Source organism: Lepidochelys kempii, chromosome 8 (assembly GCF_965140265.1).
Source record: "Lepidochelys kempii isolate rLepKem1 chromosome 8, rLepKem1.hap2, whole genome shotgun sequence".
Classification (NCBI taxonomy): Eukaryota; Metazoa; Chordata; order Testudines; family Cheloniidae; genus Lepidochelys; species Lepidochelys kempii.
The window spans coordinates 95945987-96355777 of record NC_133263.1 but is presented as its reverse complement, the minus strand read 5'-3'; the positions used below and the strand labels follow the sequence as shown (position 1 = coordinate 96355777).

Genomic DNA, 409791 nt, shown 5'->3' with positions numbered 1-409791 from the left:
ACAAACTCACAACTGGAAACCAGGCCGATGCACTTGTGTATATATAGATCAGAGGTTCTCAACCTTTTTCTTTCTGAGGGCCAGCCCCTGGCCCACCTGGGCCACAATAACTGGTTTTCTGCATATAAAAGCCAGGCCCGGCATTAGAGGGTTGCAAGCAGGGCAATTGCCTGGGGCCTCTACGAAGCTACACTGGTCAGGCTTCGGCTTCAGCCCCAGGTGGCAGGGAGCAGGGAGCTGGGCTTCAGACCCATGCAGTGGGGCTTCAGCTTTCTGCCCTCGGCCCTAGCAAGTCTAATGTTGGCCCTGCTTGGAGGCCCCCACTGAAACCTGCTCGAGGCTTCCTAGGGGGCCCCAGACCCCTGGTAGAGAACCACTGGTATAGATCAAAGCGGTTGTTGAAAGTGTTTGGTGCTTACACCTCATGAAAACTAATCGAATGTTGCATGCATAGTTTTCACTTATCTGTATTCTGTTAGAACATAGTAGCAAACATTTACATTGTATATACCCTATATCTAAGTTGCGCATCAAACAGAAAGAAGCCTTGTGTCATGCAAATGAAGGACTATAACAGGAAGGTGCAAATTCCTGCACATTTCAAAGCAAGTGGTCAGTGTGTGTGATGATCAAAGACTCAAAATGCATTCCCCTCTCTCCATCATCAAGAAGGAGCCGACGTGGGTAGCCAAACTGTCAACTTGTTTTTCTGTGAGAAGAAGCCATAAGTATGGACAAAAGGAAAAAAAAATCTTCATTACTGGACTATTTAGATTCTAACAGGGCAGAATAACTGAACAAGAAGACCAAGATCCCCAGAGTTACTCTGGGCAGCACTAAAAGATTTTTGGGAAATTGGCAGATTACTATATAGAATCATAGGAATGGAAGGGACCTCGAGAGGTCATCTAGTCCAGTCCCCTGCACTCATGGCAGGACTAAATATTATCTAGACCATTCCTGACAGGTGTTTGTCCAACCTGCTCTTAAAAATCTCCAATGATGGAGATTCCATAACCCCTGTAGGCAATTTATTCCAGTGCTAACCACCCTGACAGTTAGGAAGTTTTTCCTAATGTCCAACCTAAACCTCCCTTCCTGCAATTTAAGCCCATTGCTTCTTGTCCTACCCTCAGAGGTTAAGAAAAACAATTTTTCTCCCTCCTCCGGTAACAACCTTTTACGTACTTGAAAACTGTTATGTCCCCTCTCAGTGTTCTCTTTTCCAGACTAAACAAACCCAATTTTTTCAATCTTCCCTCATATGTCATGTTTTCTAGCTCTTTAATCATTTTTGTTGCTCTTCTCTGGACTCTCTCCAATTTGTCCACATCTCTCCTGAAATATGGTGCCAAGAACTGGACACATTACTCCAGTTAAGGCCTAATCAGCGCAGAGTAGAGTGGAAGAATTACTTCATGTGTCTTGCTTACAACACTCCTGCTACCTTTTGAAATTATAGCCTATGACTCAGCTGTCCATATATTTTTACCTGCTTTAATCTCTCAGTAACTCTCATTCCTTTATCTTAGCTAATACACCTTTAGTTAGTTTACTATAGAATTGGCTACCAGTGTTGTCTTTGGTGAGAGATCTAGGATAGAAATCAACCTGGGTGAGTGACTGGTCTCTTGGGACTGACCGTAACTGGAATATTTTGTGATTTTTGGTGTAAGTGACCATTTATCACGTAGTTCAGCTTGCCACAATGGCAAGATAGAAAGCGTCTTAGGGGACTGTCTGTGATTCCATTATAAGACTATCATAGTACTTTGGGAGTTCACATTTGGTACGGGGTTGGTGAAAACTAATTACAGAAAATACCACCAGTTTGGGGTGTCTGCCCTGCTTATGACCGTCTGGCCTTTGGTAGGCACTCAGGGTTGTGAGTGACTCCAGAGAGTGGGACAGTGAGTATTCTAAAGTTTGTGTCATCCTTCTGGAGGATAAGAGAAAAGTACAGTATACCTTCTACTCACGACACTATTAAAAGATTCCTTCATTTCCAAGTGATAGCTTGGATTCCATTCTTATCTGAAAAATCTCAAAGTATTAGCCCCAATGTTTGCCTTCTTTAAAAAGCCTATATGTGACCAGAATCAAGCCCACACTTTCAAAAGTGACCTCTATTATTATTTTGGGTGCCTACCTTTAAACACGGCTTGATTTTCAGAGGCACTGAAAATGCTAGGCTCCAAGGGCATTACAACTTGGGTGCATCCTCTCTAAGGTCAAACATATTCCCATGGGAAGTGGCTCAAAATTGAACTCAGAACTCCTGATTCACAGCCCTCTTCTGTACCCATAGATATAATCTTTCCTCTCTTCTGATTCAGAAGCAAGATACCTTCTTTCAGTCTAATAATAAATATCATAGTTCATTTTTGCTCACATTTAGCAGAGACACTTGAGCACATGATGATGGATTTTCTGGCTGAATTCATGCTCAAATAAATAGAGTAACAGACAGTGGATGGCTCATTTTAAGGCTGGGCTCTCCTGTCTCTGTGGCTACAAAAACTTTTTGGAAGCAACCACATTAGTTGTGTATAACATGAACATTTCTTTTTGTGGTTGTTTCGAAGGTTATATTTTGAGCTGATACTGTATCAATTACTTATGTTTTAATTGTCATTTTATAACTCATGTACATGATTCACGAGACTGCAATAGATATATTCTACAGAGTAGAAAATATACTAAACCTAGGTTGTGGATTTTTGTTTGCTTTTTGGGGTCCTCCCCACCAACAAATGGAGATAAAACATGCAGCATACAGACTACAGCATAGCAAATGATCACATTGCAATTTCTGCTAACGGTGCAATTTGTGATGTCAATAGAGGAATATGTTGAAAATGCACAGCATGTTCATCAGCCATCTGTTTGTAACAGTGTATCAATCTCTCTCTGATGCTTGTAAGGTGCCCATCACATTGTCACTCAGCTATTCTCTGTATCCCAGCTGACCTTCCTCTTCTGTCATTGCTATGGTGTTCTTTCCAACGAAAAGGCAAACAAAAGCATTGCAAATGCCCTCAGTACATCCCTGCATTCCAGGGATAAAAGGTGTGAAATATTTTACTCTGAAAAGTTTCAATGGAGGCAGGATCAGGCCTCAAATCAGCTGCCATTCACCAGTTTATATGGTTTCTTTACGTGCAAAATTTTTGCCACCTTGGGAAGATGGCCTAGATCAACACTGCAACTGGAGGGCAGGAAAATGCTAGTGGTCTTGTTTTATGCAGTAGGTTATGCAAGATGCTGGTCTTTAATTAAAAAGGTAATCTCTCTCTCTCTCTTTTCCAATATGTAGCCTCTCAAGGATTACCCATGCATGACCACACAGATAACAAATCCCATTTTATACAACTTTGACATTTGTATGCTGGTGATGTGGCAGCTCTTAAAGCATGTCTGCTGCACATTGCATACAAATGGCTCTCCCATAAAATTCTCAATGAAATCTTACATTAACACCACATGAAGATGTGCTCTTGAAGTTGTAGGATAGGTGAAAACTGCTCTCATTCTGCAGTGATAAAAGAATGAGGATATGCATGTTACAACAAGAAATAAAACAGTCTTTTTAATTTTGCATTTGAGATGAAGAACTTTCGATACAGAACTGTATCGTTTTACATAAATCTGCAGCAACAAAAGTTGATCCTTTATTTAGAGGTGTAAATTACATACTGTTGCACATCAGCATTATTATTAATTGCCATGCCCAGAATTAGGATGGTGGAGAGGCTATGAATGGCAAATAGTCTTGATTCCAAGCAGATGTGCAGACTGAAGGACGCCGATTAGATTTTGCTCTTAGATTAGATCTCCATGGCTTCTATTGTCTGCTCTATTACATCATTTAGGACGTAATAGAGCAGACTCTGTGTGTGCAGAACTTTGCGTGTGCTGACAGTTTTGTTTTATTCCCCCTCCTGCCTTAGAAATACCCAGGAGACTAAAACAGCTTGAGCTCTTGAAAGATGTTCATGAGAATATAGCAGCTGCTTTTATGATCTTTTCTATTCTGCTCCTCACGAAAGGACTCAATCATCTCTTACATCAATGGTCCCAAACTAAACAGATAAAAAAGAGGAAACTGGCTAACAGCACTGAAAATACAAAATTTTGGATGCACGAGTTAGTTATATGTGAAAAGCAAAACATGTAACTGCAGGTCCCCAGTATTTCAAAATGGGAGGGGGGGAGAGATAGTGGTTTTCAGGTTATAGCAGGAACAGGAAGTTAGAGCTTCTGGGCTCTTTTCCAAGATCTCTCACTGACCGTTTTATTATTTCATGTTGAGTGCTGACATTCTGCTTGGCCATTGTCCATTCTTGTAAAAACACCCACAATTACTGCCCCAAAGCACTTACAGTTCTGATACAGACAGACCCAAACCAGGTGAAGGTAGAAGCTCAAAACAGTGGAGGTATCTAGGAGAGATAATTACTGAAAGGCTTTATAGAAAATCATGTTTTAGGGTGGGAGTTGGAGGTGAGGGAAGTTGATGGATGAGAAAAGGGAGGAGACAAAGCACACCAGCCTGGTTTTAGAAACATGGGCAAGTGCCTTAATCAGTCTGTGCATCACTCTTTCCCTTTACAAAAAGGTGGTAAGATTTCCCTACCTCACAGGGATTTTGGGCAGAATAATTCTTTACTTATGAAATATTTGTGAAGGACACTGAAAATCCCAGATGAAAGGGACTTTAGCTGCGCAAAGAATTATTATGGGGAAGATATGCTATTTTCATTAAGGATGCTACATGAAGTCAGGGCTCATCCTTGCTCACTTTCCTCTCTTCCTCAAACAAAACACATCCAGACATGTGTGCATAAAGACAATATAATGGAAAAAGGATGTTGTGACCCTAATAGCTTCCCACTGCAAGAAGGCAAAGGGCTTATTGGTATCTAATAGTGAATTTCATCTAGACTGTCTCTAATTCATTAGTGTCAAACTGTATCTGATGTGTGTCATGTATCATTTGAAAACTAACACCACACTGATCATTAACAATCTGGCCAGGCATAGCGTATGTACAGTGATCATCCAGGGAACCATGCAAATGTGAAGGAAATGTGAAACTAACATGTATTTACCAAACAAGTCTGAGGAGCGGGTAAACAGGTTTCTCCCAGACAAAGGATGAACCGAGACCTCCAACCAGGTGTCATCAGAGTTGACTGGCAATCACAGGTCAAGTAGCCGTTCTTTAGAAACGGAAGGGGCAGGAACAGATCAATTCGCATTACAGCAAACACCAATAGGGGAAGAAACCTGCATGGAACTTCTTCACCACCAGACTTCATGGCTCCTTCCAAATATCTTGATTGAACTTTATTTTGGTGGGTAACCTTTAGAAGAATATATCTGAAAAGGTCACTGGACTATAAAAAGAAAGGGATAAAGAACCCAGCGTTATCTTTCACTTAAGAAGACAAAGGAACTGAGCACACTGGACTTTGTAGGAGATCCTGTCCAAGTGGGACGTCAGCCATCTTGGTGGAAGGAGTTGTGGTAAGAATCTTAAGAAAACTACCATCCTGGTTCAGGGTAAATCCTACTCACTAGAAAGCATTTTTTCCATTTTGATTTGCTTGTAACCATTTCAACTACTACAGCTACTAATTCTTTAAAGGAGCAAACAAACCTTATTATTCCTCTGCATAGTCCAGGAAAGCATGGACATTGCAGAACATATGGATATGGAAAAATTCAGGAGTGTGTGTGTGTGTTAGAGTCATCTTGCCCAGATGTAACCAAAGCTGGTAGAAACCAGCGAGTGACTCTGTTGCTGCAAAAGGCAAACTGCTGACATCGGAGTACTGGACAGCATACAGACACAAAGTGCATGCTTGCTGTTGACCATGAGCATCCCAGGTAGGGAGCATTTAAAGCAGTTGGGGTTACAGGGCAAGTGGTGACACCCCCCTCACTGGTCTGGATTTCACACAGAACGTGATAGTTGCCAACTACATGAAATTTCCCAGCACGTTTTAATTTTCCCCTGTAAAAAAAACAAAACAAAAACAAAAACCAAGCCACCCTGTTGTGCTTTCAAAACACAGAACTAAAATTCCATATAAATTTGAAGAGAAATATCTGCAGAATAAGGCGCAGGGAAGCGGAACAGAGTGGGGACTTTCCTCTGTCTTTTGCAACACCTTCCTGATAAAGTATTAAACTAAATCACGAACAGGTTTCTTTGTTGTCTTTGACAGGCTAGGCCCATTCTGTCCCTGCCTTGTTGAGCAACTCCTCTCTGCTACAGTGTTTCTTTCCAGTCTCGTTCTGAGCGACAGAGCATTTTGTCACAGTAGACGTCAATGACCTGGAAAACTATTATCTGTAAACATTTGTTATGATGAGGAAATATGTTTAAGGGTCCTCCTACGTGCATCTTTCACTTTATATATCACAATTTCTGCTTTATTTTATCAAAGGGTTTCTACTTAGGATTTTATGCGGTCTCTAAACGAAATCTGTTTTCAGCAGAGATGAGAGGAAGAGGATGCAATAGTACAGTAAATGTTAATAGCAGCTAATCTTTTAGCAAGCATGACAAAGAATTAGAAGCCAAAATGTTACTATACACATCTACCTACTTATTGTTTCCCCCCCTATCTGTTTTCATTTAGAGATGGTTTCAATGGGAGCCATCTGAAAATGAAAAACATATTGAGCAATTTTATAAAATATCATGCCAACAATGGGAGTCCACACTCTCACATTTTTCTGTTTTAAATTAGTTTTGGATTTTTACCACTGCACACGCAGAAAAATTCTCCAAATCAAAATCAGTCAGTGGGAGTTTTGCAGGAGTAAGGGCTACAGAATTTGATTTTCTTCTTCTCTGGAGATAGGTGAAAGGTACCGGGGCCCAGGTAGCAACAAAAGGCGAATGTAACTACTCAGTGAATTATAAATTTGCATTATGGTAGGTGCTCTAGAAGTCACTCACTCTGGTGCAGATGACCATAATTTGGCTCAACCCCCACCCAATTCCCACCAAAATAAGGCTCAAATAAAACTTAAAAGGTGCACACGCCTTGAGCTGGTCATCTGCACAGGGGTGAACTCTACCCTAGGTGAATAGAATGTTAAAAACAAACAAACAAAAAAAAAACCACCACACACACGGGATGGTGAACCAAGAGACCTTGCTGGTATTTAGATCAAAGTAGCAAGGTTTTCTGGACACAGACAGAACTTTGCTTTGTCTGAACACCAGGAAGCAAACCTGTCACCAATATCTCTGTTTGGCCAACACTTTCACTGTGACAAAGGAATAAAACCAGGTTGGTTGATCAACAGCTCAGTTTTGCTGCTTGTTGGTGTGTATTCCTTCTTCTACCTTATCCAATCAGTAGGCCCAGTTCTACATGCCCCCTTACAACCTCACTGAACTCTGAAAGCTGGGGCTGCAAGGAATGCAGGATCATGACTGCCAATTAATTCATTTATAATGATGGTGATAACAGTATACAACCACCACACAATCTGATCAAGAGCAGGAATAAGCTCAAAGGAAACTCTGAATGATGAAGCTGCTTTGCTGAATGCAAAGAGAGGGAATAAAGAATATGTTTAGTAGATGATGACACCTGTATCATAAAAATAAAGCACTAAACACTTCCAGTGCAAAGACAAATGTTTTTCCATTACAAAGTCTCTCAGTGTCTTTTTTCAAATAGTCCTGTATATGCTTATAATTCTTATTTTTATTATCTTCAAAGATGATCATCAGATAGATACACATAAGCATACTGAGTGAAATTCACCTCTCTTCAGCAGGCCAGCACAAAGTCTATGCACCAATTACATTCTTCTTAAGTCCTAAATAGGGCTTAAGTGCTACACAGATCTTATGCTGGGCTCTCTGAAGAGGGGTGAGTAAATTGTCTTCTTAAAGGATTAAAATTTCCTCTCTAACCACACAGCGAAAGTAGAATAAAATAGGAAATATATTGTCATAAAATACTGGAAAATTAGACAGCACTGAAGCCCTACAAATAGCATTAGAACCCAGCCATATTACCAGCCCACCCCACAAATGATTTGCATTTAAATTGCAAAAGTATTTTTAATTGTTGCATGTTGAGTTGTGAGAAGTTTAGGTGAAGTCTGATGCAAGTCAGAAGAAAGAACTCGTACGATGAAAAACCTGACATCACACCAAAAAAGAACTTATTTGATAATAAAGCTGTGCAATGTGTTCTTGATTGCAGAGCATAAAATCTCATTATTTAACTGATCATCAGGATGTGAAGTCTGAACAGATATACAGGGAAAATACACATCTGTTCTTTAAGGTACAGTCAGCCTGATTCAGATATCAAACTAATTTTACATCTCAACAACTCCATTGAGCTAATGGAGTTCCTCTTTTTTTTTTTTTTACACAGCTGTAACTGAGAGGACACTCAGGTCTAATACATGCACCAATAAGTGGCCAGTGAAGAAGAATCCTTTTCAAGAACATTTTGTTCAGCTTCCTGTGGGTGCTCATGTGGATAAAATGATGATGTGAAGTCAGAGAGGCACTCTACAGTATAATTGGTACTAACAGCCACTCATAAATCTGATGAAGATTTGGGATGACAGTGAAGATAAGCAAGTTAGCATTAATTGTAATCCATCCCATATGATTTATAACTACTTGTCATGTCAAGAGTCTTGATAGACAGATGTTGATCACTGATTGATTGGTCAACTACTCTTATGTGCATATGACCAGATTCCTGTGGTATCCAAAAGAGGATTCCTTTTGCTAGAACTTCATGATTGAATGTTAAAATAAGTATGAAAGGGGTGCTGGAGGTCTCAGAACACAGAATACATACTGCTCACTTAGCAATAAAGGTCTGTGGCAGCATATACATCAGCCTTAGAGCTGTGGCCAAGATTATTGAGATGACTAGTGATTTTGGATGCCTCAATATTTAATGGCCAACTTCAGCTACTATAGATGCTCAGTGCTTTGTAAAAATCAGGCCCCTTTAAGTGGTCTCAAATTGGGCTCCCAAAATCTGAAGCACCTAAATTCACTAGTTACTTTTGATAATCCTGGCCTAAACTGTTCAGAATAAGAACGGCCATACTGGGTCAGACCAATGGTCCATCTAACCTATGTAAGCTCTTGGGGCCAGAAGTGGTTTGGAAAGCCCCTAATCATAGGTGCCAACATATATATAATAAAAATAAAAACTACTGATCCCTCACATTTATGACAGACGGTGCAGAGGGAAGCTGCCTATTTCAGGTACTGGGAAAAGGGAACCAATAAAAGGGAACCAATGCAAGGCTTGATGTTCTATATCTCTTTGATAAGACTCTGTGTACATCTGAAAAGAAGTGAGGGTTAAGAAGTTCATTGGTTTAGTATAGCATTTCTATTATGTATCAAAGCATTTTTCCCCATTTAGAAAAAGCAGATATCCTCCTTTGCCATCTGATGGGTTTTCTCAATGTTAAGATTACTTTGATTTAGTTGTTTTTGTAACACCTTAGTTCAGGGTTTCCCAAACTAGGGGCGCCACTTGTTCAGGGAGAGCCCCTGGTGGGCCGAGCTGGTTTGTTTACTGGCCGCGTCCACGGGTTTGGCCGATCGCAGGTCCCGCTGGCCGCAGTTCGCCGCTGCAGGCCAATGGGAGCTGCGGGAAGCGGCTGCCGGTACCATAAACAAACCGGCCCGGCCCACAGGGGCTTTCGCTGAACAAGCGGCGTCCCAAGTTTGGGAAACACTACCTTAGCTGATGGAAGTATATGTATTTCAGGGCAGATCTGCTGGGGTATCTGGTGTGGTATCATTGATCTCAGTGAAGCTACAAGTATTGGGCCCTTTATATATAGTGAATGACAGGTAAGATGAGCTACAGTCACCTGTATGACTTACTTCAGTGTCTTGAGATCTAGTTGACTGGTGTAGCCAGGCTTTTCAGAGAATCACCAAACCAAGCAAACAGCCAGCCACAAACCTCACAGGCAGTAGCTTGAACTGAGCTCACTCAGGCTTCCCTCAGCCTGGCTCCTAAATTAACTTTATCAAACAGGATGGCTTTGATTCTTGTTTCCAACTAACATTTCACTCCTTTCTGACCCCATCCCCCAGAAAGGTGTATCTGGCTTCGTATGCCTGATATTTGGAATCTCTTTGAGCACAACAGGCTAATAGCATGCTGGGGACAACTGATATTCATCACAGCTGGCTCATCCTGCATACCCTGACAAATCCTGTGGCTGGGGGACACACCTGTGGAATTTTCCCTTCTCAGGAAGGGAGTATTGAATTTTTTCCTCCCAACCCCTGGTTGGGGTCAGTAAACCCCATCTCCCTCTGCTTCTGTATCTATATCTGGTCAGCCCAAACAATCTACCTGATAGTTTACTCCCTGTGCAGATTAAAATTCCTGTCTAAGCAGTTACTCTTATGTCCCATTTGGTTCATCTCAACTATGTCTAAAGCGTTAAAAGCTTCATTTTCATTTACAGATGCTTGCTTGAGCCCAGGCAATTACTTTTCAGACCTAAAGGATTCTGTTATTTTAATTGTGTTTTTACATCCCCTGAAAGGCAGTAGTTATCATGAAGGACTAACTGGAAGCAGACTTTAATTTTTAAAATGTCAGACAAATAGTATTTTAAAATAGGAGATTTATTTGGCTTTCACATAACTAAAGTTGGATAGATTTAGGGGTCTTCTAACTTATATTCAAAATCATCAGTTCAGTACTCGTGATCAAAATTTCATAAGTGAAGAAAACAGACCATTTTAGAAACGCGTGTGCACATTACAGAAATGCAATAGCCCTATATTTGCTTGCATCAACTGGCCTCTGCATGTTAATAAGGGGTTTTGAAGGCAACCTTGTCGCAATCACATTTGCAAATTCAGCCTTAGTTGCCAACATGATGTTAATTAAGATGACCAATATATAAACACACCCCTGGAGAGCTCAAACACCATAGATAATAGAAACCTGAAGCAGAGAATGAAATGGCCCTAGTAAAACAGGGAACTAACTTCGAGGAGTAGAGATGGATCCCTGGTAACTCTCCAGACTGCAAATCAGCCTTAATGAAAGTAGACCCTTTCTGTTATCCTGGCATCTGAATTCTAACAGATTCCAACAGTCGAGTAAGCACAGGCAAGGAGCATGTGCTTACCGTACACGTATGTATGAGGATACTTTCTGCTCTGTTAAACTTGCCCCTTATGTGAGAGATGAAAATCAGGGTTTCTGTCAAAAGAAAACCCATGTTTCTTCTTGTCTCTAATTTGTATCATAAAAGTTTTCAAAGTACCTATTATAGCTCCTGCCTTGGGATGGGATGAAGTCACACTTTCACAAAGATGCTAAAATAAGCTGGTCACTTATTATTACAGTAACATCTAGAGGCCTCAGTTGATATCAGGGCCCGCAGTGTACATACATATAGTAAGAGGCAGTCCCTAAATTGAAGAATTTAGGATCTAAATAAATGAGGCAGATAAAAGGAAGTATTAGCTCCATTTTACAGATGGGGAATGGAGGCAAAATGGAGTGAACAGGGCTACTGCTGTGTGTAAAGATTCCACATTTTGGACTGAGGTGATTTGCTCCAGGTCACACAAGAAGTCTGTAGCAGAAGTAGGAACTGGACCCAGGAGTGGCGGAAGCGCCTTGAAAGGGCGTGGGGGGGAGGAAAGCACCCAAACCATGGTCCCACCCCCATGTCGCCCCTTTCCCCTGAAGCTCCACCCCTGCGCCACCCCTTCCTTCTGAGGGCCCGCCACAGCGCCGCCCCTTCCCCCTGAGCCCCCTTCCCATCACTTGCCCTTACAGCAGGTAGAATGGAAGAGCATACCCTCCCACTTTTAAAAGTGGGGTGGGTGGGCAGGGGCCATGGCCCCCTCTGTTCTGGCGCCTTTGAACAGACCCAGCTTTCCTGAGTCCCACTCTTGTGTCGTACCCACAAGATCATCTTCCTTCCTCATCGCTCACACTTTTGATGGATTCTTTTACCCCACAAAAATACTGCTTGTTAAAAAAAAAAAAAAAGTCAGAATGTTTAATAGCTACTGCTGAAATAAAGAGCAATTACGACAGAATGTCAACAACTGTTTCAGGTCCCATTGTGCAAAATGCAACCAAATCCAGCTTCAAATGACATCATAACAGACGCATTGTAGCATATACAGCTTTGCATCTTACAGGTGTTGTTTTACTCCTCATTGATCAATTTATCAGTTCATCAGAAGATCACAGCTGGAAGGAAATCTCCAATTCTCTCTGCATCTCTCTCTCTCTCTGTGTAAAAAAATGTATACAATTAAGCTGTACAGCACCCCTGTGAAACAATTAAATAGTCTTATCTCCATTTTATAGACATGTAAACTTGAGACACAAAAGAGCTAAGAGATTTACCCAAGGTCATACAGCAGGTAAACAATAGAACCCAGGTGACCTAACTGCTGGATTTCTGTTCCAGTAAGTACTCACTTAACACTCCTATGTGGGTTTTGCTTTATTCATAATAGTACCATATCTTCAGTGAAAGAAAACTTATTCTTGGCACATAAATATACTTGGGAAAATATAATCAGGCGGTTGGGTTCTTCTGCCACAGACATTCATACTTAATTCTTTATTTAACAATAGTATAACCCAGGGGTGGCCAAACTATGGCTTGTGAGCCTCATGCGTCTCTTTTACAGTTGAAGTACAGCTGGCAAAGCCCCCCCACACTCCCCAACCCATTCTCTGCCTACCAGGCTTGGGACTCCCCTTCCCACAGGGTTGAAGCCCCAAGCCTTGGCAGGTGCACCCCAACTCTTGAACATCTGAAGACTGTCATATGCAGTTTGGAGGGTAAGTTTGGGCACCGCTGGTATAGTCTACAGGAGAAGTGTCTACCCACAGACCAGTGCATGTATCAATTTACCAGTTCGGATCACAGTAAGTAGAGATGGAATAAATACAACAGACTTCCAGTCAGTCCATCTTTTGTAAGTGCAGGATTTACGCCCCTAGCCAGAGCCGGATTAACTTTTTGTGGGCCTGGCTCCAAACATATTTATGGGCCCCCCGGGGAATGATTGTAAAAGGGGCTGAGGGCAAAAGCACAGTGGGGCAGGAGCTAGGGTTGGTCCCTGGAGCAAGGGAGGGGCCAGGGGAAAACTGCAAGTGCAGCAGGGCTGGGGAAGGGGGTAAACAGGACCCCCCCACCCCAGCCCCTGCCAACATAGAGCGGGTACCTACCTCCTCCCTGGTTCTAGCCCATTCTCTTCGTCTCTCTCTGCACTGAGCTGCCTCTCCTCCAGTGTGACAAAGTGGGAATGTTCTTAATGTTTTCTCTGAATACTGTGTGGGTGCCTCAGTTTCCCCATGCATTTCTTAAGTATCTAGGTGGTGGGATAAGGGTGTGTGATTGTTGCAGAGCCCTAGACAGGTGTGATGCTGTCTGCACAGAAAATGGTTGACACCCTGTCTCCTGGCAACCGATGGCCTGGGCCCTTCCAATGCAAGGTGCCAACTGAAGGTGTTGGAGAACAAAGATCAGGTGGCCACCTGGCCCGCGAAAGAGACAAAGGACAGAGGAGGAGCTGGAGTGGATTGCAGTTTGGAGCTGGCTGGGGAACCGGAAAGAGGTCCAGCACTGGTGTCTGGGCTCCCTACCCCACAAGACAGATCTCACTGAGGGGTCCTGTTTTCCATACCTACAAGCTCTGCTTTGACTGTGTTCCTGTCGTCTAATAAACCTTCTGTTTTACTGGCTGGCTGAGAGTCACAGTGAATCGCAGGAAGTGGGGGGTGCAGGACCCTGACTCCCCCACACTCCATGACATCCAGAAGCAGCAGGACAGGTTCTCTTCCAGCCCTCTGAGGTGGGTGTTGGGAGTGGGAGGAGTAGAGGCTAATGTGGTTACTCCTATAACCAGACTTAGTTTCCAGTCAGCACTGCTAACCAGACACCCAGGTCCCATTTTCTACTGGAGTTTCCAGTCTAAAACTGGAAACCTGGCAACAGGGATGCAAAAAAGCTGGGGGGCGGGGGGGGGGAAAGAGGGGCAAGCAATCATTTTTAGAAGTGAGAGGGCTAAGCCTTAAGCCGTGGGAAGCAAGGGGTGGGTGGGCGGGCTAGGGAGTGGAGAGGAGCTAACGGGCAGGGCCATGTCTGCTGTACTGCCCAGGTAGTTTGGAGACTGTGGGGATCAGCTGACACAGTATCCCCAGCCCAGGTGACGTGATGGCCAGTGGTGGATTTAGAGTTAGTGGGGCCCCCCGGCCCTGTGCTCAGCTTCATTTTGGGGGCCGCTCCTTGGGACCTAGCCAAGAAAAAGAACATTCTCTCTTATCTCCCCCCGCCCGCGTTTTTCATTCTTTTTTCCTTCATCCTCCTCCTCCTATAAGTAATAGCAACTAAACTAAAATAAAGTGAGGTACCTTGACAGACTACAAGAACAAACTTATTTTTCCACAGACCACTTAAAAATCGCAGAGGGTCTTGATGGACCACTTAATGATCTTTCCAAATATTTCTAAAAAACATTGGGGTGCGGGGTCTGGCCAGGAGCTACGGTGAGGGAGGGGGCTCAGGGTTGGGGCAGGAGGTTGGGGTGCGGAGCACTTACCTGGGGAAGCTCCTGTTTGGTGCAGGTGGGAATGGTGGGGGTGTGTGTGTGCGCACGCAGGAGCTCCTGTTTGGTGCTCAGGATGGGGGTAGGGATGTGGGGGGGGTGCAGGGGTCAGGGTGGGCAGGGGGTATGCCCCAATTCCAGCCCCTTCCCCAAGGCCCTGCCTCTTCTCCTCCCCCTCCCCAGAGCAGCAAGCATGCTGAGGCTCTGCTCCTCCCCCTCCCCCTCCCAGCAAACAGCTGATTGGTGGCCAGGGGGTGGGGGGAGGAGGGAACATAGCATGCTCAGGGAAGAGGTGGGGGAGGAGCTTGGCTGCTGGCTGAGCTTGCCCTGCTGCAGCAGGGGCTGGCAGCACTAAGCTTCTGCCCCCACAGAGGGTGGGGCGGAGAAGAGAGGGCTGGACCGGGGCTCCTTTGGACCATGGGCTCGGTGCCATGGTAAATCCGGTACTGCCCCTAGCTGAAAAAGGAGGTACTCAACCACTGCCACTCTGGATCTTAGCGTTCCCAATATAAAGTGTAAAAATAATAATAATAAAAAACACCCTATACACTGTAAATTTATTTATTGAAGGATCTATTTTAATTACTATTCCAGCGCTTCCACCTACTTTAATGTCATTTCACTTTACTTACTATTTTAATGCACTACCCTGTTAGACAAAGACTGCTCAAATAGGTCTTACTCTTCTCAAAAATACATTCAATCCTCTGCACAAATTTAAAATAGAACATTAATTTCTATCTCCTAATAAAGAGACCTCTTTCCCTCTCACTGTCCCCCAGAATCTGATTCTAAGCTTATCTACACAGCAAGTTACTGTGCTTCAAGATAGGATGTACAGCACACCATGTTGCCATGCACAAACGTCCCATGTTGACATAGCTACAGTACACCCCAGGGATATTCATTGTGCTGTAGCGGTGTACATATAGGATGTTACTGTGTGGCAAATTGATGCGCTGTACATCCTGGCTTTCAGTACAGTAACTTGCCATGTAGACATGCCCTTACTCTGATATAAATCAGGAGTAGCTCCACAGAAATCAATGGAGTTACATCAGTGTAAAATGGATGAGAGCAAGACAAACTTTACACCAACAAAAGCAAAAAAAATTAGAGCCAGGAGTGCCACTCATCCCATTCTGCCTAGGTATTACTGTATGATGACAGAGACTCACACACAGTTCTCAGAGCCCTGTAGTGCCTAAACAAAATAAGTTGTAAAAAGAAGCATCACTGACCTTAAATCTGAATGTTCTTGCTTTGGGCCCAATTGAAAGTCCATTGGATTCAATGGACGGACTCCCGCTGACTTCAGCAGGCTTTCGATCAAGGCCTTAGTAAAGCTCACACTGGAACACTAGTATTTATTTATATTCCCCACTACCAGTCCAGTCAGTTTTGTTTTCACTTATCCTAGTATTCCCTTGCATTTTGCACAAACCTCTCTCTTTGTTTAGCACAACTGTTCTGAATTGTGGGGAGCCTTAAACAACATCTTAGAGGAAACACAAATATTCCTGTCACATTCAGCAGAGAAACCCTGCCAGGCAATGGAGGGCTCGTTAGTACAGGTCAGCAGAAATTCAGTTATCCCCTCATAACAGCTACACCTGAAGGGATCTGGATTACCAAATACCTGTCTGTCTTCCTCAGCACGTGTGACACAGCACAGTTTAGGGTATAGGGAGGCAGCCTAAAACGTAACTGATTGTTATAGTCCAGGTTTTTTGGCATCCATTCCTCTGACGAATACATGAACTAGCTTTTGAATAAAAATAAAATTCTAATACATCTGTGTGTACAGCGGGCAACACAGCACAGGTTACCCTCACAACTTGCCCTCGGTCCTTTCATGGGAAAACTCTGCCCTGGCCCTTTGAGTCTGTTACTGAGACATGTTGACGGACTTCACACATAGAGCTTGTCCTGGTGTATGAACCCAATTGTCAGAGGCCTATGTCTGGGCAGCTGATTCCACATCTAGGTGCTTAAACTGGCACTCAGATTCTTAAAATAGATATTAGGGCAACACAATCAAGAATTGGACACCCTGATTCAGGCACCCACATTTTCCTAATTTGCATCCTTTATTCTAATGAAGCCATTCTTGACAAGTAGCTTTTCCTTTGCAATGTGAGAGGTTTCTTTGTAGCACAAGCAAGTTTATGCGCAAAATTTTGCTCTCACTTACACCAGTGCAACATCATTGATTTCAGTAGGTAAATGGCCTAACTGAAAGCAATTTGGCTCTTCGACTATTATTACAAAACATTCCTACAGTCCTCTCTGAGCTGGTTTGCAATGTCACTTCCCTCTCCTCCTTCAATTTCTTAAGATACAGATAAGAAGAACTGATTCCTGGATCACAAGATAGCCAGCATAGTTTTTCTTGAGTGTTGTAAAATAACAAATAATTATAATGTGCTGTGGGCAAATTGCTCCACTCCCATTTCCTGGCATATGCACGTGTGTGCACGCACACACACTCACTCAGAGTGGTCTCTCTGTTTTCCCAGTGATAATGTTTTATCTCTTTGGTATACCTTCCACCAATGGTTAAAGCACTGCACAGGTACATACAAGGTGGTGTTTTTGTTTTGTTTTTTTAAAACGATAACTACTGGACCGTCACAGTCAGTCACTCATCTTATTTGAGTTCTGGCCCAGTTGATACACTTTACTCTTGTGTGACACATTCTTTCTGCTGCAAAACCTCTGCTCTTGATGCACTCGATAGTGCATTATCTGCAAAACTGAAGGTCATCCATGTCCTCAGTGCCAGGGACCATGGCTCGTTCTCTTTCATCGTACACTTGTTCAGATAAGCAATCTACCATATATCAAGCAAGCTGAAAGTGGGGGTGGGGTGGAAAACAGATTTTTCTGACTCCACTTTGCACTGGAAAGTAACAAGCTCCCTTTATAGAACACCTTATGCCAAGATACCTCTGGATGCTTTAGGAGAGAGGTACAATAGTTTAATAATAGCCTGCAAAGTTGAGCTAACAATTGAAAGTAAGATAATTGGATTTGCCTTAAGGAGTTATGATAAACCAGCAGCATCCTACACATACAGAGACAAGGTGGTCACGGCTGAAACTATGTTCCTCTCTCACCCACTGTACCATGTTTAGGTACAAGACAGACAAGCAAGTCAGTATCAGATGACTGCAGCCGTGTTTCAGAGTATAAAAAAAAATAACTGGGTTGAAGGTGCAGACCAGACCAAAATTTTGACTTTCCAGGACAAAACCCCACCTACGTTAATAGGAGGGGATTCTGGGCAGCTGTTAGTGCAGGGACTTCTCTGGAGCTCCACTGCCAGGAGAACTGGGAGACAGAAGGATGGAAGGCAGGGGGCTCTGGAACTAGCATCTCCAAGGGACCCTTGGCTCTTCAGGGATCTGTGGGGTTTGGGAGCTGAACTGCTATCTTCCATTATTGCGGGATAGAAAATGGAATAATTCGTAGGAAATTTGTGAAAGGCCATCTCTCAGGGAGAGATTTTCTCCCCCAGAACCACACAGGAGAGCATAATAATATCAATTTGCTTGCACGCACACAGCATGCAGTTTATAGGCTGGATTCTCCAGTACATGGGCTACTTTGTGCTGCTCTGGTGACACACAGCAGCCATAAACTGAATTTACCTGGTTAGTTAGGCTGGTTTACCTGGTTAGTTAGGCTGGTTTAAGGCTGCTTTGCACAAAGCAGCAGAGGTGATTCTGGAACTATATATGCATGTCTGTGTGTACAATATATTTCCTGATGACTACATTTATCAGCTTGGTATAACTGATCCCACTTAGGCCAACTTAGGACTTGTACTGCTTAAAGCAAGAGCCTCTATTATTTGAGCCAAAGGACTAAGAGCCACATTTTCAAAAGGTATTTAGGCACCTAAGGAGGCAGATAAATACAGAGTGGAATTTTTAAACACACACCTAAGCAGGTTAAGCTTGCTTGATTTCAATGGGAGTTTGGCACCTACTAACCTGCTTAGGCACTTTTGAAAATTCCACTAGGGGTCTACCAGAATCTTTAGGCATCTAAACGTCCTTGAAAATCTGTCCTTGGGCCTAGAAAGTGTATAAGCAGTAGCAGATTTACAAGCTACATCTCTGAGTCAGTCAACCACTAGAGGGGGGCAAAGACCAACTATCTCCTAGCAAGGGTTGCATGCATTTCTGTGACAACCAGGGCTTGGCAATCACTGATCAGGGCACTGCAATTTTTTTTTTTTCTCTGTTCAGTACCATGAGCATTCTCTAGCATTCTTTTCTTGGAAAAGGGTAATCTGCCTTTTCCTTGAGGTTCAGTTTGCAGGTCTCACACCTGCTCCATGTGTGTGGCCATCTGCTACACAGCGCTATATGGAATGGTTGGTGCATATACAAAGTTTGTGAATCTGAAACTGCTTATATCTATGGGACTAGAGTGAATTGACAGCATGAGAAGATAAAGCTTGTGGAAGTGAGCACATTGTTGGTGTGGAAATTTGCTGCAGACTCTCCAAGGCACTTAAAGTTGCTTCTTGGGGAGGTCTGTTTTCACTTATTTCAGAATGTGTAATTATTTCATCTTCCTGTTTTTCCCCCAATGTTACCCACCATACATGAAAGTCAAGTCAACAAGAACCATGGATCTAATATCAAACTGTCTTCCACAGAAGATAAGTCATCAGAATTCATGTCAACAGGTCTCATAAGTGAGATACTCTAAAATACCTGGAAACAAAGGCGTCTCTTGACAGACAAAGGGTTTTCCTCACTCATTCTTTTTCAATCTTAAAGTATAGAGATATAGCCCAGTTGGGCTGATGGTGGAATATTTGGTTGATAATTGAGCTAATGACATGAAGATTGTTAGATTAAGACGCTGGAAAGAAAAGTCTGCTCTGGTTGAAGCAGAATGGTTTGCATGCAAGTCCCAGAGAATGAGAAAGAAAGAGGACCTAACAGAGGCTATATGGAAATCTCTAATGGATTTATACATAATGGGAATGCTGTTTCTTAAAAATAATGCAGTTTATTGTCACCTCATAGGAAGGTTGGGGCTAAACATCTATTCTGCTAGGATTATGAACCATGAGTTTTCTTTACATTATTGAGGGGAGGGAGGGATTGTATTAGTTCTTTCTCCCCCCTCCCCCTTTGCAGGGCGTGGTAGGCGTAAATCCTAACACTAGAAATGCAGGCTTTGGGATACAGATTGGCCACAAAGCTTCCTAGGAAAGATCCACTAAATCGTTAAGTGAATAGCGAGTCAGAGGAGCCTCCATTCCCATATTTAGACCTTGGGGATGGGTTATATTTCTCACCACTTCAGAGGTCTCTCATGCAAGTCCTTCTAAATAAAGTTATTGGGCCAATTCCACCTCTGGAGGAAGCCCAATGAGGACTTAGTCCACTGTGACTGACACACCACAAAATTAGACGAGGCGCCAATTTTTCCAGTATCGGATCTCCTTTACTGCCACCCAGATTTACAATTGCTGTGCTCTCGTCTTTGTAGAGCTCTATTTTAGGGAGGTCCTGTAAATCACCCAGCTGGATTCTTTAAAGAAAGAAGCAGTACATCAGCATTTTTTCCCCCTTGGGCACTGCATAAAGCATTTTTATATGGAGTATTCATTCTCTATAGCTTAGCTGCATGCAAAATGCTTACTTGGTCTTTGGTACATTTGAAGTAAAATATCACCCAGTTAGAACACAGCTTGAATGACATTTCTCTGATTATGAATGTAAGCAAATCAGCTTTTACAACCAGATTCCTACCTAGGGAGCCAATTCGGGGAGGTGTTTTTTAAATCATGGATTTTATACTACTGATTTATAGCAGCAGAGTCTGTCTGGCTTTATCCCTCTACTTGTTGTCATGACCCCAAAAGAACAAAGCTACTGACTAGCTGTTTCATAATAATTACTCCACCAAGCTAGAGCCGGACAAAAATTCTTGGAGCTGTTTCTTTTTGCTTCATGCAGGTTTTTTTTTTTTTTTTTTGCCAGAATTGTAAAATTTTACTCAGTTCTTTGCACTGTGAAATGGGATGGAGATTCATGATCGGGGCAGCAGCCTTGTACAACGTTCATAGTTATTTTGTGAATAAGGCAGATAATATGGTATCTTTTATTGAACCAATTTCAAATACACTTACAGTTAAAATGAAAAAATGAGAAAACCATCACTGTTGGCAGAGTTCCACAATCCCAGAAGAGGGCTGGCCAGACCTCCTCCCCTTTTTGACCCCTGGAGTAGTGCCTGTACTTCCTTGCCTGGCACAGGGCTGAAGGGGTTGCACTGTCAGGCCATGTCTTCAGGTGAAGTCAGTGAAGCTATGCTGATTTCCACCAGCTGAGAATCTGCCCTGCTATCTCTAAACATAAGGCATCTCTTTAGCCCAAAGAGATTTAAGGTAGATTAAATGAATGGTTTCTCTAGTAAACAAGTTTCAGAGTGGTAGCCGTGTTAGTCTGTATCAGCAAAAACAATGAGGAGTCCTTGTGGCACCTGAGAGACTAACAAATTTATTTGGACATAAGTTTTTGTGAGCTAAAACCCACATGCATTTAAAGTAACAGAGCCCATCCTGCCCCTTTTTGATGCTTTGCTCTGAAGTGGAGCATTTCCTGAAGCATTCATTGCACTGTGTATAACATTTCTTTAACAGCCCTTTACCCACACACAAAAAATCTCCAAGGACTATGGGTCTTCTCAGACCACTAACGTTTGCCTTGACATTCTGGCTAAAGCTTAGGCCAGCAAGCACTTTAAGAGAGGAAAACAGGAACTGGGAAATAACTCATAGGAAAGTGAGAAAATTAGCCTAATTCCATTGGACTCTTTCCAAACATTAGATACTGGATGATGATAGCAGGGGAACTGATCAAAGCTTCCACAACTTCCAGCCAAGGGATGCAACAGACTGAGTATTAAATGGATGGGATGATTCCTTTATACTGGGTTGGACTGATTGTTCTTTTTGCATCCTTTGCTTTCTGGTTGTGGAAGCTTTAAGTCTCTATGTGGATTCTTTGTTGTAAGACACAGAGGAAAAGATATGGGACAAACTGGAATTTTCTTCCAGAGCCAGCACAACTTTGCCCTCTAGCATCTATGCTCAATACCCCTTTTCCTCAGGTTAACCCTAAATCTGTCTACGTGTATTATTTGGGAGGTCCTCCGGCTGATACACTATCTTAATGTAATTCCTTTCTCCCCCAAAAACACTCTGGTTGCATCTATAGATGCCAAGGTTGCTTTTTGACATTGCTGCCTGGAACAGCTTGTTTAAAATTCTGAATAAAATTTGGCCTGGGAGCGGGTGCTGTAATGACAAAAATGCACATCCCAGGATTCTTTTGATACAGTCTCCCACAGAATTCTTGCCAGCAAGCTAAAAAGGTATGGATTGGATGAATAAACTATAAGGTAGATAGAAAGCTGGCTAGATTGTCAGGCTCAACGGGTAGTGATCAATGGCTCGATGTCTAGTTGGCAGCTGGTATCAAGCGGAGTGCCCCAGGGGTTGGTCCTGGGGCTGGTTTTGTTCAACATCTTTATTAATGACCTGGATGATGGGATTAATTGCACCCTCAGCAAGTTCACAGATGACACTAAACTGGGGGGAGAGGTAGATACAATGGAGGGTAGGGATAGGGTCCAGAGTGACCTAGACAAATTAGAGGATTGTGCCAAAAGAAATCTGATGAGGTTCAACAAGGACAAGTGCAGAGCTCTGCACTTAGGAAGGAAGAATCCCATGCACCGCTACAGGCTGGGGACTTACTGGCTCAGCAGCAGTTCTGCAGAAAAGGACCTGGGGATTACAGTGGACAAGAAGCTGGATATGAGTCAGCAGTGTGCCCTTGTTGCCAAGAAGACCAATGGCATATTGGGCTGTAGTAGTAGGGGCATTGCCAACAGATCAAGGGAAGTGATTATTCCCCTCTATTTGGCACTGCTGAGGCCACACCTGCAGTACTGCATCCAGTTTCGGTCCCCCCACTATAAAAGGGATGTGGACAAATTGGAGAGAGTCCAGTGGAGGGCAACGAAAATGATTAGGGGACTGGGACACGTGACTTTAAATAACCCCAGTTCCCTCAGCCACTTCTTTTGTCAGCAGAAGAGAAGAGTGAGGGGGGATTTGATAGCACCCTTCTATTACCAAAGAGGAGGGAGCTAGGGTGTTGTTCTCAGTGGTGGCAGATGACAGAACAAGAAGCAATGGTCCCAAGTTGCAGTGGGGAAGGTCTAGGTTGGATATTAGGAAACACTATTTCACTGGAATGGGTTACCTAGGGAGACGGTGGAATCTCCATCCTTAGAGGTTTTTAAGGCCCAGCTTGACAAAGCCTTGGCTGAGATGATTTAGTTGGTGTTGGTCCTGCTCTGAGGAGGGGATTGGACTAGATGACCTCCTGAGGTCTCTTCCAACCCTAATATTCTAGGATTCTCCTATGCTATTGGTTATAATAGGTATGTACTGCTCAGGTGTTTTTGCCAGGAGTAAAGGGACAAGTCACAGATGCCTGGTCAGTATATCAACTGTTTTATCCCCTTTGTTGTGAAACTTTTTGACATCACTCTCATCCAACTGTTCTATTGCAGGCAGTCAAGAGTCAACTCACAAGAATGCAAGGAAACACTTTACAGAGACAATATATATATTCCCCCCCCATCTTTCTCTCTCTCCCCCCCTCCCTCGGGTTCCAAGTAGCTGTCTCTCGGATTAACTTTCTCTGATCTTAGGGTTAATTCTGGCAGATCTGTAGATAACCTAGTACAACTGGAAATTTAATTTATTATTAATTTTTCTCTTTTGACAGAGTTTCACAGGGTTTTCCTACCAAGCATCAATAATTCCTCTGCATAAACGTAATTAGTTGTCTGTATCTATTTTTCCCCTTCTTTAACAAAAGATCAAAGGACTTGGACAGATGGAAATTCCAGCCACTAAATGTATTTCAGTTAAGTAGTTTAATTGAAAAGCCCTTATGCCTGAATTTCAGATGCTACACTTAATAACTGAGCGATAACAATCAAGACCCACAGTACTTTCTGGGGAAAATCGAAAACCAGCTGGGCCAGTAGTTGACTGAAGCGGAGGACCTATAGCTCCAGAGATAGTCATTCAGTCCCCAGTCAATGCTATGCACTGAGGTTGCTATTGCACTTTAATCTTTTTAACTGAAGAAAACCAAAATATATGTTTTGCATTATTCCTAGCAGATCCAGCACTCCTTCAGGGTACCCGAGGAGCAAGTTTTAGTGGTGATACTGTGCTGCTGTACAAGGGATTTCTGCTACAACAACAGCCAATTGCAATGCCTATTTAAGTTTCTGCTACCAGCATCAGAATTACAGGAGATCCTAGAGATTAGTTACATAGAGAAAGGCTGTTTTAAATTAAATCAAAACAATACATGGCAGTACAATTAGGAGACAGCTTGCTTTCCAGTTAATGAATTTACTTTGTAAGGAGCCTGCTCTTGCTCCCATAGATATCAATGGGAGTTTTGCCATTGACTAATGTAGCCTGCTGTAGTCTGGCAGTCCATGGATATTGGATGGGCTCAAAGCCAATGGCACCCATTGGAACTTTGTGTGCAAGTTTCTTGTACATTTAGAGGTCCACTAACTTGGCCCAGAAGCTGAAGGGAGATCAAAGCAGTAGAGACTCCCCAGGGAGATGCTGCAACCCCTGCCCATCAGCGATCATGGTGCCAAATCTCTGCAGCAAGGAGTGCAACCAATCCTCCATGCATCCAGCCTGGTCCAAGAGCCACTGAAGGCTATGGAAGGATTCCCACTATAGTTCTCCAGCAGGCATTGGATCAGATCTTTAGGGCAACATGTCCTCTCAGAGCACAGAGATCCAGATGTGCTACTCCTTCCCATCACCTGCAGTAGTGGCTGCCGACCCACTAAGTAGGAGCCTGTGTGAGGAACATTCCATCCCCACAAACCATGGCATGCTTCCTGTGAGAAAAGCCTTTTTATCTCATCTTTGTTTGTTGGATCAGAATTCAGGCCCCTAACAGCTCCTAAAGTACCATTTATAATTAACCCTGCTACCCATAAAATACTTCGCACATCCATTTACAGAGCTCACAAAGCTAGGTTACATTACCCTGATCTTATAGAAAGGCAAACTTGAGGCATAACAAGGAAGTGACTTGTTCATGGCCACACAGAGACTCAGCAGCAAAGGTGTGAATGGACCTGAGGTCACCTAAACCCCATTCCAGCATCCCAGCCATTGGGTCACACAGCCTGGCTCACCTTGTTCTCACCTTTAATAGTTTGTTAACATCTATCTGAAAGCCCATTATCCCTGTTTAAATTAAAAAAAAACAAAACCAAAGTATAAAAGAGCACCTATTTCTCAGTTCTAGTCACGTTAGTGTACACACACAATACGTGGCCAGACACTCCACTGGTCTAAGTCAGTATAGTTGCATTGACTTCATGGGTATTGCATCAGTTCAGCAGACAAGACAAAATCAGCAGCTTCTCCCCATAATAAGCCAAGATATAACCTCAAGATGAAATTGGACCTCAACAATTCCCCAGCTCTTCCACAAATTTAGCCCTTATGCCCTTTCTCCCCAAAAGTCTGGGTAAACAGATGGGCCTAGCAGCATATTAGCTACTCCTGGGGGAATTCTGCATCACTGTACAATGAAGAATTTTGCAGAAGTTAACACTGAGCATACAGAATTTTCTCCCCTCCCTCCCACCTACCCCAGAAATTGGCTGCAGAGATGTTGGCCACCACTAGGGGCCACTGGGCCTGGCAGAGCCCAGCTCACAAACAGACACTGCGGGGGGGAGGGGGAAGGAACTGGAGGGTTCCCAGAACCTGCAGCTCCCCGCATGTCCTGAAAGAAGGAGGCGGTGGCATGCAGAGAACTGTGCAAGCCTGGGACCCAGCATCGGGAAGTTTCTCCCTCTGGTTTCCTGGGTTCTAGAAGGATAGGGTCTAGAAGTATCCGGGCTTGGGGGGGAGGGGGAGCCACGCGCAGCTAGCCTCTGGGTGGAGGGTGAGAGTGTCTGGGCTGGGGTGCCCCCCATGGCTGGCCTCCTGGCTGGGCTCTGTTGGGGGGGGGGGCAGGGCAGAGAAGCAGGAACTGGGCTGTCATAGGGGTTTCTTTAACTCTACTCCTGGGGGAATATTTTGTTCATCTGTATTGTTACACACATACTTGCTGACAGGTATTTTGAAATAAAGTAACCAAAATAATTGAAACTAATGTGATCATGCAGGGTTATTTTGACAAAATTTGCAGAATTTAAAATTTTGTGCGCAGAATCTGCCCAGGAGTAGCTACTACAGAATAACCCCTTACAATTCACACAAAAGGATATTACAAACATCACGAAAAGAAAACTCATAGGGGATCCTTTTCTTATTTTGGGACTTCTAATTAGTTCTCATCTATCTGAACAGTTATTTCCAAGGTATAATTTTCCAAAACAAGTTATTATTCTTATCCCATCAGCCATTTTTATTAAAAATCACCTAGTCTTCCTTGGACATCTTGTCTCTGGCCACAGTACGCCATTATCTTCTGATATGTTAAAGAACTCTCATAAGCTTCCGTCTCTTCTTTTTGGTAGATTACATTAAGACTGCATGTGCTTTAAAGGCTAACGGTTCCAGCAGAATTCTGAAACTACTACATGAGCTTCTGGTTTTTAGGAAAATTCTTGGTGCTAATTTTGGAGTTATTTGGATTTTATTCCAACCCCTTCCCTCTATCAAACTCAGTATTCCCCTCTTCCCAAATTTTAAACAATCATTTAAAATATATTCGTGGGGATAGTTACCGAACAAGAAAAAGTGGAGGGGATGATCTGAAGAATAACAAAAAGCATCACAATGCTGGAGGGACTGAGTTATGAAGAAAGATTAAAGACCTAAATATACTGTATACCTTAGTCTGAAAAAAATGAGTAAGGGCAGGCACAATAACCTACAAATATCTGAAGAGCAGAAACAATAAGGATGGAGAGGAACCATTTATGGTGGGACAAGGATTATAACTAGGAGTAATAGTATGAAATTAAGAAAGGGAAAATTATTAGGAACAGATTTCTGATCATGAGATGTCATAAGCTGTTGAATAGCCTCTCAAAGGAATTGGTGGAAGCAACAGCACTTGGGTTATTTAAAACACTAGGAAAATGTACTCTACATACCTGCAGGGGTGGACTAGATACAAGAGACCCATCGCTAACGTTATGCCGATAGAATATAATTTTTTAAGAATAAGGTTCATAAATCCCTAGTGATTATTTAAGGATATAATTTACTCTTGTACTCTCTAAACAGCTGTATATTTAGCTGACTAGTGATTCAGGACTAGAATTATTTACCTCGGAGCCCCACCTACTGACACAAGAGTGATATAACTTGTTAGAAACAAAGAATCGCGACTTTTGTACTGTTATTCTTTGGAAAGCATTTGCCCTCTAGAATACGTCATTCTAAGTAACTCCCATTGACTTCAATGAACCTTAGATCAGGTCCATAACTGGTATCTTTCCACTAATCCCAAATATATTTTTCTGTAGGTTGCATCTCCATTACATTAATCACTTGCAACCATAAACTGAACCATAGAGTAAACCACAAACATTTGCTGAGTGTCTAGATTAGCATTTACAATTGTGCCTATTAACTTGAATTAACTGTTAGTAACTCAATTTAAAACTGGACCACAGATCTTGTGTATACATACTCTGAATGCAGACATGCTGCACTGGTATAAAAAGTAACTTGCCCCACTGTAATTTAGCTCTGTTTCAACTCATGGTATCCACATTGATGCAAGTCACTTTTTATACCTGGGCAGTACGTGGACACTAGCTTTTCGCCTGGGTACAGTAACACCAGTGTAGCTACAATGGAGCAAAAAGATAGACAAGGCCTATCTCCTGAGGTCCCTTCCAACCCTGATATTCTATGATTCTAACAGACACAACTGGTTCACACATCTAACATACCACAATGAAAATAATACGGCATGCATGCACACACACCCCAACCCCACCTCTTTAGAAACTGAATGCAGGTCTTCTTTCTGCTAAGACCCAAATCACTTTCAGCCAGATTCAAATACCTTTAATCAAACTGAATAGTAGCTTACTCCTCAGAGACTACGTGATCTCAGTGGGACTGCTTGAGGAGTAAGGTGTCACTCAGAGTAAGAAAAGGAGGACTTGTGGCACCTTAGCGATTAACAAATTTATTTGAGCGTAAGCTTTTGTGAGCTACAGCTCACTTCATCGAATGCATTCCTGATGTCCATCTGTTTGCATCTGGAAAGGAAGATGATGACAGAGTAAGGGCATCACAATTTGGCCCATTATCACCTCTATAAAAATGATTCATCCCTTTATGTTTTAGAAAGCATAGGCCACTTAAAACATCTTGACCACACAGCAGGATTTGATACCAACTCTCTTTATAGATAATAGGATCATTTTAAAAAGGTGAATGAGGAACTACTTACATAGAAGAAATTGAACTTGTATGGAAGTAGGAGAGGGAAAAGGACTGAAAGTTTGACCAGGGAATAACAAGGATGTAACAAAGCTCTTCTGACTGACTCCTTACAGACTGCTCATAGGGTTGCCAACTTTCTCATCACACAAAACAGAACAACCCTACCCAGCCCCTTCTCCAAGGCCCTGCCCATGCCCCATCCCTTTTCGGAGGCCCCGCTCCCACTTGCTCCATCCATTACTCACTCTTCCCCACCCTCACCCACTTTCACTGGGCTGGGGCCGGGCGCAGGAGAGGGCCTGGCCTGGGGTACAAGCTCTGGGGTGGGGCCTGCCCTAGCCCGAGACCCACACTGCGCCGCAAACCGGATTTTTAACAGCCCGGTCACCGGTGCCAACCGGAGCTACCGAGGTCCCTTTTTGACCAGGCATTCCTGTTGAAAACTGGATGCCTGTCAAACCTAACTGCTCAGGAAGTGCATGTTGCAGTCTGGGGCTGCATTCTCCCTGTGCCAGTGCAAGGACAAAGAAGAGACAGCTCAAACCTCCCTCCAGCCTGTGACTGCCAGGGACTAGTTCAGCAGCCATTGCTAATCAGAAGAGATTTGACAGCTGCCCTAACCTGAACCCCAACCTGAACCGCTTAGGGTTGCCAAGCGTCCGGTTTTCAACCAGAACACCTGGTCGAAAAGGGACCCTGGCAGTTCCGGTTGGCACCGCCAATGGGTCCGTTAAAAGTCCGGTTGGCGGCATAGCGGGGGCCCGGGGCTAAGGCAGGCTCCCTGCCTGCCTTAGCTCCAGGCAGCTCCTGGAAGCAGCCACCACGACTCTGTGTCCCCTAGGTGCATGGGCAGCCAGGGAGGCTCTGCATGCTGCCCCTGCCCGAGTGCCGGCTCTGCAGCTCCCATTGGCCAGGAGCCACAACCAATGGGTGCTACGGGGGCAGCGCCTGAAGGCACAAGGGCAGCACATGGAGCTTCCTGGCCATGCCTCTGCCTAGGGGCTGGCAGCCACTTCCTGGAAGCCGTGGTAAGAGCCACCAGGACCCCACACCCTCTCATGCACCCAAACTCCTTTCTGGAGCCCACACCCCACAACCCCCCCTACCCCACAGCCCCCTCTGTCCCAGCCCTGAGCCTGCTCCTGCACCCCAAACCCATCATTTCTAGCCCCACCCCAGAGCCCACACCCAGAGACCTCACCCCCTCCCACATCCCAACCCCCTGCCCCAGCTGGGTGAAAGCGAGTGAGAGTGGGGGAGAGCCAGCGACAGAGGGAGGGGAGATGGAGTGAGCAGGGGACAGGGGCCTTGATGAAGGGGCAGGGGTGTTCAGTTTTGTGCAATTAGAAAGTTGGCAACCGTAATCCCAGCTGCTATGGCCTCTATGAGCCTTGTAGCAACCAAGGCATTCAAATATCCCAGGCTTTCTCCAGTCTAGACAACTCACAGAATAATGCAGGAGATTCAGCAATCCATAGTGAGGGCTGTGTGCCACTGTAGCCCAAAACTGAAATAACAGCTGCAACACTCTACTGGTACAGCTGCAAGGATGCCTTGGGGTGCTCTGCTGAGGCTATGACTCATCAAGAAACTTGGAGGTCTATGAATGGTGCCTGTGGCTTGCAGAGATCTCCCAACTGACACTAATATTACACACAGTCCACTGGCAACACTGAGAATGTGACATACAAAGTCACAAAACACACCATTTTACATACCAGGAGTAAGAGAACCATGCAATACATAAGTGCAACTTACACATGTCAGCAAGATGACCCCATCAGATCTCTTGTCCTCGATCCTCAGATTCTGTTCAGGATGCCAGATGGGAGATGAGGCAGATGCCCTCTGGCCCATACACCTGCAGACCCATGAGGAGAGTGATAAGAATATAAAAGAGGAAAACGGTGATCCTAAAGCCCACCATAAGTCTCAGTTGTAAGAGGTGGTAAAACAGAAGTCTTTACAGACTGCTCTTCACAGGAAACTCTTTCTATCCTCCCACCAGAGGTCTTTGATGGCTATTGATTAATAGATATTTATAAAGTCCACCCCACACTCTTCTGCATTTTGAGGGCATCAGGGAAACGCAAGGTCAAATTGTAATAACCAACAACCCTTAAACCAGTCAGACAGACATTTAAAAATCATGTAAAACAATAAGAGGTCACAGTGAGATTGTGCTGTCAGACAAGTCATTAGACCAAGAACCATCTCTGATAAAGTAGTATCTTCAATAAGCTTTTACTGGCTGCATTCTTTGACATTGTGCTTTTGAGATCATGTCCCAGGTTTATTGTACATTTAATTTTTTTCCTTATTAATGCTTTTCTTTAATATGTACGATGCATTACAAAGCATTAAGAGCTGATTTTACAGTTCACTAAGAATAGAAGCATCAGTAACAGATCTATCAGTGTGGGCTCTTGTTTTTTTATTGAGTTTTGCTACGGTTCTGCCCCAAATAGGAAACAGCTACTTAATCCACAATGTTTTGCTAATTAATCTTTTCAGATATTACTGTCTACAAGAAAACTGCCACCAGGCGTTACAAGAGAAGCAAAACACAAATGCATGAGATAAAGAAATAAGACCTAAGCAGACCTAGCTAGATGTTTCAATGCCGTAAGTGCCTAGATTGATTTGAAATTCTAGAGTTAACATCACTGTTTACTGAAAAGCCCTTTCAGTTTCACGTTGCCGTAACAATAGCAAAGTTTTGTGATGCATGTTAATGGACAATGAAAGAGGTGGACTGCAGAGAAGTAGCTGTAAAATGAGTAAAACACTAGCTGCCAAACCAAACACAGCAAACAGCAATTAGTGCATAGAAGGGTGCTGTCATCTGGAACAACCACTTGGGTTGCTGTGCTGGAGAATCTGGCTGTGAACATCTGTAGGGGCTATAGTCTACAGATTAGGCAGCTTCCCATTGCTGCCTCTAGGCTGCTTGGCCTAGTTCCCCCTGCTCCTGTATTTTCAGTAGGGCTGATATGGGATCCATGACCTCAAAATCTTTAAGTCAGGCAAAAAAGCCCAAAGAAATCCCTGCCTCAGGGAAGGTTTGTAGATGGTTCAGGCTCTAGGAAGCCTGAATCCGTGCCAGTGTTCAGCCAGGGAGGGTTAGGTGTATTCAGAACAGTGCCTTTCCCCCCCCCTTTTGCTGCTACTTTTCAGACCCAGCTGCCTCTAGAAGCCAGGGAGCCACCAGACTAGAACCGAGGGAAATCAACTGGGGAAAAATAAAATAAAATAGCTAGCCTCCTTTCCATAGCCACTTCACCCAATAAGGCCTGGGATCCCTTCAGTTCTCCTGATCCCTTCTCCCACACATGACAGCTACTCCTCCATGGCATGGGAGTGGGGCAGCCCTGGAGCTGGGGTTCACTTGCTCAGGCTACAGCAGTTCTCCTGTCCCTTCACAGAACTGGACTGCTCTTCTCACTGTACAGCATTCCCTTTGCTGGGCTCTACTCTCCCACCCATGGCTGCTGCTGCTGAGACACTCTCTTTCCTCAGCTGCATTGAGCAGTCACCCCAGGGAAGAGGCAAGGCTCAGGGAGGAGACCAGCAGCTCCCTCAATCCTCCTATTCTTTGCCTGTAGAGGGGTCACTCACCAGCCAGTGCACCCCTTCTTGGCCAAGTATGGTGTAGCAGACTCTTCAGCTGTGGGGTACCCACCATCACTAATCACTTCAGTCCCTACAGCAGCCTGCCCCTTCTCACAACTCAGCCCTCCAGCCAGGTCACTTGTAGTCCCACCCCTTCCGAGGTAATACAGAGTCCAGTAAAGTAAAAGTCTAATGACTCTGTTTCAAGCCTCCGGCCCCACCCTGGGCTTGATAGTCCTTGTCCCCATTCATGTCTGGGTTGGTTTGTTAGGATAGGGTTTGTTTGGATAGGGTTCAGTAGGCCAGGGAACCCAGGCCCTCCCTCTCCTCTGGGTTCTAAGTCAGAGACCCCATATTAAGCAGCTCGGGTCTACTCCCATAGAGTCACTATGCTTTCCTGGGCCGCTTCCAACTTTCAGGCTCATACAGAGCCCCCTTAGGCTCCCTAGCAGCACACAACCCCTTGCAGGGTAGGCCTCCTCCAGCTATCTGGGAGGTCTCTCATTAAGTTCCCTTTTCTGGAAGGCTCCCTGGGTGTAGAGCTCTGTTCCTCTACACTATTCTCTTGCTCAGAGGCTTTTCTTTCTAGGAGCAGCCATGTCTCTCAGCTGTTGCTGGTCAGCCATTTCATCTCATCTGGAAAGGTAACTGTTCTGCCTATTAACTCCTTCATGGCTACTACACTATAGGGTTTAAATACCCCATCACAAAGCCCCACCCACAATTCATTTATTCCCCCTCCCCCAGTTTATCCATGATGTGCTTCCTTCCCTCAGTGAATTCAGTGTTCCCCCCAAAATTTCAGTGTCTCCCCAAACAAATCCCATCTCTTCCCCCAGCCGAAGGACCATGTCTCACTTCTGAGGCAGTGCCTGCATACCTCACAATTCCCCTTAGCAGCAGCTCTATGTGGAACGTTTCTCACAGGAGAGGTGGTCACCGATTGTCCCCTCTCCCACCCAACCTGGACAAAGTAAGGGGCAGGGAGGCACAAACCCCTGCAGAGTACTGGGAGCGAGTGGGAGGCTGGAGCTATTTCCCTTCTCACACTACACATTCACTGGAAGCAGCTGGTAGGGGAGACTCAGCCCCCTGAGTCCTATCTCCAGAGAAGGTGCAGGAAGCACCTGGTGGGTGCCTGGGTTACTAAGGATTATTTGGTGGGGGGCTCTCTCCTCAGCTTGCGGTTGCTCCCTTTTTCCTGCTTAGCAGCCTAACTGCTGCTCTATGAGGCCTGAGAGCCGGCAGCATATAGAGCAGCTGCTGAGAGGAGTAGATTGTGACTGCAGAAGTCAGAAGGGTCACCCTGCATAATGAACAGGAGTACTTGTGGCACCTTAGAGACTAACAAATTTATTAGAGCATAAGCTTTCGTGGGGTACAGCCCACTTCATCAGATGCATAGAATGGAACATATAGTAAGAAGATATATATATACATACAGAGAAGGTGGAAGTTGCCGTACTGGAACTAAGGCAGGGCCCTGGACTGTAGGGCCAGAGCAAGCTGCAGACTGTGGTTTCTGCTGTGGTTCTGTTATCTTTAAAAAAAATAATATGGATTGATCCAGGCTCTCATTGCTTTAATGTAGCGGTTCTCAAACTGTGGGTTGGGACCCTGTGTTAATGGGGTCGCCAGGGCTGGGCTTAGACTTGCTGGTGCCCGGGGCCAAAGCCCAAGCCTGAGGGCTTCAGCTCTGGGTGGCAGGGCTCAGGTTACAGGCCCCAAGCCTGGGGAGATGGGGCTTTGGCTTTGCCCCCTTGCCCCTGCGGTGGCAGAGCTTGGACAGCCTTATGCTTTGGTCCCCCCTCCTGGGGTCCTGTAGTAATTTTTGTTGTTAGAAGGGGGTTGTGGTGCAAAGACGTTTGAGAACCCCTACTTTTAATGTAAAGAACAACACAGGGAGATGGAGGCAAAAACAGCAGCCGCAGTGGCCCTAGGGGACTAGGCGGAGCCACACTTCCATCCAGTGCATTGCAATGCACACCAGGCAGGCCTAAGAGAAGGAGCAGCAGCACAGGGAAGTGACATAAAAGGTTGTTAAGAAGAGGAGTCAACTGTTCATGTAGGTTTCTTCAGAATATTTTGTCTAAAATTTTGCAACTAAACTTAGGCATCTAAAACCATACTTAGGCATCCAAGAGGCCTGGTTTTCAGAAAACAGCTACGTTTCTGGATGCTCAGCACTTTTAAAACCAGGTCATTTTGGTATCTAAATATAGAATTAGATTACTAGTTTTAGGCACCCAGGTATGAAAATGTGGCTTTTATATATACCCTGACAACTTCCATTACCTTGTCTTTTAATTTTATGGGCACTGCAGTTATGCCTCTATCAGTCATTCAGTGGAAAAATAAAAGTATGGAACATGCATATCTGTGTGCCTGATTCGCCTTTAATTTAAAATTACTCTGGTACAATTCTAGTAGGCTGGATTCTGCTGTCAGTTACACTGATGTAAATCCAGAGTAACTTCAGTAAGTTTAGTGGAACTGTTGTGGACTTACATTGGTGTAATTCATAGCAGAATCTGTCCCAATAGAATGACACACTATAAAACTGGTGTAAATAAGATCAGAATCAGGCCCTATATTTTAATTATTGACCAACTCAGTTGCTGTGGTTTACTTTTCTTCAAAGCTTGGGTGCTCTGTGAGTGGTGTGTTGCTATCAACTTCATTGCTAAGTTTTGTCTGAGGTAGTTGATCCATGCTTTCCACTTGGTTGAAGATTGCCTGTCCAGACAAAGATATATACTGGAAGCAAAGTAATGTATGTAGTATATAGCAAGGCCTTGCATATTGTATATAATTAGTAAACACAAGTATCTGGATCCCACTGTGACTGTGGGTTCTTTCATAGTTCACTTGTGTAAAGAGCAAAAGACATCCTGATTCTACACTCACATTGGTGTAAATCAGGAATAACTCCTCCAAAGTCAATAGCATTTCATCAGTGGTAGATGGTGTGAGAGTAGAATCAAGCCAGTGAATCCAACCAGTCATTTAATTTTAGTGTTTTCTGTTCAGCCATTTTCATTCCCCAAATCCAGTTATTTTTCAGTTCCAATTGTATTTCTAAACAATTCATAATCTGACAGCAGCCATGTTATTATAGCACTATTATATGCATGCATAGCACAAATATACCTTGACCTTTCACATTACAGCTCATATATAGAATTGCAAAAGTTCAAAAGCATTGCAATTTCTTATTTATTGTGGCAAAAGCTAATACATTTCATTGTTAATAAAATTGTGACTTAACAAAGGAACTTTATTATGAAAATAAATCCTGCTGGTAACTATCTTACCAGACATTTTAGACATTAATTAAAGATAAAAATATGCAGTAGAGAAATGTAACATATAATAAACTAGCCTGTTTCATTCATCTGCACAACACTCCTGTTGATTTTTAGTCATTTGTACATACTATATTAAACTGTTAAAGATCCATTCTTATTGACATACATCTAATTTTATATTTTTAGATCAAGACCTCCTAAATTAAGGGGACATATCAGGCTACAAACAATGAGTTTGATTTTAATTTCACCTGTGCCTGTATAACTCTATTAACTTCGGTAGAGTTACTCTGGAGTTGTTTGTGATTTACAGGAGCGAGAACAGAATTAGACCGCAAAATATTGTTAACAATTCAGTTTTCTATGTTACTAACAATAGTTATTAAAATGGAATAATATTTTAAAATCTAATTAACTTTTCACTATTGAGATGTTGTTTTTTTGCATTCTTGCATCTTGTATTCTGAAAATAGACTAATTCCAGATGTGTTTAGGGTCAGTTTCTAGTGAATTGTATTTTTGTGAATTATTTCAGTTGGATTTCTTTTTAATCATGGAAGCATGGTGTTTTGTAAAAGCTTGGTCTGTATTAACTTAAGTTTGCACCAAATTAGACATGATAGGCCCTGATTCTGAGTTCCACTGAACCCACACTCATCATAACAATGAAGGGAATAGGCCTACTTTGTTCCTCCTATATTCAAAGGCTGTTTGTGGCCTGTCTGGCCCCTGGTGTTAGTTAGAGCAGCATTAGGGTAGCTATGCCAGGAGCTGGGAGAGGGCTGGCTTAAAACTACTCTGGCAACTCTGTCTGATGCATTTTATTCAATACAGTAGTCCCCAGGGGCCATTTCCATTCTTTACATCATGTAAAGGGGTCACAGTAAAGCACGGAATAGGGACCAAGGAGTTCTAGCCAGGAGCCAAGAAACCAGCCCAGTAGGAAGCCAAACAGTCAAGATGGGATAGCTGTTTTGGATGGGGGGTGGGAGAGGGGAGGACTTAGTAAAGGGTAGCTGGGAAATATTTCAAAATTTGCATAGGAGGAGGAGCCCACTTCAAAGTTCACTTTTGGGCAGCCGTGTGCATTGTTATGTCATTGCTTCAGCTATATTCGATCTAAAACATGTATAATCATATATGATTAATACAAAGAACAGCTAGTATCAACTATAGAACTGCTGATTTACTGAGACAATGTTAGAATGGACATCCAAAATATAACTACAAATTCTAAAGACAGGGGTTTAGTATCAGATTTAATCTCCTAATATTTAGAGAATATTTTTGATTAATGGAAGAGGGGTTTTGTTTATATAAAATCAAGACCACTCACGAGCATAGGTATAAAACAAGAATTCTGCGGGGACAAGCACTTTTCACTTGTGTTTTAGAATGTTAATAACTGAAATTTCAGGACTAGAACACAAACATTTTGTAAAAAGCGAATGTAATATCCTGCAAATGCTCACCACTTAACTGCATTGCATTATAACATTGTAAGGGCTCCAAGAATTAGTTGCAGGCTTTTGTAAGCACATTTTTTATCATAAAAATTCAAAATCTTAGCAGAACAATTTACATGCTAAAAATACATTCACATCATAAATTGTTAGAAGGAAAGTCAGAGAAAAACATCTCCTGATTTGTTGACTTATTTTGCCAACAGCACTATAAACTGTACAAAAGCCAAAAGGAAGGACAGACTTTATTGCTATTGATTTCAATAACATAAATCGTCCAGTTTGGTTTCTCTTTGTTTTGGCAAGATAATCATTCCTTTAACTATATTTTGCTACAAAATATTACTTGTATGTACTTCATGCTATAGTTTCTTTATACTTTTCCCAAGATATTGGGTAATTTTACAAATCAGTTCTAGAGGAAATAGATTCTTTATTGTCATTGATTGTTTTGAAGTGTGGAGAAAAGAACATATAATGGGCTTCAAACAAAATCCTGCCCGTCATGCCCACATAAACAGCCTCACTCAGATCAATTGGGAACATAATATCTTCTCGCCTTTATAGTTATTCTCTAGTTGCTAATCATGTTTTATTGTGGAAGAACTGAAGATTGTACAGTGTGTATGTGGATATGCATCTTCTGTTTGGCCAGATGGCCCAGGGAGGGTGGCAATAAACCCTACTAATGAGTTACCAAAATATATGCACATGAGGGAAGAGTAATAATTTATTGTCATGGCTTCTGGCATTGAGTCTTTGTGGACTTGTCTCTATATTTCCTGGAAGCAGAAAAGTGCTAATGTAATGTAATGAACAGTAGCTCATAAACTAAAGTGAGGGTGTGATGGCAGTTAGCGTAGACATATCTGGGCTAGCATTAATCTACCTAGCTTGAGTACCAGAACTGTGAAGCCACAACAACAGAGGCTTCACTGCAGGCCATACAAACCTGCCTGGAACCCTGGATAATTACTCGGGCAGCTAGAATGTCTACACTTCAGTCACACCCTGTGACTGCAGGGTAGGCATACCTATAGCAGCTGGCAGCAGTGCAACTGGTAGGTGGTATCCAAATGCATCTAGTGCTCTGGACTGTACAGGCCCAATTCACCATTGCCTTGTACCTTGTGCAATGACATCAGTGCAAAGTGGGTGTAAATTATTAGCATTCTGATTTGCTACATTTTACATCCATTTTGCACTCAGCTTGCACTGGTGTAAATGACTACACGTGGTGCAGGATGGGGACCTGGGCTCCAAGAAGGGAAATACTCATTTCATTTTAAACTTAAAATATGTAAAATATAGTTACAATTTTTAAAAACAATTTGTATTTTGACACCCCCCCCCCAAAATCAAGAGAATGTTTGTGCTGAGTTTTTAAAAACATGGTCATCTTTCTCCAGCCTGCTAATCAAATGAGTAGGACTCTAAAACATTTACTGGTTGACCAACTTAATTCATGAGATTTGTGCAGTATCTCATTTACAAAACATTATAGACAACATATCAGGAGCCTAAAATATATAATTTGTTAGAATTACTGCTTAATTATAGATGCTTTTTCACTTAAAAGTGAATTAGTACAGAGAAGATTGAAATGGTTCGGCACTTACGTATAACTGGCTTCCAGTTTGTGTTGTGTCTCAAGGCCAGCAACAGGGTGCAAACTTGGGAATTCCCAAGTTTACTATGCTACGCAGGACCCATTGGCGACAATTCAAATGCACCTTCTTTTCCCTCTTCCACTTTAATATCATCTTTGGAAAAAGATGTATAACAGCAACAATGGTGAGAGGAACAAGATGAATGGAAAGTGATAGCTGCTTACATATTTGATGAGAGTACAGTTCTCACTACTTTTAAATGTATCAGAGGGGTAGCCGTGTTAGTCTGGATCTGTAAAAGCAGCAAAGAGTCCTGTGGCACCTTATAGACTAACAGACGTATTGGAGCATAAGCTTTTGTGGGTGAATACCCACTTTGTCGGATGCATGTAGACATGTACCTTTAAATTAATACTTCTCCCACATCTCCATGGGACTGGGATGTTAGTGCCTTGTCTATCAATTACTGTGCTCCTTAAACAATTGCTAATTTCAATATAATTGCTGGGATGTCAATGAACTTTAATTAAGCTTAGTATCATTGTAAAACTCATATGTTTTCAGCTTCAATTGCAAAACATAAATGGGAGTTAATGTACATTTCTCTGTGCTTCCAAAATTACATGTATTGAAATTAGAAGGTGTCTTTGGATTTTTTCTGACATCAAGCTAAAGAACTGATTCTTTCAGCTCTGTCATTGCTTATTCTTTACAACTGCTTACCTGAAAGATGGCATATAACAGGGGTTCTCAACCTTTTTCTTTCTGGGGGCCCCCCCAGCATGCTTCTAAAACCTCCACAGCCCACCTGTGCCACAACTGGTTTTCTGTATATAAAAGCCATGGCCAGTGTTAAGGGCAATTGACTGTGGCCCCATGCCACAGGAGCCCCGGCGAAGCTACATTGCTCAGGCTTTAGCTTCAGCCCCCACGTGGTGGGGCTCAGGGTCCAGGGCTTCAGGCCCACGTGGTGGGGCTTTGGCTTTCAGCCCTGGGCCCCAGTAAGTCTAACGGTGGCCCTACTTGGCAAACCCCCAGAAACCTCCTGGCAGCCCCCCAGAGGGCCACGGACTCCTGGTTGAGAACCACTGGCATGTAATATATATGTTCAGATTTTTAACCCTTTTTGCACATCAGTGAATTCAAGATGTAGAACAGCAGCTTGTTGTGGGCCATTTGATATTTTGTGTAATGTAGTATATACATGCAAGCATTTCAAAAGGGTAAAAGAAATGTATATTTCTGGTCATATATTTCTTGGCCATTTCTTGTGGCTATTTTAATTCTCCAGGAAACTGATCCAAAGCCCAGGGAAGTCAATCAGAATCTTTCAGCTGATTTCACTGGACTTTGGATTAGGCCCCAAGAACAGAACACTATATTTTTACATTTATTTAGAAGTGTTGCAGAATTGTCTTAGTCATTCCATTCAAACAACTGTAAATGCCCACAGCACATGACCTGTGTACTACAGTTACTTTACTGTCTTACTATAATAGCAGCAATTCCATAAAGATTCTATATTTCCACAGTGACTAAAACACTTCTATAAATAATTATTTCCGACAGGACAAAAAGCATTTTTATTTGCTTTATTAACTATTTAAATTTCCACATAACATTTCTAAACATTTAATAAATAACATTCTTGGGAAAATTATGTTCAGATGTATATTATGTCTGGCATTCTTGCATAAATGAGTGACTTGCAGGCCATATCTCATTTAAGTTACACCATGCCCATATCCCTTTTATTGAAGAAAACCCACAGCATACAGCAATTTGATCTATGTTTAAATAAAGGAGGGTGTTTGCCACATAAGAGATAGAAATGGCACCAAATTAGGGCATATTATACTTATTTTTCTATCCCAAATTATTTATTAAAAATAAGGTATGTAAATGAGAGGTAAGCAGGATTAACTCTATTTTATGCCCAGTTTTTCTAATTTCTAATTTTCTAATTACCTTTGTGTAATAAACCATTAACAAATACTCCTTCAAACATCTCAGCAGTTTTATATCAAACACACATAAATAACTGTCATTAATATTCTAACCTTTACAAAATATAACATTCCATAAACAACATTGCAAATATGCAATTCCAATAAACAACGTGGGTAAACACTTTTGTCTAGGGATACTGTAAATTATTCTATTCTGAACATATTAACTTATATTATTCATAGCCATTTTTAATGTTTTGGTTCCACTAAATATTGTATATAAGTGTAAAAGAAGCACCCACACATGTCAATTTTCTCTATAACAGGGGAATATGACTCTGTTGTGTTTCAAAGTTTTCAGAGTCACTATCCACAGCAAACAAAATAAACACAGGCATTAAGAGCCACATACTGATAGATTTAAGCCTTTGCAGAAATAGACCTTTAACAGAGCTGTCAAATGTAAATTCATGTCTAGGTGAAAGTCCAGAGATGGGAGCATCTACGATGATGGTTGGAACCTGAAATTGGCAGAATGAACTATATAGTGAAGTGACAGTGTAACTGCAAGGTCTGTGGGAAAAGGCTAACCACTCCCCTCAGTCTCTATCTGGAGAGGTAGCTTTTTGAGATGGGAGTTGGTCCAGGAGCCTGAAACAGATCCACAGAGTCGCAAATGAAACAGTACAATGCAGCAGGAACTTAACTCACAATGCAGCATCTATGGGCTGAATCTACTTAAAGAAAAACCCCTCTTTCAGTGATGCAGGCATCTCTGGTGGTGGGGGCCGAGGGAGCCTGAAATAGACCTTGACTGAATCATAAATGAACCATTGCAGGGCTGTGAGGGTGCCAATCATGAGGATGCGGGGAAAGAGGCCCTTCCACACGCCTATGAAGCCCAGCTTCCTGAGGACTTCCACAGCGCTGCTGCCCTTTTCCTTGTTGAGCACAGACACCACAGAGTCAGCTGGGTGGGAGACTATAGCACAGAAGATACCAGCTACATAGCCAGCAACAAAGGTGACGCCAAGCTGCTCAGCCTTGGAGCACTCACTGCGCGGTTTGGGCACCACATAGGCATAGAGGGCCTCCAAGGTGCGCTCAAAACAGGCAAACTTCATCATGGTGTAGGGGATCTGGCGCATCCAGAGCGGAGCCACCCCCTTGTAGAAGGCCCAGAGCCCCTCCTCAAGGTACATCTTGGGGAGAACCACCCGTAATGTGTTGCCGTAACCTGGCTGCGTCTGGATTCGCACCTTGGCTGCCTCCATGGGGGACAGAGCAATGTCAGCGAAGAACTCAGCACTGGCTGAGGCGGCCAGATAGAGGCTGGTCCGCCACAGGTAGGCTCGCTCAGGTCCCAACATGTCAGCATAGCGCAGCTTGAAGACTTCATATAAGCCAAACTTGCAGAGGCCCTGCATGGAGTAGCCCACGCAGGTGGGGGCCCATCCCTTGGCCAGGCCACGCATCCCCTCCTCTTCCACGGTGAGAGCAAAGCCCTGCAGCATGCCCCGGTAGCGACTGGGCTCTGCCTGCATGCGGCACTTCACCAGGTCCAGCGGCACCACAGCCGTGTGGGTCAGGCCGCAGCTCACCACGCCACCCAGGCCGCACAGGGCCAGATACTTCGCAGAGCCATGCTCGCAGCTGTATTCCTCCTCACCCCAGAGGGCAGGCAAGGCGGCCGCCCATAGCCGGAACTGGCGCTCACGACGAGGGGCAGTGCTGCTGTTGCTCCTCTCTGGGGCCCCTAGATGCACCTCCTCCTGGCTGCTCAGGTCACTGTGCTGAGGGAGGGCGGCACTGCTGTCACCCCTCCCCAGGCTGCAGAGTGTGGGGAAGACGGCTGCCCGCAGCCAGGCTGGATGCTGAGCAGGGGAGGCCGGGCCGCTGCCCATCTCCCAGCTGCTCTGGGGCCTGCACCCCTCTGGGTCCCCTGGGGGCTGGGCCATCTCTGGGGTGTGGAGGGGCCCTGCTGCCGTCTCCTCTGGTGTGATGTGGCGGGGGCGGGGGGGGGGGAGGGTGCTGCGCGTCTCTGGGGCTGTTGTCGTGGCCTCCTGCCTCAGGCTCCTTCCAACTGCCAGTGCCCTTCGGAGGCCTCAGGATTCTAACCATAGAGACTCTGCCTAGAGTGTAGCCCAGCCGGCCACCACAAGCATGGGTAGAGCGCCAGAACGACGGACAGGGTGACAGTGTGTCGGCAGCCACTCTAGCCATATCTCTATGGCCCTGGGTGGGTAGGGGACTCATGCTCCAGGCGGCATCAGGGAGCATAGTGTGGCAGGGGAGATGGGGAGGACAGGAGAAAACTTGAGAGCAGATGTAGGGAACTAGAGAGAAGTGGTGGACAGGGAGAGAGTTGAGTGGGGAGAGGAGAACCTGTTGGTATCACCGAAACGGCAAACGGCGGAGACCCAAATTGAGGGCTACAGGGAAAACGCAAGGGGAGGCGCAGGCAGAAATGGTTGGTGGAGTGAGGGTGGGGGATTTTTGTGGAAATAAAGTGATGAATATCACTTGCAAATATGCGAACAAGGGTTTTCCATAAAAAAAATCTCCAAATTTCTGGGACTTCAGCTGTAACACTCTTCTACAACAGTGGGACCCAGCATCAGTATGTGAGACAACTCCCAGCTGCTGTGGTCCATTTGAGATCCTAGTGTCCAGGCCCATGGAATCAGCAGGTCCCAATGTATAGCAATCCATCCTGATCTGGAGCCCCAAGTCTATAGAAATGACAGGTCCCACCAGACCATTCCTACGGGATCAGTCACAGGCTGTGGTCAATCACAGCCATTTTTTAACCATCACTTTGCCAACCATATTGCTTGGCCATAACTTATCATGCAGCATGCTGTGCCTTTTACATCCAATTGTACAACATCCATTAAATACACAAACTCATTTGGGGTTATTGTATTGATTACTTCAGAACTTCAGTAAGAGCAGAACAGCCTCACTTCACCTTGATACTCTAGTTAATATCCTGAGCTTTACAGATATAATAGAAATCCATTCAACATTTCAAGGGTTTAATTAATTTTTTCAGCTTAAAAAAGTTTTTTTGTTTTTGTTTTTTATATAAAAAGGATGAAGAAATATATACCGAAAAACTGACCAGAGCATTGTGGTCCCCTCCCAACAGGATGGGCCGAGAATGGAGGGGCCAGATCCCAGCTCTTGGCAATGCTGTTTTGGCAACTCAAAACAGTCAGAGTTCCCCTGGTGTAGAGGAACCCCCACTGTTTGTATAGGGCCACAGTACAAACTCTATGCCACCCTCTCACTACCCCAGAATGAGGGGCATGTCAGAGCTATCGAAGAGGTGAAGACTGGAACCCTGCTGCATTTGAGCAGTCCCTGGCTGTAAAACAGTCTTTTTTGCAGCCAGGTGTAATTTAGAGCAGCTCTGAAGCTGCCCTAAGTTTTACAGGGGGAAGAATTGGTCTCAAGGATCAAAGGAGCACAAAGGTGGGTAACAGTCACTTGTGCTCCCCACCTCTTTCAGCTCTGAGCTCTGATGCAGCTAACGATCTGACCTGCAGAATCAACTTTGAGTTTGCTTGCCTTTATGAGAACAATTCAGACCCTTAATATTATGTAGCAGTCGATATTTATATTTAATTTCTGTTACTGTTCTTTTTTATTATTATTTGTTTTACAGCAGGGCCAGAGGATCAAGGGCCATTGTGCTAGGTGCTATACAAACACAGAATAAGAAATACTCCCTACCAAGGAGATCTTAGAATACAATATCTTCAATGTAAGCTTCTCTGCTATGCTTTATTTATGGGCTTGAATTCCTTACACACCCAGAACTTCACTGACTTTACTGGCAGTTTGGGGATGCAAAGAGAACTGGAGAAGATTTAGTGTGCCTCATGCCTGCCCTGGAAGAACCACTCCTGGACTCAAAGAATTTACTCCTTATGACCATTGGTTTCTTGGTCTCTGTCCAGATGCAAATTAGAACTAATTGGTAAGGTTTTTGGTTGGTTGGTTGGTTTTGTAAGGTAGGCAGATGTTCACTAGAAATTGGATTGAGACCATTACACATAAATCACCAAACATCCAGCAGGAGGCAATGACTTCTGATCACTACTGACCTTGTATTTCATTTCCTGATTTTTAATATGAATATAAATAGAGAGGAAATGAAGCATGAGTATAAAAGCTTTTCACACAGATAGGTTAAATTTGTGACTTAACTCTACGAGATGTGTGAAGAGTCTGAGTACTGCTGCTAGGCAGCTTGCTACCTTTTCATTTCTTTCTGCTGCTGTATTGATGGGTGGTGGGGATGGCTTATACAGCTGCCCAAAGCACTAGTGCTTCAGAGGAGCTGGTCTTATTCATTGCCCTGAGAGACAGCTCCACTGTTGAAGGGACAAAGCTAGAGAGGGGGATTTCTGGGGGAGTCACTGCTGTGTAGGTCAAGCTCTCCAACAGCACAGCCCTGTAGCAACTGGCAACCTTTTGTGACAGTTGGGTCCCACAGCTCCTGGGGTGATTCTGACATGATTTTCAATCTTTTGTTTTTATTTTTTGGAGATGGTCAAACTAAACTTCTATGATTCAAAGTCACTTTTTGTAACAGGTTCTAAGACAATAATCCAAGACCTGATTCTGTAACCGTTACGATGCATAGCACCTTTCTCTGCAAGTAGTCCCACTGGTTACAATGGGCTAAACTGTGATTTTTCAATCATATACAGAGCTGGGGGTAGCAAGTAGATGTATCCTCCTTGGCTTCCCTTTTGCCTCCAGGGTTATGATAATTTGCTACTGGTCCATACCAGTATCTCTCACTCACTGTTGGTCTACCAGTGGCCCTAGGGGAGAGGGGGCCACATTGTCAGGTGAGTGCATTTTATGTTCAGTGCCGCAGTTATTTTTCTTTTTCAATTTCTACATCATGCTCATGGACTTTGTAGCTGCAACATCCAGTCAAGGTAGCTCATCAGCACATTTCATTGTTGCAAAGATGTTCAGGCGGGAAATGAGTCTGTGATGGGAGCAGAGCTCTGATTACCCAATACAGCACTTGGGCACTTTCTCCTGAGCTATTTTATTATTTTAAAATTTACAGACACCCCCTCCAGCAAAAAACAACACAAAAATACCCCAACAAATGCAAATAAATTGGGAAGTTTCTGCTGTAGTTGTCTAGAGCAGGCATTTTATGTTGGCAACATGAAAGGGAGAAGAAAACTCCTGGGTTGGATTCATGCAGCACAGACTAGACTTGACTGGAATCAGTTGGTGTTAAAATGTGCTTTGTATTTAAATATAGAAAATAGACATCAGAGATGGAAAATACCTCTGATCATTAATTAGTCCGTCCCCCTCTCAGATTGTTTCCTAGAGTCTTGGATGTGCTCTGTCTAGCTTATTATTTACTAAGTACCGAGAATGTGCGTGGTGCTCCACATGATCAGTTTGCTGCTATTTGGCCATTTTGTGTTTTTTAGCTGGTTTAATATAGAATATATCTGAAGTGCTCAAACTGGAGTGGGTAAGGAGCGGGAGGGAGACTTTGCTATAATTTCTCTCTCTTGCCCAAGTGTTTCTTAGGTGAAAGTCTGAGCTAGTTTCTAAATTACTTTACTTTATACTATGTAAGAAGTTTCAGATATTTTCAAAACTGATTCAGCTCTGAGATAGAGAGATAATCACATATCAATGTACATGCCATAAGTATGTTAAAAAAAGAACTATGTAAGTTCACGGAGGATAGGTCCATCAATTGCTATTAGCCAGGATGGTCAGGGATGGGAGCTGGGAGCGGATGACAGTGGATGGATCACTGGATGATTGCCTGTTCTGCCAATTCCCATGGAGGCACCCTGCATTGGCCACTGTCAGAAGACAGGATACTAGGCTAGATGGAGTGTTCGTCTGATCCAGGATGGCTGTTCTTACGTTTTTATGTGTACAAGTACTGGACGTACAACAGTTTCCCAGCTTGGAATCCTGCCCTCAGCAAATACATTTGATGTTCATAGTAGTCTTTCAGCTGCCTACCCACTGACCCATCTATAACCATTGCTGTGGGCCTGCTGACAAGGTGATATGACAGTTTCACTAGATAGGTGCTAAGCACAGATGAATCTAGATGGCCAGCCTGCTTGATGCCGCAAGTACTGTTGTTTCTGCATGAAGTGCCTTTGTGGTGTTTGGAGGTATTTAAATTTTATTTTGTGGTATTCTTGTCTAATGTAAGTTGACAAGAACTATCGCTGAGAGGAAGGAGAATGAGGACTCTGGATTAAAAGTGTGTTTATTTTTCAGGGCAGAAGATTGATTGTCAGGCAGTGTTTTGGAATCAAGGCTAAATCCTACCAAATTTCTGACACATCTAAATTAGGATGGCTTTGAGCAGATGTCATTGCTGTGTATAATCTGAAGCAAAAAGAGAGTGATGTATTCCAAAATTGCAATTTCTCTTTATGTCAATGTCTGCTAATGTTGCCTTTCTGAAGGAATTTGTATTAAAATGCCTGGGCAAGATCCTCAGCTGGTGTAAATTAGAGTAACGCCACTGAAGACAGGATCGTTTTTATCTTGTATCAGTATTTGTATATTGTAGCTATATTAAGGGATGTAGCATGAGCACTCAAGGAACCTGTAAGATTCTTTACTGGGAAGATGCTCCAAAGCACTGAGGAGCATAAATACTGTTATTATTTATTTCTATTACCATAATGCTTAGAAGACCTATCATGGACCAGGACCCCATTGTGCTAGGTGCTCCACAAAACGAAAAGATGGACCCTTCCCCAAAGAGCTTAAAATTTAAGTACAAAATGAGAGATAACTGATGGATAGAGATAGATGGAAGTACATAAGTATGGCCATTCTGGGTCAGACCAAAGGTCCATCTAGCCCAGTATCCTGTCTCCCAACAGTGACCAATTCCAGGTGCCGCAGAGGGAATGAATAGGTAATCATCAAGTGATCCATCCCCTGTCGCCCATTCCCAGCTTTTGGCAAACAGAGGCTAGGGACACCATTCCTGCCCATCCTGGTTAATAGCCATTGATGGACCTATAGTCCATGAACGTATCTAGTTCTTTTTTGAACCCTGTTATAGTCTTGGCCTTCACAACATCCTGTGGCAAAGAGTTCCACAGGTTGACTGTGCATTGTGTGAAGAAATACTTCCTTTACAAGGCAACAAGGAGACAGCATTGGTCAGCATGATAGGCAGTGATCTCAGCACACCAGCAGCCTGACTATGTCATGTTTATGTAGGCATTATGGAAAAGGAGAGTGTTAAGGAGAGATCTGAAAGATGATAATGAGGTAGCTTTATGGATGTTTACGGGGAGTGTCTCCAAATCATGACGGGCAACATGGGAGAAAGCACAAAGGTACTTGTCTGAAAATTTAACAAGTGGGCCAGGAGGCTGGCATGATTGGCCAACTGGAGGCAGCAGTTGACATCTCAATAATGACTAAGCGGTGATAAGTATGGGATAAGTTGTAAAAGACTGAAAGTGAACATAGAAGCTTATGTTTGATGTGCTAGAGAAGGGGGTGCCAGTGGATGCAAAGAGAGAGGTGACATGGTCAAAGCCACGGCTAGGAAAATGATCTTTGTAGCAGCATTCTGAATGGATATCAGTGGAGCAAGATTGCATTTGTCAAGGCCAGGGAGAAGGTTATTGCAGTAATTATGATGTGAAATGGCAAGAGCCCAGAGGAGAGGTTTCGCGGTTTGACTGGATAGGAAAGGCAGTATCTTAGAGATGTAATGCAGAAAGAATAAAGTTTTAGAGACAGCCTGGATGTGGGGACCTAGAGGCATCTGAGTCAAAGATGATGCCCAGGTTATAGGCTTGAGTGACAGGCAGGATGGTGATGTTGTCCACGGTGATCAAGAAAGGAGGTAGTGGAGAGGGTTTGGCAGAAAGATTACGAGCTCAGTTTTAGCTACGTTGAGCTTGAGCTGATGGCTAGATATCCACAAGAAGATGTCAGAGAAACAGACTGAGATATTAGTCTGCAAAAAAGATAGATCTGGAGTAGAGAGGTAGATGATTTACCCACAGAAGGAGAAATCATCCTCAATTGTAAATGTCATTATAATGTTTGCATTTATTCTGATACAATGCTATGGTGTCTGTGGCGCATTCTCTCATATTGAACTGTATCAAATGTATAATAAAAAAATGAAAAGGGAGGTTATGTATGTATGTAGCTAACAGCTGGAAAAAACATAGATCTGATTAGTCCTTAAAGAATTGTAAGAAATGATAACCACCAAAGAAAATCCACATTGAACCTGAATATCATGATTCATAAATGAATCACTGATTTAGTGAAAAATATCTATTTGATGAAACACTATTGTGCTGAGAATACCTTGCTGTTTGGCGTATTCATATTTTCCTTTCCTAAAATGTTCTGCTCCCTCACCCTATATTCCATATCACATCACTTATGAAAAGAGAATCTTCAATGCAGTCAAGTAGCAACTGACCAATCAAGTGCTTGGGAACCTAAGTCCAGGGATCCCATCAGAGATGACTCATTTTATTAACAGAGCCAAGAAGAAGGCATTACAGCTCCTATCTGTAAAGGGGAGAACCATGTAACCCAGTGATAGTGGAATGGATCTGAATAAGCCTTGCCTTCTAGTAACAGGACAGGAAGAGCAGCTCTGATGTTCCTTGCTGGTTTAGAGCATTCATTCTTTCAGCCAGGGTGTTGGTCCAGAAGGGAGGCTGAAAGACCTGTCTGCCGTCCAGTAAGGAGATCAGGAAATTAGCCCAGAAGCTTATCTACCAGCACAGGAAGCCAGCAAAGACACTAGCAATCAGTGATGGTAGGAGACCATCTACCAGCCCATCAGGGAGCCTGGGAGTCAAGGTACTTGAGTTAGGATGGATAGCAGCGAGGCGCAGGATATGGCAAGAGTGGTGGTGAGCATCTCAAAGGTGTACAGGAGGGCGAGTACACTTCAAAAATCTTTGCTTGGGCAGCCATATGTATTCTTATGTCATTACCTCAATTATACCATATCTAATAGCTGTAAACAAAGGATTAATTGACTGTAATATATGATGAATATTAAGAATAGCTAATAATAAAGCTGCTACTATAGCACCATCAATGTCTTATTGCAAGACATAGCGGAGGCATCCAACATACAAACAGAAATTTTAAAAACAGGATTTTATCTTTACCTCTTAACTTCCGCTGGAAGCCAGCTTCAATATGACTAGTAATGGTGAGAGCCTGATCGCGGCAACTTTGCCCCAGTCTGAAACCGGCCCGTTCCTTTCTCAGTATGGCTTCAAAGATAGGGATGAAATGGGCCAGTAAAACCCTCTTCATTCACCTGTAAGTTGTGGAGAGGAGTGATATCGGGCATCATTTGATGGTTTCTCACATTTGAGGAGGGAAACGAATATCACCTCACACCAGCTTTTTGGAATCTTCCCTATCAAATGTACGTTAGCGAATAGGTCTACTAGTCATGGCTTGTCCCTTTGGCCCCAAATCCTTGAGGAATTCAGGATAAATGCTGTCCTTACCAGCCGCTCTTTTGCTTTTAGTGGCCATGGGAGCCTTGTTTATTTTTTCTATAGTATATGGGGAAGATAACAATAAAGGGGTGGGGCTGTGTCAGACATTTAGAAGGAGCTCTTTCTGAATCTTCCATCTAGTCAGCTTGTCAGTTTTCGTCTTTGAATTACAGAGAAGGTATGAGGCAACAGCATTAGCCATCACTTTTGGTTGACAGTGTTTTACTGGGTTAGCAGCATCAAGCTTACAGAAACATGCCTAGACTTTGTAACTGGTATGTGTGAAGTCAGGACCCTTCACTGTCTCATTCCATCTCTTCAGGTGGGCAGAGTTCAATGACTATTAGTTCTTTCATGATATCTGGTTCACCACTCTTTTCACACTCTTTTAAGAGTGCTTCTGTTTCCAGCTGCCCGCAAGGAGTACAGGCCTTGCAATTGTTCTAAGGAATGGGGGGAGGGATAGCTCAGTGGTTTGAGCATTGGCCTGCTAAACCCAGAGTTGCGAGTTCAATCCTTGAGGGGGCCATTTAGGGATCTGGGGCAAAAATTGGGGATTGGTCCTGCTTTGAGCAGAGGGTTGGACTAGATGACCTCCTGAGGTCCCTTCCAACCTTGATATTCTATTAATGTGTTTTGTGACAGCTTGGATAAGAAGGTGAGGTAGTCAAAGTTTTCTGGACTCGGATGATACAGTGTACCTTGTCTTCAACTTCTGCATATCTTCTGATAGATTTATCCATCACCTTCAACCTGGAATGGAGACATGGGCTGTTGCTCAAGGCATCAAGGCTCATCAGATGCCGCAGCACTATGCAATTCCTAGCCACAGTGTTGAGCAACCGTAGATACCACGTCCTTTTGAACTGGCAGATCAGCAAAGCATGCACCCTCAGTGATTGTCTATCTCAAGTATCCACATTGACTCCTTCACTATTCAACATCTAGAACAGTAACTTACCTGGCAGAATTTTGCATACATTAATATATGCCAGTGACATCGCTCTTGTGGGTACAAGCAAACACCTCACCACGATCAGCGACATCCTCTCAACTGACCTCAAGATAGTGGTGGAATATTTTCAGTGCTGGAAGCTCCATCCCAGTGCTTCAAAGACTTTGGTAATAGCCTTTTACCTAAACAACAAAGCTGCCAAAGAGCCACTTAATATCACCTTTTTCAATCAATGGATCCAAAATGAGCCCTATCTGAAATACTTGTGTGTGACTTTGGGCAGACGCCTGACTCGTAAAGGTCATCTGGAAAAGACATGTAAAAAGATAAAAATAAAGACTGGCCGAATTGGAAACTCACAGGAACATGGGGTGCATATGAGCACACTCTTCGAACCTTGACTCAAACAATGGTATACTCAGCCACTGAATATTTCACAGCAGTCTAGGTAGGCAGCTCACATACCAAATCTCTGGACATGCAGCTCAATACTAGAATGAGAATTATAACTGGAACGTTATAATCAACGCCCATCCAATGATTGCCCACTCTGGCACACATACCCCCACCCAAAATCCAGAGGGACGCACACAGAAACATGAGTACAATCAAACAATGACCAACCTGGAACTTACCAATTAATTAGGATCTCTGGAACCTTCTAAAGACACATGAAATCCTGCTAGCCTTTTTTCGGATCAGACAAAAGCTCTTAAAGCATCTTAATTCAATCCTGAAGCACAATGGAATAATGCTAATGTCCCAAACAACAGGGTCGCCCTTACCCATACGCAAAGTACGCAGCTGTGTAGGGCACCAGGAAATTTGGGGCACCAAATTTTCTGGTGCCCTGCGCAGCTTTGTGCTGCTCCAGCCCCTGCTCCGGTTCTTTCCCCAGGGCCACGCTTCTGCTCCAGCTGCGCTGCCAGTGAGTGCTGGGGGGTGGTTACCCCTTGTCCCCCAAGCCAGCCCCCCGCCCCCGGCGGAGGCCTGGAGCCCTCCCGCAGAGGCCTGCCCCCCCTCATGGGGGGGCTGCATAGGACAAGAATAGCTAGGAATGGCCCTGCCAAACAAACACCTGATTGCTTATACCACAGAAAGAACTTCCAGGCTTCAACCTACCCTGGAAATAATGGTCTGCACTGCATCTTTTCAGAACATCACATCGCAGATGCTGTCATTTCTTGCACTTCTGGAAGATGAGACACAATGTGACCGTGGACACCAGTTGCAAACTGGAACACATTGTAAATCAGTGCCTGCTTTGACTGATTGCTGGTGTCATCTCAGACTTAAAACAAGACACTTCTGAAGCGACACATTGGCTCACTGAGCTGTACTTGGTTATTTGAACGTTGCTAATCACCTCTCTTGCCATACAGAAGAAGAGGAATAAGGAATCTCTTAACTATTTAAAAGGTATACTTAATTGGCCTTAATAGAAAAATGTGCTCATTTACAGCGAAACGAGTCTGCGAATGTTTTCAGTATAGAACCAAGGGTTGTGCAAGAATGAGTTGCTTTCACTTGGTTTTTTTGCATGTTAGTAATATTACCAAAACAGTTTTTAAAGAAAAAAGGCAATGTGCTACAAATGTTCATCTGCTAAATACATCTTGTTATAACATTATTATAGCTCTGAGAAGTGCTGCAGACTTCAGAAATCCCAAAGCTAAGCACAACAACTTGCATGCCAAAAATACACTTACATCATATAATATTAGCAGGAAAGTCAGAGAGGGCAAAAAACCCACTGTTTTTGCCATTTAATTTGATGATAACCAACTTCCTGATTTGTTCCTTTCTTTTGGCAAGAGCATTGTTTTTGTTCTTTGTGTTTTGCCCATAGATCTCCATACAGAATTATCTGTGTACCAAAACCATGCTTTATACTCTACACAGTACAGAAGTCAGAGGGAAATACAGACATTATTGCTATTGATTTCAATACTGTGAAACTTCTAGATTGCCTCCTCTTTATTTTTGGCAAAATAATCATTCTAGCAAACTCTATATTACTACAAAATGCTAACTGTATATACTGTGTACTATGGTTCTTATATATTTTACTCCACATATCGAAGTAAATCTAAAAGCCAGTTCTGGGGAAAACAGGATTTTTTTATTGTGCTTTACTGTTTTTCCAACAAACATATAATAGTCTTTATGCCAAATCCAGCTCACCTTTTTCACATGGATTTCTGCATTATATTCAGATTTGTGACAAATTGGGTGTCTGGTAGTTTTGTTAATTCTGTGTGATAGGGTATCTAATTAAAATGTATATATAAAATTATAGCAGATTGGGAATAGCAGGATTCCTCAAATTGTCTGCAGAAGTGAATATTCATCTCACAAGGAAAATAAAAAACTCACCCCTTTACAGAGTTTTGCCATGTTTGAAACAAATTATATGGAATGTATAATAACTCCTCTATACTTAAATGAAAAATGTTCAAAGCTTTCGAAAGTCTGGTTTTATTTATGTAGAAACTATTAATGTCCACAGCTTGTCTTGAGGGATAAGAGAAATAAATAAATATGCTTGATTAAATATCCTGAATATTAATATTATGTGACTGAGAGAACATTTATCATAGCAAATGTACATAACCCACCAATATCCTCTACTTTTTTAGTATCCCAATGAATTTGGATGTATTATGTATCTAAGGCAAGATACATACTTTTTTTTTTAACTTTACACGTAAATCTGCATATGTACACAACATACGGCAACAACACTGAGACGGATGATATGGAATCTGCCAAAAAACTGCTATAGAGTAGAATTAATGTTAAGAATAATTAAAGAAATATCCTCCATCTTTCTAAGGCCCTGATTCAGGAAAACAGTACTTCAGGACATCACTTGCGCATGTGCTTAAATCCTATTGAAGTCAAGTTAACCGTGTGCTTCAGTTCTCGCCCAAACTGGGACCTAAGGGTAAAAATTTCAAAAATGTCTAAAAGGCTATGTCAGCCCAGGGTTTGAACTCAAGCTCAAGCCTAACCCCTCTTCGGTCTAAACACAAATCGTGCTAACCCAAGACTTGGACCCAGGGTCGCAGGACCCCACAGAGATGGAGGGTCCGGGCCTGAGTCAAGCTAGAACCCAGGGTTCAAGCCCTGTCACTTTGCAGTGTAGTTGCAACCCCCCTGAAATTGTGCTCTGGGAGTCCACCAAAAGCATCCCACAGGCCAACTTTCTTTGCCCTCTAGATAGTTAACTTTGGTGAACTATTAAATTTTCCCACATAGAGTAGCCACATTTTGGGAAGGTGCTAGGAAGTCTAGGATATTGGTGGTTGGACTCGGGCCCTCATAATGCAGTGTAGGTGCTGGAGCCCCAGTTTGGGTCCTAGGGTTCAACAATCCCTAACCTGGGTTTACAAGTGAGTGTAGACACTTAAGCCCTAGGTTAACAAAATCAGGGTCTGCTAATGCAAGTTCTACTAACCCAGGGCTTATGGCTGCAGTGTAGACAAAGTGACTTTGGGTATTTCTACACTGCAATAGAACACCTATGGCTGGCCTGTATCAGCTAACACAGGCTTGTGGAGCTTGGGTTGCAGGGCTATACAATTGCAGTGTGGACATTTGGGCTCGGGCTGGAGCCTGGCTCTGAGACCTTCCCCTCTCATGAGGTCCCAGACCCTGAGCTCCAACCCAAGCCCAAATGTCTACACTGCAATTTTATAACTCTGAAGCCTGAGCCCTGTGAGCCTGTGTCAACTGACATGGGCTAGACGTGGGTATTTTATTAGGGTTGCCAACTTTCTATTTGCAGAAAACCAAACACCCTTGTCCTGCCCCTTCTCCGAGGCCACTGCCTCCTGCTCACTCCATCCCCCCTTCCTCTGTCACTCGCTCTCCCCCATCCTCGCCCACTTTTACAGGACTGGGGCAAGATGTTGGGGTGCGAGAGGAGGTGTTGCCTCTGGTGGTGGGATGCGAGCTCTAGGGTGGGGCTGGAGATGAGGGGCTTGCGGTGCAGGAAGGGCCTCTGGGCTGAGGGGTTTGGAGTGTGGCAGGGGGCTCCAGGCTGGGGCACAGGGTTGGAGTGTGGGAGAGGGTATGGGCTCTGGGCTGGGGGTGCGAACTCCAGGGTAAGGCCAGAAATTAGGAGTTCAGGATGTGGGAGGGGGCTGTGGGAGGGGGTTGGGATGTTGGAGGGGGTGCGGAGTCTGGGAGGGAGTTTGGGTGCAGGATGGGGCACAGGGTGCAGGCGGTGCTTACCTCAGGCGGCTCCAGAAGCAGTGACATCTCCCTCTGGCTCCTAGGTGGAGGCACAGCCAGGTGGCTCAGTGTTCTGTCCCTGCCTGCAGGTGGTGCCCCAGCAGCTCCCACTGGCTGGGGTTCCCGGCCAATAGGAGCTGCGCAGCTGGAGCTCGGGGCGGGGACAGCGCCCCCTTGGCCTCCCCTCTACCTAGGAGCCAGCGGGAGATGCTGACAGCTTCCTGGGAGCCACGCAGAGGCGGGCAGGCACCCTGCCTGCCCTCCTGCAGGCGGCCAACCAGACTTTTAAAGGCCCAGTCAGCAGTGCGGACCAGTTCCGACAGGGTCCCTTTTTGATCGGGCGTTCCGGTCAAAAACTGGATGCCTGACAAACCTATGTTTTATTGCAGTGTAGACATACTTTTTGAGGCCAGATTTTCAAAGCTAGTTGGGCACCTAAAAGTTTCAATAGCTGTCTTTTCAAAAGTGCCTAAGCAAGTTAGGCACCTAACTCTCAGATTTCAATGGGACTTAGGCGTCTAAGTCATTTGAGCACTCTTGAAAATTTTCCCTAAGCTAAGTCGGAAGATCCAGTGGAACTCACACATGAAAGTCATTTAGGATGACATTTTCAAAAGCTCCTAAGCGTCTGACAGGAGACTAGTTTCAAAGTCAACAGCTTTTGTTACGATTTCCACCCAGAGGGAGTGGGAGGTGCATACAAGCCCTGCAAGGAAGGATCTGTGTCACTTTGAAACATATTCTATTGCTTATTAAAACTCTCACAAAGCAGCAAGAATACATACTTCACCTTGTGACAATGCTCTTGAAGCTGATGCGTAAATGAAGGACTATTTTATGGTTAACTGTTGCTTTACTTTAAACAGTTTTTTCTTTTAATGAAGGAAATGTAGAGGCCACTGACTCACCACAAGGTCACAAGGTTAACTCTTCTCATCTGAAAAAGATTTGCTGTATTCTCCCTTCCATTGCCTGGGGTTTAGCTTTGCCCTGAAAATGGGCTACTGTATACTAGTGCTAACCCAGTGGAACAGTAACAACACGGGTAGTTTTACAAGCAATATTGAAACTAGAGCATTATTACAAAGAGAGATAGATGGCTGGAGGAATTAGACATGCTTTCTGCTCTCGTCATGATACGCTGGATTAGATGAACATTGTAAAAAACAGAATGGGAAATCAGTATTTTTTCTACTGAAGGAGTGAGACTCTCTCTCCTGTTCAAGAAAAATACATTTGAGTTTGCAAAAAGGAACTGAAATAATGATTCCAGTATAATAAGATGCATGCAAAATATGATGGTAACTGTGGGTATCAAAAAGGGAAGATTGCCTTTTAAATGAAAGGCAGAAAGGACCCAGAGTTGCCAACCCCCCAGGACTGTCCTGGAGTTTCCAGGAATTAAAGATTCATTTTTAATTAAAGATTGTGTCATGTGACGAAAACCTCCAGGAATATGTCCTACCAATACTGGCAACCCTAAAAGGACTCCAAGTAAATTCCGCTTTTATGGCCAAAAATACCCTTTTGCAACCACTGCTTTTGCATGTGTAAATCAGGTGTGTTACTCTCCAATCTGCACATGCAAATGCAAGGGATGTGCCCACAAACGGTTGCTTGTGCAGAATCAGGAGTCATGGTTTTGCAAACTTGGCCCTGTATGTCTTCTTTTCAAAACCACACTGATTCACTGTTACATCTTGGACCTGCAAGTGCATAGAAAAGGGACGAAAGTCAACATGCTGCACTCACAACCCCAGCACAGTGCTTACTTCCATCCCCAGCAGGAGATCTGCCCACTTAGCCCTGCTGGAATGGAGGGCTCTATCTCAGAGTAGCTCTGGGCCCCACAGTGCTGGGGATGCCAGCTGCCAGAAAGTGCAGAACTGTTCTTGCCCAGATCCTTGGAGCATTGCTCTTCCCTCACCTGCTGCTGTCCCAGCAGCTCTGAGATCTATGCACACTACCACTAACTGGGAGCAGAGCTCAACTGCTCCTCCTTGCAGAAAGGCCAGCAGGCTGTTGTGACATTGTAGCTAGTGGTTGTGGGCACACCAAGGCTCTGCCCCGCCCTGCCCCTGTGCTGAGCTTCTTCAAGTTCTGCTGCACATGGAGCTTTAGGCGCCTGCCTGGCTGGGGGTGCCATGCAGGCTGAGGCGGCAGCGATGGCAGAGAAGGCAGCTCTGCGCACCCCCAAGTGCTCCCGCTGCCGGAACCATGGCTTTGTGGTGCCAGTCAAGGGCCATACGGGCCACTGCCGCTGGAAGCTCTGCCCCTGCGACAAGTGTGCGCTCATCACAGAGCGCCAGAAGATCATGGCAGCTCAGAAGGCGATGCAGGGGCAGGACCCGGATGCCCCACCCAGAGAGACGTCTCCGCCTGTGGCCTGCACCCCGGTTCATGGGAAAGGTCGGAAGGTTCCTGCAGTTGGCCCCAACACCTCTGAACACAGCAGCCACGTGGCCGGGTGTGAAGGAGCCAAGACCACCCCAGCAGCAAGCAGCAGAACCAGGACCCGCAGGGCACTACCTGCTCCCAGCTCCCCACTCTTCGGGGACTTTGGTAGGGACCAGCTCAGCATTGGGGTGTCTGTTCCTTAGGCCTCCACTCAAGATGATTAACTTCTATCTCTGTGTCCATCTGTCTGTCTGTGTCCATCATTCAGTGTCTGTCCATCTATCAGTGGGTACTGTTGGGTCAGTGTCTGTCCATCCATCGTCCATGCCTGTCTAGTGCCTCAGAAATCTTTAGGTCCCAGGTGTCCTGTTCCCCAGGGCTGTTGAAGCTGCTCTCACTCTACTTCCCCGTTCCGGGGACATGTTTTCAGGCAAGTGTGTTTTGTATGCAGTGCTGCACTTATTGTTGGTTTTGCAAAGTTTCCAAGCTGTGCTCATGGACTTTGTAGCTGTAGGAACCACTGTAGGCAGCTCCTCAGCTTGTTTCCTTGTTGCAAAGATAGATTCGTGCTACTAGTCCTTGTTTAAGAGGGAAATGAGTCTGTGACAAGATCCTGATTATTCAGTAGAGCACCCTGAGCACTTTCTTCTGAGCTGTTATTATTTTTACATTTACAAACATGCCCTCCAGCAAAAGAAAAAGAAAAAAAAACACAGAAAAACAGAAAGTACAGATAAATTGGGGAGTTTCTGCTGGAGTTGTTTAGAGCAGGCATTTTATGGTGGCAACATAAAAAAAGATAAGGAAAGCTCCTGGGCTGGATTTATGTAGCACAGACTACATTTGGCTGGAATCAGTTAGTTTATTTTGTATTTAAGAACAGAAAACAGAATGTAGAGATGGAAAATTCCTATGATCATTTAGTCCATCACTTCTGACATTGTTCTATACACAGTAGAGTATGTAGTGTGTGCCTTGTCTAATCCATTATTATTATTTATTAAGACTCCCACTGACCACATTAGTCATTCGACTGGGACCCTGGAGAGCTAACAATCTAGGAGACAAGGCAAGAAAGACCAGATGCTCTGGGAGATGGGGAGGAAGGAATCGCTTCAGATAGTTCCAGCCCTGCCTCATCTACCAACGATTATTTTTTATGTGTATGGGCCTCACAGGAGAAGTGGGCTTTCAGGAGGGATTTGAATGGATGAGGCCTTGAGACCCAGATATAGTCTAGTCATAGATGATGGGGATTCCACTACTTTGGAATATCACTTTGTGAACAAGATTTTTTTTAATAGCAAAATACAGTGGTTCTTTGAAAATTAACTCTGTAGAAATGAAACCAAGTGGGTGAGGTAAATATCTTTTATTGGAGCAACTTCTGTTGGTGGAGCTTCAAGCCTCACAGCTCTGCAGGTGACCCGAGGTCAAGAAAGAGCTCTGTGAAGCTCAAAAACTTGTCTCTTCCACCTACAGAAGTTGGTCCAATAAAAGATATTACCTCACCTACCTTGTCTTTCTCATATCCTGGGACCAACTGCAAACAACTCTGTAGAAATGACAGCTATCACAGGGTACAGAGCTCTTTATTCCCTCTCATTGATTTCAGTATTAAATTTTAATACTTGATTTACAAGTCTAAAAGGTGATTATTTTCTAACTGTTGCCACAGGAAACTAGAAAGCTAGCTGTTTGTCATACCTGTTACGGCAGCAGAAGTATTAGAGATTCTGCAATCAGTAGTTTGCTGACAACTTGGTTCAGGATGCATAAGGCAGACTTTGCTCTCCCAAAGCTGTATTAACCCGTCTTCCATCACCGTTGAGCTCCCTTCTTTCCTCCCCAATCCTAATTTTCTAATTTAAAAAAAAAGAAATTGAATAAGAAGTGAATGTAAAACCTAAGGGTCAGATTCTGCCTTCCATTGCACTGGCTGAGGACAGATTTTGGCACCATGACTCTCTATTTCTATTTACCTTCAAACTGTTTGCAGTGATATTTTTGCTTGTTTTTATTTTTCCTCGCTGCTTGTTTCATAGCCCATCCTGCTTTGCCTCAAGAATGTGTTGTCAGCCCAGAATACCTGGAGAGAGAACCTCCAAAACTGTATCCTGGGTACTCTGGTATGTACTCATACCACCCATTCCCCATGGGCTTTGCCATCAATCAGCCCAGCTGCAGAGGAGCACCAGTGTCTCCGGGGATCCCCCTTCAAAGAGGTTTCAGACATGTCCCTAGCAACCATGGACCAGGGAGTGCTGCTCCTCTGTCAGTAAGTAGTGGTTTCTTTTAATTGCTGCTGAACACATTGCTCTTTGTATTGTAGGATGCTATCTTGCCATTAGAGTAGCCATGACAAGTTAGCCTGGCCACTAATTACTTCAGTGGTATCTTGATACATAAGCTGATCAAAACAGGCACAAATAATAATGTTAAAGGTCTGACCTGAACCTAGAAAAATCAAATGGGTTCAAAGTTGTGGGCCAGATTCTGCAAGCCCTCTGTGCTCACAGTTCTTGTCGACTTCGGTGGCATTTGTGTGTGCAGAAGCCTTGAAGGATAAAGATTCGGAGGGAAAATGAACCAATAAAATGTCACCAGTTTGTGTCAGCATAGCTATCACAAAACGTCTCCTGGGTTCCCCAGTGAAATCCTCTTAATATAGCAGGGACTGCCCCCCCAGGACAACTGGCTGCCTGGTGGAAGTTATGGCATAGGAAAGATCCAGAGTGGGACAGATCAGGAGCTGACCAGAATTGGGAGAGGGCAGATCCGGTACGGGAGAAGGCAGTACTACTCCGATCATAGGCACCGAGTTCCTCAGTTCCCCAGGGGAGGGGGAGTGCTCGACCCCTGCTCCGCCCCAGGCCCCACCCCCACTCCATCCCACCCCCGGGAGCACCCATGGAGTCGGCACCTATGACTGTGATTCCCATCTGCTGCAACCCCCTGGGGCTATGACAGGCAGGAGCAATTTAGGGGATCTCTATAGCTGCCCTAGCCTATGTCTTAGCCTCTAGCAACAGCAAAATAGGAGCAGCAAGAATAACTTCTCTTCTGCCACTGCATGAGACAGGGATGAATCTGACCCTAAAATTGTAGATCCGTGTTTAAATGTTTCTTGCTATCGCCATATGTATGGTATCTTAGGTCACTGTGGCAAAAACCTGACATCTGAGACACTGCCAAGCAGCCTTTTTGGTTGTTGTTTTTTTAAAATAAAAATATTTTAACAATTAACAGAAATGGGATTAGCAAATTTAAAAAAACAAAAAAAAACCCAGTTAAAGCAGTGTTTTGTTTGGATTTAAATAAACTGTGTCCCCCTGCATGTTTGCAAGCCAAATGTGCAGCAGTGTGCTACTGCGTGGGAATCAGAAAGTGGCACTGACAAGAAACATGAAAAGTGAAATGGACTAATCGACTTAGGGTCTCCCAAGTGAGAGATTTGCAAAAAAAATTTAATTCTTTTTTTAAAAAATTAACAGCATAAATGGTGAAAAGTATATGCATTTTCCCACCAATCTAAAACAGTTATGCATTGTTAATCACACAGGTAAGAATAATAGTAATAACTATTTATACCTATAGTGCTTTTCATTAGTAGAGCTCAAAGTGCTTTACAAAGGAGATCACTATTATTATCAATAGCTTTTCACAAATACCAGTATATGATAAAAAGCCTGTACTTTCATATTTTTCTGTATTAATTTTTTGTATCTTTCTTTTGGAAAGGGAGGAAATCTCTCTGGTTCCCCTTCATTTTTCTTTTATTCCTCCACCAAATCCTTCAAAGAGGGTTTAACTCGATTCCCAGCAGAGCCTATGAATCTTGCTTCTGTGTGAGACTGAGGGGTTGCTTTGAGAGCAACAGTGTGTGTGAAAACTTTGCCAACCAGTTATGGCACAGTAGAGGGAAATGTGATGCTAAATAGTGAGCTTTCTGCTCTTCCCTCTGCTGCTCTGGAAGGTGGGAGTAGAGGCCAGGTTAAAAAAAAAAATCAGCAGAAAATTTCAACAAAAATGGAAAGAAATTAGCTTTTGTCTAATTTCATAACAGACATTTGATTTTTTGGCAAAAATTCAAAAACAAATTTCAATAAAAACTGAAATATTTTGATTCAGAAATGCTGTTGTGGTGTCTCATGGGATTTGTATTTCAGGTGCTCCATATTCCCACTCTCATCTATAGGCTGGGCTCCCTGGTTGAACAACATCTCTCACAATGACTCTGGTCTCCCCTGTAGGGGGATGCACTACCTTGGTGCATCATGGGAGGTGTAGTCCCAAGGAGCACTGCCCTGAGAGGAGAATGGGGACATGGGAATTGCAGTACATTTGCTTATGAGGCGCTATAGCAGCATATGTAATTAAAATATTTCTGGTTTGGGGCATTTGGTTTGGAGCATTGGTTTCTCAACAAAAATTGAATTTTTTTGCAGAAAGGAGACACTTTACCTGAAACAATGTGTTCTACTGAAAATTAATTTTCCATCAAAAAACAGTTTCAACAGAACATTTTTGAACAGCCTACTCAGAGGTCAGCTGGAGGGGGAAGCTGGTGAGGAATGGGTCAGCGGGGAAGGGAATCTCGGGAGGCCCAGAACCCAGGCTGCAACCTGAATGTCTACACAGCAATTAAACAGCCCCATAGCCTGAGCCCGACCCCATGAACCTGAGTCAGCTGACGTGGGCCAGCCACCGGTGTTTAATTGCAACATAGACATACCTTCAGAATTGTCCTCAAAGGAAACATGCACATTACCTTCAAAAGATTAGCCTGGGAGCTTAAATTCAGAACTTTGCTAGACCCTTAAGATATGTCTACACTACAGAGCTTACAGCAGCACAACCATACCAATGCAGCTGTGCCACTGTAAGATCTCTTGTAGCCGCTCTATGCCGACAGGAGAGAGCTCTCCCATCGGCATAATTAAACCACCCGCAATGAGCGACGGTAGCTATGTGAGTAGGAATAGATCGCCCGCCGACACAGCACGAAGCACACTACCACATATGCTGGCATAATTATGTCGCACAGGGAGATGGAACAGTCACATCCCCAAGCGACACAAATTTTGCCAACATAAGTGGTACTGTAGTCAAGGCCTAAGAATCTTGGACTCCATAGAAATACTGGTTTTATGTCTCATTATAACCATCTGTAACCTACTAACCCATCTGTGTCATATTACTGCAGAGGTGTTAATAGCCTACTCCATTTTGAATGGTCCCTTGCAACATGTGTTAACCCCTCGCTTAACAATCTGCTCCGCCTTGTATTTAGCTTTGACGCTCTGATTACCTTTCCCAGCCCTGAAGAGCCTGCTGTAGCTCAAAGGCTTGTCTCTGGGCTTATCTACACTTAAAAGGCTACAATGGCACGGCTGTGCTGCTGTAGCGCTTCAGTGTAGATGCTGCCTACGCCAGGGGTTCACAACCTTTTTTTACCCAGAAACTTTTAAGCTTTTATAGACAAACCTGCGGACCAACAACCAGAGGGAACGTGTAGAGGCGTGCTCCCAAATTTCTGCCTTCCATTTGGCCCTGCTCCCTGAAGTGCTGATGTAACAGAGCAGAGAAGTGGTATGTCTCCTTGGCTAGCTGCTGCCTGTTCATGGAGTCACTGGCTGCTAGGCAGACCCGTCTGATGGCAGGGGGAGATCTCTCTTCAGCAGTGACACTGCAATTTTTGATTTGCGCCCCACCCCCAACCCAGACAGGCTGGGTGCCCTCTGAGATGAGTCGAGGGGTGGCAGTGGCACTCCCTCCCCAAGTCCAAGCCCTGGCAGGTGAAGCCCAGTCCTTGGTTGCACCCCTGAAAACTGCTGCTTGAGAATCAGTGTCTGTGTCAAAGGGCGGGGTTTTCCCTTCAGTGTAAGTAATCCATCTCTCTGACAGGTGGTAGCTAGGTTGAGAGAAGAATTTTTCATTCACCTTATGCTGTCTACCCATGGATGCAGGTTGGCTTAACGACACTGCTCAGGGGTGTGGATTTTTCACATCCCCTGACCGACATAGTGAAATTGACCTACTTTTCTAGTGTAGAGCAGGCCTGTCTCTTCCATCAACAGACGTTGGTCCAGTACAAGATACTGGACCCACTTTGTCTTTCTTGAATCCAATTATGCATGCATATAAGTACCTACTTCCATGTGTTACTGTGCCAGTCTCCAGCCATTGCTAACAGATGCTCACTTTTATGAGGACATCAAAACAAAAAACAAAACAGGAAACAACTGAACTGCGGATTAAAAGTGGCTCCTGCATGTGCACAGTAATGACTGACTTTTCATACATTTTCATACGACCCATTTGGCATTAAGGATCCCTAATACAAACCAGGAAATAAGTCACCAGCAGCTGCTGTTTTTTAGTTATGGAGCCAGGGTAGTACCTGGAAATATGGATTTTAATTCAGTGTCTCATTAATAACAAGCGTTTCCTGCATTTGTTGTGTTCTATGCTGCAGGTGTATTTGGGACAAATCATTAAGTCTTTACTCAGACACTCATATTCCATTGCTGGTGTAAAACTTATATTCGACAGGTAGGCTGCCTTCAATGAAGTTTTGCCTGAATAAGAATTCTGTGATTTCCCCTGTAGCAGGGTTTTAACAATAGAAAAACAAACAGAAAAATACTGACCAGTGAAGTAAATTATGGCCTTTCATTTTAACATATCATATGTAATGCCACTGATTTCACTGCATGTGGTCTGGAAGTGAGGGTGGTGGTTTGATAGGGTGGTTAAGGCAATATCTGGACTGAAGGAGCTTTATGTGTTCGTGCAGATGCAAGATGCAGGTGGAGATTTCCAACAAGGTTACTACCCTACCCTTCCTCAGTTTATACCTCCGGGCTTTCTGCCAGGGATTCACTACATTCCACCACCCCTTCCACTTCTGGCTGAAACACCCAAGGAACCATCTGGTAAGTAAGTGCAAGGTGAGCGATATTATGCATGAAGCATATCAGATCTCAGGGAGCTGTTTTATATGGTAAAATGTCTGATGTGTCCTGCTAATTGGTATGTAAAATACAACAAAAGCTCTCAACTATATTGTTTTCATTTTTGGTTGGTAAATTCTGGGCATTTGTACCTCCCTTACTGACTATATCATGGCCCACTAAAATCAACAGGAATTTTGTGCCTGGAAGGACAGCAGAATTTGACCTTTATTATCTGTAATAAAACCTCTCCAATGGCTCTAATTTTCATCCCAAAGTGGCATACATTCCACACAAATACAGTGGCCTCTCACCGTTGTAGTTGAAAATGATGTACATCAGTCACAATAATTTCTTCAGAAACTGAGATCACAGAAAGTTGTGCACACCAAAGGGCTATATCCCACAGCAATTTACATTTTCTGCTTGAATAATTTTTTATATTCCTCAGTTTGGGTCTTTGTCACATGTTGCATCCCACATTTGGGGCATGGCAGGTATGTCTGTAATGATTTTTTTAAATTTCGGACAAGGTTTCTATCCAAATACAGCCATTTGTGGCCACAAGAGGGAAGAACTGCTCAAAGAATAAATCACCAGTATCAATAGAATGAAGCACTTGGGTTATGTCAAGCTCTAGTTCAAAATATTTGTATGTGCACTTCTATATTTCAATGCTTGGCTTATTAGAGAAAAATGAGAATCTGATTAAATGCCGTGTTCTTGTGACAGATGATTTACAAATAATATCCCTTTCTTACACCTATTGGGAAAAGTCCAGTATCTCTTGAGTAGAGGTGAGGAGTAAACAGAAGAGTACATCATCTTCATTGCATCAAATAATAGTGATTGTGGCTAGTCATAGCATGTGGGACAGTTGAGAGTTTGTGAGGATTTTTACTGTAATCGTCAACATTATTTCATTTGAATCAATCATTAGAGACAGAGATGGACCCAGAGAGCGAGGTTTGGTTTCAAACTTTTCCTGGGTTTGGGGGTATTTGTTGGATTAGAAATTCCGGCTCAGGCCAGTTTCAGGGATAGCCTAAGCCATAAAGGTCAGCTCTTGAATCAAACTTTCCTAGAGTTCCAGTTAGAAGCCAGCCTGAATAGTCAGAAATTCTGCACTCAGCTACCTGCCTGGAGCTCACATTGAAATCAGTGGGACACCCCAACATGTACCTGACAGTAGAATTTGATTCTAAGTACAGGACTTCCTGGTATTTATCTTAAAGGGCCAGTGTCCTCATTTAGCACTTCTTTGTGGCTTTTTCTTTCAGGGTGAGGGATATAGGGAAAATTGACTCAGCCACATTGTACTTCAGCTTCAGGGGGAGTAGGACTATCAACGGTGAATCAGTGAGGGATTATTTCTGTAGGTTACAAAATAGCATTTCAGCAGAAGATACAGAATGAGAGGGGCTACAGTGAAAAGGGGCTACAGTGAAACTAAACAGTGTTTGATCCCATTTTTCAAGATGCATTTTGTTCTGGTTTCAAATCCGGTGAAAGACTAATAAATAGTGAAGAAACAAAGTGCAAAACCCTCTGAAAATCAGAGCAGACAGACCCATAGGGATCTTGTCAAGTTCAAACTTACTTTGTTAGATCATTTGTCCAAAGGGATCTGCTGGACTCAGGTCAAACTGGGGCAGTCAAGGTGACAGGGGCTCCTCCTGTAGTCTTTGGCAAAGTAATTAGGAGAAAATTGATACAGAAAAGTATGGCAGGAAAAAAATATGCCACTGAGCCTCTGGCCTGATGGAAATTCCAAGACAAAGGGAGCTACAAACATCATAGCAGAAAAGGCTTCTCCTCGGCTAACAACAGCTGCTGGAAAGTCTTGAATCATAGGCCTTCCAGCTAAATGACCACAGTCTGTATTCATTCCTAAGTCAGGTTTTATAATGGTGACTTGTAATATATACTATGTTATTATAAAATTTAATATCACAGTAATTCTTTTGACATAAGAGATACTACGCTGTAACTCTTGCTAACTTTCCCAATTTGCCCACCAATGCTCGTGCTGAGTAGTATCTGAGGGCAGAAGCCGTTAACAGGTTTTTTTTTCTTTAAAGAACAGTGCTGTGTTGGCGGAAGAGCCACTTATTGGGGATGGATTAATTAAGTTGATGGAAGTGCTCTCTCCCTTCTTCTTAGAGCAGCTACACTAGAGAGTTTACAACTGCGCTGCTATAAGCTCTCTAGTGAAGCCACAGCCGAAGAAAGAATTGTCTTATGTGGGAAAAGGAGAGAGCTTTAAATACAAACTAGCAAGTCAACATTATGAATTAAGGACTGAGGTCTCCTACTTATTTCCTTCTGTTTCATGTTCTGTTTATTCAGTCAAGGCTTTTGCACCTTCAGAATTGAAAAAGTGTATATAGTAGGCATGCGATAAGGCTCACTGTCATCAAGGCTGTAAAACAGCTCGCATTACAATCCTGTTTTCATATGCGCTTAAATTCCTAAAATACTTGCCAAGAGGGAAATTCATGCCCTTTGCCATTTTAAAACAGTCTCGCTGCACTTCTTTAGACCTGGCTGCAGCAAAATCAGCTGGTGTTTGAAATATGAACCATGACCTAGACAGTCATAGTCCTCATGATCTCAAGTGCCTTTGACTTGGTTGAGGGAAAAACTGGTTTGGATTAACTAAAGTTATTTTATATTGAGCATTCACAGCTAAAAATTTTGAGTTCTATTGGATGTAATGTCAATTTAAGTGCAATTTTAAAAAGCAATACAGTGTTATATTCTGCTTTTGTTTTAGCTGGCACCACTGATAGCCGGGATTCTGGGGTGATCTGTGAATGCAGCCAGCCATCTCCTCAGGAAGAAACCAATGGAGACCATGCCACGTATTCTAAACACTAAATGTATGTACGTGTACTAGGGAACAGCTGCGGAGCATGCAGCACTCTCTCTCAGAGAGAATATCATTAGTTAATCTTGGGCTAGATTGACACTAGCCCTAATGCAACCACACAGGGCAGAAGAGGGAAGTCCCCTACATCACTTCACAGTTGCATTAGGGCTACTATAAACACAGTTCTGGCTCCCTTGCTGCGTACAGCCCCAGGGCTGCCATTGCTCCACTGGCTCCTACCTTACCAACTGGCAAAGCTTTCCCAGGGTTACAGTAAATTACTCCCTTCTGGAGCAAGTGGAGATGAGGGGAGGAATTGTGACTTCAAGGTACAGTTCCTTCCCTGAGGCTTCTCTTGGGGCTTGTCTACACTACAGGTTATGTTGGTATAAACTTATGTTGCTCAGGGGTGTGAATAAGCCATTCCCCTGAGCAACTGTACATTATACCGATGTAAGTGCCAGCGTAGACAGGGCTGTGTCGCAGGAGAACTTCTCCTGCCGACATCACTACTGCTGCTCGCGGAGGTGGTTTTATTATGCTGATGGGAGAGCTCTCTCCCGTCAGCACAGAGCACCTTCACCAGACGCAGTGCAGGAGACTAGCCCTTAGTGACACCCCATGGTTGGGGGCTGAGCATAAAGGCTCAATCTAGCCCTTTTATGTTTAAGGCATTGTTCAAAGGGACATTGTTTGTAGATCTGTTTGCTACCACAAAAAGCTGGTTCTGAATATTGTGGAACAGTTAAGTGATGAGATTTAGTGCCTGAAAATTGGGTGATGGGGAGAGGAAGGTTTTGGCAGCTGATACATGTAGCAGAGTCAGGGCTTGATACACTGGAGTTCAGGTGGGCTTTGGAAGCGTAATAGGTTAGGGGGACTTGTCAGTGAGGCAGTGGAAATAGTTTTGGGGAGGGTCTGATCTTCTATACTGATATCCAGGGCCCCCTCATCACCTTCCAGATGAACTCGAGGCCCTGCTGCCTTTACAGGGCACATTCACTTTAAATTGTGAGCATGATGGCACATAGTAAAGTCTGGTCGCTCAACCTCCAGGATTTTGTGTGCCCGAGACACCCTGTACATCAGTTCCAGGGAAACACACTATGCTGGGAGCCCACACAGTGGAAGCTGGCCACCAGATTTGATTTAAGGGGGTGTATGGGTTGCCCAATATAAATGGATTGGAATTGCACGGTGAACTACATAAAATGTGGAGAGATCAGCTAGCCAACTAGTTATAAAGTAACTAGGGCAAAACACCAGTTTCAATAATAAATCAGCTAAACCAGAACGTATCATCATCGATGGACAATAATGTTTGAATAATAGTGAATGGAGCATTCCTCTTTCTGTACTTTCTCAAGAAAATGTGTTTTGTAGTGAGTAGATCAGTTGTTAGTGTTTGAATTGATTTTGCATAATTAAACACGATACATTAAAATGTTTTGTTCTGTACTTAAGTTTTGAACCTTGTACATTTATAAATAATTACTCTAGGCAACTTTTAAACGTTCCAAAGAACAATTCTATATAACAAACCAGCCTACAATGCTATTTAGTCTTGGAAATGTTGCTTCTGCAGTCTTTGAATGCTATTATAGAAGTGAAAAATAAGAAGGCAAGATAAACAGTCTTCCATTTCTTCTGTTTGGTATATGTGCTAACAATCTTTTGCTAAATGAGAGCTTTAAAGGAACTAAATTCAACTGCAAAATCACTTTACTTTTTAAAAATGTAGTAAAATAACAGTTCAAATGGTTTATAGCACTCATGGAAGGTGTTTGGGGAGCTACAAATGGAGACAGCATTATTTTGAATTGCCAAGAGGAAAAGGTAAAAACTTGTTTTCCTATAATGAATAACTTGCTGTACTGCACAATATTGGCCAGATTTTCAAAAGATCTGAGTACCCAGCACAACAACTGGAACTGCTGCATGCTGAGGACTTCTGAAAATCTGGACATTTCTTTTAAGAATCTACATGAGAGCTGAGTTCTTTTGAAAATCAGGCCATCTGATTAGAATTGCCAATAACACCCATAAAACAAGGTCATCTATAGTTTTTACATTAAGATTAAAGGCTATATTAAGGAGTGACAACATACAAACAGTGTAGAATACAGTTTTAAGCATTGTTACAAATATTTTTCATAATCCACCCTCCATGTTGTATTTCACTCTTTAAAACACAGAAGCAAGATAGACTGCAGCACATTTCATTCAATGACTGCAAAGCACTGTCACTGGAGATTTACAACACTGGCTCTGGTACGCTTGTCAAGGAGAAACTTTTGTCATGGCTGCCTACTCTTCTTTGCTTCATTTGGGTGGGGGAAATCACACAGAATGATTTCCCCGCCCCCACCCCCTGTGGTACTATGGAACAGGTATAATGAGGCATTAATATGAGCAAACTCTTGTCTTTCAGAAATGTAGCACCATCCTGGCTTTTGAACTCCAAGCCTGAAAAAAAACACTTAGCCCTGATCTAAATCACAATGAAGTCAGCTTGAATCATTCATTTGACTTCAGTAGACTTTGAATCAGGCCCTTAGATAAATTTCCATTAGAAAAAAAATCTAAAAAGGAACTAAGCCATTTATGTGACCAGCCAGCTTTCTGTAGACCAACAGCAAGTGTCCTGCTGACCATGATTTGGGAAGCTGTTGATTAGAGCTTCCTCCAAGTAGTCCAAGAAGAGAAGAATTTCCATTAATTTTTCCCAGTATCTGCTGTAGCTCATTCCAGGTCACAGCCATGCAGGTTGGACTGCTCAGAATGGCTCCCCACCAGACTCATAGTGATCTCATCACCAGACAGGAGGCTGGAGAAGAAAGTCAATAGAGACAGTCTCAGTTGGAGAGACAGTTAAGTGTATGGTAGATAAAAAATTTTTAAATAAAATGGGCCAAATTCTCCTGGCACTTAGTAGGGTGCTATTTCCACTGAAATCAATGGAGATTGCACCCATATACCTGCACATAAAATATGACCCAATACACATTCTGGATATGTTAGCAATCTTGCCACATGGGGCTTGAACCTGCTTCTATTGAGTCCATGGGAGTTTACACAGGTGTATCTGTGGGAGTGGTACTATGCTCTTATTTACCTTTATTTTTATTCCCTTCCATTCATTCACAGTGAGGTTATTTGTTGACAAGACTCTTTCGTTCTAAACCACTTAATTTTTGGAAAGCTTACCTCCTGGTGCTGACATTTCTCATGCTTAGTCTCATCCCAAAGGAGAACTACTTAACACACATATTTTATTTAGGAAACATTTGTACACAATCCTACCAATTGCTTTTGTGTTATCTGAGAAAACACATTTAGTTTTTCCACACTTTCAGGAAATTTATTCAGCATTTCCTTTGTGCTCACTATTATACTAAAAATCAGGGTAAATTGGTAAGAGATCCACAGTGAATGACTCTTTAGCTGACAATGGGAATTATCTGGAGATGTCATGGCATTGGTTCTGCCTTCCATTTTACCCTCACCTGACCCTCTTTTAACCAAAGAAAGAAAAGCTCATTGTAATTGGTATTTTAACACAGTAGGTTTAAAAGGTTCCTCGCCAAATCACTGCAATTCCAAATTTAATATAAACAAGTTTTCTTCTGATTTTTTTTTTAAAATTAATCCACTGCTAGGAATAATGAAACCAGTTTCAGCAGGATGGAATGGTTTGGACAAGACAAATCACTAGAAGGCCCTTCCAATCCAAATAATTCTATGATTTTTATTGGTTTATGTTGGAGCTGAAACTGCACAAATGCTGGTCAAGTTAACAGAACTTAAATTTTTTTAATCTATGGCACAGCACCTGCAATCCTTCCGCAAGCAAAGCTACCATGGACCGCAGTGGGAATTGCGGGCATGAAACACACTTTCAGGATCATTATGTTTCTATGCATTTTTAGGATCAAATCTTCCATTGTGTGCACATTTCTGTACCTGCACTTTTGAAGATGTGGCTCTTAACATTTGACATGTTTCATTCTCTGCTACAAACCACTGTCATTCTGTAATGAATGAAATGCTAATGATTGTTTACATACTGTGGGAGATAAGTTAAAATTACAGCCTTGATGCTTCAAACCTTACTCACACAAGTAGTCCCATTGCTTTCTCTGGAACAACTTGTAAGAGTATAAAGGCAATTGATATGAGTTTAAGCTATGCAAGACTGGGCTCCAAGTTTTGTACAAAGGTGTCTGTGACATTGTCCAAAAGCTCAGAATATCGTAAATTTGCTTCTGCATTTTCTGTAGGAGCTTTGGGGTAAGAAAAACAACCTAACGGTTTCCAAAAAGGGGAATAGTATTTGCATTCAGCAAACATATGTAAAAATCATTTATCACTGTTTAAGTGCCATGTATTAAGAGTAGACTGCAAGATGTTAACATTCTGCAGTGTCAGTTTTGCTTCTGGACTACGGCATGCTTTCAGATGACAGTGCCTAGAATGGGGGAACATTAACTCTTTCCAATTTAAAGAAAAAATAGACTCAGAATGTAGGTTTCTTCCTCTTCTTGGAATTAGATGCAGACTATAGAAAGCCCAGGAAGAATATACCTGTTTTTTCCACATTAATGAGTAGTTAATTTTGAACAGTAATCCAGCTAACTGAAGAACTATTTAATTGCTGACCAATGAAGTCAACAGTTTGCTGGAAAAATTTCTACCTCCCCTTTAAAAAAATAATTTAAATGACTGAACTATTTATAATGACTGAAAAATACCTACTTTGGAACACCGAAAACTTTAATTAAATCATTCTTCATAGGCAAATCTCTCTGGTTTTCCTATTTTTCAGAAAGTATTTTAACTACTGCAATGTTAGCATTAGTCACAGAGCTATGCCAGTGTTGTGTCTGCCAAAATGTTTTGAGAGGGATCCAAACTTAAGGGAAGGTCTTGTGGAATCTTTTCTTAAAATCAGAGCATCACTAAACATCTTAGTTCACCATAGTCCTTCATTAGAGCAATGATTTCATCACATAAGGCCACACGGTGGAACTCTCCCTCACCTGGCTGAGCACATGACTCACACAAGCAACTATACTGGTTTCAGTGGGACTATGGGTATGTCTACACACTGCAAACACAGGGTGTGACTGCAGTTTAGTAGACATACCCAAGCTATTTTTAATCTAGCTCGCTTGGGTACCAGAGTAGTGAAGCAGGGTTTTAAATATTTATGGGGTGTGAAGTGCAGCATGGCAGAAAGCACAAAGGTTCTTGTTTTGAAAATTTAAATGGGGGAATCATGCCACCTTCTTATCTTAGTTACCCCAGTGTAACTAAATATGCTTGGATAGTCTCCAAATTCTGGAGTTATTCTGGTTATAATTGGGTAGACTGAGAGCAGAATTTGCTTCTTAGGACATCTTGGAGTCGTTTTCCAGTGAGAATAATTTCAACTTCCTTAAACTTTCTGACTTAGATTCTTTATCACTGGTGCCATTTTGATTTAATGACAGTATTATTACCCTACTACACTACTCCTTCAGAGTAAAAAATCCTTCCTGTTCTTAGTCTTAACTTCCAGTCTGGCTCTCTCCAGGTGAGCACAGCCTTAGTGCCAAGGGCTATAAGAAAACAAATGACTGTGCCTGTCCAAAAGGGATATTATAAGTAGGGATGTGGGAGGGGGAAAATCATATATGTACATAAAGTAAATTGCAAAATATGGCACAGATGGGTCTTGACAGCAGATATGTTAGTATATGACAGCATACTGTGTAAGAAAATGAGCAACAAGGGACATTTTGTTTAACTTTGGGGAAAGTCACAAGTCATAAAAAGAAAAGGAGTACTTGTGGCACCTTAGAGACTAACCAATTTATTTGAGCATAAGCTTTCGTGAGCCACAGCTCACTTGAGCTGTGGCTCACGAAAGCTTATGCTCAAATAAATTGGTTAGTCTCTAAGGTGCCACAAGTACTCCTTTTCTTTTTGCGAATACAGACTAACACGGGTGTTACTCTGAAACCTGTCACAAGTCATAGTGCAGCATACTTTCATAAAAGTTAGAGATGGAAAAGACCTATTTACCCTACTAGTCATCCAATCCATCTGCTTACCAATGCAGGTTTGTTTCCTGTATATTGTTCAGTGTTTTGTTCTGTATAGTTTTAAAAATCCCATGTGTTGGGACTTCCAGCATATCTGTTGGAACTCAGGAGACGATATTCCCCATTACAAACTCATAGTCAGGAGCCTTTTTCTGATATACTCAAGCTCTTTTTCTTTTTCTTTTCTTAATTCTATCCCACTGCTCCTAGTTACACCAGTGCATTACATCAAATAACTCCTCTCCATCCTTTAAGAGGGGCACCTCAGAGCTCATAACCCAGGGAGTGGAGGTGGGGGGCTCTGGTAGCTTTAAAGCAGCTTTGTGCATTTCCAATCCTGAGCTGGCCTGCAGTCTCTAGTGTAATTTAGACAGCCCTGAAAGTCCATCTTGAAATTTTAGCAGATCTTTCTCGTGTAGGGTATGTGACATTATAGTACCATAAACAGAAATTGCTAAGCATCCACGTTCTGAAAATCAGACCCCCTTCAAACGGTGTTTCAAATTGGAAACCTAAAAAATTGTAAAAAGAACGGGGAGTACTTGTGGCACCTTAGAGACTAACAGATATGCTCAAACAAATTTGTTAGTCTCTAAAGTGCCACAAGTACTCCTCGTTCTTTTTGCTGATACAGACTAACACGGCTACCACTCTGAAACCTAAAAAATTGTGGCACTGAAAATTACTAGTTACTTTTTAAAACACGGGCTATTAATTCTCACAGCCCCCCATGTTAAATGTATAATCTCCATTGGCCCATAGAAAAATGGAAGCATGGGGATTAAATGATTTGCACATCACACATGGAGACACTGTCACGCCTGGAGTTAAAAACTGGACAACTGGCTCCCACTTCTGTGCTCACACCACACCTCTCTCACACACAGCAAAATGTAACGTGTAAAGATGTGTGTGCAGCTGGATCTGGCCAGCTGAAAGATGACTGAGGAATTAAAAAGATCTAAGTCTCAGATGACAAGGTGGGAGAGGCAATATCCTTTATAGAACCAATTTCTGTTGGTGAAAGAGACAAGCTTTTGATCTACACAGATCTCTTCTTCAACAATGCAAACATAGACGCACAGCTTGATCAATCTCAAAACACCGCTGAATGTACTACATTTCAGACTCTCAGCTAGGCTGACCACAAGCCAGCCTTTCATCTAGACAGATTTGTTCTGTTAGGTGGCCAGCTGAAGGAGACATTTGTTGGAGAAGGGGGGGGGGGGGGGGAAGTTGCTTAGAATGCTCCTGCTTTGCCCAAGTTTCTAACTTTATTTGGATTTTAACTAACTGTTCTGAACTTCTAGGTTCTCATCAGGGAGTTTACTATTACACTCCAATGCCTTTGTCTAAAAAACTATAAAAATAGTTGCTCATATTCTTGGAAAGAAGGAACAAATCAGCCTATTTTACTCAATCCTAATACTGCTGATTTATACTGTAACAGCAGGCAGGTGGTAATAAAAATCAAGTGTGCTGTGGCACCTACAGAGGGCAGGGAGCCTGTGTTCCAACAGGAGGGGATTCCTAGGTTTTGGAAGACAGTTAAGAACTGAGCCCTTCCTCTTTCCAAGCAGGAAAGAGCTGAATCTTGGAGCTGTCAATGTACTCTGGGGAGTTGACAAAGAAGGGAAATGTGATAAAAACACCACATCGCCTGTGGGAGAACACTTTTCACACAGCCATCACTCTGTATCAGACCAATCAGTCCTCACCTTCAAAGACAACCTGCACAACACTTTCAAGAGACGGGCCTGGGAGTTTAAAGAAACTGTGCTAGACACTACAAACCATGGACTGAATAGAAACACTGGGCTTACCTCTTATTGCAACGATCTATAAACCCACTAACAACCCCCACCCCCAGTTACCTTTTCCCCTCCCCTCTCTTCCCCCCCCCCACCACCCCATGACTAGAACCAATGGGCCCTACTTTTGCGAAACAATTTGCTCAAATCTTGTATTGCGCAGTGACCCTCTGAGGTAGTTTCCCAGACCTGAAGCAGCGCTCTGGGCAGCTGCAAAGCTGGTCTTGCTCACCCACAGAAGTTGGTCCAATACATGCGACCAGCTCACCTACCTGGCGCGGCTAAGGCAGCGGAGGGGGGGCTGCAGGTGCCTGCCAAGGGGCCGGGCTGAGGGCTCCCTGCCCCGAGGGAGGCACTGCCGCCCGCCCCCCTTGCCTCGGAGGGGGAGGCCGCTGACGTCAAGGCCTAGCGCGGGCCCGCCTGGCCCGTCATTAAAGGCTGGGCTGAGCTGGGGGCATGGCCGGAGCCGCGGGAAGCTCAAGGAGCAGGCGGCGCCAATGCCGGCCCGGCTGTAGAGGGGACGCCCCATCCCGCTGAAGTTAGTGCCTGGGCCAGCCCGGGCAGGGGACTCGCCGCCCCTGCGCTCCGCCGGCTGGGGCTGCCGCGGCGAGCCGGATGCCGCCCGGGGAGCTGGAGAAAGGGCGGCGCAGCGGCTCCCCGGCGCCGCCGCCGCCCCCCCCGCTCGCGGCCGCGGGCCGGCGCTCGTGCCGGGTGCCCAAGTGCGCGCGCTGCAGGAACCACGGCGTGGTGTCCGGCCTGAAGGGCCACAAGCGGCTGTGCCGGTGGCGGGACTGCGCCTGCGCCGCCTGCCGCCTGGTGCTGGAGCGGCAGCGCGTGACGGCCGCGCAGGTGGCTCTGCGGCGGCAGCAGCGCGCCGGCCAGGTGAGCCCGGGGCGGCCCCGCGCGCCGCCGAGGCAGGGCTGCAGTGGCGGGGGGAGGGGTAGTGTCCGGGAGGGGGGGGGTAAGTCTCCCACCTGGTGAGGTAAATGTGGTATTGAGAGTTGTTCTGTTAAAGGACTCAGGCGAGCTGGGTTCTGTTCCTGGCTTAGCCACGGGCCCGGTGTGCCTCAGTTTCCCTCTCTGTAAAATGGGGATAGATAATGGTGCTGCCCTCCTGTGTAAAGGGGTTTGAGTTCGCTGGATGAAACGCACTGGGTAAGAGTTAGCATTGCATTAGCAGTAGCTGTACCCCTGGCCCCTGCTTGGTTCGGTTTTGTACAGCCTTGCCCTGGGGGCCCTGGCGGAAGCTTTACTACATTTTAGGATGATAGAGGTTAATTAACATTTTATTGGATTTGTTAAATGTTCCTGCAAATTTGAAAACTGGATAAATGCTCAACATATAATACACTACTTCAGCTCCTACCATAAATCCGTATTTAGCTACCTGAACACGTAGCCAGGTTTTCAAGTGCCAAACACCCACCAACTCCACTGACGTCAGTGGGTGTTCAGCACTCTTGATAACGGATCCAGGTACTTAGATGCCCAAATATGGATGTCAGAACCTAAATGTATTATGAAATACTTAGTTCTTACATAGCACTTTTCATCCGTAGATCACAAAGGACTTTACAAAGTATCATTATCTTTCCCTTAGACTTTTGTTCTTAAACATCTTGGTGTAGGTATTTCTTACTATGAAATTGCTTTACTTAGGCTTCAAGAAAATGGAGCTCTGGGTTAAGCTCAAAAGCTTGTCTCTATTATCAACAGAAGTTGGTCCAATAAAAGATATTACCTCACCCACCTCGTCTCAGGGTATTCAGTATGAACTGTAGGATCAGGACCCTTTAATGCTGCTGTGTGTATATAAAAATAGTACTGTTAATGCATTATTTCTGTAGAATTAGACTGCAGCCCCAAACAATTCAGGGTTGAAGTCTCAGTTCCTCTGTAATTATCCTAATATTAAAGGACTGAGGTAAGTACCAATAGGCCAGCCTGACGAGCGTTTTCCAAAAGAACTGGCAATCCTCTAGGAAAAGGAAATGTAGATTGTGATGTTCTGAACAATCTCCTGTTGGATGAAATCATGGTGCAGTAGCAAGTCTGCTTTTTATTTGCAGAATCCTGTTGTAATTCCTTAGTGGGGTAAAGGAAGATGGAGTAATGGACAAAAGTTATTTCCCTTTCTTAAATTGGCAACAGAACGAGTGTTTATTCAGGTAGCTAGATTAAGTTTCCAAACCGATCTCTAACGAGCATTACATTTAACAAGGTTGAATGCATACTCAGTATTCACAAAATAGGATCCTAATATTTTTTTCATCATTTGGAGTGATGTTTTCCCCTGCACTTCAAAATACTTTCAGTATTCTTGCTATACTGACTTTAGTAGTATCTTAGTAATGAAAACATAAGCCCTCAATCAACACTTAAAACTTAGTTCAATATGGCTATGATGCTCAGGGGTGTGAAAAATCCACACTACAGACTGAAGTAGCTAGCCCAATCTAGCCTCTGCTGTAGGCACAGCTAGGTTGATGGAAGAATGTTTCCCTCAACCTAGCTACAATCACTAATGGTACTGTAGTTCCTACAGCCATGGAAAAACCCCTTCCATTGCTGTAGTCTGCATTAGGGGGTGTGCAGTATAGCTACAATGGCATAGCCATGTCGCTGTGGCACCCAAAGTATAGACATGGCCTAAAATGGATTGCATGGTTTATCTTATTTTCTCTTTCCATGACTCGGCACAGGTTAAGAAAGATGAAGATGAACATTCTCTGCTATCAACCAGTTGCAGATTAAACTATCAGCACTATCCCAAGAATACCAGCACCTGGGCCAAAAGCATACTGGCAGGTAAGGATCTGTCTATCTATGGCCTCAACTTGGCAAGATACTTATGCCTAACTTGAAGCATCTGAGTAGTCCCATTGAATTCCACAGGACTGCTCTTGTGTTTAAAGTTAGACATGTAGTTAAGCATGTTGCTGAATCAGGATTTTTTTTTTTTTTTTAAACAAATGCACATCAACACAAAGTCCTTTCTATATCTGTTTTATTTACACTAAATCAATATGACAGGGATATGTTGATTTTAATTTTAGCACACTTATTTAGGACTAGATTGTGATACTTACTCATGTAGAGTAGTACCCTACTTCAGAGAGGCGGCCTGTAGTGTAAGATAGATACTCAGCAATCTGGCCCTTAATGATACAACTCACAAAAATTTTAAAAAATTACATGGCTGCTGTGTCCCCAGTTAAATAATCTGTAGTTTGATATTTGATTAAATTCTGTTGTATTTCTTCACTACTCCTGCAAATGTGAAAGCCAGATGACCTACTGAACATATGAGTATAGTACACTAGTTAGGCTCCTACAGTAAATCTGTATTTAGCTACCTAAACAAGTAGCCAGGTTTTCAAGTGCTGAACACCCACCAGCCCCATTGTCATCAATGGTTGCATTACACTTCTACATTCTCCTTTTGTGACACTGTCCATCTAGGGTGACCAGACTTCCCGATAGTTGTTTGTCCCACGTCCCGACCGATGTATGGTTGGGTCGGCATTTGTCCCGATATTTTGCTTTGGCAGCACTCCGGCTTTTTTTTTTTTTTTTTTTTTTTTAAACCTTGGGGTGGCAAAAAACCTAGAGCTGGCCCTGGGAGGGGGCAGGCGGGTGTGAGCCTGTGGCTGCCCCCCCATGTGTCCCAATATTTTGTTCTTGTCATCTGGTCACCCTATAGCCATCCCAAAATAGCCTCTCTAACAGTTGGCCTTTGGAATTTCCAAGAAGGATGCTCTCTGTCTCAAGGTAGAGTACATCCCCATATTTCAGTTGAGGAACAGATTTAAGCTAAAATTAAACATGTTACTATTAAACCAAAACAAGTGCCCTGTCCAGTTTAAACGGGTGCAGATATGTGTAGACAAGGACAAAAGTGCAAAATTTTGACAGTATGGGCAATCGAACATTAGAAAAGACTAGCAAGGGGTGTCATGGATTCAGTCATTTGAAATCTTTAAATCAAGACTGAATGTATCTAAAAAGATATGCCCTAGTTCAACCACATTGTACTTGGCTTGATGAAGGAATTAATGAGGTGAAATTCTATGGCCTGTGTTATGCAGGTCAAATTAGAATATCATAATGGTCCCTTTTAGTCTTAAAGTGTGTGAATTGAATGGGGATTAGGCATAGAGCTGGCTGAAATTCTCAAAAAAATCTTTCATAGAAAAATGTGGGTTTTTTCAGGGCCCAAAACTATCAAATTGACAGTTTTGGTTGTATTATATTTAATTATTTATTTTTTTGGAACAAGTCAACATTTCATTTTGAAAAAGTAGAAATGTTTTGTTTCAACTCTGATTTGAAATAGCATTTAAAAAAGAAACCCAACAACAATACACCACGAAAAAAAGGGAAGACACCTGAAATAGTTGAATTGAAACGAAAAAACTTGGGGGGAAAAGTTTTCGTTAATTCAAAACAATCTGAGTTTTTGATTTAATGAAAAAAATTAAATTGTTTTGATTTGAATTGGATTGGATTTCTTTGGGGGATTCATTGAGCCCCTGAACTGAAAAATTCATTATTTTTTCATTTTGACTTAGGAAGAAACTTTCCCTTTTGGGTATGTTATTCTATAAGTGTCTTCTGAAGCAGATGGTCCTGGGCACTGTAAAAGACAGGATACTAGACTATACAGAGCACTGGTCTGATCTGTTACAATAATTGCTATGTTCCTAAGATATTGTCAGTGATGGACGTAATAGGGCCACAGGCAAGAAGCTATGTTACCTGCATTGACCTGAGTGAGAATGCTGAGGCCCTATGTTTGTAAAGCCCCTTGTACATTTTATAGCACTGAATAGTTATTTAAATTTTAATCGTAATGCAAAGGTGTAGTTCCACTTAAACATAAAATCCTAACCTTGCTAGTAAATGTTTTGCAAATAGAGGACAAGGATCATGACTTATGAGGAGAGGCTGAGGGAACTGGGGTTATTTAGTCTGCAGAAGAGAAGAGTGAGGGGGGATTTGATAGCAGCCTTCAACTACCTGAAGGGGGGGGTTCCAAAGAGGATGGAGCTAGGCTGTTCTCAGTGGTGGCAGATGACAGAACAAGAAGCAATGGTCTCAAATTGCAGTGGGGGAGGTCTACATTGGATATTAGGAAAAACTATTTCACTAGGACTGTGGTGAAGCACTAGAATGGGTTACCTCGGGAGGTGGTGGAATCTCCATCCTTAGAGGTTTTTAAGGCCCAGCTTGACAAAGCCCTGGTTGGGATGATTTAGTTGGGGTTGGTCCTGCTTTGAGCAGGGGGTTGTACTAGATGACCTCCTGAGGTCTCTTCCAACCCTAATTTCTATGATTCTATGACTGCTAATGATCAAAAATATGTTTCTACTTTCTAATTTTCATCTTTGATAGTCCAGACTAGTGAGAGGGTTAGACAAGTTATCTCTTACACGATCCATGTAAGAATGAAGTCAAATCTATGTGACTGTTTTTTAAATTAATAAAAACCTTTCAACAAATATTTCTAGGAGGCACTAAAACAATTAGTCCATTAAGATAAGTTCTTAGTCTATGGGACAGCATGGTGTACCAGACAGAGCACTGGACTAGGAATTAGGAACCTGGGCAAGTTACTTTCCTTCTCTGCATTTTCCCTCTCATCCTTTGTCTGACTTGTCCAGTTAGACCGTAAACTCTTCCAGGCAGGGTCCAGGGATGTCTGTTACTACATGTCTGCACAGCATCTAACACAAAGGGGCCCTGATCTTAGCTAGGACCTACAGTACACTACAGTAATGTACAAATAATTGATGATAATGATAAGAGTACTAATGGAAGCTTTTCATTTGTTCTCCTAGGGTATAAACCTCCTTCACAGGAAACCCAAGTCCTCTTTTCTAACCTGAGTGAGAGAATGCGAAAACGAAGAACATTTGCAGATAAAGAGCTGGAATGCATAATGCTGGAGAGAGAACTTAGGCAGAGAGAACTAAAGGAATTAGCTGTAGCTCAAAGTCTACAAAGACCAAATGAAGACTTTTTACCAGGCACAGAAACAAACCCATTTAGGATTGGACACAGCCAGCTTTGTGACTCAACATATTTTAACCACAATTTGATAAATGTTTGGTTTCCTTTGATACATTCAAGCACTATGCTTTATCAGACTAGAGATTTTTTCCTGCCAAATGTAACTACTTTTACATCAGGTCAAATCGAAAGTAACCTTTTACAGAAATATACCTTTTCAAAGAATGCAGAGAAATATGCACAAGTGTGTAAGGAGCTGGCTCAGGCCAATATTTTATCCAAAGAACTTGGATCCTTTCAGAGCAATTTGAGATTGAAGGCAATAAAAACACAATCAAGTTTTGAAAATGGTAAAGAACATTTTGTGACCAACCAGAAGCAGGGCATTGGCTCAGAAGGTTTTATCTTACAAAATGATCCTTCCATACCAGAAAAACAGCATGTGAGCCAACATGTGAAATATAAGTGTTCTGTGGCAAAGGAGAACCTCAAACACTTAGCTAGAATATCCCAAGAGTGTTATTCAGAAATGAAAATTAAAAATCAGAGTTTGTCATTTTCAGTGGAATCCTTGTTAAAAGTCTAAACAGGTATTCAGAGCCCAGTTCTACTTCTTTGGAATTCAATGACAAAATCTTACTGACTCAGTGTATCAACTGAGTGCCTGATTCTCTAACCCTTTCTCACATGAGTAGGCCCATTGACTTGAGTCTGATCATCATGCTCCCAATGAAGTCAATCATCCAATCTTTAGTTGGAGTCCAAATGGGACTACTTGTGAGAGTAGCAAGGTCAGGCTCAATGTTGAAGATATTATGTTTTTTCTTTACTTTACTCGCAGTCAGCACTCTGAATCTATGTAATATTCTTTTAAGAGTCTGTTATTCTAACAATGTATGTTTGTATATAAAATAGTCGTAGTTTTAATTTCTTTATTTAAAATATCAAAATATATAGAACTACTGTAGATTTTATAATTTTAAGCTAAACTTATTGGGGTAATATTTTGGCTTTTTAAAAATTACTTGTTAGTGCATGTATTTTGCAAGACAGTGTAAATGGGTGTGTTTTGTATACTGAATAAAAGTGATAAGATTTCATTTTGTGGAAATGGAAAACCAGTTTATTTGAATAAAATGGGCTTAGTTTGTAAAGGCTTAATTTGTTGATGTATTATGATACAAGGGCACAGTGTTACATCATTGTTCCAGAATTTAGGGTATCATTCAGTTGTCACAGTGGTATAAGCCAGGACTAAAGTCCATTGAAAAGAGTCCCATTGATTTTTAGTGAGCTTAAATAACCAGTGAATCAAACCCTAAAATGCATACAAAAAAAAAATTCAGCACTTGCTCTGTTTTCAGCATACCTCACAGAATATTCAAGCAAACAAAATAATGTAATCATATTTAATATGTACACTCTCTGGCTTGACTGTACAAGACAGATTCTGGGCCACATCCTCAGCTGCTATGCACACAGATGAAATCTCTAACATCCTAATAGCAGCCTAATAGATATTCACAAGCAGAATTTGGTCCCAAACTGGAGGGAGTATGCTACAGGGTGATGTGCCCTTGGGGAGAGGAAAAGGCTTGCCAATCGCTTCAGATATTCATACTCACTCCTCCCACAGGGCCACATTATGCCATTGATTAACTAGAACTTCCGCTAGCAGGTACTAGGGAGCTCTGTTTAAAAAATGACTTGTATCCAAATGGATTTTTAAGGAAGGGGATTCAAGCATTACACATGTGAGAATCTCATTCAATTAATAAGAAAATGAGCTTTTTGCAGTGTAGCTTGAGGGAGAAGCTTGCCCATGTATTGACTGGGTTATTCCTGTTCTATGCACAGTTGAGTGCATCTACACTAGAAAGATTGGTCGTCCCCCCACCCCACCCCCACCCCATCATTACTGGAGCTGCACTGCTGGTGGAAAAACAGGCATGATTTCCCTTGTGAAGACAAGGACCACAAGAGCTTTGGTTTCCAGGGCTGTGATGTTTTACATTAATTTTAAATTAACCCACAAAAATAAGTTATATGAGTGTTTAATGAGAACAACATTAGGGCCAAGTTCCTCTCCCCAGTGCCCTGCCTGAGCAGTTTGTCTTGACACCAGGGAATCTAGTGAATCCTCCCACTAAGCCACATAGTGGGAATAGAGTCAATCTGCTATTCACCCTACTAAGCAGGGCCAAAGGACTTCAGGAATAACGTAATAGCTGGTTGTCTACCCCAAAGGAAAATCTCAGATGGGGTTCCTGTGGCAGTGGCCTCTGCACACCCCTTTCATGACCTCCCCAAATTCTGCTCCCCATTTTGTGTCAAAATGGTGGATTAATTCTGTGGTAAGAACAGGGGTTCTCTCTAGGGGAACAGATCCTTCCCATATGTAATGAGAAATCTTGTATTTGAACAGTAACCAGCCCCTGAGCAAAGCAGCAAAATTCAAAGGTTTATTTTGCCAAGATCTCACTCAAAGATCAGGAAGTTATCTTTTTTTCAGCAGGATAGCTAATAGAACACAAGAACCCAACAAAAATATGAGGGCCTATATTGGATACAAATGGCCCAGTTTTACACCATCATTCAAATACATTATATTATGCCACTTACAAACACACTCAAATATGTTAACAGATTTCAGTGGTGCCCTGTCAGTCCTATCTGAAGTCCTATTGATTTCAATAGGATTTATGCACACATAGGGTTTACAGGATCAGGCTCAAAATGTTTGACTATGATGTATCTTATTAGGTGCTGATAATTTTACATTTATTGGCCCTGATTCTAACTCTGCCAAAACTCCCATGGATATGAAGAGGGAATATTTAGCTCCCGCATTAAAAGGCAGAAAAATATGGAGGTAATCATTCTTTACATGAATCCAGGAATGACAAAAGCTTTGGGCTGGAGCAAATAGCTGATAGCGTTACCATGAAAATTTTGTGGACAACTTCAATATTTGACAGCTGTCATAGAGACAGTAAACTCTGTGGGGAGGGACCATCTCTTTGATGTGTTTATACAGTGCCTAGCACAGTGGGGCCCTGAGCTATGACTGGGATTCCTGTGTGCTACCACAATATCAGTTAATAATAAGAATCTTAAAAAACAACCAACATCACCAGATGTGGATATGCAGAAAATTCTGAATACTTGCACAATACACAGTGAAACTCTAGTTGTAATCATAGCTTGGTTGGCAATGTGACCCAGAGCACCAATTGTTATCTAATGCAACCGAGAAGATAAATGCGAGTAGCAGCACCCTCTGAAATATTGTGAATCCAAGAACTCATAAATATGTGAGAAGGCCATTCCTGGGTTCAGACAAGTTACTTAGTACATCTGAAATTGAAAGCAATTCCATTTGTTTTCAAAAAGAGGAGATAAGATTTTGACTACTTGGTATTATACAGTCTGCACCTTGTACTCATTTATCATTCGTGCTCAGAGACTCCTATCAGGATGCAGGCCGCATAGTGGTGGGCAGTGTACTTGTATACTAAAGGACAGTCCCTGCTCCCAAAAGCACACCGTTTAGATTAATAATGTCTAATAATAAGTATTCTCTTAACTTCTTTCATAGTTATGCAGCTAGGTTTGTATCCTTACAAAATATTTTTTCAAAAGTGAAATATTATGTCCTGATCTTTATCATGAAAGATTCATCTAAAACATTGGAGTAAAATTAAGGATTGAAAAAATTTACCCTTTATTCTTAATCTTACAAAACTTCCATTGACAGAGCACTTTCTCTCAGTTAAGGATCACAGATTTTAGCCCACCATTCTCAAAGTCACTGTTCAATTAGGCTGGAACCTAGACAGCTTACTAAGCAGCGTAAAGAGGCACTGGTAGAGCCGTGCTTTGTGTACATGCTGTTTGATAAACATTCAGGGTTTTTTTTTTACTGAAGTGTTCATCCATTAAGTAAGTTTAAGTTGATTAAAAGTTCAGGAGTGTTTTGTCAAATTTTCCAAGCCCACTGAATGGAGTTAAAAATGTAATCAACTTAAAACAAATAGAACAAAACATAAATCTAATGTGTCAGTTTCAGGCTGACTGGAAAGAAAACACTGTTCTTGTGACCCATGACCTTGATGCTTATGTTACAATACAAAGTTCCCCATCATAGAAATGGAACACAAAACCTTTCAAAATTCAAGTAATCTGATGAAGATTAGGATCACAATTGATAAGGGCCATATGCTTTGCAGTAAATGTACACAAGGGCATGGATCTGTAGAAATCTTCTACAAGAATTAACTAAGTTAACACACATAACATGCCATCCAGGCAGGAAAGAATATTTGTGGTCTGTAGTAACTGGCAGTAGAGCTGCTAATAAACCAGGGATATCTTTCTAGGACAGCTCCATAGCCCTGCGGTAAACATGGTAGCGTATGAAACGGGGCAAAGGCATTTGTAAATATGCAGTGAGCTATTTTTTTTAAACCTTTTTCAATTTGACATGGAACTCATGCACTCCTGCCCTTTGCAGATGGCACTAATATGCTTAGAAATCACCAAGGTCTCAATCCAGCAAACCAATTAATCATGTCCTTAACTCAGAAGCCCATGAGCAGGCCCATTGACTTCAATGGGATTATTTGTATGCTAAAATGTTTTGCTTGATCAGAGTCTAAAAACCAGTAATGTTATTGTGTACAAAGATTCAGACTTCTGCTGAGGGCATGGTACTACTACTTATATCAGCAGTAACTTAGCAGCCACTTCTGCAGTAAGTTGTTGTTTTGGAACAGTAGTTTTCAACAAGTGTTCCGTGCACCCCTGGGAGTCCATAGATTATGTCTAAGATTTCCAAAGGGCTCCACACCTTCATTCAAAATTGTTTAGGGATCTGCAAATGAAGAGAGGTTGAAAACTACTGTTTTGGAATAACTGAATTGCTTTCAAGGGCATTATACAGAGTAGTTTGACTTCCTTTATACCTCCATGTTGTCACATTCCACATCCCTCTTTGTATTTTTTGCAGAGCTTTTGAAAATCTTCTGCATGAGCCCATTTAGTGTGCAAGCTGTTATGGCATCATATCAGTAGTAGGTTTTGCCTTGGGCTTTTGAAACAGTTTTAGTAGTAAGCCACTATCAGTTTCATACTCTTTTGTATGCAAATTATAGGACCATAAACAATAGCACTTAATTCTTTACATTAAAATATTACCTAAATTAGTGCTTGCAACAATCCTGTGAGATAGTAACTATTTTATTCCTAATTTTTGAGATGGGGAAACTGAGGCACAGAGCAGTTAGATGATTTGCCAGAAGCCAGAGAGCAAATCAATGGAAGAATAAAGACTACAGCCCAGATCTCAGAACTCCTAGCCCTCATCTTAATCCACTAAACAACACTGTCTTTCAAGCTGGTAACTTCTACATAAGGTTTTTTTTACACGACGCAGATAATTCAGTCTAAAAAAATACTCAGAACATACAACTTTCTTGAAATGTCCAACTGCACCTGAGCTCCTGGTGAACCCAGCATTCTCCTAGACTAACCTTCTAGTTCACAGGTTGGAAAACACAAAAAAAACCACTGAGAAATGTGTGACAAGTGGTTCAAAACCCTTGTCAGATCTCAGTCTTGGTAGCCTATCAGTCCAGTCTCCCATAGTAGTCTGACCTAGCACGATTCTTGTAGCCAACCTATAGGAACATTATTTTGTTTATAAAAGGTTTTATTGCCGTGTTTCTAAACAATTGGAGTCTACAACTAATAAACGTGTCATTCTCCCCAAAGATACTGGCATCTTCTAGCTTCTCTCCCCCCTGCCCTTGGGCTGCAGCTCCCTCCACAGTCACACAGTGTCCCGTACACCTTTCCCTCAGCCAGGGCTCTCCTAGGACTAGAGGAAGAGGTGCAGCAAGCCATGGCTGAGGTGATTCCCTCTTCTGTTATAAATTCCCAGGATGGACTCCACAAACCAATGTAGGCACTGCTACACTTAAGCCAGGTGTACGCTACAGACCCATCATCAGTTTAACTACGTTGCTCAGGGATGTGGATTTTTCACCCCCCTGAGCAATGTAGTTATACCAACGTAGCCCCCCACATAGACGAGCGCTAGGTCAACAGGAGAGCTTCTCCCATTGACATAGCTACCACCTCTCAAGGAGGTGGATTAATTATGCCAACGGGAGAAACTCTGCTGTGGGCATAGGAGTGTTTTCACTAAAGTGCTTCAGCAGCCCATCTGCCCTGGGAATGAGTTAGGCGCCTGCCTTGCTCCCTGCAAAAAACGGCCAGAGGAGGTGCTGCTGCTACTACGCCTCCCTTGTAACACGTATCCCAGGAGTTAAAGCACTCACCTGGGATGTGGGAGACCTAGGTCCAATTCCCTGTGCTCTGTGCAGAGCCTCCCACTTCCATAAGCAGGCTCTAACCACTAAGATATGGGATATTAGGATGTGGGGTTCCTTCAGTCTGTTGAGGCTCTTCACTGTAGATAAATAATGAAAGCATGATTGGGTCAGAGAGCACACGAGCGAGAATAACTCTTTAGTCCAATGGTTAGGGCACCCTTCTAGGGGGCTGGAGACCTTGGGTCAAGTCCTACTGCTCCAAACTTTCTCTCTCTCACTCCTGTGCTTGGATTATTGGGACAGGCAGGTAAATTTAGTGCCATTAAGAAATATGTAAATATTTGTGGGTATCCTGTTGGTGCTTTATTGATTTTCCTTCCAACATAACTACTTCAAGCTAAAGCTAGTGACCTTCCCTAATGCACTTTGCCTTATTGTGTGATTTCTCAGGTGCTTTGCACTTTTTATTTACACAATAAAAAAAAAAGACTAGAGGGAAAACAATGTTTCTTTATGTTAGAAGTATAGTGGCCTCACATGTCAATATTTCTTTTCTCCCTATGCACTCAGACTTTATTTATTTTTTTAAACACTTTGGCTTCTTTTAAGGAGATTTAAGTTTCAGAGCAAACCCGTTAGCAGCAACTTACTCAGCTTCATATTGCACACTGGGCTGATCACATTTGTTATGTCTACCAGCTGACAGAGTTTTCTGAAAATATTTAGCCTGTAATGCAACCCTCCTAGTCTTCTGTTTTTATTGCAAACATGCAATTAATCACCCTAATTGTTCCAATTACCCAGAAGCCCAAGTTATTATGATAAAAAATAATGAAATTAGACTATAGTCAAAGTTTGAAAGTTTAAATGTTCACTTTAGTAAAGTGAAAATGAATTCAACTATTATTTATTTGTATATAGGAGAAACCGGTGAGTTAGATCATGTAATTCTTCAAGAATGCAAATGAGAAATTTGAATAATAATGAAAGTTGCCATAATGTGCAAAATGTTATTTGTGGATCTCAAAATGCTTTACAAATTCTAACTGACTGTCACAATACAACCAATAGGTAAGTGAGTATTGTCACACTAGTTGTATAGATGAATAATCTGAAGAACAGAGAGGTTAAGTAATTTGTTTTAAGACTATACAATGAGTCAATGGCTGAGCTGTGAATGGAACTCATGCCCAGACATAGCTCTAATTACTAGACAACATTACCACTCATGTAATATTCTTGCATGAGGAAGACTTGAGGAAATTAACATACATGCACACAGAAAATAGTGGTTAGGCAGTATTACAGTTGTAAATCAAATCAAGAAGACCAAAGAAATTAAGAGAGAAACTGCTGATACCCTTTACTTCTGTTGCTATATCTACCTAGTGTTGCAATAGATTATTCTAGTTACGGAAGATAATTGTTTTCCACCCTTTGTCAATGCCCAGGCCTACTGCAATATGTCTGGTCCCAGGGGGTGGTAGGTCTGGGTAAATGCTGATTTTTTTAATCATACCCAGTGTATTTTAGTTAGGGTTATGGAACAAAATTTCAATTCAGAAAGTGAAACCAAAACAGTTTTGTTCTTATATAAATAAAAACACACAGTTAAGAAATTCCCCCAAAGAGTCTCTGTGTTAAGAGCTTGGATACTATAGGTTTCATTAATTTGGCATAAATTTTCACAGCTAGTTAGGAAATCCTTGCACAGAGGTTTTTAAATTTAAATATGGACGTAATCCTGACAACAGTGATCCTTGTGGGTAGGTCTTTAATAGTTGTGGCGTTCCAAGAAGGTTGAGAAAATACCCACAATTCCAATCAGCCTCGGAGAAAATAACTGTAGTGTTAAGTGCTTCTCTTTCAAAGGAAGTGACCTTTGTATGTACAAAAAGCAAGTCATGTGATTTCATTTTGCACCCCAGAGGCTGATCAGGATGTGTTTAGTGTTTGCTTGAAAACTGTTTTGAAACAAGAGGGCCTGATTCTCCCCTCGCATTAGTGTAACTCCATTGATTTCAATGGGTTACACTTGATCTACACAGAGGTGAGTGAGAACAGAACGTGGCCTGGAGCGTAGAGCTGAGAAGTTGTTTGGGCTCATACGATTTGTGTCTACCTCTGGTGTATGATTACCACCATACTTCCCAGGATGTCTATTTAATACTGACTAACAACTGGTAGAAGGTTAGTGTAGTCATTAGATCTAGTATGATAGATAGGAGTCCTCCGAGTCAGTGGTTCTCAACTTTTCCAGGCTACTGTACCCCTGAAGCCCGAGCCCTGCTGCAAGGGGCTGAAGCCCACTGCCCAGCATGGAAGCACGTAATTTAGCTTTATGGGGCCCCTTGTGACATGGTTGCCATCTCCTAATGCTGGTCCTGCACTTGTGACACCTCTAAACCTGTCCTGCAACCCACCCTGGGGGTTGAGAAACACTGAACTAGATGAGTTGATGTACCCCCAGGAAGACTTCTGGGTACCCCAGGAGTACGCATACCCCTTGTTGAGAACCACTGCTCTGAGTGTACCTATCAAAGGGCAAAAAAGAATATATGTATTTAGCCAATCCAGACCAAGTTCTTCTCCCAGCAATCCATGCTTTGTATTCTCATAGGAAAATGATTTGTTTGGTTTGGTTTTATTTCATTCCTTACATAACAGGTCTGACTTCAGTGGGCTTGGAATCAATGGGAAGATCCCCTCCTTTGCCTTCAATGGACTTTGGATCAAGCCCTAAGGCCCAGATTTTTAAAAGTATTTAGATGCCTAAAAATGCAGATAAATGCTTCGTGGGATTTTCAAAAGCAACAAGGTTCAGATCCTCAACTGCACTTACCTTTGAGGATCTGGGCCTATGCGCCTAAATCTCATTGAGTTCAATGAGAGTAAGGGGCTTGGGGATGAATCTAGGGCTCCTACAACTCCCCTCCCTTTATTCACGCACTTGATTGCAGCACTGTAGTGGCAAGTAATGGGTTAGAAGCCCCTGCTTTACACACCATAACCAGACATTCGCTCTAAACAGGTGGAGCAGAGGCTTACAGGGGTTTACTCCCCTGTTCAGCTGAATAAACGGTGACAATCTAGCCCTATGCCTGTACATTACCTAGCACAGGGGTGGGCAAACTATGGCCCGGGGGCCGCATCCAGCCCTTCAGATGTTTTAATCTGGCCCTCAAGCTCCTGACAGGGAGCGGGGTCTGGAGCTTGCCTTGCTCAGCACGTGCCATGGCTCCAGGCGGCTCCCAGAAGCAGCAGCATGTTCCCCCTCTGACTCCTATGCGTAGGGGCAGCCAGGGGGCGCCACACGCTGCCCTGCCCCAAATGCTGCCCCCGAAGCTCCCATTGGCTGGGAACCATGAGCATTCATGGCCCACCATACAATTTCCATACTCAGATGTGGCCCTTGGGCCAAAAACTTTGCCCACCCCGACCTAGCACAATGCAGGCTCCACTCTGTTTGGGGCTTTTTATTATATTCATGGCCTACACAAAGACAAGTTGGAGTATTTTGTGTGTTTATCTTTCTGGAAGGCTGCAATGTAATACTGCTCTATTTCTTAGAATCCAGAACTCTAATATGCAAGAGCCTAAACCAGAGTGAGACAAAGGAGGCTGCTACTTAAGGCAGAGAGGCACAACTCAACTCACCTTACCTGGTCTGCAAAGAGCCAGCCTAGACTCCTGAGGAAGCGCTGATCACATGATTCCCTACAGAATCCCCTAGCCTGGAAGCAGCACCAGGAATCCTCTTACCCTTAAAGTGATAGCTTGTCATAGTGACACTTTTCACTACACCACTGCTGCTAATGTAATGCATACAATAAATGAAAAACTAATCTTTCCTTCAGTGCTACACTTAAGTTGTAAAGTTAAAAACAAAAACAGGATTGACAAACTGGTTTAGATGAGAACACAGTCTGGAGTAACTCCATTGAAATCAAATGGAGAGAGAGATCAGAACCATGCTCAGAATAAGTTTTTGCAAGAAGTTTTGCTAATTTTGCATCTTCTCTTCAGAGTTAAATAAGGTAGTAATTAGAACCTTGAAACTCCACCTCCCCAAAGCAAATTGTAAAATGTTTTCCCAGGAAAAATCATAAATGTCTTTGAAAAATCTTTGCACTGAACAAATATAGTATTGCAAATAAGCTACAGGATTTCAATAGTTCCAGTGAGGCTGGCAGAGTTTGAAGAGTAAGGACATCATGTATTGTTAATACAGATTGATCAGTTGGTTTTGGTCATTGGCTGGACACTAAAGAAATGTAGCTTTCCATCAATTATAGTTCAAACTGGCTGTATATATCTACCCAGGAAGTTAAGAACAAAGAATTATATTTTAAAAATTAAAGTGTATTTTCATTGGGGAAATTAGTCTATTGCACTGTTAAATAAGTATTTATGAAAAGCTATACGCCACATAATAGTAAGGACAAAACAGGTGCCAGTTAAACCTGTATACTTTGGTTCAGATTTCAGCTGCAATCTGTGCCAATTAGAAAACTGAATGGAGTGACATAGTATATTAAGGAACATCTAATTTGTCATCCAATGTCAACATTGCTGGAATTTTACAGTTCTTGAAGTGTCGGTCCTGAGCCAAGACTTATTAAATGTCCCAAAATCTCATTCAGAAGACTGAAAAGTGCTTTCATTGTTAATTCTCTAACTACAGTAGAAATGTGCATTGTAGTAGGACGACTTTGACATACATAGCTTTGCTAAGCTCTTTTAAGGCCTGGATTTAACTTGTTAAGTGTATGTAGTAGTTGAAGCCAGCTCTGACAGAAAAAGCTGTCCATTTCAGTGGTCATATTGGCTGAAATAATATTTACTTGAGATAATGAGTGGATGGCTCACAATCTGTTTTGATCATCACTGAAGTTTAAAAAGAGCTTGGGCAGAAATTCAAGTTTAGGATGTATTTGGAACAAGCTAGCGTGTGAAGTGAACTGAATCCACTATGGTGGTGTAATTTTAAATGATTGCCCTTTAACTGACTGCCTGTTCCACTTCCTGGACTGATCCACTTCCACTGATCCACCTCCTGGACACTACAGTGCTAATAAACAATGGTCACATAAACACCACCCTATACCGGAAACCTACTGACCGCTATTCCTACCTACATGCCTCCAGCTTTCACCCTGACCACACCACACGATCCATCGTCTACAGCCAAGCTCTGCGATACAACCGCATTTGCTCCAACCCCTCAGACAGAGACAAACACCTACAAGATCTCTATCAAGCATTCTTACAACTACAATACCCACCTGCGGAAGTGAAGAAACAGATTGATAGAGCCAGAAGAGTTCCCAGAAGTCACCTACTAAAGGACAGTCCTAACAAAGAAAATAACAGAACGCCACTAGCCGTCACCTTCAGCCCCCAACTAAAACCCCTCCAACGCATTATTAAGGATCTACAACCTATCCTAAAGGATGACCCAACACTCTCACAAATCTTGGGAGACAGGCCAGTCCTTGCTTACAGACAGCCCCCCAGCCTGAAGCAAATACTCACCAACAACCACATACCACACAACAGAACCACTAACCCAGGAACCTATCCTTGCAACAAAGCCTGTTGCCAACTGTGCCCACATATCTATTCAGGGGACACCATCACAGGGCCTAATAACATCAGCCACACTATCAGAGGCTCATTCACCTGCACATCCACCCATGTGATATATGCCATCATGTGCCAGCAATGCCCCTCTGTCATGTACATTGGTCAAACTGGACAGTCTCTACGTAAAAGAATAAATGGACACAAATCAGATGTCAAGAATTATAACATTCATAAACCAGTCGGAGAACACTTCAATCTCTCTGGTCACGCAATTACAGACATGAAGGTCGCTATCTTAAAACAAAAAAACTTCAAATCCAGACTCCAGCGAGAAACTTCTGAATTGGAATTCATTTGCAAATTGGATACTATTAATTTAGGCTTAAATAGAGACTGGGAATGGCTAAGTCATTATGCAAGGTAGCCTATTTCCCCTTGTTTTTTCCTACCCCCCCCCCCCAGACATTCTGGTTAAACTTGGATTTATGCTGGAAATGGCCCAACTTGATTATCATACACATTGTAAGGAGAATGGTCAGTTTGGATGAGCTATTACCAGCAGGAGAGTGAGTTTGTGTGTGGGGGGGGGGGGGTGAGAAAACCTGGATTTGTGCTGGAAATGGCCCACCTTGATTTTCATACACATTGTAAGGAGAGTGGTCACTTTGGATAAGCTATTACCAGCAGGAGAGTGAGTTTGTGTGTGTGGTTTTTGGAAAAAAAGGGGGGGGGGTGAGAAAACCTGGATTTGTGCTGGAAATGGCCCACCTTGATTATCATACACATTGTAAAGAGAGTGGTCACTTTGGATGGGCTATTACCAGCAGGAGAGTGAGTTTGTGTGTGCGGGGGCGGAGGGTGAGAAAACCTGGATTTGTGCTGGAAATGGCCCCACTTGATTATCATACACATTGTAAGGAGAGTGATCACTTTAGATAAGCTATTACCAGCAGGAGGGTGGGGTGGGAGGAGGTATTGTTTCATGGTCTCTGTGTATATAATGTCTTCTGCAGTTTCCACAGTATGCATCCGATGAAGTGAGCTGTAGCTCACGAAAGCTTATGCTCAAATAAATTGGTTAGTCTCTAAGGTGCCACAAGTACTCCTTTTCTTTTTACTCATATTCATGATCACTTACCCTTATGGGCAAGGATATGGTCAATGATATGAGTAAGGATTGCACAATCTTGGCGGGGGGGTGAGGGAGGAGAAGAGTGTTTCTGACTTTCCTTCTTTAGCTCTTACCAATGGCACTAGTTGGAAACAGAACTGTTTCACCAATTTTAATGTGTTTGATTTACTTTTACAAATCAATTAAATTGTTTTGTTGAAGCTGCTCCAGATCAGTTACTGATCCAGAAACATCTGCTTTGGAAAAAGGGTAAAATCACAGATGTGGGGCCCAATCCTGTTCTTGCTCAAGTCAATGCAAACAGGTTTGGGCATGTGAGATACTGAAGTTATTATGTATTACTGTACAATGGCCAAAAGCATGGATTCCTTATGGATTTGTGCCAGGATGCTATTAGTAGTTATGAATTGAGTCCTTTGGAAGTGAGCACCCTGGTCACTTAGAACACACAGGGCACTGGATGTACTTAGAGGAGGAGTTTGGAAGAGTAGAAGGGATCACTTGCGGTGATAGGGAGCCTGATGGGCTGATTAGCTCTCCAGCTAGGTAGCTCAGAGAAGGAAGCAAGCAGGATACCAGGCTGAGCCAAGGAGCAGGAAGGGGGCTCTACATGACAACTGCTATGTGATGATGTACCTATAGTATTAATAATAGAGACACTTGATGGAGGTACTGTAGTGTAGTACTGCCAGCCAGGTTTCCAGGAGCTGAAGGGTGAACCCATTCACAATAGTGATAAAAAAAGTGTATCTGATTTCAGAGGGGGGAGTGGATGTCTCTGTGGTATGATGCTCTTTGGGTTTTGTTTTTAATAAAATAAATAGGGCTGTCGAATAATCACAGTTAACTCATGCGATTAACTAAAAAAATTAACCATGATTAATCACAGTTTTAATTGCACTGTTAAACAATAGAAATTTATTAAATATTTTGGATGTTTTTCTACATTTTCAAACATATTGCTTTCAATTACAACACAGAATACAAAATGTACAGTACTCACTTTATATTATTTGTATTACAAATATTTGCACTATAAAAATGATAAAAGAAATATTTTTCAATTCATCCCATACAAGTACTGTAGTACAATCTCTATCATGAAAGTGCAGCTTACAAAGGTAGATTTTTTTTGTTACATAACTGCACTCAAAAAACAAAACAATGTAAAACTTCAGAGCCTACAAGTCCACTCGGTTCTACTTCTTGTTCAGCCAATCGCTAAGACAAATTGTTTACATTTACGGGAGATGCTGCTGCCCATTTCTTATTTACTGTGTCACCTGAAAATGAGAACAGGCATTCGCATGGCACTTTTGTATCCGGCATTGCAAGCTATTTATGTGCCAGATGCAAAATTAATTAAATTTTGCATCTGGCACATAGACTGTGTATATTTAATCTAATCAATTCCTAGCCCAATCAGAAGATAAGCATGTATACATCAAGGGATTATTTAATATTCAAGTGTAGACTATTACTCATACAGGTGGTCCCTATTCACATTGGTAAGGAGCATTAGCAAAACAGAGTTTGCAAGATTGGATCCAAAATCATACACTGGAATTATTCTTCATTTGTACTACTGTAGCATGTACAGGCTACATTAGTGCAATGGGGCTTCACTATCAAAACACAACACAAGAAGAGTCCCTGCTCTGATGAGTTTATTGTCAAAATAAACATGACAAAGGATGGAAGAAAGGAAGCATTATCCCAGTTTTGCAGATAGAGAACGGAGGCACAGAAACATTGATGGCTTGATCCTGCAATACACTGAACATTTTGGACCCAATCCATCCCAGCACTGAGGCATGTGTTGAACTTTAAGCACTTGCATAATCCCAGCAGAGTCAATCTGAAAATAATTGCATGCAGTTAAGAAGCAGCTGACATCTCAGACAGATGCAGAAAAGCAAGGATGAAAGGCAGCAAGATGAGGAGAGGAGACTATGGAAAGGAAGCAGAGGGGAGTTATATTTTGATTAAAAACAGGTTTTAAGGCTTCCAAGTCCTATAAAGTAAAGTTACCTAATGGATGCATGTTCAGGCAGAATTAGAAGGATATCTTGAAGGCTCCATTCGACTCAGATGTGCCGCTGAAATATCATGCTCTGCAATGCAATATGCTGCTATAGATACTACAAGCTAGATCCACAAAGGGCATGAACAAAGCTACCTAAGTGCTGACAGCAATGAGCTGCTCAGCACTGAAGCCTCAGTGGGATCCTCCAAGTAGGAGTTCTGAATTGTCTGCTTAACTTGCCTGTGTGGCCTGATCTAGTGGCAGTTGTCAGCGCATGGCTAAACTGATACAAAACACAGCCAAGGAGGAGCTAGTGCTGTGGTCCCCCTCATGCCCCATAGCCCAGTGACCCAGAACCCATTCTGCCTGATTTGGAGCAGGGACCTGAGCACACGTCTCTGCCATCCCAAGTGAGTGCTCTAAGCACTGACCTGTTGGGTATGGGAAGGATGCAACCTTCTCCTCCTTGCCTGTGATTCCTGTGGGTTAGGTGTCTGAGAAACATCTACCAGATTATCTCACCTGTGGGGCCGCAACAGGGAAATGCCTCATTTGAGGATCCTGAAGGGGACTTGGCACTGAGCTGTTCACCTGTCAAATGTAGGCACCCCAGAAATTTAGGCATCTACAGATTGGGTAGCAGCTGAGTGGGAGTTTTGAGTATCTAAATTTTGGACTTAAGCATCCAAAGTAGCTATTAGGCACCTAAATCCCCTGTGGCTCTAGCGTTGGTGCCTAGGGACTGAGATTCTTAAGTCACATAGCTGCTTTTGAATATTTACCCCCAGAGACTGTTAATATGAAAAATGGCAAAACAAATAAATTTTACAGCTGCAGCATTTCCCTCAGCTGTTGTAACCACAAACGGTAGCAGACTATTTAAATGCCCTTTCCGATTTAAGGCTTATTTGTCCTCTCCCATGGAAAAAGCCACAGAAGGGGGTTCTGGAGTAGGACACAACATGAGGCGTCCCTGCCTGAGTTTCCCCTAAACTGTGTGTGGTGGGCAGGATTTGTCATCCGGCAGACCAGGCAATAGGTACACCCTCCAACCCAGTTACAAATACAAATAGATAACAGTATTAAAATAAAAGGAGTACTTGTGGCACCTTAGAGACTAACCAATTTATTAGAGCATAAGCTTTCGTGAGCTACAGCTCACTTCCTCAGATGCATATCATGGAAACTGCAGCAGGCTTAGAGTGTATATATAAAGCCTGCTGCAGTTTCCATGATATGCATCTGAGGAAGTGAGCTGTAGCTCACGAAAGCTTATGCTCTAATAAATTGGTTAGTCTCTAAGGTGCCACAAGTACTCCTTTTCTTTTTGCGAATACAGACTAACACGGCTGTTACTCTGAAACCAGTATTAAAATAGTACCTACAGGTCCCAGCCAACAGCAGGACACCATTATGGTAGGCATTGTAGGCATACACGATGAAAACAATCCCTGCCTCAAAGAGCTTACACAGTTTAAACAGACAAGACAGACGAAGGGTTGGAGGGGAAACTTAGTCACAGAGACTTGAGTAAGGTCACACAGCATGTCAGAGATAGAGCCAGCAACAGATCCGAGTTCAATTGACTCCTAGATGGTGACCTATAGATTAGACTGCCCTATGTCTCTGACTAGTGCTATCAATTCAGTGGTCCTACTTACACGATTAAAGGTTACTTGACATGAGTAAGTGCAAGATGAGGCTCCAGCTCTTTCACAATTCCCTCTCTCACACACATTTTTGACCTCTTAACTTACTGCTACAACACAATGGCATGCAGAACAAAGCCTATTCTGCCTGGTTAAACTTAATGTAATTGGATGGCTTTTTTTGCCTTAGGAAGATGAAGTTGTTATGGCTGCAGTAAAATATAAAAACAATGCTTTGCACTGGGGAGGAGAAATATATGACATGCAATCTCTTCTTAATGCGTTGTGCTTACACAACTCATTAGGAGAGCTAAGAGCCCATTTGTGTCTGTAAGCCAGGCTAGACTGTAAAGTCATCTTGTCTAATATTCTAGAAACTCCTATAAACACTAACCTGAACTAATGCCTTAAAAACGCTTTGATTGCAAAGAAAAAATGAATGACTTCAATTCTGCATATTGTGAAAAACGATCTGCAGAGACAGCAGAATTATTTTTCTTACGCTGTCATAACTCCAGCTTCCTTTCAGAAAGAGGCTTCTGATAACTAAACTAAATCTGTAGGATTGTGGATAATTTTTGGAATAAAGGTTAAAATTTTCAACTTCCATTCAGTCCCTTTCATGATTTCTTCATTGCTGCATAATTTAACAAATCTTTGTACTAAAACACCCAGCTATATGTCCTATGAAGTTTGATTTGCAAAAATATGCCTATAAATATAAAAATACAATTATAAAGATAGGATCTTGATTCTGCCATCTTTACTAAGTTAATTCACAAGTATTTCCATTGAAGCCAGTAGGACTATTTGCACAAAACAATTTTAGTAAGACACAGAACAAGAGGCCTATGGGCTAGTAAGAGTCTGTTGAGATTTCATATATGCTTCAAATGGAAACAATAAGTGGAGACTGACAAAACATTCTTATTCCATTTTGTTATATTTTTAACAAAATAATCTGCTCTTATTACAAGGGGCCAAATTCATCCCTTGTATAATTTCACAGAAGTAAGCTACACTAAGGATGAGTTTGGCCCATTGCTTTATGGAATTTTTACTGAGTTTTTCATTTAAAAAGAGAGATTACTTTATTATTTTGGGGGCTGAGAGGTAACATATCCCAATCAAAACACTGTAATTAAATATTCCCTAATGCAAACTGCCCTCCTTACACATTGAAAAAGACCATACAAGTAGGGAGACATTTAATACTAAAGTTCTAATGTTTGCTTGTTGAATGTTTCTGCCTGTCTAGCTAATATAACTAGATATTTATATTGTGTACCTCACCATCATAGCTGAGTGCCTTACAGAACTACAGAAATCCTCATGTGTGGTCTACACACATCTGAGTTCTATCTTTCCCAGAAACTGGCAGAAAAGAGAGAATATCCTAGAAATTCTCTTACCACTTCTCTCCCCATTCCAAGAATATTCAGAGCTGTGTAGTGGTGTTTTATAAGAATGCTATAGAAAAGAGGTAGGTCTTACATTTTGTCCTGAAGGCGGTCAATTTTGTGGTCATCTTATTCTGACTGTGGAACTCCTTTCCACAATCATAGCCAGTAGCCAAGAAAAAAAAAAACCCGCACCAAAAAACCAACAAAAACTCCTGTTCTCAATAGTCACCCTTGCCTTTGGCTGCTATGATCCTCAGAAACAAAGGAACCCTCATAGACATAAAGATGAAGGAGGAGGTAGTCTCTAAGATAGTGAAGGCTCAGCCCAACAAAGATCTGAATATCAAGACAAATACATGAAACTTGATTCAATATTTGACTGGTAGCCAGTGTAGTGCCTGGAACAATGGACTGATGAGGTGTTCATGAACATTCTGTATTTGGAGTTTCACTAGTGTCTCTGGCTTCATTCCAATATACAGTGCACAGCAGTCATCAAACCTGGAAATCACAGATGCAGTGATCAGGTCTGCAGCTGATAGAACAGGGCATGATCTCTTGGCCAGCCAAAGTAAATGGAATAAGTTATTTTCTTACTGCTATTCCTCACAGATCTGAGGCAAGCCTTTAAAACTCATGGTCAGTCATTGGAAATGCTGCAGAAGGACGAAGATGGATGTTAGGCAGATAGACAAAGAAGCCGCGCTCTTATTTGGATATTATATAGCCCCAGTCAGGAATGCTAGGAAAGCATGACCCAGCTTGGGCATCGACAATTGCAGCTCACCTTCCCATCTTCTGACTGTTGATAAAGGTCTGTGTTTTCAGCCTTGGACAATCAGTCTCTAGCAGCCATAACCACTCATGTCAAACGCTGAGGCATGCCAGAGCAGGACACATTTTGGAACCAATCACAGTCCCATGACTTATTGAGCAAAAAGAAAAGGAGTACTTGTGGCACCTTAGAGACTAACAAATTTATTTGAGCATAAGCTTTCGTGAATTACAGCTCACTTCATCGCGGTTGGTTGTTCCCCCCCCCCCCCCAACTGCATACATCCGATGAAGTGAGCTGTAGCTCACGAAAGCTTAAGACTAACACGGATACAGACTAACACGGCTGCTACTCTGAAACATGACTTATTGAGGTAACCCTATTGGATGGCTTGCATAAACCATTGAACTTCAACGAGACTACTCACATGCTTAAAAAGTGTATGCTTCAGGGGGTTGCTGAATCAGGGCTTTAATCCTCTAGTCTCTTACAACATACAGCATGTCATGTAAAGGGCTACATTCATTACACCATATTCACTAGCCCTAGCCACTTAGTTGTTGCTAAATTGTAATAAAAGGATCTGTCTTTAAGATATCATATGTATATCACTGTAGTTTTTCCAAGTAGTATTTAAGCTTGATCTGGAAGAATGAATTATAGTGAATGACATGTTAGGATAATATGGAACTTTGTTTACACCCATATCATACAGAAAATTTCATTTCCCATAGAAGAAACTAACAATTTTTTGAGACAGACCAGGTGCTTTTAGTCACATTCCTTAATAAGATGTTCACAGACACCTCAGATTCAGACACTTTAGAGTGCATTAGTAAAACTGATGGAGCATTTCCATCCTTTCCCTCCCTCATTCCCTGGAGCCCCACCCCAAACCCTATATCTTGAAAAGCTAACCCGTCTACTACACAATGATAAAGAATATGTATAAACTTTCACACAAGTGTTCCAGTGCAACAAGTAGTGAAGTTTGGCCCCCTTGTATATATTACGGTGGGGGGCGGGGGGATGAAGCGGGAGCCAGCAACAGGTTGAATAACCCATACAGGTAAACAGCAGGCAAAGTATTTTCCATCAATTGCCTTGTGCAGGCAGACTGGAAAACAACAAACTAGTGAGCTTTCACAAAAGGGCTTTATTTCACCACCTTCCTCAATAAGAAAAGGAGGACTTGTGGCACCTTAGAGACTCAAAAATTTATTTGAGGATGCATCCGATGAAGTGAGCTGTAGCTCACGAAAGCTTATGCTCAAATAAATTGGTTAGTCTCTAAGGTGCCACAAGTCCCCCTTTTCTTTTTGTGGATACAGACTAACGCGGCTGCTACTCTGAAGTCTTCCTCAATAGTGTCAGTACCATAGATTCAAAAAGAGTAGGCATTCTGCGGTAGAGAAGAGTGGCAATTAAAATGAAACAAATTATCTCTAGTTTGTCTACTGAGGAGGACCTACAGCTGAGAAGAAAGCTGAGGAGATATGAGAGATTGGCAGGATTGCTCCATCCTGCCAGTGGTTTGCTGCCAACTGAACCAGGTCCTTGACAGAAAATAACACATCAAACTTAATTCTTCATGCTGAGCCTGAAGTCAGATGTACAGAGGATACTCTACAGAACTGAAGTTTTTACTCGGGGTGTTGACTATAGTGTCAGATAGGAATTTTTCCATCCATTTACATTTTGCAAAGATCGCTGGTTTGCATATCCCCAAATCCCTAAACACAGATCTTTGTGTTTATTCACTTTTCTTTAGATTTCTAGTTACTGCACTATAATGTAGCTGTTTAAAAAAACCCAAACATTAAAAGAAAAGAAATAAGGAAGGGAACAGGGGCCTGACTGAGATCACGGACAGGAATCATGTAAGGTAGCCTGTATTTGAATGCTCCTTAACTTTTCAAATGTTTTCACCTTGATTTCTTAAAGGGGCTCAAGAGTGGTAGATGGTTCATAGAAATGTAATACTTGGGAGTTTGTTCCACTAACACAATCTGGCCCTAAAGCCAGTTTAATTGGTCCAGTGAGGATCATCCCAAAGTATGGGCAATCCTATGATGACTGAGACAAAAGGAGTCATGCCCAGAGGAAAGAGAGAGTTGCTGGGACTCCTTTGTGTTGTGCTGATACTTGACTGCATTTTTAGTGACTGCTGCACAGAGACTGGTTTAGAAAATGATGTCTTGATCCGACACGTCTCAGCACTTGAGATGGGTGGTTATAGCACCTAGAGATTGACTGCTCTAAACCCTGTGCCCATTGCCAAAATCTCTTGGTAACATTGCCACTGCAGCCAGCATCCACATCACAGTTTGTTAACTGCTTCAAGCACGGAATTTGTTCAGACACTTCTTCCCACTATATGTAAGGTGACCATATTTCCTTATGCTGAACACAGGACACTCCCATACACCTCTCTCACACGGGGTGGGGATGGGGTGACCAACCAACCCAACCCCCCCCTACCCAGCGCTCCCACCCTCCATGCCTGGCTGGGTCCCCAGGACTGACCTGCCTGTCCTGGTACCATGTCTTCCCAAGGCAACTCATGGGGGAAGGCATGTAGGGTAACATGCTCCCCCTCCCCAAATTTCTGCCAGGGTTCATGTCAGAATGTGGCCAGCAGCAGCCTTTCAGCACCTTGCAGGAGGGAAGGGATGGGAGCTGCTTCTAGCTAAGGCGGAGGGGGAAGGGATGACCTGGCCCATGTCTTTGAAGAGCTCATCTCCCACCCCCCCCACGTGGCGGAAGCAGCTTGTCCTTTCCTGCCTGCACAGTGTCAAAAAGTAGCTAACACCTCCAGGCTGATGCTGGCCACTGACATAACCCAGCCGCCTCCTGTCCCCCGGCTACAGCAAAGGCAAGACAGGGTTAAGCCCTCAGGATGTATTGTGCACAAGAGCCCAGGGAACCTGACTGCAGGGGCTTCAGGGCAGCCTCACATGCCCTGGGAGCATGACCCAGGGTGGGCAGGTTGGGAGGCATGGGTGAAGAGGGTGTGAAGGCCCCTGAGGGTGCTGTGGAGCCTGCAGGGTTAGGGTGTGAACAGGCTGAAAATCGCTCCCCCACCACCACCACTCCAGAGCTTAGCTGAGGGGCATAGAGGCTTCCTCATGCAGGCGCTGTGTGGGGCTTTGGCATAGGGAGGGCTTGGCTCCTCCTCACCAGCGCCCTGGGCTGGAGGGTCTTGGGCTTTCCTGGGGCACCAGGCCAGCCAGAGGCAGTGGGAGAAGGAAGGAAGGAGCCTGCCAGCCAGGCTGTTGGTGACCCGGGCACTCCAACCAGGGGCTGATTCTCCACCCAGTGCTGGGAATGGGATGCACACTGGAGGAGCAGAAGGGCTTGGCGGGGGGGAAATGAAGGGGCAAAGCCAGGAGAGGACAGCGAGAGGGGGAGAACGTAAAGGGCTAATGGGTGGGCAGCAGAGGCGACATGTAACCGGCCGCCACCTGGTTCTGCCTGCACTCACCACCTACTGCAGCTGGAACGAGGAACTGACCCCTGCTTGCCGAGAGCCAGCATGCAGCAGGGACTGCGGTGACAGACCAGCAGGGGAGCGGCCAGCCCCGCGCACTGCCTCTTCACCCCACCGCCAGCCTTGCACACCCAGCTCCATTATTGGCCACTGGACCCTCCCACTCACCCCTGGTGGGCAGGCAGCTGGCGAGCAGGGATCCTGCCAGCACCAGGAGTAGACTCGCCCGTATTGATGGGGGGAGTGGGAGGAGGCAGAGGGGAGACAAAATACGAGACAATTTGTCCATTTTTAACAAAGAGTTGGACACTTGCAGGAGGGCTTAAATATGGGACTGTCCCTTTAAAAAAAAAAGGAGGACATTGGTCACCCTAATTATGTGTTTCAAAGTAGCAGCTGTGTTAGTCTGTATCCGCAAAAAGAACAGGAGTACTTGTGGCACCTTAGAGACTAACCAATTTATTTGAGCACATATTTGAGCATAAGCTTTCGTGAGCTACAGCTCACTTCATTGGATGCATTATGTGTGTATTCTTTAAGTCTTCCCTCTGTTCCCTGAAGATTCTGCTAATTTTTTTTTGTTTTTTAAATAAGATACCTTCAGAATTGAAAACTATTCAATGTGTTTTCTCTTTTCATCCATTCGCCCCTGTGAGGTCTAATCTAGATCAGTCATCCCAAGCCTACACTGTACCAGTGAGGTCTCTGCTCTTCCTTGAAATGTCAGTCTTTTCGTCAGAACCAGCCTCTGGTTAATGAGAAATCTTACATTATAGAGTGTCTTATCTAGAAAGCACCTGACGTAGGGTCACTTCTCACTACTGTGGCACCTCCTTGTGGCCCATCTGGGGATTAGCTCATGACCAGTCTGATGCCCTTCCTTTGTTTTCTTTTCCCATGGTCTCATGTTATTTTTTTGTCAGGTTACTTCCTGTCATCGCTCAGGGCGCTCCCTCATTGTGGCATGGCCATCTGGCCAGGTCACGATAGTTCCTTACAGGACAAGTCTTACAGGACAAACTGTCTCAGGCAGCCTTCTGCTCCATTGTCCAGTCGGTCACTTTTCCAGTAGCTGGTAGGGAAACTCAGACTTGCCCAGTACTCTGGGTTCCAGGCCAGGGATCCTACATCCAGCAGAGCCAGTACTAGCCCATTGGCGGCCCTAAACAGGAATAATTTTGGGCACTCCCCCCGCCAATACTAAAACAAGCAAGTTCTTATTATAAAAAGTGAAGGGAAGGGAAGCACCACCACCCCGAGCTGCTCAGGGCGCTAAACAATTACTTCATCTGCCTATGCCCCGTGCTGGCTCTGAGGCCCAGCAACCATGGTCTGCTCAAGCTCTGACCTTGCTGCTCTTTCCCTGGGCTCCTTCCTATCTTCTGGGTTACCTTGTCTCTTGCAAACTCTCCTCCTCTCTAGGGAGAGACTACAGTGATTCTCCCTACATCCCTCTTACTCCCAACTTCTTCTCGTTATGCCTATTCTGGCTCCTCCTCTAGTTGGGGTTCATGAGCCATTAGATCTTATCAGCCCAGTCTCTCCCCCAGTTTTAGCCTGTCACAGGGTTAATTAGCCCTTTTTATCTCATCAGGCCTTGTGTGGGGTAGACACCCCCCCACCCCAAAAATCACATTTCCCAAACTATTTTACGAATGGAGGCAGATTCACGGCGGTGCTGCAGCTGCTTTGGAGTGCTCCAGTGATGCAAAGCAGCCTTCAATCCAGTTTAACTAGTTTAGTAATGCAGTTTTACCTGAGTGGCACAAACCAGTCAGAGCATACCCATGAGTCTGACCCATCACATACAGAGGGGTCACTCACCCACCAAAGCCTAACCACCTCTGGGATACAAGCCTAGTTATTTCATCACCAGTGACATACAGTACACAGCAATCTATGGGAGGATGAATGAGAAGTAACTCCTATTAAAACTATAGGGACAACTTGGAGGTAAGCAAAATGGTGTGTGTAAGTTGGCCAAGATCTCAGGATTAACATCCTTTCTCTAAAAGCACCAGGAAGTAATCTTTTAGTATTGAGTGGTCAGGAGTTTGGTTATATTTCTCACCTGCAAGATTCCCACTTCCCCTTGCACCAAAGTGGTCATCAGTGCAGTGCTGACAGAGGAAAGTGTCTCATGTATTCTGTAAATACTTCCTGGGGTTTGTATGTGTGTGTTGGGGAGTGGGGTGTCTCCCACCCAAGTACTAGCCACTCCTAATAATGCTTCGCTCATGAGCGGATTACAGAGCAAGATTGTATGGCTGACTTCCTCCTGTCCTCTCCCCTCCCCTCCTAAGTAGTAGTTCAGTACATTAGGGTCTCTTCAAATGACCATTTTTGAATAATATCTTCCTTGATGTGAATCCACACTGTGCATTTTGTTAGCATTGCTTGGTGTTGATCCAGTTAGCCTAATGAGCACAATATTCTCAGAAGACAAAGCTATCAATTCCACTTGTCTTTTCTTATTACTGCTCTTGTGGTTCCCCCATTTTCCTGGAGCAGATATAACCAGGGTTGGTTTTCAACTTTCCCTGCAGCTGTTTACAGTCTGTGAAGAGAAGATTCTTTAGTGTAGCTCTTCTCAGATTCTCCCCTCTCTTCTGGCCTTCTCCACTTTCTGCATAGGCTATTGCTCTTCCATATGGCCAGCTGCAGGATTTTTCTGGGGTTTTGCTCCCTTCCACATTAGGAATTGATCCACTGGGAACTAGATACTGAGACAGAGCTAATAGTGAATGCTGCATAGTTATCCTTTAGACATGTCTATCAACCTTTCAGGAAAAGGTTTTGTCCTCAAACTTATCAATTAGATCCCCAAGATTTGCTGATCAGAATGCCCCCTACTTCCTTAAGTCTAGTTTTAGATCTACCTGTAGTATACAGTATTTAGGACCTGACCTTGCAAGGAGCTGAGGACACTCTTAGCATGTTGCAAGATCAGGCCCCAAGGTGCAGTTGCTAATAAGAGCTAAGAACTTCCCCATGCCCTTACTTATATTATGTAGGTGATGTGTCAGAGTGATATTTGCAGCAAGCATCATCCCTGGAGGGCCATCATGTTGTGGAAGCTTGTTTAGAAAGACTGAATAAATTGAATGCTAATAGTATTGCTATTCACTAGGGATTTGGATCAATTTACACAATCAGTGGGGATACTCATCTGAAGTCATTGCAACTAGCAGTGCTAGCCAGATTTTGCAGGACTAGGTCTTATTATTCAGCTGTAGCTATTTAAACACATGTACAAGCAAAACTTGGTTAGGTACTGACGGCTTTATACATTGGTTAGTGTTCAGTAAAAATGTGACTGCAACACAACTTCAGCTAAAACCAACCAACCAGACATGAAAATTATATTTTCAGTCAAGTTTAATCCGCCAGCATATATGTAAACTCTACCTAGAAGATCTTGTCTCATATTGCTCTTTGATTTTGAAAGCCTCTATATATCCCTGTACATTTCAGTTTGACATTTCTAAGTCCCTGGTCAGACTGATGAATATTTTTGAACTGGTTTTGCTTAAGAAGCTGTTGTGAGGATAATCAAGGCTAACAGTGTAATTCCATCACCCAAACACCTTTCTCCTCATTTTTATCCCTTATCATTTATTTCATTGTTTGATGAAGCATAGTCTGACCCAGAAATGTCTAAATATTTGTATTAGTTTCTAAAAATTTTAAGGAGGCAAAATAGTGAGAAGGAAGTTAAAGTGACACCCTCAGTCTCTGAATAATATTTTTCAAGGTTACCTTTTAATTAGGGCTATCAATCAGTTAACTCACATGATTAACTCAAAAAAATTAACTGCAATTAAAAAAATGAATAGTGATTAATCTCCCTGTTAAAATAGAATATCATTGGAAATTTAATATTTTTGGATGTTTTCTACATTGTCAAAGATATGGATTTCAATTACAACACAGAATACAAAGTGTATAGTGCTCACTTTATATTTATTTTTATCACAAATATTTGCACTGTAAAAAAAGTTTTTCAATTCACCTAAGTACTGTAGTGCAATCTCTTTATCATGAAAGTTGAACTTATAAATGTTGAATTATGTACAAAAAAAAACTGCATTCAAAAATAAGACAATGTAAAACTTTAGAGCCTACAAGTCCACTCAGTCCTACTTCTTGTTCAGCCAATGGCTAAGACAAACAAGTTTGTTTACATTTATGGGAGATACTGCTGCCCGCTTCTTATTTACAATGTCACCTGAAAGTGAGAACAGGTGTTCGCGTGGCACTTTTGTTTATGTTGCTTTAAATAGTGTGTGTGTGTGTGTGGATTCATTTTCGTGTGCACAAATGGCTAATTTTAAGATAGAATACAGTAATTCTCTGATTAAAGTAATAGTATTTAAACAGTATTTTCCTGCAGAAGTTTGGATTTGTTTATTAGTATTAGTTTATTTATTGCTTAGTTTTTTCCATATTGATTTTCTGTGAATAAATGTTGTAGCAGTGAGCTGCCACAGAGGACATTTAAAACTGGTCGGTCTGTATATATTTTTAGTCTCCTTTTGAGGATAATAGACACACATTTAAGTGTGTGCATTGTTAATAAAATAAGTATGTGTGCCCACAAGATTTATAGTGCAGCCTCCCCAATTTTCTGTCTAGCCCACCTCAGCTGCCCTGACCAGGCAGAGGCTGGCACTGCTCCTGGGTGTTCTGTTAGAGCTTGTATACATCTAAAGAAATAAAATAAATGTAAAACAAAGTATCACATATAATAGAAAACTAAAGAAATATGAATGTAATCACCCCTCAGCATTCTAAAGCATCATCAAGTTTTTCCCCTTAACCATCTTTTCATGAGTGAGAAACATGAGATTTTAGAAACCACAGAATGATCAATTTTTCATTTTGGACATATGTTTTCACCCAAACAACCTGAAACTAAACCTGTTCAATTGCTCAAGCAAACTGATTAGGAAGAATTTTGCTTTAGATTCCAAAATTGGAGCTCCCTCTTGTGGGAATAGCAAAACTTTAGCACATTTTCACATCATTGTTAAATTATGTTAGAGTTACTGCTTTTCTACCGGGACAGGTAATCTAAATAGACTTTCCAGATGTTTCACTCATTCACACTAAAACAAGTGGAAAATACCATGCAAAAATAGATTGAAAATACCCCTGTTGCTTTTGGATATCAGAGCCATAGAAGTTGCATTTTTAAAATGTTTTGTTCAGTCTAGTTTTAAATGTCCAAAGTAAAGGCCCCTCCATGATTTCCTCATGAGACCAGTCCATAACTTAATGCTACCACACATCTTGTAATGAATTTTTCCCCCCCTCAACATTCATCCTCATTTTTCCCTTTCATAATTTCATCCCATTCATTTTTAGTCATTGCCTTTTGTATCACTTTAAAAGCAGTGACTTCTTGGTGTTTATAATTCCATACAGAGGCCAGATTATGATGCCCCTACTCATACTGAGAGCAGAGCATTCCAAGTGCAGTCTCACTAGACCTGTATAGCATGGGACTCAGCTGATGGAAATTGGGATAATTCTTAGACAATTTTAAATTTTGTAAGAGTTGGTGGCAGTCTGAAAATGAAAAGGAGTACTTGTGGCACCTTAGAGACTAACCAATTTATTAGAGCATAAGCTTTCGTGAGCTACAGCTCACTTCCTCAGATGCATATCGTGGAAACTGCAGCAGGCTTTATATATACACAGAGAATATGAAACAATACCTATTCCCACCCCACTGTCCTGCTGGTAATAGCTTATCTAAAGTGATCATCAGGTGGGCCATTTCCAGCACAAATCCAGGTTTTCTCACCCTCCACCCCCCCACACAAATTCACTCTCCTGCTGGTGACAGCCCATCCAAAGTGACAACTCTTTACACAATGTGCATGACAATCAAGTTGGGCTATTTCCTGCACAAATCCAGGTTTTCTCACATCCCCCCCACCCCCATACCAGCAGGACAGTGGGGTGGGAATAGGTATTGTTTCATATTCTCTGTGTATATATAAAGCCTGCTGCAGTTTCCACGATATGCATCTGAGGAAGTGAGCTGTAGCTCACGAAAGCTTATGCTCTAATAAATTGGTTAGTCTCTAAGGTGCCACAAGTACTCCTTTTCTTTTTGCGAATACAGACTAACACGGCTGTTACTCTGAAACCAGTCTGAAAATGGAAGCTGAATGGACTGCCCCCCCACACAATGGCTTCTGGTGGACTGGGCTTATGCCTTCCCCCTCCCACTGAGCAGCCCCTTGGTGTCCAGGGCTCCGTTTCACACACTCTGCCTTGCTCCTCCTGCTTGTGGAATCATAGAATCATAGAATATCAGGGTTGGAAGGGACCCCAGAAGGTCATCTAGTCCAACCCCCTGCTCAAAGCAGGACCAATTCCCAGTTAAATCATCCCAGCCAGGGCTTTGTCAAGCCTGACCTTAAAAACCTCTAAGGAAGGAGATTCTACCACCTCCCTAGGTAACGCATTCCAGTGTTTCACCACCCTCTTAGTGAAAAAGTTTTTCCTAATATCCAATCTAAACCTCCCCCACTGCAACTTGAGACCATTACTCCTCGTTCTGTCATCTGCTACCATTGAGAACAGTCTAGAGCCATCCTCTTTGGAACCCCCTTTCAGGTAGTTGAAAGCAGCTATCAAATCCCCCCTCATTCTTCTCTTCTGCAGGCTAAACAATCCCAGCTCCCTCAGCCTCTCCTCATAACTCATGTGTTCCAGTCCCCTAATCATTTTTGTTGCCCTTCGCTGGACTCTCTCCAATTTATCCACATCCTTCTTGAAGTGTGGGGCCCAAAACTGGACACAGTACTCCAGATGAGGCCTCACCAATGTCGAATAGAGGGGAACGATCACGTCCCTCGATCTGCTCGCTATGCCCCTACTTATACATCCCAAAATGCCATTGGCCTTCTTGGCAACAAGGGCACACTGCTGACTCATATCCAGCTTCTCGTCCACTGTCACCCCTAGGTCCTTTTCCGCAGAACTGCTGCCTAGCCATTCGGTCCCTAGTCTGTAGCTGTGCATTGGGTTCTTCCGTCCTAAGTGCAGGACCCTGCACTTATCCTTATTGAACCTCATCAGATTCCTTTTGGCCCAATCTTCCAATTGGTCTAGGTCCTTCTGTATCCTATCCCTCCCCTCCAGCGTATCTACCACTCCTCCCAGTTTAGTATCATCCGCAAATTTGCTGAGAGTGCAATCCACACCATCCTCCAGATCATTTATGAAGATATTGAATAAAACCGGCCCCAGGACCGACCCTTGGGGCACTCCACTTGATACCGGCTGCCAACTAGACATGGAGCCATTGATCACTACCCGTTGAGCCCGACAATTTAGCCAGCTTTCTACCCACCTTATAGTGCATTCATCCAGCCCATACTTCCTTAACTTGCTGACAAGAATACTATGGGAGACCGTGTCAAAAGCTTTGCTAAAGTCAAGAAACAATACATCCACTGCTTTCCCTTCATCCACAGAACCAGTAATCTCATCATAAAAGGCGATTAGATTAGTCAGGCATGACCTTCCCTTGGTGAATCCATGCTGGCTGTTCCTGATCACTTTCCTCTCATGCAAGTGCTTCAGGATTGATTCTTTGAGGACCTGCTCCATGATTTTTCCAGGGACTGAGGTGAGGCTGACTGGCCTGTAGTTCCCAGGATCTTCCTTCTTCCCTTTTTTAAAGATTGGCACTACATTAGCCTTTTTCCAGTCATCCGGGACTTCCCCGGTTCGCCACGAGTTTTCAAAGATAATGGCCAGTGGCTCTGCAATCACAGCCGCCAATTCCTTCAGCACTCTCGGATGCAACTCGTCCGGCCCCATGGACTTGTGCACGTCCAGCTTTTCTAAATAGTCCCTAACCGCCTCTATCTCCACAGAGGGCTGGCCATCTCTTCCGCATTTTGTGATGCCCAGCGCAGCAGTCTGGGAGCTGACCTTGTTAGTGAAAACAGAGGCAAAAAAAGCATTGAGTACATTAGCTTTTTCCACATCCTCTGTCACTAGGTTGCCTCCCTCATTCAGTAAGGGGCCCACACATTCCTTGGCTTTCTTCTTGTTGCCAACATACCTGAAGAAACCCTTCTTGTTACTCTTGACATCTCTGGCTAGCTGCAGCTCCAGGTGCGATTTGGCCCTCCTGATAACATTCCTACATGCCCGAGCAATATTTTTATACTCTTCCCTGGTCATATGTCCAACCTTCCACTTCTTGTAAACTTCTTTTTTATGTTTAAGATCCGCTAGGATTTCACCATTAAGCCAAGCTGGTCGCCTGCCATATTTACTATTCTTTCGACTCATCGGGATGGTTTGTCCCTGTAACCTCAACAGGGATTCCTTGAAATTCCCTGTGGAGGTCAGTGGCAGTTGGTGCCAGTTTCCTGCCTCCAGGGAGCCTCTGCATGGCTGGTGGTGAGAGATTCTAACCCCCGGCCTAGGGCAGCCTATGGTGCTGCTGGCACCTCCATACAGATACATAAGAACGGTCATACTGGGTCAGACCAAAGGTCCATCTAGCCCAGTATCCGGTCTTTCAACAGTGGCCAATGCCAGGTGCCCCAAAGGGAATGAACAGAACAGATAATCAAGTGATCCATCCCCTATCGCCCATTCCCAGCTTCTGGCAAACAGGCTAGGGACACCATCCCTGCCCATTCTGACTAATAGCCTTTGATGGACCTATCCTCCATGAATTTCTCTAGTTCTTTTTTGAATCCGGTTATAGTCTTGACCTTCACAACATCCTTTGGCAAGGTTGACTGTGTGGCGTGAGTCACAAAGGCCTCTGCTTTCTAGAGAGGTGCTCCTGCCTCAAATGCTCAGCTTTGCCCAAACAATAGTTACCTGTCTGCAGTGCACATACTTCATAGCCTTTTCCTCACCTCCCTGTCCCTGGAATTGACTTTTACCACAGACACCCTCCTCCTTCACATTGGGCTTCATTTATTCTTACCCGTCCCGTGGCTATGATTTTATTCCTGAATACTTATTTTGCTTTGGAGTGCACAAATTATTCCAAAATAAGTCAGTTTATTCCAGAATAGTGTTCCCATGGGGAGCTACTGTGGAATTCCAGTCAATTTCCCCTGCATAGGGAAGTCCTTAACTATTTCAAAACATATGAATTTCAGCCTTTGGAATTTACATTACATTTTAATTGCCTGCAAAATTTGCACTAAAGTGTTTTCATTATTTCCAGCGAGAACCAAAAAGTTGGTAAACATTCTGCTATATGAATATTCTTCTGAAAAGTAAAAATAAAAAGCTGGTAACACTGAAAAAACGGGGGTGAGGAACTTTACTTTGAGGATGAGACTTATGATCGCTCAGAAAAAAATCCTAATTTTTAAACTAGAAATTGAAAAAAGCTTTATATTGATCAAATGTTTACTATAAATTCAGATAAAAATGATTTCAGTATGTGTGTTTTTACTGTATTTTCCACCACAATAGTAATACCTGTAAAACAATAAATGCTACATTATAGCATAGCAACACTAGTAGATACTCAGTGGATAAAAGTTATTTACAAAATGCCATTATGGTTTCTTTTGGAGAAGTAATGCAACATTTATTTTTAAAATATCCCTCATGGATGACCTATAGAATGTTGTGATGGCAAACAGATCTAGGAGCATTAAAGATGGAATGTGTACATTGAATTACCTACCCTCACAAAACCATTCTGGGCCAAAATTTGCTTTCATACCCACCTGTAATGGTGTATTCAAACCCCATACTGTGTAGTACTGCATAACTCACTAACCTGAGTTCATGTGGGCTCAGGTGACTCTGCCCCCCTGTGAAAGATGCAGGCTTTGAGGGAGGAGCTTAAGAACACAGCTCAGTGGGTGACCGACTAGGGAGGAGAACAGGTTTTCACTCCTCAGCTTTTGAAGAGAGGGCTGACTGAAAGCAGGAGCGCCCCAGGTGCCTGCTGCCCAATGGCCCCTTCCCTGAAGGAAGTGAGGGCCAAATGCTGACTCATCTGAGAGAGGACCATTCCCCTATATTACCTGGGAACTCAGTTTAATGCTATAGCATGAGGACTGCCCTCTGAAGGAAGAGAGCTTTAGCCCAACTTTGGAGTCATTCACTTGCGTTAATTCACCTTGTTTCCCGTTTGCTGACTATCCTGGAAGTGGACAGTCTTTAAAATGACCCAGTTGGAGGGCCAAGGAGAGGCAGACTGCTGTAGTGACTGTTGGCCAGAGGTACCTGAAGGGGGAGAACTGTTATGCTATGCCTGGTCACCAGGAGGTGCTATTAGTGAGTCAGCCCCTGTATACCACTCCAGAGCTCTCTGAAATATAAACTAACTTATTAAACATTTACTATGACGACAGCAGCCCTACCCTGTGTTACACATTTGCAGTGATATTCAAAAGGAACTAAAGGAGGGGCACAGTGTTCAGAGTACATCATGTCACCTCCATTCTGAAAAAACCCTGAATGGACCAGAGAGGTTTCTGCAGTTTAGTGAGTTTGTTCTCTACGAGAGTTCTTCCAGCCTATAAACAATGCTGAGCTTCAGTTCCATATATTTATTACCATTTTAGTGGGGAAGGTTTTAGTGGCTATTTTAGCAAAAAGCATAATTTAGATATGCTATTATCTGAACTAGGTCATAGATCTTGAGCCAGTTTGGTGAATGTAAGTGACAGTTGACAATGGAAATATTAATTCATGCTCTTGACCCTCCTCAGATACATTGCAGGTAAGGAATGGTCTAATTCTGCCTCTTACTCCATCTTTCAGTGAACTTGGATTTAAAAAAAACAAAAAACCATCCTAAAACTTAAGTATAGAGATGACATTTCCTAGAGGATAGTTCTAGAAAAAAAGTTCTGTAAACAACTGAATGCCTGAGATCATTACTGTGCATGTGTGTTTTAGAGCTCACGTAGGAAGCATATTTTGACCATCTTAATATTGGAATTAGAAGGTTTCATGTCAGACAATGAGAACTGTGTCAGTAATTTGCAGGTGATAGCACCCCCGCTGTGCCAATAAATATTTGGCCTGTTTCTATTATTCTCTGAGTGTTCTAATGCCTTTAACTTGTCTCTGGAAAAATCAAGCAGCAGAGATGAGCCACAACTTAAAAAAAGTCAAGTCTGTCAGACTTTTTAAAGCAGCACCTCTAGGCCCTAATTACGGATCAGGCCCCCATTGTGCTAGGTGCTATATGAAAATATTACAAAAAAAGATGCCCCCTCTCCCTCCCCACAGAGATTTTTGAGGTGTGCTTCACTTCGCTGTAGTGCAATGAACTTGTTGAAATTTGCATCAGCTGACATACTTGTTTATAAGCAGAGGGTTGCCTCTTTTGCTTAAATTGTTTGCAACTGTTGTAGCAGGGTTGGTTGGTTAGTTCCAGGATATGAGATACAAGTCTTGAAAGCTTGTCTCTCTTACCAACAGAAGTTGGCCCAACAAAAGATGTTTCCTCACCCACATTGTCCCCCCCACACTTTTTTTTTTTTAAACTTAAGAGTCAAATGAGTTCTGTCATTAACAGCATATCTAGGAGGGGAACCCCACAACTGTTACAGTAGCCCAGTTTATGAAATTTCGCACAGTGGAGAACCTTCACAAAACCCTCTGTGCCACACACCCCCTGCGCCACACGCCCCCTGCAGAGGTCCCGAACCTCCACACGAACTATCTGCATACCAGAGATGGGCTCTATTTGCTTCCAAATAAGCTAACAAGAGGGTCACATACAGCTGAAGAAATGATAAATCTGAATTTTCTTTGGTACATAGAAATACACTTTACAGTTTAAATACATTTTACTAATTCAGATTTCACAAGAAGTCAATGACAGTAATATGTCTTTATACAGTTTTGTTATGTGTTTGTTCCACGCCTCGCACAATAGGGCTAGATTTTCTAGATGCTATGGCAATACCAGTAGTAATAAATACAAACTGTTCCACCCTGGCATAATGCTAGCTGAGAATGTGATGTTTAAGATTACTGAATGACAAAATGTTTCACGTAGGGTGACCAGATGTCCCCATTTTATAGGGACAGTCCCAATTTTGGGGTCTTTTTTTATATAGGCTCCTATTACCCCCACCCCATCCCCTGTCCCAATTTTTCACATTTGCTGTCTGATCACCCTAGTTTCACATCTATGGATACTGTTATACAGCTGATATTTTCTTTGAATTAAAATATAAGGCCTGCAATTTAGGCGTGTGGTTTACTGTGACAGGGTGCTCTACTCACCTGGTGGTTCTAGGGATTGGTGCCACCTCCTGGTGGTTCTGGGGATTAGCTCTGCCAGGCCAACGCTATCTGTTTCTCACTATGCTGCCCCTCTGTCACTCCATATTCCTCTTTGTGACTCAGCCCACCAGCCAGGTCACTGAGCAGGTTCCCCTTCCAGGGGAGGGGAGAAAGAGAGGGATTTTCAAAGTCTCTTTTCACAAGCAGCGTCAGGCAGTCCTCATGCCCGCTGCCCTCATTATGTCACTCCAACTGTAACTCAGACAAGTCTTCGTATCCACTGCCCTTAGCAATACCCCTTTTCAGGGGTTGCTAGGGTAACCTAGGCCTACCCACTACACTGGGTTCCAGTCCAGAGCCCCGTAGTGAACGCTCAAGGTCTGCATCTACACTACCTTACTGCTCTCACCCTGGACGCCTTCCTACCATACTCCTCCTCCCTTACCTCAGGGATGAGAATTACTGGCTTCCCTTTGTTGCCAGCCTCCTCGCTTTATAGAAACCCCACCAGTTCCCTCACAGGTGAGCTTCCTTCTAATCAGGTCCCTCCACACAGCCCAAATCTTCCCCATTTGCAGCCTAATTGGCTGATTGGGCCCACTTGGCCTAATTCAGCTCTTGCAGGGCCAGAGTGTGGAGTACACCCCATTATATTTACACAATAGGTATGTAAGCCACACTGACATATTTATTATAAGTTTATTATATTTTAAACATAAAAATTAGTGGAAATTTTTGTAGTGTTCCAGCAAACCAGTAACTGTGGAGCTTGCTGGTCGTCATGGTGGAGATTTCATGGAGACTGAAGATCTTGTGTACGTAGCCTTAGAAATGGGACAGTAATAATTGCAGAAACTTTCTCTAGGAGGTTATGTAGAAAGATTAGTGATATGAAGAGAAACTACTGTTTTTGGTTATTGGAGGCTAAAAAATATTGGAAACTAACTAGATTAAACTAACTAGCTGAATTTAATTCAGGTAGCTGATTCATTACATGTGATCAGCCAGCTCATCTTTTCCCCAAACTTTTTAATGCAGGGAGTGGGGGGGAATGACTCAATATGAGTCTCAGAACTTTAATTGAAATTTTTTGCCAAGTGAACATTGCCCTTTGTTTTTATGATTTTTCTCTAATCAAAAGAACCACTTTGGCAAAACGTTCCCCATTTTACAGTTCTTATTTAGATTGTGATATGTGGTTTCTATATTCTTAATTAAATTGAGCAAGATGACGAATGCACTCTCTTGGATTTTTTTCAAACACAAATTGTAACAATTGGAATCTGTTAGATGTTGAATATGAATCTTAGGAAGGAAATAAGTGAGTAATTTTGTTGGAGAAAAATGAAAAAGTTACTTTGGCAGATCTTTAAAGCCAACACCGCTGACATAACATAACATATTGAAGCACATTTATGTTAACTATGGTATTTGATAGTTTGTAATATAAACATTTCTGAGATATTCATGAATTACAAACTTACGGCTGCACTAGTTTTTAGCACAGTCATTTAAAAGTGTGGTTTTCTTAACACACACAATTGTGCATTAGTAAATAAAATTATTTTGGAAATAATAAAATAAAGTTAGTAGAAACTGTAGAAGTTATATCAGCTAATGAACAGAAAGATTTTATATATTGCTAATGTTTCCAAAAATGTTTAAAATTTAATATAATCTCTGTAGTTGGCTGAGCAATACCCATTTTAAAACAACCAGTCTTTCAGCACTCTCTAGGAGAAGCATAGATCCCAGTACATATTCCCCACATGGCTGATGGATGTCTCAGAGAAAACACTTTTGAGCTGAGCACTGAGATATCATGGTAATAACAGCACTTAAATAGTGCTTGTTATCCATAGCTAGAAAAGTGCTTCACACAAGTAGCCAGCATTATTATTCTCATTTTACAATTGGGGAAACTCAGGCACACAGCTGGTAACCTTCCCTGAGGTCCTAAGCTTCAGGAAAACTGTGTACCATTCTGCTTCCCTTCTGGAATGTTTCATCCACTCTGTTTAACATGTGGTCCCCAATAAGTATGGTCTTCTGCTTTTGAATGGTAGGAGATCTTCCCTTGGGCATGCTTGAGGCCCTTGAAGATGGCTGTTCAGCTCTCATCTCAGGTATTTTTCTAGCAGTTCCCTTCATCTAGCTGATTCCTTATAGACATTCTCTCTCTGGCTGCCAAGCTGAGTGCTTCATCTGATTTTTCTAGTCATTCAAGAAGCATCCTGGTTCTCTTTCCTCTGGAGATCATAAACTGCCAGCCATTTTCTATTCTCTCCTGTTGTTCCTGACTGATTCCTCTTGTGAATTGGTGATGGGGATGCCTACAGTTGGTTGTCTGACTTTAGTCTCTCCGCCATACAGTAGTGCTCTATTTGCATATATGTGAACGGTCAAGATGGCAGTAAATGGCATTCAAGAGCATGTAGTATAGTTCCTGGGTTTTGTAGGACCAACAACATTTGTTGTCATGCACTGAACTGGCTTCCTCTCACAGCTTCTCACCTCAGTTCCTAGCACTCTGATGCTACCAAAGGTTAATTGTTCTTCAGGCCCAAAAACCTTTTCTTCTAGCATGGCCACCAACTTACGTCTTACACAAAAAGTGTCTTCTTTGTTCAGGTTCAAGTAGTAACATGGCACAACCATTGCAGATTACAATAACTGTTCCCTCATCACTGACGGTGAATTATGCACCGAGAAAGAAAGCATCCTCACTCCCACCGATTTCCCACCCAATGTTTTCTGTTAGCAGTTCCTGTTTGCTGCTCAGAAGTTATGCTTTGCAACTGACCTTTATATCTTGTCTAACTGGTTAGTGCTATGCGCACAGGTTGGCCCTAAATCCTCAATTATTGCCTACATGGGGCAATCAAAGGCCTTTGCATTACACCAGTTTGAATCATCACAAAAAGTCCAAAGCAGGAGTCATGTAGACAGAGCATCTTTTGATCCATTTTCTGAGTCACTGTGACTGAATCTTTCCAGTAAGGCCTCGAATATTTTAACTTCCATGACTACAGATGCTGTTCTGACAGTTCATCTAAAACATTTAAAGACCTGACGATTTTTGTAGCCCATAGTCCCATGAGACTATTGCAAGATTTAAATGTGATTCCATTAGAGAAGGCTTAAGTAAGGAAGGAGTGTAATGATTACTTTCTTTGGCATCTTTTTGGACGTCTTCATGTCAGCAAAACATTAATCACTTATATTTGTCATTGTCCTTTTTCTCACTGGTCAAATTTTCTGATCTTTTCCTTTTCTCTTGACTCATCAGATTTAATTGGTTCGTTTTTTTCTTGAGAACAAACGTTTGACATTTATGACTGTCACTAGAACGGTTATAAACAGCAAACCTACTCTGCAAACATCTGGGAAAGGTTATGACAAAACCAAGTTTTTTGATAATCAACAAGTCAGTCAAGTCTTTGATACGGGATTGCTGGGTTAAGAATTCATCTCTTTGTTGTTGTAGATAACAAACCAAAGCATACATAACTAATAGGTTTGTACCGAGTACACCTGTAAAACTGTTGCAAATATTGATAGAAAGACGGGTGCTCAGATAACTTGCTCAGGAAGAACTTTTATTATTATTCCAGAACCAGAGCTCCCTCTTGTGGAAAAAGTGAAGCTTAAAAAATTATTCTAGTATCAATCGAAACCTGTGGTGTGGGGTCAGGTGTTTAAATTAGGAAGGTGAATATCTCATATTCACACACATCACTGAAAAGAAAAGACAAAATGTGTGGATACGTTCTTGCAAAAATTAAATAGTCAGTGAAGTATTGGTATATACACCAAGCTCACAGTACATGCTTGATATGTGATGATATTTTATAAGAAGAATAAAAGTTTATGCATGCAAACACTTTTTTCTCTCTGACAGCTGTCTAGATCACAAAGGCTAGAATCACCTTTGCTAATGAGGATGAAAGGCAGACAATAAATCTGTAAGTGATCAATACTGTTGACATTTTAGGGTCTGTTACATTGATAATCAGCAATGATAAATCTGCAAGTTTCCTGCTATCCTCTATCACAGCTTAATAACTTAAGATATATCTACGTAGCACTTTTGTTGGCATAACTTATGTTGTTCAGTGGTTGTGAAAAAAACACAGAAGCACTGGTGTGGACAACACTGACATACCTACCACCATTTGTTCGAGATGGTTTAGTTATGTCAATGAGAGTGCTCTCTCCCATCGGCATAGAGCAGCTACATGGGAGATCTTACAGCAACTCAGCTGTAGTGGTATAGCTATGCTGCTGTAAGCTGTCTAGCGTAGACATGGCCTGAGTTCTGTAGCATGTTAGAGAGACAAGGTGAGTGAGGTAATATCTTTTATTGGACCAACTTCTTTTGGTGACAGACAAGCTTTTGAGCCACCCAGAGCTCTTCTTCAGGTCTGGGAAAAGAACCCCCAGTGTCACAAGGTGGCACAGGTGCCGACTTCCTCTCTACCTAGAGGATGCTTGTCTCCCCCTTCTGCCCCAGGCCTGCTCCCACTCATAGATATTTAGGTCAGAAGGGACCATTATGATCATCTAGTCTGACCTCCTGCACAACGCAGGCCACAGAATTTCACCCACCCACTCCTGCGAAAAACCTCTCACCTATGTCTGAGCTATTGAAGTCCTGAAATCGTGGTTTAAAGACTTCAAGGAGCAGAGAATCCTCCAGCAAGTGACCCGTGCCCCATGCTACAGAGGACAGCGAAAAACCTCCAGGGACTCTTCCAATCTGCCCTGGAGGAAAATTCCTTCCCGACACCAAATATGGTGATCAGCTAATCCCTGAGCAAATAGGCAAGATTCACCAGCCAGATACCCAGGAAAGAATTCTCTGTAGTAACTCAGATCCCACCCCATCTAACATCCCATCACAGGCCATTGGGACTATTTACCATGAATATTTAAAGATCAATTAATTGTCAAAATCATGTTATCCCATCATACCATCTCCTCCATAAACTTATCGAGTTTAATCTTAAAGCCAGATAGGTCTTTTGCCCCCACTGCTTCCCTTGGAAGGCTATTCCAAAACTTCACTCCTCTGATGGTTAGAAACTTTCGTCTAATTTCAAGTCTGAACTTCCCAATGACCAGTTTATATCCATTTGTTCTTGTGTCCACATTGGTACTGAGCTTAAATAATTCTTCTCCCTCTCCGGTATTTATCCCTGTGATATATTTATAGAGAGCAATCATATCTCCCCTCAACCTTCTTTTAGTTAGGCTAAACAAGCCAAGCTCCTTGAGTCTCCTTTCATAAGACAGGTTTTCCATTCCTCGGATCATCCTAGTAGCCCTTCTCTATACCTGTTCATTTGAATTCATCCTTCTTAAACATGGGAGACCAGAACTGCTCACAGTATTTCAGGTGAGGTCTCACCAGTGCCTTGTATAATGGTACTAAAACCTCCTTATCTCTACTGGAAATACCTCGCCTGATGCATATGAAGACCACATTAGCTTTCCAGAGATGGTGTCCCTAGCCTGTTTGCCAGATGCTGGGAATGGGCGAGAGGGGATGGATCACTTGATGATTACCTGTTCTGTTCATTCCCTCTGGGGCAGCTGGCATTGGCCACTGTCGGAAGACGGGATACTGGGCTAGATGGACATTTGGTCTGACCCGGTATGGCCATTCTTATGTTCTTCCACTGAAATTATATACTAAAAAAAACCCAATCTTGTCTAATTACAAAGAACACTTTCATCAAACCAGCAGTGAAAAAACAACAACAACAAAATGTAACAGAGCCGTGCAGGGCACAATGCAAGTGAGGTGTTGGGCTTAAAGTCACAGGCAAGTATACATCTTGGCTTTTTCTCTTCTGTTTCACTCCACCCCTTCCTCCAAGCCCCCACTCCTGCCCCTTCCCGCCCCCACTCTGCCCCCAGCCCTGCTCCCACTCCACCCCTTCTCCACCTCTTCCTGACCCCGCTCCTCCCCCTCCCTGCCTCTTCCTGACCCCTCTCCCAAGCGCACCCCATCCCTGCTCTTCCCCCTCCCTCCCAGGACCTTCTGCACACTCCTGAACAGCTGTTCTGCGGTATGCAGGAGGCGTTGGGGAGAGGGAGGAAGCTTGGCTGCTGGTGGGTGCTAAGCACCCATTAATTTTTCCGTAGGTGCTCCCAGGTAGTCAGCGCCTTTGCAAGATGGAATAGATTGGTTAGCATAAATAGTTAGCAGATATTGTAAGGGACTTTTCAAAGTAGAGTGGCCTGTTAACACCTCTGCAGTCACAGGACAAAAAGAGGGTGTTAGTGGTTAAAGATTGTTGTAATAAACCATAAATCCCGGGTCACTGTTCAGTCCATGATTTTTGCTCTCTAGCAGAGTAATGAATTTAAGATCGCAGGCTCATCTTTGGAAGTGTTGTGCAGGTTTCCTTTGAGGAGGAGGACTGATAGGTCAGATATGAAGTAATTGCTTTGTGAAAAGTGTTTGCGACAGGTGATAGGGTGGAGCATGTTGTAAGTTTAGATGTTGCAAAGTTAGTTCTACTTGAAGAGTTATCTTCTAATGAACTGAGCTACTGGGGGCATAATAACATACATACATAAAATATGCATGTGTGTGAAGACATTGTGGATGACAATACATGTATCTAACCTTGGGAACACTTCTTGCAAGTTCACACTTAAAACGCTGCATCGGTGCAGCTGCGCTGATGTATACACTTAAAACGCTGCATCGGTGCAGCTGCGCTGATGTAGCACTTTAATGAGGATGCGCTAAGCCAATGGGAGAGAGCTCTGCCATTGGCGAAGTTAATCCATCTCCCCGAGAGTTGGTAGCTATGTTGGTGGGAAAAACTCTCCTGCCGACATAGCAGCATCTGCAAGAGGGTGGGGGTGGGAGCGGTGGTGTTAGGTCAGTATAACTTCGTCGCTCATGGGTATGGATTTTTCACACCCCTGAGCAACCTAATTATACTGATATAGGCCTGTAGAGTAGACCAGACATTTGGTAAAATACTTGGCATTTAGTAACATCTGGTGCACTTCTGAAGCACCCTTTTCCTCTCTGAAGGATTTTTTGAGCCCCAGGGATAAATTCTGTCTGGCAGGTATGATTTAGCAATAGGCAAAAAATGGGTAAGTATCACAGGCCCAGCAACCTCTACAAATTGCCCTTGAGTTTTGTGGCAGAATCTAGCTCAGTGCTGGGGGTGGTCCAGCTACCAACAAAGAATTGCCCCTTAAAAAGAGAAAGCAGATGTTTGAGTAGCCTTATACGTGGATTGTTTTGTCCTGTTGTGTCTAGTAATTTTGACATGTATCCTTTGCTCAGATGTACAGGCTTACATCAATATACCCTGTATTTCACTGTAAAGACATATACATGGCATGTGGGAATCAGCTGCATGAAATATTCCTTTTTCCTACATATACATAAATGCAAGATATCACTTAAGTAGGTATATGTTTTCAGTGCATACATGACAATTCCTTTGACTGGACTGTTGATTAGATAATGCTACATAAATGTTATTTGCCAACTGTATGTATGATAACATCAAACTTTTTGGCATTCCAGTGTCAGAGTCAAAATAACTTTTGGTATCTTATTTTACAGATTAAAATGTAACCACAGATTACAATCTAATGCTACACAGGGCATCTTTAAAGCTTCCCACCAGAGATTTTTCAAACTTCTCTAGTGAACTTGTATTTTTCATACTAACTCTTTTTAGCAGGATTGTTCTGAAGCTGAGTTATGATAGTCAGACAATTACTTTCCAAATACTTAATGCAGGATATTGAAAAGTCTTACCTACTGAATGCTTGCACAAGCTGTAAGGAAACAGACAGATACACTAAGTTGACAGCATCTTACCCTGAGCTGCACTAGTGAATGGAAGACCCACGGTGCTGGAGTGGCTCCTGGTGCCTGCTTCCCTGTTGCAGTGGCATTGTTATTTTGCTGAGTTTTTTTAGGGGCCCTGTTGCCCCGACCACATGCAATCCCAGCTGATGGAGGTGGGAGCAGTCTGGACACTGTTTTCTCTGGCTGCCCTGACAATTACTACATAGGTCTCTTAGGGAGCGCTGTCACCCCCAAGGTAGACCTGGATGGTGGAGTGGGTCTCTCCTTCCCCTGCTGCAGTGACAGTTGGTCCCTTAGCGGCCTGTCACCCAGGAAGCAGTCTGAGGTGGTGGGTTGCAGCCCTAGTGTTGGGGTGTGTTAGATCTGTTATATCTGGAATTACATCACATACATTAGAGGGTTGCACTCTCTCTGTTTCCTCTGCTGCAAAAACCTATCTGGAAAAGTTCCAAAAGATAGTTCCAAAAGTTCCTATTCCAAAAGTTCCTAAAGTTTATTAGTTTCATGGAAGAAACAGAGGGCCCAGCTGAATATATGAAGCTGCTAGATTTCCAAAAGACCATAAAGCTGGGCATTAGCACCAGACAGCTAGTGAGTTCGATCTAATTCTTACTATACAGATTTAAAATCTCTCTTAAAACCTATGTTGGAAATGGCAAGAGGAAAAAGGCTCTTTAATTTAATTAATTAAGATTGTAAACTCTCTGGGGCAGGGCCTGTCTTTTCATTAAAAGGGCACAAAGGATCCCCGGTAGGTATCTCTAGAAGCTACTGCAATACAAATAATTCATATGATTTGGGAATGCCCTAAAGTATGCCCATCTGGGATGATATTATCACTTGATTTAACTGGATAGTTCACCTAGATTTGAGGCAGTCATTTGACAATGGAAAACTTAACGCATATGAATAGCAGTGCTTTCAGTGAGAGCACCAGTGATTGCCAAATATGAATCCTAACTCTTTGGAAAAGACATTTCTCACTATAAATCACTGGTGCAATTTAGTATTTAAATACATCACACTCAAAAATGCCTTATACCCTTGGACACATAAGTAACCACATTCAACAACTCTTAACAGAAAATACATAGCAGCAAAATTCACACACTGGGCCAGACTTTCCAGTGCAGTGAATCTGCTTTGAACCACATTGCTGGTGCGATCTGGGTCCAACACCATTTTAAGTGGTCCAGGGAAGATCATTCCTGTGTTACCGCGATCCTCTGGCTCTATGCCACCAGCATATCCCAATTCCCCCTTGCTGCTATTGGCACAGAATGGAGAAGGGGGGTGTGGCTGCAGGAAAAGGGGAGTGATTGAAACTCCCTGCATCTCTGGCTGTATTTTCAGCTCCTTGGGGCTGTTTGCATCTGATGTAAGTTAGAGCAGCCTATGGCATGGACTAGCCAGGCACAGAGCAGCAAGATCAGAGTGGTGCAAACGAAAGTTTTGAAGCACGTTTGTGCACACACCCTGACCTGCACCCTGTGCAGATCAGTGATGCTGCAGCTTCTGGGCCACTATTTTTGGTCTTGAAAATAATTCTCAAAAATAAAACCATATTTTCAAGGGACTCAAAGAATTAGCAATGTCTTAAGGCGTACCCTGTTTCCTTTACATCTTAAAGAAACCTTTCCCCACATCCATCTTTTTTCTTCATTGTATCTTTTATGTCAGACCACATAATCTATGTGGTATGACCAATCCGTGGGGGAAAGGGAGTGAAGTGTTTTCAATAAGTGATAATTTCATGAGAGTTTTGCCAACTCTCAGGATTTTATCAGGAGGAACATTATTTTGGCCACTGCTTCAGGCAGTCTTATAATGTCATGTGACAAGCTCTAGCCTTTATATGATTTTGGTGAACAAGAGGGGGACTGGACTAGATGACCTCTCAAGGTCCCTTCCAGGCCTATGATTCTAAGAGGAGAGGGAGGAAGTGCCCTATAGCCTAAGGGCAGCTGTATTAAACTGCAAGGGAGAGAGCATGATTCATAGTCCTCATACTGCCTTTGGTGGGGGGTTACTATCATTCACTCATTTTCACAGATAGGTAACTGAGAACATTTAAAAAAACAAAAGTCCCTGCCATGAAGAACGTCCAAAGTATTTGTACAGTGCCTCATGCATTGGGACACCAACCTGCAAAGGGTCTCCTGAAGCAGGACCTTGTATCACTCATGATAAATCTGTGACGGCTGGCAATGCCAACTGTGCAATAACCCCACCATTGGGGAAGGTAATTGCAAATCAGAAGATGGACTAAATATCTGATTTAATCTTTTAAAAATCTTATGATTTTCCACCAATAGCCTCTGACTTTTTTGAAGGATGATTCATTAAAAAAAAAAAAAACTTTTGGAGCTGGCAAGACTAGTTTTCATTAACCTCAGGCTCCTGTATAAACTTGATTTGAGAAGTGTTCTTGTGCTCCGTAAACATTCAAAAATATCCATTGTTTCTGAGAGCAAACAGACTTGCAGCTCATGTCACACTGCCACTGCCTTCAAAGCAAGTACAGGAACACAGCACTGCATATCGCTGTGTCCTTTCCAGACAGAACATGTCATCAGTGGCATTGCAGCTCCCAGCAACAAACTCCCAACAAGGAATGAGACCTCCCATTAACCCCTAGCTCAGTAATGGTCCCCTGCAGTAATTTCTGCCCCATTCTGTACAGGCTTCCTAGGAAACATCGGGGTGAATATGGCAGAGTGCCCAACATGAGAACTGGTGGCTGTGGAGTTAGTTAAATTCAGAGTTCTTGGCCCTCTAGTTTCTAGAGGGAATCATAGTGTGTTGAAAGGAGTGAAGACTTCTGGCTTGGAGGTCTTTCTCCAGCTTTCTAGTGAAATCCATGCTGTCAGTTTCTGTTCTCTCTGCTTCCACAAGACAGGCAAGCAGCTGGTCCGACTGCTCACTGTAGCAGGAATCAGAGGGAGAAAATTACCAGCTTCACAGTTCAGTTCAAGATGAGGGAATTGAAATTTAAAAGTGATTATCAGGCCAATTTGTTTCTACAAAAATTAAGAGAAAAAACTATAGTGAGTGTGCAACTTGCCTCCACATGCTGAACAGAGGAAACCTGTAATATAAGGGCAGGAGTCTTTTATTTATTTTAGTGTGCTGCTGTCTTTACCTGCTGGAAGGGAGAATCAGAGCCCCTTCTTTGGAGTGGTACAGGACAATGCCGGGGAATATTATCAGCATGGCTGTAATTTACTAAATTAATTACTTTGCCCTCCATAAATTGTGCTAGCATAAGAATGTTATTCCATGGGGTTATTGAACATTTTATCAAAAACTTTTACAATGGAGAACATAGCCAGTAATTGTTATGGGGATATTACTGAAATGTGTATGTTTTCAATTTAGAAAAGCAGAAGATTTATATTTCCTTAAGCTTCTAATCATTTATACATATGACCTCCATTCATACACCCGAAATGGCTCTTCCAGAATTCTAAAATTTACTTCAGATGTTTCATTTGGGTGTTTTGCTTTACCTAGTAGCTGCCAAGTTTGGGATTACTTAGCAGTAAAATTAGAAATGTGGATTTGAGTATGTACCAAAATCCTGACAGGTGTTAACGTAACTCATGCTGAATATTTTATTCTTTAAATAGTAAAATGTAAACCTGCATTTGTTTAGTTTTGCACCCCTGCCAACTATATCGGGTATCGAGTGAGTGACTAGAATCACTGTTTTCTATACATGCACTTCTTGGCAGTTTCCAATGTCTGTTCCCAACTAGTGTTAGGTTTATAATTTTAACAGATTTGTGTTCTATAGAGAATTTCTAGCAAGATGTGTGGCACATCTCCTAAAGAGCTAGGAAAGGAAGATCATTATGCAATAAGGGCCAGATTTTGAAAAGAATTTAGGACGTAAATATTCAGATAGACTCCTCTGGGATTTTCAAAGGTGTCCAGGCACCTTGCTCCTATTGAAACCAATGGGAGTTAGACACCTAGGCACTTCAGAAAATTCTGCTAGGTCCCTATTTGCATCTTTAGGTACCTACATGCCTTTCAAATCTGGCCCTAACATCTTCAGAATTTGAAGATGTCACCTTGGATTCTATTTAATTTAAACTAAGGTTCATGAGGAATCTATCTTGGTACCAGTAGAATCTAATCTTGCTTCAGCAATAGGGTTGCCAACTTTCTAGTTGCACAAAACCGAACACCCTAGCCCCACCCCTTTCTGAGGCCATGCCCCTGCCCTGCCTCTTTGCTGAGGCCATGCCCCCACTCACTACATTCCCCCTCCCTCAGTGACTCGCTCTACTCCACCCTTACTTCCATTGGGCTGGGGCAGGGGGTTCAGGTGTGGGAGGGGGTGCAGGCTCTGGGGTGGGGCCAGAAATGAGGGGTTCAGGGTGTAGGAGGGGGCTGTGGGTTGGGGCAGGGACTTGAGATGCAGGAGGGAAGAGGGATCTGGCTGGGGGTGCGGGCTCTGGGGTAGGGCTGGGGATGAGGGGTTTGAGGTGTAGGAGGGGGCTCCAGGCTGGGGGGTGGAGCTGAGGGATTCAGAGTTCAGGATGGGGCTGAAGGCTGAGGCAGGGGTTGGGGTGCAGGAGGGGGTGAGGGCTTTGGGCTGGGGCTGAGGATGAGGGGTTCAGGGTGCGGGAGGGAGGTCTGGGGCAGGGGAGGGGCTCAGGGCTGGAGCAGGGGGTTGGGGCTGGAGGTTGGGGCGCTGGCTTACCTCTGGCAGCTCCTGGTCAGCGGCACAGTGGGCAGGGGTGCTGGGGCAGGCTGCTTCTGGGGCACAGCGCAGAAGGTGTGCACACCCCATAAGCAGCCAGCAGCAGGTCCAACTCCTAGGCGGGGGGCCAGGCACTGGTAGGTTCCCAGCCAATGGGAATGCGGAGCCAGTGCTCAGTGTGGGGGCAGTGTGCAGAGCCCCGTGGCCCGGCCCGCCCTGCCTAGGAGCCGGACCTGCTGGCTGCTTCTGGGGCACAGCACCGTGCCAGCCAGGAGAGGTAGGGACTCACCTGCCTTAGCGCTGCAGCACCGCTGACCAGACTTTTAATGGCCCGGTCGGCCGTGCTGACTGGAGCCGCCAGGATCCCCTTTCTACTGGGTGTTCTGGTCGGAAACTGGACACCTGGTCACCCTATTCAGCAACTACGTACTGGACAAATCCTTAGTCCTGTGCCTTGGCTGAGTAGCAAGCCCATGCACAGGATAAATGCAGTGGTGAATGAGGAGAAGAAATCCTCCTTCCAGGCAATGGGAGCTGCTCCCCTGAGGCTGCTCAGGCCTAATGGTTGCAGGAACCTCTGCGGCCTCTTACAGTCCCTCCTGGCAGTGGAAAGACTGTGGGAGCTTTGCAATGATAGACGCTGAAGCTTAACTCTCTCACTGTTTCATCAGCCAGCCCATACCCTGTTTCTTCCCATCTCTTGTGAACTGTTGCTCAGTCAGTACAAATTGCCTGCACAAGCCCCCTTATATCCAGATACACAACCCTCTGTGCTAGACAACTATACTAGTTCCACTGCCAATGGACCTTCTAGAAAAGGGACTGGGTTTGCCTGGTACTGGGAGCAAGGAAGTTGTTGTTCTAAAGAGGTCTCCACTTGTGCAGTCACACATACATGCAGATGGCCAGAAATAGATTAGTGCCACTCCTGGGATGTGAAGAGGTACTGAGTATGCGCCAGGGATCTAGGGGGGTGTTTTATAGATGTGGGCTCTTCTAGGTGCTTTGCCCTCATTCTGTTTGCCAGTTAACTCTGAGCCTGAAACTTGCAAACGTTTGGAAAATTAAGAACCATTTTCTAGTAAATGAGGAAGGAATTTCTAAGTTGCAGAAGGCCAGAAGTGCTGTTATTTTTTAAATATTGATCAGCTTGGGTGGGTTGGGTGTGGGTAGGGTGAGTTGTTGAATGAGAGCTGTTGGCTACAGCCAAAACTCCATGATGGCACAGAAGAATTACTTTAATTTTTTTCCTAGCTTGTCATCCACTATAAAAATACTTCTACCATGGGTATGGATTAACTCTGTTAATCTCAAAGCAAAGCAGCTAGAAACCTCAGTTGCATCAGGACTCCAGCTACCGCAATGCTTTCTACTTTTTAGCTACATGTTTGAAGAAAAATGTCTATCATGGTTTGACTAATTTTGCAGCCTTGAGGAGTTGGACAGACCGTAAAGCAAAGTTGTGCTACCATCTAAGGCTCCCATCTAAGGGGAAGCCTTCAGGTCTCTTCTGCAAACGAGAGCCCTTTGACTTCAGAATGATTCTACAATACTTGCACCCTGCTCTAATATCTTTAATCTAGCCCTGTGTGTTTAAATTTTAATCTGCGGTATAATTCCACTGACTTCTGTAGAGTTTACACTAGTATTGAATTTGGCCCATAGCGTTTTACCAACATTGAAATTAAATGGAATACAGCTGTCAGCTCTCTGGGTGTTCTTCTATTGCTCTAATTCTTTTAATTATTAATAACAATGTTATAATTTTATAACTGATTTTTACTTGTATGGATTTTATTAAAATGGTAACAGTGACATTTTATATTGTTCCTTATACAATCTAGATTAAAAGAATTTTACAACAGCTAATTATTTCCATGTTGTTAGTCATCATTTTAAGAATAACTTAGTCATAGTTCTTTTTTTCCCTGATGTTGCTTGCAGAGCTGCCATCATTCATTATTAATATCTAGAAAACATGTAAGTTCTCGTTAACCCCCTCTGTAGTTCCTTGTTATTTATGGTAGTTACCTTAAAAGTTGTTATACAGAATTCAAAGTTTATCTTCGGAAACTGGGTTAGTTATTCTCCATTCCTGAGAAGATATAAAGCAGGGGCATGTTTCCAGAGTTAGGCGGGGTAGGAGCTCAGAGGATGTCTCCAGAAAGCCTGGTTGACAAGGAGCTAAAACTGAGAAAGGGATTAGAGCAGAATCCCAGGAGACCTGTGACAGTAAATGGGAAAGGTAGGACCTTCAAGAGGAATATGAAGGAAGCTAGACACAGAGGTGGGGGTTGGACCCATGTTGAACCTCCCAGTGGTTTCTCCAATGTCTCCCTCACATGTGCAGCTGTAGGTCCCTTCTTTGCACATTCTTGGACTGCAACTCTCTTCTGGGTTGCTCTAATGCCATAAGGAGTGTCCCCTTTATGCTCTCTTCCTTAAAACTGCACATCATTTTGAATATGCATTCTGCAGTTGATTGTATCTGGGAGAGTTTGGGTGGAAAATGTTGATTGTTGGACCAACTGGGCAGCAGGAAGTTGAATCTAATATAGCTGAAATGGTTACAAGGACTCAGAGAAACAATATCCTATTCCATTGGCAACAGCTAAATCTTTCCCCTAAACTAAAAGTTATTTATTAAATTTATATTTTTAGGGCATGATATCTGGTAACTTTTGTGCCATACGTCTTTAGATATACCTTTTAGGTGAGACCTGATTGACTGATCTTCTGAACTACTGTGTAATGTTGCATCATTACAATGATGACAAACAGTTGTTGTTCTGGCATTCTATGATGTACCCATACATTTGTAAAGTTTCACATTTATCCTATTTTGCAAGTGCATTGCCATAATTCATTAAGAAGAGGACCATTTTTGTATCCTGTGATGTACTACAGTTAACAAATGAGGGGGGAATTGGCTCTGCACAATAAAAATCTGGATCAGATAAAAAATATTGGAATGGACCTACTTAATGGATCTAGTTTGGATGCAGCCCAAGAGTGTAGAAATTTCACAAGAACTGCAGGTTTCCTAAGATTTGTACCATTCAAGATTGTTAAGCTTCAAACCTGAATATCATTTCCTATACTCAACGTAATCTGGAGGTGAATGACATCTCTTGGGCCCATTCCTAATGTGTATTGTACAGACACATATATAAAGATCATGACGGAGGGTTTAATTTCAGAGGGAAAACCATTGCTCCTTCATATATTTATTTATTATTTAAATTGTATTGCTTGGGTTGAAAACATGATAGTCAATAAAACCACAAGTCACACGTTCATTCCATAGAGCAATAGTGTTCTATTATAAAGCCTAATTCCAATCATTATGTACTTGCAGTTACTGGTTACAGCACCACCAAGAGAAAGCTGCCAAGTAGTAAGGTTTCAGAGTAACAGCCGTGTTAGTCTGTATTCGCAAAAAGAAAAGGAGTACTTGTAGCACCTTAGAGACTAACCAATTTATTAGAGCATAAGCTTTTGTGAGCTACAGCTCACTTCCTCAGATGCATATCGTGGAAACTGCAGCAGGCTTTATATATACACAGAGAATATGAACCAATACCTCCTCCCACCCCACTGTCCTGCTGGTAATAGCTTATCTAAAGTGATCATCAGGTGGGCCATTTCCAGCACAAATCCAGGTTTTCTCACCCTCCACCCCCCCACACAAATTCACTCTCCTGCTGGTGATAGCCCATCCAAAGTGACAACTCTTTACACAATGTGCATGACAATCAAGTTGGGCTATTTCCTGCACAAATCCAGGTTTTCTCACATCCCCCCCACCCCCATACACACACAAACTCACTCTCCTGCTGGTAATAGCTCATCCAAACTGACCACTCTTCAAGTTAAAATCCAAGTTAAACCAGAACATCTGGGGGGGGGGGGTAGGAAAAAACAAGAGGAAACAGGCTACCTTGCATAATGACTTAGCCACTCCAAGTCTCTATTTAAGCCTAAATTAATAGTATCCAATTTGCAAATGAATTCCAATTCAGCAGTTTCTCGCTGGAGTCTGGATTTGAAGTTTTTTTGTTTTAAGATAGCGACCTTCATGTCTGTGATTGCGTGACCAGAGAGATTGAAGTGTTCTCCGACTGGTTTATGAATGTTATAATTCTTGACATCTGATTTGTGTCCATTTATTCTTTTACGTAGAGACTGTCCAGTTTGACCAATGTACATGGCAGAGGGGCATTGCTGGCACATGATGGCATATATCACATTGGTGGATGTGCAGGTGAACGAGCCTCTGATAGTGTGGCTGATGTTATTAGGCCCTGTGATGGTGTCCCCTGAATAGATATGTGGGCACAATTGGCAACGGGCTTTGTTGCAAGGATAAGTTCCTGGGTTAGTGGTTCTGTTGTGTGGTATGTGGTTGTTGGTGAGTATTTGCTTCAGGTTGCGGGGCTGTCTGTAGGCAAGGACTGGCCTGTCTCCCAAGATTTGTGAGAGTGTTGGGTCATCCTTTAGGATAGGTTGTAGATCCTTAATAATGCGTTGGAGGGGTTTTAGTTGGGGGCTGAAGGTGACGGCTAGTGGCGTTCTGTTATTTTCTTTGTTAGGCCTGTCCTGTAGTAGGTAACTTCTGGGAACTCTTCTGGCTCTATCAATCTGTTTCTTGAACGCAATGCCATCCACAGCCTCAGAAACAACTCTGACATCATAATCAAAAAGGCTGACAAAGGAGGTGCTGTTGTCATCATGAATAGGTCGGAATATGAACAAGAGGCTGCTCGGCAGCTCTCCAACACGAGTTTCTACAAGCCATTACCCTCTGATCCCACTGAGAGTTACCAAAAGCAACTCTTGTTTTTTCCTACCCCCCCCCCCCAGATGTTCTGGTTTAACTTGGATTTTAACTTGAAGAGTGGTCAGTTTGGATGAGCTATTACCAGCAGGAGAGTGAGTTTGTGTGTGTATGGGGGTGGGGGGGATGTGAGAAAACCTGGATTTGTGCAGGAAATAGCCCAACTTGATTGTCATGCACATTGTGTAAAGAGTTGTCACTTTGGATGGGCTATCACCAGCAGGAGAGTGAATTTGTGTGGGGGGGTGGAGGGTGAGAAAACCTGGATTTGTGCTGGAAATGGCCCACCTGATGATCACTTTAGATAAGCTATTACCAGCAGGACAGTGGGGTGGGAGGAGGTATTGGTTCATATTCTCTGTGTATATATAAAGTCTGCTGCAGTTTCCACGATATGCATCTGATGAAGTGAGCTGTAGCTCACGAAAGCTTATGCTCTAATAAATTGGTTAGTCTCTAAGGTGCCACAAGTACTCCTTTTCTTTTTGCCAAGTAGTAAGCGTCTCAAGGAGAAACATATATTAGACACTTCACTGTTTAAATATAATAAAGGAGAATAATTAAGTACACAAGTAACTATCTTGTTTTATTGTCTAGTTTATCTCTTATGGATAACCTCCCAAACCACACCATCACAAATTAAGAAGTTGAGGTATTTCTTTGAACCTATTCTTTTAGTTTACAGGAAACCTGAATCACACAGATTCTTAAATGAAGTAATCACTACAGCTGCTATTCTTAAATACTCCAGACCTATATGAATCATTGTGTGGTTTCGCCTAAGCTGATTGTCATGATGTACTTCTTAAATAATTGATAAAATATGTTTGGTGAGTTGTATTTTTGACAGCTATCCTTTTAAAAAGGAATCTTTTTTCCAAAAATTAAAAGCAAACTGCCCTTTATAAGCCACCATTCAAAAACTGGCAATGCATTTCCCTTCAATATCTCTGTCATTTTAATAATATCTTGCTAATACAAGTTGTCTTGTTCTTTGTCTCTGACAGTATTAAAGCTTTGTTGGACTTTGGATATGGTACTCTTAGATCCTCCTGTGTTCTTATTTCAAAAGCTGTAGAACTTGTGAGCATTTTACCTCACGCAGGAGGTTGAGTTTACACACTTGCTTTATTATGATGTAACAATATAGCAAAAGAAAACCCAGATGCTTCAGCATACTGAGACATTGACTGGTTATCTGCTCTCTTGCCATTAATTCTGTCAGAGGTGGTAGAACAATGGTTTGTCTCTATTGATTTTGACTTAAAGCCATTGCCCTGGTTTCCTTTTGAGAGCATCTTTCTGTGTGTCTGCTGACCCCACACCTCTTGCAGCTTGGTTGACGGCTGGTATTTAAACTATTGGTTGCTCCGTTTCCTCTTCCTTCCATTATGCCAGCAGGTAGGCATTAACGACTGTCCCAGATCTACCTGCATTAATCATTCTGGAAAGAATGCTCCAGATCCACTTTCAAATTATGTCTCTCATAAGTGACATTCCAGCAAAAAAGCTGGTTCCCTCTGCTTTGAACTAGATTGCAAAACATTGGCTAAGACAGACAACCACTCTTTTGTCCCTTGCATTTTGTCTCCTCAATTTCTGATCCAAGATCTAGTTGTGATTCCCTTGATAAACTTCTATGTATTATTATGTTTCTTACCCAAACCATTTATTTACAAATGGGAAGCTCCTTCTTCTAAATCAAGGAGGAGATATCCCAGTGGCTTTTGCCCTATAATGCCTCAGAGGCAGCTTTCCTGAGTGGGGCTTACAGGGAGTCCTGGCTGCATATTAAAGCTTCTTAACCCTTTTGTAGGAGCTGTGGGTAAAGAGGGTGGTGGTGCAAGCACTCCATATGATCCCCTGGTTGTACGTACTTTGGGGGTGGGTGATGGAATCCCTGTGCTTAGAGGGTCTGACTCAACTCCTTTATAACTTAAGGCCAAGATCTTAAAAAAGTGACTATTAATTGTAGGTGCCAACTGGTCACCTTAAAGAGATCTGATTTTAATGAAGTGCCGACCATTCGCCCTCTGAAGATCCAGTCCCTTTAAGGGATCTCAATTTGGATACACAAAATCACCTAGGGCAAAGGTACTTAAGTGCCTAAAGATGCAGACAGGTGCATTGATTCCAATGAGAGTTAGGTGCTTAACTTGCTTGTGCACCTAGGAGACTTTCACAAGTGCCTTCCTACGTTTGAAAATCTGCTCCTAAGCATTTTTGAAAATTTTGGCCTAAAGTGTTACTGCAAACTATTTATACTAGTTAGCCAATGGATATTGTTTTGTACTGGATGGACTACATCTGAATAATGAAACTGAGAACAGAGCTTCACTTGTATGTATGTTTACAACTAAGATGATTCCAAGACCAGCACCTCAGATGTAATTAGGTGCCTAAATCCCATTGAAATCAATGGGAGTTACATGCCTAAATACCTTTGTGGATTTGGGTCCAAATACCTGGATAGCTTCCATTAACAGGAGGAACATAAGAAAGTGTCTGGTTGACTTTTACCTTGGGTATAGCTATCTTATTAGAAGATAATAATGTTAATTGGTTCATTTTATGTTAGAGCAAACAGAATAGACCCTGATCCTTGACCTTACTCCTAACACTTATCTAGGCATGAAAAGATAATAACACAATTATATCCATACATATGGTTTGCAGGTTCATACAAAAGGTGAACAGAGAACAGCTGGTCTAAAGACTCTCAACCAGCACCATGATAGGATTAAGAAGATTGTACAGCATTTAGTTACAGTGCAATTGTGTTTTCCAGAGGATGAACTCTGGTGACAGCATGCAAGTATCCACTGCTGATCTTTTTCAGAGCTAGGACTAAAGATGTAGGGACTTGGCTATTAGTTGCATCTTTGGTCCTGTCACAGGATGCGCTACTCACCCCTGGAGCACACATCTGGGGATTAGCTTTGCCAGGCTGATGCCCCATCCTGCGGTTACACTCTGTCTTGCGCTCTCAGTACTTGCCTGCTCTCATTTTGTGGCTTGGCCCTATGGCCAGATCACTGTGGTTTTCCCATTCCAGGGAAATCACACACATCAAAGTCTCTCAGGACCCACTGCCCCTTAATAGTGGCTCTTCTCTAGTGTCTATTAGGGAAAGCCAGACCCACCCTCTACACCGGGTTCTAGCCCAGATGACCTACAACTAGCAGTCAAAGTCTGCACTCCTATTCTGTAGTCTGTCCTACCTATAGCCCCCTTCTAGTCTCAGCTACTGGGCTTTATATAGCCCCTCCTGTTCCTGTCCAGCTGAACTTCAGCTCTCATTAGTCCTTGTTCCCTGGCTCCTCTTCCAGGTGCAGCCTAGGCAGTTAATTGGCCCACCCAGCCACTTCAACCCCTTCCTGTCTTCTGTGGGGGACACCCCATCACAGAAACAATTCTCACTGAATTTAATGGAATTTTTACTTGTACTAGTGCTGGGTAAAAGAGCTCAGTTTGGCACCTAAAATACTGTTATTCTAATTGTGCTAAACCATGAGATTATTGTTTTAGAGGACGAGAATAGTGGACGAAGAATATCGCAATCTTATTTAAAAGCTAGCACCTCCCTCTCTGAGCTCCTACTTTAGGAAATTGCTTTTATGTTGGCATATGTAGAGTTGGTCTCAGGTGGCAGGATTTTGCTATTGGTTTGAATTTACTCCAATTTGTCACACTTTTAAATGCCCAGGGAGAGCTAAGCACTGTGTTTATATTTTTTTTGCCCCTGAATGTTTTTAATATCTGATACAATATTGGTATTTTTTCAAAGATTACTTATGCTATTTACAGCTAAGAGGATGCACACGATCATTACATGGTACATGTGCCCTTGAAAATGTTCTGTTTGTAAAAGGTATAATGAGGAACAAGTTTTAGTACAAAACATTCGCTTGTGTGCTAGAACCATGCAAGTTTTCACAACAGATCATCAGAACCCAAGCAAACTACCAGCTATTTTTCCTTTCATGTTGTATTGGAAGCTCATGGTTGGGAGCCAGAGGTATTCATGATTGTGGCCTAGAAGGCAGCAAAGGGAACTTAGTCACAGGCATCAGACCAGTAAAGATTATAAACATACAAGAAGTTCTGCAAACTGCCCGGTTTGGCTACAGAGACGTTATTACATCTGAAATAGTGGGACAGAGTTTAGCCTGCTATATAGTCTGCTGATTTTCTATTTCTAAACTCATGGAGTTGCCCCATGATCAGTATGTTCCAGATCATCTTAGATCATTCACAGCTTAAGGAACTGCAGTGAACTTCCATTTGCTGGCTGAAAATATTGTATTCTGCCATCATACCTATCCAGATCTGCTCTGTGATTCACTAGGCAGCTGCAGGGAAATATACCAATAAGAAATATAATAGGGGAGAGTGGAAAAAATTTCAGTGATTTTGGAGCGACCTCCCAGAAGGCCATACTGTAGGATAAGCCAAGCACTTTTTTTGTGCAGTGGTGTTACCCTTCCTGGGGGCGGATCAGAAAGCTTGATTAACTAGTACGCTATCAATGGAGGGTAGTGTACAGGGGAGATAGTGTTTTAATATGGTTCTGTGCAATGAGGTGCAGACTGAGCATTTCTTTTAGCAAACACCAGCCTGAAAGCTTGCTTCCATAAGAGTAGAATTTGAATCCTTTCCTCCATTCACATAAATAATATAAAGCCTTATTATCACTTAGCTATTAAATATTCAGGACATAAAAATGTGACTTTTTTCAGCATAGCAGCCGTGTTAGTCTGTATCCGCAAAAAGAAAAGGAGTACTTGTGGCACCTTAGAGACTAACCAATTTATTTGAGCATAAGCTTTTGTGAGCTACAGGATGAATGGCCACTGTGATGAATGCAAGTTCAAGTTCACTGTGGTCTGCAAGCAAGGTAATGAATCTGTACATACTGTAATACAGAAACAGGCTTCTAGAGGGCATCAAGGGATCACAGCTGCATTGACATTAATGTCAAGCATCAGATACCTTTGATTCTTGCAGTGTGCCACTGTATAGTGATCTGTAAGCAGCATGGCCTGCAAAGTGGCACTATGAATGTTTACAGTGCACTTTACTGCCCAGAATGCACACAGAACAAACTAATAGTGTAGGCCTATAGGAATAGCGACTAGCTGTATAAACCCTTAGCGCTGCCTCTCAATATTCTAGAGGCGGTCACAATGTTGGCAGTACAGTTTCAGCACCTGGCTATTATTAGGCAGTATTAGCTTTTAAAAAATAATACAGTGCAGACATACCAGGACATGGAGTTGAGTAGGCTTTATGCCACAGGACTATGGTACAGCCTCAGTTATTAGGCCCTCAGTTAGCTCCTGCTTATCCAAAACCAGGTCGCGTTCTCCAGTCAGATAATCAAGGCGCTTTTCAATGAAGTATTTGATGTTCTTCATGATATAATACAAACTTGATTATCTTTATGTCAGTTTACAAAAGGGTGGAATATGTGTATGTAGCTAAATACGATAGCGCAAATAACTAATGTGATGTATATACAACTACCTTGTGAATGGGCTCACAAAGTTGATTCAGTTTTCCCAAGATCACAAAGACATGAAACTATTACGCAAACGTTAGCCCCGAGGCCATTATAAGAACTGGCGTAAGGCAGCTTCTAGCCTGTGTGGCACGGATTGTGGCTCCTGCAGCTTGCTAAGGCTTGCGGTAGCAGGCTGTGTAGCTCTTCAGGCCTGGTACGTAAGTTAGGCGTGCAGCTCCTATGGTCTTTTGTGCTAGGTTTCCTGCTTTTTTTGACACCTGTATGACATCACATTCAGCAGCTCTTGGTAGGCTACTATGCGCCCTTTCAGGAGCACAGTTATTCTTGGCCTTTGTTGCGCTTCATTCACCAGCCACCTTTCACCAGTTCTCTCCCTCTTCTGTCTCATAGAATCATAGAACTGGAAGGGACCTCGAGAGGTCGTCTAGTCCAGTCCCCTGCACTCAAGGCAGGACTAAGTATTATCTAGACCATCCCTGACAGGCGTTTGTCTAACCTGCTCTTAAAAATCCCCAATGATGGAGATGCCACAGCCTTCCTAGGCAATTTATTCCAGTGCGTAACCACCCTGGCAGTTAGGAAGTTTCCTTACTCTGTAGTTCTTTCTCTGTGGCAACTTCCAATTCTGTCCTCTATGGGGAACACCCCCCCTCCCTTCTCTACCCCAGCTGTTAAACTGATCAGCAATGAAACAGTTAATGCTGCCGTTTTTAAAGTCTCAGCACTGGGCTTTCGTGATGTTACGCTGAGCTCAACATGGTGGTAAGGAACTTGGACGCATACTTCCCTGAGAGCGATTGTTAGGCTAGTTGCAGACTTGGGACGCCATTACTTTGCATGCAAAACATACTGGGAACATTGTCACCACCACCAGCAAGGTCAGAAACTTTTTTTGTGTGCAGTGTGTACATTCTGGAGCATCCGAACATGACATATGGGTCATACACATACATCAAGTGGCTAGGGTGACTGAAACCTCTGGGTTTAGCAGTACCCTCCTACTTCTTGAGGGACTTTGTTGCTAATATATATTCCAAGCTAATGTGGCTGCAGAATTCACTCCTTGCCACAGGCCTGTGCTTTGTTTTCATTAAAAAAAAAGTGTATGCATGATGATTATTTAACCTGATGACTGTGGAGGAAACCTCAGCCGTGTGAACAGCATATAAACCAGTATAGGGATGCCTGCCTATGAATTGCCCCATTCATCTCAATGGTTTGTGGATGTCAATTATGCAGCTCCAGAATATGGTATTTTTTCCAAAATGCCACCAAATTGAGCATTTTTTTTTTGCTGTCAAATTTGCTGATTTTCTGCAGTCAGGTGCCCGACATTTTGCTTTCTGTCGCCCAGATCTGTGGGGACCAACCTGAAGCTTCCTCTTGTTCATCAGCTTTTTCCACATCTGGGACTTAGTTAGATGACAGTGCATGGTCCCTCCCTCCATTGTTCCAGGCAGCTGGGGCCTGGAGGCTCAGTTTGCAGCCAGGGAGCAGGGGAAGCCAGAAATACTGGCTGATGAGCTGGATGGCCTACAGAGATGAACTGCTGGCGCTGGCTGCAAGGTCCCCTCTGGCACACATGTGAGCAAGGAGGTTCCGAGCCAGCCCGCCTCGACCATATCGCAGGAGCCAAAGGAGCGGAGCCAAACCCACATGAAGAACATAGCCTGGGAGGGGGGAAACCCAGCCTCAGAAATAGCCATTGGCCAGTTTTACATCGGTGAATATTTTCGGCTATGAGCTACAGTTGTGTGGGGGAGGTGGGTTGGAAATGAGTGGCACTTAGTGGTTCATTGTCTGGCATGCCCATGTGCCAGCTCACTCAAGGACCTGGTGGCCCTGACCCCCTCTCTGTTCCCTCACAGTGCCTGTGGGAGCAAGGGGGAAACCAGCAGCATCCAACTACTACCCCCTATTGCCCTTTTAACGAGTATATGTTGGAACCGTTTGTTGAGTGAATATTGTAAAACTAACAAGTAAAGGGACATTTTCTACCCTCTTGGCTTCCCCTTGTGTCTTTAAATTCTTTCCTTCTATTTATCATTCAGTGCCGTTGCCTCTCATGCAGTGATACTCAGACCGAGGCACACAAGCGGCTCTTTAATGTGTATCGTGCAGCTCTTTGCAGCACGATATTAAATCACTCTGTGATTTAATTATTAACCAATCTAAGTTATTAACCAATCAAGATGCTTTTACTATGTTATTAATCAACTGTAGTTGATAAAATAATAATACTTGGTCAGACATTTTGCTGTGAGAATTATATATATATTAGGGCTGTCAAGCAATTAAAAATTAATTACGATTAATCGCACTTAAACGGTAACAGAATACCATTTATTTAAATATTTTTGGGTGTTTTCTACATTTTCAAATATACTGATTTAAATTACAACACGGAATACAGCGTGTACACTGCTCACTTTATTTTTGATTACAAATATTTGCACTGTAAAAAGGCCAAACAAAAGAAATAGTACTTTTCAGTTCATCTCAGACAAGTACTGTCGTGCAATCACTATTGTGAAAGTGTAACTTACAACTTTGTGTTCTGTGTTGGAATAGAAATCAATACATTTGAAAATGTAGGAAAACATCCAAAAATATTTAATACATTTCTCTTGGTATTCTATCGTTTAACGGTGCAAGTAGGTGGAGGCTCCCATTGGCTGTGGTTCCTGGCCAATTGGAGCTGCATGGGTGGTGCCTGCGGATGAGGCAGCGTGCAGAGCCACTTGGCTGCGCCTCAGTGCCGGAGGGGGGACATGCTTCCGAGAGCTGCTTGTGGTAAGCATCGTCCAGAGCCTGCACCTCTGAGCCCGTCCCGCACCCCAATCCCCTGTCACAGCCCTGATCCACCTCCCATCCTCCGAACCCCTTGGACCCAGCATGGAGCCTCCTCCTGCACTCCAAACCCTTCATCCCCAGCCCCTCCCCAGAGCCCTCAGCCCCCACACCCCCCCGCACCAGAGCCCCCTCCCACACCCTGAACTCCTCATTTCTGGCTCCACCCCGGAGCCCTCACCCCCTCCCACACTCCTACCCCCAATTTCGTGAGCATTCATGGCCCATCATTCAATTCCCATACCCTGATGTGGCCCTCAGGCCAAAAAGTTTGCTCACCCCGGCCTAGATCGTACAGCGATCTCAGAAGTAAATATCTCTATTAGGTTAAATAACTGAGCGGGTTTCTTGAATAGATCAGGGTTTATCAGACTGAAGGTAAGAAACAACAGTATACTTGTATCCAGTTTTTAATGCTTTCTTGTAAAACTGAAAATATAAAACCAGCTGAGCAAATGAAGGCTTTATATACATGAGGTCTGTGATTAAAAAAGTCCGTTTAGTCAAGAAAATGTCCAATGAATGAAACTAAAACGATTAAAGGGAGCAACAGTCTCAAATTGAAAACATACATTTCAGAAAAAAATCTTTACAAGTTACATAACTTACATTTACATTCTTAGTAAGAAATTATAAAACAAGTTGTTTCAAATGCTCCTCATTCCCTTAAAGCATGAAATTCAAAGTGCCACAGCAAAGGAACAGGTTCCAATAATTTTTCTTATACAGTATATTCATTTATAAAATGGATTGGTAAATGTGAGGTGTTTATTTAAATGAGCACATAGAGATACAGACTACATAAAAGTACTGGGAGAGCATTTTTGTTACTACGTATACAGTTATAGTAATAATAAAGGAAACAAAGGATAAAGCTGTTCTTAGGTATCTGTATAGATGGAAGGAATGTGATTCAAACAATGATCAAAAGCACCATTTTGGAAAAATTCATTTTCGTCAGTTCCATTGGTGACTGCTTCTTCAGACCCACATTGTGCTTCAGAAATTACATCGTAGCCTGAAAGCAGGAAAAGCATATGAGCATGATTTAGCACCATAATACATCTGAGGGCTGCAGCAGGAAGCACAAGTCTGAGTCCCAGAGATATGTAGTGAAGCCTCACATTAATCAGACAGCAGACTTCACTGCCAACGCCTCACTTAGGCAATATGAAAACTAACCTCATAATTTGTGTCATTGTGCATGAGTTTCCATTCACTGCTTTGTACAGGTACCATTGTGGTAGTGAAGTTTATTTACAATGAGGCTTAGGGTGACCAGATGTCCCAATTTTATAGGGACAGTCCCAATTTTTGGGTCTTTTTCTTATATAGGTTCCTATTACCCCCCATCCCCTGTCCAGATTTTTCACATTTGCTGTCTGGTCACCCTAATGAGGCTTCTTTATAATCTGGCTACTGATGTGGGTGCGTATGCCTCCCTGGAGGAATTACTGTTACTAGGACATGATGTCAAAGCAATGGATGGACAAAGATCCTAGATGGCATTCTGGAAGTGCTGCAGACAGATTGTGTTGTATATTTTTCTCTTTTAAAGGGACTTTGTGGGTATGGAAATGTTTCATGTGTGCCCCATACATTCTTGAGATCCTGGAGGAATCTGGCTAATGCACCGGCTGGCTCCCCAGGGTGTGGCCTGCATTCTACAATTTGGGGGGTTGTCAGGCTCCTGGAGCCCCTGTGTGCACCCTGGAGTCAGCATCAGGGGCACAGGGTGTTCCTTTGGTAAGGAGCGCTGTGAAGCATGGTGCCCTCTGGCTGCCGATGCTGGCAGAATCTCCAATGGACCTTCCATTCTGCTGGTACTGCTCTTCTCCTGCCCTACTCTTAGCATGTCTTTGAGTGAAGGCAGGATTTTGTCCCCAATTCTTAATCAGGCCAAACTCTCATTGACATGATACACATCGCTCCATACTACTTGTTTGAAAAGGAACAGTATATGCACTTTGTGCCTGATGCTGACTGCAGCAAGAATAGTTATGAACACACATAGTAAGTGGATTTTAGTTTAGTCCAACATACCTGAATAGTTTCCCTAATAGTGTAAAATGGTTTCTTTAAATCCCATTCCCAGAAACAGTTTGAAGTGATATTTGACTAAGATCTCCTCTTCAAATCTTGCCATGTCTCTGATACCTGCTCTTCTTTCTGTGCCCAAGCTTCCCTCTTCATTGACCCCTTTGTTTTCTTTATCCACTCCAAAGCCCAGTGTTCTTCTGTGGGGCCTTGAGTAGCTCGCTAAGCTTCCTCCTTCCAAATACGTCTCAAACCCCACCTATTGCATGAAGCACTGATGCTGTGTTATGCTCACACCGCACTCCGCACATTCTGTCTCATCTCAGACAGCATTGTCTATGTTTGGTTATATCTTTATAAAGGATTGTATGTTCTTCAGAACAAGGACATACCAGTATTTCTTCAGTACAGATTACCAAATATTATGCATATGAAGGAAAGCTGTATTTCAGTTATTGAGGCACTTGTGGCTGACTGGATGACATGGAAAACATGTTAATATTTACAGCAAATCACATCCATATCCATTGCACACGTATGTGAGGAAGGATGCTCTTGCGGTTAATACACTGGACTGGGACTCTGGGGATTTGGGTTCAGTTTTCTGTTTTGCCACTGTCTCCCTGGGTGAGGTTTGGCAAATTACTTAATCTCTCTGTGCTTCAGTTTCCCATTGACAAAATGAGAATGATATTTAATTTCTCCTGCTTTGTTTCCCTGGTTTATTTAGATTGCATGTTCATCGGGGTAGGGACTGTCTCTTACTATGTATTTTTATAGGAGTGAGCACAATGGGACCCCAATCTTGGTTGCGGCCTTTAGGTTCTACATAATATAATTAATAATGGCCCCTGATCCTGTAGCCCTATGTAGGCAGGTCCCGCATTGATATCAAAGAGATTTGCCTTAAGTAGGACTGTAGGATCAGGTCCTTACAAGTGAATTAATTAGGTGGGTGTTTGTTTTTTAATAGATCAGAGATTAGATTCTGCACTCACTTATACTTATGCAACCCCTTGTGATTTATATTAGTTTACTGTATTAGTTAACCAAGGGTTGACTGATCTATGGATCAAATCCTGCTCTCTGATACACAGAGTAAATCTGAAGTAAATGAGAGTAGAAAATAACCCAGTTTGTTTGTCTAGTCAGCACTGTGTATATAACCTAACTGCAGAGCACAGTATTCTATTAACTTATGTAAGGGTGCATATTATGTTAATTTTTTATCTGACAGGGCCCACATACAAAGGGGTACACAACCATAAATGGACAAAAACCAAGATAAACACACACCCCAGAAATCACTGTTAGATTCCAGATAGTGTAAACCATCCAAAAGCCCTGAACACAAAATAAAAAATTTATTGACTGTTAATGTGATTCATGGAACAGCTGTTTGCCAGTCACATTCGGCATTCCTGTGAGATGAGATCTCCATTAATATTAATGGTGCTATAAAACCCTGAAAAAATTAAAGCACAGGCTTGATGAATCTTGCAAACCCGAATGGTTCTATTTTACACAGAAAGATGAGATAAGATTTATATATTCCATATATTTGTTTGTTTCAGATGCTAAGTATTTGTATACCTCAGTAACCATTCTAAAAATAAACTGATTGCAGAGAAACCATAATAGGTTAGCCCCAGACAAAAAATAGCAAATGTTGTCCTAGTTGGTGTTTTGCCACATGATTTTTTTTTTTTTTTTTGCTCTAACAATTTCTTTTGGAAAGTTTATTTGGTCTGTTCTCTAAATGTCTAAACCGAACATCAAATTTCAACATTTTACAACTGTTTTATTAACATCAAACTTATGAATAACACACACACAAAAAATCAAAGTTAAGGCTGAAACGGCATCGTTAACTCTTCCCTTTTGCTAGTGATTGCTGCACGTACTTTTTAGTATGTAACACGACACACACACTGAACTGCGATTCCCCACAATGGGGCAGGAATGTCAGCTCTTATTTTGCAGTCCTAACTCGGACGCCAGGCCAGGAAAGCACTTAAGCAAATGTTTTCAGGAATGTCCTGAGCAGAGATGCTTTCCTGAATCAGGACCTCCAGCAAAACCATCTTTGGAATCAGTGAGTTTTGCCTAACTGAAGAGTGAGGAATTGGTACTATTTAACTACTATGGCATTGCTTAAAATATGTTGGGTTTTGTTACTTCCCTGGTTTTTCACTGTGGTTTTTAAAAATAGAAAAAAATCCCTCAGAAACATGAGCAGTTCTATCTGGGAGCTCATCCACTAGACTGTAATGATTCTCGTACATCTCTAGGCCCTTTGCCATTATGCAAATATATGGCTGGGAAAAAAGGTATGCATGTGCACTAGCCACTTTTCCAAACAAAATTCCCATAGTCACTAGTTCCCAATTGGTACATCTCAGTATAAAAAAAATACATCCCACTTTTTATTCTTAAGTGAACTAGAAGTCCCCGAAGCCAGTAACGTTTAACAGAATTTCATGGGAATACAAAAATCCAGTTTCGAGACTTAGACCCTGACGATGAACTGCAGCCTGAAATGACTTATACACACCTGAAGGTAGGGCTTGTAGTGTAAATGTTGACACAATCTTTACAATAAATATCAAGGGAACAGGGCAAAATTGCCTTTTTTAGTGCGCTGTCCAAAAGCTCACTAAAGTCACTGTGTCTACCCACACAAGTAAGAGGAAAATTTGGCTGTCGGTGAAATACTGGAGGATAAAAGAAAACAAATCTACTTTCCTAAAGAACTGTTTAACTGTTTAAAGAAGAGTTTAATGAAATGTTGCATTTTAAGTAATAAGACAAAGTGTTTTTTCTATTTCTAAAAAAAATCATAAGGATAACTCTTCATAATCAGAATAAATTACCTGTTGAAGCTAAAGGTGCATTGAGTATGTGACACCCATTCTGTCTCAAAGTATTAAAGCAATGGGATTCCCCTGTTAGCACATCACTGTTGACAGACTGTTCCACTGTTCTGTAGCAGTCTCCGTAATGGAAACAGTTTTGTATTGAGTGAAAGCTGCCTTGGTAACCTGAAAACAGATATTGCATACACAGTTTAACACTGCTGTGATGATATTAGCTTCATTTATGTCATAGCATTTCATTACTACTGTGGGTTTTTAAGATCCTTAGGGTTTTAACTATGGAAAAATGATCAAGCCACAGCCTTTATTCTACTTACATATTTATACACACTGTGTGTAATAATATAATATAATATAAAACCTATATTGGTCTTGATTCTGCAAGGTGCTGAGCACTGTGGCCCTATCCAGCAAAGCACATAAGGACATGCTTATCTTTGAGCAACTGAATGAGTTGCCCCACTGAAGTTAATGGGCTACTCATTAGTTAAAGTTAAGCATGTTCTTAAATGCTTTGCTGGATCAGGGCCAGGATGCTCAGCACACTGTGGGATTGAGCCTATAATGAATTACTGTTAACTTTACCTGAGTTAAATAATGTAGTATTTTACTGATATAGACTATTGGATTTGTAACTGAATAAAGGCCTTTTACCATCCAGCATGAATTATTTATTGCAGGAGATAACTGTATTTACAAATACCTTTTAGAATGCTTCAACCCTCTCCTTTTTCAAAGTGCTATCTTGTTTCAAATGAGAAAATTTCACTAGTCACAGTGGGCCATATCTGACAAGAAGAGTTTGGCCCAGAGGTGCTACCCTGCATTCTGATGGACTTTTATGCCAGGGGAGGATCTCTTTAGCTTGCAGCTGGCGCCCCTTGGCAATCCCACCAATGGAAGCTGCTGAGGGGATGTTTTGAAAAGGCCCATTCCCTCCACAGCCAGCAAAATTCATTTTGGGGCCACTAGTGTCTCCTCCTTCCCTAGAATCTCTTGCCTCACATGCTTTCTACCACCAGGGGTCCTGTGCTGTCTTGCACCAGCAGAAACCTGCAAAAATTAGGGGTAAATCCTGCCTCATGCAGAAAGTCACTTAGAAGTAAAGAGCACGCTAAGTACTTGTAAATGGAGAGTGGAGTTTTACTCCTTACAGGTTTGTGCCAGTGTCCTGAAAGAACAAGGTGATGACTCAGCCTCATCAATGTGAGCTCGGAGCAGTCGGCAAAGCTGTGCACTAAGGGGTTCTCAGGACATCCCTCACACTAATGAAACTGTTAATGTTAACTATTTTCTAATCTGAATCCTTACTTCTCCTAGCAGCCAGTGTAAATGGATCCCTATTCTCTCTCTCTCCATTTAGCAGTAAGTGTCATAGGAATTTCTCCGTTTCCCCCGAACAGGGCAATGGCACTTTTTCTTCTATTTTTTTTTCTCCTGCCCACACTCAGGCAGAATGAAACTTTTCTTCCAGGAAAGTCACATGACTTCTCTCCAATTTTATCAAAGGAAGATGTCAGGCCAGATCTGCAGCTGCTATAAATCTGCACCGCTCCACTGACCAGCTGAAGAACTAGCCTGTTGTTTCAACCATGGGGTTAATTTCGTATGTTTAAAAAGTAACAGTGGTGCTTATCACCAAAGCACCTGGATGCCTTACACTGCTCAAATACACCAATTGCCAATCCACAGGCTGTAACAAACTCCTTCCTGTTCACAAAACTCGGCGGCACGGATTCTGACAGTTACCGCAGACTGTTATACGTCAGGCTAACTGGTTCAATTCTTTAATAACGATGCAGCACATCTAGTTGGGGTGAAACCTAGGTTTTGTATGGAAGTTTCACTATTTTACATGGTTTTTGGTTGACCCTGCAAGCATCAGGTGTCCTACTTCTGGAGAACTATGGTCCCTCGTCACAATTTGATATTTCATGACTGAAGTACTAAGGGATGACTGTTCCAGAGGAAGATACCAAGCACATTTTACCAACGGTACAAGTATTTTCTGCAGTAGGCAAGAAGGCCTAGAAATTTGGAATGTTGAATATTAAACGATGTGTGTCCTTCCCTGGCATGAGTAAACAGCCACCTCTATTTAATGCTAGGAGAGACTGGCTCAAAGAATCAAAGAGCTCTTATGAGAGGCTGCTAAACTATCTTGTGATGAAGCTTCAGGTACAGTAGCTTATTGACTGATGTTAATAGTTATCCTGATTTTTACATTTACAAAATGTTAAATCCTCTCTGCACACCTTCTAAAATCACTATATAACTTTAGGGATGAGCAATGAAACCATTAGACACTTGGCTTCAAATGAGGCATTACTGGCTCAAATGAGCACTTTATGAGCTTGGAGCAATCAGACTTTCCAGGCTGCCTACTAGACAAATCACTTCTAGGGAAGGCACAATGTGTATATTCTATGTCCCTATAATCATGGTCTCTCTCATCTTGCTCAGCCAGCATGCTTTATTAAACCAATTAAATATCTTTTTAGACCCTAAGACTAAGACACTGTAATTTAGAAAATCAGCCAATAGAACAACATGACACAACTGAATTAAACTCACTTTGGACAAGCTTTTACATTGGCAGCTGGATCCATCACTGCTCTTCAAGATCTATGGATAAGGTTTCTTTTGAACTGCTTGAGGTTGTACTCTATAATTGGTCATTAAGAAATAGGGGGCGGGGGAAGAGAGAGAGAGAGCACTCTCAGTAAAATGAAGAGTGCTGAAAATAGCTACCAAAAGCAGCTACCAATGTTTTGTACTGGCTGGGTGTATAGCAGTGCCTCAGACAGGCAGCCTGATGTGCACTGGTGAAGTGTCTGTAGCTTGACAATTCTAGGGCGAGGCAGTGTCATGAAAAAATCTTAATATTCGATTATTGGATTTTACAGTGTTTGTTAAATGCTTCACAGTACAAATGCAAGGAAAAAGACCTGGCCCCTTCTCTATAGAGCTTGTATATGTGATGTGACTGGTGGGTGTAGAAAACTGCAGAAAGGAGATGGAATAAGGAAGGACAAAAGTTACAGCAATATGATCATGCAGTTACTCAGTTTAGGAATATGCAAATATTGGTGGCAGTAGTAGGGGTTTTAATCCTTTTCAAATGAGTAGAGTTGTCAGAAATGTTTGCTCACTTGAGGGCACTGTGGAAGAAACAAGTGTTAAAGAGGGACTTGAATAAGGAAAGTGATAGGACCAGACGGGAAGGTATTCCAGGCATAGGAAGCAACATGGTAAAAGGCACAGAAATGGTTGTGGGAGAAATGGACAAACAGGGCATCAAGACTAGACATCTGATTCCTTAAGGCTGAAAATTAGAAGGGGCAAGGCAGCTTCTAGAGTGTGTCTAAGCTGGCAGAGTCCCAATAACTTTTTCAACTAGAGAAGCTGAGACAGAGATTTTTAATTACCAAAAAGGACACTCAAGACAGCTTTGCTCTCCAGAAAGACAGCTGATCAGGCAACACCTTCTATGCCCCTCATGCACTGATTTTTTCTGTACAACGTGTCATTCTTCAGTTGAGAGGTACAGCTAACAAGCAGTAATTTTATTACTTATAGGTATGTTTATAAGATGAATCATCATCTTTGGAATAACATCACAAATGACTCATTTTGTGGCATTTTTACTGGGAATGACAAAATGAGCTGATATTCATTCAAAGGGACTTCATCCTAGCCTGTGGAATTGTAAGCAACTACAGTTGTAGCTAATGCACTTGATTTGCACATACACAATTTAATTTACGAGAAAGTCAGATTTTCCTGACACTTAAACATGGATATGATAAATGCTAAATGATGCAGGACAGCAAAGTCAATTTTATGTCTAGACATGAGTGCGATTTTGACAGGCTTTTTCTATACTCTAGATCAGTGTTTCTCAAAATGTGTGATTGGTCTCACTGAGAAGGGTCTCTGAGCAGTGTAGGGGAGATGTGAGAAAAAGAAGGGTTAAATTACTATCAGTATAATAATCCTTCTCACTCTTCATCAGCTCAGGCAAACCACCTGCAGTAACATCCATAGGATGTGTGGCCCCAAGCGGGTAGACAGAGTCTCCTGGGAATTAGAAGATACGGAAGGCAGGAAGCTCATTGACATCCATTCATCTCTGCCCTGAGGCAGGTGGTTTTTTTTTTTTAAAGATTTCAGAAGCCCCCACCTGCACCCATGATGACTGAAATAACGGTTTCATATTTCTTCACTTCATTCAGCATCACCACTACCCCTCTGAGGGCCCTTTCTCAGATGAGAACTCCCCTATGCCCCCTGGTGACAGGTTTTGCAACATGGTAGGGCCACTTCCTGCCAGGTAGTTGTGCAATTCTCTGATAAAGAGAGATACCTTCTTTTGGTAGCAAGATGGGTTGGCTTTTGCAACAAACTATCCTTTCCTCTGAGTGGCCAGATCAGCAACCTGGAACGGCTCAGAAGGCCAGCAAATATTTTTAGGGGCTCAAATCCCTTGGTGATCTTTCATACTGATAATAAAGGGAAGTTAATCACCAGGTTGGGTGAATGTCAAGTGTTGCTAAAAAGCAGTCATTAGACCACAGAGGAAAGCGAAACTGGTTTGAAAGTAAATCTGCTAGTCCAGGAGTTGGTTTCAGTAGCACGACAACTGGGACAATATGAGCGCTTAGTTTACCTTTGCATCTGTACTAGTGGCAAAGGAACCTCCGTAACAGTGTGTGCGGTAGCCAAATAAGACACGTCATAAATGAATGAGATTTTGAATAAGGCTATTTTAGGCAACCTCAGGAAATGAAACTTACTGTTTATGGGCACTGTACTTTAATTGCTTTGGAAATACTAAGACAGGGTCTTCATGTAATATATAATTTTTAAATTTTTTTTCTAAGAAAGGTTCTTTTCGTTCATTCCATTTTAGTTTGATTCCTATAAGTTCTATGAAAAGCTTTAATTCTACATGGAACTGTCTCTCAATACAATACAGAGTAGTATTTAGGAGCTAAGATGAGGCTTAAATCCTATAATTATGGTTCAATTAACAACCATATATGGCTCAACACAAATTAAACATGGAACATTTTTAAAGATTCTTAAAAAAAAAATCTCTTAAGCAGCTAAAATAAGAAGCATGCAAGAATTATTTTTTCGTAGAAATTTTCCTGTTCTAAGCGTGCAGAGGGGTAGTACCCATTTGGCAACGGGAGCTCTGCTGATATTTTTTCAAATGGTTTTCCTTCTATTTATCTAATTTAAATCAAATTTTCTGAGGTTAAGTTCCAATTGAAGAATTTACCAAATGCCTGTCAGTTTAAATGATTGCTGTTAAATGTTTTATGTACAGTAAATGTAGAAGTATAACAGTTAATAAAGGAATAAACTGCGTTCCAAATATAACATTTAGCTCCAATTTTGCTTTGAAATCATTTGTGACAAAATAGCTGTAGTTAACCACATCAGAAAACACATTGCTTGCCTCTATTTCCCCAAGCCATAACCTAAAAAACCCGAAGCGCTTTTTAAATGAATGATGTAATGAGCAAATGACTGGAATATGTCTATTAAACTACAACTCATATACATCATGTTATTTAAATGTATGTGCAAATAAATCCAAGCTCTTCAAATTCCATAAAATCTCTGACAAGAAATCATGTCAGATATAAATAAATGCAGTATGCTGTTTGCTTGCCAAATTCTTTCAGTGTATAATAATTTCCATGTGACTTTACTGTAACTAGCTAAAGACACAAATACGGTGGTTTATCATTCTTCTCATTATCGACAACCCATAGCGACAACCCATAGCAATTCTCAACATTAACGTGCTTCTATAAAGACTGACTGGTTTTACAGATTATGATATTTAGAATTTCCTTTTTTACAGTAAAAATATAACAAACTTGACTAAAAGATTCCCATTTAAAAAGCTGCCATTAAAGAACTGAAACAAAGACATCAAGTAAATTTAAGCCCAAGTATGGATTACAGATTAATTGGTTTCAAAGGCTATTACTCAGAATTGATTTTAGAACTTTTTCATAATGAAATTATAATAATAATTCAAAATTTGGTTAAAGTGGAAAATTATTGCCTTTTTCAAAACCACACAACACAGCAGTCAGAAAGAAATGGTTTGCTGAAATGGGAAATGTGGTTTTCTCTAAGGAATAAAGTCAATTTATTTACGTGGTTCAAAACTTGTTCTGTCTATGCATTTGTTTCTGTCATTATAATGAGCTGCTAATCTGTCCTCTTGTGGTTTGTAGTTATTTAGCTCATTATAATAACAATCATATATGATTATATGCTATCATAAATCTATCACTTTTCCCCTCTCAGAGTTAGTCATTTTAAAATTGAATAATCTGTTGAGCATCAGGTTTAGTGAGTTTTTTTCTTTGACACAAATCATTTAATATAACATGCTTTTGCTTTTCAGACAAAGTCCAAACAGCAAAAACTAATCAAGCAATTTTAGAGTATTTATGGTACTTGACCCAGACTAGAGGTTAAAATACTACCTGGAGACCAAGAGGGAAAGGGAGGTAAATATCTATGTATTAGAGATGTACCCTGCCATTGGGCTTATATCAGAATCTTGTTTTTTCAAACGTTATAAAAACTTGGCCTTAAAACATTCAAAGAATAGCAGGCAAGTCATTTTGTCCACTTGCTACATTTATCGTACATGAAACTGTGCGTTTCTGAAAAATGCCTTATTCAAACAATGGTACAATTGTGAACAGAGTTGAGAATCTGGTTATCTGCCTGGGTATACTTATATGCTTGGTTATACTTGCAACCAGACAGTTGTCCTGCACATCTGTAATATGATGAATATTTACCATACGTAAGCAATATAGTATATGGATTATATAACATGTTATCTAAATATCCAAGCTTCCATTACCACAGTAATCTGTGATAATATTAAGTGTCAATGTATACCTTCAAAACATTGTAGACACACCAATCCCCCACAAGACAACTTTGGGGTAGGAAAATAAGCATCATCCCCATTTTAAAGACTGGGAAATTCAAATGCAGAGGATAAATAATTTGCCTAAACTACACAAGATCGTGACAGAATTAGGATTAGAACTCAAGACCTCCTGTCTCTGTAGTACTCGAACCATACTAAATGGGTACAATGCCAGAAAGTGCCATTATAGTCTATTGTATAAACGATGCATTTTAAAGCTTCCTAAATACTACGTAGACTGATAGACTAAACAGTTACAGCTTCAAAGGTGATCCAGAGTTAAATCTTTTAAAGTGTCTTTAAATCAGAGGTATTTTGGGATGTAATTAATGTGTGCTTGCAAAATACTTTGAGATCCTCTCATGAAAGGTGCTATATGAATGCACAGCTTTATTACGGATTATAATTTGTCCCCATTATAAGTAGGTAATGCATGTACTGATCTGACTGATGAAAACTCCAGCCCCATGGGACTCAAAAAAAATAGGAAAGGAGTACTTGTGGCACCTTAGAGACTAACCAATTTATTTAAGCATAAGCTTTCGTGAGCTACAGCTCACTTCATCGGATGCATCCGATGAAGTGAGCTGTAGCTCACGAAAGCTTATGCTCAAATAAATTGGTTAGCCTCTAAGGTGCCACAAGTACTCCTTTTTGCGAACAACAGACTAACACGGCTGCTACTCTGAAAAAAAAACAGGAGCTTCCATGGAAATGTTGTCAGCCAGTGTTGCCAAATACTGCAATAATTAAAACACGAATACAGCAGCTGGGAAAACTCAAAATATAGTTACCTTGCAGTCCCTCTTGTACAGATTGGTTTTGATACTGAACATATGGTTTATTTGGTATTCCTGAAAACTGTTGCCCATTTGGAGACTGGCTGTGTGGAGATGATGAACCATGTTTCTGCAATAGGGAAGGTGGAACTAGTGTTTTCAGAGGACTGACAAGAGGTGAAAGAATATTTGGAGCAAGCCTAGAACAAGAAAAGAGAAGAAGCTTATATTACAATATGAGAAAATAAAACACTTGAAAGTCCCTAGGCAGCATTTCCATAGTGATTTAATATAGAGAACTTTATTTACAATTTGTGTTGACATAAATGATATTTTAAAAAAACAAACAATAAAATGTTTCTTTCAGTTTTATGCCAGAAGTAAAGCAAATTAGAAACTAATTTACAATCTTTTACACTGGCTTCCCATGCTGTTCACACTGCTGGGGTCACAAGTGACACCATTAGTCAAGCTGTCTGACTTCAGAATTAAGCAAAGTCAGTTTTAATTAAAAACTTTATTAACCGACAAATGGATCTGAAAATACAGGCAGAGACTAATTTAATGCTAATAGGTATTCCTTGATTAAATTCTCACGTATTACAACGAAAAGGTATCTCTTAGGATCTAATTCTGAATTCCATTACACCACGGATGCAAATAGATCTATCTGGGAGTAAAATAATAGCAGAATTTTGCACTTCATGATTATGTCTAATTAATAGATAACCTCATTAATATCTTTAGTGCCTCCCCCTTGTTCTATTTGTACAAAAAATAAAAGCAAGAGGAAACTTTCTTTAAACATGTAATTCCTTATTGTGTCTCAGAACCCTTGCAAATCATTGTACTACTGTACAAAATATAAAATTATTGCCCTTCTCAACCATCAGCAGTCTTGTATACTATAAAAGCAGTGCTTAGAAAACCATCCAACATTAACTATAATGTTAGTGCTTAGAAGTTTCAGGTTTCAATTTGTTTCTATCAAGGAGGCTTCACCCCTGCTCTCTCTTAATTTTGATATTAAATTTATCTCTTTCTAAAATACGAGGAAACTCAAGCTCTAATGGTGAGCTCCTTTCATCCCAGGAGGTTCCCTCCTGAGTCAGAATTGTCTAAATGCACTACTAGTCAAAACGGGGCGAAACATCTATACCCAAAAGTTCAGCCAAGTCAAGGATGCATACTTGTTTTCAATGGTTTCTCATCTAACAGCATAGTTTTAAACAGAGCGGTCTAGATTGTCCTTCAAAAGCACAGCCCTGGGTAAACATGTGTATGCTACTGCAGTGCCCCGGAGGAAGGCAGGGAAGTGATTATACCTCAGATGTAAAACCTCTTCCCCGTGATGTGCTTGGCACAGGAGGTTAGTCAGACAATTGGTTGCGGCTCCCTAATCATGCATTGCCACCCCAGCCTAGGAGCTGCTTTACCTTACACCACTGGCATAAGGTACCTAAGGAACTTTACACCAATAGGTAGAGCATAGTGGAGCTTCAGCATGCTTCCCCTCTCCACCAGCATGTCCTCTCCATTGTGGGCAGAGGTGGTGGCCAGCACGGGAATTGGCTTTATCCCCTCTGTCAGCGGAACGATCTGCTGGCCACTTATGGCCAGAGACCTGCTGCTTTGCAGAGAGCAGAATCAAGAATCTGGTCCTCCTGTGCAAACCCCATTAGAATTATATTATCATTCTACAAATTAACAATAATTATCTAAATGTTTTGTTGGGGCATTTAGACCTCTGGTTTTTTTGAGCTTTCATTGCAGCAGTAGAAATAATGACCAGTTGGTTCTAGATTGGTAGCCTCAAATGTTGATCTTTTGAATGCAGATACTGTCTAGAGTTTATTGTACTGTGTAGATGCTGTATTTTCTTTGCCCTCCAACCTCATATGTCTTGGGCTGAAATGAAAACAAAGGACAGATTAAGTCATAGAGGTGGGAGGAGCCGCATTACATCTAATAGATTCCATAGAATGTAATGAAACAAAACTTCTGTATGGAAAGAACCACTCAGTAGAATCTGTATGGCTAGCCCAAGGCATAAGTATAGAAATATACTAGTAGATTACCTGTTGACACCTGACCAGGAAAAGGATATTGATTGCACATTGTTGCAGGAAATCGAAGATGCTACCAACTCTAATAAAACTGTAAAAATGGGTGACGTCAACTACCCACATACACTGTTCAAATGTCACAATGATACATGGCTTAGAAAAGCAATTTCTCAACACCATAAAAATTGCTCCTTTGAGTAGCACACAAGAGGTAAGACTATTTTTGACTTAGTCCTAAATAACACGTAAGAGCTGGTTCAAGAAGTAAATATAGTTAACCTATGAAATAATAGTGATCAGAATATAACTACATTCAACAACCCAGTAACAGTAAAGGTGCCAAAAGGTACCATTGTGACAAAACTTATGAAAGGGAATTAAAAAAAACAACAGCTAGGCAAAAAGACACTAAAGTAAAAAACAAGGAAATTAAGTGCATAACAGGGTCACCGAAACCATGCATGTCCCTAAGCAAAAAGGGAAGGCAAGAAATAAAGCAGTTATTAAAATGGCCTGGGTCAAGATGCTTTTCAAGCCAAATGTTCAGTCTTAAAGGGACACAGAAAATCTTGAAGTACACAGTTGTTCTAACCTCTTTTGTTTTCTATAGCTTGTTCACATATTTAATGTGTGGGAGGAATGTAATTATATTTTTAAACAAATGCTTAACTTTTCCCCCGTTTTCTATAAGTGACTGTAATGGTTGTGATACTGAATGTTAGAGACTGAAATCCTCTGCTTACTAAAAGGGGGGTGGGGAGGCGTTGTCCAAGTGGTGACTTAACACCACTTCACCCCTGCATACAGGCCTCTTGGGGGGAGAGGCTGTTGAGCAGCCAGGCAGAGCTGTCTGCACACTATAGCCCATGGTTGGTTCCACAGGGAAGGGGGTGGGAGGGGAGGAACAGAACATCTGTATATGCCAGTAGTTTTCAACCTTTTTTCATTTGTGGACCCCTACAAAATTTCAAATGGAGGTGCGGCCTCCTTTGGAAATCTTAGACATAGTCTGCTGACCCCCAGGGGTTCATGGACCCTAGGTTGAAAGCCACTGTTCTATGGTAATGACAATCTTTCACAGACCCCTTAGACCCAGTCTGAGGATCCCCCGGGGTTTGCAGCCCACAGGTTGAAAACCACTCGTGTATGCAATCCAGTGGCCCTAGTATAGTAATCTATATAACTGGAGCCTGAGGTGAATCCCATTCAAGTCCTGAGTTGTGGGCTGGGGTTTAATTTCCCAGGCTGGTCTGCAATCACCTCTCTAAACTTGTGTTACATGTGGGTGAAGTGGATTTCACCCTGTCTGAACAGCTTTAGCAGAATACCAAATACTTGGCACAATGCTGCAATCTTTCCCCATTATTGTAAGACAGCAAATAAGGGTATTAATTGGTGTTCATTCTGATATGGGCATCTAGCTGAATGAAGATCCCCTGCATCCTTCTAGCTCGTTTTCCTTAGGCCAAGGAATAACTTTCTGTCACTAAGACTAGGTTTAAATTTGAACAAGTGACCCATAGGTGAATTTTTCTTCTTAACAAAATATTAATTGCAGTGTCCCAGAATTCAAGATCAACCCTAAAACACAATCCTGTGTATGTCTGTGTGATAGAGTATTTTTTTCATGGACCTAGCTTTCAGTTTCAAGCTTCTGGTGTCCTTTTCTAATTCTCTCTAGAGTGTTTGTCTTCTAACCATGTTGCCTTGGCACAACTGCTATGGGTGTGCAGGTGAAATCATTCCAGATACAGATTAGATAAACTATGCATTAGCTACAGGAAACAGTTTTAAAAGAGATGGCTTCTCTATAGAAGAAGAAACACTAAACTACTTAAAGAAGGACCTCAGTATGGACAGCTGTTTGCATCAGAAACTCCCAGGCAGTAGCTCAGGCATATCGGCTTCAAGATCTAATAGTTTGGACACTTCCTGTTAACACTGTACTATAGTCACAATTTGTTTTGGGTTGGATTTTAATAATAAATATGTATATACCACATTTTTTAGTTTGCCTTTTGCTTGTATAGTTCTGCAAATTTGGCATCTTGTGGCTTTTTACTATATACTTTTAATGTAGATATTAAATAAAACCCAGATCCTTCCTAATTCACTAAAATTGGGTCCCATGACTACATTGAATATTTATATTCAGAGAAGGTAAAATCTTTTGCCCACTCCACCTCTTCTCATGGGCAAAGATATAAGTGTCCAAGAACCACCACAGATCTGTTACCCTATTATGGTAAGCTGAGAAGACATGTGAAAGGACTGTGCACCCCATGTTCTCTTCTGTAGCATTAAGAGTGGCTTTGAGGATGGGCAAAGGACAGGTCAGCAAATCCAGGGCTACATAGATCACCTGCCCTCATTCCCACAGACTCAATCCCATGTCGGGCACAGGAGCCCAGAACTGTATAACAACTTATGGACTGTGGGAGCAGCCACAGAGCAATTGAACAGCCACTCACAACCTCCTCCTGCATCTGGAGGCAGAGGGTGCCTTCTTCCCAGTCCCTAATGGATCCATTATGCTTTTTAAAACGCTGCTTACTCTGGCTCACATAGCGGGGCTGTATTTCAGGACAGAGGTGAGTGAAATCAGACATTGCAGATATAATCAACAAATTCACCAGATTTTAATATATGGTAAAAATGCACTAATCTGCCCTCCCCCCTTTCTCTACATCTCTGCTCTCATGTCTTACTACTCATGTTCTGTCCAAGTCTTCCACCTAACTACTCCCTTTTTATCCATTTCCCACTCTTGTGTTCGTGCCTTCATCCATACTGATGTCTGAATTTCCGTAATCCCTGGTGCACCAATCCACCACCCTCTCTCCATTCAAATTCTTCCTTAAAACCCCATCCTCTGAGCCTATAGATTCTATTTGATATTGGTGCTTATACTTACGCATCACTATAGTATCTGAGCACTTATGGTAACCCACCTAAATCAGAAATTCTGATACACACCATTAAATAAAAAATAAGCCAGAACAACAAACCCTGAAACACATTATGATAACCTCCTTCTGGTCATCCTGTAACTCTTTGGTCTATATTGTCTCTCCACTAAAACCATAAGTTTCATGGAACTGGAACTGTATCTTCAGTGCTTTACTATTTTCTTGTAGTATTTGTTATCTGCCTATTCCATTTAATACCTTTACTAGTGATTGAGAGGAAGAAGTGAATAATTAGTTTCATGATCACACCTAAGTTGCTCTGCTCAGTCAAAACCCATAGTGGATTCCGAGACACTGAATGCATTTGAGTATGCTGGGAGATTGGACAACATGATGACAAACTAAATTAAACTTGGATAAGTGTAAGCTGTTTAGCAAAAATATTTTGAATTTCTTACAGATGCTGCTAGCTTCTAAACTTGTATGATCTTTTTGAGGGACTGAGACAAGGTGGTGGTGGTAAGAGGTTTTGTAATTATTGTTAATGGCTCATTGAAGTGGCAAATGGAAAAGAAAATTGTATGCTTGGATGCATAAAGTATCCAGGGCACATAAGGATGTTATATCAAAGTATGGTAAAATTGGAAGTATTTTATTCAGGTTTGGTTGCCTCAACATAAAAAGAGAGCGGAGAGTGAAAACATCTGGAGAAGAGCCACAGAGCAGCATAACAGGGATTTCTTATAAGAGAGGCTACAAAAACTAGGATTATGTACCCTTCAAAGGAGAAGAAGACTTACTTGTAGTATTTAAGATTATTAATGGTACAATAAAGAATCTAGTCCCTTCTTTCCACACAGTCCCATAAAATGAGAACAAGCCACTTAGCAAAGTAAATGGCAGGTAAATTTAAAACAAAATGAACTATTTCTTCACACAGCATGTAGTCAGTCTGTGGAATTCATAACTACAAGAGGACATAGAATCAAATACTGCAGGTAGATTTAAAGAGGGGTTAAATAATTTTATGTCCAAAGATTACATTTACTCCTATACATGCTAAATAATGGGTAGTAAACTCTTGTGCTTCAGGATGCAAACTGATCACCTCAAGAGGTCATGGAAGAATTCCACCCCCTTTCAGGATATTGCACAATTGACCAGGTAATATGATCTGCCCCCCCCCCCCCAACACTCCCTCTGAAGCATCAAGTATTAGCTAAAGGTGGAGACACAATACTAGATTTGATGGACCAGAGATTTGATCTGATATTGCACATCCAATGTGTTCCTCATCTAAAGATTCATCAACAGGCAATCAACAATTTAGGGATGCAATTATAAGAATCTTACATTTTAACGTAGCACCTTTCATTCCATATTTACAGATTTGAACTAACATGATTGTACACATTATGGATAAAATCCTTTGGCCCCCTCTGGTGCCATGAAAGGGCCAAAATGCATCGGAAACACAACAGTTCCACTGCATGTGATGAGGGTGGGCAAGGCATGGAAGCCAAGTCTGTGCCTGGAGGGTAGGTCTGCAGGCTGTAGAGCTGAGAAGGATCATAGAGTGGTTTGTGAGCAGGCGACACACGTAACAGTGAACTATGAAAGACTCTATTTCCACAGCAGAGTGCCATGACCCAAACAATAAACCCAGCATTGTCTTCTTTAATTCCATCACAGTCAAAATCCAAAGGATAAACATGCAGCTAGTCAATCATCCACAATGAAGCTCAGGGCAATCAGGAGCAGGAGGTCTTTGAAGAAGACAACCAGGAACAGGTTTAATTATAGAGATTCAGCCCGTAGACAAGACCAAAACTGTGGAAATGAACTAACTGAACCACTGGAAACATGAGTTAAGGATGAGAGAACTAAGAGAAGAGAGTCTGAATCAGGGAAATTGAGGAGGCTGAAATTTGGTGAAAGAGAACTAGGGCAGAGATGAGAACTGGAGCCCAGGCTAAGGGAGAATAAGACCATTTCTAGTCTCCTATTTTTAACAACCCAGAGGCAGATGAAGTGCCAACAGAACATATTTTTAGAACAGGAACCCCCCCGCCCTCCAAAGTTTAATTCACAGCCTAAAACTGAGGACTGTGATGACAAAGTCACTGCGAGGGTGGGAGCACTTTTCTTGCTATATGCATTTTGTGTAAAATACCTAATTTTCTCCCTTTCCATGTGGGTGTTCTCTCCAGATATGTCAGTCTTCTCTTATGGAGCAGGTAAGCTAAAAAACACATTTCTATCAGTTTGCTGGACTGTGTGTGTATTTAGTTAGCTGTACAGCAAAGCTGTATCTTGGAGATTTTAAGGGAGAAACAAGCTCAGAACCGCTGGCAGTGTCTCAAAGAAACAATATTTAAGGAACAACAGCAAACTATCCCAGTGAAAGAAAGACAGGAAGACTAGTAAGAGGCAACTATGGTTTCAACCAGAGCTCTTTAATGACCTGAAAATCAAAAAGGAATCCTTCAGAAAGTGAAAACGTGGACAATTTGCTAAGGAGTACAACAGAATAGCACAAATGTAGGGACAAAATCAGAAAGCCAAACTCACAAAATGAGTTACACCTACCAAGGGACATGAAAGGCAATAAGAGGTTCTAGAAATACATTAGGAGCAAGAGAAAGACAAAGGAAAGTGTAGGTCCTTTACTTAGCAGGGAGGGAGAGCTAATAACGGATGACAGCAAGAAGGCCAAGGTGTTCATTGCCTATTTTGCTCCAGTATAAATGTGACCAGATGCTCCACACAATTAACAAGAGGGAAGGAGCACAAGCCAGACCAGGGAAAGAACAGGATAAAGATTACTTAGATAAGTTAGATATATTCATTCATGAAGGTATGATGAAATTCACAACAGGATACTTAAGAACTAGCTGAAGCAATCTCAAAACCATTAGTGATTATCTTTGAGAACTCATGAAGGACAAGTGAGGTCCCAGGAGACTGGAGAAGGGCAAACATAGTACTTATCTTTAAAAAGAGGAACAAAGAGGACACAGGAAATTATAGACCAGTCTGCCTAACTATGATACCCAAGAAAGATACTAGAACAAATAATTAGACAATCAATTTGTAAGTACCTAGAGGATTAAGTAACAGCCACCATAGATATGTCAAGAAGAAATCATGCCAAACCAACCTAATTTCCTTCTTTCACTGGGTTACCGGCCTAGTGGATGGGGGGAAGCTGTAGACATGACATATCTTGATTTTGTAAGACTTTTTTCACAGTCCCACATGACCGTCTCATAAGCAAATTAGGGAAATACAGTATAGGTTAAATTACTGTAAAGTGCATACACAACTGGTCGAAAGACTGTGTTCAAAGAGTCATTATCAAGAGTTTGCCATCAAATTGGGAGGACGTAGGATGCCCTGGGGGTCTGTCCTGGGTCCAGTAGTCATCAATATTTTCCTTAATGCCTTGGATAATGGAGTGGAGAGTATGCTTATAAAATCTGCAGATGATACCAAGATGGGAGGGATTGCAAGCACTTTACGGGAAAGAATTAGAATTCAAGATGACCTTGAGAAATTGGAGAATTAGTCTGAAATCAACAAGATGAAATTCAATAAAGATAAGTGCGAAGTACTACACGTCGGAAGAAAAAAGCAAATGCAGAAATAAAAATGAGGAATAACTGGCTAGGTGGCAGCTGCGCATAGCAATGACTAATCAGCTTTAAAAATCTGGACCTAACTCCTTTAGTTCTGAGTAAAAGTAGCAGACCCATCTCAGGGTACGATCATGGGGACTTAGCCAATGCATTATATAAGGACCACATACTCAGACAACACATCTAGTGTAGTTCATGAAGAGATATTCTGTATCACCTGTAAATTCAGGTCTGCTTAAAAGGAAAATTAACAAATTAATTCCTTTCCATGAGCTTGAAATTACATAAGGTATCTTGTGTCTTAAGATCCCTTCTAGTTTTAGGCAACATGATAGCTCTCTCGTTTTGTAAAGTTAAATGCATCTATGAATATCTCACAGAAAAAGAAATCCTCATTAAAAATGCTGCAGAACTTTCAATTAAATTTGTTTCCACAGAATATACTTTTGATTGTTGTGATATACGGTTCAGGTTGAACTATGAGATACACTTTAGTGAAGTGTGTAGGTAAAGCCCTGCAGCAGGACTGGGGTCCTGCAGGTCTCACTGCCTATAGTGGTTCCGACTCACCGCTGCGGTGACTCCTGCTGGCTGTGCTGGGAATTAGCTCTCTTTGACCACCAGGGTGCCTTTTACTAGCAGTGATTCACTTGCTGTTACTTCCACTTCCTCCACCATTTGGATCCGCATTGCTTCCAGACTGCGGCGTCCTCTTTGGGACATGGCCCTCCAGCTGTGCCCCAGCCCGCTGTCTTCCCACTTTTGGTGGGACAGGTGGTCCTTAGTCCTTCCACTTGCCTCAGTGGCCAACTACAGTCTCTCGTCTAGCCCCTGGCTTCAGGGGCAAACTGCAGTCTGGATTTAGGCCACTCTCCTCATTGGCAAGTAGGGGTAAAGGTGGGGGGATCCAGGCCAGCCTGCTACTCTGGGTTCCGGCCCAGGAAATCTATAGCTGGCAGCCAGTTATTGCCCCTCCTCCTATTCCCACTGCCTACATTCCCTGGGCCACTTCCCCCGTAGCCTTAGCACCTTCCCTGTCCTTGCTTCAGGGTCTCAGTCGGGCCATGGTCAGCCAAGAGCTCACCTATTGCTCCGCTACCCGGCCCAGCCCTGAAGTATCTCTGGTACTCCTCGGCAGACAGTCCTTCCCCTTTGCCCTCCAGGAAGAGACTGCCCCTTGCTCTGCTGAGCAGCCCTTTATATATGGGCTACTCCAGCAAGCCTTCTCCTGCTTGGCTCTCCCAATAAACCCTTTCTTGACTGGCTGGGTTCTGGACAGCCTCTCCAAGGCTAGCCTTAACCCTGCCTGTGTGGGGCAGTCGCACCACCACATTGCCATAATAGCAGAAGCGGGATAAAAATTCAACAAACAATGCGGGAGCAGGATTAAAAAAATATCCCTGCACAGGGCTCTGTCTCTAGGTGTCTCATGAGTTCACAGACATCCCTTTGTTAGACACTTCATATGCATCAAATATAGCTATGGTATTTGGTATGTTTGCATTATTTGTCCTGTCCTATCCCCATTTGGGTAGCTGGGGGTGCATATACAACTTTGTATTATTCCCACAATTTACACTAAACCTCTTTGTCTCAATGTTATTACTACATAAGAGTTTATCTAGAACCTATTCAACTGTACAGAACCAAGAATAAATATACAGCCAAATATACAGCCAAATAGATTTTTCAAAACCTTCTGAGAGGACAGGGATATATACCCCCCCGAATTTAACCATATTGCGGTAGCCTGAATAAGAAATGGCCTTTATATTTTGCTTTAGCCACACTGTGTTCAAAAACTCTTCATGGACAAATTCTACAGAACAGCAAATAATAAAGCTATATTTTTAGCCATTTTAAGGCAACCTTCTTCATGGTCCATTACTTGGATAATCTTTCTAATCTGTTCCTGAATACTGAAAATACAGCACAATATGCTTAATAGGAAACTACTTGCAGGGAACTGAAAAACAATGAAATTCACTTCAACCTAGGATACTTTTTGAATCATAATAATTGAGGATGAAATCTAACCACAGCATAGAAATATTGAAGGCATGGATGTTTTCAATATGAACAGTGGCTCACTGTTGGGTTTTTTAATAGAAAATCTTGACTGGCAGATTCCTCTGCTAGACAATAGGCCCCAATCCTTTTCCCATTGAGCTCAGTGGGAACCATATCAGATCCAGAGTGAAATGTCTGTACTTTATCTCAAATAAATTCTTGTGTATATTGTGCAATTAGACTAGACTTCAAAGCTGCTTCTCAAGTCCAGTCTAATACCACACTGCAAAATATTGACTTTGATAATTGTATCTACCACATACTAGTCTGAAGGAAAGATTCTGTATAGTGCTCTGGTTAGAGGCACAATGTTATATTTAGTTTCAAAAGCTGATAGATTTCAGTGAAACCAGGTGCTACCATAGAATTCCTCATTCCAACTCTTTCATTCATAAAACCTTGCCTGCTCAACAATTTTGTTACTTATATTATGAGAATGTGCAATTCAGTTCCAGAATCAGGAGATATATTTTTTTTGGGGGGGAAGGGGGGAGTTAACACTGGTTTTCATCTCTTCCGATGTATTAAAAATGATGTGTAAAGCTCTGCTAATCTGGTCTTTGGATAGCACCCAATCTCTTGCCACATGTTTCTGTTCTGGGTCTTGCCCTATGGGAATTTCTGTCAGCACATGCTCAGGAAACAGTTATACCATTTAAAAAAAAAAAAAACAACAACAACAGACTATCTGAAGTTTGGTGAACCTTGCACTAATCACTGCCAGGTGTCTTTGGCTAGTTCTCTGAAATGCATGGAATCCTTTTCCACCCCTATAATAAATCCCTCATTGTAGCTCACCTTGCTGGGCATCATTGCATTTTATTATCCTTTCCCACAAATGATGAGCAAACAAATTACTGGGTTGTAACATGTTGCACATTTTACATAGACTGAGGCTCTACTCTGGGATTGCAAGTTATTCCAGCGTGTTTCCATTTTCTTGTTGTTGGGACACTGGTTGTATTGAGAGTGGGAAACTGGAAGTCAGAGGCTCTGGTTTGTCACGAACATGCAGTGTGAACTTGCAAGTAAATTAACCTCCATGACATATCTTTAAAAAGAGGCTAAGGAATACCAACCATTGTGGGCTCTTGAAAACCCTACTAGGCACCTGAATATCTTTAAAAATCTGGCCCTTAGTTGCTCAGCATAGAGGGCCGGATTGGATAACCTCTCAAGGTCCCTTCCAGCCCTGCAATCACATGATTGTATGATTTTTAACTTCAGGACAAGCTGTCATGCAATCTCTTTGTATGGCTTACTACTAAACCACTGAATTTGCTAAAAAGCTACAAGAATATCAGGTTTACAGAGACTAAATATTCTGTTCCTCTGACTATCACAGAAAACATTAACTAATGGTTACAGCACATGACTGGAAGTCAAAAAACTTGGGTTCTAATCACCGCTCAGTCAAAGGCTTCCTGAGTAACTCATGTAACCTCTCTTTTCTCCCTGTAGCATTATTATTTCTTAATTTGAGACTGTATCACTTACACCACATCTCTGCGGCCGGTATCTTTATTTGTTAGTGCTTGCTTTTAGACACTCAGACGGAAGACACTATCGAAGTGACATCATAAATGTCAATCCACCTATTTTAGAAAAATGTAATATTAAATAAATGTTCACCTACATCTCGGTACAGTCAGGAAAACGTCAGTGCTCTATCAGCAATCAGATGCTACATTTTTCTTAGCCAAATATTGCAGAAGTGAGGCCACTTTAATGCTAATTTTGCTAAAACCAGGATAAGCCTATCTGGATATGATTATAAATGAACTCTGTTCACATTTTCTACAATGAGATAAATGACTTGGGATTCGAATCCAGATGCTTTTAATTACTGTTTTTCTTTGTTACATAAACCTCAGTCCCGCACCTGTACATTGTTCTTTCTTTGGACAGATGTACTGATGCCCCTTTTGCGTGCTCAGATCCATAACACTGAGATAAATTATGATGGGTTCTTGGCTACCTCCACTGAAAATGTTTTCTGCTTTCAGAGATATCTGTTTCTTGTTATTGGGTTTTAGTGCTTTTAAAGGAGAATAAAACACTGACTTGTGTATTCTATTATAAATGAGGAGTAGTCCCAGTGGAATCCACAAACAATGAAGGATACATTTTTCTGGTCCCAGGAACTATTATAAAAAAGGTGTTGGTATTTAGTTCCATCCTCTAAATAGTAGAGGCTTGTTTGTTTCCCACAACTATTCTAATAATGGGCCAAATCTTACTTGCTTTACTCATGTGATCTCACTGCCTTCGACAGGGGTTGACCCTTTAACATGCAAGAAAGAAAGAACTATTAAAATAAAAATGATCTGCAATAGTTTTTTAAAGAATTATCCTTTTCTGTTTTGTTTTTGGAACCAATTTGCTAAATTCTATCATACACTACAATCACACTCCAGAAAACCAACTACTTGTAAAGTGAAACCCTTAAAGCCGCTGCATGTGTCTGATCCCACCTCACAGGATACAACCCTTCTAAACTCCTTCATTCACAAAACCATCCCTGTTCTCCTCTCACCTCCTTGCCACAGAGCCAGGATAAAACAAAAAATTCCACACAGGAGAGCCCTATCTAGCCACCCCACTCCCTCTCCTGCAAGGCTTTCACCCCTACAGACATTAACTTTACTTTCCTGCTATCCACTAATACAATTCTTCTTCCCCAGTCCTCAAGCTACCACCACAACCTCAAAGTGGGGGAAAGAAACGGGGACATTTTACAAGGCTCACATCTCAGGAGGGTAGTCTGAGCTGGTGGAGGGTAGACTGAGTGTTTCCACTGCTGGTTTTGTGGGGAGGAAACCCTTTAGTCCTCATTCTTGTTTGCAATATGCCCACTTCATGCCACTCCGGCAATGTAAAGAGGCGCTAAGGTAGGAAGATCCTTTACACTGCGAGAGTGGTGTAAAGTGGTCATAGCAATGTATTTTCTCCTGCACATTTTTACCTTAAAAATATCAGGAATATCAAGTCTGGTCTTCCCTGGTTAAACAGCTGTTAGCAAGCACAAATAAATTAGCATTTTAAATGATCTAACTAAAAATATTCCCTATCATTTGCTCAGCTTTAAGACTTTTGTGATGTCATCATCTCATTAATTCTTCAGTAGCCATAGATTTTACATGGCAGATATGACCTAAATTGCTACAGAAGTGTGAACAATTAGTGTCTCAATCCTTCTTAAGGGATAAATCATCCTTATTGGTAGAATTGTCATTATTTGTCAGTAGCCCTTGACTTCCTCCAGGAATGTAAATGCTATTTGCTATATGCAATGCATGTGACCGAGGTCACATAGCCATATGCAAAATGATTGAGTTCAAAGACTTTAATGGAACCTTGCTCCAACTCCATATACTGAAGGGAAATTCAGTTTTGCCTATCCATGGGCAAAAAATGTAATGGACCTGAGCAAGAGTGCCTAAACCTCATGACCTTCTGTTAGCAAGGCTTACAATTACACGATAATTGGTGCTGTTAGACTGTTAATGTATGCAGAATTATAAGATTATCTACTTTTCTTTTTAAAACCATGTCATAATGCTGTGGAGATTACACTATACTGTGTGGTGTTTATTATCTCCAGGGTGAATAAGATCTTGCAATAGTTGTACCAATTTATACCAATGGCTCATAAAGTCTGAATGACTACTACTCTACAATAGTTTAGTGATCTGAAAATAAAAGTATAGAGAACTGTATTTCATAAACCACCCTATTCTCTATTATTTCATAAACAGGACCCTTCTTTATATATTTCTGTGCATATTCTACAAAAGAGGGGGATATCTCTCTCTCTCTATATATATATATACAGATATAGCAAAACAGATACCTTGTTTATATTAGAAAAGTGCACCAGTTTAATTAAATCAATACACACACTGGTATAAACTGGTATAAACTCCTGATGGAACCCACTCAGACTAGTTTAGCTAAATTAATATAAGCAAAGGTTAAAGTTGGTAACTTATCAGTGCAAGCTAAATTAGTAGGCTAAACCAGTTCAAGTGGGTCTACACTGGGGTGTCCACAAATTTAACTAGATGGATTTTTTAAACTGGTTTAGTTATATTCATGCAAATTTTGTAGTATAGACCAGACCAGGCATAACATCAATATAGGAAAGCCAAAGGTTAATACTAGGAGTTGTTTTTCTATCTTCAGGGTGCTACAAATTAAAATGTACTATCTTTGCAACTGCTGAAGTTAAACAGTTTTGACATTACTTATAGCATTTGCCATAAATAATATTAAAGTAACTCTTCATTACCTGAAATTAAAAAACAAACAAAAACAACCTGGATCATTACAAGCCCTTACATTCTATGTGCCAAAATATTCCTAAATCAGACACTTCTACTTCAATTAATATTAGTATAAATTAATGTAAAATTACTTGATCCAGCAAGCTGTGCACTTCATACCAGAATTTAAAATAATTCCATACATATCATATAAAGCCAGTGTAAATATATTTGGTAATGAAGTCAGATTCTGTTAGAACATTTTCAAGTGAATTAGATAATTTTGTCAAACTATTTAAATGTCTTCGCAAACCATTTGGGAAAACTAAGTGCTACACTTGGTATTGACTTTGGCAAAGGATGGTATAACCTAGTGTTTTGTTTTGGTTTTTTTAAAAGCCTTTAAATCAAATTCTGAATCTTCTGTCAACCTTGAGTAGACTATTTGTACTCTGCCCCGTGTAGCTTTTGGCATCTCACATATTTGATGACTCAATAATTACAGTTTTTGATAGTAATCATTCTGGTCCACTCCAAAGACTCTGGAATCCAATCTTGTCATCACATTGATTCACAGTATAGAAATTCTTTAAATGTACCTAAACATGGATGCAGAGATGGGTGATGAATGAGGCAAAATGCTATATGTATGTCTAAACTGAAAAGCAGTTCATATAGAGTTTTAAATGTTTATTTCTCTCCATGCAGTGTACGTTTTTATCTGAATAAAGATACAGAACTATTAACTGACAAAGACAGACCCAATAATTCCGCAGCTCCAAGCATTAGATTATAAAGTGGTTTAGTTGATTAAATTGATGAATACTTTCATTTAGTATGGTTTTGTGTAAAGTATGAGATTTTGATTAGTTCAGACTATATTTTCTATCTTAAGTAAATGCTATTAAAATATTGTCTTTATTTCAGTATGTAATGAAAGTGAAAACAATTAAAATATAGCAAATGTATTTTATGGACTAGCTAATACAATGACCAAAATAACAGGTTACTTTGAATATAGTAAATGCTATTTTAAATGCTGAAACATCCCCAGTCACTGTGTAACGAACAAAATGCCTTGTTTTGAAATAGACATTCAAAGAATATGTTCCATTCTTAGTTTCCTGATGGCTGGTTCATAGTTAGAACCCTGTTATTGTCTCAACCTTATATTACGTCATAGGAAATTAACTATAGTGTTTCTGTAACCACTTTGCATTTCTTAAGTACATAAGCATTGGGAGATAATAAATCAGCACACAATTCTCACACAAGAACAAACGCTTATTCAGCAAAAATGGAAAACCATTCCAATGTGAAACTCAAATTGTGACCAAAGCAAATGAATAGTTATCCGCTCCTGGCACTCACTAAGCAATCAAAACTTGTGGAGAAGGTTCCAATTAAAAACTTGACTCTCAGCTTTTTTTTTTTTAACTCAAAGGGAACTGATTTTCTTAGAATGAAGACAACAGAGAAGCATCAGTAAGAGTGAATCTATGCAGTCCAGAGCGCTCAGCTATAGAGTCTGAAATGCTGCTATATTATGCTCTCACGTTAGCCATGTCTTTGGTTTTATTATTGTTATGGAGGTGAGCAAATATGTTTCAAACGTTAAAATGTCTTAAAAACAAACTCAGAACTCACCTGTGCAGCTGGCATGTGAAATACTTCCTTAGTTTGGTTATATTGTTTTCCGTTGGGATTTTTGGTGCTAATTTCACATAAGGTGCACTTCCAGAACCACCACCCACACTCAGTCACTGGACGGCGCCCTGAGGATTTACATAGGGGTGAGTGGGAGGAAGAGATCCTTCTCCTCTTCTAGGTTGATGTGTCCCCCTCCCACAGGAGGAAAAAAATGGCCCTTGGATCTGCTTCATCGTGGATTTTTCTCACCCCATTCCTACTGTCCACTCACTTCCACCTGTGGGTATGGCGAACCCTCGTGAAACTGCTCCACAACTAGTAGGGGATCTGTGACCCCTGAATGGAGACCCCTGCCTCGAGGCCTATGCTGTAGAATCATGCTGGGTCTGCTCCTGGGCAAGAGAGAGGTGAGAATTTGCTTCCCAGTGCATAGCTTAGAACCAGATCCATCCATCTTTTTAAACCAGCATGGAAACTGTTACAGTGAAAATAAATGAGTGGAGCAAAATAAAAGTTTGACTCCTGTTTTTTGGGGGGTTAGAGAGGATGGTCTTGTGGTTAAAACACAGGACAGGGAGGCAGGAGAGCTGGGCTCTCCCATAGGCATCCTACATGACACTGGGTATGTCTTTTAGAGACAGATGGGGTCTGGTCCTCTGTTGGTGCAAAAGGGTGTGGGGGCATGTGTGTGCTCAAGGACCCTTCCCACTCCCATGTGCCCCTGCACTGGGGCCAGCTGTAATGTGGCTGCGACGTACAGGCTCTATGTGAGGTGAGTACTGCCACTCTCTGCCTAAAAGGGGAGGACAAATGTACTTTCTCCATCCTTTGCACTGGCCAGAAGAGTGGGCTGGATGCAGGGGAGGAGAAGTTTAGGTTTACTGCAGTGTGCACTACCCAAATGATCCAGGAGGAATTCCTCCTTGGGAGCCTGCTCCCTTGCCACATGCCACTACTGTAGGACTACACCTTAAGGGTACAATTAAATTTGTAATCTCTCTGGGTTTCAGTTTCCCCAGCTACATATTGGGGTTGAGGAGGGATGGTAATTACACTGGAATGGGACTGAAGAAATCTACATTAAATGCTGGGCACTGCTAAAGATCTTGGGCAAGTCTGTGTGTCTGAGTTCCCCATCAGTAAAATGGGGAGAGTGCTCTTGTCCATGATGGGGGCGCATTGGAATTAAAATTCATTACTCTGTGAGCTGTTCAGATATGATCAATAAGAGCACTAGCTAGGAATCTAGCCAGAGAGGCAGATCCCCTACTTCAGAGGGGAGTTGTGAGGCTTACAGTAATTCCTTCCTGTTTGTAAAGTGCTTTGAGAGCCTTGTATAGAAGGGGTAAGATACTGTAAGAAGACATCATCTATTAATACAACATACAATGAATGGCTTCATGTAGATTTCACTTAGTGGGTCCCACTCTCAGCACTTCAACACAGCAGTTATGTACCAGAGAGAGACAGTCTGCAATCCTTAAACAAATAGTTCTCACTCAGGCAGCCACTGCCTTATGATTCTACAGGCTGTACTCTGGCTGCTGAGATAGGAGTGGGTATCCCAGTGAAGTCAATAGGAGCCCTGTGCACATAGCCAAAGCTATAACATGCCACCAAGGAAGAATATTTAAAAATAAAATGATTATAAAATCTCAATGCAACGACACAGTATGAAGAACAATCTAAAATTGTTTTCAAAACAAGGAAATGAAGTTGTTCAATCTAGACCCTTTCTGAGTATTCATACCATACTCAGTAACCTTCTCAATGCATTGAACAGAGTTTAACATAAACCCAACGACACGGGATTAAGTACATCTTTGTAGAGTGATGCATGCTTGCTTAAAGTACATACCCTTCCCTGGTACTCTCCAAAGGTAACAGATGATGGTGTGGACTGGCAAGGGTTGATTCCAGTGGATGGTGTCTTGAGGGTATGTCGTGAATAGGTGGCAGGAGACCTGGTGATGGTCCATTATGGTTAGCACTGGAACCAGTGTACATGCCTGTGAGGCAAACAAATGTAATTTTGCAAACTAAAATGAGCATCCTGAAGAAGGAAGGTTTGTTTCATATCCTATTAGATTAGATGCCTACCACTGAAAATAACCTCTTTTTATTAAAAAAAAAAGAAAGAAAGAAAAGGAGGACTTGTGGCACCTTAGAGACTAACAAATTTATTTGAGCGTAAGCTTTCGTGATGCAACTCACTTCAGCTCACTTCATCAGGTGCAACTGTAGCTGTAGCAGACGAAAGCTTATGCTCAAATAAATTGGTTAGTCTCTAAGGTGCCACAAGTACTCCTTTTCTTTTTGCAAATACAGACTAACACGGCTGCTACTCTGAAACCTAAAAAAAAAAAAAAGTTTATCAACTTCTAAAGCACCTCTCAGTATGGAAGTGACCTTTATCTTAATTGAGAACAACAAAAAGCCCTTGATTAATTAATTAATTAATACAGCACCTTCATTATTCTTCTAAATTGGAATCTAATCAGTGGTATTTCCTATGACCACTCATTTTAGACTCTGTGTGTCTAATTTTCCTTTAGCTAGCATCATTGTACATTCAAAGTAACTCTACTGATGCCCATGGTGTAAACCTGATGAGATCACTCTGTCCTAAGTCTCATGTGGAGGCTGGTAGCCAAATCACTGATCTACAGTTTGCTTGGGTTTTTCTTTTCTTTTTTTTTTTTGGAGGCCGGGGGGGAGAGGACAGGGCAGGGGAGCTTTTGGATGAAGAAATCACCCAGAGATTTCCTGGCAGAGATTCCCCTGCATCCTGCCATTATCAGAGGTGGGACCAGGGTTTGACTCTCCTTGGTAAAGGCTCAGGGCCTGCCACTAAATCTGGCAGAGCCCTTGGGATCTGTGTGAGGCAAATGCCATCTGTGCGAGGCAAATGCCATCTGTGCAGAGACCATGTACACATACTTCAACTCTGGCACCCCAGCAGTGCCCTCCTGGCTCTCTGCCAATGAAGTCAGGCTACCACTGATGCCCTCAGACTGTGGCTTCCTTAGGGTCTCTCATGGGAAGGTGCCTGTGGGAAAGTTCAGACTTCTGGGATCTGTTTAACTTTTTCATATTTTCATGTAAGTGACATGGAGCGGGATGCAAGGTCAGCAGGGGGAAGATGCATATTTCCCTGGCCTGCCCTGACTCCAGCCCTTTCCCCACAGACTCTGGACTGTGGAAAGCTGGCTCCACAGGGCTGGGGCTAGTTCTGGTGCTGCAGAGACACACAAGCCTCTTCGTTGTCTACAGAGGGGGAAATCTGCATGTGGTGGACCCCATCAGGTGGAGTGAGCTGGCCCAAGGCCATTTCCCAATCCGGGTGCCTGAGCCTTCAGCCTCTTACTCACATGACTAGTACTCCTCTAGCAAACAGTTCAATTGATGGAAATGGGACTACTCTCCTGGGGAAAAAGTGGCAGGACTGGCGAGCAGGTGCTGATTGAAATATGTAATTCCTTGATAATGCTACATCACTCCACATAGTGAGAGTCCCAGAACCCAAAGCTTTTTCTCTGCTCCGCGGAAAACGTCGGAGTTTTAGTATTTCATTTAGAAATCACTTTAATTTGGAAATAAATCAACTAACTTTCTAGTAAAGCAGGGTAGACATACTGAAGCAATTTTAAAATAACACAGCTTGAAGTAAATGGAATCTCAATGAATTAAACTAAAAAATGGAATGAGGATAGCGTTTAGGAAAATCATACCCTCAAAAATGAGGAAATTACATATCAGGGCTGTCAGCCTGTGTTACACGATGAGGCATACCAATAATAAAAATTGTATGACGACTTGCAAGTTGCCACGGAGACAAAGTGATGTTTTCTTTAAAGTTATGATGAGTTTACGTGGCACATCAGGCGGTCCCACATGGTCTACGGAATGGATTGCGGCAATATTTAATATTTAATGGATTTGCTGCCTGCCTTTTACAAAGATAGGCCCAGATCCTCTGAACACATACATACGAGTCCTTGACCAAAGTTCATTGAAGTCAATGGCAGCTCTTCCTTTGATTTTGGATCAGGCCTATGAGTAGCACCACTGAGCTGAAGGGGACTACACATGTTTGTAAGAAGAGGACTCGTTTGCAAAGCCATTTGACTAATAGCATGTATGTTATTATGTGACAGAGACCTTAGGAATACATGACAGCATATTTCCACTCGTGGAGAAAATAGCTTTATATCAACTCTCATTTATTCTTTGCTTAAACAGAATGCATCAGCATCTTCCACAACAGATAACTCTACCTCTGTTTCTATTGCTCTGTCAGATGTTTGCAGGTTCAATAGTGCACTCTGTTAGTTAAAGTTTTTTTATCAAGTTATGTCATCAACATACAGATGATCTGCCTATATTTAACCACAGACAATTTTATTACAACATATATTTATGATCTTCTCCTTGCTGGTGACTAGTTTCACACTATAATGGTATATAGACTTTGTATGACTCTTATCAATTGGCTCATTTTATTGAAGATTGAAAGTAAAATTTTTCGCAAACTCAAGCCCCATATCCTGTAAAGACTCACAAACATGGTAATGGAATGACTCACATGTTTACAGTTCAGCAAGTGTAGGTTTGGGGCCATTTGTGATGCTGATTCTAATGATTTGGAAAATGATTTGAGGAATGAGTTGAAATTTTAAATATGAAGGGAAATAAATAATTTACTGGGTTTGTTTCTGTTTAATTACAGTGACCTTATCCATATGTACTTTTTAGTTTTAAACTGATATTGGATTACCTGTGGCTGTTTTAACTATAGAGTTGTATATATTTCTTCTTTTACATACAATTTGGAGAACCACATTCATGTATGCATCTCTGGGGTTGCTAGAAAGATTAACTTTCTAATATGAATAAACTGATGTAAATTTCTCTTTTTGAAAGATCAATATAATAATTATAATACTGTACAAACTTTCTGTTTGAAAAAAACAAAAGCTGTTTGAAGTGTTATACAGGACCTTGAATGCTTTAAAAATATCCAGGCCAAAATTAGACTTGAAAGAATTACATTTAAAAAAAATAGCAGCAGAGATATTGAGACTTGAAAAGTAGCTATTACATATACATGATAATTACATTCATAGCCAATTAACTTTTTTCTTTTGCTACCATGACTCCATAATACACAAGATTCTGATGCTGTGCCCACTGACTTCAATGGGAGCTTTGCCGTCAAATGGGACAAATCATCTCGTCTAGGGTTATGATTTTTGGCTTAATTGCTCCCGTTAAAGTCAGTGGTAAAGCTCCTATTGACTTGAATGGGAGCAGTTAGGTCAATGCTGAGTACATCTGAAAATCCCCCCCAATAAATGTACACTGAAAGATATATGCTTTTGTATATTATTTCTCACAGCACCCACAAGTGTGCTAAATCCCCCACAGACACACACAGAGACATGATCCCTGCCCTGAAGGGCTGACAAACTAAAAACAGACATGAGGGAAGAAGGAGGGAATAACCAGACAGTAGGGAGGACTGGATCCTTCCTTAGGGTCTCTCCTCCCCACCAAGCGCACATTCCAGTCAATCAGGCTGAGTACGCTGGGAAATGGAGAGCTGAGTGTCATTTGTGTATTGATGGTATCAACATCCAAACCTCTCCCATGGGCATTACACAGATGTCAAATTGGTAAGCAAGAAGTCAGATCCACATGGAATTTGTGAGCGAGCTCTCTGACGAGCAACTGCTCATCATCATCGTCTGTTTGTTTCTCTTAGATTAAAGCGTAGAACCATAAAGCAAGATTCCATCCACCTTTGCCAGGGTCTGCAGATGAGTTAAAAGCCCTGACACCCCCATGAACAACAGTGTCAAAAACAGACCTAAATGAATCTTGGGCACATGATCTTTGCCCACTGCTAGGGGGAAATGATCAACTAGGCCAATGAAATCAGCTCTGTCTCAGCATCCAAAGCCAGACTGAAAAGGTCTGGAAAGTTCAGATGCTTCCAGATGATGCTGGAACTGATTTGTTGTCGCCTTCTCAGCAATCTTATTTCAATACAGAAGGTTAAAGGCAGGAATTTGGTCACTGTCCTAGAGGGGGTTTCAAATCCCCTCCCCTTACAACATACTGATTTTCACATTGCAAAAGTCTTCCTACCAGTTTACACATTTGTTGGCAGTCTGAAGCTATGTCAAATGATCATTAGATGTAGACTTTGAGTCAGAAGATCACATCTAGATGTGCTTCTTACACAGATTGAACTCAGATAAATTGGAGGGACAGTGTAGAGCAAAATACAGTACCTGTTCCAGGAATAAAGATAGACATTTTCTCTCCACAGCTGTTAGATTGGCACCTTTCACCATCAATAATTCACTTAAAAATTAAACATGAAGTGAATGATAGCTTTATCTGTGCAGCAGCTCGTGAACATGCATGAATATTCTACATTCTTGGATGGAGCTTGGAGTCTCTAAGGTTTAATGGCTTTCTCATGGACTGTCTTATTGTCTCAACTATTGACTATAATTTCAGTTCTTTATTGGGTCTGGTTCAAGGACGGATAACTTTCTTCCTTATTGGCTGGGTGCTAATAGAAGACCTGAGCCTAAAAAGTGTGGTCTGACCTCAGATCACATTCAATGAAATAGATAAAAGCCAGAGTGTTTGGAGGATGCGCAGCACCTCCCAAGACTGGGGCCAGAGTAATTAAGAACAAATCATAAACTTTGATGTGCCCCCACAGAGAAGCAGAGGGACATAACACACATAACACCCTCGCTGCCCTGGGTGGTCTAGGGAACTGAACATGCTCCATGGAGCTGCTCTTCCCCCTTAATGCATGTGGGTGAGAAGTATGCAGAGATGGGCAAGAAATGGGCGGAGTTTTGATTCTGTGCCCTCCCAACATGCCAGTCAGTATAGCTGGGATGTCCCATATGGGTAACTAATCTCTCATTGGTATGAACCAGTACAGATGACTTCCCACTAGAGCAATGTGGGAGGGGCCAGGGAAGGCACTGTGACTCTGAGTCACCATTTTACCCCTGGGTTGCTCCTGGGGCAGTGCACCCATGTGTCCATCCTTCTCAGTATGCAAAGTCACTATCTAGTCTCCAGTAAAACAAGGATGCAAAGATTAAATGTGTTTTAAGATTGTAGGGTATCCCTGGGCCTGTGCACATTCACTGAACTTGTAGAGTAGGAAAGAGAAATATGGCTTGATTTCTTGAACTATGTAGAGTTGTGAAGACCAAGAAAGCTGAAATACAGAGAAATAATTGACACTACTCATGAAGTGAGCTGTAGCTCACGAAAGCTCATGCTCAAATAAATTGGTTAGTCTCTAAGGTGCCACAAGTACTCCTTTTCAATTGACACTACTGTTCACTTTGCTAGCATGGGGTTTTTGCCTATAATTAGGAGTACATTTAGGCCCATGTGGCACACACAAAGGGATAGACGACTTACTAGTAGATTCCATGTTAGGCTGCAACACGAAATCAGCCATTTCTGTTGAGTCATTGTGAACCAATCTTCTATTTATTTAAAGTGAATACATTTTTATTTATTTTATTACTGCAAAGAAAGGCCACTTAGAAAATACATTAACTTCATTTCCTTCACAGTGTTAGGTCTTATTCTGAAATATCAGCATTGCTCAATGGAATTCATTTTTAACCATTGAGTGCTTTGAACTGCATATTTTCACTTCAGTTTCAAGAAACGCTGCAAGTTTAGATTTGTTCTAATTTTGATATCGTGATTGCTTCCTCAGGCAGACCGCCCATTGGAAGCTCTGCCTGCATGAGGACCGAAAGAGCAAGTCCTGCATTCTTTGGAGTACACATAGCATTTTAGGTGTCACACTGGCAGGGAAGAATGCATATGTACAGTATTGCACAGAGTAGCACCAGGTATCTGCTTGCAAAGTAGGGTATGGCCAGAGGGGCAAAAGGGAGGGGAACTCTGGCACCTCTTGTGCACTGAGAATGGAGGCTCCATAAAGCCTGAAAATACAGACTCTGTATTTACATTGCAAAAAATGGTGCATGGGGCAGCAGCTGCTATTCCAGCTCTGGCTATGCCAATGGGAATAGCGCAGCCTGAACAGGTTGGAGGTATGAATTCCATCCTCCAGCCATGGTAGAGTCCTCCAGGTGAAGCTGGTTTTCTATGCAGGAAGGGAAGAAAGTGAGCTCTTTAGGGTAGGGACTATGTCTTCCAATATGCGTGGCTAGCACCCAGTAAATTGATGATAATCTGACAATGGCCCAATCCTGCTCCCTCTGAGGTCAATTTTTCGCTTAATGGAAGCGGACTCAGATCCACATTCTGCAAAATTTCATTGTCTCTCCTAGAAAATCTATATGTACGAAAAACTCTCTGTGACCATGGCAAATCTCCCAAAAGGCTGCAATTTCGTCTTTTCTCAATGTTTGTAAAATTTTTCTTCCAGGTTTTTTTTTTTAAATGGAGAACTATCTCCTAGCTGCAGAAAGTTGCATGAAAGCCTTATAAATTACGGACACAGTTTGGGACTGTGCATCTCAGGCCTCTTAACACATTAGCTACTTCAGTTTATAAATACATGTCATCAATCAAAATTTTAAATGGTTTAACCTTTAGCCTTAACATCTGTTCCCAAACCAGTGCTCTGAGCATCTGTGATTAGTGCCTTTTCATGACGTGTGCCAAGTAAGAGCAAAAATCAATAATTAAAATGCAAGCCCAGATAGGACTTGAATGAAGATAGAAGCAGCATGTAAAGCTTCCCTTGCCGTAGACGATGCTCAGTCTCTGACCATAGTGCTCTTCCTCCAACGATTTCTGTGGCATATTTGAGGTTTAAATTAGGCAACAGTGAAGCAATCTAGCAATGGAAATAAAAAGGAACGAGGTCTGAGCAGCTGCGTACTGTGGATTCCTCTTCATGCCACAGAGCATTCTTTCCCTGTAATATTTGCCACTGGCCTAAGCACAAGCCTGCTTTGAAGTTGGACACAGGGGATGGGAACTTTTTAAACATTTCATTTCTGCATTGTTGGCTTTCATCTCTGACATACTTAAAATATGCTGCAGCTTTAACTTGGAAAAAAAAAAAAGTCCACAGTAATTCAAGTAATCCCAGAGGCCCAAGGCTCTGCACATTAATATTGTGGTTTCTTTGAAAAAATACATGAGCATTTTCAAGTGGAATGAAAAGGACATTATATATTTGTCCATGTGGTATACTATATACCATGCTGAAGCCTGACTTGTCCTGAAATATTGCTGTTGCTTATTTGAAAGAGTGAACATATCATTACAAACTATAGGCGACTGTGTGAATATCCTTTCACTTTGATTCTGTAATGTTCAGCGCTATATTATATATGCTCTAAAATGATGATGGATCATTTTTGCCACTGTAATAGTGGGGCAGGTAATATGAGGTAACTTCTGTTTCACTGTAAAACAGTCTCTCCACCTTGATTTATTTCCTCTGTCTCTTTCTCATATGGAGTAATGTGACCTGGTGGAAGTATAGGAAGAGATTTACTAAAACTAGATCTTAAAAATACCCCAGTGACAGATTAGATACAGTCAGCCAAGAAATCATATTGGGAACGGATTGGTATTATTGAGAAACACAGGATATTCATGAACTAGAGCAATTTTACCTCTAATACTATAACTCAGAGATGCTTAAAGCCAGGTTTCCAAAAGAGCTGAGCTTTCATTTATACACCAAAAAACAGCACAGCCTGACAGTGTGAGGGGAGAGCCTGCAGCAGCCTTCTGGAGGATCAAACACCAGGGCTAACTTGAAATGTCTGTGTCAGGGAGAAAGGGATGAGGCTTTCACAGCTTGGAGAAATATGAGCATCCTATTCTCTGATCTTTCTTCTGTAATGTCAGAGGGTGGAGCAAGCTGGGCAAGGTTGTGGTGGGAGGAGTGTCTCAGGCTTTAGGCTCAGAAGCTAGGTATGGTCTCTGAACCTTTTATCTGTGAGCTCAATTTTCTCCCTATTTTCTAATACATTTTGTTTTACTGAGGACTTTTGGGATCTTAGACTGGTCATGGGACTATTCACTGTAGTCCATCCTGTGGAGATATACATGATCCTTCAGTTTCTTCATAGAAGAGTTGAAGCGGCTGGGGAAATCCACACAGGGCTCTCAGCTAATGGGACCGACCAAGGAGCCAATCCTGGAGGTGCTGCTGGTGCCCTCATGAGTTTGAACAGCCCAGGTGATAAAGTTAAAATGATTCCTCCACATTCCTATAGTTCCTACATCTTCCTGCCACACTGAATGAAGGAATATAACAATACTGTAGAGCATTCTGTATGTCATCACAGAATCTCAATAACATCCTGAGCATTAAGGGTCACTATCCTTTCCCATTGCATCTTATTCTCAAGGAGTTATAATTCCACTATTTTAATTTACAATAGGCTGAAAGTGGTTATAGAAGGTGTCAATCAGGATACAATCATTTTTTGAAGACCTGGACTGGTAAAAAGCTGAAGATCTTTTGTAGATTCAGATGCTTCTCTGAGTTGCTCTAACAAAGCGCACAAAGGACACTAGGACCCCTTGTGATGTGTGAGGGACTCAGCGCCAGGAATTCTTGTATTGTAACCCCAGTTCACCATGGACTCCATGTCTGTCTGTGAACAAAGGCATTTAGGGTTTAACTACATTAGAAAATTTGCACCAATATAACTAGATCAGTTTAAAATCGATCAATGACACCAGTGCAAACATCTTACACAGATGCAATTAAACTGGTTTAAATTTCACTTGAATCAGTTTAAGTCATGCTTAAAGTGACTTAAGTTAATGCTATATTAATTTAAATTGGTTTAAATATGTTTGTGTTAAGGGTTTGCACCTATGTAACTAGATTGATTTTAACACCAGGGCAAGTTTTCTAATATAGACCAAGCCTTAGACTCACATTTTCAGAAGTGACCTCCTCTACTTTTGAGTGGCTCACTTTTAGGAACCCAACTTGAGAAACCCACGATGCTCCCCACTACATAGACTGGAAATTGGCCTCAGCTCTTATGCCTGGAGTCCATGGTCCCCCATCCCTCTGTGCACACCTACAAGGACCATGGACAGTCTATCCATAACTGGTATTTATGTGGATAGCTATTTAAGCAAATACAGAATGAAAACAGCAAATTAATGTTTATTACATCCTCTCTCTGGAGACTCTGTCACTTTGGATGGGCTAGCACCAGCAGGAGAGTGAATTTGTGTGGGGGGGTGGAGGGTGAGAAAACCTGGATTTGTGCTGGAAATGGCCCACCTGTTGATCACTTTAGATAAGCTATTACCAGCAGGACAGTGGGGTGGGAGGAGGTATTGTTTCATGATTTCTGTGTGTATATAAAGTCTGCTGCAGTTTCCACGGTAAACATCTGATGAAGTGAGCTGTAGCTCACGAAAGCTCATGCTCAAATAAATTGGTTAGTCTCTAAGGTGCCACAAGTACTCCTTTTCTTTTTGCGAATACAGACTAACACGGCTGTTCCTCTGAAATCTATCCAGACCATTCAAGGTGATGGATGCAAAATGAGGCAATACATCTCTTCCATTTCTAATGTGCATCTGTGGTAAAAAAAGCAAACAAGATGCTAGGATGCATAAGGAACAAGATGGAAAATAATACGGAAAATATTATAATGCCATTATATAAATCAATGGACTGGCCTCATCTGGAATGCTCTGTGAAGTACTGGTCACCCCATTTCAAAAAGGATATATAGGGGATTCAGAGCCTGGTGACAAGAGTGATTAGGGGCCTGGAAAAACTCTTGTGAAGAAAGATCAAAAAGATTGGGACTGTTTACCTGAGAAAAGAGGCAAATACAAGGGGACCTGTTAACAGTATATAAAGTGAATGGTCTAGAGAAGGAAGATGCTTTTGTTCCCACGCTCTTGTAACAGGAAAAAAGTGGCATTTACTGAAATTGAACGTTGGCAAATTCAAAATTGATAAAAAGAAATATTTTCACAAAACATGTAGACTGTGGAACTCACTGCCACAGGATGTTGCTGAGGCCAAGAACTTAAGATTCAAAGCAAGACTGGACATTCACATGGACAAGAAGAACATCCAGAGTTATAATATAATAAAGTTAACAAAAAAGTGATATAAAACCTCATGTTTCAAGTTTAAGTCAATCTCTAATTATTAGGGATTATTATTATTTGTATTGAAGCAGGAGCCTCTGGACCAGGCCCCTATTGTGCTAGATGCTGTACAACACAGAACAAAGAGACTGTTCTGGTCCTGAGGAACTTACAATCTAAGTAGGATGGGGGAAGATTATTCAACATTTGCCTATTGCAGGGTGTCTTGCATGTTCCTCTGACGCATCTGGTGATGGCCATTTACAGGGACAGAATACTGGACTAGATGGACCATAGGTCTGATCCAATCTGGCAAGTCCTATGCTACTAACTGCCACAGTATTTGGTGGCAGTATCAAAAGAAGAATGGTATCAGTTCCATAGATAATGTATCATAGCAGTAGTCATTATCACCTTCATACTTAATAGTGACATAAGAATCCAATATGAGATCAGTGAAAATCAGAGGCCAGGGGCCCACTGTGATCTGCTGGGAAGGGGAATGTGTAAGTGTCAGGGCTAAACTGTTTTCATCATTTAAAAACAAAGAGTAAGCACTAGATCAAGGTGACGAACTTCCACTTTAGGGGGCTAAATCCAAAATGTAGATTTTCCCAAAACTTCTGCTCAGACCAGCCCTGTAGGTACCTAAGTTTCCATTGGTAAAATTTCCCCTGTTGGGCATGCACAAAGCCATACCCTCATCCCTCTGGCAGCTCACCCATGAAGAGGCAGCAGGGATATTTTTGTAATGGAAGCAACTCCTGCATTCCAGATAACACGTACATCTCCACTGCCAAAAAAGAGATATATTTACTGTGGGATATCTGTTTGTGAGCAGAACAGTAAGTTTATCTGTGAATTTCTGTTTTTGTTAGGACTCCTTCTGCGTTTTAACATAGCTTGTGCATTGTGTACTGCTGAGACCAGCACAAACGTAAAGACATTGAGCATGATTTTCAAAGATGCTGAAGACCCAGAACTTCAGATAAAATTAAAGAGAGTGATGGTGCTTGGCATCTTTGAAAAATTTATCATTGGTAACCTGTGAAATAATGCACTATACATTTTTCACCTAATTTATAACCTACATTCTGGTTTTTACAATCTTAAACATAATGGGCTGATTTTCCATAATGGCCCAAGATCTTTAATAATCCTTACTTAAAATGACACATATAACACCATATTTATTGGAATTATTCTTACCTGCTATTAGGTCATGGTGACCTATAGATCTACCACACTTCCCATCCAAAATGTGTTGTGAAGATGTGTGGAGCTGCTGTATAGCTAAGCATTCACTTAGTACATCTTGTTCAATATCAGTACATGAATGTAGCTGGAAGAGGAGGATAAAACAAAGAGATCTTATTTCAAAGTACACCAAACTGTAGCTAATTGAATTCATATGTCTGTTTGGTTATAGTCTACGAATAGAAGGAAGGAACAGAATGTCATTCTTAGGAACTTAGTGTAATTGAGGATATACCCGGTATTAAGTATTTCTAATTAGAGGTCATTGGGTTTTCTTAAGCACACAAGTTAAATGCTAATCTTACATCAACAGCATTTTGGTTCAGAAACATAAAGTACCCTATGTTTCTTCAATTTTATGGCATAATTTCACTATGTATTTCTAGCTCTCTGTAGTGTTTTAGGTTCTTTGGCAAAAGGTTTGCATCGTTTTTGTAACCGTGACACTTGGAAAGACTTTTGATAGGGAAAGAAAAGAGTTTGTCCTTATCAGATTAAAACTGGTGAAATAAGGCACTGTCAGTAATGTCAGGTTTCAGAGTAGCAGCCGTGTTAGTCTGTATTCGCAAAAAGAAAAGGAGTACTTGTGGCACCTTAGAGACTAACCAATTTATTTGAGCATAAGCTTTCGTGAGCTACAGCTCACTTCATCGGACAGTCTCTAAGGTGCCACAAGTACTCCTTTTCTTTTTGTCAGTAATGTGTAAGAGGTATCAGCAATATGTCAGCTGGTCTCCATGTAAATTAATGCTCTGGCAAAAGTGTCTGAAGCATGCTCTGAAAACCACAATGTCGATCATATTAAAAACAGCAGGAGAGGTGAATTAAGAAAGAAAAGCATTTCTAATTCTCCTTCAAACATGCTTATGTTGCCAAGTGTTTGTCATAATATAGTACTCAAATTACACAAACAGCCATCGTATTCTGTGGCCATTAATAGTTATTGTTTTGAAGTTTACAGTTTTGCATACTAATCTCCCCTGGGATTAACTATTCTAAATGCAAGGCCCAGGCAAACCTATTTAGGGTTCTGTTACCCAGGCATTCGTTTTTTTTAAGATAAATATCTAGCATTTTGGATAACAATCTGCAGCTGAAGCCAATAAAACTTTAACTACCACTAAATTAACCACTAGCGTCCTGGATTTTGTTCTCCTAAAAAAAAGAAAAAATTGAGAAAGATCTAACAAACCTCCTCTAAGGTATGGACCACATATTCAGGGCTCCTCTGATGTAAATCTCTGCTCAGAGCATTTTTCAAAAAATCAAAGATTGTGCTTATTGGTTGGATGCCTCAGACATGTGGGCAGAGCAGCCTGTTAATTTTTCTTTCTTGGCTAAGTCACTTCTACTTAGAAATCAGCAAACACAGATAACAATGGACTTTGCTGAGTCATAAACTGCAAATCATGAAGCAAGTAAAAACAGCCCTTTGCTCATTTTTCCTGTTTCAGATTGGAGATGGGAAGAGACTGGAGTCAGTTTTAGAAACACTGAACTATATTTTCAGTTGCACATTTCCCCCCTCCAATATGTTTAAGTGAAATATTTATTTTGCTTATTAGTTCTTTATGGATGATACCTGCCTTACTTCATTTTCATAGAAGCCTGATCAAAATACATTATAAATCTGCTGCTATCTTTAGAAGTCTTCTTAATAAAAATTCTGAATGGCTCCAAGATCTGTATAAACATAGATCCCAATCCTATAAACACCTACCTATATACTTGGAGTCAAAGGGACTGCGCTCATACCTAGAGTTAAGGATGCACAGAAGTGTTTGCAGGGTGGGGCCCTATGGCCCAATCATGAAGTTCTGACTACTAGTGAAATCACCTCCTTCATGGGGAAAATCCAAAGAGGAGATTGGAAACTCCTGGGCTCTTAAACCTTTTCATACTTCGAATTTGGAGATAATAGGTCCCATGTGATCTGGCTGCCAGGGTAAATCAGCAGAAATAACTGCCTCTCTTTGCAGGGTCCTCACATCAGCGTGAGTCAGTAGAAGAGCTCTGTATCTCTATTCAGGGTCTCAGAACTTGCTGCGCTCTTACAGGCCACTATAAAAAATGGTGCGCATAAAGCACTCTAAAGGAGCTAGAGGCAAAACCACAGAATTCCAGGGGAAGAGGAAAGACTACACATGAGAGTCATGCCACTCGGACACAATCTGTGATCAGAACCCCTCCAGCAGTCAGCTTCAGCTACTCCCACAGGAGAGACAGGTATGGAGCAAGAGGGTGTTTCCATACAATATAGTGCTGACAGGGCTATTTTGCACTGCAAATGCCCAAGAGGGTCATGGGGGATGATGCCACAGAAAGCCATCTTCCTCCTGGCTCCACTGCCTTCTTTCTTCATCACCTCTTACACCAGAACCCTTGGAACTGTAGATCTGAAACCCCATGTAGGGAGCTATTGGTGGTATCATGGGCTGCTGCTGTTATTTCATCTCCTGTCCCTACTGCCTTTACTTCTTGTTGTTACTGGTCTGTTCCCAGCCGCTCCACAAGAAGAGGGAGACCAGAGCATTTGGGTATCACTCCTTGTCAAGGAAAAACCCACGCTGAATTCAGAACTTCACTGGGAGTTCTACCAGATAAGGACACCCTATCACTGTGGCCTGTAACCTGCGAGTCATCCCTGACTCTGGCCTCTCCTACACATGTACACCTAGGCCATTTCCAAAGCTTTTGCCTCTTCCTCCTCCATGCCAAGACCAATTCTGGCCCTTTCTCTGTCCAAATCATGAACATTTATCTAGTCCCTTATCATCTCCAGTCCTGAGTACTGCAACCACTTTCTCTCTGGTCTTCTTGACACCCATCTTGCTCCTCCATGGTCCCTTCAAATTCTGCTGTCAAAATAACCTCCATTGTGATACTGTCGCCTCTCTCTTTGAGTCCCTCCACTGGCTCCTGCACTCCACTCCATTAAGTACAAGCTTCTGGTCCTCACCTTTGAGGCTCTTCACTACTATCTGCTTCCTACCTGTATCCACTCTTGAGTCTTGTCACCTCTCTTCCGTTCCATCATCCTTAAACCTCACCTTGCTATGATGCCTACAAAATTCTGAACAATGACTAGGCTGCTGGTGTGCTGTGACTGCTGCTTATTATGCTAATCACAATTGCCTCATTGTTATCTTGTAATCCCCCACATCCCCTCATCTATTGTATCCACATGTTATCTCCTCTCATATACTTAGACTGTAAGCTATTTGGGGCAGCTGCCATCCTTTCATTAACTAGAGAACAATGCCTTACTTTAATAGGGCCCTGATCTTTGCCTGGAACCTTCAGGTGCTATCCCAATAATAACAAAAATAACAATGAATTCAGGATTGAACCCATAGAAACCCATGGGTTTTTTAATAAAATATTTGGCTGGATGGAATACTAGTAAATACATAATGAGCAGTGTGGGTTTGAAATGATCTATAAACGTGTTTAAAACAAAGGCCTTATGATCTATAGGGGGTGTTTTTTCTAACCTACTAAAATACCACATCTTTCCTGACATTTATAAATTATTCAGGTGTGGGATTCATCCATATTTTAAATGAGCTGCTAAACTAAGCGACCCATTTGATTTGGGTGTGAATGAGAGCAGAATTTGGAGTCATAGGTCAGAAGGATGAACAGGAGGTAATTTGAAAGAAGGGCCTGATTTAATAGTGCAGAGCAAACGGCTCTGCAAGGGGAGAAAAATAGCATTAAAAATCACTGCAACAAGAAAATGGTAGTCTGACTGGCACCAGTGAAAAACCATCAGGAAACTGAACTGAAGTTCAATTTTCACCTAGTAACAACACAGTGAAATCCTGATTTGAAAAAACATAAATCACAGACCAATTAAATACAAACATACTGATGAAATTTCAGTAAGTGTTCATTTGAGCATGCCACAGTTTTGATCGATGGCCTTACCTTCTTACGCACCTGTTGTTCTTTGGCAGAATGAGCTTTCACATGCTTGCGCAGGGAACTTGGATCCGTGTAGCGTTTGGAGCACCCGGGAATTTGACAGGCATATGGTTTCTGTAAATGCATGGAAAAGAGAAAGAAAGGGAAGGATTTCAGCTTTTATAGGCACCTACCTTTATGATATGAAGCCTGAGTTCAACAATTAGAATACAAAATAGCTAGAGACTATAATTTATGTGAAAACTTATTGTAAAACCCCAAGCTGTTTGCTCAGCTTGCAACCTCTAGTTTTGCAAATACTTCTGTGTATAACAAGTCTGGCTGCGGGCCAGCTGTGGCGCACACAGAACAGCAATGACAGCTCATATTCTGAAGTCAGTCCAAATCCTGAGAGCACTTAACACATCTGTACTCTTACACTTTTGGGGATTGATTACTGGACAGAATTAAATCATAATGAGAAATAAACTGTTGGGTTTTGAGAACATTATAGTATTTCCACTTTTTGCAAGTACAAAAATAGTACCTTTTTGCCTCTTTGGAGAGGTATTTACTTTGTATGCAATCCACTCAGTATGTAACACAGTATTGCAAAGATCTTTAAGTATAATTACAAAAAAAAGAAAAAACTTGGTTCCTTATTTTGACTTCCTACTGGTTTTACACAGACAGTGTCACATATGTTGCAAAGCAAAAGCTAAAGGCATTAACACCAGAGTGCTTTCATACATTATTCCCATTCCTGTTTTAAATAACACAAATGCTTTATTTACACAATTTATACTCATACAAACAACACTAAACACAAACATTACAGCAAATCAACAAATACAGAAAAACCCAGCATTGTTGACCTTGTCAGGGAAAGCCCTTTCCAACTGTGAATAGTATCTGCCAGAGGTTACCTCTCCTAGATGGCAGAACATGAAGATCTTCCAGCGGCAAGAACAGCCTAGTTTAGCTGATGAGTTCCAATGGATTCCTTTCACGTGGTAGAAAGATACTTCTCCTACCTGTAGGAAGAACACTTCTCTCTATCTGGAGGGTATCAAAGCTCCTTCCTATTAGAACAGAACAGCTGCAGGGCCCTCATGGTAAGCTTCCAGCTAATGCAAGCCTGACCAAATGTTTTATTTGGCTGTGCCACCTCTGGGCCTTGACAACAAAAGGCAACCTTTAAACTGTTAGGGAAATCCTAAATGAATTTGTTATTCCCAAGGTACTTGCTCACAATCAGGTGGTAACAAATGATTGCCTCATGCCAAGCCTCACAAAGCCTCTAACCAGAGGCTAATTTTGCTTTTTTTTTCCTGTGGCTTTTTGCAGCTTGCTTGCCTGCTCACCCATCATGACAATGTACTATACCAGAGGGGCCTCAGTACATGTGCCAGTAAGTTCTTTTAGTGCCCTCCCAGAAAGTTTGGTTGGCCTCTCACCTTTATGATTTGATCACCTTCAAGGGCTGACATCACACATTTGAACCTCTTCTCTTTTCATAGAAAGCATTCCGACATGGTCACTTTCACCTGCAGTGCAAAGTGCACACAAGCCCAATTGCACCACTAAAGTCTTATGTAAAGGCAGCAAGGGAGAAGTGGGATTGGGGCTCCCAGCAGAATGGCAATATAGGGTGCCATTTGCACCGTTGGTTTGCACAGAAGGGGTCATCCGCAGAGGAAAGTGATGGAATCATGATTCTGCAGTCTGTAGTCTGGAGCTGCATTCCCATGCTATGGTTCTGCTTAGATAAAACCCTACACTTCATTTGGATAAAGCCCAGTAGCTATGGCTTAGTACAGATAAAATGAATTTCAGCAGCACTGGAAGAGTGATGACACCCCTTCCTAATTGCAGCACAGATAACTTCCCTAATTCTGCTTTCACCGTGGGAAATGTGACCTAGTAATTTCAGTTATTTAATCAAACCAACCCAAACTAACAGGTCACTGTAATTATTTACATATTCTCCTTTCTGAGAAGATAAATGATGGATTGACCTACATGCAGAGTTTTAAATCAATACCAAATGCACTCCATATGAAATAAGCATCCATGTAAATCCTTTTTCTTTCTAGGTGCCTCCTGGTATAAGGAACAGAGTTATTTATCCTCTGGAGGAAATTTCCAAAGGAATAATAGGATCATTCACCAACTCAAAGCCTTAAAGGCTAACACAATATCTACTCAGAAACTTACATAGGAAAGTTGATTTATTGAGAGTCTTTAGAATACACAGAGAACAGACATGTGAGGAAGGACTATGGAAACCTTTAATAAATTCCTTAATAGAAGAACCAGCAGAATATTTTTCTAGCCATGGTACCGTGATTAGCGATGGGGAAACTAGATCAGAAAAATGCCCATCTTTAATAGCCTAATCTTTTTTGCTTGGACATTCACACAGTCCTTCGATATGTAGTCAGTTTTTAAAGGGGTCCCTGGGTCCTTTGGGCTCCAGTTTTTACAGTAAAACAATACATGCATCATTAATTGTTTACGCTGACATTCTAAAACAGGCAACACACTAAATAAAAACCACAGGTCTTAAATGAAGCAGGCAAATGAACGTTAGTTTCATCAGAATATGAATATAATGAAAATTTCAAAGAACCTATAGCAGGGAAATGTGAACAACAGTTCCAGACACTTTGGAAAGTTAGTCAAAAATGATTACTGTACCTTTGTGCTGATGTATGAGCATTTCAGAGGTTAAAGAAACAGAGAGAAAAGGAGAAGAAAAGAGAGAGCTAAGTTTAGAGATTTCTTTGCAATATCACATAGATGAACAGACACAAGAGCTCTGGGTTATTTTGTTCAGTGTACTATAGAATTGTACAAAAGCTCTACTAAATGATATTCCATTTGTGAGTCAAGCTTATATATATGTTTTTATATTAACTTCAAGCAGTTAAACTTCAAAAATGTGTATCCCATACAGTATATTCAGTTTCAAAAGACACATTTTAGAACTAATTACAAATTCAAATATTTCAGGTTGACTTTCAAATAAATAAAACATTGTTATTGTAAGTGTGCTTGGGTTTGGAAAATGTGACTGACTCGCTTCTCTTGCTTGTTTGTTTTTGCAAGGCATAATGTACATTACGCATTCCTTAATGCTGCACTGTCTGAAATGTGTAGCTGCTTAAAGAGTAAATATCAATTAAACTCAAAAGTTCTGCCCTATAAACACTCGGCCAAATGTTAAATCATACATTCACCTCTTTGAAAAAGACAAAGGAAAGACTCTTGCTGTTATTCTTCACAAGCTCTAGGCTGGGGACTTAATTGGCCTATGATGTCTGTTTGCTTCCTTTGCCGTAAAATTGGCGAGTTAATTGTATCAGGATTTAGGGCAGCTTCAGCACAAATTAAAATTTTTAGAATGGCTACTTAAAAAAAAAAACCCTGATGAATGGATCGTATGTCAGAAACCCCAAACATCCTCGACAGGGGCCAGCTAACATGGCCTTTTTATTATGGATCAAGGAGAAAGGCACATTGTGTGTCTTCTTCCACAGGTTCACCCACTGCAGATACACTTCGGTAAAACTCCTCTTCTGAGAATCACACAGAAGATATTCTGCCCTCCTTGCATGCTCTCCAAGGACCTGATCCAAAGCCCATCACAGAAGTCAAGAGAAAGACTCCCACGAACATCAGTAGGGTTTGGAGCAGGTCCCATGTGCTGTGCATGCATTAAGAGCAGAACATTAGAGTTGAGGTCTACCATGTCTACATGCGAGAAGAACTTGGTACTTATGGTTCATTTTCAGTGCAGTTAGTTAATCATTAGCATTATTAACACATCACACATGGTTGATGTATTCTTGCCTTTTGGGGCGGGTTTTTTTTTTTACAAAATTGAGTCCATTAATTTATTTTCTCTTAAGGTGTTTGCCATGTTCCTGTGGTCATTTAGATCAGACTTTGTCAAAATAAGCAAGAAAACTATTGAATTTCTTACAGCAACAATTTTTCAAGCCTTGATTCTACCCCCTTTACTCACACAGAGCAGTATCTTACTCTACAAGCAGTTCCTCAAGGTGAGCAACACCTTACTCCAGGAGTATTCCCACAGTAAGGTATTCCTCGGTTTGAGTAAGGGTAATAGAATTTTGCCCTCAATGGTTAAATGAAAATCCTCCATTATTTAAATCAATACATGCAGCTAAAAATCAAAGCACCTCTTCCTTCACTTCTTATTATTTAGACATTTTCATGAAATGGAAGCTGCCATATGCCAGTTTCAATGCAGATCCTGTACAAAGCCTGTTTAAACTCTCTGTGCAAGCCATAATATGAAATAAGGTAATGCTTACAGTATCCAGGTGTGTGCGCTGGTGCTTTGCCCGATCACTGGAGTTACTGAAAGCTTTCTGGCAGCCAGGGTGCTGACATAGGTAAGGTTTCTCTCCAGTATGACTCCGCAGGTGAATCTTAAGGTTTTCAAGCCTAGAGAATGCCTTGTTGCACCCTTCAAACTGTAATAAAGCCACAAAACATCTCTGTAAAGCATTATTAAATAAACCATGGACAGCCACGAGTACAGTTAAAACCCAAGCTAGACATGTAATAAATCAACCAAAACTCAAACATCTGCTGAAATTTATGGGTGAAACACATCATTTTGTGCTGTTAATTTCATCTATCATGAAAGGCATGGTGTGTGGATAGATAATACTATATTATTATAAATATCTCACACTTTCAGTGTGCAGTGCTGAACCTTAAAGATATGGTCTTGGTAAGGAAGTTTAAAGAAAGAACAAGCATTCAGCTTTTGAAGTGTTCTCTTAACAGTGTTTTTAACATTACTCTGGGGGGAATTCTGCACCACTGCACAATGCAGAATTTTGCAGAAATTAACATTGTGCGCGCAGAATTTCTTTTCCTCCACAGAAATGGGCTGCAGTGCTGCTGGTCACCACTAGAGGCCACTGGACTCTGCAGAGCCCAGCTTGCACATAGAAGACACTGCTGGTGGGAGGGAGAGGGAGCTAGAGGGTTTCTGGCAGCTGCAGTTCCCAGCATGCCCCGAGGGAAGGAGAAGGCGGCACACAGGAAACTCCGTTCAAGCCTGGGAGCCAGCATCAGGCTGTCTCTCCCTCCGGATCCCTGGGCTCTGGGGAGGGGAGAGGGGCGGGTGTCTGGGCTAGGGGGGCCCTGTGGCTGGGCTCTGGGAGGGAGGGGGTGCAGGTATCTGGGCTGGGGGGGCACTGCGGCTGCACTCTGAGGGGGAGGGGGTGCAGGTGTATTGGCTGAGGGGGTCCCGAAGGTGGGCTCTTGGTGGGAAAGGTTGTGGGTGTCTGCCCTCCCCCCGCTAGGCTCTAGAAGGATAGGGGGCAGAGAAACAGGAACTGCGTTGTCATAGGCATTTCTTTAACTTTCTACTCCTGGGGGAATTTTTGTGTGTGTCGTGTATTGTTACAGACATACTTGCTGACAGGTATTTTGAAATAAATTACCAAAGTAATTAAAAGTGGCATGATTGCATAGCATTATTTTGACAAATAAAATTTGCAGAATTTCAAAATATTGTGTGCAGAATTTTTAATTTTTTGGCATGGTATTTTTAATTTTTTGGGACAGAATGCCCCCAGGAGTATAAAATGAGTTGGCACAAGAAACTTTGTGGGGTATAACAATCCGCTGCCACACACAGGACGGAGAGAATCTGTGTGGCACAGAAGAACCTGTTTTCAGAGAACTGAAATCCTGCACAGTGCATAGTATAAAACAGACTACAGAAGATGATTTGATCCACCTCCTGATCCATTCAAATGAACTCTCCTGTTGCTAACTCTAGCCTGCCTGCACCTGGCACCCCAACTGCTTGCTCTATTCTCCACATTGATATAGCTGGTTACCTGAGCAACACTGGCTTTTACTGTTCTGGTTTCATTAAGAAAGCTTAAAGTGGTAGTTTATAGTGCTGTGTAGCATCTATTACAAATCCTATAGGTCAAGAGCCAATACAGATGTGGACAAGCAGTATTAAGAGCTATAGCTAGCAATTGCAGATGTAAAAGTACTAGTGTTCATGAGGATATGTCACTCTTACAAAATTATCATAAAAACTCACCAGCTCAGACACTCTCCACACTGGATAGTGGGTGAGTAGAATTTCGCAAGTGCATGTGTGAATTAGTATCTGCGTATATACAGAGAAACAGATACTGATTCAGATTCTATAGACACATGCATAATAAGAATGATCATTATTACACTCAGAGTTCTATTATTATAAAAATGTTAAGATCTGAAAGAGAAAAAGAATTTGATTGTACAAATAATATGGGTGAGTTTAACTGATTTTGCACAGTACAAAGTGTTTTTTTAGTAGTTGCTGGGTGCCTTCAACTCCCATGGACAAAGTAGAGGGCCTGATCCAAAGCCAACAGAAGTAAATTGAAAGGGTTGTTAGATCTTTGAAGGAACATACCACCTAACTGCAAGTGACATTACCAAAATATGAGACCTTTTCCTGTTTAGCTTTGTTTCTATTATACTACAGGATTCCAAGGTCCATTTCTAAAATTTATGTTATTAACATGAACTGGTATATTTGTGATCCTATATATAATTTCTTTTCCCTTGAAATATCAGCCCCTCTCTTGGACTGAAATACAGATGGTTTGGTGTGAAAGAAGTACGGAGTCTAGTTAAAGATTAAACATAAGCATCATAGCTTCTGTTCTGGTACTGTTTCGCTGCACTACAAAACTAATTTAGAATGGTTTCTTTTATCAGTTTCCAGTATGGATGCTAATCTGTAGTTTGAAGTATGCAATGATAGAATTTGTTGGTATATGATACATAACAGGAAGGGGTGAATTAACCAGGTGGTCTTATTGCATTTCCTAACTGGTCATCAGCTTGCTTCTTACGCACACACACACACACTTGGTATTACTGAATAAAACATGTTGAACCTAATATGCATCTTTTTGTCACAATGCAAAAAATTAGAGAGACAGACTCAGATGCTCTCCCAACACATGTGGTTAGAATCAATCAAATGTACCCTGGTACCTTGTATTTTTTGCAGCATTACCCATTGCTCTCTTAGAAGTATATAATCACACTTTTGAAATACGTTTCTCTGTTTCACTTTGCTTCAAGACTGCAGCTGTTTTTTAAAAGCCTGTTACATTTCATATTTCCAGATGTTTTGCCTGGTCCCTATTTTACACAACAAAAAACAGAAGGAAACTCCCCTCCTTGTAGTAAATAAAACTGGATGCCAAATATCTGATTTGGCATGGCAAATTCTATGGGCCAGAATCTCAGATGGTGTAAAGTGGTATAAACTCCATAAACTTCAAAGGAGCCACACAGATTTACCCCAGCTGAGGATCTGGTTCATGTTCCTGTAATGTAAGTGATATTTCCAAGAAGTAAACTGAGACTACCAAGGATACATTAGACCCGCTCGTTGCATTTTGCAAAAATTTAAGCTCATCCAAGATTGTATTAACTGGAGCTGTACTTTCTCCTCAAATACTGCATGTCATACATTTATTGTATGCCTTTCCAGCTAGTAACTACTGTAACACTAGTAGAAGCCTGCTCTTGTGAAATGCTAATGGAAGTTAAAGATACTTACACCTTACAGGATCAGGCCTTACAAATACATCCGCGAATGTAATTTCAGATCATCACATGTGCTAATAAGATCGAATTGTCAGAACCTTAAAATCCTGACATAAATAAATCATTATGCACTGCTCTTTTGTTTACCAGGGTTGGCTGAAAATCGTCTCTTGAATTTTTTTTTCAAAGAAAATTGAGTTTTCAACAAATGGCAATTTTTTGCAAAGAGCATCTGCTTTCTGTGGAAAATTTGGACTTTTCATCGAAAAACTGAACACCCCCAAAACTGAAAACTTTTGTTCAAAAAATAAAAATGTTGATGCAGTGCCCCATTCCTCTATTCTCTTCTGTGGGCCAGGTTTTTACATCATACCGCTCCCATGATGCACTGCAGACAGGGAATTCCATGTTACACTGCAGTGGCTCAGCAAGAGGAGTGGCTATGCTGCATCATGGGATATATAGTCTGGAAGCCTGGCCCACAAAGGAGGATGAGTGCATGAGGCACCAGAATTGACATTCGTACGAAGCACCATGGCAGCAGTTCTGAATGGAAATGTTTTCAGGCCAACTTTTTCAGCCAACATTTTTCAGTTCTTGGCTGAAATTTTTCAATTTTTCATTCTTTTGCCAAAAAGTTAAAATTTGCTGTGGGGAATTTTTTTTTCAACCATCTCTACTGTTTTCCTAGGGATAGGTGTTGTGTATTGCACTCGGGTGAGTTCCACTCCCTGCCCAGCTTACTCTCCATTGCAGTTTTACTGCATTGCTCATTTTCCATCATCCTTGCATACAGGGCCAGTTCTACGGGGGCAAGTGAGCATGGTAGTTGCCCTAGGTGCAAGCTTCCAAAGAGCAGCAAACTGCTCTGCCATTCTCCCCCCGACTCGCCTGCCTTGCTCTGATTGGGAGGCTGGGAGGTTTGGGTTTTTTTTGTTTTTTGTTTTGACTCAGCTGCAGGAGTGTGGGTGGGGGGTAAGGGTGTGGAACACATTTTCCATCTGGCTAGGGGTGCTCCTGCTTGCACTGAGAGGACGTTGCCCCTCAACCATTTGGGATCTCAAATAGTTTATTTGAGAAACAAAGTCTGTTAGCCTTGAACTCAGCTGCATGGAGGAGTTTTTAAAAGTGAGGTGTATTTTAAAATGATCATTTACAGAAACTAAGTTTCTGGTGTGATGTTAGTTTACTAGAGACTTGCATGAAAGACATCAAAGACAGGAGAGAGGGTGAATTCCTCACTCTACTGAAGTCTATGGAAGGATTGTCATTATCTTCAGGTGGATCAGGATTTCACCAAGAGAGTTTCCGTTAGTTATCCAAGTGCAACCGACCAAACTCCAGCACATTCTTTGTTTCTCTCACACATACACATGGATTGTGTTGCAGGCTTCCAACGAGTGACTAACTAACAGAAAGGCAAGGCCTGATCCTAATTCAAGTCAATAGCAAAGCTCCCACTGACTTCAGTGGAAGCAGGGATAGGTTGATAATCATTGCTGCCGGGGTGTGAAATAAATCCCAGATTTCCCTTGTTCATTGTCAGAATGGGTCTGAAAGTGATTCCCAACTACAAAATGATCACAACTTGTACTAGAAACTAGCCAGATATGCAGATGTTCCAGCACCTGCTTGGCTAAGTAATTTAAATACTATTGTGTCACATATGAAATGATTACATAAAATATTGCTTTGAACTGCCGACCCAGCAGCTGCTTTCAGCATCCCCAGGGAGCTGGATCACTTGTGTTCTAGAAAGTACTGTAAATTGGAGGCAAAAAGAAAGAAAACAGTGGCCCGAGCTCAGGTAGTTGGCTGGCTCAGGGGATTGGTAATGGGATATGGGGCTTTTCACCTCTAGGTCATCCCCCAGAGTCCAGCTCAATGTAGCTGAGATCAGCAGTGACCTGAAGTCATTACAATCTGATGGTGGTCTCAGCCTAGTGCCTAGGAACAAAATTCTACATGAGTGGGTACCGCTCATGGATCAGTATGATTTGGTACAGGTGGTGAAAGGATTGGTCTAGCATCATTGTCCTGGCATATTAATTGGAGTATGTGACAAGGAAGACACCCTTCTTTCTATTACTGTTGGAACTTGGTAAAGCACAGTCTTCATTTGTGATGTTTGATTCCACAGTTCTGTAGAATAAAGGAAAACACTGGATTTCAGGATCAATGAATGAACTGGACAGGAGGAGCAGACTAATTATACAGCAGAGAGAAAGCTTCTATTTACACACAAATATCTCGGTAATCAGCAATGACAGGAAAGCAAATAGAGAAAAAAAGTACACAACAGTTTAATGAAGCCTGGGTAAAATATTAGGGGGAAAATTCAGGGCTGGCAGAAACCAGTGACTCGACTGAAGCCAAATGGATTTGTGCCTACTGATGCCAGCTCTGAATCTAGCCCTACATTTTTTCCAAAATCAGCCAAGGGTAACAGTGGCCTCCCAGTTCCTTAAAATGACAGCTCTAGCTATTGACAGAGAAAGGGTCATGCCATCAGACACAGACTGATGACAGCTGATCCTTTAAATACAGTGGACAAAGTGATCTGCATTCCCAGAATGGCTTTTATTTTGTGGACGATATTTTGTTCTTGGATGCACAAGCAGCGCTGCATATGACAAATTAACACAAACACACACACAAGCCCAGGGCCTGCTGCAAGGGTTTTTCTGTTCTAGGCAAACTGTAAAGCTTCTGCCTCTCCCAGTCACTCATACATTAAATGGTCTCTTAAGCTTTTGCTACCCTTAATACTATGCTGCCCTAGGCAGTTGCTTATTGTGTCTATATGGCAGACCTGGCCCTACACAGACTCTCAGACTGAGATCAGAAGTTATATATCAACATTGCCAACTTTCTCCCCACCAGCAATCATGAATGCTCCTCAAAACTAGCTGGAAACAAGTGACCTATGACTTCAGAAATTCTATTTGGTCAGGGATCCTCTAGGAACATTTGATGTTGTTTGGAGAGGTGGGAGGAGCCTTGACAGATTCCATTCAGCCACGGCAAAATAAATAAAATAAATTAAAATAAATAAATAAAAGGAAAAAACGCTACAAATACTGCAAAAGTTCAGAAAACAGCTTCAGAAATAAGCAACTTGAGACTTGCAAATTTTTCAAAGCTACAAGTCAACAAATATGCTGAAATTCATTGAAAAATAAAGCAATAGTGGCAAATCTGGCATTCCCAAAACACCCTCCTTAAAGGCAACATTTTGAAAATGCAGCTCATGTCTACAAACCCTGCACTGCAGTCCCCAGGACTGTACCCCTCCATTCTCCCCTCAGACCAGGTCTGCACAGGAACATTCAGGAAAGTTACGGCAAATCAACTACAAGTATGTAGTCAAAGCACATAAGTTAAAGCATGTTAAGCCTCCATATGTATAAACTAAAGCCACTTTACTCTTGAATGAAATAGAGAGCATCAATCAGTGTAGGATCTTGACCTACAATGTGATTTCTAGGGCATTGTTAATTAGCTCCAATATCTATGGTCAAATGCAAAGTACAAAATATTCTGAATAATGCAAACTAGTTAAGGGTCCCATTCTGCAACTACTGATGTTGGTGGCAAAACTTCCACTGGCCAATGTCCCAGTCCAGCAAAATCCTTAAGCACCTGCATAACTTGAAACGTATGAGAAGTCCCACTGACTTCTGTGGGACTATCCACATACTGTACTTGTAGTTACATAGAAACATACTTTGATGAATCCAGGCCCTAGGAGGAGTAGGAGCACACCCTACGTGGTCTAAGCTACTGTAGCAGCACAAACACCCAAACAAATATGGATTCATTTCTCTCTTAGTTTGACCAAAAACCTCTATTTTAGGTTCCCACTGACACATACTTATAAGAAACAGTATCATCAGCAGCGAGACTTCCACTTCACTGCCCCTATCTGTGTCCCATTAGTTTTATCTACTGATATTGCATTATCTTAAATTTAGCAAGGATATTTATTTACTTGTACCTTTCCTGCCACCAGGCAACACCTTAGCCCGAATCCTCTGCCATACAGTGTACCCTCTACTGGAGAAAACTGGGCACCCTTGCCTCACTCCAGATATCTGCCACTAAGAGCAATCAGTCATGCTTGATAGATTCTAAGATCCAACTACAAGGAATTAATGTATAGTTCCCAAAGAACACTGGGATCATATGAACTACTTGATCAACTGAGCAGGCTGCTTATTGTATCTCCCAGACATCTGGTATCAATCTGTCAGTACTTAATCCTACTACCTTATGCTTTTTTTTTTACTGAGATCTGATGCCAGGGATAATTGTAACAAATGCTCCACAATCCTTTGTTTCGGTAAAAGCCACCTAAGCCTTTAAACAGGTTTACAAATAAAAATAATAATTATACTTCTGGAACCTACTTTTGGTTTAGATCATTAATGTATGCTTTAGAAACCAGAATCCTATATAAATACAAACATGAATAGAAAATGATGCCATTGAGGTACAAGGAATAAAATGGTGTAACTAATTGGTTTTTAATACTGTACATGAATGTGAAACTTTCCCCAGAAGCAAATAAGTTGTACTATTTTTAGGTCATCAGATTTGTTCATCAACTGTCATTTCCCCCAACACAAATACTAAATAGTTTATTTAATGCTACAACTCACACAACAGTGCAATTGCTGGAATGTAATCAATTTAAAATGCGTATTTATGAAAATACCAAATTATGTGATAGTGCTCTAAGCATATCACAATTTTCCTTACAAAAATAATTTAATATAATAACAATAATTGATTAAAATGTTTTTCTTTGCTTCCATATTAAATCTTAAATGCACCTGAAAACGTCCCCATGCAGAATAACAGTGCATTCCCAGTAGGGTTTATATTATCAAATTTTTGCCGTTTCCATAAGCATATTTAATCACAGCCATGTCTAGAATGTCTGTCAGTGGTATAGATCAGAAGAAACAAACTATAAACTAAATAGCTCAAACCATGAGGTGGAGCAATAACTGACATTTTAATCGGAAATGAGTTATGACTGAAAAAGAGAAGCCTTCACAGTTGTAGTGCTAAATAGGTCCAGTGTGCTATTAGAAAAAGCTCATTAATATACACCTCTGCTCTCTGCTGCAAGATCAGTTAAACAAGCTGCCTTTTATTTATAGACCTAAAAGGGAAAGAGCAGGTCATATTGGCTGCTGACATCTCAGACAGCCTACGGGTGGAAAACCCAAAACATTTCATTCCAAAGCATTTAATAGTATCAATAGGAAATCTTATGTCTGGTCAAAATATCTAAGGTCCTTCTCAATATCATGAAATGTTCTTTCTTCCCAATTGATTACCAAGTATCAAAACATTATGAATATTTATTGAAATATGTTATGGGAAAATAATCCTTTAAATCTGTGTATTCCATCCAGACGGAGGAAAAACATTTATGTGAGTCTTTAAAAGCATGTTTCAGAGTAACAGCCGTGTTAGTCTGTATTCGCAAAAAGAAAAGGAGTACTTGTGGCACCTTAGAGACTAACCAATTTATTTGAGCATAAGCTTTCGTGAGCTACAGCTCACTTCATCGGATGCATACCGTGGAAACTGCAGCAGACTTTATATATACACAGAGAATATGAAACAATACCTCCTCCCACCCCACTGTCCTGCTGGTAATAGCTTATCTAAAGTGATCATCAGGTGGGCCATTTCCAGCACAAATCCAGGTTTTCTCACCCTCCACCCCCCCACACAAATTCACTCTCCTGCTGAATTTGTGTGCTAGAGCAGGAGAGTGAATTTGTGTGGGGGGGTGGAGGGTGAGAAAACCTGGATTTGTGCTGGAAATGGCCCACCTGATGATCACTTTAGATAAGCTATTACCAGCAGGACAGTGGGGTGGGAGGAGGTATTGTTTCATATTCTCTGTGTATATATAAAGTCTGCTGCAGTTTCCACGGTATGCATCCGATGAAGTGAGCTGTAGCTCACGAAAGCTTATGCTCAAATAAATTGGTTAGTCTCTAAGGTGCCACAAGTACTCCTTTTCTTTTTAAAAGCATGAAAGTTTTAAATAACTTTGAGCTTAATGTCATATATAAAGCCCAATCCTGCAAACACTTATGCATGTAAACTTTATGCATGTGAATTGTCCTATTGAAGTCAGTGGGGTTTCTCATGTGCCTGTTTGCAGATTTAGGGCCAAGTCTGTAACAAAGTATTCCAGATAGTCTCCTTTTAAAACGGTTTTTGCTAACTCGTGATGAGAATAACTTTAAATTCTCTACAGTAGCTACACTGTAAGAACCTAATCCTGAAAATACACAAATGACTTTACTCATGCAAGGAATCTAATTATCAATCTCAACAGAGCGACTCACATGCATCAAGTGTCTGCAGAATTGGGCCCTCAACTTCCCCTAAGAAGCTCATTTCAGACAACTAGTTTATGATTTTAAATTGGCAGGGTTTTTTTTTCTTTACAGCAGCACAATGGTGGAAGATATTTGTTATAAATGAAGGGGCTGCCAATTTTTATTTTTTTTCTGTGAAGCTTTGAACAATTTACACTTGCAAAATGAACCCTCTACATGATATTTCATTTGTGCCTTGAGAAGCCTTACTTGTTCTCATTTTATTATGTGTAAAAAGTTTGTAAAAACAGCATTGGGGTTCTTGCCAACTGTTATTGTACCATTGTTTGTGCCCACGAGAAGAAAATGTGAAAGGGTCCAGCAGGGGAAGATTGAAATTCCCTTGTAACTAACACTGAGGCAGCCTTAAATTAAAACATAAACTATAAAAATAAAATGGTGGGTAGATGCAATTTGATCTTTAATTTTGTCTAGTTTTAGAGTAACTGCAGCTATTCATTTGCTTTGCGTATTTTGCTCTGCTTTACACGGTTAGGCAGTTTAGATATGTTACATTTAATATTGGATGGGTCTCATTTTGAAAAAACATAATACACTGTAGGTCTTGGAAACGTGTTTAGTGAACATATTTCATTTAGTTAAAAACAAGGATTTGTTTTCTGCCCCTTGTATTTCATCTTTGTAACTTTTACAAGCTCCAGCCATGCATTTTTAGAAGCCCCACTGACATTGCTGAGAGTTCTGGGTGCAGAAAGAACATAGAACTAGCCCAGCAGAGACATTTAAAGTCATGGAGTTGCTCACAGTATAAGGTCCTGACCCTGCAAACACTTACGTACATGAGTTACTTTACAAACATGATTAGATTCCATTGACTTCAAAGTTCAGCAGCTCATCTACTAAGAACCACACATCACCCCACAGCTCCATTCTCTGCTCATTGTCCCCACTGACTGCAAAATCTAATTTGAGGTCACTGTCCTGATGTTCATATCCCTCCATGGGACTAACCCTAACTTCCTAGAGGGCTGTGTCTTCTCCTTGGGCAACTATGACCTCCCTGACAACTATACTGCACTGGAACTATGACAATGACAATCAAGAGACTAAGACTCTTCAGCACAAAAGATAAAACTTCCACAGAAGCCAGATCAAGAGTGTGGAACTCATTCCCAAGGTAAGTATGATCACAGACCAAGCCACTTGCAGAAGCAAATGCAAACCTTACTTCTTCAGCTTACCCTTCCCGACACTACAATGAGAGGTACTTAATCAGTACCCTAGATATGCAGATAGATTCTGCTCTTGCTGTGGTTAATGGGAGAAGGAGCGGGCTGAAAACTCTTCTGGGCTTCATGAAACTTTTGTTCCAACCAATTTATAAAGTATCACAAAATAACCAATTTATAAAATATCTAAATTTAGGCACTGAAATATATATGCACAACAACTGATCAGCACATCTGTAGTCCATGTAGACACAAATCCAGCTGTTGTACAAACTTCTAAACGAGTTTTAAAAGGATAACCAATGTCAACGAGTTTTAAAAGGATAACCAATGTCAAGTTGAAGATGACTCTTGGTCACATACTTCTTTTTTAAAGGAATTTTTTTTATCACGGACATACGTGCCTTATTAGATAATCATATAATCTTATTATTGTGATTCTCGTCCTTCTTCTTGCCATTTTTGTTGGTTTATGACCCTCACTTGTGTCATGTTGATTTAGGACTACAAGCTCTTCAGGACAGCATTACATCTTTACCTGTTTTTGTGCAGCATTAAGCACATTTTTGAGTTCTCAAAAAAATTTAATGATAATTAACATAAAACGTATCATTTTAAAAATTGTATTTACTGAACTTTAAATTTTCCCCTGTCAGGAAAAGGAAAGAGAAACTTGTTCTGCCAAAGGAATGCACACTGAACTATTTATAGGCTTAATTCCTCCTGTACTACTAGATCACCAGGAACTGAATGTTTAATTATCCCAGGGTCTTTTTTCATCTTGTTTATGATACATTTTCCAGCAAAATACAAATTGTCTCAAAAAATACTGAAGCAAGCTTCTGATTTTCATAGCAGATGTAGCTTCCATTGATGTAGCTACCGTCATTTGGGGAGGTGGAGTTTGGATGGAAAAATCCCTTCTGTTAGTGTAAGCCATCTCTGCTATCTCTGAAATCCTTGTAGGTGACTCTTCCTAGTATATGCTACGGGATAAACATTTGTTGAAAAGAGGTGCCATGGTGTAATACTTGCTGAAATGTATGAAGATGATATAAACATCTTGAAGATGACTTACGGTCAATTGCATGACCGCCACCCATTTTGCCAAAAGATTTTGTCTGCAACTAAAGAATTTTCTGAAACTTCATTACAGTTGGTTTGGATGCAGTATTTTGGCTTGCTGGTAAAAAAATAACACTGCATAAAGCAGTGGTTCTCAACCAGGGCTCTGGGGCCCCCAAGCAGGTTTCAGGGGTTTCAGGCCTCCAAGCAGGGCCAGCATTAGACTTGCTGGGGCCCAGGGCAGAAAGCCGAAGCCCCACCGCATGAGGCTGAAGCTCAGGGCCCTGACCTCTGCCACCTGGGGCTGAAGCTGAAGCTTCAATGAGGGCCCCTGTAGCATGGGGCCCCAGGCAATTGCCCTGCTTGCTACCCCCTGGCCCTGGCTTTTATATGCAGAAAACCAGCTATTGTGGCACAGGTGGGCTGTGGAGTTTTAAGAGCATGTTGGGGGGGCCCTCAGAAAGAAAAAAGTTGAGAAACCCTGGCATAGAGCATGTTTTTTGAAAAGTGCTGGATGAAAAATTCAGATAACCATGCCATGAGCAAACAAGAAGACAACAATCTTCTTTTCTCTAGCAAAAGTATATTGGAAAGGTATTATGGGTTTGTGAAAAGCTTGCAAGCTATCTGCCATTAAAGGACAACACAGAATCCAAGGGTTTTGTTTGTTTGTTTTTCTGTTCCAATTTTTAAAGACAGATTTGCTCATTTTGGGAAGGAAAATATGATTAACAAGTTTGATTAAAAAATCCAAACCTGAGTCAACAATTACTAAGTTTAAAAGTACACAAAATGTCATTCTTCAGCTCACTTTAGATTTTTTTCTTTAAACAAAAAAGTATAACATAGTTAATGCCTGCACTTCAGAAGTCTGTTCATCTATATGAGCAAGTCACTGTTTTAATTAATCTTAAAGGAAAATAAAGTATTTCCATTCAAGTTTGCACTTAACATCCAACATATTTACATCCATCTATACTGAGACTTCATTTAAGTTCTGTTAGTTTAGTTGCCTAAACTTTGTTCATCTGGCACAGCATTTTAATCTTATTTTTAAACAAACAAACAAAACAAACCATGCTTTTCATCTTTAAGGGCCCTGATCCTGCAAACAATTATGCACATGAAGTACTTTACTCATATGAGTTGTCTCATTGACTCGAATAATTTACTTACAAGTGTGTTTGCAAGATTGGGTCTAAAAAATAATTTTGCCAGTATAATGAATGCTACAGCAGGATGAGAGAAACCTAAATCAAATACTCTGTATATGGTTTACCATATCTCAAAATAAAGACATTTCAACAGAAGACAATATACAGAAGATAAAATGGTAAAAAAAAACCCTCGAAAAACAAACCCCAACAACCATGGCTGATTAGCATAGCATAGCATCCTAAAAGGCCAAAATACCACATGTGTGGCATGTTACAAAAGAAGATTAAAATAAAGGAAAAAATATCCAGAGAACCATGAAATCTTAAAACATCTGGAGTTTTATAGTAACAAGCGGGAAATAATCAAAAACATAACTGAAAAAAGTCCACTGCAATACATTATAGTACAGCAAAGCTTAATGGAATAGAAGGGAGGAGAGATGAAAGACAAAAATAAAGGGAAAGGAATAAAAGAGACAAGAAAAAGGCATTTATATTTTGAAGATGCCACCGAAAATTTATTTCAAATTTTAATCTTGGTTCATTAAAAACTACACACCCTGATTTAGTGACCTATTTATGTAACATGTTGAACACTCCCTTCCAAGCTATGATATCCACAGGAGCTTTTGCAATTAATTAATCCCTTCTATGTAGCACAGAACTGGGGCACTTTTAGCTGATAACATTCCAATGTGGGTAGGAGAAGAGGATGTAGGAGAAATTGCCTTTCCTAGTTTAAAATGTGAAAGGAGGTTGGGGCAGGGGTTGGGAGGAAGAGTGAATGCCTAAACTTGAAGTGTTTGCCAATAACTGACTCTGGTTGTGTGCAGCCTTTAGATAAACACATTTTTAGGTTGAGTAAAATATATTAAATTATTATAGTTTGGCACTGGATCCTCAGCTCAGTTTTTATTTAAATAATTTGAATTTATTTTATAACTAATATTTTTATGGCAGAGTCCACCACAATGTTCCCCCTCTTTTTTCATAACTTTTTTCCTTTGAATGAACTAATATGGAGAGATCTGCATACAGTCCAGTCTGCCTTTTGAACAGGCCATCATCAACTATTCTGTATACAATAAGACTGTATTAGGAACATGCCAATAGTCCATAAGAATTCACTTACTGGATCAGGCTTGTGGTGTATGTCGTCCAGTCTCCTGTCTCTAACAATGGCTCACACCAGATGCTTCAGAGGAGGGTGCAAAAAACCCTGCACTCGGCAAATGTATGATAATCTGTCTCCCACAAAGGTCTTACTTTAACCCCTAGGAGTCAGAGACTGGCTTAAACTTTGAAGTGTGAAGTTTTAAATTCTTTCCAAATCTCCTCTTCTTAGCATTAACTATTATAGCTCTTGCTACCCTGCCCCCAGGTCTGATTTCTGCAAGTAACTCTATATTGATCCTTAGCAATTACGTGCCGCACAAGAGAGTCCTTCACACATCTCTTCAAGTTCAGCAGGAATTGGCTACTTATCACACTGGCAATAGGTTAATACCTTTTCCCTTCTGAAAACCTATGTTCAAATGCTGCTCAGGCCAGAAAAGAAAATGAGTTTGGTGAGCTCAATTCAAAACCTTTGTTACATTTGATCACGATCACACACATTTGATGCAATTAGTAATCTCTGCCCACGGGGGGACTAGTAATAGAGCTGCAGGTCAAGATCGTGATGTATGGGCTGAAGTATGGGAGAAAGCTTATACAATGGCTGCTATATCATCTCCGGCCATAGATGCTGGAACTAGGGGGTTGGGGGTGCTGCTGCACTCCCTCATTTGAAATGGTTTCCATCATATACAAAGCTTACAGTTTGGTTCAATGGCTCTCAGCACCCTTACTATACAAATTGCTCCAGAACCCCTGTCTCTGGCTGTTGCCAGTTCTATTAGTCCCTTAATTTGTCATCACTAAATTTCCTGTAGGAAAATATGAAGTTCAGCAGCAAAATAATGCTCTACCTGTCTACAGTGCTCTTTCATGAATCTGCATTTTTACATATGGTACGACACAGTTCAATGGTTCCCTTCAAAACAGAATCTGTTTCACAAAAGTGGATAGATTTACATTCCTGTATTTAAAAGGCACTGTCCCTACCATACACTGTTCTAATTCATTTCTCTCTGCAAATAAGGGGGCTCTGTTCTCAGTCTGTGATTTCTAACATCATAAAATAAGAATAAAGTTCAATGTTTCCCCTCAAACAATCTGCAACATTTGTATATCTAAATCGGGGTGGGCAAACTTTTTGACCCAAGGGTCACACCTGGGTATGGAAATTGTATGGCGGGCCATGAATGCTCACGAAATTGGGGGTTGGGGTGCGGCGGGGTGAGGGTTCTGGCTGGGGGTGTAGGCTCTGGGGTGGGGCTAGGGATGAGGGGTTGGGGGTGCAGGAGGGTGCTCCGGGCTGGGACTGAGGGGTTCGGAGGGCGCAAGGGGGATCAGGTCTGGGGCAGGGGCACAGAAGGGGGGCAGGGGTGCAGGCTCTGGGGGGCACTTACCTCAAGCAACTCCCACAAGCAGTGGCATTTCCCCCCAGCTCTTACGTGGAGGCGCGGCCAGGAAGCTCTGCGACCTGCCCCATCTGCAGGCGCCACCTCTGTAACTCCCATTGGCTGTGGTTCCCAGCCAATGGGAGCTGGAGAGGTGGCGGTTGGGACGGAGGCAGTGTGCAGAGCCCCCTGGCTACCCCTATGAGTAGGAGGCGGAGGGGGAGACATGCTGCTACTTTTGGGAGCCACGGGGAGCGGGGCAGGCCCCTAACTCTGCTCCCCAGCTGGAGCTTGAGGGCTGGATTGAAATGTCTGGAAGGCCAGATGTGGCCCCCAGGCCGTAGTGTGCCCACCCCGATCTAAATGAACTTTCAAATACTGGCTGAATTCCTGTGAGGAACAGCAGGTAGGAATTGCATGGCTAACTCTCAACATAAGATTGGGCCACTTTCAGTTCTTTACGGTTCCTCCCTACACATTAATAACTGATTTAGGGGACAGCTACAGCTCCTAGGGCTATCTGCTTATTATTACAACAAGGTCGGGGCTAGTCTGAACATATGCAAATGAAGCTGGGGTTCCTCCCCTTTAGCCAAGGGATCTTGGGGGATCTGCTCAGATGCCCTGATTTCTGCTCTGCCATTTGGCCCCACTGCGTCTTGGACAGCAGAGCTTCTGCAAGAGCCCTACCATGGCTGTCCCTGGAGTCACCCCTAAAGGTGGGGCAGCAAGGGATTCAGTATGATTTGCCTCAGGCTGTATTAACTTGCTCTGCCTTCCCCATATAGTTTGTGGAGAAAAATCCAGAGAAACCCAGATGCTTCCCTCCATCACTGTTCCACTCCAGCTTCACCCCTCCTGCAGATAGTTTTCTGTGGGGGTCAGGCTAAAGTGGGAGAAACATATACCAGAGGAGTACTTCATCCTCCTGTGGGTGGGCGCAGACTCTCTTCCACAGGCAGGAACTTTCCCTCCTTCCACTCTTAGATATTAATTTTAGCCTTGCTATTTTGGACTGTATTCTCCTCAGATCCCGTAAGCTAAGCCACATGGGCCACATTCATTATTTGGACAAGAGATCTGCAGAATGAACCCGGAAAAATTGCAGGAAGGGCTGTTGGTGAATCAGTAGGTTGCACTCTTCTCACTGAGCCAAAACCTGACCAAAACCCTAGCCTAGTGTGAGGGATACTGTGCTATTGGAAGTGCCATTTGCAGATGAGACATAAAATTCAGATCCTGCCAACTTACACTCACCAAAGTCACTCTGGTATTTTTCACAAGAGGCAGAGTACTAAACACCTTTAATTACATTTTGCCTATCTAAATTCCTTTTCAATTTCAAGTGGAGAAGTTGTTTTCTACAAACTGTGGTGTAGAGTAGCTCTGTGCAGAACAGCTGTCATGTTCCACTACAGAGGTGACTGCATTTCAGTGGTGAGTGAGTGATCCCTACATTCTCTGTTGCACTGTGGGATCCTTTTGGATGAAAGGCTCTACAGAAATGTTCTTCTTGAATAGCACTTAATGTTTTCCCACAGACTATTGTTTAGAGGGTGTTTAGCAAGTCACTTCACTAATTCGAAATAGATTGCAGCCCACATGGATGGGTAACAATAAAACATACTGATGAATCATATGGCTTTCAAACGGTATGTATAAAAAATAAGTGCTACACATATTGCCTGAAATGTTATTGTGTGAAACCACAGCACTTAGCTCCCTACCAGCTGTGTCAACAATTCAACATTATAAATAAATACAAATGTGAAATATCAGGGAGGATTTTGGGAAAAACTAAAAGCTACAATTTTTTACAAATAAAACAATCATATGTAAATGAATACAAATAAGTGGAAGAAAGTTATTCAGGTGGGAATATTAGACCTGCAAAAGAAATAGCCCCAGGAAATTCATATACCATGGTCATAGACTACATAAAAGCCTGAGTGAGAAAGGGATTAGATCGCTGAAAGGATTTTTAAAAGGAAAAAAGGCTACCTCTTGATTTCTTAGAAAAATAGTGTACTATGCTTAGAACATACATCTATGCACTGCACAAGGATAATTCTAGCTTTCTGTAGTGAGCTTTCACTATGGTCAGGTTTAGCTCTGTTTTTTTTTTTTTTTTTTTTAAGAACAAGGGAATCTCTCCAGGACTTTGTTTCTCAGGTTCCGATCAGCACCACATGTCCATGCGAACTCCCTATTCTGAACTGCACTGCATGTATGACGCAGTTCCAGAGAACACTGCCAGATGCCATTCTTCACATACTTCAGCAACAGCAGTCTCCACACAGGAACAACTATATGTGCTGAGCTCCCATGTCAAAGGTTTCACGCTGAAGCGCCTCATACTTTATATACCTCTCTTAAAAAAAAATTAAAAAGAAGCTTTCCAAGACAATATTTAAGGAAAACTGGAAATGGAACTCAACAGAAATCAGTTTTAAACTGAAATGTTGAACTGTAGCCCAGAAATGACAAGAAAATTAAATCTTTTTTTTCCTGAACCCCAATAAAAAATGTCTTAAACATTCACCACAGACCACATTTCTAAAAGAAATAAAATTATGTTATTGTCATGCCTGATTATCCAACTTTTAGAAAGGATCTACAAGGTTTTCCTGATACTTATACCTCCATCCCCTAACCTACCAGGAAACCACAATCACTTCTGTACCTTACATGAAGCACTTTGAAATGCAAGTGCTTCAAACTTGAGTACAAGCAGCTTTCAACATGTGCATTTAATCTGCTTAGGTTAAGAAACACCCTGTGGCCACCACACTAAAGAACTGAAAACGTAAATTGAAAAAATTATATCCATATGATTAAGTAAGATTGTTAAAGAGAAACATGTTGTTAAGTACTTCATTCAGAATAAAATGAAATGCAGTAAAATAGAAGCTTTTTGGAATAAATCACTGATGCACATGCTTTCTATGCAAAATTGCAGCGTTCAGCTCTGAGTGGACATCTGGAGCAAATTAGCATTATGTTGAGAATAATATAAAATTAAAACATTTAGTTTCAGCTTCTAAAATTAAATATAAAAATCAGAGAGTGATGTGCTGAACAGCTCAGCTTATGACTAGGATAACAACGATTTGAGTGTGTTTTTTTAAGTTGTTTATGCCTACTATTGTACTTGTTGGAACACTGACATTGCCAGATATTATCTATGCAACAGCACCAGGCGGCACATTGTGTCTTGAAATGTGCCGCTCAGTTTTTTGTTAAAGGTGCAAATTGAGGAGGTCCAGGCCAAGGATGAGCCAAACCAGCTTGGGTCAAATAAGAAGTGACCCGAAAACAGAACTTTTCCATGGACTTTTATACATTCTCGGTAACAAAAATCATTATTTTTCACTTTTGCTTGTTGACGCTGCACTTTCTGGCTCTGCTAGGATCAGATTCAGAAGTGCTGTGGTACCCTGATATAGCTGGTTCTTGGATTATTTCCTGTGGATGAAGCCCCTCGTACAAGATACTTAGCTCCTCCTGGGAGATGACGCTAAACACCTTCAGTTCCCTTTAGGCCTATCTTGCAAGTTGAGTGCCCTTCATTCTCACTGCACTCAATGAGAGCTGAGGGAGTTCTGCACCTTGTTGGATCTGGTCTACAGATGTCAATGGGGGTTGAGGACATTCTGCACTCAGCAAGACTAAATCTGGGTCCTCATTTAGGCTCTTTGTTTCTTGTAAGCTCTTTGTGCCTGGGACTGTCTTTGTTTTGTGCCATAGACAGTGTTGAGCGCATTGCCAGCAATAACCAAATCATAAATGATGATAATGCTGAGATTCACCCATCATTAGTTGTGGCTGCCTTGTGATTTCCATCCTCTGTGAAGGCCTGTGCTCAGCCCCCTCTTCCCTGCCCACCTAATCTAGGTGTCTAGATGAAATGCAAGGGTGTGGGCTGCTCTTTCTTTTAGCTTGGGACAGTTATAGAACCGGCCAGCATCTTTCCTCCAAGGAAACCCTCTTTCTAACAAAAGCATTTCTGCACTACTGTGAGGCACCGTTCACAGAGGTAGATCAGGAGGTGAGCATCTGGGGAGAACCTTTCTCCCAAGCATGTTTATCATTTTGAATGTTTGGTTTTAGGGTCTTGATCCACAGAGCCTTCTGAAACAGGATGGTTTGGAAACTAACCCATGTCTCTGCCTAGAACAGATTTCCATAGCCAGAGCAAATGACATTTCTTGAAACACCTGCCACATAAAGGCCATTAGTGTCTCCAGTGTTCCTTTCAAATAGACGTAAATCCATATGAACATGCATCAAATGCACCACGGTTTCCAGACTGTGCCATAGCCAGCACCCCTACTCTCCTCTCTCGGCTGATGCCTGGATGGAACTCTGTTCACTCTACATGAGAACACCACTTTCCAGTCAGCACACTGGAGATGGGAGCTAAGATACCTGGATGTGTGGAAGCAGCCAGATCTGAAAATGAACCAAGTGAGAGGCAGTGTGGTCTAGTGGGCAGGGCACCGGATTAGGGAACAAATATTTAATAGTGGGCTGCTCAGTCTAGCTGAGAAAGGTGTAACATGATCAAATGGCTGGATGTTGAAGCTAGACAAATTCAGACTGGAAATAAGGCATAAATTGATAACCGGGAGAATAATTAACCATTGGAATAACTTACCAAGGGTCGTGATGGATTCTCTATCACTAGCAATTTTTAAATTAAGATTAGATGTTTTCCTAACAGATCTGCTCTAGGACTTACTTTGGGGAAGTTTGCTGGCCTGTGTCATACAGGAGGTCAGGCTAGATGATCACAGTGGTCCCTTCTGGCCTTAGAATCTATGAATCTGAAACCTATGTTCTGTCCCCTCTCTGACACTAACCTGCTGTGTGACCTTGGGAAAGTCACTTCACCTCTTTGTTTTCTCTTCCCACCCTTCTTCTGTCTTTTGTCTATTTAGACTGTAAACTCTTTTGGGCAGACTATCTCTTCCTATATGTTTGTACAGTGTCCAGCATGATGGGATCCCACTCTTGCTTGGGACTGCCAGGCACTATGGTAATACAACTAAATAATAATACTAATTAATAAATAGTTACCTCCTCCTACCCTTATCACACTGCACTGAAAAGAGAACCATAGCCCTTTGGAATTTGCCAGGTGTAGTGTATGCACCAGGAATACTGGCAAGGGATGGTGCCTCGCTGTATTGCTCCAGGGTGCTCTAGATTTGCTGCATGCTCTACTCAGAATTGTGCCTATCTGGTACAATGTATCCTTTAATTTGGAAAAGGCAATTTAATGCTGCTTGAAAGGGTGGCATCCCCTCACTTTATTCTGGTGAGATAATGCTTTTCATCTGGACTTGATCTGGGGGAACATGCTGCCACTTGTTGTCCTGGTAGCATTCTGCAGAGGCTCAGAGAAATTTCTCTCCGTCCTGTTCAGGTCAGTTTAGCACTTACTGAATTCAAGTTATCTTTTTTCTAGCTCACCTCCAAACTCACTGGGCCGGAGTCTCCGTTGCCCTGCACCTTGCGTCATTAATTAAATCTGTGCACAGCGAGTACAAAGTGGGTGTAAAAGCACTTCCGGTTTCTGAAGGGTATTACACGCACTCTGCACTGGTGTAAATGACTGCACAAAGTGCAAGGCAATGGAGAATCAGGACCCGACTCGCTACAGCACCAAACATAACAGAAGAGTCTTCTTTAACCAAACTGCAGTTTTACTGAAAGCAATTTTGCAGGAGTACTAGAGCAGCGACAAATTGCAAATATTGGCCATATCACAATGTATGTATGCCAGAAACTTAATCTCCAGATAGCTGATAAGTGTGATGTTCCCATCAAACCCTCTAAATGGTAGATACAACCACATAACACAAACAATGAGGAGTCCTTGTTGCACCTTAGAGACTAACAAATTTATTTATTTTATAATGACCCAACCACTCCCAGTCTCTATTCAGGCCAAATCTGATGGTATCCAGTTTGCAGTGGTTGGGTCATTACAAAACCTAAACTTAATTTCCCCAATACTAATTTCTCCCTACTGTTACTCACACCTTCCTGTCGGTAATGGGCCAATCTCTTACCACTTCAAAAGTTATTCTTCCTCCCTTGGTATCCTGCTGTTAATTAATTTAACTCATTAGACTGACCTAACACTTGGTAAAGCAACCCCCCACCCTTTCATGGATTTATACCTGCTCCTGTATTTTCACTCCATGCATCCGATGAAGTGGGTTCTAGCCCACGAAAGCTTATGCCCAGATAAATTTGTTAGTCTCTCAGGTGCCACAAGGACTCCTCGTTGTTTTTGCTGATACAGACTAACACGGCTACCCCTCTGAAATATAACACAAACAAACATTGAATCAGTGTTGTATCCACACATCATGAAAACAGGTTCCTTACAATATGGTACATCTCCTTTAAGCTATCTTGGGGAAAATGCCAAGCGGCCCACCTGCTCCTGTATTTCCTTTAAAGTAACTCAGTCCTTCACCTAAACTGGACGTGCATTCACATGCTCCAGCGCTTTGCGGGTATAAACACCTGCTCACACGTTTTATATAGCCTCACACCTATACAGGCAAAATTTCAGACTCCTGTGAGCCTGTTTGAAGTGATCCCAATGGGTCTTCGGGTGCAAAAACTACATGCATGGGTGCAGGAATTAGACTATTTGAAGTTCACATGCAAGGTACAGGCACCAGTCTGGGTATGCACAACTTTGTATTTGTGAATTTTAATTAAGCCCTTAAATATTTAAGCACAGATTTTTAAAGCTGTTTAGGCATTGCTGCCCTCGGCAATAGAATTTAGACTCCCAAGTGCCTAAATCCATTTAGTAAATGAGATTTAGGTTCCTAGATCAGTTAGGCAATGTGATATAGTGCAGCAACAACTAAATAGCTTTAAAAGTCTGAGCCTTAAACTTTAACATACTTGTGCCTCAGTTCACCCTCTGTAAAATGGGGACATTAATACCGCTCTACCTCTCAGGGCTGTTGTTAGGTTTCAGTCATTAATGGGTATAGCATAATCTGAGATGTTTGGATGAAAAGTGCTATAGAAAAGCAAAGATATACTCACAATCATACTTCTCATACATCAAGATGAGAATAAAATGTATACATTCGTCATTAATCTCTGGCTATGTCACTCTGTGGCCAATGTCCAGATCTCCCTCTTAATTTTAAATACATTCAAAAGATTTTTTTTCAATCCAATTCCCCCAGTAGCTTCATTTCAGATTCTCCCATTAGTTTAAGCTTGCTTTTGCACAAACACTGTGCCCAATTCTGCAACCTCTCATCATGCTGAGAGGTACTTATTCACTCCCATTTACTTCAAAGATACTTCTCGGGCAAGTGATACTCAATGGGAGTAAGAGTCACAGAATCAGGCCTGTAGGTTGGATTTGTTTGTGTGTGACCTCATTGAACAAAATGCTTTCAAGAAAAGCAATACGACCAGTTTGTTTTACTTTTTCAGAGATGAGTTCAGGGGCTCAGCTTGCTTTGTTTTAATGCTAATTTACATGACCACAGTGAGTTCTTCTAAACAAAAAACAAACCTTCACACTCAGTAAATAATCAGGACATTTCCCATCTGCTATTATCAATCTTTTTCAAAACATTTATACCCCTTTCTCCCTTAGCAGAAATCCCCGCCCCCCCGAAACAACTCACACCTTCCAGGTACAAATGAATAGACAAATACAGAGAGGTCACTCTGTTCACTCTTCCTATGTAAGAATCCCCCCAGTCACACAAATGTGGAAGCAAGGAAAGGGTCATCATGTGGTATGAGAGCCTTCACTATGTGATGTCTTGGCAGATGGTACTTGGGAAGCACTTAGTGCTAGATCCAATGCCCAGTGAAGTCAACGGGCATCTCCATTAACTAAAATGGGCTTTGGATCAGTGCCTTAAAGCTAGCCTGATTTTCAGAGATACTGAGGACCCTCCACTCCTATTGAAGTCAATGGAGCAGTACCTCTGAAAATCAACTGCTTGACTTCAGTGGGGGTCCACGTGGATGCAGAAGTCCGTCTGTGCTTTGTAAATTAGAGGAGCAGGGCCTTAGACCCAGTAGCAATGGGCCCTATAGAAAACTCTAGGATAAATGGCTGGATGGTATGAAAGAGAAGAAGGACTAAAGCAGAATGGGACAAATGCAAACTGGTACTGAGTACTTTAGTTCCTGGATCTCGGATCCTGACTTGTTCTGGCCAGCCACAGGAGTTTAATTCTTGAGTACAAGGCATACGAGGAAGACTGAGAGCAGTTGTTTGGAAATGAAGAGGCTGATGAGAGTGAGTAGTCCAGGAGGGATTAATGAGGTTACCTGTAGGTAGGACAGGTTCAGCTCTTAAGACAACATTTGGACATGAGTAAGTCTGAGTAAATTATGCGAGCTGTGAGTTGGCAGGTAAATGGGAGTATGGGGTGGATGAAAAGCTGAACCTGTTTTACTAAGTTTTAATGGAGCATTCCCCGTAAGCTCCAAAACAAGCCCATTAGGCTAATCAACAGCAACAACGTGGACGGGATGTGGTCACCAGACTGTGTGGCAAGGATTATGAGACAGACAATCTGGTTTGGAAAAATAAACATTCTGAATTGAAGATAAACTTTTCTGAAGGCTCAGTTTATTCAGACAAGCCATCTTCCCCTCCCCCATATCTCTTCTGCCACCAACAATTCCCCCTCTACTTTGCTGATAGCTTGCCGGATCTTTGACAGCGGATGCTCTTTTGGGTTTACCAGGTATGAGATGTCACAGACAATGCCAGACCAGAGGAGATGGCACTATGGATTTGGTGGAATCTCCCAGTTAAGGACTTGTTGGTGATATCTCAGACTCTGGGTTCAGTCATGGGGCAGAAAGAAGTTTTTGAAAGATAGAGAAGAGAATAGCAACCAGTGGGCATAGATCAGAGGTTAGCCAGAGAGCTGACTGTACCAATGTAGGAAGAGGACTGTGATCAGAGGATCAGACTAGGAGAGATTAGATAGAGAGAATGAAGAGGAAAAGAGATGAAGTTGGTTAGACAGGGTGGAGATGGGAAAAAGACATGGTGTGGAGAGGGAGAAGACCTCAAAAGTTTTAGATAATCATCTGAACAGTGGGGTCTGAAGGAAGCTCCCCTAAGGCTTGCCCACTCTCTTTGTATGCCACCATGAGGAAATCACGACAGCACAGAACGGCATGGGAAAAGGGGCAAATACAGAGGACCCAGTGGGGCATATAGTGCCCACTAAATATGAAGTTCTTTGTACACTGAGGTCTAAGCCTTTAAGGTGCCCCCAAAATGCTTTTTAGAAAAATGTATGTATTAGTTTTAACATACAAAGCGACGTCTGGTTAGTACAAAACACATTCCCATACCTGAGTACCCACTGTCTGTTAGTACAAAACGTACCCCAGCTTTTCATGATTTCATTAGGTTCTCTATAACATTTGACATTTTTACCATGACTAATCCATGATTTTCTGTCAAAATGTACCATGTCAAAATCTCAGCCCTTAAACATAAGAGTACAGCTCACAGGCCCTCTGGGTTAAAGCAAGCCCTGGCAAACAACAGCACTGAGGACAAACTCAACCACAAAGGATTGCACTAGCAGATTAAAACAGACATGTTGTGCACTCACACCACAAAGCCACAGGCACCAAACTTTAGTGAACAACAGAGTGTGTGAAATGCCCTTTCATACAGGCAGAAGTGAGGAGCACCTCTAACTGTGTTGGGTAAAAAAAAACAAACAACCCCAAACCCCCAAAGGTAACATCATCTCTTTTCTCCCTATTGTCCATTCATTTTTGAAAATCAGTTAAGACTCTGCATTGTAACCTGTATGAACCAGATCATCTGATCAAGCATCATGGGCTGCAGGGTCTTGTGTCTCTGGGGGAAAAATGAGAACTATTTGTATGTATAACAGTGGCTGGGAGGATGCTCTTACATAGCAGCGTGCATGAGTAATTCTGTCATCTCTGGTTGCTTAGGAGACTATCTCATCCAAGCAGATGTTGACCTGGCTTCAGTTATTCATGCTTTCATCACCTCTTGGCTGGACTATAGCAATGTGATATACCCAGGCATGAAGCCTTCAGTGCCTAGGAAATGCCAGCTGGTACAAAACACTGCAGTGCGTTTCCTGACTGACACAGGCTACTCTGAGCACATCATACCTGTCCTCTGCTCTCTACACTGGCTTCCCAAAGAACTTTAAATCAACTTCAAGTTCTCTGTCTTTGTTTTCAAGGTGCTCCATGGCCTGGACCCAGAGTATCTACAAGACAGCCTAAAGCTCCGGGATGAAGAGCCAGGTTGACAACTGGCCCAATGGAACTCTCTGCAGCAAGGGTAAAGCTTGTCTATGTTAAGGACGGAATTTTCTCTAGGGCCAGTGCAAGACTGTGGAATGGACTCCCCCAGAAACGGAGGGCCACCACAAACCTCACTACCATCTGCCTCAAGTGTACGGCATATTTTTCTGACCTTGCTTTCTCTAACATAAATACATAGCAACATCCTACAAAAACAAGACCTTTCATTCCACATGCTTCTCTCCGTGGGGAGAGGATGAGAGAACAAACTACATGTGACAGATATTAGTCGCGTTGCTTCATGCACTACTGGAAGGCACTCAATTGCTACCGTGATGAGCGTGGTATAAGAACCTATATAGAACAGAATAGAATAGGAAAACATTTTCTGAAGGATTAGTACAGGGAATCATTCAGCTCCTGGATTCCACCAAGAAGGTTATGTCAGATGAGCCTCAGAACAGGCCAGACCCAAGGAGCTCACACTTTTTTCTGAATGATGCCATAACATGTGGCTCCACTCTGAAAAATAACTATGTAAAAATGGCATCTTATTGCCCAACAGAACTGCTCCCTGTGTATATTCAGTCCCAGTCACTTGCTGCAGTGACTACAATAAGCTTGTGCTGCTTTTTACTCCTCTTTGATATGTAGAGCGCATGAGCTATGAGAGAGGGGGCTGGATTGCATTCCATCTTGGGCATCATTAAGAGAATGAGGTTTTAGTTTCACAATTTATCAAGAATTAGTTGCAGGGCCAATCACTTACTCCTGAAGAACTCTACTGGAGCCCACAGAGATGTATCAGTGTCAATGCATCATAATTTGAAGTTAATGGGGTTGCACAGGTGAAACTGAACCCCTAGTTTAGCCTGCAGAACCTTCATTACAGGTGATGAGGAAGAAAGAAACTGGGTTGGCTCTCAGAGCTTCCAATGAGTTTATTGCAGGGCATGCAGCTAGAAAAAACATCCTTTTGCTTATATACCAAGAGCATTCAATGGAGAATCATTGAGAGAGCATAAACATGGAGCCTCACAATGTCAGTTTTACACAGTCACTTTTCATAGTGGAACCATAAAAGTTACATGAATTCTGTTTGGTTCAATCAGATGAGTTATCATGCCTCTGGCCATGGATATGACAAGGGTGAATGGGTAACCATCAAAACTGCTCTCCTATCCTTTTTGTACATAAATCCAGCTACAAATAGCTTGCGACTGACAGAATACCACAACATGCTCAAAATCCACACATTCTGAACAGAGTTACAACGGCACCCGTCTCTTACTCCCATTACATTTGCTCTTTCCCCCCTTAACTAGTGTGATTGCTTTTTTAAGTATACCGTCGACACAGCTGTCCCAGATGCAAGCCCACTGGCATTCCATCTGATATCTTAAAATGACAACAAACAAACATTTGAGTGATTTCCATGCCAAACATAACAAGTCAGCTCCAAATATATGCTAATATTTGGGAAGGCGAATTTGGACGTGGGGAGGAGAAGCCGAACAGCACAATAGGTCAAAAAGCATTTTTTATGCCAGCTGGGGAGTTATGAAAAATTGTTAAGTGCTGAACCCTGTGCATAATGGCAGCCAATTTTTGTGCCCTTACAAAACTATGGAAATGACCTATGAGCAAAATGGCAATATAATAATAGAGATAATAAACAAGATAATGAAAACACGTAATTCAGCACAATAAAGAAATGTCATTATGACCTGCTTTTTGCTGTTGGCCACCATTCAATAACTGGTAATTTAGCCATGAAGGAACTTATTGCTATGTATCTGTGATCTGTCAGAAACAGTTCTCAACTGAAACATAAAGTTACTGCTGTTCTTTGATCTACTGTTGTGCGTGGGACTTTATATTCTGTTTGTGCACAGAGTACTCGTAACTGGAAAAGTTTGTACTTTTTAGCACATGCACCTTAAAGTCTCTGTGTTTTAGAGCACTGGATCATTTATAATATCAATCAACTCCTTTTTATACTTTTATCCTTTAAGTGGACCTGCAATGCAGAAATTATGTAAATTTTATGTGATATCTAAAAAAATGAAGCAATATTAAGTGCTTTCTACTGCGTCACTCAGGTGAGAGAATCGAGTCAACCTGGAAAATCTTGTTAGCTTTTGGCTCAAGGTCTGGAAAATTATTTTTGTAAATATAAAAATTACAGGATGCATTTTTATGTTTTTAAAAGTGCATCTTTCTTGCAGTGTTTTGAAGTATTTCCCCTTCTGTCAGTCACAGGATGTTCTGTTTATGGTTGAAATTGAAAATCCCATCTGACACCATACAACATAGTTAATTGGTCTATCAAATCACCTTCCAGGTCTATCTAGAAGCCGATGGTATTTATGCTTTAGAGGCTTAGGAACGCTCAGATCTTTCTTTCTGGTTCAAATTTTCAAGGTTATCTTTGCCACCATGAGAGGTAGAAACATTTTTTTTTAAAATGAAAATTTAGATTCTGGCGCTCTGTTCTGTGACAAAGGATCTGGGATAAGGATTTGGCCCATTACATGCATGCAGCTTGAGTGCCTCTCTAGTTGGCTGATCTCACTTCCTTCTGACCTAATAACTTCTACATAAATATTTAGTGGATTTATGTGTAAAAGACAGAAAAAGAGATGCACATATTTATGACTGTAGCCCACTATGAAGCAATCATTTTGAATTACCATGTCTGTAGATGAATACAATAAGCCATTGTTTTTCATTTACCATTTGTTTTATTCCATGCAAGAGGAATTAAAGAGATAAAGGAAATGCAAAGACTGGTCCCAGATGCAGCTGTAAAGCAAGACTTGTCAATTGGTGTGTTAAAAGTATCAGGCTGGCCACCATTCCTAAGGCTTTGCATTCCAGCTTTTTAATTGTTATCGAATTTTCTGCTTTTAATTAAATACTGAACATATGACTTTGTTATTTGGGAAGTGATCAAAAACATATAGCTACTACTCATCGCTACTCTATGGTTGCCAGATTCAGCTGAATGCATTTACTTATTTGGACAACCAGGACATATGGAACAAGAAAGCAAGTTGAATAAGAGCTTGTTTCTATTTTACTTTTACGCAATGGAGGAATAATAGCAGAACAGGTATAAATTATGGACCATTTTCAAGTAAGGCAGATTAGCTTTAGAAAAGTATGATGCATACATAAATGCAAGTTAGGGAGATCCAGATTAGTTGTGGTCATTAAATCCAGTCCATCTCAGTGGGAGTTTTCTCGGAGTAAGGACAGCTGGATTTGCTCCATGAAAGGAACCACAGCACTTTTCAGCTAGCGCCAGTGTCCTGCCCAAATTCTGGTTTGTGCAATTAAATTTTGCCTACATACATATACATAATATTTGTCACTTCTCTGAAACTGATAATCTGCCATGCAGTACTAAAAGATGCCTATATTCCAGTGAAGGCCAAATTGATTCCTGATTTAATGTTTGTAAAGCACTTTGGGATCCAGTGAGATAAAAGGTTTTTATTACAAATAATAATGTATTTGTTTATTATTATTATAGATCATTATTATTCTAATTCATATGGATTTCAGAAGATGGCATTTTCATGAGTACATGTGTATTTGTCATATTGTCATGAGAAAACAAGCACCTTCATAACAGCTTTGTAAGAAGAGAAGAAAAGGATTCTAGAATTCAAATTTTAAGTCATAATGTGCATTGTATACTTACATGTATAGTAATATGGACTAAGGCTTTTCTAATCCAGACAGTGAGATTTACTGCATGTTCTTTCCTAAATTCCATGCAAATTCATTTCATGCATGACTTGCAAAGCAAAACTTGCATCATATTCCTGGAGTACCCAACATTTGTGACATGGAGGGCCACAGTGATGACCTAGTAGGAGAGGCACATCATTTGGATGTAAAGTTACATACATTTTCAAATAAACACATTATTTTCTTGTAATTGAATTTTATATGGTAGATGAATAGAAATTGCATATTGCTGAGCTAAATAAAAACTGCTGCTAAAGTTTCTCCACTTTGTTCACACCCTGCAGTTACAGGGAGAGTGCATCCAGATACCACATCACAAGATTGTGCTTCGCCCTCGGCCGGGATTATGTATTCCTCTAATACTCACTGACAAAAAACGTCATTGAGCAGCTAAGGTTTCCAGGGGCATCTCATGCCCTTCCAGACTGTCAAGTTTAGCAAAACTCAAACCTCTGAAAACCAGGAAAAAAAGAGTTAAGATATACATCCAATGCAGCCTTAACTCTGCCCCCCCCTAGATCTGGCACATCCACCCCCAGGCACTTCAGCTATATTCACTGTGTTAGGCATAGCTGTATTGAATGGTGGAGAAACCTGGCAGAGCTGTGATTGTCATATGAGGCAATTTGGGGGCAGGCCTTGCCCCTGGTAAAGGGAGGGAGAGTCTAAGTGCTTCTGCCTGCCCCTCACCTTGTGTATGTGATGAAAGGAAACAGATGCATGTGTACCTGAGGGATGAGTTTGCGTCATAGCAACACTGAGCTGCGTAGCATGCATCAGTAGCAGTGCCCTGGCATTTTTTTCTCTTGTGGATTGTCAGCAGTGAGGTGGGATATGAAAGTGGTGTGGGGGTGTTATGATGGGTAACATTAACCTAGCTGACTTTCAACTTCCCTCTGCTTCATCAATGCTAACTTCTGAATCCATGCTGCTGCTCTGCTACAGTAACCCCCCAAGGTGGAAAAGTAGCAACATGCCCAGCAGCCATCTCAGATATCTCTGTAGAGCACGTGTAATTTATTATCTTCCAGAAAATAGTCAGATACCCTTCCAAACTAGCTGTACAAATTAGCATGGCACAATTCCCAAAAGTAAAATAACCAACCATTAATAGAGGTGGCTGGTAGCTAGGTGTCTACCAATTATTTTCAGACTTCTTCCAAAGGTAGGGTTTGAATTTACTGTGTATAGTTGTAGCTCAAGTTCAATGACAGCAGGTCCCTTTGATCCACCAAGCTACTGTGTCTTCAAGCCCTCTTGCTCAAACTTGCTGCACATGCGGATTTCAATCTTTGTGTCATGTGAATGTCTGGCACACAACATTCTGGACAGCCAAACTCTTCCTTCAATAACATTTCAATATTGCCTGCCCAAAGGGGCAGTGGGTACCATGCACTAGCTGAGATAAATTTCAAGTGACTATGATCAATTTGAGGACAATCAGAGCCACAGTACAGCTCCAGGTGTGCAGGGGGAAAAAAGTGATAAGAACCTTATGATTTTGTAAATTCAAGACAATCTGAGTAGGCATGTGGATTTTAGAGCACTTAGGAGTGCTGTCCCTGAAACAGAAAGTACCTCTCAATCTTAACTATAGAAGAGCTGGTGCTCTGCCTTAATACTTAAGTATTTGTGAAAATTCACATGCAGGATTCAAGTCTGAAAACAACAGACTAACTTGTCACAAGGAGTTACCTTGTGAGTATGAGCCAAATGTTTGCATTACAGAAGGTAAAGGTGTAACCAGGCTTTCAACAGTGTGTGTTGGTTTCAAATGTCTAATAAATCCACCTGCAAGGCCCTAACAGTGAAACAACGAATTAAATGCCAATCTTTCTTTTTGCTATTTCAAATTACAGTAGTATGGATGCCAGGTATTATAAAATCTGAAGAACAGTTTTGTGTAAACTCTAAATCTTGTCTCTTTCCCCAACAGAAGCTGGTTCAATAAAAGATATTCCCTCATCCACTTTGTTTATCTAATATCCTGGGACCAACACAGCTACATATCCTGCCAAAAGATATTAAAAAAGCATTCTGAATGCTGTTTCAAAAATGCATTTTTTCACATATACTATTACTTTTACATTGGCTTAGATTGTGAAAAAACACTTGCTATATTTCAGAGCCAAACGAAATGCAGAGACATACTGGGAAAGCCAGGTGCTTTCTCACATCTAATAGCAAACACCATTTCTCACAAACTTGGACACACTTAACTCTATATATTAATCCGATGAAGTGAGCTGTAGCTCATGAAAGCTTATGCTCAAATAAATCTGTTAGTCTCTAAGTGCCACAAGTCCTCCTTTTCTTTTTAAGGATACAGACTAACATGGCAACTACTCTGAAACCTATATTAATTAGTGTTATTATTTACTTTATTTTCTGTTACAATGCCTAAAAATGGCTAGATACTTTATAGAATATAAAAGACAAGGTCCCTGCTCCAAAGACCTTACAATCTAAGTTGTAGGTGCAACATAACAAGTGAATGCAACAAACAAAAAGGGGAGCATTTTCAGCAGAATTTTCAGTTTTGGTTTTGAAAATTGAAATTTTTTATAGGAAAGCAAATATTTTACTGAAAATTTTTTGGTTTCAGGTTTTTTGTCAAGACCCCCCAGAAAATTTCAAGCAAAATGAAATTTTTCCATGAAAATATTTATTTTAGCCAAAAAGCCAATTTTAGTTAAAAAAACATTTTGATGAAAAAAAATTAGACCAGCTGTAGCATAAAGCATACAAGAGGGCTGAATATGAGCAACCTTAATTCTGGCATTTCCTGACTTTTGTGTGTTTGACTTTGCAACCTTAATATTATTTTAATGTATTTTCCTGTGGTTTTTATTTTAAAACTGAAAACCAGAAATTCCATCATGGGGATTCATATTGCTTTCCATAGTTCATAACTAGAACTAGAACCTTTAGCTCCACGGCACAGACTTCAGCTACTTGACCTAAAGGAGTAAGCAATAGGAGTAGCACGGTGTCATCCTCTGGGTGCATCAAACACTTGTGGGAGATGAGATGCACACTTTGCCAGTAGATTGCACAGATATTTGCTTACAGCAGAAAAATGCTAAGACTTGGGAATCTAGGTTCTCTATTGTAGGTTCGGAGGGGAGAATACTATGGTGGACACAGAGTCTTTTGCCCTTGTCCCCTGCAGCCTGATAGCTTTTGCCCTTGGCTCTTCCAGCATGTCTTCATCCCAGTCTGCCCCCTATCTGCCCTCGGGTTCATGTCCCAGTCCCTCTCCCCTCCAGTTCATCAGCCCAGTTCCCCTATTCCTTTGACTCCTTGTCCCAGTCTCCCCCACAACTCTTTGTTTCAATCTCCTATTCACCTTTCCAACCATGCGCTCTTCTCTGGGCTCAATTCCTGCACAGTGGCCCTTGGTTGGCGGGAGAAACAATTGCACAGAAAGTCCTATTCAGCTCTGCATCCCTGGAATGGAGCAGTACACACATAATCTTCAGATAATTTAGCTGCCAAATTCTAACAGGTCTCTACTGGGCATGTACAAACTGAGAATTTCACATGTTCTTATCTGGGCCAAATTAGGGCAAGTTTTCATGGGGAAGGCAAAAGGCACATCCCTGACTCTAGGGTGGCCCCCATGCCAAATTCCAAATCCCTGCTCCAAACCATGGAGGCACAACAGCAATGGTGGGCAACCTGCAGCGCACATGCAGCCCATCAGGGTACTCCGCTGGTGGGCCGCGAGACAGTGTTTACATTGACTGTCCATAGGCTCAGCCGCCCGCAGCTCCCAGTGGCCACCATTCCCAGCCAGTGGGAGCGGTGGGAAGCTGCAGGTTGCCCACCACTGCACTAGAGGTTCTCAAGAAAACAGTCATGTGGGCAAACCAACACATTTTCCCCTAACCTCAGTCTGAGAGATAGCTGAATCATTTTTGCTGAAGGGAGGGTGGGGGGAGAGGATAACCAGCCTGAGGCAAATGTAGCATGGAAGATTTCAGCCTGAAGGGTTAAACTTATGAAAGTTGTACACAACTGAAAACAGGTTTTTATAATGGAAAGTGTTAGGCAACCTTACCTATAGATGTTGCTAGCTGCGTTGCCTATGATAAGAGCGTAACATGGTTCCAAGATCCCTGAAGAACCTGTGTACAACAGCATGAGCTAAGCACAGCCCAGAAAGGCTTGCCACAGAATTTTCTTTATGTACAAACACCAGAGCAAAACTTACTTTACAATGCTATTTTCCATTTTTGTTCTTAAAAAAGTAAACATGAAAATTTGTCTTTGAGAGCATGTGAAATCTCTGATAAAACTGAAACTGTATCAGGTAATAGGGTTAGTTTGGAAGAAATACCACCTTTAAGCAGACCATCTATAATTTCATCAGATTTCACAAACTAAGGAGCAGCCAACATGGTTTCAGGAAGACATTTACATACCATGGTGACAGCAGGAGTGTTAGAAATGCCTAGATATCAAAGGTTTCAGAGTAGCAGCCGTGTTAGTTTGTATTCGCAAAAAGAACAGGAGTACTTGTGGCACCTTAGAGACTAACCAATTTATTTGAGCATAAGCTTTCGTGAGCTACAGTTCACTTCATCGGATTCATAAAGTGGAAAATACAGTGAGGAGATTTATACACACACAGACCATGAAAAAATGGGTGTTTATCATACACATTGTAAGGAGAGTGACCACTTAAGATGAACTATTACCAGCAGGAGAGTGGGGTGAGGGGAGAGAAAACCTTTTGAAATGATAATCAAGGTGGGCCATTTCCAGCACATTTCCAGGAGTTAACAAGAACGTCTGAGGAACAGTAGGGGGTGGGTGGGAGGAATAAACATGGGGAACTAGTTTTACTTTGTATAATGACTCAACCACTCCCAGTCTCTATTCAAGCCTAAGTTAATTGTATCCAATTTGCAAATTAATTCCAGTTCAGCAGTCTCTGGTTGGAGTCTGTTTTCAAAGTTTTTTTGTTGAAGAATAGTCACTTTTAGATCAGAAATCGAGTGACCAGAGAGACTGAAGTGTTCTCCAACTGGTTTATGAATGTTATAATTCTTGACATCTGATTTGTGTCCATTTATTCTTTTACGTAGAGACTGTCCAGTTTGACCAATGTACATGGCAGAGGGGCATTGCTGGCACATGATGGCATATATCACTTTGGTGGACGTGCAGGTGAACGAGCCTCTGATATTCTGGCGGATGTGATTAGGCCCTATGATGGTGTCCCCTGAATAGATATGTGGGCACAGCTGGCAACGGGCTTTGTTGCAAGGATAGGTTCCTGGGTTAGTGGTTCTGTTGTGTGGTATGTGGTTGCCAAAGCGAGGTGTGGCAGGGATTAGTGCTAGCACTTCAATAGCTGGTGCCCTTCCCTCTGAGTCAGTACTGAACCAAGACTTTACTATCGTGTTAAGGGTCCCTGTGATGCTAGAGGTTCTGTCATTCAGATGAGCTACAAAACCAAAATCCCAATCGCTTGCACTTAGAAATGGCCAAATTCTAAGCCCAGCCTTCACCTGATCTCCACTTTTCTGTGCACAATACTGTGCCTGCAATTTAGGCTAATGAGATGTCCAAGTCTGAGCTCGCAAATGGGACACATTAACACCAGTGACTTAAATTTTGCTCCCACCAATAGGGAGAGCAGTGGCTGAAAATATGGCTCTGGACCTCCTAGGGCAACTTTTGCAAGAATAAAGGTGCTAACCTGAATGAGCTAGCCTAATTCAATTCAGTCCCAATATACAGTACTGTATGCTACTAGTTGAGCAGCTGCTTTGTTCCACTTCAGCAATGTCTCCCTTTCCGTTGTGAGCAAATAGATTTCTCTATGTATGAAGTTGCTTTGGGGTCATTTGGGATGAAAGTCGCTAAATGTAGGTTATTAACTATGCAGAGCAGCCACTGTTCAAACATGAATTTCTTAACTAGTTTTAATATTGTGACACACTCAAAGGCACTAGTACATGTTTAAAGCAGTTTGGGGGTTATAGGAGTATAAAAAAAGCAACTGAAACAACTGGATTTCTATCTTATTTTTTACTTCCTATAACCTGAAAACAGACACATTAATAAAAAAATTTAGTTTAAATAAGAGAAGGAATTTGCTCCCAGGCTAAAAGCTTGTGTGGCAAATTACAGCCTGCAATAATTTTTTATAGGCAAGTTATAAACCCCCTGAAAAATGGGGCTTAGAACAGAAACAGTGGAAGACCCATAACTACAGTGACACCAGCAAATGCTGCAGGAGAGTGGTTAGTTCGCTGTATGGTAGAACTTGGCCCCATCTAACAGAAGTGGCTGAACTACTTGGTAAAAAAAATTCATTTTTGAATAAAAATAACCTTTTTTCCAAAACCAAAACTTCTCTTGGGATTTTAAAAAAAGAATTCGAATTGTCTATTTTTTCAACAAAAAACCCAAATCCGTTTTTTAAAATTGTTGTTGGATCCAAAAGCTGAACTGTTTTTTGGTTTCAAGTTTTCAAATTTTGCTTCTCCCCTTTTTTCCACCCTTTCCCCTCATTTTGCCCACTGAAAAAAAGGGAGAACAAGGAAAAAAAAGGGAGCGTGTGTGACAAAAATGAAAAACTGACACGCTCAATTTCCATGTTTATATTTTGGGGTTATTGCGGGGGGATAAGAAAAAACTGAATTATTTCATTTAAAAATTTTTACAAATGAATTTTTTCCCGTGAAACATACTTTTTTGACCAGCTCTATTTATGAACTTTTGTGGGACTCTTACAAAACCAGAGAGGATTTCCACCAGATTGCCCTTTTCACCTTAGTTTCAGTAGCAATAGATTCACGGGAGTCTCCTTGAGGATGGTTTTACTTTCTTCCCTTCCTCCACCAAAGTAAGCTGTTTTTATTCTTTTTATTACATTGCATACTTAATATAAGCGAAAACCAAACACTGCTAATGGATTAATACCAAGTGCCAAGATTCGTCTCTCAAACCTGTTTGACAAAGATCTAGTCATCATCGTGAAAAATACCTTCTATTCGAAGTTTCTGCTGTCTCTCTGCCAACAAACACAATGACAATTGTACACACCAGAGTCTTCATGAGTATTCCCCGTTTTCTCATCATCTCAGTACATCATCCTTTATTTAATTACAAGTCTTGGCTCTGCTTTGATTTTCAGTATATACTAATGATGTTTGATTGGCAGTAACTTAAGTAAAATCACAAACTTATGTTAAATTACCAGATTATTTATGTACTTTTTGCTGTACTGTTCACAATGACTTCAGTGGAACATATGGAACAAATAATGGGATATTTAGAAATCAGGAGTTTATAAGAAACTGGAAACAACTTGATATAAACCATTTAAAAACTATATTGTGCTTCATTAAAAAAGATATATATTTACCTAGTCTGTCTGATTTTACAGGAAACAAATGAGAGAGAGGTACTCACAATTGTAATTGGAGTGACAACAGATTTCATGGTAGCTGCAGATTTTTGCTGTCTTAAAGACGGGATTCGCTTTAAGGCTGCTCTACCTACTCACATTGCTGTTCCGTTTCAAAACACACCTAACATAATAGGGATTGGGGCTATGTTCGTCCCGCCAGAATGGTACTTTACACAGTTGAGAAACAGCTGATTTTAATTCTCCTTGTGCTAAATTGTACCCTTCAGCCACAGCTGCACGGCTGGAGGGCCCAATCCCTCCCTGAACTTCGCAGTGGGCCAGGGGACTGTGCAGTCTTCAGCATGCTTTAGGTGGGAGCTGCCTTGCTTCTCAGATGATGGCACTGATACAAAAGCGCACAAATTTGGTATTGCCTACGGCTCGTCATCAGTCTACAAATTAGAATAGAAACTGCCAGTAAAGGTGACACTATGATATGTCAAGAAGTTACAGAAAGCACAAAAAGGAATCTCCTTATCTGTATAGCGCCTTTCATCCAAGCGTCTCAGTGTTTTACAAACATCAGTTAACTAAGCCTCTTGATACCACTGAGATAACGAAGTAAACACTATCCCCATTTTACATATGAGTAAAGAGAGGAATAGAGTGGTTAAATGATTTGTCCAAGGCTACATAGCAAGTCAGTGGCAGAGCTGGTATTATAACCTAGGTATCACAATTGGTAACGCCCTTTGCTAACCACTAGACAATAATCTGTCCCCATCTCCTTAATGCAACAACATTTATTGCAACAAAGATTGACTTCCATCTTTAACTGTTTGCTATTAATCTTACCTAAATATACTGTAGAAGGCCTTCTTTGCATGTATTCATCTGAGGATCCAGGATAAACCCTGTCTCATGAATAGATAAGGTATGTCTCAAATCTTTCCAGAATTAATATGAGAGACACAAGGTGAGTGAGGAAATATCTTTTATTGGACCAGAATCTGCTGTTGAGAAATACAAGCCTTCAAGCCACACAGAACTCTGGTTTAGGCAGACCTGAAGAGCTCTGGGTGACTCTCACCCCAACACAATTGTCCAATAACAGATATTACCTCACTCAACTTGTCTCTCTAATATCCTCGGACTGACACGGCTACAAAATTACACTGCATACACAATTAAATGTGACATGTACTTTTGAATAAAAAGAGTATGGTTAGGCCACAAGCCCACAGGTGTCTGGAGGGATTCAACAACATGCCAAGCTGGCTGCATCCCTGGTTCACTGGAGTTAGATCAGGAAAGAATTTGGCCCTCCAACTTTAACTCATGCTCCTCTGTCTCTTTGGTGTGAGTGAGGGGATGATTAGAAGATACCTGTCTTTTGTCACTTTTGATTACAGCCTAATAACTATGTAAAGTAGTGATGGGCCAGAGTTATTTGGAATTTTCAGGAACCTTTGGAATAAAAGGGTGTTTTTATGGTCTAAAGTAAATAATTCCCCGATAAATAATAACAAGAAACCCTATACTTCTAATTAACAGTGCTCATATTCTTCAGGATTGGCCCAGGCTTCACCGTTATTCTGTATTATCAGTCCCGTGTTTCACTTGACTGCTTTCCTGCCAGCAGAATGGAGTTTCATGCTGCAGCCAATACTCCTTAGTGAACTTTGAGGACGAATAAATAGTAATAAATACTTTTCAAAGCCCCTGTCCCAAAAGGCTAGAGCTCAGCAGCAAAGTCTACTTAGTCATCTTATTAAGTGTTACTAACACTTCTGAAGTACTGAACGGCCCTTAGTCCATAAAAGGCACCGTTTTGGGTACAAGAATCTGTCTGCAAAACGGTTGGAGTGTTATGCCCAGAAGGGAGTTATTAGGAGCTGAGTATGGAGCAGCTCTGTGGTCCATCACACCAGATGGACAGCAATGAAAGGTGGACCTACCTTTCTATGGAAGATTTTTAAATTTCCACTCTCAGAATTATAGGCCCAATCCTGGTCCCAGTGAAGAGGACAGGAGTTTAGCCATTGACATTAAGGAGAGCAGCAGGAGGCCTTAGAGGCAAGTCTTTGTATAGTATTGAGCCTCATTTATAGCTAGTGGTGCATTATACTGAACAGCTTTATACAGAGTATTACTTAAAAAAATAATGTTTTTGCAAAACAAAGTGAAGATCGTAAGAATAAATGACAAATTCAAATAAACTCAAACAGTAACCAATTTGTTTAAACTTTGGTTTAAATTTACAAGGTTTATTGAAGAGAAGTTTCTAAACTGAGTATAGAATTAGATAAGTTACTTTAAGTCACTTGATAATTTTTTATCTAACCAGAAGTGCCCCCAAGTACAGTCAAGTAACAGCAAACCATAATGATCGAAAGCACATAAATACGCTGTGACATACTTTTTTCAATAATCTTATACATACTTTTTAACAAGCCTCTATAACACAGAGAACATATGAACCCTGGTAGTATACTGTATGGCAAGGTAGTTAAGAATATATTGCATTTATAAACTATGCACAACTTTATGAGTCTCTAGCTATAATTTCATCATAGCACGGTAATTGGAAAGTCTGCATAATTTTGGAATGATACGTGTTTTAGTTAAAAGAACACTATTATTGCTAATTGGATACCAAGCTTACATTGTAAATCAGACCAAAATATGGGCTCCTAATTACAAACTTTTTTGAAACAAGCACTGTATGTCTTTACATTATTTTTGGCTAACAAGTTACTTAAATAATTGTAGGGTTACAAAGTCCATAAATCTTTTCTTTAGCTGTGACTGATGAAATGTTACAGGATAAGAACTTATGGTCCCAAGGTAAATATCTGGCTTGGCAGCCTCATCCCCTCAAGTGAATCAGGTTAGAGGGCTATGTAAGTGGCTGGCAGTGGCATAGCACCACACAGAACAGGTAAAAAGCAGGCGGCTGGTATTAGCATGTGTAGCATGCTGCAGCTTACCACATTTTAAACAGCCTGGGCTAGCTTTTTGGCACCTGGAGCTGAAATCTTACAGCTATGTTTTTGTGTGGAATGAACTTGTGTATTAGGGTTTTACAACACCACTAACAAGCTATTATGAAGTTGTTAAGGTTCTGAATCCAGAAGCGTTGTGCAAGGTGATTTAAAAAACTATTTCTCAACAATTGTTCAAATAGCTTTTCCTCTCCCCTCCATCCACAGCTCTGGCTGGGGGTAGCGGATAGGGGCAACAGCTCATTGCCAGGTGGGGAATCAAGGTGACGAACACCAACAGGAGTAGAAGCTCGCAAATTGTCCTGGGCCTGATCCTATGTGGCTCTGAATGCCTGTTGAGAGGTGCCAAATGTCTTAAATTCCCATTGTAGTCTTTAGGAGTGGAAGGAGCTCAAGAGATGCTAAGGATCTTGTAGAATCAGGCCCTCTGAAACCAAACCAGTCAGGCTATGCAACCACAACAGCCAGGCGGTGCACCTCAATACTGCAGCACAGGAAATCTGACTCATTCCTCCTGGCAAGGATGTTAATATTTAAGGAAGAGATTCAGCATCTTTTTCATAAAGAAAAACTTCCAGTCAAAACTATAGGCAGAGGGAAAACCCACATGTGTTAAAAGGCATGAAAAGGAGGAAGAAAGACAGTGCCTCCTATTGCACATAATGCAGCCCAGGTCGACCATATATGCCAAGCACCGCGTCTGTCTTTTATTCTCTAGTCACTGAAAGGAAATTCAAACCTCTTTTAAAAATCTGTTGTGTAGACAACAGCGTATTACAAATCTTTGAAAACCCCTTTGATTTTTCTCAATATTTTCTAGCAGCAAGAATGACTGTAGGGCTTTAAAAAACACTCAGCAGTGGTGATGCTGTTTAAATGTCAACCTGGAGAGCATCAAGGCACAGGCCATGTGTCCCAGATTTAAAAGCTGTATTCACTTTTTGATATACCGTTCAGCAAGAACTCATTGTCAGGCAAACTTAATAATCTGTTCAACATGTTTCCTTCCACCTCCTCTTCAGAGAACAGCTGGCCTAAGTCTGATCAAGCTATCTAGTAATTTTAGTGTCTCAACAGCCAGTTTGAGTAGAGGGAACCTACCCCTCATTCCTATATTACATGGATTCTATCCAGTCCAAATGAGTCTCCAAGCTGCTGGACCTCAGAAACTCTGTAAATTCCGAGGGTCTCCTTTAACCAGGATAGTGGCCTGGGGCTCCCTCCTTCCAGGTCATTGAGCTTGACCCAGGCGGAGGGTTGTTTCTGGGCAGCAAACTGTGTGTCAGTCAGTCAGTCAGTCAAGGAATAAATCTGAAGGGGCTGGAGCCCACAGTAAGCTTAAAACAGAGCTGTCAGCCATGGAGATGAAGAGCGGTGCTGGAGCCCACAGATCAGGGACCAATTTATAAAATAGGCTAACACGAAGGAGGGAAAAAAGAGCCCTGACAAAATGGCTACTTCTGTGTTCATACGCTCCTCAGTCTGCAGTACTGAGAGTGCTGTCTAAGGCATTGTTAGAGCTCATTTAGGGCTGCTCCAGCAGGAACGTGCTTGTGGGGAGACATCATAGGGGCCCACCACCTCCAGCACACCCAAAATAGGAGGTGGGGCTGCAGATACTACCGTGATGGGAGCCGTACAAACAGAAAAGATTTCTGTAGTCACTGAGGTATGCTTTGTCAGGGGTCAGCTCCCTAGAGCGCTGTGTTATACAGGGGTAACAACTGCCCCTGCCCAGGGAGCACCTCCAGTTGGGTGACACACTCCCTGCCCTTCCCCAGAGTGGCATAGCTGAGTTTTCATATGCAGGACTATGAAAAATACCTTAGGCCCACCTACTAGCATATCTGCTTTCAGCAGCCGTTTGAAGCGTGGTAGGCACAGAAAGTGGACACATGTGTAGGCTCAATAGCGACTAGGCTGAGACCACCACATTGCTGCTTTCAGCTAGTCAGAGGGCCTTCTCTGGTGTCAGATGTTAGGTTAAACTCAGATGATACGCATGGCAATTCATGTAATAAATCCTATGTGGATGGAAGTTGAAACAAAGTGACTGGCCTCCTGTACAACTACAGATGAGTCTCATTTTATGGCCTAGTAATCACTAAAAGGAGGAAGATTCCTTTCCCATCCCTTCAATAGATAAGTCAGAACTGCAAACACTAGGCAATAAGGCCTTGTCCACCTGGGAGCAGAATCATGCCAGCTACAACCCAGTTTATACCTGTCTGTTGCTAGCAGTGTCCTAGAATGTGACAAGTGTGGCCAGGGATTTTGTCCTGAGCACTGTGTTAACCACACTGTGTTAGAGATAGGGCTGTCGATTAATTGCAGTTAAGTCACGCAAATAACTCAAAAAAATTAATTGCTATTAATTGCTGTTATAATCACACTGTTAAACAATAGAATACCAACTGAAATTTATTAAATAGTTTAGGATGTTTGTCTACATTTTCAAATATTTTTGTTTCAATTACAACACAGTATACAAAGTAGAGAGTGCTTATTTTATATTATTATTTTTTATTACAAATATTTGCACTGTAAATGACAAACAAAAGAAACAGTATTTTTCAATTCACTTCATACAAGTACTGAAGTGCAATCTCTTTATGGTGAAAGTGCAACTTATAAATGCGGATTTTTTTTGTTACATAACTGCACTCACAAACAAAACAATGTAAAACTTTAGAGCCTGTAAGTTCACTCAGTCCTACTTCCTGTTCAGCCAATCACTAAGAAAAACAAGTTTGTTTACATTTATGGGAGTGTGACAAAGTTCCTCCTCTACTTTGGTGGGTCTTGCGCTTTTTGGCGGATTTCCTTGCCTCGGAGATTCACGATAGTGCTCAGTTTGGCCGTTTTCGTAAACCCATAGTCCAGGTCAACTCCTCCTGTGTCTGATCAGGAGTTGGGAGGTTTGGGGGGAACCCGGGTCTGCCCCCTACTCCGGATTCCAGCCCAGTGCCCTGTGGCATGCAGCTGTCTAGAGTGCCTCCTGGAACAGCTGACAGCTACAATTCCCTGAGCTACTTCCCCATGCCCTCCTCCCAACACCTTCTTTATCCTCGCTATAGGACCTTCCTCCTGGTGTCTAATAATGCTTGTACTCCTCAGTTCTCCAGCAGTATGCCTTCTCACTCTGAGCTCCTAGTGCCTCTTGTTCCCAGCTCCTCAAACACACGCCACAAACTGAAGTGAGGTCCTTTTTAAACCCAGGTGCCCTGATTAGCCTGCCTTAATTGATTCTAGCAGCTTCTTGATTGGCTGCAGGTGTTCTGATCAGCCTGTCTGCCTTAATTGTTTCCAGAAAGTTCCTGATTGTTCTGGAACCTTCCCTGTTACCTTATCTAGGGAAAAGGGACCTACTTAACCTGGGGCAAATATATCTGCCTTCTATCACTCTCCTGTAGCCATCTGGCCCGACCCTGTCATAGGAGATAATACTGCCCCTTTCTTATTTACAATGTCACCTGAAAGTGAGAACAGGCATTCACATGGCACTATAGTAGCCAGCATTGCAAGGCATTTACCTGCCAGTTTCGCTAAACATTCATATGCCCCTTCATTCTTCGGCCACCATTCCAGAGGACATACTTCCATGCTGATGACGCTCGTTAAAAAAACGCATTAACTAAATTTGTGACTAAATTCTCTTTCCTTGGGGGGGAGAATTGAATTTCCCCTACTCTGTTTTACGTACATTCTGACATATATTTCATGTTATAGCAGTCTCGGATGATGGTCCAGCACATTTCTTTTAAGAACACTTTCAGTGCAGATTTGACAAAACGCAAAGAAGGTACCAATGTGAGATTTCTAAAGATAGCTACATCACTGGACCCATGGTTTAAGAATCTGAAGTGCCTTCCAAAATCTGAGAGGGACGAGGTATAGCGCATGCTTTCAGAAGTCTTAAAAAAGCAACACTCTGATGTGGAAACTACAGAACCCGAACCAACAAAAAAGAAAATCAACCTTCTGCTGGTGGCATCTGACTCAGATAATGAAAATGAACATGCATTGGTATGCACTGCTTTGGATGGTTACTGAGCAGAACCCATTATCAGCATGGAACCATGCCCCCTGGAATGGTGGTTGAAGCATGAAGGGACGTGAATCTTTAATGCATCTGGCACAGAAATATCTTGTGATGCTGGCTACAACAGCCCCATTTAAACACCTGTTCTCACTTTCAGGTGATATTGTAAACAAGAAACGGACAGCATTATCTCGTGCAAATGTAAACAAGCTTGTTTGTCTGAGCGATTGGCTGAACAAGAAGTAGGAGCGAGTGGACTTGTAGGCTCTGAAGTTTTACAGTGTTTTATTTCTGAATGCAGTTATTTTTTGTACCTAATTCTACATTTGTAAGTTAAACTTTCATGATAAAGACACAGCACTACAGTACTTGTATTAGGTATATTGAAAAATACTATTACTTTTGTTTTTTAAAGTGCAAATATTTGTAATAAAAATAAAGTGAGCACTATACACTTTGTATTCTGCGTTGCAATTGAAATCAATATATTTGAAAATGTAGAAAATATCCAAAATTATTTAAATAAATGGTATTCTATTATTGTTTAACAGAGCGATTAATTGTGATTAATTTTTTTAAACATTTGACAGCCCTAGTTAGAGACAATCATTCCGGCCGCCAGGCAGTCTATGCTCTCATCTACACTATGAAAATTGCCAGGTGGGGGAGACATGGGGCTCCTGTTAAAACTCAGCCCACCAGCATGATTAAAACAATGTTCAGCCTTGCAGTGACGACAGGACCAATCGATGTTCCGAAACTGCTGGAATTTGCAGGGGCCAGACTATAGAACGATGATTCAGCAGCAGGATCGAATCACAGTGCGCTGTCTACAATGGCCAGGGAAACCCTCCTTGGACTATCCTAGCTACAGCCGTATGTAGTAAAGTTGTGTTTCCAGGGTTGAGAGGGAAATAAAGATGGAAAAGAGTAAACTGCCTTGCTAAGCAGATAAGGTGCTGAGGAATTTCTCTGTATTGAGTCTATTCACCCATTCCCCTGGAACCTCCTATTCTCTTTTTTATGACAAAGGTGTCATAGCAAACCAGTGACTCTTTCTTTTAGGTTTCTCTTGAGTAACTGAGATACTATGATATGGCAGTGCCTGCCTCGAAATGGCTTCCTGAAGTACTAGATGTGGGCAAAGCTCTTTCCTCCCTCAGGCTGACACGCAGTGTCTCACAGTGACCAACAGAAGGAGCAACTTCTGAGCAAAGAACAATTCATTCAGCATTGTGAGTCAAAGGCAAACCAACCAGAGGCCTCTGGAAAGGTGGGTACGAAAAAGGCAATTAATATTAATGAAAATATTCATAAGCAATTTAAAAGGAGAGAGAGAATGAAATGGGATACAATAAAGGAGGACGAATAAGGACATGAAGAATAAATAGGAGAGGGATCATATCCTTCTCTTTTGTATAATCCTGTCTCTTGATTATAGCCTATGCCTGAAGGACCGAGTGCAGGTGTCGGCAACCTATGGCACGCGTGCCAAAGACGGCACGCGAGCCGATTTTTAATGGCACGCTGCTGCCTGCTGGGGCCCAGCCGCCGGCCCCACTCAGCCCGCTGCCGAACCCAGGCTGGGGCCCCGGCAGGAAGCAGCGTGCCATTCAAAATCCTGCCCGCCCCTGCCCGCTCTTCTCTGCGCTGCCCCACCCCACCCCTGTGGAGGCAGGGTGAAGAAGCTTGGTCCTTCTGGCTGCTGCTCAAAGGCAGGCAAGCTCCCCCCTCCCCCGCCTCTTCCCCCAGCGTGCTGGGTTCCTGCCCCTCCTCCTCTCCCACCCCGATGCCCATCAGCTGATGGCCCTTGCGAGGAGGGGGAGAAGCGGAGCCGTGCTGCTCTGGGGAGGAGGCGGAGACGAGGTGGGGACAGAGCCTTGGGGAAGGGGGTTGGAATCAGGGCATGTCCCCTTCAGCCCCCTGCCATGAGCTGCTCTGGGCAGGGGGCTGGGAGGACCCCCAGGACTCTAGCCCACACCCCCAGCCCTCTGCCCTGACCCCTACACCCCCCCACACCTCAGCCCCCTGCCCTGACCCCTGCACCCCCCTCACACACCCCCAGCCCTCTGCCCTGACCCCTGCACCCCCCTCACACACCCCGAGCCCTCTGCCCTGACCCTGGCACCCCCCACACATACCCAGCCCCCCCCCACACCCCATGCCCTGACTCTTGCACCCCCTCATTCTCACCCACACCCTGAGCACCAAATGGGAGCTCCTGCACCCCTCACATTCCTATCTGCACCCTTGCACCAAATGGGGGCTGCCCAGGTAAGCACTCCACATCCAAACCTCCTGCCCCAACCCTGAGCCTCCTCCCCTATTCTAGCTCCTGGCCAGACCCTACACCCCAACCCCCAGCCTGCTCCTTCACTCCCAGCCCTGTGCTCAGTGCACTCCCACCCTCACCTCAGTGCAGAGAGAGAGGAAGAGAATGGGCTAGAACCAGGGAGAAGGTAGGTATCCACTCTATGTGGGCAGGGCTGGGATCCCAGACTGGAAGTGGGCCGAGCAGGGCTGGCAGCCAGGACCCTGGCTGCCAGGAGCTGGCGGACGGAACCCCAGACCGGCAGCAGGCTGAGTGGCAGCGGGCTGAGCCGCTCAGCCCACTGCCAGTCTGAGGTCCCAGCCGCCAGCTCCGCTCAGCCCGCTGCTGGTCTGGGGTTCTGGCTGCCAGCCCCTTGCCAGCCAGGGTCCCAGCCGCAGGCCCCACTCAGCCTGCTGCCGGCCTAGGTGAACGGAACCCCAGGCTGGCAGCGGGCTGGCAGCGTAAAATCAGCATTTTAATTTAATTTTAAATGAAGCTTCTTAAACAGTTTGAAAACCTTGTTTAGTTTACATACAACAATAGTTTAGTTATATAATATATAGACTTATAGAGAGAGACTTTCTAAAAAATGTTAAAAATGTATTACTGGCACGCGAAACCTTAAATTAAAGTGAATAAATGAAGAACTCGGCACACCACTTAGAATCACAGAATATCAGGGTTGGAAGGGAACTCAGGAGGCCATCTAGTCCAACCCCCTGCTCAAAGCAGGACCAATCCCCAACTAAATCATCCCAGCCAGGGCTTTGTCAAGCCTGACCTTAAAAACTTCTAAGGAAGGAGATTCCATCACCTCCCCAGGTAACGCATTCCAGTGCTTCACCACCCTCCTAGTGAAATTTTTTTTCCTAATATCCAACTGAAACCTCCCCCACTGCAACTTGAGACCATTACTCCTCGTTCTATCATCTGTTACCACTGAGACCAGTCTAGATCCATCCTCTTTGGAACCCCCTTTCAGGTAGCTGAAAGCAGCTATTAAATTCCCCCTCATTCTTCTCTTCTTCAGACTAAACAATCCCAGTTCCCTCAGCCTCTCCTCATAAGTCATGTGTTCCAGTCCCCTAATCATTTTTGTTGCCCTTCGCTGGACTCTTTCCAATTTTTCCACATCCTTCTTGTAGTGTGGGGCCCAAAACTGGACACAGTACTCCAGATGAGGCCTCACCGATGTTGAATAGAGGGGAACGATCACGTCCCTCGATCTGCTGGCAATGCCCCTACTTATACATCCCAAAATGCCATTGGCTTTCTTGGCAACAATGGCACACTGTTGACTCATATCCAGCTTCTCATCCACTGTAACCCCTAGGTCCTTTTCTGCAGAACTGCTGCCGAGCAATTAGGTCCCTAGTCTGTAGCGGTGCATGGGGTTCTTCCATCCTAAGTGCAGGACTCTGCACTTGTCCTTGTTGAACCTCATCAGATTTCTTTTGGCCCAATCCTCTAATTTGTCTAGGGCCCTCTGTATCCTATCCCTACCCTCCAGCGTATCTACCTCTCCTCCCAGTATAGTGTCATCTGCAAACCTGCAGAGGGTGCAGTCCACACCATCCTCCAGATCATTTATGAAGATATTGAACAAAACCCGCCCGAGAACTGACCCTTGGGGCACTCCACTTGATACCGGCTGCCAACTAGACATGGAGCCATTGATCACTGCCCGTTGAGCCCGACAATCTGGCCAGTTTTCTATCCACCTTATAGTCCATTCATCCAGCCCATACTTCTTTAACTTGCTGACAAGAATACTGTGGGAGACCGTGTCAAAAGCTTTGCTAAAGTCAAGGAACAACACGTCCACTGCTTTCCCCTCATCCACAGACCCAGTTATCTTGTCATAGAAGGCAATTAGATTAATCAGGCATGACATGCCCTTGGTGAATCCATGCTGACTGTTCCCGATCACTTTCCTCTCCTCTAAGTGCTTCAGAATTGATTCCTTGAGGACCTGCTCCATGATTTTTCCAGGGACTGAGGTGAGGCTGACTGGCCTCTAGTTCCCAGGAGCCTCCTTCTTCCTTTTTTTAAAGATGGGCACTACATTAGCCTTTTTCCACTCGTCCGGGACCTCCCCCGATCGCCATGAGTTTTCAAAGATAATGGCCAATGGCTCTGCAACCACATCTGCCAACTCCTTTAGCACTCTCAGATGCAGCGCATCCGGCCCCATGGACTTGTGCTTGTCCAGCTTTTCTAAATAGTCCCGAACCACTTCTTTCTCCACAGAGGGCTGGTCACCTCCTTCCCATGCTGTGCTGACCAGTGCAGTAGTCTGGGAGCTGACCTTGTTCGTGAAGACAGAGGCAAAAAAAGCATTGAGTACATTAGCTTTTTCCACATCCTCTGTCACTAGGTTGCCTCCCTCATTCAGTAAGGGGCCCACAATTTCCTTGACTTTCTTCTTGTTGCTAACATACCTGAAGAAACCCTTCTTGTTACTCTTAACATCTCTTGCTCTTAACTTCTGAAAGGTTGCCGACCCCTGACCTAGTGATATCACTGATCTCTAGAAATAATTCATCTCACTGAAGCCAAATGTGCAGCATGTGCTTTCCATACCCTCTAGAAATTGTCAGTATAGAACTGGCAAACAGAAAACTGGAGGAAGATGTATATTGTTCAAATTTAATCAGATGCAAATTTGTAGCTGCCTAACTCCAGTAAGGCGGTCAGGGCTCTGTGTGAGATGCTCTCATCTCAGCAGCAGAGGAAAGAATTATTGTACCTGGCAAACAGTCTTTCCATAGAAAGTAGAATTTGGAAAGAAGGATTGTATTTAGAAATGTGCTCAACCACCCACAAACCGCACATCTGAACTTGAGCTGAAATTCAAGTTATGTTTTTTTAACTGACACATAACTGCATTCTCTGTTTTTGTTTTCGTCCAGCAATTCTGTTTGCATTGACGCTTCTCATATGGCATGCAGTAGATCTTTAATTACAACCAAATCCAGGCCAACTTGTTCACCTAAGTCCATATTTAGCTACCTAAAGAATTGGCCTGGTTTTTAAAGGTGCTGAGGCGATGAGTGCTTGGTACCTCAGAAAAAATCCAGGTGCCTTTCTTTTGGTACCCAGGTGTTAAAATTTTGATCCTAGTGTCCTGTAGGGTGGGATTTTTATTGCATGGCAGGCAACCAAATGCACCATTTTTAACTCAAATATGGACAAAGTTGGGAAGAGGGGACTCTTATTTCTCTCTTCCCCCAATCCCCCTGGCTATGCATCTTTTATACATGCTTCTGTACAGTGTTCCCCAGGTACAGCGGTTAGAGCAATTCCCCAGCCAGTGAGTACAATCATACTCATTCTCTTTTTGGCTGCCTGGGCCAATAAAGCTGTCAAAAGATCATCTTCAATACTGGATCAGGTGAAGTCAATAAGCAACCCCTGTCCGCCAAACAGCAGATAAACAGCAGCAGGCTTCATAATGATCAGTTTCCTTAAGAACAGGGGCTCGTTGGTGCTGGATTTCCCCGGGGGGAATGATAATTAGCACTGATTCCATAACAAAGTGGAACAGTTTGTTCAGAGTTTTTTTAAATAAACTATTAGATTCTCATTCACATGGTTGTTTTTGGTGATCTCAAGGTGAGATATTACAGTCCCACCAGCGGGCACTCACTTTCATGTCAGAGTAAAATAGAATCTTTAAAACAGTTTTATGTTTGTTAGTTGTAGCTGTTACCTCTAGCTTTTACAGAATGATTTACTATGTTGGCTTTTGTTTTCTCTCCCTTGGATGGATGCACAAGTTTCTCTGATGAAACTCCTAGATATTTTTAATTTGAAAAACACCTCTTTTTCTCAGAGAAACTTCCAATGCTTATGGAATCAAATTATAGAATAGAAACAGACTTCAGGTTCCCTACCTTACTATTCCTATTGAAGGAACCTGAGTGTCTTTCTAAGGTGATGATGACTTAGCAAGAAATACTCCTTTCCATGCAGATTTAATGACTTTGGGGTAAAGTGAAACTGACTAGTATATACAATATATTTCTGTGTTCTTAAAATTTGGAAAATAACAACTCCTCCGCCCAAGGCAGATGGTTTCCTGCAAAACAAACCTACAACCAGCCAACGTACGAAAACAGAAACCAAGCATATTCACAGCTTTCTTTACAGCTTGTTGCTTTGGTGTTAGAGCTACCCAGAAGCTTAGCCATTGACTCATAATGCTTTTTCTTGTTCTAAAATGACAGGCAGTCTTCATTCACGAGCTTCATTCTTTAAATGGTCATCCACTTAAGGAAAATGAGCCTCTGCTGAATACTGTAACTGCTAACCCTATTAATCAAAGCAATAAATATCACCATTCCATACCCTCCTATTTTGCTCATGGGTTATTATCCTGCAACATCCTGGCTATGGGCCTATTTAATCTCAGTAACAATAATCAAGACCAGAATGCACAGTTCTCAGTAACCTGGCTAGGTCTACCATCCAACTGTACATAGTACAGCAAATTACTTTAGAAAAAAAGGAGGTCTGCCAACAACTGTCACATGTGATTGGAACTTTTACATTTCTCAGAAATTAATATTATCATCATGTGTTTATGTCCCATTGGACTTAAAATTGTAACTAATAAATTTAGTCGTTTTCAGAATTGTTAAAGGATTCTGGCAAGCGGATAGGCATTTTCTTTTTTTGAGTTTGGATCAAGAATGATGACTCTAGAAACCATTAGAGAGCAAAAGGAAGAGGGTGTTTCTCCCATAATGCACCACAACGAGCTAGGTTTTATTCCTCCCTCTGAAAAATTAAGAATGGACACTGCCAAAGCCAGGTTACCATACTGGATGGATCACTGGCCATATTCAGCATGGGAAATGTATAGGCCAAACCTAATGTCTGCCTCCTTTATTTTTGCCACAACATCCATGCATATTATAAATATAGATGTCAGCGTTATTGTCCACACTGAGGTACCTATTCAGCTCTCACTTAAGTCAATGACAAAACTCCTACTGATGTCAATTGTGCAGGCTGTACATGATATATTTAAATTTCAGACTGTAAATAACAAGCGTCCTCCTGTCTATGTACATGCCCACATTCACTGGTTTAAGAAGCAGGCATGTAGCGTGAACTCATTCTCTTGAATCTGCATGACTGAACACGACCACTCATTTGCCAGAGCTCTGAAACTGTCACGCAAGTATAGCGGTATAATTTCACTGGTGGTAGAACAAAGGATTTACTTACATTCCATCAGTATACTATTGTCCCAATTTTTATGATGTGTGCTAAATCCTACCCTCCCAAGCCCATGTACAACCCATCAATTTAGGTGAATACTCATTAGGAAAGCCAGAAATTGATCCATGTCTCTTGTTAGAACAGTGTTTAGATTTTTACTAGAAATATGTTGGAATAATACCACTGCACGAGCACATAATCGCTGCTTTACTATTGCCCCCAAAATCTGCATGTAAAATACCATGTTGTTACCTCTGGCAGGTACACAGCATAGAGGTAACAACTGACTTTCCACCTGCTGCCATTGCTTCATGTTTGAATGCTTAATTATGCCTGAAATACATGTCCAGAAGAGTCCAAATATAAACACAATCTGCTATATATACCCTTGCATTGGTGCCCATATGACATCTTGTGCTTTTTTGTCTTGAATATTTTTTAAATGGCCACAACAACCACAAAAAGGTGCAAAAACTTATTCTGGGTGATAGTCACTGCTGTTCACATGGCTGTGCACCACATAAATGCTGATCCTCAGCCCAAGGCGAATTTTGCCCTTTGCTCTCCAATAGGTCCTTTTTTCTTCACTTTTCTCCAATGTCAGTACATAAAAGAAATGGGCCCACAGGTTTGAATATGTCTCTGTAAGTACTTTTAAAATAGTGCTTTGCAAACCCATAGGCTCCAAGTTGTTGTCAGATTCTGTTTTATGCAGGTACTGCTGATTTGCACCAGTGAGAGACTAGAATCAGGCCCTGTTACAGAATGTGAGCACCAATGTCAAACTTGCAGTCTGTGCTGCATACAGCTTGAATTAACCACACTGATACCTTAGATCTGTCTGATTTATGGAGACTGAATAATGTGATTCAATATTTATTATTCTTATCAACAGGTTAACTTTAAAATATGAACTTTGTCATTAAATTCAGGCTGTGCAGAAACATTCACAAGTATTCTCCCATCGGGGTTACTCTACATCAGAAATGTTTGTGTGTTTATCCAGTTGTGGCCACTGCAGTCAGAGTTGAATTTTTTTTTGAAATAGCAATAATGTGTTGAAGAATTTTGAACATATTCTAATGAGAAAGGTTTGAAATTTACCTACTGAGTCAGACATGGGTTAAGGCCAGAGCTCCAGTGTGTATGGTCCCTTTAAAGCTGGTTGGGGATTGGGAAGCACATGAAGGAACCACAGAAGAAAACGTCCAGCTGAAATACAGAGCTCAGAGGCTATGGAGGAGACACACAGCCAAGCAAGGCTCCTCGGCCCAGTAGTCTGAACCCAGGCAGGCATGTGCTCATAGGATGAAATGCACCCCAAGGAAAGAGTCTCATACAAGGTTCTATATGCCATTAAATTCCCTCTTGACAGGATTACATTGGGCATAGGGCCTTATATGGGCCTTCTGCAATGGGGTGAATTTCACCCAGGGAGTCTAACCTTCCTGAATTAGCTATTAAAGAGTACAGTCAACTCAAATGGTGATTGGAGGGTGTTCAGCCACCCTTTGATCTCAGACACTGTTTCATCAATTTAATCCCTTCTTTCGATTAGCATGTTACAGCTGCATTGCAGCACCTGGGCCAAGAGCTCAGAGGGCTAATGGTTACTTATAAGACAAAACAACTCTCTCAGGCCCCAGTTCAGGGAAGCATTTAAGCATGTGCTTAAGTCTATCCCTATTTTGGAAAGCATTTAAAGACATACTGAATTTTGACCATAAACTTAAATCCAATTGACTTCAATGTGATTTGAGATTGGGTTTAAGTGGTTTGCAGAATCGGAACCTATGTGCCTACAAGCTATTTACATAAAACGGTCTCTGGTGAAGAGGCAGTTCATTCTTAAATATTTATAAATGCAGGGCATCTGAAGTTTGAAAATAATTTATTTTACACTGGAGGTTTTGGATAACTTACAGACAGCACAAATGTCATGTTGTGAATCTGGAAAGTGATCTTTAATATGATTGCATGTTTTTTGCAAGAGATATGTAGAAAGCTATGAACATGGAATATCCCAAAACAGATGCAAGGTTTCCCAGATGCATTACATTCATATCACAGAATATTGCATTTGGTGTCACATCCCATGCAAACACTAAACAAACCCGGGGGAAAGGAGTTGCTCTAGCCTAAGAAATATCTTACTAGAGCAGAACAGTGGAGAACTATGAGGGGTGGGAAACGAACGGCAGTGTGGAGAAATACCAGACTCTGCAAAGGTTTTGATGCAAGAAAAGAAGCAACATATTGCAACTTTTAATACAGAGTTCCCACCTTGCAGGAATTTCTGCTTCTCAGGTGTCTCCGCTGTCTGAGTTAATAACATGCAAGCAGAATTCACAAAGGTCCTGGATTCAAACCTCACCTAAAAGCTGGTATTTACAAGAAATAGTAGATCTGATGCAGCAGCCATAAAAGAGTATTGTTAGCCTGAAGTATCCTTAGCATCAAAGACTAGCTAGTTGTGATAGCAAGAGCAAACCCTCTAAGATAAAGCCCACAGAACACGAACAACAGAAAGAAATGAGGATGCCCCCACTCATTTTGAGAGGTGTCCCCTGCAACAAACATCTTTTGTACCTCAGAGTGTTGCATTTCTGTGGTAACTGGAAATGACACAGTTCATCCCCCTGCAATTGTACGCACATTTGTGGCCGGGTCCTGCACCCACTGACTTCAGTGGGAACAAGACTGGACCGCTGGGGTGAAATTCTTGTTTAGTCAAAGTCAATAGCAAAACTGCCACGAACAGCATGAGGCCAGGATTTCATCCTTGGTGAATGTGCAGGTTGCCTTCAATACTGGTTCTGGAATTTGTTTAAAGGTTGTTTATTTAAATTAATCAAAATGGATCCACACTTCAAAATATTGACTGTACTTATGGCATGAGATTCCTATTCTCCCTAAATTTGACATCAGCTCCTTTTGTCCAGTGCAGAGAACGGCGGGGGTTGGGGGAAGTTGCCTGTGCTCATGGGTTAAAAGGGATATAATGAATCACAGAAAATAATAGCTTACACAGTAAAAGCATTCCCTCGTGGCTCTCCACATAAATTATGTGAATATATCATCAAAACATGATGATTTTTAGTTTAATAAATAAGGCCATATGTCGGTTAAAACAGAAAATCTGCACTCAACTATGATGTGGGTTATATGACACGTTTTAATTGGATGTTACTTTAATGGAAACAACTTTCCATAAAACTCATCCTAAAAGGGACCCTTTTAAATTGTCAAATATTAGTTGCTAAAACAACTTAATGCCGTATGTGTCTTTTGCTCCATATAATCAATTGCAGAATGTAGGACTGGCATAATGGGCCACATTCTGCTCTCAGTAGCAGCAATGCAACTGCAGTGACTTCCATAGGCTCACATCATTGGAACCAAGAATGGAATTTGGCTCACAGGGACAAAATTTCAAAGGAGCTTCAATTTGGCCTCTGCTCTTCTGTTTGAATGGACATTTTTTATTCTAAATTTGTGCGTGTCAAAGAACTCAGATTTGTTCTTGCAAATATCATTTGTACATCTGGAAGTCTAGCGAGTTCAACCCATTTTCTGCTCTCATGTCAAGTTTGCATGCACAAATCTCATTTTTTAACACAGGTAAACTCTTAGCCCTGAAAAAAAGCAGACAGATCTCCAGGTGAAAGACTAGAGGTCACTTTTCTAAATCTGGTACAGAGCACTCTAGCAATGATTTTTAAAGAATTCATTTTAAGATTTACATTACACTATTTAAGTTTGTTTATATCTAGTGTGGTAACTGTGGGCAGATATCAACTTTAATACATTAGCCTCTCAATATACATTTGACTCTAGTTAACATTAATGGAAGTTGTATACAAGACTGGAATTGATGGAATATGTACAGGATATAGATCTAGGCCGGGGTGGGCTGGGGTTGGGGGGTGGGTAGAGGCTCAGGGGGTGCAGGCTCCAAGCGGCGCTTACTTCAAGCGGCTCCCGGAAGCAGTGGCATGTCCCTTCTCCAGCTCCTATGCGGAGGTGCGGCCAGGTGGCTCTGCACGCTGCTCCATCCGCAGTCACTGCCCCTGCAGCTCCCATTGGAGTGCGTAGGAGCCAGAGTGGGGCCATGCCATGGCTTCTGGTGCAGCCCCCGACCCTGCGCCCTGGCCAGAGCCCTGGAGTGGGGCCGAGCCGCCTGGTGCGGCCCCCAACCCAGCTGGAGTGGGGCCGAGCCATGTGGTGCGGCCCCCGACCCAGCGCCCTGGCTGGAGTGGGACCAAGCCGTGTGGTGCATCTCGCAGGCCGGCTTAAAACGGCTTGCAGGCCAGATTCGGCCCATGGGCTGTAGTTTGCCCACCCCTGATCTAGGCAGCAAATTAGTTTAATAAATATGGTGTGTGAGGATGAAAATTAAGTAGGATACACTTGTTATTCGGGAGGTGAACTGATTATTCTAAAATTTAAAAAATTAATCAGTTTCTTGTTAATGTTAATCAAACAGTAGCCACTTATACCGGGCAGCGTTAGAAAGTTGATATCTGCCAACAGATACCACAGTTACCACAGTTGTTTTCTATATTTAAGTAAAGGGAAAACTGTCAAACCTCACCTACCTCTATGTGGTAACTGCTGGCAAATGCTGACTCTTTAATGTCAACCACTGTGATTTCACATCAAAGGAATACCCAGAATGAGCTCTCGAATGACACTGACCAAGAGTTCCGTTTCCAAGTGGTTGCCAATTAATTGCATTGGAATATCATCATAATTTTTGAATGGTAGAAGTCAAGTTGGATGGCACTAGCTAGCTCTTTTTTTGAACTAGGAAGAGAATGGGCTAGAACCAGGGAGAAGGTAGGTACCCACTCTATGTGGGCAGGGCCAGAACCCCAGACCAGCAGCGGGCTGAGCAGGGCTGGCACCCGGGACCCCAGACCAGTAGTGGGCTGAGCGACTCAGCCCGCTGCCACTCAGCCGGCTCTAGTATTACCCATCTGCACGGGCATATATTGCTGCATATACTCTCCCCTATCGTAAATGTTATCCCTATGCCTATAGCACTTTGTAGTTCACATTTCTTGCCCCAAATACTGACAAACTATCCCTTCATAGTCCAGGGTCTCCTTTGTTTGAAAAATAACAGCTACTGTTTCTAATCCATTTCCTTTTGAGAACAAACACCACACACGTAACTGATAAGGAAGAAGATCACCTGATATCAGCCTATCCTCTTATAATAAAAGAGTTAGTACCCTCTTCTCTGAGAATCATCTAATACATTTAAGAATTAGGATTGGACCACCAACAAAGCCCTGAGTGAAAAGGGGCAGAGGCATTGTATTACAAAGCTTTTCCTTACAATGCCTGTTACTAGTTATTGTGGATCATTATGACTTTTATAATGATACAGCATAAATTAGCAGGCTGAGCCTGAATAGAATGTTGTATCCTCCTCTACCAATACAAACTCTTGTCCAAAGCTGGGATGCAATAATAAAAAACATTAGAAAAGGAATCAATCTTTTTCTCAGGTTTATTTTGGTTTGATTTCTACAGAATGCACCCTGCATAATGCAGAAAGAAAAAATTCATAATGCCTAGAAAACCACAAAATCCCCTTAAAAGCTAAATTAGATTTATGTTTAAGTTTGAAATGGTATAAACGACATTTAAAACATGCTTCTGTTCCAATCAGAGCACTAAAACTTGTTACAAATTATAAGGCTATTAAAATTAAAGAGTTCTGTTTCGGCAGACTGATTAACTTGTACTAATTGAAGTATTTAGTGTTCAAGTGTAAACAGTGTTGATCCCTCATACCTTGTCTGTAGCTCAAGTTTGCCACAGCAGAGATAGATGCATAAAGGGCTAACTGCATACATATGTTACTTCATTTTCAAATGTTAAGAAAGATGAAAGAGACCCTTACTTGAAAAGTGACACAGAGGGGAATGGCTATCAGGAAAGTATCACAACAAGGATGTGACTTTCACATTGGCCAGTCGTTGGGGAATTATTAGTGCCAAAAACAACACAGAGGAAATTTATTGCTTTAAATCATTATTTTGCATTCGAATGCTTACTAAATTGGAAATTATATGTATATAAAACCAGAGCTGGTGTTATGTCGGATCTTTGTTTGAGAACTTTTTTCTGATCATACTGGAATTGACATGATCCAATCATTTAGTTTGCAATATACAAATAAAAAGGAAAACAAGTTTTCATCATAAAAAAGATGGAGTTGCAAATAAATACATAAAAATACTTGACACAAAATGATAATATCTAAGCTCTTATGACTTGTGCCTTTGAAACAAGAAGGGAGAGCCATACTAGTGCTTGCTGGGATTAAAAAGTGTAGACAGGCACAAGAGGCATGAAGGACATATTGTATCACAGAAGCCACTTTTAAGAAAGGAAAGCTTCTTATTCGTGTTGGTCAAAAGTCCTGATATTCACAGGGCGTGTGATCAGTATTTTCTGAAAATCTAGGCCCCCGTATGGTGTCTCAAGATGGACACCCAAAAATTGAGGCACCTAAAAGCACTAATTATTTTTCCAAAATGTGGCTTCCATGGGTACATATTATGTGATAAAACTGGCTGCATGTGGATCCTAGATCTGATATTTTGAGTCTGACCAAACCCAGCATTATACAGGGGAATAAACAAAAGTTTTGCCTTCCTCCTTCATATAAATTACGTTTGCTTTAGATTTGATATTTAGTCAACAACGTGATTGTCACCCATGTATCTGAGTGGGATGGCAGAAGATACAGAATTGTGACAGGTGCATACAACATTTGCCTACATGTCAGCTTTCCTGTGTGTTATTTTGTCAGTCATCTGCATGGCATGCTGGTATTTCTTACATCAAAGGTAATTCTCATTAGTCAGTTGGAATGTTTAAAAAAAATATATTTATGAATGCAGAAAATAAACTCCATGTTCAAAAACTCAGTAGGGTTAGGTGCTCAATTGTTCCTTTAAGGCACAGATCTTTGTTGGGGCAGGAGCATAGACACACTGCCTCAGGGAAACCGTCAGGAGACATTTGCCTGGAAGAGAGACAAATCACTCCAGAGTGTCACAGAGGAAAGGCACTTTCTGCCCATCCTGTTTCCTTTGTAAGGCCAGTGCCAACAGTAGCACTATCCTTGCATAATCCTGGTGCGCCTTCAGTGGAAAGGCTGCCATTATGTCTCTCCCCCACTGGCACAACCATGGAATTGCTGAACACAGTCTTGAAGACAGATTTTTAAACGAATTAAGGCACCTAACCAGTGTTTAACTTGTAATGAAAGAGGTGCTGGGGCTCAAGCAATTTTTTTATTTTCATAACTGATGCAGCAAGCCCAGAGATGTTGGAGCTATGAACTGCCAAGCCTGGAGGTGCCGAGCAGTCAGCCCTGGCACAAATTAAGCACTACATCTAACTCCCACTGAAATCTGGCCCGTGGCCTTATTTTATTTACCTTTAGGCCAGACAAGTGAGACCTGCTGAAAGTGTGCCCCTTAGACTACGTCTACACTGCCCCGGGGTTCGGACTATAGGGGTGTGAATAGCAGTACACACCAAAGTGCTGTACTGTAACTCCCTCGTGTGGATGCTGCAGGCGCAAACTAAGTTTCCTAGTTTGCATTAACGGAGTCCTGTTTGAAGAGGACTACACTAAAGTGAACTAGGAACCCTTTAGTTCGTGTCTGCATGCAGCATCTACACAGGGAGTTATGGCACAGCACTCTGGTGCTCATTACTGCTGGTGCCGCAGCAGTCCAAACCATGGGCAGCGCAGACTTAACCTTAGACGAGGGCCCAGTTCTGCAACAGCTCAGCATGTGGATTGCCCATGAATGTTTATGAAAGTTCTGCACGTTCAGCTGCTGCAGAATCAGAGTCTGTAAGTGAACTTGCAAGTTCAGGAGAAGCTTTAAAAACATACATAAATTTTTGCCAAGTGTTGCTACCCAGTTATGGCAAGTCTCTCCGATGCAACATATAAAAGAAAACTAATAGTCTCAAACGCCAATGTGTCTAACAGCCAGCAAATGCCAGCTTTTAATAGTGGTCTGGTATGATGCTTGCCAGTGGTGGTGGAAGTGGGGAGTTTGCGTGTGGAACATTATCAAGTATTTCCTTGATCTGCAAAAAGGATTTTAAATATGCTCAAAACAAAATACAATTGCCTACGGAAATCAGTAAATCTATGCCTCCATCATAACTATGCTGCTCTTTCACATATAATTCTGTAAACATTTCAATCCAAGTATAAGAAACATAGCTGAGGTATCAATAACAGTAACATATTATGAAGCCTTTACCCGCCTCCCCCTCTGACCCCAATAATAACTGTCAGGCAATCCTGGCAATGTCACAAGCATAGCAATGATTCAGTTGGCAGATTTCAGTGGATTATTGTGGCCAATTTGGAAAAACACTCTAATAAGCATTACTTTCCAAAAACCAATATAAATCTGGAAGAGGGGATTATTAAACCCAGAGAAAGTATAACAAAAGACATTAATTGCATTTTTGGAAGGACCTTTTGTATTAAATTATTACCTACTAGTTTGTAAGGCAAATATATAGATTAAAAACCACTACCGTGACAAAGAATTTATTTATATTGGCTATGTATACTATAGGAAACTTACTTATATATGTAAATCATCCACACACAAACACTATGCCCATTTATGGCACTATATTACAAATACATTTTATTATCTATCTATATATGTCTATCTATAGATACAATTATGGTTAGAATAGTTAATATTATATGTAATTATATTATAACTTAGTCCTGCCATGAGTGCAGGGGACTAGACCAGATGACCTCTCAACGTCCCTTCCAGTCCTACAATTCTATGATTCTGTGTATACACATTTACACACAACTTCGGCAAAGCATCAGACTTCAGCAGGACACACGTAATGAGCATAACAGGTTGAAAGATGTGACATATATACACTAAAGGGTCACACACTTCGTTGCATACGTAGGCTGAGGCTGTAAACCCAGCCAGGCGCCTCACCCTAATACGGCCAGCACAACATGCCCTTCCCTCCCCTGCTTTCCCCCCCAAGGTTCCTAGATAGTTTTACAACAATGTTTCTTAAACTGAATCTACAGGATTGGAAAGATTTTCCAAACTTTGTAACCAGTGGTTTACATACACATTTTTCTTTAATTGAATACATACAAGTTTGAAAATAGAGGGGTCTACTCCCAAGCCTGTTGAAATCAATGAGAATGTTTCCCTGGTCTTTGGTAGGTTTTGGATCAGGCCTTTTATGCAAAAAATAAATTACTGTCATTAATTATTGTACCATTTGGGATTGTGTGAAAAGAACGATGGAACAACCACAAGGCTTTTTTTGGATGTTCAAATGCTGGATGACTCAAGGACTCACCACTGTTGTTGAGCAGCACTTTCAAAGACCAAACAATGGATTCTTAAATAATATAATGTAACTGCTGATATCCCCTCCGTTTCCCCCCCCGTTTTCAGGCTATTTGGTGTTTGTTTTTTTACATTATTTCTGCATGCACCTTTTATTTATTTTTCTAAAACTTTGATGGGATTTTTGAACTTAAAAAAAAAAATCTTTCCTCACAATCTGAACTCTGTTCCTCACTGGAACTGGTACTCTAACAACAAGCAGAGATGAATAGTGATATCAGTGAAAATCTAAACAACATTTAAGAAAATAGTGGCCTCCCATATGACCAAAGCCAGGGGAGAAGGCTTTAGGCTCTACATTTACTTTGTTAACAAATACGTAAAGTCCTTTGGACTCAAAATTACTATTAAGAAATAAATCCAGAACGCAGGAAGCCCATTGCCAAAATAACCACCACCACCTTGGAGACAGCTCTGCAATTCAAACCAACGAAGCCAACCAAGAAGGTAGCAAGATCAGAAATATCCAAATAAAACACATAGGCAGGATTGCAGCTGGGTCACAGGCCTCCTACACAGCTGCTGTCTCCCTTCTTAGAGAAGAAATAGAGCCTGCTTCCTGAAACATGAACTTACTCTTCTCTCTTGTACTGAATACTTCATGTATGTTGTTTCCAAGTACAAACCCCATCACCACAGTGGTTAAGCGCCTCCTGAACACTTAAAAATAGAAATCCTCTTTCCTGCACTAGGGTCCTACTGTACTTAGTGTTCTACTGCAACATGCTGAAGTCCTCAGCTCCCTCAAGATATTGGACACTGCAAAGGAGGAGTAAAAACAGGATTTTCAACCTTTTACTGATTTCAGCAACCAACAAAAATCCATTGGTAAATGGGTGAACCCATCTGCAGACTTGCATTGCCTGCCAGTGCTATGACTTGGGTTGCCAGGCGTCCGGTTTTCGATTGGAACGCCCAGTCGAAAAGGGACTCTGGAGGCTCCAGTCAGCACTCCTGACTGGGCCGTTAAAAGTCCGGTCGGTGGCGCAGCGGGGCTGAGGCAGGCTCTGGCTCTGCGCAGCTCCTCAGAAGTGGATGGCATGTAAGGTTCCTAGGTGCAGGGGCCATCAGGGAAGCTTCATGTGCTGCCCCCACCCCCACTGCCAGCTCTGCAGCTCCTATTGGCTGGGAACCGAGGCCAATGGGAGCTGAGGGGATGGTGCCTGCAGGTGTAGGCAGCATGCATCACACAGAGCTGCCTGGTCGCATGCCTCCACCTAGGGGCCAGACATGCTGCCTGCCTCTGGAAGGAGCAAGGAGCCAGGGCAAGCAGGAAACCTGCCTTAGCCCTGCTGCACCACTGACCAGGAGCTGCCTGAGGTAAGCGCTGCCTGACAGGAGCCTGCACTCCAATCCTCCTGCCCCAGGTCAGAACTCCCTCCTGCACCCAAACTCCATCCCAGAGACTGAACCCCCTCCCGCACCCAACGCCCTCCCAGAGACTGCACCCCGCACCCCCTCCCACACCCCAAACCCCTGCCTCAGCCCTGAGCCCCCTCCTGCACTACAAACCACTCAGCCATAGCCTGCAGCCCCCTCCTGCACCCCAAACCCCTCATCCTCTGCCCCATCCCAGAGCCTACATCCCCAGCCAGAGCCTGCACCCTGTCCTGCACCTCAATCCCCTGCCCCAGCCCAGAGCCCCCTCCTGCACCCCAACCCCCTGCCCCAGCCCTGAGCCTGCTCTTGCATTCCAAACCCTTTGGCCTCAGCCTGGAGCCCCCCCCGAACCCCAAACCCCTCATCCCCAGCGCCACTCCAGAGCCCACACCCCCTCCCATACCCCAACCCTTTGCCCCAGCCCAGTGAAAGTAAGTGAGGGTGGGGGAGAGTGAGCGATAGAGGGAAGGGCTCAGAGAAGGGGCAGGGCCTCAGGGTGGGGTAGGGGAGGGCAGGAGGTGGGGCAAGGGTGTTCAGTTTTCTGCAATTAGAAAGTTGGCAACCCTAGCTGCAACCTCTCTCTTTAGTCCTGACTTTGATACCCTCAGGAGCACCCTGGCATGCAACTGAATCTTCTAGCATAGCCCAAAGTAGCGGCAGCAGCTGCTGCTGTCACCACCCATGATTTTACTCCTAAATTGATGTCGCTTATGAATTTAGGTCGGACTGTCCTTTTCCCTGTGGTTTCCCTCCTGTTTTGGCTTTCTGCACATTCTCTTGAAGTAACCACTAAGGGTACATCTAGACAGCAAATAAAATAAAACCCATGGCAGAGAGTCCCAGAACCCGGGTCAACTGACTCGGGATCGTGGGCTTGTGCTGTGGAGCTAAAAATAGCAGTGCAGATGTTCTGGCTTGGGCTGTAGCCCTGGCTCCAAGACCCTTCCTGCTCACCAAGTTTCAGAGCCTGGGCTCCAGCTTGAGCACGAATATCTACACTGCTAATTTTAGCCCAGCAGAGCAAGCCCAAGCCAGTTGACCAAGGCTCTGAGACTCACTGTCACGGGTCCTTTTTTTGGCTGTGTAGACATACCCTAGGGCACAAAACATGGTCCATATTGGGGAATACAAATACAGTGTTAGGCAAAAAAGCCATGCGTGAGTTTTCTGCTTAGATTAAAGGAAAACTGGCCTCAGTGGGAAATAACTGCCTATAACACAGGGCTCTGTGTGATGCTAATGTTTCGTGCTGTATATAACTTAATATGCAATCACCAGGGAATTCACCAAGAAAGCAAAGCTAGCAGACGATGCAATCAGATGCATGTTACATATCTACCAAACCTGCCCTTCAAAGCCTCCTAAACTGTCTCACCCCACCTTAGAACATGTTCTGAATTTCAATTACTGGAATTTTTCAAGGTTTTGACATGTTGTCCCAGCTTGAGATGGGAAAAAAATTCAAAATGTTGAAAATTCTCATGGGATGGGAGAAATATTTCCCACCCAGCTCTAATAACCACACGCTGATTAACTGGGATTTGGTTAGTCAAAGTTGTACTGTAGTTAGTCTTCAGAGTAGCAGCCATGTTAGTCTGTACCTGCAAAAAGAAAAGGAGTACTTGTGGCACCTTAGAGACTAACAAATTTATTTGAGCATAATAAATTTGTTAGTCTCTAAGGTGCCACAAGTACTCCTTTTCTTTTTGTAGTTAGTCTGTTGTTCCAGTTCTCCTACCCTAGAGGTCAAGGGGAGTTTTGCAGGGGGATTTCAATGCAGTGAGGAATTGGCTCTAGGAGTTTGCAGAGAGTTAAAGCTAGATTCTGGATGGAGCAAGACCCTCCTTGTGCAGACAAGGGCCAGCCAGAATGCCATTGGGGAGTACGGTCCCTTCTTCTTCAGAGCACTCGCATAGGCACTAATTATCCAAGAGAGGATGAGGGGTAGGGACATAGCACCAGTCTTGCAGAGCAGGGAGCAGGCTGCACCTTCTCCCAGGCTGCCTGAATTAGCCAGAATTCCTCCTTGGGATTCCAGCTGCTTTGCTACCCCCTGCATCCACTCCTCCATGCCTGAGGACAGAAATCTACCCTTATTTTAGAAAATATTTCTATACATTTATCGAGATAATCACCATGTCACCCCCCAAAAACAAAATAAAAACAAAAAAGCCTGCAACAATTTGAAAGGTAAATGCTGTGTCTGCTTCTATGACATTACAAAACATTTATCAAAATTTATCAGACCCTGACTCAGGCCATGAATAAAGCTATTATACATGCACAAATGTGGGAACAAACTGGAAATCAGGATTAAGGGCTCTCTGTGTTCTTCATCTTTCACAGGTTTAATTAAAATTGGCTACAATCAGTCCTGGTAATTAGACAGTCCCACTGCAGTTGTTTACTAGTAACTGCACTTAAGCTAAATTCACCAGTATGCTATATTTACTATTTTCTTAAATAAACAACAGTGCCTTTGAATGCATGAAGAGACAGAGTTAAAACAATTACAACATTTTCAGTGCAACATTGCCATCAAAAGCATACAATTTAATATACTGGTTTAATAGTCTGTTATGTCTAAGGTGGCTATTTTGCACAGTGGATTTCTGTACTTTAAGTAATTCCTAGGCACAATACCATAGATTTGGAGTAATACAGTGCCATGTTTTTATGAAAAAATATGGTTTTGTTTAAGTTGCATTTAGATGCTTTTACAATTTGTCTCTGGAAAACTGAGCCTGAAAACTCCAAAGTAAATTAGTTTAGTGTGAACTTAAATAACATTCATCCCAATAATGAAAACATACATAGAGACACAAACTTTTGCAACTAAGGAACATTCATGATGAAATGCTAAGACACAGAAGACTGGTCACACTAATAAAATAGGATTGCCATGTACTTACGGATACACAAGCATTCAAGTCTAAGAGCCATTTACTGTTTTAGAGCCATATATGGAAATCTAATTAATATCAATGACACTAATGCAAATTCCACCTCTGTGTAGATAATCAACAGTATATGGTCTTTGTCTTTAAGGACTCTCTTTACAATTACTGCAAATATTTTGGTCCCTTTGACTTTATAAACTGAGATATATTTTCGTCTTCATAAAAGGAAAATTTCCCAGGTTACCATAGACTCATATGCTAAGATCTGGATGGATTTTGTTTTTGACCTAACCCCTCCAAACTGGCATGCTCTAATTTGTACACATCTGTTAAATGTGAAGTCACAAAGTGTACCACTGAGGGAAAGACATGCAATGAACTGGCTAGAGTTTTATGTCTACCACTGCCTTCCATTGGATGCACTTAGAAAAATTCAGCAGTTTTACTAAGCATAATATAGAAACAGCCAGGCTTCATTTTGACTTTTGTTCTCCCAAAGCAGAAAAGAGAGGACAACTGTCACAGATTCCCACAAACCCACTCTCAAATGTTTTCTTTACCCTACACCTTTTACTACCAGCAAAAATAGGGCCAAATGCCAGCTGGTGTAAGCTGGCAAAACTCCACTGGCCCATACTTCATTAGCATTGAAAACAGAGCAGCTAAAAAAGTTCAACACATAACATTAGGTTCTTCAGGGTTGTTATAAATAATTGGAATGAAAGTCTGTAGGAGGACTGCTACACCCATTTCTCTCCTAGAACAGTGTACGCCATTCAGAAATTCATAGGATGTATTTCTTTACGAATAACTTGTATGTATCGAAGCCCACATCCTATGGGAGAGAATGTTCAAAGTGGGACTCCACCTATAGTTCTGTGTGCAAAAAACTCCACGTTGCACACGCAAATCCATCATATAGATACCTAATAAGATTGCCCGCATCTACAAAAAAAAAGAAACTGCTCATTCAGAACTGCTGGTGCAAATATTAAGGTCATTTTTACAGCTACTAAGATGAACTAGAAAGCTGCAAGTTTCATGAACACCAGAAAATTCCACAGAATCTCAAACATGCCAAAGTAAAATATAAAGTCAACTATCTTACACTTTTGTTCATTAATTTTCTTGCCTTGTCTCTTCATCAGCACAGATATTGGTGTTTAAGTGAGGAGCTGCTCCTTCCTAACTAGAGATGGGTCAACCCACCCCCCAAAAAATCAGACCCAAATGCCCCAGATTTTTGGGAAGATTCAGCTCACTCTGAATCTTTGATTGCCTCAATGCCTGCATTTGAACACCCCTGAATTCTGAGGGAGTTTGGACCAGGCCTTTACAGTTCAGGTCTTTATACCCAGCCTACATTCTCTACATCCTTGACTCTGCAGTAGAGTCAAAATTGTCCATTTGTCACATCACATTCCTTTCTGTGGCAATGGCTGGCAAGGTCAAAAGCATAGAACAGATGCTGCATTAGCATCCAGCAGAAGGAAAAGCTGTGAAGGAGAAAAATCTTATCCCAATATAAGCTGAATCTGATAATAAAAAAGGAAACATAGAAAGCGGCTACCCTAGTAAACCGATTTTTCTATCCCACAGTTGCTACTTTTCATACTTGCTCTATTCTGAAAGTGCCCTTCTAAACACTGGAAAATTAAAAAACATTTGTAAAATGCTCTGGGATCCTTGGATGGACACGATTATATGGGCCCCATCCTACACAATGCTGGGTGCTTCCTGAGTGGTGCTTATCACCAGTCATCTTCAATTCCCATTGACATCAAAGGAATATGAGAGGATTAAATAAACTAATGCTGCCCTTGGAGCACAGATGCTCACCGGTTCTTGATTTTCAAGCTGTGTTTCTATGGGTATGTCTACACTGCAAAAAAAAAAAAAAAAGTCTGTGGCAGAGAGTCTCAGATCCTTCTACACACTCTGCCTCACGCTACAGTAGAGGTTCCGCCCCAACTGCAGCTCAGGCTCTAAAACCCACCTCACTTGCCAGATTTCAGAGCCTGAGCGGGAATATCTACGCTGCTATTTTTAGCACTGTAGTGCGAGCCCTGTGACCTGGGCTCTGAAACGCGAAGCCATGGATTTTTTTTTTTTGCATTGTAGATTATTCATGCACATCTTTATCATGTGCCTCATTATTCAGACACTGATTTTCATAGAACAGTGTAAGTCAGAAATGGAAGATAGCTATTAAGTCATGTAGCCCAGTTAAAGTTCAAGATGGTTTGCTACAATATATTTCTCAATGCTTTGTCCAGTCCAGTTTTAAGTGATTCAAATGATGGGGCTTCTACTAATTTCACTAGGAAATTATTCCACACTCTAGTAGATCCAGTTAGGAAATATTTACTGAAGGTCAACTTCAAATTTCCCATTGGTCAGCTTCTTCCTATTACTCTTACTTATATCCGCTGCACCCTCCTAAACAATTCCTCCCCTTCCTTGTTTTCCCCCTTAGTCCTTGTTTGAGTAAGCTAGACATACTTAATCATTCCTAAAAAGCCTCTCTCTCCATCTGCTCAACCATTTTTAAATTTCCCATCCTTTAGATGAGTGTCAAAGATACTAACCTAGGAGATGGATATTTGCCATGAAGAAATAGACCTCCTGTAATTCCAAGCAGTTTAAAACATGAGAGCCTGAAGGCTGCTATTCGATCACTGGATAGGCTTTTTACAGTATTAAAAAGAAATATCAATCCAAATATGCGTGTTTTAAAAGAGGCAACAGAATAGCTGTTTTTCATAAAGATCTATCATATTACAATCCTAGTACTAGCAATATAGGAATTCCCATAGCAGATCTGACCAGTGGTCCATTCAGTTCACACCATTACAGAGACCCATCTACTGAAGGTGGCCAGTACCAGCAGCATCAGCGCAGATGCAAGAAACCTCTGGTGGATATTATAGCATAGCCTACCCTTGGGGGAAATTTCTTGACCTATGTTTGGCTCTTGACCTGAAGCACGAAGGTTTGTAGCCCTGAACGTGGTCAATACACATAGATTTAAATCTTTAAATCCTACCAATCTCTTGCAATCATAGATACTCTATGGCACCATCTGTAAAATGACTGTAAAAAAGGTTTTTTACATTTTCTGACATCCTGCTTTATTTTAAAGGCCCTGTGTCTTGGCTGGTGAGAGAACTGATTGCAGAGAGGCAAGCAGGCAACTTTTCAAACATCAGAAGTGGCACTGTCAAGGATACACAATACTGAGACAGGTCTGCTGCCAGCTTCCTATAAATGCAAACTTTTGTGATGCAGACTCATTGGTAGCACCTATGAGTATAAGTATTATGACTTGTGTCATTCAAGAAGGCCCTTGTTTTCTACGGAAAAAGCATGTTTAGCTGTTAGAGCAATCTGGGGATTTGGGTTCTATTCATTATTTTGTCACTGGCTTGCTTTGTGATCTTGTGTGAAGTCATTTAACCTCTCTGAGTCACAGCTTTCCCATCTTGTTCAATGGGGAGAAAAATCCATGCATCTTCCTCACTTGCAAGGTGCCATTTAAGAGCGAAGTGTTTCATATTTGCATTCAGCTGCACCATTTAATGAATCACGTCTAGACACTGGTATGTGACTGTGTTCCTTTGGCATTATTTGAACAACCCACCCATCTTTCATACTGCATGAAAAATGTAATCTTAGTACATCAGAATAGAGCTCTACAACAAAAATAATGATTACTAGTACCAAACATTTGGATAATGCTTCCCATTACAAACACTAATTAATCAGTCCTCTCAACGCCCCAATAAGGCATGTAAATACTGTTATCCCCATTCTGCAGATGAGAAAACTGAGTCAGAAGAGAAGTGAACTGCTCAAAACCACACAACATGTCAATGTAAGAACCAGGACTGGATCTCAGGCTCCTGTCTTCCAAGACATTGGTAAGGACATCAACAATTCTTCCTCCGTCTCTTATACATACAAATACCATATTTTATACATAAGTATAGATAGGTATTGTATATTTCTAGTGTGTGTGAATGTATATATGTATGTGTGTGAAAGAGAGTGTGTGTGTGTGTATATATATATATACACACACGCTTTCTCTTTCACACAAACACACACACACCCAGAAATGATATCAATACAATATGGATATAGCAGATTAGTTTTACAAGGTTCCCACCAGTCTGACATTCATCAGCCTTATAATCTAACAGTAACAAAATACCCTTTACAAATACATGTTGAAGCAACATGCTCTCACTCCCAGTCCAGGGGCTGCTGGTTAAATTGATACCCAAGACTGATGTTCTACCAGTCACTGATTGACTAACTTTGATTTTGACATTCCCAGGAAATGTTTTTGCTTGCCTGACCTCATTGCAGGGGTTAAAGGAAAGTTGTAAGCATTGGTTCTGAAACACTTGGAAGAATGTCCCTGAATCAAAAGTGCTTCGTAAAAGACTCTCAGCCAGGCAATAAAATATTTTTGATGGACTCCTATTTTATCATTACCCATTTAAGAAAAATGTATTGCAAGAATACCAACACAATTCAGGGAAGTAATCATTTGCAGATTTGGTAGGCATTCTCAATTGGCAAAAATGAAAGATTTATTGTTGGGATGATGAAACAAAGAGCAGTTGTGCAAACTTTACTGAGCAGGATTATGAGAACATGCTTTTTCCATTTCCCACTTTTGAATGCCTTGGATGCAGTTTCAAACGAAAGATCAGGATCAATTATTTAACATTGCAGTTATGCTGTACCTGACTGTAGGATCTCTTCACACATATGTTATCTATGCACAACAATAAAAAAATGAGAGCCAGAGGGCATACTGCTGTAGACAGCCAGTCCAGTCTCAGAAATAAAACTCACATTGTTCTTTGTTTCAGTGACTAGCAGAGAGATGTGAATAGAAAAGGCAGGCAATGACAGACGTCTGTGATGTAAATGTATAGCTATTTACCATGTATCTCAGCAAAAAACCTGCCCTCGACACCTTGAGAGTTACCTTTCTACACAAAAAACACAGGTGTCCTGAAGACATTATACAGAGTCAGATCAGTTATTAGCTACAGTATTGTCTTCAAAAGCCAAACCAAAGCTTGATCCTGCAAACCTTACTTATATGAGTAATGCTACAGAAGTGGATGTGGTTCCTTGTGTGAATAAGGGTTTACAGGATCAGTTCCCAAAGCAGGCTTGAGAAATAGGTGGAACAGAAAACAATTAAAGAGAAACTAGTTCTTTCTCTTCCCATTTCTGTCAAGGGCTCAGTGTGACTCTGAGCAAACTGTAGGTGAAGCTCTTTGGGCCACATTCTGATCTCATTTGAACAGGTGTAAATTCAGAGTAATTCTGGATTCATACTTGTGTAAATGGGAGCAGAATTTAGCCCAGAATCTGTGCCTGGGTTTATCTACCTGTGAAGTGGTCACAATTATCACCATTGTGAGGATTAATTATGGTTTGTAAAGCTCTTTGAGATCCTTAAATGAAAGGAGCTATTGAGGCATAAAGTGTTATTATTGATCTATTATTATTATTAGGCCCATTAATGCAATGCATGAAATAATAAAAATACTTTGCATTCATTAGTCCTCACAACACCCCTGTGCCATTTTACATTGGGGGAATCTCAGGGACAGAAAGGCTAATACCAAAATTTCCAGAAGTGTCCACTGAGTTTCAGTGACTCAATTACTGGATGCATCTAGACATGCATTGAGACATCTAGAACCTGAATTTCACTGGTGCTTAGCATCCAGGTGCACTATCAATCTGAGCCCTCCTCCAAAAAGAGCTATCCAAAATTGATGGATGCTTTTGGTAACTTTGGAATAGGTGTTTTGCCAAAAGTCACAGAGGGTCAGATTCTGACACATTTACTCATGCTGAATAGCACCTTGAATTCAAAGACATAGTTAGGCACCTAAATACCTTTGTGAATCCCATGCTTACCTGACAAGTGGCCCCACTGAAATCTACAAGACTACTTGTCCAATAAAGTACTCCTCATTATAAGAGTATTGAAATTGGCCCCACAGCGAGCTGTACACAGATACAAAGATCATGCTCTGACAACCATTGCTTTTTATTTCTCATAAGATTGTTAAAAGGCCAGCTATTGCTGGCTTTTCCTGAAATAACAATATCTCTTTTTAGAGTGGAGATCCAACTGTATACATTACTGTATAAAGTTTCTGATGTGCACTAAATTCCTCCTTCTCCCTTGAGACTCCACTATAAGGCCTTTGTGCTGACTGCAAATGCAGATTAGCATAATTATTAAAAGACATATTTCATAATACACAGCATTAAAATGTACTGACCTAATAAGAGATGTTAATGAGTATATTGTTGTCAATTTTTTTAACAATATTTAATTTTACTGTTTTTTAATTTGACCAAACCCTCAGTCGGGTGATCCAAACTACTTTTTTCCCTTTGAGGTTAATTGGTTTTTAAAAAGGCTAAATCACTGAAATTTCAGAAGAATCTCATGCCATTTTTAATAATTCCCATCGAGCACATGCTTTGAAATCAAATAAAGCAAAGCACGTAACCTCAGGAATAGATTCCCTAATGCTTTATTTTAGAGCTTAGAATTTTAAAGCCTACCAAACCTCTGTATTATAAAATTAATAATATTCAGATGCAAGACTAAACGAGTATGTGAAATTATTTTTGATAATACGAGTATCCTCACATTGCTTCCAGATTGAAGGTTATTGCACTCTGCTCAACAACTGCAGTTCAGCCCACTATGAACAGCCTTCTTAACTGGACCTCCTGGAGAAAATCTGCCTTATTGAAATGGTGTGGAGACTCAGCTAAATTACACTTTTGGCACTCACTTTTGGGACATATCTTTTAGGTATTTTTGTAATATTAAGCCTTTCCTACAGAGAACAGAAAACTCACAATTATATTTACTGCTTTGCAATACTTATCACTAGATGGAGAATAAAACTGATTAGTTTAGGTTGTATCACTGGATCTTTACCACTGGGCAGATTCAATATAGTGAAACTGATGGGCAATTCAATCCCAGATGAGATGCAGAGAGAGAGAGAGAAATCTTGTCACACTTTTGCAACATGGGAAATAGTGAGCTAGGCTAAAATCTTTAGAAGTTATTTCAAACCAGCTGCTTGGAATTGGGAAGGACTTTCAACTTTTGCATCCTCAGATGCGACTATTTGGTCCAATCCATTGATCTGGGTTGCAAAGAAACTGATATTGAGATATTGCAGCTGGAATGATTTGGGAGTTGGAGGCTGGTTCCAGGATATCTTCAAAAGGAGACTCCCCTCAAGATGTCTGTGGATCTGTGCTAAGAATGGGCTTCAAATTAATTTTTGTTTGGAATATCACCCAGAGTCTGGCCATAGCAGAGCTGCAAATAATTCCGAGTGTCTTACAATGAGAAAGCATCACTGTTCCCTGAGTTGTGTGTGACAAGTGGATAATGATAGTGAGATGTTATTTTTGCATGCCAGTTGGGTAAAGGGAGGTAGAGAGAGCCTAGGAGAAATTTTCCAAGGAGGATTGAGAGCATTGCCTGGAATTTTGGTCTTTGGCAGCCAGAGATGGCAGGCTGCAGCTAATATATTTTAAGATTTGATTCTGGGCATAGTTTACCCTATATTATCAGAAAATGAGCTTGAATGAATCTGGTCAATGTTGGAGGAGAGTTCTGGAGTGACTAGTTCACTTTTGCATATGACATGGGAGTGACAAATGACACAGTAACTGGGGAGAACATTAAAATCCCTCTTCATTAAAATCCTCACACTGGACCAGGCCATTGGTTAGGCTTCTTCAGCATCCTGAAGTATTTAGTTTTCTGACTAAGACCTGCTGCTTTGGAGGAAAGTGACCTCCCCCTACCTCATATATACCTTGCCAATTGTGCAATGTGGTACAGAGAGGTAAAAATTCCAACCTTGAACCTAGCAGGTGATCAGGTTACCTCCTACACAACTGTACTTCATTACTCCTGTTTTCTTAGATTACATAACTACAAACTTTATCAGTGGTAAGGAAGTTACGCAGCCCTTTAAAAACCCAGGTACAATATCTGATTTGACTATGTCTTATGACAATGAGTTTCACAGTTTGAGTACACACTGTATTAGAGTGGTATTTCCTTTTAGTGATTCTAAACCCACTGAATTTATTTTCATAGATGTTTTCCGGTTCTCTCATGAAGAGTCAATAGTATTGCCTACATGCCATGGTGATTGGTTCTGCATAAACATCGCAGCCCGACCGACATATAGATAGCAAATGAATGGAGTGACTTATGTGTTAACTATGCCCTCCCAGAATAATTTGATCAAGTCAATTGAAATAAAGACCCATGCAAATAGAGTCTTCTTCCTTATGAAAGGAATAATTCTTATGAAAGTCCCATGCTGTACCTCTAACCTTCCTTATTACCCTTCTCTTGATCTCTTCAATCTTCTATGTCACTTTCTGAAGGTAGCATGACCAAAGTTGAACAGAGTCCTTTAAAAGAGGGCATTAAACAGTGGCAGTAAGAACTGATTTTTTTAGATTTACGTAGATTTATGCAAATGTAAAGAGAGGGGCACCTATCCAAAACCCTAGGTGTCCCGACACAAATTAGAGGAACACAGATAACAATTAGCAGCCAACCTCATAACAGCCACCAAAACTCAATGTCTTGTAGAGGTCCCATAAATCCCATCCCACACACATCGAACCCTCATCAAACCACTCCCTCTGCATCAGCCTGATCAAACAGATGCATGCATGCCCTGAAGGTCAACAAATTAGGATTATTTTGGCCCAAAGAGGGAAGCTGGTTCCAAAGCTGAGGACCTTCATAGAAGCCTAGAGGAATCCAGCACAAGAATCTCTGCTGACTGTACCTATGGCAGTTCAGCTTGAGGACAGAGGTGGTCCTTCAAGTAGGTAGGTCCCAAGCCTTTTAGGATAAAAATATTGTCTGTGCTATCTTCTTCTCTCTCTTTAATGCACCAAAGAATTTCATTTTCTTTTTAATTGCCTCTGATCACTGAATAATCACCCTCATTGAGCCAACTACACACAATCACTTCTAAACCATTTGCTTCACAGAATTCTGCAAATTCAGAGCTCAAACACCTATAGCATATAAAAAGTTCAGACTTGCTTACGTGCAAAGTTAAATTCCATGTGCCATCCTGCTGACCAGTTTTTCAGTGCATTCAAGACTATCTGTAACGTCAGACAATCTGCAGTGGTTTAAATAAACAAATATGCGTAGTATCATCACCAAACCACTTACTTGCTGTCCTCCTCCTCACCACACAAAGCTCTTAACCCTCCAGTTCCTAGACAGCATCAGGAAGTGCTGTATGGGAGATGTGTATGTCAGATTCAATTAAAAAAAAGGACCTCTGGGAACGTGGTTATACTTTTGGGTAGAATGAGTGTTTTTTTACCATTACTTTAATAGCAGCAAAGTTAGGCCAACACTGGCATTTCTGAAAATACTATCGCTGGCATCTGTGCATTATTGTTCTGTGCTCCCACAACACCCTCCATTCAGAGATCTGGAAACGCATTACAAACATGAATAAAATAGTCCTTACAACACTTCTTTAAAGGTAGGTCAGCATTAGCTTCATTTTACAGATGAAGGAACTGAATTACAGAAAGGAGGTGGATCTGAGTTTCCTTAAACTACACACACAGCAATGCACATATAGTTGTGTAAATCAGGTAATTGCATGCACAAGTAGAGAATTTCCCTGCTGATGAAGGATCGTCCCCTATACTATACGTGACTGGAGCCACAGCCTATAGAGAGGCTACAGTACCCAACACACCTTGCTGCATTTTGATCCAAATAGATTGCTCATTGGCTGCTGTTGGCAACTACTCACTAGCTACTGAGATCATAGATTTCCCATTGGCTGCTAGCAGCATGAATCTGCTTAGAATGCCCCACTCAGCATAGGTATAGTAATCAAGCTAAAACCCCTGATTAGTTACCAAATGTATCAGGCCCTATTGATGCTTAAAGATTTAAAAGGCCTGTGGAATTCTAAACCACCCACACAACATACAGAGAGAAAGCATAGTAGTACAGTTACTTATTTATATAGCTCTTTGTACAGAGAACCAGAACACGGGTAGCAATTTTAAAGAGGTAGATGGTTAGCTAACGTGATGTACTGGCCTGAGCACAAGATCTGCGGTCAGGAACTCTTGAGTTCTAATGCTGCCCCGATGCATATTCTTTAGGTACACTTAGGCAAATCACTTAACTTCGTTGTGCCTCAGTTTCCTTATTTGTAATGAGGCCATTATAATACCTACCCATGTGAACTGATTAACAAGTTACTATGTTTAGATTAAAAGGGCTATTTATTAACAACATAAGTAGTTGTGGGGTTTTTTTGGTACAATAGTTGCAACCAAAGGCCCCAGCCAGGCCCAAGGGCGTGCTCAGGAATTTAAAATTTCGCTAGTTTTGGTGGGGCATGTTGTGCATCCCCACTATAGCCACTGGGCCAGAGAAGCTCGCTCTCCCTGCTGTGGCCCCGCGGAAGGAAGAATTCTGTGTCCCTGCCAAATATTGGGGGTGAGGGTCATGCCCCTGCTTGTCCCCCCCTTGTACACTGCATACAGTACATACATAAAATAAAACAGAGTGTCTACTCCAAAGAGCTTGCAATCAAAGAAGGAACAAGATGTGACAAGTAGGTGTAGGACACCACAGGGTTGGACAAGAGAAAGGAAGAGTGAAAACAAGGCTACATAGTTCGCTTCTCTAAGATAAGTGAACTAGAGATATTAATGATTGAGAGACAGGCCACCTATCACTGGTGGTTTACAGGAGCACAGCGATTCATGATGCCTAGTTTCTATAAACATAAATAAATTGCATAAGTAGAAAAGAGATTTTCTTATTTCTCTTCACTCTTAGTTGCCCAAGTTTGAAAATTGGGTTCCTTGAAAACACACACACACACACACACACAGAGCGATGGCAACCTTGTTGTCTATTTTTTATGAAGTTGCCACCATGCAGGAGGGACTGAAAGAGATTACCCAGTAGTGGTTTTATCCAAATCAAACAATCTTAGGCCTAAAAAGACTAAACGAGCAGCCATATATTTACATTCTCAAACAGGGATTTATGGTTAGTCTACAGTATTTAGGGATCACTATTATTCCATACACCAAAATGCTAGTAGAACTGAAAGACTACAAAAGATGCAGCTATGAGAATTTTTTTTTAAATGAAAACCATTTAAGCTTGCTAATTTTTGCTGTCTCAGACAATCAAAATTCCAATTGTCTGGGACATCAAATCTAAAAAAGCATGAAATTAATCTTCAAAAGTTAAAGTCTTAAGTACATTGCATCATTATTTTTGTTGGATATATTTTTGATTATAATGCAGATGAACCCCAAATTTAATAAAACTAAAACAACATGAGTTAAGTATGAAACATAACAGGATATTGCAGAGAGATTAGGTAGTTTCCTTTAGACTACTTGCAGAGCCCAAGGAAAAATCAAACACAAGGAACATAGTGAAGAGAAGACACAGCTTAATTAGAATATTTAACTGAATAGGAAAGCAGAATACTCAGAGTACAGGTTTTGGCAACAAAATACAGAAAGCACAAGAAGTACCCAAAATCTCAGTAGTTCCTCTACGGCAGATGTCGTTTTGCCTTTCAACCATTGGTAGTAGAGAAAGAAGCATGCTAGCTAAATTTAAACCAGCTGTAATGATGAGAGTGTTACAGTTGGACTGGAGGAAGCTTACCTCATGAAAATATTGTGGAAACTGCTGTTGGAAAGATAATAAAAGGATTAACTGCAGTTTTAGTGGACCATTTACTTTTCAATCAAAATGTCTCATGTATTTCCTGTTCTCAAGTGGCTTGAATTCCAAAATTCCTTTGTCTATTACAGTGCATAGTAGCAAAGCCTGTCATAAGAAATTAATAATTTTACATGGAAGAAAACTTTTTATTTATATGGATTGAGCGCTATTTGTGCTAACTGCCCCAAACAGTCTCAAAACCTACTTGGCCAGCAATCTTAACGGGCAAAAGAAAGAAGAAAATCAGCACCCTCAAAAACAAAGTAAAATTGTATACAATGGGTAATTGTAAGCAATGAAAGAAAATCCCCACTACAAATACCAAGAGATGCAAAGTTACTGAACAGGGCAATCCACTAAACATAACAAAACAAAACTTAAGAACTCAATTGATGCAAAATGAATTGCCTTATTAATTTCCAGGGGTAACTGCACAACTATTACCCCATCAAAAGATAACCAATAATGTAAAATGGCATAACATCATAGCACAAAGAAAATACAAAGAAATCTTTTTTAAAAAATGGAATGTAATTCAGCAGGCAAATGATCCCCATTTGAGGATAATAATTTTAAGGAGATGAGTCTGTGCCTTAAGATCTCGCATTGCTAGATCAAGTAATTTCAACAGCAGGAAGCTAGACTTGCAGAAAAGATGCATTTTTAATGTGCCTCAAAGGTCCGGTTTTACTATAGCATACGACTCGAGGTCTCAATTATTATTACCTGCTGATAGTCACTATTTTTGTTCTGGTTATGGAAGGAGTTAACTGCTCGTGTGATGTTATGCTCTTAATTCTCTCTGGGACACACAGAGTACTGGAGTGATTACACTGTCAGCTGTAATGAAACAGAGCTTTATATATTTACATGCCAAGAGTACATACATATTTCCAGCATGTCCAATATGCAGGTTTTCGTCGGGCCTTTCACAACACTAAATTCTTGAGATGTTGTCAATAGCCTATTATTTAATGCAGACTAACAAAGTGACTGAAAGGGGAAAATTTTTAGTGTTACATGAACTAACTTCTGTGGTATACACAGAGTCCTATACAAACACTGACTGGAATGTAACATTAGAAAGCTGCTATACAATAGCTGTCAAATATGCATCTTAGCAAAAATGAAGAAGGGTCTCCATCGCCTGCCTGAGTAAATCTAGCACTCTCTACTGCGTCTTTCATCATCATAGAAAAGCTAACCAAGTTTCCCCATTTTATCATTTTCTTTAAAAAAGCCTGAAAGAAATCAAGAGAAGAGATTGTTTTCATTTCTTTGTAAGTGATTAAAAAGCCAGTTCCACTGAGAAATCCAGATGGTTTAGCAGTTTCATTACATTTTTATTTATAAGAAAGGGGTTTTCATTGCTCTTTTAACATTTACGGCAATAAAAATAACTGTAAAGAGTTTAAATTCCTCAGTGCTTTTACAAGAGATGTTGATGCTACTTATGAAACTGAGGCCAAAGGTAATTATTTGTATAGGTACTCCTGCTTGATAAATTAGACACATACAGTTGTCACTCTTAAAATGTGCCATTTTACCTCAAGCAACTAAATAATGATGCCTCACTATTTCCATTATTTCCACTGTTATTCCATATACATGGTTTCGGGAATACTAATTGAATTGAATACTAATATTAAGATAACATTATTAAGATATCTAAGGCAAATGAAAAGTTGTTAAGGTGATAATAGCATTATTCTGTGGCAACGCAAAAAATGTTGCGTATTACTTTTCCTCTCCTCCAACCAATCGTTAATACTTGACACAAGGCCTTGAGAGATTTCTAGCACCAAATTACATATATAGATATATAAACACACACAAGCCATAATGGACTTCATCCTGTCCTCACGTTCTTATGAGTATTTCTCACAATAAGATTTTGCTACCAATACAATAATGGGGGGGAATTTTGTAAATTGAGTAACATCACCTGCTGGTGCAATTATTCCTTTGATTTTTTTTTTTTTACAGCAGTACACAAAGAAAGCTTTGAAAATCTCATGACTCAGTTTGGAAGCTCATGTCAAACTTGCTTAGTTTTATCTAGTCTATTCAAGGTCTTATATTATCGCTGCTCCCTGCATATGGAAAGCTCCATGGAAGCCATTAACTTCTATTTTAATTTGGCCACATTATCGTCATAGGATGCAGATGAGCAGACAGTGCTGTTCTCAAGACCTCCTTTTTGGAATGTTGATGTTGTTTACTATAGCTTGATCAGAGGAGAACAAAGGGGTTTATTTTTTCAGAACACTCTATTTTGCCTAGTTCAAAAAACAAAACAACCCCCCTAAATCCAACCCCTAACAACCTTAGAAAATCTCAAGATATGCAGATTTTTTAACCATTTTAAATCCTTAATATGATTCTTTTTCTTTTCTGAACTACCATCTCAAACTGTTGCACTATTAACTCCATGGGTTATTGTTGAGAAGGAGGAATGAAAAGAATTTAATTAGATGTGTTTTATGTTTCTTTATTTAAAATGTCACCTGAGGCTCAGTGACCCTTATTTTACGTTAAATGACTGCTGCTGGCTTTGATCATCATTTTATTAATGCTTTAATGAATATTAAAAAAATAAACCATTGTATTAAAAGTTAAGCTTTCATATAAAGGGGACTGAATCTCTTTTCCAAGAGCTACAATATTTATTACTCAAACATTTCCTTTAAAATTAAGTTCCTTCCCCAAATCTCCTTAGAACAAACCAAGTTACAGGAAAGTATGATAATTATATTTGAATAATATTGAAGAGAGAGAGCCAGTGAGTGAGCAGAGTAGCATGTTTCTGTTCAAACAACAGATTCCAGACTTACCATACACTTGTTTGGTTTTTCTCCAGAATGAACCCTCATATGAATCAGCAATTTGTAACGAGCATTGAAAGGCTTATACCGACGGACACAGCCTGCCCAGAAGCAAGTAAAGTCCTCTCCCTTCCTTTGGTCAATGTGTGTTTTTTCTAGGTGTCTGACCAGTCCATCTTGTTGGTCATAAGTGGCATTGCAGTCAATCCACCGACAGACCTGTGTACCATTGCTGACCTCTTGTTCATCTCCTTCACTGGGCTGAAGGGACTTTGGAGACATGGAGACGTGCAAATGAGGCAACGTCCCTTGAGTCTGGCTTAGCTGCTGGTGTAAATGATAAGGCGGCGGCGGCAGCCCCTGACGATGCCGAAAGAGATCTGTGTTAGAGGAATAATCATCGACCGGTTCTTGTTTTAAGAAACTCACCTTCTGGCTGCTGTGTGAGGCATCTTGCTGAGGCATACTAGTACCATTCATCATAAGGTTAAGACTTGCATTTTCCTCTATTTGCTGCATTTGTAGCGGATCACAGTCATCTCTGTCACAATCAGTGGAAAGAGGTACAAGGCATGCTGAAGGAGAGGGAAGACTGCAAGGGTTCCCAGGCTGAGAGCAAGACTGAGGACAAGAAGATTTCTGAGCACTGTGGTGACTGACCTCCAAAGGATGAGAGGAAATGCCAGCCGAATTAGTCCGCAGACCATTCACGCAGGTGACCAGTGATGTTTGCGACGTGCGGATAATAGCTGTAATATCGATTCCTTCAGCTGAAGATGGCATAACAGAGATGCATCTTTTCTTCAGGTTGCTTGATTGTAGCCTGGCTGAATGTTGAGGGCTGCCAAATGACAATGAACCCAGGGAGGAGCTATGTTCATTATTAAACAAGTATGATGAAAGTGAATTTGTAAAGCTATTATTCATTAGGTCTATTTCAGGATGCAGACTACCAGAGGCTCGCAGCTCCATTCCCTCTGTAGTCCTTCTATGTGCAGAAACCTCCGAAAGAACCTTATAATCACCTGGGCACTCTTGCTTAATGTGCTGAGCTGGGTGACTTCCATTCATGCACAAAGTGGAAGAATCGATGGAGTCCTGAAACCTGGGAGACCTGTAATACAGTTTCATTAAACATCACCAACTGTGGGAGAATTTATGATTTTTGTACAAGATGCAACATTTATTACACCCTGGAGAATGAAACCACTTATTCTCTACTGCACGTTGTCTGTGTCTTCCAACAATTAACTTTTAAAAACCTGCAATGTTTCCTCTGTGGCCTTGTAAAGGTAGCATCATTTTACATGGGATTAATTTTACACTGTGGGTTACACATTGCACAAACTCCTTCCCATCCCTACTACTGACATCTCATCAATCATAATCTATAGGGTCAATGTACAGACTGGACAAAACCATAGCAAAAAGTGTGATAGCTTTAGCCATTTTTTAGTTTTTTGAACACAAGCATTTTCGTTAGAGCACATAGGGAAAGTGTTTTGGAGTTCTCACATAGCTCACAGTGGTGGCATTAATTTTGTTCACACTCTCTAGAGACATTCACCATTACAAAATTCACAACATTTCAACTCACAAGGCATTTGTTTGAGGAAAAAATTTGATCAGCTGAAAAAAGGGGGATGTAAAGAAATAACTGGAACTGCTGGGCACTATTACAATCTACAATAATCATTAATTTAAAAAACCTGCTAGTTGCCTCAGATCAGTGATTCTCAATCTTTTCCCTAGCAGAGCACCCCATTTTTATCTAGCTGGGATCTAGCCAGGCCCCCTCTGCCATTTGGTAATGTGAGGCTAGGTTAGCACTGACTCCCTGGCATTTGTTCAAGATCCTACTGAGAGTCACAACCCCCAAGGTAGGAACCCATGCCTTAGGTAACTAAATAGGGTTAGGAACATAAGAATGGCCATATCAGATCAGATCCATGATCCATTTAGTTCTGTTCTAACACTGGGCAATACAAATTGGCTCATGCAAAGGAGTCCATAACAGACAATTTTTAAATAACCTGCCTATAGGAGAAGTTTTTTCCTAATATTTTCTTCCAGGCAATCAGTGATTGGCTTATGTCCTAAAGCACAAAGTTTTATCTCTCTTATAAATATTTATCATAGCTGATATAACTGTGTCTGTATTATTTCTCACTATTAGCAGCTGTTCCCTAGATATTCCTACAGCTTATGTAATATATAGGGCTTGTGCTGGCCCTCTTCGCATGGGTGAATTTCACACTACAGAGGATTGTGGGTAATATTGCAAACACTGAGGCAACTATGGTTATTCAGCAAGTTTTTAAGGAAACCACATTTAAAACAAAATTGGAAAAATTGTAGAGTGAGCAATGCCTGTATATGCAGCATGTATAGCCAGATAGCTACTGATGAGTCAAACATGCAGCTACTGTACACGTATGTAATGGAAATATTTATGGGGTAAATCACAGAACCATGGAATAGATTTCATTTATCTTACAACTTGACTATTTCAACTGCATTCTGCTCCCTAATCCATTCTTGCTGGGGCTATTCTAACATTCCAACTATGGACAGCTTTCCAACTGCTATGAATTTAAAAAAAAAAACCACACCCACAAAAACGTTTCTTACCCACAACGAGGAGAGATTTGTCAGAAAGATTACAGTGCATTGAGATTCAGTACTGGCAATATTCGCAGGGGTGGGTGGGTGAGATTCTGTGGCCTGAGTTGTGCAGGAGGTCAGACTAGACTATCATAACGGTCCCTTCTAACCTCAATATCTATGAATCTATGAATTACTTCTGGTGTCTTGTTTACAACACACCGGCTAATATGTCCCAGAATGATGTTTGCTTTTTTGAAACAGTGTTATATTGTTGACTCCTGTTTAGTCTGTGATCCATTATTACCCCAGATCCTTTTCTGTAGTACTCCTTTCTAGGCAGTCATTTACCATTTTGTATTTGTACAATGGATTATTCTTAAGTGTAGTGCTTTGCATTTGTCCTTATTGAATTTCATCCTGTTTATTTCAGACCATTTCTCCAGTTTGTCAAGATTATTTTGAATTCTAAACCTGTCCTCCAAAGCACTTGCAACCTCTCCCAGCTTGGTATCATTCACAAACTTAAGTATACTCTCTATGCCATTAGCCAAATCATTATAAAAGATATTGAATAGAATTGGATCCAGGTCAGATCCCCATGGCACCCCACTGAATATGCCCTTTCCAGCTTCATTTTGAACCACTGATAACTACTCTCTGAGTATGGTTTCCAATCAGTTGTACACCCACCTTATAGTAGGCTATCTTTTCTTAGGTTGCTTAGGAGAAGATAATGTGAGACAGTATCAATAGCCTTAGTAAAAAGTTGAGATATATCACATCTACTGCTTCCCCCCATCCACAAGGCTTATCACCTTATCAAAGAAGGATGTTGGGTTGGTTTGACAAGATTTGTCCATGACAAATCCATGTTGATTGTCACCTTCTTATCTTCTCGGTACTTACGAATTGATTGTTTGATTATTTGCGTCATTATCTTTCCAAAGTCAAGCTGACTGGTTTTTAATTTCCTGGGCTGTCCTTATTCCTCTTTTTATAGATATGTACCATATTTGCAGTTTTCCAGTCCTCTGGGATCTCTCCCTTCCTCTATGAGTCCTCAAAGATAATGGCTAATAGTTCAGATATCTCTGCAGCCAGTTCCTTAAGTATTCTAGGATGTATTTTATCAGCCCCTATCAACTTGAAGACATCTAACTTGTCTGAATAATTCTTACCTTGTTCTTTCCCTATTGCAGCCTCAGATCCTATCCCATTTATACTGATGTTCACTACATTAGTCCTCCATTCTAACCTTTTTAGTGAAAACTGAAACAAAAAATACATTTAATGCTTTGGCCATTGCTGCGTTTTCTGTTACTGTCTTTCTCTCCTGTCCTTACTCTTCACTTTGCTTCTAATGTATCTGTAAAATGTTTCCTTGTTACCCGTTATCTCCATAGCTAGTTCAATCTTGTTTTGTGCCTTGGCCTTGCTAATTTTGTCCCTATATGCTTGTGTTTTGTTTTGTTTTTTTTAATATTCATCCTTTATAATTTGACCTAGTTTCCACTTTATGTAGGACTCCTTTTTGAGTTTCAGTTTGTTCAAGATCTGGTTAAGCCAGAGTGGTCTTTTACCATGCTTTCTATCTTTCCTATGCATTGGGATAATTTCCTTTTGTGACCTAAATAATGGTGATTGGTCCTGCAGCACAGAGGTACTGATCCCAAGAAGCACTATGCTCCCAAACCTTCCAGTGAAATCAATGGGAGTTTCCAGGACTCAACCTTACTCAAAATCTGGACTGTAGTTTCTGTGATGAAGACAATTGTATCACACGGAGTATGAAATGTATAAAGAGTAAAAAAGAGTGTGATTTCTAAAAAGAAACAAAAGGAAGTATTGGGGTGAATGATTTCAATCAAGAAAGAATGAATTCACATTTCTCATCCACACAGCTTTGTGTTACAGAGGTTCTGCTTATGTAAATATAAATATTGGCTACTAATGCAGATTTGCATACCAGAATTCTTCATAAGAATTATAGCTTTCTAGATATATGCACCATGTTATACACATTATGCCCCCGTTAGTCAGTTAACATTGCTGTAGGAAGTTGCATTATTTTCATTTCCCAACTTTTGGGTGTAGACATTTTCAACCTTAAAGTTGCATTAGTGCAAATTTTCTGCGTTTACTATAGAATTTTATCATCACCCTTCTAGGGCAAACTCTGGGCCCCTGCCGCCGCAGCCATTGTGGGGCCCAAACTGGAGCAGAACTGGTGCAGTTCTACTGACCAGGCACGGGAGGGACAGGATTCCTGGAGACCAGCTTTTTAGGTAGCTCCTTCGATGTTATTATTTATCATTTGTACTGAGATAGCCTTGAGATGGCTCAGTCAGGGATTAGAGCTCCATTATGCTAGGCATTGTGCTAACAGATAAAAAGACAGTCCTTGCCCCAGAGATCTCACAGTCCAGGGCAGTGGTTCTCAACCTGCAGCCCAATCACCACGCAGCTGCAGCCCATGTGACATTCTCAGGGCCATACAGGCAGTATATTTGTGTTATGTGGCCCACATAACACAGAGAGCTGCATATGTGGCCCACAATGGTAAACAGATTGAGAACCACTGGTCCAGGAACTATAACTTGCTGCAAACATGGATGTAACAAATAAATGAAGGTGGGATGATGAAGGGACAGTAAAATGAACACAGTACGGTTGTGCCAACATGCAGGGGATAGGGGCGGGGCAGAGTGGGTGGCTTTGATACAGGGGATATACAATAGGAATTGAGGGCGATGGTGAATTTTGGAGGTGGAGGAATTCCTATTGACCTCCCCCGCAGAATACATATAGGTTTGGAGACATCTTTAAAATGTTCACTCTAAGCAACAATCCAATTGCACAGGATGTTACAGCACGCTGTACAAAGAAGTAAGGTCTTTGTACAGTATGTTACAGTCCTGTGGTGGCAAGTGAAGTCGTACTTCTAAAGAGACTTCCATACACCGTAATTGGAGCCAGAGAACAAGGACAGTAGCACTTTGCCAGAAGTGTTTTAGTTTAAAAACAGCCTCAGAGTAAAATAGCCCCATAGTAAATAATTTGAAGATTTTGGCTAAACAAATGTACGTGCCTTTAATTTCCCTTGCAAGCAAGTCTTTTCTGATTACTGACAGTTTTAAGAAGCTAGAGGATATTGTTCTGCTACACAATTACGGGGCCCTTGCATGATTTGCTTTTTGTCTGCTCCGCTGCCTTTACACAGAAAAACAAGAACACAATGTGGGAAGAGTTTTCCATGCCTGATAATGGATTATCTGACAAATGGCCAACATTAGCTGTACATGGAGGCCAACTGTGGTGAAGAAGGTATTAGGACTTTTCCAGTATAACACACACATCTCATTTACAAATATTATGTAGTGGAAATTATGTTGCATAACTTAAAAGCTATTAACTGAGCTTGGGATGGAAGAGAAGGGGGTATTATCTGTGGATTAATGCAGTCATCACTGGAATACAGTTCCTGAGGGAAAAAAAACCATGGGGGGAGCTGATGGGGATAATGAATTTCAGTGTGATGGGAAAAACAGCAGAAGCCAGTCGTAACACTGAATTCCTAGCGGCATTTTGAGCTCGTGGTGGAGGTGTCGTCGTTTGTTTGGGTTTTCTTTGTGGTTGTACACATTAGTCGTTCAAAGATTAACCCAGAACCCTTGTCAGAATTTGCATTTCCCCTTATTTATGCATTGGACATCAGAGCTGGTCAGAACAACCACTGCAAAGTACAGTCAGTGCTGTCCAGAGTACGTTTTGTTACATCCATTCCCACCCTCTTTTGTCCAGGCATTGTCCAAGAAAGGGCTCAGTCCTGAAAGGCACTGAGCACCCTCAACTCCCACTGACTTCACTGAAAGCCAGAGCACTCGGCACGATGCATATTGGGCTCTTGTATTTTTAACTCTTCAGGGTAAGGACATTGTCTTCTTGTATTTGTCTGTAAAGAACCACAACTATGTCACTGCGGCAAAGAGTCCTGTGGCACCTTATAGACTAACAGACATATTGGACCTTAAGCTTTCGTGGGTGAATACCCACTTCGTCGGATGCGACTAACAGACATATTGGACCTTAAGCTTTCGTGGGTGAATACCCACTTCGTCGGATGCGACTAACAGACATATTGGACCTTAAGCTTTCGTGGGTGAATACCCACTTCGTCGGATGCGACTAACAGACATATTGGACCTTAAGCTTTCGTGGGTGAATACCCACTTCGTCGGATGCACTATGTTACTGTATAAATAATGAATAGTAATAATAATAAATGCTGTCTGTTTTCGCTTTCATACCAAGAAGTAGCTTTGACTCCATATAATGTGTCTGTTAGGAAAGACAGGTGCATTCACTGTGCTAGGATTAGTTACTGTATGTCTGTCATGCTCACAGAGCCAAGCAGGGCACGAACACTACACTGAAAATCCTGTACAAATCAAAACTGTGGAAACAGGGTGGACATACAAACCGAGAGCAAACAGCCCATGAAGGAATGGAAAGCAACCACAATGTACCTCAAGATGCTCTCCAAACAGTTACTCAGGAAATGCTGAAACCTGACGATTTTAGAACATGTTGTAAAACAAACACAAGAGAATTACCTCAATCACCTGCTGCTTTATCGTAATAGCAGCCCTCTCATATTCTGTTGCATACAATCCTCTATGTTGTGCTGGGAATCTTCCCTCAGACAGAGATGGAAGGAGTTCATATTTCTGAGTGTAGTACTGTGATCCCCAGTATACACTTATCTGTCATTTCCCTATTATGGATTTTAGAAAAAGCTTCAAAAAGATCTAAGCAGGGTCCTCTCCTTCTCTTTTTGTTTTCTTCTGCCCAAATTATCTTTGTTTCATAATTATCCTCAACGACAGAATAAAAACAGCCTGATAATTGCAAGAACAGCACTGAGACATAAAATGGTTGGGACGGAGCTGAGTTAAATGCAGCAGAAGCATAAAAGTTTTAATACCAGCAGCAGAATATGTTTGCTATTTGGCATGAAAATGATCTGCTTTTTTTCATTAAAGTTCTCTCCACTTGATTGTCACATTGATGTGCCTTTTATTCCTGAAAATTCAGATATCCTTGTCCCATTAGTAAAAGAAAAAGGGAAAACAATGCATAAATGTGTATAATAAAATCAAAAACAGCCAGATTTCCATGACTAAGTTACACAGTCAAAATTTCCTCTTGCTGGATCTATGGAAATTTGGGTTTGATGGTTCCAGGCAGAAAGCATCAATTATTCCAAATATTTAAGATAAAGCCTGCAACTTTATTGAGTTTTTTTTATTTCTGCATCTCTTCAAAAAGGTCAAGATCATTTCTTATCATAAGCTTTTCCAGAAACCATTGTAATTAAAATAGATGGACATATTTTAATTCAGAGCAGGCTTCTATTCACAATGCATGTCTGTTTCGGGTATTTGTTTAAAATCTGGTAATGTTAAATTTGTAACAACAACACAAAAAATAATAGAGTTCTACATTTTCGTATAATTAATTTATAGCAAATGTTTAAGTAGGGCTCTGCCATGAACAGAATCTAAGAACTGTGCATATATCAAAACCAGAGCCCAGATTTTTACATTGTAGCCTTAAAAGCAAATACCAAGGATATGGTGCTCTGTGGGAACATTTAGCTCCGTTTGTTAAAGGAAACACTGTAGAAAGAGAGTGGCACCCGCTTCCTGGAGGTTTAATGGTGGCATGCCAGACTGCCATATGGAAGACTCCAGTTTGGGAGTGACTCTACCATCCTTTTTTCCTTGGTTGGAACTTAGAAGCATCGTGGGTGGTGAGAAGGGAGGGGAGGCAGTTTTCTTTCCAATTAAGGCACTGGCAAATTATCATTCATTTCAGTGGATGCTGGGATCGTACTCACAGAGGAGACATACTTAAACCCCAAAAGTGAAGGGTGTCACTGCCTTTAGAGTGATCACCTAGTGGTAGGCTCATGGAGCAGTATGAGTGCATCTGCACAGAAAGGCCATGCCTCAGGCCCAGCAGTAAGGTACCATCAATGACAGCCGCTAATGAGTAATGGAATTAGTTGATTGGAAGGGGAGATTAAATGGCTGCCCCAGAAGAAATGAGAAGATGAGGCAAAAGCCAAAGAGATCATCCAACCCTGGCATTCACTTCAGGCCACTCAAGCACGCCCAATGAGGGCAGAACCCATGTCCAGATCCTGAAAGGTTGCTACTGGGAAAAAAAGATTATAGCAATGAAGGGCTTCAAAAGGGAAAGGTATATAAAGCTACAAAAACAGGAACAATACCTGGTATCTGAGTGTGTTAAATTCAGGTGACCGACATGTAGCAATCTCTCACGAGATAATGGGTAGTCTCGGGTAAGTGGATTTCCTGTGTGGATGAGCAGACTCTGTCTACAGACAGGTACTGAGCTATTTGTCATTTCCATGTCCATCATGTTCTTCTTCTCGGAGATCAAATTACAATGGCTGTATCCACCATTCACTGTTAAATAAATTAAAAAAGAGAGAAAGTGAGTGAGAGAAAATAACCATAAGCTTCTACCCACGGATGCTGCTATATCAGTTATCATTCTCAGTTGTTCCCACTTTTGGCTCCTCTCATGAAAGCATTATAATTGCAACAGCAAAGAATGTTAAGGGTTTCACAATGAACCAAGAACTAATTCCAAAGGAATTAGTGTCCAGAATTTATTGCTCTTGTTCCTTTTTTTAAAGATGAGGCTGTTTTTCACTTCATATGTTAGCTTTAAAAAAAATGTAATAGTTTCCTTTTCTTCTACGTTTTTGGGGGGCAGCAAGAGGTAGTGTTTCCTACATTTTTTAGTTGGTTAGTTTTGTTTTGGGGTTTATTCATTTATTTTGGTGGGATTGGTTGTTGGATTTTTTTCTATTAGTAAAATTAATGAGGACAATATTAATGCAAGGGTCTTCTGCAGTCTAAGTGAAGTCTTCATTTTTTGTATTTTTGGTCTACACAGGAAAGTTATACTGGTATAAGATGTGAAAACTAAGGTATGATTTAAAACTGATAGCGTAACAGCAGCATAACTTCCCCATGTAGATACACTTAACATGACCTGAGTGCCTTTCTTTAGAAATTTTGGTTTAGCTTATGTCACTTTTAAGCTAAACCAAAAAAAAAAAAAAAAGCTACTTTAATAAGAGAATAAGAGTGTCCACATAGTGAGTTATATCAGTCTAACTGTACTGTTTGAACTGTAGCAGTATAATTATACTGTCAAAACTTTCCTGTACTAGCACGCCCTTAGAATATACAGGATCAGGGCATTAGTGAGGAGATTCTAGTTTATTTCCTGATGACAAATGGGAAAAAAATAAATATTTGTCATGTGTTTAAGTTTATTCGTATTTTCAAAATAATCGATTATTTTTCTATATTCTTATTCTGCTCTGGCTAGATCTGGACATGTTTAATTTCACTCTTACACCAAAAGATGAGGGAAATGGACCAAAGATACAGCAATTATTTTAAGAAAAAGAATTCTGGACACATTTTCAAATCTATCCATGGACATTAGATGCATAGATCCAAAAATGACAGATGTGTTTAAAAGCAGATGGCAAGATATAGCCTAGGACTTAGATCCTGAGCCTGAAAACACCAACACACACGCTTAAATTTAAGTATGTGAGTAATTCCACTGACTTTAATGGGACTACTCATGAGCTAAAAGTTAAGCATGTGGGAAAACATCTGCAGAATAGGAGGGGCCTTAAACTGCGAGGTACAAAAAAAAATCACTATAGATATTTACCATGATATGCTTATTGCACATGGGCCATGCCTTTAAAATACTAGATCATAAGTATGGCCATACTTGGTCAGATCAATGGTCCACCTAGCCCAGTATCTCGTCTTCTGACAGTGGCCGGTGCCAGATACTTCAGAGGGAATGAGCAGAACAGGGCAATTACAGAGTGATCCATCCCCTGTCATCCGGTCCCAGCTTCTGGCAGTCAAAGGTTTAGGGATACCCAGAGCACAGGGTTGCAGCCATTTTTGTTGCTCTTCTTTATACTTTTCCCAATTGTAATATATCTTTTCTGAGATGGGACAACCAGAACTGCACACAGTATTCAAGGTGTGGGAGTACCATAATTTATATAGTGGCATTGATATTTTCTGTTTTATTATCTGTCCCTTTCCTAATGGTTCCTAATATTCTATTAGCTTTTTTGACTGCCACTGCACACTGAGCAGATGTTTTCACAGAACTATCCACAGCGACTCCAAGATCTCTTTCTTGCATGGTAACAGCCAATTTAGACCCCATCATTTTGGATGTATAGTTGGGATTATGTTTTCCAATTTGCATTACTTTGCATTTATAAACATTGAATTTCATTTGCCATTTTCTTGCCCAGTCACTCAGTTTTATGAAGTCCCTTTGTAACGCTTCACAGTCAGCTTTGGACTTAGCTATCTTGAATAATTTAGTGTCATCTGCAAACTTTGCCACCTCACTGTTTACCCCCTTTTCCAGATTATTTATGAATATGTTGAACAACACTGGTTCCAATACAGATCTTTGTGGAACCCACTATTTTCCTCTGTCCACTGTGAAAACTGACCATTTATTCCTACCCTTTGTTTCCTGTCTTTAACCAGTTACTGATCTATGAGAGGATCCCTCTTATCCCATGACTGCTTACTTTGCTTAAAAGTCTTGGGTTAGGGACCTTGCCAAAGGCTTTCTGAAAGTCCAAGTATGCTATAGCCCCTGGATCACCCTTGTCCACATGCTTGTTGACCCTCTCAAAGAATTCTAATAGATTGGGGAGGCATGATTTCCCTTTACAAAACCCAACGTATTGTGTTCATCTATATGTCTGAAAAAATCTGTCCTTTTACTATAGTTTCATCCAGTTTGCCTGGTACTGAAGTTAGACTTACTGGCCTGTGATTGCCAGGATTGCCTCTGAAGCCTTTATAAAAAATTGATGTTACATTAGCTATCCACCAATCACCTGGTACAAAGACTGATTTAAGTGGTAGGTTACATACCACAGTCAGTAGTTCTGCAATTTCTCATCTGAGTACTTTCAGAACTCTTGGGTGAATATCATCTGATCCTGGCGACTTATTACTGTTTAATTTATAAATTTGTTTCAAAACCTCCTCCACAGACACCTCAATCTGGGACAGTTCCTCAGATTTGTCATCTAAAAAGAATGGCTCATGTGTGGGAATCTCCCATATGAACCACATATATAATCAAGGAGAAAGGAATTAAAATCACACATACAAAAATCAGTTTAGAAGAGCAACGGTGATAACTGACTTTTTTTTTTTTTTAACTTCAGAGAGGAGAATTGTATTTATTTACCTACTTCAAAAGTGTGTTGTGAGGGTTTTTTTTAATGAATGTTTGAAACATGTCTTGAGATCTTCAGATCAAAGGAACTAGAGGCAGGTAAAGTACTTGTACTAGTTCTGGCTGCTTTTCACTTACATTTTTCCTCTTAATAAACAAAAATGACAACAAAACCCATCAGATATTCTACTACTACTAATTTGCTATTGACCAGTTTTCTGATCTGCCATACCAAATCAACAGTCCAGACAGAATCTTTTCATGTTAGTGAATGGAGCGGCAATAAAGAAACGTCGTAAGTGTTGCTTGAAGCTGTCTCAATTGAGCTGCATACTGTGTTATGGATGAAGGTGTAGTACAGACATGCATTTAAGGCAAAATCAGTTCAATTTAAAAGAACAAGCAAACAAACCAGACCAAAAAACACCAACAGGAGTTTGCAGTCAAAGGCCTGATCCTGCAGTCCTTCAGCAGGAAAAGTCAAATGGAGTCTTGCTTGTGCACAGTAGGACTGGAGCTTTGATCAGAAAACGTGTTTGTGCCACAGTAAAATATTTTAAAACATTTCCTTTTATTAGCCCCATCTACATTTGGAAACTGACCCATTGCAAAGAATGGTTGTCAGCAACAGATCTTCCTGAACTAGAGTTGAAAACGGTTTGTGTTATTGTAGATGAAACACAACCATTTTCAGTATCATTACAGAAAGTGTGACTGCAACATGACTCCATCAAGTCTCAGGGTATGTCTACATTGCAATTAGACACCCACACCTGGCCCTTGCCAGCTGATTTGGGCTTATGTGGTTCAGGCTGAAGGACTATTTAATTGCAGAGTAGCCTGAACTCTGGGACCCTCCCATCTCGCAGTGTAGACATATCCTTGGTCACACTTTCTGTAACATGCCAGTTTCCCAATGTAGGGTTTTGACTCATAAGATGGAACAAATGGCTTAGTTCCATATGTGGCAATTCACACTTTAAAATGTCACTGAAAATGGTATGGGAAAAGAAACAGTATTCATAATGCACTGACTATAGTATAATTGAAGTAACCACTTCTAAGAGGTTGGCACACAAGCCTGGAACTGTGAAGAAAGTTCCAAGCATAATGGCCTGATTTTCTCGTCCATTGCCGTTTTGGGGCATGAAAAGAATGTGAACATCAAATGTCAAATGCACATTTTTCCTGAAGTTAATGTACCAGCCTAATTTGGGTTATTGCTGCTAACTGAATATATTTCTTGAAAATGTTAAAACAAGCCTTTCTGGCAAAGAAATACTTGCAAAATACCCATTCTGCAAACTTAGATACATCTCTGTATGCGTGTGTCTGTGTGTGTATGCATAATCAGGAACAACCCATTGAAATGAGTCAGATTCTCCTCTCATATACATATACTTAAGTGGAATTATCTCTATGCAACCTTTATATACAATTTATATCATTCTTTCATATTTACATACATTCCAACATTCACATTTACCTTATTAGACTCTGTTGTGATAGCATCAGGAATATCATGGTATATAGCATTTTTAAAGCTTTTCATGAGGTAAAGGTAATTAACAGTGTATATATGAAGTTCTGCACTTTTTCAAAATGGCTGCCATTTCTCTTTGTTGGATCAAAGCCATAGGCTGTGCTCTGTTAAAATGTTTCCCTACAGCTTTTGACTGTGAAGCTCTGTTTAACAAAGATGGCTTTCCTTTCCCATGTTTCCAATGGCACAAAAGCTATGCTACCCTCTAGGAAGATGGTTACCCCCGTGCCATCAGGAAGGACACTGAGTTGCTGTCAGTGGACTTTAAATGGGATCAGGTTCAGGGCTGTAGTGAACATGAGAGAGGCGATAGTCTGGGAAGTCAATGATTATGGAAGATAGGTAAATCTTGGAGATAAACTTTGAAAATCCAGATCTTTTCTGGCCTGGAAGACTCCCTAATAAGTGGAGAAATAGTAAAAAGGATGGGTTTCAGAGTAGCGGCTGTGTTAGTCTGTATTCGCAAAAAGAAAAGGAGTACTTGTGGCACCTTAGAGACTAACCAATTTATTTGAGCATAAGCTTTTGTGAGCTACAGCTCACTTCATCGGATCCATTCAGTGCAAAATACAAAAAGATGGTAACGCAAGAGTCAAGAAAATCAAACCCGAGATCTTGAGAGGGAGAAAAGGTTTTTAGTCACACTGTTTAAAACTACGTTTTTTGTTTACTCTGTAAATACCTATTTCACTTCAATGACTAACTTACATTTTGGGGGAAATCAGAACTTTGTTAAAGATTCAAACCCTGTCCTTTCAATTAGGGAACACCAGGCTTGACGTTCCTGATATTGCTAAGGGAAGAAACAAGCGAAGGAAAAAATTGCCAGATGATGGGAGAAGAACTTTCTGGACATGATAAAAAGCAAAAAAAGGACATAAGCCTTTGTACAGAGTATTTGCCATTCAGCTTTAAAACTTCTAAACTATGCTATCACTATATCTACAAAAACAAGTCACTCATTTTCTCTCTCTACTCATGTTACATAAGGCTGAGTTGTCAAGTAAGGACTGATTTTCCTTTCACTTACATCAGTGGTGTTACTCCAGTTTACTGAAATCAGAGTTGTCAGCACTAGACATGGCTGAAAATTTTCCATCAAAACAATTTTTCAACAGAAAATTGGGGTTTTGACTCAATTTTGTGCCTCTGTGTGTATGTGTGAGAAAAAAGTATTTGCTTTCTGAGGACAATTTTGACTTTTCATTTAAAAAAAAAAATCCAAAAACTGAATAGTTTTCTTTTCTTTTTTTGTCTGAAAACCAAAAAGTTCCATCCTAAAACATTAGGCCAACAGTTTTGATTTGGAAATGCTGCTATGTTACCTTGTGGGAATTGTAGTTTGGGTGCCTCTTGGCCCATTCTGCTCTACTGGCTGAACTCTCCAGCTGGACTACATCTCTTATGATACACCACTGTGCCTCAGGAAGAGGGAAGGCCATGGTGCACCATGGGAGATGTAGCCCAGGGACTATGGAGGGGAATGGGAGCATGAAGCATCCAAACTACAACTCTCATGAGGCACCACCAAAACAAGGGCATAATCAGATCCCTAACTGTTGTTAATTTGCATACAGTTCTATGTATTGCGTGTTTTAAAATACTGTTAATTTTTCTTGGGAAGAAGTTTCTATGCATCTTTAAAAGCTACACCTCCCAGATATAATGGCAGAGCTGGGAAATATATCCCTCCTATGACCTCCTAGCCCTGGTTCCTGACATCTTAGCCATGGGTCATTACTTATTTCACTAGCTGAAAGTAAGATGTTGGCTACAGAATATCCATTGAATGTGTTCTTTATATCCTGGATACGATCAATTGTCTCTTATGTTTTTTCATTTATACCTGACCAGTAATAAGAGCAGCCTCTCTTTCTTTTTCAGTCTCTGGATGTTACAAGTCTGAAATTCATTAAGGACTTTCTAAACATGCATTTTAACAATTTTATCATATTATCAGAACACAGAAACTTGAAACTTCCATCCAGAATTCAGCAGTACTAACCTGTAGCAACACATCAGAAAACACTGATATTGATTTGTTTGAAGAGGGAGATTTTCTAGAATAACATTAACACTATCCCCATGCTGTCAAAAACAATTATCTTTTTCCAATAGCTGTCAAATCATGAAACTCTTTCCCCCCCGTGCCCCACAGAAAGAAACTGAGTACTCAAAAGCCAAATCCACAGAATTATGCATGTTAGAATTTCAGCCAACCTGCCGTATGTTTATCTTCACAAAGTACCTTGAAGATTTGTTAACCTGGGCTCCAAACAGACTGTCTAACAATCTCATATCGGGTCACCTTTGCACAATGGCATCTTTAAAAACATGCCAACCATATGGCAGCTGACACAACAGCAGACAAGTAATGACATTAAAAGTATCACCTTCTTCCAGCAGCAAACTAAAATTAGAGAGGAATTGCCTCTGAATATAGCTGGCCAGATTCTGCACTCAGTTACACCATCATAGACAGAAACAACTTCACGGCCTTAAACAGATTTAGTCTAATTTACACCAGTGTAACTTAGAGTAGAACCTAGCCTTTTGACAACTGATTTTTTTGTACAATCTTAACATCACTGGCTGGTACACAGGAGATTGAGATATTTTCCATGCCTGGAACTGAAGTTCCTCTTTCATTGGCATTAGGGGGACCTTTAACCTACATTGTGTAACTTACCAACGACAGATGAAAAAAGAGCACATATTCCCTACCTTGTATGAAAGGTTTACCCTCATTTCAGCAGAACCATAATAATTCCATAAATCCATATTAAAAATGAATCCAAATTTACAGAGAGTAAACCTAATGAAACTAGAAGGTGCCTTGGTTTCCAGAAGGATCTCATGGAAGTGGAATCCATCATTTTCTTTTTTCTGTCTACCAGGTTTGGTTTTGTATTTTTAGTTTAAATGCTTAAGAAGGAAATATAAAAGATTTATCCAGAAGTATAAAAAAACTTCAATCCTGCAAATCCTTCCATGTGAATAATCAAATAGGTTCAGATTCTGATTTGTCCCCATTTTTATTCTGGTGTAACTGATGTCAGAGGAATGGACTCCATTGAACATATGGCTTCAGTGGAGTTGCTCTGGATTTATACCAGCATAAATCAGATCAAATTCAGACCCACTGGCTTTAAAGGGACTGCTCGTATGAGTAAGGGAAATTTATATATGTAAAAACTATTCTCATCAATCACAATGTGCAAGATTAAGTCCTAAATTTCTTCTTCAGTGTGAATTTTATGTAGAAATGTTCAAAAATAGAATATCTCCCCCCTCCCAACCCATGTAAACCTGCCTGAATAACCAGAATAATAAGTATTAAAACCAACAAAACTAAATAGCAGTAGCTCTTTTCCCTCCCCAGGGAGCACCTTTTCCTTATTCATTTAGGCTGCGTATATGGAGGTTTCATTCTGGTTGATAAAATTCACCATTAGGCTTTCAGCCAGATGGGAGTAAAGTCTTATTGAAAGGATAATTGCTCAACAACAAACATATGCTGCAGTGCTTTAGAGTTTACCTAATTAAGGCCAATGAACAAATAACTGAAATGACATATAATTTAAATGACTCATATTCAAAAGAGAGATAGGTTTGAAATATTTGCCAAACATACTTAGATATCCTCAGAGCATTGTGGGTTTTGTGGTGACTGCTAAACTAGCTCATTTGCTTTTTTTTGCTGCTTCATTCTCTTTAATTACATTTTATTTTTAAATATTTTGCCATCCATCCCTGGAGTTTTTTTGGATACAACATCCAGAATCCACCTATGACATCTCTGAAAAATGGAACACTATTATTGGCACCATTATTGGTCCCACATTCTTTTTGTGGAAGACCAAAAAGCTACTGGACTTTTCACTCAAAGGTGAAATTCATCAGTAATAGAACAGACCATGAAAGGCCCCCAGTGCAACAGAATTGCTAATGCCAGGGTGCCAACACACCAAAATTGGGTAACATGGAGAAGGGATGCAAAGGTACTCTATATACCATCTGTTTGGCAGAGCAGAGCTCTGCATCAGCTAGGAATAGCACATCAAAGTAGGTAAGTCTAGTATCAGGATTGGGGTCATAATTACAGTGTAGCTGCAGAAGCCAGTGTGACCCCTGTACACCTCATAATTTTGAAAGTTATTGCAGAAAGGCTGCAGAGCTGCTTTTGCCCTGACTGTGAGTTACACAGTGTACTCCATCGCTCCCACAAAATCCACAGAAAGCTTCTTTACTCTGGCTCTGTTCATGGCATGATGGGAGAAATGTCACCTAAGGTCATATCTACACTGGGGAAATTTTAAAAAAAAAAATTCAGACCAATTCTGGGACTGATTAAGCTAAAGTAGTGTTAAGACTAGTGGGAGCCACCATGTAAGCAGGGATCTGTGGCTCAGAACCATTTTTACAATCATTTTAGTTGAAGTTGCTGAAAAAACATGGAAAATCGAAACGATTGTGGAAACAGTTCAGGCCTTTGGAGCTTTTCTAAACTATGGTTCCTGCACTAGTTTAGCTGAATCAGTGATAAAACCAGTTTGAATTTGGGGCTAAGTTTCCCAATTTATCAACCTCCTTCTTTAATTGTGGATACCAGAACTGGACACTGTAGTCCAGAAATGGTAGCACCAGTGCCAAATACAGAAGTAATATAACCTCCTTACTCCTAACTTGATATTCTCCTTTTTATTCATCCAAGGATTGCGTTAGACATTTTGGCCACAGCGTAGCACTGGGAGCTTATGATTAGCTAATTATCCACCATTCCCCCCCTCTTCCCCAAGTCTGTTTCAGAATCACTGCTTCCCAGGATAGAGTCCCCTCATCTTGTAAGCAGGGCCTACATTCTTTGTCCCTTGATGGATACAATTACATTTGGCCATATTAAAATGCCTAGTTTGCTTATGCCCAGTTCTGTTCCTCCAATCTATGTGTTATCTGTAAATTTTATCAGTACTGATTTTATGTTTTGTTCCAGGTCATTGACAAAAATGTTGAACAGACATAAGAACCCGTATCTGTGGGACCCCATTAGAAACTCAGCCCTATTCCTCAGCCCATTTACAATTACATTTTGAGACTTGACACTTAGCCAGTTTTTAATCCATTTAATGTGTGCCATGTTAATATTTTATCATTCTAGTTTTTTAGTCAAAACATCATGTTGTCACATGGTACCAAATCAAATGAATGACAGAAGTCTACATATAGAACATCAACACTATTACCTTTATCAATTAAACTAGTAATCTTATTAAAAAGATATCTAGTTAGCATAATAAAAGTAAAAGAGAAAAGATATCAAGTTACTGATTTATTTGTGAGACTGAATACAAGACGACTGGGGAACTCAAGCAAACTCAAAAAATCAAGGGAAAATACCTGTTGAAATAACTCATACAGCATCAGTCTATTAAAACTTGTGAAAGATAAATATATTCCATGTATATTTTTTTTTTGTAAATGTGGACCACAAATGTTGGCCACATCTATATTTATTATTTCATGTTCAATTTATTTCTTTAAATCAAACTATTTGGTTTGTCCTTCCCCCCCCCCCCCCGCATTCTGTGGGATTTCTTTTAACAGATTACACATAATATGATGAAAGAGTAAAAAAAGTGGGACAACATTACTGTAGCAAAGAGAATGCATTTAATTTTACATTGGTCCAAACTAAAACAGCTTGAAAATATTCCAATATTTTCTAGAGATCGGTAACCCTTTTATTAGTACTGGCATGATATGGAGTCCAATACATACAAACAACAACAGCATACAAATGCAGTAATGATACTTAATATTTTTTATCCTCAAAGGGTTTTGCAAACATTAGCTAATTCACAACACCAAAATGAGTCTTCATAACACCCATTTATACTCGGTGAGCAAAGCCCAGATTCAGGAAAGCACTTAAGCAATCACTGAAGTCCATCCCTATTCAGGAATGCGCTTAGGTCCCTTAGTAGAGAGTCTTTTCCAATCCACACAAAATATAGGTCTGGTCTTCACCTCTGTCTTTGGTGAAGGCAACCCCAATAATATCACTGGTGAAGCTCATTTGGCCTTTTCTGTGATCGTATTTTACTTCTTCACAGTTTGTATTTTAATAACAGGGGGAAAAATGTTAAAATAAATGTTTTAGGAAAATTAAGCTCTCATAACATGATTTTCATTAAAAAGGAAATCCTAAACCTTGCTAACAGGCACATGGCGAGTATAAGCTTTGTCTAGTGAAACTTGGTGTAATTCTTTTTTAAAAACATAAAAAGAGCATGAATGAATAGAAGTGTAATTCTCAAGGTTTTTGATACAAGTATTTCTAAGAAGATGCAAACATAACCCTAGACAGTAGGGACGCCCAACCCTGTGCATGGAGAGCCACATACATAATTTGCCAGGTGCCCGAGTTTTGTGTTGAAGGCATGATAGTAAACAAACACTTAGCCCTTTTATACACTAGGAGGGATTTGCCCGTATAATTATTACTGCCATAGTTATATTGCTAAAACACTCTAGTGTAGATGCAGTTACACTGGTATATCAGTATAACTGCACCCACACTAGGGCTTTTACTGGCATAGCTAAACTTTTAAGTATTGCATAGGTTTACTCCCACACATCGTGCCATTAAAGTGAATGGAATAACATGCTGGAATGTTTGCAGGATCAGGTCCTTATACATATACAATTTTGTACGTTAAAATAAAAAAAGAAATGCACAAAACCATAATACCTGCAACGTCCTTGATAAATGAACAGCAATTCCTTTTAGTTGGAGGCCACCAGCAATAAAACCCTGCTGTCAATTAGTTTTATTCTCATCTTGCACTTTCCGGGAGTGTGGCTGAGAGTGTACTCATTTTAAGTGCGCTCCCCTGCCTCTTAACAACATGTACAAAATCAAGGTTGCCAGGTGTCCAGTTTTTGACCAGAACACCTGGTCGAAAAGTCAGCACCGCCAATCGGGCCGTTAAAAGTCCGGTCAGCTGCGTAGTGGGAGCCCGGGGCTAAGGCAGCCTCTCTGCCTGCCCTAGCTCTGCATGGCTCCTGGAAGTGGCCTCCAGGTCCCTACCACCACTAGACTCACGGGCGACCAGGGAGGCTCCATGCGCTGCCCCCTGGGAACCATGAGCAATGGGAGCTGTGGTAAGTGCTGCCGGGACCCCAAACCCCTCAACCCCTCCTGCACCCCAAACCCATGCCCCAGCCCGTAGTCCCCACCCACACCTAAACTCCCTCCCGGAACCTGCTCCCTCCCCACAGACCAATCCCCTGCCCCAGTCCCCTCCTTCACCCCAAACCCTTCATCCCCACTCCAGAGCCTACACCCCCATCTGGAGCCTACACCCCCTCCGCACCCCAACCTCCTCCCTCAGCCCAGAGCCTCCTCCTTCACCCCAAATCCCTCATCCCCATCCCCACTCCAGAGCCTGCACCCCCTCCTGCACCTCAAACCCCTCATCCCTGGCCCCACTCCAGAGCCCACATTTCCAGCTGGAGCCTGCAGCCCCCTCCGTACCCCAATCCCCTGCCCCAATACGGTGAAAGTGAGTGAGGGTGGGGGGAGAGTGAGTGACGGGGGGGGTGGAGTGGGGGCAGGGCCTCCGAGAAGGGGTGGGGCAGGGGTGTTCTGTTTTATGCGATTAGAAAGTTGGAACCCTATGTACAATCCTGATGCCAATACAATCTAATAACACTGAGAAACTCTTTAGCAGAAGGTAGCCATTAATGTGCCTGAAGAATGCCTCTCAAACTAATGTCTTCAATATAGTGGAGAAGGGACACACTCCTAACTTTCTCTCATCCAGCTAGGAATTTGTTATGATCCAGACACTGTAGCAATCCACATACTTTGTGATAAAATGGTGAAGGGCCGGAATCTGATCAGCTGATGGGTACATACAGAGGGAAAACTCCAGGAGGAAGGGGCTGTTAAACTTTTTGAGGTGAACAACAGCTTTATTGAACCAACAAACTTACAAACAAAGCTGCATATTCTTGTACACCAAAAGAGTCTTTATATGGACTAACTAGATGCACATCACATATATATGTCCTGCCTTTATACAGATCTGTTATAAAAGGAGCTATGAGGACTGCACTAGCCTGGGACTGCTAGAGGGATTAGCACTCCAAAGGGACTGGAGAAACACCAGAGGAGGTGGCTGTCTGTTTACTTTTGAAAAACACTTTGGCATCATGAGCAAGATATGGAAGCAATGGCCGGGAGCAATGGGAACAGAGAAAAAACAGTGGTGTGTACGGACTGTACCGCTAGTTGGGGAAAAAACTGTAGCATAGAGATCTCTAACAGAAGAGTAGATTTAAAAGTGATAGGCCTTATATAATCTTCAGGCCCTGAAACACTGGAAAGTGATGGGAAGGGCCCCACAAATGCATTTTTTTTCCTGACACAGTCATATGAATGTATTTAGTGTGATGTAGTGTTTGTGCCCAGTTAACAAGATGAATGTTGTTTACTTTCATTTCCTTTAATGCAGTAAACATTAGCACTAGTTTAGGCTCCAGGTGGCTTTTTCCTTCCTCACCCCAGCAGCTGGTCCATGCAAAGAAGTCCCATTAGCTAGTCATAAACAAAAGAAAGGAGGAATAGGCTCATTTTGTCTGATCAAGTTCATGTTGTTGCTTAAGCTGAATACAAGAGAGCCAAGTCTAAGAATAGACAAGAAAATGTGAACTGCAAAAAAGAGTTATTGTGGCTTTTAAAGGCAGGAAATACTCTCTTAATTAATCCACAAGATTTGAAATAGCCATAACCTTCCATTTCCAGTCCTGTGGTATAAAATATACCATCAACATATGGGACAATTTCTGCATATGGGAGTAACTCCTAGTGACTTCAGTTGACGTCAGAGAAATAATAAAGACTAAGCTTTTGCAGTATCCCAAATACAAATTCCCTGGACGGAATTAGGTTATTCTATTGTACAGTTACATAGTTATAGTTAGATATTGTCTTTAACAGCCATTGTCACTGTTGGGAACAGAGGCATATTTAGGCCTAACAGATGCCTGCTGTGAATTTTAAAGAGTCTGTCCTGATAACGTTTAACAGCAAAAGCATAAATAGAACTGGGTACATGACAAAAATTGCAGAGTAATCATGTTTAGTGTTGCACATGTGTAAGAAACTACAGCGTGATCGTGTTGTGAGAACAAGAAAAGATAAGGTAACTAAAAAGCCAGAAAAGAGTGGTTTGGCCTAACACTAAACCTGTACTGATGGGTGAGGAGAGTTAACATGGAAACGAGAGACTACTACATATGTATAAAAAAAGATAAGTTATAAATAAGTTTGTGTAACAAAGGGGGGTCGAAGCTGTATTGTCTGGTGCTGGAGGTTACTGTGATGAGACCATCCAGATAAGCTTCCAACTTGTGGGTATTTGATCACTATTCTCTGAGTGTTTTGCCATAATAAGTATTTGTTAGACCTATTTGCTGAGTAAGTGAACCCCAATCCAACAGCCATACTGGGGGGAAGATGTAGTGGGGTACCACACCAATGTCAGTGGCTAGAGGCATTCTGCTTACAGACACTGGCAGGATGCCTCTTGGGGAGTGATGGTTAGAGGTGTACAGAGTATGCTTTTCCCAGTGCCGGCCCAATAGGGAAGGGAGAATGAGGCAATGGTCACACCCTGCTCCAACTCGTCATGCCCCCTTTCCAATGTCTTGCACCACCAACTGTGCTACGCTGCCCCTGGATCTTACTTGCAGGAAGGACAAACATCAGAATCCTGGCTGCTGTCTACAAAAGTGGAGGGAAGGGTCCCCACCTTCTCTCCTTTTCTGGACAGTCATAATCCAGTCCTTGTTATAGTTCCATATACCTATAAATACACAGCTCAGACAGCAGAGAAATACAGCATTCTACTGGTACACTATATAATACCGTCACTTCCACCTTGCTCTGCATGGATTCACAGTTCTCAACCACAGCTGAAGCCCATCACGCCATCTGGGTGCTGGCCCATTACATTTGAAACGCCAGGAACATTCACTGCATTGTATAATAACTGGCAGTTGCTGACAGCCTGTTTGGGTTTCAGCTTTCTGCTCCTACTAATCAGGTCGACGGGCAATCCTGTGCTCCCACTGTCCAAGGGAACCATAACAAATCCAACACTTTGAACCAATTTCATTGTGCATATCAATACATACAAGAAAACATAACCCTACAGCACACACACACATATCTCTGTCTTCAGTTTGTCTTTATTTATTACTCTGAATTTGAAACATTGGGTTTTTACAGCAGACTGTACTTAGACAGGCCCAAGAGATGAGAAGAACTACAGAATGGTTCTCTCAATACAGAAGTTCACACATTTTTTGATGAAGAGCAGCTGAATTTTCTCTAGTGTGGATATGCTTTCATAGTAATTTAATGCAACTCCTTTGAATTAAGCATGAGTCTATTTTTTACTGGTTTTTCCTTTAAGTCATTTAATTCACTAATAACCAACATACGTCTCCTGTGGCTCACATGCAGGCTCCTTTTTTTCCCCTTTGCTTACTAAATTCTCCTTACACTCACAGGTCTCTATTCCCATATATTTAACTTAGTCCATTTACTCTCTCTCTATTCTATGGATCTTCTAGATACTCTGCCAGGTATACATCCCTATGGACATTAAAAACACAAGAGTGTGCACTGACATAGAGGTTGGGGGTTGCCATAAGGCACCTTGCACATGCATTGTGTCAACATATGTGTCCACATAGCCCGAAAAAGAACTTATGCACCATCCTTCTCAACCAGGGGAGGCTTGTGGGGGCTATAGCTGCACAGGTCACTCATTAAAGTGAGAAAATTCAGCATCTGACTTTTTAAAAAACACACACACACACGCAAAAAGGCCTCAGCAATTCACAGCAAAGATTCACTGAATGTGAGATTTCTGGTTTTTTAATTAAGCCATTTTTTGGTTTGCCTTGTTTTCTTTTAGCAAGAGCACATCTGAACCCTGAGGCTGGCCGGCAACAGAAGGCAGAACATAACTAATTGAAGCCATTTAAAAAATAAACAAGCCTGTAACTGAGCAGTCTGTAAGAAGTAAATTGTGTGAAGTTTCAGCATCATGCCGAGCTGCAGCCCTTCAGAATTGACTGTTGAGAGAATTATCAGAATACAGATCACAGAAATACGGATTCACCATGCAGAAATTTGTGTGCTCCTGAACATGCTGACTGAAATATTAGAGTGAGACAGTGGGGAGTGAAAGAAAGGCAGCCCTTAGAAGCGCCAAAAGAAAAAAACTGAGGAAATGAAAAAGAACAGAGGTTCTCTCTATTGTCATATTTTTCATCTGAGCTGATGCTGACATTGACCAGAAGAGAGAAGAGAACCATGCAGCTCTAAAAATTGCACCTCAGATACTGTGGGAATAAGAGTGTCACATTATTTCTAATGGGAGTTAGTTGCAGTCACTGTCCTGCTGGAATACACACTAGCAGGGAAAGAAGAGGCTGGGCACGAACTGCAATCTTGTGCATGAGATTCAACTAAGTACAGGCATCTTCTATGCACCAATAGGGCCAAATTCTGGGCTCAGAGACATGTACATGACTCCCACTGATGTTAGGTCAAAGTCTGTAAATAACACAGAGGACTTCCCGGGGCTTGAGGCTGCATCTTATTTATTCAGTGAATTTTCTCTTCTGTAATAACGGGGGCTAGAGATGTATCTTGCTTCTGTGTAATGGAATTCTAACTATACACACACAGAGCAAATGACTAGAATTATGCCCCACTTTTTGTTAGCTGCAAATAAAATAAACAAGATATAAAAGAAAAGAATTACTGGCTTTGGTAGGAATCTCTCCTAACCTTTCTTCAGGTCCTGTATATTAGATGGAGGTGCACACAGACTTGCTGCTACAGTCTATGGCCAATAGTACAGAAGTCACCACTTTTTTGGTCTCTATTTTTCCCTTTAAGGTCCAATGAGTTTCCTAAACTTTCCTTGCCACACAGCATTATGATTGATTCCACATCACAGGAAATATTTAATGTTGTCCGCTCAATATCCAGGGTACAATATCCCTCCTCATAGGCTCATTAAAGTGAAGGGGGCAAAGGTGCCACCCCGTAGCGTTTATCCGTGAAGACAAGCCAAAATTAGCCCAAGCAGATATTTGCATGAATTTCATGTTTCTTCACTGGACTTCTCTATCACTCAGTCTTTTGGAGGTGATCTCTTGGATGTGGCATGTATGCATCTTCTATCTATAGACCCCCATAGTATCCCTCTGTTCCTTCTTTCCTCTCCATGTTGGAAATAAGCCTCTATCCTGTACCTACCGACAGAACCCCACAGCTCCAAAGTATGGTTGCTCAGCAGCTACTGCTTCCACACCACCAGGGGCGCTCATGACTCCCACTAGGTGGAACAATAGAGCTCAGAGACCTTAAAAACACAATGCCTTTGTTCACGGAACGTAATCATCAGCAATTCAATGACTGATGCAGACAATGCTACTGGGAGGGAGTTAGTAGAAGTCATCCACTTAAATTCTCCTGTGAATTGATGGGGTTGGGGGTAATTATTGCCTAGATTTTCATTAATACAAAAAGGTCTTAAAGCATAATTTTTAAAAGGTGCATGATGCTGAGCCTGGAGTTTCCATTCTCTTTATGACATTCGGTACCTCTCAGCATGCTTAGTACAGCCAGGTACATCCAGTATACGGGGATGATAGTGTGCCGACAGGTTAGCACTGGAATAGAAAAACAAAACGGAAACCCGCAGCTGAACTACCAGATGCTGGGGTTTGTCAAAGATATTTTTTATAAGAACACACAGACTCTAACTGGGATCATTATCTCCACAATGCACTTGTCTATGTAGCTCTTCTCTTCTATTTTCCTCCCTCCCCTGACGTACATAAAACATCCTTATTCGACCTTGATTGGAGCATGCAACTTGCTTCTACTGCCCTTGACAAAAGCGTATAAAATGTCCACGCACAGAGACGGTAGGCCAGACCACGTCTGGAGATATTGCTTGATCACAAAGTTGGCACTCGTGAGCTCAAGGACTGCAGAAGCGCAGAAGGAAAGAGCAGATCTTCAAACTGAAATGATGACAGGTTGAAATTTTAAAAGGAGATTGTTTTTCCTCTTTTTTTAATTAAACATATTGGGCTTAAAATGTTTGGGGTGCCCTGACCAGTAGGGATGCTGTGACTGAATTAGTTAGTTAAGATGCAAGTGATCTGTTAGCTACTGTGGACTTCTGTAGCCCCTTCCATCCAAGAATCTCATAGCATTATTATTTCAGGGGATGCTAAAACCCCAGTCCCACTGGAGCTCCTCAGCTGCAGAAGCAGGAGGTGAGTCCAGGCTTACCAGTCCTCCCCACTGGAAGTTGTTCAGACACATTAAGTCCCAATGGCATCCCCCACAACCTAGCAACAGCTGGCGGATTTCAGGAGCAGCCTTAAAAGCCCAGCTCCCTGTGTTATTCATCAGTATAATCAGGCCTTCTCACCCCCACTCCAGCCTCCAGAGGCCACTTTTACACCTTGGACTCTGGACATTCCTCACATCCTGCTCAGGGGCTGTTCTGACCTCCTCCCTCTTCTCTCCAGTCACCAGGGTCCCTCTGCTATCAGCCTTGCTCTCCTTGAGTCTTCCACACTCCTCTCAACCTCATAAGGGCATAAGAATGGCCATACTAGGTCAGACCAAAGGTCCAGCTAGACCAATATCCTGTCTTCCAACAATGGCCAGTGCCAGATGCCCCAGAGGGAGAGAACAGAAAAGGGCAATTTATCTAGTGATCCATCCAGTCAGTCAGAAGTTTAGGGACACCCAGAACATGGGGTGTCTACTGTCTTGCCTTTTCATCCTTCTTTCTTCCTACCCTCTTGCAACTTTGACTCCTCTCCTCCCAGCTATCTCGCACAAACCCACCTATATGTGACCCAGCCCCCAGACTATCTAATGACATTCAGCTGTAAATAAAATGACATTTAAAACTAACCCAAACAAGGTGCTTGTTGAAGGTTCCACTAAACTCTTGGTCTTGTTTTATTACCTTTTCCATGCTTGTCTCGGTAAACTGGTGGGCTCTCGTACCAGCCCAGGACAGGACTGGTGCTATCCATGCCTGAGTCTGGTTCAGGCCTTTGCCTCAGGGCACAATTTCTTATTTAAACACACAAAAACTCAAGAAGTAACACAAACCAAATTGATACCCCTGAGCAAAACAGGCTACAATCCCCAAAGCCATTCCCCTTGCCTCTCTCAGCCCCCAGAGGACTTATACCCTTCCTTCAATCCCCTGCTGCCCCCATGACAAACAGGCAGTATTTAACTCTTTCCAGGCCATTTCACCTTGTCACAGTCCCCTTATTTCCTCCCCTTTTGTTTTGTCTTTACTTGTCCTGCCATGTCTTCGTTCAGGGCCTGATTTTGCTGTCCTTCCTCATTGCAAGCAGTGTACCTTACTCTGTAAGTAGCCCAGCTGAAATCTCCAGGACTGCGTGTGGACAGAGATACTGGTCTATGTGAGGGGGATAGAATCTGGCCTTAGATGGGAACCACTTCAGTCAAGGTCCAAATTTTTTACATGTCTTTAAGGTACTTAGCATGCTTTGGGGGCCATAAACATTATCATTATTAATTGTATTATTTAAAGGCTCAATTGTGCCTTTGCCACAAGGCCTGAGTAAGAGGCAGTGCATAACTTTGCTGCCACAAAGAGCAGATTAGCAACCAGTTGGTGACTCAGAGCTGTAGCATAAGAAGAGGAATAGGAGAAAGAGGGTCAAATTTCAGGAAGGACCTAGTCTGGCTCCAGTATGCAAGCTTGGTCCAGGCTGCTGTTTTGAGCTGGGTGAAACCTTCTTATACATCGAGTTAAAACCTCGTTCAAATGTGAATGAGTCCCCTATTTAAGACAGACAAAGGGCCACACCGAAAACAAAACCTCAGGCTATGACTATACTACGGGCTTGGCTACAGTTACATTTTATAGCGCTCTAAATTGCTGGCTCAGGTGTGTGAAAAATCACCCCCCTGAGCGCAGCAAGTCGGAGCAGTGCTTTAAAGCGCTAGTGTAAACAGGCTCCGAGCACTGGGAGCCAGGCTCCAAGCGCTGGGAGCTAATCCCCTCGTGGAGGTGGATTACCAGGAGCGCTGGGAGACCTCTCTCCCAGCGCGTGCGCACAACCACACTTGCACTTCAAAGCAAGTTTTTTCTGTCACTGTAGTAAATCCACTGCCTTGTGAGGTGCTAGCTAGGTCGATGGAATAATTCCTCTGACATCCTACACTAGGTCTACGCTACAAACTTTGGTATAACTACGTTGCTCAGGGATGTGAAAAATCCACGCCCCTGAGCAATGTAGTTACCCCTACTTTAACCCCCTCCACGTAGACAGCACTATGTCGATGGGAGAGCTTCTCCCGCAAACATAGCTACCACCTCCTGTGGAGAGAGGTACCTAAGCCAACAGGAGACTCTCTCCCGTCAGCTTCAAGCGTCTGCATCAAAGCGCTACAGCAGCACAGATGCATCGGTGCAACTGTGCCTATGCAGTGTCTGCAGTGTAGATCTGCCCTTATTGGTGTTTACAGTGCGGCTTCAGGTTGGCTTACCTATCTCTGTTAGGGGGGTGACTTTTTTACACTCCTGCGCAACAGAGCGAGAGAGAAAACACGTACAAAACTGTATAAGACTGATGAGAGAGAGACCCACACAGCCTGAAGGAGCAGCTGAAAGCACTGTGGCCCACTCTGGAAGAAAGCTGGGAAGAGGTTTTGTGGCAGCGGTGCAGGCTGAAAAGAGTGTACCTGGTGATGGGAGCAAAAGAAGCGGTTTCCTGATATTTGATTCCTTCTGCATTTCGAGACATGGGACTTTGTACGTTCTTTGTAAATAAACAAAACTACACGCAAGAAAATACCAGAGTCCATCAATTTCTACTTCCAACTGGAACAAACCCAGGATCCCAAAATTTGACTAGCAGCTCAGCTCGAAAAGGGGCAACGTTGCTTACCAGGCAACCACCAGCCCCTGAGCACGCAGCAGTAGCCTCTACACATGTTCAGTAAAGACCTCTTTCCTACAACTGTGCTTGCTTGCTGCATCATTACTGCTAACGAAACAAGAGTCACAATCTGGATTCTCATTCCCTTTTGCTCCAGGGGGAAGCAAGCAGCATCAGCCCTCCCTTAGTGGGCCAGGTCAGTTGAGGGGGCCAGTAGGTTGGGGAAGGTGCTGTGTGAAGGCCCTGCCCACCCGGCAGAAGAAGGGAGAGGAGTGGTTCAGCAGAGGCTGCTCCCCTCCCCAGATGAGAAAGAGTATTCTCATCTGACCAGCAGATGGCCAGCACTGACAACTGTAATTGGTGATAATCACATGAGATTTTTATTTCAGTGACAATGCATTTTCTGTAATTATTCCTCTGCTTTTAGAAGTTACCTAAATGCAGTCCTCACAGCTACAGAAGAAAAAAAAATCCATTTCCAATGCCAACATTCAAGTTGTTTTCACTTTTGTAGATGCAGAATATTGAAAACAGATGTGCAAACTGAACTTTTTTGCAGCATACTATAAATGTTTTTAAAATGTGACTCTGGTACTATACATGTCAAACAGTTGAATTCAAGGTAGAGAAAGCTGCCAAAAGGAGAAGACAGATGAAGTTTAAAGTCAGTTTTGACAGATTAACTGCAGACGCTTTGAAGCCATAAATCATATGGCCAGTCTAGAAGAAGTTAATAAATATTTTTTTCATATTTATTATCTCAGAGATATAGAAAAACAAACCAACACTATTTTTGCAAAGCAAAGTCATACCTAGTTACTTATAGTACTATAACCAGGTTAGCAGTTGAAGTGTGAGCAAGTTTCATGTCCCATTATTTGCTCACACTGAAGACAGATAAAAGACCACTAATTTTTGTATTTAAGACATACAATTACCCAGCTTTAAGAATCATTGTCCACAGTAAACACCTGAGACCAATCCATTTTAAATGTATAAAAACACAGATTTGCTAACTATTGCTATTTATGTTCATTTTTAGAACATCTGTAATAGAATCATAGAAATGTAGGGCTGGAAGGATCTTGAAAGGTCATCAAGTCCACTCCCTTTGTGGCGGCAAGACCAAATAAACCGAGTACATCCCTGACAGGTATTTGTCCAACTTGTTCTTAAAAACAGATGATGGGGATTCCACAACCTTTCTTGGAAGCCTATTCCAGGACTTAACTACCTTTCTAGTTAGAAAGATTTCATAATATCTAATCTATATCTCCCTTGCTACAGGTTAAGCCCATTACTTCTTGTTCTATCTTCAGTGGATATGCAGAACAGTTGATCACCATCCTCTTTATAAAGCCCTTAACGTATTTGAAGATTGTTATCAAGTTACCTTTACTCATAGGTCAGATTTTATGCTTTTATCATTTTTGTTGCTCTCATCTGGACTTTCTCCAATTGTCTTTCCAAAAGTGTGGTGCCCAGAATTGGACATAGTTCTCCAGCTAAGGCCTCACCACTGTTGAGTGGAGAGGGACAATTACCTCCCATATCTTACATACATCCCAGAATGATATGACCCTTTTGAGTAATTGCATCACATTGTTGGCTTATATTCAATTTGTGATGCGCCAGATCTTTTTCAGCAGTACTACCCCACCGAGCCAGTTATTCCCCATTTTATAGCTGTGCACTTGATTTTTTCTTCCTAAGTGAAGTACTTTGCACTAGTCCTTACTGAATTTCATATTTCAGACCAATTTTCTAATTTGTCAAGGTTGTTTTGAATTCCAATACTGTCCTCCAAAGTCCCTGCAACCCCTCCAGCTTGCTGTCATCAACAAATTTTATAACCATACTCTCCACTCCATTATCCAAGCCATGAGTGAAAATATTGAACAGTATCAGACCCAGGACTGACTCCTGTGGGACCTTACTAGATACACCATCCCAGTTTGACAGTGAACCATTGATAACTACTCTGAGTACATCTTTCAACCAGTTGTGCCTCCACTCTTATAGTAATTTCATCTAGTTTCCTCATGAAAATGTCATGTGAGACAATGTCAAAAGCCTTACTAAAATCAAGACAGATCACATCTACTGCTTCTCCCCATTCATGAGGCCAGTAATCCTGACAAAGAAGGAAATTAGGTGGGTTTGGTATGATTTGTTTTTGACAAATCCATGCTAGCTATTTCTTATAGCTCTATTATCCTCCACGTCAGTGGTGGGCAACCTGCGGCCTGTCAGGGTAATCCGCTGGCAGGCCGCAAGACAGACAGTTTGTTTACAAGGCCAATGGGAGCTGTGGGAAGCGGTGGTCAGCACATCCCTGTGGCCTGCACTGCTTCCTGCAGCTCCCGTTGGCCGGGAATGGTGAACCACGGCCACTGGGAGCTGCGGGCAGCCATGCCTGCGGATGGTCAATGTAAACAAACTCTCTCGCGGCCCACCAGCGGATTACCCTGATGGGCAGCAGGTTGCCCACCACTGCTCTAGGTGCTTACAAACTGATTACTTAATAATTTGTTCAAATATCTTGCCAGGTATCAAAGTTAAGCTGACTGGGCAATAATTTCCCATGTCCTCTTTGCTCCCCTCTTTAAAGTTAGATGCCATTTTTGCCCTTCTCCAGTCCTCAAGGACCTCACCCAGGCTCCATGAGTTCTCAAGGATAATTGCTTCAGCTAGTTCCTTAAGTATTCTAGGATGAATTTTATGAGGCCCTGCCAACTTGAATACATCTAACTTATCAAAATATTCTTTAACCTGTTCTTTCCCTATTTTGGCTTGTGTTCTTTCCCCCTTGTTGTGAATATTAATTGTGTTGAGTTTCTGGTCACCATTAACCTTTTTAGTGAAGGCTGAAGCAAAACAGGCATTAAAGATCCCTACTTTCTGATGTCATCAGCTCTCTTTTCCCACTAAGCAGAGGACCTACACTTCCTTTTGTCCTTCTCTTGCTCCTAATGTATTTAAAGATCCTCTTCTTGTTGCCTTTTATGTCAAGAGTTAGATGTAACTCATGTTGTGCCTTAACCTTTCTGATTTTCTCCTACATGCTTGTGCTTTTCTTTTGTTCTCCTCCTTAGCAATTTATCCATGTTTCTACTTTCTGTAGAATTCCTTGCAGATTTTCAGGTAATTAAAGAGCTCCTGATGGAGCCAGATTGGCCTCTTACTATTCATCCTATTTTCCCTTCACATTGGGATAGTTTTCAGTTATGCCTTTAATGTTGTCTCCTTGAGAAACTGTCAGCTCTCCTGAACTCCTTTATCCCTTATATTTTCTTCCCAGGGGACCTCACTTGCCAGTTCTAAAAATCAGACTTTAACAAACTCAGAGAAGTCTGTTGTCCTGATTCTGCTGCTCTCACTCCTTCTTTTCCTTAGGATCATGAAATCTATGATGGATTAGGATAGGGATAAGGCATTGGCTTTGTAAACTAGAGATTGTGGGTTCAAATCCCTCCTGGGGTGAAAAACTACTTTCTTTGATTTAGTTGGGGATTGGTCCTGCTTTGAGCAGGGGGTTGAACTGGATGACCTCCTGAATTCCCTCCTAACCCTGATGTTCTATGATTCTATGATCACTTTCACCCAAATTGCCTTCCACCTTTAGATTTGCAACCAATTCCTACCTGTTGATCAGAATCAAGTCTAAAATGGCTGTCCCCTTGACTACTTCCTCCACTTTCTGAAACAAAAATTTGTCCTCCATACATTACCAGAACTTATTGGAAATTTTGTGATTTGCCATATTACTTTTGCAACAGATGTCTACGTAGTTATAGTTTCCCCTTACTACCAGATCTTATGTTTGGATATTTCTATTATTTGTTCTAGAAATGCCTCATTCACCTCCTCTTCTTGATTTGGTGGTCAGTAGTAGACTCCTACCAAGACATCACCCCTATTTTTTTCCTCTTTTATCTTTACCCAGAGACTTTAAACTGGTCTCTCTCTCACCTCCTTCTGGACCTCAGCATATGTATATATTTTTGAAGTGTAATGCAATACCTCCTCCCTTTTTACCCTGCTTGTCCTTCCTGAACAAGTTATACCTCTCTATACCAATATTCCATTCATGAGATTCATCCCACCAAATCTCTGTGATGCCAGTTAAGTCATAATTTAGCTTATGTACGAATACAGTTTTGAGTATGTCAGTGTCCATTTCAAATTGACTTTTCTAATAACTCATGTTCTAGAAGGAGGAGGACATATGGAAGCACCATATTTTGCTTATAAACAGCCATTTCTACCTTTTGTGTAATTTGGCCAGCTGTCCTGGACTTATTCCTTTACATGTAAGATGATGCATGTGAAGAAAAAACTCAGAAATGTTTTCCAAGATTTGCATTAGGGTTACAATTTTTTATATGAATAGTAAAGTCTTGTTAAAACTTGCCTCTAATATAAAAGTTGTGATCCTCTTACACAGGATGGCCCCCAATCTGCCACTCGTTCCAAACCTGTGTGCTTAGACAGAATCCCACTGAAGTCAAAGGAGCTCCATGGGAAGCCACCACCTACTCATATGTGATTGCTGATGTGGGCTTAAGTGTCCAGTGTTGCATTCTTTGCTCAGTCAAAACTCCCAGTGAAGTTGAACAAGTCAAGAGATAAATTCCAGCATAAGAGTTTTAGGGTGGATATTAGATAGGAGCTTAAATTATGTGTGGAGTAAAACAACCTTCATCTCTTGGATTCCTCCACATTACAAATCATATTTCACAATACATTCAAACCTTTTCTGTTTTGATGTTAACAGATTCCTTATATGTTTTGGCTAAACCTTGCTCTGGAACGCTACTAAGTCAGTTTTCAGCCCTAAAATTGACTTCAGTGAAGACCAGGTGTAGGCGGGGAAGTCATCTTGGGCTTTAAAAGAAGTAACTGAGTCACGGCAGTCTCCTAAGTTGTTCAGCCAGTTGAGGGAAGACTGGGATTTGCACATACATATGTGAATGTGCCAATGCAAACATTAGTACTCAGGAATATTATATGGATTTAGGACATGCTGAAGGGATTAGTACCATAAAAAGGAACTAGTAACTTGAGCGAAATATAAATCTGTGCTGTTAAGTTTTATGGTGTTTTAAGGAAAACTCTTGTGACCATTTTTCTCAGACCATCTTTCTGATATTTGCAGAGAAGTTGCAACTTTTGCATGAAGGAAACTCAGGAACAATCATGAAAACTCATTAGGCCTCCTCTTTCGAAGTTGCACAGTTCTGGGAGAAATTAGATGAGTTAGCAAAAAGAAAAGGAGTACTTGTGGCACCTTAGAGACTAACCAATTTATTTGAGCATGAGCTTTCGTGAGCTACAGCTCACTTCATCGGATGAGTTAGCATTTTCTTTCAGATGTTTTTGAACACAATGGTCCCATTTCTGTTCTCACTTACACTAGCTTTAAAGTTGTGTAACACCACTGACCTAGTGATGTTACTCCTGACTTACAGCAGTGCAACTGAGATCCAAGTCAAGCTCAGTGTCTGTGAGAATACAATCAAAAGGACTCAGCTGGGGTCAATGGTCTCAGCAGGGACCCAACCAGTGCCCACTGAAATCAACAGGACTCCATTTATTGACTTCAATGGGCTGTGGATCACACCCTGGGAAGCTAATATTGTACTAGCACAAAGAAAATTGAACCAAATTTTTTGTAATAAAAAAACAGATTCTTTTAATTGAATCTGACTTAAGTGAAGGTTTGGTTTAATATGAGAGCTGGGTGAATAATGGATTTTTCGTTTCGCTTGCAATTCTGAAAACTACAAAAAAATTGTTTTCATGTTGACGTGAAAAAATTAGTTTCACGTCAACATGAAAATTTTTTTTTCAAAATTTTCAGTAAATCAAAACCTAATTTTAAAAAGTCCCGAACATTTCAGGTCAAATTACATGTTTTGTTCAACCCCAAATAAAAATGTTTTGTTTTGAGCATTTTTTAACAATTAAACATCATTAAAAAATAAAATTAAAAGGACATTTCAAAACAGTTATTTTGAATAAATTAATCAAAACAATTCACTTCAGATATGTCAAAATTAAATGTTTTTCAGAAATTTGTTGAGGTTTTCTTTCCATTGAAAAAAATTGGCAAAATGAACATGAATTTATGAAATATACAAATATTGTATATTTGTTGCCAATCCTGCATTTTTTGCCAGTCAAACAATTTCACCCAGCTCTAGCTCGTCCAATTTTTTCTGAAATGGATAATTTGATCATTTCTTTCTACATCGACCCCCCAGGAGCACGGATCTTTGTGTCTAATAGTATGTTAGAAATAATTAATTTAAAAGACTCTTGATTTTGACTTTTAGCTAGAAAAATCTTCCAAGATATTTGGGAAGCTTCCCCCCACCCAAATCTTGTCCTTGGTTGTTAACTCAAGCCACCCCCACCTCCCCTTCCATGCACATTTTTTCCCTTTTAATCAGAATTTTTCCTGAGTAAAATCTGAATAAGGACTTCAGGATTTGTTCCAATGCCGATACAGGACTTTCAATAACATTATTAGTTGCAGAGATGCTTTAAGAGAATATACCCAAATATGGCCCCTATTTCATGTCACCATTTAGATGGGAGACATCCAATGATGCACTGCAGGAGTTGGTTTGGATGATTCCTTAGGAGGCACCCTTTATTCAGAGCCAGCCGTGAGGAGATGCTCTATCACAGAGAAAGAGGCACTATCCTGTTGGAAACGCTGTCTTTCAGGTCCAATATATAACCAAACTTTGACCATTTATGGTCATAGCAGATCCCATGGCACTTTAGTTCTCCCCAAAGTTCCACACAGGCAATTTCTACTTCAATTTAATTCTCTTCATCTGGATCCTGATCCAATACCCATTGGCTGCTGTATCCTCCTACTCTGTAGATAATAGTGTTTCAGTGATGGATAAAGTCACTGCATTACCTTTATACATATGGAAAACAATTGGTAATTCTGCTAACTATCATGAAGCCTGTAAAAGTCACTACATAAATCAACTAGGAAAAAAAGAGAGAGAGAATATATACCCCACAAAGACAAGTACAAGTTGTTTTATTTGGAAAAGAGTATTTTCCATAGTTTTAGGGTAAGGCAATGTTCTCTTGCACTTCAGAATATTATTATATTTAAGTCTATGCTGGAGTTTTGTATGTGTTCATGCCAATATTTTCTTTCAAATGTTCTTACCTTTTGAGACAATTTATGTTATTTTATGGGCCACCAAAGTGAAGTGCCATTCAAAAACCTAATATTTATAGAACAGTAAGTTTTGTAAAACAAAGGGAGTGGCAAAAGCAATCCATCCATTACAAAATACTATGCCTTGCTCATAAATTATGCAAAAATACTGGGCTAAAAGGAAGGCAGCAGAGACTTGATTTCATTAGAATAAAAATGAATCATGTCTAGGGTGACCAGATAGCAAGTGTGAAAAATTGGGACGGGGGTGAGGGTAATAGGTACCTATGTAAGAAACAAACTCCAAAAATCGGGACTGTCCCTATAAAATTGGGACATCTGGTCACCCTAATCGTGTCATAAAACCAAAACCTCTAAATGATGATGGTTTAAGCTATTTTATAGATACAACTGTCTAGGGCAGAACTAGGAACAAGAAATGCGCCTTGTATAAACAGTGTTGCTTAGTAACCCTGTATTTTTAATAGCCTACCACTCTAAATTCAGCATTGCCTGTCAGTATGGGATTTCAGTTCAAGACACTAAGGTACTTCAGAGCCAGCTTTCTGAGTTGCACCGTGCTGAATGCAGAGCAGTTCATCATAGCAATACACTGACATGGTGAAGTGAAAGAAAGAGATGGGATGCCAAATATAAACTAGTTTTAACTGTTTATGATTTGCATTACAGTAATGCCCACAAGCCCCCGTCATAGCCTTGGATCCCCACTGCAGTAGGTGCTGTGTAAACACTGCCTCAAACAGCTTACAACTTACATATAAAACAAGAGACAAACTATGAGGCAAGATGCACTTGTGAAATAAGATTCTTCAAAGCATTACTACCTACTATTGCCTGTTCAGAACACGAAAGGCAGTACTTGTTTTTGCTAGAATTAATGCATTGTGTTGCCCTGAAATACACTTTTTGGTCTTTAAAAAAACAGATTCTACTACCCTTGCTCTTATTGAACACTACCTTCCTATACAAGTAATCTTACTGAAGGGGGGCAGAATCCTGTCCTGAGCATTTTCATTCGGTTTGGGTTTTCCACTCTTCTAGGGGGCCTCCTATCCTGCTAAAAAGCTTCTTCCTCATTCAAAGGAACATCAAACAATCATTTTAGGTCAAACGTTTAGGATTTGTTGGAAAACACAAGGTTTTATCAAACCAAATATGAAACATTTTTGGGCGGGATTTAGAAGTTCCCCTGCTGGGCTGGAAACCCAACACCACATCATTATGCTAGTGCATGAGAAGCCAGGAAGTGAAACTGGTCAGGAATTAGTTGACACTGACCAGTCTGTTTCACTGTCCAGTCTCTGTGATCTGCAAAAAATTAGTAAGCAGCATAAATGATGAAAAATAAATTAGGGGCTTAGACATTCAATGGGAACTTTGCCCAAGTAAGCACTACAGGATCAGGCCCTAAATGTTAAACTCTTTCAGATTTAATCATCTAAATGATTAGTAACTAATAAAGAAAAATATATTTTATAATATACTGGGCTAAATCCTGGATCCTTGTACAACACTGTCTTTGAAGTCTCTGGGCATTTTACGTGAATAAAGACTCAATAAATACTGAGTAAGGACTTCAGGATTTGATTGTTATCTCGACAGTGTGTATTTAAACTGCTATTATTTTCCTTCTAGCACTTCCACCCATCATCGAATTCTGGACACCATCCAGCAACATGACTTCATCTCCCTGTAATCTCTCTCCTCAGCTGGCCAACAAGGCTGTGCACATGCATGAATACACCATTTCTAGTTATAAAAGGGTGCATTTTCCTTGCAAGGATACATTTAGCTGTACCTGTAAATGTCTTTTCTATTATCTCTTCCACAGTACCCCAAATTAATAGACAAAAATAATGTTTTGCATATAAGCCTAACAAGACACAAGCCAATTATTGTCACCCTGACCTTTTTGCTTCTATGTTATTTCTCTTTCTCCTGCCATCATGTTTATTATTTAATTCTGTTACAGTAATACCTACAGGCCTCAGCTGAAGATCAGAGCTCCATTGTGCTACAAGATGTATACTCATCCAGGAGAGAGAGTCCCTGCCTAAAAGACCTGATACACTTTGATATATTGTTTATATATATCTATACAGTTTATATATAGGCTATAGGAGATATGCTTTTCCTGGGTTGGGCTCTATCCTCCCACAAATGTGTACAGTACTGAGCGTGTTTTCGGACACGTGACTAGTACAAATAATGGACCTGATTCTCTACTTCCTTGCACCAGTTTTGTGGCAGTGGGTGTCTTTGATTTCAGCAGACCTACACTGAAATGTGTGAGACCGGATTCATATTAATAAAATACAAACCAAATTGTCTCTTAAATTTCATGCTCTCTCTCGACTATTTTTATATCTGAAATTACATTAGTGAGCTCTCTAAATTGTGCTGGCATGCATTTTGTGAAAGAGATGCTATTGATAATAAAGGCAGCCCTTGCTCATCTGAAAAGTCCTGTTGACTTAAACGGAACTAATCACATGCAACTGGACTACTTCCCGGACAAAGGGCTTTTATTTTGTACAATTATTTTGTATTGGAACAAATGGAAAACAAAGAACTCCCACATAAACAACAACAACAATAAAAATAAATACAAATAAATAAATAAATAAGGTAAGTGCCTCCTGCCACAAACTGCATATTTTCCTTTGCATTGCCCCTTGCCAACTTTTTCCTACCTTGGATGGGGCTGGGGATTTTTATTGTTTTTGTTAATAACAGTTGAAATTCAGCAGAAACCAAGGTTGCTTTTTTTAAAAAAATGTCTTCAGTAAACGTTCAAAAAGATACTTTATGCAAGTAAAAGGGACAGGCATTCCCTGAATGTATTAAAAAGATTACAAAAAAGACCCAACTCTTAGCCAAAGCTAATGTAGCCAGAATTTCCATGGAACTCCTCAGACCTTCAGCTTCATATCTTGCCAAGTCTTACCAGGTGAGCAACACTGGACATGGTTAGGGTTTGGATGGGAAATTTCCCAGGAAAATCCAGGTGCTCCAGGATGGTATCAGTAGCACTGTGTTACTAGAGGCACAAACTCTTGGAAGAAATGAAAAACCAAGACACTGGCCATACAAGGTGTTTAAAGAGCTCATGATACTTTTCATAAGAAAAAGTGTTAAATATGGTATCCTGGCAAAACTCCAGGGTAATTACAGCTTACCGAAAATATTCCTGCAGTTGCAATTGAATTCAGTCACCTTTTTCACTTCCCATCCTAAGCTGTGGAGTGTTTTTGCTCTGTAAAGCAGCTCCACCCTAGGGGTGGCTGCCCTTCTGAACTAAATGTGTGTGAGCGACAGGTGCTATTTTCACTAACTGCCGCATAATCTTCCATATATTTTGCTGCTTTTCTGAGAATGATCCCACCTAGCTGAATCTTTAAGGCCCCTGTCCCAGGCTCAGCAACACCTCATACCACCAATCTCTACCCAAGAAGCCTCTTACCATCATGCATTAGGTCTCCTCGATTACGATGGGGATGAAAGCCTGCCGGATGTTGTTCTGGTCTCTTCCCACAAAGCAGGGTTTTCACTCCAGAGGTGACTGTGTGACCTGCATCCATTTCAGGGTAAAGGACCAGTAGGGTAAAGGACCAGGGAAGGATAGTCTAGTGGTTAAGGCATTTATCTAGGACTTTAGAGACCAGAGCTCAATTCCTGTGTGACCTTGGGCAAGTAATTGTCTCTCACTGTGCCTCTTTTATCCATCAGTGAAATAGAGATAATGGCACTTTATCTCACAGGGATGTTGTGAGGATAAATGCATAAAAGAGCATGAGATGCTCTGCTAGTACAATAACAGGAGCTATATAATTACCTTATACATAGAAGCCATTTGCAGAGCATGGCTGGTTTTTGACTCACTCTCCTTTCAATGCAGTAGATAGTTGCTGGCAGGTCCAGTTCAAGCCCCCACAAAAAGCATCTTAAACCACAGGCACAGAGTGTACTGTGGGACTGCAAAGTCTTTGTAGGGGGGAAGCTGGAGAATTCATGCATGCTTCAGAGAAGTGTATCTATAGGGATGCGTGTTAGAACTAAGCCTGAGCTCTGAACCTTGTGAGCCTGCAGCCTGCCAGGAAAAATTGTTACAATGAATTTTAAATATTAGGGGGAGATTTTGAGGAGCCCCTAACGGAGCACAAGTGGCACTGAAAGCTAACTCCCTGCAGTACTCTGAGTCTCCCCCTCTCCCCCATACGTTAACGAATACCCTGCTGTAGAGAGAGGTGAGGAAAGAGAGGGAGAGAGGAAGGACCGGTGGAGCTTGGTTTTCAAACTTGGTATCATCAGACCCCACTTTTATCAAACTGAACGAGAGAGTAGGACACTGGTGCACATACAGTGGTAACAGCCTCCCCTTACATGCTTCAGAGAGGGGGGAACTGGGCAGAGTATGGGGAGAAGGAACAGGGCCTTAGTCTCTGTCAAACCTCTATCCCCTCATTCTGCCCCCATCCCCTCAGGCTTTTCCCCTTGATTCTCCTCAGCCCCCTGTTATCTCCCCCTTCTTCCTGCTGGCAAGGCCCTGCTGCCTGCTTCTGTCTCTGCCTCACCTGGGGTGCACCCTGGCTCTGCACATGCAGGGTGGCACTGAGAGTGCAGTGAGAGAAAGTCTCCTCCTGGCACTGGCCACCAGGGGGAGCCACTACAGGACAAACTCTGTGCAATGCCTGCTGGGAGAGCTGAAGCTGGCATAAGCACACAGGTAAAATCACAGCAAACCTCAGGGCAGCCACTTACATTTTCAAGACAGACAAGAGTTTCAGGCCCAAGCCAAACACTGTCCTTGAAGAGGCCTGGTTTAGAAGTGTTCAGAGCTGGGGGACTTCCGTGTAGGTGAGAAAGTAGCTCTCTCAGAAGCTCTCTGCTGGGGCTATTGCTAGGGCTCACTGATCGAAAAACCTGGAGAAGACACTTGCTGTAACCAGAGGACACCTTACCCTCCTCTCAGCCTGGAGGGCAGCTGTTGAGTCTATGAAGAAGTCAGGGCTCAGATTAACTGCCTCTCCTGTCCTCTCTGTGGGAGAAGGAGCATAATGGAATTACCTGATTTTACAGAAACACACCCGCACAATCTAGGGGGAAGGAGCTAACTATGAAAGCTGTTTCCTCCCACCTTGACTCCCTCTGGCTGAGTCCAGGAGGAAAGAGGGGCTTTCCTGATGGCAATGCAATTGTTCTGGAAGAAGATGGAGGATGTGTACCTGCGTTTTCCTTAAAGAAATGAGCTTGTTTCAAGTCTACATATTAACTGAAACCTGACAGAGCATCAAGGGAAGACTTCCCTTGTGTGGGGAGGGAAAATATTAAATAATGTACAGGCAGCTATATTGATCTGTGAGCAGCAGCAGCTTTGAGCCTAAGAGGGGGAAATATGAGGCGACGTCACTAGGCATTGCATTCCAAAGCCATACAGAGAGGAAGAGAATTACTGTCAGTGTATTTGGCTTGGCTGATGTGCACCATGAAACTGGAAAAAAAAAATATGGTACAAGCAAATTGTAATTCCCTGAGGTTTAGACCCCCTGACCTCATGGACCCCTCAGTTTCCAACCAGTAGGCTCTTTAAAATTAGCTGAACCATCATATCCATCTGATTAATAATAGATTCAATGACATTTATGCACCTCAGGAGAAATGGCTGTACGCTTGGAGGGGTTATTCTTAGAAACTACACATCTGTTAAAAATTCTCAGAAGGAAGGAAAGTCTGTCCAACTGTCCTCATGCCTCACTCTCAGAGCAACTGGATGAACCATCAGGGACATTTCTTCTAGCCTTATTAGGATATAGGTCCCCAGTGATAACCTGACAGCACCAAATTCTGCCTTCTGTTACACTCATGAAACCACAATGAAGTCAAATGATATTCGAGGGTGATCAAAAGGCAGATCCTCAACTAATGTAAATCATCAGCATTCCAACTACTTCAATTTGAATTTGAAGTCAGTTGAGTACATTGATTTACATCAGCTGAGTTGCTGACCCTAAATATTTAAATAAATGGAGGTTGGTCATACAGCTATAACTGTGCACAGATTGTGATCTCTTATGTTCTTTTCTTGAGAGGGTCTAAGAAGTTCATTCCATTTCTTTCAGAAAACACGTATAGCTGTCCTAAACCATTCAGATTTGGGATAGCTGGATTCTTCATGGTTTTTTGCCTCTTGGAAAGGATTCCAATAATTCTTCAGTTTCCAAACACAGGAGGCTGCAGGAAACTCATTTCCCGATATACCTGGCTTTACAGAAGCAAGGGGAAGCCCACTGGGAGAAGATTCCCATTTGTTTCTTAGCTAAAGGATAACTGAAATCTAGGAAAGACAGAAAATTTTGCAAAGGTACAGATCAGGAACTTCTCAAAATGTTAAATTTAAGTTACATAAGTGTAACTGCTTAACAGTTGTGAGTTCAAGAACATCTAGTTTCTTCAAATGAACTATAAAGGAGTGGGAGCTGATCAGAAGTACCCCACTTACCTACATCCTTAAGCCAGGCTCTCTTGCATTATGGTGCCTGGGCAGTTGGGTGAAACCAGGACAGCGTCTGGATGAGGATATGAATGGAGATGTCTAAATGTAAGCAGCGGAGGTTAGCTGCAGAGTGGGGGGGACGGGGGGGTCAGTCAGGTATGGTATGATTTTTGCCCATTGAAATCCTGAAGTGGGAAATTATAAAATAACCTGCCCCTAGGGAAAGATTCTTCCTAGCTCGCTCAGGTGGAGATTGGTTAACGTCCTGATCCATGATGCTTTACATGCCTTCCAGAATCCGTTCAACAAAATTCCAGTGTAATACTTACTTGTAATTGTCACAGCCCAAGTATATTGGCAAAGTTCTGATCTAGCATCAGACAGGGAAATGGCTCCCATAGTTCCTTTAACTTTACCTGGAGCAAGATGTGAGTTTGGGTCTCTGTGCCCATCCAACATGGAGAGAGACACGATGGGTGAGATGATATCTTTTAATGGACTGACTTTTGTTCATGGAAGAGACAGAGACAAGCTTTCGAGCTACACAGAGCTCTTCTTCATGTCTGGGAAAGGTAATCAGAGTGCAACTGCTAAATAAAAGCTGGAACGATGGTTAAACTAAGGAGTTAACACATGTTGCAAGGAACCATTCAAAATGAAGTCACTGGACACCTCTGCAGTCATAAGACAAAGAAGGGTTAGTGGGTTACAGATTGTTGTAAAGAGACATAAAACCAGCAGTGGTGTTTCTAGCTTTTTTGAATCAAGGCGGTGAGTGCACTCACAACAGTGCCTCTGTTTATTGTTTCTTTAGCTTCTGCAGATGTGCCCTCGAGGGTCTCCTCTTGCACACCAGCTGAGTAGCTCTGTCAGATAAGGAGACCAAACAGGAGGAGTAAGGAAGACATGTTTCAGGAGGTGCTGCAATCTTCTGATGCTTCCAGTTGCGAGTAGAGAACATAGAGAGAGGCTATCAATGAGAAACTGTGTATGGATAGCCAGGAGAGGAAACAGGGGCAGGAGCAGATGATACAGCTGCTACAGAACCAAACAGACATGCTAAGTCCCTGACTGAACTTCAGACAGAACACATTGATGCTCATTCCCCCACTGCAGCCCATACAGAGCTGCCTGGCATGCCCTCTGTACAATCCCTCCCACATTCCTCACATGTTCCCGGGCTGTCTCAGTACCCTAAGCACTCCACCCTGAAGAACATGTATCACAATGTCAGCTGGACAGATACCAAACTGTGAGAGCCTCATTTGAAAACGTGCTCTTCATTTTCATGTCCCTTGCAGAATACAGTCATGTTTGTATCACTGTTGAATAAAAACATACTTATAGAAAGATAAGGAATTTTTACTTGTCTCCTACAAATGGTGATTGCCACTGAAATTCATACACAGTGACAATTGGTGCATTTGCGTTGTAAAATTAATGCACACACAGCAATCATTCATACTACGGTCCAAGAAAACAATGCCTGGCTAAATGCACGACAGACATTATTGGGGCTCATTGTCAAAATGCTCCTTCAAAGCCTCCCTGATTTGAATAGCCCCACATCGAGCCTCTCTAACAGCTTAAAATCAGCAGCCAGACGATTCATCTCAACACTCCATCGCTGTAGAAACTTCTGCCCCTTAGCTTAACAAACGTTATGCAGAGCACAGCAGGCTGTCATGACCTTGGGAATACTTTCCTCACTGAGGTCTAACCTGCCAAAAAAGCAGTGCCAGCTGCCATTTAATCAGCCAAATGCACATTTGACAGTCATTCTGCACCTGCTGAGCCTGTGGAAGCGCCCCTTGCCGATGTCAAGGTTTCCAGTGTAGGACTTCACGAGCCATGGGACCAAGGGGTAGGCTGGATCTCCCAGGATCACTATTTTCATCTCCACATCCCCAATTGGAATGTTCTGGTCTGGAACAAATGTCTCTGCTTGCAGCTTTCTGTACAGCCCAGTGTTCCCTAAGATGAGTGTGTCTTGTACCTTCCCTGACCACTCCACGTTGATGTCAATGAAACGACTTCAGTGACCCACCAAAGCTTGCAAGACCATAGAAAAATAGCCCTTTCAGTCGAGGTACTTAATTGCAAGGTGGTCTGGGGCCAAAATGGGGATATGCATGCCATCTATTGCCCTGCCGCAGTTTGGGAATCCCATTGCTGCAAAGCCATCCACTATTTCCTGTACATTGCCCAGAATCACAGTCCTTAGTCGCAGGAGGTGATTAATAGCCCTGCATACTGGTATCATTACATCCCCCACAAAGGAATTTCCAACTCCAAACTAATTCAAGACTGATTGGTGGCAGTCTGGAGTTATCAGCTTCCACACAGCGATCGCCACTCGCTTCTCCACCATTAAGCAGCTCTCATTCTGGTGTCCTCTCATTGGAGGGCAGAGGTGAGCTCCACATACTGTTCCAGGAAGGTGGCTTTCCAGGAAGTTCTAAAGCCACTGCTCATCATCCCATACCTGCATAACGATGCGATCCCACCACTCAGTGCTTGCTTCCCGCGCCCAGAACCAATGGTCCACCATGTGTATCTGCTCTGTGAATGCCAAAAGCAATCCTGAATTGTTTCTTTCCATGGCACACAGCAGTTAAGACCCCACAGATTTATTATCAGGTTTGCAACTCATGAAATGCTGCAGGATCAGCCACGTTGTGCTCATAATGCTCATCACAATACTGGAGAGCAGTGCAGAATCCATGGTTTGAGACAGAGCTGGTGGGCGCACAGTGTACAAGGGGTATTGAAAAGTGGTGCAAAGTAGTTGGGAGCCTATGGAATGATGGGATGGATAACACTACATCATTCGACGCTGAGCCCACCCCACGAGGCACTGCGAACTCTTCCCAGAATGCCCAGTGGCAGATGGTGGCAAGTTGCACAGTGGCATAGGTACCCATGGTGCACGGCTCTCTGTCGATGCAAGAGCACCAATTATGGACATGTCTGCCATCACAAGGAGCATTGTGTGGACACGCAAAAGCAGTTTAATTACAGCAGTGGAGGATTGTCGACATAATATAAGTTGACTTAACTTTGTAGTGTACTCATGGCCTCTAGAGATGAAGAACAGCTCTGTGCTACATGAAAGTTTGGCTCTGTCTCTTCCACGAACAGAAGTTGGTCCATTAAAAGATATTATCTCAGCTACCTTGTCTCTCACATATCCTGGAACCAACATGGCTACAACAGCATTGCAAACACCTGACACTGGGCATGTCTTACTGGCATGGATTTTCCATAAGAAGTAAAGCACATGGAAAAGGATTCTTTTGATATTTGTTTTCAAAGCCCTTGACAAAAAACAGATTTGAAGTTGGGGGTGGGGGGAGGAAGCTTTTGGTATTCCTAATTCCTCTCCCACTAATTGACTCCAGTTTCTTTTGGAAAAAAGTTCAGTTTTAGGACCAATTAGTAATTCAGCTCATGATTTCTATCTACTCGCGTTATTGTCTCAAATGACCCTGGGCTACTCTCATTCTATGGTTTCAGTGAGATTCGTAGCTGTTCTACAGGTATAGACTGAAGCAAAAAGGCATATGCTATCAATCCCCAGAAGTTAAGCCCATTACTCAGAGGTTTTATAGAGGAAAGGAGAAGTCTGCTTACCCAAGCCTACAAAGAAACATAAGCTCTTCATGTTCCAAGACATCATTGTCCATTTTCTTCAACATACCTTATAAGAACAGCCAATGTTTAATGATATACAATCATAGAGGGTGGACCCTGGGGACAGAAGCAATTTTTGTTTACACAGAGAACCTGTCATAGGCATTTGGACATCACTCATAGCTGCTTGAATAGAGTCCAAAGGAAAGAACAACAACAAAAACTTAGTAAGTAAAAAACAAATCATGCTCTAGGCTAGGCAAGGAAAACCAAACAACAGAACCCAGGCAGCAGTAGATTCTGTGTGGCCTGAGATCAGCCCAGCATCTGGGAGCACCACAATAAGCATCAAATGGAGCTGTCTTATAGGAAACAGAAAAGTAAAATCAAGGAAAGCAGCAAGATACTCAATGGGAAGCCCTGTCTAAAAACTCTACACAGTTTTCCAAACAAAGGAACCTAGTCAATTTGGGCAGCTCCCAAAATACTATTTAATTCTGGGGGCCAAATTCTTACATCAGATACACTGGGGCAGGTCCATTCAAGTCACTGGAGCTGCACCAACATACCTGATAGGAGGATTTGGATTCAAATCTATAGCTTAAATATAACAGTAAATCCACATAATTTACAGCTTTCCCATTATGATTAGCAGGAGCAAACATTTATCTTATGGTACCACTCAGAAGCCCTAACTGGGAGCGGGGACCATTGTCTTGGGTGCTGTACAAACATACATAACAGACAACAGAGGGTTCACAATCTAAAAGACACGACAGACCAAAAGGCAGGGGATGGAGAATGAAAACACAATGAATGAACATCTATTTGTGGGCAGCGACTGTCATTTACTGTCTTTTTGCACTGTGCCTGACACAATGGGACCCATATTTGGCCTCTGGATGCTACCATAATACCGTACTAATAGTAAGAAGAAGAAAAATAGAAAAGCAGTTAAAGAAGTTCTTACATCAAAAAAATGGTCCAAACACACAGCTCTCTCTGGATCAATCCAATCAAATTAGTGACTAAGAAGGACAGAAAAATGTCTTTTCCTATTGATATTATAAAATACCCATTAAATATCCATTATACAATATTGTTATTTCACTCACCATATTATGAACTTCATTGCAGGAAAGAAAAATGTCTCTAAGTGAAGACTGCACCCACCAAAAATACTTCCATAAGTGAAATGCAACAGCTCAAGCTGTTGAAGTCAGTATAAAGTTGTTTCAGCAGTATTTTCTAATGTGGGGGAAATGTTAGCTTTCTGCACTGTTTTATATGGAATTGTTAGACCGAAACAAACTATAAAGTCAATGAGTGAAATAAAATAATTTATGTTCCTGGTGTATCTATTAGCAATAATACTTACACAATTTTAATGAATTTGCTGGTAAATCAATAGTTCCATTTCTGTTCTGCATTACAAGTATTACTGCATGTCAAATAAATCACTGTAATGAAGTTTGATGAGCAAAGATTTTGATGGTGGTGTACCATAATTATAAACATCAGCAGTATGGCTCTTTCGAATCATGAAAGGAACAGTGCTTTGATGATGGCAAGTGAAATTCTTTGATTATAATTATTTTTGACATTTCAGGCAATGGAAGTCCTCAAATCTGGCCCTGACCTTTGCTCTTCAAAATGCATCTCTTCATTAGTAAATTGCAATATCTTTAATCATCAAATAATAAAGACACTGAACATCACAAGACATACAGTATAGGTTTGATTTATTTATGTAAATTTCAAGGACTTGGTTACTCAAGCCAGGCTGAAGGTATTCAAGTTCTAAGAAAAGAAACAACCGCATAGTCCTGATGGAAATTTTTGTTGCCTTCAGATGGAAAGAATCAAAGGGTTGAAGAAATAAAATATCAGTTGGAACAGAGACTATATTATTGAGACCATAAACCATGATTTATTTTCAAGTTTCTTCTTGACATAAGTATTGTAAATTTAAAACTTAGTTAAAGTTAGATCAGGTGTATGACTCAAAATAAGCTGAAAATCACCATCCACCATTTGAACAATGTTTTACAGATTTTTGCCCCCTGTAATATCAAAAACAACATGACTGCACAAGGAAACCCACACATCCAATTAAATGGCACTGTTGTTGTTCTCATGAACTGTAAACAATTCAAAGTATGATGGTAAATAAACCTACAGTGCAACATAAGAACAGATGTGCATATTGGCTGCCTGTAATCTGCAGTTTATGTCAGTTTCTAAAAAATAAAACAGGCTGTTCTGGGCCAGAGAATTTTATTTTTATCATTTTGAAATATTCAAAAATATTTCTGTGTATACCTAATACCTGTGTAGGTCCCTAATTTTTAGGGATGGATGGAAGAGCTAGGGTATAAGGCCAACCCCCAACTCGCCACCAAACCCCCCCCAACCAACCAGACATCTTCAGTGATCCTTTGCTTATGGCTCATAAAGATTGATTATTTTCCCCCTACTTTCCCCCTCTAATTTTACCATGCCTCTGTCCTTATAGGATGAGTCTCGCAGTCAATGGAGCTACATCCATTTACACCAGCTAGGGATCTGGTCCTTGGTTGCTGACTGGGGTGAGAAGCAGAAGCACTGACATCTCTAAACAATACTTCCAATCTGACCAAGAGCCCAATATTTCAAAGTGCTGAGTGCTGCCTGCAAGGAGGTGCTGGCTGTCCTCCCTTTAATTAGCTTGACTCCCAGCATTTGTCAGAGTAGCTCCAGAACCAGGAAGCACTAGAAGTCTCATAAGAAGACCTGGTCTCAAGAGACTTCTAGCCCAGAGGCCTCATCCTGTAAAACAAAGGCTAAGGGAGCCACAGATGCTCAGCACTTCCCAGGCTTTGGCTGCACATTTACAGACCTCTGTGGGGCTCAGAGAAGTTTTGGCTGCACACCTAAGCTTTGTCTTGTTTTGTCCCTATATTATGTACACAGTGATGACAAAGAAGCAAAATCAGGGGCTAGCTTTGAAAGAGAATGCAAAATTAGTGCAGTTAGTGAGGAAGGGGAGCAAAGGGAAATTCTTTTATTCAGAGCAAGCTGGAAACACACTTTGAATCCATTAGGAAGGCCAAATTCTGTCCTCATTTACACCTGTGCAATGACTTCATTAGGTTGCATGGGTGTAAGTGAAGACAAAACATGATCCTTAGTGTCTGGCTAAGGACTAGAGATGTAATTGTCCCATAGCAAAACTAGAAGATATTTTCCAGCAACAGGTCAAACCCAAAAGGAAAAGTCACAGGCATTTTCCCCTAGATGAACTTCTCTCAATGACACACAGCTTCACCTAGAAGAAGAGAATGCACAAAGAACTCTCAGTAATCTTACCAACATACCAATAAACATGCCGTATGTTGGTCTCATATCATGATTTCTTTTTTCTTCAGTATCTTTTTATACTTTGGCTCCCACACTGACAAGTATCTAGACCATCCACTTGTACCACCATCAACTAAACTGGTACAGATTTGATCAGAATAACCAGGATGTCCTGCAACATGCATTCACACTTTTACAGTTGCTGCTTACAGGATGTAGATGTGACATGGTGGGGATGGAGGAGGACAGAGTTTTAGGGAGAAGCTGGGATGGAGGAAAATTGGATTAGGGGAAGCTTACAGGGAGAAGAAATGAATCTTGTAATCGGATTTGAAGGCATAGGTGGCAGGCTGTTTGCACTGGATCAACCAGTACAGTGGGGGTGATGAACAGAAAGGAGTCTGGTATCTAAGCTGCTAGAAAACACTGGAAATGTACTTTTAAATTCTTCTAAATTAAACTTGGCTTTCCTTTCCCGTCACCACCACCACCAGCACAATGAGATACAAACTGAAACAAGCTGCCTGCACTGCCAAGCCCAAAACATTCTACAGCGATCACATCAGCATGAGAGTGGGCCAAATTCTGAGGTGAGTCTAAGGGAGACTATAGGAAGTCTTTGTTGGTGTAACTTAAATCTTCTCCAGCACCCCTCAATGTGCATGTCACATTCACTTAGACTCCCTCTGGACTTAGACTTCTTTAGACTCACATCCATTTATAACTGGTACTTACACTCCCTGCCACTCCATACAAATCACCTCTGAATTTGGCCTGCAAGTCTAAATGAGTGTAAGGGAGTCTCCAGGAGACTAAGTTGATATAACACATAAAAGCAATGAGACTTCTCATGCTTAAAGTTAAGCATGTGCTTAAGTGCTTTGCTGAATTGGGGCCAGACTGCTCAGCACCATGCAGGACTGAGAAGAGGTGTGAAGCAAAAAAACCCCAACAATTAACAGGAAGGAATAAACAAGTATAATTTAAAGTAGGCTAGGGGATACTTTAATTTACACCATCGTATGGCTCCTTCAGGTGCAAATTACAACAACTGACTCCAGGGTAGAGGCAGGTCCAAGAGAGCTGCAGTGAGTGGGAGGGAGTCTCACACCATCTTATATGTCACCTTTGAGTTTGGCCCAGTATCTCCCAAGTAACAGGGAAGGCTTAAAGTTTTCCAGACATGGCTCCCAAGAATATTTTGAACTATATTACCTGACCCAGTGACAGCCAGACGGTGCCAGTAGTAAGATACCAGGAGCTGGCAGGTGACCAGCCTCCCCACACTGCCCCGCCATTTGGATGCACCAGCCCCAAACTTTTCAGTTCACCTTTATTAATTACTGTAACAATCCATTTAATCACACCATAACCTTCCAACTCTGCTTTAAACACTAAAAGCCAGAGACATTTTAAGTAGAACCCACAATTTAGCCAAATGAGCTAACATTTTCCTTTGAACCCTATAGCATTTCAAAACGTTGGTAAATCTTTACACAGTATAAAAGTGTGGTGTGTTCACTACTTAACAATCCAGTTCTGTGCTGGATCTGTCAGCACGATAGTAAAACATCTAAGTGCATAGTGTGCTTATAATAAATACTTTGCACAAAATTATTCATTCCACATATAAGGAGAGGGGACTTTAATGCCTACTCTGTTTGCGGAATGCTATATAACCTTGCTAGTTACAGGCAAGAATATGGAAGTCGTTTTGTTCTATTAAATAAAGGAAACAAGGTTCCCATTTTGAAATTAATTCACTGAAAACGATTAAGTAGCTGACTGTGAATGCTTTGGGAATTTATATAATCCCTCTCCCCACAATACTAATGTTCGTTTTCCCCCCCTTGTCCCTTAAACAAATACTTTGTTAACCACATCATTCCCAAGCAGATCTTCTGCATGCATGTGAGCCACTGCCACATGGTAAAGTTCACCACCTGAGGGGGTATCTGACTCCCACACAATATTTTCCTGCAGGCACCAGTGGAATATGAGCCAGAGTGGTCCCTCCTACTCCCTTTGAGAGAGTGCCTGATAAGCTCCCCCAAAACCATGCTGGATCAACTGTTGTGGTAGGGGCTGTGGCTCCTCTCTCTCTTCTCCCTGCCTTTGGGGACCTAGCACCACCAGCAGCATTAGCGTGGAGCAGCCCTTGTGCTTAATGGGCGCGAGGACTGAGGGCTTGGCTACATGGGGCATTTGCCACAATTTCAGTCATTGGTGGTTGGAGACAAGCAGGGGTCAGGCTACAACATTATAAAGCATGGCCTGTGTTGTTTTACCCCATCTACCCTAGCGGTTTGCATGAATGCAGCTACTCCAGGGACTGGCCACTGCTGCTGAAATTGGGGCAAATCCCCATTGTAGACGAGGCTTGAGATAGTGACTAGCCCCTGCACAAGCCGGGGGAAAACTCCTTGCACCTTCAACATCCCCTTTCACGCAGCTGCTTAAGATTTGATGCAATCTGGCTCAAGATTGAAATTGGCCCTATTCAGGAAAGCTTTATCACATACTAAATGTTAAGCACACGCTTAAGTCCCACTGAAGTCCCAAATTTACGTGCTTTCCTGAATCTGGGCCTTAGATCCTAACTAGGAAAGATGAAATGGGCACCTTCCTTTTCCAGCCTAACGAGAGCCCGTGGTGCAAACCTGACTTTCTGCATTATAACTCTGGTTTCTAAAAGCACAACTGCTGTCTTATAAGCTATTATATTGTTTTAAGAAGGCAGCCCTCCTCTTTCTATCCCCAAACCTTCTCCTTATTCTAATACTGATACCAAGTGGTACCTGCCATAACAGTGTTCATAATATCCCCAAAGTGACTGCATAATGCCACAAATGATGGGTTATACATATGATCCACTTGGGGAGAAGTCTTCTGTTTAAATTAAGCTAATTGTTTACCAAGAGCCACATAGTGAGGGAATAGCCACAAATAGGAGGCTATATATATCTCATTATGAAATGTCACTCATATGTTTTTAATGATGCTTCATAGAAGTTCAGAAACTTCTGTATTCTATGCACTTCCAAAGACATGTTTATAATTTTTCATAAAAGTTACATCTCAAAGGGAATGATAAGACCAAAGTCAGTGATCCTGCACTGCTGATACGCACAGTAGTACAGGCCCTTTTCACTCTTGTGACTAGAGCCTCAGGCTTTCCCTCATATCTAGGAGTTATATGCTAGCTTCAAAATTAGGGTTTTTGAATTGTGAAGAAACATGCATTTCTTTGCATTCTATGTTGGGGATACTGTACCAGATCTTCAGCTTGTGTACATTTTCTATTGACATAAATGGAGCAGTGCTTAAATTGATTAAATGGAGCAATGCTGCTTTATACTAGCTAAGGATCCTGCCCAATGCATCAATATTTATTTTCTGGGCAGTGTACGTTTTATGATGTCCTCAACTAGTCACTTGCTTGGGGTCTGTGAATGATGTGAAGGGTAAGCGCATGCATACCGGCTCATAACCTGTGTACCTTGGACTACAATCTTAGCTGGCATACCTCAATGCAGCAATGCTGATTTACACCAGCTGAGGAACCAGCCCCTAGTTTTTAATGGGAATCTTTGAAGATGTCCAGAGGCAGTTTTAGTCTTAGTTCACAGTTACATGCTTCACATGTGGAGGGCATTAGCATAGCTAAGAAATCTCTGCTTTTGTGTGAGGTACATTAATTTAATTAAACATGTAGATTGTTGTTTCATATTTAAAGATATTTACTATACTTTTTTATATAAGTATATTTTATTTATTAAAGAAATGTATAGGACAAACTTCACAGAGGTTTAAACAAATGTGGCCATAAATCAGTGTAAACACCTGCACCCAGCTTGACTGTTCCCTTACGTAACTCCTGAATAATATATAGGAGCACATCAGTATCTATAATGATAAAGTTTCTAGTGGAAAGTTGAGGCAAGCCACTTGGTCAGTCTGACCTCTAATGGCAGTAACTCCACTGTGAACAGCTTGTCCATGGCCTCAAGAGCTTCTCCTTGGAGAAAAGCAACAGTAGCACATCTGCACATTCACGTACTAAGATAATATACACTCATGCAGATAGATACATAGATATATTATGTGGGCACACAGATACACACAGAGATAAATATACTCATAGATACATAGATAGAATATGTATCTATTGTACATACATGGATATTCACTCACACTCCAAAACCAAAAATAAAGCACCAATTAAGGTTGCTAAGCAATAACAATGTACTAATTTATCATATCATTAACAAACCTCAAGCACATAAAAGCAGGAAATGTATTGTTATGGACTTTGTAAATCTTTCATTGCTCACAAAACAAATACATTATTCTTACCAAGTCTCATATCATGCATCATCACAACATAACGTTAGATCTGGAATATCAGCATTCGTTGTGAGTCAGAGATAAGGTTGTTGTGTTGCAATGACCTGTACCTCAAAAATAATTTGATGATTTTTCCTTAAACTTTGCAGAAACATTCTTCTAATGTAGTAATTTTGAGGCCAAAGCAAAAATTTCCAAGCTCTGGTTACAGGCATGCTAAAATAGAGCTTTATCATGGAACCTGCTTGTAACCTTAATTATGAAGCATCTATCACCTCTGCGTAATAAATTTCTGTGCTGGAAAGTACTATACCATCTCTCTGTCAAAGAAGAAGAAAGTTGTCTCATGAAGTTGTTTATTTGCAGGTTTTTTCCAAACACACAAACACACATTTTCCATGTGTATTCATAGTCAGATCTGCTGATTTTAATGACAAATACTTATTTTTACAGTCAAAGGAGAGCGCACTGGAATCTATTCCTCCTTGTGTATTGTCATCATTATTTATTTCTTACCATAGTAAGTCTGCTAGGTGCCTCACTTTACATGAAGAGATATGATCCTCTGCCCCATGGAGCTTGCATGCTAATGGAAGTCATTGCACACTGAGAGGCTAACAAGAAATTAGGGAGGGAAGTGGAGAAGGATGGAGGAGGGTAACATCATTAAGACAATGCAGCTACTTGGGGAGAGATAGAATGGAGAAGGGTGATGTAAAGGAGCATTCTTTTTGTTTGTTCTTTGAAGAAATAAAATAAATAATTGTCTTGGTTAAGTTGGTCAAAGAATGTTAGGTCACTCTTACAAGATGGGGGACTTTATCTTGGGAAGCAGTAACTCTGAAAAAAGATTGGAGGGGTTGTGATGGATAATCAGCTACACATGAGCTCCCAGTACGAGGCTATGGCCAAAAGAGCTAATCCAATCCTCGGATGCACAAAAAGGGGAATCTCAAGCAGGAGTAAAGAGGTTATTTTACCTTTATGTTTGACACTAGTACAACCACTGTTGGCATACTGCATCCAGTCCTGGTGTCCACAGTTAAAGAAGAATGTTGATAAAAATGGAGAGGGTTCTGAGAAGAGCGATGAGAATGAATAAAGGATCAGAAAACATGCCTTGCGGTGACAGACTAAAAGAGCTTAACAAAGGGGTGACTTGATCTATAAGTATGTACATGGGGAACAGATATTTAACAATGGGCTTTTCAGTGTAGCAGAGAAAGGTATAACAAGAGCCAACGGCTGAAAGTTGAAGCTAGACAAATTCAGACTGGAAATAAGGCATAAACTTTTAACAGTAAGGGTAATTAACCATTGGAACAATTTACCAAGGATCATGCGGGATTCTCTATCACTGGCAATTGGAATTATTTTGGGGAAATTCCATGGCCTGAGCTATACAGGAGGTCAGACTCGATCACAATGGTCCCTTCTGGCCTTGGAATCTATGAATTTTTCCCTTGGCTTTGTGAGCCTGAAGGAGAGGTTTGGATTCAAGAAATGTAATGGTCATGCAGATGAGCTCAAGGAGGACATTGCCTGTGTAGGAAGAAAGAGTGAAGCATGCAAATGAAGCATACAAATGGAGTATATGGTGGGGTGAGGTGGGGTAGGGTGGAGGGAGTGGGGGGACAATATAATGAGAGATATAGTCAGATAAGTAGAGACAGGCAGAGTTATGGACAATCTTGAAGACAAGGGCAAGGAGCTCTTGAACTTAATGTGGTAAATATGGGTTAGCCAGGGAGGGATTCAAAGAGGATAGTGATGTGGTCAGATCTATAGGGAAGGAATATGATCTGACTGCACAGTTGCTTACTAAGTTCTTGTCATTTACATCTGGACAAACCCAGTGAAGAACACAGTGCTCCATATCTTCCTGACAGCATACACCAGAGACCATTGTCTTGCACACATGTAATTAAGGACATAATCTGGAGACAACTGAAGGCCTAATTTGGCCTGCAAAGCCTTTATTAGGGGCAAGTGAGCACATAAAGGAAAGAACCCAGCTTGGTTTTCAGATCCCAGGTTGAGCTTGCAGGATTGGCAGCTATTTAAAAAAAAAAAGCATCTTTTTAGTTGTAGATTCAGTACGTTTGATTTGGAGTCGCTGAGAGAGAATATACATGGAAACCCACAAAGCCATTTTTACAGAATCACTTTTCCAGGAGAAGCTGCCCTTTAAGAGGGAGTGACTAATGGCAGTGAATGTAATCTGTTTTCTATTTGCAGTGCCAGGCTCATTTGGCTTGTGTAAAATGCAACTCTTTGTTTGGTAAACAAGCAAATTAAACTGGTGGTCCAGAGAATCTTGGAAGCGTTACTTAAATAAAAGAGCCTCTCTTTGCAAATTATGGCTTGAAATGCTTTGGAAGGTGTGTTTCCAGATGTTTTATCATGGGACAGGCTGACAATATCAAGGACGTAATTCTTGCTGAGACAGTCATTCCCTACTAAACATAAAAGAAAGGAATAATCATCAATTTATAAAGCCAGCCCCCAGCCAAGACACTCGTAATGCAGCACAACATAATAAAAATAAATTAAAATTAAAAGTCAAACACCTAATACAAATGTGGTGAGGGGAGAACTAATATATATAAAGAATGAGGGGGGAAGTCATAAGAGGAAAGATAATAAATGTAGGACCAAAAGCGGTCAGAATCAAAATCCTTTAAACAATAGTCTCAGGATGTTTTTGAAAACTCGGGAGAGATGAGCAGAGACATGTGTTGGGGATTAGGGGTATATTCCACACCAGAAGTTCCACCACAGCAGACGCACGGTTGCCTGACAACCTGGGATATAACAATGGGATCCGGAAAAAGTCTAGGCTAGATCCCAAGCTGGTGTAAATTGGCTTTGGTGGGACTCCAGTGATGTGCAGATACCAATCAGGAGTAGGTTCACGGAAGAGATTTCCAATATAACCTAGATGTAACAGCATGGTCTGCCAAGGGGACTGAGGCTAGTCCGTCCTATTTGATTATTGGACCCATCTGGGAAGGGGCCAGGTGACTCCTGTAAAGGGCAGAGAGAGCTCAGATAAGGAGAAGATTCAAGGAGGTGGTGAGGTCCTGTGGCAGGCCCTGAAGCAAATAGGGGAGGAAGGGTAGGAGATGCAAGGGAAAAAGCTTCTGGGCTCCTGCAGCCTGTGTCGGTTAGGGGAATAGCTTTGTTTGTGTTACTTTGTGACTTTTGTATTTGAAGAATGAAACTGCCTTGAACAAACGGCCTGAATGCATTTCGGGTGCATCGTTCACCCTTCCTGGGCTGGGGACACAGGCCAGTGGCCCTACACACAGGCCTTACACTGTCTACAACTTTAAAAACTGACTATGCCAAATTAAATTCCATCTACCGTTCTATCTGCAGCCAGGCTCAGGAATGCAAGTGGCTCAAACCAGTTTGAGAACGTGCTGGTGCATTCTGAACCAGCCGGAGAGATCTTACTGGAAGCCCTGCTGAGAGGAAGTGACAGTAATCAAGCCATGTGGCCACAATGTTGTGTGTTGCTATTGCAAGGTCCTTCTCTCAGGACAAATGGAGGCAAAGCTTGCACAAATGGACCATTTCCAAACCACATCCAGTACATACTTTAACAGTCACATTTTCTATGGAAAGCTAACATTACAGTTCCTAGTGTGGTTCTACTCCAAAGAGGGACTATGTAAAAATGGCCCCTTCTTATACAACAAACCTGATCCCTGGATGAATTCAGAGTCAGCGCTTAGGTGGGGAGCTCTTTGGGGTACAGACTGCCTTCTTTTATGTCTGGAAAGTTCCTTGCACATTGTGGGTGGAGACATTTACTAAATAGTAGGAGCATCTACTAGCTTTACTGACCATAACAACGTTTTGATGGAATTTTCAGTCCTCTCAGATCTGCAGAATTAAAGGAGAACAAGCAGAATTCTACTCCTCCTGCATCATTAACAGAACCCTTGGTTAAATTCCAATCAGCAGTATCAGTGGAAATGTATGGAAGGCACTGGAGCTGTATACCTGTCACCAAGGGCATAATTTGGCCTGCAAAACCATCACTCCTGGCAATGATGTAGGAGATGGAAAGAATTCTGTGTAATGCTCAGAGCGAATTTGAGGAGCTGGCAATTAAAATACACCTTTCTACCTGTAAAATGAACAAACTGTTATGGAATCAGAGACAATAAATCTAGAACGCACAAGACCACTTTTATGGAGCTACTTTTCAGACTTTAACCTGATTTACATCCAAACAGTATACAACTCTCAAGATTAAAATCTTCCCAAAAAATGAATTAAAACAAAAGGAATACCCAGAGTTGAGGCACAATAGCTTAGCACACAGGCAAACCCATCCAAGCCTGCAATGACTAGTAACAGATGAATTAAAGGTTTCAGAGTAGCAGCCGTGTTAGACTGTATCTGCAAAAAGAAAAGGAGTACTTGTGGCACCTTAGAGACTAACAAATTTATTTGAGCATGAGCTTTCATGAGCTACAGCTCACTTCATCGGATGCATGCAGTGGAAAATACAGCGGGGAGATTTTATATACACCGAGAACATGAAACAATGGGTGTTACCATACACACTGTAACGAGAGACCTAAAAGTTGCAATTCTTCAACAAAAAAACTTCAAAAAACAGACTCCAATGAGAGACTGCTGAATTGAAATTAATTTGCAAACTGGACACAATTAAATTAGGCTTGAATAAAGACTGGGAGTGGATGTGTCATTACACAAAGTAAAACTATTTCCCCATGTTTATTCCCCCCCCCCCCACTGTTCCTCACATGTTCTTGTCAACTGCTGGAAATGGCCCACCCCTTGATTATCATTACAAAAGGTTTTTTCTCTCTCCTGCTGGTAATAGCTCACCTTACCTGATCACTCTCCTTACACAGTGTGTATGGTAACATCCATTGTTTCATGTTCTCTGTGTATATAAAATTGCCCCACTGTATTTTCCACTGCATGCATCTGATGAAGTGAGCTGTAGCTCACGAAAGCTTAGGCTCAAATAAATTTGTTAGTCTCTAAGGTGCCACAAGTATTCCTTTCCTTTTTTTAAGATGAATTAAAGACTCTGTAAATAACCTCCACTTGGAACTGTTTTGCTTTTGTTGGTTTAAACCTGATCCTCAGCGCTGCATAGTTTTGTTTTTAATTTGATTATATACACTTTTCTCAGAAAGAAATGCAGAGCCCTCCACTATTCAGTTAGGATGATGAGATTAGAGCAAAACATTATGAAATGCTAGGTAACGCCTTCTACTGAGAATGAAATAAAACCCCAGTGTTTCTCAAGGAACATCTGATTCCACAAATCCACTAGCACTAATGTTCACTGTTAGGATATTAACTTGCAATGCAAACCCAGCAGGCAATACACAAAATTACAGATGGTAGTAAATAGACTCCTGACCTGTTTGGTACATTACAATGACATCCCCCCTAGGAATTAGTTGCAACACTTGGGCTGTTCAGTTTGTTGCCCAAATACTGCATCACACATATACAAGACCAACACCTGGCTAATGAGTGAAATATAAAATAGCATGATAGCTCCAACTTAGGGGAGAGGGGAAAAGACAACTCTATCACTAACGGAAGTATTAGGTGTTCTTTCACTCACTAGAGAAATCATCAGCTATTGATGGGAGGGGGAATTTATACCATTTTCCATCTTCTGCCTCTTTCCTAACTGAGCACATTGCCAACACCATGTTAACGGTTTCTGAAAATGCCCCTGAAGAACAAAGATTCTCCTTTTGCCAGATCCCAGTATTTACAAGCAAGCCCAAATCTGTGAGAAAATTCAATTGAACGCAGATGGCAGGAAATTCCTCTAAAATGACAGTGGCCAAATTCAAACCACAAGACATGAAAATAACCCAACGTACTAGACATGAAGAACATATCTTATAGATTTTTCCTCATGCAATTCACAGTCTGTGATTGATTACCAGGAAGACAGACTGCAGATTTATGAGACTTCTGTAGAACAAGTATTCCATTTGCAACAATTAAACCTTATGTGGTTAAAAAATAGGTTAAAGGAATCCATAGATGGTTCTGACATTGGAGAAATGCCCTTCTAGGTGGATGGTAAGTTCATGGCTAGTGCGATTTAGCAATGGAGTTGACCATGCATTAATTTGTTTGCTGTTATTAACAAGGCTGCTGTGATAATTATTTTATGGTATCAGAAAGCCAGATGTGAAAGATACAATCAGTATTCTTGTAATTTTCTTATTTTCACATGGTCAGAGTGCCAGTCTTCCCGTGCTTTAGCAGCTGTGGAAGCCAGGGTATGATCTGAACGCCTCAATCAGAAAAGGAAGTAACCACATGGTACATGCAGATGGAGTTTTGGCATCTCATGGAGACTCACTCCAAACTGCCACATGGATAGTGCCGAAAGGAATCAGCCCTTCACTCTGAAATGAGTGACTATGTGTTCACAGCTGGAGTAACTTGGAGCCTGATTCACTAAAGTATGAGCAGTTGCCACTTTGCTGAACATCCAACATAAAGTTCAAATGACAGGATGCAGTCAGAGAGCCTTCATGTGCCATCAGGCAGACAGGCCAGCAGAGTGTCATAGAAGTAGATCAGATAGGTATCCCACCGCCCCTCACTCTGCCTTAGAGCTGGGTGAAGAGGAAGCTCTGAATTGCTTTTCAAGTTCTCTCAGTGTGGATACACAGATTCTTGTGGGGGCAAGGCCAAGATGGTTATTTGCTAGTCAGCTGGGAGGTACTTGCCCCCCCCATTTATGAAGTTTCTGCTAATCAGTCAAGAATCAGAAATGGTATCACATGACTTACCAAGACTAGTAAGTAGTGGAAGACACAGTTGAACCAATTAGTTTGCAAACAAGCTCCACAGACTGAAATATGATCCCATAAAACGCTTATAGAAGAAATTCAGATGAAGCAGTAACAATCAAAGCCTGGTCATGGACAATTCATCAAGAGAAAAAAGGGCTAACCTGTCCAGCTGCAAGGTTCACTATGAATGGTTTGTCCAGATGTATGCTGCCTCTCCTACACAGAGTCAAACAACCTCTCCCAGTGTTCTCTGTCTATATTAGGTACTTTGCTCTCCCATGTCATAGGCTAGTGCCCTAAACTATGGACCATCCTCCTCCTCCTTTCTCTTGTGTGCCCATACGCTCTGGAAAATAAAATAGGCCAAATGTGTCTCTGGTACAACTGATTTTGGCCTAATCTAGGTTGGATTCTATGGGGAATGGGGAAGAAATCTCCTTAAAATGTGTAATCATAATGGATTATGATTCTACAAGCAAATTATTCTGTCTCTTTCATATTGTATACACACCCCATTTCTGTTAAAGCAATATAAAAAGGTAGAGTAATTCACATTAGCCTTTGTTGTACTGTCTGTCTCCCTCCGGCTATTATGTGTGTTGTGCACATAGCAATGTGCTAACCAACAGAAATTTGGTAATCACTTTAAATGCTGTACTGACCCTCTAGGGCTGCCCCATTCCTACGCCGCTGTACACCTGTAAATCCCATTGCCATTCACAAGAGTTATGTGTGCATCACAGGAGAAACAAACACCCTGATGATTTCAAGGCTACAAAGAATTTTCGCCAAACAAATACATAAATCTCCTTCAAAATCCGGTATCTTCTTCCACGAGTCATTGGGAAGTAGGTGGCAGCACAGATGGTTCAGATCCTGCATACAGAGAGGAGTTAGCAGACTTTCTTTAAGCAAAGAGAGAGATACAATGCAGCTCAGAGGTTATGTAAATGACTAGTATGGTGCTTCAATGAAGACTGCCCAAAGTCAGCTTTAGCTAAGTTAGGCACCAGATTTTTGCATTTTTATGAGTAACCGTAACTCATGTGCTCAGGCTAGGAATACTTCTTTTTATTTATCTCCAGATATTTTTTAATAGAGCTAAGAGAGCTTGGGGGGGGGGGGGGAATCTGCCTGGCAGACAAGCTTCCTCCCTCCCTCCTCCCCGCAATTCTTCAAGCTCAAAGTCCAGGGAGAACTCCCTGAAAGTCAATGAAGAAACTGACATCCAAAAATATGAGGAAGCAATTAAAATATGTTTGTGATGGCTAGGATGTAGAAAATAATAGGGGTCCAATTCTGACCTCCCCTTTAGATTTACACAGGTGGTGCTCCATGAGATTCACTGTAGTGGTTCCTGAGGTACACCAGCATGAGATCAGAATCAAGCAGTAATTCTAAAATCAAGCAGAGAAAGGTGGGTACTTGATCTGAAATGATACTTGTAGGGTTTGCTTGTGTATGACAAAGGCGACGATTCACTTAATGCAAATCAATTTTGGTCCCTAGAGGTGAATGTTCTAGAGCGTGATATCTAAAGGGCATTGTTCTGTGAGCAAAAACAATGTCATGTGGACCCGATCTCTTTTCTACATAAGTCAATGGAAAAACTCACACTGACTTCAATGCAACGTGGATGAAGCCCTTTGGAAGATGATACAGAAAGCTACAGCTTTTACAGGCCTGACGGTGGATGTTATGAAGATACCGGGAATGGAACTTAATATCTGTCTTTTATCCTTGCTAGATCATTCTGGTTCCGACTCGGAGATGACAACTTTATGTACTGCTGTAAGTACTGCATATACTTTAAGGACAGAAGGTCTGACCTCTTGTATATCGCAGGTCATTACATTTCTACCCAGTTACCCTTGTACGCTATAATCCAAGTCACCTCTAAGTCTTCTTTTTGATAAACTAAATGGACTGCGCTCTTTAAGGCTCTCACTGTCAGGCATTTTCTCCAGTCCTCAAATCATTTTCATGGCACTTTTCTGCACCCTCTTCAATTTTTCAACATCCTTTTAAAAACACGGGCACTAGAACTGAACACAGTATTCCAGTATCTGTGTACTAATGCAGCATGCAGAAGTCAAATCACTCCCCTACTCCTATTCACCACTCCTCTGTTTATGCATCTAAGGATCACATTAACCTTTTTGCCACAGCATCACACTGGCAGCTTATTTTGAGTTGCTGGTCCATTATACCCCCTAAATCTTTTTCAGAGTGACACACTGCTTCTGCAGTAGAGTACCCCATTCTATAGGTCTGCATTTCTTGTTCCTAGATGTATGACCTTGCATTTGGCTCTATTGAAATGCATTTTGCTTGAATGGGCCCAAGCACCCAGGCAATCCAGATCACTCTCTGTCATTGCCCCACCCTCATCGTGATTCACCACCAACCAATCTGTGCTTCACAGTTGCACATTTGATAGCTAGAGACATAAAGGGTAACAAGGAAACATTCCACAAATACATTAGAAGCAAGAGGAAGACCAAGTACAGGATAGGCCCTTTACTCAATGGGGGAGAGGGAGGGGGAAATAACAACATAAAATGTGGAAATGGCAGAGGTGCTTAATGACTTCTTTGTTTCGGTTTTCTCCAAGAAGGTTGGTGGTGATTGGATGTCTAACGTAGTGAATGTCAGTGAAAATAAGGTAGGAACAGAAGAGGCAGAAATAGGGAAAGAACAAGTTGAAAATTACATGGACAAATTAGAAGTCTTCAAGTCACCAGAGCCTGATGAAATGCATTCTGGAATACTCAAGGAGCTGACTGAGGAGATATCTGAGCCATTAACTATTATCTTTGAGAAGTCATGGAAGACGGGAGAGATTCCAGAAGACTGGAAGAGGGCAAATATAGTGCCCATCTATAAAAAAGGAAATAAGGACAACCCGAGGAATTACAGACCAGACAGCATAACTTCTGTACCTGGAAAGATAATGGAGCAAATAATTAAGCAATCAATTTGCAAACATCTAGAAGATAATAAGGTGATATGTAACAGTCAGCATGGATTTGTTAAAAACAAATAGTGTCAAACCAACCTGATAGCTTTCTCTGACAGGGTAACAAGCCTTGTGGATGGGGGGAAGCGGTAGACATGGTATATCTTGATTTAAGTAAAGCTTCTGATATGGTCTCGCATGACGTTCTCATAAACAAATGAGGGAAATGCAACCTCGATAGAGCTACTATAAAGTGGGTGCAAAACTGGTTGGAAAAACCATTCTCAGAGAGTAGTTATCAGTGGTTCACAGTCAAGGTGAAAGGGCATAACGAGTAGGGTCCATCCGGGATCAGTTCTGGGTCTGGTTCTGTTCAAGATCTTCATCAACGATTTAGAAAATGGCCTACAGAGTACACTTATAAAGTTTGAGGACGATACCAAGCTGGGAGGGGTTGCAAGTGCTTTGGAGGATAGGATTAAAATTCAAAATGATCTGGACAAACTGGAGAAATGGTCTGAAGTAAATAGGATGAAATTCAATAAGGAAAAATGCAGAGTACTTCACTTAGGAAGGGACAATCAGTTGCACACATACAAAATGGGAAATGACTGCCTAGGAAAGAGTACTGCAGAAAGGGATCTGGGGGTCATAGTGGACCACAAGCTAAATATGAGTCAACAGTGTAACGCTGTTGCAAAAAAAGCGAACATCCTTCTGGGATGTATTAGCAGGAGTGTTGTAAGCAGGACGCGAGAAGTAATTCTTCTGCTCTACTAGTATTGTGTCCAGATCTGGGAGCCACATTTCAGGCAGGATTTGGACAAATTGGAGAGAGTCCAGAGAAAAAAATGATTAAAGATCTAGAAAACATGACCTATGAGGGAAAACTGAAAAAATTGGGTTTGTTTAGTCTGGAAAAGAGAAGACTGAGAGGGGACATGATAACAGTTTTCAAGTATGTAAAAGGTTGTTGCAAGGAGGAGGAAAAAAAATTGTTTTTCTTAACCTCTGAGGATAGGACAAGAAGCAATGGGCTAAAATTGCAGCAAGGGAGGGTTAGGTTGGACATTAGGAAAAACTTCCTAACTGTCAGGGTGGTTAAGCACTAGAATAAATTGTCTAGGGCGGTTGTGGAATCTTCATCACTGGAGATTTTTAAGAGCAGGTTAGACAAACACCTGTCAGGGATGGTCTAGATAATACTTAGTCCTGCCTTGAGTGCAGGGGACTGGACTAGATGACCACTCTAGTTCCCTTCCAGTTCTATGATTCTATGATCAGCAGTAATTTTATATTTTAAAAATGTTGAATAGCATCAGATCTGGGTACCAATTCTTGCAGAATCCCACTAGAAACACTCCCATTAACAATTGCACTTTGAGATCTGTCAGTCAGACTTCAAACCATTTAATGTGTGCTTTACTGATATTGCATAGTGCTAATTTTTTAATGAGAATGTCATATGGTACTAAGTCAAACACCTTACAAATGTTGAAGCATATTAATCTATAATTACCTTTTACAAAACTTGTAATTTCAAACAATGAAATCTGGTTTGTTTGACAAGACCAAAGTTCCATAAAACCATACTGTCTGGCATTAAGTATATTTCCATCCTTTAATTCTTAATTAACTGAATCTTGTATCAGTTTTTCCATTATTTTGCCTGGGGTTGATGTCAGGCTAACGGCCTAGAATTACTCAGTCATCACTGCTTGCCCATATTGAATATTGGCACAATGTCAGTACTCTTTCACCCTTTTATTGCCATGCTGTGAATAGTAGGTAGAAGTAGTGGGAAAGCAATTTATACCCCCAAACATGTTGTGTTGTTTGGTTCTGCAATGGAATCATTCAACAATTGCATGATTTGGCTTACACATTACATTACAGTACAGCCTAATGGCCCAAACTGCAATCAGAGCCAGTTTGGTAGGTGCAGTACAGACACCTAAGGAGAGACAATCCCTTCCCTGAAGAGCTTGCCATCTAACTAGATAAGACAGATGGTGGGAGAGGAAATGGAAGCACAGAGAAGGAAAGTGACTTGCCCAAGGTCACAAAGCAGGTCAGTGGCGGAATTAGAAACAGGGTCCAGATCTCCTGATTCCCAGTCTAGTGCTCTCTTCACTGGACCATGCTGCCTCTTATACATTGGTACCTATGATAAAGAGAAGTGGAGCTATAACTGTTGAGAGGCTTTTCAGAAACTGATGGTCATTGCCCTTCAAGCACAAACAGAAAAATCAAACTTGAGATGTTTTGGGAGGATTGGAGAATCCTTAGGGGAGTTCCATTTCTCCCTATTCTCCTCCATGGCCCAGAAGAGCCATAACCCATCCCTCCAACTGCAGCTCCCTCCAGTGACACTCCATTCTGCTTTTGGGTTGGCTGATGGGAGTCACTTGAGAGCCATGGCAGGCACTCTCTGCCCAGCCCTCCCCTGACCCAAGGTCCCAGAGCGCTGCCTCCACAGCTCACACTGGCACAGGAATGAGGGATGAAGCTCACCCCTCCACCCAGATGCCCTGCAGCTGTGTGTCAATATGATGGACTCCCAAAGAGCCCACTGGGACAGCCTGAGCCTAATGCAGACTTTGTGATAGTCAGAACAGCCCATGAGTCACACATCTGCTTACCACAAAGAGCTCTGGCCTCTGAGCATGAAGTAGGTTGCCATTGCTGTGACACACTGGTGTGCTGTACTTTTGACCCCAGATGACTCCCCCTCTCCTCTCCTCTCTTCTCTGTGTATCTGTCTCCCACACTCTTTGTCCCAGTTTTCTCTCATCTTTAACTCTCTCCCCTCTCCCTCACCCCCAGTGACTCTTTGGGGAAATATTCAGAACAGGTTTCTGTGGCTTGGTCACCCAGTCACTCACCTCCTATCACTGAAGCAGTCTGAGGCTCAGACAGCCCTGTCCTCAGAATGGATACAGGAAGAAAAATTATTTCAGGAAGGCTGAGAAATAATAGCAAATGGGCTTAGAGAGCTTAGAAAAACTGGCTGAAAACAATTAAATGAGATTCAGCTCGGAAACATGGAAGCTAATAGACCTGGGGAGCAATCATGGGAGACACAGATAGTCAATGGGAGGCAGAACACTGGACAGCAGCAATTCTAAGGAAGGGGGGAGGTTATAACCGTGTAACAGGATGAAATTAAGAAAGGGAGAATTTAGGCTGAACACAAGAAAGCAAAGGATGATAATGAAATCTATCTGGCTGCAGAATAGTCTCCCTAAGGGAAGTGGTGGAAACTCCACCACTCCCATATTAACTTCAACTGGGTCAATCACTAGTAAATCTGCACTAGGGAACAATCCTGCATTGGCATGGAGAAGACTGGAAGGTCTACTAGGTCTTTTCTATCTCTAGATTTGCAAATTAACTACGCTCTCTGCCTCTGCTGTTATTTAAAATCTAGCTCTGTAACATAACCCTATAAAGTATTTGGGGATAAAGCTTGTGGGGAAGATGCTCTGCAAAGTCAGGTGGCATTAATATCTCCTATCACTCGCTTTATTCAGAAGAAAACACACTCCTCCTGCATATGCTTTTAAAAAGATACCGTAACTCACTTTCCAACCAAAGGCTGAGTCAAGGGTTTGCATTTTCCCTGCTGAAACTCTAACGCATACAGCAAGAGCACTAAGCTACAGTCCCTGCCTATATTGGGTGATAGTGACATCATCTGGAACTGGAAATGAAGAACTCTAAACATATAGACAGATTAGTGAAGAAGGAAGGACCCAATCCTGATTGGCGCTGGGCACTCTGTTGAAGTCAGTAGAGCTACTCTGGCTTCCTAATCTTGATTGATTTTCAGTTATTCTATTGTAACAACTATTTATTTACAATTTTCACATTCACCCACAGATCCTAAAGAGACAAATCCAGCACCTTCCCACGCAGAGCTGTAGAGGGTCCCTGTGCAGGGGAACCAGAGTGAATCCTCTGTGTGAGGAGTAGAAAGGTGTCTGGATGTTGGGGGTGAACCAGGTGCACCCCATGTGCAGAAATGCAGAGGATGTGGGAGGGAGAGGGGCAAGGCTAAGTCGAGAGATCTGCCACGGCCCAGATCCTGCCACAATCCCATCCTCCATGTGAAGCTGCATCAGGGCCATGAGTAGGAGTACTTCGGTCATTAGGGTTGAGCAGAAGCCAGTTAATGGTTCTACAGTTACTCCACTGCCGGGGAGTTGGGGAAGGATTCCCCCTGCTCCCCCTCCACACACACACACTTCCCATCTCTGTGTGTATCTCCCCAACTCTGGTGCAGTTCTGCAAGCCATTTCTGGATTACATAAGAATTTTAGGCCCTGGAGCAATCATATGCACCCAGTTGCATGAGTGGAAAGGTAAAGTTATTGACTTAAGCAGATTTTCCCTAGCTTTACACTTGTGTAACCAGGAGCAGAATACAGCCTTTAAATTGCTGAGTCTACCTATACTTTAAAAGACAAGCTTTTCAGTCCACCCTTAAATACATTCACTTGCTTCACTTACAATTGCAGAGCAATGACCAGATAAATTACTATTTTCCCTTACTTGCTTCCGTCCCGCAGAGTAACAATTTCCAGGAGTTTTTGGTTACTTTTACTACAATAAGCAGTAAGGGTCAAATCCTCTGCTGGAGTAAATCTGTGTAGCTGGAGATCTGGCCCAGGTATTTTTCCACTATACATGGCTCTTAGGTGCATGCCAACTTGAATGTTAAGTTGCTACTGCATTGTTAATAATACTTGGCATTGATGTAGCACCTTTTGTATATGGATCTCAAAGCAATTTGCAAAATATTGAATAAAATGTAATATTAAACCATAAATCATAATTACATTTTAAAAGTACCCTCACACCCCCAGGACACTTATGGTACTGGCTAAACAATTTAAAATATAGTATAATCTATAAAAGATAATGGAAGGTTTTAAAAACCAAATGATATGGCCTCAGCATAACTTGGTGTTATTAGGTATTGCTATCCTCATTACTACAGATGGGGAAAACTGAGGCCCACAGAGGTTAAGTGTCTTTCTCACGATCACCCAAAAGTTCAGATTGTAAATCTCCTAGTTAACCACCTAAAACACTATCTATACTTGGTCACAATAAGGTCACAAGCCCAGGTTGTTTTTTTCAAAAGCTGCTTGTTCACCCAAGTTAAAATGTACAGCCAGAGATCACCATACAACAGCTTTCTATATACCACATCCTGAGCCTTTGTGGTTAACGAATAGAAGTCAAAAGATCTGGATGCTATTTCTGGCTCTGCCACTTGCTCACTGGGTTGCCTTGGGCAAGTCACTTAGATTCTCTGTGCCTTAGTTTCCCTGCCTACTTCACAGGGGTGAAGCAAAATTCAGGAATTCTTAATAAGCGCTTTGAGAGCTTTGGATGGAAAATGCTGTAAATGTGAAGAATTTTATTATTTATTTTTGAATGGGGAAATATACTGAGTGCTATGCAGATGCAGAAAGAAGAAAAATTTGAATTAAACTATATTACCAACAAATACAAAGAGAGCTACGGAGTCTGCACACTCCCTTGAGTAAGCTCCTTAAGGAAACATACTTACAGTAAGTGGTGTCTAATATTCTTATGAATCATACCTTCTTTTTTATTCTTGGTAAAAAAAATACATATTTTGTGTGCTAGACTCCTAATCAAAATACACTTACTCAGTTCTGACTGGACATTCACAACACAAACACATTCCATTACTATTGCTTGACAGGGCACCTTCTCCTCTGGCATCTTGCTAGAAGCCTTGTAGGGGCAATTATTTCACCATCAGCTAGGAAGATAAAGTTGTGAGTTCTGCTTAGAATCCTCCCCAGTCAGTTCTTCATTTTGTCTGTAATGTTTGTCTCGTATGTTCACAGCACACAGAGAGAGAAGTTAGATAAAAAACACACAATACTCTTGCTGTAAGGCTGCAATGTAGCACTACTTTGTTTCTTAGAATTTTGACCACCACCACACAAGAATCCCAATACTTATGGATCAACGTCCTAACAGACACAGCACAAGATGGGCTATTTGTTGGTGTCTGCTACAGACCACCAAATTACACCAGAGAACAGGATGACCAGCTCCTTATGCACCTGTCTGTAATGTGTAGAGGAAAAACTGTATTATCATTGTAGACTTCAGTTTGAGTGACATATGCTGGGGCACTCATGCTGCAAGAACTAAAACATCCTCCAAATTTCTAAAAATTATAGATGACAATTTCCTAACTCAAAAAGTGTTGCATCCAACATGGTGGAAATATCTATTAGACCATATCCTGTCTGGTAAAAAGGAATTGTTCACAGAACAAAAAGTCTGACTGTTTAAGTGCAACGATCATGACTTGATTACATCTGTTATATGCAAACAGAATGATGTCACAACTAGAAATGTATATACATGGTGTTTTAAAAGGGCAAATTTCACAAAGCTGAAAATAGTTATGAGCCCAGACAATTAGGAGGAAGAATTTAAACAGAAAAATGATCATGATAATAAAGGAACTCTTTACGAACATTTTACTAGATGCCCCAAAAGCAGCAATCAAGACAGAAGGCTACACTGGTAAAAAACAAAAATAAAAAACCAGCCTCCTTAGAGGAGAAGTGAAAGCAGCAATAAAAGTGTATATATATCAACAAAAAGAAAAAATATTAAGTTTATAGCAATGAATATGAAGTAGAATCTAGAAACTGAAGAAAATTGCTAAAGGAAGCAAAGACACAAGGAGAAATCTATGGCCAACAGGATTAAGGACATTTAGAAGGAGTTTTTTAAGTATCTTGGGAGCAAAAGGAACCCTAACAATAGTATTAGTCTATTACTAGATGGAAATAGTGGAGTTGTGGATAATAATCAAGAAAAGGCAGAAATATTCAATAAATATTTCTGTACTACATTGGGAAAATCCCAGATGATGAATTCAAATCACACAATGATGATGAAATACTTTCCATTCCAACAGTAACTAAGGAGGACGTTAAACAGCAGCTATTAAAGTTAAACATTTTTAAAATCAGCAGATCCAGATAACACACATCCAAGAGTTTTAAAAGAGCTGGCTGAGAATGTTGTTTTTAAATAAATCTTGGAATACTGGGGAAATTCAAGAGGACTAGAAGAAAGCTAATGCTATTCTAATATTTTAATGCGTTAAATGGAATGACTTTGGTTATTACAGGCCTGTCAGCCTTACATCGATTCTGGGTAAAATAATAATGGCTGATACAAGACTCAATTAATAAAGAATAAAATAGGGTAATATTATTAATATCAATTAGCATGGGTTTGTGGAAAATAGATCTTATCGAACTAACTTGATATAATTTTTGATCAGATTATAATTTTAATTGATGAAGGTTAAAGTATTGATGTAAAACACATGGATTTTGCTAAGACATTTGACTTGTTACCCCATGATATTTTTTGACTAAGGAATTAGAAGGATACAAAATCAATATGGCACTTAGCACCCATTAAATTGATTAACTGGATAACTGATAGGTATCAAAAGTAAAAAATAAAATTGTAAAAGAGGTAATCACCACAAGGCAGGTATGTTTCTAGTGGGTTTCTGCAGGATTCGGTTCTTGGCCCTATACTTGTTAATATTGTTTTATTAATAATGGCCTGGAAGAAAACAAAATCATAACTGATAAAGTTTTCCGATCACACAAAGATTGGTAAAGTAAATTGGTAAATGATGATGAGGGAGATAGTCATACAGAATGATGTGGATTGGTTGATATGCTATGTGCAAGCAATATGTATTTCAATATTGCAAGATCATGCATATTGGGACAAATTCCTACAGAATCCTAGAAAGCAATGACTGCAAAAGATGTAGGGGTCAAAGACAAACAACTCAGCCTGGCCTAGTGGATATGGGGAAGCAGTAGATGTGATATAGCTTGATTTTAGTAAGGCTTTTGACACAGTCCCACATGACATTCTCATAAGAAAACTAGGGAAATGTGGTCCAGCAGAAATTATTATGAGGTGGGTGCACAACTGGTTGAAAGACTAAACTCAAAGAGTACATACCAATGGTTTGCTGTCAAATTGAGAGGGTGCATCTACGGGGGTCTGGTACTATTCTCTATTTTCATTAATGACTTGAAAAATGGAGTGAAGAGTATGTTTATAAAATTTGCAGATGACACCAAGCCAAGAGGGGTTGCAAGAATTTTGGAGGACTGGATTAGAATTCAAAATGATCTTGACAAATTGGAGAATTGGTGTGAAATACGATTAAATTCAACAAAGATAAGTGCGAAGTACTTTAGTGAGGAAGGAAAGATTGAATTCAGAACTACTAAGTGGGGAATAACTCTGGTGTAAATGCTCGGGCTCAGGCTGGAACAATTCAACAGCCTGTTAGCCCAAGCCCCATGACCTTGAGTCAGCTGACACGGGCCAGCCATTGGTTTTTAATTGCACTGCAGACATACTCTAAAGGTTCCCTACTGCACTTTTACGTAGTGCAGTTTGAAACAGACAAGAATGTGGGAAGAACATGAAAAAAATCTTGTTACAGTGTCAAAGAGAAAGCTCCCGAAAACCCTGAGTTTTGGACATCTACACATATCTTTAAAATAAACCCTGAAAAATGAAATCAATAAACTCCCCAAAACAGATTCCCGAAATATAAATCAACAGAAGAATGGCTGATTTCCTCTTATTCCCCCTGCAACCAGAGGCTATATCGCCTGTAACAACCAGCCCTAGCCTCTACATCAGTATAAATAAATGCGACCTCTTCTGCAACGTATTGTAGAGCATCTGAGCTACCTGGACAGTGCTGTGCACACCATTTCCCAGTGCTAGCAGAGACAGAGCTGACACAACCAACGTTGGAAGGTCTCATTCTGATCTCATGTACGCTGGTCTAAATCTGAAGTAATGCCACCGAAATCAATTGAGTTACACTGGTGTAAAACCAGTCGAAGTGAGAGGAGAACCAAGCCCCAAATACCACTAAGCAGACCAAGGGGATGTAAATATAAAGGTGACAGCAAATTTCTGACTCGCACAGTAATGCTGAATAATATATTTGGCCATATCCTCTGTTCCTGGAGAGCCTTCTGGGATTATTAGCCAGCAGCAGGATAGCTCGCTGGATGGAACAGACATCAGCTACATCAGGACCCCCCCTCTTTTTAGCCTAAGGGCTGAACATACATGTCTGTACAGCACCTACCACAGTGGCATCCTGGTCCATGACTAGAGCCCTGAGGTGATACCACCACACAAATAAATAATATTTCATAAAAGCCAAGGGGCCACAATCGCTGCTTTATTTCCCTAGGCTCACGGAAAGCGAAGCAAGCACCTGTCTTGCTCTCCCTGGGGCTCCTGCAAGGAATCAGGCAATGGGCAGCCAGACCTACACTCTCCTCCATCTGCTGCAGCCAGTGGAGGTAGCTGTGAAACATACATGCAGCAAGCAAGGAATAGAGGCTCACCTCAGAGCTACTCCTGTGGCTGCAGGCAAACCAGTGGGAGGTAGTTGCCCACCTCCTCTCCATAGCAATAGGGCTAATTCAAACATTTCCATTTAAAAATCATAGGGAGCAACTCAGGAAACACATTTTCACTTCATAAGAAAATGCACGTTTTCTTCTCAACACAGTTACCTCATGGACCACAATATAGAGCCGGATGGTCCTTAAGTGCCCCTCCCCCCCCAACACGCTGGATATCTCTGATCTACACAATGTCACAATGTCAACACAGTTACCTCATGGACCACAATATAGAGCCGGATGGTCCTTAAGTGCCCCTCCCCCCCCAACACGCTGGATATCTCTTATCTACACAATGTCAGTCAAACGGTGACCTAACGTCTCTTTTGTAACTAGATATTATTCATCCCAAGTCCTGAATTTGGGCACTTGTTCCATGAAGACTTCTTACAAATTGCTGGCCCACAGTTGACCAACCCTGGCGATGGCTGCAAGGCATTTTTAACCTAAACATCACCTTTGGAAGAGATTTAACCCAAAACAATCCAAACTCACCCAACATTGCTACCAGAGGAATCTAGTCTGGGCCAATACAGAGGTGGGGCTGCCATTTTCCATGTCTTTCCTGCCCTGTAGATCTTTCCATAGTTTCCACTCAGTTATGAAACACTTAGAGCCACAGAAACCAAAGATTGTTTTACTGCAACTGTCTCAAGGCATGAAGTACCCATTGCTAAGTCTTCCTCTTGCTCGAATGATGCCATGAGCAGTATCATTCTCTGAGCCTAAAGAATGAGCTTGTGTTTAAGTGATCATGGCTATTCCTCTATATATAGCAGGCATTCTGCCTGATGTGGCATCTCAGAGTCTCAAAAGAAGAATGATTTTTTTTCTACTCTCTCTGTGGTGCCCTTCTCTTTCAGTCACTGCTCGAAAGCTGGAATCCCTTCGTAGCATTCCCAAGGCCATTCTCCTTAGAAGTAAACAGCAAAGAAGTCATTTCAGTTTCTGTAAACATGTTTTTCTTCACGAGCGAGGCGGCTTGGTGTGCATTACACTCCATGCTGGCATGCTCAGGGATGTCTTACAGCAAAGCTTTCTACTAATACCACAATCTTTCTGCCTACAGGGGACATTGGGTTACAGAAGGGATTCAAAAAGGCTGCAGGATGAAATTCTGGAATTTTTTTGAGATTTCAGATAAGGAAAATAATTTTCTTTTCTAATCACAGCGACCATCTTAAAAAAGGGCTCACTTTGACTCTGAACAAGCGGATGATTCTGCCTCCCCCCGCCCACGCTTCATTTTCCTCCAAAGGAGAAAAAGAAAAAAACAATTTAATATGGGTGAAATCAGTAGGGGTTTTTTTTTTTTTTTTTATTAACTTGAACTAGGGAACACTGTTTCATAGTACATTTAGATGGCCAAATTCTGCTCTCACGCCACTGATTTGCACTGCCAATCAACAGAACTTGTTCTCCTAAATCTCTTAGGGAGAGATTTCCCAAGCACATGTTAAGAAATTTATCTCTGAAAAAACGTCTGCCACCGTGGCCTCATCCCAGGTGTGGACAGTCACTCTGGCATGTTTTCTCATTTCCTGCTCTCCCTGACTCAGCCTCTTCATCTTTACTTCTTTGCTTTGACTCCTCGCTGTATATTTTTGCTTTATATAATTAATATATATATAGAGTAAATGCAAAAGATGCTGGATTAACTCTACTCCGCCCCTTTGGATGGTGGATCAACACCCATTATTTAATTCAGCACAATATAACATAACTCTAGCACTCACCTAGACTGAAGATCACAAGCGAGTTGCCCTGGCATTTGCAGAAACTTACAATGTAGTTGCCTTTCTGCTTCTTTGGCTCCGACCAGTCCTTTTGCCTTTAAGTCCTTTGTATTTGTGTGTGTAATAATACAGGTCACAATTTTCAAACATGGGTGCCTGAAATCAGACATCTAAATTCACATTTAGGAGCCTACAAAAGTAAATTCATTTTCCAAGATGCTGAGCCCTTTGAAAATCAGGCCATTTATTTTGCCTAACTATGGATTTAGGAGCCTAACTTTAGGCATCCACCTTTGAAAATGTTGGCCCTAATTTGTTTTCATATTACTATAGGTTAAATTACTATACAGTCATGCAAAAAAGAAGCAGGTTACATGAGCCACATGTCTAAACGAACCTCCTGTACATCAGCTACAGCTAACAGCAGCCTTTGGAGAAATGAAGACCAGCGCTGAATGAGCTTCATGAGTGAAAAATCCCTCTAGTGGTGTTAAGATGCAATGGTAAAATAAAAGCCACTAATTAAAAAGCAAGAGTGCACTTGCTTGTGCTGTATCTTTGCGGAGGATAAAGAACAGCAACCTCCCCGGGAACATACAGTCCTTGTCACTTGGCCTCTTAATCATAAAACATTTACTCAGCCCTTATGCAACAAAACTATAGCATCCATCTCATTTTCACAGCATAAATTCTTGCCTTTCCTTCTTGTTTCTTAGACTTCACACTGATCAGTGACTGAGGTCCTCTGTCTAAGACATTTTATCAGAGAGGGAGGGCAGTTGTGCGAATTGTTGCTGCTCAGAGGTGCTGGATTCAGAACCCTGGAGACTGACAGGTCCTAGTAACTAACTAACTTGTCTGAAGACGGTTCATCCACAGACCAAATACAGCAGAAATAGCAACAATGCAAGCTTCCCTACTAGCCCTGACCTAGAAATATAGGCTCTTTTCCTACGCCCACTGACTCCAGTGCAAACAAGAACAAATCCTTAGTTTCTTATTGTACCGGCATCTTATAATCAGATTCAAGAACTTTACGACCCAAAGCACTTCGTATTGTGTTGAGATGTCAGATGCATTGCAACTCAGCTCAGCTCACAGTCTCATCTTCCCAAGAGCTATCTTATCTAGTATCTTTGCTCTTTAGTTAACTCCATCCATACTACAAAGTCTCCTCTGCAGGCATCACAGTTTCCTTCAGAGTACATTCTGTAGGCCATTTCAGTGCCTCTGGCTTGAATGTACTGTGCCATATACCATAACTGCTTCATAAATTATAAACCGCTACAAAGGATCCAAATATTCTCTCCTTTCCTTGAATCTCACTTTCCGCAAGCGGGGGAGAATGAGCAAAGAGGGAAAATCCTCCAACTAGGCTCATTTCCATACTGCCCTAAAATGTCTCCCAGAATTCTGCTTGGCACCACAGACAAAAACAAGCTCAAAAATGAAGGGGAAGCTATCCTTGTTTAGAGTGTAATCAGAACGCGCTTTTATTTTATTTAAATGGATTGTGACGTGAAAATAAATAAATACAATGCATTTCAGACTTGCTGCTCCTCTGAGTAGACAGGTCTCCCAGGGTTTGGATCACTCAGCGATGCTCTTTGGCTTCAGCTTCCCTTCCTGGTTCTCAGGCTCAGCTTGCATCTCTATGCTCCAAAAGTACATTGCTCTTTCTCCCCTACTACAGGCCCATGCAATCCACCTCTCACCCTCACTCTATCCTTCCCTGCTTTCAGATTTCATAGCTTCCAAAGCCTCATCCCTCACCACCATTTTCTCTCGGGGCCCCATCCAGCTCCTTCACAGCAACTAACTATTCTCCATGGGGACCTATTCTCCTGCCACAGGATACAAGTAACTTGCATCAAAGCCTCTGGAAGTTACTCACACCCTGCTGCAGAGGAATTAGAGGCCTAGCATTTTATTCTTCCAGAAGGGAAGGAAGGTGAACAGAATATTCCACAACCATCGTCATTGCTGAGCCAGCAGGGAGCACACACAGAGCAGATTGGCTCTTTCTCTACCAGAAAGGAAGCATGGGGCCTCCCTGGAATACTTACGCAACCATTGTGTGGTACAGGAATCCTGAGGCAGCTCCCATCTACGACACAGCAAAGCTTTTATTTCCTATTCCAAACATGCCCCATGTTTTTAAGACACCTAGATGCCAATGATAACACTTAGCTTTTATATTATGCTTTTCATCCATAGATCTCAAAATGCTTTTACAACGGAAGGGAAATATTATCATCCCCATTTTACAGATGGGGACAGATTGAAGTGACATGCTTTTTCCCCAGTGTCAACGACAGAGCCAAGAAGAGAACCCAACTCTCCCAACTCCAAGGCTGGTGACTGTGCCACTGGACTACACCAACTCCTGGCATCGCCTGCATACCTAGTAAACCAACAGGCCCTTTACCCTGACCAGGGGAAGACATCCACGGTCTCACTGCTATGGCACCTCTATCTGCAGGGCGATGCAGCTGTCCATGGTGCACAAGCTACTGGCATATGTTATGAGTCATTGAGTTGGAGTCCCAGATGGATTACAATTCTGTTTGTTTGCTTTCAGGTTAACCACAGTATAACAAACAAAGCCCTGGTCTACACTACAGAGTCAGGTCAATGCAAGGCAACTTATTTCGACCGACTCTGTAAGCTTCTACACTCAAATTTTGCTCCTGCCGATGTAACTCACTCACTACATCAACTTAAAAACTCCACCTCTGTGAGCAGTGTAGAGTCAACGGCAATGTAATTAGGTCGTCGCCGTGTCGGTGTAGACTCTGCTTACATCAACTGTAGCTAGTTTTCAGACGCCATCCCACAATGACCCACACTGACAGTTCAGTCAGTGCAAGCACTCCTGATAAGGATGCATACACTGCTGACAAATGGAGTAAAAAGTAGACACTCACAAGCAATGTAATTACTGAGGTGGTTGTATGCCAATGTAAGTTAGGTTGACTTAATTTTGTAGTGTAGACATATCCTAAGAGCTTTGGAGCAGAAAATAATCTTCTCAAAAGAAACTAGAGTCTATGGTGCTGATCACTGTCCACTGAAATGAATGGGTGACTACCCATTTACTTCAATGGGCCTTATTGGAGGATCCTACCTTTGACAGCTCACCTCTTCTCAATTCGTGCACTACGAAGGTCTATCACATCTGATGAAAAGATGGCAGCAGTAAGGAGCAGCCAAAGTGGGAAATGCTGGTGGAACATTTCATGTTCATACCAGTAAATCCTCTATGGGGAGAGTATTTTCTATCACAAAAAGCCTGTGGACCGTGGAGAGCAGCAGGTTGTATGTAGAGCTTCGGAAGTCAGAACTCTATCCTTAAAAATAATTATAAAATGGCCTGTTGTGACTTGTCTCTGCATAGCAGGGGTCCCAGAGAATTCTTTTAAAAGGAAGTCAGCGGCTGATAGCTGCTCCTTAATCATTTGATTTTCTTCTCTAACTAAATTGGATGCTGCGTGAGTGCCAACAAAGATAAAAACTAGACCAACATTTTCAGAGTTGAGTGCCTAAAGTTTGGCACCTAAATCCATATTTAGGCTCCTAAATATGATGCCTGATTTTCAGTGGTGCTTAGAATCCATGGCTCCCATTGACTTCAACACATCTCAACACCTTTGAAAAAATCCAGGCTCTTTTTCAAATTCTTCAATATGGATTTAAGTGCCTAGTTTTATCTGAATTTCTTTCTGTTTGACATTTGTGTTATGAATAACTGACCACAGATGTGATGATTTTCATATCTGAATAACATAATATTTTCCCCTCTTCTTCCACAGCCTCCACCTCAGATGGTTTCATGCAGCAATCACAGATGATGCAATAAGGATGCATGCAATAAACATGACAGAGTCTCCTTAGCTAAGCATGATCTTTGCATGTTACTTGTATTAAGCCTTGAACAATTGCTCCTTGTAACATCCATGCATGATCTCTGCACATCCTCTGACAGTGCAGACACTATCTTGCCTGTCCTGACAGCTGTCACTGGCCCCTTAGGCACAGGTTTGTTGAGGCCCTAAAGTCACCCCTGTTGATAGATAAAGGTAGTCCACTCAGATAATATGCATCCATGCCACCGGCTCAGTAGAGGGTCACTAGAGAAAACTGAACAGAAACGGAAATAACAGAGCTTCTATCACATAAATGTATGGCTTGCCCTCACTTAGAACAGTGTGTTAATTCTGGGCACCCATATAAAAAAAGATAGGGGGTCAGAGACAGGTGACAAGAATGATTAGAGGCCTGGAAAACACCTCATATGAAAAGAGGTTGAAGAGACTGAGATTGTTTACCTTAGAGAGGCCAAATAAGGGGGACCTGGTCAAAGCCTATAAACTACTGAATGGTCTAGAGAAGGTAGAATGGGAACTTCTGCTCACCCTGACTCACAAAAAGAACAAAGGGATGTTTAATGAAACTGAGACGTGGCAAACTAAAAGCTGATAAAACAAAATACTTGTTTCACGTGACATACAAAAAGCCTGTGGAACTCATTGATGAGATATCACTGAAGCCACGAGCTTAGCAAGATTTATAAAAGACTATCCAGAAGCATAACAGCACATATTAAAAAACAAATGAGAGTGTTGAGAGGGATATAAAACCTCAAGATTCAGGGAGCAAACCAAACTCTAACTACTAGTGGTTAGAAGGAAACTATCCCATTACTGACTACTGCAGGGTTTCTTCCTCTGAAGCATTTGATAACATAGTATTGGAGAAAGGATACTGGACAAAATGGACCATTGGTCTGATCCAGTCTGGGAGAATTCCAATGTTACTATTATTGTAAGTTATCATTCATATAACAATGGGCCTCTGCTTTCCATTTTTATTATATTTTCTATGTGTTAATTCGTGTTAAACTTTATGATAAGAGCATATTCAAAGCTCACCAAGAGTGAAGAGCACTGGGTTTGTAGAGACTAGGGAGCATGCAATGTATATACAAGATCCCCCCAGGAGCTAGTGCAGGACCTGTACTCATATTATAGGCATCAGCTAAAGGTTACTTTAAGGCAAAGCAATAAAATAGTCTAAATATTGGAAGAGTCCATTAGGGAGTGATTTCTCAGAGTAACAAGGAAGACAATATTTTTCCATATCATACCTTCAATCTTTCAGACACACCGCTGAAGTTCAGCATAGCTTGGCTGTAAATCAACTGCACATCATAAGACTATTAAACATTTTCAAACCATTCAAAAGTGCTTTTCGACCACTTGGCACAAATTGAATCAAGATGTATTTACAGCTGTATGAAATACCTGAAAAAAATTTCAATAATCTATTTTTACTTTCTAGATCGATCCCTATTGGTGTATCTAATTTGAGAGGTGTTCAAGCTTTTTTCCTTTGTTTTGTGGTCAATTTCACAGAAGAAAATTGAAATCTTGAAGGAAAACACTGTCACTGACACCCCGGGCAGACATCCTCAGTTATGAATGGAAGCTTATTGTTCAGTTAAAATAAAACTCCAAAAAGATCTTTAAAATAACTTATAAGGCTTTTAAAGAAGGTCATACTGATGAATTTGCTATTTGTTTACTGAGAGAATCCCGTTTAGACTTAAGATAAACGTGATAGAGAAACCAGATGTTAGGACAAATATCTGGACCAAACACAGAACAAAACCAATGCTATTTACTGCTTATGTTTTTAATGATTCCCCCCTTTCCCATCAAACCTTGGCTTCTCATTAAGAAACTAGAAATCCTTTCAAAATTATCTCATTCTATCATAAAGGTCATGTTTTAAGTTTATGTTTGCTAAAGAACCTGGAAAAAATGAATTGTGCCCCAGACTCTACTTCAGGGCTGGGAAAATGTTTTGGCCCGAGGGCCACATCTGGGTATGGAAATTGTATGGTGGGCCATGAATGCTCATGTTTCCCAGCCAATGGGAGCTGCAGTGGTGGCGCTTGGGGTGGGGCAGCGTCCGGAGTCCCCTGGCTGCCCTACGCAGGGCAAGCTCCAGATCCCGCTCACCATCAGGAGCTCAAGGGCCAGATTAAAACAAATGAAGGGCCGGATGCGGCCCACGGGCTGTAATTTGCCCACCCCTGCTCTACTTCCTAGCCTATCTTCAAATACTGTGCAACGAGCCTGTAAATACCTGCAGTGCAGTGTGTGGACTTTGGGCCATGCCATGAAACTTGCTTCAGTTACCAGCCACAACACAGACCACCATTGCCCAAGTCCCAAATCATTCTATGGTTTGCTTCTATGGTAGAGAGGATTTGCTTTGGATCAGAGATGTACTTGAGCCATCAAGTTTAGATCCAAATCTGGATCCAGACCTGAACTCCTGGAAAGTCCAGAAGGTTTGGATATAGTATTTTGGTTTAGGCTCATCTTTGTTTTGGATGTAACAAGAAAATCAAACCTTGTAACAACATCATGGAGTCCTTTTCACAGCACATCACAAAGACTGACATTGTAGAAGAGAAAATGTGGCAGACTTGGCTTTAGTTACCATACATATGGCACCTCTTTTATACACTCTCTTTATGCCACAATAAAAAAAAGACCTAAAAAATGTATTTGATCTATCTAGATATATTGTTAGATAAATGTCATATGTAGATTTTAGGCCTTTTTTAAAGTGAGTACAGAAAGGAACTGCCACATGTCTAAATAAAGCTGCTAAGTAGCTCGTGATCGTCTCTAGAATTCACACTTAACCACCTCCATATCTATAAGAGAGAAAGGAAGATAACAGAAAGTCAGAGAGAGAGAGAGAGATTTCCAAGTTAAAAAAAAGTTAAAATCAATTTAAGGTTCCAAATACTGTACAACATTGTTAGCCTGCTAAAAACACAGCCAAATTATTAGAATGGGGGGAAAGCATTATTAAAACACTGCAATGGTAACAAACCAAATATTGGAAAGGCAGGAAATTGTCTTCTTTAATATTACTACAGAGATTTACAGAGAGGGAGCAGGCATTGCTGGAGCTATTATGACCGAGTAACAGCCCCAGCATGATCCAGAATTAGGGATGTGCCAAGGTGTCTTAGTCACTTTCCTTCCCTCCTCCATGCAGATGCTTTCTTTTTTCCCCACCCCCCCCAAATGACCCTGTGTTATTACATGAAAATCAAACTTTGGAAATTGTTTCCAATGTCCTGGCTGACCTAATGCCTCTTTACAGAGTAGTATTCAAGGGTAACATTTTCAAAAGTCTATGGGTAAAATTTTCGAAAGCACCTAAGTGACTCAGGAGCTCAAGTCCCATTTTCAAAAGTGACAGGCACTTAGGAGTTTACATTTAATTGAAAGTCAGTGGAATGTCCCATTCAATAAGAGTTAGACTCCTAAATCACTTTTGAAAATGGGGCTTACCCGCTTTTGAAAATTTTAACCCCATGCTCCATTCCATTGATTTGTTTCAGACAATGTCCAGAATTAGAGCAAGGTTTATTGGGGTTGAGGCTACTTTCAACATGTAAAAGTGATAATGGCTTTTTGCATAGCATCATTCACTCAGGGATCTCAATACACTAGTTGCTAAATTAATTTGCATAACATTCCATACAGTATTATTACTAGGGCCTGGTGAAAAATTTCTTATCAAAACTGTTTTTCAAAAGAAAACTGGGTTTTCAACTAAATTAAATTTTTCACAAGAAGCATCTGCTTTCCACAGAAACGTTCAATTTTTTGTCAAAAACACAAACACCTGAGAAATGAAGTTTTCCATGGAAAACCTAAATATTTTGATTTGACTATATTGCCAGTGTCTCATGGGAGTTGTAGGTCAGTTACCTCATGTCCTCATTTTCCTTTCAGGGCCCGTCTCCCCAGCAGGACTTCATCTTCCATGATTCACCATGGGCATAAGCTTTCTATGGTGCACCCCCTTCTCTCACCAAGAGGGGAGATTGTGATGCATCATGGGAGGTACAGTCTGACCAAGGAAACTGGCCTATAGGGAAGAAGGGGAGCATGAGCTACCAAACCACAACTGCCAGGAGGCATCATGGCAGCATTTCAAAACTGAAATATTGTGGGTTTTGATTTTTCTGCAGAAAAATTTTTCAGAGTTGCTCTAATTATTTCATCTCTATTAGAGATGGAGTGGTAAATTACTTGTTTTCAATGAGTGGTAGAGATGGGCATAGAAATCGAGGCCACTGTGTGACCGCTGGTAGTCTTTATTTAGATACAAATGGCCCTTAATTCTTTGGGTGATGTTCAGCAAGTCACTTAACTTCTCCATACCTCAGTTTCCCCTTCTGTGATATGGACATGATTCAACTAGTTAGCAAGGACATTTGCAATCCTGTTTTGATAAAGGGTTATTTGAGGCACCAGTGCCCTGGCTCCCAGTTGCCTACTCTAATCCAACCCATCATTGCTTTGCAATGGGACCCAGTCCTATTCATGTTGAAGACAATGGCACAGGTCCCAGTGGACTCATACTTAGTCTACGTGGCCAAATTCTCTCTTGATACCAGTCCATTAACTTCAACCCCCATTTCCTTTAATAGCAAAGAAATTGGCCCAGGTACACAAACTTAGCAAGGGTGTGCTTTTCCTTTGGCTCTCAGTCTCTCAGCTTTAGAATTTCTGCATTTCCATGGCAACTCTCCATGCTCTATTGCCAGCTGGAGTTATAAGTAAAATGCATTGCATCTGTCTCATGGGATGCCTTCCATTTGTTCCCAGTTTCCCCCAGATACACTGAACCAAGTCCTAGCCCCGTCAAACTCAATGGAAAGTCTGGTCATTGAAGTCAATAGGAGCAGGACTTGGACCAATATGACTGGAATACCTGCCCTTTTCCTCATTATCATTTCTGACATCTCATGAATCAAGGATGGATCTGCACAGATACTGGGAGCTGCTATCGCTTGCCCCAGATATGACAGAGTACAGTTAATATCATAGGTGCTGGAACTAGAGGTGCGGCCATACCCCCTGTCTTGAAGTGGTTTCCATTACACAAAGGGTTTACAGTTTGGTTCAATGGCTCTCAGCACCCCCACTATACAAATTGTTCCAACACCCCTGGTTAACATAGTCTCCTCATCGTCTTTGCATTCCTTTATGGGTGGTGGGGAGGGGGAAATAAGTGTTTGCAAAATACAATGCGATCTCTTTATTTTGTGCCATATGTCTGAGTTACTGTACGACTAGAGAGCTATGCAGCATTTCATGTCCTCCACTTCTTTCTCATGTGCTCCTTGAAATTACGTAGTGTCTGCTCTTTTGCCTCAGAGACATTATATTTCATTTTTTTACATAGCTGTTAAGGCTGCGTACACTCTAAGATAACAGTCTTAAGCAATATATTGTTATATTTAATCAAGCTTAACCTACTCTGGCTGCTTTTGTCTGTTCTGTATGGGAACAACATAATCTCACTACCCTTTTTTTTAAGCTCACGGTTTTATATTAATATAACATTTTTTTAAAATTCTGATTTTGAAATTATTTCATTTTCCTTTTAAATTAATATGACTGAACCCACAAGCTTTTAACGGTTCTAGATACTGTGCTTGTTATTTCATGCTAATGTTTCTTTGATTATTTCCTAAGAGCAGGGATTAAAGGATAAACAAAAATAGATCTGCCACAAGGGTCTCTGATATTAAGAGCTAACTCTTAATAGAAATGCAATGAAATTTAATAGTACAAAGTGCAAGGTCATGGCATTTAGGGACTAACAACCAGAATTTTTGCTTTAAGCTGGGGACTTATCAGTTGGAAGTGCAGAGAAGGAGAAACAACCTGGGTGTAGTGGCTGATCACAGGATGACTATGAGCCGTCAACGTGATGTGGTTGTGAAAAAGGCTATTGCAGTCCTAGGATGCATCTGGTGAGGAATTTCCAGTAGACACAGGGAAGTGTTAGCATTATACAAGCACTGGTGGGACTTCATCTGGAAAACTGTGTGCAGTTCTGGTCTCCCATGTTTAAAAAAGATTAATTCAAACTGGAACAGGTGCAGAGAAGAGCTACTAGGATGATCCGAAGAATGGAAAAACCTACCTTATGAAGAGAGACTCAAAGAGCTTGGCTTCTTTAGCCTAACCAAAAGACAGCTGAGGGGAGATATGATTGCTCTCTATAAATACACCAGAGGGATAAATACGAGGGAGGAAGAGGAGTTATTTAAATTAAGTGCCAGTGTGGACACAAGAACAAATGGATATAAACTGGCCACCAACAAGTTTAAGCTCAAAATTGGGCAAAGATTTCTAATCAACAGAGGAGTGAAGTTCTGTAACAACCTTCCAAGGGGAACAGTGGGGGCAAAAAACCTAATTGGTTTCAAGACTGAGCTTGATAAGTTTATGCAGGGGAAGGTGTGAGGGGACTATGATGGCATGTAGCCCACTGGCAACTGCCAGTAGCAAAAATCCCCAACTGCTGGAGACAGGACACTAGAGGGGGAGGGCTCTACGTTACTACAGAGAATTCTTTCCCAGGTGTCTGCCTGGTAGGTCTTGCCCACATGATCAGGGTCTTACTGATCACCATATTTGAGGTCAGGAAGGAATTTTCCCCCCCAGTCAGATTGGTAGATTCACCTTCCTCTGCAGCTTGGGGCACAGGTCAGTTGCAGGTTTAAACTAGTATTAAATGGTGGATTCTCTGTAACTTTTAAGTACTTAAGTATAAGTATATACTTATACTTAAATATATACTTATATAAGTATAAGTATAAGTGTAAGTATTTAAACCATGATTTGAGGACTTCAGTACCTCAGGCAGAGGTTATGAGTCTATTACAGGGGTGGGTGGATGAGGTTCTGTGGCCTGCCATGTGCAGGTCAAACTAGATGACCATGATGGTCCCTTCTGATCTTAAAGTCTATGAATCTATGATTAGCATGCACCATTTGGGAGTCTTAGGGTGTGAAATAGCTCAACAAGCAGGGTCACCTTGTGAAAGGAATGCTGTGGGCCCGGGAGAAGGTCACCTACATGCTTCTCCCACTCCTTCTGCAGCCAGGCTGGATGTTTCCCTCCTTCCCCCACAAAGGCTACTGATCCTCTTTCTTTCTGTGCACAAGGACTTCTGATCCCCTCTTTTCCTCTGGAGATTTGGAATAGGTGCAGACATCTGCCTCTCCCAGAGTCTCCTGACTGGCTCTTCTCTTCTTCTCCCCTGCCTCCTGCACCAGTTCTATGTGCTCTTTTAACAAAGGGAGCAAGAAATCCAGACATCATTGGAGGCCATGACTCTTTGGCTGTCTTTACATCGTCTGATCTCACTCCCATCATGCTTGAGAATCCACGGGCCTCCAGATGCCATATTATTTGTAGTCTTTTCCTTGTCAAACTCTCTGAGCGAGAGAGGAACCTTGGGGTTCCATTATAGCAAAATATAAAAGCAATTCGTTTCCAATGTAATCAACTGATCAGGTGTAGGCTGTTAACTTTCTTCAGTCGGCCATATTCTAGACTTCTACAAAGAATGCAGTGACTATATACAAACAAGAGGTCGGCTGCACATTTCACTTTGCCAGGGAGTATTGTGTGTGGTTTTTAATTCAGCAACCCTATGTCATTTTCACAAAGTCAGCAGTGACTGAGTGAAGTACAAACACAGAATATATATTTTCAAGGTGCTAAAATGAAATCACTTAAAACATGGATGATTAGAGGGAGGCAACCACACTTCCAACAAAAGCAGATCAACTTCTGCTGATTGTAATACTGAGCCATCTCTGCCATCCCCTGCAACAGGTTTCAGAGTAACAGCCGTGTTAGTCTGTATTCGCAAAAAGAAAAGGAGTACTTGTGGCACCTTAGAGACTAACCAATTTATTTGAGCATGAGCTTTCGTGAGCAGTAGCATGCTCAAATAAATTGGTTAGTCTCACGAAAGCTCATGCTCAAATAAATTGGTTAGTCTCTAAGGTGCCACAAGTACTCCTTTCCCCCTGCAACAGGAACCACGTGCTAGTTATCTGATACTGTTTGCATTTCAGAGACACTTCATCAACCACAACATAAGTCTTTCCCACTGCATAACAAGGCCATTCTTTCTGCTCATTCAGTTTTGACTATTGTCAGTGGCTCCATTATTCTGAAGCTAGTAACAGTGTACATTGGGTATGTCTACCCTACAGGTGGGAGCGGGCCTCCCAGCTCACACAGACATGCCCTAGTGCTGTTCGAGCTAGTGCGCTAAAAATAGCGGCATGGACATTGTGGCACAGGCAGCGATGCAGGCTTACCACCTAAGCTTGGACCCAACCAACACCCTGGGTCCAAGCGTGGGGGGCTAGCCTAAGCCACTGCCCATTCTGTAGGGTCCACACTGCCATTTTTAGTGTACTAGCTCAAGTGGAGAGAATACATGTCTATTTACCCAAGCTGGAAGGCATGTTTCCAGCAGTAGCATAGGGAGACCCTTTGTCTCTACTGTTGTACAGTGCAAACTACTTTTGACTAGGTACAAAAATGAAGTACACATTAACCTCCCCTATCCAAATTCAGGAAAGGAATTTAATAACTACATCTACTTTGAAGTAATTGATTTTACAGTGTCCAGAATTCAGTCAAGATTTGAACAGAATGGCTACAAAATAATTCAAAAAGCTTTGAAACTCTCGTAATAACTCCATATGTACTAGAAATGCAAGTTCAAGATATGCTTCAGGTGAATGGTTCTGATATCAACCATGATTGACTGATTACTCAGCTTCATCTGCTGCAAGCCAACTATCAGCTTAAAGAAAGATCCTTGAAGTCCGTTCAAAAATATCTCAGTTCATTTAGCCAAACCGAACATCAGCTGTTTTCCAAAGTGGTGAAGCTGATAAAAGTGATTTTATTGATACCAGCTACCAATGCTATAAGCAAGCATAGTTTCAGTGCTCTATGCCATATTGAAACATGGTTTCAATCCACTATCGAACAATCACAGATCAGCTGGGATATTAGATGTACATATGGACAACATTGATGACTTACAGCTTACAGAGGTTGCAGAAGAATTCATTTAAAGGTTTCAGAGTAACAGCCGTGTTAGTCTGTATTCGCAAAAAGAAAAGGAGTACTTGTGGCACCTTAGGGACTAACCAATTTATTTGAGCATGAGCTTTCGTGAGCTACAGCTCACTTCATCGGATGCATGCCGTGGAAACTGCAGCAGACTTTATTAATACACAGAGAATCTGAAAAAATACCTCCTCCCACCCCACTGTCCTGCTGGTAATAGCTTATCTAAAGTGATCATCAGGTGGGCCATTTCCAGCACAAATCCAGGTTTTCTCACCCTCCACCCCACCACACAAATTCACTCTCCTGCTGGTGATAGCCCATCCAAAGTGACAACTCTTTACACAATATGCATGATAATAAAGTTGGGCCATTTCCTGCACAAATCCAGGTTCTCTCACCCCCTCACCCCCCTCCCAAAAACCACACACACAAACTCACTATCCTGCTGGTAATAGCTCATCCAAAGTGACCATTCTCCCTACAATGTGCATAATTAAGGTGGGCCATTTCCAGCACAAATCCAGGTTTTCTCACATCCCCCCCACCCCCATACACACACAAACTCACTCTCCTGCTGGTAATAGCTCATCCAAACTGACCACTCTCCAAGTTTAAATCCAAGTTAAACCAGAGCATCTGGGGGGGGGGGTAGGAAAAAACAAGAGGAAATAGGCTACCTTGCATAATGACTTAGCCAGTGAGCTGTAGCTCACAAAAGCTTATGCTCAAATAAATTTGTTAGTCTCTAAGGTGCCACAAGACCTCCTTTTCTTTTTGCGAATACAGACTAACGCGGCTGCTACTCTGAAACCTGTCATTATTACTAGACTGTCTAAATCCTGCATATGGATGCTCGGGAGGTAGAAACATACATTTCTGATTTAAGAGCCAATTTGAGTATCCAAAGTTAGGATTTTGATATCCTCCAAAGGCATCCATATTTGAAAACTGGCTCAAGCCAATGTCCCCTGCCCTGTTTAGCAAATGTTTCCTAACACCAATGGAGGTATTGAGAGAAGACCAGACTCTTAGAAATAAGAATGTGTGTGACCTACACAGTATATTTCTCTCCCTAGAACTAGAGTTCATAACATCCTGATAGACTGATTCCTTTGCAGTTTGCCAAACAATAAATATTCGAGATCTATAGTATCTGATCCCTTTGTGTCCCTAGGAGCAACTTCAGCGTTAACAACTTAAGGATCTGATTTTGGTTCTGTTCACCATTTCAGAATGCAAAAATAAAATAAATAAATACATAAATAAATAAAAACTTTGTAAATTAGCTTGTCAGAAACCTTTGGTTTTATCACCAACACATATATTCCTGAGATTTGCAAGTCCTCCTCCTTATGAGGAGTCTGACTTCATAGCTCAGCACAGTTTAATCCAGAGATAGTTGGCATCTTTACAGTGCACAGATAAGTAATGTTTTCATGCAATATGACAGCAGTTACTGTGCACAGAGCAGAATAAAGTAATTGACTCCTCTGATATATTACAAATGGTATCAACATAGAATTCACAGTAAGACTTTCATTATATTATGTTTTCTATATAAACATCACCATGGGTTTTGCCAATCCATTTTACATCCAAAAATGTAGCAGTGGGGATGCATAAAATATAAATATGTCTGAGTCTGTATTTTGACTATTTCTAAGAAATATGTTTTAAGCAATTAAAGTGATAAATAGAACAGTAAAAGAAGCTACTTCATTGTTTAAACTCAACATTTCATGCTCAAATGATTTCACAGGATCTTGGTCTTCTTTAAATCATCCTCCCATCTCCCTGATTTTTCTTATTTTCCAAAGGAAATGAACTCAAGATAATTCAGGGTAAGACAACCTGTGTGTGTCTTAAATAATATAAGTCATTACATACTGCAGACAAAAGTTAGACAACTGCCTCAAATGACACAGTCTATACATACCTAACCATAATTGGAGAGTATACAATAACCTACAGTAAAGAATGTAGCTAGATCAGGTGCGATCCAGGGTACAAAGTCAGGTGCTTTCACCCTCCCAAGAGGCTGCATATCCAGAGTAATCACACTTGTGTTACGGCTTTACAAAATGTTTCGACTGCATTTTATTTCTGTACCATTTGACTTCTGAGATCTGACCCATGTGGTTATTACACCAGACACCTTCAGAGCCAGAGCCTGCACAGAGGAACCACTTATCAGCCAATCAGAATCCTCCTTATATAATGCTTGCTTTATGAGTCTCTCTCTCTCTCTCTTTCTCTAGCAAGATCACATTCAAGGCCTGGTTTTCAAAATACATTAAAGCCAAGGCCGTGCGCAAAAATGCAAGTGCACCTGGACACCTACTCATTTGAGTGGGCGACTACAAACCCAAATTGGGTATTTGTGGGCAAAAAAGGCCAATTAGGCCTTAAACCAGTCAGGATTGCATTTGCAATCAGGATACTTACATGACTAAATGGGATAGAAAGTTACACTCAGACCTGGGCTTCTCATGGTTTGAAAGTTAGAAAATTAGCTCTCAAGTTACTTGCTCTGGTTGCAATCTTGCCATAACATACCAATGACTTTGTAACTCAGTGTGGTTCAGTAAAGAGGATACAATAGCATGTCACACGCTATGAAAAATCATCAATAATTCATTAAAACACATAATGAACCAGATCCTCAGCTGGTGTAAATCAGTATTTGCTTCATATGTATCCAACTCAGGTTCTTGTATGCTCTATTTGCTTGGCACCAGTCTTGGCCTGGGTTTCTATCAGTAAACTAGTTTATTTTATATGCACTGGTAAATGCTCTCATCGCTGAAAGAAACTCAATGAGATCAGTTTTCTGCTGTATTCATGACAAACATTACACAACACCTCAGTTTGCCTTTCACACGTTTACCTGGCGCAGGGCCATGCATGGGATTCCCACTGGTGTCAGTACTGAACAAAGGCATTACGTGGCCTGAAAGTTACACCACGCTTTTAAGTGCTCTTGCAATTTCACAATCTCTTTCCTCACTAGCAAGCAACTGTTAGCATTCTTGTTTAGAGTCTATGGGTCAGGTAGATCCTAGCTGATCATAGCTCAATTTAAGCTTTAAAAAAAACCTTATCTGTTCTGGAATCTCGAAGTCATTTCCTAGAAGAAAATACACACTTTTAAGTTAGATTTGGAGTCTGCAATTTCTATGTCCCTTAAAAAGACCATACCAAAAATGTACTTTCAAAATGCCAGCTTTAATTTTTTCCCCTTAATAAGAATAACCTAAAAATATTCATCTGCAATTTTGGGGGGAAGCAGGTAATGCATATTACAGTGGGTCAGTTACGTGGGGGAGATATAGGATGAAAAAGACAAAGAAGAGTTCTTTCCATCGACATAAGCTCTATCTGTGGAAAGAAATCCTAACAAACAAATTGCCTGCTTGTTTCTCCCAAGTTTGATGTGTGCATCTATCATTCTTAGATATTTAAACTGATTATATATAGACACCTATCACTTTGGTACCTAAGCACTGAATAAAATTATCAAGCAACAGTCCAGAAAAATGTTGTTGTTGTTTTTAATCTCCAACCCCCTGCATTACAGGAGCGTGTGAACTTATGGGCTGGCTCCTCACATACCATACTATAAAGCAGGAGGAAGAGGAGGAGAAGATACCCAATGGGTTTGAACATGAGATCACTTTGAATTCCAGAGACAAGGGCTGAGCTGATAATTGAGGAGCGACAAAGCTCCATCAGTAGATTAAAAAGGTCTTTCTTGTGTTAGGTAAATAAAACTCGCTCCGGCACTGTATAATTTCTGTTTACACAGCAGGCCTGGTTTAAGATTGTTGGGTTTTTTTGTTAAACACTTTCATATGATTTTCATGAATGGACACTGTTGTGCTGCTCATTCAGATTGCCAGAGACTGAAGTCATAACTAGAGATCTTATTATCCATTGTTTAAAAAAAAAGGGGGGGCGGGCTCTTCTTTTATGAATATAACTGAGAGAAGTTTAATCTCCTTCTTCATAGGTGTCTCTGTCAGCATGATGTCAAATGGCTGTCTTCCAAGCATACAGAATTTAGCCTAGTAGCCAAACTCTTGAGCAAAAATGAAAGCTGCCCTATGGTCACATGAATTACCCAACTCTTCTGCAATTGTGGAGGGTAGATTGTGCATAAATTCTGCACTCCCCATCCTACTTATAGGCTAGCAACTACTCCCTATATCTGAATCAGTTAGGCCTCGCTCTAGGGACAAAACCTTCTGTGGATGAAGACAAAGGACAACCTTCTACCCTGCCCCTCCATTGGCTGGCAGAGCAAAGAAGTGTTCAAACACTCCAAGCCTTGTTTTTGTAACCAAAGGAGCAATTATTACCGCCACCTGAATGTTGACTAAATGATCCCTTGATTCCACAAGCACTGGTGCAGCCTCAATGACGTTAAAGAACCTGGTTGTCATAAGTCATCTACGCTCAGAGTGGAAGCGTCTCTCTATTAGACTGGTTTCAGAGTAGCAACCGTGTTAGTCTGTATTCGCAAAAAGAAAAGGAGTACTAGTGGCACCTTAGAGACGAACCAATTTATTTGGGCATAAGCTTTTGTGAGCTACAGCTCACTTCATCAGATGCATTTCATTGGATGCATAGTCTCCAAGGTGCAACTAGTACTCCTTTTCTTTTCTCTGTTAGACTGTAATGTTTGATATACTTCTTGCAGGAAGAGGACAGTTTTCAGAGGCATCTCAGCAACCCGGTAGCTATTGGTGTAAATCCAGACCTCTCACTTTGGTAACTTAAACCTGGGGTTCATTCAGGGAAGGTCACCTGGGAATGGAATTGCTTATCATTAAGTACACTCAGGACAGTGGGAGGAACTGTGCCTCTCACTGTCCCTTTTTTCTTTTCCTCTAAAGTTTTCGCATGAATTTTAGTGCTTGTGGAAGTGAAGGAATAGCTATACTGGCTAGACAGAGCAAGAGTGTAAGTTTCTGTGAGCTCACTCTGAAAACAGCTCTGCTGACACCTTTCTGTCTTGACCCGCTATCCCACTTCTTGAGTTACTCAGACCCTTCTGCCAATGCACTTCAATCCTGACCCCATCTCCAGTGCCCTCTCCTATTTGAGCACTAGGCCTCAACGGAGCAGAACTGTTCATTTGTGTTGAGTTAGTTGATGATTCTGTGATGTTGACAAATGTCCACCCAGGTCTAAGATGATATTGCAAACCCATTTTCATTTGCAAGAATAAATAGTGCTCTTTTCTACAGAGTTCGCTGTAGGAGCAGGACCTATATTGTCATTACCTGCTATGTTTGAATCGAATACGTATTTTGCTGTGAGTTTATTTTAATATACCCAAAGCTCTTTGCAGAAAAAATCATACACAACAAGGAGATATTGCAGGTGGTTATTAATAATAGTCAGCACATCCTTAGCACTTTTCATCTTCAATGTGCTCTATACACATTACTCAATCTTCACAAACCCCCTGTGAGACAGTAGGTTAAATATTAACCTCATTTTTCAGATGGGAAAAATGGCAGCCCAGAGGTTAAGTGACTTGACCAAGGGTACAGAGGGAGTCAGAAGCAGGAGTAGAGTTCCCAGACCTGTGCCCAGAGCAAGCCAGTCCCTAAATTTTAGATGTCCTTGATTTTTAAGATGTAGGAAAGAGCACTGGAGATCAAGGGGTACTTCTTGGCTTCTCATAGTGCCTTTCACTCACGTCCCAATATGCCTTACAAACCATACATAGGTAAACAAAAGTCATACCCACAGCCGCTAAAAGGCATTCAGCAGGGGTACTTGTAAAGGAAGGCACTACTCAATCTGAATAAGGATTGGAGAATCTGGTCCTTAAGAAAAGTATTTTCTCATTCATTTTGTCTGACAGCAAGCTTGCGTCAAAGTGTCACATTGCTTCCAAATTACTGATTGCTGCTGCTGCTGCTCTTTTCCCTACTGCAAATATTCACAATGGCCAAAACAAACTACACCATTTTAATGGCTGCCATTTCTACTGGCCTAATTTTGCCCATACAACAGACTATGCACACAAAGGTGGATGTGCAATCAGCCACTTGCATGCACAGATCAACACGCTGAAAGCCAGCCCGCCCAATATGCATGTGTAAATGGCACTTTGCATGTCCAAAAATTATGATGGTTATTTCTATTACAGTATCACCTCATGGCCCCTACTGAGATCAGTCCCCACTGTGCTAGGCAACGTACATACGCACAGTAAGAGACAGTTCCTACCCCAAAAGAGCTTACAGTCTAAATAGACAAGACAGAGGAAAGGAAGAATTACCATCCCCATTTTACAGGTGTGGAACTAAAGCACATGGAGTTCAAGTAATATGCCCAGAGTCACAGAGGAAGTCTGTGGCAGAGATGGAAATTGAACCCCAGTGCCCCAATTCCCAGTCCAGTGCATTAGCCACAAGCCCATCCTTCCTGAAAAGCAAACCCTCATGTTTGTAGGCTCAATCAGTTGCATGCAAAATTGGAGCAAAGACCAGAAATTTGGTTCTGAAGAGTCAGTATCGATGGATCTATTCATTATTCAAAACCTCCAGACCCTTATGATACAGACACCATGGTCTCCCACCCCACAACATATACAGTATAGACTTGTATTTTCACAGCACCACAAGTAATTGTTGCTTCATCCATTAAGAGTAGCTTTGGCAGGATCATTTTTTGGGAAAACCTGCCAAAAACCCCTCTTTGATGGATAGTAACACATTTAAAGACTCGTTATATTACAAGTTAAAAGGGGAAACTCGATTAAAAATTACATTCAAAATAGAGTGGAGCCGGCTTTAAAAAAAAAAAGTGCATCAAATGGTGGGAAACTTTCCCAGTAAACTTACTGCCCAGAGTCCATGAGAAACAATGGAAGCATTCATAGGAACCACTTCACCTTCAATGCAGAACATTTGCAAGAGCACAGAAAAGCAGAGCTGGCCCTGGCATTGACATGTTAGGTATATCTTAGAAAAATACACACTTGTAGCCCTAATCATTTTCAAGGCTGATCATATATTTGTATCCCCACAAGACCAATCCCATTTGAATTGCATTTCCAAAACAACTTCATAATCAGTTCTCACCTAGGCAAGCTGCCTAGGTGGAGCGAAACCCTGAGTGCTGTATATACCCATATATAAGCTGTGACGATCTAGTCTAAATTTTCAAATCACCTGACTTATGAAAAGGTCCAAATGCAGCAACACACAGGCTGCAACAACAGATGAGGGGCCAAGGAGCCCACAGAGAGGGTGGGCTGCCAGAACGAGTCAGATGCTGAAATAACTCTAACCCCAACTCTAAGTGTGAGTTGCATTTGAGTGTGTGAGTATTTCACTGCTGAAATTGTATGTAGCTGTTGCTAACTGTCAATGAATCGGCCAGTTTATCTACAGGTCAGTTAATTAACTGGAGTCAGCTTATACAAGGGAGAATCTTTTTTTGCTGTCTTTCAGATGGTAAAATTAAAGGGCCAATTTATATGCAAGTATATATAGGATGATGAGCCTAATTCATCTTCCACTGAAGTCACTGAGTCTTTCCATTCACTGTATATATTGTATGTATTCCTCTTTGTGCTGGAATATAAACTGGCCCTTAATTTGTTTGGTCTTTCAGAAAGTAAAATTAGATTGTCCCTTGTCTAAAGAGACTCCAGTTAATTACAGGTTAGCAAAATGACAGGTTTCAGAGTAACAACCGTGTTAGTCTGTATTCGCAAAAAGAAAAGGAGTACTTGTGGCACCTTAGAGACTAACCAATTTATTTGAGCATGAGCTTTCGTGAGCTACAGCTCACTTCATCGGATGCATACCGTGGCAAAAGCCGCTATAAGACTACCTTGTTTCACCTTTGAGCTACAGCATAATCGTCACCTCTGTGGTACATACACATTCTTCCATGTTATGTCTCAGTTACAACTGTGTGAAAGAATTCTCAATGTTGGCAAAACCAGTGGTGGGGAGGGTGGAGGGAAGTCACATTTACCGGATGCCCAAGAAAGCAAACACTTCCGCCCCTCCTCGGGGAACGAGGTTGCCTGGGGGGTTATGTGGACCATAGAGCCTTCTTCCCCTAGATCTGCAGTTTGACTAACAGCTGGTTCAGAGACCAATATGGGCTTGAAGCAGAAATCACTTGGTGCAGTTTGATAGCCTGTGTTATGCAGGAGGTCAGACTAGATAATCATAATGGTCCACAAATCCATGAATAGCTGCTCCCACCTGATAGCTATTTGATGACCTTTGTGAAATGAGTTCAATGGACTTGGTCCAATTCTCGGTGGCCATATCACACAAAGTCATTAATCTAGTTTTCAGTCTCAGCAGAAAAGCTAAAAATGGAATAGGCCGTGGCATCTGAACCATCTTCTCACATCTACCAGTGAGAGCACCAGCTCAGTGTTGATGTGTATTGGCAAAGAAGAGCGGGAAATGGTTGCACAGCCCACAACGGACTTATTCAACATACACGGATGACTTGTCTACAGTGCTGTCAGTGCAGAGCTTCCCTGTGCACTAAATTCATGGACACACATCACATCTTATGATTTTGCCTCAATTTTAAGTTTTCAGAAATGAAAGACAGTTTTGCCAGTTGAAGTATCTCGCTTCCCCCTGAAAAGTTGTTCCTGCATCAAATATAGCAATCCTTGTCGGTGAAAATAGGGATATATCTGTCTAGGTACAGTCATGATTTTACGTAGATATTGGAAACTTGCCCTTGTAACGACATAAAAGGGAGCATTCCCTGGTGGCTTGGGAGAAACTTAAGCCTGCATCAAATCAGTGAAAATATTGATTTTAGCACATGAATTCTTCTCCAGGGAAAGATTGGGGTAGTTTTGCAGCGCTCTAGTCTAAAGGGAAGAAAATGCTCTGCTCTTAAACTTTCAACACCTGGACTGCCACAGGGATAGGCCCAGCACTCTGCTTTTTAACATTATGCCAGGTTTATATAGATTGAACACTTTTCTGAGCCGAGATTGCCTGTTGCAAACATCGGTCTTACAGCAGGGACATATGTGAGTTTAATAAAACTAGAAGCAGCTAATGGTTAACAATAAAAAATAATATTTTCCTTCAAGCAATTAAATTGTAATATAGGGCTCTCTAATTCCTTCCTGTCCAGTCCCATGGGCCTAAGAATAAAGCTACATGAGAAATAAATAATATGTTGCTGTTGCACTGCTTAAACCAAAATCTTAAAGTCTCTACAGGAGAAATATTGTCTCCCTCGTTAATTCTGAAATCTCTTTTACAGTTTCATATATCAAGTTACCTTTCTGCTAACCTTTTATTTGTATGCTGCATTTACTGCACTATTGTTCCAATTCAACATTGTTTTAATAAGTAGTTTGGCTTTGAAAAGTGTATGGCACAGCTCATCATTTGAGTAGCACCGTACCCGTCACCCAGTAAGTACTGCAAAGTAAGCAGTTCTGGAGATTCCTGTAATATTTTGCAATAGTCCTTTAATGTTGGTTTATTTGTATTTATTCCTCCCCTCCAACAAGCTCTTTAGTCTTCTGCAAAGATGTTCATATTCCTCACCTCACCTTAAAGATTCTTAAAGAATCTGCAACTGTTTAAAAATTTATATATTTAAATTATATATACATAAAAAATAAATAAAAATCAGATTCCTAATCAGATCACAAACTATGTATGTGGAAGGGGTAAAATAGCCATGAAACAGCCCTTTTAACAATGATCTGGGGCCATATTGTGCCATCATTTTTTAAAAGCAGAACTCCCCATTATTTTAGTTACTTATGTTATGCTGGAAGACAGGGAACCCAATCAGGATCAGTTCCCCATGTGTTAGGGGCTGTATAAACACAGAGGTAGATATGGCTCCTGCCCCAGAGAGCTTCCAATCTAAGGCCTTGATCCTACTAGCATTACCATGTGAGTATGCTTTATGCATAAAAGTTATCTCACTGAATGTAATAGTGATGACTCACATATGTAAAGTTACTCACAGGCACAAGCACTTGCAAGATTGGGATTTAAGACAGATTTACAAATGAAGGGGGAGAGGGAAACACCAAACACCAAAATATGTACGATTTGTAGGTGCAAATGTCCTTTTTTTCTTTTAACCCCAAACTAGTCACCAGTGGTTGGTGGATTTTGTGCAGATGACATGGCAGCTGTGGGTCTTGAGCAGGGATTGGAAGAATGACAGGATAGCTACCTTCAGCTCAGTTCAAGAAGGGTACAAGTAGTAATATGGAAGAAATCTTGAGGGCATTTGCCTGTGAAATAGACAGGAGGGTACTTGCGAATGTCTTTAGGTTCTGCTTAGCAGTCTGATGGCAAGGGAAAAACTAAGACCAAACTAATCCAAACAGGAACCCAATCCTGTCACCTTTATTCAGGCAAAACTCACACTGAATTCAAAGACTGGCAGGATCTGCCCAAGACATTTGTTTCTTTAACAAATAAATAAATAAAAAGACTGTTGAATTAATTTAGCACAGCTGGTTCTCTGACATGGTAAAGGCCTTTTTATGTCAATGGGGGAATCATCAACATCTTTGTTCTATGTTTCTTTTATTTAAACTTGACATCGTACCCTTTCTAGAGCACGTTTAACTACTCAGTTATGAAAGACTATAAACCGAGTCCCATCTCCCAGTTGCAGAAGAATTGCGTTAGTATACAGACCCTAGGGCTGCAAGTTAATGAAAAAAAGGAGATTTTTAGTGTTGGCAGACTTTAAAAGTATTTCCCTGAATCGTGTGTGTGGGGAAGGGAGGGGGGTTTACCAGCTTAGCTTTGCTTTAGAAAGGTCCTTGGACTGGTATGACTTCCTATTACTAACAATTACCTACCCGTCCACCCCACAATTATCATCCTCTGTAAAAATGCATATCCTGGCAATGCTAATTATTGTGGCTCTTAACTCTGCCTGCTATGAGCTTGCAGTGGACATAGAGCAATTCTGTCCATTCAGAAATCTCATTCCAAGGAGAACAACAACAAAGGGCAGGAGGAGGTGGGGGAGGAATTGGTAGTGTTAGGAATGAACAAACCTGGGCACCAGCATTTTTTTATTTTCTGCACATACTTTTGGTCTCACTACAAAGCTGTTGAATTAAAAGCTTCATCAGTTCCACACTAAGTATAATCATGCTTTCTGCAGCTCTTCTAGAAAACTGAGCTCCAAGGATTTGTGGGTTACAATATTTATGGACCATGTGTTCCTCCATCCATCTCAAAGCACTTTACAAAAGTGGAAAAGGATTACTATCCTCATTTCATAGACGGGGAGACCAAGGCACAGAGAGATCCATCCAGTGACTTGCTCAAGATTGCACAGTGAGTCAGTGGCCGAATCAGACCTAGAACCCATATCAAACACCCAGCCATGCACTAAACGACATTTGCCTCCTTTCACAAATTCTACCCATGTTATAGACAGGATATTTGTAATAGATTTGACTAGAGTTAGGAGGCAAAACACATCATTCTGGCTAGCAACATACGAATGCTAAACTGGGATCTGGTTTTTCACACTCACGTGAACTGCTTAAATTAACTGGTGTAAATTAATGAAGCTACACTGATTTATATCTGCCAAAGATCTGACCCAATCAGTCTACTTGCATGAGTAAGCACTACTCATGTGAGCAAAGATACACAAATTTGGCCCTTAATAGGCCCAAAAATCCTAATCTGTGTTTCCTAATATACTTCCGGGCCTGGTTTTTAAGCCCTTATTAACAAACAGTGCATACTCAGATGAGTAGTCCCTTTGAAGTCAGTGTTCAGGTATGTAAAGACTACTCACTTTAATAAGAGTTTGCATGCTCAAGCCCTTCAATTCCAGAGCTGAAATCACTTCTTTCCTGAATATTTTCTAAAAATAAAGCCAGCACTGGAAAATATTATTTTCAAATACTTAAGCCATGAGAACATTTTACATCCATCTAATTACGCAGCCACTTATGAAGTGTCCAGGTTCATTAACTTCTTTCCAATTAAAGAAAAGTGAACATTGTTCTTTTTATTCCCCTCACAGAGTCCACTAGTGAACACAAAGCAGAGACTCGGAACAAAACAGAGCTGCTTCCTGAAAGGGAATTGTTTGTTTCTTCGTTTCAAAACTTTTACTGGTTACTGTAACAGATGCTAAGGTATGTAGGACGTCTTTTTCTTTCTCCCCTCTACAAAAAATTATTGTACAGAACACAGTGACCTGCTTAGGGGAAACATTTGTCAGACTGGAGAATGTCTTGAAAAATATATAGACACTTTTGTCTGGTTTTATTTTATGGTGTTTGGTCACTTTTCCACCCCGTGAAACTGTATTTCTGACGACCTCCTGTCATTCTCCCTACTTGGAGCTTGTGTCAGTGTCAAACCAATCGCCAGAACTAAATCTGTGAGATGTTCTATAAAACCCTGAGCTATAACTTCATGGCTTAATCTCCCATAACCTGACTAGTTTAATGAGGAACAATTGTATGAGTAGGAAAATGATTTGTCTTGGGACTATGAGGCAGATAATTTTGGCTAAATTTTTCCAGCTGGCTTCTAAATCTGAAAAAATAGCCAATTTTCTCACCAGCTTGCTAAAAGAGCTTGGATGGCTTCCCTCTTTGATTCATAAAAAGGCTGTGTTTTAAATACTGTATATGGCATGATGTTCTTTTCGTGCTTGGCCACCAGCACAGGCATAAAATTAATCAGTGTTAGCTGATACGTGTTTGTTTTGCTATTTATGTTGGAAGTGTAGATTAAACGCAAGCTTCCTACAAAACTTTGGATTTCATGGGTCTCACAGCTTTTCTTTGATCAAATAACACTGAGAGGTGGGGACTGGGGATGTTTCCGGTTTACAACAACATCACAGACAGCTGATTTTTATGTGACACTTCAACTCTGCTCAAGAACAAAGGCTTGAAAATTGCCATTCATTATGTATCACACCATAAGTACATTACAGACAAGGAAAAAGCAGGGCTCCTGCCCCAAGGATCTTACAATCCAGTAGCCTGATCCTATGCTGAGTGAAGCCACAAGAGCAGGCTCTGAATTAGCTTTGAAGTCAAACAAACTTCCCTGTGTAAGTGGGCTTACAGCAATGAAACCTGTCCATAACACCTGAAAGAAAAGGAGTACTTGTGGCACCTTAGAGACTAACCAATTTATTTGAGCATGAGCTTTCGTGAGCACGAAAGCTCATGCTCAAATAAATTGGTTAGTCTCTAAGGTGCCACAAGTACTCCTTTTCTTTTTGCATAACACCTGAGTATCCTCAATTCACAAATCTACTCACAGAGGTCTTCCCCCCTCACCTTCTGGGACTCCCTGGACTTTGGCCTTTGTCTTTGAAGTGGTTGTGAATAGTTCAAAACACTTACACTGGTTTCCTAAATGATCTCTTCAGGGAGTAGTACTCCTTCCATCCCAGGGTCACTACATGTCATTAACAGAGACCTTCCCAGCCCATCTTGCTTCCCTCAGCAGTAGATGATATGCAGCCTGCTTACTGTGATGGCAGCAGCCACTTCTAGTGCTAGGACCGAGCAATTAGTCAGGAGGGACTGGATGGGAATCATACGCAAAAAAAGAAAGGAAGAAACCGCTATTCAGAGCTCTGATTATTCTGTGTCAAGGGCACATCTAGGTCAGACTAAGGCAGGGGGACCCAAACTTGGGTCAGGTCCTCAATGGGATGGTGCTAGACAGGACTGAGGGGAGGCTCAGGCAGAGGTGTGGTGGAGATGGGAAAAGCAGCCTGCTCCAGACTGGTCCTGTCCAATCCACCCACCATATACGTTCCTGTCACTGTGGGTAAAGGAGCAGGCACCTCCTTTAAAGCCAGCTGCCTTCCCTCCCCACTCCTGAGGCTGTCCTCGGTGCACCTATTAAACCACCAGGGACAGATGGGCACAAACGTACCCACATATAAAGCCCCCACACACACACAGCCTAAGGGGAAAAGTCACTGGACCCAGACGTCAAAAGAGTTCAGGGGGCAACAAATGATAAACAGGAATGGGAGTGAGGTCACAGGGTCAAAACCAGGGAACCAGAGGGGGACACTGAGCAGAGAACCCCAGACAGCGCCCTCTGCTACTCAAAGGCATCCAGGGAGTCAGCAGATGCAGCCCAGAGGAACTCTACAGAGATACATGATCTGAAAGAGGAGCGAAAATATGCCTCACAATCGCAGAGCACCTCCCTGTCCAGCATCCTCCTTCTGATTTGGTGGACTGCCACCTTGGTCAATGCCAGGAGGAGGTTGACAAGGAGGTCTTGCAACTTCTTGGGGCCATGGGTAGAGTGTGCAGACATCAGGAGGTGTGGGGAAAAGTGCAGCCAGAATCTAAGGAGAAGGTTCTGGAGGAGCCGGAAAGGGGGCTGCAACCTGGTGCACTCGAGACACCACGTCTCCCTCATGCCACAAAAGAGGCAAGTGTTGGGAAGGGAGGTGAACCATGCCAGGTACATCCCTGTGCTCAAAGCTCCATGAAGGAGCCGCCAACCAATATCCCCGGCGAGCTGGGGGACCAGCGTGGAATACAGACTGGCCCACAGAGGCTCCTCACCCTCCACATGTGATAGGAGGTCCTGCCACTTGGTGTTGGGGCGGGACATGAGGGTGAGGAAATGAGGGGTATAGAGCACAAGCATGTACAGTTGTTTCCTAGGCGCAGTTCAGAGGCAAGCCGGCTGCAGGTCACACAGCCAGCTCCAGGGCTGCAGAGGGGGCAACTGAGGGTGGGGGGGCTCACAGAGCAGGAGGCCGATGACAAGGTCTAGAGGGCCAGGGTAGGGGCTGGTGGGGACCAAGGGTGGTGCTTCCTCAACAACCAAATGTGCCGCAGGCCTCGTTGGGTCTATGCAAAAAAACTGCTGAAAAATCCTGCCAAGATGATCCAAAGTTGTAACCACTACAGCATCAACACTAAAACATGTGCAACAACAAAGCACAGACATCATTTCACCTGGTCGTAGCCTTAGAATTCAGAGTTGAGTCCGTTGTTTGGAAACAATCCCACCCTGAGTTTTACACTGGGTTGCATTGTCCAGATCTCTGCTCCTTACTTTCTCTCTGCCATTTATTGTTTTATATACCTCTGTCATGACCCCTTACTTTTGTTTAATTGGTAAACTAAATCGTCCCATTCTTTTCTGTCTCTGCTTACTTCTTTCTATGCCTCTGATCAATTTTAGCACCATGCTTTGAAGCCCTTCTCATTTCTGCTAAATCCTTTTGAGATGGGGAGACCAGAGCTGAACACAGTTATCCCAGGTACAGGCATACCACTGATTTATGCAATGGCATTAGAATATTTCCAGTACTATTTTCTATTCCATTTTTATACTCCCTAATATCTTGTTTGCTGTTCTGGCCACTACAGCACATTGAGCAGAGATTTTCACAGAACTCTGCAATGGCTTGTTTCCTGAGTTGTTACAGGGATGATTGTATTACGAATCCTATGCTGAGTGAAGCCACAAGAGCAGAGCTGATGATTGTATTACGAAGAGCTGCCAATCTAACATGAGCAATGTCTCATTTTGGTATTTCAAGTGGGTAGGGCTTGGTTTGTGGGTGGAACTTGGAAGACTATTCCTGCTTCAGATTCCCTACCCCCAATTTAATTCCTGCTGAAGAACGATGTCCTGAAAGTCATAATGCAGAATAGCAGGACAGAGGACATTAAAAACAAACCAACCCCACAACAACCCCATTCCCTAAACTAATGTCCACATGTTTTCTACGAGGGGCCTGATCCAAAGCCCAGTGAATCCACTAGGAATCTTTCCATTGACTTCAGTGGACTTGGGATCAGGCCCATTCCCTGGTTTGGACTCATGGAACTGCAGTGTTCCAAATTCCACAGGTGAGAACCTATTGGCCACTGGGGAGATGGCTATTTGTAAGAGCAGCCATTCACAGTATTTGAAGTTTGGTCATCAATGGCTGATGTTAATCTTCAACTGGAGCCTGACCCAGAGATTTTTGCTATTGATTTCAATGGGAGCAGGAGAAGGCCCTTGGGCTACATGTGGCCTGTGACATCTTTGAATTTTGAGCGCCCTATCTTTAGCTGATGTATCCTCCAGCTGAGGTTCTGGCTCTTCACCTGGGTGTTCTGGCATAACCCAAAGGTGCAATGGCACTTTCCACTAACACTGTGGCCCACTCAAAGGAGATTAATTATAGGAAGAATTTCTCTTAAAAATAATTCGTTTGGGTTAAGGGGAATCCTAGGGTTTGACCATGACCAGCTAATACATTTTTAAACACAACTTGCCATGGTTACACTAGGTGAAAAGTCTGGTTAAAAATCAAATCACATTAGATAACACTATTTTTAAAACACCCTATTTTCTTAGCGTAGTCATGTCCTTGGACTATTTTGTCCCTTCACATCCATTTCTTGATCCACTAACATCAGTCTTCTAAGTGACACCATCTCATGAGTCAGCATGGAATTTGTGTATCTTCTATAGGTAGAGGATATTTAAGCATTACATTCATTCAGATATTTTAAACCTATATTCACATTACATGTGTATTCACTTTAAAACACACTTACTATTCTGGCTTTAACATGCAGAATGGATGCTGCATCCACGGCAGAAAAAAAGCAGAGCCTCTACTGTGACACAACCCACGTATTTAAGATGAAAAGGTAACTGGAAGGGAAGTCTATGCATCAGCACAGGACTGCATTTAGTCATTGAAAATAGTGTATTTAACCTTTTTCTTATACTTACAGTACGTGCTGATACAAAGCAGCTAAACTGATCAGAGGTTAAAAAAATAAAAACCATGCGGTGAACTGAAAGTCATCTCACTATGCTTATGCAGTCACATTTCCAGATCACTTAAGATGCAGAGTTCTGAAGGATCCAGGCTTCTGCAGATTCAGCCACAAGCGCCCAAAGGTCAGCAGTGTAAATGCTGCAATGCAGCCCCAAGCCAAATTCTGTTCTCAGTTACACCAGTTTGACTGAAATCAATCAAATTATTCCAGATTTACACCAGCATAACTGAAAGCAGAATGTGGATATCTGCTTTCCCTTTAGGCTTAATATTCAATACTACTAAAACCAACTCAATGCTGTTTCCACTTCTTATATTTCCAAAATACTTTAATTGACCTGTGCAGGAAATGCTATGGGGCACACTACAATCCTGATGCACGTGATATTACACCGAGTGATTCCCATTAATGCTAACGGGGCAATCCTGCACAAAGCCCTGTCCAGTGAGGTGAGAATACGTCAAGCCGCATCAGTGTACACAGAATTTAGAATGTTTTCTTTACTGTCTTTTGCTGCTTAAAATACTGCTTGCATGTACTAGATAGTTGGGTATCTTGAATGATACAGAACACATTCATAGCAATAGACACTTGTCAAACTATCGGAACATACCAGGCCACCAGTTTTTAGCATTTTCCCATTGAGGAGCTCTGCTTGAAAACCAATGGCATGTCATGGCCTATTGCAAGGAAAGTGAGGAAAAACAAAATCAAACTTTTCACACAGCAAAAGCTTATTAGCCCTTTTCTATTCAGCTTCTAGAGTTTTATAACCACATATTTTCCCTATAAATATTCAGTCTAAGACCACTGTGTCTTGTTCTGTGCAAACTTCCGAATCAATGCTGCCTCCTTTTCTATTAATCTGCCCTCTAAAATTTGCTCTTTTATCAGGTTGTAATGTCCAACATGATTTAATCAGAAACACATGCCTCATAAATATCATCTGTCATGTTCCATTAGTTTCATGTGGAAAAGTACAAGTCAATAAACAAAGGTTGTGCCATAAATCTGCCTTGAACACATTATACCTCAAATAAGAAAATAAAAACATGTGTGTCCTTTGACCTGGATAGTCTTAAAATGGGAACTTAGGTATTGTCTTATGTCTTCAAAAATGTTTAAAATGTTCACAATTAATTGCGTACCTAAGCAATTCCAATTTACATAATGTTGATATGTAGATGGTAATTAAACAAGCACTATGCCTTTAAGGCACCTGTTAAATAACATCACTGTTCCTGGATTTAAACCAATATCACGAACTGCACAATGAAAACCAGTTTCCTCCACCATGGAACTCTGCTATAAAAACCCCTCATAACCCAGAGAAGCCGTTATGTTTTGTTATTAAAAGAGGGGGGGAAATTAACCACCTTGACTTGTACACTGGCTGGGATTGCTGCTGCTGCTGACTGCTAACAAGTCCCAATACCATGCAAGAGGTTTTTGAATTTTAGTATCCAGCACCGCCACTGAATAGTTTAGTGGATCTGAGCATCAGGCTGGCATATGGAGACTCTGCCAGCACAGCTCTGAATTCCAGCAAGCCAGTCCAGCCCCTCCTCCTTCCCATGTATATAAGCTGTGTGCTTTGCTGTTTATGGTGCAGGATTTTTGGGGCAAGACCTCAAAAGCTAAAGCAAATCAAATTACAAAGTTCATTCCAGAGTCAAACTTCTCCAGACTTCAGGAGTGTTTGGATCTGGGGTCTTGGTTCAGGGCTCATGAAAACCAAAGGCCTGATCCCAAGCCCACTGAAGTCAATGGGAAGACAGACAGTGATTTTAGACGCTTAGCATCAGGCTCTCAAAATCCTGTCTACTTGTCAAAGATAAGATCAGGAGTTTGTACCAACTGAGGATATCCTCTCCCACCTCGCTGAGCCACGTGCTGTCGGTGCCCTCTGGCACCATCTGCCTTTCAGCAGGGACTGAAGGGAGTTTGGCACTTAGGCTCAATCCTGAAAGTTCCCCAGCTCCCACTGATATTAGCAGCAGTTGAGAACTGCTCAGCATCTCTGGACAGGTGTTGAAGCATCAAACCTATATAAAGTATATACAGTGCTTTAGGATTCTTCACATTGACAGAGATGCTGTAGAAATACAAGGTGTTATTGTTATTAATATTGAAGGAGGTGGCAGGGAAACTACTCTGAATGGGTTAAGTTTTGCGAAGAAAATAAAATGCTTTTACTTTTCCCCCTTAAACAAATATTTCTCTAATTTTTCCTCTATATCCTCTTTCACCTCTTTGTACAGATAGTGAGGTCTTGCATATTCCTGGTGGAAATGCATGGTGTCTAGGGGGTGCTGCTTTCTCCAATTCCTACTCCCCTTTCTCCACCCGAAGGTTCCCAACACTCCCTCTCCCCACCCCAGTCACACCAATTCCACCCTACAGCTTCAGCCACCAACTTGGGCAAGGGTGTGGCACGTGCACCCATGATGTCCCATTATGCCTATGGGTGTAGCGCTCTCCTTTCACTCACTCCCTTGCGAGCGTGTTCCTACAAGGGCTGCACATTCCTACTTAACCCATTGTGGTTTGAAGGTGCTGCAAGGAAGGCAAAAAAACAAAAAAAACCCTCCCTAGTCTTCCACTAATTGGCCCATGGAAGAAAAAAATCCTTCCTGGCCTCCAAACAGGCTATCAGCTAGACCCGCGGCATCTGTCAGGCTGGCTTCTCATCTCTAGTTTGGGTGGGTAGGGATGGGATGCTGGAACGGAGCCGAAAGACTCCACATGACCCCCACTGCAGGTTAAATCCAGGGAACTGAGGACTGCTGATCAATCAGTACCTCTCCCCCCAGCCAGCCAATGAATGCCAGACACTCCTGGGGAGTGGCGGAAGAAGAGCTACCCCGTGTCTCAGCGAGTGTCCCCTCCCTCACTACTGCCACACGCTTTACAAAACTCTTCCCTAGGGCATCATGCTTCTTCACTGCTGGGCCCGCCTCTGGTGCCAACAATGCCAAAAGGAAGCAACAGTGCCAAAGTCTCTCCTTACCTGGAGATTCCCCCACTGTAACTACGCTAGCATTGGGGTCACTCAGTGAGGCAGTTTAACTCAATTTCCACAGCCTAATGTCTTCCACAATAATGCTGAGATGCTGTCCTGCACTTCATCCCTCCATGAGGCAGGTCTTATTACCCACATTTTATATAATGAGAAAACTGTAGTCGAGAGGTCACATAGCTGACCAATGCTGTGCAGAGGGTCCATTTCAGGGAGAATTCCAGAGTTCTGAGCTCCATGTTCAGATACCACAGACCAAACCTCGCTAAAGACCAGCAACCTGGTCCTGTTGTATGGAGGGGTAAATCATTTTTAACAACTGTGATTGATAATCACAGCTGCATCTAGACCCCGTAAATATCACACTTCACTTTCTAGCTTCAAGAGTTTAAGATGCTATTCTTCCCCAGAAAACTCCACTCATCAGTACTGCATGACTGTAGAGCTATAGTATTCCTAAGTCCCCTAGACCCTCTATCTAACACATCTTATGCTGACTCTGCTGCTATCAGCTGGAATGGAGCCAATGGAGCTCCACTACTAAAGCTGTGGGAAAGCTAGGGAAACTGACAAAACATCCCAGTTTTGCCGGATTTTCAGAGAGAGTAGGTCATTTTTGTTCCCCCTCTGGGGAAGTCCGTGTGTGAGAGTTTCAGGCCTTGAAAGTGTAGAATTAATAAACATGGTGCATTTTCTTTGGGCAACTCCCCCACCCCAGTCCTAACTTTACTCTGAGAGGTACTGACTCCTTGGTGGAGCAGCGGATTATGACCCAGCATAGTGTTCTAAGCAACCGTCTGCCTGGAAAGGAGTTGCATTGTATGCTGCAGCTCAGGGTGGAAGGAATTAAATAATAACATTGCAACACGCACACACACAATGCCGTAAGACCGGCCATACTGGGTCAGACCGAAGGTCCATCTAGCCCAGTATCCTGTCTTCTGACAGTGGCCAATGCCAAGTGCCCCAGAAGCAATGAACAGAACAGGTAATAAGTGATCCATCCCCTATCGCCCATTTCCAGCTTCTGGCAAACAGAGGCTAGGGACACCATCCCTGCCCATCCTGGCTAATAGCCATTGATGGACCTATCCTCCATGAATTTATCTAGTTCTTTTTTGAATCCTGTTATAGTCTTGGCCTTCACAACATCCTCTGACAAAGAGTTCCACAGGTAAACTCTACGTTGTGTGCCATAAAAAGAGGATCACAAAAAGCCTAAACTATGCACCATTAAATGCCACAGGATTCAGTTGAGAGAATTTAAAGGCCTAACTTTCAGAGGTGCTGTAGTTCCCACTGACTTCAACTGCTTAGCACTGTTGAGAATCAAGTCTTTAAATTACTTCACTCAGCTACTTTGTCTAAAAGAAATGCAGTTCAAGTAGGGTTCTGACCAAATGGGCAAAATATTCAGAACCAACCTTCTTTATGATGCTGCTGTTTTAATTATTTTTTTTTAACCTAGTAGCTCTCTAACCCAGAATTACACCTAAGTCAGAAGGCCTGCTGAATGGTGCTGATGATGGGGCCGTGGGCATTTGTTGGGCTACCCCTTCTGGTGACACCTACCTGAACATCATTACAACTCGCTAAAAGTGATGGATTGTTTTCAATGAATGTGGGTATTATCCGATTTCACTGGCGACCTTCTAAAAATACAAGCACAGATTCTGCCATGAAAGACAGACCCCAGTCTACAAACCAAGTTGCACATCCCAAAGACCCTCGTGGCAGGCATCAAAGGCCAGCCATTTGCCCAGCACAAAAATATAAATCACGGATACCACCCAAAAAACCCCGTGATGACAGTTCAGACTGATATTAATTTGTCCGCTTGTAGATACTCTGTAAGTATTTACTCTCAGTCTATAGCACTCCCAATGGCAGGCCCTTTATTCCAAAGCACACACTTGGCCTGTTGGAGCAAGAGAGCAGACATAGTAAATATAAACGTTAGGTAGCATAACAGCAAATGAGGGGGCACAACAGCCACACCGCAGAGCACTCAGAGCAGCTAATTACCTGGACAGAAACAGATCTGTTCCTGGCCTAGGCACCAGCAGGAAGAAAAGGTGTCACTGATATAAATCTAAGACCAGGGAGCTAAGAGCTCACCCAAATTTGAGTTGAATTTGTGTCAGTTCGTTCCCTTGGCTGCCTCCATCGACTGTGACTTGACGTTGTAAAGTCTGCCCACAACTGTCCCGCACAACCTCAATCCACTGTTTCACACTGTGACTTTATACAGGCTTATTTGGGCCTAACAAGGTCCTTATTTTTCTACAATGCAGGAAATAAGGAAACCAGCCATCAATTATTAGAAGCGCAGCAGATCTGAGTCGCGTGGCTGTAAAACAGATTTTTCTTTAATGAAACTGAATTTGCATGTGCCAGGAATAACAAGTGCCTACGACCAAAATGTAAATCAAACCTAAAGGAGAGTTTTCAAACTTTGAATCATTGGTAGCAACAGACAAGCTCAGAAGGAGTGCGGTATGATTTTGGAATGTCTTAAAAATGTGTGACTAATAAGACTTCTAAAGATATTATTTGTGAGTTAGTATTTCAGTCTCCCCACAGAAAGAAAACATCATACCAGAGAAAGGGCCACGTTTGCTGTAATAACTGTGTTAGTATGTCACCATCTCTGGGTTGGGAAGAAGGGCTTGTGTGTTAGTTTCTGAAAGCAAAGAAAGGGAAGAGACAGATGAAAAGTATCAATATTCTGGTCAGAGGGGGCAATGAGAGGATAAAACTGTGGCTTTCTCCAATATGTCCATGCTTCGAGCCCAGCATGAGGTTTTAATTCGTCTCAGCTCAGCCTCTGGTGGACAGTGGGACACATCACAAAACGATTGCACAAAATCCGGCGCTGGTAGGGATTCCTGGTGGCGTCTGCATAAGAGAGAAGCCCAGCAAGAAACCAGCATGGAGGCTCAGTCACTCATAAAAGAAGGCACCTTGGAGGACAGATTACACAGTTATAGTTAGAAACATTTATGTAGCAAAATAGAATAATTACAAATTAATTACTAACAGAATCGTCAAGATGCACACATTCCTATACTGAGCAACGGTGTGATCTTAGTGCTGAAACCCCACTTTCCTGAGCCCATCCTTGCCCTACACTTCGTCACCATCATTCATCACCTCATATCTAAAATTAGACCCTGAATCTGCAACTGTATTCACACGGGCAAAGCCCTGAATATGTGCAGAGCCCCTTTGACTTCAGAAGTGAGTTTGGCCAGAGAAAGCAGAGGGGAAGGACCCATGAGATGATCCCTCTTACAAGAGTGCTTGCTCTGCAAAATGAAAGTAACTATGAGTTTATTTAGAACAGTTCATCCAGTTCTGGGAGAACACTTTATCTAGTTCTCTGGCACCCAAGAAATCAGTTCAACTCCAAAGTCATAGACTCACAGACTTTAAGATCAGAAGGGACCCTCGTGATCATCTAGTCTGACCCCCTGCACACTGCAGGCCAAAGAACCTCACCCACCCACTCCTGTAATAGCCCCTTAACCTCAAGCTGAGTTACTGAAGTCCTGAAATCATGGTTTTAAAAGACTTGAAGTTACAGAGAATTCACATTCACACTAGTTTAAACCTGCAAGTATGCTGCAGGGGAAGGTGGAAAAACCCCTAAGGTTTCTGCCAATCTGACCCGGGGGGAAATTCCTTCTTGGCCCCAAATATGGTGATCAGTTAGACTCTGAGCATGTGAGCAAGATCCACCAGGCAGATACCTGGCAAAGAATTCTCTGTAGTAACTCAGAGCCCTCTCCATCCAGTGTCCCGCCTCTGGCTGTTGAAGATTTTTGCTCCTAGTAGTCGCAGATGGGCCACATGCCATTGTAGGCAGTCCCAGTCATCACTTAGGTTCCTTTATCTGTCATACAGCAAAGCTACATTAAGGTGATCAGACGGAAGAGTAGGGGGTGGGTATAAGGCACATTACACATCCGAAGTTACACAGCAGAACTTTACTTTATTTACATTTTTACCAACACTAACAAGACAGGCATTCTTAACTATGTACTGCATCACACGTTTCTGGATTGGCTTGGTAACGCTGCAGGAACCAATCCATGTACAGCATGCTCTGTCCACACACTGTGCTTGCACAATCACCTCTACTTCATCCTACGTGCCAGGCTTATTTTGTCCATGGTAAATGGTTCCCTGGCACTCCCCCTTATCTTAGTTACTGCGGACATTCTGTTTCCAGCCTGCTGATTTATTTACCTCCCTAATCCTGCCTCCAAAAAAATAAAGCCTCACCCATCCTCAGTTACCCATGTCAAGCCAGGTCTACAACCCTTGTGCTGGGGCATCTTAATTGGTCAAATCCTGCAACACATCCTAGATTATCCAGAAGGGACCATTATGACCACCTAGTCTGGCCTCCTGCGTAACACAGCATTTTACCTTGTGATTCCTGCATTGAACAAAATAATTTGTGGTTGAACTAGATAGCATCTTTGAGAAAGACATCCAATCTTTATTTAAAGTCTGTAAATGATGGCAAATTTACCACATCCTTTGGTAATCTGTGCCAGTGGTTAGTTCCTTTACAGTCAAAAATGTGTCTCATTTCCAGTTTGGACTTTGCGGGCTTCATTTTCTAGCCATTGGATCTAGTTATGCCTTTGATAAATGAAAGAGCCCTCAAGTATCAGATATCTTCTTCCTGGATACTCACTTCCAGACAGTGATTAAACTGCCCCTTAACCTTCTTTACAAACTAGCTCCTTGAATCTCTCATTGTAAGGCAGGTTTCTTTGACCACAAATTGTTCTTGTAGCTCTTCTCAGAACCTTCTCCAATTTTTAAAATTCTTTTTAAAGTGTAAACACCAGACCTGGACACAGTATTCCAGCAGAAGTCTCACCAATGCTGCATACAGAGCTAACATCGTTTCCTTATTCCCATTAATACATCCAAGTATCACGGTACTCCTTTCCTCCACAACATCATACTGGGAATTCACGGTCAGCTGGTTATCTACAATGATCCTTGAGTCCTTTTCAGAGTCGCTGCTTTCCAGAACACAGTCTCCCATCCAGCAAGTACGGCCTGCATTCTCCCTCCTAATCAAAGAACATGCACATTGTTTGACTGCTCCCAGCTAAGCAAGTGATCCAGATCACATTGTATCAGTGGTCTTTTCTCATTATTATTTACCATTCCACTAATTGTGGGGTCACGTGCAAACTTTATCAGCTATGATTTTCTACTTTCTGCCATGTCATTGATAAAAATACTGAATGGCCTTGGGCCAAGCAAGAACTGATCCCTGCAGAATCCCACAAGAAACACCACAGCTGCTTGATAATTCCCGATTAACATCTAGGTCTTGATATTTATTAGTCAGCTTTTAATCCACTCAATATGTGCCATATTGATTTTGTATAATGCCAGAATGTCATGTGGCACTACGCCAAATACCTTACAGATGTCCAAATAGAACATATCAGCACAATTATCCTTATCTACGACTCCTGTGATCTTGTTAAAAAACTATATCAGTTCTGTTTGATTAGATCTATTTTGCATGGCACAAATGTTGATTGGGACTGACTCCATTTCCATCCTTTAACTCTTTGCTGACAGAATCTCACTGAAGTTTTGCCTGAATGCGTGATACAGGGTATGGCTCACTGTAATGGAGACAGCAGTGAGACATGGAGGAGCTGTGACTCATCTCAGAAAAGAGCCTCTTGCGGTGACTGTGGGAAGAGGCCCTCAACAACAACAGACAGGGAGAGAAAAGCTGTGAGATGTGGTGGGAAGTTATCAGGGCTTGTAGAATGTAAACAAAGAGCTGTTGCAGAGTGCTGGTTTTGGGCAGTCCCAGAGAAGTTGATATAGGAATGGCCATGGCACAGTCTCCTGTACCGGGGGAAGCCTCGTGAAAAGTTGCAAGAAATGGCCTTAGATAGCAGTGCTGCTTCTCCTTGACAGAGACCGGATGAGGTGCTGCGTTTGCTGGAGATCTACTGCAGCAGCAGTTTATGCACCTTCTGGTGGGACAAGCTGATGGTGGTCTCTGGCCAACATCAGGTCCCAAAAGAGAGTGTTGGCGACACTGCTGAATGAATGTTGCTTTTACCATCCACCTTTTCTGAATCACCCTAATTCTCTCAATGTAGCATATTACTAAAGCAATTCACACTTGGATTCATCACTCATGCACCACATTCTATACTTCCTGCACCCATGCACACATTCACTTCCTTTTCTTAATCATACACTGCTTGATCTATTTTTAGAGTCCTTCCTTCTTATTGAGGTTTAAGAGCCGCTCACATCATCCTTTCGATTCTTCTACACATTGGCAAATAGCTGCCTTGTTAAATCTTGACTATTCTGCTACAAAATCTTCTTCAGTGGTTTCACTGATGTAAAGCTTCTGTGTGATTTACCTTCACCAGGCGCTGTCTGTGTTTCATCTAGGAGCTCAGAGACACAAATAAGACACACAGGGCAGTGGTGCTAGAAGGCTTCTGTGCCTCCAGTGCCTCTTAATATTTGGAAGATGGAACGCTCTGAGAAAGAATAATAATTCCAGTCCTAGCCTAATTAAATATCAGTGAGGCTGTTGCCTTCTTCAGAACAATGGCTGGCATTTTCTATCCTCAAGAGGCAATCCTGGGTTAACAAAGGCTTGTCTACAGAATGCCATAAAACAGATCCCAACTGTTTTGTACATAAGATCAATAATCCCTATGCCCAACTGTTCATTGCTGGCTCTCCCATTCCTACTTTCCTGTCACTTTTGTTTGTCTGTTTTCTATTGTGGGCCTTCTCAGAGTTTTCTTGACAAAGAGATATGGTCACGTCCTCCAATGTCCTTGTGCATACACTGCATTTAAGAGGGAGAAAGAGGTGCCACTGATGTTTGTTAAGTGAGTCAGATAGTAGGAGACTGGGATGCTGAAAGGTTTTGAGGGCTCCTCATAATACCATGAGGTAGCAGACCAGAGGAGAAAGGGAATGGCAGGAAGATGGCAATGGGGAAAGTGTTTCTTTAGGGGGAGCCAGCAGGGAGAAGAGCAGGGCACTGGAAATCTGGCTCATTTACTAAAATATACAATACCGGCATAGAAAATCCATTGTCATGCTCCACAGTGATGGGTGCAGTAGGAAGCCTAGATTGATAGCAGCAGAGGTATAGTGCATCAGAAGAATTTGTGGCTACTCCATGTACATAGTATTTCTTTGAGCTGCAGAGCCTGAAACACTTTGGCGGCTCACATGACAGTCCTTCTAGTGTCTAGCTTTAAAGTACAACTAGTTTACTCAACAAGCTAAAACTGCATTTGTAGGTTGATCAAAACGGTGGAGGTCTCATCTAACCTCTCTTGTTGGTTTTCTTTGATGGTAGTTGGCAGTGCTTAATTTGTTAGGAAAGAGGTACTGGGGCTCAAGCAATTTTTTACATTCATGACTGACGCAGCAAGCCCAGAGATGCCGGGGCTATGCACTGCCAAGCCTAGAAGTGTCAGGGCTCAGCCATGGCACAAATTAAGCACTTGTAGTTGGTACCATGATTCAGTTTTCCCTGAATCCAACCTGATTATAAACTGGGAGTTATTTTTCATGGCAAATTTTCTCGAGTCTCATATTATTTAGATTGTGAAGCCATCTCCCTGACCTCTCAGGACAATCTGCCTACTGTGAAGCCTCTACACTATATATAAAATCACCTTTATTGCTTCCAGTGATGGCTGAACTACTTGTGTTCTTGGTTTGTGGGTCCCCCGGCAACTCCTCCAGCAGTTGGTACAGAACACTGCTATAAAAATTAACACTCCCCACCTCCAGAAAGTAAAGATCCCTAAAGACCATTACTCCTATCCTGAGACAGTCATGTAGGGTTACAGTGAAGCAGTAGGTCACATTTCCTTATATGTGAATGTCTGCAAAATCCTGTTCTAATACATTCCCAAGACTTTCTTAGCTTGACTTTCCCAAAGTAAGGCTCTTAATCTGCAGAGAGGCATCGCTGAGCCTTCGGAGTGCTGGGATTACAATGCTTGTGGCTGCATCTTTAGTCTTATTTTAGAGCTGAATTAATGTTTCAAAACACTGTTCATGAATAGCTTTGGATCGGCTTTCCAGGTTTGTGCCCCTTTGTGTTTGCTTTCTGTGACTCATCTAGCGAAAATGGACACTAGCAAAAATATTTGTGGAAACAGCACATTTTAAGTAAATATCCAGAAAGAATGATTTCTGAACTAGCAATCTCACACAAGTAACCTCAGTCTAAGAGCTCCCTGATAGCATGCACTAAAGAGACGAAGAATCACGTGATTAATGTGTTCAATCAAAACCAACCAACATAACCTGAATTTCAGAATTTGTTCTATGACAGCTCCATTCAGCAATTATTTTCAAGTAACTCACTTTCAAGACAAACCCATGAGCTGCTTGTTGACAGTTTGCAGAAGGAAAATAAAAGGTAACATTCTCAAATAAGTTATATGCTGCAAATCATTTGCTCAGTTCAAGCTAATTTCATTCTATATTCACAAAAAGAATGTTTGCAGATTAGATCGTCTGGGCTTGATCATTTACACGACTAATTTCACTGACTTCTGATGTAAATCTGGAGTAACTACATGATATCAATGGAATTATGCAAGATTTACACCAAAGTCAGGAAAAGTGGAACTAGTCCCTCTGAGTTGTTGACTAAATGTAAATCAAGTCTGAAGACTGACACTACAGCAATCAAGGTTGTATAAGAATCTAGGTAAAGAGATGATTAGTGCTGTGTTTTATTTAGGAAACAAGTCGAACAGATTCTCAGCTGCATTCAAACCTTCCTCAGACTAAGCAATGGGGTCATCAGGGAACTGATAGCAGCTCTCTCATCCCAAACTGTCCAACTTCAGTGCAAGTTAGAGCTGCAGAGGGGTAGCTCTGAATTACACCACATGCATACCGTCCTTCGGGAAGCTTACACCAGCAGAGCTGAGGTGTGCTGGATCTCCCCTGAGCCTTTAGAAGAGAGGGGACGGTGGAGTGGAGTCAATGCTGCCAGCTTTCTCTGAGGGCAGAATTCCCCTACACAAGAAGAATACTCCAGTGGCCATCTCCATCCATTTTAAATCCACTTTGCAATAATTCTTTTATAACTCCATTTCTAACAACTTGAACTACTGGGTATTGAAGTAGACATGAGGAATGTCCTTTACCCCTCAGCTTCCTTCCTGCAGTGAGCTGGATGGATGGTAACAGGAAACACAAGGGGGGGGTGTCTGACCAGGAGCTCTTGCCCTCCTGGAAACATTTTGGATAATGATAGTAGATAACCTTTTGCACTCACATAGCATTTTTCATCTAGAACTCAAAGCACTCTACCAAATAGGGCAAGTGCCATTAACCCCATCTTACAGGATGGAGAAACTAGGGTAGGTGTACATAGACTTGCCCAAAGTCCCCCAGCAACTCAGTGACAGAGCCTCGGATAGAACCCAGGACCCCTTAAAACTCCTCTACTATGGTATCTATTTACTCTGGCCTAGTTGACTTCATCTGCCATGACCCTTGTCCCATTCTCCCCCTTCACTGACTTCCCTGGCTCTGGGTCTCACCAGGTCCAGGTATTGACTGCAGATTGAATGTATGTGCATAGGCTCTTCTAGCAGCCTGCAATCCACAGATGAAAAGGCCTGAGAGGACCATGTGAGGCCCAACCAGGAAATAAAATGTTTAACATGGAGTTGCTGATTGCCTTACCCCAGAGTCCCAATATAGGCCTGCTTCTGTTGCCACTAAAGTGGACATAGGAGCAGGACCAGGCCGTATATTATGCTCTCTGTTTCTCAAGAGAATATGGGAGGAATTTTCAAAAGCACTCAGTGCTGGCCCAACTCTGCTCCCATTGAAGTCAATGGTAGAATTGCCTTTGATTTCAGTGGGAGCAGTTAGGCCAGCATGGAGGGCAAGTCTACGCTACAAAATTAAGTTGACCTAAGTTACGTTGATGTACAGCCACCGCCGTAATTAAAATCGCTTTTGCATGTCCACACTACGTTCCTTGTGTCAGCTGTGTGCATTCTCACCAGCAGTGCTTGCACCAATTTAACTGTCACTGTGAGGCATTGTGGGATAGCTTCTGAAAGCCAGTAACAGTCGATGTAACCAACGAAGTGTCTGCATGGACACTGCCTTAACCTAACTACATGGACCTATGCGCTAAGCCTCTTGCGGAGGTGGAGTTATTAAATCAGTGTAGTGGGTGAGTTACACCGGTGAGAGTTACATTTTAGTATAGATGCTTACAGAGTTAGGTCAATGTAAGTTTACATTGACCTAACTCTGTAGTGTAGACCAGGCCTGAGTGTTTACGAAAATCCCATGCTGGAAATCCTTTCAGGAAAACACTGGGAAATAAAAATGGCAATTTCCTTTTTATCCACAGAAAACATTCCCCACGCCCCGCCCCGCCCCACCTTACCAGATACAGATGGGGAAAGAGCAGGATTTGCACAAAGAAGTGTAAGTGGAGATATCTGTTTTGTGGTGAACTGAGGCCTTTTGAACCCAGAGCGCTGCCTTCCTCAAACATTATTCCAGTCCCATTTGGTACTCTTTTTCGTGTAGTGCTCCACTTCGAAGATGTTCCAGTGAAGAGCTCTACATACAGTAATTGTAAGTGAGTGACTGATCATTTGCCCTCAGTGTAGGATTCAGGTTAAATCAAAGCCAGCTGCTCTGGAGAGCGGCAGGAGAAGAAATCAAAACATGCAGATCTAGAAATTAAATGCGTAAGAAACCACTGCTATTCGTCCACAGTAATAATTAAATCTAAGTTTTTCAAACCCTGTGCACCTAAAACAATTTTCTTTATTTTATGATTTTTTTTTAAAAAGTCATCATGCGCTGTTGTCTGTGTTCTGATAACTCTGAAATGTGCTAGTCATCTCTCCCAGTTAAATATCCTGTTTCATAAACCCACTCCTAGATATTTGAAACTGCAGATCACTAATGTCTAGCTTTAGGCATCTGACATTCCACAGAATTAATATTTAAACTTATTATAAGGGAATTGGGGTTGTGTTAAGCATGAAGTATTTAACAGCATTTTGTTTCTTTTGTTTCAAACTATTTTGTTTCTTATCTAAAGTGCATGTTATGTTATACATGTAAATAAGAAAAAGTACATAACTAAATTAATACGTTTACTGCTATTTTCCTTTTACTGCACTGAGAGTTGGACAGGCTTAGAAAGTGAAAGCTATCAAATTTCATTTTTAAGATAGAATTCTAAGTGTATTATCTTTCTTTGCCTCAGGGGTTGTTGACTTCAGTATTTAAGCTACTTAACCACATCAAATTATCAAAAAGCAATGAATCACTGGCACATATTTAAAATAATCTTAGGCCTTCCATGTTGTGCTGAGAAGTTACTTGGCTTGAGTATTGTCACATATAATCTAACTCTTATCTTTTAAAAAAATCTCAGTTACGAAATATTACTTAATTTAAAAAAATTAGCCTTTGATTTACACATTGGATGCTCTCTGTCTAAAGCAGCATGTGTAATTTATTTACAGCATTGGAAGGCAGGCTAAATACATCATCTACTGTTATGCAAACTTCTACTAGGTATTAAAATACCTGGTCCCCCAGAGACACATTTCACACAGTTCAGCAATGTTCCAAAATAAACTAAATCTTCAGCCCCTTAAAAGCTTAAAATAACAATTGAGATCTGTATTAAAAAGTGTTTTACAGTATCTGATTATGTCTACTTAAAACCATTTTTTCCTCTGGTTAAATGTGCACAAAAAAAGCAAACCACCACACAAAAAATATATTTGCTTTCTACTTATTCCAGAAAGATTAATGTATTCTCATACTCACAAATTCTTCCTCCTGCTTCACTGGAAAAGCTTGAATACAAGAGAGTCCAATGCTATTTGAAACGCTTTGCATTAGCTCACCCTTAAGACAAAGCCGATGAGATTTATTCTATTACAATACTTTTTATTAGTTAATTGTGTAAAGCACCAAAAAAAATATTCGGGCACTGTGAAACAAAAGGCCAAACATACTTCACATTATTATATTTACACAAATACAATGATCTAAAGGAGAGACACAACGAGTTCATGACTTTTGACGATCTGAATATACAAGTTCTTGCAATTCCCAACTTCTAAAAGGCAGAATTTGAAAAGCTAAAAGTCAGAATGTGGGTCTATTTCCTATAGCAGATCACTTTTCCCAATAATCATCAGTGATGAATAATCATTTCATAAACCTAAATTAACCATAGTAAAGAAAAAAAAGCCTTGTGCCAGGTTACCAGTGAAGCATGGATTCTGCAAACAGAAAGCAGGAGATACCCTCTGGGGTTTCACATACTGAATGCTTTAAAGTACAGTGAAGAAAAAAAAATCTTGGCAACTATTCTTCAAAGTTGAAACTGAAAGGTAGAATTGGACTTGAATTTAGATGACATGATCTTTGATTTTAACTTGCCACATTGAAAATGACTCCTGCCATTTTAGTGCTTCAACCAGTCATTTTGTTCACTTTATTCCAATGTTCAGGATTTTCGGGATACAAGGTAACAGCTGTGTCATATTCAGAAACACATCTTTGCTCTTGTTTTCAGATTTCTAGGGTAAGATTGCACTGTATGAGAATTAGCAAACACCACCCCTGCTTTTGATCCAATTTTTTTTTTTTTTATTTATAAGTTGCATCAGTGTGCTGGAAAATAAAGTTTTGAGGCTGACAAATAAAGTAAACAAACCAGCCCTATATTAAAAGAAGTTACCGTACACTGTGAAACGACTGCCGGATTGTGTGACTTCTCTGGTCTGTTGACATGTACTGATAGAAACGTGGAGTATGAAATGCAGCAGTTTGCATCTCTAATCCCTCTCTAATTGCCCAGTCAGCATCTTTAAGTGTGTTTCAAAAAAGCTCTAAAACAGAGGTATATTCACATTTCTACAATATTTTGTAATCGTAATATTGATCAAATATGGAAGTTAACCTACAATATCCTAAATCTGCCACAGACAGACACATTCCCCTGATTATTTCACTTCCAAGTTTACCGACATATTTAATGCAAGGGCTGATACTTGTTCAACACGCCTGACAGCATAGGGTATATCTACAATACTATTATGGCTGAAATACTGACCCCCCCCTCCCGCCCCCATCAAAGTCAATAACAAACCTTCCATTGACTTCAATGGTGCCAGGATTTCACCCTATACAATTAAATAGCAACCTACTGCACATCTTTGCTCATTGTTAAGGAAGTGAATCTTTCTGTAGAAGAAAAGTACTATTCATAATTTCCAAGGCCAGAAGGCACCATTGTGATCATCTAGCCTGACCTCCTTTATAACACAGGCCATAGCGTTCCCAAAATAATTCCTACAGCATAACTTCTACAAAAACATCCAATCTTGATTTAAAAATTGTAAGTGACAGAGAATCCACCATAACCCTGGGTAAATTGTTCCAATGGTTAATTACCCACATTCTTAAATTTACACTTTATTTCCCATTTGAATTTGTCAAAGAGGGGTGCATTTAATCGTTTTAAGTATTCTCACAGCCTATGGAATAACTGTCAGAGTTTACGACTGAATACGCGTAAAGACAGGACAGCTTGTGCATTCTTGCAAAAGACATCTGCATGCACATTTCTTTCTAAATTCAGCAGTTTTACAAACATAATCTTTCAACAGTTCTATAACATGGTCTTAAATCTACTAAAAATCATTCAGCACACACCTCATGTGTAGGTGTTTGCAGGATTGGACCCTAAAATGGGAAAAGCCATTCAGATCTATTTAAGAATTGAGTAATTTAGAACAGTTTGAATATTAGGTCAATAGGATGACTCATAAGAGCAAAGTAACTCATACCTGCAGAACTGAAGTCCTAAATTAACTGTCTTTTAGTTTACCATAAAATACAATCCTCTCACCCCATTTAACAAAATACATTGTAAACCTAGTTTTCATTCCATGTGTCAATATAAAATTTTAAAGCCATAATAAGTAACTATTAATCATTTAAATCCGCTCCTTCAAGTAGAACACAAGAGGTTATAAAATGTATCATTTTAATTAACAGGCTCATTTTTTTCTGACTGAAATAATTACAGCTCATTATCATATATAATTGCTAAATGATATCTACTACTATCATCTTTCTAACAGCTCATTTATTTCTAAACCAGAAAGCTCTATACTTTTACATTATAGTTGCTGTATATGCCTTTACGTAACATATTGGTAGTTGGTTCTTTTGTTATTTATTTGCCAATTATTCTGTGTTTCATTAAGCATCCCTAGATAAAAAATGCAATCCTAAATACCGGATGCAATTAGATCCACTTTTTTTTTCTTTTAAACTGTGCAATAGCATTTAGAAATCTATGAGAGGGGCACATTCGATTCAGTGACTTCCAATCTCAAAAAACAAACCACAAAGGAATTTCCTTCTGCAGAAAATAACTGAAAACTTATTTTTCTCTTTTGGAAATGTGTAACAGTTTTAGCTAATTTAAGAAAAAAAAAAGATTTACCTAAAATGACCTAAAGCAGATGTGATTTCAGCTGCAGTTTCTCCCCTTTATTCCAGGAAGAAGGGGGAAAAATAAAATAAAATAAAAATAAAATAAAATTAGGAAAGTTATGTTTTTTATACATTATTCACATAAACCCCAAAACAAAAAAAAAGATTTATTTGATTTATAAGATTTAATTGTAAGAGATTATTCAAAACTACGATGCTCCCAAAATGTGAAGTGGGCTGGGTTTGTATGGGAATCAGAATGAGGTGAGAAAGAACACCCTGTGTACTACATATGAAACTGAGTAAATATGGAGATTGTCATTCAAAATGGGACCAAAACTGCAACCCACCAAACTGAAATGAGTAATTCTCAATCATGCAAGTAATCTCATTCTCTTCAATGGAACTATTTGGGTAAATGATGACCATTCATGTGAGGGAGGGTTACAGGATCAGGCCCAATAAGAACAGTCAGTATATCTAATATATTGTATAATAACTGGGTTAGTTATATTGCACCATCTTATGCCTTTTGTCCCAGTCCTGCAAATCTTTAATTATCCAGGAAAGATAGCCCACTGTAGTCATCAGTTTACTTACATGAGTAAGGTATTGCAAGACCTGGCCCCTTGTTTTCTTTTTTATGTGCAAGTTTGCTAGTATAGAGCATTATGTTAATCTGTGGCTTTACTTAAATAATCATATAATTATGACCCTCATCAAGGAAGTGACCAAATACTGAAGGCTAAAACTACTTTACTGTCTCTTAATTTAAATAACTGTTTGAAGTAGCTCCTGAAAAGGTTTGTGCAGTTGGGAGTATTTTCCCTAACGGCACAAAGGACAGGACAAGTATCGTTTCATGAGTTAACACAGATGACTCATGAATCCAACATATCACATGAACCTGCAAAAAAGAGCATTTCATTGTAATGATCAAAACTGCTTTTAATTGGGTTTTTTTAAACACATATTGGACAGGATTCTGATGTATTCTGTCGCAATTTTTCTTCCCTACCTGAACCTCAAGTATTTTTTGTGTAACTGATTATTATTTTGCCCTGTGCTACCCTGCAAATCACATATTATAGCATTAAAGAAAATTAAATACAGCAAAACCACATAACCCTGGGAAAATATTGTAAAGTTAGTCATACCTTTTATTACAGTTATTCTATGCCCAGTGGACCACAAGTGCCTCTAAGGGAACAATGTTTGGGTGCAAACACTACAGCTTGCAATCCACTGAGATCAGAGGTAAAACAAGGAGGGCTTAGTGCGTAGCACAGCCAATCACACCGAATGAGAGGTTGGGCAAAATGTCACATTTAAAATAAAAATCATTGCCAGAAAGGGACAAATTTGAAGCTCCCTTTTTAAAAAGTCTGTATTTTTGCTGAAATATAGACAGCCCCAGGCTGCAAACACTTACACACCTGAGTAACTTTACGCACATGGCCAGTTGCTCTGAGTTCAGTTAGACTAGTTGTCCAGGTATGGAAGTGTTTGCAGGATCAAGACTTAATACCACGCAACAGCAGAGGAATAACAGAGAGCACATTGCAACAGCAGGCTGCTCCTTCTCATTACAATTGCCTTAAAGCTGTGCTTTTTGTTAATGGGGCAGTATCTTTTTTAAAAAAAAATTTTAAACAAAAAAATTAAAGCCATGTTTGGCAAAATGTTTACAGACAACTATAAAAATGGTTTACGCTCACGGTAAGAGGGTCCTTCCCCCCTGCTCCCACCCTTCAAAAAGGGATAAACCTAAACCAGGAGGCGTATTCTGTAATCTAACCCAGACTGAAGAGGGAGTTATTCCATATGCAGTACTGAAGTGCAGAAGACCCGCTGTGCGATGGTCTGAAATCAAACTGTCACCAGTTCCTCCCTTGAAAACCTTTGCAGGGTACATTTGACCTTTTCCCCCCCTTCTGATTTCTTGGTTGTTTCTTACATCATGTCCGCATACACCTGTCTTTTCCTATAACCGTTAGCCTATTTGCAGGGCTATTGGCAAAGTCTGGATGCTTACAGATTGCAATTTTAAAAAAAGCCAAATGATGGCAATTTAGTATATTATTTGATTATTCTATTATTTAATTTTATAAGGTGGCTCTTGTTATTAGCAGTCAATTGTTGGTGCAGCAGCACTGCAATCTCCCTGCTTATGGAGTGTCCGGTGGGTGCTTTAGAAATGTCAATATTATTACTGGAAGAGCACGAGGCTCACAGCAAGAGAACTTGAAAAATGCACAACTGTGTGTGTGCAGTTGCTGTCACTTCACAAGCTGCGCATCTTTAATCAGAAGGACAACGCTGCAGCTTTAGAGAACATGAAGACTATTTATAATCTGTTGCTTCAGTTTCTATTTGACTGAGATGAATGAATGCACACTGTAGTTTGTCGGAAGAAATAGACACTCTACTAAGGCTCACTGGAGTCAGTGACACTTCAAAACAATGAGAATCTACCCCAACATTTCATTTCCCCTGTCCCCAGCTTCTGGTCTGTGTTAAAAAGTCTTAACCAACAGCATAGCTGAACCACTCAGATGGGAAAAATCCAATATGCCAGCATTATGCACCAGGTGGACATGGCAAAGAGCCCAATCCCAATCCTGTATGTGGATAATTTTGCTCACGTGGGTAGTACAGGTTACTTGCATGCTTAAGCATGTTTAGGCTTGGACCCTAAATGGAGAAACTGGATGCTTTACAAACAGGAATAAACTCCAGTGATGAATGGAGAGGAAAGGGAAGATAGTGTGATCAGTTAAGATGAATGTGTGTCCCTCTCCCCAGACCCACTTCTTTCTGCTGCAGGGAAGCCAACATACAGTGGAACTTTTGCTATTCAACATGGGGATAGGGGGGTGTAGGGAAACCATATGGGGACTGAGAGCCCCTCAGAGGGGAGTTCCACATCAGCTTGCTGTGGGGCAACAAATGGGTGGGCTTTTAGGCAAGCTGAGAAAGCAGCAAAGGTGTTCCTGGTGGCACCCCAAATGGGGGGGGGAGGGACTGGCAGGATGCAGTCCTTTCCACAGCCTGTAGTAGAAACTTCAGCATAGCTGTGCTAAAGCTCTGTGCGTTCCCCCCATGTGCACTCCCCCCAAGTTGCAAATCCCATGCATTTGGGCTGTGTGCAGTAGACACAAATTTCACCCTTGCTGAACTTGGGAAAATCTTTAATCAGAAGGGGAATGCCGAAGCTCTAGAGAACATAAAGGTTATTTATAATCTGTTGCTCCAGTTTGCATTAGACTGAGATGAATGAATGCATCCTTAGGCTAGAAGAAATGGACACCCTACTAAGGCTCACTGGAGTCAGTGACACTTCAGAATAATAATATAGTGGCCAGCCCCATTACCCTACGTAAAAGCTCACAAAAGAGAACATTTCTAGTCCACGTATGAACAGTCTACTTTACTTTTCAATAGAAAGGAAAGAAATAGATGCAATTCCTAGTGGGAAGTATCTTACACCAGCCAGATAGAGGACATTTCCATAGGTTTTTATACAAAGAGAAATCAACTTGTGAACATCATCGAAAAGACTGCCTTTGCCCTAATAATCTGTGCACATCTGTCTGGGTAAGTGTATTATAACATGGATGAGATGCTTGTACTCTCTCAGAAACCAGATATGTATCTCAAGTGATTATCTAGAGAGTGGAATATTTTAAAATTGAACTTTGATAAGCTAACACAATCAAATAGCAAAAGGTGGACAGGTTTAAATAACCAACTTCCAACCAAATATAATGTCATTAGTTATTAACTTCTTTAAGAACGATGGATGAAAAGATGCATTTCTAAACTAAAAAAAAAAATTGATTTTATACAATCCCTCTCAGACATCAGGAATCCTGGGTCTGAGGACTCACTGCTTACACACATGTTAATCACACCTTCTCAGTGTCTAACATACAAATTCAAACAAACAATTTAATAAGACTAGGCATTTACCTTAAGCCACAAGAACAGGGTGAAATAAGACGACCTATCCCAGTTCACCCCAGTGAGCAGACCCAGCTTAAATGACCATCCCTTGTGTGTTTTCCAAAACTGCGGAGAGGCTGCTCAAGGAAATTAAAGAGGATGCTGGTCTCAAGATTTTCTTGAAACATATCAAGAACTCTGTGTACTCCATCTGCAGACAAAGTCTGGTTTACATTATCTCGCATTTAGAAGGTGGAAAGAAAATAAATTTGCAGCATTATATAAACATTTCAGAAAATATCCTGAAGACCAGAAAGAAAAAGGTTGATACAGATGAATTGGTGTTGGGTTTTGTTTGTTTCGTTCACGCATTTTATAACTCACCCTTCATGCTTTGATGTTTCTGTTGCTGGAAATACTCTTTGGAGCTTTTAGGACATCGGAACTCCTGTGTCCGCTGAAGGATTGGAAGCCTCTCAAATATGCTTGGTCTTTTGGGGATGAGATCTAACAGAGGTACTGACATTTCATGGGGACTTTGCTGTGGTTCTGTATTGTCGCTGCTGTTGTTGACAGTTATTTTAAAGGACATCTGAGAATTCAAAAATGTTTTACCAGTGTTCGAACAAGTCACTTGTGGCAGTTCCTTCATAGGCACTACTTGGCATTTATCAATCGCTTCAAAGAAGGCTGCACTGGTACTGGGTTTCTGAAACTCTGCAACCCCATAGTGCATATTTGTGTCCCTCTGCTGGAAGGGTCCTTGCTTATCTCCTACATAAAACAGCACAAGGAGTGTCAAATGGCATGGAAGCTGCCCCTCTTTAACTCTTAAAGCAATGGAAACAACAGGTAAAAACACCCTACAAACTTATGGTCTAACACCAGGTACCTTCATATATTCTAGCCAGTGGGTCATTTAAAAGAAGAGGCTACTACAAACCTGGAAACCCTAAAGGGTTAATGAATACAATCTCAGTGAGATCTTTCCTGGTGTCGAGTCAAACAAATCCTGAGTTATTGTAAAAGGCAGGTAAGCCAGCCCTTTCTCCCCATGCAGAATCATATATACAGGGATGGGAAGGCACTTTTCAAGGCTCCGGGGCTGTTTGGGAGAGAGCGGGGAGTTTAGCTTTTAAAACTGACGGTAGGTTTGGCGGGTTGGTTGTTTTATTTCCCCAGGGACACCGCTGGTCCTTTCAGTCGTTTCAGGGAAAGCCAAACTCTGAATGATTTGTTCAGGCCGGTTCCGTCCAGCTGAACCGTTCAAACAGCAACCGCCCCGACAACCGCAAGAGCTGCCGTGCGGGCGCCAATAAGCCCGAGGCGGCTGTTGAGGCAGCGTGTTCCTGAGCCCTTGACTTTCACGACGTGCTAATCCGCTGCCGAGGGGACGCGCTGCCTCAGCGCCTGGGCCAGGCGGAGCCCGCCGGGGGGCCAGGCGAGCCCGAGCCGCGGCGGGGCTGGCACCCGCCCGGCTCCCCCGGCCCAGCCCGGCCCGGCCCGGGAGCCAGGAGCTGCAGAGGCGGATGTCACTGGACAGCAGCGACCTGCCCGGGCAGCGTGCGCCCGACACCGCCCAGCCCCTCACACCTCCGGCGGCCCCCGCGCTCGCCCGCCCGCCCGCCTACCTGGCCTGGGGACACGGGCGGACGGGCCGGCGGGCTCCCTCCACCCGGCCGCCGCTGCCACTGCCGCCGCCACCGCGCCGCTCGCCCGGTCCCGCCGCGCCGCCCGCGCCGCGCCGCCGAGCCCGAGCCCCCGCCCCTCCGGGGCCGGCGGGCTGACGGACGGCAGCCCGGGCCATTGGCCTGCCGCCGCGCCGGAGCCCGCCCGGCCCCCGAGCCAGTCAGGGCGGGGAGGGGGCGGGCTGGGCCGCCCCCCCGCGCTCGGGGCTTGACAGGCTGGAGAGCCGGCGTGAGCCCGGGGGCGGCGGCCGGGGCCCGGGGGCGGCCCCGCGGGTGTGGGCGGGGCGCGCAGGTACCGGCACGTGCGGCGCAGCCCCCCCCCCCGGCCGTGGGTAGCGGGACACGTATCGCAGGGTACCGGGGCCCCCGTGCCCACCGCACACCCGGACTGGCACACCCTGCCCCCGTGCACACCGCACACCCGGACTGGCACACCCTGCCCCCGTGCACACCGCACACCCGGACTGGCACACCCTCCCCCGTGCCCACCGCACACCGCACACCCTGCCCCCATGCACACCGCACACCCGGACTGGCACACCCTGCCCCCGTGCACACCGCACACCCTCCCCCGTGCCCACCGCACACCGCACACCCTCCCCCGTGCCCACCGCACACCGCACACCCTCCCCCGTGCCCACCGCACACCCGGACTGGCACACCCTGCCCCCGTGCACACCGCACACCCTCCCCCGTGCCCACCGCACACCGCACACCCTCCCCCGTGCCCACCGCACACCCGGACTGGCACACCCTGCCCCCGTGCACACCGCACACCCGGACTGGCACACCCTGCCCCCGTGCACACCGCACACCCTCCCCCGTGCCCACCGCACACCGCACACCCTGCCCCCGTGCACACCGCACACCCGGACTGGCACACCCTGCCCCCGTGCACACCGCACACCCGGACTGGCACACCCTGCCCCCGTGCACACCGCACACCCTCCGCCGTGCACACCGCACACCGCACACCCTGCCCCCGTGCACACCGCACACCGCACACCCGGACTGGCACACCCTGCCCCCGTGCACACCGCACACCGCACACCCGGACTGGCACACCCTGCCCCCGTGCACACCGCACACCCTCCCCCGTGCCCACCGCACACCGCACACCCTGCCCCCGTGCACACCGCACACCGCACACCCGGACTGGCACACCCTGCCCCCGTGCACACCGCACACCGCACACCCTGCCCTCATGCACACCGCACACCTGGACTGGCACACCCTGCCCCCGTGCACACCGCACACCCTCCCCCGTGCCCACCGCACACCCGGACTGGCACACCCTGCCCCCGTGCACACCGCACACCCGGACTGGCACACCCTGCCCCCGTGCACACCGCACACCCTCCCCCGTGCCCACCGCACACCGCACACCCTGCCCCCGTGCACACCGCACACCCGGACTGGCACACCCTGCCCCCGTGCACACCGCACACCGCACACCCGGACTGGCACACCCTGCCCCCGTGCACACCGCACACCCTCCGCCGTGCACACCGCACACCGCACACCCTGCTCCCGTGCACACCGCACACCGCACACCCGGACTGGCACACCCTGCCCCCGTGCACACCGCACACCGCACACCCGGACTGGCACACCCTGCCCCCGTGCACACCGCACACCCTCCCCCGTGCCCACCGCACACCGCACACCCTGCCCCCGTGCACACCGCACACCGCACACCCGGACTGGCACACCCTGCCCCCGTGCCCACCGCACACCGCACACCCTGCCCCCGTGCCCACCGCACACCCGGACTGGCACACCCTGCCCCCGTGCACACCGCACACCCGGACTGGCACACCCTGCCCCCGTGCACACCGCACACCCTGCCCCCGTGCACACCGCACACCCACACTGGCACACCCTGCCCCCGTGCACACCGCACACCCTCCCCCGTGCACACCGCACACCCTGCCCCCGTGCACACCGCACACCCAGACTGGCACACCCCGCCCCCGTGCACACCGCACACCGCACACCCTCCCCCGTGCACACCGCACACCCTGCCCCGTGCACACCGCACACCCAGACTGGCACACCCTGCCCCCGTGCACACCGCACACCGCACACCCGGACTGGCACACCCTGCCCCCGTGCACACCGCACACCGCACACCCTCCCCCGTGCGCACCGCACTCCCTGCCCCCGTGCACACCGCACACCCGCACTGGCACACCCTCCCCCGTGCACACCGCACACCCTGCCCCCGTGCACACTGCACACCGCACACCCGGACAGGCACACACTGCCCCCATGCACACCAGACACCGCACACCCGGACTGGCACACCCTGCCCCCGTGCACACCGCACACCGCACACCTGGACTGGCACACCCTGCCCCCGTGCACACCGCACACCGCACACCCGGACTGGCACACCCTGCCCCCGTGCACACCGCACACCCTGCCCCCGTGCACACCGCACACCGCACACCCACACTGGCACACCCTGCCCCCGTGCACACCGCACACCCAGACTGGCACACCCTGCCCCTGTGCACACCGCACACCGCACACCCGGACTGGCACACCCTGCCTCCGTGCACACCGCACACCGCACACCCTCCCCCGTGCACACCGCACACCCTGCCCCGTGCACACCGCACACCCAGACTGGCACGCCCTGCCCCCGTGCACACCGCACACCGCACACCCGGACTGGCACACCCTGCCCCCGTGCACACCGCACAGCGCACACCCTCCCCCGTGCACACCGCACTCCCTGCCCCCGTGCACACCGCACACCGCACACCCGCACTGGCGCACCCTCCCCCGTGCACACCGCACACCCTGCCCCCGTGCACACTGCACACCGCACACCCGGACAGGCACACACTGCCCCCATGCACACCAGACACCGCACACCCGGACTGGCACACCCTGCCCCCGTGCACACCGCACACCCTGCCCCCGTGCACACCGCACACCCGGACTGGCACACCCTGCCCCCGTGCACACTGCACACCCGGACTGGCACACCCTGCCCCCATGCACACCGCACACCCTGCCCCCGTGCACACTGCACACCCGGACAGGCACACACTGCCCCCGTGCACACCAGACACCGCACACCTGGACTGGCACACCCTGCCCCTGTGCACACCGCACACCCGGACTGGCACACCCTGCCCCCGTGCACACCGCACACCCGGACAGGCACACACTGCCCCCGTGCACACCAGACACCGCACACCCGGACTGGCACACCCTGCCCCCGTGCACACCGCACACCCGGACTGGCACACCCTGCCCCCGTGCACACCGCACACCCGGACTGGCACACCCTGCCCCCGTGCACACCGCACACCCTGCCCCCGTGCACACTGCACACCCGGACAGGCACACACTGCCCCCGTGCACACCAGACACCGCACACCCTGACTGGCACACCCTGCCCCTGTGCACACCGCACACCCGGACTGGCACACCCTGCCCCCGTGCACACCGCACACCCGGACTGGCACACCCTGCTCCCGTGCCCACTGCACACCCTGCCCCCGTGCACACCGCACACCCGGACAGGCACACACTGCCCCCGTGCACACCAGACACCGCACACCCGGACTGGCACACCCTGCCCCTGTGCACACCGCACACCCGGACTGGCACACCCTGCCCCCATGCACACCGCACACCACACACCCGGACTGGCACACCCTGCCCCCGTGTGCACCGCACACCCGGACAGGTACACACTGCCCCCGTGCACACCGCACACCCGGACTGGCACACCCTGCCCCTTGCACACCACACACCCGGACTGGCACACTCTGCCCCCGAGCACACCGCACACCCGGACTGGCACACACTGCCCCCGTGCACACCGCACACATGGACTGGCACACCCTGCCCCCGTGCACACCGCACACCCGGACTGGCACACCCTGCCGCCGTGCACACCGCACACTGCACACCCGGACAGGCACACCCTGCCCCCGTGCACACCGCACACCTGGACTGGCACACACTGCCCCCGTGCACACCGCACACCCAGACTGGCACACCCTGCCCCCGAGCACACCGCACACCCGGACTGGCACACACTGCCCCCTTGCACTCCGCGCACCCGGACTGGCACACCCTGCCCCCGTGCACACCACACACCTGGACTGGCACACCCTGCCCCCGTGCACACCGCACACCCGGACAGGCACACCCTGCCCCCGTGCACACCGCACACCTGGACTGGCACACACTACCCCCGTGCTCACGGCACACCCGGACTGGCACACCCTGCCCCCGTGCGCACCGCACACTGCACACCCGGACTGGCGCACCCTGCCCCCGTGCACACGCACACCCGGACTGGCACACCTGCCCCCGTGCACACCGCACACTCAGACTGGCACACCCTGTCCCCGTGCACACCGCACACCACACACCCGGACTGGCACACCCTGCCCCTGTGCGCACCGCACACTCGGACTGGCACACACTGCCCCCGTGCTCACCGCACACTCGGACTGGCACACACTGCCCCCGTGCACACCGCACACCCGGACTGGCACACACCACACCCATGCACACCACACACCACACATCCGGACTGGCACACACCACACCCATGCACACCACACACCCTTACACACCACACACCCGTACTGGCACAGAGTGACATACAAGTGCACGTATGCACCTTTACATACATGTGCACGAAGGGCCACACAATCTCACACGGGTGTGTACACACGCACATGCACCCATCCATTCCAGGGATAGACATGTTAGTATTCTGTGCTTACAGCTACATAGCAGGTTCAACCACTCAGCCACCAATTCAATAGGTTCTTAGTGGCACGAAACGCTATGCCAGTCAGTCATACTACAACGTAACGGGAAATCATATTGGATCTTAGAAAAGGAAAGGCCTAATGTTTACGTTAAGCTTAAATACACAGGGTCAGATCCTCAGCTGGTATAAATTGGTATAGCTACACCAATTCACACTAGCTAAGGTCCAGACCAACGATGTATTTTTCCTGGGAGTTTTCTCACCAACCAAAATTGGTCCAATAACAGATATTGCCTCATGCACCTTGTTTCTCTGTTTTTTCCTGGAACACAGGTAACATCAGATATGTTTTATAACTTTTCATGTTGATTTTTCTTTTTAGATGTTAAGAATCTTTTTAAACTAAGAAAAGAAGGAAATATAACATTTAGGCTGCTACAGTACTGACCTCATTGTGAATTTCCTGCTTTGGGCCACTTACATCCAGCCGTTGTGTGGTTTAAGCATATTTGTTCTTGTAGTCAGACTGTTTTCTCTCGACAGTTCAGTGATGACATTGCACGTCACTGGGCCAAATTCAGCCCTGGTGTAAGCGGATGCAACTTCACTAAAGTCAGTGGCGTGAACTGGCTTATGCAAAGTGTGAAATGACTAATAAAATACCAGCAGAGGCCGCCACATACTTAGTAATGTAATTATCAATTAAAGGACCCCTTACCTCAACCCACAGAGCTCCTTGAGCTGTGCCCTAGAGTAAAACATTTCAGTGAAAGTAACTGAGGAAATGTAGTGCAAAAAGGGGGGGGGCGGGGGAGAGAAGTAATAAATATAGGGCCAACATGTCAGTCTAAAAGGACCCTTCTTTCTACCAGAGAGGTGTGATATGGACTTGGCTGGATTCAAGGGGAAAGCAAGTCCCATACCTAGGGGCCACTGCAGGAAATGCCTGACACCTTAAGGATAAGGATGGGATCTCTAACCTGCAGATGCTGGGCCTGATTCTGATCTCTCACTGGTGTAAATCAAGAGTAATTTCACTGAGGCCAGCATGACTGAGAGGAGAGTCAGACCCAAAGTGCAAACACCAATGGCTGCCATGACAAAGGCCTGTTCACACCTGCTCTCACCACACTCCATAAAGTAATCAGGGCCTGTGCAGAGAACTCCAGTTCACCTGCATGTTATAGACAGTGTGCAAGTATCCTCCAGTGGCTGCTTCAAAAAGCACATTACAATATATTTTAGGTCTGGAGTGCAAGGGCAGCAAGTGCATTTACTACTGGTAAGACTCTTTCCTGCACTAGTTCACCATGTCTTTGCTGGATGCAAGGCTTGTGTTGTGAATGCTTTCTCACCCCAACACTGTCACTCTGTCCCTGATCTGGATCATCAAATCCCATCCTCATACACCTCAAGAAAGATAATCATTGGGCCCTCTCACTTGTCACTCTCCGTTATTTCAGTGATGATTTTTCCACCAGCCATTTGGGTTCACATGTCTGGACGCTAAGGGCTGAGTTCAGTGTGACTGGCTACTCGTTTATGAAGGTTGCAGGCTCAGGCCTGTCCTCTCTGCCTCCTCTCCACCTCTGATGGAGTCACCATTATTGTCCCTGGAGTGGCAGAGAAGGGAAGGACATCCTTTCCCTGAGAGTACAGGCAATGCTGGCCCATAGTCAGAACTGCCTAGAAGTCGGGGGGAAGGGGTAGTTTGCTCCAGGCAGGTTGCAATGCCACGTGCTCAGATTTCCTCATGATGGAGGGGCGGCTGGACCAACTCTGAGTGGTGCTGTGACCCCATAGTAGGCAGGCTCAGCCCCCTGGATAGGAGCTCCCACTGTGATGTGACTACAGGGCAGGCTTGCTCTATTTGCCTCCCGGGACCTCACCTCAGTGGTAATATTTCTGGATGGAGGGGGGTACTCAGTTTCAGAGTTTGCCCCAACCCCCAGTAAAGTTCTGTGTGGCCCTGTCTGGCATAGAATTTGAGTTTTACTTTCCAAAACTCTTTAGTTAAGTTGGTAGGAGCGAGAATGTGATTTGGACTAAGTGGCCACAGAAAGGGGTAAAAACCTCTCTGTGTGGGTGACCTGGTTCTTAGGTGCAGGCACATAGGAGTAGGGCTGTTTGTCTGCTTATTCCCTTCCGAGGCCAAGGGGGAGGATGGGGATGGGGAATGAACAGAACCTTGCCTCCCCTACTCAGTGGCAGAGTAGCTGACCCAGCTTGGACCCTCTCTAATAAATTCGCAGGATTGTCAGTCTGTGACTCACTCTGAAGCCTAAAACGTCACTGTGACACGCTGGAAGCCGCTACTAGCATGGGTGAGAGCTCTTTTTGTTAGAATATCACCCGGTTGAATCAGCACTGGGTTTTGTGGTCTGTTACTGTCCAATTTTTAAGTTCTCAGCCATTTGGACTTTACAAATCACACCCATCTGGAACGCTGCTACAGTAAGGCATGTATCTACGTCATGCCAAGAACCCTCGACCACTGTGATCAGAGGTAATTAAACCAATCACTGCCCTTACTCTGCAGGTAATTTGCATGTAACAGTTTCATTGATTGTATTAGGGAGATGGATCAAGTGACCCATCACCTGAGCATTGGTGTCACAGCACAGGCGTTCAGCTACTGGTAGGTAGTAACTGGCTATTATAATAGTAAACTAGCACCTCTCAGCAGCAACAAGGAAAGAGAGAGGGAAGAGTGATGCAGAGGGGTGTTTGCCAGAAAGCCTGCTGAATCTGTTTCTGGGTTGGTGCAATAAAGGCATGACCCCTTGCTCAGGGCTGTCTCTCTACTCCCTTAGGGCTAGATTGTGAGTAACCCTGCTCCTATTCAGATTAGATCGAGACCAAACAATTAAATCCTTTCATTATGATGCATTTCAGAAGTCTGCATGCTCTTAACATGGCAGTGATGTAACTTGGTTCTGAGACCAAAAACAAATCCCTGACCCCATTGACCAGGGAAGCTATGCTTGCAACAACCGTGATATGCGTGCAGCTAGCTGATCATGCTTTCACTGTAGACCAGGGCAATAGAAAAGCACAGATCCCAACACAAAAAACGTTCATGGGGGTGGGAAGAAAGATTGATGTTCGAACAAGTTTGGTTACTGCAACTGTTCTGTTACTGTTCTGTGGCTCACTGGTCAATGCCATGATGCTGGTTCCAGGTGCTTCTACAGCAGTGATTCTCAGACTTTTGTACTGGTGCCCTTTCACATACCAAGCCTCTGTGTGCGAACCTCCCTTATAAATGAAAAGCACTTTTTAATATATTTAACACCATTATAAATGCTGGAGGCAAAGCAAGGTTTGGGGTGGATGCTGACAGCTCACAACCCACCATGTGATAACCTCGTGACCCCCTGAGGGGTCCCAACCCCCAGTTTGAGAACACTGTTCTACAGGCATCCAGGTTCTTCTTTGCAATGAAGAGCCTCAACACCTGTACGGGCAGCTGTAAAAATGGAGGATGGAATACAGCAGTCTCTGATACAAGCTGCTGTTCTAGGAGGGAACAGGAGCTGCTCCTTGAGATCAGAATATGTGAGAAGGGAACAAGGAAGCATCTGCAGGGGAAAGAACCAGAAAGGGGGCAGAGGAACAGGGAACAACAAAAATAGATGAGGAAGGACATTAAATGAAGATGAAAAGGGGATGATGCAATTAATTTTTCCCCTCCACCCCACAATGGACAGCCCTATTAGGATCTGATCCCTGAAATCCACAGGAGTCCACTGGAATCAACAGATAAAATACTGTCTCCAAAATACTCTCCTTATATTACCACCTTCACTAGTAATCAACTGCTATGGTAGCCACAGGGATGTTGTCTGAGGCAAACAGAACAGGGGATCTCCACAAGATACTCTATTTAGATGCGAGCCATGCTCTGAGGTCTCCGTGTAGGTTTTCTCTGGAGGAGGAGAACTAAAACAAACAGTCACCTTTAAAATAGACTCTGAAGAGCGAACACACAGATATGATTTATTCACTGGTTTCCATACTGAAAGCTCTGCTTTTGCTTCTGTAAG

General features: G+C 42.0%; 3 protein-coding genes, 1 long non-coding RNA gene and 1 pseudogene across 4 annotated transcripts; 2 read left to right on the top strand and 3 right to left on the bottom strand.

Moving 5' to 3' along the window:
* Positions 1-40827: 40827 nt before the first annotated feature.
* Positions 40828-42051, bottom strand: LOC140916599 (solute carrier family 25 member 3 pseudogene; annotated as a pseudogene).
* A 14919-nt stretch (positions 42052-56970) lies between these two features.
* On the top strand, positions 56971-64169 carry DMRTB1 (DMRT like family B with proline rich C-terminal 1). Its single transcript, XM_073358070.1, has 3 exons — positions 56971-57388; positions 59269-59501; positions 64023-64169. Exons 1-3 carry the CDS (start codon positions 56971-56973, stop codon positions 64167-64169), a joined length of 798 nt encoding a protein of 265 aa, XP_073214171.1.
* Positions 64170-64389: 220 nt separating this feature from the next.
* LOC140916266 (uncharacterized) lies at positions 64390-75793 on the bottom strand. Its single transcript, XR_012160478.1, has 2 exons — positions 75221-75793; positions 64390-69878 (listed from the first exon to the last, which is right to left on the bottom strand). It is a non-coding gene; the product is annotated as an uncharacterized lncRNA (long non-coding RNA).
* On the top strand, positions 75239-82111 carry LOC140916264 (uncharacterized). The gene is made up of 3 exons (XM_073357645.1): positions 75239-75830; positions 77651-77756; positions 80789-82111. The coding sequence occupies exons 1-3, from the start codon at positions 75564-75566 to the stop codon at positions 81544-81546; spliced, it is 1131 nt and encodes a 376-aa protein (XP_073213746.1). The 5' UTR covers positions 75239-75563; the 3' UTR covers positions 81547-82111.
* A 59768-nt stretch (positions 82112-141879) lies between these two features.
* Positions 141880-401019, bottom strand: GLIS1 (GLIS family zinc finger 1). The gene is made up of 11 exons (XM_073357637.1): positions 400939-401019; positions 399692-400081; positions 281238-281436; positions 272345-273449; positions 192287-192448; positions 187968-188078; positions 183990-184122; positions 172516-172666; positions 154075-154259; positions 146302-146469; positions 141880-142409 (listed from the first exon to the last, which is right to left on the bottom strand). Exons 2-11 carry the CDS (start codon positions 400041-400043, stop codon positions 142273-142275), a joined length of 2703 nt encoding a protein of 900 aa, XP_073213738.1. The 5' UTR covers positions 400044-400081; positions 400939-401019; the 3' UTR covers positions 141880-142272.
* Positions 401020-409791: the final 8772 nt, after the last annotated feature.

Excerpts from the sequence above, each read along its gene's own strand:
- DMRTB1 (XM_073358070.1), top strand. The coding sequence starts at position 56,971 with ATGCAGGCTGAGGCGGCAGCGATGGCAGAGAAGGCAGCTCTGCGCACC. Across the intron at positions 57,389-59,268 it reads CCCACTCTTCGGGGACTTTG|CCCATCCTGCTTTGCCTCAA; the intron begins GTAGGGACCAGC and ends CTTGTTTCATAG. Across the intron at positions 59,502-64,022 it reads GGAGTGCTGCTCCTCTGTCA|ATGCAAGATGCAGGTGGAGA; the intron begins GTAAGTAGTGGT and ends GTGTTCGTGCAG.
- LOC140916264 (XM_073357645.1), top strand. The coding sequence starts at position 75,564 with ATGCCGCCCGGGGAGCTGGAGAAAGGGCGGCGCAGCGGCTCCCCGGCG. Across the intron at positions 75,831-77,650 it reads GGCAGCAGCGCGCCGGCCAG|GTTAAGAAAGATGAAGATGA; the intron begins GTGAGCCCGGGG and ends GACTCGGCACAG. Across the intron at positions 77,757-80,788 it reads GGCCAAAAGCATACTGGCAG|GGTATAAACCTCCTTCACAG; the intron begins GTAAGGATCTGT and ends TTGTTCTCCTAG.
- GLIS1 (XM_073357637.1), bottom strand. The coding sequence starts at position 400,043 with ATGCACTATGGGGTTGCAGAGTTTCAGAAACCCAGTACCAGTGCAGCC. Across the intron at positions 273,450-281,237 it reads TTAACACACTCAGATACCAG|GTCTCCCAGGTTTCAGGACT; the intron begins GTATTGTTCCTG and ends ACTGTATTACAG. Across the intron at positions 192,449-272,344 it reads AAAAACCAAACAAGTGTATG|TTTGAAGGGTGCAACAAGGC; the intron begins GTAAGTCTGGAA and ends GCTTTATTACAG.